A 576,716-nucleotide genomic window follows, 5' to 3' on the forward strand; every position below is an offset into this window, starting at 1 on the left:
CGTGGTGAGGGGACTTCCCAGGGAAGATTATATTCTTTCAGTTTACCTCCTCTGGGATCTACTCATCCACCCACGTGCTTGCCATGAAGGGAAGGAGAGAATCATGGTGGTTTAAAGGTCCAACCCTGACACACCACTTTGGCCTTGAACTTCTGTAGACATGCAATTTTGGGGTGGCCCCCTAGGGTCAATTGGCTGGTCCACTTGGGTTAGGGTCAACCAAGTACTAGTTTTGGCCATTCTCAACAGGCGTTGTGGACATTGTATCTGGTGCTGGTATTTTGTATCTTCTCTTCCTGCTCCAAGATGCAAAACGATCATTCATTCACGTCCTCAGTCACTAGAATCCTGTTCCAATGAAAGAAACCTGCCCAAGCGACCCAGGGCAGGATCCATGTAGGTCGTCAGGCCTCCCTCAAATAAAGAAAAAAGACATGGTCAAAAACAGAAAGGCTCTCCACCCAATTCGCCTACACATAAATAAAAATGGCCACTTTTATACAATAGAACTGTCGAGGTTTACATTCTAATATGGATGACGTCAAAGCACTGATTGCTTCCTACTATCCTGTATGCCTTTCCTTATAAGAAACATTTCTGAAACCTGCTGATACAGTCACCTCTCAGCAGTTTTTTCCTTTTACAGAAATGACAGGTTATGTGATGGATGAGTGACTGACTGTTTTATACAAGGAATCTTGGATTAAGTTCATAACCAGCATCTCTTCTACAACAAGTCAAAAAGTCGTATTGGGCAAGATTCGAAAGGTCAATGGGAAATATAATTCTGCCCCCCTGTCAATTTTGCTCTTTGATGGCCAAGAAGTAGCTGATACCAAGAGCATTGCTGATACTCTTGGTGAAAGCTTTTGCTGAGTATCTGAACTTCTGCTTCATCCTCCACCTTCTTAGCCATCAAGACTCAGACAGAGCAGTCACCTCTTTCCTTTTGAACTGATTGTCCCTATGACTATAATAGCCCCTTTTCACTGGTGGAACTCAAACTGGCCCTTCATCAGCGTGGCAATACATTGGCCAGACCTAATGATATACACTATGAGATGCTATGCCATCTATCTCCTGCTTCTCTTGCTATTCTTCTGATTGTTTTTTTTTACTGGATCTGGCAGAAGAATGTTTTTCCTGATGCCTGGCTCCAGGCTATTATCCTACCTTTCTCTAAGCCTGAGAAAGATCCCAAGATTCCTTCAAACTACTGTTCAATTGCTTTGATGAACTGTCTCTGTAAGACCTTAGAGAGGGTGGTTAATGCTCATCTGGTTTAGTTCCTTGAATCAAACAACCTCCTCTCGCTCACCCAGTGTGGGTGATGATGGCAGTGCTCCACCATGGACCACATGATTCGACTTGAAACGTCAATTAGATGAGCCTTTTTCAAATGACATCTTGTATCAATATTCTTTAACCTTGAGAAGGCTTATGATACATGGAGGTGTGACATTTTTCGAGACCTCCACTTATATGGGTTATGTGGTTATTTGCCCATTTTTAATAAGATTTTTGATGGACAGGCGATTCCAAGTTCATGTGGGCTCGACACTATTTCTTTTCTACAGGAACTTGGAGTCCCTCAGGGCTGTGGTTTGAGTGCCATACTTTTCAGTATAAAGATTAATGCCATCACTGAACAACTCCATCATACTGTTGCAAACAGGCACCATGTCGACGACTTTAACATCTCATGTCAGTCGTCTAACTTGAGGTATACTGAGTAGCATCTATAGACTGCCCTCAATCATTTACTGAATTGAACTACAGCAAATGATTTTAGTTTATCTCTTTCATGCACTTTTGCCACCAACGGGATATTCACCCTGATTCTGAACCCCATATCGATGAAGTTGTGCTACCTGTGGTCCCTGAGATAAAGTTCTTGGGGCTTTGACCATAAGCTGACTTTTATACCACACATCAAGCAACTACGAGTCAAATATACAAGAGCACTGAACATCCTCCGTGCCCTCTCTTCCATCACTTGGGGAGTGGATCAATGTTATATGCAAAAGATATATTGTGTTGTTATATAATCGAAACTAGACCCATGGGTCTCTGTTCTACTGCTGTGCCAGGACCTCAGTCTTGAAGATGCTGGACTCCATTTATCATATCAGGGGCTTCGTTTCTCCACCGGGGCTTTCTGCAGTACACCAGTCCAGAGCTTGTACACAGACTCTCATGAACCTCTTCTACACCTTTGTCATTTGTAACTGTTTTTACTTTTATGCTTTGAAATTTCGATCCTTACCACAGCATCCCACCTGGGGTTGTGTTTTCCTTCGTTAGTGGGCCATGCTTTTTCATAACAGACAGTGATAACATTGCAGTATCTACTTGTCAGTCCATCCCATCATGACTTATTACAATCCCCAAATGTTACGTTTTTTTAAGTCACCTGGGAAAAGCAGATACTCCTGATTGGTAGTCTGTCTTTTTATTTTTGAACATCACTTGAACTATCCTTCCATTCCTATTTATAGATAGTTCAAATTCAAGTGACTCTGTGCACTCTGCCATGGTTTGTTGTTGTTTGGTGGTTGTGCACAGAATCCCCTCTACAGTTTCTGTGTTCACTGCTAAACTGTATGCTATTTCTCTTGCCCTGGATCACATAGAAGCTAAGCAGTACTCAAATTACACTATTCATACTGGCTCATTTAGTTCTCTACTGGCCCTAGAATTGCTTCACGTTAGTTATCAACCTATTCTCGCTGACATTCAAAACCGACTGGCTTATTTCTCTTTACCATCTACTTCTATCCAGTTTTCCAAGTATTCACAGGAACAAGCCTGCCAACACCGCAGCTAAATCTGTCTGTTATGGCACTATCACTGCTGTGCCTGCTCCATACATGAACTATGGTCTTGTATTCAAGGCTCAGTTCTGTGCCAGTTGGCAGTTGACTTGGAGTGAGCAACGTCAGAACAAGTTTTTCCAGATAAAACCCTCTATTGGACTTTGGCTGTCTTGTTTCCGTAAGGATCAGAAAGAGGAAATTGTCCTTACTAGACTATGCATTTGTCACAGTTTTTTAACTCATTGTTTTCTTTTATCTGAGACTGATGCACTAATGTGTTGTCTGTGTAACACTCAGGTCCCAATAAACCACATTCTACTGTCTTGCCGTCGTTACGACTCTCAACGACGGCACCATTTTAACATGTTTTGTATCAAGGCTTATCCATAGTGTTGGACAATATCATTGGCGATGATGACACTGTCCACCATATAAATGTTTTTAGCTTTTTAAAGGCCATTAGCATTTTCTAACACTATTGAAGTTTTCAATTTATAAATTAGACCTTTTTTTTAAATATGATTCCTTTTTAAAAATTACAGTACAACTAGTTCGATATGAAATTAGAAAATGGCCGTGACATCAAATAACTCGAAACCAGAATTGTAAAGGTCAACTTCAGGTGTCTAATGCTGAGGTTTGAACTTACCCGTTATTCATTTATCCAATCAGCTCTTCTACACTATCTTTCATTTATTTGTTTCATTTCTGAAGCTATCTGCAGTCCCTCAGAAGGTTTTTGACAGATATGCATTCCTGCTTTTCTCTTCATTGACATGTTTGTCTTCAGAATTTTTGCTTCACATGTGGTTTTGTTGTTTGGATATCCTTGGCAAGGATGCCTTTCTGTAACGTGTGCGTTTGCTTGTTTCTTATTTCAGTGGCATTCATCTGGATCCTTTTCTGTGCCAGTCTGTTTTTGGAGATGTCTCTGGTTCTTTAGAGACATTTTTGGAGGTGGCATGCCAACACTCCTTTATTTTATTGTTTTCCTACTTTCTCAGTCTTCTCTTGCTCTTATTGCTATTTCTCAACCTCCAGTTTTATCTCCTCTACCTGTAACACATTCCCATATTTCAGTTCTTAGTCGTCAGATCTCTTATCATAACCTTTTAAGACATCAGTATTGTTAATGACTACCCCTTCAGTTCAGGCTCAGCGGGGCATAGTTGGCCTGATTTGTTAATCTCTGACACTCTGTTGCTGCAGATGTTTTGGGTTCTTCAAGTGTTAGTAGATGGTCTAATTCTATGTTTTTCCTCTCCTCCTCTGTTATCTCCAGTTCCCATTTATTTCCTTCCTTCGTGAGATCCACTTACTTTCCAAGGTGATGTTACAGAAGGATACTATGTCTATTCTATATAATTTTATTCCCGTTTGTATGTTGTTTTGAAGAATACAGGAAATTAGTATCCAGTTATCAATTTCAACCTATACTGCTTCATCGACCTCTCTTGTTTCAACATGGAGTCTCTTCTGAACCACAGATGGTCGTTCACTCCAGGATATTGGATGATCAAGATTAATGGTAAGTTCTAACTTTGATCTCTTACCTTTTCACTGGGCTTTTTTTACATCCTTGGTTTTTGCTCTGTGTCGAAGGTTTACTTAACTTTAAATCGACACCATAAAACCTTTAAAGCCTATTAATGCCCATTGATGAAATGGATTATTCCATAAAACTACCCGGAGTATCTTGCTTCATAAATAAGGTTCATTACACACTCTACCAACTCGTGGACTGATACGAGTGAAGCAGTCTTGAGATTGTTGCCCATTCCTCCGGTTATAGTTGAATAACCAGAACTGACCTGCTTTTCAGAATAGGGTTTTCGTGGTCACCCATTGCACAGTTACTAGGTATTGTACTCCTCCAGATTCCACACCACGTTTTTACTCCCTCTTCTTGTGGAATGGAGGAGTCTTTGCCATTTACAGCTCCTAGCTACTGGTATGGTGAACTGTGGATAATTCCTCTTGAGTATGACCATTTCCACCCAGTTGAGAGTAAGGTAGTGGTATTATTGTAGTGTAGGTGGTAAGTATTCTTCTTCCACAGACCAGAAGACAGATACCCGATACTATGTGATTTTGTACTGGATGAATGTGCCAAATGCAGTTTACCCCTCTGGCTAACCTTATCCTTCCTACCACCACCTAGATACTAGTTACTAGATGGTCTGGTGTCAGACTGATGTAGGATCAGCCAACATAGTTCTCACAAATGTGGTTTGTAGAAACCCTCTTTCTACTGCATACTAGACAAAAATTCTGCTTGTCACGTGGATTTGAAATAGAGTACTGGGTCTGCACACGCCTGCCTTGCCTTGGTTGTTATAATGGAAATCGCATTTTCGTTCTGCTACCTGGTATTAAAAACAGCTGGTATAATGCACTCTAACCACTACACAATCTGGTGCTTCCATTTACAGATTGGCTTCTGTCTTTTCTGCCTGAATCAGCAACATTATTTTTACAATGGGCATAGAATATGTCATGGTACATACATTTTGTCTCACACCTGTGCGACCCTATAAATTAGAGTATGACACTCAGTAGGTTCTCTTTTAGATGCCTTCCGAAAGAATGATCATCTACGTAACTTGTATTGTACAGATATATAAAATGTATTTTATAATGAATCCACCTATCGATATCTCAGCTGATATGGAATCGCATGTCTCAACTTCGGGCCGGCATGGCCAGGTGGTTAAGGCACTCGACTCGTAATCTGAGGGTCGCGGGTTCGAATCCCCCTCACACCAAACATGCTCTCTCTTTCAGCCGTGGGGACGTTATAATGGGACGGTCAATCCCACTATTCGTTTGTGAAAAGAATTGGCGATGGGTGGTGATGACTAGTCGCCTTCTCTCTAGTCTTACGCTGTAAAATTAGGGACGGCTAGCGCAGATAGCCCTCGTGTAGCTTTGCGCGAAATTCAAAATAAACGAAACAAAAGCTTCAATTTCAACTCGTCATGCTTTCACTGAGAACAACTATGATTATCCTATTGAGCATTGTGTGACCATTAATGCTCGCCTACAAATTTCTGAGTAGAAATAGTTTCGTAAGTGAATTTTAATTGTTTTATTTGGAATTGTATATGTTATTTCTAATCATTGAATACCTTCAATTTAAAAAACTTACTGTTATTAATCCCTTATTGTGAAAGATAACAATATGTTTTCTCTGCTAGACTGAATATACTTTTGAATTGTAATTTAAAAACTATTTCTAAAGTTTAGGCTTATCTTTGTTGTTGTTGGTTCTTATTGTTTTTCACCGAAAAACAACAACAATTGTCTAAGTGCACTTTATCCACGGTGATGAGTCGAGCTCAAGATTTTTAATTTGTGTGTTTACGAACTTGCATCTGTTACGTATTACTATTTAAAACAGCGTAAAACTGAGATATAATGCAATTTAAATTTAAAAGTTAATTACGTTTAAAAAGGTATCAAATTTATTATGTTTGCCAACAAGACTGATGTACACATTTTTTCATAATAAAAATATATTTTAATATAAAAGAACAATACAATTGATATTAACAGTTATTACAACTAATGATTTATATACAACAATTTTACAAACTTATAGACAATACTGAGTCTTAAATCCGGTCTGGAACTAAATATTTTATCTACCACCCAAGTCCACGACGAGCAAATTAATTCTGAGTTTATTTGATTTGGTTTGTTTTGAATTTCGTACAAAGCTACACGAGAACTATTTATTTAGCAGTATAAGACTAGAGGGAAGGCAGCTAGTGATCACCACACACCGCCAACTCTTTTACCAACGAATAGCGGGATTTACTGTTACATGATAACACCCACATGGCTGAAAGGGCGAGCTTGTTTAGTGTGACGGGGATCAGAACCCGCGATCCTCACTGAGTTTATACTGTTACACCTTGATTGAGTTAGTAGGTTCTGTAGGCCTAACGCCGCTATTTATCGGCAAGTATATTTAATGTCCTCGTGGAAATGCAAGTGTCCCATGTTGATTCACTGAAGTTAAAGGGTTTCTAACGTTAGAAATCTAAGAACGTTCCTGGTCAGATTCTGTAGTTCTGCGATTGACAGGGATTAATCACAATTATAGCTTCCGAGGCCTATATCAAACTGAATGTAGATACCGACAATATTATTGTTCACTCATTTGCACGTTGGTCTATATAGTTTTTAAAACGTTCAACAATGTTCTAACATGCTAGTATTGTCGCAAAACAAATTTTATTTGTTTTTACTCTTAAGAATCTTTTACAAATTTAGAGAACAGGCGGGGCTTGCGCAATACACATCCAACAATACACGTCAGATACATCAAACAGAAAAGAACATTGGTATCAAAATAAATACATAACTGTAAATCTGTTACATAATATATATCAGGGGTGGTAAACTCGCTTAACGTGAGAGCCACATACGATAAACGTCAGATGTTTGAGAGCCACAAGACATGAACAAATATTACACACACGTTTTTATTGTTACACGCACATTGTGTTACATAATTTTTTTATAAATATTAAAAAATACATGTACGTAATAATATTAATGTGTGTAGTCTTTAATTTGTTAATTTGTATCGGTTTCAATAATCACAAAATGTATATATATATATACCTTTTTTTTTTTTCAAAATCCTGGCTGATTATTGTTTTAACTATATTGAGTGTATTTAATACGTTAATAACCTAAGGAAATATAAATATGCAAATTTGCATTTCATTAACATTAAATGAGATTGCCAAAAATAAAAATAACTGGGGTAAAAACAAATATTTTTAATGATATTTATTTGTCATAATTTCTGGAACTTGCTTCCAGAACTCAGCTGTAGAATGGGATTTATTGAACATCTTTAGACCCAGCTCCTCCTGTAGTTCTATTAGTTCCATTTCCACAGCAGATGATTTTGCAACCAAATGTTCGAAAATTGGACAGCCATCATTGATCACATTAATTATTAATGGATTTAGAAGAATGGCGAAGCAGGGCTTCAGCAAGTCCCCAAACCTGTCTAGGAAATTATCAAACAGTCCTTGTAACTTATCTTTATATCCTTCCAGTTTTTGATCTGTTATTTCAATATCCAGGAACGTATTTACCTCCTTTTCAAACTTGGAAAGTGATTGAAGTTTCTTGACAATATGTCTTTAAAAAAAAAAAAAAATTCTGAAAGCTGAAAATTCTCTGAGTAAGATCAGAAACAATCTTATCCTTCCCCTGGAGTGTCAAGTTGAGAGTTTAGAGATGATTCATTATATCAGTGACGAACATTAGATATTGCATCCATTCACTATTTTCTAGTTGAGGATAGAATCTTTTTTCTTCAAGAAAAGTAATAATAGCCTCCGACAGATCCACAAACCTATTTAAGACATTTCTGGTTGAGAGCCACCTTACAATGCACTAGAAAGAGACATCACTAGGTTTATCTTCAAGTTCCAGTTCTTCAATAAAATTTTTGAATTGTCGGTGGGTCTTCTCATTTAAGCGCATGAAACTGACGATTTCAAGAACAAATTTCATAACATCTTTATACTTGAAGTATCTGGCTGACAGGTGTTCACGATGAATAATGCAATGAACAAAGAGAAACTAGAAAGCTGGGATCACTTTTCGTAAGTGCAATTAATCCTGCATTTTTCCACACCATTGCAAATACCCCATCTGTTGCAACACTGACGAGTTTATCCAGTGGAATATCAGCATTTGTTATCACTCTGTCAAGCGCATTTTTAATGTTAACACCCCGAGTTGTTTCTTTTAGTGCCGCTAAATCCAACATCTCTTCTTTCACAGTTACATCGCAGGAAGCATGACGAACAAATACCGCCAGTTGTGGGTTGTCTCTTATGTCTGTAGATTCTTCAGGGGGTAAGCTGAATGCAAAGGAATTCTTTAAATCATTCTGCGTTTTGTCTGCAACATCAGCATCGATCTGGGAGATACGCGTCTCTGAAATCTGGCGTGAAGCTAGTATTTGTGCTATTAGTCATTGAAGTTCTATGTTGTTTGGATCTAACACTGCAACAACTTCAGCCATATTCTTCTTAACAAATTCACCATCAGAATGTGGGCGTTTAGCACGAGCAATATTCCATAATTTTACAAAACTAGCTTCAGTCGTTGTATCAACTTCCTTGTGAACGTTGTCAACAGTGCCTGCTGGCTATTTAATGATGATTTTAACACAGTTAACTTGTCTTTCCGTAATTCTGATTTTGATGGATGATCAGACGAAACGTTTTTGTGATTTGTTTCATAGTGGCGTTTCAATATACTGGCTTTGTAATGACTGAGTAACACACTGCAGAAAAGATACAAAGGTTTACCTCCTTTAACGGTGAATGCAAAATCTTCCTCCCACTATGGATTAAAATTTCTGTTTTCATCTTCATACTTTTGCTTCTTACAATTTGATGACGCCATCTTCCTTCACAAAATTTTCACAGATACTTTTGAAAAAGTAAAGTGAAAAGAAACAATATGCTCCAACATGCGCAACGCAACTAATCGCTACAGCGCCCGCTTCACACTTTCACTTCGCTAACTTCTCTTTCCGCAACACAGCCACAATCACGAGATCGCAAGACACACCCACTAAAACTAACATTGTCAGCACTGGCTTGAACATTTACTGATTCTGCAGCACAATTCCTTTGTAATCCTTACTGATACGAAATTTATTTAATCCCTTATTCAAATCTATCATTAAAATTAGGATTTAAATTCTTAAATATATTTACTCACCATGAACATTAAAATTAAGTTTTAATCCAGTGGACTCTTAGTTTATATCTGGTAAATAATTATAAAGCTTGAAAATCTTTTATTTACCTTTTATATTAATTGTGATTTAAAGAGGAGCTCAGCCAACATATTTCCGTACGTTTTATGTCAAAGTGCCGCGGTTAGGCCACCCCTGTTTTACAGGATAGCCCGTAAATCCCTACCCATCCATATGTTATAATGTTATATTCAATTACGCATGTATTATAAATTTGTTTCTTTTTTTCAGAGAAATATGGCCAATGTAAGCCCATTTGCACTTGAAGAGCGTATTGTGACAAGTACGTCGGTACATGAGCGCAGCAAGAATGAGAGACAACACACAGATACATTGGATACATAAGATATATGGATGGATAGGGACTTACGTGCCACCCTGTACATTGTCTCTTGATGCGTCATTTTGGTTACATTTTATAAGCTTGAGGGGAGTTTCTATAAACTTCAGCTTGCACAACAGTATTGGGAATACGCTATTGCTTTCGCACGCACGTGTATTGTTAACTTTCACACTCGAGAATCTTCTACAAATTTATTGAATAGATGAGAATTACCTAACACACATTTAACAGTACCAGCTACATGCATTTCTAAATATAAATTTCACATACACAAACGTTGATATCGAAATATATATATAATATAATATTTGTCACAAGCCGTATGATGTTTCGTCGACATGTCAGCAGAGACGTGTTGAGTTTAAAACATCAAAAACAGCTTTTTGAGAAAAAAATGATAATATGAAACCTGTATACCATACCCGTTAAGTAAGATAAAGCCAACTCGAGCGATGACATGAAAACATTCACGTACTGAAACAAGCAAACTTAGATTATTCTAATGTAAACATTCACGTACTGAAACAAGCAAACTTAGATTATTCTAATGTAAACATTCACTGAGATCACGTTTAGTGTCATCAACAAAATACATGTACACACAGTCTAATGCTATAACATTACGACAAAACTACATTTACTACCATATCACAGCAATCTGCCCAGATTACTATGTTATTCTGTCAGTGTTGCCACCTAAGGTTCATGAAGGAACTACAACATTAGATAAAGGTGAAAAATAACTCCGATAAAAATCAAGCAAAATATATAAATTTCACCTAACTTATGGATTATATCCTAATCTCCTATGCCGCGTTAAAATACAACTTTCAGAATGCACCTCAGAAAGATTAGTATGTACCAAATTGATCAATAGACATGATCTCACAGAGCAGAACAACACAAAGTCTTAGGCCCAAACATGAAGCAACTGCTCATTTAGTTACATTACCTGACAATTATTACGTTTGTAGATTACTGCAGGTAAAAAAGCAAAGAATTATATAACCATTATTTAGCTTGATTTTCTTCCAGGAAATTTCAACTGGTATGCTTTCGTCAAGATTCGTCATAAAACTTTTCCAAAACGTTAACAGTTAAAAGCGAAAAGATCCTATGCTTTCTAAAGCCCATAAAAGGTCAAAATATCATCTTAGAAACGGTTTATCCACAAACTGCTTCAAGAAACTCAAAACTTAACATTTCTTAATGGCCCAACAAAAGTTCATAATATTGAATACCCTCTTCATTCTATTTACTCAGCTGCAGGCTCATGTTATTACAATAATGCCAAGTATATTGCACCGTTCTTAATTATTTAACTTCAAACGAACTTATGATAAATGATTTACCACTGACTCTCAAATCTGAAAAACCTCAGATGATCAATATATTTAGGCCAGTTTTGTTACTGAATCTCTCTAGACCAATATTCCTTTTGATGAACCTCCTCTTTCCCATAAACGTTAGACAGTATCTTGTGTTACCCAAAAACAGTTCTAGTAACGTTTTGTCCTACCATGAAGCTGTACTACTTTCCTTTAAAACAAAAAACATAATTCATGACCAGCCATCGGGTCTCCATATGAGTGCTATAATAACCAATAACTTTCTAAGCGACAACAAACGCAGTTGGTTAGAAAATATTCTTATTTTGTGCCTACAGTTTTTAAACGCTAACCATTTCTAGTTTAGTAATGTATGTTTAGAGGGAAGGTAGTCAGTCATCACCACCCACCAACAAATTTTTGGTTACTCTTTTACCAACTAATAGTGGGATTGTCTGTAACATTGTAATGTTCACACGGCTGAAAGGGCGCGCATGTTTGGTGTAACTGGGATTCTCTCCCTCGACTCTCATATTAACAGTCGAGAGCCCTAACTACCTGGCCATGCCGGATTGTGCAGATTCGAATTCGAAGAAAATGGATCTTTACCTTTTCGAACACCACAATTACTAAAGAAGGTAAAATCTTTTCCACTTCTATATATTTGTCATAAAATATTTTAAAAAGATTTTTACAATAATCTTAACAGCTTAAGCTTTATTCCTATTACTCTTCCATCAGAATTTAATCATGCCACTCTTAAACTTTAAACAGAATATTTAATCTTTGTTCTAATTATTCTATTTTACAGGAAACAAATACTATTTTAAACAGACTCTTGTTCAAATCGGTTATCTGTCTAACTTTCTAACCAACCTAACATGCAAGTCTCTTAACAACAAATTCCGTCCTTCCTTCACTTTAAACATCGTCCCCAGATTTTCTATGTTGAATCTGACTTTTATTAATGAGTTCACATAATTTATCGATTAACTTTTACCTAGAAGATTAACTCAAGCTAATACAGAGACTTTTTTCATTTTAATGTTTGAATACCGACAATCGTACATTCATGGCGAACATATATATATATATATTTTAAAGATATTCCAAACTTTAACAATCTTCAACAGTATAGGGCTTTCACTATAAGTTATTTCTTTAATGGAAAAAATAATCTTTAATGGGTGCATGTATAATTATTAAAGCGTTAGCTCATATCCATACAGTTAATTTTTTATAGATACTAGTATCAGGCTTACTTGAAAACGAGGAATGAGAAACCATTTTAAATATTGATGCCAAATATAGTTTCTAAAGGAAACCGTACAAGAAATATCTTAAAATTAGTGCAACTTCGATAATCTAAATTTGAAAACCATGAAAGTGGTTTTGTACTATTGGTTGTTTGTTTAGTATGAAATTGAAATTGTGATGGTCAATCCACTATTCGTTAGTAAAAGAGTAGCCAAAGAGTTGGCGATGGGTGGTGATGACTAGCTGGCTTCTCTTTAGTCTTACACTGCTAAGTTAGGGATGGCTACAGCAAATATTCCTCTTGTTGCTTTGCGCGAAATTCAAAATAAACAAACAATATCATCAGCAAATTTAATTAAATAATTTATGTCCATTGGCTTTTAATGTAAATTAATAAAAGCAAAGGTTCTAACACTAAGCCCTGAAGTAACCCACTTCTGACATTAATCTGTTTTGACTAAACAGCATTCATAACAACCTTACATTTTCTTCCATCTAGTCACTCTTCTATCTAATGAGTCAAGCTATTCCCCATCCCTAAGTCCCTACCCATCCATATGTTATTATGCTATATTCAATTACGCATGTGTTATAAATTTGTTTCTTTTTTTCAGAGAAATATGGCCGATGTAAGCCCATTTACACTTGAAGAGCGTATTGTGACAAGTACGTGGGTACATGAGCGCAAGAATAATGGTGACACCACACAGATACACTGGATACATAAGATATATGAATGGGTAGGGACTTGCGGACCACCCTGTATAGTAATAACTTTTTCACGTAGATCCCAATAGGCTAAAAAGTAGGTGCAACAGTATATTTTTTATTTAATGTTAAACCTATTATATTTGTTAACACTACTTTCTTTATTCTTTACAACACACACACTTATATATCGCTTTTCAAAATCATTGGGAAAATATTCCATATTTGTCCCTTAAGGCTTTACTTAGCAGATTAAGAGTGTTTCTTTATTGTTAAGCACAAAGCTACACAGTAAGCTATCTGCGTTGTAACCAACACAGGTATCAAAACCCGACCTTACCGTTACAAGCTCTAAACTGAGCCACTAGGGTACAGCAGAAGAATGTTTTATAGCATTTCAACCATACTGTGTACAATACTTCCGTTATTAACAAAGTTTTTACCTCATTACAGAGTTGCTAGTTTAGCTAAGATAAAACAAACACAGTAGTGGCTGGAAAACTATTTATGTAACCGTGAGCAATGGACATAGATATGATGGGCATGGTGTTGTTGAAATACTATTACACATGCTTCTTTTTGTTATTGAAACAATTATACAAACCCTGAGGGACTAAATAAGGAATGTAGCTTCAAAAATGAAATAGGCCCTATATATAAGGTCTTCTGAAATGTATCACTAATTAGAACCATGTTTTGTCGACTTAGAAAAGACGTTCAACTATTAATAATTTTTGGTCTAATAAATGACTTGTATTAATATCCCTCAAGTAAATATGCGCCACCTTTCTCAACAAACAAACAGTATACATACATACATATATATTGTTGTTCTTCAGCCTAAAGATAATTTCCGGAGAGAGTTTGTTAGTTTTTTGAATTTCACGCAAAGATATACGACAGCTATCTGCGTTAGCTGTCTTTAATTTAGCGGTGTAAGACTAGAAAGGAGGCAACTAGTCATCACTATCAACCGCCAACTTTTGGGCTACTCTTTTACCAACGAACAGTGGGATAGACTGTCACATTATAACGCTCCCACCGCTGAAAGGGCGAGTATGTTTGGTGTGACGGGGATTCAAACCAGCGACCCTCAGATTACCAGTTGATCGCCCTAACTACCTGCCATTCCGGGCCTTTTGGAAAGAGAATCGAAAGTTAATTCCTATTTAATTACATTCCAACGGTGTTTACTCATTTTTAAAAAAATATTAAATATGAAAAAATTACTCACTTTTCTATTTTTTTATTTTTTTGAAGAAGTTAGATTGACATACAGTCGTAAATGTTGATAAAACTGTACTCTTTTTATATGCAAAAACGGCTCGTTTGGGTTGAAAAATATTTTACATAGAAGAGCGAACAACGTTTCGACCTTCTTCGGTCATCGTCAGGTTCACAACCCAAACGAGCCGTTTTTGCATATAAATTTCTCAACAAGTGGGTTTCTCGACATCACTGAAAACTGTACTCTCATTAAACTGAAACTCTGACTACTTGTTGAGTATGGACATTTTTTGTGAATATTAATATTTTATTATTGTTATAACAGCAGATTTAAAAACCCTATTGGTTTAGTAGTAAGTCTTAATGCTTATAACATTAAAAAATGGGTTTTGATACTTATGGTGGGCACTCTAAACATTGTGTAGCTTTGAGATTAAAAGCAAAAACATTTATAACATCTCTGAATGTGCTGTTATTTTTGTAAAACGTTTGTTTGTTTTTAACACAAAGCTACACAGTGGAATATCTGCAATCTTTTCAATGTGATGAAGTTTTTACAAATGTTTACATATTACTTATATTTATCACACGTAATAGAGATAGAAAAATGTTATTTGAAGTTTAGGTTGAGTAGTACAATATTATAGTTTATTTACTATTCATTTAGAGTTTCCTTGAGATATTCTATTAAAACAATAAAATTTACGACTGAGAAGAACCTTTCCAAGAAGATTGTACTGATAAAGAGATTGACATACATATCAGTACAGTTTTATTGTATTATTTCAAGGTTGTGAATCTGTGGTACCTAGATGTTGAATTATACCTGACTGTATATTTTGCTTATTAAAAACAAAAGGCATTTTACCTTAAAACATTGAACTTGCGTGCCAATAATGTTAATAATGTGACGTAGCAAAACTGTAAGAAAAAGTTCAACTTCGTTTTTATTGTAAAAAAGGCTTAACATTTCAGATGTTTAAAACTATTAAATCTATGTCTGTTCTGTTCTCAGTATTACGTTTCAACCATTAAACTATTTCTTATAGAACTTGAGAATCTCACTAGTTTGTGACTTCGCATAACACTGTAATACATTTGGTGATGTAGTTACAAATTTTGTGTTCTTTTCATTGGAAATTTTGTAGTTAGTAATTTCATTGATGTTTGACTGGAAAGATATCAGTAGAAAGGTTATAGTCATGCGTTAACATTATATACTTTTCAAATCTACACAGAAAAATATTTTATGATTTTCTTCTCCACTTTTATAATGAGGTAAAATTTTACTCATACGGTTCATTTTTATCATTATTATTTAGCAGTATGTTATAAATTTTATAATATGTGTTATAGCACCAAAGTTCCTTCTGGTCACTTTTGTTCTATGAACACTCTAAAGTGTGGATAATTAATAACTTGTTTTACCAGATGTATTGTGATTTGTCAAGCAGCAGTAACTGTCTAAAAATCCAGCTGACCAAATAGCTCTCTTTATACTATAACAAAAATACCACCATATGTTTTCATGACTTACACATAATTTAATGAAGGTTGCTAGGGAGATAGTTGCTAAGTTGTATGAAAAATCTGTCGTTCTTGACTCTTTGGACAAGAACTTAAGGGACCCAAAAGGCAAGAATGTTTGATAGCATTTATGATATCCTTCTGTCTGCATACGATATTGCCTGGAATTGAGGTGTGACTTTCATTTAGCTGCTACGCTTTGGTAGACAGTACTATGAAGATAACTTTTGATGGTATAAGAACATAGGCTGATGTAGGTCATTTTTCACATTTCTCATAGCATGAACAGTATATTTCATAGGTAAATAGAAAAAAAAAGGAATAGCTCAAATAGTGGTTTTTATTCCCGGTAAAATAATTTTCCTACAGAGCAATCATCTAGGCCCACTAACTGGAGGTTTGTACATTGTCAGACTATACAGTTTAAGTGTCTCTCTTACCTACACCCAAAAAGATTCATCACCAATGGATATACAAAAACACAAATGTTTATCAAAACAAAAACAATAAGATAGTATTATTTGTCAAACTGAAAAAGAAAAAGCAAATACTTAAAAAAAACTTACTGGTATAATGTATCTCATCAAGATATTAAACTAAAATAGACTATACGAAAAATTGCAAAGCTAGGTTTAAATTAAGTAAAATTTGATTTCATAAAAGTTTAAACTACATTATAACCAGTGATGTAGTGCTAAACAAATAAGTGAGGTAACGCGTTTTGAACGTGTTACTTTGATTACTATTTATTATATCTCCAATACATAAAAAGATATTTTAAAAAAAGTAGATGTAAATTTTGATTGAAGTATACATTTGAAAACATTACAATAAATAAATAATTTTCTCTTATCATAAACTTTTGAATTCCTGGATAGTTTATTAACAGAACTCTCATGTTTTATCCAGAGTGAGTTCAACTGACTTGGCTGCTCTTGTTTGTTGCTTGAGGATGACACCTAAAGCATTTGTTCACATAGTCGTCTAGTTTGGAATCAGAAGGTCGTGAAGCTAATGAACACGAGATTTGTCAAATTGTATCTGTAATTATAAGGTTTATGCTTCTAAAGCCTCATTTGCATTTGGAAGAACTGTATGAGATAACTTTTGAAAATCTGATTAAAGGATTCACAACTTATGAAATATGGACCTACAGTTATTAGAAAGTTTTTGTATGCTGTGGTTGTTGTTGTTTTTTTAAATGGTAATCTATTACTTTTTCTCCAAAGCTTAGGTTTATCTCTGCTGGCCACTTATTGACTTCTAAAGTATGGAGCTCTGAAACTATGTGTGGAATGGAATTAGAAGTGCCTGGCCATAATCACGTTGGTTCAGGAGAAGAAGTTGGTGTGAATAACCATTGTTTCATATTTTTATGCTACTGGTTAAAAATTGACCATGATTGATTTAAACAATTTTGTTGTTACGTGTCAATGTTGTTAATGAAACTTCACTTCCTTAATGGAATTATTGCTTCAAAGGCATTTTCACTCTAATGTTCCTTCATTGCTTCTAAAACCGTATAGTACGACAAATTAATTCGTCTGCATAAACTATAGTAATATCGCTTTTCTGAAAAACTTCTAAAGTGATTAACAAGAAGGCTAAATTAGAAATGTAAGCTAAAGCAAAACAAGCGATATTTATATTACCAGAAACGAAGCATTTATTGGTTAAATATGTACGTATGGTTAAATAGGAAACACGATATGCATAAGCTATTATACACTTTTACGCCTATACTGCCAAATCCCAATAATCTCGGGAAGTGACTAACATTCAAATACCTATCAAGTTTATTCGATTAGATCAGACTTTGTAAAAGTGCCTCTTACTTTTATATAGTACTTTAGACAATGCTTGATGGAATTACTGTACTACCAACAGCTGACGATCCCTGCTCAATTGTGTTTTGGAAGCCGTAAAAAGTATAATATCGAGAGTGGCGTTAAATTGCTTTATTTTCGAAATGCTGCTACTTCAGCCTCTACCAGTAAAATAAACATAGGAAATAAACTTGAAAATATTGAAAGTAGAAATTCTCAAAAGATCTGAAAATTTCTAGTCCTTGTTGAAAAGTCTCAGCAATGCAATTATTTTGTTTTGTCGAGTTTTTAAGTCAGTTGCTATCAGTATAATAACAACACAACACTGTGGAGAGGTGAAAAGCATAAACTCTGACCACAAGTTATTTGGAACTTTGTTATTAATATTAGCAGAACTACACATTTTATCTTACATTTTACAATATTTTCTTTCATTATACTTTGACAACTTTCTCACAACTTGAATTAAAGGGTTAACGATTTTTTCTTCTAGAGATGGGCAAAATTTAACGAAATTGAGATTTGTAAGGTTTGATTCATTCGAAATATTAAGAGAACGGTGTTACAGTTAAAAAAAAAAGAAAAGTTAAAGGAACTTAATTCCCACACCACTGATTATAACAAAACAGCAAAACTTTATAAATTTTGAACGAAAGTAAATCAGTCTAACAAGATTTAAGTTAAAATTAAAGCTTCATAAGTGAGTTACCTTAACAAAAATATCATCCAATTTGAAAATATAGTCTAAATGAAGTTATTGATTTAAATAACTATAATTTCTAAGTTCTATCTTATAGAGGCCAACATGTATTTATATACAAAAACAAAATACTCAAATACAGCCAAATTTGTGCATAAGTAACACCTTAAATTCAAGATCTGTATCCACTAGCAGTTGAGCTCCCAGGTGTAACTGCACATGACACATATCTAATTTTCCAACATGAAAGGCAGCTTTCTATTTCTGTACATACTTCACAATCTTCCCTACAAGAAAATTGATTAGATGTCATTTAATGGATTCACATACTGCATGCTCTCCAAATGGCAAAAATTGAAGAATTACTTCCACATGAATGGAGAAATCTGCAACACAACAAACACATTTAAGGTATTTTGTTTGTTTGAAAGCAAGCACAAGGTTACTCAATGGATAGCTTGCTCTGCTCCAATGAGTACTGAATCCTAGTTTCTAGCATTGTAAGTCGGCAGACATACTATTGTGTTAATGGAGGTTGGTCAATTTGAAATCTATTATATCTTAACTAAAGGAATAATAGGTACCTGCTACAATACTGTACTACAACAGTTAGCACACAATCAGTAAGTGAAAATAAAGCGATACAAAGACTGAAGTTTTGCGGCAGGCCTTTGTTTTCTCATAAATATAAAGCTGAGCTTTTCTGTAATCAGAGCATATCTAAATTTGAAAGTGCTAAGACTGCATTTACAATATACATTCTTTCTACAGACGACCATTCACGAAAAGAAGGATTGAAATGGAAATATCTCTGCTCCATGTGGCAGTTGAAAGGCATTAAACAAGCACATAGCCAAGGAAAATACTTTGCAAATATTTAAAAAGGTAGTTTTTTTTATTGGTCAAGCTATAGAAAAGTAACATATCAGATCGTACTTAACAGTATGTGACGTTATCTAAATTTATAATAATCTAAGGATGGTGATGACTAGCTGCTTTCCCTATAGTCTTACACTGTAAAATTAAAGACGGCTAGCACAAATAGCCCTCCCGTCGCTTTGCGCGAAATTCCAAACAAACCAAACCAAAATCTAAAGCAGAACTAGGAAAACTCCAATTTTCGTAGATAAGCAATTAAGTACTGTATGGGATGGTAAAATAACTAATGCTTGATTATTAATATTTTCCTCTCACTCTATCCTTGGTTTGATCTCGAGTTAATACTGAATCTTCAATCAATTTAAAAAAAAAACAAACTGGATTGCAAACTGTACCTGACTTAAACATCATGGAATAGCGCAGGATACACAACAGGTTAACGTACAAAACAAACTACAACTACATAAAACTCACAGTTATTACGAGCGTAGTTTGGTTCCCTGTGGTGAGCAAAGCGCAAATAGCCCTCTGTGCAGAGTTTCGATAAACAAAATAAAAGAAAGTTGTATCCAGTGCTTCAACTAAAATAATCAAATACATTTTTTTATATTGATATAAACATCGAGAGCATCCACTTTAATGATATAGAGGGCGAACTGTCATGTGCTTGCTTCGAGTGGGTATATTTTGAGATTACATATTTATGTTGTGGAAGAAAACTTCTCACTTTTCAAATATCTACATATTATTACTGTACTACTACTACTAGTTTTGATATATGGTTTTGTAGCTATAAGTATAATTATCAAGAACCTCAGAAAAGATACAATATTGTAATCTTACAACTTGCAAGTGACAGAGCTTATTTGAAAGTTGAGGATGAGTTAGACTTGGAATTTAGAAATAGAGCTAAAAGTTACTTTTAGAGTAATTAGAGAACTTTTGGAACGATTATGCTGTTACTATTTGAATTACTGTTTAAAGACAGTCGACTGGGTGTAAGAGTTGAGGAAGCAAGACTGGATAGGGGAAATGAATAGACGAGAGTTAAGTCAAACTCCCAGAAGGTTGCTTTGGAAATTGGAAGAGGGTGAGGAGGAGAGTGTGGGGTTTATATGGTCAAGAGAGCATATACTGGTGATGATAGTAGTAGTTAATACTAGAAGTTAAAAAGTTAGGGCAACAGAAGCATTGTTTAATATATCTGACTGAAGGAGATAATCAAGAGATATATACTGTTGGTTGTAACATACCTATCAGCCATAACAGGCTAGTAGTACTAGTAGAGCTACATGTGTGTGTGTGGGAACCACTCATTAAATATATATATGACTGTTTGTAATGAGAAGCATGGAAAGACTAGAACTAGAATTTGCCCTCTAGATGCTTAAATAGTTGCAGTTCAGAAGTTTAAGGATTGAAATAAATGTGTAATGTGGTTTACTTCATGTTAGATGCAAGAATAGGTTACTTTGCATGAGATGTTGCTTAAAAAGGAATATTATAAAAGTTGTGCTTTGAGCAATGGATGGGCTTGTTGGGTCTGTGTAATAAGTTTTAGGTAACAGTGAATTGTATGATAGATGTAGAAAAGTGATCTAAACTTACTTAGTAGTAAGGGAATTTGGGAAATTTGGTATGAATAAGTTAATATGGTAACTATAGCAATGAGGAGATTGGATAGACAATAATAGTTAAATAATAGTTTTAAAATCAAATCTGTCATATTTAAAGGTAATCTTAGTTTCTGTTATTTTAATATTAGTTTCAGGAATAAAATGAATAAGTGCAGGTCTGAAGTGGAATACTGTGATATAAAGGGAATAAGTGAAAGTTGGTTAGATTTAGAGAATATTGATATTATTTATTTTGAACTTTCAGAATATGAATGTAATAATGTTTGGAATGGAGACAAAAAGTGGTTGTCAAGGGGTTATGGTCTGTATGAGTTACAACCAGAGGTTTCAAGGGTAGCAAGTTTTTAAGTGGGAACTTTTATTGATCATTTTATCAGACGTAATATTTAGTGAGTTCAGGATTTTTATTAAAAATAATAGCAATATAATAATTATGGGAACTTTTTTGTATCATATACATTGATTAGGATTATTTGGAGGTCATAGTGAGGGAAGAGAGGTTTCTTGAAGTAATTCAAGATGAGTTTTTTATAAGTGATCAAAGAGTCAACCAGTGGTGGATGAAATTTTAAGAGTTGTTAACTGTTAATGAAAATTTAGTTGCAAGAGTTGAGTGGGGAAGAGTGACTTTCTTTTATATAATTATATTTCATATTTTGTTATATATTTTGATATTTTTTATATGTTGATATACAAATAAATTAATTTTAGTATCTAAGTTTTATGAAATCAATTTTGAAACTAAAAAAAGTTTCATTAGAGAATTGGGCTAGTAATTGATTACTGAAGATTTAATTAAGAAAAATTAGGAAATAAAAAAAAGATTATCAAAAACAGTTGTTTAACATTAGGTATGTCAAAGGTAATAGAAATGTGAAATTGTTTCTAGGACTTCTAGAGGATTATAATGACTGTTTATATTTAATACTATGAGATGTCTGAGCTTTTAAATGATCTATTATGAGTTTTATTAATGAAGATGTCAGTAATATTTATGACCCTGAACATTTTATGGGAAATATTGGGGTTAAAATGAATTTTATAGATAATAATATTATAGTGATAAAAAGAGAGAAAGAGATCAAAATTAAAACACAAGAACTAGATCAGATTTTTTTCCCAGGCTTTAAAGGAAGCCAAAGATCAGTTATTGAGCCTTTCTCTTAATTTATGGTAGGCCAACAAACAGTGGGAATGTCACTGAGGACTGGAAAATTTGCTCATGTTTGTCTATGAAGGTAGCTTTAGGCAGTCTGGTTAATTGTCGTTGTTACTCTTATGTTAAATAAGGTTTGATTTTGAAATTAGACTGGTTGTTATTACTAGTGTAATAGGAGAAAATTTAGTTTGATAAAGGATGTTTTGGAAAAACAATGAACTGTGATGTAGAGTTGTGGAAAATAGACATTTGTACATATTACAAATATTTTACTGATTTCATCTGTAAAGATGAAATTATGATAGTAATGAATAAAATGTTTATGAAACATAAAATCATCTTTGTTTTCTTCAATTTTGTAATTATGTAGTTTCACCAAGAACCAATGGTTTTTAGTATTAATTAAATATGCCATATTAAAAATGAAAATGAGCATTGATCCACTTAAAGGAAATCTACACTTACTTATCTGTTAATTTTGTTCTTAGGATGTTAGATGTTATTGTGAGATGAAAGGTGTGTGAACTTAATATACTCAGGTTCTTAAAAATAATTTGATATCACCCAGAAGTTTAGTTATGAAAGTCATTAGTATGGATTAGACCAGGGGTTCCCAACCTTTTGGCACTCTCGACATGAAAATGTAATTGATGAATTAAAATTAATGTTATCCCAAGCTACTTCTAACAAGGCTACACGACTCCCCTGCCAAGGCTTTGTGACCCCCTGCCAAGGCTTCACGACCCCCCTGGAGGATCGCTACCCACCCGTTGGGAACCCCCCTGGATTAGACAGTGAATAATAAATTACATTGTAGGATGGTTGAATGAGTGAACGTGTTCGTAACAGTCTAGTGAAACTAGTAGCAATCATGAAAGGTCAGTGTTTGTTATTTTTCTTGCCCACAGTAATGGAATTGATATTAGCATAATCAGTAAAATTTTTAGATGATATTAAATTATTGATTATGTCAAGCTGTAGTTTGAATGTTAAGATACTTCAGAATGATTTGGTTCAGTTAATTAACTGTAAAGTTTGGCAAACGACCTCTAATCATAGTAAGGGCAAGATGTGCTATTAGTTACCATTTTTGTTATGTGTTTAACATAGGTAGGAAGTCATTCTTTAGGATGTCTGAAGCAAAGGAATTTGGCATAGTGATAATAATAGTTGTGGATGAACTCACTTAATCCATCTGGACAGTATTATGTTGTTAGTAGCAAAGCTAATAGAATTTTAGGAAGGATTTTTTATAAATACATTGATTACAAGTCAAAAGAGGTATCTGTACACAAATTACTAATTAGGATTTATTAGAAATATTGTGTACATCATTTATATCTATATCTAAGAATATTTATTTACTGTAGGAAGCAGAGCTACTAGAATAGGAGATAGTTAAGAACTATGAGAAAAGAAATTTAAGATGCTATATTAATGTATATCATTATGTAGGGGATTTATATGATAGTCTCTTTTAATGCCCTTTTTCTGTATTCTGAAGATATCAGGATGAGAGTGTGCAAGTTTAAGATAAAAAAAAACAGGCTCCAGTTAAAGCAGTTTTATTTCCTAACAGATAGATTGACTTATGGTGTGAACTGCCTTGGTAGAAGGAAAAGCTATCATTTTATGAAAGTTTTAAAAGGCTGATGATAATATCCTGGAAAACAGAGTATATTTAAAATATATTTCCAAGATTAGATGTGCAAGGATACAAGAGAAGTCCAATTGCCCTCCTTTTCTCCTAATGCTACACTTCTCTGGCATAGAGCAGTGATATCAATTATATAAATTTATGGTCTAAGAAAAACAAAATTCTTGAGAGTCACCATTATTTAAACTTACAGTAATACTACACTTTGTTATTTGTATGTGCACTACTCAAGCCTTCAGCAGTAGTCATTTATGTGGTACATGATATTATGAAGTTGAACTAGTTGAGATTAATTTCAATCTTGAAACTAAACCATTAATGAAAAGTATTTAGTAAAACAAGATATAAGCAAGGTTTTCAGTATTCTATATTTTAATCACTGATGTGATAGGTATGATACACATTTTAGTTTTGAAATAGATACCACAAATCTTTCATAAAGGGCATCATATCAGTTATATTGGTAGAAAATAAAAGTTTTAAAATGGTATGTATACTTGTTTTTCTTTATTTTAATAATGTTTTTGTTACAAGTTATTTCATTGAAATATTTCATTTGTTATTTTAACATGGGAATATTGAGTCATAATAAACCTCATGCTGGTAAAATTTCATCCATCTTTAATTTGATCAGTAGTTTACCAAAATGTTAGTTATTATGTGAAACTACAGTTGACAAATATTATACAGTTTACTCTTGGTTTTTATCAGTAAGACCATTATCATAACATATATTCCAATGTGTTATAGTGTTTTAAAAACATTTGAATACACAAAGATGTATTTATTAATCTTATGTGTATGTGTTTATTGTAACACTGTTCTTTGGTGGGCACATTCATTTAAATTATGTTGAAAACAATTCAGTGCTCAATCCATTTTCTGCTTTAAAATTTCTATAAGCTTGAATATTTTTGCTCTGTTATAAATTGTTGTAGGCCTATGTTACAAATGCCATTTAATTTTACCTCTAAAAATGTAGGACTAAAGTAAAATCAGCTTGTGTAAGGTAACTTGATAAACATAACAAACACAGATCAAACACTTCTCAGAAACACAGTGATTATTCTATCTTCAAATAACCACATTCTTTTAACTGTATCCTTGACTGTCTTTCGACTCATTCTATTTTTGAAGCAATGCTACACACTTGACAACTATCTTACTTTTATAACTTAGTTTTTAATGTGCAAGAAAACTTTAATTTATGTACTTATAACTTTTTTGGTATTCTAGACCTATCTTGTTTGTCAGTTTGACTTACAGGTTCTTCTAGCCAGTATTTAAATCGTAGTATTAAAACATAACTTACAAAAACATTCACACACACACACGTATGTTTGGTGGTAGAAATGTTGTATCAACTGTCAAGGTTTTAAAGCCTAGTAAAATTATACAACATACAACAAGGAACTATTTGGTCCTTCAATGCTGCCCTTGCACTTAGATGAAAAAAGAAAGTATATAAATCTACATTTTAGTTTTCAGGAAATCTGATTATCCTTTTTATCTGAGTGATGGCAATTTATCACTTATCTGCTCATCATCCATTTAAAAAATAAAACTTGTAATTAGAATATAGCCTGTTTTTCAAATCTTAAACTTGTGTCCTCTCATTTTACAGCATTGTCCTCAGAATGTAGCACCAACAAGTTATTAGAGTCTTTTATTCTATTGATCCCATTGGTAACTTATTAAGTTTGATAAGATCATCTCTTACCCTTCTTTTCTTGAGAGAAAATAAGTGATTTAACCTACCCCATTAAGATAATCCTTTCATCCTAAAAACTGTGTAGTGAGGCTTAATTCATAATTTGTGTAAAAGTATTTGGTAATCTGTAATCAACATACAAGTATACTCTACAGTTTATTTAGCATTTGTTTAAGAAACAGAACACTACAGTCATGACATAAATGTATTATCCACCTCAGTATGAAGAGCCATTTACCTGGGTGGGCCAGATGTATCAGTGCTTAGTCTGCTAGATTGTGGATCTGCATTTATTACTTGGATTTTGTTACCATCAAAAATGATACTTCACACTTATGGAATGCAGATGCATCATTATAAGAACGACAGTTGAATTATCCTATATAGTTAGATAAGAGTTTGCAATAGGTGCTATTGCCTAGCTTTATTCTCTTTCTTTTTTCAGTTCAAAATAAGGGTTTTTTACAAATATTCAAAGCCCTTTCTCTAGTCACATTATTGAGTGTCATGTTAGTGAACATAAAAGATTATAACTTATCCCTTGCACTCCTAGAGTGATCCCTCCACTGAAACTCTTTGTGAATATCTCTTGTATCTGTTTGTTGATGGTCATCAGTGGTTCAAAATATAATTGTAACAGTCTGGAGTGTGATGATGAGATACATTCGAAATCAGCTCACAACCCCATATTTAATTTTTGCATCATTTTATTTTTCTGTAAGTAAAATATACAGGAAAAAGTTCAAGGTTGTAACAGGACTTATCACATTAAGGTTTATAATGCCACTCAAAGTATTCTCTATCTTATCAACACTTTAATCATATAATTGATATCATTATACAGTATCAGGCTTAGTGCAAAAACTTTATATTCATCTTAAAGATGCACATTCTAGTACCATAGTTTTTCTTTATACTCTATTTTATCACTTAAGAAAAAAGTACATTTTTAGACTAGATTTTGAAAGAATCATTATGTGACAGTTTAGGTATGCTTATATTGTTGTAATTTAGTATTGTTAATGACAAAAACAATTATTTCTCTTTATTTCAGTGAATTGAACAGGTGACAAATTCAGAAGAATTTGATCTTAAAATGACAGGAGTGAAAGTGGATATTTTGTGGTCTCCTAATCACCCTGATAGGTATGAGTAGTTTTAATGTCACAATATACACAAAACAAGAGACCAAGTTGATTGTTCATGGCTTTTTTGCATGCACTCTCATCCTTAGCTTCTCAGGAAGTCATAAAGTCCCTTTTAAACTATTGCAAATTGCCAGTCACCAGTGCTTTTGATGACAGCCTACCTCATCAGCTTATAGCCATGTTAGAAAGTGAAACTGTCTTAACTGAATATGAGCTTGTCTTTCATAAATCTTAATCTTATGTTCCATTGTCTTCAGAATGTAGCACAAAGAAATTAGTTTTTATCCTATTGATTCCCATGATAATATTTTAAACTTCTCAAATAAAAATAAATTAAGAAATCTCAACTCGTCCATTTAAAATAATACTCCTATCCCAGGAAATTGCTGGTAGTGAAACTTTTATATTGAGTTAGTATCCTTTCTTAGATAAGGAGATCACACTTACACAAGTAAGATCTAACTAGTCAGATGTATAAAGAAATAATTACTTGTTATGACTTGTATTTAACATTTTTTAAAAAAGAAAATCCTTAAAATAGTGTTATCTTTACTTCCAACAATGGATCACTGTTTTGACAGCTTGAGTGACTTGTCTGTCACTGTGTCAAGATCCTTTTCATCAGTTAGATTGTTGAATGAGTTCTACATTAATGTGTGAGCCAGATTATAACCCAAATACATGACCTTGCACTTACTATGCATAAATGCTATGTCAACTATATTATACCTTTTTAAATGATTCAAGCCTCATTGTAATACCCCAATATCTTCAACACAGCTAGAAATACCATTAGCAAAATATACTGATTATGTACCTATCACTGTTATTAATGTAAATAAGGAAAAGCAAGTCCCAAGAGCTGATCCCTGAGAAGAATGATTGGAGTGTATTAATAACAAAACTTTTCAATTAACAACATTTTCCAATCTTTAATGTGATTTTTTTTTATTGATTTTCTGTGTGACACCTTGACAACATCTGAAAGTCTAAGTGCATCAACTGTATACCATTCATCACACAGATAATAAGTAATAGATTATTAAGCCATAATATTTCTTTGGAGAACCTGTGTTGGATTTTTTTAAAAAGGTATTAAATTTAACTAAAAGGACTGTTTGTTTTTTCACCTCTGTCCTTGCACACTCAATATTAAAAAAAAAGTAAATTAAAACCTACCCTTCATTTTTATGGAAATTATTTTATTTTGAAACTTCTTTAAAATATCAGCTTCAACTATTGTTAATAGCAACTCATTTTGTAAACAAATAATCCTGTTAGAGAAATAAAATTATCTTCTCAAATATTTTTTAAAATAAAGAATAGATAAAAATATTTTCAAATATTTTTAGAACTGTAGTACTACTTGCAGAAACAAACTTGTAATTTTTATATTATTCTGAAATTATTTACTTTAGTTGATGGACTCGTTAACTCTGTAGGTTTTTACTTGATAATATTTAATAATATAATAAATTAATAAGACTAAAAGTTATTTTGTCAGCTATTCTTATAAACTTTCTCATTTCATTTTTCAAAAATGTATACTTCAAATATAGCATTTTAGAAAAATATAATTAGTATTCTGTGCATATTAAATACATATGTAATGTTTAAAAAGTTATACAGGTATTAAAATAGTCATTTCATATTCACAGCATATGTAAGTGGTTCATAAGATATTTGTTAAAATTGTAATTTACATATATTAATGATTCCTATGCGTGTACATGGATATGATATTTGGCTTGAAAATGAATGTTTTGCACTTAGATTTGTAATATGATATTCTTGTGTGGAAGAAATATCAATTGCACAGCTGGAGTTGAGAGTGTATAGTAAATATTATCTTTCATATGTATGTAGTGTACTTTAAACTTGGTATATCAACTTTTGTGTTGGTAATACATAGTGTTTATGTCTATCATGTGTGTTTTGTATATGGCTTTTAACTAATAAAGCTGAAAAGCTTACAAGTTGAAATTGCATTAGTGTTTTGTAAAATTCAACTCAAAAATAGATCAAAGTCAAATTTGGGTTTCTTGTACAAAATATGATATAAAAATGTACCTTAAACTAGTAACACAATAAAATTAAAATATTCGTGATTTTCACCTTTAATACTGTAAAGTCAGATTTTCTTACTTTGACTGTGCACTCAATGTTATAAAAAGTAACATCAGGTATGATTTTTGCACTGTATTCATTAATTTGTAGATTTTTTTTAAACATACTGTTGTCATAAATAGCTGTATGCCATCAGGTTTCAAATTCCATTATTATTTATAAATTTTCATAATACAAAGGTTAGGTTTAACATTAGGCAGAACTTGTCACTAAGTTTTGAACTCTCTGATTATTGTGTACTGGCCAAAAATAATTTGGTGGTTTCTTTCTGTTTTGACATTCTTCAGTATACATTTCCTTTTGTTTATTCTTATTGTCAAAATTACCTGTATCAAAATCTTGTAGCCAGATACTTTCTATGATACATCATTTAATTTTTTCCACTCACCCATACTGGTCATGGCACAAGATAAAAATTTATTTTATTGTTTAGTTGTTATCTAATCACTAGTTTTTCTGCTTGAATGTAGGAGTTAAAACACTTTGTAAAGAATAAGAATTATCAAGTGCTGCTAAGTTAAATAATATGATTTAACATTTATCATCACAGATTTCTTCTTAATTTTAATTTTAGAAATTTGATAAAAATGACGTTTTTCACTAGCACTAAACCTACCATATGCTGCATGGGAAAATCTTGTATGAGTATATATTTTGTAAAAAATTGTTCAGTTAATGGCTTCACAAAAATTAATAATCTCAATATTTTTTATTCTATGTTTTGATGATGAAAAATAATGCAATTTTCAGCATGAAATTACATTGTTATAAATGCAAATTTTTAAGGGTAACCTCAGGCTTTATGTACTTTGTATGTAAATTGAAGTTGGTGTTTAAATTATGAAAATAAACAAAGGATTTTTTTTATTTTTCCCAAACACTATAAAATACCTTGTTTCACAATATTTTTACTCTTAAACTGTTCCTACACTTTCTAGAAGGATCATGTATGTATGTATATAAATATAACATTACTGTAGAACTGAAATTAAACAATTGTTTTCATTAACAGCCCTAGTTGTCAACATTAAGTCATAAAAGATAATGGCTGTGGTTATGGAATGCTGATATCTATCAGACAAAATCCAGATGCAGATGCTGATTTTAAACTAGTTAGCAACTATTGAAAAAAATCAGTTAAGCATAAGGAGTTGAGTGCTTACATCCACAGTGCCTCAACTCCTACTACTTTTCACTTTCTCCAGCCAGTTGTAGGAAGGCAGTTACCTTTAATACTTGAATAAAACTTAAAATTAGAAATAAAACCACACTAAAAATTCTACAAGGAAAACTCCTAATCTTCACCTTTCATTTACAGAATTATGTTAAAGAGAACTAATAACCCTATCTTAATAGTTCTGAAACTTCCAACCTTCATGTCTATTGAAGATTTATTCAAATATAACTCAGGCAAGCTGAGAGAAGTCCAGTTACCTGAAATTATTCTTTCTGTCCTGATGCACTGAACAAAAAAATGTTAGTTATTTATTCATAAGCCAAGATAACTTTGCACAACTAATGACCTCTAGTTTCATCACAAGGTAGTTTCTGTAATTGAAAATTTACTTAAAATAATTTCATGTGTATTATTAAACAAAATTGTTTTATAAGCTGGTCCATATAGTCATTAAATTTCAGTTTATTTATGAATAAGTGAAAATTATCCATAAAAGAATTACTGTTGTTTCAAACTGTTACAAATCATTATAAATGAGATATAATGGTTTTTGGTTTTAACAATTTAAATGGAACAACACTATTAGAAGTGGGTAGACCAAATATGGGAAGTAAATTCAAATTCTCTTATCAAAAATAGTCAGCTTTCTTTTGTCTTCCACAAAATTTATATCTATATTTTAGTAATGAGCACAAAAACCATTACCATTTGTTTTAAGTTCTTTTGGATATATTAAATTTGGAAAAAGTCAAACTACTGATGGAGATTAAATCATTCATATGACAAAAAGTGTTGGTGTAAGTATATACATTGAAGTAATAATACTGATATCTTCATATATTTATTGATCTACAGGTTAGCTGAAACTTCTGTGTCCATGTATATATGTATTTTGTATGACGTATTGGTTCCACATGAGATAGCTGATTAAATATTTGACTAATTTTGATGGGACTGTTTGCATCTCTCTCTTAACAACTAGTGAAATATACAAGTTGTAAACAACAAGGTCTCTTTTCTTGCCCCTCGGTGTGGATTCCTGTACGTGGTGAGGGGACCTCCCAGGGAAGGTTCTGTTCTATCTGGTTACCTTCTCTGGGATCTAAACATCCACCCACATGTTTGCCATGCGTGGCGACCCATGAAGGGGAGGAGAGGATCCTGGTGGATGAGGGGTCCAACCCTAACACACCACTTTGGCCTCGAATTCCGGTAGACGGGCGTCCTTTGGGTGGCCCCCCTTTGGTCAATCGGCTGGTCCACTTGGGCTAGAGTCAACCAAGTACCAGTGTTGGAAGTTCTCAACGGGTGTTGTGGACATTGTGCCTGATGCTGGTGTTTGGGTATAGTGCTCACGAAACCCTGGCGTTGCTGCATTGTCCTTGCGTGACTTTGTAGTGCGTCCCCTTGTAGGGCTTCATAATGGGTGGGGTCAGTGGGTACCGAAATTTTTTTCTTTTTCCTATGGATCCTCTAAAAAATTTAAATAAAATTGTAAAAAAACAGTCAATGGGAAAGCGACCACGTCTTGAATACTCAGAACAGCAATCTTCAACATCAGTAACACACGTACCTCATTTTCTTATATTACATTCTCTTTCGGAAAAACCTTTAGGGCAAATGTCCCCTTTTTTTTATTCAAAAGGGACTAGAGGGACTTGCTGGCTCTCCAAAGTCAGTAAAGAAACTTTGATCTGGTGACATATTGGTTGAAACATCCACATCCCAACACAGTGAACTCCTCTTGAATTCAAAGGCAATTGGGGATATACCTATTGAGGTTACACCCCATGCTACCTTGAATTCTTCACGAGGAGTTATTGTTGAAAGGGATTTGAAGAACATTCCCGAGTCAGAGATTCTCGCTGGTCTCTCCACTCAAGGAGTTTCTGCAGTGAGAGCATCTCCACTTGCAAAGATGGAGTCACACTGCCAACAAATACCCTCGTTTTAACATTTATTTCACCACGTGCACCTGCCACCATAAAGGCAGGTTATCTCATTTGCAGGGTTCGGCCATACATACCAAACCCTCTTCGATGTTTCCAATGTCAGAGATTCAGCCACTCAAAGACATCTTGTCGTGGTTCCCGGACATGTGCTCGTTGTGGAGGCAAGGACCACGATGCCTATGACTGTGACATGAACCCACATTGAGTAAACTGCAATGGTTCTCACCCCTCTTACTTTCATTCTTGCCCAAAATGGTTGGAGGAAAAAGAGGTGCAGCGTTTGAAAACGACACATAACATTAGTTATCCTGAGGCTCGGAAATTGCTGTCCACAACTCCATCTCGGACATATGCTGCTGCACTTCATTCCACAACTACAGTGGGAGTGCAGACAGATCTCTCTGTGCCTCCAAGAGAATCGTTTTCAAAACAAATGAAAAGCATTTTGACCTCTGTGGTTAAAAAGGTTGATGAATCGACTTCCACACCCATCTCTGTTCCTCCCATACCTTCCAACAAACCTCAAGATCCACGTCCTTCAGTTTCAAATACAGGCATTTCTTCTGATACATCTTTTCTCCCACCACAAGACAAAAAATTATTCGTTCGCGTCCTCAGTCACTGGATTCCCCTTCCTCAGTCACTGGATTAGACCTCTTCCGACTAAAGACAGTAAAGTAAAAAAAAAGAAAACCTGTTCTCCGCCATTTCACCTACCCATTCTTAAAAATGGCCACCTTGATACAATGGAACTGTCGAGGTTTATGTTCTAATCTGGATGATATCAAAACGCTGATTGCTTTCTACCATCCTGTTTGTCTTTCTTTACAAGAAACATTTCTCAAAACTGCTGATACTGTCTCCATTCGGCAGTTTTCTCTGTACAGAAATGACAGGTTGTGTGATGGTCGAGTACATGGAGGGGTGGCACTGTTGCTTGATCAACACGTGCCCACCCTGTCTTTGTCACGCAACACACCCTTGGAGGCTGTAGCCATCCGTGTATCCTTGGGTCATACCATCACTGTTTGTTCTCTGTACCTGTCCTCTGGGAGAGACATATGATCAATCAGACCTTGATGCTCTGGTTGAACAGTTGCCATCTCCATTTCTAATCCTGGGGGACTTTAATGGACATCATCCCCTCTGGGGAAGTGCTATTATTGTTGGGAGGGGCCGATCTGTAGAGCGGATGCTCTCTGATCACAATCTTTCTCTTTTCAATACTGGTTCTTCCACTTACTTTCATGCATCTAGTCAGTCCTTTACCACTATTGATCTCTCAGTTTGCTCCCCATCATTATTCTCCCATTTTTCATGGAGGGTTGACAGTAATCCACTAGGCAGTGATCATTTTCCGATCCTTTTGAGAGAGACTGGCCGTGGTCGATGCCACCCTACCCGTGTGCCCCGGTGAAAGCTGGATCAGGCAGACTGGTCCACTTTCACTGTTTACGCAGAACTTGATCCTGCCATCGTAAATCAGCCATCAATAGATGACTGTGTAGCAGCGGTAACTGACTGTATTACACATGCAGCTGCTCAGTGTATTCCTAAAACCTCGACACGTTTTCCACGATATCCTCGTCCGTGGTGGAAGGCTCAAAAGCGGGCCTGGGATACTTTTCGTAGATATCCCACACTTTCAAATCGGGGTTGCTTTCCAACGGGCCCGTGCACATGCTAGGTGGGTAAGATGTCAAAGCCAGAAGGAATCTTGGATTAAGTTCACAACCAGCATATCTTCTACCACCAGTTCCAAGATCATAGGGGACAGGATTCGAAAGATTAATGGGCACTACAATTCTGTCACCCTCTCGATCTTACTCTCTGATGGTCAGGAGGTGACTGATGTTCGGAACATCGCTAACACTCTAGGTGAAAGCTTTTGCCGGGTATCTAGCACTTCTGCTTGTTCCTCCACCTTCCTGGCCATCAAGACTCAGGCAGAGCAATCACCTCTTTCCTTTCGAACTGACTGTTTCTTTGACTATAATTGTCCCTTTACCCTGGTGGAACTAAAAATGGCCCTTCATCAGTCTGCCAGTACGTCTGTTGGACCTGATGATATTCATTATGACATGCTGCACCATCTATCTCCTGCTTCTCTTGATGTCCTTCTGATTGTTTTCAATCGGATCTGGCAGGAGAATGTTTTTCCTGATGCCTGGCGCCAGGCTATTATTTTACTTTTCTCTAAGCCAGGGAAAGATCCCAAGATTCCTTCAAACCACCGTCCAATTGCTTTGACGAGCTGTCTCTGTAAGACATTAGAAAGGATGGTTAATGCTCATCTTGTTTGGTTCCTGGAATCAAACAACCTCCTCTTGCCCACCCAGTGTGGGTTCCGTCGACAGCACTCCACCACAGACCACCTAATTCGTCTTGAAACATCTATCAGAGAAGCCTTTTTCAACCGCCAACATCTTGTATCAATATTCTTTGACATAGAGAAGGCTTACGACACAACATGGAGGTATGGCGTCTTGTGAGACCTCCATACATATGGGTTACATGGCCATCTACCCATGTTTATTAAAAATTTTTAATGGACAGGAGATTCCAAGTTCGTGTGGGTTCAACACTTTCCCATTCTTTTGTACAGGAACTTGGAGTCCCTCCAGGCTGTGTATTGAGTGTTACACTCTTCAGTATAAAGATAAATGCCATCACTGAACAACTCCCTCTCACTGTTGCGAATGGGCTGTATGTCGACGACTTTCACATCTCATGTCAGTCGTCAAACATGAGATATATTGAGCGGCAACTACAAACCGCCCTCAATTGTGTAGGGAAGTGGACTCTGGCGAACGGCTTTAATTTCTCTCTCTCCAAAACTGTATGCATGCACTTTTGCCATCGACGGGGTATTCACCCTGATCCTGAACTTCATATTGGTGAAATTTTGCTGCCAGTGGTCCTGGAGACCAAGTTCTTGGGGTTTATCTTTGATCGTAAACTGACCTTTATACCACACTTAAAGCAGCTTCGGGTCAAATGCACAAGAGCACTGAACATCCTCTGTGTTCTCTCTTTTACCAGTTGGGGGGCAGATCGCTGTTCAATGTTAAAGGTATATCATGCTCTTATTAGATCGAAACTCGATTATGGATCAATGGTCTATGGCTCTGCCAGACCCTCGGCCTTAAAGATGCTGGACCCCATTCATCACCAAGGACTTTGACTCTGCACTTGGGCTTTCCGTACCTCTCCAGTTCAAAGTATATACATTGAATCTCATGAACCTTCTCTACACCTTCGCCGTTTGCAACTATCTTTACAGTATACTTCGAAACTTCATTCCTTACCAAAGCATCCCACCTGGAAATGTGTTTTCCTTCTTCAGTGGGCAGTACTTTTTCAGAACAGACGATCTGTCATTGCTCCGTTTGGCCTTCGCATCTGGCGCAATTGGATGAATTGGATCTGTCCTTGGATAACATTGCAGATTCCACAGGTTGGCCCATCACACCATGGCTTATTACAGCCCCCAAATGTGACCTTTCTTTCAGTCACCTAAAAAAGGCAGATACTCCAGATTGGAAGTACCGTCTTTTATTCAATGAATATCTTTCAAACAATCATTCAGTTCCTATTTATACAGATGGTTCCAAATCAGGTAATTCAGTGGGCTCTGCTATGGTTTGCTATGGGTCAGTAGTTGCGCAGAATCCCTTCTACAGCTTCTGTGTTCACTGCTGAACTGTATGCCATATCTCTTGCCCTGGATCATATTGCAGCTGAGCAGTACTCCAACTGCACTATTTATGCTGATTCGCTTAGTTCTACACTTGCCTTGGAATTGCTACACGTTAGCTCACATCCTATTCTTGCTGATATTCGAAACCGACTGGCCCATTTCTCATTAGCAGCTACTTCAATCCAGTTTTTCTGGATACCAGGCCATGTTGGTATTCGCGGGAACGAGCTTGCAGACATGGCAGCTAAATATGTCTGCTTCAGCACCATCACTCCTATGCCTATTCCATACATGGACTATGGTGTTGTCTTCAAGGCTCGGCTCCGTGCCAGCTGGCAGTCCACTTGGAGTGAGCAATGTGACAACAAACTTTTTCAAATCAAACCCAAAATTGGACTTTGGCCATCTAGCTTCCGTAAAGTTTGGAAGAAGGAAGTTGTTCTCACTAGGCTACGCATTGGTCACAGTTTTTTAACTCATTTTCTTTTATCTGGAACTGATGCACCAATGTGTAGTTTGTGTAACACTCAAATCACTATCAGCCACGTTTTATTTTCTTGCCATCGTTACAATTCTCAACAATGGCAATATTTTAAACATATTTTTTCCCAGGGTCAGTCTGTAACATTGGACAGAGTTATTGGTGATGGTGACTCTGTCCACCTTGATAATGTTTTTAATTTTTTAATGGCCATTAATCTTTTTAATCTCATTTAAGTGTTGCATATTTATTCATTACACCTTTTTAATTGTGGTTCCTTTTTTACAGTTTTAATCTCTCTCCTTCAATTTGACATTGGACAATGGCCAGAACATTAAATAACTCGACACCAGGACTGGAAAGGCCAACTTCAGGTGACTAACGCTACTGTTTGAACTATCCGTTTGAACTACTCGTTAGTCGTCCTGGCGAGTTGTTATTATAATTTTGCTGCATATCATTTCACACTTTTACTACTTAACTTTTTAGTACTGGCCATATTGACTCATAACCCGGACCAGGACTGGAAAGACCAACTTCAGGTGACTGACGGTGGTTTTTATACTTACCTGTTAGTCTTCCTGGCGGGTTATGATCATTACCATTCTGCTACAGGTAGTTCTTTACAACTTTGCTGACTGGATGTCAACATTGGTGTTTACGCCATTTTCTGTTTTAATTGCCGTTTTGCTTTTATCTTCAATTACTTTTACATATTTTACTCCATTTACTTGACTTTTATCTTTTTGCTGGACATTTGGCTACTCATTATTACGATTTTTGGAGTGTCTTTTAAAACTTTTATTCTTTTACATTTTGATAATAGCTGCTATGACACATAACCCAGAACCAGGACTGGAAAGGCCAACTTCAGGTGATTGACGGTGGTTCTTGAACTTACCTGTTAGTCTTCCTGGTGGGTTATGATCATTACCATTTTGCTAGAGTAAATATTTTACAACTTTGAAGACTGGATGTCACCATTGGTTTTTACACCATTTTCTTTTTTAATTGCTGTTTTGTTTTTACCTTCATTTACTTTTACAAATTTTACTCCATTTACTTGACTTTATCTTTTTACTGGACATTTGGCTACTCATTGTTACAATTTTGCTATGTATCTTTTAAAACTTCTATTCTTTTACATTTTGATAGTGGTTGCTATGACACATAACCCAGAACCAGGACTGGAAAGACCAACTTCAGGTGACTGACGGTGGTTCTTGAACTTACCTGTTAGTCTTCCTGGCGGGTTATGATCATTACCTTTTTGCTAGAGTAAATACCTTACAACTTCTTATACTCTGCCTTCTATCTTAACATTGTAGACTAGGTGTCAACATTGGTTTTATACTTTTTTGTTTTACCTTCATTCCCATTTATGTCTATTACTACATTTATTTATTTTTTTTTTACATTTTACCAAATGTCTGGCGCAGATAGCCTCGCTGCTTTGTGCCATAAAACACTAAATCAATCAATCAATCAACTCTTTTCTTGTTTCCTTTTCATTTAAGTTTTAGTGAAACCAAATATTACTTAAAAAAAATTAGGTGATGCCATTGATTTACTTCTGTTTTATCAATAATTAATTATTAATGTATTAATGTGTATTGTTATTAACAAAATATTTACTTTTTGTTACATTTTCAAAGTACTTATGATGTGACATTTTAATATAAAAATTTAATGCATGGGAGTAAATATTAATCAGTAATTTGTAAACATGTGTTCAGTATTTTCTGTGAATGATTTCAGTGACGTTTATTTCTTGTATCAAATTAGTGTAACCAGTATACATGATGAAAATTGTCTGCCACTTTTGTTGTGACTAATAGTTGCAATTTACAAGCTGATAGCACTTTACCACTTTTAGATAAGTGTTCTTTGGTGGTAATGAATACGCTACCGCTGATATTTGATTTGTTTTTAACAATAGTAAAAACTTGATAATATAAGTAAGTATGCATTTCAGCATATTGTTTTGTGGTTTTCAAATCTATTGCATGGATTTTTAACTTTTATAATAATTTTTTTTGTGCATTTGAGTGGAAAATGTTTAGTTTTTGTATGATAATACATCTGTATTGCACAGCCATTCATTCAAAAGTCAAGATGAAAGTTTTAAACTTTTTTCCTTTGTTGTTTTTAGGGTTTATGAACTTGAATGCCAGTTGGGTTGTCACATTTCAGTCAGATTTTTATTATTTAATTATTATTGTTTTATGTTTATTAAGAGGCTATGGGATAGTCATAGTTAAATTAAAATAAGTTACAGCTTCCATTAATTACAAACTTCCATTAATTTTGGTTTCATGTTCAGGAATATTTTTGTTTTGGAGTATGTGGTCTTTGATCTTTCTTGTCTGTTACAAGTTTCTTTTTCTTCTACATCTTCCATCTTTCAATCTGAGTGTTTTGTGGGGCTTGGAACTTAAACCGTTTCTTGTCCTTACACATACTAAGACTATGTTGTTAGCTGTTGCATGTCTTGAAATAAATTATGATTGAAATGAAAATATGGCTTATTATGTGCATAATTTTTTTCAGTGTGTAACCTACTCTTAAAATTGAATATAGGCACCCTTTTCAAAAAAAAGTTTGGTTTCCAATAGAATAATTTTACTACCTTTTGTAAACTGTGATGCTCACAATGATTTGTATTTAATATCTGATGCAAAATTCTAGTCATTGTGTTAGCTATAAAAAGAATATTCTCAGGAGTACATTATAGAAATATCTAATTTTCATTTTCAAGTATAGAAGAACCAAAGTAGGGAGAATTAAATACAGTTATATTTAGCTATAGATGATTGACCTATTCTGGTTCTTGAATGTTGTTTTTACTCGTATTAGGTTTATAACTTTTGGAACAGATCTACGACTATATCAGTTAGAGAATTCAAAAGATGGATGTTGCAAGTCATCAGGTAATGTTTTTTGCATTAGAAACTCACACCTGTAGAAAATAGTTTTAAAAAATTCAATTTTTTAAATATACATACATAGAACTTAGAGTGAAGCAATCCATTTGGAGCTGGATATGTGTTTAGCAGTGGTTTATATAACTTGTTGAAATTTGCAATTCTAGCAAAATTGTACTGCTGTGTGCATTGTTATTTCTAGTTTTAATTCAGTTTTAGTTAATCTTTATTTCATTTGTTAAATTTCTCAGAAAAACCTTTTTCACTGTAGAAAGTATTAAACGTGTATTATAAAGCTATTTTTAACTTGTTTTGAATCTTTTGTTAAGTTGCATACTAAGTGTTGTATTACATGTTTATGTTATACTGTGTGTAGTTCCACATTTTGCATTTTTTCATATAAATGTGATTTCGATAGTTTTTGTGTGAACTCATCAGTGCATTATAAAATTAGTTAAAAATTGTTGTTCACCTCTTACAAAATTCTTTATTTCAACAAACACAGATAAAATGTCTTTTTTTGACAGCCGTTACATGTACATTACTTGTAAATATCTACTTTGGTACCTTTTTTTTATTTATAGTGTGATAGCTATGTTAGAAGCATGATTTTCAGCTATTACAGAAATTTCTCAAAACTTTTCTTGAAGTACGAATACACAAGATGAATGTTGAGTATTCTGGAAACAGACAATTTAGAGTTATTTCAATAGTTCTCAATAAACAAAGTTCAGTGCAATTTCTAAAAAAATGAAAACAAATGCACATTAGTGAAAGTATGACAATAAAATCTATGTAGTGGTACCTTACTGGTTATTATACCATCCTTATATTTACTCCTCATTGGAGAATGGCATTTTTAATTTGGGAATTGGTAGGGTCATAATCTTTTAATGCATCGTGCATCTGCTTCAACTCCAACGTTGTACCTGTGAGATTTACTGTGCCATTAATTTCACAAGTAATTAAAACTAATGATTTCATGTATGTGATTCTAATTCCTCTTTCTGAAAATAATGGTACTGGCATGGATCCATGGTTTAGCTTAATTGCTATGCTTAAACCATAACATTCACATCCACATCTAGTATGTTTTAAGCATGTTTCATTGCTACATTGTTTTACTTTATTCTTTATTTTTACAAGTTAACTTATCCATGTTGACTTTCATGGTCTCTGTTTAAGTCATGGGTCTGGTCTAACAACGTAGACCTCAAAAGTAGTGCCAAATATATTGATTTGTATCTTACCAAAACAACCCAAGCTCTTTTGGAATAACTTAATTTTTGGATCCACATAAAGATACTAACTAGTATCTGTGCAGGTGTTAAAAAACTTAAATAAGAAGTGAACACAAAGTGTAGAGAAGTGATGGACAGCAGCAAGGCCTTTATTTAGTGGTAACTTTCTTTCACAGGATTTATCTAATTTTTAAAAAAATATTTGAGTAGACATGATTCTCTGTATTATTGTGTACATTGCTGTATAAAGTTATTGTTTTTTTTGTTATGAAGTCTCTTTTATAGTCAGCAAAATTTCTTTCTATATTCATTCAAGGTTACAATTGTAAAATGAATGTCTGCAACTGTCAAAAGCTTTATATTAAGGTTAGATTTACTTATTTGTAAAACAGCTTATTCATATATACTATTGCACTTTAGTTAAAATTTTTGTCTGTTCACTGATAAAAGTTGATTTGTAATTTTCTTTCAGCTATTCTACTCTCTGACAGCTCATGTGCTGCATTACTCTCTATAAATTCTGACAACCATTATATGAAAGTATGTATGCATATTTTGTGTGAGAATTAATCAGGATAGAAAATGCAATTTGCTTGACAGAATATTTTGTTTATAAATAAGAGTTAATTTAACTTTGAGAGAATATTTTTTCTTAGCTTTATGCTTTAACTGTATATTATTATATATGATAAACATTTTAGTTACTTGTGTGTTTCCTCTTATATTAAATTTATTATAGTGCTAGTTCAAATATTAACAGTAACATGAGTTTATGGCATTTATCTTAACTTGTACTCATATTTTTGAACACTTAATTTTCTTCATACTAGGAAACACAAGTCACTTATATATAGTAAAATAGAAGTTTAAGTGTAAAAGTGTCTTTATAGTTATTTTCTTTTCAAGGTTTGAATTAAAGACATAACCCACACATCTCAAAGTAGTTGTGAAACTTAAATCTGAATTATTATATATTACTGTAAGCAATTGATTCAAAACCTGAGGAAGGGAAGTTCCCTTAAAGCATCACATGAAATACAACATAACTCAGTCTTTGGTTTTACTACTTTGTCAATATGAACTGTAAATTATCTCACATTAGATGCAGTCTCCATTACTGGTTTTTGGTGTTATTTTCTCATTAAAGAATGTGGTTCAGACTTGTCTTAGCATCTTCAGTTAGTTGCTCTTGTGTAGTTATATGTTCCACTTTGGGATGTTGTTACTTCTTGTAGGCTATTTCTTTCTTTCTTAATGTTGTAAGCTCTAATGTTGTTTACCCTAAAAATCTCATTCTGTCCAGTTGTAAGTTGTAGTTTGTCACTGTTAAGTATATCTTTTAATAAATAAATAAAAACAATGATCTTTACAAACATGACTTTTGTTCTCATGTGCTCATGCTATTTCTTTGCACAAGAAAGGTTGAGAGAAATTTAAATAAATATCAAGTTGATTAAAAAGTTGTAATTATTTAATTAAAGCCTTTTGTTGTATTACTAATATTATGAATGGTTTAAGACTGACATAGAAAACTTGTTGCTATAGTGTGCACTCAGCTATCAAAACTATGGATGGTGCACATAAGGAGATAAATTAATTTGTAATTTATTCAGAATGACTTAATCTACTTTCTTTTAATGAGGCATTCTAAGCATGAAATGCATACAAATTACTATAATGAGTAACACTAGAATTATTTTATTTCAGTGTATAGCATGGTACCCTAGACATGAACCAGACAACTTACTTGCAGTGGGACAAGCAAATGGAAAAGTTGTGTTGACCAGGTATCTAAATACCTACGAAACTATATCAATGTATTTCCATTACAATTTAAGTTTTGTTTTTTACATGCAATTTATAAAAACTGCTTTGTATTGTATATTATTATATAAATTAATATATTAAATTACGAATTGAAAACATCACTCTTTAGTTACCCTTAAATACTATACTGTGCTTACTTTTAAACTTTGGATCAGTTGTTAAATAAATAAGTCACATATTAAACATGCTCATTGGAGTTTTATTTGCACAAAACAGTGTACAATACATGCAACTGTGAATATATAGATACATCTAATTACAGCTCCTGTTTTTGGGCATATAATGTGCATGTTTGTACCATTTCTGAATGTAATTATAACCATTTTTTGTATTAGTTAAATTATACCCATTATGGTGTCTTAACAAGGTCTGTCAATTATCAAATGGTATAAAAGGTACACTATTGAAAAAGTGCTTCATTGACATGATCATTGTTGACATAAATCATTCTCAAAGTTTTTCTGTTAGGTTTATGTTTCTGTCCACTATAAAAGCACTGAGTTAAGCCTATCTCTTAAAATCTTTATGCTGACTTACAAAATGGATACTAGTAGACTTTATAATCTGTCATCCAATTCATTAATCTCTAATAGCACTTCCATGTGAATCACTTTTCTTGTCACATAATCTGTACAGTTTATTATATGCTGAATTTATACCTTTAATAGTGTGAATAATTCTGAACCATTAAACAGTTTATCAGAAAAAATTAAGTCATAATAACTTATTTTTATGGGTGAATAAAGAACTAGTTTGATATTATTAATAACAAAAATAAACCTACTTTTATTGCGTATTCACTAATCAAGCAACTGCTCTGTTACAAACTTGTCAGTACTACAAGAAATATATCTAACATTACTTTTTTTTATTTTAAGATTATGGTTTCTGTCACTTGCATTCATGTTTATTTAAACATACTTCAAAGTTAGCCAGATGGCTCTTGCACTGCATAACTTTGTATATAAAAGGAAAGTTGAGATTTCAAAATATTAAATTTTTAGTCCCAAGTGTATATATTCAAAACTTAGAACTGGAGAAAATACATTAATATTTCAGGTTGTACACATACAAAGTTATACTAACAAAAACTATTGTTAATGTGAATACAAATGTACCCAGTGATACATTGCATGTGTGTGTGTGCTTTTTTAAATAAGATCTGGATTGGTGAACAAGAAAGCAAGTAAAGTATTATTAATTATATTATGTGTTTCACAGTGGGTCAGTAGTAAGTTTAAGAACTTAAAATAGTAAAAGGTATGGTTTGATGCCCCAGAGGGTAGATAGCACTGCACAACAATGTTTTTGCTTCTTGAACATTGTTGGGTGTTCCTTATAGATTTGTGGCTGCTGATCAAGAAAATCACATCCAAATTTGCCCATCACACACTGTTTTATCAAAATTTTCAGTTTTACCAGGACATTGCTACAAAGGAAAAACGATATCAGGGCAATTGGAATCCGTCAATGCTTGCTGACTACTGTTGGACACTGCAATGTGATGCACCAGACATTGAATACAAACGAAAATCAGGAGCAAAACACTTTTAATTATATTGAACTTAATAGTGTATTAGAAACATAAACACAATTAAATACGTTATTGTCGGTAAACAGTTAACCGTCATAAACTTATTCTCAAAGTCCCTACATGATGAAGCAAAACCAAAACTGTATTTGTGCACACCCACCAGGTACCTGTCACAATCAGCAAAACCTTTCAAGGAAGAAAAACTTTAAAAAAAAAATTGTTGTGCAGTGTAGCCCATTGTATAGCTTTGTGCATAGAAACAAAATTAATAGTCACCCCTTGGTGTGGATTCCTGTATATGGTGAGGGGACCTACCAGAAAAGGTTGTTCTTTCAGCTTACCTCCTCTGGGATCTAAATATCCACCCATGTGTTTGCTGTGCATGGTGACCCCTGAAGGTGAGGAAAGGATCCTGGTGGTTGAGAGAGTCCAACTCTAACATATCACTCTGATCTTAAATTCTTGTAGACTGGCAGCCTTGGGGTGGCCCCAAGGGTCAATCAGCTGGTCTACAAAGTACCAGTGTTGGATGTTCTCAATGGGTGTTGTGGACATTGTATCTGATGCTGGTGTTTGATTAATGGCCATTAATCTTTTTAACTTCATTTAAGTGTTTGATATTTATTCATTACACCTTTTCAATTGTGGTTCCCTTTTCAGTCTCAATCTCTCTAGTTCAATTTGACATTGTAAAATGGCCAGAACATTAAATAACTCGACACCAGGACTGGAAAGACCATCTTCAGGTGACTAACGCTGCTGTTTGAACTACCCGTAAGTCATACTGGCGAGTTGTTATTACACTTTTGCTGCATGTCATTTAACACTTTTGTTACTTTACCTGTTAGTACTGGTCATAATGACACACAACCCGGAACCAGGACTGGAAAGACCAACTTTAGATAACTGACGGCGATTCTTATACTTACCTGTTAGTCTTCCTGGCGGGTTATGATCATTACCATTCTGCTACAGGAAGTTCTTTACAACTTTGTAGACTGGATGTCAACATTGGTTTTATGCCATTTTATGTTTTAATTGCTGTTTTGTTTATATCTTTGTTTCCTTTTACGAATTTTACTACATTTACTTTACTTTTACCTTTTTACAGGTCATTTGGCTACTTTTTATTACGATTTTGCTATATGTCTTTTAACACTTTTCTTATTTTACCTTTTGATAATGACTGTTATGACAACATAACCTGGAACCAGGACTGGAAGGTCAACTTCAGGTGACTGATGGTGGTTCTTGTACTTACCTGTTAGTCTTCCTGTTGGGTTATGATCATTACCATTTTGCTAGAAAAAGTTCTTTACAACTTCTCTTACTCTGCTTTCTCTCATAACGTTGTAGACTAGGTGTCAACATTGATTTTATACTTTTTCCGTTTTTCAATGATGTTTTGTTTTACCTTTATTCCCTTTTATGTATTTTACTACATTTAATTTATTTTTACCTTTTTACTGGACGTTTGACACAGATAGCCTTGCTGCTTTGTGCCATAAAACACTAAATCAATCAATCAATCAATTGAAAGGTCAGTGAGTGGTATAATTCTGTCCCCTTTTTGATCTTGTACTCTAAGGACCAGGAAATAGCTGATGCCCAAAGCATTGCTGATACTCTTAGGGAAAGTTTTTGCTGGGTATCTAGCACTTCTGCTTCACACCCCACCTTCTTAGCTATCAAGACTCGGGCAGAGGGATCATCTTTTTCCTTTTGGGCTGATTGTTGCTGTGACTATAATTGCCCCTTTACACTGTGGAACTCAAACTGGCTCTTCATCAGTTTGGCAATACATTGGTTAAACCTGATGATATACTCTACAACATGCTGTGCCATCAATCTCCTGCTTGTCTTGCTATTTTTTTTATTGTTTTTAACCAGATCTGGCAGGAGAATATTTTCCTGATGCATGGTGCTCGGCTATTGTTCTGCCTTGGAAGGTAAATATTCCTTCAAACTATTGTCCAGTTGTTTTGACGAGCTTTCTCTGTAAGACATTAGAGAGGATGGTTAATGCTCAGCTTGTTTGGTTCCTTGAATAAAACATATTCCTCTCACCCACCCAGTTTGGGTTTTGATGATAGGGCTCCACCATGGACCACCTGATTCAAGTTGAAACTTTTATCAGAGATGCCTCTCTCAAAGGACAACGTCTTATATCAATATTCTTTGACATTGAGAAGGCTTATAATACATTGTGGAGGTATGGCATTCTGTGAAACCTCCACTTATATGGATTATGTGACCATTTTAATGGGCAAGCTATTCCAAGTTCATATGGCTTCAACACTTTCCCATTCTTTTCTGCAGTGATGATATCACTGAACAACTCTCGCTTATTTTTGCAAATAAGCTTTATGTCAACGAATTCGACATCTCTGTTGTCAAACATGAAGTTTATTGAGCAGCACCTACAGAGTGTTCTCAATTGTTTACTGATTTGTTCCACAGCAAATGGTTTTAACTTCTCTTTCCCTAAAACCATTTGCATGCACTTTTGCTGCCAGTGGAGTATTCACACCAATCCTTAAATCCATGTCAGTGAAGTTGTTCTTCTTGTGGTCCCTGAGACAAAACTCTTGGCACTTATCTTTGACTGTGAGCTAACCTTTATACCATATATCAAGCAGCAACAAGTCAAATATACAAGAACACTACTGAATCACTTGGGGAATGGATCGATGTTCTGTGCTAAAGATATGCTGTGCTCTTATTTCATCAAAACTAGACTATGGGTCTTTGTTCTATTACTCTGTGAGGTCCTGAGCCTTGAAGATGCTGGACCCTGTTTATCATCAGGGACATTGGCTCTGAACCAGAACTTTCCACAGTTCTCCAGTCCAGAGCTTGTACACAGAATCTCATGAACCTACTCTATACCTCTTCCAGTTGAAACTGTCTTTACTGTATGCTTCAAAACTTTGATGTTTACCATAGCATCCCACCTGGGAATGTTTTCCTTCCTTTGTGGGCCGTGGTTTTTCAGAACAGACCATTGTTCCTTTTGGCTTTTGTATCTGGGTGCAAGTTGATGAATTGGGTCTGTCCTTGGATAATATTGCTGTATCCACTGGTCAGCCCATCCCACCGTCGCTTATTACCATCCCCAGATGTGATCTTTCTTTCAGTTATTGAGAAAAATGGATATTCCTGATTGGAAGTATTGTCTTTTATTTCCTGAACATCTTTTGAACCATCCTTCCATTCCTATTTGTACAGATGGTTCAAAATCAGGTGACTCTGTGGGCTCTGCCATGATTTGTTGTGGTTTGGTAGTTGTGCACAGAATCCCCTCTACAGTTTTGTGTTCACTGCTGAACTGTATGCCATTTCTCTTGCCCTGGACCACATAGAAGCTAAGTGGTACTTGCATTTGTATTTGCAGGAATGAGTTCACAGACATTGCAGCTAAATCTGTCTGCTCTGGTGCTATCACTGCTGTGTCTCTTCCATACATGGTATGTGGTCCTTTATTCAAGGCTTGGCTTTGTGCCAGTTGGCAGTTGACTTGGAGTAAGCAATGTCAGAACAAGCTTTTCCTGATAAAACTCTCTATTGGACTTTGATCAAATTGTTTCCATAAGGTGCGGAAACAGGAAGTTGTCCAAACCAGACTACACATTGGTCATAGTTTTCTAACTCATCGTTTTCTTTTATCTGGGAATGATGTACCAGTGTGTGGTCTGTGTGACACTGAGGTCACAGTAGCCCATATTTTACTGTCATGGTATTGTTACAACTCTTAACAATGGCACCATTTTAGACATATTTTGTCCCAAGGTTTATTCTAACATTGGACAGTATCATCATTGCCAATGACACTGTCCACCTTACAAATGTTTTTAGTTTTTTACAGGCCATTGGCCTTTTTAACACTATTTAAGTTTTTAAATTCATAAATTCAACTTTTTTTTTTTAACGTGATCCCTTTTCACAAAGTAAAGTAAAATTAGTTTAATATGAAATAAGAAAATGGCTGTGATGTCACATAACTTAAAAACCAGGATTGGAAAGGCCAACTTCATGTGATTAATGCTGATGTTTGAACTTACCCATTAGTCATCACAATGAGTTATAATAAATAAAAGTATGCTATAGAAAGTCTTTTAAAACTTGTATTACTTTACTTTCTCTCTGACTGCTGTAAACTAGATTTAGAAATTGGATTTAATGTTATTTAAGTGTTTAATTCAAAAATTAAACCTTGTTTTATTTTACTTTAATTCTTTTTTATGAATTTTAATAATTCCACTTTAATTTTTTTACCAGTTGTGTAGTGCAGAAAGCCTAGTTGCTTTTTGCCATAAAATGCCAAAAATACCAACCAACCAACACTGTTACATCATACTTACTTTGCGACATTGATATTAATGTTATGAAAATTTAATAATGGTAATTATTGTTATATAACATTAATTTCAGGTCTAATATACTGCTTAACATTTCATTTCTTATCTAATTCCTGAGAGATTTTTGAAGAATCAGAAGAGTGTATAATTATAGCATTCCAACTATACTGTTCACCATATTCATTGATGACTTGTCATTTTGCCCAGTCCAGAGCTTATCAGACCAGATGGGACACAAGTATATTAGTGGTTGGAACACTTTACATAAACCATTTACTGCAGTCACAATTGTTTATCATTACTTACATTTGCCACGTGAAATTAGTATTAGCCCTGTTGTGGTTTTTAAACACTTTGTTCTTAATCTTGTCCCAAGTTTTTCCCCCAGAGTTGCATTTAGTGCTTTCTTATTTAGTCAAGCTTTCTTTGGCTTGTTGATACTGACATCACTGTTGGCTGTTATTGTACTTCCTCCCTAGCCAATCAAATTAAGGTGAAAAACTGTATTTGTTAACTGATTTACCATTAACCAGAATTTCTTTTGGCTGCCTCAAGCCTAGTGAGTGAGTGGTCAGTTTTCTCCAAATTAAAAGTTAACAACAGCAGTATATGCAACTTTATGTTTAAACATTTCAAACACTAATTATATTATCTTTACATAAAGTCTAAGACTTTTTAGTTATAAAAATATTTTAATTGCTAACCCTAAAAATTGAAATGTTGTTGCATATTACCTGGAAATAATACTTGTACAAAATAATTATTTTATGTGAACTGTTAAATTGACTATAATAATTGTACTTGTCTTTTGACAAGTATAATTATAATCATGATTTGCTTACTTGTAAAATGCATTCACATCATAACAACTGTCTTTTTTAAGGTAGCCAAATGCCTTGTCATCTAATTAGTGATGCACATGAATGGATTAATGAGATTCCCACTGTACCTATCTACTATGTTACAAAACCACAGCTAAGTGAATGGGCTTTGAGAAATCAGCATGGAAGCATGAATCCTAATCTCTTCTTAATTAGGAGAACAACTGATTTCCTATACTGCTTTACTATAATTCATTTCACTAATTTCTGTAATACATGTTGCTATTGCAAAGTAATTATTTAATACAATGGTCTATTCACATGGTGCATTTTTTTATCATATGTATCCTTATAAATCACAAAGTATAATGACATTATTACTACCTAACAAAATTGTTTTATCAACACTTTTTTTAATGTTAAATATCCATGTTTTTACTATGTAGTGTGTTGTTTCACAGTACATTCCTCAATCTTGTCAGCCATTATGACGTAATGATACATTTTAAATTTAACTGACAACTCAGATAATATTACTTCTAGAAAGCAATACACCATGGTAATATCACTCAAACCCATTGTTTTCAGCCCAAAATCTTCAAAAGCACTAGTTTCTACTTTACATAAAATAAACTTAATAGATCATATGGGAAAGGAACTTTACTAAATAGTAATTTAAGCTGAGCAGTTATTTCAGCAATATATGGATATTTAAGTTTCTAACTTTCTACTGTCTTGCATTTAATGTATAAATTCTAAAATGCAAGTTTTTATTCCTTACATATGCATTATTTCAAATATAAGAAGTACACGTGATTGTTCTTTATTATTCATAAAATAATTAGCAGGATTGATTTAGAACAGAGTGTAAAAACAACTTTCATTTGTTTTCAATAATTTGTCATTAGTCACTACCATTTACTATCATTAAAGTATCCTAATAATATAAGGTATGTTTTAGACACGAGAAGACCCATACTTTATTCCTGTGTTTTAAGTCGGATACCATTTTTTTCTTTCATCATGCTGATACTATTGTAATTCTACTTACTGCCATTTTGTGTAAAGTTAGTGAATTGTCCTTGATTTTTCTAATTAACACCATTAACTTTTTTGGAATTTTTTTTCTAGCTTCAGTCAAAACTTTGAATCATCAGGTTTGGTTGGACGAGAGTTTGGTAAGTTATTGGTGATATTTTACCTCTGTGGTCTGTCTAATACTTCTTGTTTCTGAATTTATGTATTTTTGTTTGACAGAGGAATGAACTAACCACTTTATTATGCATGTTTTAAAGTCTATGGCTTTTGTGCTATTATTAAACCAGTTTAGTATTAAACAGTGGATTTCTAACTTAAATTTTGAAACTTGTATAGAAGAGTAAAATTTATAATTTGTTAGAAAATGTATTTGCACAGAATTTCTTAAGGCAAAACATCTTTTGCAAGCTTAACTTGTTCCCATGTCTGAGAAAACAGGTTTTTCATTTCAGAACAACTTATTTCTCTACTCTAAATTTAACTTCAAAACTTTAAGTAGATGAATACATTTAAGACTATTGCTAAAATTTCAATTGTGAACAAGCTTTATGTAAATTTTGTATGAAGTATTACCAAACATGAATGGCTGTATGTGGTATTACAGTACAGTAAATACAGTTCAGTTAGTTACATTGCTACAATTTTTTTTGGCAAGATACAACCTTTACACAAAGTACGATTTACTTTTTTAAAAAGTTAGGTATTTTGATCACCTGTGTGATCATAATCTAGATTTAATGATAGTGTTTAGTATTTAGTTCAACATTCAATTAATTTAAAAAAATATATATAAAATTGTGCAATGTTTGTAAACATGTATATGGATAGGTTGAAATTTGCAACAAAAACGAATGTTGATAACACAAATATTTAGTGAGATTAATTTCTACTACAGATGCTTGTGACAATAAAATCATTGTGCCTGTCTCAACTTCTTACCCATAAACCTTCAGTGTGAAATAAGATAATCAAATTTACAAAATCAAACTCATAATTTTCATCATTAATCGGTGTAATTGAAACACTTACCTTCTCCTGTTCATGCACATATAGACCTAAGGATGATGTTAGACGCACATGACAAATGAAGTGTAAGATGTACAGAAGACCTAGCTACCATGTAAAGAGTAAAAAATCTACGAATTAAACTGAACATGATAATGATAACTACAAACAAAATTTTATGAAACTTGATGAGCACAAAACATAATAACAATAAATAATAGAAAAGTTAACTGTCCCTCTCCAGGTCAATACAAACGACAGGTATGAATGACATTATATATCCATTGTGTGTGTGTGTTTGTATACATGCAGTGCCTTGGCATTGTGTACGTAAATGTATGACTTCTGATGCAAGTCTAGTCTTACTACAAACTGTACTGTACAGGCAGGCCAAGCTAGCTAGGGTGAAAATGTTGAATGTGATAGGTCAAGATCACTGTATAAATTAGTTTTACAGGTTATTATCTGTTTGTTTTCTTAAGATACTATGTAACATTAGCATTGTTTGGGCTTATTTTTTCCAATGTAGTAAAACTCCCTTGGAACTGAGGTGCCAAAAATTAGAGTTAAATAAAAATGTATGTTAGGGTTTATGTGCAAGTGTGCTGAGATACTTCTAGAGTAGATGTCTCTGACTCATTGGCAATAAATTTAAACAATTAATGGACAGCACACAATCCACTGGTTTTAAAATAATATATATATTCAAAAGAAGTCAAACATGTAAAAAAAAAATTCTTTTTGCTTTAAGAAATCAATTAATCTAAATCCAATCCATTGTGGCAATGGTTCAGGATTTTAAACCTCACACATTGGGAGTGGAGCCTGAGAGGCAAACCAGGGCCACTGAGAAACTTTTGTTTCTCTTCAGCCTTGCACGCATTCAGTGGTTAGACATACCTCAGGAAACATGGGGTGAGTCCTGGTTACTTTAGATGAGAAATCCCAGAGTTGGGAAGAACGTAGAAGAAGTTTGGAGGAGTAGTTCTCTTGGTGCAGCTACACTTTTCCTTGCACTTCATACTTCTGGTGGTGAAAATGATGGTTGAGCAGAGAGATTCAGGCTGAAGCAGGTCAAGTATTAGGTGGGGGGACAGTAAAGAGAAAGCAGTGAGAGAATGAAGAAAGGGAAAGATAAAACCCTTTGAGAGTGATAGAGAGGGGAGGAAGGTGAGAAAAGAGAAGAAGTGGGGGAGAAAGAGGTTCTTTTAGGATCTATAAATCTGATGGAAAGAAATTTAGTTGTGGGGGGAAAACTGGAGTGCCCAGTAAAATGTTGAAGTTGTTAACACGAAAATAAGGTAGTGCTAATCATTATGGCTAAAGATCCAATTTAATGGTGAGGTGTATTTGGCCCAGGGACTGGAGGGTGTCAGCAAGTTGAGATATTTGACGTGTTTAAGTGTTTCTGTGTTTGGTGTAGTATGATCTGCTAATTTAATGAACTGGTCTTGTATTGGTAGGAGATCGGTTAGTGTTTTTAGGTATGCTGAGGACAACCCTTCAGCATACCTAGTCTTACTACAAACTGTACTAAAAAGCAGTTTTGATTGTGTGGTTCTGGAGATTTTGTAGTAATGAATATTGTTATTCAGATGTGTTGCATGCAATTGCATTACCATATTCAAAAAGAGGTCTAATAAAGACTGTATTTAGTTACAATGATTTTTGTTGAGCATCTTTTGTTAAGGCCACTGACATGTTTTAGGAAGAATATTTTGTTATTTTATTAATGATGTTTTGAAAGTATCAGGTCTAGGTTAGGTTCTGAGAAAAGGTAAGACCAAGGAATTTTATTGTATTTGTGAAGTGGATATTGATGTCATTGAGGCTTACTTTCAGATTTGCTTGAACCCTGAAGAAAAGTATAAGCAAATACACATCCTCCTTGGCAGAGAATCGAAGCCAGGTCTCCCATATGACAAATGGGAATACTCACAACTAGACTAACGAGAAACTATGGGTGGTGGGTCTCTGCTGACTAGATGCCACTTCCACGTTATGGAAAGACATGGCCAGGCCTGCACAGGGCCTCCAATAACCTCAGTTGGGTGGTGCATCCATTCAGACAGGCTGGCTATAACACCATTGATAGAACCTGCAGCTCCACTATAGGGTACCTTCCCATGCCTAGTGGCATCCTACAGACAGGAGAAAGTGCACCGGCGAAACAGACATCAAGATGTAGCTCTGCAGACAAACTATGCCCCCTCAGTGTTTAATTTAAACACTAAATTATTCTCTCTTTTTTTTTTTTGGTCAAAATTTCAGACTGAATCAATTACTTTAGAATCCAACTGACAAGGATTATTCTTTACTCTTTTAACTCTTATGTTACCCTGTTGGTTACCACAGTCATCACTCAGATTTTAAGGAATTGTCTCTTTACTTTTGTCAAAGTTTACATAGACGGTTCAATTACTTTTGAACACCATTTGACAAGACACATTATTCTCTTTACCCCTCTTTAGCTGTAAACTCACACTATGATATCTCATTAAAGCTGATCACTCACATGCTAACTAACTTCATGTTTTTTTTCACTAGCTACCTTTTCTTCTTGACTGAACTAAACTCTCACTTACTTGGTCACCTATATGTATATCTTGCCAAACTGAGGCTAGGAATTTTATACAAACCAGGAGATTCTATGATATAATGATACTTGCATAAGGAGAAAAACTTGGAGGTTTTTAGAAAAATGGCCTCAGTAATACTAGGACAATTGAACTGTTATTTTTAAAACAATTAAATTTTAACACTAAATGAACAAAACAATAACTAATAAGCTAAACATTCTTGGGGGGTATCCAACAATGTAAAATTCCCAACTAAACAGTAATTGTGTTTTTTTTTTAAATAAATAAGATGTGAAAACATAAAATGTCTTTTAATTAGGTCTTTTTTTAGGGTCTTTATACATCATTATTGCTGCAGCTGGATATTTTTAAGGGTTGATGTATTTGATTTTGAACAACCAATACAGTCTCCTGTACAGTTTGGAAGTTTCCTTAAAAATCAAGCCCTGTGAGTGATAATAACATAAAGAAATAAAGGATTTCTCTGTTATTCCTTTTTAAAACCCAAATTTATCTGTACGAAATGATGCAAAATATGAAAATATTTGGCAGTAGTATTTAAAACATCCTTATTAAAGAAGAAAAAGGAAAAATAATATATATATCTGCAATATTAAAAACAACATTCATAAACTCAGTTTTGCTGTGTTAAACTCTCAGAAGACACGTCCTGAAAATAATGAAGATACATTACATAAGGTCTCTTGCAATTTTTAGACAGTTAATTAACTTTAAACCTGGCATTCAGATAATTATTTTTCATTTAACATTACCAATAATTTGTTATTTACATTGTATAAATAATTTTGTTCCCAAGAATTCTGTATTAAAACACCTGTATGATCTAGGTAAATATGGAGTAAAACAAGAAATTGAGATTTTAAACATTGGTATTGCATGTATGATGATTGTTGATGTTGTAAAGAACTTGTATGATGTCATTCAAGATATGTACCATAGATAATATGCATATACAAACTTAAAATTGCAAACAAAACCCTTGTTTCTTTCCCATATCCATAATTACTAAAGCTTGGGACAATCAATTTCTAATTAATATTCTTGGAGCAAAAAAGTAATGTATATTTTACTTTGTAAATTCTAAATTTATTTAGTTTTGTTGAGAATAACTGAATTTTTTAAACATTTTCCACTACATTGTCTTTCCATAGAAAGGGAAAGTTAACCCAAATGTTTATTATTCACATATACTTACAGTTCCACGACAAGCTCGACAGTGTAATGCTGTGGCATGGAGTACAATAGATAGTAATTTGGTATGTTTAATAGTTTTCTCTTTTTGTCTTGTATAACCTAATGAAACAATGGTGGAATATTAGATTTAGTAACTCTTTCACTGTCATACATGTCTTTGATTTAGCCTTGGAAAGTGATATTAACTGCATTTGTCGTAGGCATTTTGTACAACTTCAAACTGTCTAGAGTTTACCAATTTTACGTTTCAGATAAGTAGTTAGATGTTAAAAATGTGTCTTTTTCTTTTTTACTTGTATATCTTAAACTTGGTTCTGGAAGAGTTTTATCCACATTTCACTTGTTGTGTGTTTAGTTGATATATGTTTTTTGCATTTATCTTGAATGAGATTTATTTCAGTTAAGATGTTTTGGATAGCCTCAAAGGTTTAAATTCAAATCTATCACCAATTTAAGTTTTGCTGTACTGAGAGAATCAGTTTGATATTTTATAGTTTAGATATACATACAACATAGATTTTAATCAAACTTTTTTTTACTGGTCTTAAATAACTGCTTATTTCCTGGGTTCTCAGTTCTTTGCTATACTTTAGAAACATGAATAGAAACTGAGCTGAAGCATCTGTCAGGCGTAAACTTTTACCTCTCTGATTTTTTTTTACTTTGATTTTGAAATTTAACAATTCATGGTGATAGGTCAAATATGTCTAAGTTGTTTTCAGAATATGTGACTACCATCAATTTGTTTTATAAGTAGTTGTACCTTTTAATTAAAACTGAATTTTATTCAGTCATTAAAGTTCCTTCATTTTAAACTGTACCAGAATTTCGTAATGCATTTTAATATTTATTTTCACCAAATTACATCTGATTTAAAAATATTGAATTTTTATTCTGAAAATTATATACCGGTATATGGTACATAATATTAATAGAATATTAAATTGTCAAACAATTTATAGGCATAGTAAAAACGATGTAGAGAACATACTAGATAAAATATTTATTTTACTTGCAATAACTTAGGCACTACAAAAACTTTTTATTTAAAGAATTTGTAACAGTAAATTGGCAAACAATTTATAGGCATAATGAAAATATTTTTTATAATATGTTTTCCATACGTAGCATCCAAACATTAACACACTGCTGACTTCAGTGTATGTTCTACAAACATTTTGTAATGAATAGTTATTTTCATGAATACTTGACTCATGAATACATTATCATTTCTGATGGTGAATAAGTTACCTTCACAACATCTTTTGTGTTTATTCATTTTTAATATTCTGTAAGATAATCTCTTGTACAGTATTAGTGACTTCTTCCTGAGAAGAAGAATGCAGGGTTCACCAGAGCTTTGTGTTTAAAAAACTAATTTAACACATACGTATTAGAATTAAATAGTCAAAATGTGGAGAAGACACAGAGAAAGTTGTGAATATGTGGGGAAATCAGCATAACAAATGTAAATAAGAGTGACACAAGGAGAATTGTTTTTCTTATGATTGATAATGGTGGTAATGAGTTTTTACCCAACTTAATGTCTGCATGATGTTTACTGTTAATTACACACAGTTCTTTAATTAGTAGCAAAACAAGTATGTAATTTAGTTTATTTCTGCAATGTTTTGATTGTCACTTGTTAGGTATTGAAAGAATTTCAGGAGAATCGGAAAAGGTTTCATTTTATTTCATGAGTGGTGTATTGGGATGAAAGAAACTAAAGTGTTTAAAAATACCAAGGAAATTCAGCATCATGCATGTAGGAGATTACAAAAACTTGCATCAAATTAAATGTAATGAAACATGAAATATTTTAAAATTCAGTGTTGTGGCAGAAAAAAAAATTACTTTCCTTGAGTATAGTATGTTTTAACAATCAAGAACAATAAAGAAATTAAATCACTAACCTGGTTTTTGTCAAGTAGGCAGTTTTTGGTTGTGTAGTGCACACTGGAATGAATGTGTTTTATGTTATTTAATTATAAATAAATGTACAGTTTATCTCAAATTTACTTTATATCAATGCTCACATTACACATCTTATTATTTTTGTTTTCAAATGAACATTTTTTCACCACATTTATATTATTGTCGTTTACTGTTACTTTGTTAAGACTAGGCTTGTGTTCTCATAAAGCTGCAAGGTGAAATATTGAGGAAACAAAGAATTTTCAGTGGATACTGACTGTTTGTCTTCATGAAACATGCACTTTGTTTTGTGTTATATACTTCTTATTAAATTATAATAATTTTTTTTGGGGGGGAAAATGTGGAGGGATGTTTGTGCTTTTGTTTTTTATTTTACTTTGTTAATTTGTGACAGGCATATTACTTAGGCCTTTCTAAAATACAGTTTTGTATTCCACTTAGTCTTGGGATTATGGGTTGTTTATATGGTAGAGAAAAGCAGGATTTAAAGTAGAAGGGCAAGGTTAAAGTAATTTTTGAGTATTTTATGTTTATTCATACAAAAATAGCTTAAAGAGCTTTTAGTGGTTGCTTGTTCCTAGTTGTATTCCCTCTTGTCTATCAGTTGTAAACTTGGTAGTTACTTGTAATTGACTTGTATGTAGCTTTGTACCAAAATTCTAGAAAAGACACAGGTTTATACCATAACTGTGAACTGAATAGCTATATATATGTAAAAACGGCTACTACAGGTAGAGAAAGTACTATGTAGAAGAGTGAACATTTCGAATTTCTTCGGTCATTGTGTGGAGGTTGTGTAATTGAGTGTAGGAATGTAGGAATCTAAGCATGCCTTCAAACACGTGGTCAGTTATCTGTTACCTCTTTCTTTCTTTGTGAACCTGATGATGACCAAAGAAAGTCGAAATGTTTGCTCTTCCACATAGTGCTTTCTCTATGCATACCCTCTGTTTTTACATATATATTTTTCTCATCAAGAGTATTTTTCTCCTCTTCATTGATTATGAATAGCTATATGATTTTTTTTTTATATTAGTCATTCCAGGAGATGTTCTTGTTAATATTCAGCTATTTATATTTTATATTTGCAATAACATAATCAATTATCTCTTTTCAGCTTATGCAATAAGTTAATATTTCATGGCAGCAAAGAGTTATGACTGAGCACTTCAGCCTTCACAGATGTGTTATCTACTGCTCTGTCAAGTAGTATAATCACATTTCTGATACTGATCTTTCAAACAGAGCCATGAAATTTGCATCTGTGCCTTTATTTTTCAGACTATTTTTTTATAATGGTTTAAGATATGCTTTTGTTTAAAGCAGTATCTGTAACTTTAATTTTTTGTACTTATCATTAGATTCTGCTACTTAAGTAATTACATATATAATCTGTAGAATACAGTGGTAATCGTAATGAAAATATTTTATTTGAAAAGTGGGAACTTGTTTTAACAAAAGGCTACAATAGTTTTACGTTTTTAGTATTTTGTATTTAAGGGTTTGTGTTAAATGTATTAAAACAAATATCTTACAGCTGGCAGCAGGCTTGGAGAAAAATAGATCTGATTATGCCTTAATTGTTTGGGATGTTACTCGGCCTCAGCTTCCAACTTTAGAAAGTGAGGGACTTGATCGACGACAACATATTGCAGGATTTTTGATAGGGGATCATACAGGAAATCAGCCAACATCCAGAGCATTGTTTGAACTAGGTAATCTGTATTTCATTGTGGTGATTGTGTTAGTGATCAGTTTTGATGGGAAAAGTATATATAATGATGTAATTTACTTAAAGTAGCATTTTTGAAACTGTTCTGTGATGTTTCTGATTTTTATAAAACCATTTCCTGTTTATAGTTTATAGCAGAAATTACAGCTTTGTAATAGTATATGTTATAATAAAACAGTATAGAAGAGATCTTAAAAATAGCTATTATGTTTCTTTATTGTTAGATAAATTGACAAACACTATCATACAGTACTCATATACTAACATTATTGCATATTTCCATATTTTGTGATATAATGTTTAAAAAATACTTTATTTTTGTTGTTTATAGAAAGTTGAGTAAAAATGTTTTACAAATACATTTAACTACCTAAATGGTCAGAAACTTTCATTAATTATCAATTAATATGAAGGCTTGAGAACTATCTTTTAAAAAATGTTAGATCTGTTATTAATGTACTTGTAATGATCATTAGAAATATTGTGATAAATAACTGTACTATAAATTTGACTTTTCAAATTCTAAAATGCACATTATATATTTTTATTTTGTTTTTAAGTTTTGATGTTACATACATACATACATACATACATATGTAGTTTAATTTGACCTTTAGTTAATACTATTTCAAACCTGTTGTTTATTCAAAAATTAAATATTTTCAGAGATAAATAGTCCTCATCAGAAATTAAAGATTAGAAATATCAGTACTGAACCAAATGTTTTTAGCAATTCAAGTATTTCATAGGGTTGTAAGCTCATGTATGACAATTTTTTCACAATTTATTGTTTTATATTTTATTTTATCAGATTTTGTTATAACTTGAACATTTTTTTATAACAATAGGTTTGTCAGAAACTGTCCATTCTTTGCATTGGTCTCTTCAGCAGCAGAAAATGTTATTTTGTGGTATGAACAATAAGCATTTGAAAGTATTTGACCTTAGAGGTGAGTTTGCTAATATATTTATTGGTAAATATTTAGATATATCAATCTTTTTTCAATAGCTAGCATGTACTAGTAGAGCTAGATGTTTAATGTTTATTTGATAATTGATTAGTACATATTTATTAAACTTTCATTATAGCTATTTTGAAAACCGTTTCATTAGTAAATGATCAAACAACTTGATGTATTGTGGTTTCAAGATTCCAATCAAGACGTGTACAAAATACAAATGGATGGCTTATTCTAAGGAGATGAAAGGTTCATATCAAAACTGTTTATTTTCTGAGATGGGCAGAATAGTTCTAAATAAATTGAAAAGTGGGTTTTTATACAAGCAAAACTCTTTGCAACTGTACAGAAATGAAATTGTGAATTTTGTTTTCATGAGTTTACCTTAAATAAATGCCAGAAAATAAAATAATAATGAGTTAAAAATAATAAAATGTAGTTAGAATTAACACACAAAATTGACATTGAGGTTGTATCCAAGAAAGTTTTGTCAAGTAGTGAAGAATATGAAAAGCCAAAATGTACCCTGTCTTCAAGCACAATAATCTATAATTAAGTTACATTTTAATTCTAAAATTTGTGGATGAAGAGGTTCTATATATCTAACATTGTTGTATTGTTTTAACATTTATAAACAAAGATTTATTCACATATTTGTCATATGGTGCAAAAGTACTTTGTACATTCCCCAAGACTTGTTGTACTTGTGGATTTTTTAATACCTTTTAAACTTACCATTTAGAAACTTTAGTTAATTTAAGTATATGAATAACAATATGGTATTGTATCATTTTTATTATTTTGTATTATACATGAACGAACTGTTTGAGGTATCACAGATATCCTTTTGAATTGTTACAAAATGGTTAGTTAAAAAGGGGCTATAAAACTTCATAAATTTTATGTGCTTACCACTGTTATAAATGACACTATATTTCTTAGGTTGGTTGACCAGAGTTTACAGTAGTACTGGTGGTACCAGGTATTTTGCAAATTAAAAAACAAAAGAACAATAATTTGGAACTTTGTATTCAGTTGCTCATTGAGAGTAAAATGCATAAATAATTGTCACACAGTTACAGTCTCAATAAATCTATACTTTTATGCAGAGTCCACTAAGCAATGCACTTCCACACCAACTAAGGCTGTGTTTGGTGTTTGTGTTGATCCATTTTGCGAACATCGACTGGCATCTTTTGTGGAGGTAATGCTGTTTATTTATTTGTTAAGGATTTTTGTATGTATTTAAGTATAACACACATTCTTACCTGTATGAATAATAGACACTGTGTTAAATGGACTTTCATAAAAGTCTGTTTCGACCTTCTTCGGTCATCGTCAGGTTCACGTTCTTGTAATTTTGAGGTTAAGAAATGATATTTGATTGCTTTCTTTTTGTTCACGTGTGAAGTTGATGTTAGGATGTATAGCATTAATGTGATTGAAAAAATTAAGTGCGTGTACTGTAGATGTGAATCCTGCAGCTATGTCGTCTACATATATCTACCAGTATAGTGGTGGATGCAATGCTGTGTTAATTGCTTGTGTTTCAACTTGTGTCATAAAAATATTGGCTAGAACTGGTGATACTGGGTTGCCCATGCTTAGGCAATTTGTTTGTATATATACTCTTCAAAAAAAGAAATGCAAAAGGCAAAATATGAGTTAACAAGTTTATTCTGGATAGTTCTGTATGACATGTGTGAAACTTTGCACATTCACTGCTGAACATCCAAAGTCTGCAAAGGCGAAGTCTATGCTCACTAGGTGTAGTTTAACGCCACTCAACGACAATAACGAGTATGCCCCCTGTGAGCATCAATAACAGCTTGGCATCTCCTGCCCATGGAAGCGATGATATGACGAATCACATCCTGTGGAATGGCTCTCCACTCAGCCTGCAAAGCTGCTGCAAGCTGAAGTAGAGTCTGCAGTTAAGGTTGTCACCATCGCAGACGTTGGTCCAACTCGTCCCAAAGATGTTTGATGGGGTTTAAATCTGCTGATCTGGAGGGCCAGGGAAGAATGTTGATGTGGTGTCTCAAGAAGACAGTGGTGAGTCGGGCTGTGTGAGGACGGGCATTGTCATGTTGAAAAACGTTGTTGATGTTCACCATGATGGGTTGCACATGGGGCCTAAGAATCTTGTCGACGTATATCGTTGAGCTGCAGGATTCCCTTGAATGTGCAAAAGGTCTGTTCTGGCATTGTAAGCAATGGCAGCCCACATAATGACGCTGTCACCACCAAATCTGTCAACATTCTGCACACAGTTTGCTGCAAAACGTTCACCTTGGCGACGGTAAACATGGGTCTTTCCATCCTGCCTACGAAGCATAAAACTTGGTTCATCGCTGAACCAAACATGCTTCCATCATCTATGAGGCCATACCTGATGTGCCCGAGTCCACTGCAGCCATGCTTGACAATGTTGCTGAGTGAGGATGACGCCTCTGACTGGACGTCGAGGTTGCATTCATGCATCTCGTAGACGGTTGCGTATGGTCTGATCAGAAATCCTACACAGCCCTGGTATGGTTGAGGCAGTAGACGTTGCAGTGGTGGTCCTATCCTGAAGGTGACATAACCGGATGTTGCATTCTTGTGCAGGCGTGGCCACACGAGGTTTGCCAGATCGTGGATGGTCATGAGTTGATCCATGTTGTTGGTGACGATTCCATAGCCTTGTGATGGTGCTTGGGTAGACTTTCACAGCTTTGGCAACATCTGATTGAGATTCGCCTGCTTCCAAGCGAACAATGGCATTGTTGTGTTGTGCTTCAGTCAGTCTTGGCGTAACTGTATTGCGTGTCAGTGGCTTAACACTGAGCTATGGAAACCGAGAACCCGTCACTTTTATAGGGATTTTACACATGTTGCACTTGCAGAACATGCAGATCTCTCAAACAAATTTATTGGACACGCATGCATTTTGGCAAAAAATTTGATGTTTTCCTCTGTTTTCAAAGTGCACAACTTTTATTGTCATTTTGATCTGACAGTCAGTGTCAGATCATGTAACATCACATACTCTGAACTTGTAACGTTATTACATATATTACTCTTTAAAATAACAAAAATATCCCTTTTACGTTTCTTGTTTTGAAGAGTATAGTTGTGGTTGTTGAACATTTTGTTTGTCTTCATCATGGTGAATTCTATGAGGGTTGCTAATTTGTTGCTGGGAATGTCTTTTGATGGATTAGGGTCTCGGATATAGAGTTCCAAGGCTATCTTGCAGGCTTCAGCAGTTGGAACTTCTGTAAAGAGGGATATAACATTGACACTGGCCATTAAGGCTTTATGATTAAGTTGATTAAGATTAGAAATTAAAAGAGTCTGATGAGTAAGCTGGCTGATGTTACATATTTGGAGAATGTCCATGCTATGTATTTACCAAGATTGTAATTAAATGATTCATATGTGGACATTATTGGTTTTAATGGGCAATTTCGTTTATGAGGTTTGGGGATGCCGTATATATGTGGTGTGTGTGAGTCAGTTTTGTGTAGGTAGGAATAAAGTGCTTATGAAATTGTGTTGGTTCTTTTCATTTTTAGTAGTATTTTGTTTAGTTGCGAAGAAGGTCAACACATTGTTCACTCCTCTACGTAAAAAATTTTCTTAACTCAAACGAGCCATTTTTACATATAAATTGTTAAAGAATTCTTAAGAATGTATTTTTTTTTGTTAAAGTTTAATAGGACTAATTACCTGCACACACAGTTAAACAGTGGTTATGTATGAGCTTGACTGTACGTGGCAACCAGAGATGACAGTGAATGAATATTTATATTGTACTGTTTTATATATGCAGGAATATATACCAGATTTTTGTTGCTATTAAGTAAATTTTTATATATGGATTGTTGATCAATGGACATACATTATGAATATTGCCAAGGGACAAATAAATTTATTGAAAAACAAATTTCTATCATGGCAGATGTTAAGTGTTCATAATATATCTGGATAGAAATTAAATTTAACCTTTGAAACTGTGGTTTTATTTAATTTTTATATAGTTGTGAAACCTTTCCTGAGTTGGGTTTGTTTGTGATGTTATTTGTGATAGTAAATGATTAAAATTTGCTGATATTCTAGAACAAGGCTCAAAATTCCATAATAATAAGTACTCTTAATTCAGTGTGTTATACTGTTAGAAATAAGTCAGTCTCCATACGTGTATTTATGATTAGGTGATTGAAATAATATATTTTTTAATGTTATGTAACATAGAGAAATTAAAGTACTTCCATGTCTAATTTTTTTAAAAACCTTAAATTGCCTTTTTTTCAGAATCAAGTTGTCATATGGGATATCAGGAATTTTGAAAAACCAGTATCCTTTCAAAATGATGACAATTTTATGAACTATCTAACTAATATATGTGACAGAGTAAACTACTAATATTGCTTTGTTTCACTATTCATGATGTATTAATATTCATAGAGAATATATCTTTAGGTATTTAATGATCTATTAGGAGTAGAGAAAGACAAACTGATAATGAACCAGATATGTTTTCAGCTCTTACACAGAACAACTGTTTCGTCTCTGAATTAAAAAAATTCACTGAAATGTACTCAACTAAAATTTCATGAAGTATGGCATTGAAAGATTATTTTTGTTTAATCATTGTATTGTGTGTTTTCAAGCAGTGGTATTATTAAATTATTTATTTATAGCTTATACTATTATCAGAAAGAAGTTACATTTATAGTTGTTAACTAGGTTATTTTAGATTATACTAATGATGTAATGTTAGTTTTCCAAAAGAAAATAATCTCATTAATTTTGTAACGTTAAGAGTGTTCTTCTGCTTTGAACTTGAGTTTGTAACTTGGAGTGAGGTTTGCTTCTGAAGTAGCAGTAAAAATAAAGAAATATGTTTTATTTTCTGGAGTTATACATGTCCAAATGACTAGTTTCCTCTTGGATAGAATATTTTGTTTAATTTACATTCATAATTGTAATAAACTTTCACATTTTATTTTATGTTACTCATTGTACACAATAATTAATTATTTTAATGATGTTGAAAAACACTTAATGTTTAGTAGTTTATTGGTGTTTATGTACATTTTATTTATAAAGTGATTCAGCAATAGAAACATTAATTGTACATTCATATTTTACTGAAATGGCAAATTTCTAGATTGCTATTAAATATACGTATTGTTGAAGAATTTTTGTTGTTTTTTTTGCTACTAATAGTTTATACTTTTAATGTTTATGTAGAAAATTTGTTTCGTTTGAAATGTATACTTCTTTCAACTCTTTGTAAACAGTTGTACACAAATTACTGTGAGTGGAATTACATGTCATTGTTTAATTGAACTAACACAAAAGTGTTGAACATTTTTAATGAGCTCAAGCTATAAACAATAAAATGTTTCAAAGAAATATATTGGATAAGAAAAGGTAATTGCTTGTAAGGCTTGTAAACCATTTTTGAAGTTTGTAGTCTATTAAATATTTTAGGTAAACATTGTATGTAAAGGACATCGTTGTACTAGTAGTATCATTCAGGTTGTGGATTCTTAATTTGTTTTATTAAGATGAATGTTGTAACTGAATCTAGACATGTTACAAAATTAGCATGGTGTCCAACAAGGTAAGATTCACATAAATTATGTTTCTGAATTGGTATTAAGGTGAACATTACACTTTATGTACAGAAACATGTTCAGACAATTTGCAAATTCATGACTAAATGTTATTTTACCTTTGTTCTTGTACAAAGTATTAATGTGTGCAAGTATATATAATTCTTTCTCAAGTGGTTTCTGCATTGATTAAAAAGCTAAATCAGAGTGAACATGAATTGTAATTCCAACAAAATTGAACTAATTTCAATTAGAACTGAACATTGCTCAAACTTTATTTCTTCTATTTACTATAAGTAGATGATGCAAAAGTTTAAGATGATAGTAGAGAACTATTTCATATTATTGTAATTTCCATTGGATTGATGTCACATTGGAGAAGGAATGTTGATTATAACTCTGAATGTACTTTGTGTATCTACAAAAAAGGTGGTAAACCTTTAGTAAAATGTGCATCTGTAGTACACAAGAAATCAAATGTATTACAAAAGTCTTTATATCAAGATATGTGTGAATCAATGATATCTGTCTGATTCGAACTTTAATAAGTAGGAGTGCAAGGTTCTGAATAAATATTTTTTATTATAATGCAGTTTGCATATCATATTTCCATTCCCTCTTGAGTCTGTGAAATGCATATCTAAAGTGTTTTTTTTTTCAGTATTCTTAAATTTTTTATTTGCTATTTACATTTCTTTAACACTAACAGTTACTAAATCAATAATGTAAGGTAAAATGAATAGTTGGTAATTTTGATATCAAGTAAATAATACTATGTTGAATGATGCACCATAAAACGTTGTGGCCTGCACACTTTGAACTCACCCATGCACATGGAGTTAGTAGAATATATCTGTAAATCTGGAAGTTGTTTTACAACAAGACTTCCTTCTTGAGGAAACACAATGACTGAAAGAAGACATGACTGGGAACAGTTATTCCAAAACACTTCCAACACTATCATGAATAACACCAGACATTTCATCTCTGGTAGTGAATTGAAAGACTTTACCAGCAGCTGTCTACCACATAATGCAATTGAAACATACACTATTATGTGCAAAATTCATTTGAAAAATATCTTATTTGCCATCTTTGTTAATACTTATCTACTGTTTGGCCAATTAATTGTGTAGGTAAAAAAATAGGTGGTTTTAGTGCTTTCCTACCTTGTCAGGTAAGAAAACCAAACTTAGTTGAATATATTCTTCTCATAGTTTTTTAAAGCCAAGTTAGCTTCAAATATTATTTTAAAAAGTTCAATACATTCCACCTTATTTACTTATGTCTTTAAGGTAAGTGGGAAACAGAATATTTGTGACATTATTGATCTTTATTGAAAACTACATGGATAAAATATTTTTTTAATGTCATGCATACACCAAAAAAAAATAATTTGATTATGTGTGTTCACAAATATATCACAGTAACAAGCTCAATAGTTTTACATAATGAAATTAGATCATTTGTAAGAAAATAAAATACTGAGTGTGTAATAATTATATAATGTACATATGTAGGAAAAAACAAACTTACCTTGAAACTGTATGTTTTTTATTTTCTATGAAATCTGTAGTGTTATAAAGTTGAAGTCAAAGGATAAATTTGAACAGAATGATTTCTATTGTATATTCCAAGTTTATCATGATTTAGTCCTGGACTGACCATGACTGGTAATTAATTTGACTAAATTGTGAATCTGAGAAACTGTGGTTGAAATCTTATTGTTTAAAGAACATGCTTTGAACTTTAGCCTTCTTTGTTTCTCACTGTTTTAATCCGATAATAGTAGCCCCAAAGTTGGTGGTGGGTGCAGTAGCTTCCTTCCCTCTATTCTACCAATTCAAATTTAGGGATGCTCATGAACAGACAACCTTTTTGTAGCTATGCACAAGTATTCTTAAACAACCCTACACATTAACGTGCATTGTATATATTTAGTGTTGAATTCACTAGTAAAATGCATATTTATTTATTCTAATAGAAATGGAGTGTTGTCAAGTGTAGTTAGAGACAGCTCAGTAGTCAAATTGTACGATATTCAACATGCATCTCTTGGGAATGATGAAGTTGAACCTGCTATTGTAGAGCGATGTGTGCAGCGTAAGTTCAAGAATTTAGTCTAATAAGTGCTGTGGAAAGATCAGTTGTGTTTGTTGGATTTTTTTAGTTCATTCTAACTTATTACAGTAGTATTGTCAGTTAACTTGCAACTTTTATACAAATTTTCTGGAGTAAAAAATCTTTATATATATAGAAATTTGTACGTGGGATAAACTATCAAAGTAATCGTAACATGAGAATGTTTATTGTGATGTGCTTTTGTTAGGATGACTATGCCATCTATGTTAATATTGAATTGAAGCTCATTGATGTTATATTTTGTAAGCAGTAATAGCTGATTAAGAGTAACTTTTTATAGAATCAAAATCTTCATATTTACTTTTTAAACAGAAGTTTTATGAACTTAATCATAATGTTTCAAAATACATTTACAAATTATTGAGTCATCTTATTAATCTAGGTGTATGAATTTTGAGGATTCGAGTGATCAGTTATTTTTCTCTTCAGTAGTATTTATTATTGAACTTGTCTTCTGTTTAACTTGGTGATTTTGTGTGTTCTTAATTTTTGAGCTCCTTTTTTTTCTGTCGTAGTTTCAGTTTATGTATGAATCTTGTGATTAGATGTTAAATCTGTAACAGATCTCCATATCTCTCTCCCTCTGCATTAGGGTACTTTTTAATTGTTCCAACATCACAGTTTTCTATATGTTTAACAGTTATGTTTTAGCCTAATTCTTTGAAGTTTATATATTTGAATATTATTGACATAGGACTGGTAATGGTTAAAATAGACATGTTGTATCTGCTAATTGCTGTTACATGGATGAACACGTTTAAGTGTTCATGGCATATATCACACACAGTGTGGCATTAAGTATAGTATTAATATGTCTATTTTCATGAAAAAATGTATACATGCTTAGAAAATTGCAAAGCCATTTTCTTTTTACATTGTTTCCATTTGTTTTATGGCAGTGATATTTATTTTGCTCTGTATAATTAGCTTGGTCTGATTGAAAGTTAATTATATAAACTTCATTAGATTATTAAGGTTTATTGTGTTTAGGTTGAACATTTTGTGAAACTGTATTAAAGTTATACCAATTCTGGTTTAGAACTTATGTAATATTTTACTTGAAGTATTATAATGCATAACAGTTTGATTTACAACTTTCATAATAATTTGTAGTTTGTTATTGGTTTATGAATGATAACATTTCAATATTAGTTTTTTTTTTAAGTTTAGTATGTATAAATAATTAGATATACTAAGACTTCAGGAAGTTGCTGATTTTTGTGTTTCAGCATATGCTCAACATGCTATTTCTTCATTCTCCTGGCATCCAACCTTTGAGAATCGAATGTTAACTGTTACTCCCACAGGCACAATACGAGACTACACTGTTTTTGACAGAATGACATTGGTGAGGATTTGATTTTTATATCTGTAGTGAAATAAATAACAGAAGCCATAGCTTTTGATTTGTAATAAAAAAACAACAACTCAGAAATGTATTAGTTATCTTTATAGAGTTATGGAAAGCTTACAGGTTGCAAACGTTGAATTGCAATAACCATATTACTTTGAATTTCAAGACTTCATTTAAATGAGCAATTTTATGTGATGCAAAATAAGTTTAAAATTATTTATCCTGATATCTTAATTATTTGTGAATGATCAGTTAACAATAGTGAATACTTTACATTATCTATAATTATTGACAGTTAATAAAATATTTATTGATAACCACTATCAATTTTAATAGTTCAGTAAGCCTTATATTGTTGTAACTGAAAAGTATTTAAAAATACTGATATTTAAATATAGTGTTAACCACCAAAAATGACTGCTTTATCACATGTTCATGTCTTAGTATTCAGTATGCTATAAAACACCAGAAATACCTCTGGACAACTGTTATTACTTAAATAAAACAAGATTATACAGTAACTAATCTTAACCATCAAAAGTGTATATGACATCATGTATTAATCATTTTAATTGAATACTTAGTTTTATACTTTCTATTGTTTTAGTTAAGACATTTGTACTTAATGGAACATCTTGTAAAAAAGATTTATTTTCATGATGCAAAATTGATGAAATGCATTTAAAAAAAGAGTCATTTTTGATTTTTAAATAATATTCTAACTTCTATGTTTTAAACTTTTTGATGGGAATAACAAACAAAATTTATTTATTTTTCTACATTTTTATCAGCTTAAGGATTTTGTTTTTTTACATAGAATTGGTCTCCAACATCAGAAATTGTTTGGACTCATGGGAAGAAACTCCTACAGTGTATTGACCATCAAGACCAACAGTACAAGACTCTTGATGACATATCTGTGAAAATGAGGAACAGAGCTCTTCTAGGATATGGACTGAAGGTTAGAAACTTCAATAAACATTTGATATGGATTTTACAACCTAAAATTATGTGGATAAATGTAAGTTATGAATCTTTTTTTTTCTAAAGTAACTAGTCACTACTTGTGTTTCTAAAACCAAATAAAACTTTTGTTAAAATTTTCCTGATAAAAAAAAAAGTCAATTTCTACAGTTATTAAGTTCGATTTTCTCAGCCTATGTTTATTGCAACAAAAGTTATATATAATTTTTCAAAAATAAGAAGCAATTTATGTTTTGTTTACTTCAGACTCAGCAACTCTGGCAGAATGGAGAAATTGCACAGGAACCAGGATTGTTGGAACTTTGGACTTGGCTAGATCATATCCTTTAAAGTCATCTTCAAAATTTAGAAATTATTTTACTAAGCTGAAGGTTATTTTTCAGTAATGACAAATTTGTGCTTTTGAGTATTAAATGAGACATATTGAAAGGAAAATTTAGTAACAGTAGATCAATATAAAGTGCAAGAATAAGTAATTTTATATTTGTTTGCTTTCTTTTTTCAAATATTTTTTTCAGTGGTTTAAATATTATGGAAACAAGATTGAGTCATTACAGCTGCTGATTAAGAAATAAAAATATTTGTTTGCAGAAGACTAAAATTGATTTCTTTTTTTGATATAGAAGAAAAATAAATATAATTGTTCCTAGTTACAAGTAATTACAATATTAAGTCATTTCTGCCACTGGGACTTTTTTCTGATTTTTAGAAGAGGCTAAATTGCAGCATTATATCTATCCATATATCTTGTAAATTGCATCTGTAAGGTGGTTTTCCACAGAAGAATCCAGAATTTTATTAGAAAACAAGACATATATTACAAGTGAATAAAACTAGTCTTTATTTGTGGGTAATGTAAATACTTTTTATTGAGTTGAAATTTGTATTAGTTATTGGTATGAGTGCATACCTTACTGAAAAATTATAAGTATGATTCAGGATGTATTTATGCAACCTGAAGCCAGAAATAAATTGTTAATATGTTACAGTACTTTTGACTTTGTTACATTTTGATAAAAGTGACATGAATGTCTTCAAAACATACACACACAAGTCTAGATTTATCAAACATCACAAAATGTGAAAGAAACAATGTTACCAATTAATTCTAAATTGAAGATTTTTGAGTTGACATGTACTAGAATATATTAATCTTTTTTTATGAAATGCAAAATTGTTTTGTTTTGAGTTTCCATACTGATTACAAGTATTATTTTATTATAAGTTACAGCTTTTACAGTAAGGAAGAATATTTTCTAAAATAAATACAATGCTTTGATCTTTTGTTTTACTCTTTACTGTTAAAACATTTGTACTTGAGAATGATCACACCAATCAATGAATTGTTGTACCTGTTTTAAAACATTTTCTTTTTTACTTTAAAGTTGGTAAATTGTAATAAAATGAGAGTACAAAATAATTATTTTTCTCTGAATATTATACTTTGTGTTTCATTTATTTTTTAGTTGGGTTTTAGAAACATGAATATTTGATGTTTCCTTTATTTTAAAATCACGAATGAAAAGTCTTCGTGAAGAAGGAAAGATAAAAGGATTCTTTAAAGGGGAAAATAAGTATGAAGGAGTTCGATCTTTGATCTTTGGTGGTGATAGTTCTCTAGGTGTCTGGGTTACATCAGGCAAGAGTGAACAAATTTTTGCTAATTGGGTTGGATTGGACAGTAAAGGTCAAACTGGATCATGCAAGGTTCCAATGTATCATAGTAATGAAAGGTAAGGAACAGTGATTGACAACAGGATCATGGTAATATCAAAGTCCAGTAAGAATTTTTACTGAAGTTGTGTTGTAATATTACTATTTTAGTGTGCACTGTTGTGAAACATTTTGAAAACAGATACTATAGAAATATATAATTGATACTTGAAACTATCAGTATCTGATGAAACTTTATAATTACAGAATTAAAGGAAAAACAAAGACGACTGTTTGTTTCACACAAACTTTGTTTATTCATGACATGAAAATGTCTTTAGACTCAAAACCACGGTCATGAATAAATGAAGTTTTCCTGAAATGTACAGGTTGTTTTTGTTTTTTCTTCAAATCTTTAACTATAGGAATAATTGTATGTACATATTATTCTGTTGTCATTAAGATGTAATATTATATGCATACCATGTGCAAATCAATAATGAATTTAAAAATAACCTTGTTAAACTCAATGTACAGTATGTAAAATTTTTCTATTGCAAACATACAAGATCATTCATGCCTTTTCAGTTATGACAGCTGTGCTACTGGCTCAGGTATAATTTGATAATACATGTTGCATTGAACTAATTATAGGGCAATATTGAATATAAGTTGAAACATGTTTTCAGAGACCATGGGAAAGAATAACTTAGTGTCATAACATCCTTGTTTTTAGGCCTGTAAAATGTCTTTCTTGCAGAATGTGCATCAAGCAGTTTGGTCTCTTGTTTCTGTCAACTTCTCTCACTCTTTTCAGTTACACCAAATGTTCTAGGAAACGTATAATTATTCTGTGTATTTCATATTTGAAAGTTGGGTAACATCAGATACTAATTGTACCTTGTAAAGCAATTCTGAAGTGCATGTGCTTGAGTTAAGAATTGCTTACAATATGACCTTTATTTATAATTATTTTATAATTAATGTTGACTTAAACTAATTATGGTTTCTGCAATTTTCTCACTGAAAAATATTCAGTAAACAAAAAGACAAAAGTGTTTTACCATTGATTTTAAAAGTAAACTTCATTTTATAAGCAAATTCTATAAAATTGCATATTATGAAACAATGATCCTATTAATAATGCAATGCTCAAATAAATTATGGAAATAACAGCTAATTGGACACTGTTTAACATGTAATTATAGTTAAGGCACATAATTTTCCTATATCATTAATGTATAGTTTCAAATAGATGTATATTCATTTTGTAGAGACAGAGCCTTGCAATTGTGTGAGTGGGGTTATGACAATGACGGCCTTTCCCTTGTACCAATTCTAGAAAAGTAAGTTCCTTTTAAAATGTGTACATTTCATTGTTTCTACAAATAGACTTACTCAGAGGTCCAGAAAATGTACCATTATGTCAAATTGTAAAAAGCTAACAAGCAACCTCTCACTTGACCAAAAACAAATAAAAGTTACAGCAGTTTCCTAAGTGGGTAGGTCTTCTTTCATGTTAGGAAATTCAGAAAAGCACAAGTAACCAAGAGAGAGATGGTGAGATGGATAGGGTAAAATCTGCCAGTCATTTTGCTGGAGTTGGAAAGGTTTAATGCTGTACAGGTGAAAGGTTTCACAATGCTAATGTCAAGCAGTTTTAGCAAAAGGTTATCAGTTAATTCAAACTGAACACAGTAAGCAATTCAACGACACTGTTTATTGCCACTGCTCATTGCCTTTTCTCACACTGTATTCTCTTTTTCATGCAAAGGGATTTCTTTGAAAATATCCTGTCATTACTTGGAAGTTGTTGCTCACTTTAGCTGTTTTTTTTAGATCATCATCTTTACTATTATATAAAAGCAGTGTGTTCTCAGTTAAATTGCATTAGAACAACTTATGGCTAGAAATCGGTATTAGTGAAGTATTACGCCCACTAACATTAAACAAAAGTCACTATATCGTTGGAAGTACTTCTTTCAGGATTGCCCTACAACATTCAGTTCTTTATAAAATAATTTATATTCTGATAAATTAGCAGTAAATACAAATTTAATCCTAGACTTAAGCTGAGAGCAGTTTAGAAAACATGGTATGATTAAGTCAGGTATGTGTGTGTGTTTTTCTTGTAGCAAAGTCACATCGGGCTATCTGCTGAGCCCACCGAGGGTAATCAAACCTCTGATATTTTAGCATTATAAGTCCATAGACTAGTAGCAGGGGGAACAATTAAGTTGGAGATTGCTTGTTAAATTAATATGATATAACACTTAAAATATCCAGTTGTTTTTGCATTCACCAAAATTAAAGTCTTTCAGCATTTTTAGAGCAAAAATATTTGCATACCTTTTCTAGTAAATTGAAACAAATTTTTGAAACAATTTTCTCAAAAATCAGTTTACATATTAAGATTAATGAATAAGAAGATGAAGTTATCATATATTATTGAAAAGCTTCAGTTGAATTACATATTTTATGATTTGTGAACAATGTATACACATATTTTTGTCATTGAAACTGAAAAGTTTACTGCAGATGTAATTACTTATGTGTAATGGAGCTTGAATTGGATACCAGTACATTGTTCAGTTGAAATAACTTGATGCAATTTGTTATAAGTGTCATGAATTCTGATTCTTTTTGCTGCTTAATTACATATATTTTTAAACTGACCAACAGTTTTTTATTAGAAGTGAACTCCACCAGTTTCTTAATCATGACCATTTCTGTCTTAACTGAAAAACTAAACTTACATCTATAGGATTGTTTGTAACAGACTAGTATTAATATATATAGTTTATACATTCCTGTGTTTCTAAAAAAAATTATTCTCCTTTAGCTGATGTTTTCCTTTCTGATGTTCTCAAGAATAATCAAATTAAGTCATTATATTTTTTAATATACTGCAGTCTTTGCTGATTTACTGTCATTTGGACAAATGACACTCATGTTAAGTGATTGTGGTTTAAGCTTTTCAAGTCGTTATAAGGTCACAAAATATTTCATGTAAATCTTATGGCAGAAATGGATATTTTACTAGTTTAAAGCTTGAGTGAAGAGCTTGAGTACAAAACTATAATTGCTTTCACAACTTAAAATATTTACTGTTCAGTATGTATGGATATAGATATTATAATATTAATAATCATTTGTTGGTGTTTTAATTGTAGTATGTGTATATCATTAGGACCAAGCTTGTCATATAATCATCTGTAGCCAACATATTAAAAAAAATGCAGTAAGTGTAACTGCATGCCATTATCTTTTTTCTTTATATCTTTTTTTATTTTTCTGTACTTGATGGCAAAATAAAACTCAAAATATCATTCTATTCCTGCCACCTTCTTACAGTAATGTAAAATAACAAAATGCTATCATTATTCTTTCTGTATTGGAGAAATTTGCATGAAACAAATATTTGGGTGGGTAATCAGCTATTCCTTTGAAAGTTCTAGTTTAAATTGAGATACATGCATCAACATTATTATTTCTTGCACAGATTTTGATTCATTGATTGAGGGTTAAAGTTTAATACTTTATTAAATGTATTATAAATATATAAATCTGTGTGAATGTGTATATGAGAACTAAATAAAGTGAAAGTAATGTATATATTATCTCATGAAATTGAGAAGCACATTAACTGTCATGGTACTGAAAAAGTAATTCACCCTTTTATTTAACTACAGAAATGCAGTTTACTCATCATTCCTAGGTCTGTTATTCAGTTATGTTCTATAGCTGGTGTTACTAATTTCCTTTTTTTTCTTGATAAGTGATTGTTATTTTTTAAGATTTAAAATTCACTCTCTGGTGGAGCCAAATTCATTGAATATACCATCATTAATAATTCCAGGCAGCATGTTTTGCATATCTATCCATGTTCAGAGCATCTTATGAGCCCTTTTACATATAATTTCTTCTCATCCTAAGAGTTACTTCTCTATCCTTCTCTATGTGAAAAGCTTTACTTGGTGTGAAACATTTTTTTTCTTTACATGGTAGCATAAGGGTGGTCTAAAGGTTTTAATAACAAATAACTTATTGAATTAATATTGCAGATGTTAGTTCATAATATATATTGCACTCACAGCTTTATGCTAAAGTCATTTGGTATTTTGTAAATGCCTAATAAGTACCAGACTATTCTTTAAAAAAAACCCTGGGAAAAATCCTCTGAAAGGGTATAAAATACAAAGTTTTTGTTCATAAATAAATTACATAATCAGTAAAACATTACATAATTACTAAAACATTACATTAAGTTTATGTTAAGCTTTTTTACTACATATAGTGACAGAAATGTTACATGGTTGCTAAATATGTCATGCTACATGACATATTGGTAGCACATTGAGTGAACTTCTCAAAAAATGATTAGTATTACACTAAAAGAAATGCTATTCCAAGTAGTTTGAACAAAAACACAATTCTTCAACTTTACCTTGAGATTTGTTACTTTTCATGCAGCCGGTAAAAAAGTAGCACATTTCTGACATTCCATATTGTTGTAAATATAGAAGTAAAATGTTATTTTGTATTTATAATTTTATAAAAAATTAGGGTGTTTTTTTTCTGTTTCTAATATTTATCATAAATTTAGTTGAACTCCACAATTATTCACAATCAACTTAATATTCCTAACCATTATTTCTGTATTCTTTAATATACTTGGAAAGGAAAGTGACTTGTACAGCCTGAAAGTTTCGACCAAGAATTAAAAACATTGTTTGAAAATATCTGTATTTCTTTTTTGAAAGGAATATTGACTTTAAATGTACATTATACTTTTATGTTCCCTATTGAAATAGATTAGAACTAGATAGACAGTATTCACGGGCTGCAGCAATAGCTATTTTTACACTAAAGATGAAACGAGCTATCCAGATACTAAAGAAAGGTGCCACAGCTAACCCTGCAGTTGGTAAGTAAACTTTTCTTCTATTTGCACATTGTTCTTGTTTTCTTGTGATGTAGCTAAATTGTTTGCTTTTAATTTTTAAATCGTCTGTGTGTGTGTGTGTTTGGTTGCTTGTAGCTGATGGATTGCTGAACTTGTCACAATATCTGACATGTACCCTCAGGACCCATGTTAGGAAGTGACAGGTGGTGGGGTGACTGAATGTAACCCCTTCTCTTTCACCTTCTGGAGCCCACATGTCTTCCTTGTGCATTAAATGGATACATTGGCTAAGACAATATTTTAAAGGAGGATAACAGTAGATGTTGGTTGGGTTAAGATAACCCATTGTGTGAAATGATACAATAATCTTGAAGTATTGCACACACAAATTAGGCTTTTCAAAAATGAGTAAAGAATAGCAGAAAGTTTTGTGAACAAATTTAATATAGTCGTTCTTTGTGTTTATAAAAGGAATGCTATAACAGTATGAAAGAATTATTTATGATTAAGTTAAAAATTTGCTTACAGTGTATATAATCTTTTTCTTATTGAATCTAAAAAAAAATTCAATTACACTCAGAACTGCTTTAGCAAAGAAAAATGATCCGGGTTTTATGATATTATATATGGTTTATGTTGATGTACACATCATAAGCGAGTTTTAAAAGTTTCTTATTTGCTTTAGACTGCGACACCCAGACTGTGGATCTGAGAATTAATGGTTTCTAATTCCTTGTTGCACAAATAGTGCAAAATCTGAGTGTGTTTTATAAGTAGTTTACCAGAGATTTATTTTACAGGCAGTTGTTATGATATATGTTTCAAGGTTTTGTGAGGGTTTGAAAGTTGTTACTTAGTTGTGAGCCAGAAATTTCTGGTATGATAAATTCTTAACAGAACTTTTCATTGGGATATTGTTTATGCATGGTTTTAAACATAATGAAATACAAGTAATTTTTCTTTCTTTTTTTTCTTCAGGGAAAGATGTTAACCTCAATGTTGTTGCCATGGCTTTGTCTGGTTTTACACAGGAAAAAAATACACTATGGCGGGAAATGTGTGATGTGTTGAGACCTCAGTTAAATGACCCATACCTGCGTTCCATGTTTGCATTCTTGACTTCAGATGTTGACAACTATGACTGTGTTTTGGTAAGATATATTCTTCTTGGAAGAGGTTTTGTGAATGTTTACTCTCCTGTGATTTCTTTTCAAAAGATTAATTTTAGTGATTTTTTGGACATTCCACAAAGTATGGGGTTTTACATTAATTACATTTAATGATATACAGAAAAATATTAATACAGTAGTCATATTTTAAATACATTTTGTTTTGTTAGTTTTACATACTTTATTCTTTTTTTTTGTTCAGAATTTTACTCAGGAAAATTAATCTTGCACTCATACAAAATGATAAGAACGCAATCTCTAAGTTTTAGTTCATTGAAATCGTAAATGATAGTTATAGAAGGTAGACGTAGTGTAACAGACAGGCCATAAGTCTAGCTGTTGGAGTTCAACTATTACTACCAGTCATAATTTATTTATATTAAGTGAGGACTACAGTTGCTAGTGGAGCACACAGGCACTAACTTGAAGTTAAAGTAACAATTCTGACTTTGAGAGTGAAATTCAAAATACAGAAACATCTTTAATGTACTTTTCACAACATTCACAACAATCAATTCATAGAATAACTTGGATTAAATCACCAAAACTCTCAACTGACAAATGTTCCTGAATCAGATTTCCAGTGTTACTAACTTGAGTTGCACACTTGTTAACTATATTACTCAGTGGCATGGAAGATGGCAATGTTACTTACAGAGAGCTTAGGCGAGAAACACTGGGTAGCTCCATCACAACGGTATTCACCCTTTATGTGACTGAATTTTCTTTCTTTATTAACTGCAACTGCCTGCTATGATGGTTGTTGAGTCTTCAACTGCTCACTCTGACTTCTTCCTCTCTACTGCAGTTTCTTCTCAATTATTTGAGTCTTTGACTGACTTTCAAGCCTCAGACATGGGTTTTTATGCCAAACCCTTCTATTATTTTTATGATCTTCCAAATTGTGTACACAACCATCTGCAAGTAGGTCTGACACTTAGTTGGTTGTTTTACCTTGGTTGTTTTGTAATTCTCAAAAGAGTAATATAAACGTTGTTGACTGGACTTTAATTGCAGGCAAAAGTAGGTTGATATTTTTCATGTTATTGTCTAAATCGTTTTTACAGTATTTTACTCCAGGTTTTTCAAATTAGTTTTAACAGATTGCTCCTTTATGTTTAGAACAAAAAATCTCCAGATTATAGTTGTTTTTGGTTCTTTGGTGTTATGGAACATTCAGATGTTAATAACTGTTAAGTGTCATATTATGACATAAATTGTGTTTTTATAGTTTGAGAAGTATAATTTTACATGAATAGTTTTATATTTTATGTTTGTTCAATTTATTTTTTTTCACTATTCAGAATGAGTCTGGAATTGCTGTGAAAGATAGAGTATCATTTGCTTGTATGTATCTTCCAGACAATAAGGTGAGTTTCATTATATCCTTTAATGTTACATCTACAGATTTGCTTTTTGTAATGAAAGTGCTGTCCTAAGCAAAATATATGTGCAAGAATTGTTTAAGTTGAAGTAGACAGAGAAGGAAAGTTATTCAGAAACCTGTATGTGATATTTGTAATTGAATTAAATAATCTAAGATGTGTACTTCAGTAGTGTATTTTTTTTGCAATTATAGTATTAATATTCAATTTTCCTTTTAATATATTCCTTCATATCTTATAATAATGAAGTTTTTAATTCAGTTATTCGAGTATTTGGATCGACTGACAAAAAAAGTAATTGAAACTGGAGACTTGACTGGTATATTATTAACTGGTGAGTAGTTTTCATAATATATCAAGACCTTACCAAGTCGATATTAGTCATTTTTCCTCATTGTCTATTTGAGTGTATGATGAGTTGGTGTTCATACAAGTGAGGTTTCCTCAGTCTATCTTGAATGTGATAATGCTTTATAAACATGAAATATTTTGATCAATTTTGTCAATATACATTATACAATGTGTGAACTGTCCTTATTTAATTATTAATGTTGCTTATAACAAAGACCTTATGGTACATCTATATAGGTGTTACTTTTTCATTATTATTATATTTCAATTGTTTTTGAGAAGATGTAGCAGAAAAACTTAACTTGAAAAGTAAGTTAGAAACATAGCTATACGAGGGCTGTTCAAAAAATATGCGGACTGTTTGAATTGCGAGGCTCCAGTTGGTTCCAGGGAATCCGCTTGATGTCGCTAGGTTCGCACAGATCAGCTGATTACGACGCCATTTCCCGATTGCAGATATCTTCATTTGTGTATCAGCTATGCAGTTTTAAGTGAAGTGCGATTTTTTCGTTTGGCGGATTTCAGAATGAATGACCTGAAGGAGCAACGACTTGCTGTGAAATCTTGTGTTAAACTTGGAAAATCTGCGACTGAAACTTTTGCTATGCTTAACACGGCTTACGGTGATGTTGCTATGAAGCGTATGGCATGTTTCAAGTGGTATGAACGTTTTAAGGATGGTCGACAGTCCATTGAAGATGATGAGCGTCCTGGACGTCCTTCCACGTCAACTGACGAACCACACGTTGACAAAATCAACACCCTGGTGCGGGCAAATCGACGACTGACTGTCAGGGAGCTTGCTGAAGAGTGTGGGATATCAGTTGGATCTTGTTACGAGATTTTGACTGAAAAATTGAAGATGCACAGCGTTGCTGCGAAATTCAGCCCTCAGAACTTGTGAGTTTTTTTGCCAAACATTCGATCACTGTTCTTCCCCACCCCCCTACTCACCTGACCTTGCTCCTTGCGATTTGTTCTTGTTCCCCAAACTCAAAAGACTCTTGAAAAGAAGAAGATTTGAGACGATTTCCGAGATTAAGGCAAATGCGATGAAGGAGCTGGAGGACATTACAAAAGAAGCGTACCAGGACTGTTTCAACAAGTGGAAACACCGTTGGGATAAGTGTGTGCTTTGGAGAGGAGAGTACTTTGAAGGGGTCCCAGACCTGTAACTTCTAAATAAAGTACATTTTGTTTTATGACGTCAGTCCGGGTATTTTTTGAACAGACCTCGTATTTAAATGTAAATGCACTTCTAATTCTTTTTGAGTAGATGCTAAATGTTAACAAGTGAAATATTTTGAAGTTTATTTTCCCCTTGAGTTGTGTAATGGCCCCTCTAATCATTTAAAGTTGGTAGATGTTTACATTCAGTTCAGACTGTCTGAAAAGCATTACTAGTAGCATACTTTAGCTATAGAAACGTAGTGTGTATAGTTCATATTGATATTAAGGAATAGTATCAATATAGAGATAATCTAACCTAATAGTTTGTTTATGATGAAAAAATTAGCAGTTTGAAAAAATACATTTAAATGTTTGTTACCTATTCAAATAACTTGATACTACAATTTATTTGTGACATTTTTCAGGATTAAACCAAGAGGGCTTACAGTTACTTCAGCGATATGTGGACTTGACAGGAGATGTTCAGACAGCTAGTTTAGTTGTGTTACAGGCCATGCCAAGTTTAATAAATCAAGATCAACAGGCTCAGCTCTGGGTGAATAGCTATCGAGAGCTCCTAGATAGCTGGAGACTGTGGCATCAGAGGTAATTTGCACAAGTCTACTCTGGTTTAGTAACCTCAAGAAATGTATTCATTAACTCTGTGACTGTAGACTGAGTTGAATTAATTCAGCCCTTAACTTCCAAATTATCCATGAGAATAATCATGCTGTAATTTCTGATAAGGTAAGCATATCTTCATGAAGTTTCACAGATTATCAGTAAGCAATATAATGATTCTGTATCCAAAATATAAATTTTTTTAAATTAGAAATTATGATATTTTAAAATTAAAGATTTGTCATGAGTTATTGTTTTTTGTTGGAATGTTCACTATCCAACATGAAAACTAATTTTAATTTCCATTTTGGTACTTGCATCTGTTTACCAGATTAGCTGTTCTCTTTTATTGCTCCCCCTATACCTGAATTTTTCTTCACTCCTGCTACAAGCCATCTGCTTTTCCCTGTTGGAATCAAGTGATTCCAGTATGTTTCATGTAAATCATCATGTCACCTCTCCACCAGTAAGAGCACAGTATACTCATATAATGCATGTCCCTCTTCTGAACTATCACTTGTAATTTGGCAATGCTTGTACTCAGACATGCTTTTTTTTTTTAACTGATTTAAGTTTTATGTACAATTGCTTCACAAAGTGGTTATACTTTATAAATTACCCAGTTTTCTTTAGAATTATCTTAATTCTACCCCATTATAATTGCCTTTTTGTTGACTTTTGAAGCATGTATTTGAAAGATAATACCACACTTACCTTGTCACCTGTACCTGTTTCCTTCTTTTCATTTCATTGATTGTCAATGCCTCTAAGGTGGTTCAGGATCTCTGCACTCAATAAGCTATCTCACCTGTTCCCTTTGAATCAACAGGTTTTTATTCACAACTATTTGTTGTTCCTGCTTCTTCCTCCTCTTTATTCAGATTTATATCTGTTTACAGATGCATGTTTTCAAGTCTGGGGTGCATAGGTCCATCACCAGGATTCTTTGGGTCATTGATCTGTCAATGGGCAGTCCTTGTATATCAATTCCCTTGAACTTATAGCCATCCATCAGGCTTTGGATCACTTCCTATCTCTAACCAAACATTGCCAAAGGATGATTCATTTCAACAGTGTTAGGGCAGTGGCATATATTAATCACCAAGGTGGCACCTTATTGAGATCCTCTGTTTTCATATGTTGGATCTCCTCTATTGAGACCCTCATGCACTATATTTATTTAATCTCTTGTAATGTTTTGGATGCTTTCAATCTCTCTGCATGTCATTTTTTTCTGCTCTGACAAGATTTATATGCTGGTGTAGTCCCTTGATTCTTTTATTTTCTGGTGGCTTTGCTGTTAGTGGGGTTTTTCCTATCATTAATGCATTTTTCATTGTTCTGAATCACAAATTATCCCTCTTTTGGTCCACAGTGCCTCATCCCCAGGTTTTGGTTAATGATGTCTTGAACCAAGATTGATCCTACAAATTTCTGTATGTTTATACTTCTGTCCAATTGCTTCATTGGGTGGTTTTTCTAATCCATATTGGCTCCTTCTTATAGTTCCCTATTGGCCAGCTTAACCATGGATTATTTGTTTGTACCAACTTCAGTCATTTCCTCCTGTATGCTTTCTGTTATTTCTCATCTTCCTTTGTCAATGCAGTCAGCAGTTCTACATCCTGCACTTACAGTCCTTCATCTTCACACCTATCTTTTGTCTGGTTCTTAGTGAGGAGATTAGGTTTTTCCTGTTGGATAGCTTTCCATTTGAATCAGTCCATTTAGTCTTTTTCCCATGGAGTTATATCAATGGAAGTGAAAAGTCTTCACATGTGGTCCCATTTTCAGGGATTTCGAGCTACTTCACCTACTGTGGTTGGTGTATTAGAGTTTCTCACATGACTCCTTGACTAGAATTCGTCTGTCCTCTTATTTTGGGTTATCTGGAAGCCTTGTCTCATACGTATCTCTCCCATTACTGTAGTCTTTGCTTCACCTGTGCTTACCATGTTTATCCATTCCTTCCAGATTTATCATTCTCCCAGACAAAGTACTCTTCCAGACTGGAATGTTAATATGGTCTTTCATTTCCTCATTATCTGATTTTCTATTGACAGCTCTGTAATTAAATAAAATTGAAGAGTATAAAAATTATGATTTGTCATAGCAGTAAAGATACTATGGTGAGTAATTTATGTTTAATTTCATACTCTTTTAAGGGGTGGAGGAAAAGATAGAGAATACAAGATGCCTAGAGAAAATGTCATATGTTTCATACAAGGAGAAATTCAGGGTTTTGTTTTAATATTCCTTTGTAGAATTAGAAATTTAAAACGTGTATACTGGAAAAACATGATTGTTAGCTAAGATTTTATGCTATACTAATAAACAAAATGTAGTTTAATAAAACTTTGATTTATAAGATAACTAGGAATTGATAAAAGTTTCAGCTACTAACATAACATGAAACATTTATTTGTGCTTGTACTGTTTGCAATTTAGTTTTCATAATTATTTTGTTACAAATTAGGTCTGCATGCTTCAACTTGCATGAAAGACCAATAAATCATTAATTCAAATGAAATCCTCCTTATAAGAAAGAATGTCCTTGTACAATGTTTTTGGCATAAAGGATCAGTTATCTTTATTGTTGTGAACTTTTGGGACATGCTTACAGGATAGACTAAACTCGAGATGAAACAGTTTATATAATAATAGTTACCACATCCATTTTTGTCATTCTATTGCTATACAAGCTAGATTATTTGTATGCACTGTGCAGGCAAAGTCTTAGAGATCATGAGCCTACCATAAAGGACTGTCTGTTAATCAAGGATTATATCAGTTAGAGGCCACCAGCATCTCTGACTGAATGAAGATCTTGAATTGGGTGAATCTTCCCATCGTGAGTGCAATAATGTTGCTATTCTGACCATCAATCAGTAAATTAAAAAAAAAAAATCACATCCTATTATTTTGTTCACTACTAACCAAGTGTTTTGATGTTACATCATTTATTTTATTCACAACAGAGGATACATTTTCTGTATTTCTGAATGATTCAATTTATTTTCTGTGTTCTCACAACAAAAAGTGTTAAGAGAAAATAAATACTTTGCCAAACTGTGCACTGCAGTGGTGACCATGTGACTGAAATGGAATGTGTTTATTTACCCAGTGAATACCTAATTTATTCATAACCTTTTCTCTTAGTGTAACTTCTTTCCTAATTCTAAGGCACATTCAGTTTGAATATTTCAAGCAGGTTTTAAGAAAATTACACACGACAAAGCTGGAGTAGAGCTTTTTATATATATTTTTTTATTATTAATTTTAATTTTCTGTATTTCTGCTTAAGTATGTTTCACATAGTAGTTTGTATTTTTGAGTTCTGTTGTGAACTTCTTATTGCTCCTTGTTCTTGTGATCTAACATTGAACTTTAGTCATATTTTGACTGGTGCTATTTTATTGCTTTGCTTCATAGGTTAGGCCGTGTATTATCTTGTCCAGTTATCTTACTATTCTTGATCTTTGTACTTGAATTTTTACCATTTACAATCCATATTGAGGATATTTTTGAAGCTGTTTCTTGCAACATGAGCATTCTATGCAGTCTTAATAAAATTGCATATACAGGTGAGCCCTTGTTTTCCCTTTTTTTAATTTGTAATAGTCATTCTGAAAACATGATATATGGAGTTAAAGGAAAACCCATGCACAAAAATATTAGCATAAATAGCCTAGTTGCTTTGTGCCATAAAACACCAAACCAAGCAACCCAAAAAATATTAACTAGAAGCTTTGGAATAGGGGTTCATGTGACTAACACTTGATTGTAAGTGATTAAGGTACGTGTGAAATTAGAATTGAAATTGTGTAAAATATTTTTTTCACATTTTAGGTGTTTCTCACATTCTAACTCAAAAAAGATCCAAGTGCAGAAAACCTTCCATGAATAATTTCAACAAGGTGATGATATCTGTGGGAAAACGAGTTCTTCTAAATCATTTTAATAGAGTGTAACTTGCTCTAACTATATGATAAGATATTCTTTAGTGGATGTTCCAGTGAGTTAGAAAAATGAACGTTTTTTAATTTAAAATATTATAGTTGTGTTCTTTTTGTGCTAATTTGCTAATGTACAGTATATTGTGTTTTTCCAGACATGAGAATTTATAAAGTCTTATTGATACAGGGCTTTAGAATGTGTGATAAAATTTAAAATGGTAGTCTGATATCAAATGTTCTTTGCCCTTAGAACCTGAAGAAGTTTTATTACATTGCTGGCTTTGGCATTTTCTTTCACACCAGTTGATCTAAAACACAGTGTGTTTACTGATTCTTCTAGGGCTCTTTTTGATGTTCAATGGTGTAAAGTAAACCCATCTACAGTGCCACCTCAGCAAGTATTTGTCAGTTGCAATTTTTGTGGGAAATCAGTAACATCTTACATGCAGCATTTGGGTCAAAGTCAGGGACTACGTACATATGGTCGCTTTAACTTCCCAGTTGGAAACAAGTCAAAGGTAAAATAAACAGTGGCTTTCTAAAATAAGTGTAGGAAAAGGAGATACATCCTAGAAATAGAATATTAATTCAGTTTATAATTAGTTTATTTGTGTAATTTATTTTATACTAACTAGTATGATGAGTCAGATTTGATATCAGCTACTGGTTCAAGCTTATTAGCATGACCTAACTGTGATATCGGTATTCAAGGAGATTTTACACAATGTTCTTTCTCATTTAAAACTACCTGACAACAAATTATACTGATAAATTCAGTACTGTAGTAGTAGTAGTTTGTTGATGATATCAGGGATTTCTGTATTTAGTATTAATCTTAACTTCCAATATTAATCAACACTCAACAATATCTGAAGTAGACCATCTTTTCTAAAACTTATCAAGGTTTCATTCTCAAATGTTTAATTTTTAGATAGTGTATAGAGAATTTGAGGTTTCCCTCTCAATTTTGCAAAGAATGATATCCTTTTCTTGTTTAAACATTTATGGGGAGAAAATTGTCTATCAAGCTTTGCGGTAATAGTTAACATTTTAATATTACTATATTAATCTTAAGTTCTAAAGGCTTAAACACTAAATTAACAATACTTCGTGGTGGACAGAGCATAGACTGCTCATTGTTTAGCTTTGAAACTAACAATAAATTAAAAAATCAAGCATGAGAAACTAAATTTTTTTTTATTTTTCAAAGATGCAAAAATTGGCTTCAAAACATCTAAGCGTAAAAAGAACAGAAACTAAACTTTATCATCGAATGTTTTATAGATCAATTTCTCAAACTGTTTTCTTATTTCCAGAGGTTTTTTGTACTAAATGTGTATTGAAAATATATGTATAATTTTTTTATCCTGCAGAATGTTAAGACTAATTTGACAACCTTATTTATTGAGGATATAAATTAGTTGTTGAAGGAAACCAATGTTTAATGGTACAGAATAAATGTTTTAAAATGACTGCTTAAGTCTCAAAATAGAATGAAACATTTACTTGTTAATCTTTTGCATAATGATGAATTTATAAATTTGATTTTGGTCATGTGATTGTTTAATAAGGTGTTTAGCTATTACCTTTTCCTAAACATTGCATTCATAATGATGATGTGGTAAGATATCAAAACATGTAGAGTATGTGAGATGGTCAACTCTCAGGTTTATGTCTTTCTGTCTCGCAAGAAAGAAAATATTATGTACTATTAATATTTGGTTTCCTTCAACATTTGTGTTTACAAAATTTTAATCAAGTGTGGTATTAACTTTGATGCTGCAGTAAATAATATATTTATGCCATGTGCGATTAATTCCACTCTGTTTATTTGTTATTAAATACAGCACTGAGCAATCAGTGATAAGCAAGCTTATTTTGAGCTCTTCTGCTTAGCATGTTTAAGCTATTTAATTGTACACGTGTATTTTATCCCCACAGTTATTTTTGTGTTATTATAGATTATTAGTTTGTCCTGCTTTAATTTAAGAGAAATAATTTTAATCACAGTTTCTCCTCTCATTCACTGTCATTTCATTGTATTTGCAGGACAGATAGTAAGAATTTTTGCAAAGTTTCTGTATGGGGAGACAGTTGAATTTTAAGAAGTAAACTCTTGTTATTGTTTTAATGGTAGTGCTTTTTTTTTATAAACAGTAATTTTGCTCCAAGTGTATAAGAAGTTAAGTGACAGCAATGTATGAAGTTCTTTTTCCATTTTAAAGTTTTTTTTCAAGGTATTTCATAATTTCACTAAATAAATATCTACTTATTGTTCCTTGATTTTAAGATATATGAACACTGTAGCCATATCAAAAAGGCTTAATTACTTCTTATCACTACCAATTTGTTAGTGTTCTACAGCATTAATGACTGTTTCTTATTATGCTACAGTCAATCTTTTTATGTTTGAAAATTAGATGACCAGCTGTCCTGGGTGCAGAAAGCCACTTCCACGATGTGCTCTGTGTTTAACAAACATGGGAACCCCGGCAGGTGTTTACTGGAACAAAGGTTCTGAACAAAAATTAGGTACTTCATTTTTAGCTAGTATTGTCCTGTTACATTATGCCAGTTTCATTAAATTGATAAGTATTATGTTAATGTATAGTTTAATAAATTCGAATCTGTGCTTAGTGAATAAATGTTTTCATCAGTTAAATAATTATAATATGAATGTTCAACATTCATAAATACTGATGATTTCAACTTTTATTTTTTAAAATAATACAAATATTAAATAGCTTTAATTTCTTAAAATAATTTTTTTATTATTATTCATTGGCACTTTATCTTGAGTAATACTAATATAAAATGAAATATTTTACCTATTTCTTATTCCACTGGTTATTTAAAGTGGTAATTTTTTTATATTGTTATTATGATATAATGATGTTAAATTGTTAATTGTTTTTTCTTTTATCAAATTCCAATTCACAATTAATTCTTTTGTTTTGTAAATACTAAATTTTAAGACCAACATACCAGATGTTTTTCATTTTATTGAAGTTACTAGTTACAATTAACTCTGAATTCTACAAGTTACCTGTTGCTTTTATGTGTGACAAATGTATTGAAAGTAATGTTATTCATTGCAGATAAAGTTGAAAACAAGCTTTCAAAATTTTCTAGTTGGTTCACTTGGTGTCAGACATGCCGACATGGTGGTCATGCAGCTCACCTTATAGAATGGTTCAAGTAATTAGTGTATTTTTTTTACCTCTTTTACTCATATCTCTGTGAGATTGTCAGTTCAGAAGTGTGCACTTTATTTCTTTGTATTCAGTTTAGCATTTGAAAAGAGTAAACTAGGTAATTATTTCAATGTTTGATGTAGGAAGTTCAGGACTCTAATTCTTTATCACTTGAAACAAACAAGCTGTGTCATTACATAATCATTCTGATGGTTGAACAACATAGCCTAGGTCATCAATTCTTCTATGTATTACTTGAAAGAGGTAGGCTAGGTCATTAATTGTCAGTGTAGTGTTTGAAAATGGTTGGCCAGGTCATTCATTCTCCAGTCCAGGTTATACGAATGGCAGGCCAATTGCTGATTTTTTATCGGGTTTTAAAAAGGTAGGTATAGATTATTAATGGTTCACTATCAGGTGTAAAAAGGAGGCAATAAGGTAAGTGATTGCTCACTTCAAAGTTTGATAAGTTAAAACTGGGCACTAGTTGGATTGCAGTTTCTGACAGTTGAAGGAAATGTCACAAGAGATAAATAATTTTGGGTAATATTAATTGTATTGAAGGATATAAAAACAGTAGTTGTGTTGCATTTTTCGATACTTCATTTATCTAGAATTTTGTTTATAGGAAATGTTTTGAAAGATATATATTTGATACTATAACCTTCATGCTTCTTAAGCATTTACATTGGCATATGTTTTTTGCAATGCTTTCTTTCACAATTTCATGATCACCATAATAGATAAGCAGGCATTGGAAATTTAATTATTTTTTGTTTACATAATGTATGAACAACTTTTTAACACTTTCCTGATTGGTGGATGTTCAGGTTACTCCAAAAGTGTGTTCTCAGATCAACTTTCAACATTTAATTAAAGACTGTAATTCTATTTCAGCATTTTTGGACTGTGATGGTAAACTCTTTGGATGATGTAATTTTTTTTAAAGGAGAATTTTTAAGTCTTATATATATATATATATATATATAAATACAATATTTACAATATAATTATACAAATATTATATAAATAAATACAATAACTCATTTTATTTTCTTACATATTGAAAACAAATTGTTAATGGTTGTAAATTGACCTTTGTAAATATTACTGTAAAAACATTACATTGCCTAACATAAGTAATGTATCACTATATTGTCATTGCCTTCTGGTAAATATCATTTATCATATGATGCTGTCCTCATTGTAAGTCAGTGGTAAGCTTAAGTACTTTTAACACTGAAATCTATGGTTCATGTTATGGACAAATCTTAGATGGCTCATTTTGTAGCTCTGTATTGAAACAGACAATCATGTTATGACATTTAAGCAAGGTTGTGGTTCTGTAATGGCCCAGTGGCAAGTCTGGAAACCCTTGTGCCAAGTTTAAAGCAATTTGGTTAAGTATTTTCACTGTAAAAGCAGAAAGAATAGAATATCATTGATCTCCTTTTAGTCTGGAAAGAGTTAATTGAAGAACCCAATTTATGAGTACAACCCCAACACTAAACTTAACTATAACACTATGTAATGCAAATTTTGTTCCTGGATAGTATGTTCTATTTCTTAATTGTTTATGTTGTCAAAGTACAAAAAATGGCCACTATTCCCTTCAAACTTTGCTTTTGTGACCTGGATAATGAAATGTAGAAATTAACCTATTTTCTACGTAAAAACAGGCAATTTGCACATTTTCATTTACTTAAGGTCTGAATAAAACAACGTATGAATCAAGATTTACATGTATTTATACTAAAGTTATACAAAAATGTTTAGAAGTGAGTAGTTTTTTCGATATTTGTGACTGTAATGTAAATCACTTTCACATATCAGCCCCCAGATATAGTCTTGGCATTCGGCTTCGTTAGACCAAGATCTCTGATCAAGTCATTGAGGTCTCTTTGCTTGGGGTAGTATGGGTTTCTCTCACCAGCTGAATCTCTGAAATTGTAATCTGGATCTTCAACGTCTACCTCCTCTTCTGATTTGCTGCTATCTTCTGAGGATGGTTGCTTTATCTCTGGCGGAGTGGGTACAGGGAGCTAAGGGCAGCGTGACACTGGGGCAATGAATGATGGAAGGTTCAGATACATGATAGCAGATTCATTCTTGTCAGCCCAACTTTTAGAAGGGTCTACTATGCAAAAGTAGCAATTGCTTGAGTGGTCAGTGGGTTCATGCCAAATTCTTTGAATAGCAAATCTCATGGCTCTCTTTTCTCCTCTGTACCATCCTGCAAAAGAGCAAAATAAAATTATTTCATCCACAACTAATGTGTAAGAAGTTCATACAAAATATTTTATATTTGATATTTTTTATACTATTGGGAATTAAAAACAAAGATATTTAAATTTTAAAAGGTCTAAAATTTGTATAATATAAAATCTTACTATTCAAGCAAACAAAAATTGTCCATCTTACATTCTTGAGTTTTCTTGCAGTGCTCATAGGTAAAATGAGGGTTTATCTTGATCCCTGACAGGCATGCCAAAATATGGCTTGTAGACTTCACACATTTTAGCAGATGCTGTCACAGAGTACTTTTTTGTTCTTGTTTTGATAAACTGGCCACACACATAGCAGAATGTGTCTGGAGAATGCTTGCAGCTTCTTGTGGCCATCTCTGATAAAATCAGATAGGTCTATGTGTCCACTTAGGCAGCTAGAACTAAACTGAAGTGGTGAGCAGCAAGCCCCTGCATATATAGATATATATATTACTATGGAAAGTTCAAGAAAATTCTAAAAGGCTTTTGAAAATTCTACAACATTTTAGAAAATTCTTGTAAGTTCTACAACATTCCAGGAAGTTCTTGAAAATTTTTGTAAGTTCGAGAACATTCTGTATCAGTTACTCAGCACTAAATCTATCTGGAATGTTCTGGAAAATGGGTAAACTTGAAAATTGCAATACCAGGTCACAAAACCAAAGTTTGAAGAGAAAAATAGGTCTTTTCCATTTACTTTAGGTATAAGCAATTGGGAAATAACACTTTCTGCCTAGGAACAAGAAAAAGTAAAAATTTTATTCACATAGTGTAATCTTAACCAGCTAATATTAAATTGTATATTGTCTAATGAACTTTAGGCTTTAATAAAGAAACATGAGGTCTTACAAAATGCTTGTAGATAATTATCTCAAATGTACAAGTCTCTGAACTTTCAAAGTTAGTTCTGTTTTGTAAAGGTGTGTTTGTTTGTGTGTGTATGTTTTCTCATAGCAAAGCCACATTGGACTATCTGCTGAGTCCACCTAGGGGACTTGAACCCCTGATTTTAGCACTGTAAATCAGTAGACTTACTGCTGTACCAGTGGGGGACAGAAATATAAGTACTGCATTATGAAGTTGATACAACTGTGTCAATACACCATCCAACATTATACAATATGATAAAAATAAAGTAGACAAACAGATATTAACTTCTTTTTAATTTTTCTTTTTTTTCAACTGCAATTTTGTTGATGAAACCTAAGAATTTGAAAAAAGCAATGTAAAATGTGAAGTACTTAAATAAGTTAATGTCAGTAATATCTGTGTAGATAATAAATTGCAGACAAGACTTTTAAACTTTGTAAGAAATTATTGGTAAAACGTCTTTCTATATAGGTATCATATTGCAGCATCGATATCCGTACGTGTATTGTATCTACTATCATTGTGAGATATTCAACCTTACTGTTACACTTTCATAGATGTTTTTAATTAACCTTAAAACTACAATGTTTTTGTTTATTTCACTTTTGGGATACATATCAAAACTTTTATCTCAAATGTTCCTGTTCTTATTCCTGTACTTATTTATCTAACTAGTTAATTTTAGATTTTTGATGCCCTGTTAAGATATTTTTTAATTTCCTTTTTAAAGTGGCATTGATTTCTATAAGTAAGAGTAGAATTTCTAATGTTTGATAACCTTTGACATTTTAAAATGTCATTTTAATGATATTCATATAAATCATAATAAAACATTTGCACTATTTTTTAAAGTTTTTAATAAGACATTCAAAATTTCTTATTTTGTAAGTCCTTGTAATGTTCTTGTGTACATGTTTAATCTGTTCATGTACTGCTAATAGTTTAAGTATTGGTTCAGTGTCAGGTTTTAAGTATTTAGATGTATAATTTGATCATTACTAAACTACAGATATACAGTTGTTTATGTGATAATGAAAGTACTTCATATTCCTAAAATATGAAACAAATAAGCTTTATATGTTTTATTAAAGGTATCTAATATCAAAGCTTATTAGAAAATTGTATAAACTCAAATATCTTTGTTATCAGACATTATTGAATGACTTTACATATGCAATATGAAATTTTGTAATGTACACAACAAGACATAATGATTTAATTCTCTACTTAGGGACCACACAGAATGTCCTGTGACTGCCTGTAGTTGTAAGTGCATGTCACTTGATGCTATAGCCAATGTAGCAAATGCTACTGACAAATATTCTTAACTGAAGATATGCTGGACCATATGATGATGTGAGTTGCAAGTATCATTAAATTTGTGAGTGCTGTTTGTTATTAATACAACTTTAGTCTGTTTATACAGATGTGTGTATGCCAAACAAATTATTATTTTTTTCTTATTTTACATATATAAAAAATTATTTATGGATATAAATACCATTACTTGCAATAACAGGAATTTCTGTTTACAAAAGTTAGTAGTTTTCAATGTTAACGTATAACTTGCATGCATTCTGTGATTATATGTTTGTGTCAAAAAATGTATAAACTGATATAGTTAATAAAACATTTTTATTCAGCTAAGACAAAACGAGAAATTTACTAGGATTTCACCATGATATGTTAGTATTACTTATATTTATATTTATCTTATTTGCATGCTACTCTGTTGATGAAAAAGTGTATCTCAGTTATATAGGCATATAAAGGTAAGTTTTACAAAGTCAGTCTGTGATTGTAAGATGCAGACATTTTACAAATAGTAACTTCACTGTTGAAAACATCTTTTCACAATGGATGTATATGCAACAAACTTGTGTGTATCTTGATATTCATTTAATGATGAAAAAGCTGTTCAATGACTTGTCCTTTTAATTTAATTACATTAAAAACACTCACGTACGTACATACATACATACATACATGTGTATGTGTGTAATATATATATAATATCAGATATAATATTATTACAAGAAAGATTGTCAGCACTTTAATATATGAGATTTGTATATTTCTACACTCATGGCTACATACTTGTATATTGTTTTATATATTAAAAATTGTTCATACATAAAGCTGTATTATGGGTTATATGAAATAATATTATTGTAATGGTCTCTACTTTTTACAAAAATTAGCAATTTTTAAAATGTGTTGTAGCTTGAGGTATAAATTTCTTTACAGATTGTTGTCTTAATTACATTTCATAATTTTAATTTTTTTCTACAAGAAAGTTTGCTACTGTAACAAGTATTTAAAATAATGACAGCCATTACTTCATAATATTTTCATTGTCTTTCAGAGTTATTAGACACAATTCTTTATGTTTAAAAAAAAAAACAAATTTTAGGTATTTTAAAAGTGTTTATTTTGAAACTAGCAGGTTTCTAGGCCTGCTACAGTGGTATAAATCAATGTGGGTAGTATACACTAGTCACATTAGTTTAGGGTTGTGAATAAATTATCTTTTCTCATTTAAGTATAATTCAGTTAACCAAATAAATATCTGAATGTAAATAATTATAATTGAATGCAAGTTTAATCGCTGTGCCAACTGCTATCTGAAATATGAGGTTTGATCAGTTGAGATCATAACAGATCAAATTGCATCATGAATAAAAGTAACTTTCCTTCAGAATGTTTTAGAACCTGAAGATCTGTGAAAATGAAAAACTATTTGTTACTGTTGACTGATACACATATACGGCCAATTTATTGTGTTTAATATGTTTAAATGACAGTTTTTATGCCTCATTGTTAATAAATAATTGTGTTTCTTCTTGTTTCGAGATGGAAAAAAAAAGAATATAAAAACAGATATGTCTTATTCTTGTAGGAGCTTGGTGTCAGATAAGGAACAAGATAGATACTGTTACTTTGCAAGTCTTAGGAATACCTGCTTGCTAGTGTTCCAATGTGGACAACACAAATACTAAAGGACTGATATAAGTTGAACTCATCACTACAGGAAGTACAGGAATACAATATTCATGTTATTATTATTGAGCTCTACATTGTATAGTGTATTTATATTTAACTTTGTATGATTGATTGTATAAACATCACAGTTAAGGAGTTGTTTGAAAGTCTTTGTAAATTCTCAAAAGTAAAAAACTAGATGAAATGAAAATACATGTACGAATTTATAGTGACTAAAACTTTGTGAAACATTGTGTTTATGTTACAATGTATGGAAGATTGATTTTTCATAATCTTGCCAAAGGACTAATTCCCATGTTGAATAAAAATATTGTAACTTTGAATTATTTTGTCTCGTAAACTACATAATTAGTTACTGAACTTTACTAATATTATACTCAAGTTGAAGATCACAACTTCAGAGAGTAAAACAAATTTATTTTCATCAGCATCTTCTTTTTGCAACTATTTTAGGATGGCTTTTTTGATACACCAGAATTAAATTATTTCTGTTTTACTGTATTTAACCTGTTGCATTTACTATAGAGACAGATATATACTTGGTACATCCAACAGTTCTATTCCCAGAGACCATATGGGTATACTCTGATAAGAATTTTTTTACATCAAATTCAGTGATACGTAATTTGTATGGTCTGTCATTGATTACAATAGGACAATCAAATATAGTGTTTGTTATACTTTTTTAGAAATTAGGATGGTTTGTCTCACCAATTGTGGATACTCACTGTTAATGATATTTTTAGTTATAAACTATAACACCTAACAAGCTTCAGCCAACTTAGAATAATTGGGTTAGTTGTAAGTCCATATATCAGGCTAATGATAAATAAAAAATCATTGTAATTCAACTATGATGATAAAATATAACAAAACTAAATATTCTAGACATTCAGAGTTTTTAATCAGTACTCTTAATGAAAATAACATTGAAAATGAGTGTAATTTTTTATGGAACACAAACACTAGCTTTTAGCTTTAAATTCTGTCATAGATTGAATGTTGTTGTCTAAGCTATTACAGTGGTCTGCTACATCTCTTAGTATTGTTAATACACGTGTGGATGATTAAGTTTCTTTAATCTACAAGATTTTTTTTTTTCACAAAAATCTGTCACGTGTTTAAAGCTCGAGAGAAGAGCTGAGTACAAATCTATAATTGCTTTCACAACTTAAAATATTAACTCTTCAGTATATATGGATATAGATGTTATAATATTAATAATCAGTTGTTGGTGTTTTAATTGTAGTATGTGTATATCATTAGGACCAAGCTTGTCATATAATCATCTGTAGCCAACATATTAAAAAAAATGCAGTAAGTGTAACTGCATGCTATTATCTTTTTTTCTTTATCTTTTTTATTTTTCTGTTCTTGATGGCAAAATAAAACTCAAAATATCATGCTATTTCTGCCACCTTCTTACAGTAATGTAAAATAACAAAATGCTATCATTACTCTTTCTGTATTGGAGAAACTTGCATGAAACAAATATTTGGGTGGGTAATCATTTATTCCTTTGGAAGTTCTAGTTTAAATTGGGATACATGCATCAACAACATTATTATTTCTTGCACAGATTTTGATTCATTGATTGAGGGTTAAAGTTTAATACTTTATTAAATGTATTATAAATATATAAATCTGTGTGAATGTGTATATGAGAACTAAAAGTGAAAATAATGTATATATTATCTCATGAAATTGAGAAGCACATTAACTGTCATGGTACTGAAAAAGTAATTCACCCTTTTATTTAACTACAGAAATGCAGTTTACTCATCATTCCTAGGTCTGTTATTCAGTTATGTTCTATAGCTGGTGTTACTAATTTCCTTTTTTTTCTTGATAAGTGATTGTTATTTTTTTAAGATTTAAAATTCACTCTCTGGTGGAGCCAAATTCATTGAATGTACCAGCATTAATAATTCCAGGCAGTATGTTTTGCATATCTAGCCATGTTCAGAGCATCTTATGAGCCCTTTCACATATAATTTCTTCTCATCCTAAGAGTTACTTCTCTATCCTTCTCTATGTGAAAAGCTTTACTTGGTGTGAAACATTTTTTTTCTTTACATGGTAGCATAAGGGTGGTCTAAAGGTTTTAATAACAAATAACTTATTGAATTAATATTGCAGATGTTAGTTCATAATATATAATGCACTCACAGCTTTATGCTAAAGTCATTTGGTATTTTGTAAATGCCTAATGAGTACCAGACTATTCTTTAAAAAAAAAAAAAAAAACTGGAAAAAAAATCCCACAAAAAGGTGTAAAATACAAAGTTGTTGTTCATAAATAAATTACATAATTAGTGAAACATTAAGTTTATGTTAAGCTTTTTTACTACATATAATGACAGGAAATGGTACATGGTTGCTAAATATATTATGCTACACTGGTAGTACATTGAGTAAAATTCTCAAAGAATGATTAGTATTACACTAAAATAAATGTTATTCCTAATAGTTTGAAAAAAAAACACAATTCTTAAACTTAACCTTGAGATTTGTTACTTTGCATGCAGCTTGTAAAAAAGTAACATGCGTACGTGTACTTCCGCAGCATTTCTGTCATTCCGCATTGTTGTAAATATAGAAGTGAAATGTTATTTTGTATTTATAATTTTACAAAAACAATTAAGTTTTTTTCTGTTTCTAATATTTATCATAAATTTAGTTGAACTCCACAATTATTCACAATCAACTTGATATTTCTGACCATTATTTCTGTATTCTTTAATATATTTGGAAAGGGGCCCGGCATGATCAGGTGGGTTAAGGTGTGCGACTCGTAATCTGAGGGTTGCGGGTTCGCATCCCCGTCACGCCAAAGATGCTCGCCCTTTCAGCCGTGGGGGTGTTATAATGTGACGGTCAATTCCACTTTTTGTTGGTAAAAGAGCAGCCCAAGAATTGGCGGTGGGTGGTGATGACTAGCTGCCTTCCCTCTAGTCTTACACTGCTAAATTAGGGACGGCTAGCACACATAGCCCTCAAGTAGCTTTGTGCGAAATTCAAAAACAACATACTTGGAAAGGAAAGTGTTTAAAAATATGTAACTTTTCTTACAATTGGTGACTTGTACCACCTGAAAGTCTCGACTAAGAATTAAAAACGTTGTTGGGAAAAGATCTGGATTACTTTTTTAAAAGGATCATTTTTGAACGTACATTATAGTTTAATGTTCCCTATTGAAATAGATTAGAACTAGACAGACAGTATTCACAGGCTGCAACAATAGCTATTTTTACACTTAGTGTTTTGCTACATTTCTTAATATTGTTTGTACACCTGTGGGTGAATAAGTTTCTTTAACCTGCAAGATTTTTTTTTTTTACCAAAATATGACACAGGGAGGTATCCTAAGTATGAGTTTTCTTTACATTATTCTGAAGTGTGGAAAGTGACATGGGATATATAGCAAATGTAATTTAAGATAATGTATCAAAATATAGAATAGGATAAACTTTTTAAATGCATGTTTTTTTTTTAGCTTCATGGTTTTCTGTGTTTGCCTGTTCGAATTTCAACAGTGTGGGAAACCTTGTAAACTGAACATCGTTTACAGTAAGTTTCATTCTTGTAAGACAACATTCTGTTTTAAAGAACAGCCTTTCTATTCATAGAATCTAAGCACAAGAGTAGATAGGAGTACTTTAAAAACAGAACCCCTATGAATTTGGGGTCCCAATATCTGATTTATGACTTTTTCATTGGTTAACTACTCTTTTAACTTAGAATCTTGCTGGCATTAGCAGTAGAAAGTGATATTCCATTCTTAAAGAACACTACTTGTTCGTTGGTTTTTTTCTTTTATAATATATATGGCAGTAAATCATAACTAAAGAGAACCTTGATTTTAATGCTTTATTTAAATTAAGTTATGCACCTATCTATAGGGTTGTAGATTATTATTAATAAAAACTGGAAATAAAAATTATTTTTAACGGAGAGGACTTTGTGTCCAATACTTGTTTTCAGTCTTTTATGAATGTGACAAAGAAGGGGAAACTAAGTATAATAAACATTACATGGTTTGTTTGTTTTTTACTATAGATTAATATTAAATAGTAATTTTGTTGTACATATGTCTAAGTTTTTTTATTGTTAATTAAAATATCACGTTTCTGATGTCAGATTCTGAAACTGTTTCATGTTTCAGTCTGTAACACAAACCATTGACGCAAAAGAAAATGACTAACCATTAACTTCGAGAATCAAGACTTCATATAATATTTATCAATGACTCCTTGTCAAGAATAGATTAGACGTTCTGATTTAATACTCGATTTAACATAGTTCATGTTTTCTATGAAATAAATTAACTTTGACTTTACTAACTGTACACGAGTATGAATATTTTGTATTGAAATGGGCTTTGCATATACTTCCATCCCCCAGTGTAACTGTGGACTTAGAACACGAGAAAGCGGATTTCATTACGTGTGGTGGGCAGAGCACAGATAGCCCTTCGTACATCTTTGTACTTAATTTCAAGCAAGCAAAGCAAACCAGTACTTCCCAAAAGCCAGAACTATCTATTGGAATCATACTACCTAAAGTAACTCCAAGTATTCCCAAAATGTGGTTCTAATAGATACAGTTCCACTACGACTTTATATTCGCTGTTTTTGACACGTGACTTTCTGATATACGTAATAAATGTATGTGTAATATAACGTTCCCAACTTTGTAATTACATTAACTAAAACGTAAACCACTTTATGGAAACACCACCTGTGACTTTTGAACTTCCACTTTTTACTCCTGTGGCTTGAAAGCTTATAGCTCTTATAAAGATTTAAAATCCGTATCTGGATAGGTATAGAAGAATGTAATGTGTTATTATTACTACATTCATTTAGTGCATACACGATAACCAAGGAGCATCAAATTTTTCATTGTTTTTATTTCTAGTTAAAGACTAGACATGTCCAGACTGTGAATCTCTTGCTGCAGAAACACGTTCGTGACTTTGCAATGTAACTAAGAGCGACAGTCAAATTTCATCTATCGATCAGACAAATGAGAAATGAGAGCTGTTCGGTTGGGTGAGAATAACGGAAGACTGGGAACAGAAAGACCTTTGTGGAACGTTGTGCAAAAATTCTGAAAATAATTTCTACTTTGTTAATGCTGTTTAACAGTGTTACTGTACGAAGTATTAACATTATTGTCTTCAGAATTTCTGATGAATCAATATCAGTGTTTAGGCGCTCGACTCGTAATCTGATGGTTGCGGGTTCGAAACCTTCGCGTTCCGACATGGCCAGGTGGGTTAAGGCGTTCGACTCGTTATTTGAGGGTCGTGGGTTCGAATCCCGGTCGGACGAAACATGTTCGTCCATTCATCCTTGGGAGCGTTACAATGTGACGGTCATTCCCACTTTGCGCAAAATTAGAAAACAAATATATATTATTAGAAAATACAAATGATATTACTCATTTCTTAAAAAAAATTACTAAGAATGAAATAACCGGAGAGTGGTAAGTCGAAGGATAACCGTAGGAGATCGATTTCCCTCGGTGGACACAGTAGATAACCTGATGTGGCTTTGCTAAAAGAAAAATACACTAGACTCAAAAGAAATATCTTCCAATAATTTGCCTCGTTCACAGTTTACAACTGTGTTTCTTACATAAAGAATTTTGATAAGCCTGATTGTAATTATTACAAAGTAAATAATGGTAAAACGAGGTGCAGCTCATTCTGAAAATAAAGTTAAATTTCAAAGAAAATTTATATTATAAAGTTGATATCTATGCAGTTGATCATTAATATTTAGTTAATTTAGTATTATTCAAAAAATAAATATAAATGTTTTTTTTTTGGTATGGTAGAGAAGAAACTGTATATTAATTATACATCTGTTTGTCTTTAAGTGCAAAACTACACAACTGACCATATGCGTTGTGCTTATTTCTGGTATGAAGGCCCATCTATTAACGTGAGAGACCCTCAAGAGTATGCCGCATTAAATATACTCTGTTTGTTTTTAATCACGAAGTTACGTTATATGTTACCTCTGCTGCTCGTCATTAGTATGGAGCCCCGGTTTTTAGGGTGAGGTTTTTACAGTGGCGGCGCCAGGATATTTTCGTTCGGGGGGGGGCTGAGATAAACTGTGGAGGGGCTTCCCAAAATGCCATCGGTATGAAGTATAGATGGTAAATTATAATAATGTAAATACCAAGGTACATTTCAGAAAGGTGTGCTATTTTGAACTGCCTTTTCAATGCAGTTTTCATTGGAAACTCATACTCTGATTAATAATTCATTATTACAAATTAGAAATAATCTGTTTATGAAAATATGCGTATATGTAAAAGAGAAAGCTCACCTAAATTCCACCCAAGGTAATACATAATAATAAAGAAAATCAAGATTAGCTTAGATTGAACATTTAATATACCATTAAGAGTAAAGCTACAAATCAAAAGAAATATAACATAAAGACATAGTTTACATAGCAGAAACGAATTATCTCATGTAAAGTTAATACACTGAGGAAAAGCAAGGTCACTATCAGGCTAACTATCTTTCATCATGTTGTGTTTATAGTCAATATTGCTTCAAAACAATGCGCATGTTCTGGTGATTGGCAGCAAATGTGTCTATAACAGTATCAATATCGAGTTGTTTTGCCCTCCTGGAGTTTACTGATATGACAACAAGGTTGCTGGTGCGGTTGTTACCACTGCTGTTGCACAAGTATGTCTTGAGAAGCTTCAGACATGAGAAACTTCTCTCACAGGCAGCTGAAGTGACAGGCAGGGTCACAGCAATGCATACAAGTTTGTGGAGATCCATGAAGGCATCCTTGTGTGGCTCCAGCATGGTTGCAAACTCCAATGGTGTGGATACTTCCTGCCCCTTGTCTTTCTTCCTGGCAATTAGCCGGTTCAACTGGTGAACCTCCACTGCGAGGTCATCCTCTGCCACACCACAGTTTGCTATGGGACGCATGACACATCCGTCTTAATGACGACGTTGAGTTCTACAGATCTATGTCTCTTTGATGTTAATTGTTAAGCAACAACGACGATTGTGTTTTCCATATTTTATGAATATATGTAGGTAACAATATTGGAGGGGGGGCTGAGGAGGGCTTGGCTCATTTTGGAGGGCTGAACCCCCCAAGCTCCCCTTTGGCGCTGCCATTGGGTGTTTATTATTATGTAAACCAGCAAGTCATGTGGCAAACAACCAATATAAATTCTAGGTGGAGTGTAATATATTACAAATATATTTGGCCAGTACTCGAGGTTACATTGATTTTAAAAAGAGCATGTTATCAGAGCATTTGGATGCAAAATATTCATACATTTGAATCATAAAGATTTATTCAGATCAGCGAATCGGAATTTTTAAGACAAAGATGTTTCAAATAATGAATAACAGTGGAAAAGAAAGGAATGTCCAGATAAAACTTGTCAAAAGTAATACTTCAGCTATGGCCAACAAATTACAAGGTTCACGATGATGTTTCCAATTATAACTTTGACTCAATCATCACATACCTGAAACAGCTGAAGGATGAAGGGTATACTAGTCCTTCCCTACAAAGATGTACCAGTGAATTCACGGATGCAACACTCGTTTATTTCTGTAAAATTGGATTGTTGATAAAAGCATTATGAAACCACAGTCCTTGTTCACTAAATACGTTTTTTCTTCACAACACTACACAATAAGATAAGGATGCTCTGTATCCAAGGTAATCGAACCTCGGCGTTTGGTGTTCAAAGTATGTAAATTTACTTCTGACCCACTGTTTTGTTTGTTTGTTTGTTGATTTTTGCACTAAAGGGGTTATAAAAAGTAGATGCAGGAAGATGTGTGCTTTAGATAATGCGGTTTTACGGTGGAGTCTTTTTTTTTTTTTTTTTGTCAGTGGAAGCTATGCTGCAGGACTATTTTCAAAATATACGATAATCAGATACATCATGATTGGACGTGCTGATGTGGACTGTAATTATGTGGTGATGTTTCAAATAAAACTCTTTGTAGGCCATAACGAGATCAAGATTTTGGAATATTATAAGCGGAACTTGATAACATTGGGCTACTCTTTTACCATCGAATAGTGGGATTGACTGTTACCCACGGCTGAAAGGGCGAGCATGTTTGGTGATTCTTATTGATGTAATGTATAAGTTAATGGGGGGGGGGAGGTGTTTAGGACTATCTACATCACATATGCAGTACCTGTCGAGTTTGCAGAGTATTTCATTTTTCCTTCAATTTTTATCAAAATATTTTATTGTAGTATGTATGTAGTATGTAATAATAGTATCTCCTATTATTGGTATGTTTGAATAGTGTATTTTGTATTTCTGTAGTTTGGTTTTCAATTGTTTTTTACTTACATTAATTCATGCTGGAGTTGTATAGTTTATTACAGGTCTTATATATATGTTTTGTGTATTTTTAGGGTGTTGTCAGGTGTTGCTCCACTGTTTTTGCCAGTCAGACTCCTAGCATAGTTTGTTCTTCGCCAAACTTTAGTTTTTATATTATTTAAATTGTTTGTTAATGTAAGTTTTGAATCATAAGTTTGTCCTAGAAATTTTGGAGATGTAGCAGTCTGGAGAAGTGTTCCATTCATGTAAATCTGTGGTTCTGCTTTTTGATGTTTCATTAACTTTGTAAATATCACTAGTTGGGTTTTTTGCTATGTTTATCTTGATTCTATATTTTTGGCAGTATTTACATATTCTGTTTAATTGTGGTTGTATATTTATGGCTGCTACTGCTGATATTGGGGCACTTTGCCAGATTGCTACATCATACTGTGATGAGTATCCATGATTAGGATCTTTAAGTGGCATATTGTTCACATACATGATGAAGAGTATAAGGCTAACCAGCCCTCCTTGAGTTAGGCCGGCTTCTGGAGTGAAAAAACCGAGAAGGTTCCCTCTACGTTTATTATAAATTGTCTGTTTTCCAAAAAGCTCAAGAGCCAGGGAATAATTCCACGCGAAAATCCCGTTTCATTCATACGGAACCGGATACCATTATGCCACACAGTGTCGAATGCCTTTTCGATGTCGAGGAAGTAAGCGACAATGCATTCTGTTTTATTAAAGCTATATACTATTGTTTCAGTTAATCTAACTAGGTGATTTGTTGTTTGTCTAAATTTTCTGAATCAGTTTTGTTCCTCAGATAATTTTGACATTATCTCCAGAAATGTGGAGAATCTTTAACTTATGATACGTTTTGCCTACACAGCTGGTCAGGATGATTGGTCAATAACTGTTTTGTTTATTGGCTGGCTTTCCTTCTTTATGGAACATTAGTATATTGACTTGCTTTCAAGAAATTGGGATGTAGCCAGAGTAAAATGATAAATTATAGATTGCTAATAGGTGTTCAAATAATTTTAGAGTGCCTTTTTTGATTAGGATTTCTTGTATGCCGTCATTTCCTGGTGATTTGTTTTTTGTGTTTTTTACTGCTTGTTTAAGCTCTGTTCTTGCTCTTTTTTGGCTAGTAGTATATTACCATAGTCGTTTGTTTTATTATTATTTATATTGATTGGAAAAAGTGGTTTGTATAGTTCTGTGTTATTTGTTACATGATTATTTACTGTATTGTAAAAAAGGTGTTCATGTCGGAGTCGTTTTGTGTATTGAAATCGTTCCGTAGTTGTGATTTGAAGGCTTCAGCTTTTTCTTTGTTTGTATGCGCTAGGGTGTTGGTATGTTCTAATGTTGGGTATTTTATTGTTGTTGCTTCGTTAGTAAGTCTTTTTAGGTTTGACTAAAATTTTCTTGGTTCTGTTTTTTCATTTAGTTGGGAGCAGAAGCTATCTCATTTTTCTTGTTTGGGCAATTTAATTTCTGCTCTGGTTTTATTCCTAATACTATTAATTTGTGTTTTTATTTCTTTATCTCTTGTTGCCATAAACTGTCTTCTTAATTGTCCTCGTTGTTTAATTAGTGTTATCAGTTGTTTGTTTGATTTCCATGTATTATTTATAGATTTCTGTTGTTCTTTGGTATTATATCATTTGCTGCTTTTAGGAGGCACTCCATGATTATTTGACTGTATCTGTCGATTTCGGATTGGTTGTTGGCTACATGCTTAATGTTGTCTGGTAATATATTATCTAATTCTTGTCGGTATTCTTGCCAATTTGCTTTTTTGTAGTCGACTTTGTCTTGTTTGAAGGTTATATCTTTGTAAAGGGACGAGATCAAAAACACACCATATTGGTAGGTGATCACTGTCAACACCTTTTCCCACATTAAATTTCACTAACTTTTGAATTTCGTTTGAGAAGGTGAGACAGATGTCCAGGATATCACTTGTATTTGTGGCCTACGTTGGCGTATCGTCGTTTGATAGGGCTATGTTATTTTATATGTCGATGAATTGTAATAGGTGGCTTCCGTTTGCATTGGTGGATTTACATTCAAAGTGCTTATGTTTACTATTCAGATCACCTATTACAATTGTATTTTGGTTGTGGGAAAAGATCTTGTGGAGTAGATTTATATTTATACAGTTAGTTGGTGAATGATAAATTCCTGATACTGTTGTAGTTGAGTGTTATTTAACAGGCAATCAGCAATTATATTTTCATTATTGCTGTTTATTTTAATTTATCTTACTGAAAGGTTGTTTTTGTACAGCAACATAATTCCTCTGTTTATGTCATGTTTGTTTGATCTATCTTTTCTGATTGTTGTATAGTTGTATATTTTAAATCTAATGCTGCTACAGATCAGGGTTTCACATAGAATAATTATATCAAGGTCAGTATGTTGTATTATATCTTCGAAGCTAGTGCGCCTTGAATGTGGATGGTTACAACTGAGAATTTATGTTTTAGTAGGTGTCCAGTGATTGTTGTTATTAATTGTGGTATGTATGGTATTATGCGTTTCTTTGCAATACTTATAATTATATGAATGCAGTTTCTGGTTTGGGTTGGTTTTGTATATTCTGCAATGAAATATGTGAAGATATTTTTTATTATTAAACTTGCTGCGTCGTTTGTTCTTTCTTTTATATCATGAGTGTTGTTTTCTTAAGGGGTTTGTTGTGTGTGTGTTTTTATAAAGTTCCTGTGTATTGTTGTTTGCTGTATTGGTTGGTTGTTGTTCTTTCGTTTCTGATTTCTTTGTTTGTTGTTATCCTTCAGCTTTTGTGCATATTTTGCTGTAACTGATGTAGTAGCTGTGTGTGTTTATTGTATATTTTTGTTTATTGACTCGTTTTTAGTTGGTTTTGATGTTTTTATTTCATATATGCGTTGTTTTATTGTTTTGTATTTCTTGAACCTTTTGTAGTTCGCTGTGTGTGTTTCTCCACAGATGCAACATTTCGGTTTTTCTTATTCTTTATTACACACAGATAGGTGGTGCTCACCGTCACATTCACAGCACCTCATGCATGATCATATCTTTGGCGGTTGTAGCATTGTGTAACGACAATTGTTGGTGTTTTTAATTGCTCTACTTGGTATCTCTGATACCATAAAATGAGAGCGTTGTTTATCAGGTATAATATGGTGTAGTTTTGTTTTGTATCCATTCTTATTAAGTTTGTTGATTTTGTGTTAGTTTTGAAATTATTCTTTCAACTTTCGTGTGAGGTGTTTTTTGTTCGTCAATTGCTTTCTATATGTTGTTTGTGGTAATTGAATAGTGAACCTCGCGAATTACGTCTAACTTGGGCTGTGGTTTGTTTCCTGGTACGTGTATATTTATATTTCCTAGTGTGTTTGTTTGTTTTTTTCAAATTTCGCGCAAAGCTACTCAAGGGCTATCTGCACTAACCGTCGCTAATTTAGTAGTGTAAGACTAGAGGAAAGGCAGCTAGTTGTGGATTTACATTCAAAGTGCTTATGTTTACTATTCAGATCACCTATTACAATTGTATTTTGGTTGTGGGAAAAGATCTTGTGGAATAGGTTTATACTATTATTCACCAACGAATAGTGTGAATAATCGTCACATTATAACGCCTCCACCGATGAAAGGGCAAGCATATTTGGTTTGACGAGGATTTGAACCCGCGGCTGTTGGATTATGAGTCGAGTACTTTAACCACCTGGCCATACGAACCCTTTGACCAGAATCCATTACTTGCTTAAATGTATCTAAATTGTTTTTTTCTCAATATCACAACTTTAGGTGTTATAACTCAATATATACAACGAAACGACATCTACAGAATTGATTGCGAAGTAAAATCGATTGACATGGATCCAAATTCTGTTGATTTAATTTTTTTTCCTGCTGTGAAATATGTATTCAATTTTTCAGTATCTAAACGTAATTTTATTATAAATATCCAATTATTATTCTTTTAGTAAAATTAAAATATTATGTTTCAAATTATATTCAGTTATTAAATCATATATGATGAATGTTTTGTTTCAAACAAACACCATCTATCTTAATCTTCATCGCATCAAACATGCTCGCCCTTTCAGCCAAAGTAGCCCAAGAGTTGGCAGTGAGTGGTGATGACTAGCTGCCTTCTCTCTAGGCTTACACTGCAATATTATGGACGGCTATCGTAGATAGCGCTCATGTAGCTTTGCGCGAAATTCAAAACAAAACACCTATCTTGTGATATCTTGGTCAAACTCACACAGCCAACTATAAAGGATGTGATAAATACAAACAAATAAAACAACGTATATATCAGATAAGAACACCATCATCAGAACAGAATCAACCAAATACAAACAGACAACCAAAAACAGACATATCAACAGAATTTAATAAAACAACTAAAACCACATATGCAGAAATGTTAAAAGGAAAAGAACCCTACAAACAGCAAGAACAGAACATTATTACTCAGGAAAAGAACACCTTAACACAAACACAAAAGCCACAAAAAAAAAACAGCACCACCTTCCAAGAAACGAATATTAACACACCAGATAAAACAAGCCTTTTCACAACCATAATCAAAAACATATTTTCAGAATTTGTAACAGAATACACAAAACCAAACCAAACAACCAACTGCTTCGAATTACTGATTAATATCTCTAAAAAACGCATCACACCACACATACCCTACATAATATCAACACTTACTGGTTACATGCTCACAGCATAATGTTCACAGTTGTATATATCAACATCCAAGGTGCAATAGCTTCCAAGAAACATGAGATCGAAGAGCTAATACAAGAAACTAGCCCCACATTATAATAGTAAGCGAAACTCTAATATACAATAACAATAGATTTAAAATACCAAATTATACAACAATAAGGAGAGACAGAATAAATACAAATGATGAAAACAGAGGCATTATGCTGCTCTACAAAATGGAGCTATCAGTAATAGAAATTAAATTGAGCAGTAACAACGAACATGTTACTGTCGATATCCTACAAAGGAATAAAACTAAAGCAACCATAGCAGGAATTTACTGCTCACCTAATAAACAACTAGATATAGCAATACTCAACAACGTTTTTTCCCACAACCAAAACTCCATAGTTATGGGTGACTTAAATAGTAAAAATGTTACCTTTGGATACCGGAGCTCAAACTACAAAGGTAGAAGTCTATTACAATTCATAGATGATAATAATATAGTATTATTAAACGATGCCACCCGTACACATACAGCGTATGCCACTAACTCCAGTAAAATACTAGACCTGTGTATGTGTACATATAAGCTGAGCCAAAAAATAATAAAATTTCAAGTGGGAAAAGATGTTGACAGTGATCACCTTCCAATATATTGTCTTTGATCTCGCCCTCCATAAAAATATAACATTTAGGAAAGAAAAATTTAATTACAGAAAAGCAGATTGGCAAAATTACAAACAGGAATTAGACAACCTATTACCTAATAAAGTTATAAAAGAAGTTAAAACCCATATTGAAATGGATAACTACTGTCAAACAATTACGGAGTGCCTTCAGAAAGCAGCCAAGTTAACAATACCAAAACAACACCATAAAACAACACATGGAAACCCACCACAGAAATAATCACCCTAATCAAAAATCGAAGACAATTAAGAAAACAGTACATGATAACAAGAGACAGAGAAACCAAAACGCAAATAAACAGCATTAGAAATCACATCAGAACACAAATAAAACAACAAAAACAAAATAAATGGGACAATTACTGCTCTAAACTAAATGATAAAACTGACCCGAAAAAATTCTGGTCGGATCTTAAAAGACTCACAAATGAAAATGCAGACACAAAGAAATATCCTGCACTCGAACATAATAACACTATAGCACACACAAATAAAGAAATAGCCGAAGCTTTCAAAGATCAACTTCAAAATACTTTTAAAACTCACACTGATCCAGATATGGATACAATTTTTTTACAATAAAGTCACTAATCACATATTAAACAATAAACATCAATTTGAATCAATTTTTCCAATAAGCATAACTGATACAAATACAAGTTCCTACACAGATTATGCAAACACGTTACTAACAAATAAAATATACCTTCCAGAACTACTCAAAGCAATAAAAAACACAAAAAACAAAGCACCAGGTGAAGAAGAAATACAAGCGATCCTTCTAAAAAAGGGCACTCCGAAATTGTTTAACCACCTAAATTCACTTTTTAACCTATCTCTATTCTCAGGATACATCCCAGTTTCTTGGAAGCTTGCAAATATATTAATGTTCTATAAGGAAGGAAAGCCAGCAAATAAACCTAATAGCTACCGACCAATCAGCCTGACCAGCTGTGTAGGCAAAATTCTTGAAAGAATAATCAATAATAGACTCTCCACATTCTTGGAGATAACATCAAAATTACCAAAAGAACAAAATGAATTAGGAAATTTAGACAAATGACAGACCACCTGATCAGATAAACCGAAAACATAATACGAGGGCTGTTCAAAAAATACGCGGACTGTTTGAATTGCGCGGCTCCAGTTGGTTCTAGAGGAATCCGCTTGGTGTCGCTAGATTCGCAAGATCAGCTGATTACGACGCCATTTCCCGATTGCAGATATCTTCATTTGTGTATTAGCTACGCGGTTTTAAGTGAAGTGCGATTTTGTGGTTTGGCGGATTTCGGAATGAATGACCTGAAGAAGCAACGACTTGCTGTGCAATTTTGTGCTAAACTTGGAAAATCTGCGACTGAAACTTTTGCTATGCTTAACACGGCTTACGGTGATGTTGCTATGAAGCGTACGGCATGTTTCAAGTGGCATGAACGTTTTAAGGATGGTCGACAGTCCATTGAAGATGATGAACGTCCTGGACGTCCTTCCACGTCAACTGACGACCCACACGTCGACAAAATTAACACCCTGGTGCGGGCAAATCGACGTCTGACTGTCAGGGAGCTTGCCGAAGAGTGTGGGATATCAGTTGGATCTTGTTACGAGATTTTGACCGAAACATTGAAGATGCACCGCGTTGCTGCGAAATTCAGCCCTCAGAAGCACTCGATCACTGTTCTTCCTCACCCCCCCTACTCACCTGACCTTGCTCCTTGCAATTTTTTCTTGTTCCCCAAACTCAAAAGACTCTTGAAAGGAAGAAGATTTGAGACGATTCCCGAGATTAAGGCAAATGTGATGAAGGAGCTGGAGGACATTACAAAAGAAGCGTACCAGGACTGTTTCAACAAGTGGAAACACCGTTGGGATAAGTGTGTGCTTTGGAGAGGAGAGTACTTTGAAGGGGTCCCAGACCTGTAACTTCTAAATAAAGTACATTTTGTTTTATGACGTCAGTCCGCGTATTTCTTGAACAGACCTCGTAGATAGCTTCTATAAAAAATAATGTACTGTCGCTTGCTTCCTTGATATCGAGAAAGCATTCGACACAGTATGGCACGATGGTCTAAGGTTCCAAATGAATGAAATGGAACTACCGCGAGGAATTATTCGCTGGTTATCTAACTTTTTGTAAAATAGAAAATGTAGAGTAAATGTTGAAGGAACATTTTCTGAATACTTTACTCCACAAGCTGGTGTCCCTCAGGGAGGGGTGGTTAGCCCTATACATCATGTATGTAAACAATATGCCACTGAAGGATCCGAATCATGGATTATCTTCACAGTTGCGGCACTTTTCCAGACTGTCACAACACCCACGATAGCAGCTACTAACATACAACCGCAACTAAATAGAATAAGTGAATACTGTCAAAAATGTAGAATAAAAATAAACACAGCAAAAACACAACTCGTAGTCTTTACGAAATCGGCAAAACACAAAAAACAACAGCCAGAATTATATATGAATGGCACACTACTTCAGACTGCCTCATCGGCAAAATTTTTAGGTCTGGCCTATGATTCAAAACTAAATTGGATCAATCATGTGAACGAAATTAAAAATAAAGTCTGGCGAAGAACTAACTATGCTAGGAGTCTAACTGGTAAAAACAGTGCAGCATCTTCAGATAACATACTAAAAATCTATAAAACATATTAGACCTATAATAGGTTATGCAGCTCCAGCATAGATAACTGTAAGCAATAAAATAATTAAAACCAAACCACAAACAATTAAAAACACACTCCTCACAACTGCATACAGAGTTCCAAGAACTATATCATCTCAGTTCATTCACAAATATTCGAACATACCAACCATACCAGATAGACTCCTACATTGTACAATAATGTACTTTAATAAGAATTGGAAGAAAAACGAATTACTATGCGAACTAGACAGGTACCTCATACATGATGAAACTAGTCCTAAATATCTCTCCCCAGTTAATATATATTTCAAAATATAAAAATATATAAAATAATAATAATAAATAATAATATAATAATAATAATAAATAATAATAATAAATAATAATATAATAATAATAATAAATAATAATAATCAATAATATAATAATAAATGATAATAATAAATAATATAATAATAAATAATAATAATCAATAATAATAATCAATAATATAATAATAATAATAAATAATAATAATCAATAATATAATAATAATAATCAATAATAATATTATAATAATAAATAATAATAATAATAATAATAATAATAATATAATAATAATCAATAATATAATAATAATAATAAATAATAATATAATAATAATAATAAATAATAATATAATAATAATAATCAATAATAATAATAATAATAATAATAATAAATAATATTATAATAATAATCAATAATATAATAATAATAATAAATAATAATATAATAATAATAATCAATAATAATATAATAATAATAATAATAATAATAATAATAATAATAAATAATAATAATAATAATAAATAATAATAATAATAATAATAATAATAATAAAAAATATATATGCATATATATATATATATGTATTAAACAATAAAAAATGCCACCAAACTTGACATTCTGCTGATAGAATAAAATAATCACTATATATGAGCCACAATACATGGACATTGCCCTGAAAAGGATCAAAATAATATTCAGTTCTCCAATGATAAATACCAATCCGGCAAGAACATAAGTACGGGGTGGAGGAAGAGGTCATAGAAAACCTGACCCTTTAGGGTATGAACTTTTCTTACCCAAACACCGACTGAGATTCGATATCTTGCCAATTTTTGCGATTTTCCAAACTCACCAATTACGGTGATAGTCGTAATTAGAGGGGGGCGCAAAATTATTTTGCTGAATCAAATAATAATTGAAATCTGACTTATTACGCCGCTCCAAATGATAGTAATATGTAATTTTATTTATGATTTTTTATTTGGCTTTTTTACGAACTAATTAAATTTATTAGACACAATTATAGAAAAAACACATTTCAATTACAATTTCAGAATAACCGACTGATTAAAAGAAAGCAAAGTATATTTTAACAGAAGTAGTTGATGTAGTTCGAGTAATTATTTCAGACTGAAATACACTGTATATATTTATATATATTCTTGTTTTTATCTTACACCAAAATAGTCTTTCACACAATAAAACGATTTTTCAGTAAATAAATAAACGAAGACACGACACTGATTTATTTTAAAGGGGAGATAAAATCACAACCAATCAGCATTTTATAAATGATAACTACAAAATTATAATTATCAAATATGAAATGTTCATATAATTTTATTCTCGTTATAGTTTTATAATAATTTGTTTGTTTTGAATTTCGCACAAAGCTACTCGATGGCTATCTGCGCTAGCCGTCCCTAATTTAGCAGTGTAAGACTAGAGGGAAGGCAGCTAGTCATCACCACCCACCGCCGACTTTTGGGCTACTCTTTTACCTACGAATAGTTGGATTGACCCGAACATTATAACGACCCCACTGCTGAAAGGGCGAGCATGCATGGTGCGATGGGGATTCGAATCCACGACTCTCAGATTATGGGTCAAGTGTTTTAACCACCTGGCCATGCAGGGAACTTACCTGTTTCTGAATGCACACCTTTGAACTGAAAACGAAACATTATGCCCATGGTTGGAGATTACTATGGACTGCATTTTCCTTAGAAGTTTCCAGGCCTCCGAGTTGCTATTGCAAATCTTTTAAATAAGTTCACATTCTGCTCTTCTGAATCTTCAGGTAGTTGAAAGACTGGTATTACAACCCCCAGACAAATAACAAGTCACTGATATGATATCGCTGTGTTGAAAGAGGGAGTCATTAAAGTCAAGGCCAAATATGACGTGTCATGTGATTCATCTTCATCGAGGGCAGTGATTAGTTTACTTACTGAACTGAAAATAAATATTCGGTTAAGTTGAGTCAAGACTGAGTAAGGTGACCAAGAAAACATCATGCGTTCAGTACTGGAAGTTTTTATTGACGTTTTGAGTTTTCCATTAGTAATCCTGTACAAAATAAATTGTAAATGTTTCAGGAAACATGGACGCGTTCTAAATAAACCTGAAACTAAAAGTAAGTGTGGAAATTACATAATAATTTTTATCTCTTAATAGTTTTGCTTTATCTGAATAATATACTGGAATGGCATTTAAATTATGGTTGAGTTGAGATTAAAATGTTTAAGTAATGATTTTTTAAGCGATTAATCAAAGATGTAGCATTAATATTCACATATTAAAAAATGTGATGAATAGTTTATGTCGTATCCATTGCTCATTCCACGTGCTTAACCTCTGTCCTTATTTCAGTTTATTTTGGTACTATCTAAGATAATTTTGTATAAATATTATAATAAATCTTTAAATATCTTTTTAGATATTTACAGATTTGTAATTCTTGTGTGCAGATTAAGCTTTGTTTTTATATTTACGTTTAGAGTAATATTACTTGGGATTTTTGTTTTAAGAACGAAAAACCTTGTGTTGGAGGTCACCTTGGGACGTTAGGAAGTAAATCCAATCACCTTTGTAGAAATGCTTCCATATTGTTTTAATAAATTTTACTTAAAAGCACCATTCCCCATAGAAACATGATATTAACACAACTGTATGATTTTAATTTTGCTTTTTACCATATTCATATTGCATCTGAAAGTTCTTAAGTTATTTTAAACTTTTAAAACAAACACAAATTTCAAAATGAAACGTTCATTGAGCATCGTATAAAACTTTGACTTACTGATAAAGTACCCAATCCTGAAAAGTTAAATTTCACAGAAGTTGTTTTGGTTTTAATAACGGACGTTTTATAATTCTGCTATACAGATTTTGAAAATTATTTTATTTTCTTATGTAAGGATGTTTTACATGTCCTGGAGAATTAAAAACTCTTACTTAAATCAAATTATTATTTTAATCATTGATGACCAGTTTTCCTCTACCCATACAAACCGTTTTTACATATATACATATATAAATTATTATTTTGTGTACTATAATCAACATTTTTTTAACATTTTATGTTTGTTAAGAAATAAACAAACAAAGTGACAAACAGGGAAGACCACTGACGTCAAACGAATAGTCATTCTCATCCGATGGTTGTCAAAATTTTAAACATAAGAAAATGTGACCGGATTTCAATGCAAATGATTTATTTATGTAAAACCCAAAGGACGTATAAAGTTTTGTGAAAACTTTGTACGTGATGGATAAAAACGGGTATCATCTTCGAATTGAGGTTTTAGGTATCAGAGTAGGAAAAATACGAAATTCTAAATTGTAAATTAGTGATTCTACGGTTCACATCCACTTACAGCAAAATCGCGTTTTGCACTTTGAGATCGTAGATGTGTTATCAAAATAATAGTAGTAACAATTAACTCCCACTACTTTATAACTGTTCTTCTCATATTGGCAGTAGATGCTACGGACTGGGTCTATAGTCTATTGGTTCAAAATGAGAAACTAGCTAGTTTAGAGGTAACAAGAATATTCGAAACAAACAAACAAACAAACAATTATTGAAGATAAAGGTAACTACTATCGTGAAACAAGTAAATCCAACCACAAATTCATATAAAAATGGATGATTAAATCTACATTTCGCAATTTTAGTTTGAAGTTACTGTTACCTTTAAATGGTTGAACAACAAAATATTCGAAATGTTCTTTACCGTTTTATATTTTCTTCCAGGTGTTCTTTTCCATATGAAAAACATTTTAGTATTTCTATATTTGTTGTTGAAACGCAACATTTTAAAACGACGACTTGTAGACATCACAACCGATTACTCTCAGGGGCCGGTGAAGTTTGGAATCACAGCATCTGAAGACGAAAGAAACTTAGAAAACCCCAGATGCGTGAAGAAGGTCCGTATAAGCTAAAACTATTAACAAATTTGGAATCAATATTGTATTAAAATTACGTGGGCCCGGCATGGCCTAGCGCGTTAAGGCGTGCGCTTCGTAAACTGAGGGTCGCGGGTTCGCGCCCGAGTCGCGCCAAACATGCTCGCCCTCCCAGCCGTGGGGGGCGTTATAATGTTCGGTCAATCCCACTATTCATTGGTAAAAAAGTAGCCCAAGGTGGGTGGTGATGACTAGCTGCCTTCCCTCTAGTCTTACACTGCTAAATTAGGGACGGCTAGCACAGATAGCCCTCGAGTAGCTTTGTGCGAAATTCCAAAACAAACAATTAAAATCACGCAGTGCAAAACTATTTGCACGCACGGCGGGGGCTTAACTAAACGTAATAAAACTTCTAATGATTTATCATAGTTTTGAAAGATGAGTAGTGTTTCGTAACATTGTTTTATTGATGTTTAAGAAGTTAAACGTCGAATTTAACCCGTGCATTCACGAAAGACGTAATATTTACATTATTTAATTATACCTCAAAGTAATAATGCCTGAAAGCAAATTATACAACGTATCACTTGATAGTTCAGTCATACCTTCAATATACACCTATTTTTTTTATTAACGCACATTGCATACCTTCGGAGTACACATTTGTTCAGTCTCACGGGGCTACTTAATCCGGTTTTGCAATGATTCTCTCATAACGTAACGGAGCTAAATCTAGGGTCTTCCTGAACCGACAGAAGTTAAGTGTTCAGATTCCGCAGAAACCGCTAATGTATTAAAAATTTTTGCTATCGCAAAGTATGCATTAATGTGTTAAAGAAAAAAATGCAACATTAATATTAAGATTAGAGCAAGAATTAGTATTTGGTAAATCATTTATAATAAATACCCATAATTTTATTGGCATGGCGGTTAGAGAGCTTTATTTACAAATTTTGAGTCTGAGAATTTCAACCAGACACTAAACACGTTAGTCCTCTCATTTGTGGAGGTGTTATAATCTATCAATCCATCACGCTTTGCATTGGTGAAGATTAACCTAAGAACTGGTGATGGTTGTAGCCATTTAAATCGCTTGTCGCCAGTTCAGAATTAGCAACGGCGACAAGTACCTCAGCAACTTCCTCTTAAAAACAACTGTATGTATAAAAAATATAAACTTCTATTCTTTTCTTAATATCTTATAAGGAATGAAAGAACTTGTGATTGCCCTTTTAATTTTTTACTAGTAATAGCAATTTAGCGTACCTGAAATTAGAATCTTGGGATCATTTATTTGGTTGTTCTTGAGCACAGAACTATTTATTGGGCTACCTGTATACTCTGTCTGCCACGTGTAATGAAACCTGGTTTTTAGCGTTGTAAGTCGCAGATACACCTAACTTGGATTGAAGGGGTGACACTGATGGTCGTGTGTGTGTTTATGCTTTCTTGTAGCAAAGCCATATCTGGCTATCTGTTGTGTCCATCTAGGAGAATCGAACCCCTGTTTTTAGCGTTGTAAATTCGTAGAATTACCAGCGGGGTACACTAATGGTCACAAATCGAGTCCTGTTGCTGCAAATACGCGGTCCGACGTTTAAGACGTTTGGTGCCCAGTGATATTGACAGTCAAATCTTGTTATTGACAGGTGTTGCTGTTAACTGTCTTTCTTTTACTTTATCAGTTACATGTTAGGAATGGCTCTGCGCAGATAGCCATTGTATATAATCTCGTACGAAAATATTAAATAAGCAAGTATAAACGACTACCCATGCAATACTCAATGGAATTTAAAAATAAATTATTTAACTGCCTAACTGAAGCCATTCTTCGAACCCAAACAAAATAACAAAAACGTTATTTAAAATTACAGCTTTAGTGGAAAATGGGGGTATGGAGAAATATAACTATGCTCACAAATCATTGTTTTGTAACGTGTATTCGGACTAACAAAAATTTCTCACGATTAGTTGTAAATGAGTCAGGACTGTATGTTCGACCATAAAATTAGGAAAACAATATAAAAATAGATATTTATAAAAAAGATAGTTGTACTAACAAATACTTATTTTCTGGTAATTTATTTATGCTTCAAGGATAACAATAATCTGAATATATTTTTCTGCCAACCGACTCGGTTAGAATGGCGACAGCAAGTCGCTCAACTATCATAAAATATTCACTGATTATTTTTGGGTTCAAAACACCACTTCTTACGATTTCTAAGAGATTCAAGCTCTTGATTAATCTCTAATTACTTCTATACTTATTCCAAGGGGAATCATGAATCCGAGGGTCTATTGTTTGCGCGTTATTGTTGCAAGATCCCCCGTTATGCAGGAAAGGAAGCTTATCAGCAGAATCTGCCACTTTATCACTCTTTTAAGCACCTCGTTCTCCGCTGCGACAGTGATAATTCTTTGGATTTACAACGCTAAAATCAGGGGTTCGATTTTCCTAGGTGAACCTAGCAGATAACCCAATGTGACTTTGCCATAAAAGAAAACAACAACACAATTTTAAGTACCACAGCCGAATGTGTGGAAAATGTTTAGCAGCATTTCGGTGCGAGCGTTAGACCTTTGTTTGTATGCAGCCTGGTCAGGTTAACAACTAATCCACACCTGCCCCTTATTGGAAGACTCTAACAAAGAGTGTTACAAGAAACGAACAAGGACTTGATTTTATCATTAATATAGTAATGCAATTTGTTTCAGCATAGCGATGAAATATTTTTCTGCGGAGTTAACAGCGCTGGCGACACCATAGTTCTACGTGTCGTCAGAAGAGGAAGTGATGAAGCAGAAGTCCAACTTCATTTGAAACATGCAGAAACAAATACTTTGTATCAACTTCCGATTCACCCAGAAACTAACGTTGTATACAAAGAGAAAGATGCTTTTGTAGCAGCTGGGATTCGAATAAAATGTATTAATCCACTTCGAAACTGGAGAATATCTTATAATGGACTTTTAAGGTAAATATTTTTTATGCTCTGTTTTTTATCTTTATATAAAAAAACTAATATCGGCAAAACAAATAATTAATTTTCCCATTGTTTAGGTGGCTCGGCATGGCCAGGTGGTTAAGGCGTTCGACTTGTAATTTGAGAGTCGCGGGTTCGAATCCCCGTCACACCAAACATGCTCACCCTTTCAGCCGTGGGGTTGTTATAATGTGACGGTAAATCCCACTGTTCGTTGATAAGAGTAGTCCAAGAGTTGGCGGTGGGTAGTGATAACTAACTGCCTTCCCTGTAGTCTTACACTGCTAAATTAAGGACTGCAAGCGCAGATAGCTCTCGAGTAGCTTTGCGCGAAATTCAAAACAAACCAACAGCCATTTGTTTTGAAGTCATTGATAATTATCAGTTAATCCTCTCGTAACCAGTGATATATCTTTTATTATAAAGATTGCTGAAGCAGCATTATCTTACCACAATGAACGTAGCGTATCTACTTACGTGAACGAAATAATAAATCGTGTGACGCCATATAGTTCAATAAAAAGTCCATAAAATATTTCACATTTTGGCTATTCAAATTCATGCTCGCCTTCTCAGTCGTGGGGGCGTTATATTGTTATGGTCAATCTCACTATTAATTGGTAAAAGAGGTTTCCAAGATTTCGGCTGTTGTTGGTGATGACTAGTTGTCTTCCCTCTTGTCTTATACTGTTAATTTAGGTTAACCCTGGGGTAGCTTTGCGCGAAATTCAAACCAAACCAGTTCACTGGGATTGAACATGAGTTTGAGTAATGACTATATCATTGTTAATGTAATGTATCAATAAGTACTAAAAATGTAGATCTTAAAGAACTGTAATGTTTTTCGATAACTTTTCACTTTTAATGTATGAAAGCATTACAGTTCATATACGCACAATCCGAATACTTTTCCTGTGCATTACTTCCTAGAAAATTCCTTATTTTGAAAATGTTCACAATTCTCTAAATGTTTTCCAATAAGGTATGAATACTGTGAGTAATTGCTAGCACAAATAGCTACTCGTAGAGCGACATATCTGTTAGTTATAATAACGTGTGTATGTGTGGTATAGCATATAATACACTTTTGAATATGACAGTGAGCACTATAGTAGAGAAAAAGATTTTAAGCACGTGAAAATACACATTTGAATTCCAACGTTTTCGAACGTGTCTTTGTGTGGATGAAACACACTTTTCTTTCAAGATATAAGATGAGGCTTAGAATAGTTATTATGTACTTGAACAGTATATCCAAATAATATTGGCTTACGTTCCGTTGCTGCGACATCGCCTTCCGACCATTGATTTGGAGGGTACGTTACAACCAAGATAACCAAATTATCAAATCCCACTATTTGACCAGTTAAGATAAAAGCAAGAGCTTGGCGTTAGGCACTACTGAGTAACTGACATCTTTATCTTTTAGGCTGTCAATTCAAAATTAGGGACGGCTATAACAGAAATCCCTTGTGCAGTTTTGGGTGAAATAGTGAAACGGAACAAACAAATGAACCAAACAGTTGCATTCTAGGGAAGATTTTTAATAACTGCTTCTCCAGTGAAAACACAGTAATCGCTTATTCTGTCATTACGTTTACATATTTGCATAACTTTACACCAAATAGATTAATTTCGGGATTTACAAATATTCAATAAAAAGCTGTGTGCTGTTAGCGAAATATGAGAAAATGTTTATTTTTTTTTTTTAATGGTCAGTCTGAACAAAAGCTATCATTAAAACTTCCTTTGTCGGATTCATGCAAAAAAAAGTGTTAATAATGGATATGCACTCATTTTTGTACTGAACATCCAATTACACTGCACAACAACTTTTGTGAAAAGTTTTGCTGATTATGACACGTACCTGGTGGGTACAAACAAATGTAGTTTTGGTTTTGCTTCATCATGTAGGAACTCTGAGAAATAGACAGTTAACTGTTTACCGGCAATAACGTATTTAATTGCGTTTATGTTTCTAATTCGCTATTAAGTTCAACATAATTAAATGTTTTGCTCCTGATTTTCGTCTGTATTCAATGTCCGGTGCATCACGTTGCAGTGTCCAACAGTAGTCAGCAAGTATTGACGGATTTCAGTTGCCCTGATATCGTTTTTCCATTGTAACAATGTCCTGGTGAAACCAAGATTTCCATGAAACTGTACGTGATGGGCAAATTGGATGTGATTTTCGTAATCAGCAACCAAAAATCTATAAGGAACACCCAACAGTGTTAAAGAAACAAAAACCTTGTTCTGCAGTGTTATTATGTCCTGGCAGTGAAATCAATAAATATAAAGGAAAGCCCACGATGCCGAAACTCTGATTTTCGAGAATGTGTAAGAGGAAACGTTTATAGCGATTGGAAGCGTAAGAAACTGATACGTATAACAGTCCCAATGGTTAGTTACGCGTGATTGTTTACGAGACTGTAAGAGAAAAATTAAAAAAGCGCGATCGTTCGGAAATATTTTAAAGCGAGACGAACAAATTCGTAAAGTTAGATTTTTACAGTATATGAAATAAACGTTTAAACAAATTCGTAGTAACTTTAGTGCAGACGAGTGTATACATATGTAAACGAATTATTTTGAAACGACTGGTAGAATTTCCCATTAGTTATGTGCCTAGCCATTTGTTTTGATTAGTAATATATTTGTTGAAATATATAAAGGCGCTTCACCAAGTGGTTGGTTTATGAGAAAGATAAAAAATGTTGTTGAGACAGGTGGATGATTTAATTTGACAGTGATGATGTCCCGTAGCTATGCATGATTGAAGAGATGGTATTACTAAAGGGAAGATTGCACTTAACGCATTGCGTGTTAAACATTTTCGTGGAGTGTCTCGAAGTGTATAAACGATAAAACGTTTCAAGAGACCTTAAAATAATTCATTGTAAGGGGCATAGTTAACCTTTTTTTTTTTTTTTTAATCAGAAGGCCTATACTTTGTTCCAGAAGGTCAGACCATCCTTTTTGTCACAAATCTACTCGTTCTTGATTTTCATATAATATTTTTACTTTTTTTAATGTTTAGAACTCTTACAAAACTATATAAAACCTACCTGGGATCATTTGTAGAGAATAAATGTAAAGGGGAGAAATAGCTCCCACTATTGCAATAACACACAAACTCTGTTGAATATTTTATTCCAACAGACATTGCAAGGCTGATATGAGGAGCCGTATTTTGAGATATACTCCACTTTTTAGTTTGATTCATGACTCCTCAAGTTCGACCCGTAAAACACTTATGCGGCCGATGACCCTCGACTAAGTAATCGCATAAAACACCCAAGGAGGAATACGGAGCAGGGTGTTGAGTACAATTAAGAGAAAGTACTCTTTCCTACCTCCACTAATTAGGCCGCTATCTCTTCAGTCACCCTGACAATCAAACAGTGTATACCATGTTTCAATTGGATAAATATTGTTTTTGAAACTTATAACAAAAATTTAAATAATTTAATAATAATTGAAGTAATAATGAATACCGTAATAATGTTATGTCATATATAAACTGTGTGAAAATCAGGATTTTTCTACTGTTTATCATAGCATCCACCTCCACATTTCTTTTTTAAATTCATAACCCGGACAGACGTGTAGATCGGCTTATAATATTACAATTCAGCACAAAATAACACAGGTCCTGCGAATTTAAACTCCATAAAAGTTGATTGTGTTGTAATAATGGATATTTTATAAGTTGGAAAGATAAAAACAAAAAAAACCAACAATAACAAAAAAAACTCTCACTTAGACCAAATTATTTCGTTTACCACAATAAACATTTTTTATTCTTTGTTTATTCATGGTTTCTAGAACGATCTATAAAAGTCTAACGTGGCGATTGGTTTAGAGAAATCTATAGCCAGTGATTGTCAACATTTTAAGAATAAGAAATTTTGACCAGATTTCAATTTAAAACAATTTACTTATGTAAAAGTACATACGACGTTTTGTTAAAAATCTATGCGTGATGAAGAAAAAGATATTTTCGGTTTATCGTTCAGAAATTACTGCAGGACATGTAAAAAATTTCAACGCAAAAACATCGCACGCCCTCGTAATTTACCGTAACATTTTCGCTATATGGGAATTAATTTGATGTATACGTATGAAAACTTGTATTGTCCCAATGAATAAGTTGGTTTTGAAATATATACAATAAACGACCGTGATTGATATATGAGCCTTGTAACTGTTTACTGTTGTCACCAATAGGAAAATCACTCCAACTGGACTTCAGGTTCAAGAGGAGGATGTACATGTAAAGTTTTCTTTCATGTAAGTGTTTTAGTTATATATAATTTACTTTTTTTAGAAAAAAATGATAACGTGAATCTGACAGTAACAGCAATCAAATAAACTTAACTTGTTTTACGATAATAATTATTTTGAAATAAAGAGTTCATTCGCAATTGTTACATTATTTGTAACAATTTCTTCATTTTAGTTGGGCTGTAACAAGTTTGCCATTTGACTTCAAGATCGACTTCTGTCCTAGGCTTGTTAGTAAGGCTGTAGGATTTGGTACATGGAAGCAAGGATTTCCCTCTTATGAAAGGTTAGTTTACATTTTAATTGCATAAAATCGATCTCTTAAAAATATTTGCTAATTAAAAACTGTTAGTATGATGTTGACATCAATATCTTCACATATGCATACGTTCGAGTAAACTTGTAATTATTGAGACTTGCAAAATGTTCACGTTTTTCCATCAAAAGTTTATGTCGGAAAATACTAACAATTACGTCATTATAACACGTCAATGAAAGGGACGTGCTAATTATCTTAGTACATTGAGAAATAATTGAGTTTAATTATTTAAAAAACTGTGTGAAAATACAACAGAGTATAAAGAATTTAAACAAATTAACTAATATCCAAAACAATATAAAAAGGTATTTTTAAAGAATCACAGAATCTCAAGACCGCTATGATCAATGGGGCCAGTGGAAAGGAACGGTTATCTTTGGAGATCAAGATGAAAAGGAAATGTTGCTTTGGGGATTAAAAACTAGAGAGAGTAGTAAGTTTATTTGAAATTTTAAGTTAGTTTCTTTTATATTCTGAAGCAAAATATGCTATGCACTCTTCGTAATATGGATGTTTGTGTGTAGATATGTCTATGTGTGTATGTATGTACACTTATTATATTGATAAAAATTACATAATGTAATCCAGCTTAAGGTTATTCACAGCTGTATCCATTTCAAATACACTGAATTGAAATGTTCTTGTTTATAACTTTTGTTACCAATTTATTCAGCACTGCATGCTAATATTTATTGTAAAGTACCATGATTAAAAATTTGTTAGTGAAATATACTTCTTGCTTAACCATTTAAAATAAAACCTTAATGTTCTTAAATAATTATCCAATAAAAAAAGGTTTTCATACAGTTTCATGTTTAAAATTTTCTAGATTCACTGGACCAGATCCCTTATGACCGTTACATACATGTATATGGTCATATGAAGGTAAGTTGATTAAATATATATTTACAGCTGAAGTTAACACAGAATAATTTATACAATAAACATCTGTATTTTTAGGTACCCACTATTTAGTTAACTATTGTTCACCGGCATAAAGACGTGTATTTCAGATATTAGGTACTATTGGGTGATTCAATGACATATTTCAAAGTAGTTTTTTTAATATATGAATATTATTTGTCAAATAAACGTAATGAAAAATTAAAATATATCCTTCCTATTTTAGCTATGAGTATTCAAGATAACATCCAGAATAGCTTTTAACTTTGTTTTATTTTGACTTTTTTGTTTTATCTGAAATATTGTTATTTATAAATCTCATGTTGATGCAGAATTTCATAAACTACTGGACTATTTATATAAACAATTTTACTTTTCAAAAAGTTTTTAATTTTGCACAACATCTTATGTAAAATTCGTAGTCGTTGTCATTAACTGATTTCTTTATCGTTTGGTGATGATTATAGGATGGTATGACGTTCAACATCAGCCTTGTACCTTTACCTCGGTTTTCTACTCAGTAAGTAATGACATCTGCATCGTATTCAATGATAATAAAAGCAACCATTATCTTTGACTAATAATACGATATCTTGGAAGCTAAATTGTCATCCATCGACATAATTGAAAATTAGGCCTCCATGACATTTTTTTTTGCACATGTCTTAGTTCTTCTGTTTGTTCTCCAGCTTCCATTTAAAAAAGAAATAAATTATTTTAATAATTATGTAAACATCCAGCTAAACAGATTCCGTTTAATTTTATGTTATGAAAATATTTTGAAGATAACAATTTGCTATTATTTTTGCAATATAAAGAGTAATAGCTTGCTCAATTATAGTCTATTATCTATGCAGCAACAGAAGTTGTTGATAATGTTTAACTTTCATGATCCAAGTTATGAAATATAAACTTGCCATTCTGTTTCAGTTTGCACTGTGGGTATATAGCTCTTCCAAATCATAAAATTCATCCATTGCAAGACTGTGATTTATCCTTACCTCCAACTGAAGAAATCTTGCCTGAGTGGACTGTCACATGCCTGGCAGGTAAGACCTTGTTCTAATATAGTATCATATGTAGTCGCACGAAGTTAAAGCAAAACTTTCTTTTGTATCTCGAAACAGCAGGAATGGATATTAACACTTTTATTGATAAAACTGTTAATATTCATACCAGCTGTTCTGAGATACATTTCGATTTCAAGTAGGTTTCTCGTCATTAAGCAAAACTTTCTTTTATTACCGTTGACCTGTTGCACAAATGTAATATTTATGTCGGTGATTTTATTGTTACGATATATCGTCTAATTTTTAATCTTTACTATATGTAATTTCACAATTAAATAATAGAATTGGATTGTTATTCCTGTTCATAAAACATTACAACATTTCTGTAAAACATATAATAATTGATATACGTATTTAACAGGAAACAAATTGTACACTGTAAACGTTACACTGGAAGAGGAAGATTTCTTTACCTATAGAGGAAATCAATGGGAACATAGACATTATACTAGATTAGCAAGTTTGTTAATAGGTGGAGAGAAGGGTAGAGGCATTGTGGAGTATGGTGAAAGGTAGCTTTTCCTATTTAATACTTTTTTCATGTAGTATTACAAAGTGTTAATAGAGAAAGCTGTTTAGAACTTACTTAAATACTTAGTATACATACATTTTTCGAATTTTCGGTATTTATTTATAGATATAGTTTGATAATGGTAAAATATTATAATTCTGTTTGTCTTTACTTGGAATAATTACATTTTATTCTTCCATCTATGCATGCATTATGCTTGTGTAATTTTTTCTTTTCTTTCACAATAACCTACAATAAGCTACAAACTTTCACAACTTAATAAAGTTTGCCATTTCCCTCTAAATCATCTGAGTATTATGCAAATTTGATACATGTTAACTTTTTATCAATAGAAACGAAGTACAGAGGCCAAAGGGACAATGTCAAGTACAAAGCCAGCTCTTTGGTGAAGGTAAGTTCTTATTATTACCTTGAAGTCAGTATGTTTTTAAAACAAATTTTATTAAATAACGAATTTAATAATTTAAACAGAACAATACTTTTCAAAGCTATGGATAACTGTAACCTAGAACTGCAACATAATACAGTATACCAATTGCCCGGGTTGACTTGCTGAAGCAGCAATGTCTTCACATATGCAATGCATGACTTCACAAAGACATATTAATATATGGGGAAAGCTCTCCCTGGAGGTACATGGGTACTAAAGTGATTCAATATTTAAATCATTACAATGAAACTTTCAATAGAAGTGATGTTTAATCATAGAAACCATAACACTGAGCATGATCAATTTGTAGCAAATTATTCGTCACACTACGTAAGGGGCAGTTAGAATGGATAATTATTTTATTTTCTGCGCAAAAACTTTCAGACAATTTGACATAATTATTGCCTTATTAAGCTAATATGTTCTGAGTATTTTTTAGTTTTTTGTCAATCTTAAGCTACATTATCAGCTGGCTCGGAATGGCTCAGAGTGTTAAGGCGTTCGACTCTTAATCTGAGAGTTGTGGGTTCGAATCCCCGTCGCACCAAACATGCTCGCTCTTTCAGCCGTGGGGGCATTATAATGTGACGGTCAATCCCACTATTCGCTGGTACAAGAGTTGGCAGTGGGTGGTGATGACTAGCTGCCTTCCCTCTTGTCTTGCACTACTAAATTAGTGACGGTTAGCACAGATAGCCCTCGAGAAGCTTTGTGCGAAATTAAAAAAAACAACAACAAAAAAAAACTCAGCTGTATGATCTTCCCACTGTGAATATTAAAATCAGGTTTTTAATGTTACAAGCTTTCCGACTTCTTGTTGGGTCACCTCGGGGCGTTGTCGAGTAAAGACTTTAATGTTGTTGGTACAATAGATACTGTGCTACAACCATCATAAGAAAACTTAACCCTTACATATCGGTGCTACTTTTATCTTATCTAGTGTCAGCCTTCTAAATAAGTTTTCTGAAGTCTTCAACAGCTGTACAACAACAATAACTACAAGTATTTCATTCGGTTAACTAGTACCTCCCATTAAAAACTTTTATATGCATTTCTTTTAAAGTTGCAGACATTATTACCAATACTAATACATTAACACCTCTTGTTCATAGTTTTACAAGATAGAAAAGTAACCGTTTTTGCAAAAACAGTCGTTTCATCAGTTATTTTGAAAATGTTTCTCAATAATTGTTTAATTTGACATTCTTCAAAGGCAAAACATCTTGCATAGTTTTTGTTAGAACAAACCGATAAGAGTACACAGAATATTTGTATATGAAAAAGAAAATGTAACTAGTTTGCTTTGATTATGCATGAATTAGTTTTGTCGTCTTTTGTATATAATGATGTATCAAATATCGCCACTTTAGTAAGTTTCGCATTTGTACAGATAAATTTCATCAATGACACTTTTAGTGTGTTTTTTTTCACAGCTAAAAAAATACGAACACACAATTCAAAATAAATGCTGGTGATTTTATAATTTTGCAGAATGCTGTCAACTGTGTATGAAGGATTAAAATGCTAAAAGTTTGGTTTTGATTCTTGTGATGGACATAATAGAAATAGCTCATTGTGCAGCTTTGCATTAAACTACAAACAAACAAAACGTTACAAATATGTACACCATTAGTTTTAACACTTAAACAAGGTTGTTTTTTTTTTACCTTAATCTCAATTAAACCTCTGCATCATAAAGTTGTTTTATAAAATTTACATAAAGTATATTCATTCTTACAGATATACACTTAAACGATTATACAGTAATCCCTCAAGTCCTGGGCTTGACGGATCCTTTGTGTATGAGTTCAGAAGTAGTTGGAGGGAAGGGAATGTCTCTCGCATATTTAATGAAGTTAAGCAATGAAACTCCAAAGGCAAGCTGTTTTTAATATGATTTTATTTAGTTCTCATAATGCACAGATTAAAATGGTGTTCAACTAGCAGTATGTATTAAGGCAAGTTGTTTATTTATAACAACTTTTCGTTTTTTACACGTGATTTTTAAGTGCTGGAAGTTACTACTTTACTGATAAAGTGGATTCTAGTGTTTGAAAGAGAATTTTCAAAACCGTAGCATTAAGTTGCTAAACATCATTGATGCGATGTTTTTAGATTTAGCTTATAACTGAACATGGATTCAGAGTACTGGAATGTATAAAATGTATATCTCTTCAAACTTAGAGGAAGTTTATATAACTTTTATATGTTAATTCTAACACTTAATTTATGTGAGATTTGACACTTGGTAATCAAATAAGATATTAATAAATAGTCGTCAACTATTTCATAATAATGTATTTAAATATAGTTTTGTGACGTTTAGTTTCATGTTCCTAATGGCATTGTTTTAACCACCGCTGCCTTTCATCGCCACCTACTGGAACACCCTGAATTAGAACTAGCTCTTAGTACTGTGTGGAAAGCTATCAGGTAATTTAGGAACTCTTATTGATTGATTGTTTACATATAAGAGCACTGTCTGTTGTATGACCATGTAACTACACCATTGTGCAAATTAACTGAAACAAGACGGGAAAATTACGATTTTTTTTTCAATTTTTTCGTTTTATTTCTGAGAATCCAAAAATTACTCACAAATAAATGCATGTTATGACCGCCTTTATTTTTCAGAAGATCATTAATCCACTTTGGCATCGAGTCCACGAGTTAACTGCAATCTTTACTAATTTGTGGATCGCGGAACCACACCTCAATTATGGCCTCAATATACTTATCTGTCGTAGTACAGTCTTTTCCCCGAAGTCTTTCTTTACAAATCGCCCAAAGATTTTCAATAGGATTTAAGTCTGGGAGAGTTTCCAGGTCAGTCCAGCACCTTTATTTGCGTTGTAGTCATAAAATTCTTCACAAGGTTTGATGTTTGGTACGGAGCCAGATCTTGCTGAAAAATGCCAGATCGATCTGGAAATTTCTTTTTCAATTCTGGAACGACTCTTCTCTGCGAAACTTCGATGCACTGTGGTCCACGCATCATACCTTCTATGATATGTAAGCCTCCGACGCCATAGTAGCTTAAAAAGCTCCAAAACATCTTCAAGGGATGTTTTACGAACTGATTGATGTAAGATTCTCGAAGTTTCTTATTTGGAGATTTGCGAGCATACAGACTTCTTTGACCCTGTACGAATAAACGAGTCTCATCACTGAATAACTCCTTTCTCCATTGTTTTTGCGTTCAGTTCTTGTATTTCAGACTCCATTGATACCGTTTTTTCTTCACTGAGTTGGTAAGAAGTTGTTTTTTGACTTGCCCTTCTAACGCAATTTCGAATGACGTAATATTCCTCAAAATTTCGTCATATATCCCGAAAATAGATCGACTGTACTGCAAAACGCAGCTAATGACGCCGTCTGTGTGAAAAAATGACTATTAAAGGAAATCGGCGGGTCCAACGAGCTTACACTGGCCGCCATGCTGAAAATATTGTAAAATTACCATTTTTTTTCAGTTAATTTGCACGAGGGTGTACTTCAGAGGTTGTAGCCTAATCTTCACTAAAATTTTAGGACACGATCAAAGACTGTATCCTATTTAATAACTGATGAAAATACGTTTTTAATATATTATAACATTAAAAACATTCAAACTGATCTCAGTCTAAATGCAATATTAAAACACTATTAAAATATTAAGCAGTTTATTTAAACAACATTTTGAAACGCATCTTCTAAAGATATAAGCTACCTAATTACTGAAATTTTAATGAATTACAACATTTTAAGATATTTCAAACTAGGCTAAGGTTAGACGTCATACCCTAGTGCATTAAAATATAGTATTTCATACACATCTAGTGTATACTGAGATGAACACGAACACTTTGTTAACCTTAAACCTTTACACATTCACAAATTCTATTAGTAAGAGAAAGTATTATTTCTGTAAGAACAACAAATATTTAAAGCAAAGCACGTGTGATAAGTATTGGTTATTTACTAACTAAAGTAATCCATTCTAGTTTTACAGGTAATGTGAATGTATATGGAAGCATAAGGCATCACATGGTGCTACTTGTTATGTTAAGAGTATGTTACAAACTTTATTTCTGATTGTTTTATGAATAACTTGTTTTGTTACATCTACATACACTTTTTCTTTCCTTTCTTTTGTATACATGTTTCAAGTGCGGAAAACGTAGAGATTCTCAAAACGGCAAGTGCCAGGTAAGAGAGAATTGATATGTAAGATACTTTTGTTGACAAAAATTACCGTAATGCCTTTTTAGCCTCAATCACTTTACATGTTATCAATTATATTATGCTATAAATAATATGATGCTATTGAAAAAGGAAATTAGGTTTTATATACTTGAACTCCGCAACCTCGCTGTTAACTTCGCACTAAACCCTCATTTTATAAAGAGTACTGTTTGTTTTCCCATATTCACTCTCATAGATCGTCATAAAATCAATCTCCCAGGTTTTCAAAAGTTTGAAAGGCATGTCTTTCATAAAGGTTCTTCCATTGTAAACGTTGAGAAATTTTAAACTGTAAACAAATGTATATGTTTCAGATATTAAGATGCTTTCTTCACTTATGATATATTTGTTGAGAATATTTTGATAAGATATCTAAGTAATTCGATTTTTAAGAAATAACCTTTTATTTATCATGAAAACTATATTTCAAAGAGTTCTCAGTAATTTAAAACGCAAGTTTCATGAACCATTTCTAGATTATTTTAACATACACGTTTTGTGTATGAAATAATATTTATCATTTATAAATGTATAAATAAAAAGAGAAAGTGATCAATAAAGTTATTACACAGCAAGTGCTGTCTAGAGTTTGTTTTACAAGCTACTGAGAGGAGATTAAACTTGCAATAATTCCTTAATAAGAATTTAGAAACTCGAAGAGGATGGTTTAACAAACGTAAATATGAGTGTCTACTACGCTTAACAATTACCATTATGTTTGTTATACAGTGCAGCTGAGGACTTCCTGAAAGCTCCACTGACAGAAGAATTGAAAGATGAAGTGTCCAAAGCATTAAAGAGAACTTTCTCGAAAGATGTAGATGAATTACGATTAGCTGTACGATCTTCAGATGTAGGTATGGATGCTGGTGTCTCTTAATGGAATCAAAGTGACCTAAACAAAAAGTATTTTTCAAAATGAACTGTATGTGAGAGCTCAATCAATGCTTCTTTGATTTTAATGTTTTTTTCTATATTAGAAAAAAAGTTCTGTATTAGAATTATTGAAAATAACACTGCATTGATAAAGCCATAGCAAGTGATTAATCATAGTGACTCAATAGTGAGTTACAATGCTCAAGATTGTATTTTAATACCCATAGTACCTTTTCTATAGTTTGGTGCTTAACAACAAACAAACATCACAGCTTCATGTTATATTTTTAACTAGGGGAAGATAGTTGTGAAACTTCAGCAGCAGGGCAGATGGAAACGGTTCTCGGTGTCAGAGGACTATCTCAAGTAAGGAGGTTAATAGTTTGAACATATTTGTCTAGTTTCTCTTTGGTAATTAATTTTATTTGATAAATAACAGTTGGCTAAGTTATATAAGGATGTTTGTATTGTAATTGGGTAGCCAAATATTTCTAGACATCAAGTTATTTTAATATATCTATCTATCTAATACAATACAAAATCTCTTTGTTTGCTTGCTTGTTGCTTTCACTACGCAGTTCACAGTTTTTTCACATGAAGATGTGCAAAACAATTTTATGTTTACACATGTGTCTGTGATCCGCCAGCAGGACGGATAATTTTATTGTTAACATATACATGGCATCGGTAAACTTGGCATTCTTTGGTAAGTATGAATTAACATTTAATTTAGAATACAACATTATAGGTATATTTAGTAACAGATCGTTAATTATACATCTACTAATACATCACACATTTCACCTCGCACACAAAAGACGTGTATGTAGAATTAGAATGTTGTGTGTGAAAAAGCAATCAGTAAGCCTAGCACCTGAAATAAAATTTTGCTGTCTGCCATAGAATAGAGAAAGATCTATTTAGTTATAGATTAAATATGCGACGTATGAGTAGATATGCAATGAATAATGTCGCATACAAACGAAATGTATGTAGAATTAAATGTTTTGCATGGAAAAGCAAATAGTAGGCCTAGCGTATAAAATATTCATTTTTCTGTATATTAGTAGACTATGTGAAAAGGTTAAAGCTTACGATGTAATACTCAATGAGTAAAATCAGATTAACGTTAAGTCAACGAATTTATTTTATTCTATTTGTTTTCCTCAGAGTGATTTTTTTTAATTCGATACCTGGAAGTGGATTATTTTCTTTTTACACACTATAAATACAGTATTGCATTTTGTTTATAGTATATCGCACATCAATATCATAATATAAATACGGTATTACATTCCTACAAATTTTATTAGAATTACATTAAAGCAAATTCAACATGATACTTCGTTCATATTTACGTTTTAATATTTAAGGAAGGATGTACGGGGGATGAAGGGAATACAGATAAGCTTATCATGTTTGCTAGAACAGGTACTGACACATGTATAAGATAATTTAATACATCTCCATAACTGCCTATTTATCCATACTAGTTAAAGGAAATTGCTGTTTTTAAGGAAGCCTTGATTTAAAATAGGTTCGTAGTTTATTTTCGAATTTCAAACATAAGGTTGTTTTCATAAAATCACAAAATACTTTTGACTATTGAAAAATATGCATTCCAGTAGTCAAGGGCGTAGATTTTTTTACACCCGATGGAGGGAATGATTTTTGCAACCACTAATATGAACTGTTCAATTTGCAAATTGGTAATCTTTGATTACGTGAACCTGAAAGCTGTTTACATGCAGTCACAGAGTAATTTTGTTGCCACAATACTTCAAGGTTTCCATGTAGGTTTGTATAAGTGAGGTGTTGTGAACAGTTTTCAAAATGTTAATAGAATAAATGCAAATGTGTCATAAATTAACTGCCACATTAATTTATTCCTGCACACTGCACAGTATAAAAGATGACCATTATAGTTGACAAGGTTACTAATAACTTTCATTGTATGAATTACGTTTTCAAATATTAATAAAATTAGTAATTACCCTTGATAAGTTTATATCTACTGAAAAACTGTTCATGTGTTTTGATGAAAATAATTAAAATGTTTTTGCGAACTCTTGAAAATTACACATCAATACAATGTAGCACATAATTATTCATATTTTTCATTGAAGTAAGATTCATTTTAGTCCTCTAGTCTACATGTTTCCAAACGTAGACCTCCTTTGTGATGATCTATTTATGAATTCTTTCATAAGCTCTTCTGTATTTATCTTGTGGACCTCATCTTTGTGAGTGTGACAAACTGCCACATGGTTGAGGCGGCACTGAGACATAGTTGACCTTAACCACGTCTTCAACCGTCTTAATGCAGAAAAGCTGCGTTCACATTCGCAGTTTGGTACTTTCAGAGATACTGCTCTTGTTGTTCCTTTGAACATGGGCAAATGAAACTCGAGCTGTTGTGCAGAGATTTCTGGATCGAAGTTTATAACCGAGTTGTCTGTCTTGCCAGATGTGATCATGTTCTCAAGTGCCAGATATTGCCTCAAGTCATTGTTGTCTGCATTGAATCTAGTGGTCAGATGTTCTATGATTGTGTCCACAAATTCAAAATATTGGCTTCTGTAGTAATCTCTAGCTGTTGCAGAATGGTGTGCTGAGCCATCACCTGTGATCCCTCTGAGGGATCTGCGAATGCGTGGTTGTTCAATAGGCACAAGATCTAGGGAAGTTGTCTTTTTCTCAGCTTCATCAAATATCTTGTAATTTTCCTCTGTTCACAATACCCGCAACTGCTCAACTGTCATTGCAGATGCTTTAATCATGCCAGATACTGTCGCTGACTTGTCTTGAAATGCACGATTTAGTTTCTTTAATGGAGCTATTAGATGCTGAGTCATCAACAATCCTAAAACTGTCTTTTCTTTGTCAAATCTGTCCAGCAGACCTCTTGCTTTCACTGCTACATCTGATTTTTTGTTTGCTAATTCAGACAAAGAACCAACAATGTCACTATACTGATCATTAGGATATGTAATTACAGATAGGCGGCACAACCAACGTGTTGGACACAGTGGGCGGATGTATTTAACTGGACCATTGTGGCTGTCTAACAATACAATATTTTCAAAGATTGTGTTGTATTTGCCTGACCTCTGAAGCAAGACACCAAGTTCATATACCCACTGGATAGAATTTCGAAAACATTCACAAGTATCAACTGCATGTTGCATTATTAAATTAGCCTTGTGTGCTCTGCAGTGGAAAAACAAAACTGACGGATGCTTCTCTTTTATTTTTGCCTGGCATCCACTGTATGCACCACTCATGTTAGCGGCTCCATCATAAGTTTGTGCTCTTAATCCTGACAGTGGTAAATTGAGTATAGTCAGTACATCAAGTATAGTCGAGGATATTATTTCACCAGTTGTACTGGAAACACTGTACAAACTAAGAAATGTCTCATGGACTTCAAGGTTTTCATCTACGTATTGCACACATCTTCCTGTTTGGCACCTGTAACATCTTGAGTGCTATCAACCATTAATGCAAAGATTTTACTTTGCTTCACTTCATGTGCTATGTTCCTCTGTATTTGATGGCTGAACATCTCCATCATTTCATTCTGAGCCTGCGGTGATGTGAATGTGGTTTTCTTTGACAAGTAAGCCGTCAACTTAGAATCTTCCTCTTCCAGGAGCTTCATTAACTGCAGGAAGTTCCCCTCCGTGTCAGTGTGTTCACGTAATGCTAAATCTTGACGCAGTAAGAAACGTAAACTTCTGAATATTTTGGCTAGACTTCTTTTGTATTCTTCCTGTTGCTTCTTTTTTCTATCATGTAGCTAGGCAGTCACTGGAGTTACATCAAGTGAACCTTCTGGAGATATAGCGAATCTGTGCTGAGAGGAGGATTGGTGTTCGTTGAATTTCTATCTGGCCTTTTTCCAGTTGCAAGGTATACTCCACTGGCCTATATTTTCCGCCTTGGCACAATGAAAGCATATGACTTTTTGAATCTGATTTGTCGAAGTGTAGTCATGGGAACTTATCAAACCACATGCCCTGGAAGTTCATATTTTGAGATTTTACTTTCTGTCATGGTATTAGTTGTGCGTCTGGATGATATAGCTTTCCACAGTGTATCTGTGTAGTGTCAGATTTTTAATTACTGCACGAACTTGTTTCACAACTATCTGGTGGTTCATGATGTGCAATAGTTACACTCCCATTTTCAGGCTCGTCCTCTGATGAACATCGTATTTCCTCTGTATGGCAAGTTTCTATTCCTTTGCTTGAGGTTGTTGGATTATATGCATCTGCATTGTCACTTGTAGTACTAGTAACTGGCTTGCAGAACTGTTTACTATCGAAAAGTTTCAGACGCTTGCTTGTCATAATTGGAATATGTTTCCCAGATGACTCAACAGGCTAAAATACAGTCTTTATTGAAAAACTCTAACGTACAACGAACGAAGATAGAACAGAATGGAAGTAGGACAGAACTGTACAATGTATTTAAGTCGAACGCGCGAACTTCACAGTGACTATCGAGCCGACTGACCGCCTGGGCATCGCTGGGACAATAATGTGTGCTAATTACAACACAAGTAATTGCAAGTTTCTCGAGAAATACTTAAGCAATCATAAATATATTATATTCCTGTTAAAGCTCATCAAAAGGCAAACACGTTGTGATATAATATATATAAGCACGTTTATTAAATAAAAACACCTAAACAAAAACTAGCAATACAATTCAAGTAGAGGCTTCAGGCCGTTGAAATCGCTCCTTTTGTGTTCTAATTATACAAGAAACAATAAATTTATACTATCTATGATAAGAGAATATATTGTTATTTTACCATAAAGAACCAGCACTTTATTATATGGCTGTAATAATCTGAAATTTCATGGATTAATGATGGCCACAAACACAGGTCTAATGAGCCCTGTTGTAAAATTGAGGCTCAGACTAAAGGGAGCGGAGGGGGGTGATGTAGAGCTCGTCTGGATCCGAGCGGCCCGAACCTGTCATTAACTGTACACTAAACGTACACCATAGTCAGTGGCTTCAGTAGCTAAGGAGAGTAAGGCGTTCGACAATAAAACCAGCTAGACATGCTTAAGTACAAATGGCGTAGGAAAACCGCACAATATACACATAAGATTGATGCAGCTACAAGCTACAAATGGCCTGCCAAATCTAGATCACAGGAGTTTACGCTTGGGAGTAATATTTTCGAATTTCATGCTCTGTTCAACCTGTTGTGATGAAAATTTTACTTAATCTTGCACTACGTAGGTAGATTCTGTGATAGTGCTTGCAAGCCTTGCATGTATACTTAGGCCTACTGACTGATACTTACGAACTATCGCTTAGATCGAAAAGCTTAGAAGCACGCCTATAATAAGTATGTACATTTCTGCTACTGAAAAAGCCTACATCTAGACCTAATTATGTAATTCGATTGGTACGAACCCTAGAATCACAAGAACAAACGCACAGTTTGTAGGCCTGTGATGCAATAAAACAATTCAACAGACCAAACTGTAGGGGGGATGATTATATGCACCATACCCCGCACCTAAAATGAAGGGGTGAGGTATCCCCCACCTCCCCAGGATCTATGCCCCTGCCAGCAGAAGAGCTAGTAGGTTTTCTTTTGAAAACCTGGGCAACGCTGGGTAATGCTACTAGTATTACAAAAATATCAACAACTGATATTTTATAGTTTGTCACATACTTGTGTTCCACCAACTCTAACACATTTGTATTTAGCATACATTTTATGCTTGTTGTATGATTTTTTTTTCACAAATCAACAATAAAATGTCTGATGTAATTTTTATGTTTCACATGTCTTGCAATGTTGCTTCACAATCAGACTTAAAATCAACAAAAATTAACGAAATATGATTTAATCACATTACCGTCAGGTTTTAAATGATTGTAGTACTTCTTCATTTCGTCAGCTACCTGAAAAAGCAACGTATATTACTTCTATAGGTTTACACAGCTATTTGTCGATGTTGGGCCTCCTCTGTGGCATTTAATTCGGTGCAATATCGCAGGTACGTACCTCAGTAGTTTCCATCATAACATTTTATTATGTAAATGTTACTTTTAAAATGTTCACAAAAATAGGGGAAAATGTAATACGCTGTCTTCAGAAACTTCCTGTAAGTTTTGGTGAGTGCATTAAAAAAAATCAAATATGATTAGGCTTTCCTGTGTAACCTTAGTTTTGTGCATAATTGATAAGATCCTTTTGGTGGATAAGCAGTATAACTGGGAAGGGTTACAACCATAAAATTTCGGATCTGAACCTTTCAGTGGACCCAGCATATATATATATAACATTTTATAGCTTTACATGTAAGAAAAGAGTAAAGAAAGAAACTGAAACGTTGTTTCTTGTAGGCAAAATGGACAACCAGTGGACCCTCGTATAGCATTGGTGATCCAAGAGATGGTGCCATCCCAAGTGGCTGGGGTGATGTTTACTGCACATCCCATCACAGGACATCCGTCTTACATCTCAGTCTCTGCTAACTACGGATTGGGAGAGGTAATGTAAATAATCTCCCTTTCTTCTAGCACTCTTTAGTGAATTGAAAATGACCTAATTTTAGTAAGGTGTTAAAGATAAAATCAAATTTATTATTTCAGTAAGATATAATAGCATATTGAGTAACTTTTGGTTGTAAAGAAAGATCAGCATGGCAGTTTTGAAAATCCTTCATCTGTGAATAGTTATTTGGTGAACACATTTAAACTTGCATCGAAGATCTTCATTGGACAAGTGGAGGTTAGTTGATACAAACTTTCACAACAGAGATGAAGCATGATGAAGGGAGTGAGTACTATCTTGTGTAAGACAACGATATTCTTGACATCACAGTAAAATGGGGAAAAAAACTTGGTGATATACGAACTCAAATAAAGCTATTATTCATTAAAAACCTCAGTTCTCTTTAAAAAAAAACAAAAATTTTGGTTGGTAATTTTACGTTGTTTTTAATCTTCATTGCTTTAGAACTTCTTAGATTTCTGTATGTATTTGTAATTCTGTGAACTATATTTGAAAAGGTCTTGGGATAACTGGTATAAATAAAAAGAAGTGTGTTTTCGACATTTTAAATATCGTTCTAATGAGTAATCGTTAAGGTACTACATGATTGTCAAAGCCTTTTCATTTTTCTAATTTGAAAGTCTGTTTTCGTGTATTATTGAAGTAAAGGTCTCAAAGAGAAATTCCTTTTTCCTGTGTCACTGTGTTAAGTTCTTAAATGTTCCATATATTCGAAGATAATTTTCTAAAAACTTGTTATATTTTACTTAAACAAAGAAAAACGCTGAATTCTATATGGAAATTGGCTTTTATTCTTCATTTACTAAAACAATAAATAATTGAGCAAAATGTTTAATACTATGAAATATTCAGTATATTTACTAAAACCTGTAATTATTTTTTGTTTGGTAGAAGTAATACAGATTAATGTATGTGATATGAAGCACAAATATGTCATTTAATTTTCCAAATAAAAAAGATGTTGTACTCGTATTTTGTAATTTATTTTATTTCTACTTACTGTCTTTTGAAGAGAAAAATATGTATTATGTTTTCTTATATTTTTCATTAGTCAGTGGTTTCGGCAACTTCAGAGCCCGATACATATACGTTACGGAAATCTTCCAAAGGTGACGTCTGTGTGCATGAGCAAATCCTGGGAAAGAAAGAGAAGATATTCAAAATGACAGGTTTGTCTGCTTCTAGGTTTGTGTGGTTTTAAGTTAATATTCCAGCATTATTACAGAAAAAAGTAAAATGCACAATTTTAAACAAGAAATAATTTATTTATATAAAATATTATATATATTTTGTATATTACATTATAACGGTAAATTTAAAGTTTATTTCTTGATATCTAGGGTAAGGAATATCTCCATTTTACTTCTTTAATTTCTTCTTTTCAAGTGATGATCAATACACGTCATATTCTTTAACAGTGTATGTTAGGGTTTTGGTTGTGAAGTTTTAAACTGAGAAGTTTGCTCTATGTTATAAAAGTAGCGATTGTTGCTGAATGAATATATGAAAGTTTAACTGTACACTTGTCTTCCGGGATGTCTATTAACAAAAATTGAACTAGATGTACCTTCGTTATTGAGGTTACGCACGGCAGTGATCAACTTATATTTATAGAAAATGCTTTGTTCTTCCGTTATGTAATTTAAAGTGTTATGCACTATAAAATAGGATCGAGAATAAATTATGAATGTTGAATATGGATGTACAGGATACAATTGTTTATCTGGCTAGAAGATATACAAAATAAAAATAACTGAGATATGATCTCTTTCAATTATCATCTCAATTGGCTGAACTACAAATGAAAGTTGTTGAAACTAAACTGTTTTAGTCAGCTGTAATATTGATTATCTCAACCAACATCATATTAAATATTACGTAAAGTCTCTCTTCTTTCAGTAGTGAAAATTTATAGTTTTCTTAAGCTTACAGGTTTGTAATTTATGTTCAGAGGAGGGTGGAACTAAGGAAGAGACAGTAAATGAGCAAGTATCACGTGCTTGGTGTCTTTCAAAGGAAGAAATGGAGTCACTTGGTAAAGTTGGTATCTTGGTGAGTTTAATATTAGGCATTAACAAACGAATATCTTAAATCAGTGGTTCTCAACCGTTTTTATGACCCGCACCCCTAAAAAAAATTAATATGTTCTCACACCCCTCACAGTAATTATTTATTTAAGAATAAAGGTAAAGGTGGCCAAAACAAATGTTATATCGCACTCCCTGGAATGCTATCTCGCACTCCTGGTTGGGAACCACTGCCTTAAATGATATGACAGGTAAATGCATTTTCTCACATTATAATAACCGTTAAAAAACGCAGTAATAACAATAAACATCTTTTAAACTGAACATTTCAGAAATTCCTTAAATTCTATTATCACCATTAATATCTTAAAATTTATGATTTTCAAATTGCAAAACACATCGGCTTTAAGTGAGTTTTCATATTCAATCAGAAATTTAGAGAAAACATATTTAAATGGTGACAATACAATGGAATGTATGATAAATCGTGAGGCGTACATGTTTAATAAATAGTGTTGTTAAGATAAACTAGTATAGAGAAAGGCTTAAATATAAGGATAAACATTATCTTTTAAAATAACAAATGTCAAACAAAAAGCTTGACATCTGGAATTAATTACATTAATGACAACAAGGAATTGATGTTGTTATTTAGTGTTGGGTGATCTTTGAAAATGGGAAGACTTCTTTAATAAAGAGCTCCTCGCGAAATTTTTAAAGTTTCTGGGAGTATGGGATGGTTGTTATTCCTACCATGAAATTGGATACAAAATGTAGGTGGATAAGTTAGCTTATAAACCGCATCTTTGTGAAATTCCCATGTGCTCACGTATAGGTATTTGAAGTTGAGAAGTAGTTTTTTCTTTTCAATATGGTTAGCTTTACAGCTACCACAGTTATATAAATATACCTTCAACCCCTCAAATGATCTTTTCTTCCATTACACAGGTTAAGTTTTCTGACTTAAAAGAACTTGCCAGTAACCTAAACGTTGTTGTTATCTGGTCAGATAAAGGTATAGGTGCCATCATTGTAAACAATCTGATTGTGTCTTTGAAATGGAAGACACTTTAAACGAGAGAACAAAATTTAAACCCTCGATAATGATTGGATTAAGCGGAATCTCTAACGTGAGGAAACTTTGTAACCGACTCTCGGACACTTAACAAATTGTAAACTCATCTCTGACACCACTTTCAGAGAAATGTTTCCGACAGGTTTCTGTGCTGGTTTTATATGTGACTTACCAAAAATACACAAATATGGTCTATTCTTCAGACCTATTCTGTCCCCTCTTGGTTCCCACGCTTACAAACTTACTAAATAACCTGTACCTACATTAAGCGTATTGACTAAAAACCAATTTACTGTTAAATATTCTTTATTCATTTGCTCAACTGACACCGAAATTTCCTAATGCAGACAAATCTGTTATGTTTAGCTTTGATATTTAGTCTTTATTTACTGACCTTATACTTGAGGAAACAATTAAAATAATTAAACATTTATTTTCTACAAAATTCTCTGCACTAACTTTTAATTAAAAAATAATATAATTCGAATATATTCTTAATTAAATTGGTGTTGAAACACAGTCACTTTATTTTTAATGGTCAACTTTATGATCAAACAGATGGAGTGCAAATGGAATAACGTTTTAGGTCTGACCCTTGCAAATATTTTTTTATTAGAGTTTGTCACCACAGGACTCATTATTAGGTTTTCAATTGGATACACCAACTACAGAGCATTGTTAAACTTGTGTATTATTATTCTTGTAATGTGATCGATTTGAGTTCCACCATGATTTATTATTTGTGAGTGATTTTGAATAAGTTTCATTATCAACGTACTTTCTATTTAATACCAGTTTGTATTACTTCGACCCCAGAACCACAGGTTATGAACTCTTTGTTATTATTAGTGTTGAATAATCGCTGACACTGAAGAAGCATTCTTTAATAAACTCCTTTATTTTGTCCTTAATGTAATCATATCTGGATTCTCAGCAATTTTGTGTTGCTACAATTATCTTAAAGATGTAGTGTTTATGCTTAAGCCTTTTTCTATAGTAGTTTCTCTTGACAATGTTATTAATTAAAGGTGTATGCTGCACATCCCATTATATTGCTGCTGTTTGAATTTGTTTTTTCTAAACTTCCGTTGAAATACGAAAACTCTCTCAATGCTAATGTTGTGTTTTGTATTTTGAATATTATGAAATAATCGTGTTCAGGTATTAACGTTGATGGTGAAATTTAAGGGAATTCTGAAACACCTATATTAAAGATTTTTATGTATTACCGTGTTTTTAAAATGTATTATAAGACGTTCGTTTTCCATCAGATGAATCAGTTACACATTATTAGAAAAAGTATAAAAAGACTTCATTCAGCATTAAAACTTCAACTACTTGTACATCCAAATTGAAAAGTTATTTTGAAAATTCAAAATTAGCATTGTTTGTGTTTTGGTGATTTTATTTAGAATATATACTTTATATTATTTATTGAGGACTATGTCCCCCACTGGTACAGCAGTATGTCTAGGGATTTACAACGATAAAAATCAGGGGTTCGATTCCCCTCGGTGGACTCTTTTATTTCGCACTTTCATGCCAACTTGCGAAAATATTAAATCACTTAAGAATATTATTGCAGTTCAGTGTCGAACTAATAGTAGAAAAATAAGTGGTTATTTTTGTAAGTAAATTATAACATAATTGTAAGCTATTTGCTGTTAAACTGAAATCTTCAAATATTAAGTGATATAGTGTAATCTATTATCTTTTAAAGCGATAAGTTGACAACTTTCTTTTTAAATAACTCAAAAATGATTATTATAGTTGTAAGTAAGTTTGAATCACTGTTTTGAGAAAGATTATTTTTTTTAAATTTGGTGTCTAATATCACTTTTATTTATATCTAGGTGGAGTCAGCATTTGGGTCTGCACGTGACATTGAATGGGCAATCAGTGAAGGCAAAATTTTTCTCCTACAGGTGAGCGCAAAACTTGATTTCACAAATGTTTCTTGCAGCTAACCTTCGTTGGAGGAAGAGGTCTCGTTCACCTGACCCTCCTGGGTATTCAAAACCTCGTATACCCAAATATCAACACAGAAGAAGCGAGCTGACTTTCTTATGGCATCAGCTTATAAATTCGAATGACTTTTACAATGAAATTCAAAGTTTTCTTTAAAAAGCTTGTAGAAAATTAATGAAATATTAATTACATAAACTTTTTAAATGTGAACTTTAAATGTACATTGTTAATAAATGTATATATTTTTTTTGAATAGGGGACACTAGTTGACAGCTATCTTACACAAACATACTGTACACGACAATTGGAAGTGCTGTGTACAAAACATATAGTACTAACTTGAAATACTTATTAGAATATTTCCTCCAGTCCAAAGCAAAATATATTATAGATAGATTTAGTGAAAGTATTTTCAATATACATATATTGTCTTTTTTCGTTATATGGCATTTTGTTTTTATAAACGAATTGCATAACACACACACACACACACACACACACACACACACACACACACACACACACACACACACACACACACACACACACTAAATAAATATAATATCAATTCAGTCTGTTGACAGAGTTGATTGTAACTAGTCGTACCCGCAGCATGGCCAGGTAGTTAGGGCACTCGACTCCCAATCTGAGTAATGCAGGTTTGAATCCACATCTCACCAAACATGCTTACCTCTTCAGCTGTATGGACATTACAGTATGACGATCAATCCTGCTATTCATTGTAAAAAGTAGCCCAAAAGTTGGTTACGACCAAATGCCTTTGCTCTATTCAATCACTACTAAATTAGGTACAAGTTGCACAGATATCTCTTGTGTATCTTGGTGCGAAATTCAAAACAACCAACCAATAAAAGTAATGTTAATGATCCTTTATTAATATTAAATTTGTGATCATAACTATAGAAGTGATTACAAATATGTGGTATATATTCTGCTTATATAGTTATATCACATGTTATGTTTGTAAATAAGTTACATAGTATATTAACACAAAATCTCTCCCTGTGTGTGTGCGTGTGTGGTTTGTGCTTCTTCTTTACCTCCAACTATAAACACTAGGATTCTACCCCTTCATAATATTGTATGGTTATTGTCACATGTCAGAGTACTTTTTAAGCACCAGACAAAATAGCCAAATCATGGGCTTTTCTCCATACATTTATGAATTCTTAGTGGCTCTGCATAATATCTGTGCACTTGTTAAGTTAAAAACCAGGTTTTGATACTCGAAGTGGTTGCAGCTTTATGCTAAACTACAAACAAGCAGTGTATACTCCAAGTAGTGTGGTGCTGTCCTTAATTATAACCACCGTCCACATGGAGGCAGCCGTTCAATAGTAACCATCCTATTTTTTTACGTTATTTATTTGTATAGTTCATTGAATTTTATATTTTATTAAATTGTTTATTTGCTATGTTGTGGTCTTTTGGATAACTTAAAGATATTTAGAATATTAGCAAGAAATTAAGAAGAATATTAATATACTTATAACACTTTAGAACAAAAGTGTTCAATATAACATAATTGTAATTAAAAATATAATTTAAAATAATTTTAAGACACTGAAGTTGGGTGTTCTTAATACTAGTTCGGCCTAATAGTTGATCTATTTTACTATCTTCCATAATTGTTTATTACCTAACATACTATGCCAGTATGGACAATAAAGAATAAGCCTAATATTTTCTACCTGCTAAATATTATGGCAAAAGAACAAACGAGCATATATAATCACGATGTAGAATTAATAACAAACTAAGTCACTCAAATTTAAATAGATGATTCATAAGAAAATAAGGATAATATTAATTGTGCCTTTAGTATCCTAAAATACTTTGATGAGCAAATAATAACCAGAACTACATTGCTGAAGCATGTACTATACATTAAAATATTTTTGTTGTTAAAAACAACTAAATTATGGACTTTAACTTCTAGCATGGATAACATTTATCATAATTTTTAAATAGGTTTCAGTTTTGTTTCTGCCATTCCCATAGGCTCGACCAATAACTACAGAAGACAAGCCTACTGATTATGAACTAGTGCATAGATTGGATAGTGGAATGTTAACTGAAAATGAATACTTAACTACAGCAAACATGGGGTAAGTTATACAGAATGTTATTTTTAAATATGTATTAGGTAAATATTGTTTTCTGGAAATAAGAAGTTGTAATTTTAGTTCCTAAACAGATGTTAAGTATGTTTTTTTTTTTTTATATAAAACAATATTTGATCCTTGCCATCTGGTAACACTCCAATGAGTCTTCAGCTGGTACAATACAATAATGAGTCTATGGATTTATAACGCTAAAATCAGGGTTCGATTTCCCTCGGTGGACTCGGCAGATAGCCCGATGTGCCTTTGCTATAAGAAAACGCAAACACTCATTGTTGTCACTTCCAATCATGCTTTATGTAATGATCGTACACCCAAACAATACACCTGAAGAGTAGTTTCCATTGCAATAAAACTCTAAGGGTGTGGTGTTCGGATCTCGACAGTTTTTCCTGTAGTTTTTACACAATTCATACAAGACCTTTTATCACTTGTTTGAAGAGTTTCATCACACAAATTCGTAAGTACCTGGTCAGGAGACCTGACCTGTTTGTCTTTGTATGGAATGTCATGCATACCCATTCTTGAGGTAAGTGACGGTTCAGCACAAGTAATTATAACTTACTATCGTATATTGATGAACCCTATTCCCTGGTGGTCTCATTACCCAATATATAAATCCTTTCTGATTAGGTTGTGCAAACTGTTGCTTTTGGCACGTTTACAGCTTTTGCCAGTGACACACCTGTTCTTGGATTCTCATCTGTTGCTGAAACGTGACTTGGTTCAATTTTCTAATAGATATGGTACAATCAGTGTTTAGGTCGGATGTTGGTTTTACATATTCAGCTCATGATATTCAACCTGAACCTAATAGCTTAGGATCAAACAGTCAATGCTTTTGGCAATACATATTGAAAATTTATCACATGCATGGGCTACCACTTCATCATAGTACAGAATTAAACCAGTTGCATATTAACTTGTTTCAAAACTAAAAACTACTGTATCTCACCACCATGTGCCTCATTCCCATGAAAGGCCTGCAATGTCTTCTCGCTCGTGTAGACATCTGATGTATTATTCAATCACTACATACTTTCCACAATGTTTACTGTGACATATAGTAGCAAGAAAACGGGCAGTTGATATGTTTGAAATACATAATGAATGTCTGTATTATAATTACCTGAGCTTCCAGGGAAAATTTTACTACCTTTTATAAACTAGGGAAAAACAGTTGTAAACTACATGGCACAATAGCTATTATGCTTACAGCCTATCTGGGTAGAATCATGACAGCCCAGTAGTGCAAGGAACTCCACTGAAGGAACGTTTTCTGATTAACTGACTCGCTACAAAATCAATATCCAATGGAAAATTTCAGACCAGTAGTTTGTATTGACTGTGAAATGCATTTTGAATACTTAAATAATGCAAGTAAGACATAAAACAATCAAAGAATTATATTTTTATTTAGTAAGAACGTAAGCAATAACACAATACCTAGTTGAACCTTAGAAACTTTAAATTGAAATAAACAGTATGTTTACAAGATATAGATATTTCTTTACATTATTCAGAGTTTGTTTTTTTTGTTTTTTAGTAACAAACTCCATTTCCTACTTAGAGAAAAACTTTTTTAAATAACTCTTTGATTTTTTTAGTTTTTTCATACATGATCCTTATTATTTAAAATGTGTTTGATAATACTATAATGTATATTTATCTAAGCACCTAAGCTTTTTATTTTTTACATTAACTGTTTATTTCAATTTGAAATTCTTGTGTGTACTGAGTTTTATGTATTTTTAAATAATTTTAATGCTTGAAATTTTGATACCATTACATTATAAAAATCAACTTCTTAATTTCATACAACAACCACATACACTGGTAATGTATTTCTGTAATTGCTAGATTTAATGTTTTGCAATACCTCTTTAACAAACCATTATAGGTCTAATGTTTGGAATGACAAATGTTCTTTAGCTTTTTCGAAGCACTGGTTTAGTTGCGATAAATCGAGTGGGGATACCAAAATAAAATAATACTAAAAAGATATAACATTGAACGTCTTATCAAATTTAACAGTGGGAAATCATTCTGAGTTTGGTTCCTCTTTCGGATGTTGTGAAACAAACTTATCTGAAACTATATATACTTAGACAACTTACGCTATCAACACCATTAAACTGTAGTAAACCTTTCTTAAGAGACAGAATTGTTAATACGTTCAGTATGAATAACTAAAGAAGAGAAATGTAAAATTAGTTCTATTTATTTATCTTCTTCATACAGAGAAGTATTGCCTGGAGCAGCGTCACCTTTGTGCATTACAACGGCATATAGACTTTGTAGGACAGCTTTTATGGTGAATATGCATTTTTAATTTAATCTATGTGTCTTTCATTTATGTTTCTGTATTTTAAATAACTTTTTATAATTTTTAGGTTTTTATCGTAATTTGGTTGTTACATTGTTATTACAAGTGATAAAAACACTTTGTAAATATAATGAAGTAGTGATAGTCATGCTTACAAGAACATAAAGATGAAACAGCTATAAGTACTTCATTCTTATATGACTTTTAATATTAAAATTTAATGTAACATAATACATGCACGATTACAAAATGGTTACGAAGTCCGTAATAATCAGGAGATTGTTTCGCTGAACTTGGTGTTTCCTTATATGTAAGTACTTAATAATCTGTGATGACGATAAAACCCACTTGTAGAGAAAAATATATATGTAAAAACGGCTGGTTTGGGTTGAGAACATTTTCATGTAAAGGAGAGAACAACGTTTGGACCTTGTTCGGTCATCGTCAGGCTCACAAAGAAAGAGGTAGATCACCGATAGCTGACCACATGTTTGAAGGGGATTGTGTAACTGAGTGTAGGAATGTAGAGGGCGTGCTTAGATGTTGGATACATTTATTGATATTGGTATAAAGGTGTTCCTTTGTATTTGTTTATTTTGGGCTTGAGTTGTTGTATAAGTAAGGCTTCTTTAATTTTGCGTTTCTTTATGTTTGATTCTTTAGTATTTGGGTGTTTTCTATGATTAGGTTGCGTTTATCAGTGATGTCGAGAAACCCACTTGTTGAGAAATTTATATGCAAAAACGGCTCGTTTGGGTTGAGAAAATATTTTACATAGAAGAGTGAACAACGTTTCGACCTTCTTCGGTCATCGTCAGGTTCACAAAGAAAGAGGTAACTGACCGGAAGCTGACCACATGTTTGAAAGTTACACAGTTACACAACCACTTTCAAACATGTGGTCAGCTTCCGGTCAGTTACCTCTTTCTTTGTGAACCTGACGATGACCGAAGAAGGTCGAAACGTTGTTCGCTCTTCTATGTAAAATATTTTCTCGACCCAAACGAGTCGTTTTTACATATAAATTTCTAGGTTGCGTTTATTTGATTTAGTGTTAGAAAACGTGTTAAATTGATTTTTTTGTGTACTTTAAATCTGGTTTCCATTTTTCTACTCGTTTCTCCAATATAGAAGCCGTGGCACAACTATATACAAACAAATGGCCTGAGCATGGCAACCCAGTATCACCAGTTCTAGCCAACATTTTTATGACACAAGTTGAAACACAAGCAGTTAAATCAGCATTACATCCACCATTCTGGTACAGATATGTAGACGACACGATTGCGGGATTCAAATCTACAGAATATACTCTTGATTTTTTTTAATTACATTAACACTATACATCCCAACATCAACTTCACATGTGAACAGGAAGAAAGCAATCAAATATCATTTCTTAACCTAAAATTTACAAGAACCGATACACCAATTTAAAATACGAATCCACCGAAAAATCACTCATACTAGACTATAAATTTCTTGGGACTCGGCACATGAAAGAAAACAACAAAATCAACATACTAAGAAACAAAATAAACACAGCCATAAAACTATGTTCACCAGATAAAATTAACAATGAATTGGACAAAATAAAACCACACTTCATGAACATCAATAAGTTTCCTCCACAAACCGTAGAAAACATTATACGCACACACCTAGACAAAAAGCAAAATCAACTAAGAAGAGTAAGTATATCCCACGAATTAAAAATCACGAAACCGTATATTCCCGACATCAGCAGAAAAATAACCAACACTTTTTGCAAAAACTAGTAACAAAATATGACATTCCAGTTAATACCAAATTTATTCAAAAACCAGGCACAAAACCGGTCCATACTATGTAAAAACTACACTGACAAACACGACACCAACATTGTTTATAAAATACAATGTTATAACTGCCGCGACTTTTATATTGGAGAAACAAGTAAAAAAATGGAAAGCAGATTAAAAAAACACAAAGTCACTTTTCACACGTTTCCGAACACTGCAAATCAAATAAACGCAACCTAACCATAGAAAACGCCCAAATAACAAATGAAGAAACATAAACACATGCAAAATTTAAAGAAGCTTTACTTATACAATAACTCAAGTCCGAAATAAACCAATACAAAGGAACACCTTTATACCTATGTGAATAAATATAATCAAACATCTAAGCACGTCCTCTACATTCTTACACTCAAGTACACAACCCCTTTCAAACATGTGGTCAGCTATCGGGTAGTTACCTCTTCTTTATGAACTTGACGATGACCGAAGAAGGTCGAAACGTTGTTCGCTCCTCTACATTAAAATGTTCTCAACCCAAACCAGCCGTTTTTACATGTATATATTTCCCTAGGGACATATTTATTACATTTAATGCCTACTCTGACGTGACTGACATTATGATTAACAAACTCCATACCAACAGTCATGAATATATATCTTTCAACTACAGAAATATTTACAGGAAAATATTCATTTTTTCAATGTTACATGATTTTCAATATTAAGATTTAATGCAAGGATGATCTATTGTTCCTGTGTCATCCATATATACCAGTTTGCATTTTTTTTGGCACTGCCCATCCCTACATCAATTTACATTTACAAAACATTTTTATTATTTGTTTTGTGACTTTATTTTGTCCTGATTGGGAAAAATTAATGTATTTTGTGAATATGTGTAATAAAATGTAATATCTTTTCTTTTTTTACTCCTTCACTTCATACATAATATAGGTTTTGGCTTTCTTAAAAACACTGCTTGGATAGTGTAGAAAGCATAAAGTATTCTACATGTTAGTTATCTAATGTTCATTAATTATTTACTTGTAATTCCTGTTTCACCCATACTTAGTATTGTACAAAGAAAAGTGATGTTTCTTAACAAAAATAAACTTTGAAACATAACTGATAATATCATTTACACTAGAATTATTTGTTTTTTAATTACTAGTAGCTATTATGAAAGAGCAACGACATTATGCACTGCCAAGAAACACAGAATGGATTTAGGTTTAAACTGACGTTAGTGGTCACTTTCTGGTTTAATATTTTAGTGATGGTTTCTTACTTTGTTTTCTGGGCTTGTTGGGTAAAGAAATGGATGAAAGTGAGTAGCGATCATATTTTAAAGTACTCTGTTACTGTTGATTTTTTTTATTGTGCATATTTATGTTATGCCTGCTTGAGTACCTTAGCATCCATACATGCAGTGTTCCTTTTCTGTTTGTTATGTTTTCGTATCAGTGCAAATAATGTGTTCATTAACATATTGTTGTATAGAGTATAATGAAACAAAACTTGCAGGTTAGGGACTTGCTCTTAAAAGACTGCGTAAAAACAGTTTTATATATACTAACCTATTTAATATATTAAACAATAATCCTAATCATTTCAACAAAATATATACACATTTCTATCATTGGTAGTTGTGGCTTTTTTATGTTATTAGTCAAATATTGTATGAATATTAACAATATAACTGAGAAATTACGACCGACATTACCGTTTTATGTTAGTAACAACTGAAATGAAATTTTATAGGAAATGATATTTAGCAAGTTTATTTCAGTATTTTTCAACATTTTAAAATACTGTGACATTTTATATAGTAATATTTGTAAAATATTAATATAATGCATATTGTCTTTTATTCAGGTATATTTTAACGAGAAACAAGGGTGGTGGCATCCTTTCATTCCACTTTTTACATCTGATATGGCCATTTCTCACAACCATGGAATCTTTGTGATAGAGGAGGTAGGCTTATCTTATTGGAATAGACAGCAGATACAAACTTCAAGAAAATGTTGAAATCACCTTTTTCCAACTTATAAATTAAGTAGTAAATATAAATTCCTTTTTATTGTTAGGTCAAATTGTTTTTCATTATGTGCGTGAAATTATTTTATGAATATATTAAATATATGAACATAACCTATTTAGTGTTGAAATTATTTTGCATGAAATCGAGTATTTCATTTGGATCAGGACTTTGCAAAATATAAACATTTCATACAGCTCTGCTAATTATTTCTACCTGTTATTCATTTTTATTTAAACTTTATTATGCTATTGAGTTCTCTTTTTTTGAATGCACAAAGCCATTGTAAAATAACATTTCATGTTGATTACTTGCCAGTGAAATGACATGTAGCTTTCATTCCTGGCTATTGTCATTACTTGTAACTAAATGATGTGGTTTAAAATGAAACAAAAATACAGTTATATGAATCACAGCTTGGATAAAAAACCTTTTGATATAAATACCTTGGAGTTAAAATTATGTTTAATCAAATTTCATGTGTTTGGATCTAGACTATAATGAAGGAAATGGATGAAGAAGATAGTCTGATCTCACGAGCGTGGGAGTTGTCTATGTTTGGTAGATTTCTAGAGGAACGGGAGCAGATAAGGGAAAAAGTAATCCACCGATTTGGATACGTTCCGAAGACAGTCAAGTTGAAGACACTACTGTATATACTAATGGTGAATGTTTACTTAAAATATGTGTGTATAAAATGTCATTTAAATGGAAAAAGAATTTTTACCTAGTTAGTAACCATAGAAATCTAGTGTCGGGGAATATGTGGTATTTATAACTTTTCTTCTGAGTTTTAGTTGTACGTATAGATATAAAAATATCCAACATTTTTCACATGTGTGATTTATTTATTATAAACTACTGGCGTTACATTTGCTTAAGTTTCTTTTTCATAGGATGGTATTTTCCCTGGGAAAAGACTGAAAACTGTAAAAGAAGAAAATTTAAAGTTTCGAATCCCTCCAGAATCTATGGAATCAGCAAAGAACTTGTATGAATATTTATCTTTTCATATCACGGACATGGTTGAGGTGAGGTTAGGTTAATGATGAATTTTATCTGAAATAGAAATATCTGATTTTACATTATGGATATAGTTGAGTGAAATTATGTTAATGATAAATTTTATATAAATATCTGGCTTTACATCTTACAAACATGGTTGAGGTAAGATTAGGTTACATACAAATTTTTCATAAATATAATATTGTATTTATTTGGGAACTAAGGACAATCTAATTTTGCAGTACAAATTTTCGATAGTAATATGAGTATTATAGAATAAGTCGTTAAAAATGTATTATTATATTTCACATTATATGTTAGTTTTCAAATAACTATATTCCAGGTTGCACTTTTGCACGTCTCTACATCAACATTTTCCTCGGTGATAAACACTTTGTTGTTTGGTCAATTAATTGATAATTACAAAGGTAATTAACTATTTTTATGATAACTTTTATATCCTGCGTACTTTCCAATATATTAGCCTATTTCACGTGTGGTGTGTGTCATGTATAAGTTCAGTTTTAAATCGCTAAAATTCAGGACTCAATTTTACGATACGGACATGGCAAATAACATAATGCTGCTTTGCTTTAAAACAAACAAACAAACGTTATCTCGCCAAACATGCGTGCCCTTTAAGCCGTAGGGGCATTATATTGTGATGGTTAATCCTACTATTCATTGGTAAAAGAGTAGCCCAAGAGTTGTCGGTGGGTGGTGATGACTAGCTGCCTTCCCTCTGGTCTTGCTTTATTAAATTTAAGATAGCTAGCACGAAATTCAAATCAAAACAAACAAATGGATGACAGTTTAAATGTTTATGTAATTTACACCCAACAGCTTTTTAGTAAATTAGGTTATTGAACGGTTAAGATTATTTGTTACATGTTTATGCTGGGTAATAGTCTTGTCAGCCAAATATAATGGCAAAATCAAATGTATTCAGATTAATAATGATAAATCTAGTTTTATATAAAGGCGAGGGTTGTACATGTTATACAAATTTTTGATTTCACAGCTAACAAGCCATGTTTTTAAATTTTACGTTTGTGTGTGTTTTCTCAGAGGAAATCCACACTGTGCTATTTGCTATGTCCACTAAATGGAATCAAACCCCTGATTTTAGTGTTGTAAGTCTGAAGAATAACAGCTATCCAACCAGAGGCCCATACCGTGTAAATCTCAAAAGTTTTTCTTGTACTTTAAGTTGTGGATGCCTTATTTTAAGAGAAGCAAACAATTCCTCAGATAGATGATAGATGGTAGGGTTTCACTGACTGAATCCTTCCATCTTGTCAGTAATTCGAAATTACAGGCTGCAATAGATAAGGTTAGTAGATTTGTCATAATTACGAAATTTAAATTATTTTTGCATATCTATTCTCGTTTTATTTTGAAAACTAGTGTTGTTGAGTGTTTTCTGCAACGTATTTTTAATTAATGATAGTTTTGAAATAACCTTATAATCATTGCTATTAGCTGTCTAATATAGACAATAAGAATTAAAAAGATAACGAAGCTGATAGTTTCAGAAGGAGGGTATTTGAATGTTTCAAATTGTTTTGCTGCAACAGCCTGTAGTGTTAATATAAAGTTGAAAGCTTCTGTTCTGTAACTTTTATTTTTCTAAAATCAAATAACAATCTTGTCAGATTTATGTATGAAGCTTTAAAATAACGTTTACTGCATATATAATAAAATACACGTATCTAAACCAAGAAAAGGAATTCTTATCATTTATCTTTTGATAAATTTGCCATTGTTGTGATCACGGTTTAAAAGTAATTTTATGATGTGGGTCCTCTGAAACATATGTACTGGTCACCCGTTAGGTGTAAATTGTGTTTAGTTTAGGGTTTTTTTACCTACTGGAAAACTAGGCACAATTTTAGTACTATTTTTTGGAAGTTAGGTTTTGCTATGGTATTTTGAATGGTTTTATAATTTTCTGTATAATCATATAGAATAATTAAGATATTTCTTATGTTTTAATGCTGAAGTATTTTGAGTGACCCAATGCCTGTTAATACTTTTTAAGTAAGAAACCCTTCTAAAACGTATAAATTAGGATAATTTTTTGTTTTATTTGAAATTCTCAATGTAAAATAAAAGTTGAAGCTTTGTAAAAGTTTTCACATTTCAAATGTTTTTCATTTCTGTTTGAGTGTGACTGTTTTCAAGTTTATCAAGAGGTGCTAGTAAAATATATTCTTAACCCTTTCTTTAATGTTTACAGAAAACGTTGAAGAACTGCTAAAAGACATGTCAATTCTTATTTCTGTTGGAAAAAATGTTGAGAGTGCTGGAATTCCAGGACAACTTCAGGTAATATTATAGTCAATACTATCAAGAATAGCAAAAATAATGCCACAATATAAATATTTTTCTGTGATTTTGTGTATTCATCCTTACATTGTTTCTGTATTGTTTGGCATTGCAATCTTTACATTATACTTAATTTTTGCAATTTTTTTTTACGTTTTTGAAACAATTTTATTGAAGTAAGGTGATAAGTGAAGATTTATTTATAATTCAATGATAATATATGTTGTTAATATCATAACAGTTTTATCAATTTCACTAATTTTGGATTACAACTGTGGTCAGTGGATACTTACACAACTCAACTGGCTGCATGTGCATACAATAAACTTCTACACATGTCGGATGTCAATCAATAGGGAGAACATCGTATAGATTTCAGACTGAAGTATGATACTATATATATATATATATATATATATATATATATATATATATATATATACACTCACAGATGCAAAGCTTGGCCCCACTGAAAATTTGAAAAGTAGGCCACTATATAATGTATTTTATTTATAATTAAGAAACTAATGTTTTTAAACTCGGAAATCAATAACATGCACACAGATCTGTCGGATACATAAATATTTTATCTTCTTCATACCTCAAATAATGATTTAGATTGCCCTCTCTTTGATTCTTTATTTTTAATGAAATTGTTTTGATATACATCACGTTTCAGCAGTGAAAATTCACGAAATTTGTTATTTGACTTTGCTAGAGACTGTTATTTGTGGAACATGGAAATAATATATGATGATAAGTTTAACTCGCTGCTAAGTAGTAGTTTTCCTTTTTACTATTTCCACACAAAAATACTTGTGGTGGAAGTAGAGAATAATATTACTGTTATACAAGCTGTGAAGAACATGATAATAACAATTATGTGCATAAGTAAGGCTTTAATTCAACTTTACCGGTTTATGGAATTATGGTATTATATTGGTGTAGGCTACTGTAAATTATATTGTTCAATTATATTTAGTGTTTATAATACAATCATATAGCTCATCAATTGATATTTTGCTTTGTCTTCTTATAAGTAAAACAATGTTGTGCAACTTTGAAAACAAATGGTACACAAGCAATAATCACTAAAGTTACTATTATTTTTAAGTTTTATTTTACAACTGTAGCTCAATTTTCTGCCAAGTTTCAATTGATTTCTTTCAATATTGTACTACTGAATACAGAACGATTACCGTTGTAATAATATTTATACAGGGATATTGGTTAACATTACACTTTCTTTTCTTCATCTAAAATTGTAGGAACTTGCAGCTGAGATACATAAATCGGGTTTTGACAAATCTTTCGAAGCTATGGATTGCGAGGTGTGTGAAATTTCCTGTTCTTTAGATTTTGTAATTATTGATATCCGAGATATCAAATTTAAAAACCTCTTAAAATTGCATAATGTTATATTGTTTCTTCTATTGGTTTTTGTAATTTTTATTATTGTTAAAGAGATTCTCAACAATTTCTTACTTAATTAGTTTAGTTTGGTTTTTAGCAGTATTAACTGAGATTAGCAGAACTTTAGGACAGCAATGTAAATGTTATTGTCATGTTTTTTGTATTGTTTTCACTTTCTGTGCTGTTAGCATGACTTTCTTATATTTAGAAGCAAATGAATTCATTTATAATTAGTTATTAATAAGTTAAGTGACAACTATTTTTAGTTTCTTTAATGAATGGTATTCAACTCCAGTTGTAAGATTATCGAACGTTCATGCTGTATCTTCTCATAATTCATTCACACTTATTTTTATTATTATCATGTTGGTAAAAAAAAGAAAAAAAAAAACAACAACAAACAAACAAGGTTTCTGATAATGGATTCAATGCAACTACTACTGACTGAAAATGTCATTTTGTTTTTATTATTTATTATGGTATCTACATTTTTTAATATTTATATGATAATAAAAAGAAGTGCTGTCATCCGTTTTGTAAAAACAAACGAATTATTTCATGTCTTTAAGGGAAAAATATCAGTATATGAAGAAAGTTTCCAAGATAGTGAAAATCATTTAAAAATGGTTTCTATATTTGAGCTGCCCAAGAAAAATGCATTGATACTTTTGAAAAAAATTAGAAGTATATGTGGTGGAGAAACTGATACTCAATATACAGTTTTTAAGAATTTACCGTTTGTGTTAATATACTAATAACATCCAACAGATGGCACTAAAGTGGCTGAAGAAGGACGATGGAATTGTGGGGACCAAATTTCGAGAATTTCTCTCATCTCATGGGCATCGGTGCTTGAAAGAGGTAATTGTGATGTTTTAGATATATCGGCAAAATTGTTTCTTCAAACATATCTACAAACTGGATGTACAAAATCTAAATTAATAAAGTTCATAAAATGTCTATTTGAGGAAAACGTTTTTCTTTGTAATCCATAATCCATTGTTCATTCCATGTTTTTGCTCACCAGATTTAAATAAGTTCATTTAAATTGAAATAAAAATTAAAATAATAAGGAAAATGTGAAAAATTTTCTTACTTGCTTGATTTTACTTAAACTTTTTAAACAAATACTGTTAGTAAACTTCTAAGTGAAAATTTGGAGATAATGAATTTCGATAGCAATGTACGAGATAAAATAACTCAATATTTATGTATTATATTTCTATGTATGCGTATTATAATAATTGTTATTTTATACTGTTAACTTAGCATATGGACTCAGGAATTAACCAAATATCCTAAGCCTTGTAATACATTATTAGGATTAAAGTTGTAGTAGCGAAGTTATGAAACTGCTTTCTAATCTTTTCCACCACTCAGTGGTGAGTTTGAGGAATAATGATACGGTAGGCACAGCACGATAGCCCATGGTTATAACTTTGTGTTATGCAGCAAATAAAATGAGCATCTTAATAACGATAAAAATGTATGAACAGCACATTCAGTTATTTGTATTCGTTGCTCGGTTGGTCTTATTCCTGATTTATGTAACTCTTTCTTTGATCAGACTTTAATATTAAATGTACATCCATATAGTTCGACACCATGACGAAGCCATGGAATGAGGAACCTCGGAGTTTAGTACTAACATTGCAGGTAAAGTAGATAGTTGTAGATAACATTTTTAACATTTTCTTTTATTCATTATAAGATATTTCAAAACAAACCTTATGAAAGATATATCATAAAAATCCTTCGTATATTATCTAATACAGTGAGATATACACTACTTGTTATTGAAGAGTGGAAAGTAAAATATATTATTCCATTATAACATTTTTATGGCTATAATTTATAGATTAAATTAATTTCTAATGTCTTGACACAATTAAAGCAGCCCTGGGATTGGTTAATAAACCTTAATATTCTAATATTTAAAAATAAAAATTATTTTTAAAAACGTATGAAAATGTAAATAAAAATACTACATATGAAATGAGCGATATGTTTAGTTGTAATCTCGCACCGAATTAACCAATTGTAAGTTTTGAACATTGTTTTTGAGTTTGTTATAAAATTCTTTCATTTCTTCCTCTGAAAGGCTATGGTAAAGACTGTTCATTTGATGGTTGTTGCGAAAGAAGAATTGCCAATAACTGAAGCTATTGAACAAATCAAGTACAAACCAACGAGATTTTCCAGGTATAATGTTAATGGTAACAGTGGAAGTATCTGTTCTTTAAATTGATGTAAACAATACAGTTATATCCTTGACATTAGTACGTTTGTATTTTTATATTTACGTACACGAATATTAATTTATTCAATTGTTTCTTGTTTACCTATGTTTTGATACTACAATTTACTCAATAACGTATACATAGCTAATCAGTGACATCTTCAACCAACTCTTAAGGCAATTGTCCTGTACAAAAATTTCCCTTCATCATAAAAGTGACAGTCAATGTTGTACTTAGGATTTTCGAGGACATTACTTGAAGTTGTATTAATTCCAATATTTTTCATAAACTTCACAACAGCAAAACTCGTTTCACTATAAACCTAAAAGTGTTAGTAAAATTACAAAAATTGAAATTAATTTGAATAACTAACTGTGATAGATGAATGTTATTTCTTGAACACTTGATAAGACACTTGAAACATGTTTTAGAGAACACTGACTTTTTGTTTAATTTTAAAATAAATCTTTAGAACCTATTTCAATTAAAAACTAGGAAGTTAGAGTATGTGAAATATTTTTATTTGGTAATTGAAAAGGATGCTCACACTATTATATATTGCCAGTTTTTTTTCTGAAAGTTGAATGGAACAAAGAAAGTAAATATGTAATCAAACATGTTATTAAGCTCTTTCATGATATTCTGATTCAAGAATATGAAAATAAAATAAGTTTTAGATGTAATGATTTATTAATACTTGATTGCATCAAAATGAAAATAAATTTAAAGATTTATGATATTGATACAACGAACTTTCCAAATTTGTTAGTGATTTAAAGAAGGATTTTGGTGAAAAGTGAGGCATAAATTTTGTTCCAGGTTTGTTCTACATTTCCTTGTGTCGCAGGCACGAAGGGGAGTTTGCCTCAGAGAGATGAGTAAGGCGAGTCAGATTGATTGTATTTCAAAGATGAATGTGACAATGTGTTGTCAGTATTTAAACTACAATGTGTATATAAGAGGCATTAAAGAACTGCTCACAGTATGTGTCCTACACAAAATTAAAGAACGATAAAAAAAACCCTCTAACCTGAGCATTATCAACAGGTAGACTTTTCTTTGTCGTTTATATTGATAAATCCTGAACCAACATTTATTTGTACGAACGTGAAGTTTTTGGCATACTATATATGTAGTATTATACGTTTATTTCATTGTTTTTAAGTTGACATCGTGATTTCAAGTTTTTATTGTGGAAACCATTAAAGTTTCATACATGTATAATTCTTTAATTTCGACAAAACTTCATCTACATGTAAACGAATTTTCGACATTTATTAATGGTCACGAGTAACTAATTTATGGCTGTCATAAGTATGGTAGTAATTACAGTAGGAATAATGAGGATACACAATACATACAATTCAAAATATTTACTCATTTTCATCTTTAACAATCAAATGATAACTCTTGAAAAGTATTTGAGAGACTCTCTGAAGTGATAAAGAAATCATGTACAAAATTACAAGTTGTATATCTACATCAGAAAGTCAGCAGAGAAGATACAATAATTCACAAAACTACAAATTCTTTAATCTCACTGACTGACATTGTTGAACAATATTACACATAAACAAAAACACATTTATATGCACATACCTTAATACTATAGTGCAGACCCATACTAATGATATGCATGTAAGATATCAGCACAACTGAATGAATAGCACACAAGACCATGCCACTTTGTATGAAATAAGTGGAAAAAAATATATAGAAAAACTGAAAGTAAAGTGTAGGTACACCAGAAAGTGAGGAAACAAGGTAGGAATGGGCATGATGTAATAAAACTTCCTCTGTACAGCTTGACATGGGAGTTTGTCCAACAACCAGTCCATGCCTAATTCGTTATGGGTGCATACAAAAGTGTGTTTGTACTTATTCTAATTTTATGTAAAGAATCCATGACTTCATTGTACTGAAACATCTTAATACTCATCGTATGATAAACCTAATTACATTTGATAATTTGGAATATTATATGAATGAAACAAATGAAGTAAGCTTGCGAGGTTATACAGAGTTTTTATTACACCATGCCCGTTCCTATTTTGTTTTTTCACATTTTAGTGCACTCACTCCTACACTTTGTTTTGTTGAACATGTATATTTTCTTCAACTTAACAATGTTAAGATTGGTAGGACGAATGTTGACCTTTCACGTATTTAAATCAATTTACAAGAAATACTTGTACACATTTGTAAATACATGTAAGCTATTTGCAAATGTATCTTTATGTTTGGCTGTCTTACAAATTGGATTAATAAAACGAGTGAAAAGTTTTTCACTTAATGTTTTATCAAAGCAACCAAGTATGAATAATTTCATAAGGTTCAGTATATAAGCATCTTGTATTTATATAAAGTACTATATACAGTCTCTCCTAGTGAAATATGTAGACAATCTTAGAAAAGGTTACCGTTTGTTGGAGAAATTGATGGTAAAAGAAGGAAGGCTTCCAGATCCTGAATTACTCCATTTCTTCACTAACGAAGAGATTCGAGAACTTCTGATGACACGATCTGCACATTTGATTTCAACGTAAATGTTTTCAAAGAAGTTGATTTTTTTTGTTAGACATAAACTACTTCACTATCAGTATTTGAACATGTATACCTTCTATAATCAAAATAATATGAATATTTATTTTTTGTCATTTTTTTACAATTTTATTGATACAATACACTATAGACAAATTGTAGCCAAAGCTCAATATCTTTCTCACTGTCCAAAGTGAATTGACTATATTTATCCTTCAATCAGTTTATAGCAACAATCATAAAATTTAATATTTGAGAACTTTAATATAGATCTTTATCTTAGCTTATTTTTATCTAATAAGAAATGATTTTATCTGTGTACTGAAACAAAGCATTTGTAATCTGTCATGTTATATAAAATACTAATGCCAGAAAAAATTTGTATAGTAATTGTAACTAATATAAAATAAAATGACAAAATGCATATAGTTATAAGTTATTGGTAAAATGTACTCAAGTTTAAAACCTACATAGTTTTAAATACAATGTTCAACTTAGGGAATACGAAGTGTTTTATAGTGTATAATTATAAATGTATCTGTGGTTAACTCTCACTTTTGAAGAAATTTATTTTTTCTTTATTAGAGCCATTCGCAGACGGAGAATGCATAAGAAATTGAATGCTATGGTGTTTCCGGAAATTATTATTGGTGAACCGAAACCAGTAAGCATTTGAAATGTTTTGCATTTACGTATAAATACATTTAATTATTTTTAAAGTCAATATCACAATTGTTTATTAATAATGAAATATCTGTTCATTTTCAAAATTCCAAGAGGAAATGAAAATGATTTAAAAGATCAAACTATTTAGGTAAAGATGTAAATTTTAAAATTGGTATTCTATAGAATTTAAGTTGAATATCATCTTGAATATATTTTCGTTTTTACTGAAACTTTTAAATGATCTTTTTAATAAAGTGTAAATTGCCAAAGATGTTCATGTATCATCATAAGAATGTCTATATTTAACACACAAATAAAATGCCCCCAAAAATCTGATTTGTAGGTTTTGTTTTCAGTACATAGATTTGTTTACGTTGATTAAATAGGTTGTGTTCCACTTGAAGTTAAGTATAAAAGTTGATTTAAGAGCTTTTAGAGAAAATAAACCTTAAATCTTTCAAATGATGAACTACATGATTTTTCTTAAACGTAGCATAATATTATGACTGACATATTAATATGCCCATAGGAAGGTAATGAGACAAATAAATGTATGAAATAGCAAAATTAAAAACTATTTTCTAGAAATATATTTAATTATAATGCTCTTGACGAATCTTCATTTTCAGATCACTAAAGAAGAGGTCGAGGAGATTTACTCTTCCCTTCAAGAATTACGAGGTCTGGTTTGTTATTTTATTTATCTATAGATAAAAATTAGACTCTCAGTAGATGCTAACGTGTTTTTATAGTAATGTTGAATAGTGTATTGATTTAAACCTATTATTATATGCATTTTAAAATTATGGCTATTAATATAATGCTCATGTGCTAGCATTAAAAATCTTTATGAAATAAAATATGATGTGAAGCACGTGTTGCATTAACTAATTTCCCAGATAGTTGTTTAAGGTTAATGACTTAAATGTGTTTTCTACCATGAATGTTTTTGCAGTGCTCTTTGCAGAAATTATGCAGGGTGGCCCGTAAGTCCCTACCCATCCATATGTTGTGTCTAAACAACGTTATAATACTAATGGTGAGTTGAAGGCAGCTGTTACCGCGGACTTTGGAACAATTACCCCTGCTATGTTGAGGAAAATGTCTCGCAGAACATGGCGTCGCATAATATTATGCAGCAAGAATGAGGAACAGCACACAGAAATACTGGATACATAAGATATATGGATGGGTAGGGACTTACGGGCCATCCTGTAGATATGCAATAATCGAAACTATAGAATTAACTTATAAAAAGTAAAACTCGTGACAAGTTCGTGTATTCCTTAATTTGTTTTAGAGTTTGATTAACTGCGAAGTTTTACTTGCATATTTCTTAGGTAGAGAAAAATAAAATTGACATTTGTTTTCACATTTACTACAGGTGTCACTGTATGCCAAGGTGTTGTGAAAGGAGTGGCTCACGTTGCTAAAAACTTCAATGAAGCCTCTAGTTTACAGGTGAATTTGGAATTTATGTATAAGTGTCAGGAATTATAACTTGCACATTTACATAATACAGTTAGATGTACAATACCAGTAAAAATTCATGATTGTATTATATTTGGCTATGAATCAAACATGTTAAATTTTTTCAATCTTTATTTGTTACTTTATTTAATCAATTACGAACGTTTTCTCTTCGCATCTAACTAAAATATTTTTTTTTTTTCCGGTGGTGGATGACATGAAAGCTAACAAACATTATACGTAATATAGCGTATAAAGAAGAAGATACATTAATTCTCCATTTTTTGTCACACTGTATCAAGCAAAAATTTTACTGGTTGTTTTTTATTTGAAGAATAAATTTAATGACAGCCAAATTCTAACAATTTCAACAAAGGTGTCAGATTATATTCTCTTACAGCTGGCAGAGACATTCTTTAAATGGAAAATTTTCATACATGAGATTAAAATGAAAGGAAGATAAATATTCTACTTCATTGTTGGTTTCACAGTAATAAGCTGTAGTGAAGCTCTATTGTTTCAACAAACATTATTCCTGTCAGTGAGTACTACTAGTTGTCACGTGAAATGGATTTAAATAAAATTACTTTTTTTCATTTAAATTTCGGCCCACGCTGATACAGCGGTAAGTGTACGGATTTACGATGCTGAAATCAGGGGTTCAGTTCCCCTCGGTAGACTCGGGAAATAACCCGATATGGTTTTGCTAAAAGAAAACGCACACACTCCTTTCAATTTCGACGAGTATAAACAAAACATGAGTTACTTTAATTTTACCATGTCAACAAATCGTACAATTTGTCACATCTTCTTGGTTCAAACTTGTTTTAAACTAAACACTTTATTTTTCCCAGCAAGGAGATATTCTTATTGTCCACTCTACAGACATAGCATGGTCTCCATATTTTCCATTTCTGAGTGGTATTGTCACAGAGATAGGAGGCCTACTTTCTCATGGTGAGTCACGTTTGTACATTTTTGAACAAGTATTGAGATACTTGTTTCTGTACTTTTAAAAAAAATTATCACCAAAATATTTAAGTTTTAAGAATATAAAACAGAATTAATGAAGAATGATTATTTCCGTCAAATATGAATAAAATTGTATAACGACCGGGACATGTTTTAATTTGCTATTATTTTTCCGTTATTCAAAACAATCTTATTAATTGATTTGAAATATATTTAGAAGTGCCAGTACTGAACCCAATAAACAAATGTACTAATGAGAAATGTGTATCTAAATTAAATAATAAGATTCTAAACTGATGTAGACAACAATTACAAATATTACTTCACTCTTATTGGTATTGATACATTTCAATCTTTCGAAAAATTATGCTTTTGAAACCCTGATGCACTGTGGATTTGAAAGAGGTTAAATCAGTTCCTAGCGAGTCATTTGCTTTACGTAGAACTCAACATGAAGGAACCAGGTCTACTATTTATCTGTTCTATGTATTTAAGTAGTCTTTATTCATTTTCATAATCTTTGAAAGATTAAACCAGCTTGTGAATCAATTTTATTGAAATAGAATATTGGGAGCCTGAATATATAACTGATTTTAGGTATAATTTTAACATTTAAAGGATACGAGGCCTTGCACTTTTACATATAAAAAAAGTTATATTAATTAATTCTTTAGGTGCTGTGGTTGCAAGAGAGTATGGTTTGCCTTCTCTGGTGGCAGTTCAAGGCGCAACAACTGCGTTCAAGACTGGTAAGAAAAACGCAAAATAATTGATATATAAACGCAGCTCAAACTGCTCATAAGCAAATATGTCTCTCTTTGGGTAATGCAGTAATTTTAATGAACATTTATGGGAATTAGCAATAATACGATCTTTCAATTACTCATTAACCAATAACGGTAAAATATGTTTATTACAACAGTAACAAACGGGTGTTTCCTACATTCTGATGTTATTTTCTTCAAGCAAACCTTATTACATAAATTATGCATACTTTATGCGTCAGAATTTTGGCCCGGCATGGCCAAGCGTGTTAAGGCGTGCGACTCGTAATCTGAGGGTCGCAGGTTCGCATCCCGTCGCGTCAAACATGCTCCCCATTCAGCCGTGGGGGCGTTATAATGTTTCGGTCAATCGCACTATTCGTTGGTAAAAGAGTAGCCCAAGAGTTGGCGGTGGGTGGTGATGACTAACTGTGTTTAGTCTTACACTACTAAATTACACTGCTCAATAGCCCTTGAGTAGCTTTGTGCGAAATTCAGAATACAAACAAACAAAACAAACGTCAGAATTTTAAATTCACACCTATATGTCAATAATATGTTCATCAAAAATCATAATTTTGAAATTCGTTTATTAATGACTATTAGAAATGTCTGAGGAAGAAGTAAAATGGTTTATTTTCTCCAAAACTTCTAACATGTATTTATCACATATGTAATCAAGTAACTCAAGCTAGTTTTGAAACCAGAGATGATGGTGTCTTGACCCTCGCACAAAACACCCTTTCACAATAGTTAGTGTTTGTAAACAATTACCAGTGATTTTATTATGTTTTTAAGGTTAATTTTTCTATAGCAATTCAATATTATACTTTTGGATATATTTACATTAATTTTGAAATGCTGAAGAGTAATCATCTTCTCGCAATTAAGTTGAACATTTGAAAATGAATAAAACTGGGATGTCGTATAAATAAAAATGGTGACGTGTTATGTTTAAAGCAATAATTTGGTTTGGTTGTTTTTAATTTTGCACAAAGCTGCATTAGGGCTATATGCTCTAGCCACCTCTAATTTAACAGTGTAAGACTAGAGAAAGGCAGGTACTAGTCACCACCAACTGCCAACTCCTGGGCTGCTCTTTTACCAACAAATAGTGGGGTTGACCATCACATTATTGCCCCCCCACGGCTGATAGGACGAGAATGTTTGAGATGGGGATTCGAACCTGCGACCCTCAGATTACAAGTTAAATGCCTTAAACATTTGGCCATACTGGGCCCCAAAGCAATAACAGTGACTGTGCTACGTGTGGTATAGTGACACTACAAACACAAAAATGTGCTATGTGATATGGTCTATAAGTTAAAACGGAATATAATGTTTGAGATGCTTTAGAAATAGAATTGGTGACTGTACTACAGGAATACTGGTAACTGCTATTTCATTTCACCACCAGGAGCTGTTATTGATTTAAAACATTTGTACTAAGATTTTAAAGCCTTGTTAATAGCTTGAAGGTGCACCTCACTGAGCTTTTCACACTAGTATTTATATAAATATGTTTATTAAATAACTGTCCTTTTTTTCTTTAATGACTGTTTGATTTACATTTAACACAGGTGACGTGATAATTCTGGATGCAACCCGGGGTGTACTGAAAAAGATTCAAGAAAACAAAGATGATGGGAAGAATAAGTTTCAGCAGTTACATTTCACATTAAAGAATGTGTAATTTGGCTTTAGTTACGTTGATACATCATGAAAATTCGCTGAGGCATTGATCTTGGTTGAAATTTACTTTGAAACACAAGATACATTTAATAGAGGAAAAATATTTAGCATATGTATTTTTAACTTAACAAATACCTCAATTTGCTCATATTTTACCACATTTTAATTCAGTATTGTACTATGCAACTATGATTTTAGAAATTATTAGATTATAAAGTTTCTTGTTTTGTTAACCTTTGCTAATAAAAATGTTTTGAAGTTAAATTCATTCGTTGCAAATTTTATGTCGGTTAGTACTCTAAAGAAGACGAATTTAAAAGAAATTGCTACAAAAGTTAATGAAATTTTTCAATAGTTTAAATTACTTTCACAGATTGCCTCTGAAGAAGAAACGCCCTCTCAAAAGATTATGGATTGTAAGGGTTTTGTCGTGTTTCTTTTTTTTTTTTAAGACTTCTTGAACCCACGTGTTTTTCTAACATCATTAAATTATCTATGGTATGTGTTGGCTCTGTAGTATATCTGTGGATTACAGAGTTAGTTATCCTGGCGTGAATCCTTATTGTACCACACAGTATTCTCCGTTCTTTAAATTGTGTTTAAGTTATAAGATTGACAGTTAAAACCTGTTTGTGGGTATGATGGGCAGTAGGATATGGTTGACTTGATTGTCTTCTCTCTGGGCAATGCTTCAAAATTAGGAACGGCAGAAGATAGCCTAAACACCCTTGCTATAGGTACAAAATATAACGCACGTACGTTTGTACATTTTCTCTATAGATCTTTCAACTCCAAATAATGTAATGAAATTAACAAATGTAAAATTAAGTAATCAAAACACATTTCAATTAATATTTGAAAATGCTAAACAGCCTACTAATTGTTGCCCAGCCTACAGTTTGGGAAAAGTATAAATGTTACACATCTTACAATAGATTGCTGTTTAGTGTCTTTTACAAGGAATGAGCGCTTTTCCAATGCATAGTGTGTGTGGCAAAACTATAATTACAACGGATTTTATTCAACGTATTACAATGTGATAGATAACTCATACCTTTTATATTAAAAATATCTTTAATAAAAACGTTAGCCTAAAATGTTGTATGCAATGTTTCATCGAATTCCGAAAATTTTTATAATACAGAACTATTGAAGAGCTAAAGGGGAAGATTTTTAATTTCTAGCAGGTAAGAAATGATATTTTAAAGTAGTTAAATAATAATTGCAAACTTAACACACTCGGAATGATATTTCTCAAACTCTCATTAATAGTACACGTACCTGTAATGGGTTTAGTATTATAAATGTATTGTGATATCAACGTTTTAAGTTAAATTTATATTTAGACATGTACATAACTTATACCTTTAAATCTGTATTGCAATATTCTCACCTATTCAATAAAATTGTAGAAGATTTTTTTAGTGTAAGAATCAACAATATATGTGTAATAAACACTGAAGTAATGAAAGTATTGGCTTTATTGCAACACAGGCCTACAAATTGTGTGTTTGTTCTTGTGATTCTCGTGTTCTTACCAATCGAATTGCATAATTAGGCCTAGATGTAGGCGTTTTCAGTAGCCGAAACGTACGTCTTGAATATAGGCGTGCTTCTAAGCTTTTCGATCTAAGCGATAGTTTGTATCAGTGAGTAGGCCTAAGTATACATGCAAGTATCGTGGCACCAAGATTACTCTGTGACTGCATGTTTACAGCTTTCAGGTTCACGTAATCAGAGATTACCAATTTGCAAATTGTACAGTCCACATAAGTGATTGCAAAATCATTCCTTCATCGAGTGTAAAAAATCTACGCCACTGATTACAAGGGTATGATTTGAAGATAATCTTGATCAAAGGAATTGATAACGTTTGTGCTGTGTAGTTTATTGATCATGAGGGTTTTTGTACTGATTGTGTTATGTACTTTCATTTTTGACAAAGTTTAGAGTTTTATCGAATAGTCAACACGGTCACTAAGGGAAAATCTTGCCTTGCAAATCGTTGACATGCTTTAAAAATACTCTTGCTTATAAAGATGAAGACAGCGTCTAGGTTTGGTGTTTCTGGATTTTTAGAAAGTATATGACAAAATGCTACATGAGAGGCATTGAAAAAAACTTATCTCTATAGGTAAAGGGGATAAAGTTAACTAACTCTATAGAATAATGGCTTGATGGAAAAGAGTAGATATTGTGATAAATGGAACTCAGTCAAACGGGATTAATGTTGCAAGGGGTGTAAATTAAGATTACTGTTCTTTTTCATTTATATCAATGACATTGATGAAGAAACTGTTAAAAAACACTTAAATTTATTGGTTGATAAGTAATGATTGATAAATCTCTAAAGCCATTCAAAACAGTGTGCTGTGGATAGTGTTAGGGCAAATAAAATTTTAGGTTATATTAACAGAATTACTGAATGCAGGCCTAAAGAAATTTTAATTACATTGTATATGCCACTAGTTAGGCCCCATTTGTTGTTTTGTAATTCGTCTTGGGCTCTTTATTTAAAAAAAAAAAAAAGACATTGAATTGTTGGAAAGGGGGCCTGGCATGGCCTAGCGCGTTAAGGCATGCGCTTCGTAATCTGAGGGTGGCGGGTTCGCGCCCGAGTCGCGCCAAACATGCTCGCCCTCCCAGCCGTGTGGGCGTTATAATGTGACGGTCAATCCCACTTTTCGTTGGTAAAAGAGTAGCCCAAGAGTTGGCGGTGGGTGGTGATGACTAGCTGCCTTCCCTCTAGTCTTATACTGCTAAATTAGGGACGGCTAGCACAGATAGCCCTCGAGTAGCTTTGTGCGAAATTCCAAAACAAACAAACAAATAATTGTTGGAAAGGTCTACAATCAACCGTTCAAACAAAACGTTGAAAACTACATCTCATATAGACCAAATCTATACTTTACCCACAACTTAACTTCAACACACGTACACCACGTCTTTGGCAAACAAATTACAATTGGGGAACTCGAAACTAACCTTTTAATACCAAAAAATTACTCATCTGGAGAGCCCCTCTCAAGTACAACAGATTTACAATGCTAAAATCAGGGGTTCGCTTCCCCTCGGTGGGCTCACCAGCTGGCCCGATGTGGCTTCACAACAAAAAAAAAAATACACACACTCATCTAGAGAAGACCGTGTTAGAATTATTATCTTACAAACGGCCTCTAATAACTTTCATCGACACCTTCTTACTATCATGAACCTTTCCCTCCAGTCAGATATTTCCCAGACGACTGGAAGAAAGCTAGGATAACTGTTATTCCTAAAACAAATACAGAAAACTCCAAATCCGAAAACTTTGCACCTATAACTTCACTTAGTTGCATCGGAAAATTAATGGAAAGAATAATCTGAAGAAGAATACTCATATTTTATGAAAGTAATTTAATCCCTAATATACAGAACTTCTCACGTAATGGAAGACAGAAAACTGATCACCTAATCTCACACATACAATCCACATATAAGTCATTCAACAACAATCAGACAATCATTCTAGACGTCAAAAATATGTTTGGCTCAGCATGGCACAATGTAATGTCTATATTCCCTAAATGTCAACCAGAAAATTATCAGATGGATTACTAAATTTTCTCCCCACTCCTCTGAATCAACTACAATTTCAAATATCTATTGAGCAAAATAAGAAACAACCTCAACAAAAATTCAAAAAATCACGAAAATAACAACAGAATATCGATCTCGAGAAGCGGAAGGGAGATATGAATATCCCTGACCACCCCAGTCGACGCTCCTTTAAAACTGAAATAGTGACACGGAATTTTCAGTTTTCTCGGTTTCGACTATAACAATTGTACTTCGAATGGAGTGATTGTCAAATTAGGAGAAGATAAGATCCATAAAACGGTTTGCTTTTCGAAAAAGAATAGTCAGAGGGAATTTGATTGAAGTGTTTAAGATTGTAAATGGAATTTTTAATGTTAACGCCTGATTATTTTCGTACTTAAAAGTGATAATTATAGAACTAGGAGACACAAATATAAATTTAGACAAGGTAAAAGCTTGATTAAGTTAAAATAACTTTATTTTTCAAGTCGAGTGGTCGGCCTATGGAATGGGTTGCTTTCGGACGTTGTTAAGGCAGTAAATACGAGTGAGTTTAAAAGAAAGATTGATAGAGATATGAATGACGGGCTTTAAGATTTTGTAAATCTATTTATTTAATAGTTTTAGTTTAGCTTGGACTTAGAGGATGGGACAGTCGAAATGAACCAACAGGTCCGTTGTTGTCCCTAAACAGTATTTAATAATAAGGCGGATAAGTAGTTTTCATGATATGAGCATTTTCAACACTTGGTTAATAGATTCAGATATCTCATCACTCAGATAAACAAAATAAGTTGTTGATAATACAGTGCAAAAATAACAAAACTCGTGAAAGAACGAGTCGTAAGTCCATAGTCAAATGTGATCTATCATGTGATTTATCGTTATCAAGGGAAGTGGTTACGTTGTGAATTTACTTGTGAAAGTGAAAATAAATATATATTAACTCAGCAAAGACACATCTACAGGAGCCAGAAACATAATGCGTTCAGTACTAAAAGTTATTATTAACGTTCTGAGTTTTCCGTTAGTACTGTTGTACAAAATAACTAACGAATGGTTCAGCGTTCTAGATAAACAGAAAACTAAAAGTAAGAACTACATTTATAAAGTATATTTTATCTCTTTTAACTATATCTGTATAATATACTAGAATGAAATAACCAGTAATGGTAACATGAGTTTATTCATATTCGAAAATAAATGTTTAATTGTAAATGCAGGGTAATTACACTTAACAGGTTATTCGTTGTGTCTGAATATAGGGGAAAGGAATGACAGTTTCAGGGTAAAAAGCTTAATAATTCGATTAGTGTAATCCTAGATTTGATGGTGGATGCCCCGGACTTGTTCTCTTATTTCATTAGCCCAAAATTAACAGCTTGATTATCGTTACAGCACGAATATCCGAAACAAGCTAAAAATGATATATTAAAAATTATAGATAGCTAGTGTCGTGCAATACCTGATGTGTTATCAAACCATAAGTTCGTATCAAAATGAATGATCAACAAACAATTTACCGATTTTGTATCTATGCGTGGCCTGGTGGCTAGGGTAATTGATTCAAAATTTGCTTGTCGCGGTATCGAAACGCGATTCAAAACGTATTCTTTCTCGCAACATTAGAGTCATTATAATATGATGGTCAGAGATCGTATTGCTGTAAAACGCTTTCCGCATTTTGTGTTCTTTGGTGGCCTATAATAGATAGTCACTGTATACAACTTTGTTTGAAATTCTAAACACATAAACAACAATTACTACATATGTAATATCTATTGAAATTAAACTGAAAATGTAAACCTATCTGTCTTAGATTCAATCTCCAAATGAAGAAAAAAAAAGTATTCAGGTCTGCAACTTTAGTAGAAAATATGGGTATACAGGTATACGCACAAGCTCTTAACATATTGTCCTATGGTGTGTATGTATATTAACAAAACAATTATCATGAATAGTTGTAAATAGGTTCATCATCATCATCTGCCACTCAATTCCTTTAAGGAACATAGGGCCGCAATCGCTGCGGTTTCTGTAACAGGTATTTAAGTGAGTAGGTTGTTAGCCCACTGCACATAGCCGTCCCTAATTTAGTAGTGTAAGACTAGAGGGAAGGCAGCTAGTCATCACCACCCACCGCCAACTCTTGGGCTACTCTTTTACCAACGAATAGTGGGATTGATCGTTATAACGCCCCCACGGCTGGGAGGGCGAGCATGTTTGGCGCGACGCGGATGCGAACCCGCGACCCTCAGATTACGAGTCGCATGCCTCAACGCGCTCGGCCATGCCGGGCCTGTAAATAGGTCAGAACTTTCTATTCCATTCTAAAAATAACAAAAAATGATAAATAATATTATCATAATCCAAGTATATGTCAGTGCAACTATATTCTAGTAATTTACTGACGTGCAGGGTCTTCCTGATGCCTCATATATTTTGTTTATTTTAACCAACTCAGAAACGATAGGAGCAACAACTTACATAACATACTTGGGTATCCCTACTGGGCTTAAAAACCCATTCGTGACTCACAGCAGCCCCAATATCACGCTCACACTCCTCCATTGTCCCTAATTATTTATATAAATACGCTTGTGGAAAAATCGCGCTTTACATTTTAAGACTGTTGATGCATTATGAGAGTAAACGTCAGATCCCTCTATCTAGTATATCAACTCTAAGTTAGTGTTGCATAGCGCAGAAAAGCACTTTCGAAACTGAGTCTTTGACTCGCTTTGATATCTTTCTCTTATAAGCACCACAACGGAAACTGTTAAATGTATTTAGGGGCATTGAGACGTGAAACTTTTCGAAAGAAATATGTTACAGTTAATTGATATCCAGACCATACCCGATTCACTGATTTTGAAATTCAAGAAACGTTTTTAGACATGTTTATTTTGAAGTTAAGCACAGAGATGTTTTAAACTGAAATGAACGTTAGTAACAAAATTAATGAAAATCAACTTTTGTTTGGAAATCTCTGATTGTAAGTGATAGGAGTAAAAGTTGTATAAATCTAAAACTAGTTTTGCAAATTTCTAGATGTTTTACAAAATTTGAATAAAAATAACGAACGCTCTTTTCGAAGAAACAAAGTACGCAATAAGCAAACTGAAAAACCTATTATTAATATAAGGATACCTGATTTTACCAATGATACAATAATGGAATTTAATTGTTCTAGTATAGCGACGAAATATTTTTCTTTGGAGTATACAGCGCTGGCGACTGTATAGTTCTACGTGTCATCAGAAGAAGAGGTGATGAAGCGGAAGTCCAGCTTCATTTGAAACATGCAGAAACAAGTACTTTGCATCAACTTCCGATTCACCCAGAAACTAACGTTTTATACAGAGAGAAAGATGTTTCTGTAGCAGCTGGGATTCGAATAAAATGTATTGATCCACTTCGAAAGTGGAGAATATCTTATAATGGACTTTTAAGGTAACATTGTTTCATGTTCATCTTTTTATTTTTATACAAAAATATTGACATCAAGAAGATGAAAACTTTTTTCTCTTCTTGTTTTTTCAAGTCGTTAATCAAATAAATGGGTATAGTGTTAATCTTTTTTTTTAAATAAATGGTGTAGTTTGTCTTGCAACGATCGTTTGAACTAATGTTTTTACAATAATGTGAAGCTATGTGAAACGCTTTAGTCTGATAAGATGAGAGGTCTATCGTAGCCTAATCATTAACACGTTTTAAACAAATTCGTGTCTTATCGCTACAAAAATGCATTTCAAACATTGGGTGTGTGGGTGGGCTGTAAGAAAGATGACCAAATCTCACTAGTCGGTCAGTTAAATGAAAACGAAGCGATTTGTTAGGGTTACTGATCTGGAACTGGTTTCTGACATTCCAGTCTATCAACTCAGAATTAGAGATGGCTGTGAAGAGATATCCATTGTGTAGCTTCACGTGAAAATCTGAAACAAATATCAAACAAATAAAAAAGTATTTAAAAATAAACAATTGTAATCTGGGAATACGTAAATAATGTTTAATGACTAGATGTATAATTATCATTTATCCTTTAATTACTTTTACTAGTTTACATAACTTTATACCAAATGATTTAATCTCGGGATTTACAAATATTGAATAGCAAGTTTTGCATACTGGTGAAGTATTAGGAAATTTGGTAAATTACTCGTCATTCTGAGCAAAGTTATCACAAAAATTTTACATTTCGATTTCGCCCACAAAAAAGTGGTAGTTGTGGAAGGAGTAAAGTATTTACACTCACGTATGCAACTCTATATATATGTAAATAGATTACATACACCAATTTCCACGAAACTGACTATACGTCCAGTCTTTGTTTGTTTCAAATGTCACGTAAAACTACTGAAGGGCTATCTGCACTAGCCGTCCCGAATTTAGCAGTGTAAGACTAGAGGGAAGGCAACTAGTCATCACCACCCACCGCCAATTCTTGGGTTCCTCTTTTACTTACGAATAGGGGAATTGAGCGTCACATTATAAAGCCATCCGCTTAAAGGGTGAGCATATTTAGCGCGACGGGGATGCGAACCCACGACCCTCAGATTACGAGTCGCTCGCCTTAACCCACCTGGCCATGCTGGGCCGTATGTTCAATCAAAATATTTATAATTTTATGTAAGTAATAATTATCTGCGCTTGTCCCAAACATTCATGTACGTATCTAAATGAAGAGAAAGTTAACCATTGAAATAACCTAGAACGTAACTCTTCAGGATAAGTTTTATTCTGAAAGTGATTTGCTTAATTGTTGTTTTCATTTTTGAAATTAAGGAAAGAAATCCGCTGTTTAAAATGTTTTAGGGATCATTTATGGAAATATAGATGTTATGTTATAGAATTGTTTCAGGCTTAGTTTTTTTGGTACGTTAAACATTTGGAGGAACAGCTTTCTACTTTTTACTACTATACACAGGATGCTCCATAAACGTGGGTTCACAGGGAAATAAGAAACGAAGAAAAACCATAAAACAATCACGTGAAAAGTTATATTTCTATAGATGCCGAGACTTTAAGTTATCAGTTTAAAATACCTTAATATAATATTTCGAACACTGATTTAGACAACTCCTGCAAAGTATATTCCACTATAATGGAGCAAATGATTAACATATAAAGAAAAGTTTCCATGAAGATGAACTTCAAATGTAGAATAAATGACATATTTCCATTTCTTATTATAACCAAAAGCATATACCTATTCATTTTGAGTGAATATAATTCCTTATTTTTTCGCTCATGAAATTATAGCCACAAATAGAGTGAACGCCAAAGCGTTCAAGAGTAGACCAACTGTATTACTGACACAATATGTCAGCAATATTTTTAAGTTCCTGCAGAATACACTGTTGAACCCAAGAATTTTGTAATAACGCAATTCGCTTGGATTTTACGTTGCAACTGTTTTACGTCACAATTTTTGCCTCTCATGCTATTGTATATTTTGTTCAGAATCGTAGTTTATCACAAAACGTGTCACTGGTAGCATTTTCACTTTCTCTGCTAGCTCAACGATAAACTTGAATACTAATAACGTGAAATTCAGAGTTCGATCCGACGGAGTAGCTTTGCGTTAGAAAAAGAATTTCCATAAACAAAAGGGGTACGACTTTAAGTAACTGAAATAAATATCAAATACACAAAATCTTCACAGCAAATAATAAAATTAACACGGATGGCAAACGAAAAACAAATTATAACAAATTAATAAATAAGGAAAAACATTATCCATACAAATTCCAGGACTTTTTCTTGATGGGTCCAGTGTTCTGTATGTCGAAATTCTCTGGCTACTGCAAGAAGCCGAAAATTTTTTTAGAAATCAAATCTTGAAGTGTTAATTTATTTCATAATGAGGACAATATGTCTTGTTTTCAATGAAGAAGAAACAAGCCAACGTATGGCCCTCTTAATATAAATGTTTATTTATTTGTGGTTGGAATTCGACTCATTTAATGTGATCGTTAACATATTATATCTCGCTTTTAAACGAAGAAGAGAAAGTTTTGACATTACTAGGGATTCGTCACCAGATTTAATCTTAATATTAGAGTGTAGCCACTATGATCTGCCTTTAAAAAGGAAGGTAGGTTTGAAACTATATTTGCTGGAGTAAAAAATGACATTTTACCCTGAAGTTGATTTGTAATAATGATAACTTGAGGTTTGGAGGAAGGTAGATAATTAACTTGACACAGATGATGGCACGTAGTTTTGGAATATACGAAAGGTAGTGTTATTGGAGAAGTTGTGACGTTTAGTGCATTGTATATTAAACTTAATTGTAGATGTGCCCGAAAGTATATCTACGTACAAAGATTCAAGAGACCCTAAAGGAATGCACCTAGCTTTTTAGTAACAAAGTCTACATATTGCTCTTTGCCACAGAGCAACTCCCGCCTAATTTTGAGATAATAATTTTTTTTAACGCCTACAGTCTTTATGGAACAAAAGAAATGATTTCATTTGGGTGAAATAAATAAAAAAAATATTTTCAGTGTAATTAAATTTTTAAGATTTTAATAGTATTACTGGAGGTACGTTGAGTGAAACACTTATGTGTGCCTATTTCAGAGAATACTAGCATTTAGTGAAGTCAAGGACAAGAAAACACAGTATCAGAACATTCGTTATTGCGATTATCTTTCAAATGCTCTGATCAAGACGTTGTACAGTACAGATTAAGTTATTTTTAACAATAGCAAAGGTCGGAATGTTTAAACTAGTTACTAAGTTCGTGTTTTGGAGAAAGGTTTTGCTGAAAAATAATTACGGGCAGAATAACTCTATGCAATATAACTATGATGTTATAAATCAGCACAAACTAATCTGCCGTGACACTTTCGAGACACAAAAAGGAACAAATAAATTATTTGAGTAATTACGTAAACATCCAGCTAAGAAGCTTGTATTTAATTTTAATTTATGAATATATCTTAAAGGTAACAATTTACTATTATTTATGCAATATATGTTAAGATTAATAGCTGGTTCTATTATATTCTATCAACTATGCAGAAATTTTTTATAACGTCTTTTATGATCCAAGAAACAAAATATACACTTACCAATCTATTCCACTTTGCACTGTGGGTATATAGCTCTTTCAAGTCATACCATTTACTCATTGCAAGACTATGCTCTGTCTCTACTTTCAAATAAACAAATTTGGCCTGAATGGACTGTCACGTGCCTGGCAGGTGAGTTTGTTTTGTTTTTTGAATTTTGCACAAAGCTACTCGAGGGCTATCTGTCATCACCACCCACCGCCAACTCTTGGGCTACTCTTTTACCAACGAATAGTGGGATTAACCGTAACATTATAACACTCCCACGGCTGAAAGGGCGAGCATGTTTGGTGCGACGGGGATGTCGGGCCTGGGCATTGTGGAGTAGTGTGAAAGTAGTTTTTCCTGTTTAATATTTTTTTCATATTGTTCGGGAAAGTGTTAATGTTTATAACTTATATAAAAACTTATTATACGTGTATTTTTCTGGTATTCACCTATAAATATAATTTGATAACAGTAAAATATTCTAATTCTGTTTTTCGTTTTCTTGGATAATTACATTTTATTCTTCGTTCTACGCATACATCATGTTCGTTGAATTTTCGCTGCTTTTCATTTTTTGTATGACCTTAACCTATTAGAAGCTATAACGTTTCTCAAATCTTTAATTACGCATTTCTCTTGTCATTGAAAATATTTACTTTCCTACTACAAAACAAGTTATTTTGTTAATTAAAATTTTAATTACGTAAACATATATATCATTATGTTTTTTATGCTTATTTTTTCGTATTCATAAAATGACAGCTAGTCACATTATAAATAATAAAGTGTTTACTTTGTACGTTGGAATTATTTTGTTTGTCTTTTATCAACAGTTATATAGATCTATGCTCTATGAGTAACTTGAACTGATTCAATAAAAGGTATAAAAATTAATTGTTTATCTTACTATTATTAATGACTTTAACTCAAATTTCAAATAATAATATTCTGCATAGATTAAATTAATTACCTTAAAATAAAATCGAATAAATAAATAATACATGTTGTATAGTACTTATTCGACTGTTATACTTAGTTGATAGGTGCATTTAAATGTGATTTAATGTTGATGTTAAATTTTTATCTATAGGAATGAAAAGCCCAAGAGAAAAGGAACAATTCCAGAAACAAAGCCAACTTTTTGGTGAAGGTAAATTTTTTAGTACATTTAAGTCGATTTGCTTTTAAAACATTTTTTATTAAATAAAAATTTTAATAGTTAAAACAAAACAATTCTTTCCGAAGCTACGGATAACTCCAACTTACAGTGTATTAATCGCACTTTCCTGGGACGATTTGCTGATAAAGAACCGTTGCTTTCACATACACCCTTGTGCAAATTAATTGAAAAAATGGCCATTTTACAATATTTTCAGCATGGCGGCCAGTGTAGGCTCGCTGGACCCGCTGATTTCCTTTAATAGTCATTTTTTCACAGAGACGGCGTCATTAGCTGTGTTTTGCAGTACGGTCGATCACGAAGACCAGTAAAAAAACAACTTCTTACCAACTTAATGAAGATAAAACGGTATCAGTTGGATCTGAAATACAAGAACTGGATGCAAGAACAATGGAAGAAGGTGTTATTTAGTGATGAGACTCATTTTTTCGTACAGGGTCAAAGAAGTCTGCATGTTTGCAGATCTCCAGGTGAAAAACTTCAGGATTCGCACATCATTCAGTTCGTAAAACATTCCTTGAAGAAGATATTTTGCGGGTTTTTTCAGCTATTATGACGTCGGAGGCTTACATATCGTAGAAGGTATGATGCGAGGACCACAGTACATCGACGTTTCGCAGAGAAGAGTCGTTCCAGAATTGAAAAAGAAATTTCCAGATGGATCTGGCATTTTTCAGCAAGATCTGGCTCCGTGCCAAACATCAAAACTTGTGAAGAATTTTATGACTACAACGCAAATAAAGGTGCTGGACTGACCTGGAAATTCTCCGGACTTAAATCCTATTGAAAATCTTTGGGTGATTTGTAAAGAAAGACTTCGGGGGAAAAGACTGTACTACAACAGATAAGCTAATTGAGGCCATAATTGAGGTGTGGTACCGCGATCCACAAATTAGTAAAGATTGCAGTTAACTCGTGGACTCGTTGCCAAAGTGGATTAATGATCTTCTGAAAAATAAAGGCGGTCATAACATGCATTTATTTGTGAGTAATTTTTGGATTCTCAGAAATAAAACACAAAAAATTGAAAAAAAATCGTAAATTTCCGTCTTGTTTCAATTAATTTGCAAAAGGGTGTATATGTCGTGACATCACGGTAATATATTTTGTAACTTCATATTAGTTTAGAGGAAATTTCTCCTTACGGCGCATAGACACTAAGGTGGTTGAACACTTAAATCGCTACAATGAAACTTTCAAAGAGAGACAATAGTGTGTAATCATTGAAACAATACCACTGAGCATGATCAGTGTGTAGAAAGTGTAAGAGGTAATTTAGGAAATAATTCTTCGTAGGACACAGAGAGCAGTTAGTCCTAATCATTGCCATATCACACATTTTGCTTTAAACTACTCTGAAAAAATGGCCTGGCATGGCCAAGCGCGTAAGGCGTGCGATTCGTAATCCGAGGGTCGCGGGTTCGCGCCTGCGTCGCGCCAAGCATGCTCGCCCTCCCAGCCGTGGGGGCGTTATAATGTTACGGTCAATCCCACTATTCGTTGGTAAAAGAGTAGCCCAAGAGTTGGCGGTGGGTGGTCATGACTAGCTGCCTTCCCTGTAGTCTTACACTGCTAAATTCGGGACGGCTAGCGCAGATAGCCCTCGAGTAGCTTTGCGCGAAATTCAAAACAAACAACATCTAAATAAAACAGTCGATGGTTTTTGAAGTCTTCAACAGCTAGGCAACAGTGCTAACAATAAATATTTTATTCAATTAACTAGGACCATATTAAAAGCTTTTATGAATTTATTAAAAATTTGCAGTAAATATTACCTTTGCTAATGCATTAATACACTCTTGTACAATATTTAATAATAAATGACGATGACTCTTTCACAAAAAACAACTTCTTACATAAATAATTTTACAAACGTTTCTCAACAAATGATTAGTTTGATATTCTTCTGAGACGAAATATATTTCTTACATAGATTTTGTTATTAGAAATATATATACATATGTACGTATGCAAGGAAAAGAAAACAAAAATGAAAAACTTTAAGTTGCGTACACCATAATTCTTGGGATAAGCAAGTATAGAGATTTAAGTTTATCTTAAAATTGTAGTAGACAGTTAAAAAGACAAAAATGTAATTATACGATTACACAGCGTATTTGTATACGAAAAACACAAATTTAACCAGATTTTGCTTTGATTATGAGTGAAGTTGTTTCGTCACCTTATTCTACATAATGATGTATCAAATGTTGCCACTTAACTACGTTTCACATTTGTACAGATAAATTTCACAAATGACATCTTTTGTTTTTCTTCACAGCTTACAAGTACTGACACACGACTCAAAATATCTACTAGTAATTCTTCAACTAGCAGGATGCTAGTAACTTTGTAAATATTGATGTAATAATGGTAACGGTGAAGGATTATAACGTTAAAAATCGGATTCCGAAACCCGTGGTGAGCACAGCGCTGATAGCCCATTGTGTAGCTGTGTGTTTAACTACAAACAAACGTACGATTGTAGTTTTAGCCCTTAAAACTTACTGAAATCTTTGGATCATAAAGTTGTTTTATAAAATTTACATAAAGTATTTTCATTGTTACAGATTTACACTTAAACGATTATACAGTCATCCTCCAAGTTCTTGGTTTGAGGGTTCCTTTGTGTATGAGTTCAACAGTAGTTGGAAGGAATGGAATGTCTCTATTATATTTAATAAAGTTGAGCAATTAAACTCAAAAGGTGAGCTATTTAATTTAAATACGCTCGGGCAGAAGGGAAGGGTAATTGTTTTTGTGTGACAATATGATATTTCGGAGAAACTTGTAGCTAGTCAATTTTGCGAAAAGAACCTTGAACTTCTTGATTTGTATCTAAGCAGACTACGTATAACGTTTTATTATATTCAAACTTACTTTATTTTATAAACATTATTTTTAATGCTGCTATTTAATCACTTTTTGTTTGAGATAAAATTGATTTCCAGAATTCGACATTGAAGTTTAAAAAATTATATATGCTTTCTTCTTACATGTACTTTTTGATTTATTTGGTAATTGAACTTGAAATTTACCGAAATAAAGAAATCGTACTTGTCTAGAAACTTAAAAGAATTCTATGAAACTATTTTCGAAACTATTAAATTATGTCATAATGGAAACACGTAGAAATGTGTAAAGGTACGAGGTCTGTTCAAAAACGGCCCGGCATGGCCAAGCGCGTAAGGCGCGCGACTCGTAATTCGAGGGTCGCGGGTTTGCGCCCGCGTCGCGCCAAACATGCTCGCCCTCCCAGCCGTGGGGGCGTTATAATGTGACGTTCAATCCCACTTTTCGTTGGTAAAAGAGTAGCCCAAGAGTTGGCGGTGGGTGGTGATGACTAGCAGCCTTCCCTCTAGTCTTACACTGCTAAATTAGGGACGGCTAGCACAGATAGCCCTCGAGTAGCTTTGTGCGAAATTCCAAAAAACAAACAAAACAAACAAACTGTTCAAAAAATACGCGGACTGACGTCATAAAACAAAATGTACTTTATTTAAAAGTTAGAGGTCTGGGACCCCTTCAAAGTACTCTCCTCCCCAACGCACACACTTATCCCAACGGTGTTTCCACTTGTTGAAACAGTCCTGGTACGCTTCTTTTGTAATGTCCTCCAGCTCCTTCGTCGCATTTGCCTTAATCTCGGGAATCGTCTCAAATCTTCTTCCTTTCAAGGGTCTTTTGAGTTTGGGGAACAAGGAAAAATCGCAAGGAGTAAGGTCAGGTGAGTAGGGGGGATGGGGAAGAACAGTGATCGAGTGTTTGGCCAAAAACTCACGAGTTCTGAGGGCTGAATTTCGCAGCAACGTGGTGCATCTTCAATTTTTCGGTCAAAATCTCGTAACATGATCCAACTGATATCCCACACTCTTTAGCAAGCTCCCTGACAGTCAGACGTTGATTTGCCCGCACAAGGGTGTTGATTTTGTCGACGTGTGGGTCGTCAGTTGACGTGGAAGGACGTCCAGGACGCTCATCATCTTCAATGGACTATCGACCATACTTGAATCGTTCATGCCACTTGAAACATGCCGTACGCTTCATAGCAACATCACCGTAAGCCGTGTTAAGCATAGCAAAAGTTTCAGTCGCAGATTTTCCAAGTTTAACACAAAATTTCACAGCAAGTCGTTGTACTTCAGGTCCTTCATTCTGAAACCCGCCAAACGAAAAAATCGCACTTCACTTAAAACCGCATAGCTAATACACAAATGAAGATATCTGCAATCGGGAAATGGCGTCGTAATCAGCTGATCTGTGCAAACCTAGCGACACCAAGCGGATTCCTCTGGAACTAACTGGAGCCGCGCAATTTAAACAGTCCGCGTATTTTTTGCACAGCCCTCGTATGTCTCCAAACAACACATTGGTAAGTTTACGAACTTCCAATTCTTTTAAATATAGGGGTCTGTTTCTATCGCATCACACAACAGATATCTCAAACTGCCATTGATCTAATACAAAAAAATTATAAGATATTAATAAATAGTCTTTTGTTTGTTTGTTTTTGGAATTTCGCACAAAGCTACTCGAGGGCTATCTGTGCTAGCCGTCCCTAATTTAGCAGTGTAAGACTAGAGGGAAGGCTGCTAGTCATCACCACCCACCGCCAACTCTTGGGCTACTCTTTTACCAACGAATAGTGGGATTGACTGTCACATTATAACGCCCCCACGGCTGAAAGGGCGAGCATGTTTGGCGCGACGGGGATGCGAATCCGCGACCCTCGGATTACGAGTCGCACGCCTTAACGCGTTTGGCCATGCCAGGCCCTGACAGACGAACTAGAGGATAAAATGTCCAAAGCGTTAAAGAGTTTGTTTTTTTTTGTTTGTTTTTTGGAATTTCGCACAAAGCTACTCGAGGGCTATCTGTGCTAGCTGTCCCTAATTTAGCAGTGTAAGACTAGAGGGAAGGCAGCTAGTCATCACCACCCACCGCCAACTCTTGGGCTACTCTTTTACCAACGAATAGTGGGATTGACCGTCACATTATACACCCCCACGGCTGGGAGGGCGAGCATGTTTAGCGCGACGCGGGCGCGAATCCGCGACCCTCGGATTACGAGTCGCACGCCTTACGCGCTAGGCCATGCCAGGCCGCGTTAAAGAGAACTTTCTCGAAAGATGTGGGTGAGCTCCGATTAGCTGTACGATCTCAAATGTAGGTAGGATACTGGTGTCTTTTGGCAAGATTGAAACGACTAAAAAAACAACTCGTTCTGCATAATGCAGAGTTGAAACATCTTTATGCATTCTACTATTTCTTTTTCATTGTATGCCCATCGTTTTATGCCACCTTTTCTCGTCTGTTCACGTTTGATAAATATTTATCTGAACTCACAGAAAATGAAGCTTAAAAGAACGCTTCTATATGTTTCTGTTTCTGTAATATTCTAATTAGAATAATCTAAAATAACACCATCATTATTACAGTTACAATACACGGTTAATCACAATTACGCCACTCCCCAGTGGCTCAGCGGTATGTCGGCAGACTTACAACACTAAAAATCGGGTTTAGATGCCCGTGGTGGGCAGAGCACAGATAGCCCATTGTGTAGCTTTGTGCTTACTTCAAAACAATAACAACGACTTGGAGGTAACTCTTAGAGCATATAACACTAAAAATTTAAATTCGATACCCAAAGTATGTAGCGTACAGATTTTTGTGCAGTAGTTATTAATAATAAACAAACATCACAATTACATGTTTATATCTTTAACTATGGGAAGACAGCTATGAAACTTCAGCAGCAGGGCAGATGAAAATGGTTCTTGGAGTTAAAGGTCTTTCTCAAGTTAGGAGTTTCATATAGTTCAAACAAATCGTGTATCTAGATGCTCGTCGGTAATTAATTTTATATCGTTAATAAAATGTGGCTAAATATAAATTGATATATTTCAAAAGCATGAGTAATTGTTGTAGTTTGCTGTATTTGTTTTTACAGTTGCTTCACTCGTTTTAATGCATTACAAATTTCGCGCCAAACGTTTCATTTTATTATAGATCAATGAGAAAGATTACATTATTTTTCTGAATATAATTTTTACATGTTTCACATGTATATTATTATCATTAATTCACTAAAAGACTGTTAAAATCAATAAAAATAACTTAATCAGGTAATCGTTTTATTACAAATGGTTGTTGTGTTTTTTAATAGCTCAACTATTCGAAGAAGTATCATGTGGAAAGCCCCTTTAACTTGATAATACGGTGTTTATTTCGAGAGTCTTATCGGATTGTTCATCAGATAACAAATTATAATAATTTGTGTTTGCATTTGACAAAAATATAATATTATTCGTACTAGAAGTTATCATTAGCGTAATTCTCTACAAAACATAATATTGTTTGTGTTGATCTATTTTGTGATCACCAACAGGCATCTTTTGTGGAGGTAATGCTGTTTATTTATTTCTCAAGGACTTTTGTTTGTATTTGAGTATAACACACAACATTATCTTACCTGTATTAATAGTAGACACTATGTTAAATGGACTACATAAAAGTAAATTGCTAAAAATTTCTTAATAATGTTTTTTTTTATTAAGTTTTAATAGTAGTAATAACTACACACAGAATTAAACTGGTTATGTATGAGCTTGAATGTGCGTGGTAACCAGAGATGCTGATTCATGTGCAGTGAGTGAATATTTATATTGTACTGTTTCATATATGTGGGAATATATACCAGATTTTTGTTGCTAATAAGTAAGTTTTCTTGTATATGGATTGTTGATCAATGGACATGCATTATGAATATTGCCAAAGGACAAATGAGAAGTTTATTGAAAAAAACAAATTTCTATCATGGCAGATGTTAAGTGTTCATGATATCTCTGGATAAAAGTTAAATTTATCATTTGGAACTGTGGCTTTATTTAATTTTTATGTAATTGAGAGACCTTTCCTGAGTTGAGTTTGTTAATAATGCTATTCATGACAGTAAATGATTAAAATATACTAATATTCTAGAACAAGGCTCAAAATTCCATAATAATAAGTACTCTTAATTCAGTGTGTTATACTGTTAGAAATAAGTCAGTCTCCATATGTGTATTTATGATTAGGTGATTGAAATAATATATTTTTGAATGTAATGTCACATAGAGAAATTAAAGTACTTCTATGTCTAATTTTTTTAAAAACCTAAAGTTGCCTTTTTTTCAGAAACAAGTTGTCATATGGGATATCAGGAATTTTGAAAAACTAGTGTCCTTTCAAAATGATGACAATTTTATGAACTATCTAACTGATATATGTAACAGAGTAAACTACTAATATTGCTTTGTTTCACTATTCATGATGTATTAATATTCATAGAGTATATATTTTTAGGTATTTAATGATCTATTAGGAGTAGAGAGAGACATAATGATATTGAACCAGATATGTTTTTAGCTTTTACTTAGAATAACTGTAATTTTTCTCTTGGGGTAAAAAAAAATTAGTGAAATGAACTCAACTGAAATTACATGAAATATGGCAGTAAAAGATTATTTTTGTTTAATCATTGTATTGTGTGTTTTCAAACAGTGGTATTATTAAATTATTTATTTATAGCTTATACTATTATAAGAAAGAGGTTAAATTTATAGTTGTTAACTAGGTTATTGTGATGTTATTCTTTGAGATTATACTAATTAGAATAATCTAAAATAACACCATCATTATTACAGTTACAGCACTCGGTTAATCACAATTACGCCACTCTCCAGTGGCTCAGTGGTATGTCGGCAGACTTACAACACTAAAATTTGGGTTTAGATACCCGTGGTGAGCAGAGCACAGATAGCCCATTGTGTAGCTTTGTGCTTACTTCAAAACAATAACAAAGACTTGGAGGTAACTGAGAGCATATAACACTAAAAATTTAAATTTGATATCCAAAGTATGCAGAGTACAGATTTTTGTGCAGTAGTTATTAATAATAAACAAACATCACAATTACATGTTTATATCTTTAACTAGGGGAAGACAGCTGTGAAACTTCAGCAGCAGGGCAGATGAAAATGGTTCTTGGAGTTAAAGGTCTTTCTCAAGTAAGGAGTTTCATACAGTTCGAACGAATCGTGAGTCTAGATGCTCGTTGGTAATTAATTTTATTTCTTTAATAAAATGTGGCTGAATACAAATTGATATATTTCAAAAGCATGAGTAATTGTTGTACTTTGTTGTATTTGTTATTGCAGTTGCTTCATTCATTTTAAGGCATTACAGTTTTGCGCCAAATGTTTCATTTTATTACAGATCAATGAAAAAGATTACATTATTTTTCTGAATATAATTTTTACATTGAAGGATAGTTGTGGTTATAATCAATTGTACAGAAAGGTAGTTACATCTGTTCTTTAATCCAGTTTTTGGATTGAGACATTTTGTGAAGACTGCTATAGTTTTAGTATTAGTGGGATTAAAAACTAAAACTTGAGAAACATAGTTTCAGTCATAACCATTTTGTTTTAATTTTTCAAAGTGAATATTTTCAACCATGAAAACAATATTAAGGACAATGAAATAATAGCCAGTTAAAATGTTAAATCCAACTTGATAAAGTACATTGATGTTAAAATTGTATTTATATTTAAATCATCACTTATTTTTTATAATACAGTCATATTTTAAATTTAGGTCTTTTGTATTTTTAATTTGGTAATATTTTTTTTACCCTGATTTATGATTTTATTTAGTTTTGAAATATTTATTTCAGCTCTATAACCAAAGTATTTTCCAACATATTTATAAAGCTTTCTCTTTAAAGAAAAAGTTGATTTATCTTTTTCTGCATAGGTTAAAAAAAGATAGGGAGAAGTAGTAGTTCAAAATGAAGATATGAATGATATATATTTTGTGTTTCAATTCTTTTCACAATGCTGTTTGGGGGGAGTGAGATATGGGTGAGTTTTATGGTGATAAATGATTAAAACGTTTTAACAAAATGTGTGATAGAAATGCTTGTGGTGTCTATGTGTAATTAAGTTCAATGAGTAAGTTACTTCATACATGGTGGTAATTTTCTCATTTAGAAATATATTTCAAAATAACAAAAAAATGTTTCGTTTGAAATGTATGCTTCTTTCAGCTCTTTGTAAGGAATTGTTGTACATAAATTACTGTGACTGAAACTACGTGTCAGCGTTATTGAATTGAACTAACACAAAAGTGTTGATCATTTTTAATGAGTTCAAGCTATGAACAATTAAAATGTGTCATAGAAACATATTGGATAAGAAAAGATAATTAATTGTAAAGCTTCTAAACCATTTTTAAAGTTCATAGTTTATTGAATATTTTAGGTAAACATTTTATATAAAGTACGTCTTTGTACTAGTAGTATTATCCAGATGTGTAAGTATTGTAAATTTTTAACTTGTTTTATTAAGATGAATGTTGTGACTGAGTCTAGACATGTTACAAAATTAGCATGGTGTCCAACAAGGTAAGATTCACATAAATTATGTTTCTAAATTGGTATTAGGTGAACGTTACACTTTCTGTACAGAAACATGTTCAGACAATTTGCAAATTCATGACTAAATGTCATTTTACCTTTGTTCTTGTACAAAGTATTAACGTGTGCAAGTATATAGAGTTCTTTCTCAAGTGGTTTCCGAATTGATCAAAAAGCTAAATCAGTATGAAAATTAATTGTAATTCCAACAAAATTCAGCTAATTTTAATTAGAACTGACCATTGCTTAAACTTTATTTTTTCTATTGAGGAGAAGTAGATGATGCAAAAGTTTAAGATGATAGTAGAGAACTATTTCATTTTCTTGTAATTTCCATTGGATTGAAATCATATCAGAGAAGGAATGTTGATTATAACTCTGAATGTACATTGTGTATCTACAAAAAAAGGTGGTAAACCTTTAGTAAAATGTGCTTCTGTAGTACACAAGAAATCAAATGTATTACAAAAGTCTTTATATCAAGATATGTGTGAATCAATGATGTCAATCTGGTTGGAACTTTAACAGGTAGGAGTGCAAAGTTCTGTTCATGTGAAAAATAAAAATATTTTTGACTATAATGCAGTTTGTATATCATATTTGAATTCCATCTTGAGTCTGTGAAATGCATATCTAAAGTGATTTTTTTTCAGCATTTTTAAATTTTTTATTTGCTATTTGCTCTTCTTTACCACTGGCAATTACTAAATCAACAATGTAAGATAAAATGAATAGTTGGTAATTCTGATATAAATAAATAAATAATACCATGTTGAATGACGCTTCGTAAAAAGTTGTGGCCTGCATACTTTGAACTCACCCATGCACATGGAGTTAGTAGAATATATCTGTAAATCTGGAAGTTGTTTTACAACAAGACTTCCTTCTTGAGTGAAATTCAATGACTGAAAGAAGACATGACTGGGAATAGTTATTCCAAAACACTTCCAACACTATCATGAATAACACCAGACATTTCATCTCTGGTAGTGAATAGAAAGACTTTACCAGTAGCTGTCTACTAAATAATGCAATTGAAACATACACTATTATGTACAAAATTCACTTGAAACATATCTTATTTGCCATCTTTGTTAATACTTATCTACTGTTTGGCCAATTAATTGTGTAGGTAAAAAAATAGGTGGTTTTCGTGCTTTCCTACCTTGTCAGGTAAGAAAACCAAACTTAGTTGAATAAATTCTTCTCATAGTTTTTTAAAGCCAAGTTAGCTTCAAAAATTATTTTAAAAAGATTAATACATTCCACCTTATTTACTTTTGTCTTTAAGGTAAGTGGGAAACAGAATATTTGTGACATTATTGATCTTTATTGAAAACTACATGGATGAAATATTGTTTTTAGTGTCATACATACACCAAAAAAATAATTTGACTGTGCGTTTGTTCACAAATAGATCACAGAAACGAGCTCAACAGTTTTACATAATGAAATTAGATCATTTGCAAGAAAATAAAATACTGAGTGTGCAATAATTATATAATGTATGTATGTAGGAAAAACAAACTTTACTTTTAAACTTCATCTGTTTTTATATTCTTTGAAATCTGTGGTGTTACAAAGTTAAATTCAAAGGATAAATTTGAACATAATGATTTCTATTGTGTTTTCAAAGTTTATCATGATTTAGTCACTGGGCTGATCATGACTGGTAATTAATTTGACTAAATTGTGAATCTGAGAAACTGTGGTTCAAATCCTATTGTTTAAAGAATATGCTCTGAACTTTAGCCTTTTTTGTTTCTCACTGTTTTAGTCCGATAATAGTCGCTCTAGAGTTGGTGGTCAGAGATTGCTTCTTAAATTACTATGATATAACTGAAAATATCCAGTTGTTTTTGCATTTCCCAAAATTTAATAGTCTTTCAGTTTTTTTTAGAGAAAAAGTATTTGCATACTTTTTCTAGTAAATTGAAATAAGGTTTTGAAACAATTTTCTCAAAAATCGGTTTATATATTAAGATTAATGAATAAAAAAATGACGTTGTCACAAATTATTGAAAAGCTTTAGTTGAATTACATATTTTATGATTTGTGAATAATGTATACATGTATTTTTGTCATTGAAACTAAACAATTTACTGCAGATGTAATTACTTATTGGTAATGGAACTTGAATTGGATACCAGTATGTTGTTCAGTTGAAATAACTTGATGAAATTTGTTATAAGTGTCATGAATTCTGATTCCTTTTGCTGCTTAATTAGATATATTTTTAAACTGATGAACAGTTTTTATGAGAAGTGATCTCCACCAGTTTCTTAATAATGACTATTTCTGCCTTAACTGAAAAAAAACAAAACCAATTGTACTCACATCTACAGGATTGTTTGTAACAGACAAGTATTAATATATATACATATATATATATTTAATATATACATTCCTGTGTATCTAGAAAAATTATTCTCCTTTAGCTGATGTTTTCCTTTCTGATGTTTTCAAGAATAATCAAATTAAGTCATTATATTTTTCAATATACTGCAGTCTTTGCTGAGTAACTGTCATTTGGACAAATGACACTATTATGTTAAATGATTGTAGTTTAAGCTTTTCAAGTAGTTATAAGGTCACAACATATTTCATGTAAATCTTATAGCAGAAATGGATATTTTACTGGTTTATGGCTTCAGAGAAGAACCGAGTACAAATCTATAATTGCTTTGACAACTTAAAGTATTAACTGTTCAGTATATATGGATATGGATGTTATAATATTAATAATCAGTTGTTGGTGATTCAAGTGTAGTGTATGTGTATCATTGTGACCAAGCTTATCATATCATCTGTGGCCAACATATTAAAAATAAATGCATTAAGCGTAACTGCATGCCAGTTTCTTTTTTCCTTATATCTTTTTATTTTTCCATTACTGATCATGCTATTCCTGCCACCTTTTTACAGCTGAGTACTGTAAAATAACAAAATGCTATCATTACTCTTTCTGTATTGGAGAAACTTGCATGAAACAAATATTTGGGTGGGTAATCAGTTATTCCTTTGGAAGTTCTAGTTTAAATTGGGATACATTATTATTTCTCGCTCAGATTTTGATTTATTATTTGAGGGTTAAAGCTTAATACTTTATTAAATGTATTATAAATATATAAATCTGTGTGAATGTGTATATGGGAGCTAGATAAAGTGAAAATAATGTATATATTATCTCATGAAATTGAGAAGCACATTAACTGTCATGGTACTGGAAAAGTAATTTGCCTTTTTATTTAACTACAGAAATGCAGTTTACTTAACATTCCTAGGTTTGTAATTCAGTTATGTTCTATAGTTGGTGTTATTAATTTCCTTTTTTTTCTTAATAAGCGACTGTTTTTTTTTAAGATTTAAAATTCACACTCTGATGTGGTCAAATTCATTGAATATACCAGCATTAATAATTCCAGGCAGTATGTTTCCCATATCTAGCCATGTTCAGAGCATCTTATGAACCCTTCCAGATATAATTCCTTCTCATCCTAAGAGTTACTTTTAGAATCCTTCTCTATGTGTGAAGCTTTACTTGGTGTGAAACATTATTTCTTTACATGGTAGCATAAGGGTGGTCAAAGGTTTTAATAACAAATAATTTATGTAATTAATGTTACAGATATTAGTTCATAATATATAATGCACTCACAGCTTTATGCTAAAGGTATTTGATATTTCACAAATGCCTAGTGAATACCAGACTATTCTTAAAAACAAAAAAACTGGAAAAAATCCTAGAAAAAGGTCTAATCTAAACTACAAAGTTTTTGTTCATAAATAAATTATATAATTAGTAAAACATTAAGTTTGTATTAGCTTTTGTACCACATATAATGACAGGAAATGGACATGGTTACTAAGTATGTTATGGTACATGGCATGTTGGGAGCACATTGAGTAAACTTCTCAAAGAATGATTAGTATTACACTAAAAGAAATGTTATTCCCAGTAGTTTGAATAACAACACAATTCCAAAATAACTTTGAGATTTGTTACTTTTTATGCAGGTTGTAAAAAAGTAGCTCATGTACATGTACTTCTGCAGCATCTCTGTCATTCCACATTGCTGTAAATATAGAAGTAAAATGTTATTTTGTATTTATAATTTCACAAGAAAATTAGGGTGTTTTTTTTTCAGTTTCTAATATTTATCATAAATTTAGTTGAACACAATTATTCACAATCAACTTGATATTTCTAACCATTATTTCTGTATTCTTTAATATACTTGGAAAGGAAAGTGTTTAAAAATATGTTACTTTTCTTACAATTGGTGACTTGTACTGCCTGAAAATCTTGACCAAGAATTAGAAACATTATTGGGAAAATATCTGGATTACTTTTTAAAAGGAACATTGACTTTGAACGTACATTCTACTTTAGTGTTTTCTATTGAAATAGATTAGAACTAGACAGACAGTATTCACAGGCTGCAGCAATAGCTATTTTTACACTAAAGATGAAATGAGCTATCCAGATACTAAAGAAAGTTACTTCAGCGGTATGTGGACTTGACAGGAGATGTTCAGACAGCTAGTTTAGTTGTGTTACAGGCCATGCCAAGTTTAATAAATCAAGATCAACAGGCTCAGCTCTGGATGAAGTTATCGAGAGCTCCTAGATAGCTAAAGACTGTGGCACCTTAGAGGTAATTTGCACAAGGTGGAGAGGAATTAATTCAGCCCTTAGCTACCAGATTTTCCATGAGAATAGTCATACTGTAATTTTTGATGATGTAAGCATATCTTCATGAAATTTAAGATTATTAGTAAGCAGTATATTGATTTTGTATCCAAAATATAAAGCTTTTTTAATTAGAAATTAAATTTTTTCTACATTAAAGATATATCATGAGTTATTGTTGTTTTGTTTTTTGGAATGTTCACTGTCTAACATGAAAACTAATTTTGATTTCCATTATGGTACTTGCATTTGTTTATCAGATTAGCTGTTCTCATTTATTGTTGCCCCTATACATGAACATTTTCTTCACATCTGTTGGAATCAAGTGATTCCAGTATGTTTCATGTAAATCATCATGTCACCTCTCCACCAGTAAGAGCACAGTATACTCATATAATGCATGTCCCTCTTCTGAACTATCACTTGTAATTTGGCAATGCTTGCACTCAGACATGCTTCTTTTTTTCTGAACTAATTTAAGTTTTATATACAATTGTTTCACAAAGAGGGTATACTTTATAAATTACCCAGTTTTCTTTAGAATTATCTTAATTCTATCCCATTATAATTGCCCTTTTGTTGAATTTTGAAGCATATATTCAAAAGATAATGCCACATTTACCTTGTCTCCTGTACCTGTTTCCTTCTTTTCAATTCAGGATCCCATTGATTGTCAATGTCTCTCAGAGATGGTTCAGAATCTCCTCACCCAATAAGCTATCTCACCTGTTCCCCTTCAATAACCAGGTTTTTTCCCAACTATTTGTTGTTCCTGCTTCTTCCTCCTCTTTATTCAGATTTATATCTGTTTACAAATGCATGCTTTGAGGTGCATGGGTCCATCACCAGGAATCTTTAGGTCAGAGTAAGTCCTTATGTATCAATTTTCTTGAACTTACAGCCATCCAGTACTGTAGTCTTTGCTACACCTGTGCTTACCATGCTAATCCATTCCTTCCAGATTTATCATTCTCTCCAGACTGGCTTGTTAATGCGGTCTGTCATTTCCTCATTATCTGATTTTCTATTGACAGCTCTGTAATTAAATAAAATTGAAGACTATAAAAAATATGATTTGTCATAGCAGTAAAGATACTATGGTGAGTAATTTATGTTTAATTTCATACTCTTTCAAGGGGTGGTGGAAAAATAGAGAATACAAGATGCCTAGAGAAAATGTCATATGTTTCATACAAGGAGAAATTCAGGGTTTTGTTTTAATATTCCTTTGTAGAATTAGAAACTTAAAACGTGTATACTGCAAAAACATGGATTGTTAGCTAAGATTTTATCCTATACTAATAAACAAAATGTAGTTTAATAAAACTTTGAATGTAAGACACTGAAACTTTCCAGAAAAGATACCTGAGGAGAAAGAGTCAATGAAAAAATTGACTTTTGACTCATTGGACGACATCACCTTTTGCAACTATATCTGGGTTTACAGTTTTTTTGCAATAATATCATTGCAGATGCATAGGTACATTCATTGGAGTTATGAGTAGTTTCCACATATATATATACACCCTACCATGTGTAGAAGGAACAAACAGAAGATAATTACTGCATTATAAATAGTATTTATTTGAAACTACCAGAGTATACAGTCAGTGATGGTTGTACACAGATCAGTAGGTCAAGATTTATAAGATAACTAGGAATTGATAAAAGCTTCAGCTACTAACATAACATGAAACATTTATTTGTGCTTGTACTGTTTACAATTTAGTTTTCATAATTATTTTGTTACAAATTAGGTCTGCATGCTTCAACTTGTATGAAATACCTATAAATCGTTAATTCAAATGAAATCCTCCTTATAAGAAAGAATGGCCTTGTACAATGTTTTTGGCATAAGGGATCAGTTATCTTTATTGTTGTGAACCTTTGGGACATGCTTACAGGATGAACTGAACTCTAGATGAAACAATTTATATAATATTAGTTACCACATCCATTTTGTCATTTTATTGCTATGCAAACAAGATTATTTGCCTGCACCATTCAGGCAAAATCTTAGAGATTGTGAGCCTGACATAATGTACTGTCTATTAAGCAAGGATTATATCAGTTTGAGGCAGGGGCGTAGATCCTTGGGGCAATGTGGGGTATACATCATCTCTTCATTTTAGGTGGGGGGTATGGTGCATATAGTCATCCCCCCCCCTACAGTTGGGTCTGTTGAATTCTTTTATTGCATCACAGGCCTACAAATTGTGTGTTTGTTCTTGAGATTCTCGTGTTCTTACCAATCGAATTACATAATTAGGCCTAGATGTAGGCTTTTTCAGTAGCCTAAATGTACATCTTTAGTATAGCCGTGCTTCTAAGCATTTCGATCTAAGTGTCAGTAGGCCTAAGTATACATGCAAGTATTGTGGCAACAAGATTACTCTGTGACTGCATGTTTACAGCTTTCAGGTTCATGTAATCAGAGGTTACCAATTTGCAAATTGAACAGTCCACATAAGTGGTTGAAAAACTCATCCCCTCCCATTGGGTGTAAAAAATCTACACCCCTGGTTATAGGCCATCATCATCTCTGACTGAATGGAAGACCTTGAATTGGGTAATCTTCCTGTCATGAGTGCATTTATGTTGCTGTTCTAACCATCAATCACTAACCTTACATCCTTAAATTTAAAAAAAAAAATCACATCCTATTAATTTGTTCCATACTAGCCAAGTGTTGTTTTGATGTTACATCATTTATTTTAATCACAAGACAGGATACATTTTTTGTATTTCTGAATGATTCAATTTATTTTCTGTGTTCTCACAACAAAAAGTGTTAAGAGAGAATAATTACTTTGCCAAACTGTGCACTGCAGTGGTGATCATGTGACTGAAATGGAATGTGTTTATTTACCCAGTGAATACCTAATTTATTCATAACCTTTTCTCTTAGTGTAACTTATTTCCTAATTCCAAGGCACATTCAGTTTGAATATTTCAAGCAGGTTTTAAGAAAATTACACACGACAAAGCTGGAGTAGAGCCTTTTATATATATTTTTTTATTAATTTTAATTTTCTATATTTCTGCTTAAGTATGTTTCACATAGTAGTTTGTATTTTTGAGTTCTGTTGTGAACTTCTTATTGCTCCTAGTTCTTGTGATCTAACATTGAACTTTAGTCATATTTTGACTGGTGCTATTTTATTGCTTTGCTTCATAGGTTAGGCCGTGTATTATCTTGTTCAGTTATAATCTTACTATTCTTGATCTTTGTACTTGAATTTTTACCATTTACAATCCATATTGAGGATAGTTTTGAAACTGTTTCTTGCAATATAAACATTCTATGCAGTCTTAATACAATTGCACATACAAGTGAGCCCTTGTTTTCCCGTTTTTTAATTTGTAATAGTCGTCTAAAAACGTGATATATAGAGTTAAAGGAAAGCCCTTGCACAAAAATATTGGCACAGATAGCCTAGTTGCTTTGTGCCATAAAAAACCAAACCAAGCAAACCAAAAAATTTTAACTAGATGCTTTGGAATAGGAGTTCATGTGACTAACACTTGATTGTAAGTTATTAAGGTACCTGTGAAACTAGAATTGAAATTGTGTAAAATATTTTTTAACATTTTAGGTGTTTCTCACATTCTAACTCAAAAAAGATCCAAGTGCAGAAAACCTTCCATGAATAATTTCAACAAGTTGATTATATCTATGGAAAAAACAAGTTCTTCTAAATCATTTTAATAGAGTGTAACTTGCTCTAACTATATGATAAGATATTCTTTAGTGGATGTTCCTGTGAGTTAAAAAAAAGTAACGTTTTTTTAATTTAAAATATTATGGTTGTACTTGTGCTAATTTGCTAATGTGAGGTATATTGTATGTTTCCAGACATGAGAATTTATAAAATCTTAATCATACAGGGCTTTAGAATGTCTGATAAAATTTAGTGTGGTAGTCTGATGTTAAATGTTTTTGGCCTTTAGAACCAGAAGTAAAAAAAATGCATATTTTGTGCTGGATTTGATTTACAATAATTTTTTGCAGTTATTATAAAATGATATTTACTTTTGTTAAGCCTGAAAAGGTTTCATTATGTTGCTGTATTTGGCATTTTCTTTTACACCAGTTGATCTAAAACACAGTGTGTTTACTGATTCTTCCAGGGCTCTTTTTGATGTTCAGTGGTGTAAAGTAAACCCATCTACAGTGCCACCTCAGCAAGTATTTGTCAGTTGCAATTTTTGTGGGAAATCAGTTATATCTCGCATGCAGCATTCGGGTCAAAGTCAGGGAGCATATACATATGGTTGCTTTAACTTCCCAGTTGGAAACAAGTCAAAGGTAAAATAAACAGTGGCTTTCTAAAATAAGTGTAGGAAAAGGAGATACATCCTAGAAATAGAATATTAATTCAGTTTATATTTAGTTTATTTGTGTAATTTATTTTATACTAACTAGTATGATGAGTCAGATTTGATATCAGCTACTGGTTCAAGCTTATTAGCATCTAAGTGTGAAATAGGTATTCAAGGAGATGTTACACAATGTCCTTTCTCATTTAAAACTACCTGATAACAAATTGTATCTAATAAATTCAGTACTGCAGTAGTTTGTTGATGATATCAGTTAAGATTAATTATCTTAACTTCCAATATTAATCAACACTCAATTCCTGAAGTAGACCATCTTTTCTAAAACTTATCAAGGTTTATTTCTCAAATGTTTGCCAATTTTTAGGTAGCTTATAAAGAGTTTGAGGCGTTCCTCTCAATTTTGCAAATAATGGTATCCTTATCTTGTGTTTAAACATGTATGGGGAGAAAATTGTCTAACAAGTTTAGCAGTAATAGTTAACATTTTAGTATTACTATATTAATCATAAGTCTGAAGGCATATAACACTAAAATTACAATACCTTGTGGTAGACAGAGGACAGACTGTTCATTGTTTAGTTTTGAAACTAACAATACATTAAAAATATCAAGCATGAAAATCTAATTTTTTTATTTTTCAATGATGAAAAAATTGGCTTGTAAACATCTTAAGTCTAAAAAACTTTATCATCGAATATTTCATAGATCAATTTCTTAAACTGTTTTCTTATTTCAAGAGCTTTCTTGTTCTGACTTTATACTAACACCTAAGTAACATGATTTTCGGGTTTTTTGTACTAAATGTGCATTGAGAATATATGTATAATTTTTTTTTATTCTCTAGGATGTTAAGACTAATTTGACAACCTTATTTATTGAAGATATAAATCAGTTGTTGAAGGAAACTAATGTTTAATGGTACAAAATAAATGTTTTAAAATGACTGCTTAAGTCTCAAAATACAATGAAACTTACATGCTAATCTTTTGCATAATGATGAATTTATAAATTTGATTTTGGTCATGAGATTGTTTAATAAGGTGTTTAGCTATTACCTTTTCCTAAACATTGCATTCATAATGATGATGTGGTAAGATATCAAAACATGTAGAATATATGAGATGGTCAACTCTCAGGTTTATATCTTTGAGAATGAAGATGTCTCACAAGAGGGAAAATATTATGTACTATTAAAATTTGGTTTCCATCAACAGTAGTTGTGTTTAAAAAATTTTAGTCAAGTGTCGTGTTTTACCTTTAATGATGTGGTAAATAATATATTTATATTTATGCCTAGTGTGATTAATTCCACTCTGTTTATTTGTCATTAAATACAGCACTGAGCAATCAGTGATAAGCAAGCTTATTTTGAGCTCTTCTGCTTAGCATGTTTAAGCTATTTAATTGTACACGTGTATTTTATCCCCACAGTTATTTTTGTGTTATAATAGATTATTAGTTTATTCTGCCTTAATGTGTTAAAAGAAATATTTTTAGTCACAGTTTCTTCTTTCATTCACTGTCATTTCATTGTCTTTGCAGGAAAGAGAGTAAGAATTTTCGCAAAGCTTCTGTATGTGGAGATAGTTGAATTTTAAGAAGTAAACACTTGTTGTTATTGTTTTAATGGTAGTGCTTTTTTATAATCTGTAATTTTGCTCTAAGTATTTAAAAATAAAGTTGAGTGACAGCAATGTGTGATGTTCTTTTTCTATTGTAGAGTTGTTGTTTTTTTTCAAGTTATTTCATACATTTACTAAATAAATATCTACTCTTTGCTCCTGGATTGTAAAATGTATGAACACTGTAGCCATATTAAAAAGTCTAAATTATTTCTCTATCACTGCCAATTTGTTAGTGTTCTACAGCATTAATGACTGTTTCTTATTATGCTACAGCCAATCTTTTTATGTTTGATAATTAGATGACCAGCTGTCCTGGGTGCAGAAAGCCACTTCCACGATGTGCTCTGTGTTTAACAAACATGGAAACACCAGCAGGTGTTTACTGGAACAAAGGTTCTGAACAAATATTAGGTACTTCATTTTTATCTAGTTTTGTCCTGTTACATTATGCCATTTTCATTAAATTGATAAGTATTATGTTAATGTATAGTTTAATAAATTTGAATCTGTGCTTAGTGAATAAATGTTTTCATCAGTTAAATAATTACAATATGAATGTTCAACATTCATAAATACTGATGATTTCAACTTTTATTTTTTAAAATAATACAAATATTAAATAGCTTTAATTTCTTAAAATAATTTTTTTATTATTATTCATTGGCACTTTATCTTGAGTAATACTAATATAAGATGAAATATTTTACTTATTTCTTATTCCACTGGTTGTTTAAACTAGTAAATTTGTTTTATTTTTATAGTTATTATGATATAATGTCGAATTATTAATTGTTTTTTCTTTTATTGAAGTTACTAGTTACAATTTACTCTGAATTCTACAAGTTACCTGTTGCTTTTATGTGTGACAAATGTATTGAAAGTAATGTTATTCATTGCAGATAAAGTTGAAAACAAGCTTTCAAAATTTTCTAGTTGGTTCACTTGGTGTCAGACATGCCGACATGGTGGTTATGCAGCTCACCTTATAGAATGGTTCAAGTAATTAGTGTATTTTTTTACCTCTGTTACTCATATCTCTGTGAGATTGTCAGTTCAGAAGTGTGCACTTTATTTCTTTGTATTCAGTTTAGCATTTGAAAAGAGTAAACTAGGTAATTATTTGAATGTTTGATGTAGGAAGTTCAGGACTCTAATTCTTTATCACTTGAAACAAACAAGCTGTGTCATTACATAATCATTCTGATGGTTGAACAACATAGCCTAGGTCATCAAATCTTCTATGTATTATTTGAAAGAGGTAGGCTAGGTCATTAATTGTCAGTGTAGTGTTTGAAAATGGTTGGCCAGGTCATTCATTCTCCAGTCCAGGTTATACGAATGGCAGGCCAATTGCTGATTTTTTTTATCGGGTTTTAAAAAGGTAGGTATAGATCATTAATGGTTCACTATCAGGTGTAAAAAGGAGGCAACAAGGTAAGTGATTGCTCACTTCAAAGTTTGATAAGTTAAAACTGGGCACTAGTTGATTTGCAGTTTCTGATGTTTGAAGGAAATATCACAGGAGATAGATAATTTTGGGTAATACTAATTGTATTTGAGGATTTAAAAATAGTAGTGGTATGTTTTATTGCAATGCTTTCTTTCACAAGTACATGGTCACCAGTCATGCATAATAAATAAGCAGTCATTGGAAATTTAAATGTTTTTTTTGTTTACTTAAATTATGAATAACTTTTTAACCCTTTCCTGATTGGTAGATGTTCGGATCACTCTAAAAGTGTGTTTATACACCATCCAACATTATACAATGTGATAACAATAACAAAGTAGACAAATGGATATTACCTTTCTTTAATTTTACTTTTCTTTCCAACTGCCTTTTAGCTGATGAAACCTGAGAAATTGAAAAAACGATGTAAAATGTGAAGTACTTAAGTAAGATAATATCAAAAATATCTGTATAGAAAATAAGTTACAGACAAGACTTTCAAACTTTGTAACAAATCATTGGTGAAACATCTATCTATATAGGTATTGTGTTGCAGCATCAATATCTATACATGTATTGTATCAACTAGCATTATGAGATATTCAACCTGTTAAACTTTCATAGATGTTCCTAATTAACCTTAAAACTATAATGTTTTTGTTTATGTCACTTTTGGGATACATATCAAAACTTTTATCTCAAATGTTCCTGTTCTTATTCCTGTACTTATTTATCTGACTAGTTAATTTTAGATTTTTGATGCCCTGTTAAGATATTTTTAAATTTCCTCAAGCTAGATCACTGTATCTTGATTAATTGTGACATTATTTCCTGTGAATCATACGAAGGCAAAATGCTAATACATTTTTATATAAATTAGTTCAAAGGTTAGTCTAAAGTTGTAGTCTTATGAAAAGTGATACTTCATTTTGTTCAAATTATCAGCAAGATAGATGTATCAAGTGTGTTAATACTTTTTAAAGTGACATTGATTTCTATAAGTAAGAGTATAATTTCTAAGCTCAAAAGTTGTTTTGTCAAGTTTATAAGATAACTTTTACTTAAAAAATGATAACATTTCATATTTTAAAATGTCATTATAATGATATTGATCTAACTCATAATAAAACATTTGTTCTATTTTTTAAAGTTTTTAATAAGACATTCAAATCATTCTTTAATTTGAAGCTAAAAACCTTTTGAATGTTTGTTTGACTTGTTTCTCTACAGGCCAAAATATTATAATTGTGTAGTCCATTTAGAAAATATTGTTGTTATGAATCATTCACCAAAACTTTTACCCACAAGTTGCAAACCTATTTGTATACAATTAACTACCTGTGATATCACTGTATTACATCATATTAAACAAGTTTTAAGTTTTGTCTCTTAGGACAATCATTATAAAGAACTGAATGAGACATCACAATGAAATAACTTGTTATATGTAAAATAAATGTGGAAACTAGTAGTAATTGCAGTGTTGCTGGCACTTTTATTTGTGTATTTTTGTATTAAAGATTCTTAGCCAACATGACATGGGTCCATGAGCAATTTGTTGCTTAAATGGTTTCTATAAGTATGATAGAATGCTGAAAGTAATTAATTCTTAAGTTAGCAGAGATATATCAAAGAATGTTGCAAGAAATATAAAATATTTCGTTAGGCTGTTTCTACTATTGTGTTATGATGTGAAGAGTTATAGAATGAATGTATAGTTTTTAATAATTTTTTAATATTTCTTCACTATAAAAGTTGCTCACAGTGGAGTAGTTAATGTGAGCAGATGAACACTTTCTAATTTTAAAAAGCATCCTTGTGTAATTGTTAATAGTTTAAGTATTGGTTCAGTGTCAGGTTTTAAGTATTTAGATGTATACTTTGCTCATTACTAAACTACAGGTATACAGTTGTTTGTGTGACAATGAAAGTACTTCATATTCCTAAAATACGAAACAAAGAAGCTTTATATGTTTTAATAAAGGTATCGAATATCAAAGCTTATTAGAAAATTGTATAAACTCAAATACCTTTGTTATCAGACATTATTGAATGACTTTACATGTGCAATATGAAATTTTGTAATGTACACAACAAGACATAATGATTTAATTCTCTACTTAGGGACCACACAGAGTGTCCTGTGACTGCCTGTAGTCGTAAGTGCATGTCACTTGATGCTGTAGCCAATGTAGCAAATGCTATTGACAAATATACTTAACTGACGATATGCTGGACCATATAATGATGTGAGTTGCAAGTATCATTAAATTTGTGAGTGCTGTTTGTTATTAATACAATTTTAGTGTGTTTATACAGATGTGTGTATGCCAACAAAATTATTATTTTTTTCTTATTTTACATATAAAAAATTATTTATGGATGTAAATACCATTACTTGCAATAACAGGAATTTCTGTTCACAAAATTTTGTAGTTTGCTACGTTAATGTATAACTTTCATGCATTCTGTGATTATGTATTTGTATCAAACAATGTATAAACTGATATAGTTAATAAAACATTTTTATTCAGCTAAGACAAAACCAGAAATTTACTAGGATTTCACCATGATTTGTTAGTATTACTTATATTTATCATATTTGTATACCACTCTTATGAAAAAGCATACCTTAGTTACATAGACATATAAAGGTGAGTTTTACAAAGTCAATCAGCCGTGGGAGCGTTATAATGCGACAGTTATTCCCACCATTCGTTGGTAAAAGAGTAGCCCAGGAGTTGACGGTGGATGGTGATGACTAGCTGCCTTTCCTCGAGTCTTACACTGCTAAATTAGGAACAGATTGCACAGATAGCCCTGGAGTATCTTTGCATGAAATTCAAAAACAATCGAATTCCCGTCCCACCAAACATGCGCGTCCTTTCAGCGGTGGGGGCGTTATAATGAGATGGTCAATCCCACTATTCGTTGGTAAAAGAATAATCCAACACTTGGCAGTGAGTGATGATGACTAGCAGCCATTCTTCTAGTCTTACATTGCTAAATTAGGAATGGATAGCCCTCCTGGAACTTTGCGCAAAATTAAAAAACAAATAAAAATTTATATAATCAGAAAATACAAATGATATTACTCATTTCTCAAAAAAAAATTGACTAAGAATGAGATAACCGTACAGCTGTATTACTTTTTACACATTATCCATGAGCGTGCATAAATTGGTAATCTGATGCTTTGATTTAGATATCTTTGTCAGTAAGCTCAAGTCCACTGCTGGGAGAGTAGTAAGTCAAAGGATTAACGAGGATAACCGTAGGAGATCGATTCCCCTCGGTGGACACAGTAGATAACCTGATGTGGCTTTGCTACAAGAAAAATACACTAGACTCAAAAGAAATCTCTTCCAATAATTTGCCTCATTCACAGTTTACATCTGTGTTCCTTACATAAAGAATTTTGATAAGCCTGATTTTAATTATTACAAAGTAAATAATGGTAAAACGAGGTGCAGCTCATTCTGAAAATAGTTAAATTTCAAAGAAAATTTAGATTATAAAGTTGATCTCTATGCAGTTGATCATTAATATTTAGTTAATTTAGTATTATTCAAAAATAAGTATAAATGTTTTTTTTTTAGGTATGGTAGAGAAAACTGTATATTAATTATACATTTGTTTGTTTTCAAGTGCAAAACTACACAACTGACCATATGTGTTGTGCTCATTTCTGGTATGAAGGCCCATCTATTAACGTGAGAGACCCTCAAGAGTATGCCGCATTAAATATACATTGTTTGTTTTTAATCACGAAGTTACGTTATATGTTACCTCTGCTGCTCGTCATTAGTATGGAGCCTCGGTTTTTAGGGTGAGGTTTTTATTATTATGTAAACCAGCAAGTTATGTGACAAACAACCAATATAAAGTAACACTGATTTTATAAAGAGCATGTTAGTAGAGCATCTAGATGCAAAATATTCATTCATTTGGATCATAAAGATTTGTTCAGATGAGCGATTTGGAATTTTTAAGACAAAGATGTTTCACATAATGAATGACAGTGGCAAACAAAAGAATGTCCAGATAAATCGTGTAATAAGTAATAGTTCAGCTATGGCCAACTGATTACAAGATTCACCATGATTTTTCCAATTATACCTTTGACTCAGTCATCACATACCTGAAACAGGATGAAAGGTGTACTAGTCCTTCCCTACAAAGATGTACCAGTGAATTCAGTGATGTAACACTAATTTATTTCTGTGTGATTGATTTGTTGGTAAAGGCACTATGAAACCACAATCCTGGTTCATTAAATACTCTTTTTTTCTTCACAACACAACACAATAGGATACGGATGCGCTCTATCCAAGGTCATCGAACCGTAGTGTTAGGTGTTCAAAGTCTGTAAATTTACTTTTGACCCACTGTTTTGTTTGTTATTTTTTGCACTAAAGGGATTATACAAATCATACAGGAAGTAAATGTGTGCTTTAAATAATGCAGTTTTACGATGTTCCAAATAAAACTCTGTGTTGGGCATAACGAGATCAAGGTTTTGGAATATTATCAACAGAATAATAATGATGTGTTGTTTATTAATGCAGTTTTAAGGTTCTTCTTTTAAATCTTCTGTATGGTGCATTAATACAAGTTTGATACAAGGACACCAGAACTGATAGAATGTTTGGATCATAAATAATTTGACTGGTACAGTTTTTTTTATTGTTGTTTTTTGTTTCCGCCTGTTCCTTGGTATAATGTAAACGCTTATTCTCATTATAGGTCAAATATAACATACGCTGCTACGAACTTGACAGGCCTAAAAAGTGTATAAACAGAAACACACACACGTGTTTCTCTGTGTATGTGTACATAATGGAAATCGTCTATTTTACGATGATGCATTTCTAATAGTCTGTGCGTTGAGGGTGGCCCACTCTTTGGCATGTCAGAATGTAATTCTGCTGGTATATCGTTCGCGTTTCGTTATTGAAACAAAAAAAAACCTCAAACCTTTCAGAAATTTCTTGCAAAGCTTTGAGCAAGTAAATGAAAATAAACAAACTCACATTAATTGGCAGCAATCTGCTGTAACTTTTTGTCATCCTGTAGTTAAATTATTGATGTGTCTATTGCCATTTGTCTTGCAAGTAGTAAGTAGTAATAGGCAGGAGCCGTGTGCAGTAAAACATTTATTTTAGGAACGAGTAATTTTTTTTCATTTCTACCAGGAGTTATCAGTACTGGTATTCAACTTAGGAAACACAAATGCTATTTGTTTTCTTTGTGTTATATAAGCATAATTAAATTATTGCAAATCGCACTGCTTATAAGTGTATAGTCATGGCTTTATTTTTTACTTTGGTAACACTGACAGTAGCAAATACTGTGTAAAGATTGAAAAACAAATGTAGTGATTCCCTGCTGCACTTGGCCCGGCATGGCCAGGTGGTTAAGGCGCTCGACTTGTAATCTGAGAATCGCGAGTTCGAATCCCTGTCACACCAAACATGCTCGCCCTTTCAGCGGTGGGGAGTTATAACGTAACGGTCAATCCCAGTATTTGTTAGAAAAAATTATTTGTATCTCTTTTGCAGCCTTTTGACGATGAAACCAATGTATAGAAGTCTGCAAATTAAACATGCTCAGGGACATACCACAGAAAACCTCTGCTTTAAAGATACAGTTACGTTGTATTTGCAGATAGTTTCTTTAAAACACTTACCCAATTTTCGATTTCACGTTATACTTGTGTTTACTGGTAACATATAAAGTAGGGTGTTAATTCATTATTTCCAAGGTGTTGTGGATAATCCTTTCACGTTGAGATACGTGAAAGCATTTATACAAGGGAAACACCTCATTATCACTCACTAATTTAAGAACACAATTAAAGTTTTAATTTCTTTGTAAATCAAAGGTCTAAAGTTATGAAAATATTATATAATCCTGTTTAGATACGTTTGTGAACACACTTTCCTTATTCGACACGTGTGTATTATTTGTCCCCGGATGGGACGGTTGTAAGTTCACGAACTTAAAACACAATTATCCTTGGTTCGATTATCTACTGTGGAAACAGAAGTTAGCCCAATCCTCTAGAACAAACGAACAAGTATGTAATGTTTTTCCTTGTATTCGAGAGTAAATTTAGTATTATCATGGTTTAAACAGATTAGAAAGTTATCAGTTTATTTAGGTGTTATAGACAAAACTTTTGTAATAAGAGGATTTGGATTCATTTGGGAATTTCCTTAATCATTGGTTTTTGTAAAAACATAAAAGAATATTTGTTATAATAGGAGCTAAGACAAAATCCTTAACTTCTCCATCAATCTGTTCCCAGATTTTACCACTGAGATGAGGGAACCTGAGGAATGCTTTTATAAAACTGAAGAAAAATGCTATCAACATGTTGGAAATAATAACTGACCATCCGACTTTGATATTTGATGTTGTAAAGAAGAGAACGATACTGTATTCACAGTTTGTGGGTGAACAGTCGTGAAACATAAAATAAGACTAAGAAACTGCTTCATACGAGTTATCCACAGTTACAATTCAACTGTATCTTATCTTGAAAATAATATATATATTCATTTAAAGAAATAGTTCACTTTATGCTGAGGTTCTCTGTGGCCTTCCAGGTGTGCCGCGAAAATTTTCGGATTGTCGTAGTGTGCCGCAAGTCAGGAAAGGTTGAGAACCACTGTTTTAGTAGGTGTCCAGTGATTGTTGTTATTAATTGTGGTATGTATGGTATTATGTGTTTCTTTGCAATACTTATAATTATATGAATGCAGTTTTTGGTTTGGGTTGGTTTTGTATATTCTGCAATGAAATATGTGAAGATATTTTTTATTATTTTTACTATTAAACTTGTTGCGTCGTTTGTTCTTTCTTTTATGTCATGAGTGTTATTTTATTAGGGGGTTTGTTACGTATGTGTTTTTATGAAGTTTCTGTGTATTGTTGTTTGCTGTATTGGTTGGTTGTTTTTGTTTTGTTTGTGATTTTTGTTGTGTGTTGTTTTCCTTGAGCTTTTGTGCATATGTTGCTGTACCTGATGTAGTAGCCGTGTTTGTTTGTTGTATATTTGTATTTGTTGAGTCGTTTTCAGTTGGTTTTGATTTTTTTATTTCATATATGCGTTGTTTTATTTTTTTTTTTTTATTTCTTGCAACCTTTGTAGTTCGCTTTGTGTGTTTTCTCCACAGTTGCAACATTTAGGTTTTTCTTATTCCTTTTTACACATAGATGTTGCTCATCGTCACATTCACAGCACGTCGGTGTTCCTAGACAAACCGCAGATATATGATCATATCTTTAGCGGTTGTAGCATTGTGTAACTACAATTGTTAGTGTTTTTAATTGCTCTACTTGGTATCTCTGATACCATAAAATGACAGAGTTGTTTATCAGGTATAATATGTTCTAATTTTGTAAAGTTAAAACTATCAAAAATTTAATAAATACACAAACATTATCCAAAATTTACAGAAGAAACTACTTAAAGCCATGTTGAACACGAAATACAAAGAACTACATGACTTACAAAAACAAAAAAGGAACTTTGACCATCAACTGGCATGCTGCATTAAACCAGAAATTTACGGACTTATACAACGAAACATTAACACTAGGAATGACAGAAACAAAAAGATATCCTACAACAAAAAACTAGGAAAACTAAGATGCAAACAACAGAAATAACACCACGACAAACCGTTGATTAACCTCATAATTAACAGATCCGACTGACAATTAAACACAGACGAGATATATCTACTCAACAAAGGACTAAACTTCGCAATAGCACCTAGGTATATTCCAACCTTAGAAATCAAAACTTGTTTAAAAGATCTAGCCAGGAGACTTGTGATACTTTCCACAGAAAACAAAAACAAGAAAACAACCAACAAAAAGAAGACAACTTAGACAATTTTATTGACATCCAACAGCCAAACTTCTCAGGTAAAATTAAAAATTAATATTTTCCAGAAACACCTAAAAACAACATCTTGAACGATTTTTTCAAAAAATTTTCTGACAAAACTATTAACATAATTTCACAAAACAGAAAGCTAAAAACAATCTTACAAAAAGAAACATTAATTCCATTAAAAACCTAAAACAAGACAAAAACATAATTCTAAAAGCAGATAAAGGTAACGCTATAGTCATAATGAATACATCCAAAAATGAAGAACATCCTGTCAGACACTAACAAATTTAAACCAACACACACTAATCTAACATAGACACGAAACGCAGCTAAACAAAACACAAAAATGAAAAAAAAACAATTTCAGAAACACTTTATTCCTACCTACGCAAAACCGACTCACGCACACCACAAATATACGGCATCCCCAAACCTCATAAACCAGATTGTCCATTACGACCAATAATGCTCACATATGAATCGTTTAATTACAATCTTGGTAAATACATGGCATGGGCATTCTCCAAATATGTAACATCAGCCAGCTCATTCATCAAAGACTCTTTTAATTTCAAGTGTAATCTGAATCAACTTAATCATAAAGCCTTAATGGCCAGTTTCGATGTTATATCCTTCTTTACAGAAATTCCAACCGCTGAAGCCTGCAAGATAGCCTCAGAACTCTATATCCGAGACTCTAACCCATCTATAGACATTCCCAGCAACCAATTAGCAACCCTCATAGAATTAACCACGATAAAGACAAACTTCATGTTCAACAACCCTAACTACATACAAACAAATGGTCTAAGCATGGGTAACCCAGTATCACCAGTTCTAGCCAATATTTTTATGACGCAAGTTGAAACACAAGCAGTTAACACAGCATTACATCCACCACTATACTGGTACAGATATGTAGATGGCACGGTTGCGGGATTCACATCTACAGAACACAAACTTAATTTTTTCAATCACATTAACGCTACACATCCCAACATCAACTTCATATGTGAACAAGAAGAAAGCAATCAAATATCATTTCTTAACCTCAAAATTACAAAAACCGATACACAATTCAAAACAGAAATTCACCGAAAAATCACCCATACTGGACTATACATTCCTTGGGACTCAGCACATGAAACAAAACAAAAACTCAACATACTAAGAAACCAAATAAACACAGCCATAAAACTATGCTTACCAGATAAAATTAACGATGAATTAGACAAAATAAAACAATACTTCATCAACATCAATAAGTTTCCTCCACAAACCTCAGAAAACATTATACGCACACACTCAGACAGAAAGCAAAATCAATCGACAAAAGTAAATATATCTCACCAATCAGAAAATCACCAAACCATATACTGCTGCATACCATATATTCCTGACATCAGCAGACAAATAACCAACATTTGGCAAAAACTAGTAACAAAATATGACATTCCAGTTAATACCAAATTTATTCAAAAACCAGGCACAAAACTAAGGTCTATACTATGTAAAGGTTACACTGACAAACACCACACGAACATTATTTATAAAATACAATGTGATAACTGCCACGACTTCTATATTGGAGAAACAAGTAGAAAAATGGAAACCAGATTCAAAGAACATAAAAATTCACCTTCACACGTTTTCGAACACCGCAAGTCAAATAAACACAACATAACCATGGAAAACACTCAAATACTAAATAAAGAAACAAACGCAAAATTAAAGAAGCCTTACTTATACAACAACTTAAACCCAAAATAAACCAATACAAAGGAACACCTTTATACTTATATTAAAAATAATAAAATAAATAATAATATAAAATTATATATTCAAACATCTAACACCGCCCTCTACATCCCGGCACTTAGTTACACAATTCCTTTCAAACATGTGGTCAGCTTCTGGTCAGTTACCTCTTTCTTTCTATGTAAACGTGTTCATTCCTCTACGTAAAAAATTTTCTCAACCTAAACGAGCCATTTTTTACATACATATATATATTGTAGTTTTGTTTTGTATCTACTCTTATTAAGTTTGTTGAGTTTTGTGTTAGTTTCGAAATTATTCTTTCAACTTTAGTGTGAGGTATTTTTTGTTCGTCAAGTGCTTGCTATATGTTTTTGTGGTTTTTGAATAGTGAATTTCGCGAATTACGACCAATTTGGGCTGTGGTTTGTTTTCTGGTAGGTGTATATTGATATTTCCTGGTGTGAACGCGTTTGTTGAGGTCAGCGGCCTTTTGTCCTCGAACAATGACACTGCTTTTGGGTAGACGCTTGATACTGGCTATTGAAATACCTGGTTTACATCGTTTGATTTCTGCTGCATGTTGTGGATGGTTGCAAGTGCCTGATATACCCGCTTATATTATTGTCTGTTTGTTTTTAACTTCGCGCAATGCTACACGAGGGCTATCTGTGCTAGCAATCCCTAATTTAGCAGTGTGAGACTAGAGGAAATGCAGCTGGTCATCAGAACCCACCGTCAACTTTTGTGTTACTCTTTAACTACGAATAGTGGGATTGATCACCACAACACGACGACCCCACGATTGAAAGGGCGAGCATGTTTGGTGTGACGGGAATTCCAACCCGCGATCCTTAAATTACGAGTCGAGCTCCTTAATCACCTCTGCATGCCAGGCTTGCCGGATAAGACTCATTATTGTTTTTAAGTTTGTAAAACTGTTGTATGTAAATCATTATTTTGCAAACTATTTGTAACAATCGTCACTGTAAATTGTATAGTGTTTATATTTGTACATTAAAATATATTTGTGTTAAAAAAAGGAAATTGTGGGTACCAGTTTTGTTGGAAATATAAATTTAATAATATTAACATTTTATTAACTTATAAATTCAAATTTAAATATCCAGTTATTTGAAATAGTAATTCGTTAACATATGTAACATAATAAATGGGATACTCGTTCGAAATAAATTATAATACGTAACATAAACAATCCAGTATATGCGGTACAATCTGGTACAGTTTGCAGATATAATTTGTTTTGGCCATTGATCCTATATCCAAAGATTTCTTTGCCATAATGTTGCTCTCATCTCGCCTTTAGGTGGAGATTCATCTTATCAATAGATTAGCTCTTGTCTCAGACAGAGGCCTGGACATAAATTTAAGCTAAATAGACTCTAACATTGGTGATAAACTGTAGTTGTATTTGCAATTCAATTCAGAGCTGCTGTAATTTGATTAAAACTAAACGAGAACCAAACCGTAGTGACACTGTACTAGGACTATAAATAAACACATTGTAACACTGAAAGCAAGAAACAAAAGAATTTAAGTCTGTATTTGAAGTAAACAAGATAACTTGTACGAAACTTGTATGCATATTTATAAGTGAAGTGAACTTGAACTAAGCACACGACACCACAGGTTAGCAGTTGATAACAATACAATTAAACATATGTCTAATCATGTATCAAAACCTGTAAGTCTGCAGAAATACATATTGCTGTTCAGCTTTTCTAAATTATCGATCACATGTAGTTATGTGCCTAGCCATTTGCTTTGATCAGTAATATATTTGTTGAAATATACAAAGGCGCTTCACCAAGTGGTTGATTTATGGTTTAGTAACTGAATATAGTTTGAAACATAATATTTTAATTTTACTCAAATAGCAACAATTGGATATTTATAATAAAATTACGTTAAAATACTGAAAAATTAAATACATATTTCAAAGCAGAAAACAATTAAATCAACAGAACTTGGATCCATGTCAATCGATTTTATCATCTACTTCGTGATAATTTCTGCAGGTGTCGTTTCGTTGTTTATATTGAGTTATAACACCTAAAGTTGTGATATTCAGAAAAGAACAATTTCGATTCACATAAGCAAGTAATGGTTTATTCTGGCCAGTGGGTCCGGTGGTTAATGTACTCGACCCGTAATCCGAGGGTTGCGGGTTCAAATCTACGTCAAACCAAACATACTCGCCCTTTCAGCCGTGGAGGTGTAATAATGTGACGATTATTCACACTATTCGTTGGTAAAAGAGTAGTCCAAGAGTCGGCGGTGGGTGATGATGATGACGCTGCCTTCCCTCTAGTCTTACACTACTAAATTAGGGACGGTTAGTGCAGATAGCTCTCGAGTAGCTTTGGGCGAAATTCAAAACAAAACCAATACGATCAGTTACATACAGGTTTACTGTATTAAGTGACAAAGTAATCAAAACCAAACTACAAACAATACAAAACAAATCTTCACAACAGTATTCAGAGTTCCCAGAACTACATAATCTAAATTCATACACAAATATTCAAACATACCAGATAGATTCCTTCATAGTACAATAGCGTATTTTGATAAAAAAAAACTGATGAAAAGGAATTATTATTCGTGTTAGACAGGTACCTCATACATGATGAAGATAGTCCTAAACATCCCTCCCCGATCAAAATATATTTTAAATATGAAAATAAATAAATGAAAAAAAATACAATAATAATAAACACAGAGAGAGAGGAGAAAGGCCACCATCAAACTAGATACACTATTCGTTGGTAAAAGAGTAGCTCAAGAGTTGGCAGTGGGTGGTGATGACTAGCTGCCTTCTCTTTAGGCTTACACTGCAATATTATGGACGGCTAACGCAGATAGCCCTCATGTAGCTTTGCGCGAAATTCAAAACAGGACACCTATCTTGTGATATCTTGCCAATTTTTAAGATTTTTCCAAACTAACCAATTATGGCGATAGTCGTAATTAGAGGGGGGCGCAAAATTATTTTGCTGAATCAAATAATAATTGAAATCTGACTTACTACGCTCATCCAAATGATAGTAACATGTAATTTTATTTATGATCTGTATTTGGCTTTTTTGCGAACTAATTAAACTTTATAGAAAAACACATTTCAGTTACAATTTCAGAATAACCGACTAATTAAAAGAAAACAAAGTATATTTTAACAGAAAAAGTTGATGTCGTTCGAGTAATTATTTCAGACCGATATAACCTATGTATATTCTAGTTTTTATCTCGTACCAAGAAAGTCTTTCATACAATAAAACGATTTTTCAATAAATAAATAAACCAAGAATCGACACTGGTTTGTTTTAAATGGGAGATAAAATCACAACCAATCAGCATTTTATAATTGACAATTATAAATATCAAACATTAAATGTTCATATAGTTTTATAATAATAATATTTTTGTAAGTTTTGAATTTCGGGCAAGGATACACGAGGGCTATCTGCGCTAGCCGTCCCTAATTTTGCAGTGTGAGACTACATGGAAGACAGCTAGTCATCACCACCCACCACCAACTCTTGGACTCTTTTACCTACGAATAGTTGGATTGACTCGAACATTATAACGACCCCACTGCTGAAAGGGCGAGCATGTTTGGTGTGATAGGGATTCGAACCCGTGGCTCTCAAATTATGGGTCAAGTGTCTTAACTACCTGGCCATGAAGGGCACTAATCTGTTTGTGAATGCACACCTTTGAACTGGAAACGAAACATTATGCAAATCTTTTAAATAAGTTCACATTCTGCTCTTCTGAATCTTCAGGTAGTTGAAAGACTGGTATTACAACCCCCAGAAAAATAACAAGTCACTGATATGATATCGCTGTGTTGAAAGAGGGAGTCATTAAAATCAAGGCCAAATATGACGTGTCATGTGATTCATCTTTATCGAGGGCAGTGATTAGTTTACTTACTGAACTGAAAATAAATATTCGTTTAAGTTGAGTAAAGACGGAGTAAGGTGACCAAGAAAACATTATGCGTTCAGTACTGGAAGTATTTATTGACGTTTTGAGTTTTCCATTAGTAATCCTGTACAAAATAAATTGTAAATGTTTCAGGAAACATGGACGCGTTCTAAATAAACCTGAAACTAAAAGTAAGTGTGGAAATTACATAATAATTTTTATCTCTTAATAGTTTTGCTTTATCTGAATAATATACTAGAATGGTATTTAAATTATGGTTGAGTTCAGATTAAAATGTTTAAGTAATGATTTTTTTAAAGCGATTAATCAAAGATGTAGCATTAATATTCACATATTAAAAAATGTTATGAATAGTTTATGTCGTATCCATTGCTCATTCCACGTGCTTAACCTCTGTCTCTGTTTCAGTTTATTTTGGTACTATCTAAAATAGTTTGTATAAATATTATAATAAATGTTTAAAATGTCTTTTTGTATATTTACAGAGTTTTAATTCTTGTCTGTAGATCAAGTTTAGAGTAATATTACTTGGGATTTTTGTTTTAAGAACGAAAAAAGGTTGTGTTGGAGGTCACCTTGAGACGTTAGGAAGTAGATCAATCACCTAAGTAGAACTGCTCTCATATTGTTTTAATAAATTTTACTTAAAAGCACCATTCCCCATAGAAACATGATATTAACACAACTGTATGATTTTAATTTTGCTTTTTACCATATTCATATTGCATCTGAAAGTTCTTAAGTTATTTTAAACTTTTAAAACAAACAAATTTCAAAATGAAACGTTCATTGAGCAGCGTATAAAACTTTGACTTACTGATACAGTACCTAAGCCTGAAGAGTTAAATTTCACAGAAGTTGTTTTGGTTTTAATAATGAACGTTTTATAATTCTGCTATACAGATTTCGAAAATTATTTTATTTTCTCATGTAAGGATGTTTTACAAGTCCTGGAGAATTAAAAACTCTTACTTATATCAATTTATTATCAATTATCCGTGATGTCGAGTTTTACTCTATCCATACAAACCGTTTTTACATATATACATATATATAAATTATTATTTTGTTTACCATAATGAATATGTTTTAACATATATGTTTGTTAAGAAATATACAAGCAAAGTAACGAAAAGGGAAGAACACTGATGTCAAAGGAATAAGACATCCTCATCCAATGGTTGTCAAAATTTTAAACATAATAAAATGTGACCCGATTTCAATGCAAATGATACATTTATGTAAAACCCAAAGTATGTATGAAGTTTTGTGAAAAATTTATACATGATAGATAAAACGGATATCACCTTCGAATTGAGGGTACAGGTATCAGAGTAGGATATAAACGACAATAAAACCGTCGCAGGCCTGTATTACTGACCACATCTTTATGAAAAGCTACATTCGCATCTGAATAGTAAATTAGTTATTCTGCGGTTCACATCCACTTACAGTAAAATTGCGTTTTGTACTTTGAGACCGTAGATGCGTTATCAAAATAATGAGTAACGATTCACTCCCATTACTTTATAACTGTACTTCTCATACTGGTGGCCCGGCATGGCCAAGCGTGTTAAGGCGTGCGACTCGTAATGTGAGGGTAGCGTTCCAAACATGCTCGCCCTTTCAGCCGTGGGGATTTTATAATTTGACGATCCATCCCACTATTCGTTGATAAAATAGTAGCCTAAGAGTTGGCGGTGGGTGGTGATGACTAGTTACCTTCCCTCTAGTCTTACACTGCTAAATTAGGGACGGCTAGCGCAGATAGCCCTCGAGTAGCTTTGCGCGAAATTAAAAAAAAAACAAAAAAAACAAACCATACTGGCAGTAGATGCTGCGGAGTGGGTCTATAGTCTATTAGTTCAAAATGAGGAACTAGCTAGCCCAGAGATAACAATAATATTCGAAACAAACAAACAATTATTGAAGATAAAGGTAACTACTATTGTAAAATAAGTAAATCCAACCCCAAGTTCATATCAAAATGTATGATTAGATGTATATTTCGTAATTTCAGTTTCAAGTTACTGTTACCTTTAAATGGTTGAACAACAAAATATTCGAAATGTTCTTTACCGTTTTATATTTTCTTTCAGGTGTTCTTTTCCATATGAAAAACATTTTAGTTTTTCTATATTTGTTGTTGAAACGCAACATTTTGAAACGACGACTTGTAGACATTACAACCGATTACTCTCAGGGGCCGGTGAAGTTTGGAATCACAGCATCTGAAGACGAAAGAAACTTAGAAAACCCCAGATGCGTGAAGAAGGTCCGTGTAAGCTAAAACTATTAACAAAGTTGGAATCAATATTGTACAATATTGTATTAAAATCACGCAATGCAAAACTATTTGCACGCACGGCGGGGCTTACCTAAACGTAATAAAACTTCTAATGATTTATCATAGTTTTGAAAGATGAGTAGTGTTTCATAACATTATTTTATTGATGTTTAAGAAGTTAAACGTCGAATTTAACCCGTGCATTCACGAAAGACGTAATATTTACATTATTTAGTTATATCTGTAATTATGTCTGAAAGCAAATTGTACAACGTATCACTTGATAGTTCAGTCATACCTTCAATATACACCTACTTTTTTTATTAAAACACATTGCATACCTTCGGAGTACACATTTGTTCAGTCTCACGGGGCTAGTTAAGCCGGTTTTGCAATGAATTTCTCATAACGTAACGGAGCTAAATCTAGGGTCTTCCTGAACCGACAGAAGTTAAATGCACAAATTCCGCTGAAACCGCTAATGTATTAAAAAAATTGCTATCCCGAGGTATGCATTAACGTGTTAAAGAAAAAATGAAACATTAATAGTAATATTAGAGCAAGAATTAGTATTTGGTAAATTATTTATAATACTACTTTTTTTGCAACAAAGAAAATGAACCGATTTTGTATTTGTGGCAAAAGAGTGATTAATAGTGACCCATAATTCTATTGGCATGGCGGTTAGAGAGCTTTATTTACAAGTTTTGAGTCTGAGAATTTCAACCAGACACTAAACACGTTAGTCCTCTCATTCGTGGAGGTGTTATAATCTATCAATCCATCCCGCTCTGCACTGGTGAAGATTAACCTAAGAACTGGTGATGGTAGTAGCCATTTAAATTCCTTGTCGCCAGTTCAGAATTAGCAACGGCGACAAGTACCTCAGCAACTTCCTCTTAAAAACAACTGTATGTATAAAAAATATAAACTTCTATCCTTTTCTTAATATCTTATAAGGAATGAAAGAACTTGTTATTGTCCTTTTAATTTTTCACTAGTAATAGCAATTTAGCGTACCTGGAATTAGAATCTTAGGATCATTTATTTGGTTGTTCTTGAGCACAGAACTATTTATTGGGCTACCTGTATACTCTGTCCGCCACGTGTAATGAAACCTGGTTTTTAGCGTTGTAAGTCGCAGATACACCGAACTTGGAGTGAAGGGGTGACACCAGTGGTCGTGTGTGTGTGTGTGTATGCTTTCTTGTAGCAAATCAACATCTGGCTATCTGTTGTGTCCATCTTGGAGAATCGAATCCCTGATTTTAGCGAATTACCAGCGAGGTACACTAATGGTCATAAATCGAGTCCTATTGCTGCAAAAACGCGCTCCGACGTTTAAGACGTTTGGTGCCCAGTGATATTGACAGTCAAATCTTGTTATTGACAGGTGTTGCTGTTAACTGTCTTTCTTTTACTTTATCAGTTACATCTTAGGAACGACTATGCGTACATAGCCATTGTATATAATCTTGTACGAAAATATTAAATAAGCAAGTATAAACCACTACCCATGCACTACTCAATGGAATTTAAAAATAAATTATTTAACTGCCTAACTGAAGTCATTCTTCGAACCCAAACAAATTAACAAAAACGTTATTTAAAATTACAGCTTTAGTGGAAAGTGGGGGTATAGAGAAATATAACTATGCTCACAAATCATTGTTTTATGACGTGTATTCGGACAAAAAAGTATTTCTAACGATTAGTTGTAAATGAGTCATGACTGTATATTCGACCATGAAATTAGGAAAACAATATAAAAATATATATTCACAAAAATGTAGGTATTTGTTAGTTCAGCTATTTTCTGGTAATTTATTTATACTTCAAAGGTAACAATAATCTAAAGCATAATAAATATTTTTCCTACAACCGACTCGGTAACAATAATGACAACAAGTCACTTAACTAACATAAAATATTCACTTATTATTGTGGGGTTCAAAACCTCACTTCTCACGATTTCTGAGAGAATCAAGCTCTTGATTCATCACCATTTGCTTCTATACGATTTCAAGGGGAATCGTGAATCCGAGGGTCCATGGTTTGCGCATCGTGTTGCAAGATCCCCTGTTATGCAGAAAAGGAAGCTAATCAGCAGAATCTGCCACTTTATCACTCTTTTAAGCACCTCGTCTTCCGCTGCGACAGTGATAAGTCTTTGCATTTACAACGCAAAAATCAGGGGTTCGATTCTCCTAGTTGGATTAAGCAGATAGCCCAATGTGACTTTGCCCTAAGAAAACACTTTTAAGTACCATAGGCGAAAGTTTGGAAAATGTTTAGCAGCATTTCAGTGCGAACTTTAGACCTTTTTTGCTTGCATCCTGATAAGGTTAACAACTAATCCACACCTGCCCCTTATTGGTAGACTCGAACAAAGAGTGTTACAAGATACGAGCAAGGACTTAATTTTACAGTTAACATAGCTGTGCAATTTGTTTCAGCATAGCGATGAAATATTTTTCTGCGGGGTTAACAGCGCTGGCGACACCATAGTTCTACGTGTTGTCAGAAGAGGAAGTGATGAAGCAGAAGTCCAACTTCATGTGAAACATGCAGAAACAAATACTTTGTATCAACTTCCGATTCACCCAGAAACTAACGTTGTATACAAAGAGAAAGATGCTTTTGTAGCAGCTGGGATTCGAATAAAATGTATTAATCCACTTCGAAACTGGAGAATATCTTATAATGGACTGTTAAGGTAAATATTTTTCGTGGTCTTTATTATCTTTATATAAAAAAACTATTATCGACAAAACAAATAATTAATTTTTCCATTGTTTAGGTGGCTCGGCATGGCCAGGTGGTTAAGGCAATCGACTCGTAATTTGAGGGTCACGGGTTCGAATCCCCGTCACACCAAACATGCTCACCCTTTCAGCCGTGGGGTTGTTATAATGTGACGGCCAATCCCACTGTTCGTTGGTAAGAGTAGTCCAAGAGTTGGCGGTGGGTGGTGATGACTAGCTGCCTTCCCTGTAGTCTTACACTGCTAAATTCGGGACTGCAAGCGCAGATAGTTCTAGAGTAGCTTTGCGCAAAATTCAAAACAAACCAAAAGCCATTTGTTTTGAAGTCATTGATAATTATCAGTTAATCATCTCGTAACCAGTGAAATATCTTTTGTTATAAAGATTGCTGAAGCAGCATTATCTTACCACAATGAACGTAGCGTATCTACTTACGTGAACGAAATAATAAATACAGTGTGACGCCACATAGTGCAATAAAAAAGTCCATAAAATATTTCACATTTTGGCTATTCAAGTTGAGACGATTATAAAAGTACGTACGGCATGTGTAATAACCATTTCTTTATCCAAGGCACAGTTTTAAATAAAAGTATTCTCCTTATAACGTAAACGTGACTTTCAGTAGGATTGGTTTGAATCCCCGTCACACCAAACATACTCGCCCTCTGAGCCGTGGGGGCGTTATATATGACGGTCAATCTCACTATTAATTAGTAAAAGAGTAGCCCAAGAGTCCGGCTGTTGTTGGTGATGACTAATTGCCTTTCCTCTAGTCTTATACTGTTAAATTAGGATAGCCTTGGGGTAACTTTGCGCGAAATTCAAACCAAACCAGTTCACTAGGACTGAACATGAGTGTTTGAGTAGTGACTATATCATTGTTAATGTAATATATGAATAAGTACCAAAAATGTAGTTTTTAAAGAGCTGTGATTTTTTTCGATATCTTTTCACTTTTAATGTATGAAAGCATTACAGTTCATATACGCACAATCCGAACACTTCCTGCGCATTACTTCCTAGAAAATTCCTTATTTAGAAAATGTTCACATTTCTCTAAATGTTTTTCAATAAGGTATGAATACTGTGATGAGTAATTGCTAGCACAAATAGCTACTCGTAGAACGACATATCTGTTAGTTATAATAACGTGTGTATGTATGGTATAGCATATAATACACTTTTGAATATGACAGTGAGCACTATAGTAAAGAAAAAGATTTTAAGCACGTGAAAATACACATTTGTATTCCAACGTTTTCGAACGTGTCTTTATGTGGATGAAACACTTTTCTTTCAAGATATAAGATGAGGCTTAGAATAGTTATTAGTGTACTTGAACAGTAAATCCAAATAATATTGGCTTACGTTCCGCTGCTGCGACATCGACTTCCGATCATTGATTTGGAGGATACGTTACAACCAAGATAACCAAATTATCAAATCCCACTATTTGACCAGTTAAGAGAAAAGCAAGAGCTTGGCAGTAGGCACTACTGAGTAACTGACATCCTTACCTTCTCGTCTGTCAGCTCAAAATTAGGGACAGCTATAACAGAAATCTCAAACAAGCATATAAATGAACCAAACGGTTGCATTTAGGAAAGATTTTTAATAACTGTTTTTCACTGAAAACACAGTAATCACTTATTCTGTCATTACGTTTAAATATTTGCATAATTTTATACGAAATAGGTTAATTTTAGGATTTACAAACATTCATTAGAAAGCTGTGTACCTTTGGTGAAATATAAGGGGATTTTTTTTTAAATCGTTAGTCTGAGCAAAAGCCATCATTAAAACTTCCTCTATTGGATTCATACAAAGAAAGGGTTAATATTGGATGTGCGCTCATTTTGTACTGAACGTTCAATCATTATGTCCTGGCAGTGAAATCAATAAATATAAAGGAAAGCCCAAGATGCCGAAACTCTAATTTTCGAGAATGTGAAAGAGGAAACGTTTATAGCGATTGGAAGCGTAAGAAACTGATACGTGAGACAGTCACAATGGTTAGTTACGCGTGATTGTTTACGAGACTGTACGAGAAAAATTGAAAAAGCGGAATCGTTCGGAAATATTTTAAAGCGAAACGAACAAATTCGTAAGGTTAAATTCTTACAGTATATGAAATGAGCGTTTAAACAAATTTGTAGTAACTTTAGTGCAGACGGGTGTATACATATGTAAACGAATTATTTTGAAACGACTGGTAGAATTCCCCATTAGTTATGTGCCTAGCCATTTGCTTTGATCAGTAATATATTTGTTGAAATATACAAAGGCGCTTCACCAAGTGGTTGATTTATGAGAAAGATAAAAAATGTTGTTGAGACAGGTGGATGATTTAACTTGACAGTGATGATGTCCCGTAGCTATGCATGTTTGAAGAGATGGTATTATTGAAGGGAAGATTACACTTAACGCATTGAGTGTTAAACATTTTCGTTGAGTGTCTCAAAGTGTATATACAAAATAATTCATTGTAAGGGACATAGTTAAGCTTTTTTTTTTTTTTATCAGAAGGCCTATACTTTGTTCCAGAAGGTCAGACCATCCTTTTTGTCACAAATCTACTCGTGCTTGATTTTTATATAATAATTTTACTTTTTTTTAATGTTTAGAACTCTTACAAAACTATATAAAACATACCTTGGATCATTTGTAGAGGCTAAATCAGAGAGGAATATCACAGCTTTTTAGTCGTCATCAGTTTGTACTTCATGGTGTTTATCACAAAATACTTGGAATTATTCAAGTCAAGGACAAGAAAACACGGTATCGAAACATTCACCATTGTGATTTCGTGTCGAATGTTCTGATCAAAGCATTGTACAATAAATATTAAGTTATTCTGTTAACAAGATCATAATTTTTAAGCATGTTTATAACTACATGTTTTCGACAAAGGTTTTATTGATGAATAACTGCGAGCAGCATAACTAAATGCATTACGACTTTGTATGTGTGTATGTCTTTGTTTGTCTGTTTATTATCTAACTACTCGTAGGCCCCGGCTAATCTCCACTAATCTTTGTAGGATGATAGTTTGGAACACATGACGTGTAATAGGAGTTCACAATTTTATTTACCCCCATTGTCGCTGTTATTGAGTATTTATTACTTTTGACACAAATTACCTAAATTTATAGATGGCGCTACCTCTTTACACCAAAAAACAGACTTAAATTTTCGATAGCTCAACATACAGTGTATGAGAAGGCACACAAACGTCTTGAATATCTCGGAGAGTGTGCTGACACATTTTATAAGAGAAATGACTCCCACTACTGTAATAGCACACAAACTCAGTTGAATATTTCATTTTTTAAATTTGATCCATGACTCTTCAATTTCGACCCGTAAAACACTCGTGCGGCCGACGGCCCTCGACTGTTTAATCACATAAAACAGCCTAGGAGGACATTCGTAGCTAGGTGTTGAAAACAGTTAAGAGAAAGCGAATACGTGGTAGTTCAATATTCACTAGATCTAGGGAAGTTACCTTTTTCTCAGTTTCATCAAATATCCTTTGTTCGCAATACCCGCAATTGCTCAACTGTCATTGCAGATGCTTAAATTATGCCAGATACTGTCGCTGACTTTTCTTGAAATGCACGATTTAGTTTCTTTAATGGAGCTATTGGATGCTGAGCCATCAACAATCTTAAAACTGGCTTTCCTTTGTCAAATCTGTCCAGCAAACCTCTTGTTTACATTGCTACGTCTGATTTTTCATTTGCTAATTCAGACAAAGAATCAACAATATCACTGTAGTGATCATTAGCACATGCAATTGCAGATAGGCGGCACAACCAGCGTGTTGGACACAGTGGGCGGATGTATTTAACTGGACCATTGTGGCTGTCTGACGATACAATATTTTCAAAGATTGTCTTGTATTTGCCTGACCTCTAAAGCAAGACACCAAGTTCATGTACCCACTGGATAGAATCTCGAACACATTTACAAGCTTCAAATGTATGTTGCATTATTAAATTAGCCTTGTGTGCTCCGCAGTGGAAAAACAAAGCTGACGGTTGCTTCTCTTTTATTTTTTTTATTTTTGCCTGGCATCCACTGTACGCACCACTCATGTTAGCGGCTCCATCATAAGTTTGTGCTCTTAATCCTGACAGTGGTAAATTGAGTATAGTCAGTACATCAAGTATAGTCGAGGATATTGTTTTACCAGTTGTATTGGAAACACTATACAAACCAAGAATTGTCTCATGGACGTCAAGATTCTCATCTACGTATCGTACACATATTGCTTCCTGTTCGGCACTATACCCAGGGGCGTAGATCCTGGAGAGATAGGGGATGCACCACCCTTCATTTTAGGTGGGGGTATGGTGCATACAATCATCCCATACAGTTTGGTCTGTTGAATTGTTTTATTGCATCACAGGCCTACAAATTGTGTGTTTGTTCTTGTGGTTCTCGTGTTCTTACCAAGAGAATTACATAATTAAGCCTAGATGTAGGCTTTTTAAGTAGCCGAAATGTATATCTTTAATATAGGTATGCTTTTAAGCTTTTCGATCTAAGCGATAGTTCGTAAGTATCAGTCAGTAGGCCTAAGTATACATGCAAGTATCGTAGCAACCAGATTACTCTGTGACTGCATGTTTACAGCTTTCAGGTTCACGTAATCGGAGATTACCAATTTGCAAATTGAACAGTCCACGTAAGTGGTTGCAAAAATCATCCCCCTCATCGGGTGTAAAAAATCTACGCCCCTGACCATACCCCCACCCCCCAGGATCTACGCCCCTGCATACGTATGAAAAGTGGTATTTTGGTTTGGTTTTTGGAATTTCGCACAAAGCTACTCGAGGGCTATCTGTGCTAGCCGTCCCTAATTTAGCAGTGTAAGACTAGAGGGAAGGCAGCTAGTCATCACCACCCACCGCCAACTCTTGGGCTACTCTTTTACCAACGAAAAGTGGGATTGGCCGTCACATTATAACGTCCCCACGGCTGGGAGGGCGAGCATGTTTGGCGCGCTTGGCCATGCCGGGCCAGTGGTATTTTTCCAATGAATAAGATTGTTTTGAAATATATACATAATAACGACCGTGATTGATATATGAGCCTTGTAACTGTGTACTGTTGTCACTGATAGGAAAATCACTCCAACTGGACTTCAGGTTCAAGAGGAGGATGTACATGTGAAGTTTTCTTTCATGTAAGTGTTTTATTTATAAACCATTTAATTTTTTAGAAAAAAAAATGACAACGTAAATCTGACAGTAACAACAATCAAATAAGCTTAACTTGTTTTACTTGTGAAAAAATAATAATTATTTTGAAATAAAGAGTTCATTTGCAATTGTTACATTATTTGTAACAATTTCATCATATTAGTTGGGCTGTAACAAGTTTGCCATTTGACTTCAAGATCGACTTCTGCCCTAGGCTTGTAAGTAAGGCTGTAGGATTTGGTACGTGGAAGCAACGATTTCCCTCTTACAGAAGGTTAGTTTACGTTTAATTGCATAAAATCGATCTTGTAAGGGCAATTTTAATTAAAAAAATAATAGTATCAAGTCGAAACCAATATGTAAACGTATGCGTACGTGAAGATAAACTGGTAAAGAATAGGACTATAAAAATGTTCACAAACTTTCCATCAAAAATTTATTTTGGAAAAACATTTACCTCATTATAACACGTGAATGAAACGGATGTGCTAATTATGTTAGTACATTAAGAAATAATTAAGTTTAATTATTTAAAATGCGTAAAAATACAAACAATTATAAATTGTTAGTAAGGCTGTAGGATTTGGTACGTGGAAGCAAGGATTTCCCTCTTATGAAAGGTTAGTTTACATTTTAATTGCATAAAATCGATCTCTAAAAATATTTGCTAATTAAAAACTGTTAATATGATGTTGACATCAATATCTTCACATATGCGTAAGTTGGAGTAAACTTGTAATTATTGAGACTTGCAAAATGTTCACGTTTTCCATCAAAAGTTTATGTCGGAAAATCCTAACAATTACGTCATTATAACACGTTAATGAAAGGGACATGCTAATTATCTTAGTACATTAAGAAATAATTAAGTTTAATTATTTAAAAAACTGTATGAAAATACAACTGAGTATAAAGAATTTAAACAAATTAACTAATATTCAAAACAATATAAAAAGGTATTTTAAAGAATCACAGAATCTCAAGATCGCTATGATCAATGGGGCCAGTGGAAAGGAACGGTTACCTTTGGAGATCAAGATGAAAAGGAAATGTTGCTTTGGGGATTAAAAGCCAGAGAGAGTAGTAAGTTTATTTGAAATTGTAAGTTAGTTTCTTTTACATTCTGAAGCAAAATATGCTATGCACTCTTCGTAATATGGATGTTTGTGTGTAGATATATATGTCTATGTGTGTATGTATGTACACTTATTATATTGATAAAAATTACATAATGTAATCCAGCTTAAGGTTATTCACAGCTGTATCCATTTCAAATACACTGAATTGAAATGTTCTTGTTTATAACTTTTGTTACCAATTTATTTAGCACTGCATGCTGATATTTATTGTAAAGTACCATGATTAAAAATTTGTTAGTGAAATATACTTCTTGCTTAACCATTTAAAATAAAACCTTAATGTTCTTAAATAATTATCCAATAAAAAAAGGTTTTCATACAGTTTCATGTTTAAAATTTTCTAGATTCACTGGACCAGATCCCTTATGACCGTTACATACATGTATATGGTCATATGAAGGTAAGTTGATTAAATATATATTTACAGCTGAACTTAACACAGAATAATACAATAAACATCTGCATTTTTAGGCACCCATTATTTAGTTAACTATCATTCACCAGCGTAAAGACTGTATTTCAGATATTAGGTACTATTGCGTGATTCAATGACATATTTCAAAGTAGTTTTTTAATATATAAATATTATTTGTCAAATAAACGTAATGAAAAATTAAAATATATCCTTCCTATTTTTAGCTATGAGTATTCAAGATAACATCCAGAATAGCTTTTAACTTTGTTTTATTTTGACTTTTTTGTTTTATCTGAAATATTATTATTTATAAATCTCATGTTGATGCAGAATTTCATGAACTACTGGACTATTTATATAAACAATTTTACTTTTCAAAAAATTTTTAATTTTGCACAACATCTTATGTAAAATTCGTAGTCGTTGTCATTAACTGATTTCTTTATCGTTTGGTGATGATTATAGGATGGTATGACGTTCAACATCAGCCTTGTACCTTTACCTGGGTTTTCTACTCAGTAAGTAATGACATCTGTATCGTATTCAATGATAATAAAAGCAACCATTATCTTTGACTAATAATACGATATCTTGGAAGCTAAAATGTTATTCATCCACATAATTGAAAATTAAGTCTCCATGACATTTTGTTTCGTACATGTCATAATTCTCAGCTTCCATTTAAAAAGAAATAAATTATTTTAATAATTACGTAAACATCCAGCCAAACAGATTCTATTTAATTTTATGTTATGAAAACATTTTGAAGATAACAATTTGTTATTATTTTTGCAATATAAAGAGTAATAGCTTGCTCATTTATAGTCTATTATCTATGCAGCAACAGAAGTTGTTGATAATGTTTAACTTTCATGATCCAAGTTATGAAATATAAACTTGCCATTCTATTTCAGTTTGCACTGTGGGTATATAGCTCTTCCAAATCATACAATTCATCCATTGCAAGACTGTGATTTATCCCTACCTCCAACTGAAGAAATCTTGCCTGAGTGGACTGTCACATGCCTGGCAGGTAAGACATTGCTATAATATAAGATTATATGTTGTCACACAATGTTACAGCAAAACTTTCTTTTGTATCTCGAAACAGCAGGAATGGATATTAACACTTTTATTGATAAAACTGTTAATATTCATACCAGCTGTTCTGAGATACATTTCGATTTCAAGTAGGTTTCTCGTCATCAAGAAAAACTTTCTTTTATCACAGTTGTCCTGTTACACAAATCTAATATTTATGTCAGTGATTTTATTGTTACGATATATCGTGTAATTTTTAATCTTTACTATATATAATTTCACAATTAAATAATAGAGTTGGATTGTTATTCCCATTTATAAAACATTACAACATTTCTGTAAAACATATAATAATTGATATACGTATTTAACAGGAAACAAATTGTACACTGTAAACGTTACACTGGAAGAGGAAGATTTCTTTACCTATAGAGGAAATCAATGGGAACATAGACATTATACTAGACTAGCAAGTTTCTCAATAGGTGGAGAGAAGGGTAGAGGCATTGTGGAGTATGGTGAAAGGTAGCTTTTCCTATTTAATACTTTTTCATGTAGTATTACAAAGTGTTAATAGAGAAAGCTGTTTAGAACTTACTTAAATACTTAGTATACATACATTTTTCGAATTTTCGGTATTTATTTATAGATATAGTTTGATAATGGTAAAATATTATAATTCTGTTTGTCTTTACTTGGAATAATTACATTTTATTCTTCCATCTATGCATGCATTATGCTTGTGTAATTTTCTCTTTTCTTTCACAATAACCTACAAACTTTCACAACTTGATAAAGTTTGCCATTTCCCTCTAAATCATCTGAGTATTATGCAAATTTGATACATGTTAACTTTTTATCAATAGAAACGAAGTACAGAGGCCAAAGGGACAATGTCAAGTACAAAGCCAGCTCTTTGGTGAAGGTAAGTTCTTATTATTAGCTTGAAGTCAGTATGTTTTTAAAACATATTTTATTAAATAACGATTTTAATAATTTAAACAGAACAATACTTTTCAAAGCTATGGATAACTGTAACCTAGAACTGCAACATAATACAGTATACCAATTGCACTTTCCCAGGTTGACTTGCTGCTTCAGCAAGGTCTTCACATATGTAAGTCATGGCATCATAAAGACATTAGTATATGGGAAAGCCCTCCCTGTAGATGCATGGGCATTAAGGTGGTTCAACATTTAAATCATTACAATGAAACTTTCAATGGCAGACAGTGGTGTTTAATCATAGAAACCATAACACTGAGCATGATCAATTAGTAGCAAATTATTTGTCATACTGCGTAAGGGGCAGTTAGTCCTAACCATTACCATATTAATACATTTTACTGTTAATTACTATTAGAATGGATAATCTTCTATTTTATGCACAAGAACTTTCAGACTATCTGAGATAGTTATTGCCTAATTAAGCTATTATGGTGTGAGTATTTTTAGCTTTTTGTTAAGAGCTAAGCTACACTATCAGCTATCCATGATCTTCCTACTGTGGATATCAAAACCAGGTTTTTAATGTTACAAGCTTTCAGACTTCCTGTTGTGTCACCTCAGGACATTTTCGAGAATAGAGTTTAATAAAGAAATAAAGCTTTTTCTTTTTATTAATGTTGTTTGTACAATATTATCTGGTGTCAACTTTCTAAATAAAACAGTAGGTGGTTTTCTGAAGTCTTCAACAGCTGTACAACAATGATAACTACAAGTATTTCATTCAGTGAACTAGTACCCCCATTAAAAGCTTTTATATGAATTTCGTAAATTTGCAGAAAGTATTACCAATACTAATACATTAATACTCCTTGTTCACAGTTTTACAAGATAGAAAAGTAACTGTTTTTGCAAAAACAGTCGTTTCATCAGTTATTTTGAAAATGTTTCTCAACAGTTGTTTAATTTGACATTCTTTCAAGGCAAAACATCTCGCATAGTTTTTGTTAGAACAAACGGACAAGAGTAATCAGAATATTTGTATATGAAAAAGACAATGTAACTAGAGTTTGCTATGATTATGCATGAATTACTTTTGTCATCTTATTCTTCATAATGATGCATCAAAATCACCAATTAACTATGTTTCGCATTTGTACAGATAAATTTCATCAATAACATTTTTAGTGTTTTTTCACAGCTTGCAAAGTACTAACACGCTACTTAAAATAACTGTTAGTGATTCTGTAATTTGCAGAATGCTGTCAACTGTGTATGAAGGGTTAAAATGCTAAAAGTTGGGTTTTGATTCTTGTGATGGACATAATAGAAATAGCTCATTGTGCAGCTTTGCATTAAACTACAAACAAACAAAACGTTACAAATATGTACATAATTAGTTTTAACACTTAAACAAGGTTGTTTTTTTTACCTTAATTTCAATTAAACCTCTGCATGATAAAGTTGTTTTATAAAATTTATATAAAGTATTTTCATTCTTACAGATTTACACTTAAACGATTATACAGTAATCCCTCAAGTCCTAGGCTTGACGGATCCTTTGTGTATGAGTTCAGAAGTAGTTGGAGGGAAGGGAATGTCTCTCGCATATTTAATGAAGTTAAGCAATGAAACTCCAAAGGTAAGCTGTTTTTAATATGATTTTATTTAGTTCTCATAATGCACAGATTAAAATGGTGTTCAACTAGCAGTATATATTAAGGCAAGTTGTTTATTTATAACAACTTTTCGTTTTTTACACGTGATTTTTAAGTGCTGGAAGTTACTACTTTACTGATAAAGTGGATTCTAGTGTTTGAAAGAGAATTTTCAAAACCGTAGCATTAAGTTGCTAAACATCATTGATGCGATGTTTTTAGATTTAGCTTATAACTGAACATGGATTCAGAGTACTGGAATGTATAAAATGTATATCTCTTCAAACTTAGAGGAAGTTTATATAACTTTTATATGTTAATTCTAACACTTAATTTATGTGAGATTTGACACTTGGTAATCAAATAAGATATTAATAAATAGTCATCTATTTCATAATAATGTATTTAAATATAATTTTGTGACGTTTAGTTTCATGTTCCTAATGGCATTGTTTTAACCACCGCTGCCTTTCATCGCCACCTACTGGAACACCCTGAATTAGAACTAGCTCTTAGTACTGTGTGGAAAGCTATCAGGTAATTTAGGAACTCTTATTGATTGATTGTTCACATATAAGAGCATTGTCTGTTGTATGTCCATGTAACTACTTCACAGGGTGGCGCCAGATCTTCACTAAAATGTTAGGACACAATCTAAGACTGTATCCTATTTAATTACTGAAGAATATACGTTTGTAATGAATTATAACATTTAAAAACTTTCAAACTGATTTCAGTCTGAATGTAATATTAAAATACTATTAAAATATTAAGCAGTTTGTTATTTAAACAACATTTTGAAACGCATCTTCTAAAGATATAAGCTACCTAATTACTGAAATTTACCTTTTTAATGAATTACAACATTTTAAGATATTTCAAACTAGGCTAAGGTTAGACGTCATACCCTTGTGCAGGGGTTCTTAACCAGGGGTGCCCGCACCCCTAGGGGGTGCGAAGATGATTCCCAAGGGGTGCGAGGATGCCCATGAATAATTAAAGCAAATCTATATTTTTACATAAGAGTATGCTTTATATTTCTCCTAAGAAGAAACATTTTTGCTTCAGCAGTGTTCCGAGATAAAGTTAAACCTAAACCTGATTTCCTAATGAAGTGGTAAAGTTGCATCAGATTCCAATACAGGGTAAACAAACGGGTATGTCATTTGGATAGACGAGGAAGGGACGCGTACAGGACACGTGCGCAACACGGAGAGAGAGGGAGGTTATCGTCACGTCTCAGTCCACACCACCCATCCGTGCCATCAACACGTGAGTTATGGTCTCCCTGTTTCAATGTTATTTTTTTTCTGATGCATAACAGTAGGGTGGAAGATTGGTTATGTATTATTTCAGATTTTGCTTTCTACACATTTATTTAAATGAGCGATGGGTTGTTTACATAACATACATCATCACTGTAGCAGTGTAGCCGTTACAATATTTTCATAGAATGTATTGTCATGCCTACAAATCTACTGATTAAACCAGGTATTTCAGTCTCTCCATCACATATTTTAGAGATAATTCATAAAAAAAAAGAAAACACCTACACATGAATGTGTTTCTTTTCCAGATTTGTCTGCAGTATGTCGAAGAAACGAAAGTGGAATGACGAATATGTCAAGTTTGGTTTCACCTGTACTACAGAGAAGGATGGGATACAACGTCCACAGTGTATCCTGTGCAGCACACTCTTCTCCAATGCGAACTTGAAGCCATCAAAGCTTGATGAACATTTCAAGAACAAACATGGTGGCAGGGATGCAGGAAATGACATTGTGACATTAAGGGTCAAAAGAGCTAGGTTTGATCAGGTTGGCACATTGCCGACTTATGGATTTTCGCTAACAGAGAAACCTTTACTGCGTGCTTCTTATGAAGTTGCATACCAGATTGCTAAATCAAAGAAACCCCATACAATTGGTGAGGAACTGATCAAGCCATGTGCCCTTGAAATGGCAAAGATTGTTCTATGCAAGGAAGCTGAGAAGAAACTCCAACAAGTGTCTTTGTCAAATGATGTAATCCATAACCGAATCATCGACATGAGTGTTGACATCCTGGAACAAGTTGTAGCTGACATCAAGGCTAGTCCAGTTAAGATTAGCCTACAAGTGGATGAATCAACAGATCTATCCAACTGTTGTCAGCTATTGGCAGTAGTTCGTTACGTGAAGGAGAAAAAAGTGGAAGAAAGTTTCCTTTTCTGTCAGTCCTTAAAGACAACTGCACAAGCTATAGATGTGCTTAACAAAATACAAGAATTTTTCTCAAGAAACGAACTTCACCTTGACAAAATTGGTTCAATATGTACAGATGGTGCACCAGCAATGCTGGGCAATCGTTCTGGGTTTGCTGCATTAATGAGGAAAGAAGTTCCTAATCTGAAAATCACTCACTGCTTTCTTCATCGTCACTCTCTTGCAGCAAAGACATTGCCCCCAGATCTCAAGAAAACTCTGGATATTTGTGTCAAGGTTGTAAACTTTATTCGCAGCCGAGCTTTGAATCATCGATTGTTTCAGTCACTTTGTGAGGAAATGGGTCAGGAACACACTGTTCTTTTGTACCACACTGAAGTGAGGTGGTTGTCACGTGGTCGTGTGCTGTTTCGTGTGTTTGAACTGAGAGGAGAAATTCATCAGTTTCTCCGTGAAAGGGTACAAGAACTGGCTATATATTTCAAAGAACCTAGTTTTGTTCAGATGCTTGCCTATTTGGCTGATGTGTTTTAGCTCTCAATGAACTCAATCTCTCTCTGCAAGGAAGGGGACTCAACATTGTGACTGCAAGCGCGAAATTGGCTGCATTCAAAGAAAAACTTGTCTTGTGGATAAAGCGTGTGAAGATGGGGAATTTGGCAAATTTCCCCTGCCTGGAAGAGACAGTCACAGAAAATTCTACCCTGCATCCAGACTTTGTTGCAAAAGTTGTTGAACATATGCAGATGCTGCGTACTTCATTTGAGGGTTACTTCTCGTGTGGAGAGCTGCAAACCTATGACAACTGGATCCTGAATCCTTTCATGCAGAATTTGGAAGATGTCAGCGGCATCAAGGAAGATCTCATCGACCTTAGACACAATCGTGAAATCCAAATGGAGTTCACCAATAGTCAGCTGGAACACTTCTGGGCTTCTCAGCTGGAAGCATACCCTGCATTAGCGAAGAAAGCTCTTGAAGTGCTGGTACCATTTGCAACTACTTACTTGTGTGAACAAGGATTTTCTTGTCTACTTCACATCCAAACAAAATGCAGAAATCGGCTGAATTCTGAATATGACATGCGAGTGGCACTCAGTACAAAGACGCCAAGATTTGATGCCATCATAGAGAAAAAACAGCAGCAACGAAGTTAATAAGTTTACTGTGCATTACAGGCTAAATAAAAACATCATTAACAAAATTGAAATTAATTTTTTATTATGTACCCTGAATTTTTGTCTTGAAAAAAGGTATGCTGTATGTATGAAGATTAAAAAAAAATTTTTGATTACATCAACTTTGTATTTTTAGCTTTTTTTATATTTAAGTTTCCAGGGGGTGCGAGAAATGATTACTGATTTGAAAGGGGTGCAAACACTGAAAAAGGTTAAGAACCACTGCCCTAGTGCATTAAAATATAGTATTTCATACACATCTAGTGTATACTGAGATGAAGACGAACACTTTGTTAACCTTAAACCTTTACACATTCACAAATTCTATTAGTAAGAGAAAGTATTATTTCTGTAAGAACAAAAAATGTTTAAAGCAAAGCACGTGTGATAAGTATTGGTTATTTACTAACTGAAGTAATCCATTCTAGTTTTACAGGTAATGTGAATGTATAGGAAGCATAAGGCATCACATGGTGCTACTTGTAATGTTAAGAGTATGTTACAAACTTTATTTCTGATTGTTTTATGAATAACTTGTTTTGTTACATCTATATACACTTTTTCTTTCCTTTCTTTTGTATACATGTTTCAAGTGCGGAAAACGTAGAGATTCTCAAAACGGCAAGTGCCAGGTAAGAGAGAATTGATATGTAAGATACTTTTGTTGACAAAAATTACCGTAATGCCTTTTTAGTCTCAATCACGTGTTATCAATTATATTATACTATAAGTAATATTATACTATAAATAAATATTATACTATTGAAAATGGGAAATTAAGTTTAATATACTTTTTCTTCAATTCTGCAACCTCGCTGTTAATTTATTCACACTAAACCCTTTTTTATAAAGATCATTGTTTTCCCATGTTCACTCTCCTTGATTTTATGATGATTTATTGTTCAGGTTTTGAAAAGTTTGAAAGTCATGTCTGGTTACTTTCATGAAGGTACTTTCATTGTAAACGTTTAGAAATTTTAAACTGTAAACAAATATATATGTTTCAGATATTAAGATACTTTCTTCAGTTATGATATATTTGTTGAGAATATTTTGATAAGATATCTAAGTGATTCGATTTTTAAGAAATAACCTTTTATTTATCATGAAAACTATATTTCAAAGTGTTCTCAGTAATTTAAAACGCAAGTTTCATGAACCATTTCTAGATTATTTTAACATACACGTTTTGTGTATGAAATAATATTTATCATTTATAAATGTATAAATAAAAAGAGAAAGTGATCAATAAAGTTATTACACAGCAAGTGCTGTCTAGAGTTTGTTTTACAAGCTACTGAGAGGAGATTAAACTTGCAATAATTCCTTAATAAGAATTTAGAAACTCGAAGAGGATGGTTTAACAAACGTAAATATGAGTGTCTACTACGCTTAACACTGACCATTATGTTTGTTATACAGTGCAGCTGAGGACTTCCTAAAAGCTCCACTGACAGAAGAATTGAAAGATGAAGTGTCCAAAGCATTAAAGAGAACTTTCTCGAAAGATGTAGATGAATTACGATTAGCTGTACGATCTTCAGATGTAGGTATGGATGCTGGTGTCTCTTAATGGAATCAAAGTGACCTAAACAAAAAGTATTTTTGAAAATGAACTGTAAAATAATTCTTACATATTAACATTTCCACCTTTATTCTTTTAATTTTATGTACTCCGTTTTATACCACACTTATTTACAGTCTGGATGGATTGGTTATATTTTCAGTTGATCCACCAAATGTGAGAGCTCAATCAATGCTTCTTTGATTTTAATGTTTTTTTCTGTATTGTAACATAAGTTCTGTATTAGAATTATTGAAAATAACACTGCATTGATAAAGCCATAGCAAGTGATTAATCATAGTGACTCAGTAGTGAGTTACAATGCTCAAGATTGTATTTTAATACCCATAGTACCTTTTCTATAGTTTGGTGCTTAACAACAAACAAACATCACAGCTTCATGTTATATTTTTAACTAGGGGAAGATAGTTGTGAAACTTCAGCAGCAGGGCAGATGGAAACGGTTCTCGGTGTCAGAGGACTATCTCAAGTAAGGAGGTTAATAGTTTGAACATATTTGTCTAGTTTCTCTTTAGTAATTAATTTTATTTGATAAATAACAGTTGGCTAAGTTATATAAGGATGTTTGTATTGTAATTGGGTAGCCAAATATTTCTAGACATCAAGTTATTTTAATATATCTATCTATCTAATACAATACAAAATCTCTTTGTTTGCTTGCTTGTTGCTTTCACTACGCAGTTCACAGTTTTTTCACATGAAGATGTGCAAAACAATTTTATGTTTACACATGTGTCTGTGATCCGCCAGCAGGACGGATAATTTTATTGTTAACATATACATCGCATCGGTAAACTTGGCATTCTTTGGTAAGTATGAATTAACATTTAATTTAGAATACAACATTATAGGTATATTTAGTAACAGATCGTTAATTATACATCTACTAATACATCACACATTTCACCTCGCACACAAAAGACGTGTATGTAGAATTAGAATGTTGTGTGTGAAAAAGCAATCAGTAAGCCTAGCACATGAAATAAAATTATGCTGTCTTCCATAGGATAAATAACACGAAAGGCTCAATTACTAATACTTATAGTGTATAACTAGTAGAGTGCTTGCATGAAATGGTAAATGGGTTGACCTGGAATTGTATTTTGCTTATTATCATTAAAATAGAGAAAGACCTATTTAGTTATAGATTATTAATTGCATATTTACTAATACGTCACATATTTAATGTCACATGCAAAAGAAATGTATGAAGAATTAAATGTTTTGCATGGAAAAGCAAATAGTAGGCCTAGCGTATAAAATATTCATTTTTCTGTGTACTAATAGACTACGTGAAAAGGTTAAGGTTTACGTTATAATACTTACTGAGTAAAATCAAGTAAAGTTAAGTCAACGAATTTATTTTATTCTATTTGTTTTTCCCTAAGTGATTTTTTTTAATTCGATACCTGGAAGTGGATTTTTTTCTTTTACACACTATAAATACAGTATTGCATTTTGTTTATAGTATATCGCACATCAATATCATAATATGAATACGGAATTACATTCCAAAATTTTAGAATTACATTAAAGCAAATTGAACATAATACTACGTACGTATTTATGTTTCAAAATTTTAATATTTGAGGAAGGAAGTACAGGGGATGAAGGGAATACAGCTAAGCTTATCATGTTTGCTAGAACAGGTACTGACACATGTATAAGATAATTTAATACATCTCCATAACTGCCTATTTATCCATACTAGTTAAAGGAAATAGCTGTTTTTAAGGAAGCCCTGACTTAAAACAGGTTCGTAGTTTGTTTTCGAATTTCAAACATAAGGTTGTTTTCATAAAATCACAAAATACTTTTGACTATTGAAAAATATGCATCCCAGCAGGAGAGCAAGTAGGCTTTTCTTTTGAAAACCTAGGCAAGGCTGGGTAACGCTGCTAGTATTACAAAAATAAAACTAACATCATACATTTTATGCTTGTTGTATGATTGTTTTTTACAGTTCAACAATAAAATGTCTATGAGATTTTTACATGTTTTGTATATATTGCAATACTGCTTCACAATAAGACTCAACATAAATGAATGAAATATGATTTAGTCACATTACCGTCAGGTTTAAAATTATTGTAGTACTTTTTCATTACGTCAGCTACCTAAAATAGCAAGGTATATTTCTTCTATAGGTTTACACAGCTATTAGTCGATGTTGGGCCTCCTCTGTGGCATTTAATTCGGTGCAATATCGCAGGTACGTACCTCAGTAGTTTCCATCATAACATTTTATTATGTAAATGTTACTTTTAGAATGTTCACAAAAATAGGGGAAAATGTAATACGCTGTCATCAGAAACTTCATGTTAGTTTTGGTGAGTGCATTAAAAAAATCAAATATGATTAGGCTTTCCTGTGTAACTTTAGTTTTGTGTATAATTGATAAGATCCTTTTGGTGGATAAGCAGTATAACTGGGAAGGGTTACAATCATAAAATTAAGGATCTGAACCTTTCAGTGGACCCAGCATATATATATATAGAACATTTTATAGCTTTACATGTAAGAAAAGAGTAAAGAAAGAAACTGAAACGTTGTTTCTTGTAGGCAAAATGGACAACCAGTGGACCCTCGTATAGCATTGGTGATCCAAGAGATGGTGCCATCCCAAGTGGCTGGGGTGATGTTTACTGCACATCCCATCACAGGACATCCGTCTTACATCTCAGTCTCTGCTAACTACGGATTGGGAGAGGTAATGTAAATAATCTCCCTTTCTTCTAGCACTCTTTAGTGAATTGAAAATGACCTAATTTTAGTAAGGTGTTAAAATATAAAATCAAATTTATTATTTCAGTAAGATATAATAGCATATTGAGTAACTTTTGGTTGTAAAGAAAGATCAGCATGGTAGTTTTGAAAATGCTTCATCTGTGAATAGTTATTTGGTAAACACATTTAAACTTGCATCGAAGATCTTCATTGGACAAGTGGAGGTTAGTTGATACAAACTTTCACAACAGAGATGAAGCATGATGAAGGGAGTTGAGTACTATCTTGTGTAAGACAACGATATTCTTGACATCAAAGTAAAATGGGAAAAAAACTTGGTGATATACGAACTCAAATAAAGCTTATATTCATTAAAAACCTCAGTTCTCTTTAAAAAAACAAAAATTTTGGTTGGTAATTTTACGTTGTTTTTAATCTTCATTGCTTTAGAACTTCTTAGATTTCTGTATGTATTTGTAATTCTGTGAACTATATTTGAAAAGGTCTTGGGATAACTGGTATAAATAAAAAGAAGTGTGTTTTCGACATTTTAAATATCGTTCTAATAAGTAATCGTCAAGGCACTACATGATTGTCAAAGCCTTTTCATTTTTCTAATTTGAAAGTCTGTTTTCGTGTATTATTGAAGTAAATATCTTAAAGAGAAATTCGTTTTTCCTGTGTCACTGTGTTAAGTTCTTAAATGTTCCACATATTTGAAGATAATTTTCAAAAAACTTGTTATATTTTACTTAAACAAAGAAAAACGCTGAATTCTATATGGAAATTGGCTTTTATTCTTCATTTACTAAAACAATAAATAATTGAGCAAAGTGTTTAATACTATGAAACATTCAGTATATTTACTAAAACCTATAATTATTTTTTGTTTGGTTGAAGTAATACAGATTAATGTGATTATGAAGCACGAATGTCATTTAATTTTCCAAATAAAAAAAGATGTTGTACTCATATTTTGTAATTTATTTGATTTCTACTTACTATCTTTTTAATTGGCTTTTGAAGAGAAAAATATGTATTATGTTTTCTTATATTTTTCATTAGTCAGTGGTTTCGGCAACTTCAGAGCCCGATACATATACGTTACGGAAATCTTCCAAAGGTGACGTCTGTGTGCATGAGCAAATCCTAGGAAAGAAAGAGAAGATATTCAAAATGACAGGTTTGTCTGCTTCTGGGTTTGTCTGATTTTAAGTTAATATTCCATCATTATTACAGAAAAAGTAAAATGCACAATTTTAAACAACAAATAATTTATTTATGTAAAATATTATATTTTGTATATTACATTATAACGGTAAATTAAAAGTTTATTTCTTGATAACTAGGAGAAGGAATATCTCCATTTTACTTCTTTAATTCATTCTTTTTAAAGTGAAGATCAATACACGTCATATTCTTTAACAGTGTATGTTAGTGTTTTGGTTGTGAAGTTTTAAATTGTCACGTCTGCTCTATATTATAAATGTGGTGATTGTTGCTGATTGAATATATGAAAATTTAACTGTACACTTGTCTTCCGGGATGTGTATTAACAAAAATTAAACTAGATGTACCTTTGTTATTAAAATCACGCAGGGCAGTGAGAAACTGATATTTATAAAAAAAATGCTTTGTTCTTCCGTTATGTAATTTAAAGAGTTATGCATTATAAAATTGCAACGAGAATAAATTATGAATGTTGAATCTGGATGGACAGGACACATTTGTTTTTTATAACGACATAATAGTAGCGTACAATCAGTTACCTTTACAGGGTATATGGCTAGAAGATATACAGAATAAAAATAACTAAGATATGAGTTATCATATTGACTGGATGAATTAGAAATGAAAGTTATTAAAACTAAACTGTTTTAGTCAGCCGTAATATTGATTCTCTTCACCAACATCATATTAAATATTACGTAAAGTCTCTCATCTTTCAGTAGTGAAAATTTATAGTTTACTTAAGCTTACAGGTTTGTAATTTATGTTCAGAGGAGGGTGGAACTAAGGAAGAGACAGTAAATGAGCAAGTATCAGGTGCCTGGTGTCTTTCAAAGGAAGAAGTGGAGTCACTTGGTAAAGTTGGTATCTTGGTGAGTTTAATATTATGCATTAACAAACGAATATTTTAAATGCTATTTCAAGTAAATGCATTTACTTACATTATAATAACTGCTAAAAGTGCAGTAACAACAATAAACATCCTTAAACTGAACATTTCAGAAATTCCTTAAATTCTATTATCACCATTAATATCTTAAAGTTTATAATTTTCAAATTGAAAAACACATCGGGTTTAAGTGAGTTTTCGTATTCAATCAGAAATATAGAGAAAACATATTTAAATGGTGACAATACAATGGAATGTGTGATAAATCGTGAGACGTACATGTTTAATAAATAGTGTTGTTAAGATAAACTAGTATAGAGAAAGGCTTAAATATAAGGATAAACATTATCTTTTAAAATAACAAATGTCAAACAAAAAGCTTAAAATTTGGAATTAATTACATTAATGAAAACAAGGAATTGAAGTTATTATTTAGTGTTGGGTGATCTTTGAAAATGGGAATACTTCTTTAATAAAGAACTCCTCGCGAAATTTTTAAAGTTTTCTGGGAGTATGGGATGGTTGTTATTCCTACCATGAAATTGGATGCAAAATGTAGGTGGATAAGTTAGCTTATAACCGCATCTTACTGAAATTCTCATGTGCTCACGTACACGTATTTGTAGTTGAGAAGTAGTTTTCTTTTCAATATCGTTAGCTTTACAGCTACCACAGTTATATAAATATACCTTCAACCCCTCAAATGATCTTTTCTTCCATTACACAGGTTAAGTTTTCTGACAGATAAAGGTATAGGTGTCACCATTTTAAACAATCTGATTGTGTCTTTGAAATGAAAGACATTTTAGACAAGAGAACAAAATTTAAACCCTCGATAATGATTGGATTAAGCGGAATCTCTAACGTGAGGAAACTTTGTAACCGACTCTCGGACACTTAACAAATTGTAAACTCATCTCTGACACCACTTTTAGAGAAATGTTTCCGACAGGTTTCTGTGCTGGTTTTATATGTGACTTACCAAAAATACACAAATACGGTTTACTCCTTAGACCTATTCTGTCTACTCTTGGTTTCCACGCTTACAAACTTACTAAATAACCTGTACCTAAGCGTATTGACTAAGAACCAACTTACTGTTAAATATTCTTTATTCATTTGCTCAACTGACACCGAAATTTCCTAATGGAGACAAATCTGTTATGTCTAGTTTTGATATTTAGTCTTTATTTACTGACCTCATACTTGAGGAAAAAATTAAAATAATTAAACATTTATTTTCTACAAAATTCTCTACACTAACTTTTAACCAAAAAATAATATAATTCGAATATATTATTAATTAAATTGGTCCTGAAACACAGTCACTTTATTTTTAATGGTCAACTTTATGATCAAACAGATGGAGTGCAAATGGAATAACTTTTTAGGTCTGACCCTTGCAAATATTTTTTTATTAGAGCATGTCACCACAGGACTCATTATTAGGTTTTCAAGTGGATACACCAACTACAGAGCATTGTAAAACATGTGTATTATTATTCTTGTAATGTGATCGATTTGAGTTCCACCATGATTTATTATTTGTGAGTGATTTTGAACAAGTTTCATTATCAACGTACTTTCTATTTAATACCAGTTTGTATTACTTCGACACCGGAACCACAGGTTATGAACTCTTTATTAAAGAATGCTTCTTCAGTTTCAACGATTATTCAACACTAATAATAACAAACTCCTCTATTTTGTCCCAAATGTAATCATTTCTGAATTCTCGGGAATTTTATGTGTTACTGCAATTATCTTAAAGATATATTGTTTATACTTTAGCCTTTATCTATAGTAGTTTCTCTTGACAATGTTATTAATTAAAGGTGTATGCTGCACATTCTATTATATTGTTACTCTTTGAATCTGTTCTTTCTAAACTTCTGTTTGAATACGAAAACTCTCTCAATTCTAATGTTGTGTTTTGTAGATTGAATATTATGAAATAATCATGTTCAGGTATTAACGTTGATGGTGAAATTTAAGGGAATTCTGAAATATCTATGTTAAAGATTTTTATGTATCACTGTTTTTAAAATGTATTATAAGATTTTCGTTTTCGATCAGAAGAATCAGTTATACATTATTAGAAAAAGTATAAAAAGGCTTCATTAAGCATTAAAACTTCAACTATTTGTACATCCAAATCGAAAAATTATTTTGAAAATTCGAAATTGGCATTGTTCGTGTTTTGGTGTTGTTGTTTTTTTTAATTTATACTCTTAATTAGATCTTGAATATTATGTCCCCACTGGTGCAGCAGTAAGTCTCCGGATTTACGACGATAAAATCTGGGGTTTCATTCCCCTCAGTGGGCTCAGCAGCTTGTACAACGTGGCTTTGTTATAAGAACACGCACGCACCCACGCATTCTTCCTCTCTCACTCACTCAAGAGAGAGGGAATTAAATTGAATTATTATGAAAGTGTCAAATAAAACCAAGCTGCAAAAATAATAAATCACTTAAAAATATTATTACAGTTCAGTGTCGAACTAATAGTAGAAAAATAAGTGGTTATTTTTGTAAGTAAATTATAACTTAATTGTAAGCTATTTGCTATTAAACTGAAATCTTCAAATATTAAGTGATATAGTGTAATCTATTATCTTTTAAAGCGATAAGATGACAACTTTCTTTTTAAATAAACCAAAAATGATTATTATAGTTGCAAGTAAGTTTGAATCACTGTTTTTAGAAAATTTTTTTTTTTTTTTAATTTGGAGTCTTATGTCACTTTTATTTATATCTAGGTGGAGTCGGCATTTGGGTCTGCACGTGACATTGAATGGGCAATCAGTGAAGGCAAAATTTTTCTCCTACAGGTGAGCGCAAAACTTGATTTCACAAATGTTTCTTGCAGCCAACCTTCGTTGGAGGAAGAGGTCTCGTTCACCTGACCCTCCTGGGTATTCAAAATCTCGTATACCCAAATATCAACACAGAAGAAGCGAGCTGACTTTCTTATGGCATCAGCTTATAAATTCGAATGACATTTGAAATGAAATTCAAAGTTTTTTTTCTTAAGGAAGCTTGTAGAAAATTAAAGAAATATTAGAATTTTTTTTTCTCACACACACACACACACACACACACACACACACACACACACACACACCACTGTGTGTATTCTTTCTTGATACAATATCAATTCAGTCTGTTGACAGAGTTGATTGTAACTAGTCGTACCCGCGGCATGGCCAGGTAGTTAGGGCACTCAACTTGCAATCTGAGTAATGCAGGTTTGAATCCACATCTCACCAAACATGCTTACCTATTCAGCTGTATGGACATTACAGTATGACGATCAATCCTGCTATTCATTGTAAAAAGTAGCCCAAAAGTTGGTTACGACCAAATGCCTGTGCTCTATTCAATCACTGCAAAATTAGGTACAAGTTGCACAGATATCTCTTGTGTATCCTGGTGCAAACTTCAAAACAACCAACCAATAAAAGTAATGTTAATGATCCTTTATTAATATTAAGTTTGTGATCATAACTATAGAAGTGATTACAAATATGTGGTATATATTCTGTTTATATAGTTATATCACATGTTATGTTTGTAAATAAGTTACATAGTATATTAACACAAAATCTTTGTGTGTGTGTGTGTGTGTATATATTAAAACTCACTCACACTGTGGTTCTTCTTTACCTCCCACTATAAACACTGGGATTCTACTCCTTCATGATCATAATATTGTATGGTTATTGTCACATGTCAGAGTACTTTTAAGCACCAGAAAAAATACCCAAATCATTTATGAATTCCTAATAGCTCTGCATAATATCTGTGCACTTGTTAAGTTGAAAATCAGGATTTAATGCTCGAAGTGGTTGCAGCTTTATGCTAAACTACAAACAAGCAGTGTATACTCCAAGTAGCGTGGCGCTGCTCTTAATTATAACCACCGTCCACAGGGAGGCAGCCGTTCAATAGAAACCATCCTGTTTTTTTACGTTATTTATTTGTATAGTTCATTGAATTATATTTTATTAAATTGTTTATTTGCTATGTTGTGGTCTTTTGGATAACTTAAAGATATTTAGAATATTAGTAAGAAATTAAGAAGAATATTTATATACTTATAACACTTTAGAACAAAAGTGTTCAATATAACATAATTTGTAATTAAAAATATAATTTAAAATAATTTTAAGACACTGAAGTTGGGTGTTCTTAATACTAGTTCGGCCTAATAGTTGATCTATTTTACTATCTTCCATAATTGTTTATTACCTAACATACTACGCCAGTATGGACAATATAAAAAAAGCCTAATATTTTCTACCTGCTAAATATTATGGCAAAAGAACAAACGAGCATATATAATCACGATGTAGAATTAATAACAAGCTAAGTCACTCAATTTAAATAGATGATTCACAAGAAAATAAGGATAATATTAATTGTACCTTCAGCATCCTAAAATATTTTGATGAGCAAATAATAACCAGAACTACATTGCTGAAGCATGTACTATACATTAAAATATTTTTGTTGTTAAAAACAACTAAATGACGGACTTTAAATTCTAGCATGGATAACATTTATCATAATTTTTAAATAGGTTTTAGTTTTGTTTCTGCCATTCTCATAGGCTCGACCAATAACTACAGAAGACAAGCCTACTGATTATGAACTAGTGCATGGATTGGATAGTGGAATGTTAACTGAAAATGAATACTTAACTACAGCAAACTTTGGGTAAGTTATGCAGAATGTTGTTATTTTAAATATGTATTAGGTAGATATTGTTTTCTGGAAATAAGAAGTTGTAATTTTATTTCCTAAACAGATATTAAGTATGTTTTTTTTTTGTTTTTTTTATATCAAAACAATATTTGAACCTTGCCATCTGGTAATACTCAATGAATCTCCAGCTGTTACAATAATTAGTCTATGGATTTATAATTCTAAAACAAGGGTTTGATTTCTCTCAGTGGACTTGGCAGATAGCCCGTTGTGGCTTTGCTATAAGAAAACGCAAACACTCGTTGTCACTTCCAGTCATGCTTTATGTAATGATCGTACACCTAAACAATACACCTGAAGAGTAGTTTCCATTGCAATAAAACTCTAAGGGTGTGGTGTTTGGATCTCAATATTTCTTCCTGTAGTTTTTACATAATTCATGCAAGACCTTTTATCACTTGTTTGAAGAGTTTCATCACACAGAAATTCATAAGTACTTGGTCAGGAGACCTGACCTGTTTGTCTTTGTATGGAATGTCATGCATACCCATTCTTGAGGTAGGTGACGGTTCAGCCCAAGTAATTATAACTTACTACCTTATATTGATGAACCCTATTCCCTGGTTGCCTCATTACCCAATATAAATCCTTTCTGATTAGGTTGTGCAAACTGTTGCTTTTGGCACGTTTACAGCTTTTGCCATTGACACACATGTTCTTGGATTCTCATACATCACTGAAACATGACTTGGTTCAATTTTGTACTCTTCAAAAGTGAAACAGTCATGTGCTTTGTAATAGATATGGTACAATCAGTGTTTAGGTCGGATATTGGTTTTATGTATTCAGATCAAATTATTCAATCTGAACCTAATCGCTTAGGATCAAACAGTCAATGCTTGTGGCAATACATATTGAAAATTTATCACATGCATGGGCTTCCACATCATTATAGTACAGAATTAAACCAGTTGCATATTAACTTGTTTCAAAACTGAATAATACTTCAGATGTCTGTATGAGTGAGAAGACATTGCAGGCCTTTCATGGGAATGTGGCACATGTCAGTGCGATACAGTAGTTTTTAATCACAACTTACTTTCCACAATGTTTTCTGTGACATATAGTAGCAGGAAAACGGACAGTTGTGATTTGTTTGAAATACATAATGAATGTCTGTATTATAATTACCTGAGCTTCCAGGGAAAATTCTACTATCTTTTATAAACTAGGGAAAAACAGTAATAGACTACATGGCACAATAGCTGTTATCTTTATAGCATATCTAGGTAGAATCATGACAGCCCAGTAGTGCAAGGAACGTTTTCTGATTAACTGACTCACTACAAAATCAAAATCCAATGGATATTTGTCAGACCAGTAGTTTTTATTGACTATGAAATGCATTTTCAATACTTAAATAATGCAAGTAAGACATAAAACAATCAAAGAATTGTTTTTTTTAGTAAGAACTTAAGCAATACACAATACCGAGTTGAACTTTAGTTTTGCTCTAAGTAGGTAACATGGTCTCAGTGGAGTTTGTTACTAAAAAAAATCAAACTCTGAATAATGCAAAGAAATATATTTATATATATCTTGTAAACATACTGTTTATTTCAGTTTAATGTTTGTATTTAAATAACACTTTATAATTCTAGTTTTTTCATGCATGATCCTTATTATTTAAAATGTGTTTGATAATACTATAATGTATATTTATCTAAGCACCTAGGCTTTTTATTTTTTACATTAACTGTTTATTTCAATTTGAAATTCTTGTGTGTACTGAGTTATGTATTTTTAAATAATGTTAATGCTTCAAGTTTTGATACCGTTACATTATAAAAATCAACTTATTAATTTCATACAATCACCATGTACACTGGTAATGTATTTCTGTAAATGCCAGATTTAATGTTTTGCAATACCTCTTAAACAAACCATTATAGGTCTAATGCTTGGAATGACAAATGTTCTAAGCATTTTCAAAGCACTGGTTCAGTAACACTAAATCGAGTGGGGATACCAAAATAAAATAATACTAAGAAGATAAATTTGATAAGACGTGCAATGTTATAACAGTAAGAAATGATTATGAGTTTGGTTCCTCTTTTGGATGTTGTGAAACAAACTTATCTGAAACTATATATACTTAGACAACTCACGCTATCGACAGCATTAAACTGTAGTAAACCCTTCTTAAGAGACAGAATTGTTAATACGTTGAGTATGAATAACTAAAGAAGAGAAATGTAAAATGAGTTCTATTGTATTTATTATTTTACACATACAGAGAAGTATTGCCTGGAGCAGCGTCACCTTTATGCATTACAACGGCATATAGACTTTTTAGGACAGCTTTTATGGTGAGTATGCATTTTTATTTAATATATTTGTTTTTTATTTATGTTTCTGTATTATAAACAACTTTTATAATTTTAAGGTTTTTATCGTAATTTAGTTATTACATTGTTATTGCAAGTAATAAAAAACACTTTGTATATATAAAATGATGTAGTGATAGCAGTGCCAAAAGGAATGCTATCAAGAATATAAAGATGAAACAGCTGTAAATACTTCATCCCCACATGACTTTCAATATTAAAATTTACTTTTACACAATAAATGCATGAATACAAAATGATTACGAAGTTTGTCAGTTTTACTGACCTCATACAGATTGTCTGTAATAATCAAAGGATTGTTTGACTGAACCTGGTTTTTTCTTATGTGTAAGCCCTAGGGACTTGGTTACATTACTTTAATGCCTACCCTGATGTGACTATGATATTATGATTAACAAACTGCACACCAACAGTCATGAATATATATCTTTCAACTACAGAAATATTTACAGAAAATATTCATTTTGCAATGTTGCATTAAATCTTAATATTGAAAATCATGTAAGGATTATCTATACGTACCTGTGCCATCTATATATACTAGTTTGCATTCTGTTTTGGCACTGCCACACCAACATCAATTTACATTAACAAAATGTCCTTCTTATTATTATTATTACTTGGTTTGTGACTTTTTATTTTGTCCTGATTGGAAAAATTAATGTATTTTGTGAATATGTGTAAAAAAATGTAATATCTTTTCTTTTTTTACTCATTCACTTCATACATAATATAGGTTTTGGCTTTCTTAAAAACACTGCTTGGATAGTGTAGAAAGCATAAAGTATTCTACATGTTAGTTATCTAATGTTCATTAATTATTTACTTGTAATTCCTGTTTCACCCATACTTAGTTTTGTACAAAGAAAAGTGGTGTTTCTTAACAAAAACAAACTTTGAAACACAACTGATAATATCATTTACACTAGAATTATTTGTTTTTTAATTACTAGTAGCTATTATGAAAGAGCAACGACATTATGCACTGCCAAGAAACACAGAATGGATTTAGGTTTAAACTGACCTTAGTGGTCACTTTCTGGTTTAATATTTTAGTGATGGTTTCTTACTTTGTTTTCTGGGCTTGTTGGGTAAAGAAATGGATGAAAGTGAGTAGCGATCATATTTTAAAGTACTCTGTTACTGTTGATTTTTTTTTATTGTGCATATCCCACGAATTAAAAATCATGAAACCATATATTCCCGACATCAGCAGAAAAATAACCAACACTTTTTGCAAAAACTAGTAACAAAATATGACATTCCAGTTAATACCAAATTTATACAAAAACCAGGCACAAAACTGAGGTCCATACAACGTAAAAGCTACACTGACAAACACGACACCAACATTGTTTATAAAATACAATGTGATAACTGCCGCGACTTCTATATTGGAGAAACAAGTAAAAAAATGGAAACCAGATTAAAAAAACACAAAAAGTCACTTTTCACACGTTTCCGAACACTGCAAGTCAAATAAACGCAACCTAACCATAGAAAACGCCCAAATAACAAATGAAGAAACATAAACACATGCAAAATTTAAAGAAGCTTTACTTATACAATAACTCAAGTCCGAAATAAACCAATACAAAGGAACACCTTTATACCTATGTGAATAAATATAATCAAATATCTAAGCACGCCCTCTACATTCTTACACTCAAGTACACAACCACTTTCAAACATGTGGTCAGCTATCGATGACCAAAGAAGGTCGAAACGTTGTTCGCTCCTCTACATGAAAATGTTCTCAACTCAAACCAGCCGTTTTTACATGTATATATTTCCCTAGGGACATACTTATTACATTTAATACTTACTCTGACGTGACTGACATTATGATTAACAAACTCCATACCAACAGTCATGAATATATATCTTTCAACTACAGAAATATTTACAGGAAAATATTCATTTTTCAATGTTGCATTAAATCTTAATATTGAAAATCCATGTAAGGATGATCTATACGTACCTGTGTCATCCATATATATACTAGTTTGCATTTTTTTTGGCACTGCCTATCTCTACATCAATTAAAATTTACAAAATGTTTTTATTATTTGTTTTGTGACTTTATTTTGTACTGACTGAAAAAATTAGTCTATTCTGTGAATATGTAATAAAATTTAATTTCTTTTTTTTCTTTTTTTACTCCTTCACTTCATACATAATATAGGTTTTGGCTTTCTTAAAAACACTGCTTGGATAGTGTAGAAAGGATAAAGTATTCTTCATGTTAGTTATCTAATGTTCATTAATTATTTACTTGTCATTCCTGTTTCGCCCATACTTAGTTTTGTACAAAGAAAAGTGATGTTTCTTAACAAAAATAAACTTTGAAACATAACTGATAATATCATTTACACTAGAATTATTTGTTTTTTAATTACTAGTAGCTATTATGAAAGAGCAACGACATTATGCACTGCCAAGAAACACAGAATGGATTTAGGTTTAAACTGACCTTAGTGGTCACTTTCTGGTTTAATATTTTAGTGATGGTTTCTTACTTTGTTTTCTGGGCTTGTTGGGTAAAGAAATGGATGAAAGTGAGTAGCGATCGTATTTTAAAGTACTCTGTTACTGTTGATTTTTTTTATTGTGCATATTTATGTTATGCCTGCTTGAGTACCTTAGCATCCATACATACAGTGTTTCTTTTCTGTTTGTTATGTTTTCGTATCAGTGCAAATAATATGTGTTCATTAACATATTGTTGTATAGAGTATAATGAAACAAAACTTGAAGGTTAGGGACTTGCTCTTAAAAGACTGCGTAAAAACAGTTTTATATATACTAACCTATTTAATATATTAAACAATAATCCTAATCATCTCAACAAAATATATACACATTTCTATCATTGGTAGTTGTGGCTTTTTTATGTTATTAGTTAAATATTGTATGAATATTAACAATATAACTGAGAAATTACGACCGACATTACCGTTTTATGTTAGTAACAACTGAAATGAAATTTTATAGGAAATGATATTTAGCAAGTTTATTTCAGTATTTTTCAACATTTTAAAATACTGTATGACATTTTATATAGTAATATTTGTAAAATATTAATATAATGCATATTGTCTTTTATTCAGGTATATTTTAACGAGAAACAAGGATGGTGGCATCCTTTCATTCCACTTTTTACATCTGATATGGCCATTTCTCACAACCATGGAATCTTTGTGATAGAGGAGGTAGGCTTATCTTATTGGAATAGACAGCAGATACAAACTTCAAGAAAATGTTGAAATCACCTTTTTCCAACTTAGGAATTTATATTTACTGTTTAATTTATTTTTATTGTTAGGTCAAATTGTTTTTCATTATGTGTGTGAAATTATTTTATGAATATATTAAATATGTGAACATAACCTATTTAGTGTTGAAATTATTTTGCACGAAATCGAGTATTTCATTTGGATCAGGACTTTGCAAAATATAAACATTTCCTATAGCTCTGCTAATTATTTCTACCTGTTATTCATTTTTTATTTAAACTTTATTATGCTATTGAGTTCTCTTTTTTTGAATGCATAAAGCCATTGTAAAATAACATTTCATGTTGATTACTTGCCAGTGAAATGACATGTAGCTTTCATTCCCGGCTGTTGTCATTACTTGTAACTAAATGATGTGGTTTAAAATGAAACAAAAATACAGTTATATGAATCACAGCTTGGATAAAAAACCTTTTGATATAAATACCTTGGAGTTAAAATTATGTTTAATCAGATTTCATGTGTTTGGATCTAGACTATAATGAAGGAAATGGATGAAGAAGATAGTCTGATCTCACGAGCGTGGGAGTTGTCTATGTTTGGTAGATTTCTAGAGGAACGGGAGCAGATAAGGGAAAAAGTAATCCACCGATTTGGATACGTTCCGAAGACAGTCAAGTTGAAAACATTACTGTATATACTAATGGTGAATGTTTACTTAAAATATGTGTGTATAAAATGTCATTTAAATGGAAAAAGGATATTTACCTAGTTAGTAACCATAGAAATCTAGTGTCGGGGAATATGTGGTATTTATAACTTTTCTTCTGAGTTTTAGTTGTACGTATAGATATAAAAATATCCAACGTTTTTCAAATGTGTGATTTATTTATTATAAACTACTGGCGTTACATTTGCTTAAGTTTCTTTTTCATAGGATGGTATTTTCCCTGGGAAAAGACTGAAAACTGTAAAAGAAGAAAATTTAAAGTTTCGAATTCCTCCAGAAGATATGGAATCAGCAAAGAACTTGTATGAATATTTATCTTTTCATATCACGGACATGGTTGAGGTGAGGTTAGGTTAATGATGAATTTTATCTGAAATAGAAATATCTGATTTAAATTATGGGTATAGTTGAGTGAAATTATGTTAATGATAAATTTTATTTAAGACATAAATATCTGGCTTTACATCTTACAAACATGGTTGAGGTAAGATTAGGTTACATATAAATTTTTCATAAGTAAAATATTGTATTTATTTGGTAACTAAAGGACAATTCAGTTTTGCAGTACAGATTTTTGAAGGTGATATGAGTATTATAGAACAAATATCCAAAAATGTGACTTGATGCATTTGTTTTATAAATAAAGGTATCATTATATTTCGAATTATATACTGCAGTTTTTAAATAACTATATTCCAGGTTGTACTTTTGCATGTTGCCGTATCGACGTTTTCTTCGGTGATGAACTCTTTGTTGTTTGGTCAATTAATTGATAATTATAAAGGTAATTAACTACTTTTATAAGTTAAACTTTTATAATAACTTGCATCATACGTACTTTCCAATATATTAGCAGTACATGTATTTCACGTGTGGTGTGTGTCTGTGTATTCCTTAGATGCTATGAATGTTCCATGTGATAGTCCATGGTGGGAAGTGGTAAGTTTATAGTCTTAAAATGCTAAAATTCAGGACTTAATTTTACGATATGGACACGGCAAATAACATAATGATGCTTTACTGGAAAACAAATAAACAACCTCATCTCACCAAACATGCACATCCTTTCAATTGTAGGGGCATTATATTGTTATGGTTAATCCTACTATTCATTGGTAAATGAGTAGCCCAATAGTTAACAAAAAAGCGAGGGTGGTGATGACTCGCTGCCTTCCCTCTCATCTTATATTACTAAATTAAAGATAGCTAGTACAGATAATCCTTGTGTAGCTTTGCACGAAATTCAAATCAAAACAAACAAATGGATGACGTATTTTTAATTAATGATAGTTTTGAAATAACCTTATAATCATTGCTATTAGCTGTCTAATATAGACAATAAGAATTAAAAAGATAACGAAGCTGATAGTTTCAGAAGGAGGGTATTTGAATGTTTCAAATTGTTTTGCTGCAACAGCCTGTAGTGTTAATATAAAGTTGATTGCTTCTGTTCTGTAACTTTTATTTTTCTAAAATCAAATAACAATCTTGTCAGATTTATGTATGAAGCTTTAAAATAACGTTTACTGCATATATAATAAAATACACGTATCTAAACCAAGAAAAGGAATTCTTATCATTTATCTTTTGATAAATTTGCCATTGTTGTGATCACGGTTTAAAAGTAATTTTATGATGTGGGTCCTCTGAAATATATGTACTGGTCGTTAAGTGTAAATTGTGTTCAGTTTAGGGTTTTTTTACCTACTGGAAAACTAGGCACAATTTTAGTACTATTTTTTGGAAGTTAGGTTTTGCTATGGAATTTTGAATGGTTTTATAATTTTCTGTATAATCATATAGAATAATTAAGATATGTCTTATGTTTTAATGCTGAAGTATTTTGAGTGACCCAATGCCTGTTAATACTTTTTAAGTAAGAAACCCTTCTAAAACGTATAAATTAGGATAATTTTTTGTTTTATTTGAAATTCTCAATGTAAAATAAAAGTTGAAGCTTTGTAAAAGTTTTCACATTTCAAATGTTTTTCATTTCTGTTTGAGTGTGACTGTTTTCAAGTTTATCAAGAGGTGCTAGTAAAATATATTCTTAACCCTTTCTTTAATGTTTACAGAAAACGTTGAAGAACTGCTAAAAGACATGTCAATTCTTATTTCTGTTGGAAAAAATGTTGAGAGTGCTGGAATTCCAGGACAACTTCAGGTAATATTATAGTCAATACTATCAAGAATAGCAAAGATAATGCCACAATATAAATATTTTTCTGTGATTTTGTGGATTCATCCTTACATTGTTTCTGTATTGTTTGGCATTGCAATCTTTACATTGTACTTAATTTTTGCAATTTTTTTTTTACTTTTTTGAAACAATTTTATTGAAGTAAGGTGATAAGTGAAGATTTATTTATAATTCAATGATAATATATGTTGTTAATATCATAACAGTTTTATCAATTTCACTAATTTTGGATTACAACTGTGGTCAGTGGATACTTACACAACTCAACTGGCTGCATGTGCATACAATAAACTTCTACACATGTCAGATGTCAATCAATAGGGAGAACATCGTATAGATCTCAGACTATGAAGTGTGATACTATATATATATACACTCACAGCTGCAAAGCTTGGCCACACTGAAAATTTGAAAAGTAGACCATTATATAATGTATTTTATTTATAATTAAGAAACTAATGTTTTTAAACTCGGAAATCAATAACATGCACACAGATCTGTCGGATACATAAATATTTTATCTTCTTCATACCTCAAATAATGATTTAGATTGCCCTCTCTTTGATTCTTTACTTTTAATGAAATTGTTTTGATATACATCACGTTTCAGCAGTGAAAATTCACGAAATTTGTTATTTGACTTTGCTAGCGACTGTACATGAGACTGTTATTTGTGGAACATGGAAATAATATATGATGATAAGTTTAACTCGCTGCTAAGTAGTAGTTTTCCTTTTTACTATTTCCACACAAAAATACTTGTGGTAGAAGTAGAGAATAATATTACTGTTATACAAGCTGTGAAGAACATGATAATAACAATTATGTGCATAAGTAAGGCTTTAATTCAACTTTACCGGTTTATGGAATTATGGTATTATATTGGTGTAGGCTACTGTAAATTATATTGTTCAATTATATTTAGTGTTTATAATACAATCATATAGCTCATCAATTGATATTTTGCTTTGTCTTCTTATAAGTAAAACAATGTTGTGCAACTTTGAAAACAAATGGTACACAAGCAATAATCACTAAAGTTACTATTATTTTTAAGTTTTATTTTACAACTGTAGCTCAATTTTCTGCCAAGTTTCAATTGATTTCTTTCAATATTGTACTACTGAATACAGAACGATTACCGTTGTAATAATATTTATACAGGGATATTGGTTAACATTACACTTTCTTTTCTTCATCTAAAATTGTAGGAACTTGCAGCTGAGATACGTAAATCGGGTTTTGACAAATCTTTCGAAGCTATGGATTGCGAGGTGTGTGAAATTTCCTGTTCTTTAGATTTTGTAATTATTGATATCTGAGATATCAAATTTAAAAACCTCTTAAAATTGCATTATGTTATATTTTTTCTTATATTGGTTTTTGTAATTTTTATTATTGTTAGAGATTCTAAACAATTTCTTACTTAATTAGTTTATTTTGGTTTTTAGCAGTATTAACTGAGATTAGCAGAACTTTAGGACAGCAATGTAAATGTTATTGTCATGTTCTTTGTATTGTTTTCACTTTCTGTGCTATTAGCATGACTTTTTTATATTTAGAAGCAAATGAATTCATTTATAATTAGTTATTAATAAGTTAAGTGACAACTATTTTTAGTTTCTTAAATATTTAATGAATGGTATTCAACTCCAGTTATAAGATTATGGAACGTTCATGCTGTATCTTCTCATAATTCATTCACACTTATTTTTGTTGTTGTTTTTTTCTTTCTTTTTTTTACCAACATGATAATAATAAACAAACAAGGTTTCTAATAATGGATTCAATGCAACTACTACTGACTGAAAATGTCATTTTGTTTTTATTATTTATTATGGTATTTACATTTTTTAATATTTTTATGATAATAAAAAGATGTGCTATCATCCGTTTTGTAAAAACAAACGAATTATTTCTTGTCTTTAAGGAAAAAATATCAGTATATGAAGAAAGTTTCAAAGATAGTGAAAATCATTTAAAAATGGTTTCTATATTTGTGCTGCCCAAGAAAAATGCATTGATACTTTTGAAAAAAATTAAAAGTATATGTGGTGGAGAAACTGATACTCAATATACAGAGTTTTTAAGAATTTACAGTTTGTGTTAATATACTAATAACATCCAACAGATGGCACTAAAGTGGTTGAAGAAGGACGATGGAATTGTGGGGACCAAATTTCGAGAATTTCTCTCATCTCATGGGCATCGGTGCTTGAAAGAGGTAATTGTGATGTTTTAGATATATTGGCAAAATTGTTTCTTCAAACATATCTATAAACTGTATGTACAAAATCTAAATTAATAAAGTTCATAAAATGTCTATTTGAGGAAAACGTTTTTCTTTGTCATAATCCATTGTTCATTCCATGTTTTTGCTCACCAGATTTAAATAAGTTAATTTAAATTGAAATAAAAATTAAAATAATAAGGAAAATGTGAAAAATTTTCTTACTTGATTGATTTTACTTAACCTTTTTAAACAAATACTGTTAGGAAACTTCTAAGTGAAAATTTGGAGATAATGAATATCGACAGCAAGTTACATGATAAGATGATTTTCAATGTATAAGTATTATTTGTACGTATGCGTATTATAATAACTTATTTTATACTGTTAGCTTAGCATATGGATTTAGGAATAATCCAAATATCTTATGCCTTGTAAGACAAGACATTATTAAGATTACAGTTGTGGTAACAAAGTTATGAAACTGCTTTCTAAACTTTTCCACCACTCAGTGGTGAGTTTGAGGAATAATGATGCTATAATCAGGTTTTGATACTTGCATTAGGCACAGCACGATAGCCCATGGTATAACATTGTGTTATGCAGCAAATGAACTGAGCATCCTAATTACTATAAATAAAAATGTATGAACAGCACATTTAGTTATTTGTATTCATTGCTCATTTGGTCTTATTCCTGATTTATGTAACTATCTTTCTTTGATCAGACTTTAATATTAAATTTACATCCATATAGTTCGACACTATGACGAAGCCATGGAATGAGGAACCTCAGAGTTTAGTACTAACATTGCAGGTAAAGTAGATAGTTGTAGATAACATTCTTAACATTTTCTGTTATTCATTAATAGATATTTCAAAACAAACCTTATGAAAGATATATCATAAAAATCCTTCGTATATTATCTAATACAGTGAGATACACACTACTTGTTATTGAAGAGTGGAAAGTAAAATATATTATTTCATTATAACATTTTTATGGCTATAATTTATAGATTAAATTAATTTCTAATGTCTTGACACAATGAAAGCAGTCCTGGGATTGGTTAATAAACCTCAATATTGTAGCTTTCACTAAATTAATGACCAAATACATGATAGTTATTGAGATCTGAAACTGTTATGTAGATAATAAAAATTATTTCTAAAAATGTATGAAAATGTAAATAAAAATACTACATATGCAATATTGTATGAATGAGCGATATGTTTTGTTGTAATCTCGCACCAAATGAACCAATTGTAAGTTTAGAATATTGTTTTTGAGTTTGTTATATAATTCTTTCATTTCTTCCTCTGAAAGGCTATGGTAAAGACTGTTCATTTGATGGTTGTTGCAAAAGAAGAATTGCCAATAACTGAAGCTATTGAACAAATCAAGTACAAACCAACGAGATTTTCCAGGTATAATGTTAATGGTAACAGTGGAAGTATCTGTTCTTTAAATTGATGTAAACAATACAGTTATATCCTTGACATTAGTACGTTTGTATTTTTATATTTACGTACACGAATATTAATTTATTCAATTGTTTCTTGTTTACCTATGTTTTGATACTACAATTTACTCAATAACGTATACATAGCTAATCAGTGACATCTTCAACCAACTCTTGAGGCAAGTTGGTGTATAGAAAATTATCCTGTACAAAATATTTCCCTTCATCATAAAAGTGACAGTCAATGTTGTACTTAGGATTATCGAGGACATTACTTAAAGTTGTATTAATTCCAATATTTTTTCATAAACTTCACAACAGCAAAACACGTTTCACTATAAACAAAAAGTGTTAGTAAAATTACAAAAATTGAAATTAATTTGAATAACTAACTGTGATAGATGAATGTTATTTCTTGAACACTTGATATGACACTTGAAACATGTTTTAGAGAACACTGACTTTTTGTTTAATTTTAAAATAAATCTTTAGAACCTATTTCAATTAAAAACTGGGAAGTTAGAGTATGTGAAATATTTTTATTTGGTAATTGAAAAGGATGCTCACACTATTATATATTGCCAGTTTTTTTTCTGGAATTTGAATGAAACAAAGAAAGTAAATATGTAATCAAACATGTTATTAAGCTCTTTCATGATATTCTGATTCAAGAATATGAAAATAAAATAAGTTTTAGATGTAATGATTTATTAATACTTGATTGCATAAAAATGAAAATCAATTTAAAGATTTATGATATTGATACAACGAACTTTCCAAATTTGTTAGTGATTTAAAGAAGAATTTTGGTGAAAGTGACGCATAAAATTTGTTTCAGGTTTGTTCTACATTTCCTTGTGTCGCAGGCACGAAGGGGAGTTTGCCTCAGAGAGATGAGTAAGGCGAGTCAGGTTGATTGTATTTCAAAGATGAATGTGACAATGTGTTTTGTCAGTATTTAAACTACAATGTGTATATAAGAGGCATTAAAGAACTGCTCACAGTATGTGTCCTACACAAAATTAAAGAACGATAAAAAACCCCTCTAACCTGAGCATTATCAACAGGTAGACTTTTCTTTGTCGTTTATATTGATAAATCCTGAACCAACATTTATTTGTACGAACGTGAAGTTTTTGTCATACTATATATGTAGTATTATACATTTATTTCATTGTTTATAAGTTGACATTGTGATTTCAAGTTTTTATTATGGAAACCATTAAAGTTTCATACATGTATAATTCTTTAATTTCGACAAAACTTCATCTACATGTAAACGAATCTTCGACATTTATTAATGGTCACGAGTAACTAATTTATGGCTGTCATAAGTATGGTAGTAATTACAGTAGGAATAATGAGGATACACAATACATACAATTCAAAATATTTACTCATTTTCATCTTTAACAATCAAATGATAACTCTTGAAAAGTATTTGAGAGACTCTCTGAAGTGATAAAGAAATCATGTACAAAATTACAAGTTGTATATCTACATCAGAAAGTCAGCAGAGAAGATACAATAATTCACAAAACTACAAATTCTTTAATCTCACTGACTGACATTGTTGAACAATATTACACATAAACAAAAACACATTTATATGCACATACCTTAATACTATAGTGCAGACCCATACTAATGATATGCATGTAAGATATCAGCACAACTGAATGAATAGGACACAAGACCATGCCACTTTGTATGAAATAAGTGGAAAAAATATTTATAAAAACTGAAAGCAAAGTATAGGGTCACCAGAAAGTGAGGAAACAAGGTAGGAATGGGCATGATGTAATAAAACTTCCTCTGTACAGCTTCACATTGGGAGTTTGTCCAACAACCAGTCCATGCCTAATTCGTTATGGGTGCATACAAAAGTGTGTTTGTACTTATTCTAATTTTATGTAAAGAATCCATGACTTCATTGTACTGAAACATCTTAATATTCATCGTATGATAAACCTAATTACATTTGATAATTTGGAATATTATATGAATGAAACAAATGAAGTAGGCTTGCGAGGTTATACAGAGTTTTTATTACACCATGCCCGTTCCTATTTTGTTTCTTCACATTTTAGTGCACTCACTCCTACACTTTGTTTTGTTGAACATGTATATTTTCATCAACTTAACAATGTTAAAATTGGTAGGACGAATGTTGACCTTTCACGTATTTAAATCAATTTACAAGAAATACTTGTACACACTTGTAAATACATGTTGTAAGCTATTTGCAAATGTATCTTTATGTTTGGCTGTCTTACAAATTGGATTAATAAAACGAGTGAAAAGTTCTTCACTTAATGTTTTATCAAAGCAACCAAGTATGAATAATTTCATAAGGTTCAGTATATAAGCATCTTGTATTTATATAAAGTACTATATACAGTCTCTCCTAGTGAAATATGTAGACAATCTTAGAAAAGGTTACCGTTTGTTGGAGAAATTGATGGTAAAAGAAGGAAGGCTTCCAGATCCTGAATTACTCCATTTCTTCACTAACGAAGAGATTCGAGAACTTCTGATGACACGATCTGCACATTTGATTTCAACGTAAGTGTTTTCAAAGAAGTTGATTTTTTGTTAGACATAAACTACTTCACTATCAGTATTTGAACATGTATACCTTCTATAATCAAAAGAATATGAATATTTATTTTTTGTCATTTTTTTACAATTTTATTGATACAATACACTATAGACAAATTGTAGCCAAAGCTTAATATCTTTCTCACTGTCCAAAGTGAATTGACTATATTTGTCCTTCAATCAGTTTATAGCAACAATCATAAAATTTAATATTTGAGAACTTTAATATAGATCTTTATCTTAGCTTATTTTTATCTAATAAGAAATGATTTTATCTGTGTACTGAAACAAAGCATTTGTAATCTGTCATGTTATATAAAATACTAATGCCAGAAAAAATTTGTATAGTAATTGTAACTAATATAAAATAAAATGACAAAATGCATATATTTATAAGTTATTGGTAAAATGTACTCAAGTTTAAAACCTACATAGTTTTAAATACAATGTTCAACTTAGGGAATACGAAGTGTTTTATAGTGTATAATTATAAATGTATCTGTGGTTAACTCTCACTTTTGAAGAAATTTATTTTTTCTTTATTAGAGCCATTCGCAGACGGAGAATGCATAAGAAATTGAATGCTATGGTGTTTCCGGAAATTATTATTGGTGAACCGAAACCAGTAAGCATTTGAAATGTTTTGCATTTACGTATAAATACATTTAATTATTTTTAAAGTCAATATCACAATTGTTTATTAATAATGAAATATCTGTTCATTTTCAAAATTCCAAGAGGAAATGAAAATGATTTAAAAGATCAAACTATTTAGGTAAAGATGTAAATTTTAAAATTGGTATTCTATAGAATTTAAGTTGAATATCATCTTGAATATATTTTCGTTTTTACTGAAACTTTTAAATGATCTTTTTAATAAAGTGTAAATTGCCAAAGATGTTCATGTATCATCATAAGAATGTCTATATTTAACACACAAATAAAATGCCCCCAAAAATCTGATTTGTAGGTTTTGTTTTCAGTACATAGATTTGTTTACGTTGATTAAATAGGTTGTGTTCCACTTGAAGTTAAGTATAAAAGTTGATTTAAGAGCTTATAGAAAAAATAAACCGTAAATCTTTCAAATGATGAACTACATGATTTCTTTCTTGAACGTAGCATAATATTATGACTGACATATTAATATGCCCATAGGAAGGTAATGAGACAAATAAATGTATGAAATAGCAAAATTAAAAACTAACTATTTTCTAGAAATATATTTAATTATAATGCTCTTGACGAATCTTCATTTTCAGATCACTAAAGAAGAGGTCGAGGACATTTACTCATCCCTTCAAGAATTACGAGGTCTGGTTTGTTATTTTATTTATCTATAGATAAAAATTAGACTCTCAGTACATGCTAACGTGTTTTTATAGTAATGTTGAATAGTGTATTGATTTAAACCTATTATTATATGCATTTTAAAATTATGGCTATTAATATAATGCTCATGTGCTAGCATTAAAAATCTTTATGAAATAAAATATGATGTGAAGCACGTGTTGCATTAACTAATTTCCCAGATAGTTGTTTAAGGTTAATGACTTGAATGTGTTTTCTACCATGAATGTTTTTGCAGTACACTCTCTCCAGAAATTATAGATATGCAATCATCGAAATTATAGAATTAACTTTTTAAAGTAAAACTCATGACAAGTTCATGTATTACTTAATTTTTTTTTTAGAGTTTGATTAACTGTAAAGTTTTACTTGCATATTTCTTAGGTAGAGAAAAATAAAATTGACCTTTGTTTTCACATTTACTATAGGTGTCACTGTATGCCAAGGTGTTGTGAAAGGAGTGGCTTACGTTGCTAAAAACCTGAATGAAGCCTCTAGTTTACAGGTGAATTTGGAATTTATTGGGCATGTTTAATCCAAAATATACCATATATCATTGTAAAAATGTTTGAGATTTCACCATGATTAGTTGCATGTATCTGTGTATATACACGAGGAGAAAAGGATTGCAAACACAAAACGAAAATTGATACTAAGTGATATGAGTGTCAGGAAGTATAACTTGCACATTTACATAATACAGTTTGATGTACAATACCAGTAAAAAGTCATGACTATTATATTTGGCTATAAAACAAACATGTTAAAATTTTATCAATCTTTATTTGTTACTTTATTTAATCAATTACGAACGTTTTCTCTTCGCATCTAACTAAAATTTTTTTTTTTTCCGGTGGTGGATGACATGAAAGCTAACAAACATTATACGTAATATAGCGTATAAAAAGAATATACATTACTTATTCATTTTTCTGTCACACTGTAGTAATTTATTTTAATTGATTTAAACAAAAATTTTACTGGTTGTTTTTATTTGAAGAATAAATTTAATGACAGCCAAATTCTAACAATTTCAACAAAGGTGTCAGATTACATTCTCTTACAGCAGGCAGAGACATTCTTTAAATGGAAAATTTTAATGTTAAAGAAATTAAAATGAGAGGAAGGTGAATATTCTAGTTTAATTGTTGGTTTAACAGCAACAAGCTATAGTGAAGCTCTATTGTTTCAACAAACATTATTTGTGTCAGTGAGTATTACCAGTTGTCACGTGAAATGGATTTAAATTAAATTACTTTTTCTTTTAAATTTTGTCTCCCACTGGTACAGTGGTAAGTGTGTGGTGGACTCAGCAGATAACCCGATATGGTTTTGCTAAAAGAAAACGCACACACTCCTTTCAATTTCGACGAATATAAACAAAACATGAGTTACTTTAATTTTACCATGTCAACAAATCATACAATTTGTCACATCTTCTTGGTTCAAACTTGTTTTAAACTAAACACTTCATTTTTCCCAGCAAGGAGATATTCTTATTGTCCACTCTACAGACATAGCATGGTCTCCATATTTTCCATTTCTGAGTGGTATTGTCACAGAGATAGGAGGCCTACTTTCTCATGGTGAGTCACATTTGTACATTTTTGAAAAAGTATTGGGATACTTGTTTCTGTACTTTTAAAAAAATTATCCACAAAATATTTAAGTTTTAAGAATATAAAACAGAATTAATGAAGAATGATTATTTCCGTAAAATATGAATAAAATTGTATAACGACCGGGACATGTTTTAATTTGCTATTATTTTTCCGTTATTCAAAACAATCTTATTAATTGATTTGAAATATATTTAGAAGTGCCAGTACTGAACCCAATAAACAAATGTACTAATGAGAAATGTGTATCTAAATTAAATAATAAGATTCTAAACTGATGTAGACAACAATTACAAATATTACTTCACTCTTATTGGTATTGATACATTTCAATCTTTCGAAAAATTATGCTTTTGAAACCCTGGTGCACTGTGGATTTGAAAGAGGTTAAATCAGTTCCTAGCGAGTCATTTGCTTTACGTAGAACTCAACGTGAAGGAACCAGGTCTACTATTTATCTGTTCTATGTATTTAAGTAGTCTTTATTCACTTTCATAATCTTTGAAAGATTAAACCAGCTTGTGAATCAATTTTATTGAAATAGAATATTGGGAGCCTGAATATATAACTGATTTTAGGTATAATTTTAACATTTAAAGGATATGAGGCCTTGCACTTTTACATATAAAAAAGTTATATTAATTAATTCTTTAGGTGCTGTGGTTGCAAGAGAGTATGGTTTGCCTTCTTTGGTGGCAGTTCAAGGCGCAACAACTACGTTCAAGACTGGTAAGAAAAACGCAAAATAATTGATATATAAACGCAGCTCAAACTGCTCATAAGCAAATATGTCTCTCTTTGGGTAATGCAGTAATTTTAATGAACATTTATGGGAATTAGCAATAATACAATCTTTCAATTACTCATGAACCAATAACAGTAAAATATGTTTATTACAACAGTAACAAACAGGCATTTCCTACATTCTGATGTTATTTCCTTCAAGCAAACATTATTACATAAATTATGCATACTTTATACGTCAGAATTTTAAATTCACACCTATATGTCAATAATATGTTCATCAAAAATCATAATTTTGAAATTCGTTTATTAATGACTATTAGAAATGTCTGAGGAAGAAGTAAAATGGTTTATTTTCTCCAAAACTTCTAACATGTATTTATCACATATGTAATCAAGTAACTCAAGCTAGTTTTGAAACCAGAGATGATGGTGTCTTGACCCTCGCACAAAACACCCTTTCACAATAGTTAGTGTTTGTAAACAATTACCAGTGATTTTATTATGTTTTTAAGGTTAATTTTTCTATACCAATTCAATATTATACTTTTGGATATATTTACATTAATTTTGAAATAGTAAAGAGTAACAACCTTCTCGCAATTAAGTTGAACATTGAAAATGATCAAAACTGGGATGCCATATAAATAAAAATGGTGACTACGTCACGGGAAGTATGTTTAAAGCAATAATTTTTTTTGGTTTTTTTAATTGTGCACAAAGTTAAGCTGCATTAGCACAATATGCTCTAGCCGTCCCTTAGTTAGCGGTGTAAGACTAGAGGAAGGCAGCTAGTCATCATCACCCACTGCCAACTCTTGGGCTACTCTTTTACCAAAGAATAGTGGGATTGACCATCACCTTATAACGCCCCCACGGCTAATAGGGCGAGCATGTTTGGTGTGACTGTTATTTGGACCCGCGACCCACAGATTACGAGTCGAGTTTCTTAACCACCTGGCTATGCCGTGCCAAAAAGCAATAATGGTGACTGTACTACGTGCGATATAGTGACACTACAAATGCAGAAATGGTGTGTTATGTGATATGGTTTATAAGTAATAACGGAATATAATGTTTGAGCCTCTGTAGAAATAGAATTGGCGACTGTACTATAAGAATACTGGTAACTCCTATTTCATTCCACCACCAAGAGCTGTTACTAATTAACACATTTGTACTAAGATTTTAAAGCCTGGTTAATAGCATGAAGGTGTACCCTACTGAACTTTTCATACTAGTATTTCTATAAATGTTTATTAAATAACTGTCCTCCATTTTTTTTTAATGACAATTGTTTTCCATTTAACACAGGTGACATGGTAATTCTGGATGCCACCCAGGGTGTACTGAAAAAGATTCAAGAAAATAAAGATGTTGAGAATTAGTTTCAGCATATTACATTTCACATTAAAGAATGTGTAATTTGGCCTTTGTTATGTTGATACATCATGAAAAGTCGTTGGGGCATTGATCTTGGTGCAAATTTACTTTGAAAGACAAACTAGATTTAAGAGAATAAAAATATTTAAACAAATATATTTTTAACTTGTGAGGAAGTTGAGTTATTTTTATATCTTACCACATTTTAATTCAGTATTGTATTATGCAACATTCTGACTTTTAATTTTAGAAATTATTAGAATATATAGTTTCATTTCTTTGTTAACCTTTGCTAATAAAAATGTTTTGAAGTCAAATTTTTTCGTTGCAAATATTTTGAGTACTAACCTTAATAAAAAGACGAATGTAAAAGAAATTGCGATAGAAGTTGATGAAATTTTTTAATACTTTAAATTACTTTCACAAATCACCCCTCAAAAAGATTTTGGATTATAAGGGTTTTGTCGTTCTTTTAAGACACGTGTTTTTTTAGCATCATTAAATTATCTATGGTATGTGTTGGCTCTGTAGTATATCTGTGGATTACAGAGTTAGTTATCCGGGCGTGAATCCTTATTGTACCACACAGTATTCTCCGTTCTTTAAATTGTGTTTAAGTTATAAGATTGACAGTTAAAACCTGTTGGTGGGTATGATGGGCAGTAGGGTATGGTTGACGTGATTGTTTTCCCTATGGTCAATGCTTCACAAATAGGGACGGTAGTAGAGCCTTAATACCTATGCCGTAGGTACAAAATATAACGCAAATACATTTGTACATTTTCTCTATAGGTCTTTCAACTCCAATTAAGATAATGAAATAAACAAATGTGATAAAATTACACAATCAAGACACATTTCAATTAATATTTGAAAATGGTAAACAGCCTACTAATTAGGAAAGGCATAGATGTTGCCCAGCCTACAGTTTAGGAAAAGTATAAATGTTATACACCTTACTATAGAATACTGTTTGATGCATTTTACAAGGAATGAGCGCTTTTCCAATGCATAGTGTGTGGCAAAACTATAATTACAACGGATTTTATTCAACATATTACAATGTAATAGATAACTCATACCTTTTATGTTAAAATTATCTTTAATAAAAACGTTAGTTCAAAATGTTGTATGCAATGTTTCATCGAATTCTGAAATTTTTGTAATTCGGAGCAGTCAACGAACAAGATACAGAACTATTGAAGAGCTAAAAGAAAAATAAATTAATTGATTTTTAATTGGGTTCACTATTATATATGTATTGTGATATCAGTGTTTTAAGTTAAATTTATATTTAGACATGTACATAACTTATACCTTTAAATCTGTATTGCAATGCTCTCACCTATTCAATAAAGTTGTAGAAGATTTTCTAGTGTAAGAATCAACAATATATGTGCGAAAAACAGTAAAGTAATGAAAGTATTGGTGGTCTCCTGTTGGAAGAGCAGTAAGTCTATGAAAATTGGATAGAAGACTCAGTTCTGATTGTAAAACTTTTGTATATATATCAGGCCATCCCATAAGTAATGTCCTGAAGTTTAATACAGAAAGTGCATTATGATCTCTGTCTTTGTAGAAGGCTTTAATGACTAAAATATTTATAAAAATGTTCAGATAAATAAAAAAAACTAACCCAATTCCACCTTCTCAGATCATTAATCAAATAAACCCTTATGAAAACAGATGTGTTTGACGAGCACATAATGCTTTATGAGTTTAAAAACGGTAATGGTGCAGCGGAACCTATACGAAACATTCAAGGTGTTTATGATGCGAAGTCTCTCAATGAAAGAAAATGTCGAAGGTGGTTTCAGAAGTTCAGATAAGGCAACTACAGTTTAATTGATGCTCCACGTTCAGGTTGTCCTGTTGAGTTTAATGATGGCTGCACTTAATGAAGATGCTGCTTTAAAAGTTGAAGAACTGGCACAAAAGCTTAATTCAACCCATTCAATAGTTCACTGTCATCTGCAACAGCTTGGAAAGATGTTAAAACTTGGAAAATGGATACCCCCTGATTTGACAGAAGCCAATCTTAAAACAAGAGTGAACATTTGCACTTCTCTGCACACTCGTGTACGTAACTTATCCGTTTTTGACAGGTTAGTGACGAGATGAAAAACTGATATTTTATAAAGATGTTAAGCACTACAGACAGTGGCTCAATGCACGTAAACTGGCTACATCACAGCCTGAAATGGATCTCTACCCTCTGAAAGTCTTGTTAAGCGTTTGGTGGGATATTGTTGGTGTGATCCACTTTGAGTTGCTACCACTCAATGTAACTATTATTTCAGACTTCTATTGTCAACAGTTAGAGTGCTTGAATGTTGCACTGAAAGAAAAGAGGCCTGCTTTAATCAATCGTAAAGTTATTGTGTTATACCAGGATAATGCACAGCTCCATACTGCAAAGATCATATCTGCAAGGATTAAAGAGCCAGTCTGGGAAACACTTCCACATCCTTCTTATTCTCTTGTCTTTGCCCCATCTAATTATCTTCTATTCCGAGCTATCTTGATGGAAAAGAGCTTGGAATACATGAAGATGTTAAAAACTACCCTCTTTACATTCTTTTCCTCCTAACCCCAAGAAGTTTATAGAAGTGGCATTCAGAAGCTCGTGAATCGTTGGCAGGAAGTAATTAATAACAATGGAACATACATTATTGATTAAATATCATTAAAAGTGTTTGAAATCATTTCTGTTTTTTTGAACCTAAAATCGGACATTACTCAAGGATAAATCAGCATTTGTAATAATCATTATTTTAACTTTTATTTGTGTATCATAAGAAATAAACTATGTGCATGAATCTTGTTGGCAAATATCATAAATTGGATATGTATCGACATTTATTTAACTGCTAAATTTAAATTACAACTCAGTTTTAGGCTATTTGAAATTGTGTGTTTTTGGTTTTGAATTTCGCGGAAAGCTACACAAGGGGTATCAGCGTTAGCTGTATCTAATTTAACAGCGTAAGACTAGAGGGAAAACAGCTAGTCATCACAACCCACCACCAACGCTTAGGCTACTCTTTCATCAACGAATAGTGGGATTGACCACAAATTTATAACTCGCCTCTGTAATGACGAGTATGTGTGGTATGACAGGGATTCGAACCTGGGATATTTGAAATTGTAATACATAACGTAATAAATTGATCTGAATCGGAGACAAAAATTCGATCTCCATTCAAATAAATTTATATTCATCAGTTCCAACAAGATTTAATCATGTTTGATTATCAAGATCAACTAAGGAGATATAACGAAACAGAATTTTTCAAAATTGCTAAAGTTTTAGATCTATAGGTTTAAAAAGCAATGAACAAAAATATATAAAATCAACTGAAATATTAGTTGATGATGATTTGTCGTCTGAGGAGGCGTGAGCGGAAATACTCTAATGGCCAAATAGTCAATCGGGGTTGAGTTATAAAGATGAATTATAGATCTGGCTAAAACTCAAAGAAGTCGAGTTCGAAAAAGCTCATATCGAAACTTAAAGCAAATAAACGTCTCAAGGCTGAACAAGCTCATTTCGAAGCTGAAAAACAAGTTCGAATCGAAGTCGAGAAAGAACAAGTTCATATTGAAGCTGAAAAAGAAGTTAGGTGGAAATTAAACTCCACTCTGGTTGATAGAAACAAAATGACAACTTTGAGCTTAATAGATATGGTAAAGTATCACTATTCAATGAAAGTGAAATTGATAAATATTTCCAACATTTCGAGAAGGTTGCCCAAACCATGGAATGAGGCACCGAGAAATGGTCATTATTATTACAAAGTGTTTTAACTGATAAAACACAAGAAACTTATGCAACTCTTTCTGTAGAAGATTATGCGGATTATAAGGTTAAACACTTATTCTCAAATTCTACCAGAGACATCTCCAAACTTATGCAACTCTTTCTGTAGAAGATTATGCAGATTATAAGGTTAAACACTTATTCTCAAATTCTACCAGAGACATCTGATAATCAAACTTATATTGAATTTGCACACGAAGAAGAGCTTTTGTTTGTTTGATGATGTATTTCTATTCCTATTAGCTACAGTTTCGACAAGCTGAAACAATTATATCTAATTGAAGAATTTCAACGTTGCACACATTACGATCACAAAACTTACTTAGCTTAAGAGAAAATGGAAACAGTACAGGAAGAAGCTACTCTTTCCGATTATTACAATTTAGCACATAAACTACTTTCCATAAAAAATCTTGCAATCTTAGAAAAAAATTCTGTTTAATCCAGCAAAAGTCAAAATTATGAGACGTTTCTTTAGGCAAGAGTTTTCTTAAGTTTGAATAACTTGTCATAAAGGTCATTTGGATAGCGAACCTAACCAAAAACTATCTGTTGATCTTCAGAAACCTATCCCAGCTTTAAAAGAAACCTTCAGTCGTGTGAAAATTGATTATATCGTGAATTATCCATCTCCTACCAACAAGAAATTTTGAGATTTTTGTGAATGACTAGTTATTACGGGAAGATTGTAAACATTTTGTTGACGTCAATATATTATTAACAAACCTATTGGAAAAAATAAAAAATTGAAGTATTCTGTAACATGTCAACCTGCTTTTGGAAAGGTCATACCTTCATCGTTAATTTACCCTATTTTGATGGCGCCCGAGTTTGATAAGCCTTTCGCATGAACTGTTCATGCCTGTGAGTGTTGTTCTATTCTATTACAAAGAGACGACAAATGTATTGAACACCCTCTATGTTATTTCCTTTTTAAATTTTTATTGTCACCAAAATAATTATTCCACTGCAGATAAAGAAACATTAACTTTAGTGTTAGCTATGGAATATTTCAATATATACGAGGTCTGTTCAAAAAATACGCGGACTGACGTCATAAAACAAAATGTACTTTATTTAGAAGTTACAGGTCTGGGACCCCTTCAAAGTACTCTTCTCCCCAACGCACACACTTATCCCAACGGTGTTTCCACTTGTTGAAACAGTTCTGGTACGCTTCTTTTGTATTGTCCTCCAGCTTCTTCGTCGCATTTGCCTTAATCTCGGGAATCGTCTCAAATCTTCTTCCTTTCAAGGGTCTTTTGAGTTTGGGGAACAAGAAAAAAATCGCAAGGAACAAGGTCAGGTGAGTAGGGGGGGGGAAGAACAGTGATAGAGTGTTTGGCCAAACACTCACGAGTTCTGAGGGCTGAATTTCGCAGCAACGTGGTGCATCTTCAATTTTTCGGTCAAAATCTCGTAACAAGATCCAACTGATATCCCACACTCTTCGGCAAGCTCCCCTGACAGTCAGACGTCGATTTGCCCGCACAAGGGCGTTGATTTTGTCGACGTGTGGGTCGTCAGTTGAGGTGGAAGGACGTCCAGGACGCTCATCATCTTCAATGGACTGTCGACCATCCTTAAAACGTTCATGCCACTTGAAACATGCCGTACGCTTCATAGCAACATCACCGTAAGCAGTGTTAAGCATAGCAAAAGTTTCAGTCGCAGATTTTCCAAGTTTAACACAAAATTGCACAGCAAGTCGTTGCTCCTTCTGGTCATTCATTCTGAAATCCGCCAAACCAAAAAATCGCAATTCACTTAAAACCACGTAGCTAATACACAAATGAATATAACTGCAATCGGGAAATGGCGTCGTAATCAGCTGATCTGTGCGAACCTAGCGACACCAAGCGGATTCCCCTGGAACTTACTGAAGCCGCGCAATTCAAACAGTCCGCGTATTTTTTGAACAGCCCTCGTATGTATCTGTATAACCACAATCAATTATCATTTATGCTGCTAATAACCTGTTAACGATTTTGGACAAAATGAGGAGCAAAAACTGAATACTTTAGATTGGAGTTTGTCATTACAAGAGTATGATTTGAAGATAATCTAGGTCAAAGGGATTGATAACGTTTGTGCTGATGCACTTTCCTGTGCTGTGTAATTTTTTGATCATAAGGGTTTTTTGCACTGATTGTGTTATGTACTTTCACGTTTAACAAAGCTCAGGGTTTTATCGAATAGTCAACACGGTTTCACTAAGGGAAAATCTTACCTTATAAATCGTTGACATGCTTTGAAAATACTCTTGCTTATGTAGATGGAGATAGCGTATAGGTTTGTGTTTTTTGATTTTCAGAAAGTATATGACAAAATGCCACATCAAAGGCATTGAAAGAAACTTATCTCTATAGGTAAAGGGGATAAAGTTAACTAACTCTATAGAATAATGGCTTGATGGAAAAGAGTAGATATTGTTATAAATGGAACTCATTCAAACGTGATTAATGTTGCAAGTGGTGTAACTTAAAACTATTGCTCTTTTTTTATTTATATCAATAACATAGATGAAGAAATTGTTGAAAATTTCTTAAATTTACTGATTATATCAAGGTAATGTGAGTTACTCGCTGCCAGTATAGTGCTGCTGCTTTACAAAAGGATTCAGAGCGTTTAGTGAGTAACGAAAATGAATGACAGATTGGTGTTAATTATGGTAAATGCAAAATATTTCATATGGGTTATTATAAATTGAATCATTATAATAATTTAGAATGAAATAACCTAAAGAGAGTCATGAAAGAAAAGGATATTGGTGTAAATAATGGTTGGTAAGTCTCTAAAACTATTCAAAACAGTGTGCTATGGATAGTGGTAGGGCAAATAAAATTTTAGGTTCTATTAACAGAATTATTAAATACAGGCATAAAGAAATTTTAATTACATTGTATATGCCACTAGTTTGGCCACATTTGTTGTTTTGTGATCCGTCTTGGTTTCTTTATTTTCAAAAAAAACATTGAATTGTTGGAAAGGTTTACAATCAACCATTCAACCAATCTCTGAAACACAACATTGGAAACCACGTCTCATATAGACCAAATCTATACACCCCACAACTCTAGACTAACATTACCCGTAACTTAACTTCAACACATGTACACAACGTTGTTGGCAAACAAGTTACAATGGGGGAACTCAAAACTAACCTTTTAATACTAAAAAACTCCTCACCTGGAGAAGACGGTGTTAGAATTATTATCTTACAAACGGCCTCTAATAACTTTCATCGATACCTTATTATTATCAGTCAGATATTTCACGGATGTCTGGAAGAAAGCGAGGATAACTGTTATTCCTAAAACAAATAAAGAAAACTCCAACTTCGACAGTTTTACACCTATAACTTTACTTAGTTGCTACGGAAAATAATGATTTAATCCTCTGTAATGAAAGACAGACCACAAATTACAGAATTCATATATAAGTCATTCATCAACAATCAGACAACTGCTGCAGTCGTTCTAGACGTCAAAAAAGCGTTTGACTAAGTATGGCACAATGTCATTAGATATCGTCTATATTCCCTAAATGTCAACCAGAAAATATTCATATGGATTACTAAATTTTAAATTCACGGAATTGCAGTAATTAAAATAATCCATACTCTTTCCAAGACATTTAATATCACCAAAGGTGTCCCCAAGGATCTGTTATATCACCTTTACTCTACATAATATTTATTAACAACATACCCTTCCCGAAACTAACATATACTTATTTCTCAAAGTACGCTGATGACATAGCTGTCTGAAGTGTTTCACCCAATCCAATAATAGCAAGCAACAGAATACAAGAATCCCTAAATGCCATCCTTAATTGGTGTAACGACTGGAGAATCCTCCTAAATCCCCATAATACTTCTGCTATCGCATTAATACATCACAAAACCTTAAAAACGTACATATTAAACTAGATAAAAGCGAAATAAAGCTACACCCCTAAGCGACATTTCTAGGAATATCGTTTGATACTAACTCTCACTGACATAACACTTTAACATCATAAATAAATCAGTTAGCTGGAGAATCTATTACTTAAGACTAATTACAAAAAAATAATAAGAGATGCACACCCAATACCATCATTAAAATCTAGAAAGAATACATTCTACCCTAATCGAATATTGCTCTCAAATTACGTACAACATTCAAAAATGCACCGCCATAACACCACAACTCCAACAAAGCAGAGTCCTAAAAATGGCTCTTAGACTACCCAAATTTACTTCAATTAATTACATAATAACGCCCCCACGGCTCAAAGGGTGAGCACGTTTGGTGGGACGAGAATTTGAACCCCTGATCCTCACATTACGGTGCGTTTCATGAATGTTTTTTTGAGTGTTCGTTGCCTTCCTTCTTTTTCTTCTTCCGTCAATCACATCATCTACCTTGAGCAGCCAACATCATATTCGGCCTTGATCCCCTCCTCTCGTCTACCTTAATCCAATCGCACCTTTCTCTGCACTCCTCTGAATCAACTACAATTACAAATACTTATTGAGCAAAACAAGAAACAACCCAACATAAATTCAAAAAATCACAAAAATAACAGCAGAAATTCTATCACGAGCAGGGGAAGAGGGATATGAATATCCTTGCCCACCCAGTTTACTGTACTATAAAACTAAAACAGTGATACGGAATTTTCGGTTTTCTCGGTTTCGGCTATAACAATGATACTTGGGATGAGTGATTGTCATATTAGGTTTGTTTGTTTTGAATTTCGCGCAAAGCTACTCTAGGGCTATCTGCGCTTGCCGTTTCTAATTTGGCCGTCTAAGGCTACAGGGAAAGCAGCTAGTCATCACCACCCACTGCCAACTTTTGGGCTACTCTTTTACCAACGAATAGTGGGATTGACAGTCACATTATAACGCCCCCATGGCTAAAGGGCGAGCATGTTTGGCACGACGGGTATGCGAACCCGTGACCCTCAGATTACGAGTCGCACACCTGAATATGCTTGGCCATGTTGGGCCCGTCATATTGGGAGATGTTAAGATCCATAAAATTTTTACTTTTCAAAAAAGAAGAGTTGGAGGGAATTTGATTGAAGTGTTTAAGATTTTAAAAGGAATTTTTAATTTTAATGCCTGAATATTTTCGTACTTAAAAGCGAGAATTATAGAAACACAAATATATATTTAGACAAGATAAAAGCTTGCTTCAGTTGAGACAATTTTGTTTTTCAAGTCTGGTGGTCAACCTATGGAATGGGTTTCCTTCGAACGTTGTTAAAGCAGTAGATTTAAGTGACTTTAAAATATAAATTGATACATACATGAATGATAAGTGCTGTCTTTAAGATTTTGTAAATTTATTTATCTAATAGTTTTAGTTAAGCTTAGATTTAGAGGATTGGACAGCCGAAATGGTCCAACAGGTCCGTTGTTGTCCCTAAACAGTATGTTATATCAAGCCGAATACGTATTTTTCATGATATGAGCATTTTCAACACTTGGTTGATAGATTCAGATATTTCATTACTCAGATAAACAAAATAAGTTATTGATAATACAGTGCAATAAAAATAAAGCTCGTGAAAGAACGAGTCGTAAGTCCATGGTCAAATGTGATGTATCATGTGATTAATCGTTATCAAGAGATGTGGTTTCGTTGTGAATGAACTCAGCAAAGACATATCGACAGGAGCCAGAAGCATAATGCGTTCAGTACCTGAAGTTATTATTAACGTTCTGAGTTTTCCGTTAGTACTGTTGTACAAAATAACTAACGAATGGTTCAGCGTTCTAGATAAACAGAAAACTAAAAGTAAGAACTACATTTATAAAGTATCTTTTATCTCTTTTAACTATATCTGTATAATATAGTGGAATGACATAACCAGTAATAATAACATGAGTTTATTCATATTCGAAAATAAATGTTTAATTGCAAATGCAGGGTAATTACACTTAACAGGTTATTCGTTGTATGTGAATATAGGAGAAAGGAATGATATTTTCTGGGTAAAAAGCTTAATAATTCGATTAGTGTAACCCTAGATTTGGTGGTAGATGCCGCGGACTAGCTCTCTTATTTCATTAGCCCAAAATTAACAGCTTTATTATCGTTACATGACAGAACAAGCTAAAAAAAGATGTTTAAATGAATATAGATAGATAGTGTCATGCAACATCTCATGTCCTATTCAACCACAAGTTCGTATCAAAATGAATGATCAAGTAATTTAAAAGTCGTAGTTTGAAGTCATTGTAACCTTTAAAGTTTGATCAGTAAAAGAAATGACTATATTTGATCTTTTTTTTTGTCTTCTTTCAGATGTCCTTCTCCGAGTAAAACACTTTCTTGTTTTTTTGTATTTACTGTTTAAACGAAACACTCTGCAACGGCGACTTGTAGATATTACAACCGATTACCGACAGGGGCCAGTAAAGTTTGGAATCATAGCATCCGAAAAAGAAAGAAATTTAGAAAACCCTCGATATCTACAGAAAGTTAATGTAAGCTGAAATTATTAGTAAATTTAATTTCAAATTAAAATTACAGAGATGCAGTTATAAAGTATATTTCATTCATGCTGTTTGCTTAACAAATCTAATATAAAACCTTTAATCTTTTAAATTGTTTTTTAGCATATTTCAGTAAACTGTTTAGAATAGTGTTTAATTTTTAATAATCATTATTTTGGCGTTGAAGACGAGTAGAGTAGGATCGAAGTCATGTATTCATAATAGACATAACAGTTCGCAAGAGAATACAAACAACTAGTATGAGAATTACTTTATCTTCAGTAAATGATTTTCTATGATATCAAAACAATTTACCGATTTTATATCTATGCGTGGCCTGGTAATTGATTCAGAATTTGCTAATCACGAGATCGAAACGCGGTTGAAAACGTATTCTTTCTCACAGCATTGGTGTCGTTATAATATGATTGTCAAAGATCGAGTTTAGCTGCTGTAAAACGCTTTCCGCATTTTGTGTTATTTGTCTATAATGGTCAGTGTGTATAACTTTTTTTGACATTCTAAACAAATAAACAACAATTACTATATATGTAATATCCATTTCAATTAAACTGAAACTGTAAAACTGCATTTACATCCAATCTCCAAATAAAGAAAGAAAATAAGTATTTTGGTCAGCAACTTTTGTGGAAAATATGGATGCACAGGAACACGTACAAGCTCTTAATATATTGTTTTATGGTGTGTATGTATATAAACAAAACAATTATCACGAATAGTTGTAAATAAGTTAGCACTTTCCATTCCACCCTAAAAATTACAAGAAATGATAAACAATATTTTTATAATCCAGGTACATGTCAGTGCAACTATATTCTAGTAATTTATTGATCTGCAGGGTTGTCCTGATGCCCCATATATTTTGTTTTTTCAACCATCTCAGAAACAATAGCAACAACAACTTACATAACATACTTGAGTATCATTACTGGGCTTAAAAACCTATTCGTGACTCACAGCAGCTCCATTATCACGCTGAAACTCCTCTATTGTCCCGAATTATTTATATAAATACGTTTGTGGAAAATTCACAACTGAAACTGTTGAATGCCTTTAGGGGCATTGAGACGTGGATCTTGGACGTTTTCGCAAGCAATCTGGAAGAGTTAATTAATATCCAGGTTACATCCTATTAATTGATTTTAAAATATAAGGAACGTTTTTGAAACATGTTTCTTTGAAGTTAATCACAGAGATGTTTTAAACTGAAATGAACATTAGTAACGAAATTAATGAGTATCAACTTTTGTTAGGGATTCTCTGATGGTAAGTGATAGGAGAAAAAGTTGTATAAATCTAAAACTAGTTTTGCAAATTTCTAGATGTTTTAGAAAATTTGAATAAAAATAACGAATACTCTTTTTCGAAAAACAAAGTACGCAATAAGCAAACTGAAAAACCTATTATTAATATAAGGATACCTGATTTTACCATTGATACAATAATGGAATTTAATTGTTTCAGCATTGCGACGAAATATTTTTCTTTGGAGTAAACAGCGCTGGCGACTGTATAGTTCTACGTGTCATCAGAAGAAAAGGTGATGAAGCGGAAGTCCAGCTTCATTTGAAACATGCAGAAACAAATACTTTGTATCAACTTCCGATTCACCCTGAAACTAGCGTTTTATACAGAGAGAAAGATGTTTTTGTAGCAGCTGGGATTCGAATAAAATGTCTTAATCCACTTCGAAAGTGGAGAATATCTTATAATGGACTTTTAAGGTAACATTGTTTCATGTTCATCTTTTTTATCTTTATACAAAAATATTGACATCAAGAAGATGAAAACTTTTTTCTCTTCTCGTTTTTTCAAGTCGTTAATCAAATAAATGGGTAGAGTGTTAATCTTTTTTTAAATAAATGGTGTAGTTTGTTTTGCAACGATCGTTTGAACTAGTGTTTTTACAATAATGTGAAGCTATGTGAAACGCTTTAGTCTGATAAGATGAGAGGTCTATCGTAGCCTAATCATTAACATGTTTTAAACAAATTCGTGTCTTCTTGCTACAAAAACGCATTCCAAACATTGGGTGTGTGGGTGGGCTGTAAGAAAAATGATCAAATCTCACTAGTCGGTCAGTTAAAAGAAAACGAAGCGATATGTTAGGATTACTGATCTGGAACTGGTTTCTGACCTTCCAGTCCATCAGCTCAAAATTAGAGATGGCTGTGAAGAGATATCCATTGTGTAGCTTCACGTGAAAATTTGAAACAAACACCAAACAAATAAATAACAAGAAGTATTTAAAAAATAAATAATTGTATTCTGGGAAATATGGTGAATAATTTTTAATGACTAGATGTATAATTATCATTTATCTTTAATAACTTTTACGAGTTTACATCACTTTATTCCAAATGGTTTAATCTTGGGATTTACAAATATTGAGTAGAAAGATGTGTATATTGGTGAAGTATTAGGAAATTTTGGAAGTTCTTTTAGTAAATAACTTGTCATTCTGAGCAAAGTTATCGTTAAAATTTCACATTTTGATTTCGTCCACAGAAAGTATTAGTTATGGTAGGAATAATGGATTTACACTCATGTATGCAACGAGATATATGTAAATAGATTACATGCGCTATGTTCAACGAAACTGACTGCATGTTCAGTTTGAAATATTCATAATTTTACGTAGGTACAAATTATGATATATTATTTGCGTTTGTCCCGACACTCATGTATCTAAATAAAGAGGAAATTAACGAACCACTGAAATAACATAGAACGTAACTCTTATGGATAAGCTTTATTTTAAAATATTCTAAGTGGTTAGTTTAATTGATGTTTTCATTTATGAAATCAAGGAAAGAAATCCGCTGTTTAAAATGTTTCAGAGATCATTTATGGATAGATAGATGTTATTTTATAGAATTGTTTCAGACTTAGTTTCTTTGGTACGCTAAACATTTGGAGGAACAGCTTCTTAATTTCTACTAGTATTCACAGGATGATCCGTAAACGTACCCACGTTTACAGATACAGAGAAATAAGAAAAAAAAAAAAAACATAAAACAAATCACGTGAAAAGATATATTTCTATAGATGCCGAGACTTTAAGTTATCAGTTTAAAATACCTTAAAGTAATATTTCGAACACTGATTTAGACAACTCCTGCAACGTATATTCCACTATAATTGAGCAAATGATTAAGATATAAAGAAAAGTTTACATGAATATGACCTTAAGTGTAGAATAATAAGTTTGAGTAAATGACATCTTTCCATTTCTTATTATAACCAAAAGCATATCCTATTCATTTTGAGTGAACATAATTCCTAATTTTCTTTGCTCATGAAATTTATAACCACTGTTAAAATGACCGCCAAATCGTTCAAGAGTAAACCAGCTGTATTACAGCCACAATATGTCAGCAGTATTTCTATGTTCCTGCATAATACACAGTTGAATCCATGAATTTTGTAATAATGCAAGACGCTTGGGTTTTAGGTTGCAATTGTTTTACGTCACAATTCTTGCCTCTCATGCTTCTGTATTTGGTATATTTTGTTCAGAATAGTAGTTTTTCACAAAACGTGTCACTAGTAGCATTTTCACTTTCTCTTGTAGCTCAAGGATAAACATGAATACCAATAACTTTAAATTCGGAGTTCGATCCGGGGGTGTAGCTTTGCGTTAAAAAAAGAATTTCATTCACAAAAGGGTAAGATTTTAAATAACTGTAATAAATATCAGATACAGAAATTGTTAACCAAAGAATAAAATTAACACGGATGGCAAACGAAAAACAAATTATAACTAATGAACAAATAAAAAAATAACATTATTCATACAAATTCCAGGAGTTTTTCTTAACTTGATGGGCCCAGTGTTCTGTATATCAAAATTCTCTGGCTACTGCAAGAAGCTGAAAATGTTTTTAGAAATCAAATCTTGAAGTGTTAATTTATTTCATAATGAAAACAATATGTTTTTATTTCAATGAAGAAAAAACAACTCAATGTATGATTATGGTCCTCTTAATATAAATGTCTATTTGGTTGGATTTCGACTCATTTAATGTGGTCGTTAATAAATTATATTTCGCTTTTAAACGAAGGAGAGAAAGTTTTGATATTACTAGGAATTCGACACCAGATTTAACTTTAATATCGGAGAGTAGCCACTATGATCTGCCTTTAAAAAGGAATGTAGGTTTGATACAACATTTGTTGGAGTAAGAAATGACATTTCACCCTGAAGTTAATTTGTAATAATGATAACTTGGCAAGTAGTTTTAGAAGATAAGAGAGGTCGTGTCACTGGAGAAGTTGTAACATTTAATGCATTGTGTATTAAAATTAGTTGTAGAGTGTTTAAAAGTATATCTTCGTACAACGTTTCAAGAGACCCTAAAAGAATGCATCCAGCTTTTTAGTAACAAAGTCTACATGTTGCTCTTTGCCACTAAACACCTCCCGCCTTATTTTGAAACAATAATTTTTTTAACGCTTACAGCCTTTCTAGAACGAAATAAATGATTTCATTTGGATGAAATAACTGAAAAAAAATTTTCCGTGTCATTAAATATTTGTGATTTTAATAGTATGACTGGAGGTAAGTTGAGTAAAACATTTGTACCTGATTCAAGGTGCATATCAGAGAATACTAGCATTTATTGAAGTCAAGGACAACAAAACACAGTATCAGAATATTCGTTTTTGCGATTATCATTCAAATGCTCTGATCAAGACGTTGTACAATAAAGATTAAGCTATTTTTGACAATAGCGAAGGTCGGAATGTTTAAACTAGTTACTAAGTACAGGCCTGGCATGGCCAAGCGCGTAAGGCGTGCGACTCGTAATACGAGGGTCGCGGTTTCGCGCCCGCGTCGCGCTAAACATGCTCGACCTCCCAGCCGTGGGGGTGTATAATGTGACGGTCAATCCCACTATTCGTTGATACAAGAGTAGCCCAAGAGTTGACGGTGGGTGGTGATGACTAGCTGCCTTCACTCTAGTCTTACACTGCTAAATTAGGGACGGCTAGCACAGATAGCCCTCGAGTAGCTTTATGCGAAATTTCACAAAAAACAAACTACTAAGTACATGTTTCGGAGAAAGATTTTACTGATAAATAATTACGGTCAGAATAACTACATGCACTATTGTTATAATGTTACAAATAAGCACAAACTAATCCATCGTGACACTTTCGCTACACGAAAATTGGATTGAATAGTTGTAACAATAAGCATATTAAAAGTGGCATTTTTTTAAAGAATAGTGGGTTTTGAAATATATGCATAATATTAATATATGATTGATATATGAGCCTTGTAACTGTTTACTGTTGTCACTGATAGGAAAATCACTCCAACTGGACTTCAGGCTCAAGAGGAGGAGGTACATGTGAAGTTTTCTTTCATGTAAGTGTTTTAGTTATATATAATTTACTTTTTAGAAAAATATTGACAAAGTGAATCAGACAGTAACAACAATAAAATAAACTTGTTTTACGATAAGAATTATTTTGAAATAAAGAGTTAATTCGCAATTGTGACATTATTTGTAACAATTTCATTATATTAGTTGGACTGTGACAAGTTTGCCTTTTGACTTCAAGATCGACTTCTTCCCTAGACTTGTAAGTGAGGCTGTAGCATGTGGTGCGTGGAAGCAAGGGTTTCCCTCTTATGAAAGGTTAGTTTACGTTTAATTACATAAAATCGATCTTGTAAAGGTAATTTTAATTAAAAAATAATAGTATCATGTCGAAACCAATATATAGACGTATGCGTACGTGAAGATAAACTGGTAAATGTTCAAAAGTTCTCCGTCAAAACTTTATTTCGAAAAAAAACCTAACATTTACTTAATTATAACACGTAAATGAAACTGATGTACTAAATACGTCAGCACATTGAGAAAGAATTAAGTTTAATAATTTTAAAAAATGTATAAAAATACAAACAATTATAAATATAATTTAAATATAAACAAATTAATAGTATCCAAAAGATGATAAAATTAGGTATTTTAAAGGATCACCGAATCTCAAGATCGCTATGATCAATGGGGCCAGTGGAAAGGAACGGTTACCTTTGAAGATGAAGATGAAAAGGAAATGTTGCTTTGGGGATTAAAAACTAGAGAGAGTAGTAAGTTTATTTGAAATTCTAAGCTAAGTTTCCTCGTTTTGTAAGTAAAAATTACATAACTCGTAATCCTAGTCATAAATGTGGGTTACTCTTTGATTATTTACAATTTTAAACTTCTTAAAATACACTGCATTGAAATACTTCAGTTTGTACCTTTTTAAACCAATTTATATAATTTTACATATTGTTATCACTAATATTTTATCGCGAGGTATCACGATTAAGCATCTTTTTGTGCATATACACAAATATGTCTCTCACATAAGCATTAGAATTAAAACTTAAGGTGTTGAACAATTAGCCAGATATAAATGTTTCATAAATGCTCATATTAAAACTTTCCAGACTCATTGGACCAGACTCGTTATGATCGTTACATACACATTTATGGTCATATGAAGGTACGTTGAATACATATAGTTGCAGATAAACTTACTGATGATTAACTCACACAATCGTTTATATTATTAAGTTCTTGGTGCTTAAAAAATAACTCTATATTAGATATTTTAAAATTATTCAGCGAAACATTTATAAGTTTGTGTCCTAATATATAAAGGTTATTCATGAAATGTACATTGTACAAGGTTTAAATGTATTCTTTCTTCATAGGCTATACGTACTTTAAATAACTAAAGCCATATTTATCTTGATATTGTCATTATTTCATATAAAACGACAAGTATTTAAAAGTAATTTTCCCATTCCAGAATATATTATTTGTGTAAGTTTTCTCTTTTATAAAAATTGTTCAATTGTACGTTACATGTTATGCAAATTTTATAGCTGTTATCATTAACTGACTACTTTCCTTATATTTTGGTGACGATTTTAGGATGGAATGACATTCAACATTAGCGTTGTACCTTTACCTGGGTTTTATACTCAGTAAGTAATGACATCTGCATCGTATTCATTAATTACAAAACTAACCATTAATTTTGACTAATAATACGATATAATGGAAGCTAAAAATTTTGTCATTTACTCGCACCATTAAAAATTGCATCTCGATGAGTTTTTGTTTTCTTTCTACACGTCTTTATTCTTCAGTTTGTTTTCTAGCTTTCCTTATGAAAATAAGAAATAAATTATTTGAATAATTACGTAAACAGATTGTATTTAATATTAATTTATGAAAATATCTTAAAGATAAACTTAAATTTACTCATATTTTTGCATTATAAATTAAGATTAATAGCTTGTTTTATTATGTTCTATCAACTGTGCAGGAGTTGTTGATTACGTCTTTCATGATCCAAGTAACGAAATATAAGCTTGCCATTCTGTTTCAGTTTACGCTGTGGGTATATCGCTCTTCCAAATCATACCATTCATCCATTGCAAGACTGTGACCTGTCTCTACTTCCAACTGAACAAATTTGGCCTGGGTGGACTGTCACGTGTCTAGCGGGTAAGACATTGTTATAATTTAGTATTATATCTAACCACATGAAGTTTTTTGCAAAACGTTTTTTTTTGTCATAAAGTGAGTTGTACTGTTACAAAAATTTAATATTTAGGCCAGTGATTTCACTATTAAAATATCTCGTCTAATTTTTAATCTTTACTGTACATAGCTTCACAGTATGATAATACAGTTAGATTTATTTTCTTGTAATGTCTTATTTACGATATATGTATTTAACAGGAAACAAATTGTACCCTGTAAACGTTACACTGGAAGAGGAAGATTTCTTTACCTATAGAGGAAATCAATGGGAACATAGACATTATACTAGACTAGCAAGTTTCTCAATAGGTGGAGAGAAGGGTAGAGGCATTGTGGAGTATGGTGAAAGGTAGCTTTTCCTATTTAATATTTTCTTCATATTGTACTGGAAAGTGTTAATGTTTAGAACTTATATAAAAACTTATTATACGTGTATTTTTCTGGTATTCACCTATAAATATAGTTTGATAACATTAAAATATTCTAATTCTGTTTTTCGTTTTCTAGAATAATTACATTTTATTCTTCTTTCTACGTGTATATCATGTTCGTTGAATTTTCGCTGCTTTTCATTTTATGTATTAGAAGCTATAACGTTTCTCAACTCTTTAATTATGCTTTTCTCTTGTCATTGAAAATATTTACTTTCCTACTACAAAACAAGTTATTTTGTTAATAATAATTTTAATTACGTAAACATAGATATCATTATGTTTTATTTATGCTTATTTTTTCGTATTCATAAAATGACAGCTTGTCACATTATGAATGATAAAGTGTTTACTTTGTACGTTGGAATGGTTTTGTTCGTCTTTGATCAATAATTGCATAGATCTATGCTCTATGAGTAACTTGAACTTATTCAATAAAAGGTATGAAAATTAATTGTTTACCTTAGTATTATATTATTAACGTCTTTAACTCAAATTTCAAATATTAATATTCTGCATAGATTAAATTAATTACTTTAAAATAAAATCGAATGAATAAATAATACATGTTGCATAGTATTTATCCGACTATTATGTAAAATTGATAGGTGCATTTAATTGGGATTTAATTTTGATATTAAATTTTTATCAACAGGAATGAAAAACCAAGACAGAAGGAACAATGCCAGAAACAAATCCAACTCTTTGGTGAAGGTAAGTTCTTATTAGTACCCGGCCCGGCATGGCCAAGCGCATAAGGCGTGCGATTCGTAATCCGAGGGTCGTGGGTTCGCGTCCGCGTCGCGCCAAATATGCTCGCCCTTCTAGCCGTGGGGGCGTTATAATGTGACGGTAAATCCCACTATTCGTTGGTAAAAGAGTAGCCCAAGAGTTGGCGGTGGGTGGTGATGACTAGCTGCCTTCCCTCTAGTCTTACACTGCTAAATTAGGGACGGCTAGCACAGATAGCCCTCGAATAGCTTTGTACGAAATTCAAAAACAAATAAACTTATTAGTACCTTTAAGTCGACATGCTTTTAAAACATTTTTTAATTAAATAAAAATGTTAATAGTTGAAACAAAACAATTCTTTTCGAAGCTACCGATAACTGCAACTTAGAAGTGCAACATATTACAGTGTATTAATCACACTTTCCTGGGACGTCTTGCTGATACACAACGCGTCGCTTTCACATGTAAGACGTGACATCACGGTGATATATTTAGTATATACGTCATAGTTTACGGGAAATTCTTCCTTATGGCGCATGGACACTGAGGTGGTTGAACAACACTTAAATCGCTACAATGAAACTTTCAATGGCAGATAATAGTGTGTAATCATTTAAACAATACCACTGAGCATGATCAGTGTGTAGAAAGTGTAAGGGGTAATTTAGGAAATAATTCTTCGTAGGACTCAGAGAGCAGTTAGTCCTAATCATTGTCATATCAACACATTTTATTTTAAACTACTATTAGAAAGGATAACCATTTATTTTATTCTCAAAAACTTTAAGAAAATTTGAGATAATTGTCATCTAGTTAACCTGATATTTTGTGAGTAATTTCGTTTGTTCGTGGATAAAAGCAGAGATAAACTCTCGGCTATGTGTTATCTGTTCACTGCTGATGTCTAAGCTACCGTTATAACGTTAATAAGCCTTCAAATTTCCTACTGAACCACCGAGGGGTGTTTTCGAGTAAACAATTAAACACATTTTGTCTCTTTGATTAGGCGTTGTTGGAACAATAGATACTGCAATACAATCTTCATCCGAAACGTTATTTGAAACTTGCCATTGCTTGTTTTATCTTATCGACTGTCAACTTTCTAAATAAAACAGTAGGTGGTTTTCTGAAGTCTTCAACAGCTAGACAACGGTGATAACAATAAATATTTTGTTCAATTAACTAGTACCATATTAAAAGCTTTTATATGAATTTATTAGAACTTTGCATTAAATATTACCTTTGCTGATGCATTAATACATTTTTGTACAATACTTAATAATAAATAACAATGACTTTTTCACAAAAAAAACAACTTCTTACATGAATAATTTTATAAATGTTTCTCAACAGACGTTTAGTTTGATATTCTTTTGAGAAGAAATATATTTCCCACATAGATTTTGTTATTACAAATATATATACATATGTATGTATGCAAGGAAAAGGAAAAAAAGAACAACATTAAGTTGTATACATCATAATTCTTGAGATAAACAAGGATAGAGATTTAAGTTTATCTTAAAATTGTAGTAGACTCGAATTGGTTTCTAATAAAATATTCCTACTAGATGTTACAGTTAAAAAGCTAAAAATGTAATTATATGAGTACGCAGCATACTTGAATACAAAAAACACAAATTTAACTAGATTTTGCTTTGATTATGAGTGAAGTTTTTCGTCACCTAATTCTACATAATGATGTATCAAATATTGCCACTTAACTACGTTTCACATTTGTACAGATAAATTTCACAAATGACATCTTTTGTTTTTCTTCACAGCTTACAAGTACTGACACACGACTCAAAATATCTACTAGTAATTTTACAACTTGCGGAATGCAAGTCAACTTTGTAAATGTTGAGGTAACAAGGTTAACGGTGAAGGATTATAACGTTAAAAATCGGGTTCTGAAACCCAAGGTAAGCACAGCGCTGATAGCCCATTGTGTAGCTTTGTGTTTAACTACAAACAAACGTACATTTGAAGTTTTAAGCCTTAAAACGTTTTTACCTTAGAGTCATACAGAAATTTTTGGATCATAAAGTTGTTTTATAAAATTTACTTAAAGTATTTTCATTCTTACAGATTTACACTTAAACGATTATACAGTAATCCCTCAAGTCCTAGGCTTGACGGATCCTTTGTGTATGAGTTCAGAAGTAGTTGGAGGGAAGGGAATGTCTCTTGCATATTTAATAAAGTTGAGCAATGACACTCAAAAGGTAAGCTATTTTTAATACTATTTAATTTAAATACGCTTGGGCAGAAGGGAAGGCTAATTGCTTTTATGTAGCAATATGACATTTCGTAGAGACTTGCTAGTCAATTTCATGAAAAGAACCTTGAACTTGATTTTTATATAGACAGACTACGTATAACGTTTTGTTATATTCACACTTAGTTTATCTTATAAACATTATTTTTAATGCTGCAATTTAATCACTTTTTGTTCGAGACGAAATTGCTTTCTAGAATTCGACATTGTAGTTTATAGTATTAAATATGCTTTCTTCTTATCTATATTTTTTGATTCATTTGGTAATTGAACTTGAAATTTACTGGAATAAATAATTCGTAATAGGGTTAGATACCCTATTACGAATTGATCTAAAACAAACAAATTATAAGATATCAATAAATAGTCATATCATTTCCTTCATAAAACTAAATATACTAGCAGATGCTAATAAAGCATTTAAAAATCTTTCTGCCTTTTAGTTTCACGTTCCTAATGGCATTGTTCTAACTACCGCTGCCTTTCGTCGCCACCTAGTGGAGCATCCTCGGTTAGAACTGGCTATTAGTACTGTTCGGAAAGCCATCAGGTGACTTCGAAATTCATATTGTTTGTTTAATATGGATATTAATATATCAATTTTCATTTTGCTATTTGTGAATAAATTTTTTACTCTGTGAGTTTGATTATATCATTAGATTAAAAATACCTTTCAAAATTAACTTCATTATGAAATTACACGAAGCGCTGTATAGCTACAATTGTGATCTTAAGATAAAAACCTTTTCGAATTATTTTAATGCATTTTGTGGTAGTTCCATGTGTTGTAAGGTAATTAGCTATACTATTAAAGAATATTATATTTATTAACTTTGTGATAGTGATTTACGAGATAAATTTCTCCATATCTACTTGCATAAACAAATAATTAGGTTGAATTTGATATCGACAATTAATGTTTTATCGAGTGACAAAAGTTATTTCTGCTCTGTTTTCATTTATAAAAGCTTGTCATCTCTCACTAGGTAGAGATTCTGAAATAGATTGTTACTTAAAAAGATATTAAAATGCAAATAAAAATTTAAGCAACTTAATTATTGGACAAATTCACTGTTTTTATGGAATTGTAACGTACCTGAAATCCCAAACTAAGCTAATGTTAGTTACAATACCACATTGTATTAAATGACATTGTGAGATGACATTAAGATAAGCTAGTTGTCAACTTTAAACGTTATACGTGCAACAATTCGATGGGTTGAGAGGAAATATAATTATCGGAATAAATGATAAAAGCTAAATAAATCTTTACTTTCTCTGGACTTGCAGGTAATGTGAAAAAGTGAGTGGATTTACTTTGAGTAACTAAAAAACAAAGGTGGAATACGTCACTATTTTTACGTCAAAATTATAATTTCGAATTCAAAGTTCCCGGTTTATTTGAAGAATAACTTATATATTAAATACCATCTTTTTTCTTTTTTTTTTAAACGTATTTGAAGCGAGGAAAACACCGAAATTCTGAAAACCGCAAGTGCCAGGTAAGAGGACATTGATAGCTATAATACCTTTTATTTCTAGAAAACTGCAACAATACTTTTAGATATTAATCACTTACACGTCATCACATTGATTATCATGACCTTAATTTTGAGCTTAAGTGATTAAGCGGTAAGTGTGAAGTCTTATATCGCGAAAACATGGGTTTTGATTCCCGTGAGTAACACTGCAGAGCAAGTCCTTTGCGTAGATGTATTCTAAAAACAAATAAATAAACAAAAATCATATGATAGATTTACCGGTGCGATAGTGGTGAGCATACGGATTACGAGCACTGAAATAATGGACTCGATTCCAGCTGGTGGACACAGCAGATGGTCTCTTGTACAAACGTATAACCTAGATTACTTGAATAGACGCTTAATACGGATTAAATAATAAAACATTTAGCGAATTGTAAATTCAGAAGTAATAAAGAAAGCGATAATTAAAGTGTTTACAGCTTAAGTTGTTAAAAAGATGAGATCGTTCTTGATGCGATGTAGTATTTGAAGCAACTTGACATGATTAGTTTAAAAAATTAACACACATACTCTCCTATATATGTATATATATATCATTGTTCGCTAAGCTTAACGCTAACCATTATTTTTGTTTTACAGTGCAGTTGAAGAGTTCATTAACGTTCCACTGACAGACGAACTCAAAGACAAAGTGTCCAAAGCGTTAAAGAGAACATTCTCGAAAGATATAGACGAACTACGATTAGCTGTACGATCTTCAGATGTAGGTAGGATGCTGGTGTCTTCTTGTAAGATTGAAACGACTAAAGAGGCGATTAGTTCTGCATAATGAAGAGTTGAAACCACTTCATCGTTTTATACCACCTTTTCTAGGATGTTTACGTTTCATAAATCTTTAGCTGAACCCGCAGAATATGAAGCTTTAAAAAACGCTTCGATATGTTTATGTTTTTATAATATTCTAATTAGAATAATCTAAAATAACACCTTTCTTTAATACAGTTATAGTACACGGTTAATCAAAATTATGCCTTTCCCTAGTGACTCAGAGGTGAAACTGAGGGCATATAACGCTCAAAGTACGCAGCGTACAGATTTTTGTATATCAGTTCTTAACAACAAACATCACAGTTTTATTTTTATATCTTTAACTAGGGGAAGATAGCTGTGAAACTTCAGCAGCAGGGCAGATGGAAACGGTTCTAGGAGTTAAAGGACTTTCTCAAGTAAGGAAGTTAATATAGTTTTAACATATCGTGTGTCTAATTGTTCTGTGGTAATTAATATCTTTTCATCAATAATAGGTGACTGAATATAGATTGACATATTTATAAAGCATGAGTAACTGTTCTACTTCGCAGTATTTGTTTTTACATTTGCTTCACTCGTTTTAAGGCATTGCACGTTTCGCGCTCGACGTTCTACTTTATTACAGATTAATAAAAAATTATATTATTTTTCTGAATGTAATATATATATGTTTTATATATATATTATTATTACTTCACTAAAGACTGTTAAAATCAATAAAAATAACTTAATCAGCTAATCGTGACATTCCAAATGGCTATTGTGTTATAAATAGCTTAACTATTCGAAGAAGTACCATGTAGACAACCCCTTTAACTTGACAACACCATATTTATTTCGATAGTCTTGCCGAATTGTTCATAAAGACAACTAATTATAATAAATTGGATCTGCATTTGACAGAAATATAATATTATTAGTACTAGAAGATATCATAAGCATAACTCTCTAGTAAAAATACATATTTACTTCTTTCATAGATCTACTCAGCAATTAGTCAATGTTGGGCCTCTTCTGTGGCGTTTAATTCCGTCCAATATCGAAGGTAAATAACTCAGTACTTTCCACTGGTATTGCATTTTATAATAACTTTAAAATGTAAACTCTGGCAAAGTAAATTACTTTAGAAACTCTTAAACAAATATGAAAAATAGTATACTCTTAAACTTCTTTGTTTTTGTATTTCGCACGAAGCTACACGAGGTCGACGCTAGCCGTCCCTAATTTAGCAGTGTAAGACTAGAAGGAAGGTAGCTTGTCATCACCACCCATCGCCAACTCTTGGGCCACTCTTCAACCAATGAATAGTGGGATAAACCGTCACATCATAATGTCTCCACGGCTTAAAGGGCCAGCATGTTTAGTGTGATGGGGTTTCGAACTCGCGACCCTCAAATGGCAATTTGAGGTCCCTTATGAGCTGGTCATGTCAGGCCAATACACTCTAATCATGAACTTCCTGTTTCTGTTAACGTTTTGGTACATTTAAAGATAAAAAAATCAAATTGGATTTGGTTTATTTTGTTTGTGACATTTCTTTGATACTTGTTTCCTGTGTCTTTTGTGCCTTTGCGGTAAGATAGAGAAGGATTATAACGCTAACATATGGGGTTCGATCATTGCTATAAGCACAGTACAGACATTCCGTTGCATAGTCGTATGCTGAAAAGATTAAACAAATAAATTTAAATGTTGTTGTTTTTTTAGGCAAAATGGACAACCAGTAGATTCGCATATGGCATTGGTAATCCAAGAGATGGTGCCATCTCAAGTGGCCGGGGTGATGTTTACTGCTCATCCTGTCACAGGACATCCGTCTTATATCTCAGTCTCAGCTAACTACGGATTGGGAGAGGTAACACAAACTAGTTAATTTGTTATTGATCTTTTTATTATAGAGAATCATTTTACAAAGGTTAAAAGTCGAAGAGAAAATGCTATTTTAACAAGATATCACAAAAAAACGTGTTGGCTAAAATTTTATATGCGCCTGTTGTTATCCGATGGTGAATCCTATATAGAAATTTGCCCTTATACTTTCTTCACTGGCATTAATGAAATACAATAAAAATTACAAACTAAACATATCTTTCAAACAATCTGTGTTTAACTGTACTTAATATTTTATGAATTATTTTATGCAGGAGTTATGTATAAGTAAATTGTTTCTAGATAGAGTTTAGTTGTTATTTTTCTTTACTGTCATAATAGATAATCAAGAGATAGGTTTAATAATACAAAATTTTTATCCAAATTGGTTGAATTTGTAATAGTTTATCGTTTAATATAATTAGTGTATTTAAATATATATGTTTTTGGCGGCATAAGACACTTATTAATATTTTTTACTGAAAAAAAATAGACGTTCTAATTATAATTTATGATATATCTGACTCTTTAAGAGAAATGTATATTTACACTGATTTAATGTTCGTTAGTCAGTGGTTTCGGCATCTTCAGAGCCCGATACGTATACGTTACGCAAATCTTCCAAAGGTGACGTCTGTGTTCACGAGCAAATACTAGGAAAGAAAGAGACGATATTCAAAATGACAGGTTTGTCTGCTTCTGAGTTTGTCTGATTTTAAGTTAATATTCCATCATTATTACAGAAAAAAGTAAAATGCCCAATTTTAAAGAACGAATAATTTACTTATGTAAAATATTATATTTTACATATTACATTATAACGGTAAATTCAAAGTTTATTTCTTGATAACTAGGAAGGCCTGGCATGGCTAAGCGCGTAAGGCGTGCGACTCGTAATCCGAGCGTCGCGGGTTCGCGCCCGCGTCGCCCTAAACATGCTCGCCCTCTCAGCCGTGGGGGTGTATAATGTGACGGTCAATCCCACTATTCGTTGGTAAAAGAGTAGCCCAAGAGTTGGTGGTGGGTGGTGATGACTAGCTGCCTTCCCTCTAGTCTTACACTGCTAAATTAGGGACGGCTAGCACAGATAGCCCTCGAGTAGCTTTGTGCGAAATTCCAAAACAAACAATAACTAGGATAAGGAATATCTCCATTTTACTTCTTCAATTCATTCTTTTTTGTGAAGATCAATACACGTCATATTCTTTAGCAATGTATGTTAGTGTTTTGGTTGTGAAGTTTTAAACTGTCACGTCTGCTCTATATTATAAAAGTGGTGATTGTTGCTGAATGAATATATGAAAGTTTAACTGTACACTCGTCTTTCGGGATGTGTATTAACAAAAAATAAACTAAATGTACCTTCGTTATTAAAGTTACGCAGGGCAGTGCGCAACTGATATATCTAGAAAATGCTTTGTTCTTCCGTTATGTAATTTAAAGAATTATGCATTATAAAATAGCATCGAGAATAAATTATGAATGTTGAATCTGGATGGACAGGACACATTTGTTTTTTATAACGACATAATAGTAGCGTACAATCAGTTACATATACAGGGTATATGGCTAGAAAATATACAGAAGACAAATAACTGAGATATGAGTTGTCATGTTGACTGGATGAATTACAAATGAAAGTTATTGAAACTAAACTGTTTTAGTCAGCCGTAATATTGATTCTCTTCACCAACACGATATTAAATATTACGTAACGTTTCTCTTCTTTCAGTAGTGAAAATTTATAGTGTACTTAAGCTTACAGGTTTGTAATTTATGTTCAGAGGAGGGTGGAACTAAGGAAGAGACAGTAAAAGAGGAAATATCACGTGGTTGGTGTCTTTCAAAGGAAGAAGTGGAGTCACTTGGTAAAGTCGCTATCTTGGTGAGTTTGATGCTATAAACTGACCAACGAGTTTTTTGTATGTTATTTTAGTAAATACAATCTATTATATTATAAAATGTTAATGTGGCTTTGATCATTAAAGAAAAGTGAAATATTTTCTTTACAAATCAAGATATTATATCTAAAATTCGAAAAAACACAGAGTTATTGTCATATTTACATTTTGACTTTAATTTCTAAATCATTCTCGTTATTTTCTTGAACATGAAACTGAAATTGTCTTGAAAGTGTAAATTAAAATCAGACTAAGGATATTAAAGTCTTTCAAGGTATTAAAGCTCAATGTGGAACTGAGAATAGTCATATACATTGTTATATTGGTCATTAGTAGGTATATACACTGTAATATTGGTCGTTAAAAGGTTTATATATATAGTTAGAATCGTACGTTATTTACTACAAAACTAGAAGAGCTAAGTGTTATGTGATCTATTTAGTCTTTATCGTTTTTTTAAGTTTCAAGTTTCAATCGTTTATTTGAGAGAGATAAGAAACAACGTCTATATCCTTTGGAGTCAGAGATCATATTTTAATATCTAGGTGGAGTCGGCATTTGGGTCTGCACGTGACATTGAATGGGCAATCAGTAACGACAAAATTTTTCTACTACAGGTGAGAGCAAAATATACTGTAATTTCACAAACTTGTCTTGTGGCTCACATTCATATAGTATTAACTTAGTATCTCATCGTTTAACAATGAAATGCAACTTGTATATGGAGAACAATGAATATGGATTACCATGACCAATTTTAGAACTATTAATAGAGTTAATTAATAGAGATTTTAGTAGTTACAACTTAACAGGCGTTGGTACGTAGTATTCCTTGACAGGTAAATAATACAGAAGATATTCAGTTTAAGTCTTCAGAAAATTTGAAATGATTTCGTTTACAGTGCGAACCTTAAGAATGTCACACTAAAAACATATTTTCCCGTAATTTACAGAAATGTGCTGTCAAACAAGGTTGAAGGTGCTGCATATTAAACATGCAGTTCAACTTGAAATGGTTAAATTGTTAGTAGATTCCCCTCTGTCCATAATGCGACCTACATTTAGCAAGGTATTTAACTACCCGACTATTTGCGTTGATGCAAAGATTATATAAGATGTTACTGAAGAACATTTTTGAATAACATTTACGAAAATTATAAAATCTTAGATAAGTAAATCAGTTATTTTTAGCTGTTTAATTTTATATAATTAAAATATTTTAAACGTTCGTAGAATGAGTCTTTTCTCAACAATGCTCGGATGTAACGATGTTGTTCTACTGTTATAACCAATTTGCTGTCTAACATGTATACTAGACACGATAAAATAGGCCTAATATTTATTATCTAATCGATACCATAGCAATGGGGCAAACAAACGTAAGCCGAATGCAGAATTAATAACTTAGTATAAAATTCGAGTAAATTGATCTGAATTCACTATACTATTTTGAAGCTGACTCGAAATTAATTAGAATTTATATTTATATTTAGCAAAATATTTTTATGCCATAATATCATATATATATTAACTACTACTTAATAAACATGCAACTTTCTTGTTCTTGATTTCAAACATACTCATATTTGGCTACGGCTTTAAGAAGCATTTTCTGAAATAGTTTAAGCGACTTTAAAAGTTTTTTTTTATTACCCCACAGGCTCGACCAATAACTACCGAGGACAAACCTACTGATTACGAGCTAGTGCACGGATTGGATAGTGGATTATTAACAGAAAATGAATACTTAACCATAGCAAACGTGGGGTAAGTTATATAACATTTATTCCCTTTTATGCTTTCTCAGATGCTTAGTTTAAAACAAGGAAATGATTTTCTCAAAGCTACATGCCTCTCTTTTTCAGAAGTAAGTTTGTAACCTTATGACGATAATAATCTGGTTTCGATATCAGCGATGGCCAGAGCACAGATTAACCTTTGTGTAGTTTCGTGACCTACAATAAACAAACAAAAATTACAGCCAGAAGGTATAATTCTTCAAACAATATGATTAAAGAAGTTTTTATTGAGAGCAAACTTTTCGAGTATTTTGAGCCAATGAAACATATTATTAGAAATATCATTTTCCATTAATTATCAATTTATGAACAGAGAATATTTAATTATCATATGATTGTCAAAAACAACATGCAGAATCTTCTTATCTGTGTTGTAAGCACATACAAAAACATTTATCAACTAATTTCTATTTTTATAATTTAAAGTTTGACTTCTTTCTTGATTGTTTTTTTAGCAAACTCATACTAAGCTTCAGATCACCTATAAGGGACAGTGTTGATTACAATTTATTATGCATGTATGCATTTATATTTTGGTTTCTCTGACTAACTGGTATATGCTATATTGTCATTATTATATATATTCACAAAACGCAATTTAAATTACCAAGCAGAAATAATAGTGACTTGCGGTTCACACTTGTCATTAATAGCTATTGGAAACAAATATATAGCAAATATTAACATTAACGTTTGTTTTTTCTCAAACATGCAGTGAGGTATTGCCCGGAGCAACGTCACCTTTGTGCCTAACCTCAGGATACACACTTTTTAGAACAGCTTTTATGGTAAGCATTTACTCAATTTGATCTTGTTAATTAACGTGTATGTTAATGTGTTTTTAACACCTGTATTTTTTTATCATACTTTAGTTATTACATTATTTTATCATTATGTCTTTGTGTTATTGCATATTTATCATTTTCAGAGATAGATTTTATCAAAACAAAATTATTAACACTTGAACATTCAAAACATAAACTTTAGAAATTCACATAATACAATAGTAAACAAATAATAATCTTAAAAAAGACGAATTATCTAGTTTGTTAAATAAGAATCCTAATCATTTCATCAAACAATACATAAACATCAATTTGTTTTTTTTTTTTTAGAATTAAGCACAAAGCTACACAATGGGCGTATGTGCTCTTCCCACCACAGGTATCCAAACCTGGTTTTTAGCGGTGTGTCTGCAGACATTCCGATGTGCCACTAAGGGGACATAAACATTAATATTTTTGTTGCGTTGTTGTGACTATTTGTGTTGTTACTGGTGAAATTTATGTGGATTACGACAACACTAAAACAATAAAATGTGTTGACTAAATATTATCTTGATAAAATAAAAGCTTTTATCATTCATTAACTTCTACCAGCATTTTAGAAACATACTTTGACTTGATCTAGAAATATATTTATTGTGAGATACAAATATAAGTTTATTTTTTATTCAGCTACATTTGCACAAGAAGCAAGGGCAGTGGCATCCTTTCATTCCACTTTTCACATCTGATCTAATTATTTCTCACAACCATAGCATGTTTGTGATAGAAGAGGTAGGCTTATCTTAATGGATTCGGCCGTACATATGTCTCAAGAAAATGTGTTAGTAATAAGTTGTGAATTTCCGAATTAGAATTTTTACGATTATTTTAATTTACTTCATAGTATCTTCAAGTTTTTTATGTCGTGCATAAAACAAGTTAATTAATACATAAAGTATAAAAATATAAGCTACTGAGTATTGAACTTTTTCAAATTTACGAGGTTTACGTTTGGATCGAATTTTCACAAAACATAAACATTTCCGAAAGTCTTTTTGATTATTTTAAGAGATGATTATTTTATATTTATGCTTTAATCTGAGTTTACCTTTGTGAATGAATAAACTCATTGTATTATGACACTGATGTTGTTAATGTGCCTATAAAATAGCATGTAATATTAATTCTGTTTTTCACATCACATATGACTAAAGGGTGTGGCTTAGAATAAAATAAACATATATTATGTGAAACATAGCGTGGATAAAAAACCCTTTAAAATAAATACCTTAGCGTAAAAATTATATTTAATCAAATTTCACATGTTTTGAGCCAGACTGTAATGAAGGAAATGGATGAAGAAGATAGTCTGATTTCACGATCGTTGGAGTTGTCTATGTTTGGTAGATTTATAGAAGAACGGGAGCAGATAAGGCAGAAAGTGATCCACAGATTTGGATATATTCCGAAATATCTGAAGTGGAAGACGCTACTGTATATACTGGTGGTAAATATGCACTTGAAGATATATATATATATATATAATTATCAATAATTAACACAGGTCAACAAAGTTTTTGTTGCATTTATATCAAACACTTGGTATTACATAATTTTTTGCCCTGATTTCAGATCTGAAGTTAGTTTTTTCCTCAGTGCTCTACTTTTTTTGCAATCAAGGTATTTGAAAATCTCAAAATTTCGTCATCATCACATTGACGTCGTAGTCTATCATGAAAAATATATGATAAAATATGTTATAAAACTCTTTAATATAGCTGGGTAATAAAAAAGAAAATGTAAGATAGTATAAATGTATTCAAGTTATTTATATAAATTCAATTTTATATCAAGTTATAATTCAATTATTTATATAAAACTGATTAGTAGATAAGACATTTGCTACTATGAGGAGGCAAAGCTCAATTGCAGTCTACTCAGGCATGAATTTCCGCTTGTAGCTCTTGCGTTTGTGGACTGTCTCAGGGCATTCTCGTTTAATGCTCCAACAGTAATCTGCCATCATATGTTTGTCCCATCTCCCTTGGTAACGCTCTTCCATGGTCTTGAGGTCCTGATGGAACCGCTCGCCTTGCTCGTCACTTACAGCTCCTGGGTTCTCAGGGAATCTATCAAGATGACTGTACAGGTAATGGAGTTTGACACTCATGTTGCATCCAAGATCGCGAAAAGCTGACAACATATTCGCTACAAGGGTTTCATAGTTGTCAGCTTTTTTATTACCGAGAAAGTTTGCCATCACGGCCACAAATGAAAGCCATGCAGTCCTTTCCTTGTCGTTCATCTTTCTGGCAAATTCTTGATCACGCACAAGTGCACGAATCTGTGGTCCATCAGAAACACCTGCCTTGATCTTCTCGAAGGACAAACAGGGAGCACAGAAAATATGTGTTGGAAGCATTCACCGTCAGTATTCAACGCCTTCATAAACTGTTTCATCAAGCCCAGCTTGATATGGAGAGGAGAAAATATGATCTTTTCTCGACTGACAATTGGATCGTTGACAATATTTGGCATACCTGCCTTCAGAGTCTCACGTATGGGCCACTCCTTCTGGTTCCAGTGCTTTTCTTGAGCTCGGCTGTCCCACATGCAAAGATAGCAGGGGTACTTTGTAAATCCTTTTTGTTGACCTAGGAGGAAATTAACCATTTTGAGGTCCACACAAATTGTCCAGTTGTGCTCGTGGTATTTTAGTAGGTCAATCACAGTCTTAATGTCATTATATTCCTCTCGTAAATACACAGAGTGTCCAATTGGAACAGCTGCATAGACATTGCCATTATGAAGTAGAACGCTCTTTAAACTTTGCTTGGAACAATCTAGAAATAATCGCCAGTCATTTGGATGGTATACTGGCATCCCTAATTCCTGGAGAAGACCTGAGATATTATGACAATTAACAAACATATTCTCCTCTGTAAAAAATGGCACAAAAGCCTGCTCCCGATTTTGGAAGTATGACACTTTAGTTGTATGGCTCAGCTGATTCTTTTCTTGCATCCTGGAAGCTAACACTTCAGCTGCATTTTTGGAGAGACCCAAATCACGTATAAGGTCATTCAACTCTGGCTGGCTAAACTGTTGAGGAGTTAATGACTGTGGGGTCTCATAAGAAGGATCGCCAGATTCTGAAAGTATTTCTTGAGTTTCATCAGCAGTCTCTTGCTGGTCACTACCCACATCTTCAGATGGAAGAAATCCTTTAAAACTGGGATTGGGAGCTCATCAGAGTGCAGAGTAGATCGGATTGCTGAGGGGATACTAGGATATGAGATTTTGTGTCTGTTTTTCTTTCCAATGTCCTTTGTATTGACCAGACAAAAATAGCAGTCAGTTGTGTGGTTCATCGGTTCTCGCCAGGTCATGGGAATTCCGGAAGGTAAACCCTTACGTTTCCCTTTTGTCCAGTCACGCAGCATTTCCTCGCAGTTATGACACACAATATGTGGGGCTATTTCTTGTCTTGGTCACCAAGAGCAAGTCCAAAGTACGCTTTATAAGCACGCCTCACAAACGATGTAAAATTACGCCTTTGACGAATAAGCGTGAAGCATCCACAAATATAACAGAAAGCGTCCGGCTTGTTCTCACATTGACGTCTCCTTGTAGCCATGATCAGATCTGAAACAAAATCAAAACAATTTTAATATCTCTGTTGATAACATAAACGTGTAAGTAAGTAATTTGACCACAAAATCTAAACAATTTTAATATCTCTGTTGATAACATATACGTGTAAGTAATTAACACGTTTCCTGCGATGGGACCCACCGGTGTCCCACTGTTGTCTTACCTTCAACTAAGTTGCAGGCTAGAGACAAATGTAACGACAACCTCACGTTATCATAGCTCATGCAGCACTGAAGCTGTCAGATGTACAAGAGCATCGCAGCAGTTGCTGGTTTGCCAATATAGGCATCGCAGGAAACGTGTTAATTTGACCACAAACGGCTAGAAATGAGATTTCGAAAAAAATTGTTGACCAGTGTAATCGATTAAATGGAAAAGGAGTTATTTTCCTGATTTGTACATATACAGACCTTGTATTAGAGAGTACGAGGATTGTACGAGGTAGGAAACAAAAAGTGATTTTGTATGTGCGTGACATCTTCTCTATAAATACTGATATGAAATTTGATTAAAAACATTTTTTTATAGGAAGGATTTTTTTCTGAGAAAAAATTGAAAAAGGAAAAAGAAAAAAGTTTTAACTTTCAAATTCCCCCAGAAGTTACGAAATCAGCCAAGAACTTGTACGAATATCTAACGTTACATGTTACGGACATGGTCGAGGTGAGATTTGTGTAGTTATATTGTTATATCTTGTTAGAAAATAAGGGCAGTTTGATTAAGCAATACAAGTGTATAACGGTGATATACAAACACTCAAAAGTGTAAAAAAATATTTTGTACTGTACGTAGTAACTCCTACATAAAGGATTTTTTCTTTTGAGACTTAAGATTCATAACTAATACCTGAAGGACTCTTCGTTTATTATTATTTTTGAGACTTAAGTAAAATTAAAACAAACAAACGTGTATTAATGTTTTGTAACTATATTTCAGGCTGCAATTTTGCACGACGTTGTATCAATGTTCTCCTCGGTGATGAACACATTGTTGTTTGGTCATTTAATTGACAGTTACAAAGGTAAACAACTTCGTTTACTAGTTCTGGCGTTATAATTACATATGTTCTACGCACTTTTATAATACCTATATTATGCTATATTTCCGTATTATCTTAAGGTCTCAGCACAAATAAATCAAAGGCCCGTGTTTTATACATCCTGTATATAATTTTCTAATTTTGAATAAAGGCACCTTTATTTTCTGAAGAGAAAATGAGATATATTGGCTGATATCCCCATTTAATGTACGGAAACGACATGGAAGGCCCCAAGGAAGGGAGAGATTCAGATCCAATCTTTCAAGAGGGCGTAAGGTACTTTACAGGTCCGGCAACTATCACTCCAGCACTTTATGGTTACACAAGGATGCACAGACTTTTGTCAAATTATAGTTTACATTAATCGGTAAGATAATACAAAATATGCCCCACACTTAAAATGTGGCAGCGATATAAAAGTGACAGTAAACTTCTGAGTAGGATTGGTGGATGGTACGGCGTTGCTAAATGACTGACTTCCTACTCTAAAATAGTTAGAAGAGTAAAAAATAGTTTTAGTTGATTTTATAAAATTAGATATTATTTTATTTTAAACCTAAAGTCGAGGAAATTCTTAAATCAAATATATTTATTAATTGGTAATTTTAGAATAACATGATATCCATATTTATTAATCATTTGATACTTACATTAAATGTTTAAATAATAAGTAGGAAGATAAAGTAGTATTTCAAAAAGGCGGTATTTTAAAGCTGAGTTGTATTTCACTACTTTACCTTTTGTGTTACCAGAGAGTTGAAACTTGATTGTCACCTTTAGATTTTCAGAACATAATAACATTTTGTGAAAATTTTCTGCAGTGTTTTAGATAATTAATGCTTTATATAAAAATCTAGAAAAACAATAAAGTTTTATCATAACATTTTCTTCGAACTATAAATAAGTTTGAATGATCCATCACGAATTATTACTTTAATTATAATACCTTAAAGCTAAAGCATTTTGAATGGTCCATCACCAATGATTACTTTAGGCAGAAATACATTTCAGAACGTGTATTAGGTTAGAAATACTTATCTTCTTAAGGGTGAGTATAAAATAGAATTTTACTAGAAGTACCAGTAGCTCAAGAGTTTTAATTTCAGGTTTAGTGTGGCCGTTTTGAATGTATGAAGAGATATTCGTAATTTTTTCTTTGTTTCTTTATGAAATTTTGTTGAAGCTTAAGGTAACTCTTTAAGAAACAAATTATCTGTAACGGACGATGTTAGGCAATTTTCCTCTTCCTTCTTTCTTTTGTTCTAAAATTCCTAAGAGCCTCTTTAGAAGATAATTGTATACTCTACTTTGAGAAAAATTAATGGTTGACTTATTTAACTGAATAAGCACTTTTAAAGTGTCTTTTAAATTGCAAGGCAATAATGGATAAAACAAAGTGTAAATATTTCATACTTCAGGTTTTTTATCCCCTTCTCTGCCAAAAAATCTTAATATAGCAATTGACGAATAATTGCCATGCCAGTTATTGTATCAAAAATTATGATAATCGATCCAGCTAACTCTGACTAATGGATGTTAACGTACACGTAGTAGACGATTATTATTGTAAGATTAAATATATAATTAAATTTGTCTTCGTCTACAGAAAACCTTGAAGAATTATTAAAAGACGTAGCAACTCTTATTTCTGTTGGCAAAAACGTTGAAAGTGCTGGAGTTCCAGAGCAACTTCAGGTAATATTACAGCCAAAATGATTGAAAACAGCAAGTGGGCTCTAATGATAATTAATAACCTAGTCACTTTGCTACTTTAGATATGTTACACATATTAATTACACCTTAACGTTTGCATATTTTCAAAACTATAAGAAAAGTATTTTAACATTAAGAGTAATATATCAGGTTATATAACGGTCATGAATTTTTTTATTCTATCATCACATCAGTTTATTACAGTATATATATGTGTGTGTTAAATAAAAAAAATGTTTTCTGTTCTTAAGAAATTAATTATATCATTATATATTTAGTGTTATAGCCGCATAAAATATGAAATATTATTCTTGTTTTGTCAATGAAATCATTTTGAAACAACGAATACAAATACTGTAATAGTACCAATCACTGAAACTACTATTGTTTGTATATAAATGTAGTTCATTTTTCTGACAAGTTTGGACAAGTTGAATGATTTGTAATGATCATTTTATTGGAAGACTGAATAACATTATGTTTTCTATTGCTCATCTGTCATTTTAGAAACTTGCAAGTGAGATCTGTAAATCTGGTTTTGATAAAACTTTCGAAGTTATGGATTGCGAGGTTGGTAAGCTTTTTTATTCTATGAATTAGACAATGATTTCCAATCGAATTTCAAATATCTAAAGATATGGAATGTTACTTTTTTTCTTGTATGTAGTTCTTTATATTCTACAGTAGTATCACAAAGATTCTAAAAGACTGGTTTCTTAATTTGTTCTATTTTAAGGAGTATTAACTAAAAATAAATTGTTTCACAATGTCTTTTTAATCTCTCATTCTGCCAGTTATTCCTTATATTTCGAAGTGAACTAATTATTTTGTGGGTTTTAAGGACTTTGATAAAAAAGAAGTATTCTTTAAATGTTTAACGAAAGTTAATGAAATCCAGTTATCAATCTCTTCTCCGATGTCTATATTGTTTATTAGATTCATTGATATTTATCTATAGTGTCAGTAACAAATTAAACGAGAAACGTTTCTTTTAATGGGATTTGTATAAATAGTATTCGCTATGAATATTAGTTCCTTACGAATTTCCAATTTGTTGGTCCTATTTATGACAACAAAAGGGAACTATCCTTTTTGTTTCTTCCATCTTTCACGTAGAATGTTTTAAAAATATAATGAATTGTTTCTTGTCTTTAAAAAACGAAAAAGCTATTGTGAAGTCTGAAATATTATAAAAACATTTATATGCTTAAAGTTTCACACAAATGGTGTCAAATAATTTAGAAATGGATTTTTCTCTGAGTTGTTTGTGCAAAGCGTATCAATAATTTTAAGCAAAATTAAAAGTGTATATAATGGAGAAAAGGTGGTCAATATATGAAGTTTTTGGGTACTTGTAGTTTGTGTTACTCTTTCCTTGACATACAGAAAAGTTAATAAAAATGCCAAAGTAGGGATTAAGTTTTGTAATTCTACGATTATTCTTTAATTCTTGTTTCTTTACTTTTTCTAGAATTCTTTCTTCATTTTAAAATAAAAAAAATATAATACTCTTGTTTATTCACTTTTAATGTTATACCTGGATAAGGGATGTACGTTATTTTATAATCGAGAAAACACTAGTAAACATGCAAGTTCTTTTGGATTTATTGTTTGTGCTACCACCTTAATAAACGTTTGATCCAATAGAAGGCACTAAAGTGGCTGAGTAAAGATGACGGAAATGTAGGGACCAAATTTCGAGAATTTCTTTCATCCCATGGACATCGTTGCTTGAAAGAGGTAATTATGAAGTTTTAAATATATCTATAAAATTATCTCTTTAATTATGTGAGTAAAAAGTATATCCAAACCCAAAATTAAAAACCTGATAAAATATCTAGTAGTGGAAAATTCATTTATTTGGGGAAAACAATTTCTTTGTTATTCATCTGTTACCTGTTTCTCATTTCAATCTTTGTATAAATTATTTCAAACTGATATGAAATTATAAAATAAATAAATAGAATACACATTTTTATCCTTACTCAATAGAATTTGGTTGTTCCTTTTACAAGTACCAGAAATTCGATTAATGAGTTATATATATAAACATATTTAATTCAGGTTTAACCACTCACCAATGTTTCTCAGGAAACTTCTAAGTAAACCATAATAACTTGCATTTGGTTGAGTTTCAATAGTAATGTACAAAATGTGATAACCTTCAACAGATAACGGTAACACTTACTTAAGGCGGCTGAATCTTGCAACATGTTATCAGTGTTACATTCTAAAACATTGCCTAAAAAGTGGTATTCAACTAACGAAACAGTTAAATCTAATTCCGCCCCCATCTGTTTCAGCAGAAAGTGTGAGGCATATAATACTCAAAATGGTATTTCGGGGATGTTACAGCACAGATAATGAGTTGTGTTGTTTCATGTTTAACAAAAAGCAAAATTTCATTCCAATCAATATAAATAAGAAGGTAAGAACAGTATATTAAATTGTGTGTGCTCATTACTAAATTAATTTTATAATTCTGCTCTATGTAAATAGTGTTTTTTGATCAGTACATAACTTTTAATTATATATATGTATATATGCATCTTATATCCATGAAGTTCGACACCATGACGAAGCCATGGAATGAGGAACCTCAGTGTTTAGTGAAAACGTTGCAGGTAAAGTTGATAGTTACAGATAGTATTCCTAACATTCGTCTTAATAAATTATTCTTTAGGAAGTAATATTTTAAAACAAGCCATATAAATGGTGGTTTTTACATATCCTCAGCATATTAATTGTTACAATGGTAAATAAAATACTAGACAGTTGTATAGGTGTCTTTACCTAAAATAGAATATTTTAGTCTTTATTCAAGACTAGAACGTAAAATATATTGTAACAAGAGGCCATTTGAAGTTTGGCTTTACCACTGGTCACAACATATTTATATTAAATCTAGAAATACCGTTCCGAGCGGAGTACATAACTCACTCACTCGAGGAAGTTTACAGTTAGAATAAAGAGCTAACTCTGAGGTCGAAATTACAAAACAACAAAACTTTAATACACTAAATGAGGATACTCGTCTTCATCGAAATTACCAAAAGTATCTTGTAAAATATTAATATCACACTCGTCAATTTGATTAGTGATTGCTCTTTGATTCTACTTTCAATAACATCCATAAAATTAATCAACACTACCAATAAGTTATCGATTATTATATTGATTGAACTCGGTCCAGTCTTATATGAGCGCTACACATTCGATCCTATCTAGTCACTCGACTTTACAGATATATAAATAACTTACTTACTCTGAACACACTCAGCATGGAAGTGGACATGACTTATTGTTCAAAAGATTGAATACTTCTGGACCATTTTTTCTGACTTTCTACTTCGGGAACTGACCTCAGTATCTTCTTTAGCGACTGAAATTTTGCCTCAAAACAGCGATTCTTGTACTAATTATTTCTTATGTTCTTATAATCTTCCAAAAAGTGTACACAGCTTCCTGCATGTAAATCTGATACTTAATTGGTTGATTTTTGCAAGCTCGTGATGATTCTAGAAACAAAATAACATTTTGATTATTGACAATAGAAAACAACAATGAATCGACAGACGTCTTGTTTTAATCTCTCCCTGCATTTTTACATGGATCTTACATCAAGTTCTGACTTATCTTGTTTTCAGTAACTGTGTGTAAGTTAATGTAAACATTTCCAGTCGCTTCTTGTTCCCGTCTCTACTGAGGCTTTCATAGCCATTCTCACGGTTATAGTGGCGTCGATTCATAGCTATCAAAACTTTCATCTCATTAACGTATGTTTGGTTTATTTGGCATACTTTTTCTTCTTGGTCAAGCTTCATTATATAACTTCCTTTGTGATTTTATTAAATGCACACTATATTTATCCTTATTGCATATATATGGGGCACACTTTTCGTAATATGCACCATTTCTCACTACTCGAAGCATTTAAATTACGATTAAACTGGCCAAGATTCCACAAATGCTTCAAAATTCTTCCATTATAATGCTTGTGTGATTTCTGTTTGTTGGATTTTACTTGAGAAGAACTTATAGGTTAATGAGATAGGGTTTGATTAGAGCTTTTTCTAATGTTTGTTTACTGCTAAAGTTTCATTCAAGTGCCCCCTACTATTGTCTCTACGGAAAGTCTGATGGCTAATAGCAGTATAATTCTGGTTTTTATATTCAATGCGGGCAGTAAATGAGTTGTGAAAACTGATTAATGGAACGATTGGGTTTGATATCCAGTTTTCAGCTGTACAATTTTGCTTGAGGAGTTTATCAACAGTTTGATAGAAAAAAACCAAAAAACGTTAATAACCAGAAATGTATTTCAGTTCGTTCTGCCACAACTCAGGCACTGTCGGTGGAAAGGATTAATATAGTCCAGTGAATAGTTTTGTGCTTAAAACAAACAAATATTCGAGTTTCTCCTGATACCAAGTACTTTGATTGGGATTGATCCTGTTTTACTTTCATTTGATTGTTTATATTCAAATCGAAAAATTTACAATGCTTAAAACGTCTTTATTGTCAGAGTATAATACAAATGGTTACAGAATTTCACTAGGTTATCTTGCCATTATCAGGTACAATTTACTTCATGATTTATATACTATGGAAAACTAGCGGATGGATACATTGGTATTAGAGTGGTTGAGCTAAACAAGTCTGCAGAAACATGTAAAATATTTTACAAACAGCCAAACAATCAATTCTTCGATACATTTTTCGTGATTGTAAAAGTAACTGGAAATTAGCCAAATGAATACATAAAACTGGAAATTATGTCAAAAGAAAAAAACGGGGAAAACTATTTATCCAAACACCACTGAAGACCAATTTAAGTTGAACCTCCTCTCTGACGTCATATGTTGTTAAGGGACTTGGATCTTCTTTTATAAAATAAACAGAGTATGTGTTTCTCGCAATAACCAATAGTTAAGCAGAAGGAGACATGTGAAAATTATAATCAAATCGATTTGGTATTGTAAAGGAATAGTTTCAAAACATTGTTTTAAAATTTATTCGATATTATAAGTTTCCTATTGCTAAAATATTAATATCCTTTTATCATTATAATATTCTTACTATAACTATAAAACTGTACAAAATACTTTGAAATATATCACATTGCGACGTATATGTCTTGACTGTTTATTATAATATATGCTAGACACTTTTCAATAGGTTTATAAAATCTGATTCTACTATGTTATAAATTCACCTTACAAATAGAAAACTAAAACGTATATATATACTACATACCGACATTAAAACTTTGATACAATGGTTAGAAAAGGTGTAACTGTATCCCAGAATATTCATTAATTTAGGGTTAAGCTGTTCATTTAATAAGGTTTTCTTTATTTTGAAATGCCTAATATTTTTTCTTTGTTCTAATTTTAATATTATCAGGTTCAAACTAATGACAATTTTGGACATTATTCAACACACTTGTTGCTTAACACAGATAGAAATTTGTCTGGATATGTTAGTAATACATCTCACGTTGAATGAACCAATTATAAATTTTGAACGTAGTTTTTGAGTCTGTTGTACAATTCTTTTCTTTCTTCTTCTGAAAGTCTATGGTAAAGACTGTTCATTTGATGGCCATTGCTAAAGAAGAATTACCAATAACAGAAGCTATTGAACAAATCAAGTACAAACCAACGAGATTTTCCAGGTAAAAAGATAACTACAGCCATTTTTATTGTCCTGTGGAAGCCTTATTTAAATTCATGCAATAATATAGCTATACCATTGCCATTACACATTTTGTATGTCTTTGTACGTTTACATATACACACATTTATTTATTTATTTATTTTAATTTCTCGTCTATAAATATTGTCATATTACATTTTGAAAATATATACCAGTAACATCGCTGACATCTTCAGTGGAATCTTCATTCCAATCAATATATAGAAATTATGTTCTGTCCAAAACAAATATTAATTTTATTTCCATCGGTGTACAACACAGTGGTCAATATCTTACTTAGGATTCTAAGGAACATTTCTTAAAGATGGATAATTTTCTATGCTTTTCAAACACATGTTAAAAAAACAAGTAATAACGAGCTTGAATAAGTCATCATTTTCAATGAAAATTATTTTCTCAACGTATATAATATGGCACTTGATACTTTTGTAAGGAATATTTAAAACAGGACTTAAGACTACACAATATTTATAACTGGTAAAATAATTCAACAGAATGCTTACATTATTAAATATTACCAGTTACTTTTTGTAAATTCTTAATGGATTGGAATTTTGAATAAAAAATAAAGAAACACATTATCAAGTTTTATTTACTATATTCTGATTGAAAAAAATGAATGTAAAAGAATGATTCAATTAATATGTTATTGTTGTTATTTCTTTGTGCTGGAATTTTGCCTTACAAGTTTCTTCTACTTTTTGATTGTACTGAATGTGAGAACCAAATCAAACAATCAGAAACAATGAACTTAAGAAAATTTCATAATTATTTTGAAAATTTTAATAAAATTAGGGACGTAAATTTTTCTAGGTTTATTCTACGTTTCTTCGTGTCACAAGCAAGACGGGGAGTTTGCCTTAGAGAGAGGAGTAAGGTGAATCAGTTTGATTGTACCTCAAAGAAATAGAGCATTAGAATGTAATTTCTTAGTATGATAACCACAACGTACAAATATAAAACACATACTCTATTAAGATTCTACATATATTTGCATTAAATAGCTAGGTGTACGTGTAAATAAATGTTGTATGCTATTTATATATTTATCTATGTGAAAAAATATGTTATACATTTACTTAAAATATGTGAAACGTTTCCACGTAATGTTTTCTGAGCAATCAAATATAAATAATTTCACAAGGTTCAGTACATAAACGTCTTGTATTTATCAAAAGAATTATCTCTCCTAGTCTCTCCTAGTGAAATACGTAGATAATTTTAGAAAAGGTTATCGATTGTTGGAGAAATTGATGGTAAAAGAAGGAAGGCTTCCAGATCCTGAATTACTCCATTTCTTCACTAACGAAGAGATTCGAGAACTTCTGATGACACGATCTGCGCATTTAATCTCAACGTGAGTGTTTTCTAAGCAGTGGATTTTATGTTAGACGTAAGCTCATGAACTATCAGTATTTTGCCATCAATATATTATGCAATTAAGCGCATATGAATATTAATTTGGTTTATGTTTAACACATTTACATAATGCAATGCAGACTAACGGTTATCCGAAATTGAATATCTTTCTGACTGTATTAATAATTCAATACAAGTTGATAACTTTAATATGGATCCTTATATTATAATAAAATAATTTGTTATTTTGTGAGAATATCCTGTGCTTTTAATAAATAATCCAGCATTTGTAAACTATTCTGTTGTTACGGAAAATATCAATGCTAGAAAGAGATTTGTAAAATAGAATGGCATTATGTACATATTTATAAACCGTTGGGAAAATGTACTGAAGTTAAAATTTTCTTTCACACACAGTTGCAAGTCATTATTTAAGTATTGTAATTAATATATTACATAATTATGTGTATATTTAAGTAACCCTGAATTAAAAAAAGAAACACCATAATTTTTATCTTTATTAGAGCCGTACGCAGACGCAGAATTCACAAGAAGTTGGATGTTATGATGTTTCCTGAAATTATAGTTGGTGAACCGAAACCAGTAAGTGTTTAAAACGTTATGAATGTATGACTTTAGGTATAAATATATTAAATAACTTATAAAATCGATATAATGATTTCTTTCTCAATAACGATAAATCTGTTCTGTTTGAAAGTTTTAGTATTTATTAAAAAGATTTCAATCTGAATAAAAATATATAAGATAAAAGGAACTATATGTTGAAGTTGTTAAGTTTCAGTATGATATTGATATTCAGTACAATTTATATTGAAATTCTTATTTTTACTGAAGGTTTTAAATAATTCTTTTATTTCCTTCTTTATATCGTACATCGTCATACGATAGTCAATAACATAAATCATTGCAAAAAATCTAATTAATAGGTTTTCTTTTGAGTAGATGTTACCGTTGTTTAAAATGGTTGTGTTCCATTTAATAAGTCGAGTATATTATTTGATTTTAGAGCTTTGAGGAAAATAAGAAATGTAAATCTCTGAACTGACGAACTATGTGATTTCTATTTTAAATTAACATAATATTATTATTGGTATACTAATATACGCATAAGAAATGTTTGTTTTAAAGGACGTAATGGAGCGAAAAAGGTATTCAATAACAAAATTTAAAAAATACTATTATCTACAAATATATTTAATAAAAATACTTTTGACAAATCTTAATTTTCACAGATCACTACAGATGAAATTGAAGACACTTACTCTTCCCTTCAAGAATTACGAGGTCTGGTTTGTTATTTTTTATCTATAAACAAAAAATAAATTGAAATTCTCAGTAGATGCTAATGTATTTATAGTAATGTTGATTAAGTGTAGTGATTTAAACGACATATTATATACGTTTCAAAATCATAGATAGTAATATAACGATCACGTACTAGTATTAAACATCTTTATGAAGTTTTAAATATGATACGAAATACACGTCGCATTAATTAATTTCCCTAGAAACTATTTAAAGTTTATGACTGATTTTTTTCTATGAGAAATGTTTTCTTAATACTTTATTTATAGAAATCATTCATATATGACACTACAGAATTAACTTCTTAAAAGTAAGATTTGCGACAACTTTGATTTATTGCTAATTTTATCTGGCTATTTTTTTATGTGAATGATAAAATTAATATTTATTTTCATGTTTACTATAGGTGTCACTATATGCCAGGGTGTTGTGAAGGGAGTGGCTCACGTTGCTAAAAACCTTGATGAAGCCTCTAGTTTGCAGGTGAGTTTGGTATTTATTGGGCATATTTAACTCAGAAGAAATCATATTTTAATATAAAAATGTGATTTTACGTTTTCAGCGTGTTTATTTGTAAGAAACTACGTTTATATTCGAGAAAATAAGGATTGCAAATGAAGGAGTATGTGTGTGTTTTTTCTTATATAAAAGCCACAAGTTGTTTTATCTGGTGAGTCCATCGATGAGAATCGAACTCCTGATTTTATTGTTGTTAATCTACAGACTTCCCGCTGTATCAGCGTGGGCGCGAAGAAAGGAAAGAAAATTGTCACTTATAATGATATGAGTGTTAGTAATTATGAGTTAAATATTTTCTTATGACTTGTGGAAGTTATATAATAAAATTAGGCACACAAGACTCACAAGTCATGACTATTGGCTGTGAATCAAATGTGCTAAATTGTATCATATCGCGGTACGTCTGCAGATTTACAATCCTAAAATCAGAATTTCGACACCTGTCGGTGAACATAGTAGATATTCCGATTTGGCTTTACTGTAAACCTCACACACGCTAAATTTGATTAATATGTATTTTTAATTTATTTTAAATAGCAGTAAATTTTACACTGTAAGAGTAACAGCAATCGTTCTTAACTAATATCAAAAATGATCATTGAACCCAAATATTAGACATAACATAGCATATAAATAGAACATAAAACAGTTTAAGTTTTTGAATGTGTGCCGCACGGTAACATTTCATTTTAATTGCCAAACTAAAACTTTACTGGTCATGTAAGATTGATGGTTAAATGTACTAACTGCCAAATTATAGCAACTACAACGAAAATTCTCTTGTAATAAGCTTTAATTAAGCTCCATTGTTTTGTGTCAAAAGGAAACGACTAGAAGTGTGCTTAATTTGTTTTTCCAGTAATTTCAAATAATATGAACAAAACACTTATTTTAAGTTAACTAGCACAATTTTCTACATCAGCTAATTGTATAATGTATTAAACCTTCGTGTTTCAGACTTGTTTTAAAATAAACTTTTCATTATCACAGCAAGGAGATATTCTAATTGCTCACTCTACAGACATAGGATGGTCTCCATATTTTCCACTTCTGAGTGGTATTGTAACAGAGATAGGAGGCCTAATTTCTCATGGTGAGATGAATTTAAAAATATTAAAATAATTATTATTGTATTTGCAAAAATTCTACAGTTTAAGAACAGAAACTAACTTTAGAAGAAAGAAAATCGTTATCTTAAAAATTAGTGAAGTTTCATTTTTATTTGATATTATTTGTTCCATATGCAAAGCCATCCTGCTAAGAAATAGAAACTTTATTTGGAAGTGTTAATATTGAAGTAAATAAAGAATCATGAAATGTAGTTAATCTAAATAATCAGATTCTAAATTGATACAGGAAATAATTACACACGGATAATTCAATGTTGCGGCATATTGATATTTCAATCTTTCGAAAAATTATTATTTTAAAACCACTAATGCACTGTGCTTTGGAATGAACTTACATAAATTCCAAGTTAGTAACTTGCACTACTTAGTTTTTAACGTGAAAGGACAGGGTGTAAGATTTAATTATCAATTCTATCTTTTCAAACCATGTTTAAATGTTCTCAGAACCTCCGGAAGATTAAACCGAGTTATGAATCAGTTTTATTGTATTAAATTGAACAGTACAAAACGTTGGAAGACAAAACAATGTAACTGATTTTAATCATAAGTTCAGAGTGTAAAGGAAACTTGACCTTATACTTTTACTTATAAAAAAGTTACATGTATTAATTAATTCGTTAGGTGCCGTAGTTGCAAGAGAGTACGGTTTGCCTTCTCTGGTAGCAGTTCAAGGCGCAACGACTACGTTCAAGACAGGTAAGGAAAACAGGAAAAAACTGATGCGTAAACGTAGTTTCAGCTACTTAATTATAATTATTTATAAAAAGAAAACCTTTCAGTTACTCAAGAATCTATAACACTCAAAATATACTTTTTAAAAATAACGAACAGATGTCCGTATTTTATAGTATTATTTCCACAAAGCAAACTTTATTACACAAAACATACGTACGCTATACCCAATACGTTAAATAATACACCCGTATATCTGTTACACATAACCTCAATCAAAGTGAAAAATTTTAAACTCGTTTGTTGATGATTATTGCCAGTTCAAAATTGTGTGACAAAGAAGTAAAGTAAAATTATTTGTTTTTCTAGTACTTCAGCCTAAAATTTGTTTATCGCATAAATAACCAATTCACTATAACTGGTTTTGAAGCTTCATGTACTGGTTGTAGATCCAGAAACTGATCATAGAGTTGTTGCAGTTACAGGGTTTAAAAACAATTTACCAGAACAATGAACAGAAGAAGTCTCGTTACGCCATTACGGTCCGTGTCGCCACGTTCAGTCATGCTCTTACTGATAATAGTGCATCTTCATAATACCCCTGGTCCGGCATGGCCAGGTGGGTTAAGGCGTTGGAGGCATAATCCAAGGATTGCGGGTTCGAATCCCCGTCTCACCAAACGTGCTCGACCTTTGAGCCGTGGGAGCGTTATAATGTGACAGTAAATCCCACTATTCGTTAGTAAAAGAGTAGCCCTAGAGTTGGCAGTGGGTGGCGATGACTAAGTCCCTTCCCTCTAGTCTTAGATTGTAAAATTAGGGACGGCTAATGCAGATAGGCCTTGTGTAGCTTTACGAGAAATTCAAAAACAAACAAACAAGATAATATAGTGTTGTATTTTCCATAGTAAAAGTATGCGTCCTAAGTCTGTCATGATCAAAGGTCACAATATTTCGTGCTGGCTTCCATTATCTGTCCAATGTTCGAGAACGTGGGCGTATTAACACTTGTTTCTTTCTCCGCCTGCTTAAGATATAGAATTGAATAAATGGTCCGAACGAAGCCTTACTGTAATAAGCCCCTTCTCTGTTTGTTTTATTTCCACAATAAACCATTTTTGATTATATTTCAAACTGCAACACGGGTATACAGTTTCCTCCTTCTTTTCCGTTATCGTATTTTTGCCTGTCAAAGATGTCATGATCTGTATCTCAAAGCTAATATACAATGTGATGGAGACTTTTTTTTTTTTGATAGTCCTTGTGGCCCATGTGATCCATATTCCTTTGTTATTTAATGCCATTAAGTTAAATGGACAAACCTTTATGAATATTTTACGTTTCAATTGTTGCTACATAATACGTTCGAAAAATAAAAATTGTCTTCAATATGCAGAAAATGTACTATACACAAGTAATAACCTGCATCATTAATGAAGTAATCGCATTGAAAATCTACGAATACGTCTGAATATTTTACTAAAAACTGAAAATGAAATAAAATATGGCCTACAAGTAGTATGAAAGTATTTTCTCCAGAAGTAGGTGTTACGTCTTTTTTAATAGGTATTTTATGTAGATGTAATGTTATTTGTTCAAGAATGATTGCATTCAGAGATTCAGCAGTAAGTCTTGGGACTAATAACGATTTGAACCAGGTTTCAATACTTGCAGTTGGCAGGGCTTCTAAAGCTCATTGTATTGCTTTGTGTTTAAAAAGAATGAAGCAAAGAGAATTGATGAATATTTATAAAGTTAATTACACAGTGTTAAGGTTAATGGTTTCATAGTAGCTCACGAACGTTGTTACATTTTAGTTTCAATGTTTGTAAAGTTTTGAATAGATTTTTTTTATTAGAAATATTAAGTACCTCTGCAAAAACTGGGAAGTCGTATAAAATAAAATGATGACTGTATGAGGTAGATGTTTTAGAAGCAATAATGGCGGCTGTACTACATTCAATAATGTATGGACAAAAATGATGAGTGTACCATGTGAAATGGTCTAGAAACGAAAACAGACACTACCATGTGAGATCTTGTATTGGCCACTGCACCACAGGAATAACGGAAACTGCTATTTTATTGAACCACCAGAAGCTGTTTTTACCTAACACATCTGTAACAAAATTTTAATACTTGGTACACAACATGCAGGTGTATCCAACTGAACTTTTCATACTAGTATTTCTATAAATATGCTTATGAAGTTACAGTAATCGTCCCTAATGAGAGTTTGTGTTTTCTGTTCCACACAGGTGACGTGGTAATTCTCGATGCCACCCGGGGTGTACTGAAAAAGATTCAAGGAAACAAAAATGTTGAGAATTAGTGTCAGTGTATTACATTTGACATAAAGAATGTGTAATTTGGCTTTTGTTACATTGATACATCATGAGAATTCGTTGTGGTATAGAACTTAGTAGAAATCTTCTTTGAAAGTCTAGATAGGTTTAATAGAAGAAAAATATTTCATAAAATGTATTTTGAACTTATAAAAATACCTCAGTTTGCTCATGTTTTATTATGCGACTATGATTTTAGAAATACTGTATCATAAAGTTTCTTGTCCTTGTGAATAAAGTGATTCTGTAATCAAGTTTTAGGCAATTCGAAATTGTTTGTTTACGTTTCTTTCTTTCTGAATTAAATTCGAATTTAAACTGTGATTAAATTTATATTTATCAATTCCATCAAGATTTGATGATGTTTGATTATCAAGAACAACTAGAAATATATAACGAGACGGAATTGCTCAAAATTGCTAAAGGTTTAGATACAGAGGTTAAAAGGTCAATGAACAAAAATATGTCACTGAAATACTGGTCGATGATGATTTGTTGTCTGAAGAGTCGTGAGTGGGAAAACTCTAGTGGCCCCACCAGTCAATCAAGGTTGAGTAAGAAAGATGAATTATAGGTTTAGCTAAAACTCAAACAATTCGAACTTGAAAAGTTCATATCGAAACTAATAGAGCATATAAATGTCTCAAAGCTGAACAAACTAATTTCGTAGCTGAGAAAGAACAAGCTCGTATCAAAGCCGAAAATTAAACAAAATAAGTTTGTATCGAAGCCGAGAAAGAATAAGTTCACATTGAAGCCGAAAAAAGGTTAGGTGGAAATTAAACTCAACCGATCGACAAAAGCAAAATGATAAAGTTGAACTTAATAGATATGGTTAAGTACCACCATTTAATGAAATTGAAATTGATAAATATTTCCAACATTTTGAGAAGGTTGCCCAAACCATGGAATGGGGCACCGAGAAATGGTCATTATTATTACAAAGTGTTTTAACTGATAAAACACAAGAAGCTTTTGCGACTCTCCTACTCTACAAGATTATACAGATTATGATAAGGTTAAAGCAGTTATTCCCAAATCATACGAATTAGTAGCAGAGACTTATCGCTAATATTATTGCAAGCGAAATAATCGAACTTGAATTGAATTTGCACACGAGAAAAATAGCTTTAATTTTTTTGATGATGTAATTCAGTGCTTTTAGCAACAGTTTCCACAAGCTAAAACAATTACATCTAATTGAGGAATTTAAAATTGAGCATATTACGACCATGAAACCTACTTAAATGAAAAGAAAATTGAAACATTACAGAAAGAAGCTACTCTCCCCAATTATTACACTTTAACAAATAAACTACTTTTCATACAAAAATCCTACAATCTTAGAAAAAAATTTTCTGTTTCATCCACTAAAGTTGAGGATCCTTCTAAAAACTCCAACTCCTCTGGTTCGAAATAATGCGGATAAAACTTCTTCAAAACAGTGAACGACTGTTTGACATTTTTGTAAGAAACTCAGAAACCTGATCATGCTATGTTCGATTGTTGGTGTTTGATAAAGAAAAAAGAAAAGTTGGAAAAACAATATGTGTTTGCATTTACATATGGATGTAATTTCGTCAGACCACCCGATGTTGTACAGTCGGTTCCTGATATAAAGGCTGATGTAGTAGGGAAGGAATTTAGACCTCTTTTGTTTGTTTATTCTGCGTTGTTGACAAATGGCACTTGCAAATCCCATACTCATTCGTATGCTACGTGATACTGGGGCGACTCAATGATTGTTGTTAGAAGGTATATTGCCTTTACATTTGAGTTCCGCCGTTGGTGAGTCTGTTATTGCTCAGGATATTGACGGTGACTCATTACTTTTACTTAGCATCAGAACTAGTTTCCTGACCAGTTGTGGTTGGAATAAGACCTACTCTACAAATCATGGTGTATCATTATATTTAAGAAATGATTTTGCTGGAAGAAAAGCTGTTGCTGAACCCAAAATGGTTTGTGAGCCAATCACTGTTTCACCTAAGGATGATGTTGTCGTTCGGGATAATTCTGATGTGATTCACTCGTGCTGCATTATTTGTTGTTGTTTTTAATTAAGCACATAGCTATTCAATGGGTTATCTGTGCTCTGCCTACCACGGATATCGAAGCCCGGTTTTTAACGTTGTAAGTCTGCAGAGATACCCCTGAGCCACTGGAAGGCTGCATTACTTGAGCTGAGGCCAAAAAGTAAGCCAAAATAAATTATAGACACGTGTCAAAATTATTATAGATAAGTCTTGGAGATTTTTTTATTTGAAGGAGACTTATTGGATGATTGTACTAACATCGACTCTTCAATGAATGACAATGATGGACATGAGGGATCAGATTCAAGGACTGAAGTTTCCTTTGCTAGAAGCAAACAGATCGCTAAGCAGTAAAAGGATCCACAGATATATTAACTATTTAAAGATGCACATAACACATGAAATATTAAAAGTTACCCATAAACTCACTATGGGAGACCACTTGGGTGTCAAAATCATGAGACATTTTCAGGCTAAAAATTAGGCAAGAGTTTTCTGAGGTTTGCATAACTTGTCATGCCTGTTATTTGGATAGCCAACCTATCAAGAAAATCTCTATTGCTCTTTACAAGTCTTTCCCAGCTATTGCAGAACCCTTCAGTCATGTTAGAATTGATTGTATTGTAAATTATACAACTCCTACAAACAAGTAAGGTTGATGAGATTTTTGTGAATGACTGGTTATACCAAGAAGTTTGTAAACATTTTGCTGACGTCACTATACCATCAACAAACGTATTGGAAAAAAAAAATTCAAGTACTCTGAAACATGTCAACTTACTTTTGGAAAGGTCATACCTTCATTGAGAATTTACTCTATTTTGATGACACTTGACTTTGATAAGCCTTTCGCATGAGCTGTTGATGCCTGTTATTGTTGTGCTATTCTATTACAAATAGACAACAAAGGTATTGAATACCTTGTTTCTTATTTTTCTAATAAATTTTAATTGTCACCAAAAGAATTATTCCACTGCAGATAAAGAAACATTAACTCTAGTGTTAGCTGTGGAATATTTCATTGTATATGTATCTGCATCACCACAAATAATTATCATTTACACTGATCATAACCTGTTGACGATTTTGAACAAAATGAAGAGTAAAAACTGAATACTTCAGATTGGAGTTTGTCATTACAAGGGTGTGATTTGAAGATAATCAAGGTTAAAGGGATTGATAACGTTTGTGCTGATGCACTTTCCTGTGTTGTGTAATTTATTGATCATAAAGGTTTTTGTACTGATTGTGTTATGTACTTTCACGTTTAACAAAGCTCAGAGTTTTATCGAATAGTCAACACGGTTTCACTAAGGGAAAATCTTACCTTATAAATCGTTGACATGCTTTGAAAATACTCTTGCTTATGTAGATGGAGATAGCGTATAGGTTTGTGTTTTTTGATTTTCAGAAAGTATATGACAAAATGCCACATAAAAGACTTTGAAAGAAACATATCTCTATTGGTAAAGGGGATAAAGTTAACTAATTCTACAGAAAAATGGCTTGATGGAAAATGAGTAGAGATTGTTATAAATGGAACTCATTCAAATTTGATTAATATTGCAAGTGGTGTAACTTAAATCTATTGCTATTTTTCATTTATATCAATGACAAGGATGAAGAAATTGTCAAAAATTACTTAAATTTACTGATTTTATCAAGGTAATGTGAGTTACTCGCTGCCAGTATAGTGCTGCTGCTTTACAAAAGGATTCAGAGCGTTTATTGGGTAAGGAAAATGAATGGCAAATTGGTTTTAATTATAATAAATGCAAACTATTTTATATGGGTTATTATAATTTGAATTATATAATTATATGAATTTGAATAATAATAGTTGAGAATGAAATAACATTAACAGAGTCGTGAAGAAAAAGGATCTTGGTGTAATTAATGGTTGATAAGTATCTTAACCCATTGAAAGCAGTGTGCTGTTGCTAGTGATAGGGCAAATAATATTTTAGGTTCTATTAACAGAATTATTGAATACAGGCCTAAAGACATTTTAATTACATTGTATATGCTACTAGTTTAGCCACATTTGTTGTTTTGTGATCTGTCTTGGGCTCTTTACTTTAAAAAAGACATTGAATTTTTAAGAGGTCTACAATCAACCATTCAACTAATCTCTGAAATAAAACATTGAAAACTACGTCTCATATAGAACAAATCTATACACCCCACAACTCCAGACTAACATTATCCACAACTTAACTTCAACATACGTACACGACGTTTTTGGCAAACAAATTACAATGGGGGTACTCAAAACTAACCTTTTAATACTAAAAAAAACTTTTCATCTGGAGAAGACGGTGTTAGAAATAATATCTTAAAACCGGCTTCTACTAATTTTCACCGATATCTTATTACTATCATAAACCTTTACCTCCAGTCAGATATTTCCCGGACGCCTGGAGGAAAGCTAGGATAACTGTTACTTCTGAAACAAACACAGAAAACTCCAAATCTGAAAACGTTATACCTATAACTACCATATACTTGTTTTTCACAGTACGCTGATGACATAGGTGTCTATAATGTGTCACCCAATCCAATAATAGCAAGAAATAGAATACAAGAATCACTAAATGCCATCCTTAACTGGTGTAACGGCTGGAGAATCCTCCTAAATTTTCATAACACTTCTGCTATCGCATAAAGACATTATAGAAACCATAAAAAAGTAAATATTAAACTAGAGAATCAAGCTATGTCCCCAAGAAAAAATTCTGGGAATAACGTTTGATATACGACTCTCCCAGATACAACACTTTAACGTCATTAAAAAATCAGTAAGCAAGAGAATCTATCACTTAAGACTAATTACAGGAAATAATAAATGATGCATACAAAATACTATCAATAAAATCTACAAAGAATACATTCGCTCCCTAATCGAATACGACTCTTACACCCCAACCCCAACAAAAAAGAGTCCTAAGAATGGTTATTAGACTACCCAAATTTACTCCAATAAATTACATGCATGAAGCTTGCAACATACCACAACTCAAGGAGCGATTAACAACATTAGCTCACAGCTACTATCAAACATTCTTTTTTAATTTCGCGAAAAGCCACTCGAGGGCTATCTCCGCTAGCCGTCCCAAATTTAGCAGTGTAAGACTAAAAGGAAGGAAGCTAGTCATCACCACCCACCGCCAACTCTTGGGCTTTTCTTTTACAAACGAATAGTGACATTGACCGCCACATTATAACGCCCCTACAGCTGAAAGAGTAAGCACGTTTGTTGGGACGAGGATTCGAACCTGCGACCCATAGATAACAAGTCAAACGTCTTAATCCACCTGGCCATGTCTGACCGTACCATCAAACAAAAGAAACATGAAACTTTTTAATTGCCAAGTTACATATCCTTACTAGCACCTCACATAAAACGATATATCCAAAAACAAAAACAGAATTTCAGGTACTTATCATTACTAATATTTTTATTCATTTCATCTCTGGACATTGGTCAAGGACATTTCTCAGGGTGCTTTTGTCCCCCCCCCCAACAGCACACGTGTACTTATCTATCCCAGCAACTCTGTGACCCTGATCACGGGACGTCTTGTCGAATGTTCGTTGCCTTCTTTCCTTCCCTTCTTCAATCAATCACGTCATAGACCTTGAACAGCTGACATCATGTCATCGGCCTTGATCGCTTTCGCTCGACTACCTTGATCCGACTGCTCCTTTCTCTGCACTCCTCTGAATCAACTACAATTTCAAATATCTACTGAGCAAAATAAGAAACAATCACAAAAATAACAACAGAAATTATATCGCGAGCAGGGGAAGAGAGATATTAATATCCCTGATCACCCCAGTCTACTCTCCTATTAAACTAAAGTAGTGCCACGGAATTTTCAGTTTTATCGGTTTCGGCTATAACAATGGTACTTGGGATGGAGTGACTGTCATATTAGGAGAGGTTAAGATCCTTAAAATTGTTTAATCCTAAAAAAAAGAGTTAGAGAGAATTTGATTGAATTGTGTAAGAGTGTAAATGGAATTTTTAATATCAATGTCTGAATATTTTCGTACTAAAAAGCGAAAATTATAGAACTAGGAGACACAAATATAAATTTAGACAAATTCAGTTGAGACAAATTTATTTTTCAAGTCGAGTGCTCTGGCCTATGGAATGGATTGCCTACGAACGTTGTTAAGGCAGTAAATTTGAGTGAGTTTAAAAAAAAGATTGATAGATACATGAATGATAAGTGTTGGCTTTAGGATTTTGTAAATTTATTTATCTAATAGTTTTAGTTTAGCTTGGATTTAGAGGATGGGACAGCCGAAATGAACCACCAGTCCGTTGATGTCCCAAAACAGTATGTTATATTAAGCCGGATAAGTGGTTTTCATGATATGAGCATTTTCAACACTTGGTTGATAGATTCAGATATTTCATCACTCAGATAAACACAATAAGTTGTTTATTATGAAATAATAACAAAACTCGTGAAAGAAAGAGTCGTAAGTCCATGATCAAATGTGATGTATCATGTGATTCATCGTTATCAAGAGAAATGGTTTCGTTGTGAATTTACTTAAGAAAGTGAAAATAAATGCATATTAACTCAGCAAAGACACATCTACAGGAGCCAGAAGCATAAATGTTCAGTACTAGAAGTTATTATTAACGTTCGGAGTTTTCCGTTAGTACTGTTGTACAAAATAACTAACGAATGGTTCAGCGTTCTAGATAAACAGAAAACTAAAAGTAAGAACTACATTTAAAAAGTATCTTTTATCTCTTTTAACTATATCTGTATAACATGCTAGAATGAAATAACCAGTAATAGTAACATGAGTTTATTCATTATCGAAAATAAATGTTTAATTGTAAATGCAGGGTAATTACACTTAACAGGTTATTCGTTGTATCTGAATATAGGGGAAAGGAATGACAGTTTCAGGGTAAAAAGCTTAATAATTCGATTTGTGTAACCCTAGATTTGATGGTGGATGCCGCGGACTAGAACTCTTATTTCATGAGCCCAAAATTAACAGCTTGATTATCGTTACGTGATTTTGCGCGAGTATCCGTTATGATTATAGACAGATAGTGTCATACAACACCTAATGTCTTATCCAACCAAAAGTTTGAATAAAAATGAATGATCAGGTAATTTAAAAGTCGTAGTTAGAAGTAATTATAATCTTTATTGTTTGACCAATAAAAGAAATGACTATATTTGATCTTTTTTTTGTCTTCTTTCAGATGTTCTTCTCCGAGTAAAACACTTTCTTGTTTTTCTGTATTTACTGTTTAAACGAAACACTCTGCAACGGCGACTTGTAGATATTACAACCGATTACCGACAGGGGCCAGTAAAGTTTGGAATCATAGCATCCGAAAAAGAAAGAAATTTAGAAAACCCTCGATATCTACAGAAAGTTAATGTAAGCTGAAATTATTAGTAAATTTAATTTCAAATTAAAATTACAGAGATGCAGTTATAAAGTATATTTCATTCATGCTGTTTGCTTAACAAATCTAATATAAAACCTTTAATCTTTTAAATTGTTTTTAGCATATTTCATAAACTGTTTAGAATAGTGTTTAATTTTTAATAATCATTATTTTGGCGTTGAAGACGAGTAGAGTAGGATCGAAGTCATGTATTCATAATAGACATAACAGTTCGCAAGAGAATACAAACAACTAGTATGAGAATTACTTTATCTTCAATAAATAATTTTCTATGATATCAAAACAATTTACCGATTTTGTATCTATGCGTGGCCTTGTGGCTAGGGTAATTGATTCAAAATTTGCTTGTTGCGAGATCGAAACGCGGCCTGAAACGTTCTCACATTCTTTCTCACAGCATTGGAGTCTTTATATTGATGTTCAGAGATCGTATTGCTGTAAAACGCTTTCCGCATCTTGTGCTCTTTTGCACGCCTTAACACGCTTGGCCCAGAGATGTTTTAAACTGAAATGGACGTTAGTAACGAAATTAATGAGTATCAACTTTTGTTAGGGATTCTCTGATGGTAAATGATAGAAGTAAAAGTTGTATAAATCTAAAACTAGTTTTGCAAATTTCTAGATGTTTTACAAAATTTGAATAAAAATAACGAATACTCTTTTTCAAAAAAACAAAGTACGCAATAAGCAAACTGTAAAACATATTATCAATATTATAATACCTGAATTTACATTTGATACAATAATAGAAGTTAATTGTTTCAGCATAGCGACGAAATATTTTTCTTTGGAGTATACAGCGCTGGCGACTGTATAGTTCTACGCGTCATCAGAAGAAGAGGTGATGAAGCGGAAGTCCAGCTTCATTTGAAACATGCAGAAACAAATACTTTGTATCAACTTCCGATTCACCCAGAAACTAACGTTTTATACAGAGAGAAAGATGTTTTTGTAGCAGCTGGGATTCGAATAAAATGTATTAATCCACTTCGAAAGTGGAGAATATCTTATAATGGACTTTTAAGGTAACATTGTTTCATGTTCATCTTTTTATCTTTATCCAAAAATATTGACATCAAGAAGATGAAAACTTTTTTCTCTTCTTGTTTTTTCAAGTCGTTAATCAAATAAATGGGTAGAGTGTTAATCTTTTTTTAAATCAGTGATGTAGTTTCTCTTGTAAAGATCGTTTGAACTAGCATTTCTAGAGTAATGTTAAGCTATGAGATACAGCATGTAATATAATTTTAACTAACAGGAAGCGCTTTAGTCTGATAAGATGAGAGGTCTAGCGTAGCCTGATCATTAACATGTTTCTTGCTACAAAAACGCATTACGAAAAATAAATAATTGTATTCTGGGAAATATGGTGAATAATTTTTAATGACCAGATGTATAATTATCATTTATCCTTTAATTACTTTTACTAGTTTATATAACTTTATTCCAAATGGTTTAATCTTGGGATTTACAAATATTGAGTGGAAAGCTTGGTGCTGTTGGTGAAGTATAAGGAAATTTGGTATATATTGGTAAATAACTCGTCATTCTGAGAAAATTTATCGCTAAAATTTCACATTTCGATTTGGCCAACAAAAAGTGTTAGTTCTGGTAGGAATAATGGATTTACACTCATGTATGTAACTGCATGTATATAAATAGATTACATGCACTAAGCTTTACAAAACTGACTACATGTTCAGTTAGAAATATTTATAATTCTATGTAGTTACTAATTACGATATATTATCTTCGTTCGTCCCGACATTCATGTATCTAAATAAAGAGGAAATTAACGAATCACTGAAATAACCTAGAACGTAACTCTTCAGAATAAGCTTTATTCTAAAATATTCTAAGTGGTTAGTTTAATTGCTGTTTTCATTTATGAAATTAAGGAAAGAAATCCGCTGTTTAAAATGTTTCAGAGGTCATTTATGGATAGATAGATGTTATTTTATAGAATTGTTTCAGACTTAGTTTCTTTGGTACGCTAAACATTTGGAGGAACAGCTTCTTAATTTTTACTAGTATGCACAGGATGATCCGTAAACGTACCCACGTTTACAGATACAGAGAAATAAGAAAAAAAGAAAAGAACATAAAACAAATCACGTGAAAAGTTTTATTTCTATAGATGCCGAAACTTTAAGTTATCAGTTTAAAATACCTTAAAGCAATATTTCGAACACTGATGTAGACAACTCCTACAAAGTGTATTCCACTATAATGGAGCAAATGATAAAGATATAAAGGAATATTTCCATCGAGATTATCTTTAAATGTAGAATAATAAGTTTGAGTAAATGTCACTTTTCCATTTCTTTTATAACCAAAAGCAAATACTGTTCATTTTGAGTGAACATAATTCCTTATTTTTCGCTCATGAAATTTATAACCACTAATAGCGTGACCGCCAAAGCGTTCAAGAGTAGACCAACTGTATTATTAACACAATATGTATGCAATATTTCTACGTTTCTGTAGAAAATTTTACGTCAAATTTTTTGCCTCTCATTCTTTTGTATTTGGTATATTTTGTTCAGAATAGTAGTTTATCACAAAACGTGTTACTAGTAGCATTTTTACTTTCTCTAGTAGCTCAGAGATAAACATGAATACTAATAATGTTAAAAATTAAAGTTCGATCCGGTGGTGTAGCTTTGCGTTAAAAAAAAAGAATGTTCATATACAAAAGGGTTACGACTTTAAGTAACTGAAATAAATAACAGATACAGAAGATTTTAAGCAAATAATAAAATTAACACGGATGGCAAACGAAAAACAGATTAAAAGAAATAAAAAAATTATCTCTACATATTCCACGAGTTTTTCTTAAATTGATGGGTTCAGTGTTTTGTATATCAAAATTCTCTGGCTATTGCAAAAAGCTGAAAATGTTTTTAGAAATCAAATCTTGAAGTGTTAATTTATTTCATAATGAGGACAGTATATGTTTATATCAATGAAGAAAAAAACAACTTAATATATTATTATAGCCCTCTTAATATAAGTGTCTATTTGTGTTTTGATTTCGACTTATTTAATGTGGTCGTTAATATATTATATCTCGCTTTTAAACGAATAAGAGAAAGTTTTAATATTACTTGGGATTCGTCACCAGATTTAATTTTAATATTTGATATTGATCTGTCTTTAAAAAGGAAGGTAGGTTTGATACCATATTTGTTGGAGTCAAAAATAACATTTCATTCTGAAGTTGATTGGTGATAATGATAAGTTAAGATTTAGAGGAAGGTAGATAATTAACTTGACACTGATGATGGCACGTGGTTTTGGAAGATAAGAGAGGTAGTGTTATTGGAGAAGGTGTAATATTTAATGCATTTTGTATTAAAATTAATTGTGGAGTGCCCCAAAGTATATCTACGTGCAATGTTTCTATAGACCCTAGAGAAATGCATCAAGCATTTTAGTAAAAACGTCTATATGTTGCTCTGTGCCACAGGGCAACTCCCGTCTAATTTTGAAGCAATAACTTTTAACTCTTCCAAAATCTAGAGAGAAAAAAATAATTTCATTTTGATGAAATAAATCAAAATCTTTTCAGTTTTATCAAATATTTGAGATTTTTATAGTATGACTGAAGGTAAGTTCAGTGAAACACTTATCTGTACCTACTTCAGGGTGTATATCAGAGAATACTAGCGTTTATTAAAATCAAGGACAACAAACCACAGTATCAGAACATTTGTTATTGCGAGTATCTTTCAAATGCTTTGATCAAGATGTTGTACAAAAAAGATTAAGTTATTTTTAACAATAGCGAAGGTCGGAATATTTAAACTAGTTACTAAGTACATGTTTCGGAGAAAGATTTTACCGACAAATAATTACGGTCAGAATAACTACATGCATTATTACTATGATGTTACAAATCAGCACAAACTAATCTATCGTGACACTTTCGCTACACGAAAATTGGATTGAATAGTTGTAACAATAAGCATATTAAAAGTGGCATTCTTTTAAAGAATAGTGGGTTTTGAAATATATGCATAATATTAACCGTGATTGATATATGAGCCTTGTAACTGTTTACTGTTATCACTGATAGGAAAATCACTCCAACTGGACTTCAGGCTCAAGAGGAGGAGGTACATATGAAGTTTTCTTTCATGTAAGTGTTTTAGTTATATATAATTTACTTTTTTAGAAAAAAATGTCAAAGTGAATCTGACAGTAACAACAATAAAATAAACTTGTTTTACGATAAGAATTATTTTGAAATAAAGAGTTAATTGGCAGTTGTTACATATTTGTAACAATTGCGTCATTTTAGTTGGGCTGTAACAAGTTTGCCTTTTGACTTCAAGATCGACTTCTTCCCTAGACTTGTAAGTGAGGCTGCAGCATATGGTTTGTGGAAGCAAGGATTTCTCTCTTACGAAAGGTTAGTTTCAGCTTAATTGCATAAAATCGACGTTGTAAAAGCATTTTAATTAAAAAATAATAGTATCATGTCGAAACCAATATGTAAACGTATGCGAACGTGAAGACAAACTGGTAAAGAATAGGACTATCAAAATGTTCACAAACTTTCCATCAAAATTTATTTTGGAGTAACCTAACATTTATTTCATTATAACACATGAATGAAACGGATGTGCTAATTATGTCAGTACATTAAGAAAGAATTAAGTTTAATTATTTAAAAATCCGTAAAAATAAAAACAATTATAAATATAATTTAAATATAAACAAATTAATACTATCCGAAAAAAGATAAAATAAGGTATTTTAAAGGATCATCGAATCTCAAGATCGCTATGATCAATGGGGCCAGTGGAAAGGTACAGTTACCTTTGAAGATGAAGATGAAAAGGAAATGTTGCTTTGGGGATTAAAAACTAGAGAGAGTAGTAAGTTTATTTGAAATTCTAAATTAAATTTTTTCTATCTTCTAGTGTCAAATTTACTCGTTTTGTAAGTAAAATTACATAATTCATAATACTAGTCATAAATTTGGATTCTTCTTTGTTTATTAATAATTTTAAATTTCTTAAAATACACTGCATTGAAATACCAATTTATTTAATTTTTCATGTTGTTATTACTTATATTTTGTCGCGAGGCACCACGATTAAGCACCTTTTCGTGTATAGACATAAATATGTCTCTCACATAAGCATTCGAATTAAAACTTAAGGTGTTGAACAATTAGCCAATGATAAGAATTGCATAAATATTCATATTAAACCTTTCCAGACTCATTGGACCAGACTCGTTATGATCGTTACATACATATTTATGGTCATATGAAGGTACGTTGACTATAGTTGCAAAAAACTTACTAAAGATTAACACTCACAGATGTTTTAAAGTGCTTTAAAAATTAAAGGAACAAGTACGTTTTCTCATATAATTTATTTTAGTGTTCTAAATGTGATAATATTTTAGTCTTTTAGGTAATTTGTCTTATTTCAGTTCCAACAGTATCCATTTTTTATGTAAAACATGAAGAAATAAATATTTTAAAAATGACCAATATCACCACAACTGATATCCCATATAAAACCATACTTTAAACAGTTTACATGCGTTTATTCAAGAAATGTTTGAAATATTCAATATGTAGTGTGACCTCCACGGGCTGTGACACAATCCTAACAGCGATTTGGCACACTTCGAATCAGTCAATCGATGTTATCTTGGGGTATAGCAGCCCACTCGTCTGCCATGACAACATATCCCAACAATGTTCAATCGGATTTAAATCTGGAGATTTGGCGGGCTACACAAAATTCTTTATTTCTTCCTCGTCAAGGAAGTCCATACACAGTCTGGAGACGTGGGCTCGCGCACTAATCTGCATGAGAATAAAGCCATTGCCGACAGCACGGGTATAAGGCCTCACAATGACTGCCCAGACCATTACAGAACCTCCTCCATAAGCGTGGACTTGCACAATGTTACAAGCGAAAAATTTCTATCCTTGGGGTCTCCACCTTCTCGCACGTCCAGCATCACGAAACACAGTGAACTTGCTCTCGTATGTTCACTGGACGGTGGCGCATTGACGAAGTTCCCAGTCCAGATGCTGACTAGCAAACTTTAACCTGGCTGCACGGATTGGCGCTGTCAGAAAAATCCTCTTGCAGGCCGTCTGGCCCTGAGGCATTCTTCGTGCAGACGATTGCGAACTCTTTGGGTCGACACATGGGTTCCAGTGGAATGCTGAAGGTCATTTTGCAGTGATCTACGATGTAGCTGTCCTCTATGTCTGTTATGCAGTGATGACGGCCTTGACCTGGTCTTCTGCCATAAAAGTTCGTCTCCTGCTAGCGTCGCCAAAGTCGATTGATTACGCTTCGTGACACACCGACGCGCAGTGCCACCCTCCTATGGGTCTGGCCACCTTTTTCTCTGTCAGATGGTGCGTAACTGCTTGGGTACACAAGAAGAAAGTACACACTGACTAAACGAGCCGCGAAAGATTCATGTTGGTGTTTGTTTTGAGAATTAATGAGAAATGCGTAGTTTCACCTTACAGCCTTAGGGTACCTTGAGTTGTATTCTCCTTGAGTGAGGTGAGTTTCGTTTGAGTTGTTTCAAACTTCACTGCAAACTTGAAAAATACACTTGTATACAAACGGATATGTTTTTCATACATGAATTTACTTATGACAAAAATATACTGAAATATGTACTTGTTCCTTTACTTTTTTTCAGCATTATATTATTAAGTTCATTGTATTTCAAAAATAACTCTGCATTAAATATTTTAGAATTATTCAATGAAACATTTATAAGATTGTGTGTCCTAATATATAAATAATATTCATGAAATGTACATTGTATAATGTTTTACTATATTTTTCTTTCTAGGCTATAAGTACTTAAAATAGTAAAAAATATATTTATCTTGACTCTATCATAATCTCAAATAAAATAGCTATTATTTAAAAGTAATTTTCCTCCTCCAGAATATGATGAATTACTTATGTAAGTTTTTTTTTTTTACAAAACATGTTTAATTGTACATTACGTTTTAAGTGAATTTGATAATTGTTTATATTCTGGTGATGATTTTAGGATGGTATGACATTCAACATTAGTCTTGTACCTTTACCTGGGTTTTCTACTCAGTAAGTAATGACATCTGCATCGTACTTATTAACTTTAACTAATAATACGATATAGTGGAAGCTAAAAATCTTGTCATTTACTCACACTATTAAAAATTGCATCTCAATGAATTTTTGTTTTCTTTCTACACGTCACAGTTCTTCATTTTGTTCTCTAGCTTTCCTTATAAAAAGAAGTAATAAATTATTTGAACAATTGCGTAAACATCCAGCCAAACAGATTATATTTAATTTTAATTTACGAAAATATTTTAAAGGTAACAATTTTCTCTTATTTTTGCAATACAAATTAAGATTAATAGCTTGATCTATTATATTCTATTTTTTATGTAGCAACAGAAGTTGTAGATAACATCTAACTTTCATGATCAAAGTTATGAAATATAAACTTGGCATTCTATTTCAGTTTGCACTGTGGGTATATAGCTCTTCCAAATCATACCATTCATCCATTGCAAGACTGTGATCTGTCTCTACTTCCAGCTGAACAAATCTGGCCTGAGTGGACTGTCATGTGTCTGGCAGGTAAGGCATTGTTATAATTTAGTATTATATGTAACTACACGAATTTATTGCAAAACTTTTTTCTTTGTCACAGTGTGAGTTGTACTGTTACACAAATGTAATATTTAGGCCAGTGATTTTATTGTTAAAATATCTCGTCTAATTTTTAATCTTTACTGCACGTAGTTTCACAGTATGATAATACAGTTAGATTGTTTTGCTCGTTAATAAGACATTACAATAATTGTGTAAAATATATAATAAATGATATATGTATTTAATAGGAAACAAATTGTACCCTGTAAACGTTACACTGGAAGAGGAAGATTTCTTTACCTATAGAGGAAATCAATGGGAACATAGACATTATACTAGACTAGCAAGTTTCTCAATAGGTGGAGAGAAAGGTAGGGGGTATTGTGGAGTATGGTGAAAGGTAGCTTTTCCTATTTAATACTTTTTCATCTTGTACCGCAAATAGTTAATATTTAGAGTTTGTCTAAATACTTATTATACGTACATTTTTCTGAACTTTTGGTATTCACCTATAAATATAGTTTGATAACAGTAAAATATTCTAAATCTGTTACGCGTACATTATGTGCTTTTCATGTTTTTGTATCACATTAACCCTTAATAAGCAGCAAAGTTTCTGACCTTGGTGAATTTCGTCATTACGCTCTAATTATACTTTTCGTTTGTCATTGAAATATTTATTTTCTGCAACAAAACAAGTAATATTTAATTAAAATTTAATTACCTAAACATAGATATTATTATGTTTTATTTATGTTTATTTTTTTTATTAATAAAGTAATGGCTAATCACATTATGAATAATAAAGTGTTTTCTTTGTACGTTGGAATTGTTTTGTTCATCTTGTAGAAAGAGTACTATAGATTTACGCTCTAGGACTAACTTGAACGTATTCAATAAAAGCTATGAAAATTAATACTTAATTTTACTCTTATATTTTGAATGACTTTTACTCAAATTTCAAATATTGATATTACATATATTAAATTAATTACGTCAACGTAAAGTCGAATACATAAATAATACATGTTGTATAATATTAATCCTAGTATTATGCTAAGTTGATAGGTGCATTTAATTAGGATTTAATTGTGATGTCAAGTTTTTATCAAAAGGAATGAAAAACCAAGATAGAAAGAACAATGCCAGAAACAAATCCAACTCTTTGGTGAAGGTAAATTGTTATTGGTACCTTTAAGTCGATATGCTTTTTTATTAAATAAAGATTTTAATAGTTTAAATAAAACAATACTTTTTGAAGCTACAAATAACTGCAACTTAGAAGTGCAACATATTACAGTGTATTAATCACACTTTCCTAGGACGACATGCTGATACAAAACCTGTCGCTTTCACATGTATGTCGAGACATCACAGTGATAAATTAAGTAAATATGTAATAGCTTACGGGAAACTCTTCCTTAATATGCATGGACAATGAGGTGGTTGAACATTTAAATCGTTACAATGGAACTTTCAATGAGAGACAATAGTGTGTAATCATTGAAACATAATGATGTTTTAAATGTTGCCACTAAAGTACGCTTCACATTTGTACAGATAAATTTCACAAATAACTTTGTTTTTCATAGCTTAATAGTACTAACTCACGATTCAAAATATCTACTAGTAATCCTATAACCTTCAAAATGCTAGCAACTTTATAAATATTGATGTAACAACAGTGAGAATGATCGAGTTTTGAAACCCATAGTGAGCACAGCACATATAGCCTATTTTTCAGCTTTGTGTTTAACTACAAACAAACGTACGTTTGTTGTTTTAACCCTTAAAACGTTTTTAACATTAGAGTCATACTGAAATCTTTGGATCATAAAGTTGTTTTATAAAATTTACATAAAGTATATTCCTTGTTATAGATTTACACTTAAACGACTATACAGTCGTCCCTCAAGTCCTAGGCTTGACGGATCCTTTGTGTATGTGTTCAGCAGTAGTTGGAGGGAAAGGAATGTCTCTTGCATATTTAATAAAATTGAGCAACGAAACTAAAAAGGTGAGTTATTTTTAATACTATTTAATTTCAATACGCTAAGGCAGAAGTGAAGGCTAATCGTTTTTATTATTATATTTCGCAAGAGACTTGTAGCTAATCTATTTTATGAAGAGAGCCTTGAACTTCTTGATTTGTATATAGACAGACTACGTATAACGTTTTGTTATATTCAAACTTACTTTATTTTATAAACATTATTTTAATGTTGTTATTAAATCACTTTTTGTTTGTGATGAAGTTTATTTCTAGAATTCGACATTATAGTTTAAAGTATTAAATATGCTTTCTTCTTATCAGTACTTTTTGATTCATTTGGTAATCGAACTTGAAATTTGCTGAAAAAAGAAATCATAATTGTCTAGAAACTTAAAGGAATTCTATATATATTGTAAGTTTTTTTTTAAAGTATTAAATTATGTGATAATGTTTGTTTGTTTATTTGAATTTTGCGGAAAACTACTCAAGGGCTATATGCGCTAACCGTCCCAAATTCAGAAGTGTAAGACTAGAGGAAAGGCAGCTAGTTATCACCATCCACCAACAACTCGTGAGCTACTCTTTTACCAACGAATAGTGGGATTGACCGTCAAATTGCAACGCCTCCATACCTGAAAAGGCGAGCATGTTTGGTGTGACGAGGATTTGAACCCGCGACCCTCAAATAACTAGTCGAGTGCCTTGACTTACCTGGCCATGCCGGGCTTTTATGATAATGCAAGCACCTAGAAGTTTATGGATTTGCAATGCTTTTAAAATAGGGGATTAATTTTTTTGCCCGAGGTTTTTACTTGGATAGAATTTTCACAAAACATAAACATTTCCGAAAGCCCTGTTAATTATTTTAGGGATGATTATTTTATGTTTATGCTTTAATCTGAGTTTACCTTTGCGAATGAATAAACCCATTGTATTATGACACTGATGTTGTTAATGCGCCTATAAAATAGCATGTAATATTAATTTTCGGTTTTTCACATTATATTTAACTAAAGGGTGTGGTTTAAAATAAAATAAAAATAGATTTTTCTGAAATATAACGTGGATACAAACCCTTTGAAATACCATGGAGTAAAAATTACGTTTAGTGAAATTTCTCTTACTTTGAGCTATTATGTGAAGGAAATGGAGGAAGAAGATAATCTGATCTTACGATCCTGGGATTTGCCTATGTATGGTAGACTTACAGAAGAACAGGAGCAGATAAAGTAGAAAGTGATCCATCTGGCCATGCCGAACCTATTTGATAACGAAAACAGCGAGAGGTTTATGGACTTCCAATGCTTTTAATATCAGGTTAGTCTTTCGATTCACAGAGCAGATATCTCAATGTGACATTCATTTAAAACAAGCAAATTTTAAGATATGAATAAAGAGTCATATCATTTTCGTCTTAAAACTAAATATACTAGAAGATGCTAATAAAGCGTTTAAACATTATCTGACATTTAGTTTCATGTTCCTAATGGCATTGTGCTAACTACCGCTGCTTTTCGTCGCCACCTAGTGGAACATCCACAGTTAGAACTGGCTCTTAGTACTGTTCGGAAAGCCATCAGGTGACTTCGAAATTCATATAGTTTCTTTAATGTGGATATTTATAAATCGATTTTCATTTTGCTATTTATGAATAAATTTCTTACTCTGTGAGTTGGATTATATCCTTATTATAAATACCTTTCAAAATTAACTTCATTATGAAATTATACGAAGTGCTACATATTTAAAATTGTGATCGTAATACAACATCTTTTTTTAATGAACTTTGTGATAGTTCCATGCGTTGTAATATAATTAGCTATCGGATTATTGTAAAGTATATAACTATAAACAAGTGTGTAAAGATGCTCTTAGAATTTTTAGACTGAAATTTATTTGAGGAAAGTTTGGAAATGTCGAAAAGAATATTTTAATACATTCTATAATTACATCAAATATTTAAATAATATTATACGTATTAACTTTGTGATAGTGATTTACCAGATAAATTCCTCCACATATTCTTGTATTAACAAATAATTAGATTGAATTTGATATCACTATTAATGTCTTATGGAGCTACAAAATTTAGTTATTTTTGCTCCGTTTTCCTTTATAAAAGCAAGTCATCTTTCATTAGGTGGAGCTTCTACAGTAGATCGTTATTTAAACAAAATTTTAAAACACAACTAAAAGTTTAAACAACCTAATTATTGGACAAATTTAATTTTTTTCAAGGAATTGTAACCAACATGAATTCCCTAACTAAAGATAATGTTAGTTACAATACCACATTGTATTAAATGACGTTGTGAGATGACATTAAGATAACCCCGTTGCCAACTTTAAACTTTATACGTTCGACAGTTCGATAATTTGAGTTGAAATATAATTATCGTAATAAATGATTAAAGTTTAAAAATTACTTATTTTCTCTGCACTTGCAGGTAATGTGATAAACTAAGGGAATTTATTTTGAGTATATAAAAAGCAAAAGGTAGCATATGCCTCCATTTTCTTAGGTCAAAAATATAAGTTCTAATTCAAAGTTTTTAGTTTATTTGAACAATAATTTCTGTATTAAATGTCATTTTTATACGTATTTCAAGCGAGGAAAACACCGATATTCTGAAAAGAGCAAGTTCCAGGTAAGAGGGCATTAATATCTATTATACTTTTCTTTTGTAGAAAACTGCAATAATACTTTAGAATATTAATCACTTACATGTCATTACACTAATTATCATAACCTTGACACTACAGATCTAACCCTTTGCTTAGATTTATACTAAAAACAAACAAAAATCATACGATAGATATCTCCTGTTGAGATAGTGGTGAGTATACGGATTTACAGCACTGAAATCATGGGCTTGATTCCAGTTGACGGACACAGCTGACAGTCCGATGTGGCTTTGCTGTACAAATTCATACCCTAGATTACTTAAATAAACATGTAATATGGATGAAATAATAATACTTTTAGCGATTTGTAAATTCAGAAGTAAAAACAAAGCGATGATTAAATTGTTGGGCTTAGTTAATGGTGTTTACAGTTTAAATTGTTAAAAAGATGAGGTAATTCTTTATTCACTGTACTATTTTTGAAGCACTTAAAAAGTCGTCATAATAAGTTTAAGAGATAAACATACATACGCACACATATATATATCAGTGTTTGCTAGGTGTGATGCTGACCGTTATATTTGTTCTACAGTGCAGTTGAAGAGTTCATAAACGTTCCACTGACAGACGAACTGAAAGATGATGTGTCCAAAGCGTTAAAGAGAACATTCTCGAAAGATATAGATGACCTACGATTAGCTGTACGATCTTCAGATACAGGTAAGATGCTGGTGTCTTTTGGCAAGATTAAAACGACTAAAAAAACAATTCGATCTGCATAATGCAGAGTTTAAACATCTTTATGTATTCTACTATTTATTTTTCATTGTATGCTTATTGTTTTATGCCACCTTTTCTAGTCTGTTCACGTTTGATAAATATTTATCTGAACTCACAGAAAATGAAGCTTTAAGAACGCTTCGATATGTCAGTGTTTCTGTAATGTTCCAATTAGAATAATCTAAAATAACACTATCATTATTACAGTTACAGAACATGGTTAATCACAATTATGTCACTCCCCAATGGCTCAGCGGTATGTCTACAAACATACAACGCTAAAAACCGGGTTTCAATACCCGTTGTGGGCAGAGAAGAGATAGCCCATTGTGTAGCTTTGTGCTTACCTCAAAACAACAACGACTCTGAGGTAAATCTGATAGCAGTTAACACTAAAAATTTAAATTCGATACCCAAAGCATACAACGTATTGATTTTTGTGCATTACTTATTAACAATAAACAAACATCACAGTTACATGTTTATATCTTTAACTTGGGGAAGACAGCTGTGAAACTTCAGCAGCAGGGCAGATGAAAACGGTTCTAGGAGTTAAAGGGCTTTCTCAAGTAAGGAGTTTAATACAGTTCGAACATGTCGTGTGTCTAGTTGCTCTGCAGTAATTAATTTTATTTCGTTAATAAAATGTGGTTGAATATAAATTGACATATTTCGAAAGCATAAGTAACTGTTCTACTTCGCAGTATTTGTTTTTACATTTGCTTCACTCGTTTTAAGGCATTACTACGTTTTGCGCTCGACTTTTTATTTTCGTAGAGATCAATAAGGAAGATTACATTATTTTTCTGAACCTAATTTTTACATGTTTCACTTGTATATTATTATTATTACTTCACTAAAAGACTGTTAAAATCAATACAAATAACTTAATCAGCTAATCGTTATATTCGAAATGGTTATTGTGTTATACATAGCTTAAGTATTCGAAGAACTACTAGGCAGGCAGCCACATTAACTTGACAATACCATATTTATTTCGATAATATTATCAAAGCGTTCATAAAGACAATTAAGTTCAATAATTTGGATCTGCATTTGACAACATAAATATAGCATTATTAGTACTAGAAGATATCATTCGCATGATTCTTAAGTAACGATACATATTTACTTCTTTCATAGGTCTACACAGCTATTAGTCATTGTTGGGCCTCCTCTGTGGCGTTTAATTCTGTCTAATATCGAAGGTAAGTAACTCAGTACTTTCCATTGGTATTTCACTTTACAATAACTTAAAAGTGTAAACTCTGGCAAAGTAAATTACTTTTGAAACGTTTACAGAAAAATGGAATAATATTAGACACTCCAGTCTGTTTGTTTTTGAATTTCTTGAAAGGTTATACAAGGGCTATCTTCGTTAGCCGTCCCTAATTTAGCAGTGTAAGAATAGAGGAAAGGCAGTTAGTCATAACTACTCACCGGCACTACTCTTTTTACCAATGAATGTTTTGGCTGGTACATTTAAAAATAAAAACAAGATCAAATCTGATTAGCTTTATTTAGTTTGTGACATTTGTTTGGCACTTGCTTGTTGTACCTTTGGTGTCCCTGCGGTAAGATAGAGAAAGATTATAACGCTATCATATGGGGTTCAGTTATTGCGAAAAGCACAGTACAGACAACCCATTGTGTAGTTGTATGCTGAAAAGAATAAAGAAATAAATTTAAATGTCGTTTTATTCTAGGCAAAATGGACAACCAGAAGGCTCACATATGGCATTGGTAATCCAAGAGATGGTGCCGGGGTGATGTTTACTGCTCATCCCGTCACAGGACATCCGTCTTATATCTCAGTCTCAGCTAACTACGGATTGGGAGAGGTAACACAAACTAGTTAATTTGTTATTCATCTTTTTATAATAGAGAATCATTTTACAAAGGTTAAAAGTCGAAGAGAAAATGAGATGCTATTTTAATAAGATATCATAAAAAAGCGTGTTAGCAGTTTTAAAGAGCTTAATTTAGTAGGATTTGTTTGATGAACACGGTTTAATTCACTGTGCAGACGTTATTAATGCCAAAGTACGATGAAGAAGTGAAGAAACTGTCAATTCTGTTGCTTATGAAACAGACAACTCTGTTTTGTTAAGAATTTGAAAAATTATTGATGTTTATCTTGAAATATATAATTTAATTTTGTTATACTTAAATTTTGGTTAAATGTGTATAAGGAAGAAGTTTACGAAGCTTAGTGCAAATGTGTGTAAGTAAAAACTAACTCGTTATTTTTTACACTGAAAGATAACAATGTAGTGTATTAACATTTATCAAAATGTCACATTTTTCTTATACATAAGATCTTTATTTAACTAATACAACTGATAAATTAACGTTATAAAACAGCCTGATTTTATGTGCCTCTCTCTACATTTCTTAAATGCCCACTTATTCAAAAAGAATTTCAAATGTGCCTGCTGTTATTTTATGACGAATTCAATATAGAATTTTTACGAAATTTTTTTACGAAAAAAAAGATGTTATGATCATATTGCATCATATATTTGGTTGCTATATGCAATCTTTAAGAAAAAGACATATATTACACTTATTTCATTTTTATTAGTCAGTGGTTTCGGCAACTTTAGAGCCCGATACATATACGTCTGTGTTCATGAGCAAATCCTAGGAAAGAAAGAGAAGATATTCAGAATGACAGGTTTGTCTGCTTCTGGGTTTGTCTGCTTTTAAGTTAATATTCCATCATTATTACACAAAAAAGTAAAATGCCCAATTTTAAACAACGAATAATTTACTTATGTAAAATATTATATTTTATATATTACACTATAACGGTAAATTTAAAGTTTATTTCTTGATATCCAGGATAAGGAATATCTCCATTTTACTTTTTTAATTCATTCTTTTTAAAGTTGTGTTCAATACACGTCATATTCTTTAACAGTGTATGTTAGTGTTTTGGTTGCGAAGTTTTAAATTGTCACGTCTGCTCTATATTATAAAAGTGGTGATTGTTGCTGATTGAATATATAAAAGTTTAACTGTACACTTGTCTTGCGGAATGTGTATTAACAAAAATTGAACTAGATGTACCTTTGTTATTAAAGTTACGCAGGGTAGTGCGCAACTGATATTTCTAGAAAATGTTGAGTTCTTCCGTTATGCAAGTTAAAGTATTATGCATTATAAAATTGGATCGAGAATAAATTATGAATGCTGAATCTGGATGGGCAGAAACAATTGTTTCTCGTAACGACGAAATAGTAGCGTACAATTAGTTACCTTCACAGTGTATGTGGCTAGAAGATATACAGAATAAAAAAACTGAGATATGAGTTATCATGTTGACTGGATGAATTACAAATGAAAGTTATTGAAACTAAACTGTTTTAGTCAGCCATAATATTGATTCTCTTCACCAACACGGTATTAAATATTACGTAACGTTTCTCTTCTTTCAGTAGTGAAAATTTATAGTTTACTTAAGCTTACAGGTTTGTAATTTATGTTCAGAGGAGGGTGGAACTAAGGAAGAGCCAGTAAAAGAGAAAGTATCACGTGCTTGGTGTCTTTCAAAGGAAGAAGTGGAGTCACTTGGTAAAGTTGGTATCTTGGTGAGTTTGATGCTATAAACTAACCAACAAGTTTTTCAGATGTATGTTAGTAAATACAATCCATTAAATTGCTATAAAATGTCGATGTTGCTTCAATCATTATAGAAATGTGAAATATTTTCTTTACAAATCAAGAAATTATATCTGAAATTCGAAAAACACAGACTTATTGTCATATTTACATACTGACTTAAGAATATTAAAGTCTTTCAAAGTATTAAAGTTCAATGGGGAAGTGAGAATAGGTATATACATTGTTATATTGGTCGTTAAGATGTATATAGACTGTTAGTATCGTACGTTATTTACTTGAAAACTAAAAGAGCTAAGTGTTAAGTGTTTGATTTAATCATTAATACTTTTTTTAAGTTTCAAGTTTCAATTGTTTGTTTGAGAAAGATAAAAATCAAATTCCTTTGGAGTCTGAGATCGTGTTTTAATATCCAGGTGGAGTCGTCATTTGGGTCTGCACGTGACATTGAATGGGCAATCAGTAACGACAACATTTTTCTCCTGCAGGTGAGAGAAAAACGTAATTTTACAAACTTGTCTAGTGGGTCACTTCATATAGTATTAACTTACTATCTCAATTTCTAACAATGTAATTCAACTTGTACATAGAGAACAATGAGTATGGATTGCCATGACTAAATGTAGAATTATTAAGATAGATGACGAATACTATAAAGAGAATTTAGGTTAATGGCTCAATCAACTGCGATTATTGCCTTTCTACCAAAATACTGGAAATGTTGAACGATAATTATTATTTATATAGATATGCATGTTAGGATATCATTCATGTATGGCCATGAAGCTTAATCCTGCTATAACCTTATGAACGAAGTTAATTAATAGAGATTCTAGTTGTCACCACTTAACAGGCGTTGGTAGGTATAATTCCTTGATTGGTAAATAATACAGAAGATATTCACTTTCAGTCTTCTGAAAATTTGAAATGATTTAATTTACATTCGAACCTTAAGAATGCCACGCTAAAAACATATTTTCCCGTAATTTACAGAAATGCGCTGTCATAGGAACAGGGCAAACAATCTTAAGCAGAATTAATAACTTATTATGAAATTTAAGTAAATCGATCTGTATTCATTATAATATTTTGAAGCTAACTGGAAATTAACTAGAATTTATACTTATATTTAACAAAATATCATATGGGCCTTAAAATCAAAAATATTTTAACGACTAATTAATAATCCGAATTAGTACTACTTAAACATGCAACTTTCTTCTTGTTGTTGGTTTCAAACATACTCGTATTTGGCTACGGCTTTACAAGACATTTTCTAAAGTAGTTTAAGCGACTTTAAAAAAAATTATTTTTATTACCCCACAGGCTCGACCAATAACTACCGAGGACAAACCTACTGATTACGAAATAGTGCACGGATTGGATAGCGGTTTATTAACAGAAAATGAATATTTAACCATAGCAAACGTGGGGTAAGTTATGTAACATTTATTCCCTTTTATGCTTTCTCAGATGCTTAGTTTAAAACAAGGAAATGATTTTCTCAAAGCTACATGTCTCTCTGTTCTTCAGAAGTCAGTCCGTAACCTTATAACGATAACAATCTGGTTTCGATATGAGCAATGGACAGAGCACAGACTCACTATTGTGTAGTTTTGTGACCTACAACAAACAATTTTTGTTTGGGAATTTCGCACAAAGCTACTCGAGGGCTATCTGTGCTAGCCATCCCTAATTTAGCAGTGTAAGACTAGAGGGAAGGCAGCTAGTCATCACCACCCACCGCCAACTATTGGGCTACTCTTTTACCAACGAATAGTGGGATTGACCGTCACATTATAACGCCCCCACGGCTGGGAGGGCGAGAATGTTTGGCCCGAGTCGGGCGCGAACCCGCGACCCTCAGATTACGAAGTGCACGCCTTAACGCGCTAGGCCATGCCGGGCCGACAACAAACAAACGAAAACTACAACCAGAAAGCATAACTACTCAAACAATATTATTAAACTAATTTTTACTAAGAGCAAACTTTCGAGTATTTTGAGCCAATGAAACACATTATTAGAAATTTCATCTTCCAATGTTTATCATTTTATGAACATAGAATATTTAATTATCATATGATTGTCAAAACAATGTGTAATACTTATTTTTTTTTACTTTTTTGATAATTCTTATAATTACAAACAGTATTAAATTTCTTCTGATTTGTGTTGTAAGAATATACGAAACTTTAAGTAAGTTCCAAAGACATTTATCCACTACTTTCTGTTTTTATAATTTGAGGTTTGACTTCTGTCTTGACTGTTTTATAACAAACTCATCCTAAACTTTAGACCACCTATAAAGGACAGTGTTGATTACAAGATGCATATACATTTCCAAAAAACACAAATTATAACATACCCAGCAGAAATAATAGTGACTTGTGGTTTACACTTGTCATAAATAGCTGTTCGAAAATGAAAAATAATAAATATTGATATAAACGTTTGTTTTTTCTTAAACATACAGGGAGGTATTTCCCGGATCAGCGTCACCTTTTTGACTAACAACAGAATATAAACTTTTTAGAACAGCTTTTATGGTAAGCAATTATTCAGTTTGATATCGTTAATTAACGTATATGTTAATGTTTTCTTAAAACCTGTAATTTTTATCATACTTTAGTTATTACATTATTTTATCATTATCTCTTTGTGTTATTGCAGATTTATCATTTTCATAGATAGATTTTATCAAAACAAAATTATTAACACTTGAACATCCAAAACATAAACTTTAGAACTTCATATAATACGATAGTAAAAAGATAATAACCTTATATAAGACTGTTTATCTAGTTTGTTAAGTAAGAATCCTAATCATTTCATCAAACTGTTTTTTTAGTGGTGTTAGTCCGATGTGACACTGGGGTGACATGAACATTAATATTTTTGGTGCGTTGTTGTTGCTGTTTGCATTGTTACTAGTGACATTTATATACATTATGACAACACTAAAAGAAGAAAATATATTAACTAAATATTATCTTAATAAAATAAAATATTTATCACTCATTAACTTCTTCCAGAATTATCAAAATCATTTTGATTTGATCTAGTAACATAATTATTGTAAGATACAGATATAAGTTTATTTTTATTCAGATGTATTTGCATCAAAAGCAAGGGCGGTGGCATCCTTTCATTCCACTTTTCACATCTGATCTAATTATTTCTTATAATCGTAGCATGTTTGTGATGGAAGAGGTAGGCTTATCTTAATCCATCCGGCCGTACATATGTCTCAAGAAAATGTGTTTGTAATAAGTTGTGAATTTCCGAATTAGAATATTTACGATTATTTTAAATTACTTCATAGTATCTTTAAGTTTTTTATGTCGTCTATAAAACAAGTTAATTAATACATAAAGTATAAAAATATAAGCTACTGAGTATTGAACTTTTTCAAATTTACGAGGTTTACGTTTGGATCGAATTTTCACAAAAAAAAAACATTTCCGAAAGTCTTTTTGATCATTTTAAGAGATGATTATTTCATATTTATGCTTTAATCTGAGTTTACCTTTCTGAATGAATAAACTCATTGTATTATGACACTGATGTTGTTAATGTGCCTATAAAATAGCATGTAATATTAATTCTATTTTTCACATCACATATGACTAAAGGGTGTGGCTTAGAATAAAATAAACATATATTATATGAAACATAGCATGGATAAAAAACACTTTAAAAGAAATACCTTCGGGTAAAAATTATATTTAATCAAATTCCACATGTTTTGAGCCAGATTGTAATGAAGGAAATGGATGAAGAAGATAGTCTGATTTCACGATCGTTGGAGTTGTCTATGTTTGGTATATTTATAGAAGAACGGGAGCAGATAAGGCAGAAAGTGATCCACAGATTTGGATACATTCCGAAACTTCTAAAGTGGAAGACGCTACTGAATAAACTAGTGGTAAATATGCACCTGTAGATATATATATATATATATAATTTCCAAGAATCGTTTGAAAAGTAAAGGAGTTATCATCCTAATTTGTACGTTTTCAGATAATGTATTAAAGAATACGTGGAATGTATATTTTCTTTCTGTTATTACTATACAGCCATGTAGGAAACAAAAAGTGATTTTGTATATGCATGGCTACTTCACTATAAATACTGATATTAAATTTTATTAAAAGAACATTTTTTATAGGACGGAATTTTTTCTGAGAAAAAACTGAAAATGGAAAAAGATAAAATTTTGAACTTTGGAATTCCCACTGAAGTTACGAGATCAGTCAAGAACTTGTACGAATATCTAACGTTACATGTTACGGACATGGTCGAGGTGATGTTTGTTTAGTTATATTGTTATATGTTATTAGAAAATAAGGGCAGTTTGATTGAGCAAACAAATGTATAAGGGTGATATACAAATACTCAAAAGTGTAAAAGGTATTTTGTACTGTACGTAGTAACTCCTACATATATGATTCTTTCTTTTGAGACTTAAGTAAAATTAAGTAGGTGTATTAATGTTTTGTAACTATATTTCAGACTGCACTTTTGCACTACATCATAACAACGTTCTCCTCAATGATGAACACATTGTTGTTTGGTCGTTTAATTGACAGCTACAAGGGTAAATTACTTCATTATTAGCCCTAGCTTTATAATTACATATGTTCCACGTTTTCAGTATACCTATATCAGATTATATTTTCCTATTATCTCAATAATTCACAGAAAGGCCTTTGTCTTATACATCCCACAGATAATTTTCTAAGTTTGAATGAAGGAACCTTTATTTTCTGAAGACAAAACGACAGATACTAGCTGATATACCCATTTAATATACGGAAATGACATAGAAGGTTCCAAGGTAACAGGGGATTCAGATCCAAACTCCCAAGTGGGCCCTAGGTTACTTTACATATCCGGTAACTTTTATTCCAGCAGTTTATGGTCACACAAACATACACAGACTTTTGCCAAATTATAGTTTACATTAATCCTGTGTTAGAGCCCAGTTAAAGCTGGTGATCCGGATTATAATCTGAAAGATAACACAAAATATGACCTACAGTTTAAACTGTGGCTGCGTTATAAGAGTGACAGTGAACTTTAGATTATGAAGAGTGGATGGTACGGCGCTGCTGTGTGACAGTCTTTCCTCTCTAAAATAATAATAAGAATAAAAATATAGTTTTCATTTTATAATTTTTAAAATTAGATATTATTTCATTTTAAACCTAATATCGAGGAGATTCTTGAACTAAATAAATCTAACAACCAGTAGTTTTAGAATAACATGATATCCATACTTATTAATCTTTTGATATTTACATTGAGCGTAGAATAAGTAGGATGATAAAGTAGCATTTTATAAATAGGTATTTTATTTATAAAATAGGTATTTTAATGTTGACTTGTATTTCACTACTTTACCTTTAGTGTTGCCAGAGAGTTGAAACTGGATTGTTACCTCTAGATTTTAGAACTAAATAACATATTGTGAAATTTTTCTACAATGTTTTAAATAGATAACACTTTATATAAAAATAAAAAAAAACACAATAAAACTTTATCACAACTTTTTCTTCGATAAATTTGCCATTATTGTGACTATATTATTTCATGGTAACAAAAGTTATGATAATCGATCCAACTCACTCTGGCTAATGGATGTTAACATATACGTAGTAGACCATTATTATTGTAAGATTAAAGATATAATTAAATTTGTCTTCGTCTCCAGAAAACCCTGAAGAGCTATTAAAAGACGTAGCAACTCTTATTTCTGTTGGAAAAAACGTTGAAAGTGCTGGAGTTCCAATGCAACTTCAGGTAATATTACAGCCAAAATGATTGATAACAGCAAGTAGGATCTATGATAATTAATAACCCAATCACTTTGCTACTTTAGATATGTTGCAAATATTAATTACACCTTAACGTTTGCATATTTTAGAAACTATAAGGAAAGAATTTAACATTAAAAGTAAAATCTCAGATTATAAAATGGTCATGAATTTTTTATTCTATCATCCCATTAGTTTATTACAGTATATATATGTGTGTGTGTGTTAAAGAAAAATTGCTTTCTGTTCTTAAGAAATTAATTATATCATTCCGTTAAAGTTATAGTAATATTTAGTGTTATAGCCGCATGAAATATAAAGTTATAGCCGAAAACACTTTTACATCAGCCCAAACGAAATATCAAAAGTGGGTTTCTCGTCATCACTGATTATCATTTCTTGTTTTATCAATGAAATCATTTCGCAACAACGAATACAAATACTGTAATAGTACCAATCACTGAAACTACCATTGTTTGTACGTCTTAGTTTACAAATGTAGCTCATTTTTCTGACAAGTTTGGACAAGTTGAATGATTTTTACAAATCTACATTCTATTAAAAGACTGAATAACATTATGTTTTCCATTGTTCAAATGTCATTTTAAAAACTTGCAAGTGAGATCTGTAAATCTGGTTTTGACAAAACTTTCGAGGCTATGGATTGCGAGGCTGGTGATCTTTTTATTCTATGAATGAAGCAATGATTCCAAATCGAAATTCAAATATCTAAAGATTTAAAACTTTATACATTTTCTTGTGTGTAGTTGTTTATAATCTTCAGTAGTATCACAAAGATTCTAAAAGACTGGTTGCTTAATTTTTTCTATTTTAAGGAGTATTAACTGAGAAGAAATTGTTCTCCCAGTGTCTTATTAATGTCTCATGCTGCCAGTTGTAGCTTTTATTTCGAAGTGAACTAATTTCTGTGTGTTTTAAGAACTTACATAAGAAAGGAAAAGAAGTATTCCTCTTTTTTTTAAAATGTTTAATGAAAGCTAAACAAATTCAGCTATAAATCTCTGCTCTGATTTTTATGTTGTTTCTTACATTGATTGATACTTGTCTTTAGTGTTATTAAAAATCAAGAAAAACGTTTCTTTTTATGGGATTTAAAAGAATGAGTATTATATTGGCTATAAATGTCAGTTCCCTTCGAATTTTCGATTTCGTGGTCCTATTCATGACAACGAAATGGACATGCATATATAATGTAGAAAAAGTTCGTCAATATATCTCAGAACGGCTGGTATTGGTATTTAAAAAATTAACTTGTTTATTTAATTCTGTATGTTATAACTGTATAAGGGATATGACAAGGAGAGAATAACATTTTGACCTTACGGAGTTGTAGGGACTAAATTTCGAGAATTTCTATCAACCCATGGACATCGTTGCTTGAAAGAGGTAATTATGATGTTTCAGGTAAATCGACAAAATTATCTCTTCAGAAACCTAATAAAATATCTAATAGTGGAAAATTCATTTATTTTGGGAAAACAATGTCTTTGCAGCTCATCCAATACCTATTTCTCACTTCACATCTTTGCTGACTATGATTACTTTGCATAAATTAATTCCAATTGATATAAAATTATAAAATACATAAATAGAATGTGATTTTTTGTTCTTACTCGATAGAATTTGATTGCCCCTTATATAAAAACAGGAAATTCGATTATTAAATTATATATATATATATATGTTTAGCGTAAAATACGGTAAATTCTCACCAATATTTGTTAGGAAACTTCTAAGTAAACCATAATAGTTTGGAGCGGTGAGTTTCAATACTAATGTACAGGATGTTATTACCTTCGACAAATAACGGTAACTCCTATATATATTATAACTGTTATTATGGATTACTATCTTAGTATATATATCGACTGGGAAATAATATATGGATTTATGAATAGTCAAAATATCTTAAAGTGGCTGAATCTTGTAACATATTATCTGGATTACATTCTAAAACATTGCTTACAAAAGTGATACCTATTTGACGAAACAGATAAATCTACTTCCATCTCCAGCTCTTTCAGCAGCAAGTGTGAAAGCTTATAATGTTGAAAATAGTATTATGATACTCAAAGAGATCAGAGCACATATAACGAGTTGTGTTGTTTCGTGTTCAAGAACAAAAAAAACTAGATTCCAGTAAATATGAATAAGAAGGTAAGAACACTATATTAAATTATTTATGCTCATTACTAAGTTAATTTTATAATTTTGTTCTATGTAGATAACGTTTTTGATAATGTACCATAATTATACATATCTACATGTGCCTTTTACATCCATGTAGTTCGACACCATGACGAACCCATGGAATGAGGATCCTCAAAATTTAGTGAAAACTTTGCAGATAAAACTGATAGTATTTTTAACATTCGTTTCAATAAATTATTCATTACAAAATAATATTTTTAAACGAGTATAAATGGTAGTTTTTACAGATCATCAGCATATTATCTATTACTATGATATATAAAATGCAAGACAGTTGTATGGGTGTTTTTACCTAAAATTTTCTTATTCAAGACCGGAACGTAAAATATACTGTAACAGGTGGGTCATGTTGAAGTTTGACTTTAGCACTAGTAACAACATATTTATATTAAATCCAGTAATTCATTCCCGATCGGAGTACATAACTCACTCGCTCGAGGAAGTTTACGGTTAGAATAAAGAACTAACTCTGAGGTCGAAATTAAAAAGCAACAAAACTTTAATACACTAAATGAAGAAACTCGTCTTCATCAAAATTACTGAAAGTATCTTGTAAAATATTAATAGTAATAAAATATTAATACAAATATTTTTCAATTTGAAGTGTTAATTACTCTTTGATTGTACATTCAATAACATTCATTAAATGAATCAACACTACGAATAAGTTATCGATTATTACATTACTGTACTCGGTCCAGTCTTATATGAGCGCTGCAAATTCGGTCCTGTCTAGTCACTGGACTTTAGAGAGATATAAATAACTTACTTACTCTGAACACACTCAGCATGGTAGTGGACATGACTTCTTGTTCAAAAGATTGAAGACCTCTGGACCCTTTCTTCTGGCTTCTACATCGGAAACTGACTTCTATATCTTCTTTAGAGACTAACATTTTGCCTCAAAACAGGGATTCTTAAACATATTTTTTATGTTCTTACAATCTTCCAAAAAGTGCACACAGCTTCCTGCATGTAAGTCTGACACTTACCTGGTTGATCTTTGCAAGCTCATAATAATTCTCGAAACAAAATAACATTTTGATTATTGGCAGAAGAAAACAACAGTGAATCAACAGCCTTCTTGCTTTTATCTCTCTCTGCATTTTTTACATGGATCTTACATCAAGTTCTGACTTTCAATGCTTGTGTGATTTTTGTTTGTTGCTTTTTTTCACTTGAGAAGAACTTATAGTTTAATGGGATTGAGATTCACTACAGCCTTCTCTAATGTCTGTTACTGTCACAGAATTTCATTCAAGTGCACACCTACTATTGTGTCAACTTGAAAGTCTAATGGTTAGTAGCAGTAGAATTCGAGTTTTCATGTTCCATAAGTGTAGTACATGAGTTGTGAAAAATTAATTTGCTGAATGATTGGGAAGATATCCAGTTTTCAAAATAGAGTTTTCAGCTTCAGAAAACTGCTTGAGGAATTTATCAACAGTTTGATAAAAACACAAGAAAACGTAAACAACCAGAGAAGCGTTTCAGTTCGTTCTGCCACATCTCAGGCACTGTCAGTGGATGGGACTAATAGAATCTGGTATATTGTTTTGTGCTTTAAACAATTAAATATTCCAGTTTTTCCTAATGCCAAGTACTTTGATTAAGATTGATCCTATTTTAATTTCATTAAATCATATCTGATTCTTTATATTCCAATAAAATAATATGCAATACTTAAACTCGTTTATTGTCAAAGTATAATACTTATAGTTTCAGTATTTCATCAGGATATCTTGGCATTATCAGGTACAACTGCAAGAAGTTACTTCGTGATTTATATACTATGAAAAATTAGCGGATGGATACATTGGTATTTGAGAGGTTGAGCTAAACAAGTTTGCAGAAACTTGGAAAATATTTTATAAACAGCTAAACAATCAATTCTTCTATACACTTTTCGTTGTCATATAAATAATTAGAAATTAGCCAAATGAATATATAAAACTGGAAATTGTGTCAAAAGAAAAACTGTGGACAACTATTTCATTCAAACACCATTGAAGACCAATTTAAGCTGAACCTCTTCTCTCACGTCATATGCTGTTGAGAAACTAGTATCTTCTGTTATAAAATAAACAGAATATGTGTTTCTCGTAATAACCAATAGTTAGGCAGAAGGAGACATGTGAAAATTGTAATCAAATCGATTTGATATTGTTAAGGAATACTTTCAAAACGTTCCTTTAAAATTTACTCGATATTATGAGTTACCTATTGTTAAAATATTAATATCCTTTTATCATTATAAAACTGCATCACATTGCGATGTATATCTCCTATCTATTTATTATAATATATGCTACACATTTTTCTACAGGTTTATAAATTCTGACTCTATTATGTTATCAATTCACCCTACAAATAGAAAACTGAAACATATATATATATATATATATATATATACTACACTCCGACATTAAAACATTGATACAATGATTAGAAAAGGTGCAACTGTATCCCAGATGATTCATTAATTTAGGTTTAAGCTACTCATTTAATACTGTTTTCTTTATTTTGAAATGTCTAATATTTTTTCTTTGTTTTAATTTTAATATTATCAGGTTCAAACTAATGACAATGTTAGACATTATTCAACACATTTGTTGCTTTACTGATAGAAATTTGTCTGGATATGTTAGTAATACATCTCACGTTGAATGAACCAATTGTAAATTTCGAACGTGGTATTTGAGTTTGTTGTATAATTCTTTTCTTTCTTCCTCTGAAAGTCTATGGTAAAGACAGTTCATTTGATGGCCATTGCTAAAGAAGAATTACCAATAACAGAAGCTATTGAACAAATCAAGTACAAACCAACGAAATTTTCCAGGTAAAAAGATAACGGTAATCATTTAACCTCTGGAGGTCTTTTTTAAATTTATACAATAATATAACTATTCCATTGCCATCACACATAATTCTGTATGTCTTTGTACGTATACATATATACACATTTATTTATCTTTTCATATTTAATTACTCGTGGATAAATGTTGTGATATTACATTTTTTAAAAATAACATATACCAGTGACATCACTGACATCTTCAATGAACTCTTAATTCCAATCATTATATAGAAAATTATGTCCTGTCCAAAATAAATATTCAATTTTATTTCCATCGGCATAAAACATGGCGGTTTATATGTTACGTAGGATTTCAAAGAACATTTCTTTAGGACGGATCATTTTCTATGCTTATCAAATACTTTTCAAATAGCAAAGCTCGTTAACAAACAATTAATAACTAGCTTGAATAAGTCATCATTTTTAATGAAAATTATTTTCTCAACATATATAATATGGTTTGATAATTTTGTAAGGAATATTTAAAACAGGACTTAAGACTACACAATATTTATAATTAGTAAAATAATTCAACAGAATGCTTACATTGTTAAATATTACCAGTTATTTTTGTACATTTTGAATGAAAAACAAATAAAGAAAACTTGATAACGTGTTTTTTTACTGTATTCTGATTCAAGAAATTTCAAATAAAAGAATGTTTTAAATCTGATAATTTAAATTATTGATTCAATTAATATGTTATTGTTGCTTTTTTCTTTGTTGTCGAACTTTGCTTTACAAGTTTCTTCACCTTTTTGGTTGTACTAAATCTGAGAACAAAATCGAACAATCAGAAAAAACGATCTTTAGAAAATTTCAAAATTATTTTAAAATTTTTTCATAAAATTAGAGACGTAAATTTTTTCCAGGTTTATTCTACGTTTCCTCGTGTCACAAGCTCGACGGGGAGTTTGCCTTAGAGAGAGGAGTAAGGTGATTCAGCTTGATTTTACCTCAAAGAAATGGAGCATTAGAAAGTATTTTTGAATGAATTGGAATTGTGAATAAATAGAAAATATTTTATTTGTATGACCACCACAATGTACATACACTGGGGGCCAAAATCTTAAGGCCAAGGAGCATTAAGAAAAAATATGCATTTTGCGTTGTTAGACTCAATCTCTCATTTGAGTAGAGGTTTGAAAGATGAAAATAAGAAAAGGGAAAGTAAAAAAAAAAACTTTTAACATTGAACAGTGAAAATGTGAACACTATGAAATTAGCCTAAATACTAGCTGGTCAAATGTTTAAGACCATACCATAAAAAAGTCCTAAACAGGGTAGAAAATGCCCAACAAGAGATCTCAGTAGTTAGTTGTCCAGCCGTCTTTGAGAATAACTACAAACAATCGCTTTGGTATGGTCGATATAAGCGTTTGCAGAAGGCTGGCTGCAATGTTATTCCAAGTGGTGAAGATGGCTTCACGAAGATCATGCACTGTTTGGAATTGATGTCCATTTCTATAGACTTACCTTGACATTCAACCCCAAACATTTTCAACGGGGTTCAGTTCGAGCAAACACGCTGGATGGTCCAAAAGAATCACGTTATTCGCCATGAAAAAGTCCTTTGTCTTGCGGGCATTGTGGATTGCAGCGTTGTTTTGCTGAAAGATTCAGTCATTTCTACACAAGCGAGGGTTTTCAGTCAATAAGGATGCTCTCTCCAACATGCCAATGTAGCCAGCTGCTGTTTGACGCCCCTGTATAACCTGAACCTCCATTGTTCCATGGAAGCAAAAGCACCCCAGATCATGATGGAACTTCCTCCACTGTGCCGTGTAGAATATGTCATTGGTGGAATATCTTTAACGTGCCAGTAACGTTGAAAGCCATCTGGACCATCCAGATTAAATTTTCCACTTTTCTACGTCCCATGTTTGGTGCCTCTCAGCAAAGTTTTACCAAGCTGTTTCGTTGTGTGGAAGTAGGACTGGCCATTGAAGACGTTTAGGAAGCTTTTCTCTCGAAGATGCCGTGTTATTGTTCTTGAGCTGCATTCTGCGTCCGTAAGGACCTAAATCTGGTTCGATAATCGGTTGGTGTCTTGCCGGATAACCCGTCGAATCTTCCTGCTTATTGCCGGCGAAATTTTCTTGAGTCGACCACTTGAAATTCTTTTCGTATCCCTCAGGGTCTTTTAAAAAGTTAGCAACAGCAGTTTTACTACGCCCAATCTCACCAGGGATGGCACTTTGAGAGAGACCTGGCTTTTGCAGCTCGACAATCCTGCCACGTTCCAACTCAAGTTTTTAGCCTTTGCCCTATTTTTACTAAATGTGATACAGGAGATGTCAATGGAAGATGTTGACAACGCTATGCTTGAACACAACTTTCTAAATTTCGTTACGTGTTTACCGATTCAAGCTTCGTTTCAGTATGATCTTAAAGTTTTGACCAGCTGGTATTTAGGCTAATTTCATACTGTTCACATTTTCTCTATTAAATACTAAAATAGTTTTTTTATTTTACATTTTTTCATTTTCATCTTTCGATTTTCTACTCAAATAAGTGGTGGAGTCTAACAATGCAAAATGCATATTTTTTCTTTATCTTCATTGGCCTTAAGTGTTTGGTCAGCAGTGCATATCAGACACGACCAAAAACGTAATAACATTTACAAGTTTTCATCAAACCATATCAGTGATAGTATATATTGGTGGACTAAATAATCAAATTATATTTTAGAACCAACTTAGAAGCTCCACAGAACGTAATGGGGTGAATAAATCTATGAAATAACAAAATTTAAAAAATATATTTTTTCTACAAATATATTTAATTAGATTACTTTTCACAAATCTTCATTTTAACAGATCTCTACAGAAGACGTTGAGGACACTTACTCTTCCTTTCAAAAATTACGAGGTCTGGTTTGTTATTTTATTTATCTATAAACAAAATATAAATTGAAATTCTCTGTAGATGCTAATGTATTCATAGTAATGTTGATTAAGTGTAGTGATTTAAACTGCTAGTTATATACGTTTCAAAATCACAGATAGTAATATAACGATCAGATACTGGTATCTTTATAAAGTTAAATTTGATACGAAATATACAACGCATTTATTAATTTATCTAGAAACTATTTAAAGTTCATGACTGATTTGTTTCTGTCAGAAATGTTTTCTTAATACTATATTTCTAGAAATCATTCATATATGGCACTACAGAATTCACTTCTTAAAAGTAAGACTTACGACAAGTTTGATTTATTGCTAAGGTTTATCTGGCTATTTCTTATGTGAATGATAAAATTAATATTTTTGTTTTCTATATTTACATATAGACATTTTATAATGTATGAACACCTTGTATGCCAGGGTGTTGTGAAGGGAGTGGCTCACGTTGCTAAAAATCTTAATGAAGCCCCTAGTTTAAAGGTGAGTTTCGTATTTATTAGGCACAATTAACCCAGAAGAAATCGTATTTTAATATAAAATTGAAAAGTTTTCAACGTGTGTATTTGTAAGACACTATGTTCATACAAAAGGAGATGAGAATTGCGAATAATGAAGTTTGTGTGTGTTTTTCTCTTATATTAAAGCCACGTCGGGCTCTCTGCTGGATCCATGGATAAGACTCGAACCGCTAATTTTAGCGTTGTAAATCCGTAGACTTACCGCTGTACCAGCGTGGTCGCGAATAAAGTAAAGAACAATGTCACTAATAATGATATGATTGCTAAATTGTATCATATCATGGTGGAAGAGCGGAACCCTAAAATTAAAAGTTCGACTCCTGTCGGTGAGCACAATAAATATTCCGATGTGGCTTTACTGTAAATCTCACACTCGCTAAATTTGATTAATATGTATTTTTTTTTTATTTATATAGCAGTAAATTTTACACTTTAAGTGTAACAATAGTGATTCTTCATTAATATCAAAAGTCATCATTGAACCCAAATATTATAAATAATATAGCCCTTAAATAGAATATAAAAGTCTTAGGTTTTTAATGTGTGCCGCACCGTAACATTTCATTTTAATTTGCCAAAGTAAAACTTTACTGGACATGTAAGATTGATGGTTAAATGTACCAACTGCCAAATTATAATAACTATGACGATAGTTCTATCATAATTAGCTTTGATATAGTTCCGTTGTATCATGTCAGAAAGAAGCGACTAGAAGTGTGCTTAAATTGTTTTTCCAGTAATTTCAAATAATAAGAATAAAACATTTATTTTAAGTTAACGAGCACAATTTTTTCTACATCAGCTAATTGTACTATGTATTAAACCTTCGTGTTTCAGACTTGTTTTAAAATAAACTTTTCATTTTCACAGCAAGGAGATATTCTTATTGCTCACTCTACAGACATAGAATGGTCTCCATATTTTCCACTTCTGAGCGGTATTGTCACAGAGATAGGAGGCCTAATTTCTCATGGTGAGTTCAATTTAAAAATATTAAAATAATTATTCTTGTATTTGCAAAAATTTTACAGTTTACGAACAGAAACTAACTTTAGAAGAATGAAAATCGTTATTTTAAAACTGGTGAAAGTTTATTTTTATTTGATATTATTTGTTCGTTATGCAAAGCCATCCTGCTGAGAAATAGAAACTTTATTTGAAAGTGTTAATATTGAAGTAAATAAATAATCATGAAAATAATAGATATATAGTTAATCTAAATAATCTGATTCTAAATTGTTACAGGAAATAATTACACACGGATAATTCAATGTTGCGGCTTATCGATATTTCAATATTTCGAAAAATTATGATTTTAAAATCACTAAAGGACAGTGTGTAAGATTTAATTATCAATTCTATCTTTTCAAACCATGTTTTAATGTTCTCAGAACCTCCGGGAGATTAAACCGAGTTATGAATCAGTTTCTTTGTATTAAATTGAGCAATATAAAATATTGGAAGACTATACAATGTAACTGATTTTAATCATAAGTTCAGAGTGTAAAGGAAGCGTAACCATATACTTTACTTATGAAAAAGATACATGTATCAATTAATTTGTCAGGTGCTGTAGTTGCATGAGAGTACGGTTTGCCTTCTCTGGCAACAGTTCAAGACGCAACGACTACGTTCAAGACAGATAAGGAAAACACAAAATAAATGATGCGTAAACGTAGCTTCAGCTACTTAATTATAATTATCTATAAAAAGAAAAGCTTTCAATTATTCAAGAATCTATAACACTCAAAATATACTTCTTAAAAATAACAATCGGATTTTGTAATATTATTTCCACGAAGTAAACTTTATTACACAAAGGATATGTACGTTATACCACAACGTGTTTGTGTGTGTGTTTTTCGTTTAGCAAAGCCACAAAGGGCTATCTGCTCAGCCCATCGAGGGGAATCGATCTCCTGATTTTAGCGTTGTAAATCCGGAGACATACCGCTGTATTAGCGGGGGCCCACAACGTGTTAGCTTACACATCCGTATATCTGTTATATGCCCACATTATACACATAACCTTAATCAAAGTGAAAATTTTTAAACTCGTTTGTTGATTATTATTGCCAGTTAAAAATTGTGTGACAAAGAAGTAAAGTAAAATTATTTGTTTTTCTAGTACAACAACCTAAAATTTGTTTATCACATATATAACCAATTTACTATAACTAGTTTTGAAGTTTCAGATACTGATGTATAGATCCAGAAACTGATCGTACAGATGTTGCAGGTACAGAGTTTGAAAACAATATACCAGAACAATGAACAGAAGAAGTCTCGTTACGCCATTACGGTCCGAGACGCCACGTTCAGTCATGTTCTTACTAATAACAGTGCATCTTCATAATAACCCTGGCCCGACATGGCCAGGTGGGTTAAGGCGTTGAAGGCATAATCGCAGGGTCGTGTGTTCGAATCCCCGTCTCACCAAACGTGCTTGACCTTTGAGCCGTTGGAGCGTTATAAGGTGACAGTCAATCCCACTATTCGTTGGTAAAAGTGTAGCTCTAGAGTTGGCGGTGGGCGGTGATGACTAAGTGCGTTCCCTCTAGTCCTACATTGTTAAATTAGGGACGCCTAACGCAGATAGCCCTTTGTAGCTTTACGAGAAATTCAAAAATAAACAAACAAGATAACATTGTGTGTTTTCCATACTAAAAGTATGGGTCGTAAGTCTGTCATGATCAAAGGTCACAATATTTCCTGCTAGGATCCATTATCTATCTAATGTTCGAGAACGTGGTAGTATTAACACTTGTTTCTTTCTCCACCTGATTAAGATATATAATTGAGTAAAGGTCCAAACGAAGCCTCACTCTAATGAGCCCCTTCTGTGTTTGTTTTATTTCCACAATAAACCATTTTTATTACATTTCATACTACAACACGGGTATACAGTTTCCTCCCACTTTTCCGTTATCGTATTTTTGCCTGTCAGAGATGTCATGACCCGTATGCCATAGCTGATATACAATTTGATGGAGATTTTTTTTGGATGGTCATTGTGGCCCATGTGATCCTTTGTTATTTAATGCCATTAAGTTCAATGAACAAACCCTTTTTGGTAATTTAATATTCGAACTCTGAATACATCCTTTTATATAAGTTTATGAATATTTTACGTGTCAAGTGTTGCTACATGATACGTCCGAAAAAAAAAATTATCTTCAATATGCAAAAAATGTATTATACACAAGTAATAACCTACATCATTAATGAAGAAATCGCATTCAAAATCTACGAATACGTCTGAATATTTCACTAAAATCTGAAAATGAAGTAAAATATAGCCTTCAAGTAATAAGAAAGTATTTTCTCCAGAAGTAGGTGTTACGTCATTTTAATAGGTATTTCTATGTAGATGTAATGTTATTTGTTCAAGAATGATTGCATTCAGAGATTCAGCAGTAAGTCTTGGGACTAATAACGATTTGAACCAGGTTTCAATACTTGCAGTTATCAGGGCTTCTAAATCTCATTGTATTGCTTTGTGTTTAAAAAGAATGAAGCAAAGAGAATTGATGAATATTTATAAAGTTAATTACACCGTGTTAAGGTTAATGGTTTCATAGTAGCTCACGAACGTTGTTACATTTTAGTTTCAATGTTTGTAAAGTTTTGAATAGATTTACTTTTATTAGAAATATTAAGTACCTCTGCAAAAACTGGGAAGTCGTATAAAATAAAATGATGACTGTATGAGGTAGATGTTTTAGAAGCAATAATGACGGCTGTACTACATTCAATAATGAATGGACAAAAATGGTGAGTGTACCATGTGAAATGGTCTAGAAACGAAAACAGACACTACGATGTGAGATCGTGTATTGGCCACTGCACCACAGGAATAACGGCAACTGCTATTTTATTGAACCACCAGCAGCTGTTTTTTACCTAGCACATCTGTAACAAAATTTTAATACTTAGTACACAACAACAGGTGTATCCAACTGAACTTTTCAAACTAGTATTTCTATAAATATGCTTATGAAGTTACAGTAATCGTCCCTAATGACAGTTTGTGTTTTCTGTTCCACACAGGTGACGTGGTAATTCTGGATGCCACCCGGGGTGTACTGAAAAAGATTCAAGGAAACAAAAATGTTGAGAATTAGTGTCAGCGTATTACATTTGACATAAAGAATGTGTAATTTGGGTTTTGTTACGTTGATATATCATGAGAATTCGTTGTGGTATAGAACTTAGTAGAAATCTTCTTTGAAAGTCTAGATAGATTTAATAGAAGAAAAATATTTCATAAAATGTATTTTGAACTTATAAAAATACCTCAGTTTGCTCATGTTTTATTATGCAACTATGATTTTAGAAATTACTATATCATAAAGGTTTTTGTCTTTTTGTAGTCGAGTTTTATGCAATTTTAAATTGTGCGTTTACGTTTGTTTCTTTCTTAACTTCGTGCAAAGCTACACAAGAAGTATTTGGGTTAGCCGTCACTTATTTAGCAGTGTAAGACCAGAGAGAAGACAGTTAGTCTTTGCCACCCACTGTCAACTGTTAGGCTACTCTGTTACCAAAGAATAATGGTATTGATTGTCACATTTTAATGCCCTCACAGATGAAAGGGCGAGCGTGTCTGATGTAACAAAAGTTGAAGTAAATTCGAATTCAAACTATAATTAAATTTATATACATCAATTCCATCAAGATTTGATGATGTTTGATTATCAAGAACAACTAGAAATATATAACGAGACGGAATTGCTCAAAATTGCTGAAGTTTTAAATTCAGAGGTTAAAAAGTCAATGAACAAAAAATATATCACTGAAATACTAGTCGGTGATGATTTGTTGCCTGAAGAGGCGTTAGCAGGAATACTATAGTGGTCCGACTAGTCAATCAAGATTAAGTATTAAGAATTTATTAGAGCTAAAACTCAAACATTGATGACAGTCGTGCCTAGAATGTGTCACCCACTCCAATATTAGCAAGCAATAGAATACAAGAATCACCACAGCAAATTCTAAGACACGTGGATTTATCTATCCCAGCAACTCCATGATCCTGATCACGGGACATTTGATGAATCTTTTGTCGAGTGTTTGTTGCCTTCCTTCTTTTCCTTCTTCCGTCAACACGTCATCTACCTTGAACAGCTGACATCATGTTATCGGCCCTGATCGCCTTCTCTCGACTACCTTGATCCGACCGCACCTTTCTCCGCACTACTCTGAATCAACTACAATTTCAAATATCTACTGGGCAAAATAAAAAACAACAGAACCCAAATTCAAAAAATCAAGAAAATAAGAACAGAAATTGTATCGCGAAGAGGGAAGGGGATATGAATATCCCTAACCACCCCAGTCCACTGACCTTTAAAACTAAAATAGTGATACGGAATTTTCGGTTTTCTCGGTTTCGGCTATAACAATGGTACTTGGGATTGAGTGATTGTTATACTAGGAAAGGTTAAGATCCTTAAAATTGTTTACTCTTCAAAGAAAAAGAATTAGATGCAATTTGATTGAAGTTTTTAAGATTGTAAATGGAATTATTAATATCAATGTCTGAATATTTCCGTACTTAAAATCAAGAATTATAGAACTAGGAGACACGAATATAAATTTATATTAGGTAGAAGCGTGATTCAGTTAATACAATTTTGTTTTTCAAGTCAAGTGGTCGGCCAATGGAATGGTTACCTTCGAACGTTGTTAAGGCAGTAAATTTGAGTGACTTTAAAAGAACTATTGATACTTGCATGAATGATAAGTGCTGGCTTTGAAATTTTGTAAATTTATTTATCTTATAGTTTTAATTTAGCTTAGACTTAGAGGATGGGAGAGCCGAAATGGACCAACAGGTCCGTTGTTGTCCTTAAACAGTATGTTTTATTACACTGCATAAGTAGTTTTCATGATACGAAAATTTTCGACTTGGTTGATAGATTCAGATATTTCATCACTCAGATAAACAAAATAAGTTATTGATAATGTGGTTCAATAAAAACAAGACTCTTGAAAGAACGAGTCGTAAGTCCATGGTCGAGTGTGATGTATCATGTGATTCATCGTTATCAAGAGAACTGGTTTCGTTGTGAATTTACTTAAAAAAGTGAATATAAATATCTATTAATTCAGCAATGTTACATCGACAGGAGACAGAGGCATAATGCGTTCAGTACTAGAAATTATTATTAACGTTTTGAGTTTTCCGTTAGTACTTTTGTACAAAATAACTTACGAATGGTTCAGCGCTCTGGATAAACAGAAAACTAAAAGTAAGAACTACATTTATAAAGTACCTTTTATCTCTTTTAGCTATATCTGTATTATATACTAGAATGAATAATAGTAATAGTAACCAGTAATAGAAACATGAGTTTATTCATATTCAAAAATAAATGCAGGGTAATTACACTTAACAGGATATTCGTTGCAGCTGAATATAGGTAAAAGGAATGCTAGTTTCGGGGTAAAAAGCTTATTAATTCGATTAGTGTAACACCAATATGGTGTTGGATGCCGCGGACTAGAACTCTTATTTCATTAGCCCAAAATTAACAACTTGATTATCGTTACATGACTTTGCGCGAGTATCCGAAACAAGCTGAAAAAAAAAGATGTTTTAATTATTATAGATAGATAATGTCATACCACACCTCATGTCTCATAAAACCACAAGTTCGAATCAAAATCAATGATTAGGTAATTTAAAAGTCGTAGTTTGAAGTCATTACAATCTTTAATGTTTGATCAATAAGAAAAATGATTATTTTTTATCTCTTTCTGTCTTCTTTCAGATGTCCTTCTCCGAGTAAAACACTTTCTTGTTTTTCTGTATTTACTGTTTAAACGAAACTCTCTGCAACGGCGACTTGTAGATATTACAACTGATTACCGACAGGGGCCAGTAAAGTTTGGAATCATAGCATCTGAAAAAGAAAGAAATTTGGAAAACCCTAGATATCTACAGAAAGTTAATGTAAGCTGAAATTATTAGTAAATTTAGTTTCAAATTAAAATTACAGATGTGCAGTTATAAAGTATATTTCATTCATGCTGTTTGCTTAACAAACGTAATATAAAACCTTATACTTTTAAATTAGTTTTTAGCATATTTTAGTAAACTGTTTAGAATAGTGTTTTATTTATAATAATCAATATTTTGGCGTTATGAAGAGTAGAGAAGGATCGATTTCATGTATTCATAATAGATTTCACAGTTCGCAAGAGAATACAAACAACTAGAAAAACTATTTTTTTCTCTTCAATAAATGATTTTCTATAATATCAAAACAATTTACCTATTTTGTATCATGCGCGGCCTGGTGGCTTTGGTAATTGACTCAGAATTTGGTAGTCGCGAGATAAAAACGCAGCGTTAGATTCGTTTTCATATGATGGTCAGAGATCGTGTTCAGGTGGTGTGAAACGCTTTCAGCATTTTGTGTTCTTTGGTGCCCTACAATAGATAGTCACTGCATATAACTTTGTTTGAAACTCTAAACACATAAACAACAATTACTACACATGTAATATCCATTCAAATTAAACTGAAAGTGTAAATCTGTTTGTCTTAGATCCAATCTGCAAAGAAAGGAAGAAAAAAACGTTTTCAGGTCTGCAACTTTAGTAGAAAATATGAATATATTGGAATACACACAAGCTCTTAATATATTGACCAGTTGTGTGTATGTATAATAACGAAACAGTTATCATGAATAGTTGTAAATAAGTAAGAACTTTTTATTCGACGGTAGAAACGAAATGATAAACAATATTTTCTTAATCCAGGTATATGTGAATGCAATGATATTCTAGTAATTTATTGATCTGCAGGGTTGTCCTGATGTTCCATACATTTTGTTTATTTCAACCAACTCAGAAACATTAGCAGTAACAATATACATAACATACTTGAGTATCCCCACTGAGCCTAAAAAACATTTGTAACTTACAGTAACCCCAATACCACGCTCAAACTCCTGCATTGTCCTCAATTATTTATATATATACGCTGGTGAAAATTCGCGCTGTACATTTTAAGACTTTTGATGCATTATGAAAGTAAATGAAATCTCTCTCTTATAAGCACCACAACTGAAAGTGTTAAATGTCTTTAAGGGCATTGAGACGTGGATCTTGGACGTTTTCGCAAGCAATCTGATAGAGTTAATTGATATCCAGGTCACACCCGATTCATTGATTACGAAAATACAAGAAAAGTTTTTGAGATATGTTTGATTTGAAGTTAAGTACAGAGATGTTTTAAACTGAAATGAACGTTAGTGACGAAATTAGTGAGTATCAACTTTTGTTAGGGATTCTCTGATGGTAAGTGACAGGAGTAAAAGTGGTATAAATCCAAAACTAGTTTTCCAAATTTCTATATGTTTTACTGAAGTTTGAATAAAAATAACGAACACTTTTTCGAAGAAACAGAGCACGCAATAAGCAAACTGTAAAACATATTATCAATATTATAATACCTGAATTTACATTTGATACAATAATAGAAGTTAATTGTTTCAGCATAGCGACGAAATATTTTTCTTTGGAGTAAACAGCGCTGGCGACTGTATAGTTCTACGTGTCATCAGAAGAAGAGGTGATGAAGCGGAAGTCCAGCTTCATTTGAAACATGCAGAAACAAGTACTTTGTATCAACTTCCGATTCACCCAGAAACTAACGTTTTGTACAGAGAGAAAGATGTTTTTGTAGCAGCTGGGATTCGAATAAAATGTCTTAATCCACTTCGAAAGTGGAGAATATCTTATAATGGACTTTTAAGGTAAAATTGTTTTATGTTCATCTTTTTATTTTTACACAAAAATATTGACATAAAAAAAATGAAAACTTTTTTCTCTTTTCATTTTTTCAAGTCGTTGATCAAATAAATGGGTACGATATAAATTTTTTCTTAAATCAATGATGTATTTTGTCTTGCAACGATCGTTTGAAGTAGTATTTTTACAATAATGTGAAGCTATGAGATACAGCATATAATATAATTTTAACTAACAAGAAACGCCTTAATCTGATAAGATGAGAGGTTTAGCATAGCCTAATCATTAACATGTTTTTATCAAATTCGTATCTTCTTGCTACAAAAACGTATTTCGAACATTGGGGATGCGTGTGGGCTGTTAGAAAAATCTCACGATTTGGTCAGTCTAAAGAAAGCGAAGCGATTTGTTAGGGTTACTGATCTGGAACTGGTTTCTTACCTTCTAGTCTATCAGCTCAAAATTAGAGATGGCTGTGAAAAGATATCCATTCCGTAGCCTCACGTGAAAACCTGAAACAAACACCGAACAAATAAAAAGTATAAGAAAAAAGTATTTGAAAATAAACAATTGTATTCTTGGAATACGGTAAATAATGTTTAATGACTAGATGTATAATTATTATTTATCCTTTAATTACTTTTACTAGTGTACATCACTTTATACCAAATGGTGTAATCTTGGGAGTTACAAGTATTAAATAAAAAGCTGTGTATATTGGTGAAGTATTAGAAAATTGTGGAAGTTCCTTTAGTAAATAACTCGTCATTCTGAGCAAAGTTATCGTTAAAATTTCACATTTCGACTTTGCCCACAAAGAGTGTTAGCTCTGGTAGGAATAATTGATTTACATTCATGTATGCAATTAGATATATGCACTAAGTTCTATGAAACTGACTATATGTTCATTTAGAAATATTTAAAATTTTATGTAGGCACCTAATTGTGATATATTATCTGCGTTTTTTCGATATTCATGTATCTACATAAAGAGGAAATCAACGAACCACTGATATAACCTAGAACGTAAATCTTCAGGATGAGCTTTATTCTAAAATATTTCAAGTGGTTTGCTTTATTGTTGTTTTCATTTTTTGAAATTAAGGAATGAAATCCGCTGTTTAAAATGTTTTAGGGATCATTTATGGATAGATAGATGTTATTTTAGAGAATTGTTTCAGACTTAGTTTGTTTGGTACGCTAAACATTTGAAGGAACAGCTTTGTACTTTGTACTAGTATACACAGGATGTTCCATAAACGTGAGTTCACAGGGAAATAAGAAACAAAGAAAAACCATAAAACAAATCACGTGAAATGTTTTATTTCCATAGATGTCGAGACTTTAAGTTATCAGTTTAAAATACCTTAGATCAATATTTCGACACTGATTTAGACAACACCTACAAAGTGTATTCCACTATATTGGAGCAAATGATTAAGATATAAAGAAAAGTTTACATGAATATGATATTAAAATGTAGAATAATAAGTTTGAGAAAATGACACTTTTCCATTTCTTATTATAACCAAAAGCAAATACTGTTTATTTTGAGTGAACATAATTTCTCATTTTTCGTTCATGAAATTTATAACCACTAATAGAGTGACCGTCAAAGCGTTCAAGAGTAGACCAACTGTATTATTGACACAAAATGTCAGCCTCTCATGCTTTTGTATTTTGTATATTTTGTTCGAGTGGTAGTTTATCACAAAACTTGTCACTTTGCTTTCTCTGGAAGCTCGACGATAAGCTTGAATACTATTAATGATAAATTCGAAGTTTGATCCGAAGTTAAGATACACAAAATCTTAAGTAAATAATAAAATTAATACGGATGGCAAACGAAAAAAGGAATTATCACAAGTGAAGAAATAAAAAAAAAATATTATCTCTACAAATTCCAGGAGTTTTGATGGGTTCAGTGTTCTGTATATAGAAATTCTCTGGCTACTCCAAGAAGCTGAAAATGTTTTTACAAATCAAATCTTGAAGTGTTAATTTATTTCATAATGAAGACAATATATCTTTGTTTCAATGAAGAAAAAACAACTCAATGTATTATTATGGCCCTCTTAATATAAATGTTTATTTGTGATTGGGTTTCGACTCATTTAATGTGGTCGTTAATATATTATGTCTCGCTTTTAAACGAAGAAGAGAAAGTTTTGATATTACTGGGGGTTCGTCACGAGATTTAATTTTAATGTTGGAAGAGTAGTTACTATGATCTTCCATTAAAAAGAAGGTAGGTTTGATACTATATTTGTTGGAGCCCAAAATGACATTTTACCTTGAAGTTGATTTGTAATAATGATTACTTAAGGTTTGGAGGAAGGTAGATAATTAACTTGACACTGATGATGGCACGTGGTTTTGGAAGATAAGAGAGGTAGTGTTATTGGAGAAGGTGTAATATTTAATGCATTGTGTATTAAAATTAATTGTGGAGTGCCCAAAGTATATCTACGTGCAATGTTTCTATAGACTCTAGAGAAATGCATCCAGCATTTTAGTAACAAAGTCTGAATGTTGCTATTTGTCACAGGGCAACTCCCGCCTAATTTTGAAACAATAATTTTTAACGCTTACAACCTGTCTTGAAAGAAAAAAAATAATTTCATTTCGATGAAATAAATCAAAATATTTTCAGTTTCATCAAATGTTTGAGATTTTAATAGTATGACTGGAGGTAAGATGAGTGAAACACTTATCTGTACCTACTTCAGGGTGTATATCAGAGAATACTAGCATTTATTAAAGTAAAGGACAACAAACCACATTATCAGAACATTTGTTATTGCAATTATCTTTCAAATGCTCTGATCAAGACGTCGTACAAGAAAGATTAAGTTATTTTTAACAATAGCGAAGGTCCGAATGTTTAAACTAGATACTAAGTACGCATTTTGGAGAAAGAATTTACTGATAAATAATTACGGGCAGAATAACTACATGCACTATTAGTATAATGTTACAAATCAGCACAAACTAATCTACCGTAACACTTTCGCTAAACGAAAATGTGATTGAATAGTTGTAACAATAAGCATATCTAAAGTGGCGTTCTTTTAAAGAATAAGTGGATTTTGAAATATATACATAATTTCGACCTTGATTGATAAACGAGCCTTGTAACTGTTTACTGTTATCACTGATAGGAAAATCACTCCAACTGGACTTCAGGCTCAAGAGGAGGATGTACATGTGAAGTTTTCTTTCATGTAAGTGTTTTAGTTATATATAATTTACTGTTTAGAAAAATATTGACAAAGTGAATCTGACAGTAACAACAACAAAATAAACTTTACTTGTTTTACGATAAGAATTATTTTAAAATAAAGAGTTAATTGGCAATTGTTACATTATTTGTAACAATTTCATTATTTTAGTTGGACTGTGACAAGTTTGCCTTTTGACTTCAAGATCGACTTCTTCCCTAGACTTTTAAGTGAGGCTATAGCACGTGGTACGTGGAAGCAAGGGTTTCCCTCTTACGAAAGGTTAGTTTACATTCAATTGCATAAAATCGATCTTGTAAAGGCATTTTTAATTAAACAATAATAGTATCATATCTAAACCAATATGCAAACGTATGCATACGTGAAGATTATTTGGTAAAGAATAGGACTATCAAAATGTTCACAAAGTTTCCATCAAAACTTTATTTTGGAAAAACCTAACATTTACCTCATTATAGCATGTGAATGCAACGGATGTGCTTATTACGTCAGTACATTAGGAAAGAATTAAGTTTAATTATTTAAAAATGTATAAAAATACAAACAATTATAAATATAATTTAAATATAAACAAATTAATAGTATCCGAAAGAAGATAAAATAAGGTATTTTAAAGGATCACCGAATCTCAAGATCGCTATGATCAATGGGGCCAGTGGAAAGGAACGGTTACCTTTGAAGATGAAGATGAAAAGGAAATGTTGCTTTGGGGATTAAAAACCAGAGAGAGTAGTAAGTTTATTTGAAATTCTAAGTTATGTTTCTCTCATCTTCATGAGTCAAATTTATTTGTTTTGTAAGTAAAATTGCATAACTCGTAATCCTAGTTATAATTGTGGGTTACTCTTTGTTTATTCACAATTATAAACAAATTTAAATTCACTTCATTGAAATACTCCAGTTTGTAAGCTTTTTAAACCAATTTATGTACATTTATATATTGTTATCACTTATATTTTATTGCGATGCACCACGATTAAGCACCATTTCGTGTATGTACATAAATATGTCTCTCACATAAGCATTCGAATTAAAACTTAAGCTGTTGAACAATTAGCCAGTGATAAGTTTTTCATAAATGTTCATATTAAAACTTTCCAGACTCATTGGACCAGACTCGTTATGATCGTTACATACACATTTATGGTCATATGAAGGTACGTTGAATACATATAATTGCAGAGAAACTTACTGAAGATTAATACACACAAACGTTTATGAACTGCTTAAAAATTAAATGAACAAGTACTTTTTCTTATATAATTTATCTCAGTGTTTCATATGTGATAATATTTTTAGTCTTTTAGGTAATTTGTCTCATTTCAGTTCCATCTGTATCCATTTTGTAATGTGTGATGAACGGTAAAACATGTAGAAATAAAATTTTTAAAAATGACCGATTTCACCAAAACTGATATCCCATATTATGCAATACTTTAAACAGATTACATGCGTTTATTCAAAAAATGTTTAAAACATTCATCATCTAGTGTGACCTCCACAGGCTGTGATACACTCCTGACACCGATTTGGCACACTTCGAATCAGTCAATCGATATTATCTTGGGATATAGCAGCCCACTCGTCTACCATGAAAACATATCCCTAAAATGTTCAATCTGATTTAAATCTAAAGCTCGGGCTGGCCACTCAAAAGTCTTTATTCCTTCCTCGTTAAGGAAGTCCATACAAGTCTCGCGACGTCAGGTGACGTATTAACCTGCATGAGAATGAACCTATTGCCTACAGCACCTGCAAAAGGCCCCACAAGGGGTTCCAGAACTTTTTCTCCATATCCTCGTGTGTTCAGAGCATCCCTGTCGACTATGAGTAGCTCTGTGCGGGCACCCAAGCGTATACCTGCCCAGACCATTACAGGACCTCCTCCATAAGCGTCGACTTGCACAATGTTACAAACGGAAAATCGCTTTCCTAGGCGTCTCCACATTTTCGCACGTTTAGCATCACGAGACACAGTGAACCTGCTCTGCACGGTTGCCCATTGATGAAGTTCCCAGTCCAAATGCTGACGAGCAAAATTTAACCTGGCTGCACGGGTGCGCGCTGTCAGAATAATGCCTCTTGCAGGTCGTCTGGCCCTAAGGCGTCCTTCATGCAGACGATTGCGAACTCTTTGGATTGAAACATAGGTTCCAGTGGAATGCTGAAGGTCATTTCGCAGTGACCGAACATTAACCACTCTGTCCCGCAGAGCGGTGGCCACGATGTAGCGGCCATCTATGTCTGTTGTGCAGTGATGACGACCTTGACCTGGTCTCCTGTCATAAAAGTTCGTCTCCTGCTAACGTCGCCAAAGTCGACTGATTACGCTTGGTGACACACGGACGCGCGGTGCCTCCCTCCTTACTGTGATGGCCATCTTCCAGCATCTGGAACGCCCTTGACACCTTGTTATATGTCAGACGGTGCCTACTTGCTTGGGTACACTAGAAGAAGGTACACACTGACAAAACGAGCCGCGAAAGATCCATGTTGGTGTTTGTTTCGAAAATTAATGAGAAATGCATGTTTCACATAACAGCCTTATATAGAGTACGTTGAGTTATATTCTCCTTCAATGAGGTGAGTTTCATTTGAGTTGTTTCAAACTTCACTCGCAAGCTTAAAAAATACACTTGTATACAAACGGATATGTTTTTCATACATAAATTTAGTTATAAAGAAAATATACTGAAATATGTTCTTGTTACTTTAACTTTTTGAGCATTGTATTATTAACTTCCTGGAATATAAAAACAACTCTACATTAAATATTTTAGAATTATTCAATGAAACATTTACAAGATTTTGTGTCCTAATATATAAAGGTTATTCAGGAAATGTACATTGTAAGATTGTTTGTTTGTTTTGAAATTTCGCACAAAGCTACTCGAGGGCTATCTGTGCTAGCCGTCCCTAATTTAGCAGTGTAAGACTAGAGGGAAGGCAGCTAGTCATCACCACCCACCGCCAACTCTTGGGCTACTCTTTTACCAACGAATAGTGGGATTGACCGTAACATTATAACGCCCCCACGGCTGGGAGGGCGAGCATGTTTTAGCGCGACGCGGGCGCGAACCCGCGATCTTCGGATTACGAGTCGCACGCCACATTGTAAGAAGTTTAAGTAATTTTTTTTCCGAGGCAATACGAACTTAATTAAAAATATATTTATCTTAACTCTATCATCATCTCAAACAAAAGAACTATTATTTAGAAAGTATTTTTCCCATTTCAGAATATCATACACTATTATTTTAATTTTTTTTACAAAATTTTAATTGTACATTACATGTTACGCAACATTCATAATTGTTATCATTAACTGATTGTTTTCTTCATCTTTTGGTGATGATTTTAGGATGGTATGACATTCAACATTAGTCTTGTACCTTTACCTGGGTTTTCTACTCAGTAAGTAATGACATCTGTATCGTATTCATTAATTTTGACTAATAATACGATATAATGGAAGCTAAAAATCTTGTCATTTACCCACACGATTAAAATTACTTATCAATGGGTTTTTGTTTTCTTTCTATTCGTCATACTTCTTCATTTTGTTTTCTAGCTTTCCTTATAAAAAGAAGTAATAAATTTCAATAATTACATAAACTTCCAGCCAAACAGATTTTATTTAATTTAAATTTATGAAAATATTTTGAAGGTAACAATTTTTCTTATTTTTGCAATACAAATTAAGATTAATAGCTTGATCTGTTATATTCTATTATCTATGTAGCAACAGAAGTTGTGAATAACGTCTAACTTTCATGATCTAACTCATAAAATGTAAGCTTGCCATTCTGTTTCAGTTTGCACTGTGGGTATATCGCTCTTCCAAATCATACCATTCATCCATTGCAAGACTGTGATCTGTCTCTACTTCCAACTGATCAAATTTGGCAAGAGTGGACTGTCATGTGTCTAGCAGGTAAGGCATTGTTATAATTTAGTATTATATGTAACTATACGAATTTACTGCAAAACTTTTTTGTCACAAAGTGAGTTATCCTGTTACACAAATGTAATATTTATGCCACTTATTTCGCTGTTGAAATATCTTGTGTAATTTTTTTCTTTACTACATAGTTTCACAGTTAGATAATACAGTTAGATTGTTATTTTCATTAATAACACATTACAATAATTGTGTTAAACATATAATCAATGATATATGTATTTAATAGGAAACAAATTGTACCCTGTAAAAGTTACCTTGGAGGAGAACAATTTCTTTACCTACAGAGGGAATCAATGGGAACATAGACATTATACTAGACTAGCAAGTTTCTCAATAGGTAGAGAGAAGGGTAGGGGCATTGTGGAGTATGGTGAAAGGTAGCTTTTTCTGTTTAATATTTTGTTATCTTGTACTGAAAAGTGCTCCTATTTAGAACTTGTCTAAATATTTATTATACGTACATTTTTCTTAACTTTTGGTATTCACCCATAAATACAGTTTGATAACAATAAAATATTCTAATTCTGTTTTTCGTTTTCTAGGATAATTACATTTCATTCTTATTTTTATGCGTACATCATGTTCGTTGAATTTTCGCTGCTTTTCAATTTTTGTATCACATTAACCATCAATAAGCTGTAAAGTTTCTCATCTTAATGAATTTCGTCATTACTCTCTAATTATACTTTTCGTTTGTCATTAACAATATTTCTTTCCTGCAACAAAACAAGTTATTTTTTAATTATAATTTAATTATCTAAACATAGATATTATTATGTTTCATTTATGTTTATTTTTTCGTATTAATAAAATGATGGCTAATCATATTACGAATAATAAAATGTTTACTTTTTACGTTGGAATTGTTTTGTTCGTCTTTTAGAAAAAGTACTGTAGATTTACGCTCTACGAGTAACTTGAACTATTCAATAAAAGATAAGAAAATTAGTTTTTAATTTTACTGTTATATTTTTAATGACTTTTTCTCAAATTTCAAATATTAATATTCTGCATAAATTAAATTAATTACGTGAAAGTAGAGTCAAATACATAAATAATATGTGTTGAATAATATTATTTTTTCGATTATTATGCCAAGTTGAAAGGTGGATTTAATTGTCATGTTAAATTTTTATCAATAGAAATGAAAAACCAAGACAGAAGGAACAACGCCAGAAACAAATCCAACTCTTTGGTGAAGGTAAGTTATTATTAGTACCTTTAAGTCGATATGTTTCTAAAGAGATTAAGAGTTTTAAACAAATCTTTTCGAAGCTACGAATTACTGTAACTTAGATGTGCAACATATTACAGTGTATTAAATGCACTTTTCTTGGACGACTTGCTGATACAGAACTCATCGCTTTATGTCGTGATATCACTGTGATATATTTAGTAAATGCGTAATAGTTTAAAGGAAATTCTTCCTTATGGGGTATGACACTGAGGTTGTTGAACAGTTAAATTGTTACAATGGAACTTTAAATTATAGACAATAGTGTGTAATCATTGAAACATACTGATGTTTCAAATATTGCCACCTGAGTACATTTCACATTTGTACAGATAAATTTCTCAAATGACACCCTTTGTGTTTTTCACACCTTCCAATTAATAATACACTACTCAAAATATCTAATAGTAATTTTATAACTTTCAAAATGCTAGCAATTTTGTAAATATTGAGGTAACAACGGTAAGGCTGATGGATTATAAGGTTAAAAATCGAGTTTTGAAACCCACAGTGAGCACAGCACAGATAGCTTTTTTTTAACTACATACAAACGTACTTTGTAGTTTTAACCCTTAAAACCTTTTTCCTTGGAGTCATATTCCAATCTTTGGATCATAAAGTTGTTTTATAACACTAACATAAAGTATACTCATTGTTACAGATTTACTCTTAAACGACTATACAGTCATCCCTCAAGTCCAAAGTTTGTCTGATCCTTTGTGTATGAGTTCAACAGTAGTTGGAGGGAAAGGAATGTCTCTTGCATATTTAATGAAGTTGAGTAACGAAACTAAAAAGGTAAGGTATTTTTAATACTAGTTAATCTCAATACACTAAGGAAGAAGTGAAGGCTAATCGTTTTTATTATTATATTTCTCAGAGATTTGTAGTTAATCAATTTTTCGAAGAGAGCCTTGAACTTCTTGACTTTTATATAGACAGACTACGTATGACGTTTTGTTGTATTCACACTTAGTTTATCTTATAAACATTATTTTAATGTTGTTATTTAATCACTTTTTTGTTCGTGATGAAGTTTATTTCTAGAATTCGACATTGTAGTTTAAAGTATTAAAAATGCTTTTTTCTTATCTATACTTTTTGATTCATTTGGTAATTGGACTTGAAATTTATTAGAATAAAGAAATCGTAATTATCTAGAAACTAACAGGAATTCTATAAAAAATTATAAGTTCTTTTCAAAACTATTAAATTATGTGATCATGAAAACACCGAGAGTTTATGGACTTCCAAAGCTTTTAAAATGAGGTGATAGTTTTTTGCGCTTCACACAGAAGATATCTCAATGTGACATTCATTTGAAAGAAGAAAATTATTAGATATGAATAAATGGTCATTCCATTTTTGTTATAAAACTAAATATACTAGTAGATACTAATGAAACGTTAAAATTTTTCTGACATTTAGTTTCATGTTCCTAATGGCATTGTTCTAACTACCGCTGCCTTTCGTCGCCACCTAGTGGAACATCCACAGTTAGAACTGGCTTTTAGTTCTGTTCAGAAAGCCATCAGGTGACTTCGAAATTCATATTGTTTCTTTAATGTGGATATTTATAAGTCGATTTTCATTTTGCTATTTATGAATAATTTTCTTACTCTGCGAGTTGGATTATATTCTTAGATTACGATTATCATTCAAAATTAACTTCATGATGAAATTACACAAATTACTATATAGCTAAAATTGTAATCTTAATATATAAATATTTACGAAAAGTGAATTTTTTAAATGAGTTTTTTCATAGTTCCATGCGTTGTAAGATAATTAGCTATCGGATTATTGTAAAGTATATAACTTTAAACAATTATGTAATAAAGCTGTTAGAATATTTAGATTGAAATTTATTTAAAGAAAGTTTGGAAATATCGAAAAGAATATTTTCATACATGCTATAATTACATCAAATATATAAATAATATTATACGTGTTAACTTTGTGATAGTGATTTACAAGATACATTCCTCCACATCTTCTTGCATAAACAAATAATTATGTTGAATTTGATATCGACAATTAATGTCTTATGGAGCTTAAAATTCAGTTATTTCTGTTCTGTTGTCCTTTATAAAAGCTTGTCATATCTCACTAGGTGGAGCTTCTCAAGTAGATCGTGATTTAAACAAAATTTTAAAACACAATTAAAAGTTTAAGCACCTAATTAATGGACAAATTTAATTTTTTCAAGAAATTGTAACGTACATTAAATTCCAACTTTAAGCTAATGTTTGTTACAATACCACATTGTATTAAATGACATTGTGAGATGATATTACACTAAGCCCGTTGCTAACTTTAAACGTTATACGCTCAACAGTTCGATTGTTTGAGTTGAAATATAATTATCGTAATAAATAATTAAAGCTAAATAATTCCTTATTTTTTCTGCACTTGCAGGTAATGTGAAAAACTAAGTGAATTTATATTGAGTATATAAAAAGCAAAAGGTGGCATATGCCCCCATTTTCTGATGTGAAAATTATAAGTTCGAATTCAAAGTTTCTTGTTTATTTAAATAATAATTTCTATATTAAATGTCATTTTTATACGTATTTCAAGCGAGGAAAACACCGATATTTTGAAAAGAGCAAGTTCCAGGTAAGAGGGCATTAATATCTATAACACTTTTTGTTTGTAGAAAACTGCAACAACACTTTGGGATATTAATTACTTACACGTCATTACACTGATTATCATAACCTTAATACTGAAGTTAAGTGATTCAGCAGTAAGTCTGAAGGCTTATATCGAGAAAACATGGGGTTTAATTCCGTAGTTAACAATATAGAGCCAGCCCTTTGATTAGACTATACGAAAAACAAACAAATATCATACGATATATATCTCCCGATGAGATAGTGGTGAGTGTACGGTTTACAGCACTGAAATCATGGGCTCGATTCCAGTTGGTTGACACAGCTATGGTTCGATATGGTTTTGCTGTGCAACTGCATACCCTAGATTACTTCAATAGACGCGAAATATGGATGAAATAATAATAATTTAGCGATTTGTAAATTCAGAAGTAAAAAGAAAGCGATGATTAAAGTGTTGGGCTTAGTTAATGGTGTTTACAGTTTAACTTCTTGAAAAGATGAAATAATTCTTTATACACTGTACTGTTATTGAAGAACTTATAAAGTCGACATGATTAGTTTAAAAGATAAGCATACATACGCACACATATATATATCAGTGTTCGCTTGGTTTAACGCTGACCGTTATATTTGTTCTACAGTGCAGTTGAGGAGTTCATAAACGTTCCACTGACAGACGAACTAAAAGATAAAGTGTCTAAAGCGTTAAAGAGAACTTTCTCGAAAGATATAGATGAACTACGATTAGCTGTACGATCTTCAGATGTAGGTAGGATGTTGGTGTTTTCTGGCAAGATTAAAACGACTAAAAAAACAACTCGTTCTGCATAATGCAGAGTTGAAACATCTTTATGTATTCTACTATTTCTTTTTCATTGTATGCCCATCGTTTTATTCCACGTTTTATAGGATGTTTACGTTTCATAAATATTTATCTGAACCCACAGAAAATGATGCTTTAAAAGACGCTTCGATATTTTTATGTTTCTGTAATATTTTAATTAAAATAATCTAAAATAACACCATCTTTAGTACAGTTACAGCACACGGTTAATCACAATTATGCCACTCCCCAGTGACTCGGAGGTAAATCTGAGAGTATTTAAATTCGATACCAAAAGTATGCAACGTATTGATTTTTGTGCATTACTTATTAACAATAAACAAACATCACAGTTACATGTTTATATCTCTAACTAGGGGAAGATAGCTGTGAAACTTCAGCAGCAGGGCAGATGAAAACGATCCTTGGAGTTAAAGGTCTTTCTCAAGTAAGGAGTTTCGAACGAATCGTGTGTCTTGTTGTTCTGTGGTAATTAATTTTATTTCGTTAATAAAAGGTGGCTGAATATAAATTGATATATTTCAAAGCATGAGTGACTGTTGTACTCGCAGTATTTGTTTTACAGTTGCTTCACTCGTTTTAAGGCATTACAGTTTCTTGCTCGACGTTTCATTTAATTACAGATCAATTAGAAAGATTATATTATTTTTCTAAATCTAATTTTTACATGTTTAACATATATTATTATTATTAGTTCAAAATTAATAAAAATAACTTGATCAACTAATCGTCATATTCCAAAAGATTATTGTGTTATAAATAGCTCAAGTATTCGAAGAAGTACCAGGTAGACAACCCCTTTAACTTGACAACACCATATTTATTTCGATAATCTTATCGAAGTGTTCATAAAGACAACTAATTATAATGAATTGGATCTGCATTTGACACAAATATAGTATTATTAGTATTAGAAGATATCATTCGCATGATTCTTAAGTAACGATACATATTTACTTCTTTCATAGGTCTACACAGCTATTAGTCATTGTTGGGCCTCCTCTGTGGCGTTTAATTCTGTCCAATATCGAAGGTAAATAACTCAGTTCTTTCCACTGGTATTTCACATTACAATAACTTACAATAAACTCTGGCAAAGTAAATTACTTACGAAACGGTTACAGAAAATTGAATAATATTAGACACTCTAGTCTGTTTGTTTCAGAATTTCTTCAAAAGCTATACAAGTGCTTTTTTCGTTAAAAGCATCCCTAATTTAGCAGTGTAAGAATAGAGGAAAGGCAGTTAGTCATCACCACTCACCCTCAACTGTTAGGGTACTCTATTTACCAATGAATGTTTTGGCTGGTACATTTAAAGATAAAAACAAGATCAAATCTGATTAGCTTCATTTACTTTGTGACATTTGTTTGGCACTTGCTTGTTGTACCTTTGGTGTCCCTGCGGTAAGATAGAGAAAGATTATAACGCTATCATTTGGGGTTCAGTCATTGCGAAAAGCACAGTACAGACAACCCATTGTGTAGTTGTATGCTGAAAAGAATAAAGAAATAAATTTAAATGTTGTTTTATTCTAGGCAAAATGGACAACCAGTAGGCTCACATATGGCATTGGTAATCCAAGAGATGGTGCCATCTCAAGTGGCCGGGGTGATGTTTACTGCTCATCCCGTCACAGGACATCCGTCTTATATCTCAATCTCAGCTAACTACGGATTGGGAGAGGTAACACAAACTAGTTAATTTGTTATTCATCTTTTTATAATAGAGATTCATTTTACAAAGGTTAACAGTCGAAGAGAAAATGAGATGTTATTTTAATAAGTTATCAGAAAAAAGCCTGTTGCTTAAAAGCGAATAACTATCCGTTTAGTAGCGTTAAAGTGCTTAATTTAGTAGTATTTGTTTTACAAACACGGTTCACTTGACAGTACATACGTTATTAATACCAAAGTACGATGAAAAATTGAAAAATCTGTTAATTCTGTTGCGTATTAAACAGATAACTATGCTGTTATCCTATGACGAATTGAATATAGAATTTTGCCTCAATTTTTTTACAAAAAAAAAGATATTATGATCTTATTGTATCATATATCTGGTTGCTATGTGCCATCTTTAAAGAAAATATATATTACACTTATCTAATTTTTATTAGTCAGTGGTTTCGGCAACTTCAGAACCCGATACATATACGTTACGGAAATCTACCAAAGGTGACGTCTGTATTCATGAGCAAATCCTAGGAAAGAAAGAAAAGATATTCAAAATGACAGGTTTGTCTGCTTTTAGTTGTGTTTTAATATTTTAAGTTAATATTCTATCATTATCACAGAAAAAAGTAAAATGCCCAATTTTAAACAACAAATAATTTACTTGTGTAAAATATTTTATTTTGTATATTATATTATAACGGTAAATATCAAGTTTGTTTCTTTATATCCAGGGTAAGAAATATCTCCATTTTCCTTCTTTAATTCCTTCTTTTCAAAGTAATGATCAATACACGTCATATTCTTTAACAGTGTATGTCAGTGTTTTGGTTGTGAAGTTTTAAACTGAGAAGTTTGCTCTATGTTATAAAAGTAGCGATTGTTGCTGAATGAATACATTAAAGTTTAACTGTACATTCGTCTTCCGTGGTTGTGGCCCGGCATGGCCTAGCGCGTTAAGGCGTGCGCTTCGTAATCTGAGGGTCACGGGTTCGCGCCCGACTCGCGCCAAACATGCTCGCCCTCCCAGCCGTGGGGGCGTTATAATGTGACAATCAATCCCACTATTCGTTGGTAAAAGAGTAGCCCAGGAGTTGGCGGTGGGTGGTGATGACTAGCTGACTTCCCTCTAGTCTTACACTGCTAAATTAGGGACGGCTAGCACAGATAGCCCTCGAGTATCTTTGTGCGAAATTCCAAAACAAAAAACATCGTCTTCCGTGGTGTATATTAACAAAAACTAAACTAGATGTACCTTCGTTATTAAAGTTACGCACGGCAGTGATCAACTCATATTTGCAGAAAATGCTTTGTTCTTCCGTTATGTAATTTAAAGTATTATACACTATAAAATAGGATCGAGAATAAATTATGAATGTTGAATATGGGTGGACAGAATACAATTGTTTTTTATAACGATGTAATAGTAGCGTACAATCAGTTACCTTCTCAGGGTATATGGCTAGAAAATATACATAATAAAAATAACTGAGATATGTGTTATCATCTTGACTGGATGAATTACGAATGAAAGTTATTGAAACTAAACTGTTTCAGTCAGCCGTTGTATTGATTCTCTTCATCAACATGATATTAAATATTACGTAACGTTTATCTTCTTTCGGTAGTGAAAATATATAGTTTACTTAAGCTTACAGGTTTGTAATTTATGTTCAGAGGAGGGTGGAACTAAGGAAGAGACAGTAAATGAGCAAGTATCACGTGCTTGGTGTCTTTCAAAGGAAGAAGTGGAGTCACTTGGTAAAGTCGCTATCTTGGTGAGTTTGATGTTATAAACTAACGAACGAGTTTTTCAGTTGTATGCTAGTAAATATGATCCATTATCCATCGTTTATTTGAAAAAATAAAAATCAACTTATTTATCTTTTGGAGTCTGAGATCATATTTTAATATCCAGGTGGAGTCGGCATTTGGATCTGCACGTGACATTGAATGGGCAATCAGCAACGACAAAATTTTTCTCCTACAGGTGAGAGGAAAACATAATTTTACAAACTTTTTTGTGGTTCACTTTCATTTAGCATTAACTTAATATCTCACCGTCTAACAATAGAATTCGACTTGTATATAGAGACCAAGAAATATGGATTACCAAGACTAATTGTAAAACTATTGATATAGATGACGTATATTATACTAGATATGGAATTGTGAATATGGATTACTGTGAATATGGATCATGGCTAGATAAAGAGCTGTGAATATGACTGATCGTAACTCGATATAGAATTTTAAATATTGATGACTACACATCAAAGATATCAAAGAGTTAATGTTAATTCTCACGACAGCTCTCACAGTTTTGTTTTGTTTGTTACTGTTGCTGCTTGTTCTTTCTTCAATCTCTTTTTCTGTCGTTATGACCAATGAAACAATTTTCTTGTTCTTTTTTACTTGAAATTTTTTTTTTCACTTGGCTAGTCTAATAACTCGTCAAAATCACATTCGTGAGTAAAGTAAATAGCTATTAATGGTAGCGTTTACCATTTCGAAGGTTATGCTAATACGTTAATGCCTCAGTGAACTACAATTATTGCCATTGTATTTGAATTCTGGAAATGTGAAACGATAATTTTGATTATTTAGATAGATATGCATGTTAGGATATCATTTATGCGTAGACAGTAAGATTACTTTTGCTATAACCTTATGAACGAAGTTAATTAATAGAGATTCTAGCAGCTACCACTCCACAGACATTGGTAGGTAATATTCCTTGATTGGTAAATAATACAGAAGATTTTCACTTTCAGTCTTCTGAAAATTTGAAATGATTTTATTTACAGTGCAAATTTTAAGAATGTTACGCAACAAATATATTTTCCCGTAATTTACAGAAATGCACCGTCACACAAGGTGGAAGGTGCTGCATATTAAACATATAGTACAACTTAAAATAGTTAAGTCATCAATTGATTCCCGTCTGTCCATAATGCGACTTAAATTTAGTAAGCTATTTATCTACACGAATATTTGCGTTATACATAGATTATATAAGATACTACTCAAAACTATTTGTTAATATTTTTTTTCTATATTAAAAGAGACTATTGACCACTGGAGGTTAATCTGTGCAATTTGCTCTTCTTCTATATATTTTGCTCTAAACGGAAAGATCCTACCCTTTCATAATCATAGTATTGTACGGTGATGATCACACGGTAACGTAGTTTGTGTCATTAACCAAAATACACTGTTTCATCCTTTTATTTATGGATTCCTGTTTCGCCTGTTGAGAAGCAGAAAGTCTGCAAATTTAGACCCTAAAATCAGGGATTCGATTCCCCTCGATGGACACAGCAGATAGCCTGATACGACATTGCCATAAAACACACATCTTTTGTCATGTTATTTAGTTGTCAATTTATTTATTTACTTTTACTCTATTTAATTAATTATTTCTTTTTTACGTATGTATATAATATGCTATATTCTTAAGTTACCTTGAAGTTATTTAGGAGGTTAATAAGAAATTGAAAAAACAATATTAATATTTTTAAACAAAAATCTTAGCTAATTCAATTATATATTTTTAGCTGTATAATTTTATATAATTAACATAATTTAAAACGTTCATATGATGGTTCTTTTCACAACAATTCTCGGATGTAACGATGTTGTTCTACTGTCATAGCCAATTTGCGGTTTAACATGTATACTAGACACAATAAAAGACACCTCCTATTTATTATCTAATCGATAACATAGCAACAGGGCAAACAAACGTAAGCTTTATGCAGAATTAACAACATAGTTTAAAATTTCAATGAATCGATCTGAATTTACTTTTGTATATTTGAAGCTAATTCGAAATTAACTAGATCTTACATTTATATTTAGCAAAATATCATATGTGCCTTAATATCATAAATATTTTACCGACTAATTAATAATCCGATTTAGTACTGCCTAAACATGCAACTTTCTTGTTGTTGTTGTGTTCAAACATACTCGTATTTGGCTAGGGTTTACATGACATTTTCTAAAGTAGCTTAAACGACTTAAAAAGTTTTATTTTTATCACCCCACAGGCTCGACCAATAACTACCGAGGATAAACCTACTGATTACGAGATAGTGCACGGATTGGATAGTGGATTATTAACAGAAAATGAATACTTAACCATAGCAAACGTGGGGTAAGTTATATAACATTTATTTCATTTTATGTTTTCACAGACGCTTAGTTTAAAACAAGGAAATGATTTTCTCAAATCTACATGCCTCTCTGTTTTTCAGAAGTAAGTTTGTAACCTTATAACGATAACAATCTGGTTTCGATATCAGCGATGGACACTATTAAAAATTTCATTCATTTATCACTTAATAAATATAGAATATTTAATCATGATATGATTGTCAAAACTATCGTGTAAAATTTATCATTTTACTTTTTTGATAATTCTTACAATTACAGACATTATTAAAATCTTCAGATTTTTGTTGTAAGAATATACGAAACTTTAAGTAAGTTCGAAAAACTTTTATCCACTAATTTCTCTTTTTGTAATTTAGGATTTGTTTTCTGCCTTGATTGTTTCGGAACAAACTGACCCTAAATGTCAGACCACCTGTAACGGATAGTAGCAATCTCAACCTAAAATTCAGACCACTTATAAGGGACAGTGTTGATCACAAGATATATATATATCAAAATAGGCAAATTACAGTATACCCAGCAGAAATAATAATGACTTGTGGTTTACACTTGCTGTTGATAGCTGTTCGAAATAAATATATCATAAATATTAACATAAACGTTTTTTTTTTTCTTAAACATACAGGGAGGTATTTCCCGGAGCATCGTCACCTTTGTGCCTAACAACAGAATATAAACTTTTTAGAACAGCTTTTATAGTAAGCATTTACTCAGTTTGATATCGTTAATTAATGTGTTGTTAATGTGTTTTCTTAATACCTGTAATTTTTATCATACTTTAGTTATAACATTATTTTATCATTATCTCTTTGTGTTATTGCAGAATTAACATTTTCATACACAGATTATATCACATGAACATCCAAAACATAAACTTTAGAACTTCACATAATACAATAGTACAAAAATAATAATCTTAGAGAAGACGATTTATGTAGTTTGTTAAATAAATGTCCTAACCATTTCGTTACACAATATATAAACATTAATTTGTTTGTTTGGTAAGCACAGAGCTATAGTGTGATTCTGCAGTCACTACGATGTGCCACTAGGGGGGGACATAAACATTAATATTTTTGTTGCGTTGTTGCTGCTGTTTGTATTGTTACTAGTGACATTTGAATAGATTATGGCAACACTAAAACAAGAAAATACGTTGACTAAATATTATCCTGTTAAAATAAAAAAATTATCACTCATTAACGTCTTCCAGAATGGTTAAAAATAATTGGTTTTGATCTAGTAATATTTTAATTGTGAGATGGAGATATAAATTTATTTTTTATTCAGATGTATTTGCATCAGAAACGAGGGCGGTGGCATCCTTTCATTCCACTTTTCACATCTGATCTAATTATTTCTCACAACCGCAGCTTGTTTGTGATGGAAGAGGTAGGATTTTACTGGATTCGGCCGTACGTATGTCTCAAGAAAATGTGTTAGTAATAAGTTGTGAGTTTCCGAATTAGAATTTTTATTTTTCTAATTATTTTAATTTACTTCATAGTATCTTAAAGTTTTTATGCCGTGTATAAAAGAAGTTAATTATTACATAAAGTATAAAAATATTAGCTACTGAGTATTGTACTTTTTTAAATTTACAAGGTTTTCGCATGGATCGAATTTTCACAAAATTTAAACATTTCCGAAAGTCCTGTTAATAATTTTAGAGATGATTATTTTATATTTATACTTTACCTTTGCAAATGAATAAACTTGTTGTATTATGATACTGATGTTGTTAATATGCCTATAAAATAGCATGTAATATTAATTTTGTTTTTCACATCACATATAATTAAAAAGTGTGGTTAAGAATAAAATAAACATATATTATATGAAACATAGCGTGGATAATAACCCTTTGAAATACCATAGGGTAAAAATTATGTTTAAACAAATTCCTCTTGCTTTGAGTCAGTCTATAATGAAGGAAGTGGAGGAAGAAGATAGTCTGATATCACGAGCCTGGGAGTTGTCTATGTTTGGTAGACTTATAGAAGAACGGGAGCAGATAAGGCAGAAAGTGATCCACAGATTTGGATACATTCCGAAACTTCTAAAGTGGAAGACACTACTGAATAAACTAGTGGTAAATATGCACCTGTAGATATATATATATATATATATAATTACCAAGAATCGTTTGAATAGGAAAGGAGTTATCATCCTAATTTGTACGTTTTCAGATAATGTATTAAAGAATACGTGGAATGTATATTTTCTTTCTGTTATTACTATACAGCCAGGTAGGAAACAAAAAGTGATTTTGTATATGCATGGTACTGATATTAAATTTGATTAAAAGAACATTTTTTATAGGACGGAGTTTTTTCTGAGAAAAAACTGAAAACGGAAAAAGATAAAATTTTGAACTTTGGAATTCCCACTGAAGTTACGAGATCAGCCAAGAATTTGTACGAATATCTAACGTTACATGTTACGGACATGGTCGAGGTGAGATTTGTGTAGTTATGTTGTTATATCTTGTTAGAAAATAAGGGCAGTTTGATTAAGTAATACAAATATATAAGGGTGATATACAAATACTCAAAAGTGTAAAAGGTATTTTGTACTGTATGTAGTAACTCTTACATGAAGGGTTCTTTCTTTTGAGACTTAAGTAAAATTAAGTAGGTGTATTAAAGTTTTGTAACTACATTTCAGACTGCAGTTTTGCACTACATCATAACAACGTTCTCCTCAATGATGAACACATTGTTGTTTGGTCGTTTAATTGACAGCTACAAAGGTAAATAACTTCATTATTAGTTCTAGCTTTATAATTACATATGTTCCACGTACTTTCAGTATACCTATATAATGCTATATTCTCCTATTATCTCAATAATTCACAAAATGGCTTCTGTCTTATACACCCTACAGATAATTTTCTAAGTTTGAATGAAGGAACCTTTATTTTATGAAGACAAAATGACAGATACTAGCTGATATACCGATTTAATATACGGAAATGACATGGAAGAATCCAAAGTAAAGAGGCGTTCAGATCCAAACTTCCAAGTGGGCCTTAGGGTACTTTACATGTCCGGTAACTATTTTTACAGCAGTTTATGATCACACAAACATACACAGACTTCTGTCAAATTATAGTTTACATTAATCCTGTGTTAGAGCCCAGTTAAAGCTGGTGATCCGGATTATAATCTGAAAGATAACACAAAATATGACCTACAGTTTAAATCATGGCTGCATTATAAAACTTTAGAACTTCAGAATATGGAGAGTGGATGGTACAGCGATGCTTTGTGAAAGTCTTTCTCTCTAAAAAAGTTTCAATAGTAAAAAAATTGTTGTAATTTAATATTTTTTAAATAGATATTATTTTATTTTAAACGTAATGTCAAGGAGATTCTTAAACTAAATAAATCTAACAACCAGTAGTTTTAGAATAACATGATATTCATATTTATTAATCATTTGATATTTACATTAAACGTTTAATGAATAAGTAGAATGATAAAGTAGCGTTTAATAAAGAAGATATTTTAATATTGGTTTGTATTTCACGATTTTACCTTTAGTGTTACCAGATAATTTAAAAAATTGATTATATTGATTATGTTACCGTTAAGTTTTCAGAACATAATAACATTTCGTAAAACTTTTTACAATGTTTTAAACAATTAACACTTTATATAAAAATCTAAAAAAAACAATGAAGTTTTATCATAACTTTTTCTTCGATAAATTTGCCATTATTGTAAATATACTTTAATAATAAGTTAATAATTTTTACTTTAAGTACAGTACCTTAAAGCTGAAGCATTTTGAATAGTCCATCACGAATGATTACTTTAGGTAGAAATACTTTACAGAACATGTATTAGGTGAGAAATACTTTAAAGAACATGTATAAGGTGAGAATTACTTATATTCTTCAGGGTGAAAATAAAATAGAATATTAATAGGAAAAGCAGTACTTCAGAATTTTTCATTTCAGGTTGAGTGTGGCTGTTTTTAATGTATGAAAAGATACTCGTGATTTTTCATTTATTGTTTTATGAAATTTTAAGCTACCTGAAGGTAACCCTTAAGGAAACAAATAATCTGTAACGGACAATGATTGATAGTGTTCCCATTGTTTCTTTTTTTTATTCTAAAATTCCTAAGAGTTTCATTAAAAGTAATTGTATACTCTGTCTTTAGAAAATTAATAGTTGACTTATTTAACTGATTAGCACTTGTATCTTTAAATTCCAAGGCAAAAATGGATAAAATAAAGTTTTAATATGCCCTACTTTAGGTTTTTTATCTCCCTTTTCGGGGAAAAAAATCTTAACATATCAACTGACGAATAGTTGCCAGTTGTGGCAACAAAAATTATGATAATCGATCCAGCTCACTCTGGCTAATGAATGTTAACATACACGTAGTAGACCATTATTATTGTAAGATTAAAGATATAATTAAATTTGTCTTCGTCTACAGAAAACCTTGAAGAACTATTAAAAGACGTAGCAACGCTTATTTCTGTTGGCAGAAACGTGGAAAGTGCTGGAGTTCCAGAGCAACTTCAGGTAATATTACAGCCAAAATGATTGATAACAGCATGTGGGCTGTAATGATGAATAGACCAGTCACTTTGCTGCTTTAGATATGTTACAAATATTAGTTACACCTTAACGTTTGCATATTTTCGAAACTATAAAAAAGTAGTCAACATTAAGAGTAAAATCATAAATTTCTGTATTCCATCATCAGATCAGTTTATTACAGTATATACATGTGTGTTAAATAAAAATCGTTTTCTGTTCTTAAGAATTTAATTATATCATTCCGTTAAAATTAGAGTAATATTTAGTGTTATAGCCGCATGAAATATAAAGTATCGTTTTTGTTTTATCAATCATTTGTAACAACGAATACAAATACTATAATAATACCAATCCCTGAAACTACTCTTGTTTGTATGCCTTATTTTATAAATATAGTTTATTGTTCTGACAAGTTTGGACAAGTTAAATGATTTGTAATGATCATTCTATTAGAAGATTGAATAACATTATGTTTTCTATTGTTCATCTGTCATTTTAGAAGCTTGCAAGTGAGATCTGTAAATCTGGTTTTGACAAAACTTTCGAGGCTATGGATTGCGAGGTTGGTGATCTTTTTATTCTATGAATGAAGCAATGATTCCAAATCGAAATTCAAATATCTAAAGATTTGAAACTTTATACTTTTCCTTGTGTGTAGTTGTTTATAATCTACAGTAGTATTGTAAAGATTCTAAAAGACTGGTTGCTTTATTTATTCTATTTTAAGGAGTATTAACTGAAAATAAATTGTTTTCCCAATGTCTTTTTAATCTATCATTCTGACAGTTGTACCTTAATATTTTGAAGTGAACAAATTATTTTGTGGGTTTTAAGGACTTACATAAGAAAGAAGTATTCCTCTTTTCTTTAAATGTTTAATGAAAGCTAAACAAATACAGTTATAAATCTCTGCTCTGATTTTTATGTTGTTTTTTTATATTGATTGATACTTATCTTTAGTGTTATTAAAAAAATCAAGAAAAGACGTTTATTTTTATGGGATTTATAAGTGGAGGTGTATTAGCTATAAATGTCAATTCCCAACAAATTTTCGATTTTTTGGTCCTTTTTATGATAACAAAATAGAGCTATTGTATCTCAGAATGGCTGGTATACGCATTAACACTTTTACTGATAAGAAGAGACCAAGGTTTCGACCTTTCTCGGTCATCTTAATGCTAAGAAGAAAGCGAGAGTTTAAAACTGAGGTACATTTTTATTGCGAGTGGGTATCTCGTTATCAAGAAATGCAGATATTGTCCTTTTTCTTTCTTCCATCTTTCATGCAGAATGTGTTAAAAATATAACGAATTATTTCTTGTCTTTGAGAAACCAAAAAGCTATTATAAAATCTCAAATGTTATAAAAACACTGATTTATGGAGTCAAATATTTTAGAAATGTTTTTTGTCTCTGAACTGTCTGTGCAAAGCGTATAAATAATTTTAAGCAAAATTAAAAGCATATATAATGTAGAAAAAGTTCGTCAATATACAATGTTTTTGGTGCTTATAGTTTGTGTTACCCTTTCTTTAAGTTTTATAAATTTACGATTGTGGTTTCAATTATTGTATGTTTTCTTTTCTAGAATTCTTACTTCATTTTAAAATTTAAAAAGTATAATACTCTTGTTTATTTACTTTGGATGTTATAGCTGTTTAAGGGATATACGTTATTATCATAATCGAGAAAATATTAGTCAATATACAAGTTCCTTAGTTTTTATAGTTTGTGTTTCTACATTAATAAAAATTTGATCCAATAGACGGCACTGAAGTGGTTGACAAAAGATGACGGAATTGCAGGGACTATATTTCGAGAATTTTTATCATCCCATGGACATCGTTGCTTGAAAGAGGTAATTATGATGTTTTAGATATATCGACAAAATTATCTCTTCAAAAACCCAATAAAATATCTAATAGTGGAAAATTCAATTATTTCGGGAAAACAATTTCTTTGCAGGTCATCCATTACCTGTTTCTTTCTTCACATTTTTGCTAACTATAATTACTTTGCATAAATTATTTCCAATTGATATAAAATTATAAAATACATAAATGGAATGTGAATTTTTATCCTTACTCGATATAAGTTGACTTTCCCTTCTTTTAAACACAGTAAATTCGATTACTTAAATTATATATATATATATTTAGTGTAAAATACGTTTAATTCAGGTTTATCCTCTCACCAATGTTTGTAACAAAACTTCTTAGTAAAGCATAACAGTTTTGAGCTGGTGAGTTTCAATACTAATGTACGAGATGTGATTACCTTTGACAAATAACTGTAACACATATATATTATAACTGTTATTATGGATTGCTAGCCAAGCCTATATTTCGACTTGGAAATAATACATGGATTTATAAATAGTCTTAATATCTTAAAGCGGCTGAATCTTGTAACATATTATCAGCATTACATTGTAAAACATTGCTTACAAAAGTGATACCTATTTGACGAAACAGATAAATCTACTTCCATCCCCAGCTGTTTCAGCAGCAAGTGTGAGAGCTTATAATGTTGAAAATAGTATTTTGATACTCAGAGAGGTCAGAGCACATATAACGAGTTGTGTTGTTTCGTGTTCAAGAACAAAAAAAAAACTAGATTCCAGTAAATATGAATAAGAAGGTAAGAACACTGTATTAAATTATTTATGTTTATAACTAAGTTAATTTTATAATTTTGTTCTATGTAGATAATGTTTTTTTATCAGTACTTAACTTTATACATGTCTATATGTGTCTCTTACATCCATGTAGTTCGATACCATGACAAAGCCATGGAATGAGGATCCTCAAAATTTAGTGAAAACTTTGCAGGTAAATTGATAGTTACAGATAGTATTTTTAACATTCGTTTCAATAAATTATTCTTTAGAAAATAATATTTTAAACGAGTCACATAAATGGTAGTTTTACAGATCATCAGCATATTATATATTACTATATAAAATACTAGACAGTTGTATGGGTGTTTTTACCTAAAATTTTCTTATTCAAGACCGGAACGTAAAATATACTGTAACGGGTGGGTCATGTTGAAGTTTGACTTTACTACTAGTAACAACATATTTATATCAAATCCAGTAATTCATTCCCGATCGGAGTACGTAACTCACTTACTCGAGGAAGTATACGGTGGAATAAAGAATTAACTCTGACGTAGAAATTAGAAAACAACAACACGTTAATACACTAAATGAGGATACTCGTCTTCATTGAAATTACCGAAAGTATTTTTTTAAAATATCAATATTAAATTCGTCAATTTGAAGTGTTAATTGCTCTTTGATTGTACATTCAATAACATTCATTAAATGAATCAACACTACGAATATATTATCGATTATTACATTACTGCACTCGGTCCAGTCTTATATGAGCGCTGCACATTCGATCCTATCTAGTCACTGAACTTTAGAGAGATATAAATAACTTACTTACTCTGAACACACTCAGCATGGTAGTGGACATGACTTCTTGTTCTAAAGACTGAAGACCTCTGGACCCTTTCTTCTGGCTTCTACATCGGAAACTGACTTCTATATCTTCTTTAGAGACTAACATTTTGCCTCAAAACAGGGATTCTTAAACATATTATTTTTTATGATCTTACAATCTTCCTAAAAGTGTACACAGCTTCCTGCATGTAAGTCTGACACTTACCTGGTTGATCTTTGCAAGCTCATAATAATTCTCGAAACAAAATAACATTTTGATTATAGGCAGAAGAAAACAACAGTGAATCAACAGCCTTCTTGCTTTTTTCTCTCTCTGCATTTTTTACATGGATCTTACATCAAGTTCTGACTTTCAATGCTTGTGTGATTTTTGTTTGTTGCTTTTTTTCACTTGAGAAGATTTTATAGTTTAATGGGATTGGGTTTCACTACAGCCTTCTCTAATGTCTGTTACTGTCACAGAATTTCATTCAAGTGCACACCTACTATTGTGTCAACTTGAAAGTCTAATGGTTAGTAGCAGTAGAATTCGAGTTTTCATGTTCCATAAGTGTAGTACATGAGTTGTGAAAAATTAATTTGTTGAACGATTAAAAATATACCCAGTTTTCAAAATAGAGTTTTCAGCTTCAGAAATCTGCTTGAGGAATTTATCAACAGTTTGATAAAAACACAAGAAAACGTAAACAACCAGAGAAGCGTTTCAGTTCGTTCTGCCACATCTCAGGCACTGTCAGTGGATGGGACTAATAGAGTCTAGTATATAGTTTTGTGCTTTAAACAATTAAATATTCCAGTTTTTCCTAATACCAAGTACTTTGATTAAGATTGATCCTGTTTTAATTTCACTTAAATATATCTGATTCTTTATATTCCAATAAAATAATATGCAATACTTAAACTCGTTTATTGTCAAAGTATAATACTTATAGTTTCAGTATTTCATCAGGTTATCTTAGCATTATCAGGTACAACTGCAAGAAGTTTTCTCGTGATTTATATACTATGAAAAATTAGCGGATGGATACATTGGTATTTGAGAGTTTGAGCTAAACAAGTTTGCAGAAACATGGAAAATATTTTATGAACAGCCAAACAATCAATTCTTCTTTACACTTTTCGTTGCTATATAAGTAATTAAAAATTAGCCAAATGAATATATAAAACTGGAAATTGTGTCAAAAGAAAAACTGTGGACAACTATTTCATCCAAACACCATTGAAGACCAATTTAAGCTGAACCTCTTCTCCCACGTCTTATGCTGTTAAGGAACTTGTATTTTCTGTTATAAAATAAACAGAATATGTGTTTCTCGTAATAACCAATAGTTAGGCAGAAGGAGACATGTGAAAATTATAATCAAATCGGTTTGATATTGTTAAGGAATACTTTCAAAACGTTCCTTTAAAATTTACTCGATATTATGAGTTACCTATTGTTAAAATATTAATATCCTTTTATCATTATAAAACTGCATAACATACTTTGAAATATATCACATTGCGATGTATATCTCCTATCTATTTATTATAATATATGCTACACATTTTTCTACAGGTTTATAAATTCTGACTCTATTATGTTATCAATTCGCCCTACAAATAGAAAACTGAAACACATATATATATATATATACTACACTCCGACATTAAAACATTGATACAATGATTAGAAAAGGTGCAACTGTATCCCAGATATTCATTAATTTAGGTTTAAACTATTCATTTAATAATGTCTTATTTATTTTGAGATGTCTAATATTTTTTCTTTGATCTAATTTTAATATTAACAGGTTCAAACAAATGACAATGTTCAACATTATTCAACACATTTGTTGCTTAACTGATAGACATTGGTCTGGATATGTTAGTAATACATCTCACGTTGAATGAACCAATTGTAAGTTTTGAACGTGATATTTGAGTTTGTTGTATAATTCTTTTCTTTCTTCGTCTGAAAGTCTATGGTAAAGACTGTTCATTTGATGGCCATTGCTAAAGAAGAATTACCAATAACAGAAGCTATTGAACAAATCAAGTACAAACCAACGAAATTTTCCAGGTAAAAAGATAACGGTAATCATTTAACCTCTGGAGGTCTTTTTTAAATGTATACAATAATATAACTATACCATTGCCATCACACATAATTCTGTATTTCTTTGTACTTATACATATATACACAATTATTTACTTATTAATATTTAATTACTCGTGGATAAATGTTGTGATATTACTATTTTTAAAATAACATATACCAGTGACATCACTGACATCTCCAATGAACTCTTAATTCCAATCAGTATGTCGAAAATTATGTCTTGTCCAAAATAAATATTCAATTTTATTTCCATCGGCATAAAACATGGCGGCTTATATGTTACGTAGGATTCCAAAGAACATCAGGAATGATCATTTTCTATGCTTATCAAATACTTTTCAAATAGCAAAGCTCGTTAACAAACAATTAATAACTAGCTTGAACAAGTCATCATTTTTAATGAAAATTATTTTCTCAACATATATAATATGGTACTTGATAATTTTGTAAGGAATATTTAAAACAGGACTTAAGACTACACAATATTTATTATTAGTAAAATAATTCAACAGAATGCTTACATTGTTAAATATTACCAGTTATTTTTGTACATTTTGAATGAAAAACAAATAAAGAAAACTTGATAACGTGTTTCTTTAGTGTATTCTGATTCAAGAAATTGCAAATAAAAGAATGTTTTAAATCTGATAATTTAAATTATTGATTCAATTAATATGTTATTGTTGCTTTTTTCTTTGTTGTCGAACTTTGCTTTTCAAGTTTCTTCACCTTTTTGGTTGTACTAAATCTGAGAACAAAAATCGAACAATCAGAAAAAACGATCTTTAGAAAATTTCAAAATTATTTTAAAAATTTTTCATAAAATTAGGGACGTAAATTTTTTCCAGGTTTATTCTACGTTTCCTCGTGTCACAAGCTCGACGGGGAGTTTGCCTTAGAGAGAGGAGTAAGGTGATTCAGCTTGATTTTACCTCAAAGAAATGGAGCATTAGAAAGTATTTTATTGGTATAACCACCACAATGTAGATACGCTGCTGCTCTTGAGGCCAATGAGCATTAAGAAAAATATGCATTTTGCGTTGTTAGACTCAACCTTTTATTTGAGGAGAGGTTTGAAAGATGAAAATAAGAAAAGGGAAAATAAAAATAAAAACTTTTTAACATTGAATAGTGAAAATGTGAACACTATGAAATTAGCCTAAATACTAGCTGGTCAAATGTTTAAGACCATACCAAAAAGAGGTTCTAAACAAGGTAGGAAATGCCCAACAAGAGATCTCAGAAGTTAGTTGTCCGGCCGTCATTGAGAATAACTACAAACATTGGCTTTGGCATGGTCGACATAAGCGCTTGCAGAAGGTTGGCTGGAATGTTATTCCAAGTGGTGAAGATGGCTTCACGAAGAACATGCACTGTTTGGAATTGACGTCCATTTCTATAGACGTACCTTGACATTCAACCCCAAACATTTTCAACGGGGTTCAGTTTGAACAAACACGCTGGATGGTCCAAAAGAATCACGTTATTCGCCATGAAAAAGTCCTTTGTCTTGCGGGCATTGTGGATTGCAGCGTTGTTTTGCTGAAAGATTCAGTCATTTCCACACAAGCGAGGGTTTTCAGTCAATAAGAATGCTCTCTCCAACATGCCAATGTAGCCAGCTGCTGTTTGACGCTCCTGTATAACCTGAACCTCCATTGTTCCATGGAAGCAAAAAGCACCCCAGATCATGATGGAACTTCCTCCACTGTGCCGTGTAGAATATGTCATCGGTGGAATATCTTTAACGTGCCAGTAACGTTGAAAGCCATCTGGACCATCCAGGTTAAATTTTCCACTTTTCTACGTCCCATGTTTGGTGCCTTTCAGCAAAGTTTAACCAAGCTGTTTCGTTGTGTGGAAGTAGGATTGGCCTTTGAAGACGTTTAGGAAGCTTTTCTCTCGAAGATGCCGTGTTATTGTTCTTGAGCTGCATTCTGCGTCCGTAAGGACCTAAATCTGGTTCGATAATCAGCTGGTGTCTTGCCGGATAACCCGTCGAATCTTCCTGCTTATTGCCGGTGAAATTTTCTTGAGTCGACCACTTGAAATTCTCGTTTCGTATCCCTCAGGGTCTTTTAAAAAGTTAGCAACAGCAGTTTTACTACTCCCAATCTCACCAGGGATGGCACTTTCAGAGAGACCTGGCTTTTGCAGCTCGACAATCCTGCCACGTTCGAGTTCTCTCAAGTATTTAGCCTTTGCCCTGTTTTACTCAATGTGATACAGGAGATGTCAATGGGAGATGTTGACAACGCTATGCTTGAACACAACTTTCTAAATTTCGTTACGTGTTTACCGATTCAAGCTTCGTTTCAGTATGATCTTAAAGTTTTGACCAGCTGGTATTTAGGCTAATTTCATACTGTTCACATTTTCCCTATTAAATGCTAAGAGAGTTTTTTTATTTTACCTTTTCTTATTTTCATCTTTCGATTTTCTACTCAAATAACTGGTGGAGTCTAACAATGCAAAATGCATATTTTTTCTTATGTTTATTGGCCTTAAGAGTTTGGTCAGCAGTGCATATCAGACACGACCAAAAACGTAATAACATTTACAAGTTTTCATCAAACCATATCAGTGATAATATATACTGGTGTACTAAATAATCAAATTATATTTTGGAACCAACGTAAAAGTTCCACAGAATGTTTTTTCTACACTTTTTAATGGTCACAAATGAAAATATTTAATTCGTCAGTGGACACGTTTACTGTACAGATATTAAATTTTTCCATATTCTACATAAATGTATTACAAGAAATAGCTAGGCGAACCTTTAAATGAATGTTGTAAACTATTTATCTTTGTGCAAAATTATGTTATAAATTTCCTAAAGCACATGAAATGTTTTCACTTAATGTTTTATCTGAGCAATCAAGTATAAATAATTTCATAAGGTTTAGTACATAAACATCTTGTATTTATTCGAAGCATTGTATTCAGTCTCTCCTAGTGAAATACGTAGATAATTTTAGAAAAGGTTATCGTTTGTTGGAGAAATTGATGGTAAAAGAAGGAAGGCTTCCAGATCCTGAATTACTCCATTTCTTCACCAACGAGAGATTCGAGAACTTCTGATGACACGATCTGCACATTTGATTTCAACGTAAGTGTTTTCTAGGCAGTGGATTTAATATCAGACGTAAGCTCATGAACTATCAATATTTGACCATCAATATCTTAATTAAATGCATACGAATTCTAATTGGTTTATGTTTAACACAATTATATAATGCAGTGTAAACTAGCGGCTATCCGAAATTGAATATCTTTCTGAGCGTTTATCTGAAATTGAATAACTTTCTGACTGTCCGAATTGAAATGACTAAATTTGCACCTCAACCAGTGTCAATAATTCAATACAAGTTGATAACTTTAATATAGATCCTTATATTATAATAAAATAATTTGTTATTTTGTAAGATTACCCTGTGATTATTTTAAAATAGTATGGTACAATGTACATTTTTATAAACCGTTGAGAAATGTACTGAAGTCAAATTTCTCTTTCAAACATAGTTTCAAATGATTATATGAGTATTGTAATTAATATATTATATAATTATGTGTATGTTTAAATAACCCTGATTTAAAAAATAAAATTTTGATTTTTTTATCTTTATTAGAGCCGTACGCAGACGCAGAATGCACAAGAAATTAGATGCTATGATGTTTCCTGAAATTATGGTTGGCGAACCGAAACCGGTAAGTGTTTGAAACGTTATGAATGTATGACTTTAGGTATAAATATATTGAATAACTTGTAAAATTTATATAATGATTTCTTTCTCATTAACGATACATCTGTTCTATTTAAAAGTTCTAATATTTGTAAAAAGGATTTCAATGTAAATAAAATATAAGAGAAGGAACTATATGTTGAAATTGTTAAGTTTCAGTATGATATTGATATTCAATACAATTTATATTAAACTTCGTCTCGAGTAAATTCTTATTTTTACTGAAGATTTTAAATCATTCTTTGTCGTTTCCTTCTATACATAGTACATCGTCATACGATAGTCAATAACATGAATCATTGCAAAAAATCTAATTAATAGGTTTTCTTTTGAGTAGATAGATTTGTTACCGTTGTTTAAAATAGTTGTATTCCATTTAATAAGTCGAGTATAACATTTGATTTTAGAGCTTTGAGGAAAATAAGAAATGTAAATCTCTGAACTGACGAACTATGTGATTTATATTTTAAATTAACATAATATTATTACTGGTATACTAATATACGCATAAGAAACGCTCTTTTCCAAGAACGTAATGGAATGAATAAATCTATGAAATAACAAAATTTGGAAAATACTATTTTCTACAAATACATTTAATTAGATTACTTTTCACAAATCTTCATTTTTACAGATCTCTACAGAAGACGTAGAAGACACTTACTCTTCCCTTCAAGAGTTACGAGGTCTGGTTTGTTATTTTATTTATCTATAAACAAAAAATAAATTGAAATTCTCAGTAGATGCTAATGTATTCATAGTAATGTTGATTAAGTGTAGTAATTTAAACTGCTAGTTATATACGTTTCAAAATCACAGATAGTAATATAACGATCAGATACTGGTATCTTTATAAAGTTAAATTTGATACGAAATGTACAACGCATTTATTAATTTCTCTAGAAACTATTTAAAGTTTATGACTGATTTTTTCTGTCAGAAATGTTTTCTTAATACTATATTTCTAGAAATCATTCATATATGACACTACTGAATTCACTTCTTAAAAGTAAGACTTACGACAAATTTGATTTATTGCTAAGTTTTATCTGGCTATTTCTTATGTGAATGATAAAATTAATATTTGTTTTCATATTTACTATAGGTGCCACTGTATGCCAGGGTGTTGTGAAGGGAGTGGCTCACGTTGCTAAAAATCTTAATGAAGCCTCTAGTTTAAAAGTGAGTTTCGTATTTATTAGGCATAATTAACCAAAAAGAAATCGTATTTTAATATAAAACTGAGATGTTTAAGTTTTCAACGTGTGTATTTGTAAGACACTATGTTCATACACAAGGAGATGAGGATTGCGAATAATGAAGTTTGTGTGAGTTTTTCCTCTTATATCAAAGCCACATGGGGCTCTCTGCTAAGTCCATGGATAAGACTCTAACCCCTGATTTTAGCGTTGTAAATCCGTAGATTTACCGCTGTACCACCGTGGTCGCGAATAAAGTAAAGAAAATTGTCACTAATAATGATATGATTGCTAAATTGTATCATATCATGGTGGGAGAGCGGTAAGTCTCGAGATTTACAACCCTAAAATCAGAAGTTCGACTCCTGTCGGTGAGCACAGTAAATATTCCGATGTGGTTTTACAATAAATCTCACACATACTAAATTTGATTAATATGTATTTTATTTTTTTTTAACTCGTAGTAAATTTTACACTTTAAGTGTAACAATAGTAATTCTTCATTAATATCAAAAGTCATCATTGAACCCAAATATTAGAAATAATATAGCCCTTAAATAGAATATAAAAATTTTCAGGTTTTTAATGTGTGCCGCACCGTAACATTTCATTTTAATTTGCCAAAGTAAAACTTTACTGGACATGTAAGATTGATGATTAAATGTACCAACTGCCAAATTATAGTAACTAAGACGATAGTTCTATCATAATTAGCTTTGATATAGTTCCGTTGTATCATGTCAGAAAGAAGCGACTAGAAGTGTGCTTAAATTGTTTTTCAGTAATTTCAAATAATAAGAATAAAACATTTATTTTAAGTTAACGAGCACAATTTTTTCTACATCAGCTAATTGTATTATGTATTAAACCTTCGTGTTTCAGACTTGTTTTAAAATAAACTTTTCATTATCACAGCAAGGAGATATTCTTATTGCTCACTCTACAGACATAGGATGGTCTCCATATTTTCCACTTCTGAGTGGTATTGTCACAGAGATAGGAGGCCTAATTTCTCATGGTGAGTTGAATTTAAAAATATTAAAATAATTATTTCTGTATTTGCAAAAATTCTACACTTTAAGAACAATAACTAACTTTAGAAAAATGAAAATCGTTATCTTAAAAACTAGTGAAAGTTTACTTTTATTTGATATAATTTGTTCGTTATGCAAAGCCATCCTGGTAAGAAACAGAAACTTTATTTGAAAGTGTTAATATTGAAATAAATAAATAATCATGAAAATAATAGATATATAGTTAATCTAAATAATCGGATTCTAAATTGATACAGAAAATAATTACACACGGATAATTCAATGTTGCGGCATGTTGATATTTCAATCGTTTGAAAAATTATGATTGTAAAACCACTAATGCACTGTGCTTTGGAAAGAAATTACATAAATTCCAAGTTAGTAACTTGCACTACTTAGTTCTTAACCTGAAAGGACAGTGTGTAAGAGTTAATTATTAATTCTATCTTTTCAAACCATGTTTAAATGTTCTCAGAACCTCTGGGAGGTTAAATTGAGTTATGAATCAGTTTCTTTGTATTAAATTGAACAGTATAAAATACTGGAAGACTAAACAATGTAATTCATTTTAATCATAAGTTCAGAGTTTAAAGGAAACATGACTTTATACTTTTACTTATAAAAAAATACATGTATTAATTAATTTGTCAGGTGCTGTAGTTGCAAGAGAGTACGGTTTACCTTCTCTGGTAGCAGTTCAAGGCGCAACGACTACGTTTAAGACAGGTAAGGAAAACACAAAATAACTGATGCGTAAACGTAGTTTCAGCTACTTAACTATCGATAAAAAGAAAAGCTTTCAGTTATTCAAGAATCCATAACACTCAAAATATACTTCTTAAAAATAACAATAAGATTTTTTCCACGAAGCAAACTTTATTACACAAACACGTTATACCACAACGTGTTAACTTACACAACCGTATATCTGTTATATGCCCACATTACATATATAACCTTAATCAAAGTGAATATTTTTCAACTCGTTTCTTGATTATTATTGCCAGTTAAAAAGTGTGTGACAAAGAAGTAAAGTAAAATTATTTGTTTTTCTAGTACAACAACCTAAAATTTGTTTATCACATATATAACCAATTCACTATAACTAGTTTTGAAGTTTCAGATACTGATGTGTAGATCCAGAAACTGATCGTACAGATGTTGCAGGTACAGAGTTTGAAAACAATATACCAGAACAATGAACAGAAGAAGTCTCGTTACGCCATTACGGTCCGAGACGCCATGTTCAGTCATGTTCTTACTAATGACAGAGCATCTTCATAATAACCCTGGCCCGACATGGCCAGGTGGGTAAAGGCGTTCGCGGCATAAACCAAGGGTCGTGGGTTCGAATCCCCGTCTCACCAAACGTTCTCGACCTTTGAGCCGTTGGAGCGTTATAACGTGACAGTCGTATAAAATAAAATGATGACTGTATGAGGTAGATGTTTTAGAAGCAATAATGACGGCTGTACTACATTTAATACTGTATGGACAAAAATGGTGAGTGTACCATGTGAAATGGTCTAGAAACGAAAACAGACACTATCATGTGAGATCGTGTATTGGCCACTGCACTACAGGAATAACGGCAACTGCTATTTGATTGTTACACCAGGAGCTGTTTTTACCTAACACATCTGTAACAAAATTTTAATACCTGGTACACAACATGCAGGTGTATCCAACTGAACTTTTCATACTAGTATTTCTATAAATATGCTTATGAAGTTACAGTAATCGTCCCTAATGACAGTTTGTGTTTTCTGTTCCACACAGGTGACGTGGTAATTCTGGATGCCACCCGGGGTGTACTGAAAAAGATTCAAGAAAACAAAAATGTTGAGAATTAGTGTCAGCGTATTACATTTCACATAAAGAATGTGTAATTTGGGTTTTGTTACGTTGATATATCATGAGAATTCGTTGTGGTATAGAACTTAGTAGAAATTTTCTTTGAAAGACTAGATAGATTTAATAGAAATATTTGATCAAATGTATTTCGAACTTATAAAAATACATCAGTTTGCTCATATTTTATTATGCAACTATGATTTGAGAAATTACTACATCATAAACGTTCTTGTCTTTTTCAATAAAGTGTTTTTGTAGTTGAGTTTTATGCAATTTGAAATTGTGTGTTTACGTTTGTTTCTTTCTTAACTTCGTGCAAAGCTACACAAGAAGTATTTGGGTTAGCCGTCCCTAATTTAGCAGTGTAAGACCAGAGAGAAGACAGTTAGTGATCGCCACCCACTGTCAACTGTTAGGCCTCTCTTTTACCAAAGAATAGTGGTTTTGAGTGCCACATTATAATGCCCTCACGTGAAAGGACGAGCGTGTCTGATATAACAAAAGTTGAAGTAAACTCGAATTCAAAGAATAATTAAATTTATATTTATCAATTCCATCAAGATTTGATCATGTTTTATTATTAAGAACAACTAGAGATATATAATGAAACGAAATTGCTTAAAATTGCTGTGGCTTTAAATTCAGAGGTTAAAAAGTCAATGAACAAAGAATATATCACTGAAATACTGGTCGATGATGATTTGTTGTCTGAAGAGGCGTGAGTGGGAAAACTCTTGTGGCCCCACTAGTCCATCAAGGTTGAGTAATAAAGATGAATTATAGATCTAGCTAAAACTCGAAACTAATAGAGCATATAAATGTCTCAACACTGAACAAACTAATTTCGAAGCTGAGAAAGAACAAGCTCTTATCGAAGCCGAAAATTAAACACAAGAATTTCGTATCAAAGCCGAGAAAGAATAAGTTCACATTGAAGCCGAAGAAGGAAGTTAGATGGAAATTAAACTCAACTCTGATCGACGAAAGCAAAATGACAACTTTGAGTTTAATAGATACGGTAAACTACCACCACTTAATGAAAATGAAATTAATAAATATTTCCAACATTTTGAGAAGGTTGCGCAAACGATGGAATGGACGGCCCGGCGTGGCCTAGTGCGTAAGGCGTGCGACTCGTAATCCGAGGGTCGCGGGTTCGCGCCCGCGTCGCGCTAAACATGCTCGCCCTCCCAGCCGTGGGGGTGTATAATGTTACGGTCAATCCCACTATTCGTTGGTAAAAGACTAGCCCAAGAGTTGGCGGTGGGTGGTGATGAATAGCTGCCTTCCCTCTAGTCTTACACTGCTAAATTAGGGACGGCTAGCACAGATAGCCCTCGAGTAGCTTTGTGCGAAATTCCCAAAAAACAAAACAAACCATGGAATGGCGCACCGAGAAATGGTCATTATTATTACAAAGTGTTTTAACTGATAAAACTCAAGAAGCTTATGCAACTCTCTTTCTTTACAAGATTATACAGATTATGATAAGGTTAACGCAGTTATTCTCAAATCATACGAATTACTGGCAGAGACTTATCGTTAAGGTTATTGCAAGCGAAATAATCGAACTTATATTGAATTTGCACACGAGAAAAAGAGCTTTAATTTCTTTGATGATTTAATTCAGTGCTTTTAGCAACAGTTTCCACAAGCTTAAACATTTACATCTAATTGAGCACATTACGAAAACAAAACCTAGGTAAATAAAAAGAAAGCTGAAATATTACAGAAAAAAACTATTCTCTCCGATTATTACACTTTAACACATAAACTACATTTCATAAGAAAATCCTACAATCTTATAAAAAAAAATGCTTCTGTTCACTCCACTAAAGTTGATGATTCTTCTAAAAACTCCAGTTCCTGTAATTCGAAATAATCCGAAAATCAGGATAAAACTTCATCAAGACAATGGACGACTGTTTGATGACATTTTTGTAAGAAACTCAGACACCTGACCATGCTATGTCCGATTGTTGGTGTTTGATAGAGAAAAACAATATGTGTTCACATTTACATATGGATGTAATTTCTTCCGATCACCCGATGTTGTTCAGTCGGTTACTGATATAAAGGCTGATGTAGTAGGGGAGGAATTTAGACTTCTTTTGTCTGTTGATCCTGCGTTGTTGACAAATGACACTTGCAAATCCCATAGCCATTAGTATGCTACGTGATACTGGGGCAACTCAATGATTGTTGTTAGAAGGTATATTGCCCTTACATTTATGTCCCGTCGTTTGTGAGTCTGTTATTGCTCATGATATTGACGGTGACTCATTACTTTTACTTGGCATCAGATCTAGTTTCGGGACTAGTTGTGGTTGAAGTAAGACCTACTCTGCCAATTATTGTTAAGAAATGATTTTGCTGGAACAAAACCTGTTTCTGAACCCAAAATGGTTAGTGAGTCAAACACTGTTCACCTAAGGATGATGTTGTCGTTCGGGATAATTCTGATGTGATTCCCTCGTGCTGCATATTTGTTGTGTTGTAGTTTTGAATTGAGCACAGAGTTACTAAATGGACTATCTATGCTCTGCCCATTACGGATATCGAAACTCGGTTGTTAACATTGTAAGTTCGCAGAGATACCGCTGAACCACTGGAGGGCTGCAGTACTTGAACTCAGGCGAAAAGGAAGCCAAAATAAATTATACACACGCACATTTTTAAGCTAAAAATTAAGCAAGAGTTTTCTCAGATTTGCATAACTTTTAAAATGATTTAGAACGTTTAGTGAGTAAGGAAAATAAATGGCAGATTGGTTTTAATTATGATAAATGCAAAATATTTCACATGGGTTATTATAATTTGAATTATAATAATAGTTTAGAATGAAATAACCTAAACTAAGTCATGAAAGAAAAGGATTTTGGTGTAAATAATGGTTGATAAGTATCCAAAGCCATTGAAAGCAGTGTGCTGTTGCTAGTGGTAGGGCAAATAATATTTTAGGTTCGATTAACAGCATTATTGAATACAGGCCTAACGAAATTTTAATTACATTGTACATGCCACTAGTTAGGTCACATTTGATGTTTTGTGATCCGTCTTGGGCTCTTTACTTTAAAATAAAGACATTGAATTGTTGGAAAGGTCTACAATCAACCATTCAACCAATCTCTGAAACAAAACATTGGAAACCACGTCTCATATAGACTAAATCTATACACCCCACAATTCCCGACTAACATTACCCACAGTTTAATTTCAACACATGTACACTACGTTTTTGGCAAACACATTACAGTGAGGAAACTCAAAACTAACCTTCTAATACTAAAAAACTCCTCACGAGGAGAAGACGGGGTAAGAATTATCATCTTACAAACAGCCTCTAATAACTTTCACTGATATCTTGTTACCATCATGTACCTTTCCTTTCAGTAAGATATTTCCCAGACGTCTGTAAGAAAGCTTGGACAACTGTTATTCCTAAAACACAAAACTCCAAATCCGACAACGTTATACCTATAACTACCATATAATTGATTTTCACAGTACGTTGATGACAGTGGTGTCTAGAATATGTCACCCAATCCAATAATAGCAAGGAATAGAATACAAGAATCACTAAATGTCATCCTTAATTGGTGTAACGGCTAGAGAATCCTCCTAAATTCCCATAACACTTCTGCTGTTGCATAAAGACATTACAAAAACAGTAAAAAAGTAAATATTAAACAAAACAATAAGGCTATGCCCCAAAGAAAAAAAATTCTGGGAATAACGTTTGATATACGACTCTCCCAGACACAACACTTTAACGTCATTAAAAAAAAAAACAGTGAGCAAGAGAATCTATCACTTAAGAATAATTACAGGAAATAATAAATGTTGCACACCCAATATCATCAATAGAATCTACGAATAATACATTAGCTCTCTAATCGAATTCGGCTCTCAAATTACGTACAACATTCTAAAATTCACCGCCATAACACCCCAATTCCAACAAAACAGAGTCATAAGAATGGCTATTAGATTACCCAAATTTACTCCAATAAATTACATGCATCAAGTTTGGAGCATACCACTACTCACGGTTTGTTTGTTTGTTTGTTTGTTTGAATTTCGCGCAAAGCTACGCGAGGACTATCTGCGCTAGCCGTCCCAAATTTATTAGTGTAAGACTAGAGGAAAAGCCGCTGGTCATCACCACCCACTGCCAAGTCTTGAGCTGCTCTTTTACCAACTAATAGTGGGAATGACTGTCACATTATAACGCCCCCACTGCTGAAAGGGTGAACATGTTTTGTGTGACGGGGATTCGAACCCGTAACCCATAAATAACGTGTCGAACGCCTTAATTCAAATTCACCTGACTATACCGGGCCATACTATCCAACAGAAGAAACTTTTTAATTGTCAAGTTACATATCTTGACCAGCACACCATATAAAACAATATATTTATACAACATAAACATCGCCTCCAAAACATCTTAAAACAAAAATAAACATCCCTTCACAAACACAGAATTTCAGTTACTTATCATTACTAATATTTTTCTTCATTTCATCTCTGGACATTGGTCAAGTACAGCATTCAACTTGTGAAAGTTGGTTTTCTCAGGGTGCTCCCTTTCCCGTTCCCCCCTCCACCCCACACAGCAAATTCTAAGACACGTGGATTTATCGATCCCAGCAACTCCGTGACCCTGATCACGGGACCTTGGATGAGTGTTTTGTCGAGTGTTCGTTGCCTTCCTTCTTTTCCTTCTTCCGTCAATTACGTCATTTACCTTGAACAGCTGACATCATGTTATCAGCCTGATCGCCTTCTCTCGACTACGTCAATCCGACCTCACCTTTCTTCGCACGACTCTGAATCAATTACAATTTTAAATATCTAATGAGCAAAACAAGAATCAACCAAACCCAAATTCAAAATATCACAAAAATAACAACAGAAATTCTATCGCGAAGCTTGCTTCAGTTAATACAATTTTGTTTTTCAAGTCGAGTGGTCGGCCAATGGATTGTTTTGCCTTCAAACGTTTTTAAGGCAGTAAATTTGAGTGACTTGGAAAGAACGATTGATACATACATGAATGATAAGTGCTGGCTTTAAGATTTTGTAAATTTATTTATCTAATAGTTTTAGTTTAGCTTAGATTCAGAGGATGGGAGAGCCAAAATGGACCAACAGGTCCGTTGTTGTCCCTAAACAGTATGTTATATTACCCTGGATAAGTAGTTTTTATGATATGAGCATTTTCAACACTTGGTTAATAGATTCAGATATTTCATCACTCAGATAAACAAAATAAGTTATTGATAATACGGTGCAATAATAACAAAACTCTTGAAAGAACGAGTCGTAAGTCCATGGTCAAATGTGATGTATCATGTGATTTATCGTTATGAAAAGAAGTGGTTTCGTTGTGAATTTATTTAAGAAAGTGAAAATAAATATATATTAACTCAGCAAAGACACATCGACAGGAGCCAGAAACATAATGCGCTCAGTACTAGAAGTTATTATTAACGTTCTGAGTTTTCCGTTAGTACTTTTGTGCAAAATAACTGACGTTCTAGATAAACAGAAAACTAAAAGTAAGAACGGCATTTATAAAGTATATTTTATCTCTTTTAGCTATATCTGTATAATATACTACAATGAAATAACCAGTAATAGTAACATGAGTTTATTCATATTCGAATATAAATATTTAATTGCAAATGCAGGGTAATTACACTTAACAGGTATTTGTTGTATCTGAATACAGCGAAAAAGAACAATAGTTTTAGGGTAGAAAGCTTAATAATTCGATTAGTGTAACCATAGATTTGGTAGTGGATGCCCCGGACTTGTTCTCTTATTTCATTATCCCAAAAGTAACAGCTTGATTATCGTTACATGACTTTGCTCAAGTTAAGAAACAAAGAAAGTAGAGTAGGATCAAAGTCATGTATTCATAACAAACATAAGAGAATACAAACAACTAGAATAAGAATTACTTTCGTTTCTATTAATGAGTTTCTATGATATCAAAACAATTTACTAATTTTGTATCTGTGCGTGGCCTGGTGGCTAAGGTAGTTGCCTCAATGAAAATTATTTTCTCAACACATGTAATATAGTACTTGATACTTTTGTAAGAAATATTTAAAATTTAGAACAACAGTTAAAAACTGCACAATATATATATTTGGTAAAATAATTCAACAGAGTATATACATTGTTAAATATTACCAGTTACTTTTTGTAAATTGTGAAAGAATTGAAATTGTAAATAAATACATAAACAAACGCATTATCAAGTTTTCTTTACTGTATTTTGATTTAAGAAACTGAAAATAAAAGAATGTTTTAAAACTGATAAAAACTGATTCAATTCATATGTTATTGTTACTTTTTTCTTTGTACTCGAACATTGTTTTACAAGTTTCTTCAACTTTTGATTGTACTAAATATGAGAACCAAAATCAAAGAATCAGAAACAACGAACTTTAGAAAACTTCATGATTATTTTGAAAGAATTTAATAAAATTAGAGAAGTACATTTTTTCCAGGTTTATTCTACGTTTCCTGGTAGCAATGGGGAGTTTGCCTTAGAGAGATGAGGTGAATCAGTTTGATTTTACCTCAAAGAAATAGAGCATTAGAAAGTATTTTATTAGTATGACAACCACAACGAAAATATATCAGTCACGACCAAAAACCTAATAAAACTTACAACTTGTCCTCAAACCATATTAATGATAATATATACTGGTGTACTAACTAAATCAAATTCTATTTTTTGAAACAACGTAAAAGTTCCACAGAAATATTTTTTCTACAACATTTTAATGGTCACGAATGAAAATATTATTTAATACGTCAGTGAACACGTCTACTGGACAGATATTAACTTTACCATATTCTACATAAATGTATTGCAAGAAATAGCTAGGCGAACCTGTAAATAAATGTTGTAAACTAATTACATATTTATATTTGTGCATAATTATGATATAAATTTGCATAAAACGTTTCCACTTAATGTTTTATTTGAGCAATCAAGTACAAATAATTTCATAAAGTTCAGTACATAAACATCTTGCATTTATTTAAAGTATTGTATTCAGTCTCTCCTAGTGAAATACGAAGATAACTTTAGAAAAGGTTATCGTTCGTTGGTGAAATTAATGGTAAAAGAAGGAAGGCTTCCACATCATGTATTACTCCATTTCTTTACTAACGTAGAGATTCGAGAACTTCTGATGACACGATCTGCACCTTTAATCTTATCGTGAGTGTTATCTCGGCAGTTGATTTTGTGTTATACGTAAGCTCATGAATTATCAGTATTTGAGCATGAATACCTTATGCAATTAAACGCATATGAATATTAATTTGGTGTATACTTAACATATTTACATAATGTAATGTAGACTAGCGGTTATCCGAATTTGAATATCTGTCTGACTGTCCGAAATGAACTGACTATATTTGCACCTCAACCAGTATTAATAATTCAATACAAGTTGATATCTTTAATATAGATACTTATATTATAATAAAATAATGTTATTTTGTAGGAATACCCTGTGTTTTTCAACAATAGTTAAGCATTTGTAAACTGTTCTGTTGTTAAGGAAAATATCGATGCTAGAAAGAGATCTGTATAATAATTGTCACTATTGTATAGAAAGAGATCTGTATAATAATTGTCACTATTGTATAGAAAGAGATCTGTATAATAATTGTCACTATTGTAAAACAGAATGGCATGATGTACATATTTATAAACCGTTGGGGAAATGTACTGAAGTTAAAACTCTCTTTCCCACATAGTTTCAAATCATTATTTGAGTATTGTAATCAATATATAATATAATTATGTGTATGTTTAGGTAACCGTGCATCAAAAAACTATGATTTTTTTATCTTTATTCGAGCCGTATGCAGACGCAGAATGCACAAGAAATTAGATGCTATGATGTTTCCTGAAATTATGGTTGGCGAACCGAAACCGGTAAGTGTTTGAAACGTTATGAATGTATGACTTTATGTATAAATATATTGAATAACTTGTAAAATTTATATAATGATTTCTTTCTCATTAACGATACATCTGTTCTATTTAAAAGTTCTAATATTTGTAAAAAGGATTTCAATGTAAATAAAATATAAGAGAAGGAACTATATGTTGAAATTGTTAAGTTTCAGTATGATATTGATATTCAATACAATTTATATCAAACTTCGTCTCGAGTAAATTCTTATTTTTACTGAAGATTTTAAATAATTCTTTGTCATTTCCTTCTATACATAGTACATCGTCATACGATAGTCAATAACATGAATCATTGCAAAAAATCTAATTAATAGGTTTTCTTTTGAGTAGATAGATTTGTTACCGTTGTTTAAAATGGTTGTATTCCATTTAATAAGTCGAGTATAACATTTGCTTTTAGACATTTAAAGAAAATAAGAAATATAAATCTTTGAACTGAAGAATTATGTGATTTTTTTTTAAATAACATAATATTATTATTGGTATACTAATATGCGCATAAGAAACGCCCTTTTAAAGAACGTACTGGGGCGAATAAATGTATGATACGAAATATATGTCTCATTTATGAATTTCTCTAGAAACTATTTAAGGTTTATGATTTGATTTTTTCTATCACAAATGTGTTCATAAATCTATATTTTTAGAAATCATTTACATATGGTACCATTCGCTCTCACTACACAATTAACTTCTTAAAAGTTAAACTCTTAAACAAGTTTGATTTGTTATGAAATTTTATCTGGCTAAGTTTTATCTCAGGTTAAGAAGATGAATAAAAAAATTAATATTTGTTTCCGTGTTTAATATAGGTGTCACTGTATGCCAGGGTGTTGTCAAAGGAGTGGCTCACGTTGCTAAAAATCTTAATGAAGCCTCTAGTTTACAAGTGAGTTTGGTATTTAGTGGTTAAATAAATAAATATTTTAATATAAAAATGAGATGTTTAAATTTTAAACGTGCTTATTTGTTTGTTTTGGAATTTTGCACAAAGCAACTTGAGGGTTATCTGTGCTAGCCGTCCCTAATTTAGCAGTGTAAGACTAGAGGGGAGGCTAGTCATCACCACCCACCGCCAACTCTTGGGCTACTCTTTTACCAACGAAAAGTGGGATTGACCGTCACATTATAACGCCTCCACGGCTGGGGGGGCGAGCATGTTTGGCGCGAACCCGCGACCCTCAGATTACGAAGCGCACGCCTTAACGCGCTAGGCCATGCCAGGCCCGTGTTTATTTGTATGTATGTACATGCTTACACGAGGAGATAAGGATTGTGAATAATTGAGTGTAGGGATATCTGCTAAGTCCTTGGCTGAGAATCGAATCCCTGATTGTAGCGGTGTAAATCCGTAAACTTACCGCTGTACCAGCGGGGTCGCGAATAAAGAAAAGAAAATTGTCACTAACAATGATATGAGTATTAGGAATTATGAGTTAAAGATTTTCTTATGACTTGTGGAAGGTTATATAATAAAATTAGGCACACAAGACTCATAATAAGTCATGACTATTGGCTGTGAATCAAATGTTCTAAATTGTATCATATGGCGGTGGGAGACCGGTAAGTCTGCGGATTTACAAACCGAAAATCAGAATTTCGACACCTGTCGGTGAACACAGTAGATATCCCGATGTGGCTTTGCTATAAACCTCACACACGATAAATTTGATTAATATGTATTTGTAATTTATTTAAATAGGAGTAAATTTTACACTTTAAGTGTAACAATAGTCATTCTTCAATAATATCAATAGTAATCATTGAACCCAAATATTAGACATAACATAGCATACAAATAGAACATAAAATAGTTTAAGTTTTTCAAAGTGTGCCACACCGTATCATTTCATTTAAATTTGCCAAACTAAAACTTTACTGGTCATGTAAGTTTGATGGTTAAATGTACTGACTGCCAAATTATAGTAACTAAGACGATAGTTCTATCATAATAAGCTTTAATAACGGTCCGTTGTTTCGTGTCAGAAACAAACGACTAGAAGTGTGCTTAATTTGTTTATCCAGTAATTTCAAATAATATGAATAAAACATTTACTTTAAGTTAACGAGCACAATTTTTTCTACATCAGCTAATTGTACTATGTATTAAACCTTCGTGTTTCAGACTTGTTTTAAAATAAACTTTTCATTTTCACAGCAAGGAGATATTCTTATTACTCACTCTACAGACATAGGATGGTCTCCATATTTTCCACTTCTGAGTGGTATTGTCACAGAGATAGGAGGCCTAATTTTCATGGTGAGTTGAATGTTAAAATATTAAAATAATTATTTTTGTATTTGCAAAAATTCTGCAGTTTAAAAACAGAAACTAACTTTAGAAGAATGGATATCGTTATCTTAAAAACTAGTGAAAGTTTACTTTCATTTAATATTATTTGCTCCTTATGCAAAGCCATCCTGGTAAGAAAAAGAATCTTTATTTGGAAGTGTCACTAATGCACTGTGATTTTAAAAGAAATTACATAAATTTCAAGTTAGTAACTTGCACTACTTAGTTCTTAACGTGAAAGGACAGTGTGTAAGATTTAATTTACCATTTAATTCTATCTTTTCAAACCATGTTTAAATGTTCTCAGAACCTCCGGGAGGTTAAATTGAGTTATGAATCAGTTTCATTGTATTAAATTAAACTGTATAAAATACTGGAAGACTAAACAATGTAACTGATTTTAATCATAAGTTTAGAGTGTAAAGAAAGCGTGACCTTATACTTTTACGCATCAAAAAGTTATATGTATTTATTAATTTGTCAGGTGCCGTAGTTGCATGAGAGTACGGTTTGCCTTCTCTGGTAGCAGTTCAAGGCGCAACGACTACGTTTAAGACAGGTAAGGAAAACACAAAATAACAGATGCGTAAACGTAGTTTCAGCTACTTAACTATCGATAAAAAGAAAATCTTTCAGTTATTCAAGAATCCATAACACTCAAAATATACTTCTTAAAAATAACAATCAGATTTTTATGTATTTTATAATATTATTTCCACGAAGCAATCTTTATTACACAAAGCATATGTACGTTATACCACAACGTGTTAACTTACACAACCGTATATCTGTTACACATAACCTTAATCAAAGTGAAAATTTTTAAACTCGTTTGTTGATGATTATTATCAGTTCAGAATTGTGTGACAAAGAAATAAAGTAAAATTATCTGTTTTTTCCAGTACTTCAGCCTAAACTTTGTTTATAGCATATATAACCACTTCACTATAACTAGTTTTGAAGCCTCAGAACGAACCATACAATTGTTTTAGTTACAGAGTTTTTAAACAATATACCAGTGATTGCATAATGCAGAACAATGTCAAGAAGATTTAATATCGTATATAAAACTAATAATGTTACATCTCGTTACGTCATTTCGGTCCGCGTCGCCACGTTCAGTCATGCTCTCGCCAACGACAGTGCACCTTAATAATAACCCTGTAGCGTGTTTTCCATAATAGAAGTATGTGTCGTAAGATCACAAAATTTCCTGCTAACTTTCCATTATCCATCTAATGTTCGAGAGTGTGCCCGTATTAACATCGTTTCTTTCTCCAGCCGCTGAAGTTGAATAATTGAATAAATGGCACGGACGAAGCCTTACTCTTGTAAACCCATAGGCTGTTTGCTTAATTTTCAGAAGAAAACCTTCTTAATTATATTTCATACTGCAACACGTGTATATATATTTTCCTATTTTTGCATTGTCGAATTTTCCTTGTCAATGACGTCACAATCTGTATGCCATGGCTGGAATATAATTTGTTGCAGCCTTTTTTTTATGGTCCTTGTGGCCCATGTGATCCACATTCCTTTGTTATCTAATACCATTAAGTGCAAGGGATAAGCCTTTTTAGCAATTTAAAATTCGCAATCTGATCACATCCTTTTCACATGAGTGTATGAATATTTTACGTGTCAAGTGGTTGCTACCTAACTTTTCCCAAAGAAGGCCGAACAACGTCAAAATGTAGTTGAAATACATGGTGTTCTACCACGAATTTTCATTGGTTGTCGTTGTCACGTGACATTTTGATGTATCTCTTCAAAACTCTTTTAATATAACGAACTAATTCTCTGTATATTTTTACGTACAAATATACAATAATTATTTTTGTGGCTATGGCCACCAGAGTAATATAATAAAAGCAGTTCTAACTCTCGTCTCATTGAAGACAGGGAAATCTTAAACAAAATGCGTTCGAAAAAATATAAATTTTCTTCAATATGCAGAAAATGTATTGTACACAAGTGATAACCTGCAACACTTAAAGAGTTAATAATACAAAATCTAAGAACACGTCTGATTCAATTACTGAAAACTTAAATAAAATATATCTTTACAACAGCAAGAAAATAATTTCTCCAGCAGTAGTTGTTATGCCAATTAAGTAGAAATTTGTATGTAGCTTTAATATTATTATTTTTAGAAGCTATTGCATACAGAGCTTCCGCGGTACATCTTGGGAACAAATAACGCAAAAAAATAGGTTTCGATACTCGCAGTTGTCAGGGCACAGAAGGTTCATTGTATAGTTTTGTGCTTAACAAGAATGAAGCAAAGAGGAACGATGAATATTTATTAAATTAATTACACCGTGTTAAGATTAATGGTTTCATAGTAGCTCACAAACGTTCTTACATTTTAGTTTCAATGTTTGTAAAGTTTTGAATAGATTTATTTTTATTAGAAATATTAAGTACCTCTGCAAAAACTGGGAAGTCGTATAAAATAAAATGATGACTGTATGACGTAGATGTTTTAGAAGCAATAATGACGGCTGTACTACATTCAATAATGTATGGACAAAAATGGTGAGTGTACCATGTGAAATGGTCTAGAAACGAAAACAGACACTACCATGTGAGATCTTGTATTGGCCACTGCACCACAGGAATAACGGCAACTGCTATTTGATTGTTACAACAGGAGCTGTTTTTACCTAACACATCTGTAACAACATGCAGGTGTACCCAACTGAACTTTTCATACTAGTATTTCTATAAATATGCTTATAAAGTTACTGTAATCTTCCCTAATGACAATTTGTGTTTTCTGTTCCATACAGGTGACGTGGTAATTCTGGATGCCACCCGGGGTGTACTGAAAAAATTCAAGGAAACAAAAATGTTGAGAACTAGTGTCAGCGTATTACATTTCACATAAATAATGTGTAATTTAACTTTAGTTACGTTGATACATCATGAGAATTCGTTGGGGCATAGAACTTAGTACAAGAAAACAGGATTAGAGCGCATGTATTATTAGCTTATAATAATACATCAATTTGTTCATATTTAAAACTAATATTGTTCTATGCAAGTATGATTTTAGAAATTACTAGATTATAAAGTTTCTTGTCTTTGTTAATCTTTGCTAATAAAGTGTTTTTTTTCCTTGAACGGTTTGAACATGTTAACTCTTACATACGATACTCTAAACAAGAAGATACTAAGTAAAAGCGCTACAGAAACCTATAAAACATTTTCTAGGTAGCGAAACAGATGGGAACACTTGGAATACTACAAAATATTCCCGTACTTTAAGCTGTTAGTGAGTTATAAAAGTAATAGTCATCCCTTTAATGTGGATGATGGAAGGTAGACTATGGCTAACTGGTTTTCTTCTCTCTGGTCAGTAGTTCAAAACTAGGAAGGGCGACAGATAGCCTTGGTAGCTTTACCACAGATAAAAATACAAACATACATTTGCGCATATATTTATAGATATTTCAACATCAACTGAAGTAATAAAATAAATAAATATGGTCAGATTAGGTAATCAAAAGATGTTTCAATTAATATTGAGGAAGAGTAAAATGTTACACAGTTTGTTGTTTGGATATGGTATAAATGTATCACAGCCTACTTGAACTTTTGCCAGCTTCCTTTGGAGGTTATGTGATTCCTTTGGTATGAAGGAAAGGTATTCACACCCATACTAGTAATATCTGAATGATTCTCAACATTTTCTGCACTAAAATCAAAGTTTCTTAAGCATGAGACACTGTTGAGTGTATATTTGCAATCATTCACATTTACTACTTGGTGTGCGTATTGTAGTTGGTGTACTGTACATATGTGTATTATAATCATAAATTTACAAAACACAGAATTACAGTTTGTTTCATCACACACTTAGTATCTAAATTTTTGTCCGACGGAATAATAACCATCAGTCATCATTCCTGAGGACCTGTGTTTTGTGTCTAACACCATTGCCTGAATGTTTCGTGGGGTCTTCACGTGACTTTAGCTTCAGAAGTAATGTAAACTGAGATAATTACATTTACATTTATATATTTATATTTACACACATATATATATATATATTCACATGAAAATAAATTCAAAAGTACCATTGTATATTATCATTCAATAGCAGTTCCAAAAATAAGCTAAAATAGCTAATATGAATTTTTAAGAATATGTTTTCGTTAATTTTTGACTAATTTTATTTTTTAAAAACTCGCTAAACAAATTTCATATATAAAACAAATAAAAGACTGTCACTGAGCGATAAGTGTTTTGCTTTCATTTTGTTATTTGTTAAATAAATCTTCAATGGTAAGTACTCACTTGCGGTGATGTCAATGGGCTCTGAGGGTCATCAGCTCATGATTTCGCATGTCAAACTATACATATAAAATGATATCAAAGATATAAATATTATTAATATATCCTGAAATATACTATTTGTTATACATAAGTTTCAGGTTAATAACATATACCCTATATGTTATTTGATCGGTTACAAATAAATCGAACTATTTAAAACATTTTTAAGCAATCAGTTTGCTTCGCAGAGTCGCTATAAAGTAAATTTAATACTCGAATTACTATTTTGAACTTTTTCAGTTTAATTATTATTACACCTATAATGCAAGCTTAATTTATTCAACCGAGTTATGGAATTACTATTAGACCTATCTATTACGTACTGTAATATAAATCAATGTCATATTTGGAGTCTGTTTTTGGAAAATATGTGTTTGCGAAATAAACGGGTTTTTTAAGGGGTTGTTTGAAAAGTGTTGTACTTGTGCAAACCTCGGGATCATTGCAAAGTTGTTATTACTAGTGGTTTAAGAATAGTTACGTGACACACACACTGAATCTTATTACATAGATAACTAACTAGCTGGAGTGCCTGCTATTTCATGATTTGAACATCAAAGGTTGCTTCTCTTGCACAACAAAAAAATGTGAAACTGCAAATTTCTAAGCATCTCCGCATAAACTCAATGACTTCCATACCAAAACTGGTGAAAATCTATCAAACGAAGGCGAAGCAGTGGTAAAAAACGCACAACTGAAAGTTGATATGCAATCCCCGCATCAACCTAATGAACCTCATACCACGTTTTGGCGAAGATCTAAACAACCTGCGAAGTAGTTACATTGATGTACAAGAGACAGTATTATTATATTTATATATATATGTTGATCAATACACTACGTTTGTATTCCAGATGAATAGAATAAACCCTCATTTCAGACATAATGGAACCAAGATACGTAACTCATATACCGTGTTTCTCCGATAATAAGACCTACCCATAAAATAAGACCTAGTGTGATTTTTGGGGATAGTTTTAATATAAGCCCTACTCTTAAAATAAGCCCTAGTTAAGAGTGGCAGGAAGAGGAAATAAATAAAAAAATTAATTTATTAATTAGTTTAATAGTTAGTTAATTAGTTTGTTTAAGTATTAATCAGTTAGTTTAATATTTTAATAATAGTTTATTTTAAATGGTTAGTTTAATAGTTTTACTTTGTAACTTCATTTTTTTAATATATCAAAATAAGACATCCACCGAAAATAAGCCCTAGTGTCATATTTTGGAGTGAAAATTAATATAAGTCCTGTCTTATTTTCGGAGAAACACGGTATTACAAGAGATCATCAGGTATAGGTAAATACTTCGACTATAAAGCAAATCACCCTAATCACGTGAAAACAGGCATCATAAGTTACTTTTTTCTTCATACTGATGATGTACAAACAAATAGCATAAAAAAGCACTTTGAATACACAATGTAATACAATTGCAGTTAGCACACAACAAACTACCCAAACGACGCACTGGAGAGCATAAACACCGTTTACATTTTTTGTAAATGAGGATTCTATAAATTTACAGAAATAAACAAATCAAAACCATAATTCAGTAGTGCAATAGGCATGCTAATATCTTATAATAAAATTTTAAAAAATAAGAAAATAATGAGCAATAAATCACCCAAATAGAAATATTAGAGACGTCATCTACACCCACCAAACTGATAACACACGGTCAAACTGTCAAGGAAGTCGGTAAAATATGGATACTCTTGAAACCATTGAAATAGTTAGTCAAGAAAAACCTTTTCAATGAGAAAAACCACAGAATAGTGAATAGTACACCGATCTTTTTAGTAACAGCAGCTGATTAACAGATGAAACATGGGGTTTTAATTAATTAATAATTAGTACTACATAGCGACTATTTGAAAATTAAACTTAAGCTAATTTTAACAGGTTACTTGCTATTCACATCAAATTATTAGTTCCTTCATTGAAAATTATATGCCTCAGCGGTATGTCTCCGGACTTACAACGCTAAAATCCGGGTTTCGATATCCGTGGTTGGTAGAGCACAAATAGCCCATTGTGTAGCTTTGTGCTTATTTCAAAACAACAACAACAGCAAATGAAATGATTGAAAATTTCAGTGTTAAATATTAACGAAAAATACCTATTGTATCCTAGAACTAATGCATACAAAAGAAACCAATCTTTAAATTTAAAGGACTTTCAATATTTATTTAATCTGGGTTGGTTTTTTTTTATACACGATGATATATATTTCATGAAATCCAGAAAGATGAGTCATCAGTAACATGAAAATACATTACAATTATACTCCAGTTTATATCCTTGTTGCTTTACAAATAGTTCTAACAAATTATGAATATTTTCTAAAAAAAGCAAAAAAAAACCTTTAGAATAGTTCCTATTTTAAGCAGCGATAACCATGAGCCGTTAAAAAAAATCTCAAAATATCCTTACACTACCTCTGCGTGATTTCTGCCACTGAAGCGCTACCTATTGGATCAGAGATTTATTAATATGTCATATACACATACACACGTGCATTCTATGTCTTTTCAAATAAAATTAAAACAGTATACAATGTCAATACATATAACCAATGTGGAATTTTAATATAATATCAAGCAGCATTTCATATATTTATAATATAATAATAGTTCTTAAAAGTATTTACGAAAATAAGAAAAACATAAAAATAATTTTCTTTCCAGAACGTCGAAATATTACTTCATTTTCATCAAGAATAACAACGACAAAAACAAACATAAACAAACGCAAAATTAAAGAAGCCTTACTTATACAATAACTCAAGCCCAAAATAAACCAATAAAAAGGAACATTTTTATGCCTATATTAATAAATATAATCAAACATCTAAGCACGCCCTTTACATTCCTATACTCACACAACCCTCTTCAAGCATGCGGTCAGCTATCGGTCAGTTACATCTTTCTTCCTTTGTGAACCTGGCGATGACCGAAGAAGATCAAAACGTTGTTCGCTCCTCTACATAAAATTTTTTTCAGCCAAAACCATACGTTTTTACATATATATTTTAATTTGTCCGTCCATAGCTTCAAAAGTTTTGCCAAAACCAGATTTACAGATATCAACTGCTAGTTCCTGAGAATAAGATAAAAAGACATCGAATTGTTTAACATATCTCTCAATTTCAGAGAGTCGTAACTATATTAAAATATCGTTGTAAAATATTTATAAACAATGATTCAAAACTGAAATAAACTATAAACAAAGATGTTTTGAGAATCAGGAAACGATACTTTGATGTTGTTATTTGTGGAAAATATTTCTTCGTGAAAATATGGGGCCCGGCATGGCCAAGCGTGTTAAGGCGTGCGACTCGTAAAATGAGGGTCGCGGGTTCGCATCCCCGTCGCGCCAAACATGCTCGCCCTTTCAGCCGTGGGAGCGTTATAATGTGACGGTCAATCCCACTATTCGTTGGTAAAAGAGTAGCCAAAGAGTTGGCGGTGGGTGGTGGGTGGTGTTGACTCGCTACCTTCCCTCTAGTCTTACACTGCTAAATTAGGGACGGCTAGCACATATAGCCCTCGAGTAGCTTTGTGCGAAATTCCAAACAAACAAAATAAACAATCGTGAAAATATGAACTGTCATTACGCTGAATTGTGACTCAGAATGGAAAAAAACAAAAAGTAAGCTTTATCAATATTAGTTTTTAATCTGATATTTATAGCTGTACTAGATAATTTTCTCTCAACCTTACTATGTTAATAGGAACTGAAATCGAATAACATTTTATTAACATAAAATCAACAACTTAAAGTTAAATCATTTATACTTAATCATTATTTGGAAATTAACTGAATTTCTTTCAAAACGTTTGGAGGATAACGTTTTGTTTTCTTTAGCTTTCATTTCTAAATAAGATGTTCGTCTTTAAATCAAACATATGTATTTCTTGGAGGTATTACCTGAAGTTGCGTTGGTACTCCAGCACTTTAAACATTTTTATCAACAGAAATAAGATTTGCTATGTCTTTGAATAGATCTCCAAGGTTTTCTGCAGCAGAAACACTAATTTAATCGTATATATATATATATACATATCTATTTATACATATAAACACCAGAATCTCTATGTAAAACACAACTTAAATATGTTTGCAGATAGCGTGACTTACTATTACTCTTATATTAGAAGCTTATTCTTATAAAAATTTAAAAAAAATAAATAAATAATGTTAAAGCTCTTTGGATTAAATTTTGTCACTTTATGGAATATGTCTTATTGTAAAATTGATAAAAAGGTTAAATCAAGTTAATGTCTTCGTCACAACAATTAATAATTCAGAAGATTAGACGTATGACCTTGTAAGAATATTTCTTTCACAAAGAGTTTTGTCAATTCTTTACGATTTTATGAAGAAGCAGATTTGAACATAACATTAAAATATTTTTCTCTTCAACTTAGACGTTACACACAATTAAATTGAAATTCATGGTACTGGTATTTTTAGACGTTAACAGTTACAACGATATAATACATTTCTTTTCACCAAACGTTAAATTTAAAATTTAACCTATGACGTAGAAATAGAATCTATTATTTTATACTGTTATAAGGTAAAAGAAAATTGTAAACGCTTACACCCGAACAACATTTTTAATTTCAAATAGTGACGGTCAGGTTTTTTATAAATATACACATGTACGAGGGCTGTTCAAAAAATACGCGGATTGACGTCATAAAACAAAATGTACTTTATTTAGAAGTTACAGGTCTGGGACCCCTTCAAAGTACTCTCCTCCCCAACGCACACACTTATCCCAACGGTGTTTCCACTTGTTGAAACAGTCCTGGTACGCATTTGCCTTAATTTCGGGAATCGTCTCAAATCTTCTTCCTTTGAAGGGTCTTTTGAGTTTGGGGAACAAGAAAAAAATCGTAAGGAGCAAGGTCAGGTGAGTAGGGGGGTGGGGAAGAACAGTGATCGAGTGTTTGGCCAAAAACTCACGAGTTCTGAGGGCTGAATTTCGCAGCAACGCGGTGCATCTTCAATTTTTTCGGTCAAAATCTCGTAACAAGATCCAACTGATATCCCACACTCTTCAGCAAGCTCCCTGACAGTCAGACTTCGATTTGCCCGCACCAGGGCGTTGATTTTGTCGACGTGTGGGTCGTCAGTTGACGTGGAAGGACGTCCAGGACGCTCATCATCTTCAATGGACTGTCGACCATCCTTAAAACGTTCATGCTACTTGAAACATGCCGTACGCTTTATAGCAACGTCACCGTAAGCCGTGTTAAGCATAGCAAAAGTTTCAGTCGCAGATTTTCCAAGTTTAACACAAAATTTCACAGCAAATCGTTGCTCCTTCTGGTCATTCATTCTGAAATCCGCCAAACGAAAAAATCGCACTTCACTTAAAACCGCGTAGCTAATACACAAATGAAGATATCTGCAATCGGGAAATGGCGTCGTTATCAGCTGATCTGTGCAAACCTATCGACACCAAGCGGATTCCCCTGGAACCAACTGGAGCCGCGCAATTCAAACAGTCCGCGTATTTTTTGAACAGACCTCGTAAATGAGTAGGATATAACAATTATCAATAAGCTTCATGCACGTTTAAGGTTAACCATTTAATTTGTCATTGTTTTTACATATGAAAAGATTTTCTCGCTAATACTTGTGTTTTCGCTACACAAATGTTACATTTTTAATTATATATAATTCTACGTAAGCATAAGATTTTACACACACATGCATGCGTGATTACAAAACGCGCACAAAACATTTTTCGCGAAGTATTAAAAATGATTATTAAATATGTTCTTAATATAATGCAAATCATTTTCAAAAAATAATAAAATAATTAATTAGAACAAATTTTTCGAAGCAAGATAAATGAACATTTACCGTCATATGAAGGGCATAATAAAAAATAAAATAACGTCAAATGTAATAACATTTAACCATTACTGGATTTTTTGAAACGACAAACAGCAACCAGATTTGTCAAACAACGATGAGGATCATTTTAAGTTCTAAAAAAGTAAATTATCATAACCTTTTCATTTATTGTAAGTAAAACGAGAAAACCCACTTGTAGAGAAATATATATATATATATGTAAAAATAGCTGGTATGGGTTGAAAAAATTTTTATGCAGAGGAGCGAACAATACAAAGGAACACTTTTATATCTATATTAATAAATATAATCAAACATCTAAGCACGCTCCCTACATTCATACACTCAATTACACAATCCTCTTCAAACATGTGGTCAGCTATCGGTCAGTTACCTCTTTCTTTCTTTGTGAACTTGACGATGACCAATGAAGGTCGAAACGTTGTTCGTTTCTCTACATAAAAGTTTTCTCAACCCACACCAGCCTTTTTTACATATATATAGTTCACTATCATCTGCAACAGCTTGGAAAGGTGTCAAAACTTAGAAAATGGGTCCTCCATGATTTGAAAGAAGCCAACCTCAGACCAAGAGTTGACAGTTGCACTTCTCTTTACTCTCGTGAACATAACTCATCGTTTTTGGACAGGCTAGTGATTGGAAATGAAAAATTGATATATTATAAAAATGTTAAGTGCTGCATACAATAATTCAGTACAGGTAAACTGTCCAAAGCACAGCCCAAAATGGACCTTCATCCTGGGAAAGTCTTGTTAAGCGTTTGGTGGGATATTGTTAGTGTGATCCCCTTTGGGTTGCTGCCACTCAATGTAACTATTGCATCATACTTATATTGTCAACAGTTGGAACGTTTGAATGTTGCACTGAAAGAAGAGAGGCCTGCTTTGATCAGTTGTAAAGGTATTGCGTTACATCAGAATAATCCACGGCCCCATACAGCAAGAATCACATTTGCAAAGATTGAAAAGCTAGATTGGAAAAAACTTCAACATCCTCCTTATTCTCCAAACCTTGCCCCATCTGGTTATCATCTATTCCGAAGTTTTCAGAACTATCTTGATGGAAAAGAGCTTGGAATACATGAATATGTCAAAACTACCCTCCCTGCATTATTTTCCTCCTGACCCCAAGAATTTAATAAAAGTGGCATTAAGAACCTTGTTAATCGTTTGAAGAAAGTAATTAATAATAATAGAACATACATTATTGATTAAATAACATTAAAAGCGTTTGAAATCCTTTCTCTTTTCTGAACCTAACAAAATCGGACATTACTTTATGGATGACCTGATAGATATATAACAAACATTCATAACATATATAGCTGTATGCGAGGTGTTGATACTGTGATAAATAAGCCAAATTTTAAAATAATTTATTTTACACAATCATGTACGAGTGTTAATTACAAGCTACTATCAAAATTACCAAAGAGAAAGATCATGGTTTTCTTAATGTACCTTGCCAGAAGTAATATCCTAATACAAAGAAGGTGTTCGCCAAATTGCTTAAAACAATATCCAAATAAGAAAATACAGTTCAGCGTATTTGTTTAAGCAATATCCGAATAGGTTTAGTTTGTTTTTAGAGTAAAGCAGTATTAAACTACCTGCTGTGTCCATCACAAAGAATCAAATCCCATAATTTTTACTTTGTAAATCTGTAATCTGAGCGCTGTCCCACCGGGTGGACATCCAAATAGGAAACACCATAAATAGATTGTCAGGATAACAGGCCACAATAATGCATTTATCGGTTACATTTTTCAAGCATATTTTAGAGTTTACAAAAATTCTTTGAAAGGCTTTGTTATTTCAAACTTTGTTGTAAAAAAAACAAACTACATACACGAGCTACAACAAGAAGGCACATTTGGAAATCAGCAAAATAAATAAAACAAAAGACATATTAATTCACTCGCTAAGCTTCTCTTCACGAAAAACAAAAAACAGCAAAAACAAAAAACTTCAAACTATATATAATGTGCAGGCAAATAACTAAGTGCAACATGATAAAAATAAAACGGCATACCAAAATTAAAGAAGCTTCCTTGAACCATGAGAAGGAAACCTTACCGTTCTACAAGAAATGGGTAACTTTAATGTAGTTTAGAGTTAATTGTTTAATGATAACGCATAAATGATCGCATCAAATTGTCTTGGTGAAATTTTTATCTGAAATAGGCCTAAAGTGTTTTCTAATTTGAAAGCTCATAAGTAAGAACTTTCAGACATTTATTTAACAAGTTAAGATTTTTCTTCTCAAAATTATTAAAGTAGCATAAACATTTATTTCTGAAAGGGTAATTTTTTTTACAAATACAAAAGTGGTCGGTGTAGTTATACAAAAAATACCTTTATAGTTGTCTATCAGTTGACCAAAAAGTAACGTGTTCATTATCGATGAAAACAAAGATTCAACTTCATGAATATGGATCACCTACAATATAATAAACGAATAAAAACGCTCACAAATTTTTATTTTTAATTATAATAATAGATTACGTTTTTAAATGAACTTCTACTTGGTACAAACATGTTATCTATCTTCCACATTAGTTTAACTTAATGGAAATCTCCAAGAAGCGATGTTATGTGTTCCATAATTAAACATATTAAATAAAAATAATCATAAATTCAATTACTCAGTATTAGCTCTCTTTATGTTTATGGAAAGACAAACTGTTCATCTTTCATAAACATGACTCTACTAATGATCTGAAGCTCAAGATATTACTGGTCTAGACGTACCTCAGTTATTTTCGTGGGGTGTAATATAAGGTATTCACATAAACTACTGGGTAAGAAGCCCAAAATTGAAAATAATATCCTAAATGTGGCCCAACTATTGACCTATACAATGTAATTATAACCTCTTTAAATTTGTATTCACTATCTCTATAGATACAACGTAAAATCTCATTTGTCCTATAAATACCAATAGCACATTGCTTGGATGGTTTTAGAGACTGATCAACCATTACTATTTCTTTCATGACACTGTTAAAGGTATTCCCATCCAAATTATGCTTATAATTTTAAATTATGCCAGGCTGAGTAACTTACACAGTTAAATAATCATTTCAGTGTGAGTTAGTGAGTTAGACAGTGAGAGGTAATAAGTTCGTTCGCCTGTGACACAGTTAGTGAGATGGAGAGTCAGTTAGCGGATAAAAATTTCGTATGTTTAGCGTTAGTTAGCCCTCCCAGTGAATGTAGCCCTTTTGTAGCTAATCTTATTGTAAAAATAAGTTGTTGTTTTTATCTTTAGGAAAACTGGACTTCGCATTATGTTTAACAAATTATCCAAAAGAACCTAACTAATTATAGAACACGTTATAGTAATACAAAATAACATCTGTTCTCACTTATCGTGGTTGTGAAAACTTTGTTTGCAACTTTCACAAGTATTAATTTGCTCCTTTTTTTTCTTGGACTACTCTTTTACCAACGAATAGTGAGACTGATTGTGATATTATAACGCTCCATGGCTTTAAAGATGAACATGTTTGCGAGTCGAACACACTATCCGCTTGAGCATGCCAGGCCCTTTCTACAATATGATAATCGGCTTTTCTCTATCTGTCAATTTTTGACTAAAATAAAATAACGTTAAATTCAGAGTTTCACTAAAATGTTTTCGAAATTTAGTTCCAGTGCAAAAAAAGAACGATCAAGCGGTACTGGAAATAACAATAAGTGACACACAAAATAGCATGCATTAACACAATAATTAACATTAACTGACACACAAAATAGCATGCATTAACACAATAATTAACATTAACTGACACACAAAATAGCATGCATTAACACAATAATTAACATTAACTGACACACAAAATAGCATGCATTAACACAATAATTAACATTAACTGACACACAAAATAGCATGCATTAACAGAATAATTAACATTAACTGACACACAAAATAGCATGCATTAACACAATAATTAACATTAACTGACACACAAAATAGCATGCATTAACAGAATAATTAACATTAACTGACACACAAAATAGCATGCATTAACACAATAATTAACATTAAGTGACACACAAAATAGCATGCATTAACACAATAATTAACATTAAGTGACACACAAAATAGCATGCATTAACACAATAATTAACATTAAGTGACACACAAAATAGCATGCATTAACACAATAAATAACATTAAGTGACACACAAAATAGCATGCATTAACACAATAATTAACATTAAGTGACACACAAAATAGCATGCATTAACACAATAATTAACATTAAGTGACACAAGAAGTAATATTAAATGGAACAAGAAGTTGAATTAAAAATCCTTGGAAGAAGAATTAAGTGACACAGGAAATAGCGTTAAGTGATAAAGGAAGTGCATTAAATAAAATAGGAAGTGAAATTAACGTTATAAAACGTATGAAGGAGGCCCAAATAAATTAGATGATTCAGGAATTAACCTTAAGAAATACCAGAAGTATCTAACCTGTCCAGTCTCACTAGCTAGCTCCAATAAACATGCCAGACATACCCCTTCCCTCCAGCTACTTCTGAACTCATACATAACGAATCAGTCAAATCTCATACTTGAGGGATAACTGCATTTCCTCTTAAGTCAACGTCTGAAACCATAGGTACCATAAGTTAAATTATTATGAAGAAGAAGGATTAGCCCCAAGATTGAATATCTTAAATAATGTTACTCTGAAATGCTTTGACTTTAACTTATAAAACTAATTTAAAATCTTAGTTAAAGATGCGGTGATTGAGCCTTGTTATAAACACAGAAATATCGTAGCGCTTATAATAAATTCATTTTAAATTGTACAGCAGAAGAGTAATAACAACAAAGTATTTATAAATTTTATTTGATAATTATTTGTACTTAATTGCCTTCAATCGATTCTAATTTTTATTCGGATTTTAAATGTCACAAAATATGTTAAATTATATTAAATTTCGTCATAATTATTTCTAGTTGCTTTCTCTTAAGGGTTACAAAAATCCTTTAATTATTTTCAGAGTCGATATATTTTCAGAATACTCTATCTAACATTAAACACTATTAGAATTTAGTTGATGAGAGCGTTATTTTCTTCTACAAAAGTTCTCGTAACAACAGTTATGATCGCATAACACTTGAATATGTATGATATCTTTACAGTGAATCTATATAATGTATCCAATAATATTTGATCCATGAAAGATAAACAGTACTCACTTGGATAACGAATTTTTGAAAACCTATTAAATGTTCAGCTCTAAATTCTTTAGCTGTTTCTGTCATTATATAGATAGATATATGTTGTTAGCTTTGAAATGTTTGAGTTGGTAAAGTGAAAAGTTGAAGTGCAGCATGAGGTATCATAAGTACTTAAATATACTTCCAAAATTAATTTATATGTATTAACTTTAACGCCTGCTGTTAAATAATTCAATATATTTCAGTTAACTGAAAATGGAATAATGAACTAATATAAAATTTACCGAGAATTCTGTACAAACTAGTTTTGTTTAGAATATGCACTAATTTCCTTACTGAACATTCAAAAAGATCACTACTCACTCGTGGGCTACTCTTTTACCAACGAATAGTGGGATTAATCGTAACATTATAACGGCCCCACAGCTAAAAGGGTGACTGTGTTTGGTACCACAGAGCCTCGAACGCGCGACCCTCAGATTATAAGTCGAGCGCCTTAACCACCTGGCGATGCTGGGCTTTCTTTTTTGTATCCAGTATAGTATGAATTACAGGTGGCACGAAATCATGCAGTCAATTCAAATAGTTATCAAATAGTCATAGGTGTTATCAAACATAATATTGACAAACAAAGGTTTTCTCAAAATATATATATTTATACTATTATTTTTATTTTAAAAACTAGAAATGCAGTTTCAAAATGTTTTATTACATTATAATATTCATAAGAAAACTATTCAGAGCAAATATTCAAAATGCCAATAATTTAAAAACAAAGCTTATACAAAAGCGTAGTGTTTAGAAGAGTATCACATATTGACAGAATGCTCACAGAACTGTCTTTTTATTGTTATATTTCAAACACAGTTTACTGAATTTGTCTGAAAAACACTATATACATATGTCACTAAAAGGATATTATATTTTTAAATAATAAATTACAAAATCCGTGTGATGATGTAGATGAAAAAAAAATTGGCTTAATCGAAGCTTGCAGAAAAGGTTTCAGTATGAGTGGCACTGATAGAACACTATTTTTTTAATCTGAATGAATAAAAGGTTCCATTATATACAAATACTTATTCTAAATAAATGGTACAATCTTACAAAACACACGTTCTTAATTGATGTTACCATCATATACAAACACTTGTTCTAAATAAATAGTGCCTTTATATAAAGCAAACACTCGTTATAGATAAATATTATCTATCATATATAAAATAAAGACTCGTTATAAATAAATGTTACCATTATATAAAATAAACACTCGTTATAGATAAATATTACCATTACATAAAATAAACACTCTTTATGCACAAATGTTTGTTTTGTTTTTGAATTTCGCGCAAAGCTACTCGAGGATTATCTGCGCTAGCCGTCCCTAATTTAGGAGTGTAAGACTAGAGGGAAGGTAGCTAGTCATCAACACCCATCGTCAACTCTTTGGCTACTCTTTTACCAACGAATGGTGGCACTGACCGTAACATTATAACGACCCCAAGGTTGAAAAGGCGAGCATGTTTGGTGCGACAGGGATTCAAACCCGCGACCCTCGGATTACGAGTCGCACGCCTTAACCCACCTGGCCATGCAGGGCCTAAATAAATGTGACTATTATATAAAGTAAGCACTCGTTATAGATAAATACTACCATTACATAAAATAAACACTCTTTACATATAAATGTTACCATTATATAAAACAAACACTCGTTATAAATAAATATTACCATTACGTAAAATAAACACTCTTTATAAATAAATGTTACCATTATATAAAATAAGCACTCGTTATAAATAAATGTTACCATTATGTAAAACAAATACTCGTGATAAATGGTTCAATTATATAAAGGTACTTATTTTAAAGTATTTTCAGTTAATCCTCAGTTTTGTCGGTCTTGGTCCAAAACTACATCAATCTATTAAGCGTTTTACTGAATATGTAGAGATACATTTAAACTCCAGAAATCATAGAAATTTTCACTACTAGACAACAAACTGTCATGTTTCTTAATTAGAGTTGTTAAGAAAAAACCTAATATGTTAGGCAAAATTAAGATTTTACGGAGTTCATTCAATGCAGATGAATTGAAAGTCTTCTTACTTGACTTTGTCTTTGAAGTTACAAGAATAATAAAGTTTTAACGCTAATAAATTGTATCTTTTAGAGAAAGTAAACTAAATATGCATTTTATAAATATTTTCTTTTAACCTTAAAATGATCATACCAATGTGATTCTAGTATAAATTTTAATAAATAATATGATGGATCACAAATAATGGAACATGTTTTGCATTGATTCATAAACTATCTATATTTGTTTTTAAAGGAAAGGTTTGATCACCTTGAGCAAAACCAAATGATTTACTTTATTGTAAGATCTAATCATCCAATAGGTGTTTCTCATTAAGCACAAAGTGTACATTTGATTGCTTACAGAATCAATTAAGATACATAATTTATTTATGCGTTGTATGTGTGCTTTAGCTCCACTACAGTTTATACGCATCTGATGTTAAGTAACGCAAATACACTAAACTTCATGGCAAAATTATGAATACATGGAAATTTTATAACTAAGTATAAATCGTTTCGAGTTTCAGCAAGAATGTATAAACTTTAACTGATTTAAGTAAAGAGTCTGATTTGAATTTCGCATAAAGCTACACGATGATTATCTGCGCTGGTCATCCTTAATTTAGCAGGGAAAAACTAAAAGAAAGGTATTTAGCCATCAGCAACCATCATCGACTCTTGGACTACCCTATTACCAACGAATAGTTGGATTGACGGTTATGTTATAACACCCTCACGATTGAAAGGGCAAGCATGTTTGGTAGGATGAGGAGTCGAATCCGTGACTCCTCAGATTGCAAATTAAGTGCCCTAACCATATGCCTATGTCGGGCCTTATGACTATGCCAGGCCTTAAGTAAAAGGGAATTCGTACATTTTTGTTGGTGTTGAATAAAAGAAAATCGTGAAAGTAGAAATTGCGCCTACTATTAATTTACTTTTTATAAAATACGAAGAATGAACAATGAAACTTACCGAGGTAATTTTATAACGCAAGACATAAATACAGTACTTAATTTTCTGACATTGAGAAAATGATTTAATACAAAATATGGTTTGGGCTTATTGTTTTTAACACATTCATTAGTTAAGGAAGTTGCACAGTAGATATGTTTTTTTAAAAAATTGACAATGATTTTTAATATTAAAAACTATAAACAGAATTGAGAAACTTTTTTTAAACTCATCTTTTACCATATTCCACAATGCCCCCATCCCTGCTCACCACCTATTGAGAAACGTTCTAGTCTAGTATATCTATGCTCCCAGTGAGATCCGCTCTTGGTAACAAAGTTCTCTTCTCCCAGTGAAATTATTATCGAATACAAGTTGCCTCCTGTGAAGTGTACTGTATAATTTTAATAATACATCCTGATTTAACACTGAATAGCAAAACAGTTTGTGTTTTCTTATAGCAAAGCCATATCGGGCTATCTGCTGAGCAAAACACTGACATTAAGTGTGTTTTGTAATACTTAATAATAACAGGTGAAAACGTTAAGTAATAAAACATGTTGAATATCTGAATGTTTGTATTGTACACGGAGGAACTTCGACATTTTAAAATAGTTATATATGAGTTGCCTTTGAAAATTACTGAACAAAATGTGTGTGTGTGTTTTCTTACAGCAAAGCCACATCGAGCTATCTGCTGAGTCCACAGAGGAAAATAAAATAAGTTTCAATTTTTTCATCGTTTCACTTGTCACCATCACGAGAGCATGATTACTGTATTTCAGCAAAGCCGAACTTATAATTGATTTCTTATCTGAGCCTTCAGGATAGTAGAAACGTTACTTCATAAAACAAATTAACACAGGTGTATATTAAATAGCGACAAATTATGATTCATAACAGTATTAACGAATATAATATCATCAAAATAAATAATAGCATGTCACAAATTTTGATTCAAAGGAATTGCATAGTTATACATACTTCAGTGACATTTCTGAAATACATTAATAGAAATCAATATGTATTAAGTAAAGAAGTACCTTTCTGACATAAAGCTGCCATAATCATTATTATTCTTTTTACGCACCATTTTTAAAGAGAAAATTGTAATTCTAGTTTAAACAATCTAGGATTTTACCCGAAGTGTACTTGTGATTCATAGATAAGATATTCAAAATAAGACATCAATGAATTTAGATTTTACTCCACTTTCAAAAACCAGCACCCTCAACTTCAAAACCCTCACCATTTATAAAACAATTACTTTGTTTGGAGATATTAGTTTGGATTGAAAGCTGATATCATCAAATTTGTGTCTTTCGAAAGATTTGTGTAAGTCCAATATTTTCAAATTTTAAACTACGTCATTCTTAAAATATTAAGGATGGAACAGTTTTGAATTAATAATGTCATATTCCTTTAATAAATCAGGTAAGAGGTGAACTGTAGAGTCTGTTATTAAATACTGATCATCCCTTCAATCACATCAAACATTATTATTAAAATATAAAAAGCCTAAAACAAAAAAAAACATCATCCACAGATAAGCTTGACATGTAATCTATGTATTATATCAGCACTAAAGTAACTAAACCCCCGAAAGAAACAGTAAAGAATAGTCTAAAACGTTCTCAAAAGAATGTTATTAGATCTTCATTTTAGATGAAAACATAATGTAAAAAAAAAGTTTATCTGTTTAATAATGTACAAAGGAACAACACTCGTGTAAAAACAGTGTATAAAATATCACATAAATAATGCAGTAAAAGCAAAAGAGGAGAACCGAAGAAATGCACTTCAGGATTTCAGAACATGTGGTACTACTTCACGTCCTAAAACATATGGTACTACTTCAAGTCCTACAAAATGCGATAATACTTCAAGTCCTACAAAATGCGATATTACTTCAAGTCCTAGAAAATGCGATATTACTTCAAGTCCTAGAAAATGCGATACTACTTCATGTTCTAGAATATGTGATACCACTTCAAGTCCGAGAAAATGTGATACTACTTCAAGTACTAGAACAAGTGGTACTACTTCAACTCCTAGAACATGTGGTACTTCTTCAAGTCCCAGAGAATGTGACACTACTTCAAGTCCTAGAAAATGTGATACTACTTCAAGTACTAGAACAAGTGGTACTACTTTAAATCCTAGAACATGTGGTACTTCTTCGAAATAGCACAACATGCTCTACGACATGAAGTAGTATCACATTTTCTAGGACCTGAAGAAGTACCACATGCTGTTGGACTTGAAGAAGTACCACATATTCTAGAACATGTGGTACTAGTGCTAGAATGTGTGATATTACTTCAGGTCCAAGAACATATGATACTACTCCATGTCCTAAAACATGTGGTACTACTTCAAGTCCTATAAAATGTGACACTACTTCAGGTACTAGAACATATGATACTACTTCAAGTCCTAGAACATTTAATACTACATTAATTCCTAGAACATGAGGTACTACTTCAAGTCCATGAAAATGTGGTACTTCTTTAAGTCCAAGAACATATGATACTCTTTCATGTTCTATTATTTAAAAGTACATCAAATGCTAAAACAAGTGGTACTACTTCAATTCCTAAAACATTTGGTACTACTTCAATTCCTAAAACATTTGGTACTACTTACGTCCTAGAACATGAGGTACTACTTCAAGTCCATGAAAATGTGGTACTTCTTTAAGTCCAAGAACATATGATACTCTTTCATGTTCTATTATTTAAAAGTACATCAAATGCTAAAACAAGTGGTACTACTTCAATTCCTAAAACATTTGGTACTACTTACGTCCTAGAACCTGTGGTACTACTTCAAGTCCTGGAACATGTAGTATTAATTCACGTCCTAGAACATTTGGTACTACTTCAAGTCCTAGAAAATGTGGTACTACTTCATGTCCTGGCATATGTGGTACAACTTCAAGTCCTAAACATCTGGTATTACTTCATGTCCTAGAACATGTGGTATTACCTCAGGTCCTACAACCTATGATACTATTTCAAGTCCTTGAACATGTAATACTACTTCAAGTCCTAGAACATGTGGTACTACTTCAATTCCTAGAATATGTGGTACAACTTCAATTCCTAGATCATGTAATAATACTTCAAGTCCTAGAGCGTGTGGTACTTCTTCAAGTCCTAGAAAATGCGATACCATTTCAAGTCCTAAAGTATGTGATACTCTTTCAAGTTCTATAATATATGATACTACTAAAATGCTGAAACAAATGGTACTATTTAAATTCCTAAACCATTTGAACTTATTATTCTACTTCAAGTTCTGCAGTAGAACATTAAATGAAAAAGAAAAACATACAATATCAACTAAACGGACTGACATTGCCTAGTAGTTAGAACGTTTATCTCCCAAACTTCAGGTTGCGAGATCGAATCCCTGTCCCAGAATATGTTCGCCCTTTAGGGTTGCTCTCAGGGTCTGCCATTCGAGTGTAAAAAATTTTGACTAATACAAAATGTTCACACGGTCGATCCCAAATCTCGATGGGATTAAAGAAGAATAAAGAAGAAAATGAACATCGGTTTTTTCCTTATACATTTTCAAACACACTACATGTTCCTTAGAACGAACTATGCAGAATCACTTACGATAGAAAATCACACCCAAAAGTCAAGTTGAACCGTAGTTCGGTTTTGTAAGCATCAGTGAAGGTTTTATAACTAAGTATACGTAGATTCACACCTTATAGAATGACGTCGTTGTGACACTAATTTATCATTGTTTTCTATATGCCTGTGTACGTGTCTCTCATGTAACGTTGCTATTGTAATGGTAGTTTAACTAAGAAATCAGTTGTAAGGAGAAATTAAACACTGCCTATTACTCCAGAAAAAATAAGCGATTTTATTTAAGCCAATGTTTCAACATTACGGTTTCATCAGAGCAAACAAGACACTTCCTAATCGATTTGGGTTATACAAAATATTTCAATATACTTTAAGTTTGTGCAGTAAGATGGACTTCGCCTGAGAATATATAAATAAATTGAAAGTACGTGCAAATGGGTAAGATTACACTATTTAAAGCACACACGTTATTTCACTAATTACATACAAACAGTAAAAGTTAAAAAATTCAGGATAATCCTTACACTGATTAAATACAAACAGTAAATGTCAAAAATTTCAAATTGGTTACTACACTAATTAAAAATAAACAGTAAAAGTAAAAACAATTGAGGTTGGTTACTACACTAACTAAACACAAAGGTAAAAGTTAAAGATTTCAAGGGTGATTATTACACTAATTGAATACAAACAGTACGAGTTAAAATTTTCAGGGTGATTTTGTTTCTGTTTAACACTGGCTTATTCTCTGAAATTAGCAGAGTTTCTTTGCATTTTCTGTCTAAACATCGGTAACAGTGAGTAAGAATGATGCTTAAAGAATTCTCGTTCAGCTGAAATACGACAATCAAATTCTCCAGATAATCTCATGATGGTAAAACGTTGTACAAACTAAGCTGAACTGAAACAAAACTCAACATTTTTTCCCTGAATCTTATTATTGTATAATCGTTTACAATATGTTTAGTAATAAAATACTTTCGAATTATTATAGTTTCATACCAGCAACACATGTGATAGTCCACTGACGCCTTAACTGCCCATCTGGTGGCAGAGACAGATCACAATCTTGTAAAGGATATATATTATGATTTGGGAGAGCAATGTACCCACAATTCAAACTGAAATGTATAAAACATATAGGCAGCATATATTAATTACAAATAAAAATAATAAACACCAAGGAAAATTACACTACGATGTCAAGACTACTATTACACTATGTAACAAAATATTTACTTTTTCTTGTTCCTGGGCAGAAAGTGTTATTTCCCAATTGCTTATGCCTAAAGTAAATGAAAAAAAAAATTTCTTTTCAAACTTTGCTTTTGTGTTTTGGGTAATAAAAATTTCAAATTTACCCATTTTCCAGAACATTCCAGGTAGATTCAGTGCTGAATAGCTGATAGAGTATTTTCTCGAACTTACAAGAATTTTTCAAAAACTTTCTAGAATGTTGTAGAACTTTCCATAGTAGTATATATACAGGGTCTCACCACTTACTACTTCAGTTTAGTTCTAGCTGTCTAAGTGAACACACAGACCTAGTTGATTTTATCAGAGATGGCATTAAGAAGCTGCAAGCATTCTCCAGACGCATTCTGCTATGTGTGTGGCCAGTTTATCAAGACAAGAGCGAAAAAGTACTGTGTGACGTCATCTGCTAACATGTGTGAAGCCTACAAGGTATATTTCGGTATGCCTGTCAGGGATCAAGACAAACCCTGGGCACCTCATTTTACCTGTGAGCACTGCAAGAAAACTCTAGAAGGTAAGCCGGACAATTTTTGCCTGCTTGAATAGCAAGATTTTATATTCTACAAATTTTATACCTTTTAAACTTTAAATATCTTTCGGTGCACCTCAAAGAGCAATACAACAGCGTCAAGGCCTTGCTAGAAGCCTTGAAGTATGATGAGTATGGCTGGGAGGTTATCGGAGACTTCAAATTGGTGGCATTCCTGATGGGTCTCCAAAGAAGCTTTACCAAGTTTCCCTGTTATCTTTCCCTTTGGGACAGCAGGGACACTGCAGCACACTACAACAGGAAGTGCTGGACACAACATACCGAGTTCTGTGGAAAAAGAGAGTATTTTTTTTAAAAAATACAAGATTTCTAGAATAATTTTAATAGCTGAAGCCATAAGTCCAGTTTTCTTAAGCCTAACACTACTTATTCTCTTATTAAGCACGGTCGATATTCAATAACGGGTAAACTAATAACGTAATATGTACGATTTTCGCTTTGATTTAGTTAGGGACAAACTTTACCGCACTTAATTCCAATCAATAAGTCGACTTCTGTCATTCCATGGCTTAACGACAGGCCTTTTATAAAAAAATTTTGACAAGCTCTCTGCAGACACATACACATGCATAAAAACTAGTAAGTAGGAAACAAAACTTACCCATCAAATTGTTCAAAAATAGGAACAGATGTTGTTGTTTTTAAAAGGAACCCGTTTCTTTCTCCAGCTGCTTGAGGTCGAATAGGAAGTTTAGTTGGATTGTTTGTTTGAACTTAAGTACAAAGCTGCACAATGGATTATCCGTGCTTTGCTTACAATGGGTATTGAAATCCAGTTTTTAGTGTTGTAAGTCAGCAAATATATCTCTGTACCACTGTGGGGCGGTATAATTGGAAGCTTTATCTTTGTGAAATACTTCGCTGTTGGTGTCGTTTCTGTATAAAACCGGTTTTTCTCTGTGGTTAAAGAGTCCACAACACTAGTGTGATAGTAGCCAGTGCCCACCTTGACCTTTTTATCCTCTCTCCTGATCCCTAACTTATCCCTGGTGCAATATCCAGAAATATTTTGCGACATTCCGTTGTTACAATTTTAGAATTTTGCTTTGGATAACAAAGTTTACAGAACTTCATACAGTTATTATGGTAGACAGGCGCTACGTCGAATGTCTCCACATACTACCATCTTCCGTTCGGATACTGATAATACAGTGTCTGTAGTTGGTTATCCTTTTCTGGATATGTTATGGTAGCAACTTACGTGCACTTCTCCAGATGAAATCCTGTTACAAGACTTTGTGGGACTTTACATTAACTGCGATTGTCTTGTGACGTACTGAGTTACACATACACACACTCATACATATATATATAATCACACAATCATACATATATATATTATATTTGAGGCCTTTACTTTAGTGAAAAAAATTTTACAAAAATATTTCAAGTATCTCGGGAACTTTGGCAGTATATGTAGCTTTAATATAGAATCAATGTACACACAATACGGATGGAAGAAGCCATTGTAATAGGAATAAAGACAGAAAACGAAAAAAAGAAAGATATGAAAATAAGTTTAGAAAATATGAAACAACTATTGGAATTAGCATTAACAACTGTTTTATGTTTGCAAAAACTTTCTAAATGCAAAGAAAAAGTAGGGAAATTAGAGTACCATTGTTTCAATATTATCAACACTATTCACAATCAACATTAACACATTAACAAGGAATACAAAAATAAAAAAATATATAACAAAAACATTAAAAATGGTTGTAGGAATCTTCTAAACATAAATATAAAGAAGAAAAAGAGCCAGCTTGAAAAGTCAACTCCAAAGAAGACTCATAATGGAACTTCTGTAAACTGGTTTTCCGCATACGATAAAAAAGTAAATATCGAGACGTTGAAGCCATGCACCAATGAAATCGTAAAAAAAACGAAATTTGAAATGTAACAGAATGTTTCAAAACTAAATAAAAATATATCTAAGCATAACTGATTACACACTCAAGAAAATAACGAACTAGGAAAAAATAAACATATACAAAAACACCAAAGAAACTATGTAAAACTTGATACATATGTGTAGAATTTAATTTCTCATTGTTCTGCCGAAAAAGATCTGTGTCCGTTGATAACAACAGACATACAAACGCTTTTCCATTTTTTGTCAAGTTATACACATCTTTGAGATAAAGAGCTAATCTGTGACCTTAACACTCATGTTTATAACTTGGAAAATGAATATATATTAATTCTAATCACCTTGGGTTAAAGATCGCTATATAAAATTTCTCTCACAACGATTCTGCATAATAGATTCATAATAGAAATATTATGCATTCAGACAGTTTATTAAGTATTATTTTGAATGCGTTATAAGCCGTGCATATGCTTTGAACAAAAGATAATATTACAAGTTTACAAGTAACTTAATATCTCAGCTTAAAGTAATTACTTACTGAGTAGAAAAACCAGGCAGGGGTACAAGGCTGATGTTGAATGTCATACCATCCTATGACATCAAGTATCACGATTAGGCTAATAGACATAAGATATATTATAAATATTATACTAACACACATCTACAAAAATGTTTATGTAAATTAAACGACAAATAAACTGTTTATAAACAAATAACCAAAAATAGGAGAAGCAGAAAGTGTTCGTACAGTTTAGAACGTGTGAAAAATCTGATATTCCCGTAAAACCTTTGTTTAGTTTGGCGAATAAACTACATTATATCATTCCAGAACTAGACACTGAGTTCATAATTATTGGAATTTAGCCAGAAAAAATTTACTTTCGACAATTTAGCGTCGTCTCCATCATTATCTGCTTGGTCATCATGGCGAACAGGAAACAACGGTCCAGTGATTTAAAATACCGAATTATTGTAAAATACAAGTCTCGTGTGTCTCTTTCCGGTATTGATACACAACTTAATGTGCCTAAATCTACTGTTCAAAGAATAATTGCCAAGTTTAAGCTTACAGGATCAACTGCTAACATCCCTCGTTCCAGACGCCCCATCAAAATTCCAGAAAGAACCAAGAGGAAGGTTCTCAGGGAAGTTAGTAGAAACCCTCGTTTAACACGTAATGACATACAGAAACTGGTAAGGGTAACTGGGGTTGAAGTAAGCACCTCTACAATTACGAACATGTTACGCTCTTCTGGGTTCAAAGCATGCCGTCCTCTTAGAACTCCATATTTAAAACCTGTTCATTTAGAAGCACGATTGAGGTATGCAAGAAAGCATGTATATAAACCCTTTACCTATTTGAAGGGTATTCTTTGTTCAAACGAGACTAAAATCGAGCTTTTCGGCCACAATGATGTTCGCAATATTTTCCGTAACAAGGGAGAACGAAATCTTCCAAAGAACACCATCCCTACAGTTAAACACGGAGATGGCTCGATCATGCTATGGGGTTCCTTCAGCTTTTTTAGTGTAGGCAGCCTTCACCGCGTCAACGGAATCATAAAAAAAGAAGAGTACGTTGATATATTAGGCACTTATATCAAGAATGGTGCTCGGAACTTGCGGCTTGAGCGTCGTTGGATCTTCCAGCAAGACAATGACCTTAAGCACACATTGAAATAAGTGCAATCCTGGTTGCAGAGGAACCATATAAGCGTTCTGGAGTGGCCATCGCAGTCACCCGATCTCAACTCAATTGAAAATGTTTGGCATGAGTTGAAGACCAGGGTTCATCAGCGTCATCCGAAAAACTTGCAAGAGTTGGAGATCTTCTGTAAAGAAGAATGGAAGAAAATACCAGTCGAGTACTGTCAAATGATCATGGAGGGCTATGAGGAGAGATTACGCCAAGTAATTCACCTGAAAGGCTACACAACTGACCATTAAAGTAGACGCACGAAAACTTTCTACCCCTCCTATGTTTGGTTATTTGTTTATAAACAGTTTGTGTGTCGTTCAATTTGCATACAACTTTATGTAAATGTGTGTTAGCATATTATTTATAATATACCATAACATAATATTGTCCTAATCGTGATACTTTTTAAGTTATGAGGAAACAAACTACTCACGACGCAGGGGTATGAACAATTTCTGTCGTAACTGCAGGAACAGCGATAAAAACATACTGACGTAACACAAAATAAATCCAAAAGTGTGAACGTAGACTAATTATACACTATGCAGCTGCTTAAGACAAAACCAAGTCACTGTGTTTTAAAAAATGCAATATATATCAATTAAACTTTATCACTTTGTCTCGTTTTTATTCTCCAAAGCAACATTTCCTTTTCTTCTTCTTCATCAAAGTTAACCGTCCCTCTAAACTCTCCCCACTGATCACAGCGATCTTGTATTTCAGTGATCCTGTAATAATGATAGAGATGTGTGTTTGACTCAGGCACTGGATAACAATAATTCATATTATCCCTTATATTGCCAACTTATTAACAGTTAGGTTTTTACGGACTTTCTGCATCAAGTAATCTTTCAATTTGAAAATGCTATTTGAAATAATTACAATAATGAGAAATTTGTTATTTAGAATTTTGCATTCCGTGCAAGTCAAAGAGTTGTATATTTTAAAATATATATATATATAAAAACATCAAAGGAATTATATTCTTGGAACAATGTCCTACATATTTTAACATGTATATATCATTATTGACTTCGTTTGAAGCCAGTGATCTAAACTCACCGAAATTAACTTGTAAGCTTTTTAAAATAATCCTTACGCATAAGTAGTTTCTACTTATAGAATATTTGTTTTTTAATTAAAAGGTTTCAAATACTTATAACCGTTTAAGATCTTAAAAGTTACGTTTTAGATCTTTTTAAAATAATCCTTACGCACAAATAGTTTCTACTTATAGAATATTTATTTTTTAATTGAAAGGTTTCAAATACTTATAACCGTTTAAGTTTTTAAAGTTACGTTTTAGAGCGAAGAATTAAAATGTTTAGGCTTAATATTTATGTTTTAACACGCCTCTGGTTTTGAATTCGAAATGAACAAATTAAGATTAATGTGAAAAAAAAGCAGTTTACGTGATTTTTAACCCAAATTTTTCTTTTTCCTCACACAAAATATTTATAGTAATGTTCCATGTGTAGTTATAACTTTTAATAATTTTATGTGATAAGGTTAATGATTATGGGGCATTATAGTTTATGGTTATTGTTAACAGTATAAGTGAGGCATTTTTACGTTTACTTCCGTCGTAAAAAAAAAAAAGACAACAGTATATATTTATTATAGAGCAAAAAATAACCAAACACATTTTTCTAAGTAATTATTTAGGCAGTTTTGCAACTGTGTGGTTTTTTTCCAGAGGTTCATCATTGTGATTTCTCGTTTCGGATTAAATCATTTTATTCAATTTGCACCACGTTCCTCTCGGTTGCTAACAGGAGCTCGTGGAAGCACCTGAAATGATTAACAATATCTCAATATCTGATATAATAAACAGATGAAAGTAGCAGAAAACCGTTATTAGAAATACACCATGAAGACCAGCTATAGCTTCCAGTGAAAAAAAAAACAAAACAAGATCCAACAAACTATTCGCCTTCCGCTAATGAAACATCCAGTTTTAGAACAAATTTATTCAATTAAATATAATTTTGGAAAAAAAAATATTATCTTCAAACCAAATAGCTCTAGCTTAGTTTGGTAATAAACAAAAAGTCACTAATTCTGTTACACAAATCAAAGAAAGGTGTGAAAACCAGGTCAATCTCCTTCCATCAGCTCAGGATGATAACTTAAATAGCATGTCGTTAAAATTTGGTTGCATAATAATTTCTAACTCTGATTTTAGAGATCTTCTAACCTTTTGTAAGTCGGGAATACTGGCGTCCATACACATGCTATTACAACCTAACTCACAATACTGGGACAAAAATCGGTCTTAAAGTCAAAAGGCAAAGTTGTTACAGCTCAACTAAACAGAAATAACTAATTATCTGTGAATTTTCTTAAACCAAATTATGTAATACTAGCGCTATATGAACAAGATTATTGACTGATATTTATCCATATTTTTGACTTGCCAATAATGTAGTACTGGTTGAATTAATAAAAACCACTGTGTATTTATTTATTTTTGACATCACAAATACTGCACTATATATATATATATTTTATTTTTTTAACTTCATGAATATTGCAGTATTCGCTCTATTAGTACGAGTTTAGTTACTATCTACTTATTATTATTATTCAAAATACATTTTCACCATATTCTTTGTTGTATTTTTCTAAGTATAAAACATTTACATGAAAGAAAATTTCATATGAACAACCTCCTTTTAAATCCGATCTCCACTTGGACTTACTTTCCTAAGAATGTATACGATGCATTCATTAGATTGTTAATACATACAGGCTTTCTAACGTTTCTTGTCATAACCATCGTATATTCAGGGTTATTATTCACCCCAATATCTTTTATTATTAATAAATGATTCTATATTATTATGCTATTAGAGTTGAACAAAAGACAAGAGGAATAGTTTGTATGATTACTTATATATTTACAGAAATTGTTATTTCTATGTTTATTCTACACAAAGTTATATTTTCTTATGTTAAAGTTCACAGTTTCTTATTCTAATCCTAACGAGCAGCAAGTTTTGACGTGCACAGTTCTAACTGCAGACTTTTCAAAGTGTCCAACGTGAAAAAGTGTCACTTGAAGCTCGTCTTAACAAGTAAAAGACACCATACAGTGTATCAGAAGATTTCAATGAATACGTATAAATAAAGTTGTAATATCAGTAATGTTGCATCGTGATTGAACGTGCAGTGTAACATATTTCATATCAAAATTAAACTTTACCTTACAATAGCTTAACGGAACACCTGTAAATAGAGCTGTGATACTAATAAGGTTGCATTATGACTGAACGTACAGTGTAACATGCACGAAAATTAAACTTTAAGTAGTCAATAACTTAACACCTATAAATAAGGTTGTGATACCGGTTATGTTGCATTATGACTGGACGTACTGTGTAACGTGTGTCAAGATTAAACTTTACCTAGCTAACAACTAAACTGAATACCTGTAAATAAAGCTGCGTTATCGGTAAATTTGCTTCTTGACTGAACAAACCGTGTATAACGTGTTGTGGTATCAAGATAGAACTTTACGTAAGTGTTCTGCACGAATGAATAGATTTCTTATATTTCATAAAATTTATCTAAGAATGTTACAAATTACTTTTGATTTGTTTTTTGTTGTTCTTTCAGAATCCGGCAACAATATGATTACAAAAAATCCGGCTTATATTTCTTTTTCTAAAGCAAAACTAGAGACGGATGTATAAACATGTATTTGAATATTTTTACCACGTTATTCAGATTTACTCTTAAAGTTTATTTTTGCAGTATAAAGTTTGAACGTGGAAACAAAGAAATCTTTTCTTGATGATGAGAAACCTACTTGAAATAAAAATGTATCCCAGAACGGCGGGTGTAGGTATTAACACTTTTATTGATAAGGAGAGAACAACGCCTCACTTCTGAGATTAACAGAAAAATCTTTTTCTTTTTTTTTGGAAAATATGCTTATATGCTGTCTACCAGAAGTTCATTCATCGCATATAAGTAATATTGTTTTTGGACAGGTATATGAAGTGGAATAAATCTTTTACACTAACTAATTGGTGTCGAATTTAAATATTGTGGAATTCAACGCCTCACAATGGCAAAGCTTAGGGTGAACAAATCACACAAAAGGAGTTCCTTAAAATTATCGTATCTATTACGACTGCGCAGGAATTTTATTATACAGGCTTCAAGATTTATGAGTGAACAAACTTTAGTGAAGTGTTTAAAATAAACACGTTAGAAGAAAAGACGCCGGTGGTTCAGTGATAAGTGAGTGGGGTTATAATAAAAAAAATCAAGTTTCGATACCCGCGGTGAGCAGAGCACAGGTATCCCATAACGTAACTCGCTTTACAACAAACAATCAAGCATAATTATAAAAGTGATAGATACAAATGATGCAAGTAAAAGATAGACTTATCATTAAACATACGAGGGCTGTTCAAAAAATACGCGGATTGTTTGAATTGCGCGGCTCCAGTTGGTTCCAGGGGAATCCGCTTGGTGTCGCTAGGTTCGCACAGATCAGCTGATTACGACTCCATTTCCCGATTGCAGATATCTTCATTTGTGTATTAGCTACGCGGTTTTAAGTGAAGTGCGATTTTTTCGTTTGGCGGATTTCAGAATGAATGACCTGAAGGAGCAACGACTTGCTGTGAAATTTTGTGTTAAACTTGGAAAATCTGCGACTGAAACCTTTGCTATGCTTAACACGGCTTACGGTGACGTTGCTATGAAGCGTACGGCATGTTTCAAGTGGCATGAACGTTTTAAGAATGGTCGACAGTCCATTGAAGATGATGAGCGTCCTGGACGTCCTTCCACCTCAACTGACGACCCACACGTCGACAAAATTAACACCCTGGTGCGGGCAAATCGACGTCTGACTGTTAGGGAGCTTGCTGAAGAGTGTGGGATATCAGTTGGATCTTGTTACGAGATTTTGACCGAAAAATTGAAGATGCACTGCGTTGCTGCGAAATTCAGCCCTCAGAACTCGTGAGTTTTTGGCCAAACGCTCGATCACTGTTCTTCCCCACCCCCCTACTCACCTGACCTTGCTCCTTACGATTTTTTCTTGTTCCCCAAACTCAAAAGACCCTTGAAAGGAAGAAGATTTGAGACGATTCCCGAGATTAAGGCAAATGCGACGAACGAGCTGGAGGACATTACAAAAGAAGCGTACCAGGACTGTTTCAACAAGTGGAAACACCGTTGGGATAAGTGTGGGCGTTGGGGAGGAGAGTACTTTGAAGGGGTCCCAGACCTGTAACTTCTAAATAATGTACATTTTGTTTTATGACGTCAGTCCGCGTATTTTTTAAATAGACCTCGTACATTAATTTATTTAGAATATCAATATTTATAGTTTTTGAAAAAAGACAGTTGTCTAAAAACAAAGAAAAGAACCAAGTGGTACTGTTCTATTACAAACACACGCATAATGATATTGAAAAGAAAACGAGGTATTTTAAACAAAAATAATGTTGCATTATGACTAAACATGCAGTATAACATGCATGAAAATTAAACTTTAAGCAGTCAATAACTTAACACCTGCAAATAAGGTTGTGATACCGGTTATGTTGCATTATGACTGGACGTACCGTGTAACGTGTGTCAAGATTAAACTTTACCTAGCTAACAACTAAACTGAATACCTGTAAATAAAGCTGCGTTATCGGTAAATTTGCTTCTTTACTGAACAAACCGTGTATAACGTGTTGTGGTATCAAGATAGAACTTTACGTAAGTGTTCTGCATAAATGAATAGATTTCTTCTATGTTGTAAGATTTATCTAAGAATGTTATAAATTACTTTTGATTTGTTTTTTGTCGTTCTTTCAAAATCCGGCAACAATATGATTACAAAGAATCCGGCTTATATTTCTTTTTCTAAAGCAAAACTAGGGACGGATGTGTAAGCAAGTATAAGTTTGTACTTAAAGACTATAAACATTCTTTCGCGTGTTTAAATGTGGCTTGATTCGCCAACATACTGTTTGTTTATTTGTTTGTAGTTAAGCACAATGACACTTTCTGTGTTCTGTCAACCACGGACATCAATATTCTGCTTTCAGCAGTTCAATCCGAAGTCCACTGACAAATTAATCACCTTTACTTAACAGTTAGCCTCTAGTAGTCTAACTGAAGACAGCTAAGTGGTAATTAATAATAATAAAAATAAATTGGTGTATCTTTCTCAATTATTTTTTAAATACAATATCCTAAAATATATACATTTGTCACAGAGAAAGAAGAAAGACAACTATGCAACACCACAGTTTGTTTGCTAATATTTTTTCCAGTTTATTCGCAGTAATCATACAGTTAACTACAGGGGCACTCAATATAAGGTATGCCTACGCTGCGCAGTAATGGTGATATTCGTCCCTCAGAAAATAAGCAAATGTGTCCATATCTCCGTCATTACCAACTCACATCAGTCATTTTTAGAAAGATAATAAGAAATGATATTCTACATATGTCTACCAAGTTTCGTCAAAATCCAATCATTTTCTACTGTGTTATAAAGTAAAACTAGTGAGGGAAAAGTTCTCTATGTTAACAGATACGTTTTTTTTTAATTTCCTGAACTTTCTCTCACCTCGATTCTCCAAGTCTTATCACTACTAAGTTGGATCATAGTGCAAGTATATACCAACTTTCGTTCAGATTTATTCTGCTGGTTTCGAGAAATCTTGCCGCCAAACATCATAGATTACAAGCACAAGAATTAAGATAACAAAATTTTCATGAAGAAATATTTTCAACACCAGAAACGCCAGGTGAAACAATTATTATTTAAAACAAATTACGATTATTTTGAGGTAAATTTAAATTTGTATGTATCTCTGTGAATATAATTTTAGTAGAAATAAGTTACATCTAGTTTTGGCTTTTATATTTTTTGCTTCAAACAAAAAAAAAAAATGAAAAATACCTTAAAAGCTAGTTATAAAATATTATCCAGTTTCGGAGAGGATTTAAGCATTTAATTCGAATTTCAGCAGCAACGAAAGCATCTTTCTCCCTTTTCAAAAGTTGGTTTCCAGGTGAAGTTCGTTTTTTTGTGCATGTTTGAAATGAAACTCCACTCCCTCCAGTGGACACCCTCTTCTGGTGATTCGTAAAAATATTTCGTCGATATCCGGAAATAATTATAAGAACATTGTTTTATATATCGTAAGAAATATTGAATAACAAGATACAATATTCTGAATTGGAATTTCGTATCTTCTAATAAATGTAGCTGTATTAAAAAACATTTATTGTCATCATTTTGGATATTATAATATAATATAATCTCTAAATTACATTTTATGTAATCATTAACAAAACTTGATAGTAATTTATTAGGAAATTGACGCCTTTGCAATATACATGAGTAGGTCTGAAACCAGAACTTTTCTATAATTTTGTATATAAAAGACTTGCTTTTATTTCGTTGTATTCTTGTTTTTAGTCTGACAAGCATCAATAAACAATTTTTGGTACCACTTTATTAATTTAAATTCTACGTTTCACTTTACCAATATAAACTTCACGTTTTGATGTGTTTTGCTCGTTTTACCTAACAACATACAGCATACAAAGTTGCACTAAATTATGTTATATTAACAGTTATTCATATTGACAAACGACTCGATACTAATACATACTATTAAAAATAGTATTTACGCAGTTCAGTTCGATGTATGCAGATGATAAATTTGAAACATCTATAATCTATTTTGCAATTGATGTACTTTTAAAATAACATTTGTTTGATTTTCTTTATTCTGTTCGGAATAGTCGAACACGTTAACCATTTGTGGTCTGTCTTCTTGACTTTATAATATTTTTATATTCAGCTTTGAATTGGTAAGAATTTGAAATGAATGGCATAACATAATATACGAACAACAAGGGACCATTTTGTCCTTCAGGGCTATCCTTACACAACCACCCTTGAGAAAATTAAAGGTAACTCATCCAAGAATTCAATGTTCCTTAACCATAGTCTAGTCTTCTTTTCCAGATCTTGTCTTGTTATTTTCTGACTGCAGCATAAAGAAATCGGGAATCTTTATTCTGTCAAACCCCATATATGTGTGTAAACTTTAATACCGTCATTTCTGACCCTTCTTTCTTCGAGATAAAATAAATTAACTTTTTCTCCCTGAAGATCATCCTGGTAACCCTCTGCATAACTTTTTGCAATGCGTCAATATTATTTTTAAGATAAATAGACCAAAAGCCTACACACTATTCCAAGTGATGACCAACTAGTGATTTGTATAGAAATAAAATTGTATGTTTCGAATTATAATCAATACATCTGATACACATCTTGAAATCCTTTTAGTTTAATTATCGGTAATTGAGGCACAGCTTCAGTAATTTGAATGACTTTTCAACCACTGCGGTAGTATTTTAATAATAAAAAAAAAATTGAAAATAATTTTTTTGACCCGGACGTGACTCGAACACGCAGCCTTCTGATCTGGAGTCAGACGCGCTACCATTGCGCCACCGGATCACGTTTAAGATATCTTTATCAAATGGTTTTCATATACAGAGCTCATCCTTAATTACATTTCCTACCATTTATGTTTACATAATTTACATTATTATCTCCAAGTTCTTTGTTCAAGAACACGAATTATAGATTATAACACTAACATAACGCTTATAACCAATATCTTCTACTTATTGTCACCTTATAATTCAATGCACAAACCAGATCTCGAACATTTCGTCTATCATGAGTAAATAGCTCAGTTAATATAAACTTAACTTTGAAACTTATAGAAAGAAAATTTACTCTACAAACACTACTTACAAGCTGCTGTCAACGTATACACTGTTGTATAACAGTATAACAACTAATTCACTGTTTAAAGCAGTTTCTTTATTTTGGTATTATGCAAAAAGCTTCACAAAGGTCTATCTGTGTTCTTTCCATAACGAGTATCAAAACCCGGTTTCTAGTTCACGATATCTCTCAACAAAACAACTTACATCACCATTCTTCACTCGTCGTGGATTTTATAGTTTCCTTTCCTCCTCTGAGATGATGACTCCAAATTTTATAGCCTCCTTCCGACAGTAAGTTGTAATATTTACTGGTAAATGTTTCAGAAAATTTCGTTTAAATAGAAGGTAAAGAAAAGTAACTAGCTGTTTTATACGTCTAAAAGAAAAGATATATCAAAATCCTAATTATTTCTTGTTTACATTGTTGAGGAAATCTAGGTTTGTCCTCATAGTTTGTCATGTGTAAAAGTAATCTAATTTTTTTTCAAATTTTACGCTTATTATGAATCTTTTTTATTTTTTTAAAAACTAGTATTAAAAGTTGAACTGTACTTTTCGAGTACATCAGTACACCACATAGTAGAGGGATTCACTTCGTTCAGATTCAAACATGTTTCGAAACCTTATTTGTCCTCGCATAGTATCAGATCTCAGATATATTTCTGTTTTGATCAGTTCTATTATACAATCGCAAAACATGATTACGTTCGTTTACGTTTCGTTACTTGACAGCTTACAACGTTTAACACCATATACTATTACATACAAAGTAGCTTTTGGAAATATTTTCTCTCCCATAATGTTCAGTCCAACAGACGAATTCTGACATTTGAGGAAAGACCGCTTGGGTGAAGGAGTTTAGTAAACAAGTGATAGATTTTAAAATGCTACTTTTTTACATATTTCTAGATACAAATTCATAGTTGAATTTGAAGGAACGCGAAAGAATATTATAAGCTACAATGTGATCTTTGTCGTAAATATTAAGTCTTGTGGTTTTATTGTCAAGTTTATCTACTAAACAGCAACCTCCTTGCTTGAAGGTTTCGATAGCCGTGGTGGGCACAGAACAGATAATATATTATATAGTTTCATAACAAACTAACTAACCAAACGTTTTCTTATTTTAAAGTTGCTTTTTCTCATACATACATATCGCCAGACAACAGTGATACGAAAATCGTTACAATGTTGAAACTAAGTTGAATAGATGGTAACTGTATTTCTACAACAGACAGTTGCCATCCATTCAACTTAGTTTCATCATTAATACTCTGTCTAAAGAATCTATCAAAGAATCACAGTGTCACTCTTCACGTTTCACATTCATTCCTTGTTCACCGTTAAAGAAGGAAGTTCTACATTCCAAAAGCAAGTTGCGAGTTTTCTATGAACAATGAAAAGAAGACATTGCAACTTCATAATAACTTTTTTGCAAGTGATGTCTTTAAAACAATATTTATTCTAAAATTAATTAGATACCATAATTAAAAATTTAAAACTAGAATAAAAATTAAGTTAAGACCACCCCCAAAAAAAATAAATTTGCGTTAGGAATGGTCTTAACTTAATTTTTATTCTAGTTTTATCCGATTTTTAGCAGAATCCGTTGTTTTCTTTTGTTTTCATAATTGCCATCGTTAAATTGTTTTAGCTTTGTTTTGAGACAGCAGTCTATATACATTGAAACTAACGTGCATATAAACATCATATATACTGCGAACTGTGGGTCCCCTATGGAACAACGGTATATTTGCAGACTGTTACTGCTATAAACCGAGTTTCAATACCCATGGTGGGCTGACCATAGATAGCTCTTTGTGTAATTTTGTGCTTAATATATTTTTTTCTATTACTTAAGAATCCTCCATATGAGGCCTAATAATTACATATATGACAAAAGAGACAAATATAAAAATTTAGTAACACTATTATACAGTGAAATGCGCTTCAATAAAGCTACTTATTATATTTTATATCAAAGGGCATACAGTAGTATAATGTTCTGAATAAGGAAGAATAAGTTTAGAATAAAAAAAGACAAAAATCATTCATATTATTATAAATTCCATATTTCGAATTTTCAGAACTTATTCTCTTTCTTATTAAGTGTTAGTACTTTTCGAGTGATAAAGAAAATAATATCAAATACCAATGTCCACAAGGCTGAATCAATGTACACAGGCAATAATGTCTCACTGTTTCCGTTTCTGTATCTCACAACATACATAAGCCAGTATCGTGTTTTTGCATAAGAACAAGTACATTCATTGATCCTCATTAAGGTATTATGATAAAAGAAATGATCCACATCAGCAAAGTCAAAGCCCTTAAGTGGGTGATAAGTATATTTATGTACTTTTTTTTCCAGTTAGTATATACTAGAATAACTTTCAAAACAATAATTTCTTTTGCAACTGAAGTAGAAATCTGATGTAGTAAATTTATTAGTTTGTTAACTGGTAGATAATTCAAGTGAATAACATTTTCATCATCCGAATCGAACATATCAAAAGTAACTTTTATCGTACCTGTAGCTTATGTAATAAACAACAACGACAAACAAGCCGTGGTGTTTTTCGGGATGAGTGTCTGCGCCCGCAGTGGCTCAGCGGTATATATACGGACGTACAACACTAAAAACCGGGTTTCGATACCCTTGGTGGGCAGAGCACAGATAACCTATTGTGTAGCTTTGTGCTTAATTCTTGACAACAATATTCATCTGCCTCCCATTTCCGGCGGCCGCTTCTCATACCGAGTTTGAAAAGGTGCGCACGCAAACAAAATCTCAACATTTACTTTTGAAATGACGGGAGAACAGGCACGGATAAGGTTAGTGTAAAATTTTATTTGTCAAGCATGATATTCTACGTTAAATTGTTAGATTTTAATCACACAAACATTTACATTTCAAACTGTGACGTAATTTAAAGACTGAAATGTTGAACAACAATTTTTTGCGATAGGCAGTGGGAGAGGTTCAAAGTTTTTGTTTTGAGTGAAACCAATAATGCAACACAATTAACCGTTTTAAAGCCCATAAAACAATCTAAATTAATAGATTGGCTAAAACTTTTCCCGTCACTGGAGACGGATACTTTTGTTTATATAAAATAATATACGAACGTCTAAAGTAGACTAATATATACAGTCTGTGCTAGAACTAAGTGTTTCAGTACACGTTACCGGTGCTGCCGAATGAAATTCCTGATAGATAATTTCTACCATTATGAGTAAAATCTATCCTCTCTAAAGTTGTGAAATTTGGACAATTACTGATTGGATTACAAATTACACGTGATCTGGACTTCAAGAAACCTTATCTGTTGCTAAAATTCATAGCGCAACTGCCGTGCGAAGGGCAAATTAAATATAAAGGGTTTAAAATTTGGAATAACTAAATTAAATGACTTGTTTCTTTGTAATTTGTATAAGGTTTTAATAAATGTATGGTATTAGAAAATATTTATGTAATTAAATCCCTGCTTAAATTATTATATCTGGTTTATGTTGTTTTCACCTCATTATTTTGTTTGTTACATAATATGGAAAATTTCATCTTATTGTCCCCTTTACTTTTTTTTTTTTTTTTTGGCTGATGCCTTTGATGTAAATAATAAGGTCAATGCAGGGATATAGTCAGAGATTTAAACCAACAGGGTCGTTTAAAAAGGTCTGGGGCTGAAGACCCCAGTAGAGGTCTAGAAGCAGAGCTCCGATGGGGACAAACAGTTTTGCATATCAATTTAAGCAGCAGTATCGAAAATAGTGATCACCGATTAAAAGCTAAACAATCAGAAATCATAAAGAAATAAGCACTGTATATCCACTTCTAAGCAAATATTATAAATGTATAATTCACGTATTTGATTCGTAATATATACTTGAATTTAGAACAATTTAACCGAATTGATCTCATCTTTAAAATAACTTGAATAAAATTAACAGAGTATAAATGTTTTATTATTATCTAAAGATTTAGCTTTTCGGTTCATACTATATAATTAAGAAAACAGCAACAATACACCACATTTAACATCTGATATACGCGAAAATGAAGTACATTTATTTTATTTTGCTTAACGTTAATGCTGACAACAGCATTTGTAACTTAATCCAATGTAAAGACATGACTCTTGTTTTCTGAAAACATAGTCAATTCTTTGATAGAAATATACAGTAAAAATAAATAATTCAAAAATAATAATATAGGTAGAAAGTGAACTCCAAAATTACTCCACCCCAACCTTTTTCAAGTTCATAGTTATGCTGTGTTGCATGTAAACAATAAAAATGCTCACTTTCATTTTACACCTTTTTTGTAAAAACCAAAAAGACAAAATGCTTAGTTTCAGATGACATCCAAAACAAAGCGAATAATAAAAATGCGCGTAACATTAAACATCTGATTTAGTGTAGCATAAGACGATTATACAATACATAATAATTTTACTGAAATGTCAACGTGAAACCTGTAAAATGAGGGTACTTATTTATAAAAATATCCTTAAAATATTGTAACTTCAAAATTCCAAACCGAGTTAGTCGGGTATGCCAATTAAAAGGTTACAGAAACGTTGATACGCAATTACTATAATTAAGTAACATTTTGACTGATAAACTCTTGAGACTGACCATTTCCCAGAAGCCCGATATTAAAAGAAGAAAAAAAAACGTGACATGTTTCACGAAACAAAAGCAACCACGATTCTTCAAACTGGCAGCAATCATGTACCATCATTATATAGAGCCACTTGTGGTGTTACAAAATTATTCAGAGAAACATACTTAAAGTATTCTATAAGCCTTGAAAGATTTATTTCACTGAACAGTATAGGCTATTTATTTAGACATATAATAGGAGACTTTGTGAAATATGTTAACAAAACAAACAAGTATATGAAATAATGTGCATTTTTGAAAAGTGTGTTCAATATTTGAAAAAAAAACACACAAAAAAACAGCCGATCGAAAATTTTCACTTAAAACATCCATGAAATCAAGTTAATGATTTTTCAAGATTTCAAAAAAGGAAAAACAAAGCGTAATATGGCACCGATGATCACCTTCAATATAATACACCAAAAAGTTAATTTGTTGTTAAGCGTAAATATACATAATAATGTGTTATATGAACCACAGGTAACGAAACCTTGTTTGTAGTGTTATAAACATTCATACTTGGTGCTGAGCCACATCAGCAAGTAACATTACCATTTTTAACAGCTATACTTTGGCAGAACCTTTTTTAAAAACATCACATCACAGTGAACACTAGGGTTAAGCGTAATCATTATGTAAAATGCGGAAAAAGGGATACTAAACTATCGTACGTATAGTGCAACAGTGAACAGTTTTAAAATTAACACAGTATAACTAGTGGCTTATATAAAATAAAATAAAGAAATTATTAAACTCATAATTTAGAACATGCTAGAGAACAGTGAATGAAAAGAGATATACCACCTCGAATTTATTTATTTATAGATTAATCCAGGAAGTCTAACAAACGTAATTATCTTTTGTTTTGTATCTCAGACGTACTATATATCTAGTTAGCGGTATTTTAATTGCAATATCCTTGTACTTTTGTATACAATATATTCTCTGTTTCGACATATTTACTTTCACATCTTCATTTATTTAAAACACTACTTCCATCCTTTCCAATCCAATAGAAAAATTATACTGGAAACCATAAGAAAATTATAGGCCTATATATTTGCAGTATCGAGTCTATTGAATTTATTATCTAATGCACTCGTTACATACTCGCTGAGAATGTCTGTTCTGCAGTCTACGATATTAGTTTAGCGTGTAGATTTTCTACGATAAAACAAAATCGACAGAATTTGGTACCAAGATTGATAAAGGTTGTGCGCGTGATTGATTAGTTTTCACCAAGGACATTTAGCCTTTTTGCTGATATGATTACTTTCCCATAAACAAAATCAAAAGTCTACTCTTTCATACTTTCAAACCTTTTCATACCTGAAACTTTAAAACAACTTAGAAATATTTTAAAACGGTTTGTTTACTGACCCTGAATTTATGTCATTTAAACTCCAGGTTTCGTAAGGCTGTAGAAGTTGGAATAAAAAGGCCCGGCATGGCCTAGCGCGTAAGGCGTGCGACTCGTAATCCGCGGGTTCGCGCCCGCGTCGCGCTAAACATGCTCGCCCTCCCAGCCGTGGGGGTGTATAATGTTACGGTCAATCCCACTATTCGTTGGTAAAAGAGTAGCCCAAGAGTTGGCGGTGAGTGGTGATGACTAGCTGCCTTCCCTCTAGTCTTACACTGCTAAATGAGGACGGCTAGCACAGATAGCCCTCGAGTAGCTTTGTGCGAAATTCCCAAAACAAACAAACAAAATTGGAATAAAAATTGTGAACCAATAAAAAGAACTGAGATTTATTTCTGCAAGAAAAGAAAGAAAAATGTATTTTTTATCAGTTAAATATTTTGAGTTGTTGTAAATGACCGAGTTATCATATATGTTAAAATTGCTTTTAGTAAAACGTGTCTCTTTGAGGACAAAGCTAAGCAATGAGTTATTAGCACTGTTTTTGGCGTTATGAGTGGAACCCCGGATTTGTTTTGTTGTAAACGTATTCGGTGGGAATGATACACTATTCCATTATAGCTCTAAAATATCAGCTGAGATATCTAATGCACACTGCAAATATCATATGATTTGTGTAAAATCAAACACGCGAAAACCTGCTGAATTTTTCTATTCCTTTCGTTGAAATGGAGCTGTAAAGGAACAATTATACATTAAACATGCCTTATACAAAGCTTTTCTGATTTCTTTATAAAGGCTGCCAAGGACGAATAGCACGATAAGTACAATTCACAGTCATTTATACTTCAATGATGATCATATAAAAGAAACAGAAAACAGGAACTTATAGACTGTGGCATAGGTTGATTGTGTGAATAAAAACAAATTTGAGATTTAGGTTACAAACATATTGTCGTAAAATGCTACCATCACTGGTTGAAATATACAACCGTAACGTGTTCTGTAACTTATTAAAAAGTGAAAATAGATTTTATAAAATTTTTATTCTAATTTCGGGAAATATTAACAGAAATTTTACAATCGTAATGTGTTCTGTAACTTATTTTAAAAAGTGAAAAGTAAATCAATGCGTTCTACTCATTATAATATTTTGTTTTATAACCTTGCTTACACATAATAAGAAGAGTATATTAAATTAGCTATTTAATATTAATTACTTGGTATGATCTGGTGTTAATGATAATTGTTTAATACAGTTTTCAGTTGATATCATACGCTAGAAAAATACTTTAGAGATTGAAACCTAAACAATAACAATATCTAAACAGAAGGTCAATTTTTAGCTTCACAATACTTTACTGCCTATCACCTCTAGCTTTCTCTTAACTGTAGTTGAATAGATAACGAAACAAAAAAAAAAAAAGCATGTAACAGTTGGAAGAGCAAATGACACACTTATAAGATTATATGTTAAAGTTTTTCTGAAAATAAGTATTCATATAGTACATTTTTTAAAACAACATAGAGCCAAAGAACACAACATTATGAGGAAAAATGTCTTCAATATTCTCTGTGGAAATCTCTCACAGCAGATAGTTTAGAACAATTGCAACGTCGGAAACTCACTACGGAGCAATAGTAAAATTGAAGTAGGGGTTAAGGTCAAGAAAAATATCCCCCCGAAAATTATGGTGGAAACGTGTTTAATGAAATAAAATAAATCACTATTTGTAATTTCACTATTATTGTGGAGATTCTTTTAACATGCTATAGTCAGCAATTGATGAACATGTATTTGTTGTTACACACATCCCTTTTCAAGGCGCTTTGCTGAAATAATTTTACTATTTGTTATAATCGTTAATTCATTTTATTAAAAGAGCCTTACATTCTACATATGCATTATACATTTAATTTCTTAAAGTCCAGTATATCATAATGAATTAGCAAGAATTAATCACAATTAGAAATAATATAAAATTAAAGAGTATGTCGCTGTAATCTATGGTTATCTAATAACTGTGTATTTTTTTTTAACTTCACTTCAGTAGAATGAAAATATGTCAGCTAAAGAGAACTAAAGAGTTCAATCAAAAGTCGGTGAACCACAGAGATATTTAAATTGCTCCAGCAAATTCTGCTTACTCACCGGGGTGTTGTAGGATTATCTACATGAACTTTGAGCCAATAGATATGATACAGCAAGTGAAAAATAGATCTTTCAACAAGTAGCTCGAGAAACAAACTCTGCTTTTGGTCAAGACTTTGCAGATGATGGTGTGTGACAACTATCTTTATATTTCAACATCATAACAAGTACGGGAAATAATTCTGTAAAATTGAGAACAAGTAGATTGAACACAGAAGTGTAGGTTTAAAAAGAAATTCAAAAACCATGCTGGTATTTGAAGTTTCAAAATGTTATTTTAAACAAAAGTTCCAAACTGGTGTCGCGGGTTCGCATCCCCGTCGCGCCAAAAATGCTCGCCCTTTCAGCCGTGGGGGCGTTATAATGTGACGGTCAATCCCACTATTCATTGGTAAAAGAGTAGCCCAAGAGTTGGCGGTGGGTGGTGATGACTAGCTGCCTTCCATCTAGTCTTACACTACTAAATTAGAAACGGCTAGCACAGATAGCCCTCGAGTAGCTTTGTGCGAAATTCAAAAACAAACAAACAATCCAAACTGGTAAAGTGATAAATTTGTAGGCTTATAACACTTATTTAAAACAAGGTTTTAATGCACGTGGTGTTCAAAGCACAAAGAGTACACTGTGTAACACAGTGCCTAAAACCTTTGGAACTGATGTTTGAACTCAGAACTTTCACTAACAATACCAATACTCCAGCTAGTTGGACTAACCAATAGTACAAATTGTGCCCCTCTCCCTTCTCTCATACAATTTGTGTATTTTTATTGCTATATTTAATTTACATTATGAATCAATAAAAAATCCGGTAAGTGAAAATAATAATATTTATTATAAAGTATATCCCCTTCTGGTCTTCACCGTCAAAACCCAAACTTTAAAGGGGAGGCTCCTTCATTCACACCAAACTTCAGACCAAAACCCATGAGTTAACTGACTCGTCTGAATCTATGTCGTAATGGTAAAAACAATAGAAACTCCCAACCTGGGTGCTCATGACATCCACAACAGACAGCGTCATCTGGGAATCAGCCCAGCCCTTACCTCCTCCACTGCCTAATCAATCCTTGAGAGGATCGAAGCAACACAAAGATTTTCTTCGCCTTATAAATATATTTTTTCCATCGGACATGAAAGTACATTTGGTACCATTGCTGGTAGGTGTACCACCCATAGAGCATCTGACTGACAAGCCTCATTTCGTATCCCTCGCCTTGACCTTCTCTTTAAGCCGCCTACAGGCTGGGATACTTCAATTTCAACAAGGCATAAAGCAAACCAAAGAAATATAGTATTCAAGTTCAGATTAGTTTTTCATAAGGATGTAAAGTGAACTAAGTAGTATACATTTAAATTAAACTGGAAGGGATTTGTGGGGAAACATTTAAATAAAAACATAATTTTTTACTCGGTGTAGTTTGGTGGCGATTTACTATTAGAGTAATTCAATACACAAATAGTTTATTTTCCTACAATGTAGAATTTATCCTTTCTAGAGACTGACCTGAAGCTATGACAAGCTCTAGTTTGTTTCAGCATACATTATGTATAGTATATGCATTGCTGTAATTTGTCCTAAAGGATGTTTTAATAAAATGATTTTCTTTTTGCAAACAGCTTTCGAGTTGTTTACCACACATAATTTCTTACATTAGTTCTGTCTAACCGTACCATCTGTCGATGGTTTCTCAGTCAAGAATCGTCTGTTTCTGAATTAATTGCACATAAACGCTGTTTGAGAGGGACTGATTTTTTCGCATTTTGGTTCATAGAGAAATTCAAAGTAATCAAGCAAGAAACAGTAAATTTCTGTCACAGGTTTTTTTAGAAAATCATAAAAAATTAGGTATCAAGACATTTGGTCTACAAGTTACAATCCTCAGTGATAACGTTTTGTAAAAACGTACTTGTAAGGTACTGCAGGTGTATCTCCTGATATATAACGTATAATTAACGGTTTTTGTTTGAAGTATAAAATTTTATCTATACATTTATCAGATTTACATGTTCACATATTATTCATTCTTTTGTTTTCGATTTTAAACAAACATGTTTTTTCCATCACAATTATTTTGTTGTCACATTATTTTTATGTTTGATAACTGTTTATAAAAACGCGTTATGGTTATTCTTAATTAGATCAGCTGTTTGTTTTACTAAGACCGGATATATGTTTATTAGGGTTCTATGAGTAATCTCTTAATTAAACCATCAAGTGAAACGTTGACGAAATAAAGAATTTTCACTGAAAAATACCCCAATGGCACAGTGGTATATATGAAGAAACACAGACTATAGCCCATTCTGTAACTATACTACATGGCCAAAACTATGTGGACACCCCTTCTAACTAGGGTGTTTTGCTATTTCAGCCACACCCATTGCTAACAGATGCATAAAAGCAAACATATAGCCGTGCAATTTCCATAGACAAACATTCGCAGTAAAATGGGTAGGCAACACAAGCTCACAGAACGGGACCGCCGAAGCGCGTAAAGATTGTCTGCCCACAGTTGCAATATTCACTACCGAGATCCAAACTGCTTCTGGAAGCAATGCCTAAACAAGAACTGTTCATCGGGAGCTTCATGAAATGAGTTTCCATGGCTGATCAGTCGCACACAAGCCATCATGCACAATGCCAAACGTTGGCTGGAGTGGCGTAAACTACACCGTCATTGGACTCTGGTGCAATGGAAACGCGTTCTTTGGAGTGATAAATCACGCTTCACTATCTGGCAGTCTGACGAACGAATCTGGGTTTGGCGAATTCCAGGAGAATGCTACTTGACTGAATGCATAGTGCCAACTGTAAAGTTTTGTGAAAGAGGAATAATGGTCTGAGACTGTTTTTCATGGTTTGGGCTAGGCTGTTTAGTTTCAGTGAAGGGAAATTTTAATGCTACAGTTTACAATGACATTCTAGAGATCTGTCTGCTTCGAACTTTGTGGCAACAGTTTGGGTAAGGCCCTTTTTTGTTTCAGCAGGACAATGCCCACGTGCACAAAGCGAGCTCCATATAGATATGGTTTACGGAGGCTGGTGTGAAATAACTTGATTGGCCTGCACAGAGCCATGAACTCAACCCCATGGAACACCTTTGGAATGCCGACTGTGAGCCAGGCTTTCTCACCCGGCATCAGTGCCCGACCTCACTAATGCTCTTGTGGCTGAATAGAAGCGAATCCCTGCATCCATGTTCCAAAGTCTAGTGAAAAGCCTTCCCAGAAGAGTGAGAGCTATTATGGCAGCAAAGAGGGGACCAACTCCATATTAATGCCCATGGTTTTGGAATGAAATATTCAACAAGCACATATATGTGTGATGGTCGGGTGTTCACATACTTTTGGCCAAATAGTATTTGGCCAAACCTTCAAACAAACACTGACTAAGCTAAAATGCAAAATATCGGCTCATTACCGCAGCCGTAGGTCGTTATTTTATTGATATTAATAGTAATGAGTGATAGAATTCTTTACAAAAATATCTATGTTCCTGATGAAGGTGTAAAGTCTAAATATTAGAGAAAGTTAAAAACAATCTTGAAAGACTCCCTTAAAGTTATCGTTTTCTCATTTATTAATAATTATATTTATATCATCATTAGCAAATTTAAGCGTTTCGATAACTTATCGGTAAGTTGGATGTCTTTTAATACAAAAATCGGATTTCAATACCCACGGTGAGCAGAGCACAATTAATCTATTATCAGGTTCTTTTGCTTAACAATAAACACAAATTTGAGAACTATGAAACTTATCAGCCTTATATTAATTATTGTGTATTATAGGGGGCAGCTCAGGATGTTTGTGTGGATTGTCTTGATATACTAAGCGTAAAAGCAGGTTTAGTAGGTTGTGTCCAATGTTTAAGAAAATTTGTATTAACTTAGAATATAAATACACAAATTGATCTGTTGTATAGTTAACTATTCCGTATATAAAAACAAAAGAAATACAAAGTGACAGTTCTGTAGTTTAGTGTTATCGATTGTCATTTGGAGTGATACTGACATTATGATTGCTACGAGCTAATTTTGATGTAATCTGTGTTATGGAATTTTTGACGTGCCACCTGATTAGCCTGTTTTTACTAGTCCTCTGAACGTTTAACTTTAATATGTTTGCTTGGTGGTTTAACAGACGCCGTCGTCTAACTATTTTTAAATTTTTGTTGATAGCCTCTGCCACACTGGGTGTTATATTTTGGTATAGTCAAGTGTATAAACAAGTGTCTCTGAAACCGCAATCAGAAACAAATATTTTCTCAGTCTCGGGCAAGGAGAAGTATTTAGAGGAGACTAATGAAAATAAAAAGAATTCAGAAATAGTGGAAAGAATAAATCCTTTTCAGCCAGAAAACTTGCAAAAACCGTCTGTAGGAAGCCATGATGGTTATCATCAAATTCAAGAACCTGCTTTGGAGTTAGACAGAAAGGGAAATGACAAAGAAAAGATGGATGATTACAAAGGAGTGTTACCTCCACCATTACCAGCAAATATTATGAAAAAAGACAGTGGCCACAATGGAAAGGTACATGAAGATGTCAAAACATTAGATAAACGTATAAAAGGAAAAAACATTTATAAGAATGGATTTGATGTAAGTAATAATAAATCTGAAGTACAGCTCCAGAACGTGGCCTATGATGATGGGATTATGAAAATAACCTCAGGACTTGGAGAAAGAGGAAAACCTGTAATTCTTAGCCAGAAGGAGCAAGCATTAGCTGAGGAACTGTTTAGGTCAAATGGTTTTAATGTTTATATCAGTGACAGAATTTCTCTTAATCGAAGCATACCTGATGCTAGGCATCCATTGTAAGTTTACTTCTTTGTCTTTTTACTTTTCTCTCTCTTTCCATTTTTATAGGCACAAAATATATTTTAAGTAATTATATTCATAACAAAGTTATCTTGTCAATAAGGTGTATAGACATTGTCTATACACCTTATTGATATAATATGAATATGATACCATTAGTACACTTCAGTTTGTAATTTGCATAGTACATATGTAGATGTTTATAGATAATCATCAAAACATGGAATTAACCTCATTTTTACAATTATGAAAATTAAGATTTAATCAAGAACATGTTAATACATTCAAACATTTTTAAAATGAATATTTGAAATAATTTACTGATATCATTAATAAATGAGAGCCAAGTTTGCCAAAGTTTTCTCTTGTTGAAGTAAACAATTTTATATGAAATCCATAGAAATGAACTTATATTTTAAAGAAATTCTCCATTGTTTAGTTTACTCTATATTATATTAACTGCATATTAACAGCAATTATTAAAAGAACTAATTAGTATCAGATGGACAGAGTGCCTAAATCTGGATATTTACAATTTTAATTTGTTTGTAACATTTAGAGATGCATTAATATTACAAATATTGTCATAATATTGCATTTTTCCTGACAGAAATAAATCTTAAAATTATAATTCATCAGCCTTGCTCATATTCCATAAATGTATTTAGCCTGATTCATTAGCCTCTATTTTGAATAACTCAGCATTATTATACTTTGCCACTTGATCCATGGCAGTACCAAATGTCTAGATATATGTATGTTATGTACACCATGAGCATTGCTAGGTGCTTAAAAGATTTCAGGTGCAGGTCCCAACATACTGGAATTTTTAGCAATGTCCATCTTTGATGTTCTGCACTCTAAACTTAAAAAGAAAGCACTTTAAAGTCATTCCTTATCATTCATATACTTATCAAGTTTTTTCTTAAACTCTTGTAGATTTACTCTTGTATAACATCTAAAGGGAACACATTCCAAAGGTCTACCACCCGTTGTAAAAATAAAACTGTCTTAGCTAAAGATGACTCCTACTCTTTCAAAATTTATACATGTGTTTCTTAGTCCTTCTATTCTCACTTTAATATATGAAAAGAGATGATACATCAACACCATCAGTTCTCTTTATAATCTTAAGCACCTTAATCAGATCCCCCTACCTCATTTAAAAAAAAAACAATTTAAAGATTTTAGCCTTTCTTCATGTGGCAACCTCTTTATCCCAGGTACCATTGTAGTAAACCCTTCCAGTACTTTGATGTATTTTTTCTAAAGGAAGGAGCCTAAAACTTAACACAGTATACTAAATGTGGCCTAAACAGTGACCTATGGAATGAAATTTTAACCTTTTCAGATGCAACCTAAAATTCTATTTTTCTACCACTAGCAACAGCACACTGCTTGGATGACTATTACATCAAGATCCCTTCTTTCCTGACACTGTTAAGGTTTTCCCATACAAATTATAATTAAAGCCCATCTCCCATTTATGTGCCCAACTCAGTAAATTATCCAAATCCTTTTGTAAAGCAGCAGCATTCATTTCACACCAACACCCAATACCTTAGTATCACCTGCAAATTTAAGTAATTTATTAACTATTCCTTCATCTATGTCATTGATGTAAATCAAAAAAGAGGAAAGGGTCTGAGCTAAGATTGATCCCTGAGGTACCCCATTTCTGACATTAATCTACATTGACTAAACTCTATTTGTAACAACCTTCTGCTTTCTTCTATCCATCCATTCTTGTATCAAATTTTCCTACTTATTCCCTCACTTATAGAGATATTTTTTTTTACAAGCCTTTTTTGTGGTACTTTGTTAAATGCTTTCTGAAAATCCAGATACACTAAATATATGCCCTAATCATTATCTGCGTAAGTAATAACCTTCTTAAAAAATGTTTAGGGCATGATTTTTCCCTTAGTGAAATTTTGTTCACTATCCAGTAATATCCTAAACTTTATTAAATGACTGGTATATACTAATTATAAGATTCTGATGCTTTAATGTTTTATTAACCTTTTATCATCCATGGAAGGTTTTTGTTTTTTCCATTACTGTAATTGACATAAATGTATGGGCAGAGATAATAAAGGGTTAAAATCTGTGTAGTAGAACTAGCTATGACTGAAAAATGTTTAATTCTCCTGTTTTGATTTCTTTATCATAGGCAGAAGTGATTTTTTTTATTTAAATTAATATTTATGCTATTTAATTTTAAGAAAGTGTTTGAGATAGAAAGGACATTTCACAATTGTCTATATTCTAGATTTTTTATCTCAATGTGTAGAAAATAAAATATTTGAATCTTTTTTAAATTAAATAAAAAAGTTATGGATGGTTGAAATCAGGCTATTTTCATGAACCTTATTTTTTTGTAATACATTTATTTTTGTTAAAAAACATTTCTGGAAGATATATAGTGGTAGGGGAAACATATAATTATTCTTGTATTACGTATGCATATTTTATTCTAAATAAATTCTAATAAAGCTTTTGGAAAGATTGCAAGCTCTTACTTCTGATAAGCTCAGCGAATACAGTTTGAAATTGAGCAACTCTGTGGTCTTATCTATAAACTGTCAGAGATATATGGACATTAGGATATTTTGGTCCAAAAGTTATTGAGTGGAGCATGGCAGTTAAAAATGTAACTGTTTGTTTTGGTTTATGTAGTATTCTCAGGTAAGCTGATTCTCCCAAGAGTAATAAGAGAAATCTGAAAAGTAATGAAAGATTCAGTCAGGAAATATATAAATCTGAATTGTACTACTTTCACTGAGGTTGTGAAAAAAGCGACCGAACACAATGTAAATCGCACGTTGAAAACAATTCTTTGCATTAACTAAAAAAGTAATGAAAATAATGTGTGTATTTGGCAAAAGACAACTTTTAATTGATAGTTAACTTTCTAAATGCTCTTAACAAATTACTGAAAGTTTTATTAAAAACTAATTAACATTATATCTTAAACTATAAGGGATTATTACCATTTACAAAGAAAGAATTTAAACTTCACTTACCAAAGTGAGGTTTGAGGAAAAGTTAAGGATCACAGTATTATATATCAAATTTACCCTTTTTTTTTTTCTTTTTCGTAGAATGAGTGTCACTCTTGGTTAATCCTTACAATTGCAAAAAAACTTTTTTCGACAATAATAACAGCCTATCAATGTTATGAAATAATACAATATAATGTTCCTTTGTCATTAATATAACCTGAAAATAAAAAATTAATCAACTTGTCTTTAGAGTAAACTCAACTCTTGAACCATATTTTATCATTCTCCTGTTGAAACAATGTTATACACTTAACAGTAAACATAGGAGTGAACATGAAACTCACATATATAATTAAATTAAAAAAAGGAATCCCATGAAAAACAATGCTTCTATGTACACAAATTATGCAATGTAAAACAAAATAAATTGTAAAAAGGATTTTATTTAACTAAATCAAATAGAAAAATATTTTAAAAAATCAGCCTTTTATGTGGATTCTGTAGGTTGGTTGAGAAGTTGGTGGCTATCCTAATTATATAAAGACTAGATAAATAGAAGTGTAGACTGGGAAATGACAGCAGGATGTCAGGAAGAGCTAATATTTTTACATGCAAGGAATACATCAGCTAACAATGACTTTTTTAGAAAGTTAGACAGTAGTGAATTTTGTTCTAATGCACCTATGCTGTTGAGCAATAAATGTCAGCCCTTGGTTTCTGCAGATGAATTATTGGAGGGAAAAAAATAAAAGCATCAGAGAGAGATCTAGATGATAAGGAGGATATAGTTACAGATGATTCCTTGACAAGGCATGTAGATAGAATAGCTTCTGTGATAAATGGGGAAAAAAGAATTAGATTATGCATCCCAAGAACACAGGTGGAGAATATAACTGATAGATCAGGAGATAACATAGAGGTGGCTAGCAGAGATACAGTTTTTGTGTTGCATGTCGAGGCTAATGATGTAAGGAAAGGTAGGTTAGAGGAGATAATTATTACATACAAGGGGTTGATAAAGGCATTTAAAGAAAAGGGCCATAACTTAATTTTCTCAGGGATACTGCTCAGAATTAACAATGGGTATGAAGTTATAAATAGATCATTAGGGCTAAATGCAAAGCTTAGGTTAGGGTGTAAGGATGAGCAGATAAGCTAGTTGGACTTGTGGGAGCATTTCAATGGAAGAAAGGAACTTTTTAGAATGGGTACTTTACATTTAAATAGCATAGGGGTTGGTTTGTTTGTTAAGACTATTTAACTCTGCTATGAAGGAAGTTTTAAACCAGGACTAGACAGTGGCCATAAACAACTAAATGCAAAAAGAATATGAGGCAGATAACAGTTGAGCATAGTAGTTATAAAAATAGGCTTAATTGTTACTGTTGTAATGGTAGAAGTATGAGAAATAAAATAGATGAATTTAGAGCATTAATAGGAATGAAGGATTTTGATGTAATGGAAATAACTGAAACATAGTTAAACATTGATGACAGAAGTTTAAAAACTTAATGACCTTCTTGAACAATGTTATGGGAGAAACTGTACAAATGTGAAATAACTGTTAAATTTAGAATACCAAGATAAACTTAATTGGTTTTGGTATGAATGAGTTGTAAATACTATATTTTAGTAATTATTACAAAGTAGTGTGCTTTAGTGAAACTTGTACATAATATTTTTGGTAGAAGTCTCTGCTACAGTATGATAAGAATTTTATCACTAATTAAAGGGTTGTATAAATATCAGAATACATGTTATACGTAACTGAAAAAGTACATTTTCTTTTTTTTGTGTGTACTACTACAGTAATTAATTTTTTGTTCATTAAATCTGAATATACTTAGGTGTAAAAACATTCATTATGATAAAGACCTTCCAACAGCCAGCATTATTATCACCTTCATTGATGAAGCATGGTCAACACTTCTTCGAACAATACACAGTGTTTTGAATAGGACCCCTTCTCATCTTCTCCATGAAATAATTTTAGTAGACGATGCAAGTACTCTTGGTATGTTGTATTTCTCGCAAATTTGTATAACATTCTAATTATTATTTTATCTAAAAATGGACAGATTTGTTATCAGAGGTTATAGAATATGTGAAATTGTAACTCTGGTCTCCTATCCAAAATTTGTAGAAATAAGAAACAGCCAAAAACATTAGAAAACATTTAAAAAGTAATTGTATTCTATGAAGTTTCTTTAAAAGTGAAAATGAACTAAGTGGGATTTAAGGCCTCAATTTTGCAATGCTTTAACTATTGAACATGTTGAGTATAATATGGTGTCAAAAAAGTGTCTTCACACTTGTGTATGAAATCTGAAAAACAAACAATTAATGACCTCTAATGTTTCAATAGAACTTATCTCTTCTGAGAATTTCACAGCAACTAGTTAAACTAAGTACAAATTACTTTTTCATACATTGTTTTTATCTAAAAATGAAAAAAATTAATCCAGAAGTGTTGAAGCTATTTGTTGGTTTTAATGTTGGTGCAGATGTCATTAAAGGCTTTGAGTGATATATGAGTTTTGCTGTAACATAATTTGAAAAGAAACATTATTATTAATATATCAAACTTATATTTCTCTTAGAGCATTTGAAAGAAAAATTGGGAAATTACATAAAAAAAAATTTGTCAGCCAACAAAATAAAACTTCTCCGCATGAGTGAACATAGAGGAGTGGTCAGAGCACGACTAGCAGGAGCAAAAATTGCCACTGGGGATGTCCTGGTATTTCTGGATTCTCACTGTGAAGCAAATATTATGTGGTAAGGATATTTTTCAGTATCATAGAGAGTTAACTGATTTATCTTTAGATGCAGTGCTACTGTATTCTATCAAGTTTATTCAGTTCAAAGTATTACTTGGAACATAGAATTTAGGAAAGAAGAAAACATTCATGTTAGATGAGAATGTTATCAGTGGGTGAGAAATGTTTCTTGTACAGTTATAGTTGACAGTATGATAAGATTGCATAAAAATACAACCTTAAAAGGACAGAAACCTATTTTGCATGCAGTTCTGTATTGCAGTAAATTGAGGACTACTAACTATAATGTAGAAATAGTGTTATTGTGGTTCAGGGTATTAACTTCATCTCTGTTCCTACTGTTTTGAAAATTAAAATTTTTATTACTAATTAAGTAAATATATATATATATTGCATTTTAACATTACTTGTACTGTGATAAACTTGTAAAGATACTTTTTGCATGTATTTGGTGTGATAAATATTTGTATATTGAAATGAATCATTATATGATGTATGACATATTCTCTCTAAGTGTTCAAACAGCTAGGCTTAATCTTTTTAATATGAAAACAGTGAGAATCTAAACTGATATTTGTTAAATGTTTCTATGATCTTCAAAAAAATCTAGAAATTTGTAACCAACCTTCTTACTTGGTTAGTTTTAGTTAAGAAATAGCCTTAAAATAAACTTACTGTATCAGGTAAGTTTCAGCATTGCTTATGTAAGGATGGTTTGGATTATTTATCAAAACATTATTTTAATTAATTTTCAATAGTTTATCAGAACTTTACAACATCATACACTGTTTTCATCAATAACAATATATATGTAAAAACAGAGTCAAGTTTTGGGAATGTCTATTAATATCATAGCAATAAGTTTGAATTTCTTGTTGTTCTTTCTTCTCCTTTTTATTACATGAAAACTCAAAAACCAAAACAGTGGTATTAACCAGATTCACAGAGGTGATATAGTTTCAAATGTAGTACTTGCTTTTATAATTATTGATCATAACTAGTACTAATTTTTTTTAAAAATAATGTAAACAATGTTATCATTATTCCTGAAGTTAGCTCTCTTACAGAAATTTGGTGTTCCCTTAAAAAGCATAGGTACAAAGTGAAATAGAAATTTCCAGCCAATAATAGATAAACATTAAATACCAGTTGGAACCTCATTGTATTTAGAACATGGCTATTGAAATGCAGCATCAAACAACAAGTAAAGAAATACTTTTAAAAAAGGAAGTAAATGTAGGTATAGCTAATATCAATCCTTTCAAAATGAGATAAACAGAATAGTAGGGATGGCTTTTGCATAATAGCACAGACAATAATTAACATACAGCAGTATATAGATATAACTATTCAGTTATAATTGAACTTAATTTATCCTGTTTTTGCTCCTGACATTCTACTACACTGTTTGCAGATATTATCTGTACTATCTCATTTGCACTGTTTTTGAAGGATTGATATTAGCCATCTCTAAGTTTAATTCCTTTTTTGAAAAGTTCCTCTTGTTACATTTTTAGCTGAACATAATTCTAGAATGTACTGAATAAATTGTTTGGTAAAAATGCAGTTGCTTATAGAATTAATGAGAACATGGAATATCTTCTTTTTTTTCTTTTTCTTTTTTTACTATAAACACACAGAAATGAAATTCATACTCATTGAAATATTTAAATGTAAGCCACATTTTAAATAAAAGTAAGGCTTTGAAAATTTTTATTTTTAGGTATATTTGTGCTATTTTATGTACAGAATTAGGAGAAACAGAAGATATTTGGTCTTCTATTTTCAGTAAAACTGTGTTGTGTTTTTGCTTTCAAATATTTTGTGATAAGTCAAAGTTGAGTTATATATAATTAAGGCAAATTATAGTGTTGCCAAAAATAATAACAACAATAATAATACAAGAACTAATACAAGTCAGTAGTATGTTAATGGATCCAAAAACTTTTGTTGATGTAAATTAATTATTACCCTTTTAGTTTAGGCTTGGTACTAATAGGTTGGTGATATTTTGGCAAATTTATATTGTTTTTAAAACTTCTGCATGAAACTAAAGCATGCTCTTCTTCAGATGTATCTAGCTATTTTATAAGATACACAAATTTCCAAAGCTTTGGAAAATCACTGTCATGTTAAGCAAACTGTATTATGTATGAGGATTTCTACTAAAATCATGCTAAATTTAATATAGAATTATTTTATTACATGTTTAAGAATAATTATTATTAAAATATTTTTCCTAAACCCTACGGGAGAGATTATTATTTAACAATAGTTTTTAATCATTATTTCAAACTAAAATACAATTAGGGTTCAGAATCTTTATTAAATCAATCATGTTTGATGTGATCAGTATTCTACATTTAAATTTTTTAATATGTATGCTATCATTTGTATTACACACTAAAAATTGTTGAAGTTTTTACAAAATCTGTTTAAGTGCAAATTTATGAAAACATAGTAAGCGTTTTAGTATAAATGTTTAATATGATACATTTTCCTTTCATTTTGTCTTTTGACCAGGTTAGAACCATTACTGCAAAGGATAAAGGAAAACAGAAAAGTTGTACTCTGTCCAATAATGGATATTATTGATGACAAAACTTTACAATATCTTGGAAAAGATAGAGCAGACTTCCAAATTGGTGGTTTTACGTGGAATGGACATTTTACTTCAATAGAAATCCCTATGTGGGAAAAACAACACAGAAAGAGTGTTGTGGCTCCAGCAAAGTATTGTATAAACATTTTTAATTTCAAGAAAAATTCTAAGCATACAAAGTACATTTATAAATGTTAGAAAAAAATACTTATGAGCAATTAAGTATCCTTAACTTTTGGGCCTGGTCCTTAGTTTAAATATAAACTTAAATTTTCATAAACAAATTAACTCCTCAATTTAAGAATGTTAGAGTATTAGTTGGTACTGTGAGGTTTTGTGAAAATAAACTTCGTTTATTTTGTAAAGAGAAAGAACCATATTTCATCTAAAGTAAAGAAATTTTAACATAAATTCTACTTTTAAAATATAAAAACAACTACTAATTTCTCACTAAAAAGATTGAAATTTTCATAAATAAAAAAAACAACATATAATTTTAAGACCATATTTCTCATGTAAAGACACTCAAAAGATCATTGTGACTAATTGCAACTGATTATTTGCAGGAAATTGTAATTTAATGAAGGAGTTAGTGTGATGGTAAAAACAAACAGATTTTATTTTGAATATTATAGATTAAATGAAATTTATTTTCAATAGTTTGTTTAAAAACATCATCACAATTTAGAAAATCATTAAAGTGATGGTGTACATGAAAAATCAATAGTTGAATAGAGAAACTTAAATGTAGGAAAAAATTATTTGTTCAATAAGAAGTGAAGCACTTTACATGGTTAATTATAAAATAATATACAAGATAGTAGTTGTTTTATAGTGATTTTGAAAATTACTTCTACACATGTGTCAATGTGTGTGTTTGTATTACAAGGTGGAACTAGTCTTACTTTAGTTTAATTTATGTTTTACATAGAGCCAAAATATGTTTTACAAACTTGAATGATATTAAAATTATTGAAACAGAAACTTGCATACATTATGATTGTTATTTATTGGTAAAGGTTCTTGATTTTCAGAAGCTGTGAATGATTCAGGCAAAAGTGTTTGGAAAATTGTTGTTTAATGTTATTTGGAAGTTGAGTTTAAAAAAATCCTTTGCTCTTAGGATTGAATTGTTTTACTTCTGCCAGTCTTGGGTGCTCAGTTGTAAAAACTTGTTTGCAATCCATGAAAAATATCCTAGACTACAACTGAAGATGATATAAAGGAATTCATGTTACTTTAAAGGATATAAACAGAACCTAAATATTAAAATTAAATATAACTTACTAGTCATGTTGATGTTATCTTAGCATTGCTACAAAATGTAGCAAATAATAAATAGTTAGTATTGGGTAAATGAATTAAATGTTGTTAATTGTGTTTTATTGGACATAAGAACTTTTAATTTTAAAACAGATCATTATGTGGAATATTCTTTTTTCATTTATTATTTAAAAAATATAACTTCCATAAGTTTAACTAATATCAACACTGTCATAGTGATTGTTGATATACTGTAGTTTAGCAATGTAACTCTGGAATTTTTACTAACATAATATTTCTCCTAGTTTAGAAGTTAAGTTGATAAATATTTTTAAGAATTACTGTTTAATATAAGCTAAAATAATTTAAACACTTAAAATCCAACTAAAAACAAATTAAACTATTTTATATTGCAGGACTCCAACCATGACAAATGGTCTTTTTGCTATTGATCGTAATTATTTCTGGGAAATTGGAAGCTATGATGAAGAAATGAACCTAGGGGGTGGTGAAAATTTAGAGATGTCTTTTAGGGTAAGAAGAGAAATGCATTTATAAATTTTTGTGTGATTGGATTTTTATTATTCTTAAATGTAACAAGTTAAAACTTGTAAAATTTGAAGACATTGATTTTATTTGTATAATTGAAAACATTAGATTTGGTGTTCATAAATGAACAGCCTAAGTGTTTATAAATATAGGTACTGGATTTGATGTTAACCATACATAGTTTTCCCCACTTACCTGTATACATTTCATGTAGTCTTCTTTTAGCTCTTTTCATGTGGATCAAGCAGTTACAACTATCATGTCAGCATCTCAGACAGTAGTTAGAAATTTATCAAATAATGAACTAGGTTTACTCTCTGTACTCTAATCTCCCCCCTGCCACATCAGAATTAAGTCAGGTGTAGGATCTATAGATAGGCCCCCTTTGAAAGGGCAAAGGAGGACTATTGAGTCTTCAAGCACACCTGGGATTTTGGTTTACTAATAAGTATAAATATTTTATAGATTATCAGTTTAATGTAAAAAACTGTAAGCTTTATATAGTCATATTATTAAAAATTTCTCTTCAGAAAAGTCTGTCTATCAGTTAATGGTCAAATCCGTAAATCATGTTATGTAAATAACCCAAACAAATGTAATGTCGTGTTAGTAGCTAAATATTAAATCACTTTATACAATTGTTGATCACTTTTATTTTTTATGCTCATAGGTTTGGATGTGTGGTGGGTCTTTGGAAATCATCCCTTGTTCTCACATGGGTCACATTTCTCATAGGTTCCACCCCTACTCCTTCCCTGAAAAGAATGATGCTCATGCACTCAACACCATGAGGACAGTTGAAGTGTGGATGGATGATTATAAGAGATACTTTTATATGCATAGACCAGATCTAAGGGTAATACATGGTAATTTGTAGTAAAAACATAATAATAATTGACTTTTAAAGCTACTAAAATCTGAGTGAAGTGCTTTGTTAAAAGTTTTTGGTAATCATGAATATATTTTGGGTTTATATCATATGAGGTTTTTACATAGTTCTGTAATTAGAAACAAACTGTATTTGTTAAAGTAACAGGTTTTAGTATATACTTATTCCATGATTAAACATTGTAGGGTTATCTCATTTTAAAATTATTTGGATTAGCTTGAGGTTTCATAACAAATGTAAAAACTGTAAAATCTGAGTTCAGACTTGTGATTTATGTTTATTATTGTTATGCAAGACCATTAAATGCATATATGTGGGTTTCATGTCTTGTTGAAAGATTGAATACAGTGACAAGATTTGATATCGGTAAACACTGTTGTGGTTTCATTAGTAGGTTTTGAGACAGATTTGTTATAGTGCAAATGGAAAAAGTTGTAAGTCTTATTGTTACTATGATTTTTTCTTCATATATTTTAGATAATTCTTAGAAATTATTACTTCAGGCTGCACACTCTGTAAATTGATAGTATGCATATGGGATAAAGATAGATTAGTTGTGTAAGACACAGCTTATAATATGATTAATAAATTAATGTTCTTTTAATTACAAACAATTTGTGCTTTGGAGTATTATATTTTTAGTATTTGTTACATTGGTTTAGTTTTTTCACCTTAATGGACACTAGATTTTTGCTATAGTAACCTTTTCATTCCACTAAACTGTGTGATTAATGCTAACTTCTGATGACATACCTTATTTCCTCTCACATAATACCTTTCTTGATTTAATAGTGACCCTCTCTACATACAGCAAACAAGATTTATGTTTAGCTGGCTCCCTCTACAGTGATTGTTCAATTATCACTTCTTGTTTTAACATATGTCTTTTTTTTTTCTCTCTCTCTCTCTTTTTATTGCTCATGAACTATTCAGATACAAGCATTTTTCTCATGGAAGTATCTACACACACAAGTTATGGAGGTACTAAATGTTGGATTTTCATTTTTTAACATTTTATGCACCTGAAACTTTTGTAGCATTTCATTTTCACATTAATTGACATGTGTCACTACTTTCCACTTTACCTAGTTGGGGACAATGTGACATTGTTCATGCTAAACTACACTGGTGTCAGATTTGTCTTTGTTGAGGAAGCAATGGGTTTTGTGCAATGGGAAATGGAATTTTTCATGCAGCTTAGGCCTTCTTCCATACTTGTAATTCCTCCCTTTATTTTTTGTTTTTGAAAGTAGGGATATTATCAGATTTCCTACAGACTATCTTTATCTAATTTTGTGCCTCTGCTGTCCAGTATATACCTAAATCTTTATCATAATTTTGGGACAGGGTTTCTTCGTAATGTTACTTTCTTTCATTCCATTACTACTTCTATCTTTTATGTTCTTCATTGCCTTTCAAGTTGATATTAGATTTCTTTTCCATTAACTGTAGTGCAAGCATACCTAGGGCCACTTCTTTTGTTACCTTATATGATTGATCATATCTCACTGTATTACTTTTATTAGCTTTTCAAACTTTGAATTGTTTTATTTAAATTTGAAGGTCAGATCTTTGTGTTTGACTTTCTTAGATTCAATTTTTCCTGCATTTGCTTTCTTTTTTTGTTATAATCCATCATTTTCCTGAAGGATTTTTGGTAAATACTTGTTCACTTATCTTCTCTACAATGGTGTGTTTATCTTGTCCTTAAATTTTTCTGTTTGGTTCATCTGTTACTGAAATATATTGGGTAGAGACACTATTCTTACTCATGTTTTTACATTCTTTTTATGTCATACCTTTGTCTGGCTCCTTTTCTTCCCCAGTGAGATTTTAATGAAGTGCCTCAGTCTCAGAAATCACATGTAAGGGCTGCATGTATGAGTGCTTCCTTATCCTCGCTGGTTTTCCATCTCACCCACATTCCTTCTTCATCATTCTCATATTTCATCTTTTCTCTTTGTTCCCACTTCTTTTTTCATTACTTCTATTTATCCCTCCAATTGTTGACACCTCAGCACTATGGGTCTTGGTTGTAACTATCCTATTGGCTCAGCAATAGTGGGTTCATTTCATTTGGTTTGTTAACATTGACATATGTTTGCAGCTGCTTTTGGAGTATTTTGTTTTTCCTCTTCTCCACTATCTTTTGTTCCTGTTACTTTCCCTTCTCCAAAGGATCCTGTTTCTTGCCAACATGAGTCAATGGCAGTGTTGGACCTGTGGCCAAAGATGCTGTTGAATAGATTTATCTTCTATATTCAGAGTTTTATTTCCATCTTGTTCTTCACAATAAAATGGAGGATTGGCATCCAATCATAGATGTTTTTCATCTTAATTAGTTTCTCAACACCTTACTTTCTCTCTGGTTCTTCATATTGGAGGAGATTGTCAGGCTGGCATGTAGACAACATTTTCTACTTCTCACATTAGTTTCATCATCTAGCCATCTCTTCTTTGTTGAACTTTAACAAGCTACATTCCATTGCCATTGTAAATACACCTTACTGAGTCTGACTAGGTTCATTCTTTTACTTCTTCTCTGACTTTTAGAGAACTCCCTTCTATGTCACAGGGTTGCATGTGATGCCTGCCAGGGTATACTTTCTTAAATCTGCACTTTCAGGCCTGATAGCACTCACTGATGAGAAGGGATGTTTCATATGGACACTAGAGAAATTCTTACAGTATATGTTATTTAATCATAGACTGTCATGAGTGAAGCTGTATTGGAATGGATGCCCATTCCTTCAGTTCTAGTTGAATAAACCACAACTGGCCTGCTTCTCAATATAGAGTTTTCAAGGTTACCCAGTGCACCATCTTAAGATACTGAGCTCCTCCGGGTTCTCCAACATGTATATGCTTGCCCTTTCCCTTTTTATATATAATGGAATATTTATTGCTGAAGTTTTGAACCATGAAGGATTCCTCCTAAGAGTGACAAATTCTACTCCAGGGAGAGTGGAGTGGTGGTATTTTGTTAGTATAGATGATGTGGACCCTTCTTCTACTGCATAAAGTACAAAAATAAATCCTGATGCTGCCTGGTTTTGGACTAGATATTACCACTACATACAATTCACCCCTCTGGCTGGCTTTTCTCCACATTACCATTCCTTGGGTATCAATTCCTACACAATCTGGTATTCACTAGATGCAGAACTAGCACCTATAAGTCATCATTCATGTAGTTTTAAGAACTTTTCACCTACAGGTCAAAACATTTTTCTCTTCTTTATTAGTAAAAGTGTTAATATCCATACCAGCCGTTCTGAGATAAATATGTGAAATACATTTTCAGTATTGCAAAATGCTAATGTCTGTCATAGTGGTTCATCCTAAATATCAAGCTATTCTAAAATTAAAATGTGTGATATCATATGATCTTTCATTGGTCATTAAATGATGTTATGCATTTACTGGTATCAGGATTTTCAAAGGACATAATCAGTGATATTGCATAAAGAAAACAAGTTTTTCTGTGTTTTTAAACTACATTAAATTATTTACTTTTTAATATTAGTTTGATTAACATTATGAGGTAAAACATTTAATAATTTATGTATATGATATATTTATGCCCATTACTTTCTTCAATTTTGGATTATATACCTTTTATTATAAGTATTATTTTGAATTTTTTGGGTGAGTTTACAGATTTAAAACAATCATAAATCTAAGTTGGCCAAATATCATGAGTAATTTTTGGAATTATGACTGCGAATATTGTTAATGGAAATTGTACACAACAGATGAATCAATGCATTTTAATCATTACATTTAAGAATGTATATTAAGTTATTTGTAGTAATTACTGGGCTAAATTTCAGCTCTGATCAATGTATTAATGATAACTCCAATATAAATGTGTTAATCAGTAGGTTGAAAGCTTGTGAGAAATGTCATGTTTGTGGAGAAAGCCTAAAATAACATTATTAAATGTTTCTCTTATTCTGTTGTGCATGTGTGTGATTATATATAGACATTATTTCCTTGTTTGTCAATTCAAGGTCTTTACATAGATTTGAGCTCAAAGACAGTTACAATCAAACTTGACCCACAGTTAAAGGAAGTTGAAGTTAACCTGATCATCTGTTAAACTGGCATAACAAATTGAGACTTGGTTTTGTTATTTTGAAATGTAATTAATATTTCATATTTGTCCACTTTATTACTCATGTAATTTTTCATCTGATTTAAAGAAGATTAATATAGTAAACTGAAAACAGACAGTTGAGGAAACTTAAATAATTTACCATCAGATTATTTAATTAGTATAAACAGTACTTTAATTTCAGATGATAATTTTATAACTTTTTAAATGGTACATAATAGAGGTTTTGAAAAGTCTGCTGAAGTTCTTTCTGTATTCTTAGTGGGGCAAGGCATAATAATAATTTCAGTCTTCCATAGTTGGCTATTAAAATGGATAACGTTTTCAGTATGATTTCAGAAAATAAAATATGTTGCTTAGTAAATTGTAAAATTGAAGTCTTATAACAGTAAAAAAAGAAAGCTTGACATTTACTTGGATGAAGAACATTTTAGATCCACATGTGAAAAACTTCTTGTGATAAATTAATTTGGAACATTTTATATAGGGTTAAGAAGAAGCTAGAAACATAATATTTTCTGATGTGAGAAATAAAGTACTTTGTATAAAGAGTTCGAAGAATAACTTACCTGATCAGATTTTGACAACTGTTTCACCAGTAGTAAATTAGATAAACTGTATTTATGGCTGTTTGAACCAGAAATAATTTGAAGTTATGTGAAAGCAATAAATGTATTAGCACTTTTTTTACAACTTACAGTAACAGATCTATAAACAAAATCAGTGTTGCTTAACAGTGGCTAATTTTTGATACTGAATGATTACAAAACTAGTATATATCAATGAGTCAATCAATACCCATTTACACTTATTTGTGTAAAATGTATGTTAAAGGGTCCAAGATGTTTAAATGTCAGTCTTATTTCAATTCTTAAATTGAATATGAGTATTGAGAAGTGACAAAACTGATTTTCAAGAGAACATGAAAGATGTTTTAAAAAATGTATGTGCTTTACCAATTAATATTACACTAATTTTGGGAATTATATATACGTTATTGCTTTTTTTGATTTACTTTTTATCACTCAATGTCTAGATCTATAAAGAGAGAGATGTATAAAATATTAAATATTATTTGGAGAATATTTATTTTTATTTGATATTTTATGTGCTATGAATGGTGGATTGTTCAGTTTTTTTTATATGTATAATAAGTTCATAATTAATTATGAGTGCACAGGGTTTACCACATAATCTCAGTGTATTGAAACTGAATAAAATTCTGTGAGTGCATACAAAATGTGGTTATAAATCTGTAAATTGCTGTTGAATAAAGACCACATAAATCAGAAATTTTACAGGGATTTTGTAATAATCTAAATATACTTTAAAGAAAGACAGTCACATTGCTATACTTTTCATTCTCTTTTTTGTTAAATATTTCAGTATGTTAACTATGGGGATATTAGTAAGAGACTTGAACTTCGACACAAACTACAGTGCAAGGACTTTGGATGGTATCTGGAGAATGTGTATCCTCAAAAGTTTATTGTGGATCAAAATGTTTTTGCTTTTGGAATGGTATATTTTTATTTACTTTCTTTTTTTTGTATAAATATGTATAACTTTTTCAAAAATTATTAATCTTAAATTTAACTTTCTTACTTTATTAGAAAAGGACATTTAATTTCTTTTATTATATTAATGTATTTTCACAGGTGTAAGTTTAATTATTGTTTCATTCCACATAAAAAATGTTAAAAGAAAAATTACTGTCTCTGAAACTTCTCGACTTGTTGTGGTATGTCTCATAGCTCTTGTTTTCTTTTGTTTAAAGGTCCGTAACCCCATCAGTAATCTCTGTTTGGATTCTGGTATTCAAAGGGAAGACAGAGATGAAGTTCTAGGACTTTATTATTGCAAGAGTCAGAGAGGTGTTACAATGAACCAAGTAAAAATTGTTTCTAAACTTTCAAGACTGTTAATGCTAAAGCTAGGAAGTGTACATATATGTTAGAGAACTAAATAGATTAGTTATGTTTTGAATCTGACAGAGTATGTGATAAATGCCCTAAATGAGAATATTTAGCAATTTCTAATGAAATCTGCCAAAACTGTAACTACATAAAAATGTCTTGACTAATTTTAATGGTTATATATAGCATGAACAGAGAAGCTATAAACTTTTTTTCAAGATGTCTATATTACTCTGCAAACAAACATCGAGTAATTCCAAAATTTTCACTTGACTCATAATCCAGGGGTCGCTGGTTCAAATCCCCATCACACCAAACATGCTTGCCCTTCATCCATTGGGGCATTGTAATGTGATAGTCAATCCCACTATTCATTGGTAAAAGAGTAGCCCAAGAGTTGGCGGTGGGTGATGATAACTAGCTGCCTTCCCTCTTGTCTATCACAACTAACTCAGATAGCGCTTGAGTAGCTTTGCATGAAAATCAAAACAAACCAAACCAAAAATCTTTTCCATGGAGATTGTAATACTTACTATTGTTGTTAAATGTTGCAAGGGAAATCCATTGATAATTTAGGTGTAATCATTGTAGATAGTTTCATATACCTTGGTTTTAATTTAGGTGGCATACCAGGGAATGATTTAAATGAAAATACTTTATCAGTAGTTATATTATTTACAATATAAATGTTATATTTTGAACCACATTTTCAAATTATTCATCAAAGATCATTATATAACAAATGATTTCTATTAGGGGGTGTGTACCTCATCATAGTAGTTGGTATGATACATATATAAATACAGAAGTTTTACAAATGTTTTGTTACAAAGTTTGTCTGTAATTTATTGTCTATATTACTCCCATTGTCTTATTTAAGTACGTCATACTTTATAATGGTGTTTTTTCAAATTCTTGGGTTCAATCAACTAAATGGCAGTTGGCAAGAGAAGTAAAAAAAAGTTAATTATTTATTTTTTACTGTTAATTTGTTATGCTACCTTGCATGCAATGTTTTTGATAAAAGAAATGAAAAAAAAATTTTAATAATAATTATTCATCGTCCTTTATTGGGTTATTCATTTTTAGCAAAAGTACTAGCAATTCAGATTTTTACTGGACAAAGACATGTTAGGTTTACTGAAAGTTTGCCACATTTCGTGAAGATACAATAATCGTGTCATATTGGAGGATGTATCAATACAATTGTATCTCAGCTTCAGGATATGATACTCTTATTGTATCTCTGTATTACCACACCTTTAGTTTTTACTGTGCATAATACTAATAACAAAGGTTATTTCTCCATAGTTTCTCTAATACTATTACATACCAAGTGAGTATTGTCATATTAATTTATATTTATAGTGTAGAAATCATATAACTCATCATATAAGCTCTATAGATATGCATGCCAATTTTTAAACCCCCCATTAATATAAAGCTAAGTCATATTACCAACTCAGTATGCATTTAGAGGTAGACTGATCTTACTGTCTACATTCACATTATCATAATCTTGACATGTCTTGCAAAGTAAGCAGAGGGAACTTTGTTTATTGAACAAACAATTGAAAATAAAGAAAATGTTAAATCAGTAGCTGAAAATTATGGCACAAAATGTGCAGTATTGTCAGGATTCATACTAGGAGACTGCAAGTCTGAGTTTTGAAAAGTAAAAATATTAAAAATAGGAAATAGTTCTGTCAGTCTTGTAGAAATTGATATGGCTGATAAGAGACTGGTATGAGAAATAATATTTGGTTACTATGACATTTATTAGAGATTTTATTGTATGTAATAGTAAATATGAATATAGAATTGTAATAGGATTGTCACTTTTTTGTTTAATAAATATGCATACACAATGATTTTACATTATGTTCATGATAATATTATTTTCAGTTGGTTCAAAAACTTACTTGGAAATGATTACCAGCAGTTTGGTACTTTCTTACAAAAATTTTGTATACTGTATTTGTTGATTTTGTTTGTATGCAAAAATAATGCAATGTTTGTTTTAAAATCATAATATTTTCTGTTGCTTTTGTTGCTTTGTAGGTGTTTGCTCTTTCATCTAACAATGAACTTAGACAAGAAGAAAATTGTGCAGAGGTGTCTCACAGCACTTCCCATCAGCAAAATATCATGATGGTGAAATGTCATGGTAGAAGAAAAGACCAGGAATGGCATCATACAAAAGTAAATTTATGAGATGTTTGTACTTAACCCTTTCACAGCAGGTCAGGGTTCAAAGACCTTTTCATTGCGTTTGTTGACTTGCTTTCAAAATGTTATTGACAGTTGTTTTATGAATTTATGTCAGTAAGTTTGGGATCAAATTGTAGATTATAATTCAAACTTTAATATTATATATGAGCTAATTTCTTAATTTTAAAGTAAATATTAAAAGAACACATTTAAGTATAGATTTTAAAGAGTCACATGGTATGTTGAATGCAGCACTATTTAAAACTAGACATTTCTGATGTCAAAATACTAAGTCTGTAATTTTGTACAAATTAGAAACTCAAATTACTAATATTAAGAAGCTAGAATATAAAATAAGACCCTCGTATCTTTTTATTTTTCTGAAATATGGCATATGTACTGAATTAAACATGGTAGCCTCATTCCTTTCCATTTTTTGAAACAGTCCCTTGTATACTCTTACTACAGTATATGACATGTGAATAACCAATCAACAGCTTAGAATGTCTCCAGGGTGGTTTTTTTAGCTATTTTAATATTTTTTTAAAAGCTACCACATTCTTTTGATCCAAGTTTTCAAGGAGGTAAGTTGAGTCTTTAGTCTGCTTGAAATTTCATATTTTTAAAATCTAAATAAATTGTAGTGGAACTGTTGTGGTACTAGTGTAGTTATTTATGATTTTTGGGTTATTCAACTGTATATATATATATAAAACCTAAAAAAGTTTATTAATATCCTCCATGTGCAAAATTTTTAAAGGCTTAGCAACCTATGTCCAGCAGCAATTGACTGCAAAGGTTGTAGCAAGAAGAGATAATTGTTTGCTTTACTTGTTGATTTTTTTTTTATATTTTAAGAAATGTTTAATAATTTATTTCTATATAGTAATAATCTATATACGTATATAATGTATAATAATTGAAATTTGACTGTATGTTACACTAAAACATGTTCAAGACAGGGAAGACTAAAGCTCCATTTTATATTACTGGATACGTAACCTGAGTGCACAAGCACTGTGTCAGTGCAAGCTATATAATGTTTGGCAGGCATGACTGGAAGGTCAGTATGATAAAAAATAATAAATATATATGTAAATATATAGCATTATGAGGCTTAAGCTACTTAGATTAAACTTTTGTATTTTGGTATTGTAATATTTAGTCTCTCTAGCATGAGAAAAGCATAATTTATATTTATTTCCTAATTTTTTATGGTGGTTGACGCTGGTTAAGTGACAGATTCCACTTAATGAGAGTGTAGAAAAATAACATAAAACAAACATTTGAAATGCATTTAGGAGGTTTTTTAGAGATTATACAAATAATATTTGAGATTTTGAGGGTGAAGAATAGTTTTTTAATCATAACATGAAATCATTTTGCACTCGGACAAATAACAAAACAAACTCTATTTTCACAGACAAATCCTCAGTAAAAATATTTCATTAAAATATTTGACTTTTTGTATACAAAATACTTGTAACTTTTACTAAAAGTGTGCCAAATTTTTTGAAGATACGCGTACTGTACCAAACATTATTGTGCAAATACTTAATGTGTGCAAATTTGTAGACAAACTCGTATATTATAATATTATAGTGAGCGCATTGCAAAAAGGTTTAACATAATATTTATGTGTAATTAACACACACTATCAATCTTATGACTGCATAATATTTGCTACATATAACCATCATAGAAGAGTATGTTATAATCCTTTGTAATATTCATATACTTGATTTAAATGCAATTGTGATTACATTGGTTTATGCTGATACTGATATATGTCTAGAATGAAAACTTAAATTAAAATATCACATCAAACATTGGAGAAATTCTTAAATATGTTAAAAGATGTGTTGAGTTTGGATACTGGAATATGTAGTAAATATAGTACTCTTATGATATTTGTTAATACACTAAAGTGTGAAGAAGTTCAAATTAGAAGAAATATGTTTTTGTAGAAATACTGTTCAATTTTTTTTGTGTGCAAGAAAGGAAACAAAAAGAGTTTTTGTTTTTTAACCAAACAATGTTCATTTATTTCAGAATTGCAGTTTTCAACATGAGATGGTAGATTAATATTTCTTGCCTTACATACACTAATGTACATACGTGCAAAGGTTATTTTTAATAGATTATGTGTAGCAGTTGAATATTTCACTTAATGCTCTGTAGATGAATCTGTAACTAACAGCCAATATGTTATACTTTTTATGACTTTCAGGGTGGATCAATCATCCATACAGCAACAGGTAAATGTCTGAGTATTGGTGGAGGCAAACGAACCACGTACGTGTATTTAACAGAATGTAGGGGTACTCATTCTCAGATCTGGTGGTTTGAGAACTACATGGACATAAACCCACAAATATAAAAGGAGAGTCATAACTGGAAAAGAAGATTGAAGTTATTGCAATATACATGATTACTTTGGTCATTGACATTTTGGTGATACCTCAAATATGTGTTTTGAAAGACATTTATAGTGAAATTGGTGTAGTGTTTAGGATTTGAGGGTGCATATCTTAAGGTTGTGAAATTTGACACCAATCATGCACTAGTAATAGTACTAAACTGTTCTTTCTATTGAAAAGTGGATTTTCTTGAAATCTAAACTCTAAGTAAATCTTTAACCTTGCTGTTAAAAAACTTGTAATTTTGAGAGGAAGCATCCTCCAAATCTAAGCAGTTATAGCTGGGCTTACCAGCATTATTGCATAGTTTGTCCAAATTTTCCTGCCTTAAAATTACATGGCTGGTAACTTATGCTTGTCTGCATGTGCACGTGTAGACTTAAAAAAATAAAACTTCTCTCTGCATGTTCTGTTCTATGGTAAACATTTCTAAAGTTATTAATATCTCAATCAAACTTCATAGTGATGAGTTAATGGATGAAGCTATTTTTCAGCATAGAATTTTATAGGATGTTTTTGGCTTCATTAAATGACTTGACAAATACGTAGAAAGGATTTAAACTTCCTGAAAAAATGTATCTGTATAGTAACAGACTAATTACAACTGTGATCTTAATTATTTTTATACTACTAAGAAACGTTTGAGGAAACACTAAATATTCTTATATGATGAAACAGATTAATGTTTGTTGTATGGTTCAAAACATCATTGGTTTGATATCTTCATCTAGAAGAAGATGAGTGTGCTGTAAACTGCAGCTTGTAACTTGATTCATTGGTACATTTTGGTAAAAACCCAAGTGTTCATTCATCCCACACTGAAGTAGTGATCATCTACCTAATAGGTAGAAATGTTTGTATATTTCAATTAAGCACCCTTTGATATGTCCAAATTAGTATTCCTTTAACATTGTTTACCTCAGTAAATAGTCTACTGATTCAAAAAGATGTGTTTCTTCCCTTTAGTAGTGAAAAGTACGTATCTTTGAAATAGAAATCATTACTGTAGAAAACTATACTTTTTGATGCCTCTGACTTATGCTTTGAATGAAATGATTTGAACAAGCACATGTATGTATGTGTGTGTGTGTGTGTGTGTATATACACACATATATGTTTGAGTACTGCACTGGGATCATAGTTTGAAAACAGGAGTTAGATATTAATCTCATAGTTTATTTCCTTTTTATTTTTAATAAGTTGGTGGTCTTACTGTCCTATTTTTTTTTTAACTATTTTCATGATATGTTTCTTAAGTGGCATCTCATGTCTAATTTCTAGCTGGATTAGATGCAACTGTGTTGCTTATTGCTTGTGTAACCCTTCCAATGTATGTTTGATATTGCTATTGTTACTGATCACGTTGGAACTGTTCATTTTTAATTTAACAAATTAGTACATCTGTGAACAGGTGTTCCAAACTCATACTAACTGTTTTTATCTTAATGTACTTTCACTTTTTTGATGTTATAGTTAGTAGCATATTAAATAACCTAAGTCTGGCTACCAGTTAGATACTAATATTTTGTTTTCTTTTTTTAATTAGTCTTAAAATATACTGATACCTAAGTATTTTACACTCTTTACCAATCTGTAATGACAAGATTTGGATGGGATTTGATTCTCAGTCTTTGTTAGAAAGGCAGGCTTTGATCTTAAGCAATTAAGACAAATCATCTTAACTGTTTAGATGACTTTAAAAGAGGTAATCTAGGACTTGTCATTTATCTCTCTTAGTTTGACTGAATGTGTTATTGATTTTCACAACAAATTTTTTTGTCCAACTTTTTTTGTTCATGGTTCATATTCCATTCCACCCCACCCCTGTGGCAGAGCTGTATGTCTGCAGACTTACAACACTAGAAACCATATTTCAATATCTGTGATGGGCAGAGCACAGATTTCCCTTAGTATAACTTTGTGCTTGATGACAAACAACAAATTATATTCCATGATTTTAGTATTATTCCATATAAATTAATGAGTACTGTTCACCAAGTCTAATCCAACCACTAGTACAGAATGACAGATTAATTAACTTCTCAAGAAATATGAACAAATTTGGAACAGAAACGGTCAAATAATTAATACTACACCACAGTACCAAATCAAACTTCTGTAGTATACCTAATATTCATGAACAAGGGGGACTGTAGATAATTTATCATGTAACCACTCAGTTGAAATGTTATAGATACGTCATCGTGAACTTATAAAACATGCCCACATGTTAAGATGTCCAGTCATGGTGGTGTCACTGTATACAATGATCAACTTTGATTTGTCCATTTTTTTCACTAAGGCACTATCTGTCTCAAAGAACATATCACACTGATATTCTCCAGATTAATAAACTAATTTATTTTTGTCTCAACACAATTTATTTCCAACATGATGAGCATTACTAGTAATAAGAAAAAGGTCTATCCATGGTATTAGCCCTGTCACCAGTATTTATTATTATACCTACAAAGACATATAACCACTCTAACAACTAGAATTTGGTTCCTATGTATTTGTAATACAGACGTTGATAAAATAAACAACAAACATAACTATAACCCCCTGATAACAAATACTTTGAACACTTAATTAAAAAAAAAAATTGCAATGTGAACACCAAGAATAAATAGGAAACTGAGTATGGACAAACAAACATATCCACCCTTTTGTGAAAGGTCTGAAAACATACAGAGAATAAACAAACAACATAAAGTCAGGACAGCATTTCAAAAGCTGCAACATAATACAGTCATACTTATATGCAGCCAACCACCTATAGACCCAAGAAAGAACAAAAACACCATTTACATCATCTCTTATACATGTGGAATCCAGGACACCTTGGAAACAAAAAGACCAACAACAGTTAGAATTTTAGATCACAATATACATTGAAAACTACAAAAATAATCTATTGGCCATAGTTAATCATGTTAGAAAAGATCATAAAATAATAGAATATGTACTGCTGTTTATATTCATTATGAGAAAAGTAAAGTTAAAAGAAGCTTTCTACACCCCAGCTTACTGATAACACAGTCAACCTGATATAAAAGTTGGGAGGATATTGATCAAAGTTCCACTGGTATGCAATCCCTGAAAAGTAACTAACACATCTGTATTTCAATTAATAAGGTTCAGAATTGGATCCCAGTCAAGTAACTACATACCAGCTTTCTCAGGATTTCTTTGGTGATCCCTGTAAATCATTTGCAAAAGCAATGGATATAATTTAGTTAGCAAGTAGATACAAGTGATTATATAGGTTACTAACCATAACAATGGCTAGTATTTGATTGACATAAATATATGCTTTTTTCATATTGATTAGTTAATTTCTTTAAAATTTATTTAGTTTAATATTTAATATGTTTTGAAAAGTCAAAAAGTTAACTGTTACTGGATTAATGTTTTTTTGTATTTTATATTTTTGTAACCTGCTTTAAAGGAAAGGGACTGTTTTTTTGGGGTGGGTCTGTTTTGTTTTTGTTTTTGCAAAATATATATAGCTAAGGTCATCTTATTTAATACAAATATTCTGTTTTCTCTAGTCTGTTCCTTTTTTTTTTATTTTACATAAATCTGTTCTGTACTCTTTTTCAAGTTGTAGTATCATTTTCTTTACACAGTTTTTGGAGTATTTAGTGAGCACTTATGCTATTACCTTTTGATAAAGTATGAGATAACATTGATACTTCACTGTATATGATACCTTGTATAATAAATAATTTAAGAATTGTGTTTAACTTCATTTTAAGACATCAGGTGGCAGGTAATCCTTTTAGACTATCCAATACTTTTGTTTTGTGAATTAGACATTTGTCATTGATCAAACTGGACATGTGATAGTAACTGGTTTGATACATGTATATTTCAACTTTTGGCTTTACGTTGTTTACAGTTTGTGGTGGGGGAAAAAACAAAAGAGCGAAGTGCAAGAACTATATAAAGTTCAAGATTTTTTGCTGCACGTGTGAAGCTCACCATGGGAATATTTTGTGTAGGTTTTCACGTGGTTATGTTGTAACAATATTTTTAATAAGGTTACATACTCAATACTTTATTGAATCTTCATAGAGAAACATGACCTTTTTTTTGTTTACATTCTATAGTGTCGTTGAGCTTTGTTTATACGAGATTTCCGTATTGTATGTGCCTTAAATAAAAGAAATTTAAGAAATCACGCATGCCCTGTCTTTCTTGTCATCTATAATTTGATATCAATCCAATAGCAGGTAGTATTACATGTGATATAGGGAAATGCCAACTAAATTACAAGTAAACAAACAGTTTGGGTTATTCACTATTGTTTCGAATATAATTTTTCATATCACAACTGCTTCAACAACACGAGATTACGGTGTTCTAGGGATTTGCACAGTTAACTTTATATTCATAAGACAGCTGATATGGGTTTTAAAACTTCAACTAAAATAAAGTACAGGATAACGTTTCGACATTACGCCATCTTCAGGTTAATATAGAGTTTTCAACTGTCCGTTTCCTGTGCATGTCTTAGGTACGAGATTGTAGGGAGCGTTGCAGCTAGATGTTATGTTATTAATTAATAAATGTATAAAGGTGTTTCTTTGTATTGATTTCATTTTGGTTTGAGTTGTTGCACTTGAATACCTGTACCAGCAGTCTTTAGAATACATTTTCACTTAAAGTGGGTTTCTCGTCATCATGAATAGCTTTGCTTTATTTGCTATCAAGAAACTAAATAGTACAAAATGATAAATTTATTACACTGTTGAAAGGAAATAACACCTGTTATTTGTATATATGACAACTGGAGCAGAGAAAACAATTTTGACCAGAAATATTCTAGACTGACGTAGTAGTTTCAAAGCGCCATCTATGATTAATTGCACTAAGAAGCTGTTAACAATAGTTTCTTTAACCGAAATTAATGCTCATTATTGAAATATAACCTGAAGTTTAACGTATTGTTTTCTTTTTCTAGTATTTTGTTAGACTCTCTTTGATTCCTAGTTTATAAGATTTAATAAAAGCTGCAATGGTTTTTCATCTGTTATCTATGGGAATTATTATCGTTTCACGTCTTAGAATAGTAGAAACATTTACAAAATGCGTTTATTATTTTAAGCATAAATCAAACGTTAAATGTAGTGTAGTCTTCAAAACAATGTCACATACATAATGTTCAAGCCGTTTCCGAACGCCCTCTAAACTTTCGTAAGATTCTTGTCAACTCTAAAGTATAAATCTCAAGTTCAAATCCCATCACTGAACGTGCTAGCTCTTTCAGCCAAGAAAGGCTGTGAAAATAAAATCTATTGGTTGAGTAGGCATTCACTTTTAAGTGCCTGAACGTAGTAACCTGTTACTGGAAAACCGCGATCCACTTTTTAGCTGTGGGTTGTTTTTAAAGTAAGAGAGGAATCTCACAATTTGGTCATATAGTATAGCTCGACAACACAGGCCTGTGAATTTAAACTTCATAAAATTCGTTTTGGTTTTAATAACAGATTTTCTATAATTCAGCTAGAGAGGTTTCGAAAATGTTTACTTTTTTTCTATCACGTAAGGATTTTTTACAAATTTGGAGAAAGAAAAACTTGCTCAGGTCAAAGTGTTATTTCATTTACCATCATAAACATTTTTTATTACTGGGTTTGTTATGGTTGGGTTCTAGAACGATCGATAAGACTCTCACGTCGCGATTGATCTATAGAAATCTATAGCCAACGGTTGTCAACATTTTAGAATGCGACCCAATTTCAATGAAAATCACTCACTTACATAGAAGTACGTAAGACATTTTGTGAAAAATTTGTAAGTGATGGAGAAAAATTGATATTTTCAAATTCAGTGTACAAGAATTACTGTAAAATATGTAGTAATTTCGATACAATAAAACCATTGCAGACTTGTGTAACTGGTGGTAGGTTTTCTTGACTAGCTGTTTTCCCTCTAATCCATCAGCTCAAAACTAGAACATCTATACTCAGATAGACCTTATACAGCTTTGCTTATTGGAGCACTAGTATATTTTCTTATAGCAATGCCACATTGGGTTATCTGCTGTGTCCACCGAAGGGAATCGAACCCTTGATTTTTAGAGTTGTAAATCCGAAGACTTACTGCTGACCCAGTGGTAAACATCGGAGCACCAATAACAAGTGTAACTACTTCTAGTTTGAGACATACAAATCATATCAATAAAGTATTAGTTCAATTAACTTATTTGCAATCAGATTAGTAACATATGAACAATGAATATATTTATGTGTAACACAATAAATCGATAAAGGTAATTGACATCTTGGAGGTGTTTAAAGTTTAGAAAACAATTTGGCAAAAATAAATCACTATTTTTCAATGAATATTCGGGAAAATAAGGATTAGCTTTCGGTGGAGTAAAACACGTGCGAGTGAAAGTGATCGAATACTGGACATCAAAACCGGCGATTTTGAAGATATGAACATCAGGGTCCAGTAGCTAAGGTTTTGAGTCAATGTCTCCATTTATGGTAGGTTTTTACTGTTTTTTTTACTTTTCAAATAAGGTTAATATATGAACACAATATTTAGTTACTCTAAAAATATATAAATTATATGAAAGGAATTAACTCTTTATAAAGGCGAGTTTTGAAAAATGGTCAAAATTTAACAAATGATAATTTAGTCGTTGTTGTTGTTTTGAATTAAGCACAAAGCTACACAATGGGTTATCTGTGCTCTGCTCACCACAAGTATCAAAATCCGCTTTTTAGCGTTGTTAAGTCCGCAGACATACCGCTGAGCCACTGGGGTGGGGGGGCGATAATTTAGTCATCTCGTAGGTTCTTCGTGGATCAACCAGGCATGGTCATGTGGTGAGAGCACTTGATTTGTAAGTTTGTTTGCTGTTGTTTTTTATTGCCTATCTTTAAATTTGTTGTTTGTTTTAGCATAAAATAATTCAGTGGGCTATTTATGCTATGTCAACTGCGTGCAACGAATCCCACATTTTAACACTATAATTCCTGAGGCTTATCGTTATTCAACCAAAAAAATGGTTCTCACGTAACAAATCTAAACTTGCGATACACTTGGAATTGTCAAGTGTTTATTGAAAAAAAAAAATACGTGAAGCAAAAAAAGAGGGGGGAGTCACAATATTGTGAAAATAAAATAAGTTTAGATCTCTTTAATCACGACTGGTATCATATGATGCAAGGATTTTGCGCGCAACATTTTAAATCTTCCGCCGTAAAATTCGCGAATCTTTACCGATGATGAGGCATGAAATTTACACAAGCTATAAACGAATGGTCAGAGCTTTTAATATTAACGAAACTCTAGGTGTTTGTTAGAGTTTCCCCCTGGTACAGCGGTAAGTCTACGGATTTGCAACGCTAAAATTAGAAGTTCGATTCCCGTCGGTGGACTCAGCAGATAGCCTGATGTGGCTCTGCTATAAGAAAGCACATACTCTTGGCTAGAATTATATAGAACTTTAGAATGTACAATATAAGTCAAATACCTATTTCTATGAATAAGATTACTGAGGGATATTTCGTGTAATATGAGCTTATATTTATAATATATAGGTTATTCAGATAAAAGAATTATCAAGGTTTTAAAACAATCACATTGTTTAAATGGTATTCAAGTAATATTAGTGAAGTAAATTTTGGGTATTCTAGCGATATTAGTTAAATTAATTTTAGAGATTTTTACGTAAGTCGCTAAAAATACCATAAGCAATGTAATAGATGAAGTGTGATGAATCCCAAAGTCTCAAAAATGATTAGAAATAAAATGAAGAAACAATACAATAATAATTTTCGATTCTTCTTAAGTGTCAAAATATGTATAATAATGCGTTTTAAAACATCAAGAAAGAGTTCATTCATAATCACATTCTCGCGTAAGTTCTTGTCAGAATTATACAAAGAAAAGATGATATCCCTATAAACTATATTATTGTTTGTTTATGTTCGATTTTCAGTTAAGAATCTGAAAAAGCTTTTTTTTTTAAACTCAGGCTAAAAAATTTGCTTTTCTTCCACGCGTAAAACTTTTCTCAGTCCGGTTCAAAATTATGCTGAATTTTATGAAAACTACTGAAAACTGCAAGATGAATAATATCTGTGTTCATTTGAGCGGTTATGTACTTTGCTTCTTTTTTCCCCAAACAGAACATATGACATTTTCTTTCAATTTGATAAATGACATATGTTCTTGATATCTATCATATTTTGTTGGCGAAAGAGGATCAAGTTTTAGATCAGGAATAAAAATAAATAACTTTCATCTGTAGTTAATGATTTTTTTCTAATGTTGGTGGATTCTTTTGGTAAGGTTTGATATATCTCGTTTAAAATATAAGAAACACTAAATTGTATTTTTGGTTCAATGGTTTGATCATTTTTAATTTCGAATAATTAATTCGTGAACAGCTTTGTTGATTCCACGATTCTGGGATAAAAATTTTAGTAGTTCTAATTTGATCAACTAAAAAAAAGATCGCGATATTTAAATTCTTATATTTATATTCATAAGATAGTTAGGCATGACTAAATATTTCCGTATGGAAAAGAATAATTGGTAATAAAACTCCCCATGATCCTCACAATATTTGCACACGATGAGAGGAAAAAAAAAATATCATTGAAGAGAGCTTCATATCAGTGGGAAATATTCCTATCTCAGAAAAGCGTGTTACCATACAACACGAACATCCTGGAGACGAAAAAGATATTATATCAATAAATACTAATATATATATATTTATGTATTACTACGCTGGCTCTAAGAAATTTGTTTCATAATTTTATTTCTGTGTTGACTAAGGTTCATGTAATCTGCCTAAGTGAAAATATCGTCTTATGTACAGATTTAATGACTTTTTTGCGTGTGTATGCTTCAGTTGAATGGTTATTACCAGAATATGTTTTGCAGACGAAGTTCACATGTCTGTATTGCGTTACTAACGGTATGAACTGAGGTACACCAAGACATTTCAGCTTATTTTCTTCACTCAGATAGATGGAAATTTACACAACTTCGAACTTTCCCTTCGTCAGTAAACCTCGTGATACTTTCTACTTAAACTCTTCTATTTCTTTTTTTTTCGTCAGCATTCTTTGAGTTTGAATAAAGTACTCTCTTTATTTCTTTATGATAGCGAATCGATGTCTATACATTCAGTGACACATCGACATACGCCTAGAGCCAAAACGTTAGTGATTTTGAATCTAATTTAAACTCGAATCGTGCTTGATATCACTTGCAAGTATGGTGAAATAAAACCAGTATGTTCTATTCTACTCTATTTGATGAGCTGAGATTATTCAACTGTTTTACCCACATAGTTTTACTCTAGTGAGCATTCCTCGATAGGTCTCAATATATATGAACATACTCGTATTGCCTTTTCATTTTTTTTTATATACAAATCATTTAACTTTTAATTTTTTTCTTTACTGAAAAATTAGATATATTTAGTTTTTCATACCGTTTCTTATAAAAGGTTATCTCATAGAAAAAGTGAACCCTGGAATTCATAGGCTACCTTATGCATAACTTGGGAGTTTTGACAACACCATTCCTAAGATCAAATGAGTGGATAGTTAGGCTTGCAACATTCGAGATATGACAGCTTAGGTAATTGGAGAATATTCCTGGAAATAGATTATCCACTTTTTCCAAAATCTAAATCTTTTGACAGATCGACATTTATAATTTTATTCTATTCACTGCTTAGTTTTCGCCAATTGATGTTTTCTTGTATATGACATGTGTGAGTAATGTATATGTGTATAAGTAAACTGGGAGAAGTGAATCCGAAAATGTTAAAAAATAAAAATACCATTAAAGTCGCAGAAGAAATAAGGGTCAGTGCCAACAGAAGAAAACATCATAGAAACATGAGTGGAAAATACTCCGGTATTTTTGCAATGCTTTATAACACTGTCTCTGGTGTTTTTTCAGAGTTACAGAAATTAAAATGATACTTATCTGCTATCAACTGTTTATGTGAAAGTCTAGTGGATGAGACACAACAAAACATGAACACTTTATAGTTTGGACGATTCGATAAATATAATAGCTGCTAATCATATGCTAAGTTATGATTCAGTGTGAATCCAATTAATATTCAGTAGTCAAGACAGTAGATGTTATAATGGTTAGATAAACAGATTATTCGGCATTTCCCTTGTTTTTTATGGGATTTTTTAAATGAATAATAAAAATCAATAATATGGATGAATTTGTCTCTTTGATAGTCTGGAAAACGCTTGACTTTATTCATTAAATAATTCACTTAGCTGAAGAGAGTAGACTCAAGTCTGAATGTGTAGGTAGGGTGCTCTGAGACCTTTCCTTACATCAGCCAGTACGAAAACGACCATAGAGAAATGAGTTAAAATGACTGATTACTAAGTGACAGGCAGATCGTCAGTGCCCTCTCACATAGAGAGACGAGCACGCTCGGAATGACTACAAGCCCCAACTCTGGATTGACTAGTATTCCACTGCCTCGCGTGTGAACCAGTAGCACGCGATCAGAAGTGTGCAAGAGGACAACACTGTTCGTGGTTAGCGCATAAAAGTGAAGACATCGTTGTTCACGGTAAGTTTATTAAATAATGTCGGACACAAAAGATGCAAAAAGTTGTAAAAAATGAACTCAATTTCTTTAAGTGCTTTCTTTATCGAGAAGTTCAACGCTAGGCGAAACAATAAGTTGTCGAATATACGGTTGCATGAGTTAACACCGTAAAAAAGAAGAGAACTACAAGAGATCAAGGTTTGCGCTAAACGCATGGAGATCAAATATCCCTCACGGCCCTTCGATTTTTTCCTCTAGCTTTATCTTATCGAGCTCGGATCACTTCACCCATCTTGCCAAGAGTAATTTGATTGATACAAAACAAGAACTTTCACTTGAAAAATTTGTTTCTTTTTTTTCGATAAGACCACAAAGTGACAGCCAGATTACGTGTGTGTTTGTTGTTATTGTTGTTGTTTGTAAACATATTCCTAAATATCGCGAAATTTAAAACCTTAAGAACTTTAGGCTGCTTATAGTGAATGTTTAAATTTTAGTTAAAGTAATACTTTCGGTTTTAAACAATTCGAAATCGTTAATAGTACAAAAGTTTATTTAATCCCTCTATAAAAAGTATAATTTGAAAACACATTTTCTACACGTAGTATGAAAACCAACTGCTAAAATCACAAACACGGTTAGAAAATTATAAAATCACATTAGCTAATGATATTTGAAGAACATCTAATTGCTTTAGAGGTCATTTTCTTTTCTCTCTGTTTTTTTTCTTTCTACCTTCGTTTATCTTTATTCATTGTGTTTTGTAAGGTCAGTATGCTGCAAAAGTAAAAACTGAAGTAGAATTAATAACTGTTTAATAGAGCTACTTTCCCTTAACTGCTTTACTGATATAATAATTATTCAGTTTTTATCTAAGTTTGTATTTTAAGGTTGTTGTGATGTATTTTTAAGTGCATATTGAACACGCTATGCGGTATTTCAATATTTGATCTAAACACAGGAGCTGAAACGTTGCCTACTGTAAACAAAGAAGCAGAAAGTATTCATAAGAAACTTGGACTTCGCTACCTGCATTTTGTTATCTTAAAAAAACAAACAATATTTCAGTCCTTATCTCCCACATAGAAATTTTCTTCTTGATATCTGTTATTTGTTATAATTTAGGAGATTTATCCATCTCATTTAGATAACATTAAGAGAATTTTCCGAGTATTACATATTATATATATAATAAGCATTTAATTTCTAAACCTAGTATTTAAAGCTTCATTCTAATACTTAGTATGTACAATTTAGATACGCGAAAAGCAAAAATTCTTTATTGAATAGTAATGGAAGCAGTAGCTTACATTTGAAGCTTATACAGGGAAGGTATTAACACCAATTAATTTGGACTGTTATGTTGAGTCTTTATATTAAGAATTCTTATTTGCGCCACTGTTTTTTTTTTAAATAATACCTCTCATATGGAAATATAACAAAATAACAATGATAATAAAACTGTACGAGTTATTGTGACCTTATGCATTGAAAAATCGGTTATATTTTTTAACTTTATGATACAAATCATAAAGTTTCTTGTTTTATCTATCTCTAAACTAATAAGGGTAAATCCTAGAGTGTTTATGTTGTAATGTCGTTTATTTACTTCTAAAGAGCAATAAGTAAAATACTTATCAATATATCTTGAAGTTTGACGAAAACAGTATAAGACAATCCAAAAGGAAAATGAAATATAGGAATGCAAGACAGTTTTCATCTTTCATTTTAATCCTTCTTCTTTGTAACCAAAAACTACTCTCAGATATCATGGTAATTGTATCGCATAACTAACAGAGTAACTATTATTGTTTTATCTTGGTAAGTATTTTAAAATTTGGTTTTCATTTTGGGACCACCAGGTTTAGTTTTTAGCCGTAAAATAATTGGCCAAGTGAGCAGAGTGTTTGCGAATCTACGCAAGAAACTACCAACATTATAACAAGCGCAGATGACAAACGTCCTCAAAATCTCCCTTTTCAAGTGCTACATTGTATAACTTATACAAGTTTCTGTTTTTGGTTTTAAAATATGCTGCACAGGAAAAACGCATCACTTACATATTCATGTTTGTCCAACAATAACATACACACATGCTTCCACATAAGAAATGAATCGAGAAACCCAAACTCCACCAACGTAAAACACACGTATTGATATGTATTGTGGTACAAAAAAACACAGGAACAAAGGGTTAGTTTGAGTGATTTTCAGTATTCAGGTTGTCAATATTACTGTCATAGTAGAAGTAGATAACTTATATTATTAGTAAACTTCTCCGCTTCTGACGTCAAGAGCGTTTCAGCCACTGCAGAACGATAACCTGATAAACTAGGCTAAAATGGCAAACACATCGTTAAAAGTGCAATTCTGTCGTAGAAAGTGATAAAATAGGCGAAACGACTTATCTTTCTAGAATAAGACATAATTTTTTAAGTAATAAAAAGGAAACAGCATATACGATTTTGAATATCTTACGAGCTTATTTTACCGTCTTCTTTTAAGACAGATTAAAATTATTTATTTACGTTAACAAGCGAAGCCTTTCTTACGCTATTTCCATATACATTTGTTTTGACCAATATTTTTCGAAAGCTCGTTTAGTAACTCATAACGTCTAATACGTAATAAAGTTGTTTTCTTAAAACTAGCGTACTGATATTATTTGTACACTTATTGATACAAACGTCTCGTACTGTCCTTGTATACTTATACTACACACACATCTTGAGATTCTTCTATGTTTAGGTGGACTCAGCAGATAGCCCGATGTGGCTTTGCTCTAAGAAAACATACAAACACTATTCTATGTTTGTATTAGAAATAAATATTAACATTCTTTGCAAATGTATTTATACATACATACATATACATATATATATATATGTAGAGAGAGAGAGAGAGAGAATATTACTACCGAAGAGTTATGTAAAATAAAATAGAAAAAATTAAAAGGGAGGACTACGTTAAAAACATCAAATCCAAACCATTGATTAATGTTCGTTTGGTATAAACAAAAACAAGCCGAAACAAAAATAAAAAACGCTGCACTAATTGAAAGGATTCTTATGGTACAGGCTAAATGTGGGATATAGAAGTGACTGCATAATTAGTACCCACATTGCGGTGGAGATGCACCGTCTATCATTATGTGTGTGTGTGTTTCTTATAGCAAAGCCACGTCAAGCAATCTGCTGTGTCCACCGAAGGGAATCGAACCGTTGATTGTAGTGTTGTAAATCCGAATACTTACCGCTGTCCCAGGGGACGTCTAGCAGTCTTAACCTCCGTTCGCCGGTCTCACATAAAGAATAATTAAATAAACTAAAGAAATAAACATTAGGAAAGCGAGATGTGGGTGCTGAAGCCCACAACGTCCCACATCTATATCACCCATCACTGCCTGCAGACACTTGTGGGAAGGTGACTATTCTCCAAAGTAAACAGGAAGAAAAATACCTTACTTTGGTATTACTATTTCTATTCCCTTATTTTATTTTATTATTTAATTATTCTCTATGTGAGACTGACGAACGGTGGTTAAAGCTAATAGACGGTGTATCTACCCCCCAATGTGGATCCTATTTCCACAGTTACTTCCAGAACCTACATTATAGCTTTTACCACAGGAATCCTTTCAATTGATGCGGCGTTCTTCTGTTTCGGCTTGCTTTGTTTATAACAAACTACATATATGCATAATATACAAGTTTTTTGGTGTGTTTTTACTGTAATATGAACTTACATTGCATACACGTTTTGGATCTTGTTGTACATTTCTATGATACACACACTTTGTTCCTTTATTTTTAAATTATTATTACATACTTATATCGCCCCTCCCCCAGTGTACAGCGATATGTCTGCGGACTCCCACTGCTAAAAACCGGGCTTTGATACCCCTGGTGGGCAGAGTACAGATAGCTCATTGAATAGCTTTGTGCTTAATTCCAAACAAACAAACACACTTATATCATATAGATGTGCGTGTATCTATTAGACTTAATTTATTGATTTATCTTTAACTAGTTATTAAACATACATTTTGTATACGCATTTCTTCTACGCACAAGAACACGCGATGTTTCATCTTCATTTATTTATCTATCTATCACGTGCATATACATGTTGTTTATACTTCCTCTTTCTATTTTTAAAATCTAATACCATTTAATATATTGTTTCAATTCAAAGTTTTTACCTATTGTTCAAACAAAAAGAAGCAAAATAGCAAAAATCGTCTTTCAAATATGAAAAGTAAAAGAGTGCTGAATATTTAACCCAGGCTTAGAACTAGAGCCATATACTACAAATATTTTTCCTATATTTTTTGATGTATATTTATTTGATATTATATCTCTTTGACACTCAAACCACAAACTTGAAAGTCTTAGCAATCTACCTAGTGTTAAGGCTGTTAAAAACAAAAGGCCTTAACAGGTCTTTTGGGATCACATAATTTAACGCTTTCGTCGTAATTTTCCACTTCTTAATTGGGATAACCTACATATATACGTGTGTATGTTTGAATTTTTAACTAGTGAACTCACAAACCAGTATAGCTTTTATTTAAGAAACGCATTATGTACCCAATGAAAAGTTGTCTATAATGAATAATCTTTGTTAGATGCTGAACAAGGAATCCATAATTAGTAAGATCTTCATTCTCTGAATGAACGACGGATAACTTCAAGTCGGTAAAGTTTTATAATTTTCATACACTTAAATGTATCTTTGAGAGTTCGTTTTTTCCTTCTATAAATGTGGTATTGTAATTTCTGGTTCCAACAGAAAGGTTTATCTAATTAGATCAGTGAAATGTTTCAAAATACATTTCTCGGATCAGCCGAAATTATTGAAAGCCTAAACTTAAGCCCAGATTATGTTTCATAAATAATTAAGTTTACAAGTTCTTAAATGTGAAACATTTGCGTGCTCTTTTTCTTTCAAGTGATAAAAAATTCAGGTAATTGAAACTGAAGAATATAGTATTCGCCCTCAGTATGAAATAATATGACTATTTGTAAAACACTGTAACATTTTGACAAAAACAGAATTAACAGATCCATTGTAAAAGTTTGTCAAATAAATGAATTCTATTCTTTTGCTAACAAACAAAAATTAGAATTTTAGGTATAATAATGTAATTACAATACTTATGGTGACTATCTCACACTTTCGTGTAGGACATTATATATTCTTTCAAACACGTCAGTTAGAGACTCTAAGCCTGAACCTCAATAATGAATGGCAATGTGAACAGTCCTTTAACTCCGTTATACACACGCCTAAGCCCTGAAATTACCGTGCACTGCGTCCGTAAGCTAAAACATATAAATTAAAGCTTTTATCATTATTACGGTGCTGTGGAGGTTCTAGAAACGTTGCTATGGTTACCGAAGTTTATGTGGGTATGGACCATATCCGAAGTGTCATGTTCATATTATCTAAAGTGATGAGGAGCACCCTACTTTCTCTTTGCGTCTGCTCTGGAATTACTAATGAAGAGATGGGATTTTGACAGACCAGTTCAGTATTCTATTGTATGTCGTCGATGTTATAACTTCAAAGCAGGGTTAGTGGGCGATGCAATGCTATAAATTAATTTGTCTTGTTATGAGTGGTAAACAGTAGTTGCTGTTTCTTCAGTTGTTTGTAAGTTCTCTCATCTTCCTTTTTGTCTCTATGACTGTTGCAAATATCGTTTTATCTTGTTTACTCTTAATTTCTAATCAACTTTGAATCAGCATTTCTTTTTATATTTACTTAGATGGAAAGCATGGTTGTCTATAAACAACACAGGAACTGAAATCCGACTCAGTTTAAGTAAAATTGTAAGATTTATATAATTGTTTTATTGTTAAGCACAAAATTACAGAATGGACTATCTGTGTTGTGCCAATTATGGGTATCCAAACCATGTTTTTTAAGTTATAAGCCTTCAGACTTAACGCTGGGACACTAGGAACTAGGAAATGAATAAACAAATCAATTTAATGGTCTTTAGTCATGTATGCAGGGACAACTCCGTACATATATATATAACATTTCCAACTCATTTGAGTGCGATTGTAACAGATGGAAACGACTTAAAACTGGTAGCATTCGCCAACATGCTCCATTTAGCGAGACGCTTTAAAAAATCATGATAAACGAAACACGTTAAAGCTAATTCGCTACTGACTACATTACCTTGGCTTCCATCTATAAAACGTTACCAACATATACTATAAAGAATGGTATGCGTATGTCTCGTAGTAATAATTACCAAGTAGTTCGTGATTCTTGGTAAATGATGGATAAAATCGCATTGTACACATGACGATGGAGTGTTACGTGATGTCAGTAAAGCGTGAATAAGAGGGAAAAGTTTCTCTTGATATAAGTAAAGCTTGAAGTGCTAAATCACAAGAACGAACAACAACAACTAAAAAAGTGTTTATTTTCATCTATTGAAGTACGTCTGTCGGCTTAAATTTCCACTTCCTGGTCTATTTTTCCACACTTTTCGATACTCAAATGCGAAGAAATTATTACAATACAAATTAATATATACCCTTCAGGTTGGTTTTCTTTTGTTCTCATATCTTTCAGTTATTTTTCGATGAAAATGGAAGGCATATTCAAAAGATTCTCTCTGCGATGCCACCCTGTGACCTAACGTTAACAGAGTAGGCTTATAACGATAGGTTTCGAGTTCGACATCAACGTCTCACACAGCGCATGTACACCATTATGCATTTTTTGCGCTTAAATAACAACTTTTTGAATTTAATCTACTTAGCTATTTTCTGGAATTCTAACATTCTATCTTCGAATTTTATGGTTACTTATCTGAAAATGCCGGAATGCAATTATATTTTATTACGTTTTCAAATGCGTTTATTCACTGCCAACAGCAAAATGAATTAAAGAATTTTAGGCAATATGTAAACTAACTTAGATAATGATTTGTGCATAGCCGACGTGTCCAGGTGGTTGGGGGACTCAACTTGCATTCTGAGGGTCGCGGGTTCGAATCCCCGTCGTACCCAACATGCTCGCATTTTCAGCTGTTGGAGCGATGTAACGTGACGGTAAATCCCATTATTTGTTGGTAAAAGAGTAGCTCAATAAATGGAAGTGGGTGGTGATGACTAGCTGCCTTCCCTCTAGTCTTATACTGTTAAATTAGGGACGGCTAGCGCATGTAGCCCTCGTGTAACTTTTTGCAAAATTCAAAACTAACATTTATAGATGCAATTTATTATCTCTATTTTCAATAATCCATCATTTTTTGTTATGTTAAGAATTTTTTTAAACAATGCCAGAGCGTAATTATCCATTTGACATACGTGGCAAGACAGATTTGTTTCTTTGCTTTGAACTGTTGCGCAAAACTACACATGGTGTCTGTACGTAACCATCCATAATTTGTAGCTGAGAAACTTACCGCTAACTCCTGAATAACTTTTGTCTGATCTAATAGTGGGATTTACTATTACCTTTAAAGATTACACACACACCCAAAAGACAGAGCACGTTTTTCTGTTTAAAGATTGCAAACCATGAATTCGTGACTTCACTAACCTGGCATGTTAGCACCTATGTCATCCCCGGACCAGCACGATATATAATAAACACCTTTAAGTTAGTCGTAGAGTGTTAGATTATTTATGATTAAAGTTAAAAAAACATAGACTCAGTTCAGTTGTCATTTATCTCTAAATTTATCCAATTCAATGAACAGAAAATTTAATAAACATAAACCAGGCCTAATGCATGATACCAAAATCAAATGTGTGCTTTCTGTTGTATGTATGTATTTGGTTTATTTGGAAGTTTGCGCAAAGCTACACTAGGGCTATCTGCGCTAGCCGTTCATAATTTTGCAATGTAAGACTCGAGGGAAGGCAACTAGTCATCACCACCCACCGCCAACTCTTGGGCTACTCTTTTACCAACGAATAGTGGGGTTGGTGTGACGGGTATTCGAACCTGCGATCCTCAGATTACGAGTCGAGTGCCTTAACTACCTGACCATGCCGGGCCATATGCATGTATATAAAGATAAAATATCCGGCTCGACACGGCCAGGAAGGTTAAGGCGTTCGACTCGTAATCCGAGGGTCGCGGTTTCGAATCTCGATCGTACCAAACATGCTCGCCCTTTCAGCTATGGGGCGTTATAATGTGACGATCAATCCCACTATTCGTTGGTAAAAGAGTAGCCCAAGAGTTGGCGGTGGGTGGTGATGACTAGCTGCCTTCCCTCTAGCCTTACACTGGAAAATTAGGGACGGCTAGCGCAGATGGCCCTCGTATAGCTTTGCGCGAAATTCAAAAACAAACAAACAAGATAAAATCTATTTTCTGTATTGTGTGCCAATATAAATGTAGGTGTTCGTGAAACTGCCCATGGAAAGAAACAATTAAAGGGATGTTTGTATATGTTCTTTATCTGTGTTATTTATTGCTGTAATATTAAGTTTTAAATCGGAGGTGATTGCACTGCATGACTTTCAATGAAAATGAAATATACCATTGTGCTGGAATCAAGTCACCAGAGTATTAGTTACAGTGTTTAACATCTATTTTCATGACCATATTATTATAAGTATTATTTTTGAATTTTAGGTTAGTATCAGGACTTAAGATAGCTGAACCTCGTGAGATATGATGGTGGATAATGTCAATAACGTGTTTGTTTTGACTTTTTTACAAATAAAGCTACCAGAGAACTAGCTCATCTCACTTTCAAATGACAGACAAAAGAGAATGCAATAAAATCAACACAACCTGCCGCCAACTCATTCTATCCCACTTTTTATAGTGAAGAGGTCACATTATAACGCCCCATAGCTGAAATGGCGAGCATGCTCGAGGATGGGATTCGAACCTGTAACCACTACATCCAGACTAGTGTGCTATGACAGTCTCTAACAACAACTGCACCAACTTATGAGACCCAGCATGGACAACTCATGAAACAACATTCTAATCATTCTAAGAAAAAACGGTTTGTTTGTTTCGAAGTTCGCGCGAAGTTACACGATAGCTTTCTGCGCTAGCCCTCCCAAACTTAGTAGTATAAGACTAGAGGGAAGGCAGCTAGTTGTCATCACTCATCGCCAACTCTTGAGCTACTCTTTTATTAATGAATAGTGGGATTGATATTGACATTGTAATATCCTTACGGGTGAAGGGGCAAGCATGTTAGGTGTGATGGGGATTCTAACCCGCGACCCTCACATTGCACGTCGAGCGCCCTAGTCACCTGGTCAAGTCAAAACTGAAGAGCTGTACAGATAATTATTTATTCTCTTTATTGGATGGATTTTAGTTAAGATGAAGTAGGTAGGTTGCTTTGAGCTGGTCCCCCGCTGGAACAGTGGTAAGTCTACGGACTTACAATGCTAAATTCAGGGGCTCGATAATTCTTGGTGGACACAATAGATAGCCTGATGTGGCTTTGCTATAAGAAACACACACGCATGCTTTGATCTGATGCTAATATTATTAATTCAAAGAACCCTTTAATTATTATAATTGTGGACCCTATATCTGTTCGTTTGGCCCCTCCACTCAAGGAAGGCTGGATCTTGGCCTAATAAGAAAAAGGCACACAACTATTACTTAAGCTTAAAAATGTTGGCTTTCCCTTAAAAGAAACCGCTTGACTGACGTATGTTTTCATTGGATCTTATACTTTGTTACGTCTACCGACTTGAAATGTAAAGATTATTGCATAATGTCTAAACTAATATCGAATTTCACAGAATTTGCATCTGGAAAAAAAATATTTTAGTAAGTAGGGGTAACAAAGATAACATGTTTGTATGATTTCATCGATGAATCAATATTCCAATGATTGTGCATGTGAACATAAACTTTTATTGCTGTTGTTTCCGCTTTCACTGTAATTGCTTTCGGAAAGAAATAACCCCAAGAAATATTTTCACTGGAAAAGTTGCCAGTAAGAAAAGTATAATCGTTTGAAATTGAAGTCCAAGTATATGGTCTTAACCAGTAAAGATAGTAGCCATTTCAGGTAACGTGTAGATAACACACGCAAGCAAATGTTAACTACGTAAAAGTTATTTTGATCGTAACAGCTATAATTCAGCTGCGCAAATTACGAAAATAATATTCATTTTTTTTTATCACGTAAGGAGTTTTTATAGATCTGGAAGAAAACAGAACTCTTACATAAAATAAATAACTATTTCGTTTTCACAATGAACATTTTTATTATTAAATTTGTTACGTTTAAATTCTATAAGACTCTCACGTCGCGATTGGTCTAGAGAAATCTATAGCTATTAGTTGTCAATATTTTAAACCTAATAAAATGTGACCCGATTTCAAAGAAAATGATTCACATAAGTACAAGTACATATGACGTCTTGTGAAAAACATGTACGTGATGGAAAAAAATTAATATAATTTTCGGATTCAACGTACAATAATTGCTGTAGAATATGGAAAAATTCAAGACAACAGAATCATCTCAGGCCTGTGTAATTAATGTGTTAAATATAATTTTTAAATGCGATTTTATTTACTTTTAATGCAAAATGAAGGATTTTATGTGATGTTCACTGTTTACAAGTCTTTGGTAAAATATTTCCGGTTTTTGTCGCATGTAATCTGAGTCAATAAGTCCAGTATGCGTTATTCAATTACTTTAGCTATATAATTTTAATACCAGAATTTTTTTTTTAAGCTTATACCGATTTATTTAGATGGAAAGGAGGTTTAAATGCAGAAAATTAAAAACCTTCAAATTTTATTATAAATTAGTAGACAAATCATATTGAAACAAAATGTTATGAAACAAACTTTTATTTGTTTTAGAGCAAAGGTATATTGGCTTATCTGCTGTTTCTACTGCAGGATTCGAACCACGGATTTTAGCGTTAAAATCTTTAAACTTATCGCTGTCCTGTCGGGAACAGTTTTGGAAAATTAAGTGACGTTAAAGCTCCATCTTTGAATGCCAGTTCACAAAAGAAATTGTAGTAGTTTAAAAAGTACGAATGTTGACTTACTGCAAATACACGCTACATGTCGACAAAAATCATTCATAAACGTTTGAAAATAATTCTAAATAACGATCATCAGAATCTGAGGAACAGTATTTATTAGATGTAAAACACACGTGAAAATAGTTACTTATGATTACAATTTTTAAAGGTCATAAAGGGACAATGGTTTCGTGAAGTTATATGTTCATGGTTCAGTGAACTAACTGCACCTATACGAACTTGATGATGTGTTCACAAAGTCGTGTTCGTTGTGGTGCTATAAAATGGTCAAAATTTTCTAACTTATTTCCACTACTGAATGCTATCTGTGGAAGATATATCCTTGTGTAAGGCGAAGTTTGCTTGCTATTCACTAAAACATATCTATCTTTTATTTACAGCTTTCTTTTCATGTGGCTATATTTTTTCATGAGAAGCTACTTATTTTTCTGTTTTTTCTATCTGTAATCTGTATGTTTTTCTATACATCTCTATCATTCTGTATTTTCTTTATAAGTCTATAATTCTATTTACCTATTTATTACTTTGTTTGTCTGTTTAATGTAATGTTGATCTGAAATGAGATTAAATACCATAATAAAACATTGAAATAACTTGTTTTGCTAAAACTGAATTACTAATTTTTCTGGTGGTTATTTGATAAAGCTACATACGTACCACTAATGAGTTGTTTTCCTGTAACTGATCTATTAATTTATCTGGTAGTAAAATGATAATGCTACACACGTGTCGTGAGTGAGTTGTTTTCCTATAATTGAATTATTATTTAATTTTATCTGATATTAACTAATGAGAAAAATAAGCAAGTGTGAATACCAGCAAGTGTTAAGCATTTAAATTTTAAATTAACTATTCTATATTATTTTCAATGTAATTCAAACAGAGATAATATCTTAGACTGATTTAACTTTCAGTTCTCCTATTTTATTTCCATTTTATGGTGTTTTCAACTTTAATTGTTTAAACAATGTATACCTCATCTTTCTAAAGTTATGATAGTTCTTAAATTTCTTACAAAGCTTAATTTAAGTCACGAAGTTACAAAAATTGTAATAATGAAAGAGCTAAAGACTGCAGACATTTCTCTGCATCTTAAACGTTTATTACTTTATTTCAATTATGCTACTTAGCTCTACATTTTCTGCGATCGTTCTTCACTTCATTTGCTTAATGTGAATAGAGTATTCCGGGTATATATTTAAACTGTGTCGTTCAAAAGCAATTTGCAAACCTAATTAAATTTTCAGTAAGCAATTAACATATAAAGAATGTTTAATATGGGCTTCAGATTTCCGTAACTCGAATTTTATGTATTTTACAGAAGTGTGGTAAATTCTTGAAGCTGAGTTGAGAAGTAAGCCAAGCCACGTCGTTTAAGCCGTGAAGTGCTCTTCCAGATAAATTTACCAAATCTTTCATTATTTAATTATCAATAAATTCTCAGACATACACACCAGCATCACAATGTGCTCATGACACGTACAATGTTCTCTAATTGTTTTACATTATAAATCGTATTATTCTTGTATAATAATATCAGTTTTAAATCATTCCATTCACTAGAGAGGATATGCAGAAACTTGATTTCCGTTTATTCTGATCAAAAACTGTTTTTATTTCTCTATAACTGAATCTTAACTAGTAGTAAAATATAAAGTTAATTATATTATACTAAAACAAGTTTTAGTATGTAATAACTATATCCGATATAAAGTTTTGATGGAGCCGAAAGTATTATACCTACATTATGACATTATTTGGCGTTGCGTAGATGGTCGGATGCCCCGAAGATTTATTGCTTTTGGGGAATATATAAAAAATCCCTTTCTCAAAAGAAATATTTATGTACTCAGCTCATTAAGATATGTTCAGGTTGAAGATTTAGAATTTTCAAGATCAGAAGATATTCTTTGTATTTATGGTAATTGGAAAACAAAGGAATATGGATCAATTTAGGACACCAGAAACACCCAAAAAAAACATATAACACGTCGTACTCCAGCTGTGGTAGAGAAAGTACGGAGTATTGTCATAGATGACAATCCATGAACTCAAAATCAGTGGTAAAACCTGTGATGTGCCGTATACAACGGTACACAACATAATCAAAAAAATATTTCTGTCTGGGAAATCAGCACAAAACATGTGTACCAAAGTTGCTTCCATGTCATATCCGTTTAATCGTCACATGCCTCAAACAGCTATTCATCTATTCCATGCAAAAACATGCGAAGGAAATGTTGAAGCAGGTTTTCGAAAACTGTCGTCCACCTATACTATAAAGATTATGGAAAGAAGGCAAGAAGAAGTCGTGTGAGTTTCACATATCCGCCTTAAGATGGAGCATTTGCAATGGAAATTAGGTCGCAGAGCTGCTTTCAAAATGCACGGCATGGCGACATGTACTCTAACGACTTGGTGAGTCTCAAATTATTTTAATACAACATATACAACCCATGTACATTAAAGATCAATTAGAAGTCAATTTACATTATGCATCTACTTTTTCTGGAATATTGATTAGGAATAATGAAATTCATTTTCAAATTTGATTTTTCATGGCATTATGTATTACTGGGCATGATATGGCAACGAAAATTCCATGATACCAGACACTGCAAGAGAATATTACATAATACGTTAGAACAAACTATTCTTCCAAAGTTATATAAGCTGTAAATACTTGCCAGTTTAAGGGGTATGACTCAAAATGAAATGGTATTGATTCCATTCTGATCTGACATTATATTTGCAAACGATATTTTAGAAAATTTATAGGCTAAACTGCCATAGTTGTGCAGCTTCTTCTGTTACAGTTAAATGCAGATCAAAAGTTTACTTGAAAATTTGGTTCAGCATATTATTTATAATGTTAGTGAAAGCTGAATTGGTTATTTGAACAAGCTATACTACTTTTTATACATTTTAGATCGTTTTCATGGTGAAAAAGAATTACTTTGATTATCTGTTTCTATATTTACTACAAGGATAATAAAACGTTGTCAATCGTATTACAGTCAAGTAGAAAAATTAAAGTTTCTTCCAACATAAGATTTTTACGATCAGTTAACGTAATTCAAGACTGATTTTGAAGCCTTTTTTTCTCGCAACTATTTACACACGTACTTACACTTTTACACTGTTGCGCATGTTTCGTCTACTGTGACTTGTGGATGGAACAGCCAAGTAACAATGATTTTTTCAATTATTTATTTTTTCGTCAGTTAGATTTTTACGACGATAAACTCTGGTATTGCTAACCATTGTACATTGTTGTGATGCACAAAAAATGAATATTTTAAGAACTCTTTTCTATATTTTTGCAATATTTTACACGTGTCTTTTGTATGATTATGGGATAATAATAACTTCCTGAAATGCTCAGTAATCTACGCTTAAAGCGAAATTATAATTTCTTACTGATGACCTCAACGACTGACTTCAAGTATCTTTGTACTACAAAAAAAAAAAATACTGTGTTGTTGATACCCGTACTAGGCAGAGCACAGATAGCCCATTCTATAGCTTTGTGCTCAATTACAAACAAACAAAGAAGTGTTGCTAAAATGAATAAGTACGTGATTTATTTACAAGAATGTTAGTTTACGTAACTGTAAGCACACTAAATATAGAGCCCCGGCGCGCCCGGCATGGCCAGATGGGTTAAGGCGTTCGACTCGTAATCTGAGGGTCGCGGGTTCAAATCCCTCTTGCACCAAACATGCTCTCCCTTTCAGTCGTGGGGGCATTATAATGTTAGGGTCAATCCCACTATTAGTTGGTAAAAGAGTAGCCCAATAGTTGTCGGTGGATGGTGATGACTAGCTGCCTTCCCTCTTAAACTGCTAAATTATGGATGGCTAGCGCAGATAGCCCTCGTGTAGCTTTGCGCGAAATTCAAAACAAAAAACGAACAAATAGAGGCTCGGCATGGCCAGGTGGTTAAGGCACTCGACTCGTAATCCAAGGGTCGCAAGTTCGAATCCCAGCGACATCAAATATGCTCGCCCTTTCAGCCGTGGGGCGTTATAATGTTACGGTCAATCCCACTTTTCGTTGGTAAAAGAGTAGCCCAAGAGTTGGCGGTGGGTGGTGATAACTAGTTGCCTTCCCTCTAGTCTTACACTGCAAAATTAGACGGCTAGCGCAGGTAGCTCTTGTGAGCTTTGCGCAAAATTCAAAGTAAATCAAAACTGTAAACACACTAAATATATATCACATGTATATATTTTTTATCATGTTTCAACACTGGTAACATAAAAAAGAAAAATCCAGTATACTGTCTACAAAATAATGAAAATACTCATAGTTTAAAAACTACTACAAGTGATCGTAAAAGAATGTTATTTAATATTCATTATTCAAAACAGAAAATGTAAGAGCCCATTACATTTGCATCGAAACACTTTTGTATTTATCACAAGTACACGTTGTTAGGGTTTCAAAAGAAAAAGAAAAAAACGTATAAATATTATATGGCTAATGAAAATTTAATAATCTACTATAACTATAGCAAAGATAGAACATCAAATGAAATATGCATGATTAAAAACTGCATTGTATAATTTTATTTGTTCTTTTTCAACAAGATTTCACTTGAATAGATATTATCAGTATTCATTCGGGTTCGATTAATATAACTTCAAAAGGGAATTCATTGGTTCCATAAAATACTGTAGACTTGCATACAAGTAAGCCTATTGACTATGTAATTAAAACTTCAATATTTGTACTGCTCGGTTTAAGTATTAATCTTATCAAGTGGAGACTAGATTAGTTACATTAATCTACCTATATTTACCGGCACCTTTAGCTTGATTTTCGAAGTCTAATCAGTCGCTCATCGTTTTTTATTGGCTTCTCATTCTTACTAATGTATTTTCCTTATAAGCTTTTGATGAAGAACCCAATTTCTTGTTCTTTATCGTCATCAAGTTTTGTCTGGAGCGTTTGTTATCGAAAAGTTGTCATTTAGTTGCTGTACGAAGATCAGAGCGAAAATACAGTTTAATTGATAAGAGAATTGAGAATTTGATGATGTATGTTTCTAATATTATCATCTTTGATCATTCAATATTTTGTATTAGGAAACAAGCTTTATACATCAATTCTTCTATGTGTTATAATTAATTAATTGTTGTAATAAGCAGGTGTTAAGTGACAAAATAAATAAGGTAATTAACTTTTTTTTTAATATTTCAGTTTATTGAATAGTCTCCTTTATTTCAGTTCACCCACTCACTGACGCAGCGGTAAGCCTGCAAACTTACAATGCTAGAAATCAGGTTTCGATACCCCTTGGGGCCACAATACAAATATCCATTGTGTAGATTTCTGTTTAACTTCAGACAGGCCCGGCATGGCCAGGTGGATAAGGCACTTGACTCCTATCCAAGGGCGTGGGTTCGAATTCCGGTCGCACCAAACATGCTCGCCCTTTCAGCCGTGGGGGCGTTATAATGTGACGGTCAATCCCACTATTCGTTGGTAAAAGAGTAGCCAGAGAGTTGGCGGTGGGTGGTGATGATTAGCTGCCTTTCCTCTAGTCTTACACTGCTAAATTAGAGACGGCTAGCGCAGATAGCCCTCGTGTAGCTTTGCGTGAAATTCAAAACAAACATATTTTATTTTAGTAATGACAAAGTTCATTGAATATAACTAGAGCGATTGTCTTTTTTGATTCCATAAAACACAGGTATCGTTTATTGTAAATTATAAATGTGTTGTTATTATATTTTCCCCATTTTCAACTTAGTGGAAACCTAAAATATTTATAGATAAGTCAACGGTCCTGAAGAATTCTCTTTCAGAATATAAGCACTTATTAGGTGATTATAATTCAATTATAGATTCTACGTTTGTATAAATAATAAACTCGCGTTTGTCTGTTTGAAACTTTTCTCGCAAACTTCGTGATCAAAAACAACATTTCGATATGGTTAGAAATACCTTTGTCCGAAGAGTCCGAATTGCATTTTGACTTTGCATTCAAAGGTACCTTCCTTGTTTTTTGTTTAGTCAAGCTTTTTATTGCATCGAGAATAGTACATGATGATACAACGTCGATATTATCACGTAACAACTGGCTTTGATTTCAACTTCAGCCCCCCAGTGGCTCAGCGGTATGTCTGTGGACTTACACGCAAAAATCCGGGTTTCGATACCCGTGGTGGGCAGAGCACAGATAGCCCATTGTGTAGCTTTGTGCTTAATTCAAAACAACAACATTCAACTTCAGTAGTTTTTTATTTGGAAAAGATTTCGCACCAACAATACTTAACCCGGAGGTAAGTTCCTAAAAAAGAAAAAGAACATTACACCAAATACAAATTCTGTACTATTTTTAGCTTTAGTTAGGTCTAAAATACGCATGCGCAATTCGTTCAAAAACCATATAATTATCACTACGGGAACAACCCATTCAGACTTTTACTCGTAATCAGTGGAGTTTCTACTGTAACAACTTTACGTTTACTGTACTTTGCAACAGTTTAGCTTCGGGTAGTTTCATAGACTGCTATAAATAGATTTTAGCTAGTTTTTTTTCTTTATTATGGTTTTATTCTTCTATTTTGTGAACTTATTTGTTTCATCTCGTAAAGCCATGTCATTTACTGAACTCTGTTTCATACTCTGTACATAGTTATAAATATCATAACTGTTTACTTTACGTGCAGTTTTATTCAATAAAATTACGTCTGCATAAGTTTGTTTGTCTAACCGCGGAATTTTTTTTTTTTACCAGGATTTATCGATCAAGCAGATAGTGCCTGCAAGAAAAGGTAGCTTTCGTGGCGCACGTGAAAATGATGGAATAAAGACAATTGAAACGAAAGACATGAAAGCTACTGAAAATGCTATTAAAAATCCTTAAAGGAATGAATAAAAAATACAGCACTTACAAACGTAATAAGCCTAATATTTATTTATTTTCTTAAGTTTAATTGTAATTATTCTTCACCAACTTGTGAAAAACGTAAACACCTTAACAACTGCTAAATATAGTTATTTACCAACTTAAACATAACACCCGCCTTCATACGTACAGAGTGGCCCGTAAGTCCCTACTCATCCATATGTTATTATAAACAATGTTATAATACTAATGATGAGTTGAAGGCAGCTGTTACCGCGGCATTTGGAACAATGACTCCTACTATGTTGTGGAAAATGTCTCACAGAACATGGCGTCGCATAATATTATGCAGCGAGAATGAGGGACAGCACACAGATACACTGGATACATAAGATATATGGATGGATAGGGACTTACGGGCCACACTGTACATTGGTAAATCCGAAAGAAACTTACGCACGAACATTGACTCTCTTTATAATCTATCACACGAAAGAAGCGCAGTTGAAAATTAATTTTAAATAATCATGGACAAATAACTTTTGGCATAAACCCACCATTCTCTATACAAACATTTACCAAAACCATCAAATACATTGTCAAAAAATTAAATAATCTCTATTCATTAAATAAGTATAACCGCAGCTAAACAAGGATAAAGGATGGCGCCAATAATTATTAATATCTTAATCTTTCATCTTAGCTTTTGTTATTTCAATATCTATTAATACGATTCTTTCAACAATAAGTTATTATTTGGCATGTGAAACATACGCTATATATTAGACCTTGTTTGTTTGTTTTGAATTTTGCGCAAAGCTCCTCGAGGGCTATCTGCGCTAGCCGTTCCTAATTTAACACTGTAAGACTAGAGGGAAGGCAGCTAGTCATCAGCACCTACCGCCAACGCTTGGGCTACTCTTTTACCAACGCATAGTGGGATTGACCGTCACATTATAACGCCCCCACGGCTGAAAGGGTAAACATGTTTGGTGCAACCGAGATTTGAACCCGCGACCCTCGGATTACGAGTCGAACGCCTTAACACGCGTGGCCATGCCGGACCAATACATTAGCTCTCAATTCATAGTTTAAACTGTCGTTTACGGTTTCTGTTTTATGGAAACAGTCCTGAAGAAGCTATAAATCGGAACGTTAAGTGTCCAATTAAAGAGAGAAAAAAAAAATGAGACTGGTTTACTGATATTAAAATACAGAAATTATTTTTTTTATTTAAGATGAAGTAATTTGATCACATCACTTGTAGATATCTAAATTATTTTAATTTCATCGACTCAACTATATTTCTATCTACATATTCTGTATTCATACTTTTGTCTGTTATCAGGATATTTACCTTTTATGTACGTAGCTATCTCTATTTGTCATATGTCATTCCATCTATCTATTTAGCATGTGTCTTTCATCTTATTTACTCGTTACACGTATACCTTCCATTCAATCCCTATTTTTCCTTATAAAAGTTGAGAATTTGTTTACAGCCCTCTTAGCTGATGAATGGAGGGCGTGCCTTCTGTGAGAGATATGTTATTTATTACTCTGATTCCCTTAAAGACCATAGAAGAGTTTGATAAAGTGTAAAAAAAATAGGTTTGCTTAATTTTTTTAGATTTTCGTTTCACTTTACATGCATTTTCTTCATAGAATTAACAACTTTAATAACATTTGAAAATCATCCTTGTAATTATTTAAATGTTGTTTAACTAAACCATATGAATTGAAAGAAAATATGTATTATTAAATAATATATGTATTAGAGATAAAAGTTGTTTTGATGGAGAATATCACCAAATAGCCACAAACTATACTTGTTGAATGTACCACAATGTGTTGTAATAGTGGTCCTGAAATGTTAAATGATCGTTGTGCAAAGCAAGTACTAATATCGTTACGTTGTCAAATAACAGCATTCAACTGAAACTTTTTAAGATAAATAATTACTGATTACTGTTGCCTAATAAGTTTATGTATTATCACGTCTTCTTTGTTGTTTTTTTCATGAAGTTATAACTACAATATTTAAATGTTTCATTCAAAAATATTTATACGATGCATCTGAGGATTAAGTATGTTTTGGATACACCGTTCTTCTTTTTCTGGGCCTTGGGCGGTGATTAGACACTTAGTTTAATCTTTTCAGTTTGAAGAATAACTCAGCACAGAGCCATAAACGACGCCCACGGATATGTCTATAGAAATAGGATATGTCTATAGAAATCAGCGTAAACCATAAAGGTACCTGTCAGATATATAGAAGGGAAGATAATGTCGAAAAGGTAGTCTAAAACGAGTGCTATCATGTACTGAAAACCATTTGAGCAAGTTTGCAAACTTACAACAAATGAATATATAATGAGGAGTTAACCAAATTATTCCCAAATTTAAATGAATACTTAATGTAAGCATTTTGCCGAATTCGCTCTAATGTTTTTCTATATAAAACAGCAATAAACTGAAATAGGTAAGACATGTAATATATAAAATGGAACTAAAACTTTCAACCTGAGTGGCATGCTCAAGTTGGCTAAATGGTTGGTCAAAGTCCAATAGCCACTCCTAACTTTGATTTTCACAATCAGAAGAAAGGCTATCAGCCAGAATAACCTGCCGTCACAATGGCTTTTTGAACCGAATAAGGAAGTTGACTGTCACTTTTATGACAAAAAGTGCAAAGCGTGTTCTTCAGCATAGCGTTTCGAACCTTGAATAATTTGATCCACATATTGACACATTAATATTTTGGTTATGCCTGACTGGTACAAAGTAAACAGTTCTAAATTCTAACAACTGTTTATTTGTCTTGATGATAATATAGGGACACCTTGCTTTTTGTGTGTTGTGATTTTGTTTTCTCATAATTTGGTTCCCAGATTTTCCAATATGTTTCATTTTTATCTATTTCTATAATGTTTACTAGCGTATAGCTCGTCAAAAATTACAAGACGAGTACTATTACCATCCTTACCCAATAGTATACCCTAATCTCACATTTTATAACTAACTGAAAAAAAAATTGCGAAATCAAGCCCGATCAACAAAGATATAAAAAAGTGTAGTCGTAAAGTCAAATTTCGAGCCCCCAGTAGCACAGTGGTATGTCTGCGGACTTACAACGCTAAAAACCAGGTTTCGATACCCGTGGTGGGTAGAGCATAGATAACTTTGTGCTTATTTCAAAACAACAACAACAAATTTCTATAAATTCCCTTTGACCCAATTAAAATCATTCAAATACATTAATTTCTGCCGTATTCATATAATAATTACTGATAAAAAATCGGTTCGATTAACAACTTCTGATACATAAAAAAAGCCATTGCGTTTTGATAACATTACGTTCCAACAAAGGCCTTTATGTCTTGTTGCTTAGCAGCAAAAGTATAACCAATACTGTTGTTAGTTTATGTTCTAAAGGTATAAAATAAAATGTACAGACAACTAAACTGGAAAAATATTTGTTGATTTTTTAATTGTTTTGTTCATTAAAGAGGTTTGTTTTTATTAAAAGGTAATATAACAGAAAATAGCTCAATTAAGAAATTATTTAAGTTTAAAATTGACTCAATATTTTTGCTTTCGTTATAAATTTTAAACACGTGGCTCTAGACTAGGTGATTCCACACTACTTTAGTATTATTACACCAACAATCGCTACATTTTATAAGGTTTCATGGTACATCATTCCCTTATATCCCCTTTCCCTCACTAAAATCGTAATTGGCAGATAATAATCGAATTATACTCTGTGGATATATACATTATGGTTTTTATGACTTCTATTTCGAGAAAGCAAGAGTGATGTGATGTGATACACACTGGCTTTTATATAGTTTATGCTAAAGTGTTTTCAAGAGTAAAACAACAGATACCAGGAAACTGGTTTGAGCGTTGCTAATAAAGCGAAATGTAGCGATCATCAAATATATCAGTTACTAAAAAGATCAGAGGTAATAATAAACCATTGAATTTTGTATTTTCAAATGCATCAGGTCAATCGATGTGATAACCGATTAAAAATAATGCAACACCAATTCATAAATAAAATTAAAACAAACCAACCTTCGCTGTGAGTTATATGAAGAAAAGGGTGTTTTCATTAACATTGTAAAACATCTTATAATTTCATTGGAGTAAGAGCGGGGAGGCTCGGGACCTTACTTTTCACTCTGTGCCGATACAAAGGCATCAGACTTAGGAAAATTACTGTCAAGAAAAAACAGGAAAATGCATAGAATTTAATTCAGAACCGAAGAGCTTCCAGGGCTCTAAAGCGATTCCTGGGCCGCAATGAGTGTGCCTGTAACGCAAATATTTTCGCTTCACTCGGCCAAATAAAACTTTACGTCATAAATATACACCTTTATTTGTATTTGGACTGTTTGCTTTTTGTTAAGCGCAAAGCTACGCAATGGACTATTTGTACTATGCCAACAGCGGGTATTAAAACTAGATGTTTAGATTTGTAAGTCCTAAGGCTTATCGCTGAGCCACTGGGAAACATTTATGAATGGTATATAAAGCATAAAAAATACACTTAGAGTCATGGATGACTTTTAAGAAGAAAATTGTATAACTATCCCTTTCAGTCTTTTCTTAAAAAGTAGATAAACAGAATAAAAAACTAGATAAACAGATTGTCAAACTAAAAGCTGTACAACTGAGATATACATATTCCGTTTGTATAAATTATTAAAGCATGTTTTTCTTCGTGGAATATATAAGAACTAGACAAAAGGAACTGTTTGGTTTAATAAGTAAAAGCAGTATTACCATTGTAATTCTTTTTTTTTTTAAAAAAAAAGGTCTACAAAAATAAATCTTTTTAAGACTTTTGAAAGTTGACACAACTTTCACTGTTCGTACAAATAAGTTCATTTTGATCAGGTACTTCAAGAACAAATTATTTATCTCTTGACGAAATAAATTTTCCTTTTCAACAACTACCCGGAACGAGGAACACCACATTTGTAAAGATTAAATTTAATGTTAGATATTTAATTTTCTTAAGTTCGTAAAAATTTTGATACAAATACATGTTTTTTCTTAGACCCAGAAGATGAGTTCTAGACAGATTTATTAACGACAGTGACAATTTCCGCGATCTGTGTAGCTGACGGTCTTTTTACCGCATTTTGTGAAGCGTTTATAGATTATGTCACAAAAAAATTAAACAATATAGAATCATTTACAGTGAAGTTTTCAACTGAAAAACCATCTTTGTACTCCGAAAAAGTCGGTGTTTAATACTCTCGATTTTATGATAACGAAAATTTTTCTCAGCTAGGATAATGTAGAGTATTGTATATTGTGCATTTCTCTGAAAACAGAATTGAAAGAGATAGAATGAATGTGATTTTTTGAGAAACATAGGTATTGACGTCGTTTATAATCTTTGTTATATATATATATATTTCTATCTCCAAAAGAAAAACATGTACCTTAATATCTTCTTAATTTTCGAATGTTATACATCGTCGTTAAATTAACAATTTTTTTAATTTTGTTTAAATTTTAGTATGTTAATAGATATTCTAGGTGATTAAACATAAGACTTCTGGTTATAAGGTTTATTTTGCATCAATAACTGTCTAGCGTAGAGGTAAATAAAATAAACATGCAAATAAAAGAACGCTTGTTTGGAAAAGAAAAGAAAAATATTCTCTTGTAAAATAATAGATTTATCACCGTAGTATGAATTACTAGTAACATTTTCTACACATCATTAACATAAATCTAAGAGTATAAAAACAGAAGAAACATTTGCAATACGTTGCATCCTACTTTTCCAATATTTTGAGTACGTTGCACATCTAGGGAATCAACCATCTTATATCACTATGTTTTGGTAAGTTTTATCTCGAAATTAAAATAATGGAATACATTTTGACCAGCCTTCACATGGATGTATAGATGTTAGGTCAGACGTAGAAAGTATAAATACATTGCTAGTAAAGATAATTCACACACAAGTTATCTCAGTACTGTCATTAACAAAATATAGAGATTATCTAACTGTGAAGTTAATTATCTTTAGTAAACAAATTATTTTTATAAAATACGGTTGCAATATCAATAATCATTTTTAGCTTATAATTAGATAGATAAAAATAATAAAGATTTTAATCACGTTACAAAACCTAAGAGCATATACATGCAAAAAAATCAACTTGTTGTTTTTACAACAAAAGCAAATCTCTTAAAGAATTATCTTTAGTTATGATGCAACTTAAGTTTTTAGTGTTAGCTTCATGTCTGTTTTATATCTGCAACAGTAACGATATTTAAACATTTGCATTTTATCTTAGGAACGAATTTGTCTATACTAGCTTTATGGAATAAATTATGTCTTTAATATCAATGAATAGTTAAATAACTGTAATTTATATAGACAATGTTTTTTCTAAAACATTTATGTCTTAGAAATAATATAATGTTTTAAAAAAAAATTACAACAAATATAACAGTGCAAAGTTGAGAATATAAGTGAAGCTAAAAATAAACATTTCCTTTGCCTCACTTTGAGAACAAGTTTTTCATTCCTCTTTGTAGTTTCAACTGACACCACCAGAAAGAAATAAACGTTTTAACTAATTAATAGTTTTTTCCTTCGTCATATTTAATGCTTTTTAGGAAAATGTATTATAAAATACATAGTTGTTGTCGAGCTTTGAGTAATTACAAAAACGAAAACATAGATCAGTTTACACACACATATATATATGTGTTTATGTATTTTATAGAAAGTTAATGCTAATAAAGTTAAGTAAACAAAATCACAAGGAAGGTCTGCGTTAAAAAATATCAAATTTAAATCTCTGACAAATTATATTAGTTTGTTATAACTTAAAAAGAAGTTGAAACAAAAATAAACAAAAACGCTGCACCAATCGAAAGGATCCCAGGGTACAAGATATAATGTGGGATATAAAATGTACCATAGGTTTTGGAGGTTACTGCGAAAGTAGGACTCGCAGACGGTGGTGATACACCGTCTATTAGTCTTAAACTCCATTTGCCGGTCTCAGATAAGAAATCAATGAGTAGCAATAGATTTAGAAATAGAAATTACGAGAGCGAGATGGGGGTGCTCATCTTATTACCCTTCACTGCCTGCAGACAGTTGTGAGAAGATGATTGCTCTCCAAAGTAAAGAAGAAGAAAACATTAATTGAAATAAAAATAAGAATAAGAAAAATAAGGTACTACCATTTGAAAGTAAGTAAGTTAAATAAACTTACCTCTTTAAGTTAGCATTCCAGCCTCCATTATGATAGAAAGGCAGTAACTGGTAGACCAGTAAACGAATTATATTATTATGAAGGATCCCATTCAGTTACCTAAATTAAATGGTAAAACTCACAACCACCACCCGTTAAGTGTACTGTAACTATCATGTTATAAACAAGCCTTTATATGCAGCAAAGCATATATTCGCATAAAGTAGTGCCAAGTTGTTAAATGACCTCATTCATAACTAAAGACAGTTATTATAAATTCTAAGTAAAGTTCTCTAATCTTTGATGAAACTTTTTAGAATGGATGGCAACTGCCTGTTGTGGAGACACAAATGTAGAGGACGACGTTTTGAAAGCCTTGAAAACGAAAGGCGGAAGACTTTCGAAACGTCGTCCTCTACACTTGTGTCTTCACAACAGGCAGTTGCCGTCCATTCTACAAATTTTCATCATGAATACTCTGCCTAAACAATCTATCAAAGAATTCTCTAATTTTTATTTAATACATTCGAATATTTGTTACAGAATAGTTTAATGATTTTATTTAAAGTTTCTTTATTATGTCCTTTAACTATTAATTTTTGTATCAGTATTTCAACATTAATGATAAAGTATTGTAATTTATTACAAATTTTACAATATCTGAATAATTACGAAGTATACCAAACAGAAGGGTATGGTACATAATTATTAAAAGAGGGTAAACCATAAACTGTGATAACAAATTATTATCTTTTATCAAAAATATTTACATTAATATTTTTATCATTTTTTTTTATTTCTAAATCTAAGTAATGTACTTCTGTATTAGATAGTGAAATATTTCTACTTTCTAATTCTGTTGGATAAATGGGGTTAATAACATTATTTATTTCACGATTATTTATACTAATTAAATCATCTATATATCTGTAAGTTAAGGTAAAAAAATCTGGATTTATATAGTTTTCAATAAATCTATTCTTATAATAGTAAAGATATAAATTTGCTCTAAAAGTAGAATAATTAGCTCTCATTGGAACTCCTATTACTTGTTTAAAAACCTATTTCTCGAAAAATATGTAATTATTGCAAATACAGAAATTTAATATATCTTTTATGTCTTTGGACCTAAATTTTCTTTTTTCCAGTTCTATAAAAGGTTAACAGAACTGTTCTATTAATGAATTTAAAACAAAGATTAAATCTTTCAATGGAATCGTGGTGTACAATGTAGTGAAATCAAATGTTTGAATATTATTTATTCGTTCACAATTTTAGACATTTTAAAATACGTTGATTATTCTTTATTACCCGAAAAGTGTTTTTTATTATTAACATCTACATTTTCAATTTCATCAAGTAAAATATTAAATAATTTATTTAATGGTATTACCTGTTGTTTGATAACACTATGTAACAAAATTTTACTTTTTCTTGTTCCTGAACAGAAAGTGTTATTTCCAAATTGCTTATGCCTAAAGTGAATGAAAAATACCTATTTATCTCTTTAAAATTTGCTTTTGTAAACTGAGTAATGAAACTTTCAAATTTACTCATTTTCCAGAACATTCCAGGTAGATTCAGTGCTGAGTACCTGATAGAGAATTTTCTCGAACTTACATGAATTTTCAAGAACTATCTAGAATGTTGTAGAACTTATGATAATTTTCAAGAACCTTTTAGAATTTTCTAAAACTTTCCATAGTAATTTATATACAGGGCTCACCACTTCAGTTTAGTTCCAGCTGCCTAAGTGAACACATAGACCTATCCAAGGAGGCTTTACCAAGTGTTCATGTTATTTTTGACTTTGGGACAGCAGGAACACCGCAGCGCACTACAACAGGAAACACTGGACACAAAGAACTAAGTTCTCCAGAAGGTGTTGTTACCTCCATTGCACATAAAATTTGGTCTTATAAAACAATTTGTCACAGCTCCTGATAAGGAGTTTGCAGCCTTAAAGTACCTTCGAGACTTCTTCCCTAAGCAAAGGTCAAAGCTGGTGTCTTCGCTAGATCACAAACAAAGAAGATCCTGAAGTGCACAGAATTCCCAAAGAAGCTCAGTAGGAAGGAAAAAAGCTCGGGGCAGCTTTGTCGCAGTGGTTCAGGGCTTCTTGGGCAATCACAAGACTAAAAATTATCTGAAACTGGTTGAGGCTCTGGTGAAGAACTTCAACAAATGGGCTACAAGACGTCTCTGAAAGTTCATATCCTTGATAAATTCAAGGAGAACATAGGAGCATACTCAGAGGAGCAAGGCAAGCGCTTCCACCAAGATATACTGGACTCCGAACGCCGCTACTAAGGAGCGTATAACAAGAACATGATGGAAGATTATATTTGGGGGCTAATACGTGAAAGTGATTTACATTACAATCGCAAATCTCGAAAAACTACTCACTTCTAACCAATTTTTTTTTCATTTTTGTATAACTTTAGTATAAATACATGTAAATCTTGATTCATATGTTGTTTTATCCAGACCTTATGTGAATTAAAATGTGCAAATTTGTCCGTTTTTACATCGAAAATAGGTTAATATCTAAATTTCATTATCCAGGTCACAAAAGCAAAGTTTAAAGGGAATAATGGCCATTTTTTTACTTTTACGAAATAAGCTATTAAGAAATAACACATACTATCCAGGAACAAAACTTGCTTTAAATAGTGTAATTGTTCTTATTGAATTATAAATAAATCTAAATCTAAATGGAGACTTATGGAGTGAATGGCATAAAGAAAAGGTAAATCTACATAAGAATTTTGTTTATTTTAAGGATAACTGAAATTATTAATTAGTGTATCTTTGAATTAGTTAATAAGTTTAAATGTTTGTGTACTATTGATTTCTTTTATCATACTTAATGCATAAAAGTTTTTATTTTTACAAATAATACCAATGTTACAGTTAACCTTATCAGTGGGAACGATATCATATTTTTCTTGCACTTATCAGATCTTATATTTTAACTGATCAAACTGTTTGGTATTTCTTTATTTTTATACAAGATAATTTTATTTTTAAGTGCATACAACTTCCATTCTAGAAACCTTCTAGGTGGATTTGTTTGTTTGTTTGTTTTGGAATTTCGCACAAAGCTACTCTAGGGCTATCTGTGTTAGCCATCCCTAATTTAGTAGTGTAAGACTAGAAGGAAGGCAGCTAGTCATCACCACCCACCGCCAACTCTTGGGCTACTCTTTTACCAACGAATATTGGGATTGACCGTCACATTATACACCCCCACGGCTGGGAGGGCGAGCATGTTTAGCACCTACGCGGGCGCGAACCCGCGACCCTCAGATTACGAGTCGCACGCCTTACGCGCTTGGCCATGCCAGGTCTTCTAGGTGGATAAAATGTAATATAGTTAAGTTTTAAAATATAATCATCAATATTGTTTTCAATAGATTTTAAAATATTATTCTTATTACATTTTGCAGCTATTCTGTATTTAGATCTTTTTTAATAGTTCACTTAATATTTTATCTTTTATAATTTTCAAGTCACCAGTAACAATATGTTTATGAAAAGTATCAATAAACTATTTTCACACTCATAAGGTACCTTATTAACTTCATCTACATTTAGATTAGTTAAAAACATTTACACTTATATAGTAATGGACCAATTGAAACTTCATATTTATAATTTTTATTTTTTATAGATTGATGAATAATTTTTGAAATCTGCAATTTTGCAGATTTTGAATATTTTATGTCTAAAATGAATTATCAAATATAAAGGTTTGAATTCCAGTTACTCTTTTTCAAAACTTGATAATTCATTGACTTTTAATCGATATTTTATAATATCTACAAGTAAGTGCTTTGCGTGATCGTTTCGAAAATCAAAATGGTTTGTTACATTATTTAATGCTCTTATTTTGGGAAGATTAAGTTGATAAATCTTTCTGAAAAATAATTTACGTGTACTAGATTAACAACGATTACCTAAATTACTACAAAAGTCTGAAAAATCAACCCATCTTAATTTATTATTTCCTTTACATCTAGTTTTCCTATTTTTATGAAAAAGTTACCTGTAAAGAAAAATTAACATCACAGTAATCATTACTCAAATTCAAAACTGTAGAATTATTAAAAATCTTGGTTTAATCAATAAGGATATAATGCTCTTAGTTTGGTGTCTTCATTAACAATTTCTAATATAGTTATCTTTGCAGAGGTAAAAGGGTGAATCCTGATATGTTTTCATTCTATAGAATTCGTTAATTTTTTTAACTTGAGATCTTTGCAAATATATACGTATATACAATGGGTTTCAAATTGGACCCACATATTCCATGTTACATTTAGTACATTGAATAGGTAAATTACACTTTTTATTTTACAAAATAAATTTGTGTAAGTAATAACATGAAAGGTATTTAGAGCAGTATATGTGAGACATATTTTGCTATTACATTTTATACCATTTGCAGCAATATAATTACTTTAATCAGCTCGCTAGGCTTAATTATAATTTCATCATTAGTTGAACTAATGTTTCATCAAGATTGAACAATGTAATGGAAAAGTGCGACATAGTCAGCAATAAATCGCATACATTGAATATATTTCAGAGAAAAATTAATACTAATAAAGTTAAGTAAACAAAATCACAAGGAAAGACTGCGTTGAAAACATCAAATCCATTATGTTAGTTTATTATAACTTAAAAAACAAAAACACTACACAAGCATTAATGTGGGATATAAAATATACCCTAAGTTTTGGAGGTGACTGAAAAAGTAAGGTTTACATTGCGGTGGAGATACACCGTGTATTAGTCTTAATCTCCATTCGTCAGTCTCACATAAGAAATAAAGGAGTAGCAATAGATATAGAAATAGAAATCAGGAGAGCGAGATGTGGGTGCTCATCTAGATCACCATTCACTGCCTGCAGATAGTTGTAGGAAAGTGATTGCTCTCTAAAGTAAAGAAGAAGAGAATAATAATCGAAATAAAAATTGGAACAAGAAAAATAAGGAACTACCAGGCTATGTTGTAAAGAAAACTGTTACCATGTGAAAAGATATATTATGATGAAATCATAAAATGATATAGTTTTCTTACTACTTTATTTTAATTAACATAATATACAAAACATGTTAATCTCTTTTTCTGTCTGAATTATAGTATAGAACACTTTAATCCATACAAGTAATAAACATTCCTGCGAATCAAATTTACAATACACAATTCAGAGTTTTCAATCTTATTAAAATGACGGTTTGACAGAGTTACGAAAGAAAAATATTTGATACGATGAACTTAAATTAGAAGCTACTAGTCGGATTCTGTCACTGTGTACACTCTAAAAATTCAGGAATGAGAATAAATTACTAAGTTTAAACATTTTAGTATATTGGAAGTTTGCTATTTTCAATTTACGTAAACATGCACCAGTACATAGGATGTTTGAAACAGTTCTTAAAGTCTTGGGTACACCTACTTCCATTAAAATACAAGGGAACATTCAAAAGAAAATCATTCTGGTAGTCACGTAGGTGTTTGTGTACACATCATCGTCCTCTGCCACCTACTACGTTCACAAAGATGTTGTACTGCATATATACTCTTAACGCCTTCAGAAAGGCAGCTAAAGAGTGGTAGAAAGGAGGTACGACACCTGTATTTGAACAGAATTGTTTTAGTCAGTATGTTCCAAATTTTGCCTGTTTTCTCACTTTGAAACGCATAGTTGCGTGTGTATAGCATGCATTAACAAACCTACTAATGTATACTAGTAAAGCAAAAGTTCAACTTGATAAGCGATATTGCCACAACAACAATATGTAGATATTTACAATAATAATATTTACATTTCATAATTAGAACCTTTTTATTAATGACTGATCGTTTCAAAGCTGTTTTAGAGCAGTAACTTGCTCCAAAACATACAAGATAGAATATAATGCATTACATTATTCATGAAATAAAAATCACATTTGTTAGTATAAAGCGCAGTTACTCAAGATAAAAGACGAACCCACAGATAAATGAGTTGCACGAAGTTATCTAAGCAACAATTTACAAGTATCATTATTAACTTAGTTAAACATGTTATTTTGTACGTAAAAACAATTTGGAAGCGAACGTAAGTATTTGTTCTGAATTCTTACCCTGATAAATTTGCAGTTAAGTTTTAAAGAGACAATGGAAAGCAGCCATTTGCACCGTTTTCAAAAAATTCTTTTCCGGATATCTGATTAATTGTAATTTAGTTTTACGATAACTGAATAAAAGTAGTTGAGTGACTGTAAGTATTCACAGCTTAAAGATATTCCTCATGATTTTGGTAAGCCTCGTATATTCTCATCCATTAGGAGAAATGTGACGACAATCAAAGAAAGCGCTGATGTCTGCAGTTTTCCTTTTAGACCAGTGTAAGCATAGCATGTCTTGGTAGAAGTAGGATGGACAAATGAGGGGTTTGCTGAATTATCACTAACTATATTTAAAAAAAAGCGCTTACGCCAGAGAAAACAGGCTGACTGGTACAGATGGTTGACATTTTGTAATTGGGAAGAAGTTTGTGTTTTAGTATGGTTAGCCAGTAAACAATAATAACATTTTTATTTTGTGATTGTTAGCAAGTTTGTGTTTTAATATTGTTAACCACGAAAAGTAATTGCATTTTCTATGGGCACAAGTATCACTTTGTAATTTCATTTTTCAATCTATTATAGTATGTGATCCAAAAACAAATTTTCCTAGTTTTAGTAAAAATATAACTAAACTTAGTAAAATATTTTTCTATTCAAACTGAAAAAAATAGATAGAAATAGTGGTTAAAACAAAACAGAATGACAAACTTCACATTTGATAAGATGGTTCCCTCCACTTTAGTTTTATTTTTAGCCAAGTGGTTAGGGCGTTCGACTCCCCACCATACTAAACATGCTTGCCCTTTCAGCCGTGAAGGGGGGGTTATAACGCGCCGATCAATCACAGTATTCGTTGATAAAAGAGTAGCCCAACATTTGGCGGTAGGTGGTGATGACTAGCTGCCTTCCTTCTAGTGTTATACTGCTACGGACATAAAGAGTATCTTCCCCGGGGCTGCTCAGACCTTTATTATTATTATTATGTTTTATAACTGAGAACGCTAGTATTCTCTCGCATTACTCTTGGACATTGACTGAAACAGTTTCTGAAAACAAAAAGTTAAAAACTGTCAAATATACAGTACTTGTTAAAAGTTATTTGCAGTTTTCTAAAATGACTGTACACTCATAGCTGTAGTGATTTTCTAGTTAAAAACAACCAATTATCAAACAATAAATTTCTTGTCAAGTAAAGTTTGTGACCAACTTAATGGAGATAGAATAATTCGTTAAAATTTAAATTACCTTTAATTGGTCTGTTTATTCACTTTCTTGGTCGTTGCTTTGTTAATGCAAAGGTAAACGATGGAGAAACTTCAGTCTAGTTACCGCGTTCCAAGTCCGTAATATACCACCAATAAACAGTGTATGGGGGAGAGAGAATTGTTCAAGCTTAAGGACTTATTCTCGGCCTTTTAAAGAATGTTTCACAAAAAGGGAACTGGGCACAGCTTCTTGATTGGTATGTCTTGACTATAAGCTTTAGAGTTCATGGTTGACATCTAGTTGCCACAAAAACTTCCTTCGGACTTTAGAGCAGTGAATGGACTGTAAAAATGCAATGGTCAAGTCTCATTATTTTATCATGTAAGTGCCTTCCACTAGTTAGTTTTGAATGCTGTTGACAAGCTGTCTTCCTTCTAGTATATCAGTTCTGGTTTTGAATTAAACTGTTTATGCAAAAATAGCCCTTTATAAGTTTTCACAAAAGTTTTAAAACAGTTCTCAAGAAACACAAGAACCAAACCCAACTTTTTAGGGCTATAAACTTATCTTTGAGTCATCAGAGAGTATAATCAATGTATGCAAGAAAAATTCAATTAAGAAATGTTTATTATTGCCTAACAATAACATTTTATTGTGAGCAACTAGTTCCATAACATTCAAATCAGACGTGGTTATTTTGAAGACAGCGTTTTCCCATAGAAAAGTTCCTTATAATGATTACCATATAGGTATATGCATTTCAAAGCAATATTTTTTTTCTTAATATCCTCTAAAAGAAAGATAACTGATTATATTCTTCATTTTAGTGATCATATACTTTTCATGATGGTTTTATGAAATAGTTATTCATTATGTTCTTTTCATATTTGCGACCTTTTCTTCCTGCAGGATGCACAAAAACAGTACCATTTATTGATTAAACTCTTTGCGAAAATTTAAAAACCCATCTCTCAATGGGAAGTTTTAAAAACCAATTTGGGAATATTATAGTAGCAACTTCAAGTCTAGTGTGTAAACAATTCCTACGATATCAGTTTAAGACTGTGATTAATTAATATTCTTTTAGGATTACTGACAAACTCGTTTTCATCTTAACTACCATTCATCGTAGCAGCCTCGTCAATATGGAACTCATTAGACCTCCATCGTTTGTAGGTTTTCTTTTTCGAATTCCATACTAACCATGCATAGTATATAGTCACACAGATGCGATAAATTGATTATTCTTTTGCGTTTAGTACAAATAATACTGTGAAAATATGGTTTGTCTTTCCTAGAGTTTTTGTGAATCTGATAAATGGTCTTTAAGCTGCCAAAATCGTCTACCCTTAATGATAACGTGATACGATCTACACAGTTGTGTATGTTACCCTAGTAGCTTTGTTTCAATCAACCTCTTCTAAATGTGTCTCGTACTACAGTTTGATGAAATCTTATATCAGTTGGATTTTTCAGCAGAGTTAACAGTGATTAATACTTTCCTTTTACGGCATCAACTTCACACACTGATTGAAGGGCTTTCATATATCTTACTATTTCATTTTGATAACTTTCTCACGTGTTTTAAATAACTTGGCAAGTTTTTAAATTTTTATATTTATTGACTTGGGCAAACGCAATTTTGTACGTCCTTTGAAACTGAAAATGTTTGGTTTGTTTTAAATTTCGCGCAAAGCTACACGAGGTATATCTGCACTAGCCGTCCCTAATCTAGTATAAAACTAGAGAAAAGGCAGCTAGTCATCACCACCAACCGCCAACTATTGAGCTACTCTTTTACTAACGAATAGTGGGATTGACCGTCACGTTATAACACCCCACGGCCGAAAGGGCGAGCATGTTTGGTGTGACGGGGATTCAAACCCGCGACCTTCGGATTACGAGTGCCTTAACCACCTGGCTATGCCGGGCCAAGCTGTAAAGGGCACTAAAGGATAACAGATCAACACAAGCAGCTGCAGCTGATATTACACTGAGAAATTTTGTATCTTGAAAGTTCCTCAAAAACATAGTTACTCGAAAAAGGGCGCTTCTTGCTTCTTTGTTTTGTTGAATTTCAGTTCATACTTTATTTCTTTTATTTTTTTCTGTGTTTTATGACACATTTTTATTAATTAACTACAGAATGAGTTCTGGGGAAATATTTGAAGAAATATAAAGAAAATTATTGAATTTTAATAAAGATCCTATCTAACGTGGTTCACAAGCCTACGTCAAAAACATTTAAATGTTCTTTTTGTGTACTCGTTTTAAACCAAATACATATTGGTAAGTTTCAAAGTTTTAATTCGGAACGGGTTAACAGAAGAAATTAATTTTACCAAAAAAAATGAAAATACTTATTATTGTTATTTATAGTTGAGAAGTAACACGATTTTTCGACAACCCTGCAATATGTTTAGTGCAAAATAAACAATATTCTTAACATATGTAATAAATGTTTTTTCTAGACTAGTGTGTTCCTTCTGTGTATCATAATATTCGCGACTTTCTTTGAAACTGGACGTAATTTTTATGCTTTATTTAATCTTTGTGAAACAAGCTGCATTTTGTTTTCATCACATTAGCAGAACAAAATGAAATAACTGTCTATAGTATTTGAAGATGCTCTTATTGGGCGTAAATTAAAACTACCATTCAAACAAGTAGACAGTTAAGAATTATGAATTATAGACACAGCAATTTGTAATTTTACCACTAAGTATCTTCTTTCCATAATCTGGTCTGTTGTCTTCTAATTCACAGGAAAGGTACACCATTTAAACCCTTTGTTTACTTTATATTATATAATAAATTATCGTCAAAATCCCACCATCACTAATGTTTGATATAAATTTGTACCTTTAGAATAATTCAAATTATTTTAGATGAATTAAAAGAGAGAAAGCTTATGTTTGGTCACCTGTAAGACAAACTTGCCCATGAAGCTGCGCCGCTTATTTCCCGAACATCTTTTTAGTACTAGTGTCGAACTTCTATTTTCAATACGTTTGAAAACGTTTTACTTACATTTCTTTCAGTTATACTAAATAACTTTCAGCTTTAAAATGACTGTGATTCCTTTCTTTATAATGAGTTTTATAAAGGAATAGTTATCCAGATACCACCATTTTGTAAACAATATAACCAGTTGAAATTTACATATTATAACTTCTCTATCTAAATGCTTAAATTCAAATACAACTGAAATAATTTCATCCTTACCAGAATAACAAAATGTTTCAATCGGTTTACGTAGGAAACTAAAAATGAACCTTGTTTTTGTATCCTAGACTTTCTGCTTGTGAATTTTATGGAGATAAAATTTAAAATAACTTACACTTAGTTTTAAATCATGTGATTTAATTTCAATAAAAGCTGGAGTGATACCAGTTTTGTCACTTCGTCTTTTGTAAACTTGTTTCTTCCCCTTGCTGTAAGGAAAATGAAATGAAATGTGTTACATGGACATCTTAAGTGAAAAGATATCCAGCTCCACTGATCTTGTCGGTAATGTAATAAAAAGATAAACCTCTAACAATCATTGTGAGAATGTGAAGAAATAAATTATGTTAAGAACAAACTATAAAACTTTGATGTAATATATTGTTTATCTAAACTAAGCATGGAATTTAAAGCTATGTTATTCTGAAAAAGAGGAAGTAATTTGTTTCTTAAAAGTGAATTCTGGTGAGAAAATTTTAAGCCAAAACAACAAAACTACGAAGTGAGACTGAGAAAACACTCTATTTATAAAATATATTTAGTTTAAAGAAATATCACCATAGCGAAACCAAAGTGCAGAAAAATAAATTGGGCGGCCATCACCATTCACAACTCATTGTTTATATATAATAGAAATTAAAATTTGAACAGGTATTTACAATTACTTTGATGAAACTACAATTTTTCTCCTCACTACTTATTTATGTCTAATATCAAACATTCCAAAGATTCTTTGAAGACCATTGGGAATTTGTCTCTTAATCATCTTCCAAAAATATATTTTGATTACGATTCACATATATATTCGAAGAAAACAAATCAAGTGCGAAAGGGCTGTACAGAAAGAAAAATATCAAAAATTAAGTTTAGGGACAGTACCCTCGTATCTAATATTGGAAAGGAGAACATGGTTCACACTTGACGAAGAAAAAAATGTAAGTTGAAACTTTAACATCAATTGGTCAAACTCGAATACTGTTATTATAACTTAATTAATTCAAATATGTGACTGTATTTAATGCATTATGCTAACACATATATATTTTATTTGGTAAATTAAACCTAAATTTATTTGTTTTTCAAAACGATGGCGTATTGTTTTGTTGTGAGAAGCATCGTTAATGTTGTAAATGTTATTCTGCCAGTTTAGAATGTTATGCAGCATTTTTTCTATACTCGCCAAGTGGGTTTTCTCATCATCACTGATTGTTCAGATATATGTATGTAGTTTACCAAACAAATTCGAAGCAGTAACTGGAATAAGGTCAATTCTAAGTTTATCTATTTTATAATATTTTGAGCTGATAAACACAAGGTAAGCCATCCAGTCAACATTACTCATCACCAAGTAGTATCTGACCAGGCCTATAGCACACTGACTGTAGCTGTTTAATAATAATAATATTCTACTGTCTCTCGGGTAATTGCTTTTATACGACTCACACGAGTTTCTCGAAGTTTCAGCAATGCTCGAGCACACTAGTGTTTTTATAAAGCAAGTATCGCTGATTCTTATTCTCAAGAATCTTCTATAAATTTAGAAAACAGGCGGGAATTACGCAATACACATCCAATAATATACGTCACATACAAAAAAGAAAATTACTATAATAAGCGTAAGTATTAAAATAAACGCATATCGGTAAATCCGTTACAAAAGGCAAGGCGCATTTTAGCAGCAACGGGACACTAATCTAAGCCTTTCAGCTTACAGTTCGGATTAATCTTTAGAATACACTCAGCTCATTCATTATCTTTCAGAAAAGAATTGAAATTTTTCAGCAAGAAAGTTTGAGCTTGAAAAAAAAAAAGAATTGTGTTTGTTATTCAATACTTTGAATGTGTTTGGAGATAATTACCGTATTTAATGAAAGCGTATTTCTGTATTTATTGAAGCATTTTACTTTTTTCTTATAAACATATACTTTTTATGTAGAGTTAAAACTGTAATATTACATTTTTATTGTTTTTATTTAACATTAAAATACTGAACCTTAGATATAACTGTTTTCCTGCATATCTAATTTTTATACTGATAAAAAATGTGGTTTCATAAAGTGTGTATTTGAGAGTGTTAAGTAAAATACTTTTGTAAAATCCTAACGCAACATATATATCTTAATGCAAATTTTGATACTTGTATGTCATGTACGTTAAACAAAATTATTAAAGAAAGTTTAATTATATTACATATTTCTAAAGTCGAAGCAGCATGGTTTTCAAAAAACTAAAATAATTTGTCTTTCAAAAGGTGTGTGTGTGTGTTTTCTTATAGCAAAGCCACATCGGGTTATGTGTTGAGTCCATCCAGGGTAATCGATCCCCTGATTTTAGCGTTGTAAATTCGTAGGCTTACCGCTGTACCAGTGAGGGACCTTTCAAAAGCAATTGCATTCTAGCTTTTTCTGACTTTATCATGAGATGCTGAACCAACATCGCTCTCTTGAACTCACAAACATTTACACGTGTTCGTGATATGGCTAGAAAACTATGAACACGTACGCCTTTAGCCCACCTTACGAACTGTGTGATAAGATGTGACTTCCTACTGATCAGTTTTTCTTAAATCAACGAATATAGAACAGTAGGTGTTAAAACTTCTTAGGTTCCTCAGAATACGACAACGAAACGAATGACAAATCGAAGCATTATCTTTTTTTTTGTCCAGAACACTAAAATCAAACGACGAAGCAGCAAGATCTTCTCCGCCTTCCACTTTGTCCTCGTTTAAGCAAAGGCTATCCGTGTATTGGAACAAATTGATCTCAGAAAATCGCTGTGGACCTACTTTATGCTCTGCTCTGTAATTTAGACATGAACTCACGAATTGAGGTTTTTTTTATTGCACGGTATGTTCACATTTCCTATTGCATTCTTTACCAAAATCCACACATCAACCTTCTGATATCCTTTAAATTGCTAAGAACTAAACAGATACGTGACATTTAACACAATGATACACGAAGTCCAATTTATGGATAAAAGATTGTGATCAAAATCGCATCCCAAAGATACTGAGGACTTTGTGTTGAAAAAATAAATAACAGTTTGTTTTCTTCATCAATTTATCCCCACAGATATTTTATTGGTATTACATTACCAACGTTATTTCTCATTTGGAGGCCCGGCATGGCCAGGTGGGTTAAGGCGTTCGACTCGTTATCTGTAGGTCGCGGGTTCGAATCCATGTCGCACCAAACATGCTCGTCCTTTCAGCCGAGGGGGCGTTATAATGTGACGATTAATCTCACTATTTGTTGGTAAAAGAATAGCTCAAGAGTTGGCGGTGGGTGGTGATGACTGGCTGCATTCCCTCTAGTCTTACACTGCTAAATTAGGGGCGGCTAGCGCAGATAGCCCTCGTGTAACTTTACGCGAAATTCAAAAAACCAAACAAACCAATTTGGAATAGACAACTTTTGGATATTGCTAAAACATATCAGACTATTTTGTATTATTATTATTATTCAAATATAACTAGTAAAATTTTTTTTGAGTTTTTTTAAAAAGTTTTTGCTAAAGGTACACAGTTACGATTAAGAAAAGAACCTCTAAATATTGTATTTAATATGAAAAACGTTACCACCGTATAGGACTTTGAATATTCCGTGTTCTTATAAAAACAAATTAATAATCTCAATTTGACGAGCAGGTTTTGTTACAATAAGGTGAGATCTTTTGTTTGTTTTTTTGGAATTTCGCACAAAGCAACTCGAGGGCTATCTGTGCTAGCCGTCCCTAATTTAGCAGTGTAAGACTAGAGGGAAGGCAGCTAGTCCTCACCACCCACCGCCAACTCTCTGGCTACTCTTTTACCAACGAATAGTGGGATTGACCGTCACATTATAACGCCCTCACGGCTGGGAGGGCGAGCATGTCTGGCGCGAATCGGGCGCGAACCCGCGACCCTCAGATTACGAAGCGCACGCCTTAACGCGCTAGGCCATGCCAGGCCCAAGGTGAGATATACAAGATAACATTGCATCAAGAAAGAGGAGGCCACACTGTCGTTTCATACTTACGAAGCCTATTCATGAAAAGAAAGGTTACGCCTAATTCTTAGTTCAGTGAGATCTTTCAATTCTATTACTTGGTGATGTAAAGAAAGTTGAGTTTGTGTTTTTGCCATTTCTTGAGTGGAACATTTTTATTTTGAAATGCAAATAAGCAAAAATTTGTTCATGTATTGCAAAACAAAAGCATTACTTCAAGAGGTATTTTTCATCTTTTCGAGATTAAGTGCCCTGTTAAAAGAATTTATATAAATAACAATACAACATGTATAACACGAGTCTTTTGTTTCAACGGCTACAACAGAAGATCACGTAGAAACTAACATGATATTTATAGGAAAAAAAAGAACATGAATTTTAATGCACAACCTGTGTTAAATGTTATACAACCAATATACACCTAATGGTATAAATAAACTGAGGTATTTAGTAACATAAATCAAACTCAAACACTGCGATTTCCCGGTGGCTCACTAGTAATTCTGAGTTTATAACGCCAGAAAATTGGCTTTCGATACCCGAAACTGACACAGCACAGATAGCTCATTATGTGTCTTTATGTTTAATAACAACAATAAAACTCCACATAAAATGAAGAGTAAACAAAATTACGTCAGAGGAAAAGCTATTCATTTTCATTGTATTCCATTCCTGATCAGCTCAAATCGAATTTTGTCATAAAAGTATGGCTTTATTACACAATAGCGTAATTATATAAATATAATTTTAAATTGAAAACCGCACTACCTTTATGTTGTAGAGTACACAAAAACAGTGTGTGTTATATCTTCTACAACAATCGATTATAATATCATACATACAATGTTACTTAAAAGGCTAAAATGTTTTGACTCAACCGAATGATATAATGAAAAGAAATATCGGAAGAGATATGGAAATAATTAAATAAACTAAAAGTAATTATCACATCTGGAAGATAGACAAAGGGTTAGGAAGTCAGAAAATATGCAGATTGGGTGAGCTTCTTTAACTTCAGTATACAAGCTAAGTAGTCAGATGTCCAATGGCCTTATGTATATATGTTTGTGGTTTGTAGTGAGGTTGATTTTACATTCCTGAAGATAATGTGTTTGGACATCTAAATATCTAGAATGTCTGATTTATGACCATTGACATTTTAAAATGTTTTTTTTAATTGTGTACTTATAAAACATTGATCATTTGAGTTTTATACATAATTGTATGCTCACCGCTAGTACAGCAGGTATGTCTACGGATTTACAACTCTAAAATCTGGAGTTTGATTCCCCTCGGTGGGCTCAGCAGATAACCCGATGTGGCTTTACTATAAGAAAACACACACACACATTACTGCATTGTGTTATTTCGCAGTAATGTATAAGACCTATTTTAACATTGCTTGATGTTGAAAAAGTTACTACTTGTACTAGCAGTTATACTTTATAAACAATCTGTAATCGGCACCTTTAGATCTTTGTAAAATAAAACAACTCTGATTTAATTTTTTTAGAAAATGAATGGAAATTAAGGTGTTACTAAAAAGTATTGTTTTTTTAATGTAAATCATTAAGACGTTTTAATATAGAGTCAGATAATTATATAGATTAGAACTAAAATAATTATAAAGGCCGCTCTGTAACTAACTGACCATAAATACTCACTGGTGTAAATAAACACAATCTGTGACTTCAATCTGGTGTTGATTATCAGTTAAAAACCCTCTCGATTAACCAAAACTGGCAGAACTTTCATGTCATTGAATTCACTTAATCAAAGTTTTCTTTAGTGGTACACTAAGTTCAATAACAGCTTTTGTCACATGTTTATTTTTAAATTTATAAACTTACGATATTAAAATTCGAGGTTCCGGTTCGCCGTATTGGACAAAGCGGAGAAAACAAACCTTTTATTTCCTCCATGTTGAACGCGGGAAAAATACTATGTTGATCAAAGTATTTTTAGTAGACAGTTGTAGTTCGTCAATTTAAACACTAACACGAAACTAATAAATGAAATACAATTATAGTAGACGTATTTTATTTCAATTAATAGATCATTTCATCTGTTGATGTGCTTGTTTGTTTGAAGTGAACATGCAACGCTAAAATCCTGATTTCGATACCCGCGGTGAGCAAACCACATTGTGTTGCTTAACTTCAAATAAAACACTGGTTAAATAGAAAACATTTCTGTGTAATAAGTTTAAATTAAGTTAGAACTCAATCATTTATTTAAATCTCGCAATCATTTATTCATACAACACTGCGTGATAAAGAAACGATTTCGAGACTTTTCACTTTTTCATCAAAATTAGTAAACCTAAAATTCTCTTCTCTTTAGAGTTCTTCATATTCTCCTAATTGCGATTTCATTAGTTCTTTTATGCAATTTTTGTAGTAGCTCCTGAAGCAACGCCATTTGAATTGAGCGGTGGAGGCTAATTTTATCTCAATTAATTTCAAATTGCAAATAAATTAATTTTGCTTTACAAAATAAAATGTCTAAAAATATTCATATGGTCAGTGAAATAATTAAGGTAGAAATGAGTTGAAAAATCACGTTGGGGCGAAATAATTATTTTATGTGCTAGCCATGTTCTGTAATTTTTGTGTTATTCATGAGAATATTTAAAGTTTAAAGAAACGAAAGAGCAGAGAAGGAGGCGGAAAGATAATGTCTGTCCAGCGCGGTCTAATTAGTGACAGAACTTCCACATTTGTTTGTTTATTTTTTCTGATATTTCGCTAGTAATTACTGTGTGATTTCAAAATTAGGTTCTCCACGGACATGTGCCAACTTCGATAAGCATTTTCTTTCCAATGTGCTCTCTCCCTCCTTCCCTGAAAACTCGTCGTTCGATTTTCAAGGGAAAAAACTCAATACCTTTAGAGGGGAGGAACCTCTGTTGTGTACAGTCTATTGAATCTAACAATACGTTACATTAGGTTCATTTTAGTTTTCCGGGTAACCTTAGCTGCCTCTACCCCTATCGACTCTCTTATAATGGATTATTTGTATTTGAGAAAAAAAAACATCTCAACCTGATTCAATATTGACGTACGAACTAATTCGGATTTCCTTTCCTAACTTATAGTATTCGTGTTTAATCTGTATATAGAATATCTGGCTACTGGGTCAGATAGACTGTATTTAGTTCATTTGCTTCTGGTGTTTTAAACATTGAATCAAATATATTGTATTATGTATTCTACTTTATCTCAGATGAGTCTTCGATTAACAAGTTATGTATTACAATTTGCAAATAGCCAGGAACTGGAATTAGAATTTAGAGGTTAATTAAATGTCGATATGTATCAACTATTTGATATTTGCCAACAAGATTCATACATACAACTTTTAACACAAATATATTTTAATATACAATAATATAATTTATAATAACGGTTACGACAAATAGTCATTACAAATAATGATTCATATGCAAACGTTTTAAAACCTTAGAAACAATGCCGAGTCTTGTATCTTGTCTGTAAATGAATATTTTATCGAATGTTCACGATAAGTGAATTAATTCTATGTTGATAGACAAGTACACTTTACTTGACCGGGAGGTAACTAGCTTTTTCACACGAGGATTTCTCCACAAGAAAATATCTAATATACTCGCAGAAATACTAATGTCCGAAGTTAATTTACTGAAATTTAACGATTTATAATATTTTAAATCTATAAACATTCCTGGTCAAATATCTCTTGTTTTCCGATTGATAAGCGTTATCAAAGTTATAGCTTCCGAGATGTATATTATACTAACTATATTGAACCAACAATATTAAACTGCCTCTCCGTGTTGCGATGGTTACATTTTATAAGCTTGATAAGAGATTGTTTTTGCTTTTGAATTTCGCGCAAAACTACAAGAGGGTTATCAGAGCTAGCCGTCCCTAAGTTAGCAGTGTAAGAGTAGAAAGAAGGCAGTTAGTCATCACCGCCCACCGCCAACTCTTGGGCTACCCTTTTACCAATGAATAGTGGGGATGACCGTCACATTATATATCGCCCCCACAGCTGAAAAGGCGAACATGTTTTGAGCAACAAGAATCGAACTCGCGACCCTGGGAGTACGTTCAACTAAGGAAACAACACTGATATTTTACAAAAACACGATGTACAATTTTTTTATACTTACACTCCAGAATCTTCTATAAATTTTTAGAACAGGCGGAACTTTCGCAATAAACGTTTAACAATATAAGTTACATGTATTTCTGAATATATATTTAACTAAAACAAATATCGATATGAAAATAAATATATATTGGTAAATCTGTTAGAAACAAAATATCTCTGGTTTTCAAAATACCCTATTCTTAGCCTAATATCGTCAGTTTAGCACTGGTATCTTCTTCAAATTTTAATTAATGTTCAGGTTTTAAATTGAGTGATTTCTGTTAACGATTTTGAGCGTTTAAACTATAGCCTGTTTGAAGTAATCACTTTCACGACTTTATTAAATGTTTTTAACTGCTTGTACCTTGATCAGTTTTAGATATTAGAGCCATGTTATACACTTAAAGGTAAAATTATCTTATGTCAGTTAACTTAAAGGTGCATTTTACAGAAAAAAGAAAACATTGCAATCAAAAGAACTACTCATACTGATTAATTTTGCAGGTTCACATTTTTTATAAAAAATATGTGCTAATGAATGAAACATAGAACTTGGTGCAGAAAGAGCCCTTTCCGAGCGGTAATTCAAACGTTTTAGTTTTTACGTTTGCCGCTAGGAAAAGAATTAGTGACGTAATAGTTGTCAAACAAACCGCCAGCGCGTTGAATGTAAATAAACATGGCCAGTGTATACGGAGAAACAGAGGCGGTGTCTGTTTTGACTTTGTGTTATGAACAGTGTCGAGTAGCGCCATATCAATTCGAACCTACTCTGAACGAATCTAGAACAGTTACTTTGACACAGATCTGACAAGTTCTAGTCAGGATCAGCACTTTCATCATCACTCATATGAACATCATCAGTATCATCAGCATCTGTCAATTGTGATACAGAGGACTTCTTAGCAGCAGGTGATGATACTGCAAAAATCAGTGAAAGAATTACATGTATATGAACAATGTACTGTTTACCAGCAATGGTGTATAATAAATAATCAAAATAATATTAATAAGTCTAATTTAACTGTTGAATATTGTTAAATCATGAAAGAAAATTTCATATTCATATTTAAACTAACTTACCAGTACCACAAGCAAAATCTATTGTTGGAAGATTGTCTGTCTGGGTAGCTACAGTCTTCAAGCCAGATGGGAATACCTGTACACCTCTGGAAACACAATACCAGCCAGTCTGTGTGCCTCTTGGAATACTTGGGATAGGCTAAAACAATAGAGTTTTATTTAGGTATTCAAATGATAAGATTCTTTCACGATTAGATTCAAATTAATGCAAATAAAATTATACATCAATTATTGCAACTTATGAATCTTTAATCTAACAATTATGATCTACTCACAAGAGTCTGAACAGACACACTCTGAAATGAGTCAGCTCTAGAGTCTTGGCAGTCATCATCAGGGTGGCCTGAATCACAACTTCCTCTACAGAAGTAGGCACTGTGTCATCAGCAGAACTTTCCTCTAAAAGCTGAAGAAATAAAATTATATATTAAAACAACATGCTTTATGAGGTTTATGAGATTTACATTTAATATGAAAATGTCAAAGTACTGTGTTAAGGTTAATTTTATTATGATGAGTTATGTCATGAAGTTTATATTTGATTTTTTACAAGTCTACAATTTTTTTAAATACATAACATGTACTTGATTACTTCAACATGTTCAAGACGGAGTCTTATTTCAATTTATCTTGAAATGTTAAATTTGAAATATGGAATTCTTCAAACTTTTCCATATTTAAAAATGATACAAAAACATCTATAAAATGATCTACCAGCTTTTAAACTTGGAATATACTCTATTTAGGATACATTTGTCCACTGTCTAGACTAGGAAATCAAGGTTTCACTGACTTTCAGGTGCCACAAATGCAAAACACGCTTATGAATGTGAAATGTGTATGTCCAGTTACATTCTTCAAAAACTTGTACTTTTTAAATTATTATATTATACTAGTTATTGTTTATCGCTTTATACTGCACACATACCTTTAAGTTTGTTCTTTTCGTGATGGCAAGGGATAGCTTCAGAGAGGTGGAACCTGTACCCAGCAGGCTGAGATCAGTCCTCAGCTTTACACGAGGAAAGATGGTGGGGACAATCCTGTCTACTGCCGATGGTTTTTTAGTCTCAACCTTCCTGGCTTGAAACCCACGGAATCCAAAACAGCGGGATCCGACACAAAACATGAGCGTTCAAAGTGATCTTGACAAAACTTTGCATGGTGTGAACGTGTCCAGTTCTTCCTATTGACCATCCGCACCCACTGTCGCCACCTTGCCGGTTCCTTCTCCTTGCACGGAAAAGAAAAGAAGATTTTGTCCGATGCCGAACCGTTTTTACAACCATAAGCAACGCAGTAAACCATGTTATCATAAAACAAACATAAAATAGCAATATCAAGACAAGAAATAGTCTCACAAAGTATGTAATCCTAAAAAAAGCACCGATAGATTTACATAAAACACCAGCCCTGAAAGAAACAAAATGGTCGGCGCGCGACGAAGCGTGTTTGGCAACTATTACGTCATAGTTGTAAAACGTCACGGAAACAGCCAAACGACTGAGAGGAACTTGAATTCGAGGACCCGCATATTTTGTTTCATTTTTTACTCAAAAACTAAAGTGTTTAAAAATACGGGAACTACACAGGAATTATACCTAACTAAAGTACAGTTTCTAAGGCAATTAGTAAATTTGTTGAAAATTCACCTTTAAGAATAAGCATTTTGTACGCTATCTTTGAATAATATAAAGGCTAGGTAAAATGGGTACTATATGGATGAACATATCTCATATTTCAAGGTTCTTGCGCATATTTGAAATCAAATATGTATTTTCCTACAAAACATTATAATACAACATTAAACTATATCAAAAGTAACATCTTTACATGAATGTAATAGTTTTACACATAGGAATTCGACAATATATCAATGGGAAGATTCCTCTGGAAATACATTGTATTACAAAACAATTACGTTATGAATGCGTATATGAACTGTTTGATATCAACAGTTTTTTATGTATGTGTATTATACGTCAAAACTTGTGTTATACGACTGTGAAAACGCACTTGAAAATCAGTTATCGTTTGTTCATTGATTGTAATTATGATAACTCAGTGTCAAATTATTTTGTTAATCCTAATTTCTAAATAACTTTATTATTGAGCACATATTCCACTTTGTGAAATGTATTGTATTAGGTGAGTAAATTTTGACTTGTGCTGCCATCCAATAATCTAAGTCGTGCAGCTTTTTTTTCTTAAACAGTTTTTTGCTGTTTAAATGTATTAAATACACTGAAATCTCTTTATTAGATCTATTGTTATACCAGTACAAAATAATTAACCGAAAAATCAACAGAGAGAAGACAACTTCAACAATTCTATTGACATCCAACAGCCAAACTTCCCAGGAAAAATTAAAAATTTATATTTTCCAGAAACACCTAAAAACATCTTAAACGATTTTTTCAAAGAATTTTCTCACAAAATCATCAACATAATTTCACAAAACAGAAAATTAAAAACAACCTTAAAAAAAGAGATATTAATTCCATTTAAAACCTAAAACAAGACAAAAAACATTAAAATTTTGAAAGCAGATAAAGGAAACGCTATAGTCATAATGAATACGAATGAATACATTCAAAAAATGAAAAACATTCTATTATACACAAACAAATTTAAACCAATACACACAAATCCAAAAAAGACACACGAAATGCAAGTAAACAAAATACTAATAAAAATGAAAAAAGCCAATACAATTTCAAAAACACTTTATTCCTACCTACGCAAGACCGACTCACGCACACCACAAATATACGACATACCCAAACCTCATAAACCAGATTGTCCACTACGACCTCTAATGTCCACATATGAATCGTTCAATTACAATCTTGGTAAATACATAGCATGGGCATTCTCCAAATATGTAACATCAGCCAGTCATTCATCAAAGACTCCTTTAATTTCAAATCTAACCTTAATCAACTTAATCATAAAGTCTTAATGGCCGGTTTCGATGTCATATCCCTCTTTACAGAAGTCCCAACGACTGAAGCCTGCAAGATAGCCTTAGAACTCTACAGTCATGTGAAAAGATGGGACACCCCACGAAAGCCTGTATATTTTTGTAACATTTTTGGATATATAGATATTTAATCTCAATTTCAACAATACTGAGAGATTATAGGAATATAACTAAACAATTGTAACTGAAGAAAATACTTTTCAAGATCTTCTGTAACTGTAATTCTACACAAATGCATATTCTAACGGAGGAAAAAAGGACACCCTACCCCCTAATAGCTAGTGTTACCCCTTTGGCTGAAATAACTGCAGTGAGACACTTTTTGTAGCCATCTACCAGTCTCTGACATCGGTCTGAAAAAAGTTTGCTCCACTCCTCAATGCATAATTTTTTCAGCTGTGAGATGTTTCAGGGGGTTCTTGCATGTGCAGCCCGTTTCAAGTCACCCCACAGCATCTCAATGGGATTAAGATTTGGGCTTTGACTCGGCCATTCCAGGACTCTCCATTTCTTAATTTTCAGCCAGTCCTTGGTGGATTTATTGGTATGTTTTGGGTCATTGTCGTGTTGCAGGGTCCAGTTCCGCTTCAACTTTAATTTTCGAACAGATGGTCTCACATGATCCTCAAGCACCCTCTGATACACAGTAGAATTCATGGTGGATTCTAGGATTGTCAGCTGTCCAGGTTCTGCTGCAGCAAAGCAACCCCAAACCATGACACTTCCACCTCCATGCTTCACAGTTGGTATGAGGTTCTTTTCCTAGAATGCTGTATTTAGTTTATGCCAAACATGTCCTCTCTTCTGGTGTCCAAATAATTCAGTTTTGGACTGATCTGTCCAAAGAACATTATTCCAGAAGTTCTGGTCTTTGTCTACATTCTCTCTGGCAAACTTCAGTCTGGCCTTGATGTTTCACTTAGAGAGCAAAGGTTTCCTTCTTGCACGCCTCCCATGCAAGTCAAACTTGTGCAGTCTCTTTCTGATTGTAGAAACATGCACTTTCACAACAACAGTAGCAAGAGCCTGCTGTAGGTCCCGTGATGACATGTTAGGGTGTTTGGAGACCTCTTTTAGCATCTTGCGGTCTGCTCTCGGGATGAACTTGCTTGGACGACCAGACCTGGGCATGTTGGCAGTTGTTTTGAAAGCCCTTTACTTGTTGACTATTTTCTGAACAGTGGAATGGCTGATTTTAAAATCCTTTCAAAATATTTAAATCCCTTACCAGACTCATAAGCTGCTACAATTTTTTTTCTGAAGGCTTCAGACAGCTCTTTTGCTCTCACCATGGTGTTCACTCTCACTTCAACAGTCAGGAGCACACCAAACTAAATGTCTGAGATTTAAATAGGGCAAGCCTCATTCAAAATGCTGAGTAACGATCTTCTAATCATGTGCACCTGGTGTGATACACCTGTGTGTGAGCTGAGCCATTTTAAGTGGGAATACATTTGGGGGTGTCCTAACTTTATTCTCAGTTAGAATATGCATTTTTGTAAAATTACATTTACAGAAGATCTTGAAAAGTCTTTTCTTCAGCTTTAATTGTTCAGTTATATTACTATAATATCTCAGTATTGTTGAAATTGAAATTAAATATCTATATATCTAAAAATGTTACAAAAATACACAGGCTTTCCTAACCTTTTCACATGACTGTATATCCGAGACCCTAACCCATCAATAGACATTCCCAGCAACCAATTAGGAACCCTCATAGAATTCACAACGATGAAGACAAACTTCATGTTCAACAACCACTACTATATACAAACAAATGTCCTAAGTATGGGCAACCCAGTATCACCAGTTTTAGCCAATACTTTTATGGCACAAGTTGAAACACAAGCAATTAACACAGCATTACATCCACCACTGTACTGGTACAGATATGTAGATGACACGGTTGCGGGATTCAAATCTACATAACACATACTTAATTTTTTCAATCACATTAACTCTATACATCCAAATATTAACTTTAAGTGTGAACAGGAAGAAAATAATCAAATATCATTTCTTAACCTCAAAATTACAAGAACCGATACACAATATAAAACAGGAATCCACCGAAAAATACTGGACTATTCATTCCTTAGGACTCAGCACATGAAACAAAACTCAACATAACAAGAACCCAAATAAACAGCCATAAAACTATGCTCACCAGATAAAATTAACGATGAATTAGACAAACTAAAACAATACTTCATCAACATCAATAAGCTTTCTCCACAAACCGTAGAAAACATTATATGCATACACCTAGACAAAAAGCAAAATCAACCAACAAAAGTAAATATATCTCACGAATCAAAAAACCACGAAACTATATACTGCATATATTCTCGACATCAGCAGAAAAATAACCAACATTTGGCAAAAACTAGAAACAAAATATAACACTCCAGTTAATACCAAATTTATTAAAAAACCAAACACAAAACTAAGATCTATACTATGTAAAAACTACACTGACAAACACAACACAAACATTATTTATAAAGTACAATGTAATAAATGCCACGACTTATATATTGGAGAAACAAGTAGAAAATGGAAACCAGATTCAAAGAACACAAAAGGTCACCTTCACACGTTTTCGAACACTGCAAATCAAATAAACACACAAATACTACATAAAGGAACAAACATAATCATTCGCAAAATTAAAGAAGCCTTACTTATACAACAACTCAAGCCCAAAATAAACCAATAGAAAGGAACACCTTTATACCTATATTAATAAATATATCCAACATTTAAGCACGCCCTCTACATTCCTACACTCAATTACACAACCACCTTCAAACATGTGGTCAGCTACCGGTCAGTAACCATTTCTTTCTTTGTGAACCTGACGATGATCGAAGAAGGTCGAAACATTGTTTTCTCCTCTATTAGTGCTTTCTTTATCCATACCAGTCGTTTTTAAATAAATAATTAACTATTCACTTACACAACTAAGCATAGTTTATATTTGCAACTCTACCTTACCAGTCAACTACGTAAGAGGATTCTAAATGATAGGAGTCCTTACTTGTATTGTATTTCTAGCTTTGAGAAGCAGTCTTACTTGTTATAAAGCCATAAATCATCTCTTTCACGCTACTGTATTCAATACCGCTGCTGGTCTCTCTCTTGTCTCTGCCACGTTCAAGAAATACGTCAATCACGTTTTCCCTTCCCTGTTGAGAAACAGTTGCTGGGAACAAAATTTGTATTTTTTTTTCTTAGAGCACAACCCAGATAGTAAAATGAGTAGATTGGAGCTAAGAGAATAGAGAAACCAAACAAAGCAAAACTTACGAAAAACACAAACTACCAAGTTTTCAATGTGGCATCATACTAGTTCTTGAAATAAACATAAATAATTTACTTTCTTCTCGGACTAAGATGTCAGTAGCTACATTGTTACATAGGCAAAGAAACGTATTTCACTTGTTACATGTCAAGCAGGAAAACATTATCCTTATTATTTTTTAAACATTGTGAACTGTAGTTATAACACACATTCAGAAAAAAATAACATTACACTGAAGAAAGAAGTCGCTTGTACTATTTACGTCATATTGGTTAGTAATTTTCTGGCTTCAATACACTTATAAGTTCAAAACAAGTCCTGCTTTTCATTTTAATCTAAGAAAAACAACGCATTCTCCCAAACTAATAGATGCTAGAAATTAATATCAGTTTATGAATGTACTTAGCTTAGAAAAAAAAAAACTCCAGAAAATATGAAAATAATCCCTACTTAAACCAGCGCGTAAACTTTTTAAATATCGCTGTTACATTACCTTTCTTGGAGACGTTATTGGGAAGAAAACGTGGGCATCTGTGAGTTCTGACGTTAACTAGTGTACAAGATTTTGTAAGTAAGTATGTACTGTTTGTCAGTTATCATTTAAGATATATATATATATAAAGCCAGACAATTAAGTAAAGAAAGAAGAATGAACATAATTTGCATGCTTTAGCCTAAAGCTTCGCAGAAGACTGCCTATTTTGTGTTCGTCACAAGAATTGAGCTCTAAATCTATCATTGCAAGCCTTCAAGTTAACTTTGGCTCCGAGAAATTTTAGAAATCTTGCTTTTTAACAATTATTTGCCACAGCAAATTTTTTTAACTTTGGGCATTGTTTTTACTTTTACTGTTACGTTGGTTTAAAACCTCATTCAAGACATTTTCTTAAAATATATACACAAATATATATTACTCTACATTTAATTATACTCTTATAAGTAGCATATATCTGGAGCAATAAGGTAAAGAAAACAAACAGGCGATTTAGTTGCATGGAGAGTTTCCTTCATTTGAACTATCTATCAAACCTTTTACATACATTATTCTATTTTCTTAAGTTTGCATCACGGGAGAGCGAGAGAATGCGAGTCAACAGCTTACCGATAAGTTGTTTTGCTTGTTTGTTTTTTTAATTTCGCGCAATGCTACTCGAGAGCAATCTGCGCTAGTCGTCCCTAATTTAGCAGTGTAAGAGTAGAGGGAAGGCAGCTAGTCATCACCACCCATCGCCGACTCTTAGGCTACTCTTTTACCAACGAATAATGGGATTGACCGTAACATTATAACGCCCCCACGGCTGAAAGGGCGAGCATGTTTGGTGCGACCGGGATTCGAACCCGCGACCCTCGAATTACGAGTCGAACGCCTTAACACACTGGGCCATGCCGGACCTAAGTCGTTTTGCATTCTTAAGCCTGATGACAAAATCGGTTACTACGATTTATTTCGTTAGACTGGAACGCACAAGTAAAGAATTCAAACTTTTAAACCCCAAGCATTCAGTATCCAAACAAAACCGCGAGTTACTCACGTAATGGAAAAAACGAGTGAATTTCTACAACGAGTTTTTATGAGTAAATCTGCACCTACTTATAATTCTAACGTGATTGGTAATGCTAGTTGTAAATTATCTAATATAAGTCGAAGAAAGCTGAAAAGTATGATAGAACAGTTTTACATTCATATACGAAGTTTTAAACCTAAAGGTTTTCTTGTGTATATTATACCTTAAAATGTTTCGTAGCATTCAAATCCTATTGAAAAGGTTTCCATTTTATAATGTTATTATGGTGTGACTGACATTTCTTGTCTTTCTAACCTAATATTGTTGTGGATTCTTTGTTGTCTTTTGTTTGGTTGAAATCAAACTTTTGTATTACTTTACTTTCTTTGTATTATGAATGTATCAGGTGTCATTGAGCTATTGCAAGTTACTGCGATATTTATGAATTAGGACACTATTAGATTTTGCATTTATAGCAAAGCTACTAAGGTTATCTACTGTCCTTCTAATTTGTAACTAGAGGACTGGTTGTCATTTATATAATGCATACACAGTTTAAAGTACAGAGAATATTTTTAGTATCATCCACACTCGAACCATTCTCACTAGCTCCAAAATCGAGAGCTCTGTCATAGGATCTACTCACATCCACGTTAATTAGTAATTCCTAGAGTTTGATGCAACGTCGTCGCAATTAATTAAATTTACACATTTTCATGGTCAAATACAGTTATACATAGCGTATGCAACCATAACAAATAGTTCCAGGGTAGCGACGTTTCTTATTGCACCAACCTAAATAAATTGATGTATTTATTCGATGATTAATTGACCTAGTATTCAAGTTTTATGACAAAAAATGAGCTAATATTAATTAACAGTTTTTTTTATTTATTCACGAATCTCGATGTTCGCCCTGGCATGTCCAGGTGGTTAAGGCACTCGAGTCGTAACCCGAAGGTCGTGGGTTCGAATCGCCGCCACACCAAACATGCTCGCCTTTTCAGCCGTGGGGTGTTATAATGTGACGGTCAATCCCAAAATCCGTTGGTAGAAGAGTAGCCCAATAGTTGGCGGTGGGTGGTGATGACTAGCTGTCTTCCTTCTAGTCTTACACTACTAAATTAGGGACGGCTAGCGCAGATAGCCCTTGTGTAGCTTTGTGCGAAATTCAAAACAAACCAAACCAATCTCAACGTTTTGTTCTACGTAAACATGTAGTAACGGTGCCGAGTAAGATATTTTCTAGAAATATGAATGTGCAATTTCTCAGTTTTTATATGACTCCTATGGCACTTAAATTTACAATTTTTTGGTTTCAAGATCAATATGTTAATTACAGAGCTTGTGGTAGATTGCTTTTTAAGGTGATTGGTGTCCAACATTTCTAGGTAACATCTACTATTAACTAGCCAAGTCATATAGTGATCCTTCAAAGTGCAACTGTTCTATTCGCAACAGTCTTGATACAGAGTGATAGAAACACTTCAGGAAAGGTTCATATTAAATGCTTAGTAGTTGTTATTTCTTTCGGGAAATAAATCAAAACATGCTCATCAGTTAACTCTATGAACAAAGTAAGTTTTGAATAGTAAGAACCACTAGTAATTAAATTAACATAACTGACGTTATTTATGCTATTACTATAAACAATATAGCTTTTTAAATAGTTGTGGCATTTCTTAGCTATGGAATAAAAGACAACTAAAAACATTATGTACGACGACCAGTCTTATTTTCCTTGATTTGTTCTCATTCATGAAAGATGGAATTCCCCGAATATGCTACAACTCAGTGACAAGTTTTGAATCGAACGACTGATTTAATTCATATTTCGTTTTAGAAGGCTTGTTAAAGACGTTGGGTTATTAGAATCCCTGCATATAATGACCAAGTGTAAGTACATTAATCTATTTATTGATTATGTTAAAAAACTAGTTTGATACCAATACATTGGTTTATAGAAGAATGCATAAATAAAGCTAAGTCCTAAAACAATGGTGCTTGTACGAGAAATATACATATATTTCTTGGTGTTAGCGAATCGTTTTAACACAAGTTTACAGCTGCATGTTCATACAAGGCCGTTTTTACAGCTGATCACGTGTTTGTTTCTTCATTTTGATGCGCTGCTCTTTGTGTGGAAAAACGCAATAACATAAAAAAATACACCAAGTCATTAGAAACTCTAGAAGTAATGAAAAATAAGGATATGTTTATTTTTTAAGGACAAATATACATAATGGGCTATCTGCACTCTGCCAATCGCGGACATCAAAATCCTACCTATAACCCTATTTCACCGTCAGCTTCACCGATGACCCACTTGGATGAGGTACTAAACTATAATCAAAAAGATTAAAAATTCAAACGTTTTATTGGTTATTGTGTAAAGTACTAACAATTTAACAATTCATTTGTGACTGATTCAAACGTTAACAAAGTTCTGTTATAAGACGAAATGTCTCTTCTGCAGTTTTTTAATAAGGATGTGGGAGAAACATAGTGACTAGCATGCCAGATTGCGAATCAGGAAGTTCAAGGTTCGAGCTGAAAGATACTGCTGAAAACCTTCAGAATTTTCAGCTATAGGGGCATTATTAGCGTAACAATCAGTTCCACTTCGAATAAGAGTGGAGCTGTCCGGTTGCTCTCTCTGTGGTAAGGAGTTCTATAATGTGAATTGCTGTTCGTGCTTAAAGCATTATTTCTTCTGGAAAATTTCCAAATCAACAGCCGTGTCTTCTCTCTCTCTTGCATGAGAGTCGCGAGATTGTAATGTTTTATCTACGCTACTGTCCTGTATAATAAACTCAAGCTGCTGAAGCCACCTAGTGTTAAAATTTTGTCGTACAGTGAAACAAAGATTAGTGATTATCAAACAAAATCAACTTCTACTTGCGATCTAGTTTTAGAATGCTATCATTTGGCTTCTAGAGTTTAGAAAGTAAAGATGGTTAATAGTGAGTGAGTAAAGGTTAATGAACCATAAAGTGTTTCCAGCAAATCAGAAAAAGAATTATAAAGTTAACCATATCATGAAAAGTAACTAAAAATGAACCGAAACATAGGGCATTCGACCATCTATTTTTGTTATTTAGTGTCCGTTTTTTTAATCTATCTATTAAAACAAATAATTACCTGTCATTTTCGGAAGAGCTAAGCACACAAAACTTTTAGGTACTGACGTATTTTACATACCTCAACCAGGACTAAATTGACTGTACGAGTATAAGAAAGATCTCTATATGTGTGTGTGTGTATGAATTTGTTGAATATCTGTACGAGTTTTTAGGTTTCTTTTAGAAATAAGATTGTGGTGAATTTCCCGGGAAATGTTTATGTCATAAAACTTTATCTAGCCGAATTAACATGATTATAAGAGGGTTTTCTTGTTTAATTCTAGCATCCACTTAATCGACTCATGGTGCCAATACTAAAGATGTACTTTGTAACGGTCGACGACTATCTACTACCCACATCTACGTCTGTTTATCGAAATCTTTACGGCTCTTGATCCCCGTTATGGACATTCCTCGACTCACTCTTTTCAGAGAAATGAAGGACTCATGATGAGCGCAAATACCGCATTAGAATACACACAATCAAAATGACACGAGTCTGCGGTTTTTTCTAGACTTTGCAATAAAACTAGCGAGACCGCACCATGAATTAATAACCTCATTTAAGATTCTTCCCGAAATTGGAAGCGTTGTATCAATATCAGAAATTAGAAAACAAATCCAAGTTTGTATAAATATGATTCATGCACTATTCTTTATTTTGATTCTAAGTTGATTGTATAATTCTTGCTTTAGAATTATCTGTCTGTTTATAATACTTTGTCTTATCTCTGGCAAATATACTACAAACTATCACAAAACTTATCGATTCAGAAAGTTTTTTTTTTTATACTTGCTTGCTTTTATTATTACAATTCTTGTTTCTTCTTACACTCTATCACGGGCGGTTTGTGTTTTATCTGAGAATTGAAATTAGTTTTCACATTTTGGCTGAGTTTTTCGAGAGTCTTATTTCTTATTCAGACAATATTAATCACCTAGAGGGTCCAGCAGAAGGGAAAGAATTGAACTAGATGTTAAATGTTTTACTATCTTTGCAGTTTCTCTTGTTTAATTTTATCATTACTCAACTGGATGAATAAAAGTGCTTTAGGAGCAATACCTACAATAGCCACTGGTTCGGTTTAAAACTATTATGTACGTAATGAAAGGATGGGTTTCTTATATGCTAAACGCACTAACTTCTTATTCCAAAAATGTATGTATATAGAAAAAATTGAGGAGCAGAGATGTTGATAACAGTGAATGTGTTATTAGGTGTAGCTACTTCAAATATTTCACCAACCTTCCATTTGCTCTTTTTTTGCTGGTCTTTAGTTCTTGATTTTTGAGCCTTTATTAAAAACTGTACCGTGTCTGAAAACTTATAAATATTTCTTAAAATTGATTTCAATACATTTAATTGCATTCTCTTAAACTGCTTAAGTATTTATGTGGCCAGAGAAAGATCAAAACGTGAAAGAAAAACTTTAATCTCTAACTCACTTCAGCATTTTCATAAATCAGCTGATTGACTATTAAAATAGTTATGTAGCCAGGTAAATTTCTGGAAAAAATTAAGCTTTGACTTTCACTCGCTGACGTCATTGAAGCACTCACTTGCATTTTGTATTCATGACAAAGCTACAAAAGCTATTTGATGCTGTCGCCTCCCAGTGGCACAGCGATATGTCTGTAGATCTATAACTCTAGAAACCGGGTTTCGATTGCCTATTATGCAACTTTGAGCTTAACTGGAAACAAACAAACAAATTAATTCGGTCTACAGTTTTTCAACTACTGACCAGAGGGAACGTAACCACCCACAATCCATGTTAAGAAATTGACTGTCACTTTTATAACGCATCCACAGCTGAAAGTGCAAAGAATGTTTTGTGGTGTTGTATGAGTTCCAACTCAGTTCGCCAGCTCCGGAATCCAGAACTCTACCACACGTGTGAGAGAAAACACTCCACCCATTTTTTTTTATGTCGCCAGAGAAAGCATGGAAAGAATGAAATAAACACCACCAGTCTTTCTTCTGAACAAGTGGTAATAAAGAATAAATTGGCAAGTCTAAATAAAACCTTTTTCAAGTTTATTTTCTGCGACGTTTCGAGCAAACGTTCTTTGTCAGGCAGTAAAAACCGTGTTTATTGCCCGAAAAAGAACCGCTGTTCGAAACGTTGTACAAAATAAAATGAACAAAAAATAGATTTAGACTTTCAATTTGTTCTTTATTATAATTGATGCAAGTTTTCTCCTTATGTTTTGTGAAACAACAGAACTTTCCTGAATGAAAATTGTTAACAGTTAACAACTGTATATAAATTTATACCAGTGTTATTCCTGTCTATTTTGCTATATTACAATCATTCCTATTTTCATTTGACTTTATGAAAATTCTAAGATATGCGAGATTCGACGAGCTTTAAAACATGTTAAAACTTTAAACAGTAATTGAATGAATCATAAAATTTACGTATTTCGAATATTGTTTACTGGAACTAATTTTTTTATTAATTTGTTTGTATACTGATGTGCATTTGTCAAAAAAAGTCTAACAGTAAAATAATATTGTTTTTCTATATTGATTTTCACTACGAAATTATAAACAGTTTCAAACTTGAAAATGGTTCATGTGATGACAATTTCCGTTGCTCATTTTCAGACATCTTCTCAATGTTCTCTGTTTTCCTTACCTTGAAACAGACGATGAAAAGCAGATCTTTCTAATTATACCACTACGCAGACAAAGTGTAGCAAGCAAAGCAGTCGTAAATCTATATTTTGCTGTTTATGATTAGTTTTCATGTAAGATGCAGAGATGTCAACTATTTTAAATGACCGAGCGTAATGATTGTAGACAGAGGCCGTACAGATATAGTACAGCCACTGGATACAGTTTTGAGTCATCCATGTCTGTGGATCCATCTGTGGCTAAACTGTAAACACTGTCAGTAAGTATGCTTGAAATCATTTTGTCATCTTCACAACCCAACATTTGTACAATGGCTGTAGTTTTGGTTCTAGCACAGCCATATTTTTTCGTTATATCAGAGTCTGGGAACATTTTTCTGAATAAATGTCCTGCATGATCGGCTACAGCTAGGGGTAAATTATGAGCAAAGACGAATTGTGTGAACATCACTTCTGCATTTATGGCTTCATATTCTGAATTCTTACTCACAAATGTCGTTATCTGCATTGTTTTTGTCTTCACCTCAACCTTTTGTTGGTAAGATGTCGATTTTCTATGTCTGGAACAATCGTTTATCCCGCCATGCGCCACAGAAAAATCGATGTGACAAACTACAAAACGCATGACTGTCACTGACTTTTGATGCAATGACCGGATATTTTGCACTATACTCTTTCCTAAATTTTTAATTCACAGTTTTAGTCCTTTTAGATTTCCCGGAAACATGACAATCTGGTGAACGAGACCTCTTTTTTTTTCATCTTGTGAATGATCGCATTGGTGTTTCTTTGCCGCTTAGAAAATGAGAAATATCCATCTACGCGAAAGCTGATTGGCTGACAAGCACTGATGACGTAATTATGGATTACCCCACATACCCCGTATGGAGAAGCACCGCACTCAAACTATTGGTAGACGTCGGAGATACAAATATTTTTTATTATCTCAAGCACCAGCATGATTATCGCAAGTAGCCATTTGGACTATGTCTTTTATTTATTATCAAAATTTATTTGTATCTCACTAAAAATTTTCTTTTCACCCCTTTCAAGCCCTGGGTGAACAATTTATCACTTTATTGTATAGGCCTATATAATATATAATAATTTGGGAGTTGCAACAAGTCGTAATATTTGTCTGTATGAGCGTATAGTCGTAATGTATACATCAAAATCGTAATGATTACGCTCTAACCGTAATGATTGGCATCTCTGAAGATGTGTGAAGATGACATGTTTGAGATTTTTTTATAATGAAGTGTCTGACATGACCTGTTGGTTAGGACTCTCGACTCCCAGTTTGCAAGTCGCTGGCTCGAATCACTTGACCAAACATGCTCGCCCTTTCAGCCGTGGGGTCATTATAATGTTTCAATCAATCAAATTTTTCTTTACTAAAAAGTACCTTAAGAGTTGGCCGGAGATGCTGTTTGCTAGCTGTCTTCTTTTTATTCCATTATTTCTAAATTAGAAAGAGCTAGCGAGAATAGCTCCCGAATAGTTTTCCACGAAATTCAACAAACAAACAGTTATCTTACAAAAATACATCGTGGTTGCTTGTGTCACTGAAATATTTGTGGAAACTGTTCGTGTAAAGAAGAACATCCCGTTTAATGGACATAAATATTGCTGTTGACACACAGAAAAAGAGAAACACTTATATATGAAACTGATAGGTTTTGTATATCAGGAAATTAAAAGCTATGTTGCAAAGATAAGCCTTCACTCATGCTGTAAAACATGGTTATTTATGTTTTTAATAAGGAAGCTAAATGACGTGTACGTAAAGTGACAACAAATAATCTTTCAACTAAGAGAAAAGCCATATTTATATCAAATTATAATTTTGTAGCATTTTTCTTTCAACGAAACAAACCAGAATGACGGCTTGCTGTAAGTAGAAATAAGTGATATTTGTGGTAGCATCTTAACCAATAGTAATATACCCAGCCTGTTATTTATTTTATAAAATTAAACACGTCAGTGGACTAATAATTCATTAAACAGCTGCCGTGTATCATCTGCATAATTTACGCCTTTATAAAGCACCTTAATGAAATATTTATATAACATTCCTGACGTAAAAATTAGACACGTGTGTTAAAACAAAATGGCGCATACTACAAACCATTACCTATAAATATGCAGAAGGTTTGTTTGTTTGTTAAACAAAGTTAAACACAAAGCTGCGTTTCCAGGCCTGCCGCTGAACCGCCTCGAGGTTTTGTTTATTTATAAATTGAGATTACGTATAAAGTGCATTTTACATTAAAAATGTACACAAACATTTGTTTATACACGTATATTTGATCTCTGAATTTGTAAATTAAAGCGTTGAACATTTTCACATTATTCTGTCGCTGAATGGATGAAACACATCTGTAATATAGTAAGATTATATGTGCTGAATTATGTTTGTCATTATAACGTGCAAGTGCTATTTAATCTGTAAAATATGGCGCTTTTTCAAATAAATACGATCGTAAAACGTACGGAATCTTATACTGTAAGGAGTATTACATTTGAACAGAAATGCAGGTAAATTTACAAAAAACCTTATGTCAATGTTTTGATGAGCCTTTTCAGAAATAAAATGGAAACAATGTTGTTTTCTTATAAAATTCAAAATACTCTCAGATCATTAAAACTGGTGTAAAGTTTATATGTCTATATTTTTCCCTTTATATATATATAAAGCTTCCCTATATAAGCGTTTTTTCGTTTTTTAATAGTGTTTTTCGGTCATAAATTTTGGATTCAATGTTACTGTAGTAAAAAAATCCAAACATTCTTGACAATTAATACTGGAATATTCAGACCCTTGTACATACTTTAATACCATCAGTATATCAGGATATCTTCTTTAAAATAAGAGTTAAACCTCCAGCATAAATACAAATAACTGGCAAGTTTTTCTACTTTATTCTACTAAATTTTTGATGTTAATAACTGAAGAATTACTGAGCAAGAGAAGTATATAAGTTTAAAACACTTAGGTTTTAAAATGACGTAATTCTTTAGGTTCGCAAAATATCAAGTTATTAAACATGAAACGAGAATTGACGTAACGGTATAATCCTGTTAAAACTGATTTGTAATATTGATGTAATTTTCTTTCTTTTATATTTTAACTTGGGCTAGACATTGGTTATCAGCTGTGGGAGCGTTAAAAGAGCAACTGTCAAATTCCACATTTTGCTCAGAGAAAAGTAGCCCAGAAGTTAAATTCTGTTGACTTCTTGTCTTTTCTCTTGCATACCAGTCCATAATTAGGGACGGCTATGTTCAAATAGTCCTTCTGTAGTTTTGCTCAGAATTATAAAACAAACAAACATTAATTACTTACAAAACATAACATTTTTCATGCATGATTCATAATAATCAACGAACGACATGTAATTTTATACGGTGCTCAAGTTATAACTCTTTTTTATTATGCGTTACAGTTAAACATAAAATTGATAAAATGTACATCATTAACTTGCACCGTTTGCAGAAATATTATATAGGTTTAAAGCCCATCTCTGAGACTTTAAGTAGAGATTCAGTCTTACCATAATCTCGAATGCCAAAGACATAAAGTAAACCACAGTCAGGTTTTTTACACTTAGCGGAACCAATAATAGCATTTGGAAACTGAAATTTGTATTTCAATAAAACTTTACCTACTGTTTATAATGTTGGCCCTGACTGCATAAAGTAAAGTCATACTTCAATCTTGGTATTTCGATTATGGAAGTTTGAGTCAAAATAAAAACAATATTGTTTATAATATCGCTGCAACTTGTGTTGTGATGCTTGTATTTTTATAACATCTACATTATATGACAAAGTTACGTTGCACGGTGGCAAATGTTGAAAGGGGGTACAACGTAAGGCATTTCAGGCCAAGAAGAGAAATAGAACGTCAAAATGAGGCTAAAAACTTTGTACATATTGAGCAGATAACCTTGCAAGAGGTGATCTACAACAGGTAAAACATATACTTAAATATGATTTTTCTTCATTTGATGTTTTATGGTACATGCATAGTTAGAGGTCCGCCATGGCCAGGTGATTAAGGCACTCGACTCGTAATCTGAGGGTTGAGGGTTCGAATCCCCCTCGCACCAAACATGCTCACCCTTTTAGCCGTGGGGGCGTTACAATATGAAGGTAAATCCCACTATTCGTTGGTAAAAGAGTAGTCCAAGAGTTGGTGGTGGGTGGTGATGACTAGCTGCCTTCCCTCTATCTTACACTACTAAATTAGGGACGGATAGCGCAAATAGCTCTCGTGTAGCTTTGCTCGAAATTAAAGAAACACTTATGTAGGTAAGGAACGAAAGATGTGTATGCAAGAAAAGTATGCTTATAAATAGTGCTTAACTCACAATATTTGTATCATACGTAACAAACCTTACAAAAGCGAAGTACAAATTTTGGATCAATGATTTTAGGTGTCATATACGATGAATGACATAATTATGGATATTTTAAGATTATGAAGCTGGCTGTTATCTTAAGATTGAAATTATTTACAAGTATATCTAATAACACATACCATTGAATGAAAATTTGTCTTCTACGTCGTCTAAAGGTACTTTGGAACCTTTTGTGTAATATAACCAGCAGTACGTATTCAGCCGTGAGGAAATCAGCTATTTTTTTCCACTTCACGCGAAGTGATCTTTTAAGACGAGCTGATATTGTGAGAGTGATGACTTAAAGAATGAGATAACGTTTCCTGTTCCAGGTTTTTCTATCAGTTCCTACACAATTCTACTATTTCACGTGCTAAGAAGCAAAAAACGTTCATATTTTTCCCTTTTCTCCATCTGCTTTCGAACATGGGCCATTTCAGATAAACACTGACCAACCGATATTGAAAGTGCTCATTGTCGTAAATATTACATGTCATTTTCACCCTTACGTATCATTTTCACAGGTTTCTACGTTTAAATCGTTACTGCTCTAATGCCAAAAACCGCAGAAAGACAAACGATTATTAATTATTCTTTCAAAACAAAGATAATTAAAACTGACAAGATTAATTTGTAGCTATAAGGTATTTGAAAATATTAGAAAACGAATAAGGAAATGGTAAAAATCGTCTAAAAATAATCTGTTGGTAATTACTTCTCGCTTAAAGCTTTTATCCTTCCAACAATTGACTGTGATGCTTTTAATCCAATAGAATAGGCTACGTTTTACACTTTCAAAAGTTCAAGCTTGCTAACCTTAATTGTAAGTTCCTGAAGCCTTTCTTTAGATCATGTTACTAACTTTTATTTATACATATGTAACATAATATTGGACTAAAATTATACTCATTAATCAGATAAAGATGTTGTCATGCTTTTATCTTTGTTGTGTTTTTCCTGTGCCTTTCCTGGATATCTTTTTTGTACTTATTGTCTTATTAATACACTTTTTCTCGTTATATTAATGTATTTAACGTGTTTCAAAGGGGATATTGCGTATTATTCCTTTACCTTATTTGCATTTATAACGTGCTACTGTTCTTTTTTCTACTTTAATATAATTCCAACGCGTTATTTCTCCATATAAATTAATTTTCTTTCAAGCCATTAATTTTTGTTATAGCTATATTATTTTGTCTTTCTTATGTCATTGCTTATAACTGTTTTATTTTGACTCTTTTTCCTGAGGTATTATTACTGTTTTTTATTTCTAAATCGATATCATTCCTTTATTCTCTTATTCTTTGATATTCTTTTATTTTTTAATCTGATATTAATTTTTTTATCTCTCTCAAATTAATGTTGTTTAACTTTTATTATTTTTAAGGGTTAGTGTCAAATACTGTTTTTACCTTTATTGTCATTGCAATACTTCATTGCTTGTTGTGCTTAAATTTTGTTGTTTTTCTAATGCCGATGAATCTGAAGATTCTTTGTTCGTATCCCGTTGTTTCATACTTAGGGGCCGTTTGTACGTTATAGGAGTGTTTGTTTGTGGAATTTCACACAATGTTATTCGAAGGCTATAGACGTTAGTTGTCATACCAAATATGCTCGCCCTTTCAGCCGTGGGAACATTATAATGTGATGGTAAATCCCACTATTCGTTGGTAAAAAGAGTAATACAAGAATTGGCGGTGTGTGGTAATGACTAGCTGCCTACCCTCTACTATTACACTACTAAATTAGGGACGGCTAGCGCAGATAGCACTTGTGTAGCTTTGAGCGAAATTCAAAACAAAACAAGCGTTAGCTGTCTTTAATTTTGAAGTAAAAGACTAGAGGGAATGCAGATAATAGGAGTGACTCAAGGTTGGGCGGTGGGTGATGCTGATTACCTGCTTTCTTTTGTTTTATCATTTCAAGTGTAGTGTTTGTGACAGATAAGTCTTTGCGTTATTGTTTATCATTATATTATCTTTATCGTTTTGTCTTTTTATCTTGCAGTCCTATTTAACTATTATGTTTCTGTGAAATGGTTTTATGTATATGCTCTTTTTTCACCGTTTTTCTTTTGTTAAAATGCCAACTCTCCAAAACTTGTAAGTGTTTGGTCTTAGCCACATTTTACTGTCTTATAGATCCCTCAGAGTTGAAGTTCTTACTGTTTTTCTTAGTAAAAAGGAGGATATGAAGTAAGACTACTAAAGATGATGGTTAATGGACACGAGACACTACATTTTCTTAAGCTATAGTTCGAGTAAATGTAAAAAGTTTTCTTTTATGCTTTAGTTTTGTTTTTCTGTTGACCAAACAGCTTTAACAAATGTTTTAGTGATATCGAATACTTAAGTGTATGTATGTGGTATCCACTAGAAGCAGCGAAGTGGCATGAAGTCATAAGTCGTCAACTTCATCAAAAGTCTCCATCTGTATAGAGGTATAAGAGCGTCTGCCTTTAGAATGTGGCTTGTTTAAATGACATGTAACAAAAAAAACATAACCAGTATTACCAGACGTTTCGTTTATCCCCACGAAACACACATACCAGCGATTTCTCACAATAAAAATTGCTGACCCTTCTTTACAGCTCATCTATAGAAAGTTTGTACGGACCAAAATATCTCCAGTTGTAATTCTGTAACCCCAATGAAGCTAAATTCAAGTCTGATATGCACACATACGTATAGGATCTTTATAAGGTATATTTTTATTATAGTTTCCATGCCTATACGAACGATTGCCAAGTAACATGTCCTAGTTTTATTCTTAATCGTTTCGAACGCTAGGTGGAATTCTTTTACTGGTAGTAATTTCTACAGTTAGTACATATAAAAGTTCTATCTTCAGAATACAGTTTTTTTATTACTCAACATTTCGATTTTTTTACAGCGTCTTCATAAATAACATGTTCTAGAAATACAACCTCTCTAGTTTTCTTTAGTTTTCAAAAAAACTTATCATGTCGTGCTGAGTTCATAAAATATCTTTTGTAGATATTTTTTTCATCGTCGAATGACCATTTATACATATCAAGTGAAAGCTAACAAAGTTATACATATGTAATCAAATATAGATTTCAGCGTGTATGTTTTCTTGTAGCAAAGCCACATCGGGCTATCTGCTGAGTCCACTGAGAGGAATCGAACCCCTGATTTTAGTGTTGTAAATCCGTATACTTACCACAGAGGTCGATTGAAGATCAAAATTTAAAATTGTCGAAAATAACCGATACGAAGATACTGCGAAACAATACTGGACTCATATATTTTCAATAGATGCGTTTGGCATATGTGTTTTAAAATCTAAAAGTTGAAATTGTACTTGTGTAGAATTAGGATCTTATTGTTTAGCAAAGTAACACTTTGTTAGTTTCAAGTTTAATATTCTGATAAAGGCAGAATGAAAGATATTACAATATCGTTATCGATTGACAATTGTTGCCATAAGTCTTGAAATATTCTTCGATTAATAAACTAACAGATCATCATATAAACAACAATATTTATATATTAATGTAATGTAATACTCCTTACGCTTTCTGATATCTGAGTTTTAGGGAAAGTCCTTACAAAATTACTATCAAAGGTTGTTTTCCTGTTTAGAAATTTCAGGTTTGTCTTAAATCTCATTTATTTTCTACAACAGTAAAAAAGCAGTCAATCTAAGTGAAACGCCGTGATATGATTACGGGGTTATCATAAACATTTCGAAATTACAAAGAGTTATAGCATGTCTTGATTTCTTTCCTACACGTTGATAACCTGCACATTTGTAACCACAGTATAGCGACTCATAGAATGACACCGAGTTTTCATTTTTCATTTCTTTTCGAGTGAAAACTTTTAACTCGGATGTAAAGTGAAGGTCAGAGTCCCTAGGTGCAGATATAGCCGATGCTATATTTCAATTAATGACCAAAGGGATAGAATCCAGTCTAGCGACTATTTTAACTGAATATCTGGATTGGTTATCTTATATTTATTGTTGTCACAGCTAAACATGAGCAGCGCATTTATTCAGAGGCAAATCAATGATTTTAACCTTGGATATTCCGATATGCAGCCCAAAATGCTTGCCTATAATAGCTCGGCAGATTTAACGGAAAGCCTTACACCTTGGAATAGTATGAGTGATTTTTACTGTAAGGTCCTACATGATGAATTACACGGTGTAACATTTTATATAATTTCCCACTATTCTTCGTTTATCTGAGTAACTGTGCGTGTAATTACCGTTGAATTTGTGAAATGTGAATCAAAGTCACTTTGTTGGTTTAGAAAAAAATAATAATATTATTAAGGTAGGTAAGCTTTATTAGTTTAGTATTAAGATATTAAAACAATTTTAATCATCGCGATGTAAAAATATTTAAGATATAAATGTATCTCAGAACGGCTGGTATGGATATTAACACTTTTACTAATAAAGCAGAAAACAACGTTTTGACCTTCCTGGGTCATCTTTAAGATATAGTTATATGACCTTGTTTGTTGTTGTTTTTTCTGAAACATACTCAATGTTTTAAGGGTGTCTTACCTAGCCTAAAGATTTTGCAAGTTATATACGTTTCGAGTAGTGTATTAAAGTAAAAAATCTACTAATATACAAACATTTTCGTAGAGTAAATAAATACATATTATCATAATTATGTTTGATTGAGCTTAGTTCCCTGTATGGAGTAAATTAATAAAAGACTTTGCATAATCAAGACGCGCATGATTTGTTTGTTTTTAGTTTTTGGATATTCATTAATCAAAGATAATTTGTACTAGCCATCCCTAATTATAGACAAGAAAGAAGACCATTAATCAACACCACCCATCGTCAACTCTTCAAATATTCTTGTCAGACCAAAGATGGGATTTGATTTGACCTTCACCCTTATAACGCACTCATGTACTCACAGGTGGTTATTTCGTTTTACACTGACGAGAACTGAACGCTGGCCCCACAAATAAACTTTGCCTGTTTTAATTTATCAGTTGATATCTACTCTTACACTTAACTCTAAATTGAACTTCCTTCAATCTGAAGAAACCTGTTACAAGAAAAGAGTTGTACCCTAATATTTTTATAAATATTTTCAACACCGGACCCAAAACTCGAAACCTTACAGAATAATTGACTATTCTTTATTTTCTGAAGTGATCTAGTTTTAAGTCTCGTTTCGAAAATATTACAACTCATGTAGGTGATACCACGTGCTAACTACTTAACCTGAAACATTTATAAATACACGAGAATTTTTAAAATTTTAAAAAGAGTTATTTACGTAACTCGCCATTTTGTTTACGTCACAGAAAAGTTTTCTAATAAACATACTTTTTAATTTATATTCTTATATTTTACATCAGATTTACATTAACATAAAAATACACATTTTTACTAACGACTAAATTTACGAATTAAACGCCTAATTTCAGAAGTATAACCTTAATAGCTGTAGCGACATACTTCAAATATTTCATCATCACAAGATTTTAATTCTGTTATTTTATTCTAGTTTACAGTTTTATATGAATATTTCTTTAAATGTTTATGTTGTCGAGTAGCCGTTACTATTTGGTATTCGGTAAATATGTTTTCCAGTCTTCCAGTGCAACTCTTTATTGCATTCTTAATACTCAGAACGCCAATTAAAAAGCTAGAGATAATAACTGATGGACATTCTTGTCATTACGTTGAATAAGACAAAAATGCCTAGAGCATGAATTACCATTATATACCAAACTGTAGTCCTGTCATTGAATTAAAGACAAATATTTTAAATCATTAAATCTTATTTCCCGCTTTTCTCTTTTAGTGGGGTCCGAAATGGCCAAGCGTGTTAAGACGTGCGACTCGTAATCCGGGGTCGCGGGTTCGCATCCCAGTCGTGCCAAACATGTTCGCCCTTTCAGCCGTAGGGCGTTATAATGTTACGGTCAATCCCACTTTTCGTTGGTAAAAGAGTAGCCCAAGAGTTGGCGGTGGGTGGTGATAACTAGTTGCCTTCCCTCTAGTCTTACACTGCTAAATTAGGGACGGCTAGCACAGATAGCCCTCGAGTAGCTTTGTGCGAAATTCAAAAAACAAACAAATTACTGTTGTTTTGAATTGAAACGACCCATGTATAAACTAATGTTATTTTCAAATGATACAGTTGGCAAAATTACGATTTGATACCCTTTGTTGGAACAAACATGTTAATATAAAAAAATAATATTTGAATACTATTTCTCGTAGGTCGAGCTCTATGCCTGTTTTAATGGTTGTACTTTTTAACAACTCCTTAAATAATTTTAGTTCTTCTCATTCAGTTTTCTGAAGTTCTACTTATTTATATTTATTTTATATTAAAGCTGTAAAATAGGTTATCTGCGTTTTGTCTACTGCAGCGACTCGAACCCCAAATTTTAGCACTCTAAGGCCTTAAATTTAATGCTATATTTCATACTCTAATCAGAAACCGCAAACAATCCCCTCCACATCAATATGGCAGTTGGACCTCAGTCTAAAAGTTGTAAACACTGGACCTCAGTTGTAAACATGTTTAAAGATAATTTCTGCCTTAATCGATTTGACACAACGCAACCTAGCTGTAAGTTTAATATTAAACAAGAAAAAAGTGTTTTAATATGTCCGTTTTGCCCTTGTATTATGATTATTTATGTACAATTCGCTGTTTTCGAATTCGGATATAACTAATATAGCTGTATCAGCTGTATAGATGTGAAGTAACGTCCCACAAGCAGTGGTGAAGTGCTAATAACGCTGTATCAGCTGTAAAGAAGTGAAGTAACTTTCCCACAAGCAATGGTGAAGTACTAAAATACTTGTATCAGCTGTAAAGCTACAAATTAGCTCTTATACAAACAATAGTAACGTACATTTAACTTTGTCCCAAGCTGGTACAACGGTAAGTCTATGGATGAGTTACAGATAGCCCGATGTGGCTTTGCTATAAGAAAACACACACGTATTTAACTCTGATCTATAATCAGTAAAAAATATTAATATCTCAAAATAATGGTGAACCACATCTTTTATTATAGCATTCAAGTTACAAGGTGGTCCTCGCACAAATAATGACAAAGTATATTTAGTACACCTGTATCAGTAATAAAAATATGAACTAGCTCACAAACAAACAGTGATAAAATTCTTTTACCGTATCCCAGTTGCTCAGCAGTATGTCTGCGGACTTACAACACTAAAACCCGGGTTTAGGTACCCGTGGTGGGCAGAGCACGGATAGCCCATTGTGTAGCTTAGTGCTTAATTCAAAGCAACAACAAAAAACAACAATAGAAAAAAGAAATAAAAGAGCTCTATTTCACACAGAGGCTCGGCATGTCCAGGTGGATTAAAGCGTTCGACTCGAAATCTGAGAGTCGCGGGTTCGAATCACCGTCTCACCAAACGTTCTCGACCTTTCAGCCGTGGGAGCGTTACAAAGCGACTGCCAATCCCACTATTTGTTGGTAAAAGATTAGCTCAAGAGTTGGCGGTGGGTGATGATGACTAGCTGCCTTCCCTGGCCTTATACTGCTAAATTAGGGACGGCTAGCGCAGATAGCTCTCGTGTAGCTTTGCGCGAAATTCAAAAAACAAACAAAACAAACAAACTTTCACACAGTGTTAATGTTATTTTTAGCTGATTATAGAATGCTTTCATTCAATTCCATTTGCAAAAATAAAGCTACCAACATTTCTGTGTGACGAAAATTTGCTAAAAAATTATTCTGCTTGTCACTCGATTGTGAAAAAATATTGGTAGCAAGAATTTGCTTAACCATACAATGGTTTTTTGAAACCGTGTTGATATAAATGATGATTTGTGTACGGAAAACAAATGTGAAACAAAACAGATGCTAGACATATATAAAACAGGAAATAAAACAGATGCTAAGTTCGTGCAATGCAGGACTTCCATTACATAATAATAAATTACCAATTAGTTTGAACAATATGTTAACAGTGTAGAACTGTACTGTTTCAAATACATGAAATTTAGGCTCTCTGGACATACGACAAAACAAGGGGTTATTTACGTCACCATTTTTTTACTGTTTTCAATAATATTTTAGGATTTCAAGATTCTTGAATTGATAACCTAATCAATTGATCAAAATGGAAAAAATTAGACTATCTGGATTATAAAGGTATAAGTCATCGTAAAAATAAAACTGTTAGCGAAATTACTTACTAATTATGTTATATATCATTTAACAGTGGGTGAGTTGTGGTTGACAATCACAGAAAAATTGATTTCTTTATTTAAAACTTTGCAATTGAACAATGTATATACTTCATCCTGTTACTTCTTTATGTTTTAGTAATTGTGAGATATAATATTTTTGGTATATGGTTCCTACTTCGCTAAATGAATGTCATAAAATGCTTTGAAAATACTGGATTTTCACAATTCGTGAGTAAGTCGTAGGGCTTACGAAAACCGTTGTAAGTTCGTAAACTTACCTCTGTCCTATCAGAGAACATAAACATAAAGCTACTCTAGCTAATGTAATAGATATAAAACTAAGACACTAAATACAATCATTTTCTAGCTTAAGTTTAGTGGCATGAAACGGTAGAACATTCCATTTCTTTAACTGTGTTATCATAAACCTAAACCATTATTGTGATTAAACTTGCACTATATTAATGGATACTAGAAATATAAGTAGTTAATTTCTGGAAATTTGTGTCTAAAAAAACAATAAATTGGTGCAATAGCAAAACTGTTGAATTATTTCACACTTAGATTTAATTAATCAAAGAATCTTTACATAATTAAATATCCTTCGTAATCCCCTACTACTTGTATTTACTATTTCTTTTTATCACAAAGTTACAATTGAAGAAAGTTACATCAGAGAAAAAGATTACAACCAACCAATTGCTCTCTTCAACAGTAAATTAATCATTCTACATTAAAAAATATATATTTCAGCATTTTACATCATACTAGACTGTAAATTTTATACTTAAAAAAATCATGTCCAGCTTTGCAAGTTTTATATTCGAAGAAAAATTAATGTTAAAGTATGGAATAAAGATGATATATTTAATTAAACGGAAACATTCCTAAACTAAAATAATTTAGTAACAATATACAGAGTTTTGTTACTATGTACACGTGATCTACAAGAACATGAAACTTTCTACCGCACGTTTATTTTACTTTTTTCTTTGAAAAAGTTTAAGAGTATTTCTTTAATCACGCCGCTGGTTCGTCAGCATTATATATCGCTTACGTCCAGTATTTGTCCATTAATTGCAATGAAAGCTTCTGATTGGAAGAACCGGCTTTCTTTTTGTCCATGCTGTTGGTTGTTTTTGTGCTCCTGAGTTGTAAGATGTATGAGACGTCTGACTATCGTGACACATTTTAACCTTAAGTCTTGGACGAATGACTACCATTTAAAACAATTTCTTTAAAACATAGTCACGATGCACTGACTAAAATGCTTTAAGATTAAATGTCCGATCATCAGTGTAAGAAAGGTGCAAAATATAGAGTTTACAGTATTTGTAACTCTCGAAAAATATGTGGTGCAAAGGAGGTCTAACATCCAAGAGTGCATGTTCTTAGAAAAAAAAAGAACGCGTTGGAAGAAATGAGAAGAATCTTTTTAGACCACATGTGTTGCAATGAAAGAGCAAAACGTTGTTGGTGTATAGAGGTACTTTTTTTTTCCGTCTAACTTTATTATCCACACTAACAAGCCACACTCTGTAAGAAACTAAATTATTAGTGGCTCTCTTTTGTGAAGAATATTTTCCACCAGCACGTTCTGGACATTGAGGACATTATTTCAGTTACGCCATCTGGACGGCAAAATAATAATAACTAACAGGAAAGGAAAATAAGAGGCAGAATGTTAAAAGATGAGAATGATGAATCACTACTTAGTTGTTGCTTAAGACAATACTTTTTAAGGGCTTTGTTTTCAAGCTACAGATATCATAACTGTCTGCTCGCAATATACTCCAACGTACTAGGAAATTACAAGAGCGCCTGAAAACTTTGTTAATAAACTTAACATTATCTGAGAACGGGAGTAATAAAAAGCTGAGGTTATATAAATTCTAATTACTTTCAATATGATTCAGCAATATCGATGATAAGCAAAATAAGATGTGTTTTTTATTTAGATCATTTAATTACAGTTAGCGTTTACAAGGATAGAGAATTTTATTAAAGCAAAGAAAAAACACGATGAAAACAACTAGTTTTTTCATTAGCAATTCACAAAATATCCTCTTTTATTTCAACAATAGATGTTTGGTTCGAATTAACTTTATTAGAGTCTACTTTGATTTTCTGTACGTATTCATTTTGATAAGATTTTTCCATTAAATTTTTACCACTATATTGAGCAACAAATAAAGTCAGAAATGGATAAAGGAATTATAATATTTTCATATGAGGCATTTTCTTAATATTATTCCTCGATCCGTTAGTTCATCATTTTCACAAGTTTCTGAAAACACAAACAAATATGTGAATTGTTTGAAAATACTAAGTGAATTTTAAAAACTTTTAAAAACGTACTTAGATATCTTTTCAGGCTTTTAATTTTTGTTATATTTCTTAAGTACATATAGATATTTATTTGTTTTAATATTTAAAACCGAAAATGTACACTTGTCGGTGTCCGTATAAAAAGTACATAGGGGCTCAAGTCATGAAATGTCATTGTGTTTATTTGTTTGTTTGTCATTTTTAGCAGAACAACGTCGGGTTATATGCTGTGTTCAGTGCGGGGAATCTAATTCCGAATTGTATAAATCATGGTAAACTATCGATTTTTTCTTATGATTCCTATTTAATTAAATATGTCTAAAAAATAGCATTTCAGATTCAGATCTATCTTTTGTCTGTAACAGTCACTTTCCAAGACATTTGTTGAATACTAGAACCCATCAACTGGGAAGGGCATTATGACAGACAAAATATATAGATTAATTGCTATTTTTATATACTTTTAATTTGAAATTTTAATGCACTAATGATGAGAAAGGAGAGGACTGAAGTATAGCGTTGCTTTTATCACGAATAATAGAATTATGTTAGTTACTACATACAAATTACAAAATATTATACACTAACCCCAGCTTAACATGAGCTTAAATGTAAAATCTCTTTACGATCAAACCATTCTGAATTGATATCGTTAAAATAGCAGATATATTGTGTGGAAGTACATCCATCAAACCAAAAAATGAAAATTTATATACTGCATGGACTGTAGCTAACTTTGGTTCGGCAAAAACAGAAGCTGATAGGGGCAGAAAATTTGGTCATGAAAATTCTTTCCCGGAATATTGTTTCCTTGCGATTGGTCCGGCATACCCAAATACGTAGAAGACTCGACAAAGTCATCTGAGGGTTATGGGTTCAAATTCCCGTCACACTAAACATGCTCTCCCTTTCATCTGTGGCGGTATTATAATGTGACAGCCAATCCCATTATTCGTTGGTAAAAGAGTAGCTCAAGAGTTGACGGTGGGTGGTGATGACTAGCTGCTTTCCTTTCTAGTCTTACGCTGCTAAATAGTGACGGCTAGCGCAAATAACTTTGCGCGAAATTTAAAACAAAACTTGCGATCTTATGCGACCAGCAGAAACTTAGACATTTGGAAAATGATTCGTACCTCACAAAAGAAAGAAGCATTTCTGCAAACAAAAAAATTACGCTCATGCATTGCGCTAGCAGACCTTCAAAAAGAAAACATCAGGCTATGAATGCGTGCATGAATAGTATCTTACAACTAACAGTACGAATGTGGCGCTGAAATGAGTGTTTTGTGAAAGTAATCGCGTATAAGCTCATTACGCTTACTTAACCCTGTTATTTTGCCTTTTGACATTAAATTTATAACTCTAGACAATATATCTTTTTAATATTGACTCACATTATTTTCCTATGCACAATACTACATAAAGGGCTATCTGTGCTCTGCACGCCACGGGTATCAAAATTCAGTTTCTAGCAGTATAAGTCCGCAGACATATCACTGTACCACTAGAGTGGTGTCGACTTACAATAAAAAAATATGTATGTTGTTAATTATTTCATGACCACAACTTCTTATGTTTAAGTGTAAGTCATTTCGTTGCACCTAATTTTCCTGGAACTCAGTCTTCGGGACGTAATTTTTCTTGAACCGACGCTGATATACACGTATCACTTACATAGTTTGAGAGCAAAATACAGTTACACAAACCTTAACATTGTGGCTCTTCAACCTTCAAATATGAGGAAGCTTGTGATTCGTTTTTGGTATCGTCTAATTACAGAGCATACTTGTGTGGAAATTATCACAAGCTTCCGTTTAAAGCAAACCACTAAGTCTGTTGGACAAGCTTGTCGTTTTTATTAAAACACCCGTGACAAACGATTTTGTTTATTTGCTTTGAAATTTGCGCAAAGCTATCTGTGCTAGCTATCCCTAATTTGGAAGTGTAAGACTAGAAATAAGGTAGCTACTCATCACCATCCACTGCCAACTCTTGGGCTACTATTTTACTGACGAATAGTGGGATTGACCGTCTATTATAATACCTCTACGGCTAAAAGGGCGAGCATGTTTGGTGTAATAGGGATACAAACTCAAGACTTGAGCGTCCTAACCACCTGGCCGCTATGACAAACGGCGTCCTAACCACCTGGCCACTATGACAAACGGCGTCCTAACCTCCTGGCCACTATGACAAACGGCGTCCTAACCACCTGGCCACTGTGACAAACGAATAAAACACTTCCTTCTTTGTCATGGATTTCTAATTTCAATGTTAACAAAATTTCTTTCAAGCAAAAACGTGCTTCATATTATACTAATATTACGTTCTATTAGTGTTTATATTTTCTTATGTTACTAGTAGTAAAACTAACGTTATCATGGATACATTTATATCATTTAAAAAAATATTTCTAATTTAAGTTTATTCCATATAAATCTATTAGAATCTTTCTTCCTTTCTATTTCTCTGAAAGAAACTTCAGGAGCTGCTATAAATTAGTTTTTGATCATCATTAATTAACTTACTTGACATCAAAATAAATCTTTCAATAAATCGTTTGATAAATGAATCTATTATACGAAAAGAAAAGGAATATCATAAGATAAAAAACAAATGACAAGCTATACAGAAAGAAACCTAAAAGATTGTGGTTAGATATTACGTTAACACAATTATTTTGGCACAAAAGCTTTTGTTTTTAAGAATGTCCACCCTGACAACGTGGAAATATTAAGGTTAATTTATAATAAGAATTTCGATAAATCGGTACTTTTGTTTTAGTACTAGTAGATACAAAATAATTAATAAATGGGGAGAAAAAATGGAGTGATGATTGTGGTTAGGTTTTGTCTTGTAAAATAATGTTCAAGATATTTTTATATAAAATAAACTGCATATAAGGAAGAGTTAGATAGTGGTACATTTTGTAATACACAATAACTTCACAATGTGGTTCAATTTAGTAAATATGTTTATTTTATTTAAACAATTTTAAGTGAGATCTACGAATGGTTTGATACAGAATTCACTATGAACCTTCTCACTTAAGAAGCTATTTTTTCTCACGAGGCTCGGCATGGCCAGGTTGGTTAAGGCGTTTTACTCGTAATCCGAGGGTCGCAGGCTCGAATCCCCGTCACACCAAATATGCTCGCCCTTTCAGCTGTGGGGGGTTATAACGTGACGGTCAATCCCAATATTCGTTAGTAAAAAAGTACCCCAAGAGTTTGCGGTTGGTGGTGATGACTAGCTTCCTTCCCTCTAGTCATACACTGCAAAATTAGGGGCGGCGAGCGCAGATAGCTCTTGTGTAGTTTTTGCGCGAAATTAAGAAACAAACAAACATTATCTCACGAAAATTCCAAAAGTCATAATATACAAAACGTAATGTACTTATAATACTTTTTATGATTCTTTTGAAGAAAAGTTTAATTTGATCAGAAAACATACTTATTAATACTTTTCGATGTATTCTGATTCCTCTATGTATCTCTATAACAAATACGTTAAAAACGCTTTTGTGCTGAAACATTTATTTTAGATTACTATTTAACCATAACTTCTTTCTATGCAAGAAAAGGTAAAAAGTACTTCATACATTAAACATTCATAAATAGTTTTTTAGAAAAATAATAATTAAAAGCAGCATCAGTCTGTACGCAGTTTAAATATAAAAACTGTATCTCTGAAGAGTTCTTTACCTTTAGCCTTATCGTTATATTCCAGCTGTCTTTCATAATTATGCAGAGTTAATCCAAGTAATGAACTGGAAAACCTTTGTCATAAACTCATGTAATCTACTTACTTATAATACGGCGAGTACAGAAAGATAAGCTACGAACTGTAAATTTTGGGACAAAAAATTGGTATTCTTTAACTTTTGTAATTCAACATAAAAAAAAAGAATTAATCGAATTTTTCGGTTACAAAAGTGACTTTAAATGTTCAAAAAAAACAAACTAAACTTTCGCTCATTTCTTTATATTGTCAAACTTCCTGCAAAAAATAATATATATATGCGTGTGTAAACATATTTAACTTAATACAACTAAGATTTGTTCTTTGCAAATTAATAATTCTGAGCTAAGGAAACTTCTGTATTGAAAAATTCTTTGATAACACTTACGATACCATAAAATATTAGTGAACTATTAAATAACAAAATTAGGTTTCCGGTTCAAATTACGTTTATTTATATGTAATATAAATTTTTGGTAGATTTTTTTTTGGCTTCATAATATTGGTATCAAATGAATTCAAACATTAGAATAATGTTTTTAATAATATTTTAGGATTTCAAGATTCTTGAATTGATAACCTAATCAGTTGATCAAAATGGAAAAAAAATTAGACTATCTGGTTTATAAAGGTATGAGTCATCGTAAAAATAAACTGTTAGCGAAATTACTTTCTAATTATGTTATATATCATCTAACAATGTGTGAGTTGTGGTTGACAATCACAGAAAAATTGATTTCTTTATTTAAAACTTTGCAATTGAAAAATGTATATACTTCATCCTGTTACTTTTTTATGTTTTAGTAATTGTGAGATATTATATTTTTGGTATATGGTTCCTACTTCGCTAAATGAATGTCATAAAATGCTTTGAAAATACTGGATTTTCACAATTCGTGAGTAAGTCGTAGGGCTTACGAAAACCGTTGTAAGTTCGTAAACTTACCTCTGTCCTATCAGAGAACATAAACATAAAGCTCTTCTAGCTAATGTAATAGGTATAAAACTAAGACACTAAATACAATCATTTTCTAGCTTAAGTTTAGTGGCATGAAACGGTAGAGCATTCCATTTCTTTAACTGTGTTATCATGAACCTAAACCATTATTGTGATTAAACTTGCACTATATTAATGGATACTAGAAATATTCGTAGTTAATTTCTGGAAATTTGTGTCTAAAAAAACAATAAATTGGTGCAATAGGAAAACTGTTGAATTATTTCACACTTAGATTTAATTAATCAAAGAATTTTTACATAATTAAATATCCTTCGTATTCCCCTACTACTTGTATTTACTATTTCTTTTTATCACAAAGTTACAATTGAAGAAAGTTACATCAGAGAAAAAGATTACAACCAACCAATTGCTCTCTTCAACAGTAAATTAATCATTCTCCATTAAAAAATATATATTTCAGCATTTTACATCATACTAGACTGTAAATTTTATACTTAAAAAATCAGGTCCAGCTTTGCAAGTTTTATATTCGAAGAAAAATTAATGTTAAAGTATGGAATAAAGATGATATATTTAATTAAACGGAAACATTCCTAAACTAAAATAATTTAGTAACAATATACAGAGTTTTGTTACTATGTACACGTGATCTACAAGAACATGAGACTTTCTACCGCACGTTTATTTTACTTTTTTCTTTGAGAAAGTTTAAGAGTATTTCTTTAATCACGCCGCTGGTTCGTCAGCATTATATATGGCTTACGTCCAGTATTTGTTCATTAATTGCAATGAAAGCTTCTGATTGGAAGAACCGGCTTTCTTTTTGTCCATGCTGTTGGTTGTTATAGTGCTCCTGAGTTGTAAGATGTATGAGACGTCTGACTATCGTGACACATTTTAACCTTAAGTCTTGGACGAATGACTACCATTTAAAACAATTTCTTTAAAACATAGTCACGATGCACTGACTAAAATGCTTTAAGATTAAATGTCCGATCATCAGTGTAAGAAAAGTGCAAAATATAGAGTTTACAGTATTTGTAACTCTCGAAAAATATGTGGTGCAAAGGAGGTCTAACATCCAAGAGTGCATGTTCTTCTTAGAGAAAAAAGAACGCGTTGGAAGAAATGAGAACCTTTTAGACCACATGTGTTGCAATGAAAGAGCAAAACGTTGTTGGTGTATAGTAGTACTTTTTTTTCCGTCTAACTTTATTATCCACACTAACAAGCCACACTCTGTAAGAAACTAAATTATTAGTGGCTCTCTTTTGTGAAGAATATTTTCCACCAGCACGTTCTGGACATTGAGGACATTAATTCAGTTACGCCATCTGGACGGCAAAATAATAATAACTAACAGGAAAGGAAAATAAGAGGCAGAATGTTAAAAGATGAGAATGATGAATCACTACTTAGTTGTTGCTTAAGACAATACTTTTTAGGGGCTTTGTTTTCAAGCTACAGATATCATAACTGTCTGCTCGCAATATACTCCAACGTACTAGGAAATTACAAGAGCGCCTGAAAACTTTGTTAATAAACTTAACATTATCTGAGAACGGGAGTAATAAAAAGCTGAGGTTATATAAATTCTAATTACTTTCAATATGATTCAGCAATATCGATGATAAGCAAAATAAGATGTGTTTTTTATTTAGATCATTTAATTACAGTTAGCGTTTACAAGGATAGAGAATTTTATTAAAGCAAAGAAAAAACACGATGAAAACAACTAGTTTTCTCATTACCAATTCACAAAATATTCTCTTTTATTTCAATAATAGATGTTTGGTTCGAATTAACTTTATTAGAGTCTACTTTGATTTTCTGTACGTATTCATTTTGATAAGATTTTTCCATTAAATTTTTACCACTATATTGATCAACAAATAAAGTCAGAAATGGATAAAGGAATTATAATATTTTCATATGAAGCATTTTCTTAATATTATTCCTCAATCCGTTAGTTCATCATTTTCACAAGTTTCTGAAAACACAAACAAATATGTGAATTGTTTGAAAATACTAAGTGAATAATTACTTTTAAAACGTACTTAGATATCTTTTCAGGCTTTTAATTTTTGTTATATTTCTTAAGTACATATAGATATTTATTTGTTTTAATATTTAAAACCGAAAATGTACACTTGTCATTGTCACTTGTCACTGAAATGTCATTGTGTTTATTTGTTTGTTTGTCATTTTTAGCAGAACAACCTCGGGTTATGTGCTGTGTTCAGTGCGGGGAATTTAATTCCGAATTTTATAAATCATGTTAAACTATCGATTTTTTCTTATGATTCCTATTTAATTAAATATGTGTAAAAAATAGCATTTCAGATTCAGATCTATCTTTTGTCTGTAACAGTCACTTTCCAAGACATTTGTTGAATACTAGAACCCATCAACTGGGAAGGGCATTATGACAGACAAAATATATAGATTAATTGCTATTTTTATATACTTTTAATTTGAAATTTTAATGCACTAATGATGAGAAAGGAGAGGACTGAAGTATAGCGTTGCTTTTATCACGAATAATAGAATTATGTTAGTTACTGCATACAAATTACAAAAAATTATACACTAACCCCAGCTTAACATGAGCTTAAATGTAAAATCTCTTTACGATCAAACCATTCTGAATTGATATCGTTAAAATAGCAGATATATTATGTGGAAGTACATCCATCAAACCAAAAAATGAAAATTTATATACTGCATGGACTGTAGCTAACTTTGGTTCGGCAAAAACAGAAGCTGATAGGGGCAGAAAATTTGGTCATGAAAATTCTTTCCCGGAATATTGTTTCCTTGCGATTGGTCCGGCCTACCCAAATACGTAGAAGACTCGACTAGTCATCTGAGGGTTACGGGTTCAAATCCCCGTCACACTAAACATGCTCTCCCTTTCATCTGTGGCGGTATTATAATGTGACAGCCAATCCCATTATTCGTTGGTAAAAGAGTAGCTCAAGAGTTGACGGTGGGTGGTGATGACTAGCTGCTTTCCTTTCTAGTCTTACGCTGCTAAATAGTGACGGCTAGCGCAAATAACTTTGCGCGAAATTTAAAACAAAACTTGCGATCTTATGCGACCAGCAGAAACTTAGACATTTGGAAAATGATTCGTACCTCACAAAAGAAAAAAGCATTTCTGCAAATAAAAAATTACGCTCATGCATTGCGCTAGCAGACCTTCAAAAAGAAAACATCAGGCTATGAATGCGTGCATGAATAGTATCTTACAACTAACAGTACGAATGTGGCGCTGAAATGAGTGTTTTGTGAAAGTAATCGCGTATAAGCTAATTACGCTTACTTAACCCTGTTATTTTGCCTTTTGTCATTAAATTTATAACTCTAGACAATATATCTTTTTAATATTGACTCACATTATTTTCCTATGCACAATACTACATAAAGGGCTATCTGTGCTCTGAACGCCACGGGTATCAAAATTCAGTTTCTGGCAGTATACGTCCGCAGACATATCACTGTACCACTAGAGTGGTGTCGACTTACAATAAAAAAATATGTATGTTGTTAATTATTTCATGACCACAACTTCTTATGTTTAAGTGTAAGTCATTTCGTTGTACCTAATTTTCCTGGAACTCAATCTTCGGGACGTAATTTTTTCTGGAACCGACGCTGATATACACGTATCACTTACATAGTTTGAGAGCAAAATACAGTTACACGAGCCTTAACATTGTGGCTCTTCAACCTTCAAATATGAGGAAGCTTGTGATTCGTTTTTGGTATCGTCTAATTACAGAGCATACTTGTGTGGAAATTATCACAAGCTTCCGTTTAAAGCAAACCACTAAGTCTGTTGGACAAGCTTGTCGTTTTTATTAAAACACCCGTGACAAACGATTTTGTTTATTTGCTTTGAAATTTGCGCAAAGCTATCTGTGCTAGCTATCCCTAATTTGGAAGTGTAAGACTAGAAATAATGTAGCTACTCATCACCATCCACTGCCAACTCTTGGGCTACTATTTTACTGACGAATAGTGGGATTGACCGTCTATTATAATACCTCTACGGCTAAAAGGGCGAGCATGTTTGGTGTAATAGGGATACAAACTCAAGACTTGAGCGTCCTAACCACCTGGCCACTATGACAAACAAATAAAACACTTCCTTCTTTGTCATGGATTTCTAATTTCAATGTTAACAAAATTTATTTCAAGCAAAAACGTGCATCATATTATACTAATATTACGTTCTATTAGTGTTTATATTTTCTTAAGTTACTAGTAGTAAAACTAACGTTATCATGGATACATTTATATCATTTAAAAAAAATATTTCTAATTTAAGTTTATTCCATATAAATCTATTAGAATCTTTCTTCCATTCTATTTCTCTGAAAGAAACTTCAGGAGCTGCTATAAATTAGTTTTTGATCATCATTAATTAACTAACTTGACATCAAAATAAATCTTTCAATAAATCGTTTGATAAATGAATCTATTATACGAAAAGAAAAGGAATATCATAAGATAAGAAACAAATGACAAGCTATACAGAAAGAAACCTAAAAGATTGTGGTTAGATATTACGTTATCACAATTATTTTAGCACAAAAGCTTTTGTTTTTAAGAATGTCCACCGTGACAACGTGGAAATATTAAGGTTAATTTATAATAAGAATTTCGATAAATCGGTACTTTTTTTTTAGTACTAGTAGATACAAAATAATTAATAAATGGGAAGAAAAAATGGAGTGATGATTGTGGTTAGGTTTTGTCTTGTAAACTAATGTTCAAGATATTTTTATATAAAATAAACTGCATATAAGGAAGAGTTAGATAATGGTACATTTTGTAATACACAATAACTTCACAATTTAGTAAATATGTTTATTTTATTTAAACAATTTTAAGTGAGATCTACGAATGGTTTGATACAGAATTCACTATAAACCTTCTCACTTAAGATGCTATTTTTTTCTCACGAGGCTCGGCATGGCCAGGTTGGTTAAGGCGTTCTACTCGTAATCCGAGGGTCGCAGGCTCGAATCCCCGTCACACCAAATATGCTCGCTCTTTCAGCTGTGGGGGGTTATAACGTGACGGTCAATCCCAATATTCGTTAGTAAAAGAGTACCCCAAGAGTTTGCGGTTGGTGGTGATGACTAGCTCCCTTCCCTCTAGTCATACACTGCAAAATTAGGGGCGGCGAGCGCAGATAGCTCTTGTGTAGTTTTTGCGCGAAATTAAGAAACAAACAAACATTATCTCACAAAAATTCCAAAAGTCATAATATACAAAACGTAATGTACTTATAATACTTTTTTATGATTCTTTTGAAGAAAAATTTAATTTGATCAGAAAACATACTTATTAATACTTTTCGGTGTATTCTGATTCCTCTATGTATCTCTATAACAAATACGTTAAAAACGCTTTTGTGCTGAAACATTTATTTTAGATTACTATTTAACCATAACTTCTTTCTATGCAAGAAAAGGTAAAAAGTACTTCATACATTAAACATTCATAAATAGTTTTTTTAGAAAAATAATAATTAAAAGCAGCATCAGTCTGTACGCAGTTTAAATATAAAAACTGTATCTCTGAAGAGTTCTTTACCTTTAGCCTTATCGTTATATTCCAGCTGTCTTTCATAATTATGCAGAGTTAATCCAAGTAATGAACTGGAAAACCTTTGTCATAAACTCATGTAATCTGCTTACTTATAATACGGCGAGTACAGAAAGATAAGCTACGAACTGTAAATTTTGGGACAAAAAATTGGTATTCTTTAACTTTTGTAATTCAACATAAAAAAAAAGAATTAATCGAATTTTTCGGTTACAAAAGTGACTTTAAATGTTCAAGAAAAACAAACTAAACTTTCGCTCATTTCTTTATATTGTCAAACTTCCTGCAAAAAGTAATATATATATGCGTGTGTAAACATATTTAACTTAGTACAACTAAGATTTGTTCTTTGCAAATTAATAATTCTGAGCTAAGGAAACTTCTGTATTGAAAAATTCTTTGATAACACTTACGATACCATAAAATATTAGTGAACTATTTAATAACAAAATTAGGTTTCTGGTTCAAATTATGTTTATTTATATGTAATATAAATTTTTTGGTAGATTTTTTTTTGGCTTTATAATATTGGTATCAAATGAATTCAAACATTAGAAACTATTTATTCAGAAGTTCACCGGAAACTTGGAGTAAAAGCTGCGTTCTTTTTCATGATGAGCAAATATAGCGAGACTGGGTAAACTGCAGATAAAACTTTGAAAGGAATTAAAATTTTCAACCTGAACGACACTTTTTGGAATATTTGAGCTATGCGGCTAAGTCAAAGGCCCCTTAAGTTTCCGGTTTAATTGTTTCTGATTTTGAAATACTGACAAGAGAGCACGCAGCCAGTTTGCAGCACTCACCGTGTAAAGTAATTTTTGTCAACCTGAAGATGGCCTAGGAAGACCGAAACATTGTTCTCTGCTTATCAATAAAAGTGTTGATACCATACCGGCCGTTCTGAGATACATTCACCGTGTAAAGATTTGTTGTCCAAACCTTTGAACCAAATATTGGAACTGACTGTTACTTTTATATTGCACTCACAGTTAAAAGTGTAGATCGTGTTCAGAAGCATCACAGCTCGAACTGTGGACCTTGTTCTTTGTAGCCTGTTATGTTAACCACAAGTCCAAAAGGAAATGAAAACATCATAAATATAAAAATAAATACTAGGCCTAGAATTGCAGTTTTAATGATCATGCAAGTATTCAGAAAACAGACTATTAATTTTTAACTAAAATGCCGAGTATATCCAATGTTTAATATGTTAAACTTTTCTCTCGAAGATTCATTGTTCTCGACCCGTTACAGCGAAAACACGCTCCAATCTTTGAGGTTCTTGGTCATATTCAGGTAAGACTAGCACAAGAGTTATCGTGAATGTTTCTGTCTGGATATCTATTACTTCAAAGTTAGAAACAGTTAGGCGCCGATAGGTCTTGTTTGGCTTTTTTCAAAATTCTGAAACAAACAATATTAAAGTGCCGAATTTAAAACAACTAGTAGATGAAACTGTTACCCTGACATGATTGTACTGTTTATTTTCCGAAGCGATTATACAGTGGCTCTTTTATGTTTCAAAATTAGTAAAGTACAGAGAATATGAGAAAGTGTTTTATCTGAATAGAAGAAATAAAAGTTTGAAGAAAGATAAAGAAAGTAAACAAAAGGATATGAGTATAGGTTTCATCCTTCAAAGGACCAAGTTTATATCAGTACAGAATGCCATGGACTTCATTAGCTTTTATTGTACCTCATATAGCAGCACATATGTTATACCAAGAAAGATGTTATTTTCAACTTTTGTATAGAACTTCACTTCAATCTAAGCATTACCTTACCAACGATACAGAGGAGACTGAAGGCAAAAAGGGCACTAGTAATATTCATTATAACAGGGGACTGAAGGCAGAAAGGATACCAGTAATATTCATTATAACAGGGGACTGAAGGCAGAAAGGATACTAGTAATATTCATTATAACAGGGGACTGAAGGCAGAAAGGATACTAGTAATATTCATTATAACAGGGGACTGAAGGCAGAAAGGACACTAGTAATATTCATTATAACAGGGGACTGAAGGCAGAAAAGATACTAGTAATATTCATTATAACAGGGGACTGAAGGCAGAAAGGATACCAGTAATATTCATTATAACAGAGGACTGAAGGCAGAAAGGACACAAGTAATATTCATTATAACAGAGGACTGAAGGCAGAAAAGATACTAGTAATATTCATTATAACAGGGGACTGAAGGCAGAAAGGATACCAGTAATATTCATTATAACAGGGGACAGAAGGCAGAAAGGATACTAGTAATATTCATTATAACAGGGGACTGAAGGCAGAAAGGACACAAGTAATATTCATTATAACAGGGGACTGAAGGCAGAAAAGATACTAGTAATATTCATTATAACAGGGGACTGAAGGCAGAAAGGATACTAGTAATATTCATTATAACAGGGGACTGAAGGCAGAAAGGATACTAGTAATATTCATTATAACAGAGGACTGAAGGCAGAAAAGATACTAGTAATATTCATTATAACAGGGGACTGAAGGCAGAAAGGATACCAGTAATATTCATTATAACAGGGGACTGAAGGCAGAAAAGATACTAGTAATATTCATTATAACAGGGGACTATAAGCAGAAAAGGCACTAGTAATATTCATTATAACAGAGGACTGAAGGCAGAAAGGATACTAGTAATATTCATTATAACAGTTAATCTCCTTTTTCTTTCATGATGCTTGATCATCCGTTATTGTTTTCTTTTTAATTACTCAAACCAAGAAAAAATGACGTTGATAAAATCTGATAAATGGTCTTTACTTGTAACTAAACAAATATATGGTTAGCAAAACACAATATATCTTGTTTACTGAAATGGTTCTTTGAAAAAAATGAAAAATAATATTGAAAAAGAAAACGTCTACAGAAAAAAACAACAAGTAATAAGTAAAACTAATTAAGTTCGTTTGGTCGAGGAAAACGAAAAAATCATTACTACTTTTATTGGTTAGCTAATCATCGTCTTCCAGTTTCTGCTTCGAAGAAGTTCCTAATTCCAACCAGTTCTGGTGAGCTTGTTTTAAGATGATGAGTACGTTATATTAAAACTGTTCATGTCGCCACATCCAGTCGTGCTCTGTCTGAGGACAGTGCATCTTAACAACAGCCCTGCAGCGTAGTTTCCGGTGTAATTGTTAACATATATATAGATAAAGATTGAAGAGTAAGATGAAATCATTATATTAATTGAGTTATCACAGAGGCAGTTAAAAGCCCGGCATGGCCAGGTGGCTAAGGCACTCGACTCGTAATCCGAGGGTCGCGAGTTCGAATCCCCATCGCACCAAACATGCTCGCCCTTTCAGCCGTGATGGCGTTAAATGTGACGTTCAATCCCATTCTTCGTTGGTAAAAGAGTATCCCAAGAGGTGGCGGTGAGGGATAATGACTAGCTGCCTTCCCTCTAGTTTACACTGCTAAATTATAGAGGGCTAGCGCAGGTAACCCTCGTGTAGCTTTGAGTGAAATTCACAACAAAACCAACCATTGGCAACTAACATTGAGTTATTCAACTATTACTGGTACATAATACAATAACTTTTAAATGATGAGAGTAGGTTCTAAAAAAACGTATTCTCTAGAGTTATCTCGCTTATTTCAGTATCATTCGAAACGATACGCTTCGTGCAAGAAATAAACATGTATTCTATTTAACATTTTCGAAATTTATATAGATACGTTAGTGCAGTTTTGTCTTTGTTCCTTTAAACTTTCATGTACGTTATCAATAACTGTCAATATTCTTACACCGTTGTGTTATCTATTTTCGTTTACAAGACCCGCTATTCATTTCACACTTTTATGCAAGTTGTTTCAGTAATTGTGACTGTATGTTAATGTTCGTATCACTGATGTACAGTTATGACACGGTTTAATGTGTTCACACTATAATGAATGCTATCTGTATGTTACAAGTACAAGGGACGGTTCTTCAGTGCTGCACTATATTTCGTATTTGCTTTTTTATCTACTTTAATACATAGTGTAACCTTGAAGTTATCGCAACTGTAGCTACAAATAAACCTCTATGTGTTTGTGAGAGAGCCTTGGATTTTATTTATTCGACCCTCCCTAGTGGCTCAGCTGTAAGTCTGAAGGCTTAATAACACTAGAAACTGGGTTTCGATACCTAGGTTGGGCGCAGCACAGATAACCCATTGTATAGCTTTGTTCTTAACAACAAACAAGCAAACAAATAAAAATACATTTATCTGAACAGAACTGGTTTGTTCTTGAAAAGAATTATAAATATTAAACAAATTTATCCAAGTGATGTATTTGTCTCAAAAGTACTAAAGCTGTACAATTATGCTGCCCTCGTGTGATTTCAAACCCATCAACAAACAATGAACTGATAGCTTCTAAATAGATCTTATATGGATAGATGAAATGGGTTTAAAATTACAATTATACAGACAATGTTTATGCTTTTGAAAAACTAAGCAATGATTATACGAAGTAGCTATGCATGAATTAGTTCGAAACATCTAAATAATTTCTTAATTGTTATAATTTTTTACCTTACATAGAATGGGAATATGTGTGTCAAACGAGATTGACTGCCACTTCTGTATTGCAAGTACGATGAAAGTTAGGAATATATTCAACAGCATCACCACTTGAACCACGAATATTGCGATTGTAACAGATTAGCCCACCAATGACACAGTGCGAATTTATACTGATAGGCAGAGTACAGAGAGCCCTTTGTGTAGCTTTGTATATAATAACAAAAAAACATTGTTATGGATTTTATATTATATATTTAATTTAATATCCATTTTTGTTTCAGTTTAATATGTATTTAAAAATACATGTAACTTATGTTTTTAATTGTGTATTGCGAAGGTCCAGCTTGCACTCTAAATTTCTAAAAGATTCTCAAATGTAAGAATCAACAATATGTTTAGATCTCTGTCAAGTGAACTTTCGAAACCTCGCGTTAAATCTCATAAAAGGTAACCAACACAGCGCTTGCTACAGTTAGTATACTACAAGCCTCGAAAGCTATAACTGCGATAAACGCTTACTAATCGGGAAACTATGGACATTAAACCAGAAACGTTTATAGATTTCGAATATTATAAACCGTTTAATTTCAGTGAATTAACTTCGGTCGTCAGTATTTCTACGAAGACATTAGATAACTTCGTCGGAGAAAATTCAGCTTGTAAACGGTAAAGTGAACCGTCTACACAATATTCAGTTTCAAGCCAGATAAAAGACTCAATATTGATTGTAAAACTTTTGTATAAAAATCATTATTTGTAATAGCCTTTATTACAAGTTGTATTGTTGTTTGTATATTAAAATATATTTGTGTTAAGAAAGAAAATTGTTTGTATCAATCTTGTTGACAAGTATCATAAATTTGATACATATCAACATTCACTTAACTTCTAAATTAAAATTAAAATTTCCGGTCATATGAAATTGTATACGTTACATAATAAATCGGAGACTCATCCGGGTTACGTTATAATACGCAACATGATTGACAACTCAGCTTTAAGCTTTGAAAGGAATTTGCGAGAATCGAGAAACTGAATTTAGGTGTTAAACTTAGACCGACAATTTTAATTAACACCTGCGAATAAACACTAGACGAGTAATAATTTACTACATCTGGCATTAACTTAAGTTGCGAAGTGATGAATTTGAAAATAAGTAATAAATCAAACCTTATAGCTTAATTTGGTTATACTGTTTCTATTTCAGTCAAATCTTATTGTGATTTTTTTTTTGCAAGAAATATGAAAAAAAGGTGCTTTACTGTAACAATGTTATTTATATAGAGAAATCAGGAGAGAAAATTACAGTGTAGAGAAAAAGCAAAAAAGAGAATAGTAAAGGGTAAGTGTAAATTGCATCTTCCAAGATACCAAAACGTTGAGTACGGTATTAGTTGTTATAACCTTGATGGCTTCTACTCCATCTCATGTATTGGCATAAAGAGTATTTTTTTCAACGCCAAAAAAGGTGTCATTTTTCCTTCCAGATTAGTTCATTCGATTCATCTTCAACACCATCACTCGAACTATATGGATCCGACAGAAAGCAACAGGAAAATTAATTATATTTATCTACAGCAGTTGTCATTTCTTTTCTTCCTTTTTTTCTTCTTCATCCATTTTCGCAAATAAAAAGAACCAACTAACATCTGACAAGTAGTTTTCATTTATCCATTCAAGAATATAGTTAACTAAATATATCACGTATACAAAACTGATTCAAAAATAAAAAGACAAGACATTAGTTTCAAGGAAAATAAAACTGAAAAAGAAAACAAATAATAATCATAGTTGATTAAATACGAAAAGATCGTCATTAGTTGCTTTTGTTGGTTAATTTTCATCTTACTGTTCCTGCTTTGAAAAGTTCTTGACACCATGTAAGGAGCTTGTTCCGTTCTCCTGTACAACGACAAGAAAACTATTCAACGTTGTGTCGAAAAGGTTAAATTTGGAAGAGGAAGGTACAATAAAGCCAGTGAAAGAATACA

The 576,716-nt window shown here is 32.1% G+C and overlaps 9 protein-coding genes, 4 long non-coding RNA genes and 1 other non-coding gene across 27 annotated transcripts; 11 read left to right on the forward strand and 3 right to left on the reverse strand.

Moving 5' to 3' along the window:
- Window positions 1-19,959: 19,959 nt before the first annotated feature.
- mio (GATOR complex protein mio) lies at window positions 19,960-94,287 on the forward strand. Of its 3 annotated transcripts, none has more exons than XR_013025919.1 (28): window positions 19,960-20,089; window positions 26,632-26,723; window positions 39,019-39,092; window positions 40,800-40,867; window positions 42,035-42,114; window positions 49,999-50,045; window positions 54,708-54,766; window positions 58,177-58,354; window positions 59,220-59,321; window positions 60,440-60,534; window positions 63,630-63,671; window positions 64,892-64,947; window positions 66,924-67,042; window positions 68,311-68,429; window positions 69,253-69,396; window positions 69,666-69,737; window positions 70,935-71,152; window positions 72,347-72,418; window positions 75,887-75,999; window positions 76,957-77,129; window positions 78,452-78,517; window positions 78,794-78,866; window positions 80,479-80,659; window positions 84,971-85,148; window positions 87,051-87,162; window positions 87,729-87,828; window positions 92,193-92,342; window positions 93,861-94,287. XR_013025919.1 is itself a non-coding variant. In XM_076492900.1 (28 exons), exons 2-27 carry the CDS (start codon window positions 26,674-26,676, stop codon window positions 92,287-92,289), a joined length of 2,688 nt encoding a protein of 895 aa, XP_076349015.1. In that variant the 5' UTR covers window positions 19,961-20,089; window positions 26,632-26,673; the 3' UTR covers window positions 92,290-92,317; window positions 93,861-94,287. The 3 variants fall into 3 exon arrangements, 2 of the variants coding, with proteins under 2 accessions (XP_076349015.1, XP_076349016.1); XM_076492900.1 differs by having other exon boundaries at window positions 19,961-20,089; window positions 92,193-92,317; XM_076492901.1 differs by lacking the exon at window positions 19,960-20,089 and adding an exon at window positions 20,090-20,503 and having other exon boundaries at window positions 92,193-92,317.
- Window positions 94,288-112,640: 18,353 nt separating this feature from the next.
- On the forward strand, window positions 112,641-165,512 carry LOC143246346 (rifampicin phosphotransferase-like). 2 transcript variants are annotated; one of them, XM_076492907.1, is made up of 40 exons: window positions 112,647-112,836; window positions 114,460-114,635; window positions 117,333-117,592; window positions 121,832-121,894; window positions 122,064-122,174; window positions 122,525-122,640; window positions 123,037-123,092; window positions 123,578-123,630; window positions 124,041-124,159; window positions 124,542-124,692; window positions 125,045-125,103; window positions 126,883-127,019; window positions 127,469-127,575; window positions 129,292-129,330; window positions 130,096-130,223; window positions 130,538-130,608; window positions 136,207-136,271; window positions 136,621-136,768; window positions 137,844-137,961; window positions 138,744-138,844; window positions 141,748-141,819; window positions 143,885-143,991; window positions 146,248-146,320; window positions 149,992-150,093; window positions 150,652-150,822; window positions 151,054-151,188; window positions 151,506-151,590; window positions 153,402-153,490; window positions 154,759-154,821; window positions 155,672-155,764; window positions 156,500-156,559; window positions 157,005-157,105; window positions 157,963-158,026; window positions 159,522-159,685; window positions 160,270-160,348; window positions 160,980-161,031; window positions 161,735-161,811; window positions 162,675-162,777; window positions 163,467-163,541; window positions 165,137-165,512. In XM_076492907.1, exons 1-40 carry the CDS (start codon window positions 112,716-112,718, stop codon window positions 165,247-165,249), a joined length of 4,077 nt encoding a protein of 1,358 aa, XP_076349022.1. In that variant the 5' UTR covers window positions 112,647-112,715; the 3' UTR covers window positions 165,250-165,512. The 2 variants fall into 2 exon arrangements, with proteins under 2 accessions (XP_076349023.1, XP_076349022.1); XM_076492908.1 differs by lacking the exons at window positions 160,270-160,348; window positions 160,980-161,031; window positions 161,735-161,811; ... (1 more) ...; window positions 163,467-163,541; window positions 165,137-165,512 and having other exon boundaries at window positions 112,641-112,836; window positions 157,963-158,021; window positions 159,522-159,679.
- A 4,275-nt stretch (window positions 165,513-169,787) lies between these two features.
- On the forward strand, window positions 169,788-209,290 carry LOC143246349 (GATOR2 complex protein MIOS-A-like). 7 transcript variants are annotated; one of them, XM_076492918.1, is made up of 9 exons: window positions 169,788-169,918; window positions 172,021-172,280; window positions 176,988-177,047; window positions 185,058-185,178; window positions 195,362-195,539; window positions 197,496-197,607; window positions 198,096-198,195; window positions 200,771-200,895; window positions 204,568-204,730. In XM_076492918.1, the coding sequence occupies exons 3-8, from the start codon at window positions 176,990-176,992 to the stop codon at window positions 200,865-200,867; spliced, it is 666 nt and encodes a 221-aa protein (XP_076349033.1). In that variant the 5' UTR covers window positions 169,788-169,918; window positions 172,021-172,280; window positions 176,988-176,989; the 3' UTR covers window positions 200,868-200,895; window positions 204,568-204,730. The 7 variants fall into 7 exon arrangements, with proteins under 7 accessions (XP_076349033.1, XP_076349032.1, XP_076349034.1 ...); XM_076492917.1 differs by lacking the exon at window positions 204,568-204,730 and having other exon boundaries at window positions 200,771-202,117; XM_076492919.1 differs by lacking the exons at window positions 169,788-169,918; window positions 172,021-172,280; window positions 176,988-177,047; window positions 204,568-204,730 and adding an exon at window positions 182,839-182,930 and having other exon boundaries at window positions 200,771-202,117.
- On the reverse strand, window positions 189,968-220,320 carry LOC143246351 (uncharacterized). The gene is made up of 4 exons (XR_013025921.1): window positions 219,993-220,320; window positions 199,003-199,051; window positions 191,853-192,266; window positions 189,968-190,613 (listed from the first exon to the last, which is right to left on the reverse strand). It is a non-coding gene; the product is annotated as an uncharacterized LOC143246351 (long non-coding RNA).
- On the forward strand, window positions 212,284-311,925 carry LOC143246347 (uncharacterized). Of its 3 annotated transcripts, none has more exons than XM_076492909.1 (78): window positions 212,284-212,455; window positions 214,385-214,566; window positions 217,029-217,288; window positions 222,469-222,531; window positions 222,711-222,821; window positions 223,515-223,630; window positions 224,031-224,086; window positions 224,567-224,619; window positions 225,016-225,134; window positions 225,517-225,667; window positions 226,009-226,067; window positions 227,593-227,729; window positions 228,176-228,282; window positions 231,721-231,759; window positions 232,550-232,677; window positions 233,111-233,181; window positions 234,860-234,924; window positions 235,275-235,422; window positions 236,505-236,622; window positions 237,441-237,541; window positions 240,319-240,390; window positions 242,172-242,278; window positions 244,563-244,635; window positions 247,785-247,886; window positions 248,446-248,616; window positions 248,848-248,982; window positions 249,340-249,424; window positions 250,716-250,804; window positions 252,052-252,114; window positions 252,972-253,064; window positions 253,827-253,886; window positions 254,397-254,497; window positions 255,371-255,434; window positions 256,934-257,097; window positions 257,680-257,758; window positions 258,396-258,447; window positions 258,912-258,988; window positions 259,967-260,069; window positions 260,757-260,831; window positions 272,352-272,533; window positions 274,028-274,287; window positions 277,875-277,937; window positions 278,101-278,211; window positions 278,554-278,669; window positions 279,015-279,070; window positions 279,505-279,557; window positions 279,965-280,083; window positions 280,321-280,471; window positions 281,209-281,267; window positions 283,377-283,513; window positions 284,010-284,116; window positions 285,030-285,068; window positions 285,690-285,817; window positions 286,206-286,276; window positions 286,841-286,905; window positions 287,568-287,715; window positions 288,299-288,416; window positions 289,514-289,614; window positions 290,176-290,247; window positions 291,291-291,397; window positions 292,145-292,217; window positions 292,887-292,988; window positions 293,533-293,703; window positions 296,379-296,513; window positions 296,787-296,871; window positions 298,496-298,584; window positions 299,110-299,172; window positions 300,250-300,342; window positions 301,167-301,226; window positions 304,179-304,279; window positions 305,134-305,197; window positions 305,514-305,677; window positions 306,204-306,282; window positions 306,933-306,984; window positions 307,412-307,488; window positions 308,515-308,617; window positions 309,276-309,350; window positions 311,585-311,925. In XM_076492909.1, exons 1-78 carry the CDS (start codon window positions 212,335-212,337, stop codon window positions 311,656-311,658), a joined length of 7,893 nt encoding a protein of 2,630 aa, XP_076349024.1. In that variant the 5' UTR covers window positions 212,284-212,334; the 3' UTR covers window positions 311,659-311,925. The 3 variants fall into 3 exon arrangements, with proteins under 3 accessions (XP_076349024.1, XP_076349026.1, XP_076349027.1); XM_076492911.1 differs by having other exon boundaries at window positions 214,385-214,560; XM_076492912.1 differs by lacking the exons at window positions 212,284-212,455; window positions 214,385-214,566; window positions 217,029-217,288; window positions 222,469-222,531 and having other exon boundaries at window positions 222,726-222,821; window positions 223,504-223,630.
- Window positions 311,926-313,629: 1,704 nt separating this feature from the next.
- On the forward strand, window positions 313,630-332,093 carry LOC143247915 (uncharacterized). The gene is made up of 16 exons (XM_076496464.1): window positions 313,630-313,692; window positions 318,307-318,445; window positions 318,947-319,128; window positions 319,925-320,184; window positions 323,238-323,300; window positions 323,463-323,573; window positions 323,927-324,042; window positions 324,389-324,444; window positions 326,216-326,268; window positions 326,675-326,793; window positions 327,057-327,179; window positions 327,924-327,982; window positions 328,689-328,825; window positions 329,945-330,118; window positions 331,411-331,449; window positions 332,019-332,093. Exons 1-13 carry the CDS (start codon window positions 313,630-313,632, stop codon window positions 328,698-328,700), a joined length of 1,356 nt encoding a protein of 451 aa, XP_076352579.1. The 3' UTR covers window positions 328,701-328,825; window positions 329,945-330,118; window positions 331,411-331,449; window positions 332,019-332,093.
- A 1,821-nt stretch (window positions 332,094-333,914) lies between these two features.
- LOC143246350 (rifampicin phosphotransferase-like) lies at window positions 333,915-339,805 on the forward strand. The gene is made up of 7 exons (XM_076492924.1): window positions 333,915-334,047; window positions 334,791-334,883; window positions 335,699-335,799; window positions 336,247-336,318; window positions 337,157-337,263; window positions 338,307-338,379; window positions 339,588-339,805. The coding sequence occupies exons 2-6, from the start codon at window positions 334,877-334,879 to the stop codon at window positions 338,338-338,340; spliced, it is 321 nt and encodes a 106-aa protein (XP_076349039.1). The 5' UTR covers window positions 333,915-334,047; window positions 334,791-334,876; the 3' UTR covers window positions 338,341-338,379; window positions 339,588-339,805.
- Window positions 339,806-340,010: 205 nt separating this feature from the next.
- On the forward strand, window positions 340,011-341,667 carry LOC143246014 (uncharacterized). Its single transcript, XR_013025724.1, has 3 exons — window positions 340,011-340,136; window positions 340,346-340,430; window positions 341,547-341,667. It is a non-coding gene; the product is annotated as an uncharacterized LOC143246014 (long non-coding RNA).
- Window positions 341,668-342,997: 1,330 nt separating this feature from the next.
- Window positions 342,998-349,931, forward strand: LOC143247916 (uncharacterized). Its single transcript, XR_013026743.1, has 5 exons — window positions 342,998-343,056; window positions 346,620-346,720; window positions 347,611-347,674; window positions 349,558-349,614; window positions 349,893-349,931. It is a non-coding gene; the product is annotated as an uncharacterized LOC143247916 (long non-coding RNA).
- A 106-nt stretch (window positions 349,932-350,037) lies between these two features.
- LOC143246348 (uncharacterized) lies at window positions 350,038-391,245 on the forward strand. Of its 3 annotated transcripts, XM_076492913.1 has the most exons (37): window positions 350,038-350,127; window positions 351,036-351,138; window positions 356,942-357,123; window positions 358,674-358,933; window positions 362,090-362,152; window positions 362,321-362,431; window positions 362,787-362,902; window positions 363,272-363,327; window positions 365,532-365,584; window positions 365,986-366,104; window positions 366,361-366,511; window positions 367,277-367,335; window positions 368,030-368,166; window positions 368,797-368,903; window positions 369,949-369,987; window positions 370,628-370,755; window positions 371,187-371,257; window positions 371,799-371,863; window positions 372,369-372,516; window positions 372,950-373,067; window positions 374,181-374,281; window positions 374,422-374,493; window positions 376,556-376,662; window positions 377,308-377,380; window positions 377,973-378,074; window positions 378,604-378,774; window positions 379,005-379,139; window positions 379,350-379,434; window positions 381,135-381,223; window positions 381,741-381,803; window positions 383,006-383,098; window positions 384,012-384,071; window positions 386,674-386,774; window positions 387,662-387,725; window positions 389,763-389,925; window positions 390,446-390,524; window positions 391,194-391,245. In XM_076492913.1, the coding sequence occupies exons 1-35, from the start codon at window positions 350,044-350,046 to the stop codon at window positions 389,895-389,897; spliced, it is 3,621 nt and encodes a 1,206-aa protein (XP_076349028.1). In that variant the 5' UTR covers window positions 350,038-350,043; the 3' UTR covers window positions 389,898-389,925; window positions 390,446-390,524; window positions 391,194-391,245. The 3 variants fall into 3 exon arrangements, with proteins under 3 accessions (XP_076349028.1, XP_076349030.1, XP_076349029.1); XM_076492915.1 differs by lacking the exon at window positions 379,005-379,139; XM_076492914.1 differs by lacking the exons at window positions 350,038-350,127; window positions 351,036-351,138 and adding an exon at window positions 356,193-356,419.
- Window positions 391,246-399,948: 8,703 nt separating this feature from the next.
- Window positions 399,949-404,916, forward strand: LOC143246015 (uncharacterized). The gene is made up of 4 exons (XM_076492258.1): window positions 399,949-400,210; window positions 402,497-402,618; window positions 403,473-403,549; window positions 404,819-404,916. Exons 1-4 carry the CDS (start codon window positions 400,114-400,116, stop codon window positions 404,853-404,855), a joined length of 333 nt encoding a protein of 110 aa, XP_076348373.1. The 5' UTR covers window positions 399,949-400,113; the 3' UTR covers window positions 404,856-404,916.
- Window positions 404,917-433,975: 29,059 nt separating this feature from the next.
- On the reverse strand, window positions 433,976-441,443 carry LOC143246016 (uncharacterized). The gene is made up of 3 exons (XR_013025725.1): window positions 441,213-441,443; window positions 439,332-439,507; window positions 433,976-434,197 (listed from the first exon to the last, which is right to left on the reverse strand). It is a non-coding gene; the product is annotated as an uncharacterized LOC143246016 (long non-coding RNA).
- On the reverse strand, window positions 440,838-440,909 carry TRNAW-CCA (transfer RNA tryptophan (anticodon CCA)). Its single transcript has one exon. It is a non-coding gene; the product is annotated as a tRNA-Trp (tRNA).
- Window positions 441,444-453,147: 11,704 nt separating the features above from the next.
- LOC143246352 (polypeptide N-acetylgalactosaminyltransferase 1-like) lies at window positions 453,148-480,124 on the forward strand. The gene is made up of 10 exons (XM_076492925.1): window positions 453,148-454,185; window positions 459,042-459,208; window positions 459,795-459,972; window positions 462,498-462,707; window positions 464,256-464,373; window positions 465,059-465,244; window positions 470,781-470,915; window positions 471,172-471,285; window positions 473,372-473,512; window positions 475,752-480,124. Exons 1-10 carry the CDS (start codon window positions 453,485-453,487, stop codon window positions 475,899-475,901), a joined length of 2,100 nt encoding a protein of 699 aa, XP_076349040.1. The 5' UTR covers window positions 453,148-453,484; the 3' UTR covers window positions 475,902-480,124.
- The last annotated feature ends 96,592 nt before the right edge of the window (window positions 480,125-576,716 follow it).

Source organism: Tachypleus tridentatus, chromosome 3 (genome assembly GCF_004210375.1).
Source record: "Tachypleus tridentatus isolate NWPU-2018 chromosome 3, ASM421037v1, whole genome shotgun sequence".
NCBI classification, from domain to species: domain Eukaryota; kingdom Metazoa; phylum Arthropoda; class Merostomata; order Xiphosura; family Limulidae; genus Tachypleus; species Tachypleus tridentatus.

Bases quoted from the DNA above. Each gene is read 5' to 3' on its own strand.
- mio (XM_076492900.1), top strand. From the start codon at position 26,674: ATGACAGGAGTGAAAGTGGATATTTTGTGGTCTCCTAATCACCCTGAT. The intron at 60,535-63,629 runs GTAATGCTGTTT...CCTTTTTTTCAG, and splicing joins GACTGGCATCTTTTGTGGAG to AATCAAGTTGTCATATGGGA. The intron at 78,518-78,793 runs GTGAGTTTCATT...TTTTTAATTCAG, and splicing joins TGTATCTTCCAGACAATAAG to TTATTCGAGTATTTGGATCG.
- LOC143246346 (XM_076492907.1), top strand. From the start codon at position 112,716: ATGCGTTCAGTACTGGAAGTTTTTATTGACGTTTTGAGTTTTCCATTA. The intron at 150,094-150,651 runs GTAGGCTTATCT...GTTTGGATCTAG, and splicing joins GAATCTTTGTGATAGAGGAG to ACTATAATGAAGGAAATGGA. The intron at 156,560-157,004 runs GTAAAGTAGATA...TTCCTCTGAAAG, and splicing joins GTTTAGTACTAACATTGCAG to GCTATGGTAAAGACTGTTCA.
- LOC143246349 (XM_076492916.1), top strand. From the start codon at position 207,021: ATGCTCACATATGAATCGTTTAATTACAATCTTGGTAAATACATGGCA.
- LOC143246347 (XM_076492909.1), top strand. From the start codon at position 212,335: ATGCGTTCAGTACTGGAAGTATTTATTGACGTTTTGAGTTTTCCATTA. The intron at 232,678-233,110 runs GTATGGATGCTG...ATTTTTAACTAG, and splicing joins TGTACGATCTTCAGATGTAG to GGGAAGATAGTTGTGAAACT. The intron at 286,277-286,840 runs GTAAGGAAGTTA...CTTCTTTCATAG, and splicing joins GAGTTAAAGGACTTTCTCAA to ATCTACTCAGCAATTAGTCA.
- LOC143247915 (XM_076496464.1), top strand. From the start codon at position 313,630: ATGGTTTGTGAGCCAATCACTGTTTCACCTAAGGATGATGTTGTCGTT. The intron at 320,185-323,237 runs GTAACATTGTTT...TATCACTGATAG, and splicing joins TCTTATAATGGACTTTTAAG to GAAAATCACTCCAACTGGAC. The intron at 324,043-324,388 runs GTAAGTTTATTT...AAACCTTTCCAG, and splicing joins ATTAAAAACTAGAGAGAGTA to ACTCATTGGACCAGACTCGT.
- LOC143246350 (XM_076492924.1), top strand. The intron at 335,800-336,246 runs GTGAGTTTGATG...TTTAATATCCAG, and splicing joins TTGGTAAAGTTGGTATCTTG to GTGGAGTCGTCATTTGGGTC. The intron at 337,264-338,306 runs GTAAGTTATGTA...TTAAACATACAG, and splicing joins TTAACCATAGCAAACGTGGG to GGAGGTATTTCCCGGATCAG.
- LOC143246348 (XM_076492913.1), top strand. From the start codon at position 350,044: ATGTATGAACACCTTGTATGCCAGGGTGTTGTGAAGGGAGTGGCTCAC. The intron at 357,124-358,673 runs GTAAGCTGAAAT...TAATTGTTTCAG, and splicing joins GATATCTACAGAAAGTTAAT to CATAGCGACGAAATATTTTT. The intron at 387,726-389,762 runs GTGATTCAGCTT...CATTGTATTCAG, and splicing joins GCCTTAGAGAGAGGAGTAAG to TCTCTCCTAGTGAAATACGT.
- LOC143246015 (XM_076492258.1), top strand. From the start codon at position 400,114: ATGCGCTCAGTACTAGAAGTTATTATTAACGTTCTGAGTTTTCCGTTA. The intron at 400,211-402,496 runs GTAAGAACGGCA...GTGTATGTTTAG, and splicing joins AGATAAACAGAAAACTAAAA to GTAACCGTGCATCAAAAAAC. The intron at 403,550-404,818 runs GTGAGTTTGGTA...TCATTTTCACAG, and splicing joins ATGAAGCCTCTAGTTTACAA to CAAGGAGATATTCTTATTAC.
- LOC143246352 (XM_076492925.1), top strand. From the start codon at position 453,485: ATGTTTGCTTGGTGGTTTAACAGACGCCGTCGTCTAACTATTTTTAAA. The intron at 454,186-459,041 runs GTAAGTTTACTT...GAATATACTTAG, and splicing joins CCTGATGCTAGGCATCCATT to GTGTAAAAACATTCATTATG. The intron at 465,245-470,780 runs GTAATACATGGT...TAAATATTTCAG, and splicing joins TGCATAGACCAGATCTAAGG to TATGTTAACTATGGGGATAT.